The 576,716-nt window shown below is 39.9% G+C and overlaps 2 protein-coding genes and 2 long non-coding RNA genes across 12 annotated transcripts; 2 read left to right on the top strand and 2 right to left on the bottom strand.

Moving 5' to 3' along the window:
• Positions 1-139,368: 139,368 nt before the first annotated feature.
• On the top strand, positions 139,369-376,577 carry CHST9 (carbohydrate sulfotransferase 9). The gene is made up of 6 exons (XM_037032310.1): positions 139,369-139,559; positions 181,540-181,748; positions 243,397-243,435; positions 269,174-269,215; positions 335,919-335,956; positions 374,635-376,577. The coding sequence occupies exons 2-6, from the start codon at positions 181,628-181,630 to the stop codon at positions 375,721-375,723; spliced, it is 1,329 nt and encodes a 442-aa protein (XP_036888205.1). The 5' UTR covers positions 139,369-139,559; positions 181,540-181,627; the 3' UTR covers positions 375,724-376,577.
• Positions 246,888-251,367, bottom strand: LOC118977401 (uncharacterized). Of its 2 annotated transcripts, XR_005064522.1 has the most exons (4): positions 251,136-251,367; positions 249,901-249,976; positions 249,373-249,582; positions 246,888-247,566 (listed from the first exon to the last, which is right to left on the bottom strand). It is a non-coding gene; the product is annotated as an uncharacterized LOC118977401 (long non-coding RNA). The 2 variants fall into 2 exon arrangements; XR_005064521.1 differs by lacking the exon at positions 246,888-247,566 and having other exon boundaries at positions 248,934-249,582.
• LOC118977410 (uncharacterized) lies at positions 272,465-416,522 on the bottom strand. Of its 2 annotated transcripts, XR_005064527.1 has the most exons (5): positions 415,431-416,522; positions 403,812-403,912; positions 289,157-289,415; positions 274,130-274,303; positions 272,465-272,509 (listed from the first exon to the last, which is right to left on the bottom strand). It is a non-coding gene; the product is annotated as an uncharacterized LOC118977410 (long non-coding RNA). The 2 variants fall into 2 exon arrangements; XR_005064529.1 differs by lacking the exons at positions 272,465-272,509; positions 274,130-274,303; positions 289,157-289,415 and adding an exon at positions 374,858-375,008.
• On the top strand, positions 414,205-427,988 carry AQP4 (aquaporin 4). 7 transcript variants are annotated; one of them, XM_037032322.1, is made up of 7 exons: positions 414,235-414,308; positions 414,695-414,843; positions 415,279-415,351; positions 417,406-417,820; positions 419,264-419,428; positions 419,713-419,793; positions 423,481-427,988. In XM_037032322.1, the coding sequence occupies exons 2-7, from the start codon at positions 414,807-414,809 to the stop codon at positions 423,757-423,759; spliced, it is 1,050 nt and encodes a 349-aa protein (XP_036888217.1). In that variant the 5' UTR covers positions 414,235-414,308; positions 414,695-414,806; the 3' UTR covers positions 423,760-427,988. The 7 variants fall into 7 exon arrangements, with proteins under 7 accessions (XP_036888270.1, XP_036888217.1, XP_036888235.1 ...); XM_037032340.1 differs by having other exon boundaries at positions 415,244-415,351; XM_037032332.1 differs by lacking the exon at positions 414,235-414,308 and adding an exon at positions 414,327-414,426.
• The last annotated feature ends 148,728 nt before the right edge of the window (positions 427,989-576,716 follow it).

Genomic DNA, 576,716 nt, shown 5'->3' with positions numbered 1-576,716 from the left:
AGTTATAAAGATCACATTTTTTAGCCTTTTTTTGCAGCTAGCTATGGCCATATGATTCAAATCTAACCAGCAACATAAAAGAAAATGTGACTTGTAGTGACTTCCGGGAGTCTTCCTTAAGAGACAGAACAAGTGTATGCTTAGCTTTTTTATTCTTAAACCCATTGCTCTTCTCCATGTCTGGAGTGCAGAATCCACCTTGGTTCCCAAGGTCATAGCCACGTATGGCACAGTGACAACATAAGAAGGGCCTGTATCTTTGAAGACTTGGTGGAGCAGAGCTACATTGCCAGCCTTAAATTCATTTAGACCAAAAAAAAGTAAATTTTATCTTACTTAAAGCACTATTATTTAGGTTATTGGGATAACCACAGCAATACCTTCTACAAACTAACACAGTAAAACAAAGTACTAGACATTGTAGATGATTATATATATGGTCTAGCACTTCCTTGCTTTCAGGATTCCTCTGATTTATTGAGAGAAATAAGGCACACAGGTGAATAAGTGGACTGGAAAAGGTACACAAACTGAGTGTCACAGAGTATAAAAAGGGAACAAAAATTCTTGGAATGAAAAAAGAACTGTATGGAAAGGACAATGTGAAATTTGGGTTGAGTGTATATTGTTTTTTTTTTTTTAAATTTATCTTTAGAGGGGAAGGGGAGAGGGAGAGAAACATCAATGTATGGTTGCCTTTCGTGTGTCCCCTGCTGGGAGTTGGCCTGCAACCCAGGCATGTGCCCTGACTGGGAATCGAACCGACATCCTCTGGTTCGCAGGCCCGCGCTCAATCCACTGAGGGGTTGAGTGTATATTGGAAAGGGAAAATTATCATTTTAGGAACAGATTGAATTAACATAAGCCTTAAGAAGGGCATTTGAGAAAATCAAAAGTGATCTAATTTGGCTAGACAGACAGGAGAGACAAAAGAAAGTATGACAAGTTGATTGAAGTTGTTTACAGGAAATGATGTCAAGCAAAAAAAAATGTGTTTTTAGAGAATAGGATTCATGCAAACCTTACACTGTGAAAACTAACTTGGCTGTAATGTCAGTGAATGTTGGGACAGAAGGCAGTGAAAAGAGGAAAAGATAGTGCTCCCCTCCTTGTGGTTGGGGTGACAGTATTCAAAGGAAAGGGGAAGGTTGAGTGGGCAAAATGTTGAAAAGGAAAACACTTTCAGAGTTAACTGATTGTGAAATGTAAAGAGGTGAAGAAGTTAAATTAAAAAGCCCAGATTTTAAGCCAGATGACAACTCAAGGTAGAGTCCGTTAACTGAAGAAAGGCAGTTAGAAGCAGAAAGCTATTTGATGGAGTGGGCATGATGAGTACTGTTGAAGGTATTGTGTGTTTCAGGTGCTGGAAGAATATCCACCAAACCATTAGAAACATGAACTTCAAAACAGGAGAAACTTTCAGCCTAAAGACACTGATTCCATACTCATTCTAAAAGAGATAAAAGTTAAAATATATCAAATGGGTGACATAAAATGAGAAAGAAAAGAGATAAGAGACAGATGTGTGGGGAATTCCTTATTCATGCACAGAAATAGAAAAAAGGCACTACTAGGGGACTCGAGAAACACAGAAAGGTGAGGATATTTTTTAATCTCTTAAATGTCTCTTAAATCTCTTATATTTTCTTAATCTCTTAAATCTCCAAAAGTCTCTTAAATGGTTTTCCTGAACTCATTATCACCGTCTTCTTGCAGTTCATTCTCCATAAAGTAGCCAGAGTATTCATACTGGAAAACAAGATTGTGTCCCTGTTCCCTGCTAAATACCTTTCAGTGGTTTCCTATTCCTCTTAGAATAAAAAATACAGTCCATAAACCTTAATATGTCCTTTGAGGAACTGCATGATCAGGCTGCCTCCTGTCTTTCCCACTTTTGCTTGCTCTTCTCTTTACACTCCAGCATTATTGCTCTTTAAAAAATAGAAATTCTTCTGATGGACCATTCTCCTTTTTGTCCCAGGACTGATATATAGTTTTTCTCTCCCACCCATTTACTCTGCCTTTACTTATCCAGTACCTCCTTTATGGGCAACACAAATTTCACTTCCTTAGGGAAATATTTCTGGACTCCACAGTACAATTTGCTCTCATATGGCTCCACAAAACATTTCTCCTACGTAGAACTCAATAAAATTGTTTGATGACTCTCTTCCCTACCAGGCTGCAATCTGTCTTGTTCAGTGCCATACATCTAGCAACCTGCACATTTTTCAGGAAATAAAAGCGAATGAACAAATAAATGTTTTTAGGGAAACTATTGCAGGTGTAAGTTAAAATTTCAAGTTTTTTCTCCTGGCGTAATGACAACTGTCATCAAATAATAGCTCAACTCAAATTTGCTTACCAAAGCAGCAGAAGCAAGGCTTCAAGGAGATTAACACAAGAGACCAGTGGGGGATTTTTGTGCGTGCTAGAGCAGAAGGTAAATGCTGTAAATAAAAGATACTATGCTGAAAGAAGCCTGGTAGATGGTGGACACCTGAAAAACAAGTGAAGCAAAAGAGAACACTAAAAGGAGAAAGAAAAAAACATGCAAATCAACTTTATATCATGTTGGCAAATATCTTGGGCCTTAAAGTCAGAAAGAGCTGGAGCTGAATCCCAGTTCTGCCATTACCAGCCAGTGTCTCTATTTCTTTCCTATGATTTGAACATAATAATACCCGCTGCATAGAGAGGCTGTGAAGACTGTTCTAAATGGCAGGAAAATTTTCGGCACCTGTGCATTATGAGGGTCTGAATTGTAAGGTTCCTTCTTGTTCTTCAACTTCAGGAGGACATACTTTCCACTTATGTTTATTTTACATTCAGTTTTTCGAGCAGTAACGTTCGTGGCCCATAAATTTAATGTAAATAGTCCATCAGTCAGGGTCCCATGAGAATACATAAACCATACCATGTCATTCAAGAGAGTGTTTTATCCAGGAAAGATCACAAATAATAGTAATTTCACTGTTTGTGCTTTACAAAGCATTTTCAAAAGGTAATATGGTGTAACAGAAGGAGAACAAGCTTGCAAGGAGATAGCCTTGATGTGTAAACAACTTAAAGAGATATAAATAGAGAAAGCAAAACCCTCCTAATCTTCTTCTCACTCCTCCCTCCAAATAAATAACCATCATTTCCCAATTCATGAGAATTTTCTAGAAACTATTGCTGTACAGGATATATATATATATAGTATATATATATATATATAGTGTGTATATATATATATACACTATATATATATACACACACACTAGTGTAGCTCAGTGAACTGAGCCCGGGCTGTGAACCAAAGGGTCACAGGTTTGATTCCCAGTCAGGGCACGTGCCTGGGTTGCAGGCCAGGTCCCTAGTCGGGACCATGTGAGAGGCAGCCATACATTGATGTTTCTCTCTCTCTTTCTCCCTCCCTTCCCCTCTCTAAAAATAAATAAATAAAATCTTTTAAAAAAATAAAGAAAGAAAGAGGGAGAGACAAAGAAACAGAGAGACAGAGATATCTTATTAAAAACAGCAAAATGTTAATGCGCCTTTTTCCACTTTAAAATATATCTTTTTTCATTTTCATATATAATTTTGTCTTATTACTTTTAATGAGTGCACAGTATCCTACTCTATACTCAGATCATAATTCATTTAACCAGTTCCACACTGGGAATCAACTGCAGTGTTTCTATTTTTTTCCTGGGAATAAGATTGGACAGAATATGTTTGTGCAAATACCCGCAGGGTAAAATTCTAAAAATGAAACTATTAGGTCAAAAGGTAAGATGTCATAAATTTTAATATATATAAGGTATTCCAAAATTTGTTTGCATTTACATTCTCATCAAGAGTGAATGAAGAACTTTTCTCCTACACCCTTCACAGCACAGTGTTGTGATTTTTTTGAACACATGAAATACACACGTGCACACAAACACGAAAATTTCATTAGGGTTTTTTATTTGCATGCCTTTAATTGTTGGTGAAGTTTAACATCTAATAGTACTTCCATATTTCTTTCTAAAAACTGCTCTTATTCTATGCCAAGTTTCATTTAGGTGATTTTTGAAAATCTGATTTTTGGTTTATAAGGTATAATAAACTTTATCCCAAGTTGTCAGGTATTATCATTTTTCTTCATTTGCCTTTAGTGTTTTCAATTTTTATGTTGTTGTATGCCATGCAGAAATTTGTCACTTACAAACTATAGAGCCTTGAACAAGCAAATTAAATGTAATTTGCCTCTAATTAATTTATTCTTCTGAAAGCAAAAACATAACAATAGCTCTTCACATGTTTGTTTTGAAGATTTCTGAGATTATATGTTTCAATTTTCTGTGCCTTGAACAGAAAGGGCCATTTCTATTTTTAAATATTCTTTCACATTACAACATCTCATTTGAAATACATAAAATTTTTCTAAAGTGGGTATGGCAGATCTTAATATCCTTACTTTACAGATGAAGAATCTGAAGCTCAGAAAATGTTCCTGAATTCCTCACAGTCAGACAACTATGGAGATTTAGAGATTCACTTCTTGGTCAAAGATATAATCAATCAATGCATGTATCACTTTGCCCTCTTCTTTCTAGCAGTTGTATGTTGAATCAAAAAGGAGAGATCATCTACTACTCATGAGAAGAAAATACTCTCGTAAGATTTTCTTAATAGGTGGTTGAGGTGGGAGTGAAATAGACTCTCTGGGGGCCTCTTCAGATTTGTTTTAAATTAACATGCTACCTGAAGGACAAAGATATATATAATTACTGTGGTCCTGAGTGGGGTGAGAAGGGAAGCGAGTAGTTATAAGCTCTTTTGAAATGCATTTTATAGTATTATCTTCTATTCAGTACCTGAATACTGCCTAAAACAAAAGCCCAGTCTTGAGACAAACAAAAAGATAATTATGTATTGTGCACAGATGTATTCAACCAAATATTATACATACATATAACTCTAAGAAACAAGATATTTGAATATAAAGAAGGAAAGATATTCTTCAAAAGATCATGTTAGAATATGCAATAGTATTTTCATAACTTCTCATCTGCTATTCTGGGAAAGTTATTTGTGACATGAAAGAAAATTTAGCAATAAAAGTTGATCATGTAGAAAAATCTAACGTATAAATAAAAATGGAAATGCCCAGCATAGAAGCCATTATCAGTAAGCCTGGTGAAAGTTGAAGCATTTCAAATGTGCTGGAGACTTCAGTTACTCTAATAAAATGGAAATGCTCCCAGACACACAGGCTTAGAGAGATTATTCCAAGGTTTATACAGATGCAAAATATTTGTGTTTTAGAGGTAAAATGGGAGTCCAGATCAAATGAGACTAATAGCAAGTTCATCACTTCTGAAACCTCTCACAGAGAGTAAGGATTTTTCACAGTAATTTTAGAAGGAGGCCAGCCCTGTCACTCTGCTCTGGAGTATTTGGAAGGTGGGCAATATAGTGGACAAGCCATTAAAAAGAGGAGCCACTACCAGCAGACACTGTGGTTTCCTGAAAATATCTTTGGAGACCACAGCACATCTCTATTAAGATCCATTGCACTATTTCAGAGAGGCATCACTCAAGAAAACCATTCTGCTGCGTAGTTTTACAACTATGGCTAATGAGTTTTAAAAATCAAAACATTCTTGGAAGTATATTTGAGATAGTAAAAGGCTTAAGGCCCTTCAGTCAAGGAGTGTGTCAATATATTTTACACATTCATGTATTTGGCCGACATCAGCCTGAGTTTGCCAAGAAGCAGGAATGTCTCTGTAAGACAAGGTGCGGTAACACTCACCTATTTCAACACTGACCTGGTGTAGGAAGATCCTGAACTGGTTCTATTTTGTCTACACAAGTACCCCAGATGCTTTCCCTTCCACATCATTACTACCCCTGTACGTGTCCAGGGACCTTTTGTCTCTCATGGGATCATTAGTGTCCTGGGCTGCCGAAGGCGGATTGTCCACAGAAGTTAAATTTGAAGACAGTATTTCTGGGCACAGATGGGAATCTCTCTTATTGGCGATAATCTGTCAAAGGCTGGTCAGAGTCTTTTTTGATGCCGATGGGAGCTATGCTTCAGCTATGTTTGCCAGCTTCTTACAAACAATGGACCAACTTCCCTGGAATAGAAATATGGTGGTTTGTGGATGGTTTCTTTGCTTCTATGTGGCTTTTAAGAGTTATGGCCACTATACGATTATTCGGCTGGAGACGAGGCAGATCCTGCACACTGATGCCCTGTGTCAGGATGATCACCCAGGCCTGATTCTCCAGTCCTGGTGCCCTGACGTCTGCTCACAGATGATCTTCTGCCTTCTTCCTTCCTCCTGCAGACTCCTCACTTAGGTTGTTGGAGAGATAGCCAGTGTCTTCAGCTACTCTTCAAGACCTATTTTTATGTCCTGACTGGGGGACTGTATCTAAAGGGCAAGAATTTGATGGTTGGGTATTTTAATTCACCCATGTCCTTTTCTCCAAGGCCATAGTTCTACAACATGGGATTTATGGAATAAAACGGGACCATGATCATCACAAGAAACAGAAAAAATACATTGTAACAGCAGTGGCCAACACGTAAAAATAATTTTCTGCCCCATACCATTTTAAGAATTCAATAGTATTTTTGAAATGAAAACTTTAAACAGTGTACTTTCGACCCCTGCAGTTCAACGTTGAGCTTCTAATGGGTGCTTCTTCAAAAGTAGCGTGTACTAAAGTTATTGCTTTAAACTGATAAGCATCTTCATGTAAACATTGTGTCAGTGATAGTTGGATGGAACTAGTTCTGGTCCTTCATTCTTGTTACAATAAAACAGTAAGAGATGAGAGAATTTGTAGCCTGGATGCATTGTGCTTTTGAAATGAAAAACGAAGGTTGCCTGTTACAGGCATTCCCACCAAAGAGCAATCACAATGCCCAACTGGTTCTCATGTTTTTGACAGTTCTTGACTGTGTCTAACTCTCCCACTGAGTTTCTGTCTCAGGCACACGAATTAATATTAACTCAAGCTGCAATGAGGCAGATTTCTCTTACTGAGAGGGAGAGCTATTTTGATCTGCATATTTTATCATTAAAACATTTCCTGAAAGCTTATCTTGCAGCATTTCCTAAATCATGTCCCATAGAATCCTGGTATCCAGGGAGATGTAAAAGATGCTGCACAGATAAAAGGAACCTGTAGTCAAACTTCTCAGTGATTTTCTGCCAACTTCACCTCTTATCATAAAGATTCAGAATTCAATTAACATATAAAAGGTTCAGAGAAAATCTACATGAAAGAAACCTGTCTAACTTTGATAAACCCAGTATTTTCCAAACTTTGCAAATACAGTCTTGGTTTAATTCACCTAGTATCAATGAACATCACATTATCCACATTTTGAAAAAGACTACTGCATACATATGACATAATTTATTCAGATATTTAATTCCATAAATACACCCCAACAAAGATATATAGAACTTATTTCCATTTAGGACAAAAACCATTCAATATTCAGAAGAATAAATATATCTTTAAATGGGAAAACTTTTTTACATACTAAATTCAGAACTTCAATTAGTCCTTAAACATTATGACGCCATTAATATTACTTTGTATGGACATTACTGTTATTATATATGCCATCAACCCCCTTAAGGTAAAAGACCCAGATAATAGATAGGTCCAAGTAAGTCAGGAGCAGATGTACCAGGAAAGATGGACTGCACAGGACCTTATATTCAGAGCAACACTGTGAGGATTGACCCATGAAGCCCAAGGACACAGCGAGCCAACAGACAAATCAATCAGGCAGTCGGGAGCCAGAAGAATTAAGTGACTGGAAAGCAAGCTAAGGCAATAGAGTAAACTCTGGGATCCTGGTAAAGTACAAATACAGAAGATTAGACAAAGTGCAGGAAAAGACCTACAGAAGCGAAGGTGCAGGACCACTGGCAAACAAACTGGGGAGGAGGCATGGAGCGCCAAGAAAAAAGGCCTTGCAGCAAACTTCTGCTATAATAAACCATTGCCAAAATACAGCCTTTCCCTTGGGACAGATGAGGATCATTTGCAGGCACTGTTTCAAAGTCAAAAGGTTGTAGCTGCCTAGTGGCTCTCTGGGTAGAGAAGGAAGAAATGAGACGAAGACAGGAACAGCAATCATATGGTGAGGCATGAGTCCTCTAAATGCTCACCCAGCTTTGGAAGGAGAAGAATTCGACCAGTTTTCTAACTTAATCACCAATTTTGTAAAAATCTTCTTAGTGTATAACAATAATGTCAATGTTCCTTTTTTTATTTACAAAATAATAATGGCTTGTATGATAGAAACGTTGTTATCAGTGAACTGACCGAGCATGCCTACCATGTGTACATCCTCTATGAGAGATGGCAAATTAGGAATGAACATATCAATGAGTGTCATACGCTCATACAGAAAAATTTCAATAAATATGGGGAGACAAAATTTGAGATGATATTGTTGTGCACAAGAACTGAATATAAAATATTAAGCATGTGTCATATGTTTACAAATGTAGTACAATGGATCAATAACTTGATTGGTGCTTTTTAGTTTTTAACTTTTATTTTAGTAAAATTTATCTTTACTTTAGTAAAGACTCTGATTATAACCTGCAGATGTCTATTAACATCAGAAAGTGTGGTACTCACCATGCTGCTCTTTTTCAGGGACTTGAAAGCTGCACACAGCAGATCATTTCAATGGCTTTGCATCGGCCCTAATGGAATACTTGAGTAGTATTTGGTGGGAACTGATCTGAGGGTCTGTCCTAATCAATAACCTTATTGATGACCTGGTCAAAAATGTACACAGGCTAACCATTTTACTAGAGAGCTTATGTTACAAGACAGAAAACTGTACTTGAACAAGAGTTAAATAAAATTTTTTTTTAAAAAAAGAGCTTATGTTAGGTAGGTTACTAAGATTTTGGAATTAGGCAAAGAAGCCTGATGTGATTTTCATTAACAGAATATATCACATTTGCAAAACCACAATGAAATTCAACCTAGTGATTTAGGTAAAGAAAAGAATCGGAAAAGGAATATAAGGTGTGGAAATAGTAATTAATCATATGTACAGAATAAGTATCCATATCAACATAATACCAGATGTGGTAATATGATTAATTTATAAAAAAACAATCACAGGTCCTCTCATAAGATACTCTGAGAAGTTTATAGGAGCAATCTTTAAGGAGATTTTGATCAACAATAAGGACCTGTATAAAAATGATGCAAAGCTGACGGCCATTCAGCACAATTATACAGGGTAGGGCAAAAGCAGGTTTATAGTTCTGAGCATGCAAAAACAGAGTTTATTCTTGTGTTGTGATTTATTAATTACTGTATTGTTTTTACACAAATAGCGATAAACCTACTTTTGCCCAAGCCTGTATAAATGAAGATCCTATGAACAAAGGATAAAATAATGTACATGCTTATCCTAGAGAGGCAAGAATATGGCATGTTTTCACAGACTTTTTGAGCTCTTGTGAAACCAGGTTCAAATTCTTCGTGGATTCTCCCTTGAAATGATTGAGTCAACTCTCGCTACAATAACAAACATCCCCAACATTTCAATGACTACAGCAGCGAGCATTGTGCCTTGCCCGTGTGTCTGCAGGTCAACTCGGGCAACTCGGCTGAGCTTGTCTGCTGTTAATTATTACCTCCAGATCAGGGTTCAGATTGAAGTTTGTTCCACGTGTCTCCTAGGATTATCCTGGATTATCTAAGTGTTGTCAGTGTAATGACAGGGTCCTTAAAAGCAGAAGATTGAGGCAAGACAGACAGAGAACGAGAGGGAGAATAAGAGGCAAGGTAGCCTGAGAACTTGGTCAAACATTGCTGGCTTCGAAGAAAGAAAAGGGATCCAAGGAGGCCAAGGAATGTGGGCGCCTTCCAGAGGCAGGAAGGGCCATGGAAACAGGTTCTCCTCAGAGCCTCCAGAAGGACTGTCTCCCTGCCAACATCTTTATTTTAGCCAGAGGGACCTGTTTTGGAATTTTGTCACACAAAACTGAAAACAGTAAATTGGCCTTGTTTTAAAACACTAACTTCGTTATAATCTGTCAGGGCTGTCATGGTGGGAGAGAAACTTCATACATACACCACCCAAGGCTCATTATTCGCTGGTGATGGCATAGATACAAGAGACTCAGTGAGCAGAAACACTCGATGCTCTGAAGGCCTCACCCAGCACTGGCATCCTGTCGCCTCTGCTCAGCTCACGATCAGTGTGGTGAGGACATGCACACTCGCTCTGGCAGAAGAAACTTTGAAGTCACATGGCAAAAGGTTTACATCCAGATAGAGGTGAATTCTGGGGCAAAGTAATGCAACCTAGTACAGGGATATCTTACTGCAGTAACATAAATTCACAATTCTTATGAAAAATAACTGTTAAATGTTTCATATATTAAATTAAAATTCAGACATTTATTATGATTCAGCCAAAATAAGGGGAAAAGTCTTGCCATTTGCAGCAATGTGAATTGGCCTTACAGGCATGAGGCTGAGTGAAGTAAGTCAGAAAGAGAGAGAAAAATACAAATAAGTATAATCTCTCTTGTGCGTGGGACCTCCTTTTTTAAAAAAGTCAGACTCATAGAAACAGGATAGGTGGTGAGGTTGGGGGACATGGGGAGATTTTGGTCAAAGGATGCAAACTTCCACCAGAGGATGAATACATTCTGAGATGCTGTCTCACAGCGTGATGACTGTAGTTAACAATACCTGTATTGGACACTTACAAGTTGCCAAGAAAGTAGACCTTAGGGTAGTTACCACACACTCAAAAGAACTGTGACTATGTGAAGTGATAGATATGTTAACTGACTTTATTGGGGTAATTATCTGCAATGGATGTGTATCATATCACACTATATTGATACAGCTCACACTTACATAATGTTATATGTCAGTTATATATCCATAGAACAGAAAAATAAGTTTAAAAAAGTCACATATTCATTCTTTAAAATAAGACACCATTTTACACACATTATAGTGGTGAATTGTGGAAGTTGGGTAATTTTACATGTTATATGGAAAGTGTGGATGTGAATAGCCTGTAAAATGGAACTGCCATTCTGGAGAGCCATCTAGTAGCACTGAATAAAACTATGAATGTACAAACCCTGCCCCCCATAAAGGCCACCTGCCCATCCCTCGAGGAAACTCTCACACAGGCACACAAAATAGACACAGGAAGGAGAACTTTTATTGAAGTATGTGGTTAAATGTTACAGAGTACTTCTTGGTAGGAGAATAAAAATGTGAAATAGGCATATTATGGAATACTAAGCAGCCAAAAGCAGTGGGTTAAACTTGGGCACAGAAACATATGTTGGGCGGGGAAAGAGGGGAGCAATGGGAGATCCCATAGCAAATGCTGTCTGTGCAAAATTAAATGCCCATATAGCACTGTGTATTCTTCAAGCATCAGTAATTATCTAAATAAACATGTAGCAGGTGGATTAGAAGAATATGTATCAAATAACATTTATAGGTGCCTACAGAGTATATAAAATGGGATTGAGAAAATTAGATAAAAGAGTCATCATCAGATTTTTTTAATGACTGGTGATGATAGTAGTAATTCATAAACTAAGAAGAGTTGAATAAATTAAATTCTGCGCAGCTGATCCTTAAGAAATGGAAGGTGAGAGGAAGGGAGAGAAAGAGCCTAAGGAAGAACAGAGATGCTAGGAGAGGTAGGGGAGATTTGGGGCAGCAATCAGATAAAAACTTCATGAAGTAGCCAAATTTTTCATCACAACCTTTTTCCATTAAGTTTTATATTGGAGGGAGCAATAAGCTTTCCAAATAGCTCCTCTTAATATTATTCTAATTATATATACATTGTGTATAGTTATATCTACTTGATACATTATATCATTATACCTAGATTAAAATATTATGTATATTACATATAATATTTTAAGTATATATATATGAGGGAATCTTACTGAAATTTATCTGTAGCTACTTTATTTCTTTCCTTAACTTTTTATAAGCAAGATTTTGAAAGCTATTTGTCCCAAAGGCTTTTTTTTTTGCTTTATCTTCTTCATTGTATGTATTTATTTATTTTGTACTGTATTTTTTCATTGCTACTTAGCCCCCTTATACCCCCTCCCCCCACAATCTCCACATGGGGGTCCATGTCCATGAGTCCTTTCAATTTTGGCTTTCTTCTTCTACCCTCTACATTACCTCCTGTGGCTTTCATCCTGCTCTGTCTGTGAGTTTGTCTCCATTTTGCTTGTTAGTTCAGTTTTTTCATTAGATTCCACATATGAGTAAAATCATATGGTATTTGTCTTTCTCTGTCTGGTTTATTTCACTTAGCATAATGTTCTCCAAGTCCATCCATACCGTTGGGATGGGTAAATTTTTCTTTTTTTATGATAGAGTAGTATTCCATTATGCAAATATCCCATAGTTGTTTTATTCATTCATCTACTGATAGACACTTGGGTTGCTTCCATATCTTGGCGATTGTAAACAGCTCTGCAGTGGGGACATGGGGATGTTTATTTTGTTTCCAATTAGTGTTTTGGGTTTCTTTACATAAATACCCAGAAGTGGTATCGCTGGGTCAAAAGGCAGGTCCATTTTTAAAATTTTGAGGTCTCTCCATACTGCTTTCCACAATTGTAGGGGACCAGTTTGTTTAAGTCTGGCCAATGTGACTCAGCTCTGTATGGAAAACCTACAGAAGCAAGGTGGTGGGCAGGAGCCAGACCTTCAAACTGAGTTTTCCCCTGGGAATCAGGCCTAGAAAATGCATACAGACTGTTATGACTTGCTCTTGCTAAAACCCCATCACCCTGGCCTAAAGCAACGAATGTGTATTATGTATCTTCAAGGTAATTTCCAAAGCCTGTATGAGTTTTCCCAAGGACAGAGCTAATCAGCTCATTGCCATTCCCCTCTGCATGTTATTTTCATTTCCGTGATTGTACCTAGAATGTAGACAATAATATTTTATGTAATAGATAATAAATCTTTCTTTGATGTAAGACCCCCGGAAAACAATAAAAGCCTGTCTAGGCAAGGGTCGGGGCGCTCCCCTCTTGAGGGGGTAGCTGGGGCACCCGTAGGCACCCTCCCCTTGAGAGAGTAGCCATGCCGTTCCCTTTTTCTCCACAGGATTGCTGTCGCCTGTGCATTCATTCTCACCTTCAGCCACAACAGGTGGACTTTGCTGGCCAGGGTTCCCTACACATAATGGTTGCACCACTCTACATTCTCACCAACAGTGCAAAAGTGTTCCCCTTTCTCCACTTCCTCTCCAACACTTGTTTGTTGATTCATTGATGATGGTCATTCGGATAGGTGTGAAGTGATATCTCACTGTGGTTTTAATTTGCATTTCTCTGATGATTAGTGACATGAAGCATCTTTTCATATGTGTATTGGCCATATATCTGCATGTCCTTTCTGGATAAGTGTGTATTCAGGTCCTTTCCTTATTTTTTTGTTTTGTTTTGGATTGTTTGTCTTGCTGGTGTTGAGTTGTTTATGTTCTTTATAAATTTTGGATATTAACTTCTTATCAGTTATATCAGTGAATATGTTCTCTCATTTTGTGGGTTGTATTTTTATGTTGTCAATGGTTTCTTTTGCTGTGCAAAACCTTTTTGGTTTGATGTAATCCCATTTGTTTATTTTTTTCTTTCATTTCCCTTGCCTTAGGACATATATCAGTAAAAATATTACTATAAGCAACATGTGAGATTTTATTGCTTATGTTTTCTTCTAGGATTTTTATGGTTTGGGGTCTAATATTTAAGGTTGTAATCAATTTTGAATTTATTCTTGTGTGTGGTGTTAGAAGGTGGTCTAGTTTCATTTTTCTGCATATATGTGTCCAATTTTCTCAACATCATTTATTGAATAAACTATCTTTAGCCCATTATATGTTCTTATTTCCTCTGTTTACTATTAATTGACTACAAAAGTGTGGGTTTATCTCTCAGTTCTCTGTTCTATTCCACCTATAATCCTCAAATTATTTCAAAATTCAAGAGGAGGAAAGGCCCCCGAGGGCATTTTACAAGGCCATCATGATCCTAATTCCAAAATGAGATAAATACACTACAGAAAATAAAATTGTAAGCCAACATCCCTGATGAACATAGATGCTAACATTTTTAAGAAGATGTTATCAAACCAAAAAGAGCAACATATCAAAAAGATCATACACCATGATCAAGTGGGATTTATTCTGGTAATGCAAGGTTGGTACAACATGCACCAATTGATAAATGTGATCCACCACATAACAGAAAAAATAAAAGATAGAAACCACATGATCATATCATAGATGCAGAAAAAGCATTTGATAAAACGCAGCACTGATTTATGATTAAAGAAAACTCTCTCCTGGCTGGTGTAGCTTACTGGATTGAGCACGGGCTGTGAACCAAAGGGTTGCTGGTTCAATTTCCAGTCAGGACAAATGCTTGAGTTGCAGGCCAGGCCACCAGTTGGGGGCACACAAGAGGCAACCACACATTGATGTTTCTCTCTCTCTCTTTCTCCCTTCCTTCCCTTCTCTCTAAAAATAAATAAATAAAACCTTTAAAATTATTTTTAAAAAATTTCAGCAAACTGGGTAGGAGTAGAATGAACATACCTAAACATATTAAAAGCCACATATCACAAACCCAATGCCAGCATCATATTCAATGGGCAAAAACTTCAAGCATTCCCCTTAAGATCAGGAACAAGACAGGAATATCTGCTTTCACCTCTCTTATTTAACATAGTACTGGAAGTCCTAGCCATAGCAATCAGAGAAGAAGAAGTAAAAGGCATCCAAATTAGAAAGGAAGAAATAAAACACTAATTCAAAAAATCATAAGCACCCCTACTTTTTATTTGTAGATGTCTTCAAAATGAAGCAGCCTAAGTGACCAGGTTACTTACCTTGGGTATGTCCTTAGTCATGGAAAGTTTTTGTGGATGGAAATCATTTTAGTCTTTCGAAGTGAAACCATGGAGAAAAGGCTGGGGTCAGATATGGGGGGGAATCGCAATCTTCCAGTGAGAGAGGGGGCCATGTAACATAGTTTCCTCAGCTACAGAATTTGTGATGGGACCGTTGCCTTGGCCTCAGGAGTAAACTGTACTTCCTGTTGGAGCCATCTGCACTGACTGCTCCCTGTTTGCAGTGCCCTTGGCACATTCAAATTTCATGCCTACCATATTAGTACTAATTTCTTCCATCACTCTAGTGTCTCATAGATAGACTGAAATGCCAGAGACAGCGGGTTTTTGTTAAGATTGAAGACTATGCTGGATGCACAATACTTTTTTATTATCACATGATTAATAATGAATGAACAAACAAATGATTTCATCCATCCCCCCACCATATGTACACACACACACCTCATATATATATATATTTACCCCTAGAGCCTGTTCAGTTATCTCTCTCACTATTGTCAGCTCTCCATTTCTCCTTGCTCGTCCTAATGCCTCCTTAGTCTTGCATAGCTCTGTTTCCTGTGGGTCCTAATCAGGCTTTCTCTTCAGCTTGAGATTCAGGAACAGAAGCATTTATGTAAATTGTAGAAAAGGGTAGGACATAATAGGAAACAAAAGCAGAGTTTCTTTTCTTGTAGAATGCCTTGGCCTGGATTCTCAGCACCCTTTGGCATTTAGGCCCACACGCTGGCTGGCAGGACAGTGAAGTGATTCAAGCTGACCGCTGTCCCAGCTCACACCTCCCTGCCTCTCCACCCTGTGTTCTTCTGTGGCCAGTCTGTTCAGCAGCTCTCAGGGAAAATGAGTTCATTCCCACAGAGGTGAACAGGACTCCCTCTGACTGCATTTCATTGTAAAAGAACAGAGGATTGCTTAAAAATGGTGATGATAAGATTTTTGCTTAAAAATGGTGATGATAAGATTTTTGGTTAAAAATGCTGGTGATAAGGTTTTTGGCTTTAGTGGAGAAGGTGTTTTGAAAAATAAGACACTTCTCCATGATGAGAACACAGACAGGTGTACTGCCTCCATTTCAGCCATTTCAAATGCAAAGCAGGATTAGCACTTTGTCTTAGTCCATTCTGGCTGCTCTGTGAGAACACTATTGACTGTGTGACTTACACACAGCAAAATTCATTCTCACAGTCCTGGAGGCTGCGAAGTCCAAGGTCAAGACCCCTGCAGATCTGATGCCCAGTGAGGGACAGCATTCTAATTCATACACAACATATTTTCACTGTGTCTTCACATGATGCAAGGGGGTGTATGAGCTCTCTGGGGTCTCATTTATAAGGCTACTAATCCCATTCAGGAAGAATCCATCATCACGACCCAATCACCTTCTGAAAGCCCCATCTCCCAATGTTAACACGTGGTGGGGACAGGTAATTTTCCAAAGTAAGAACATTCAGTGTAGCACACTTCTTCTCATTCAGCATAAATAACCCACTCACCAGGGTACTCCTAAATAATCTGTAGGAAATGAAAGAAGGTTTTTAACATCACCCTCTAGGCAAAATTTACTGCAGAAGTTCACCTCTGACATCTGTTCTCAATCCTCCACAAACATACTTTGGTCTCTTCTATAGATCTCCAAACTTGTCCACCTGTACCCCTCTGCTCTGACAGTGAAACTTTCCAAATACTTGGGATTCACTCTACTCAGAAGCCAATGAGGGCTTTCTGTCACACATAAACTAGGCCAGACTCTGAGCTAAGAACTGAAACACCGGGCTTTTTTCTTCTTAAAATTATTGGTTGTATATAATATATACACTTGTGTATAATATATACACTTATATGTATATATTATATCAAATAAAGCTCTTCATGGCTATTTACCTGTTCAAACAGTATCCCCACATTGTTCTCCAGAATAAAAACATAGCTATTGGAATCAGCCTCAAAATTAGAATTGAAAACCACTATTTTTTAAAGTATATGTAATTTAAAAAGTGATAGGTTACTGTGATTCTTAATCTTGACAATTCTTTAATATGCAATCTCTGTAGAGCAACAGGGTTCTTATCAGTTAAAAGGTTAAATTGTAAGTCACTGAAGTGTCTGACTCTTCCAGCTTAACGCACAGTGGAGAATTTATTACATGGTCATGATCTCATTTAGTATGCAGGGTAAATAGCCTTATTCAGAATATAATGTGAAGGAGAATCACAACTTTCCCAGCAAAGTCAGAGAGGTCAGCTAAAGGAGAAGGGAGGCCAGTCAATGGAAACAGGTCTCTGATGTGCTGTATTCTTGTCCTGTTTGCTGAGTCATTTTAAGAAAAATGGTATCAGTCAATTCAAGAAAAATGGTATCAGGAAGGAGAAAAGGCCCTGTTAGAAGGTTCAGATCCCTCCCAAAAAACCCTCCAGAATTTTGTTCCAGGGGGGATGTATATGAAAATCAGGAATAGAGAAGCAATTTGAGGAAGACTGGAAGGCAAGAGTGGGAAAGTATAGCAAAAGGAACAAGTTCTTCAATTAGTAGTGGCATTTCTTTAACTGGCCCTCTGTGTATCTGGAAAGCAAGTGAGGCTTGTTTTTCACTGTGCACACTTTCATTTCCTTATCTTCATGAAGTCTCTTCCTTTACTCATGGCACGACTAACTTCCACTCTGAATGCCCCAAATTTTCAGTACAGGAATCTTCATGAAACACGACACCATTTGGTCATGATCTTGAGGTTTCCATCTTATCAAAGGTTTCATGGCTTATCTTTGCTTGCCTGCCTCTCCTGCCAGCTTTGCAGGCTTTGCTCGACAGGGTGACAGTGAATAACCAGAGTGGTTGACCTCTGCAGATGGGCTAAAGGGAAAAGCCCAGCAAGCCACAGTCCACAAGCTGCCAGTCCTTCTCTCCAGTTCAGAAATGTCTTCCGGAGGCAGCTCTCCCCATGACTTTCTCCCACAAAATAATGATGCTGATGAATGTTGACGAGCAGGTGGATTTTGTTTTGGTAGGAAAGCAGGAAAAATACTTTTGGCATTAATAAAAACAATAGATGGAAAAACAGTCCTTCTAGGCTAGCCCTATCTAAATACGGAAAACTCACAGTTTTAAAGGTCCTGAGGTAACAGTAAATATTAAAGATAGTAATGCCTTCCTCAGGCTCATACCTTGAGAAAATGATATAGTTTCCCTCAGAAAGAAGTATCTAATGATTTAAGAGGTAACTCTCTAATGTGTCAATATTATGGAAAGATATTAACCTTACCAGACAATCACATAATATTGCTGTTTAAAGATGGTGGGAAAACTTTTAGGGACAAGTTACATTTTCTTAACTATATCTGTGCCTTGTAACAACTCAGCCAATTTGAAAAAGAAGAAAGGTAAAAATGGTCTCACATTTACATACCATTAACCACAGTAATAGGGTAAGAATGGATTCAGGGAGCTCACAGATTGCAGAATAACTGCTTTGCTGGTGGACAGGGAACCATAAAAATGTCACCACCGAGTAAAAACAAGTATGTCTTCAGTTCCAACTCCTCTGTGGAAGTTTGGCATTGTAATTTCAGTGACCTGATTTTTAAAGGAGGGTAAACTATAGGGTCTTATGGTCTAATTTACTTTGCCATTTTGGGGTGTTTAGATATTTTATACCATGACATTTGGATTAGACATTATGGTTGTGAAAAGTAAGATATATAATATACAATAAATGTGTACATAGGCAATTGTAGCTTTATAGGGGAACTATTGGGCATGTCGGAGTCAGAACAATCTACCAGTGAAGAAAACCATTGGCATCCATTGTAATCTGGTAGCTGGAAAATAATCCTGATTCTGTAGGAAGGAAAAAGAAAACAGTCACAGGGAGGAAAATATGGTAGTAATATGGAGAGGCAGAAAAGGCATTTTTTAGCATGATGGTGGCTAAGGGACTTTTTCTTCCATAGTAAACCTAACAGTCTGAAAAAACACAGGGACAGAATCTCTGCCGCACTATCTTCATCCCCCAGCAGCACCCCACGCCCCCATCACTATTTGAATGAGGCAGGGAACTCCGCAGGGCTGCGCTGTGCTGTTGCAGATAATGCACTCTGACGCAGCCTGCCCAGTGCCAGTCCCATCGCGTTCACCCTTCCCGCCCATGCGCATCGTTACTTTACTCTGGATCCACCCAGGCATCAAAATGCACAGAAACCACAAGGCAAGAAGCAGAACAAAACAGGAAGTCACACATTAATTCCTGAAAAGTGTATTTTGAATGTGTAAAATGCCACAGTCAGTGCTAGAAATCGTAAGGCTTCTGGTAGCAGTGAATGTCAGCGATTATAAACGTTTTTATGTTTGAATAGTTCAGATTACTGGGAAAGCCGTTCAAAAGAGATTTAGAGAACGGCACCTCGGTTCAGTTGCTGTATCTCACGGAAATCTCTCCTTTACTTACGAACAGCATTCCTAAGCAGCCCCATCTCCATTTCTGACTTAAAGACCCTAAACATCTTTGGACCATTTCCTCCTGTCCAATTAGTGTTAACGTTTCAGGCAGTACAGAGGGCCTTCAGTATACTGGATTTATTATACCTAGTAAAATCTTTATAATATTTGCCACCTACTCAAAGTGAACTTGATTCTTGTAAGAAGAAGGAAAACAAAGTATTGATTATAAATTGGGTAAATTTAGGTAAAATACAAACCTAAGTCCCCCATTCTGTAAAATGGGGATAAAAGTAACGTATTTATCCATCCATATGATTAGACTTAAATGAAATAAAGCACTTAATACCTCACTTGATATAGAATAAAATACTAATTGATGTAGCAATTATTCTTTTTTAAAAAAGTACAAATCAACATGATAATTTGAGATCACATATAAAATTTAAAATTAGTATGTATGTTAAATTACATACATATAGTCAAAGCAGTATTTAAAGAATAATATTGGGTTGGCCAAAAAGTTCATTCACATTTTTTCTGTATGATGGCTCTAATAGTGCTTAATTGTCTTTAACTTCATTTAAAACAATTTTGTCAGATTGTATTGTGACAGCTGTCATATCAGTGTGTATTGTTTTAAAAAAAGTATCAAAATTGGTAAACTTTTGTGTAGCTATTTTACATTGAAGATGGAAGAAAATATTTTTGGTGTATTATGCTTTATTATTTCAAGTAACATAAAAACACTACTGAAATGCAGAAAAGATTTGTGAAGTGTATGGAGAAGGTGCTGTGACTGATTGAACCTGTCAAAGTGGTTTGCAAAGTTTCTCGGCACTATTGACATTTTGGCCAAATAATTCTTTGCTGTGGGACTATTTTACCCATTGGAAAGTGTTTACCAGCACCCCTGGCCTCTATGCACTAGAAGCCAATGGTGGGAGATAGCCAACACACTCAAAATATCCAAATCAATAAAGTTATTGGTGAAAATGAAAAATGTGTCTTTTATTTTGCAGAAAAAGCTAAACAGAACTTTTGGCCAACCCCATATATACGCTGAAGCATATTGTAGTATTTAACAATACAGAATGAAAATGAGTGAACTGAACATTAGACTAAAGAAGTTAGAAAAAATAGATTAAGTATAAAAACTCAGCAGGAGAGTGGACAGGAACTACTGCATGGCGAAACAGAAACCTGGTAAAATCCTATTACGCAGCAAAAATATTTTCAAGTCTCATCAGTCAAACCCAGAAAATGCAAATCTATATTAATATATAAAAGGTCATATAAATAGATATGAGAAAATTAAAGCACTTATAAGATAATGAAATAATATTTAGCATTAAATAACAAAGTATCATTAACAATAATGTGGAAAATACAATATACTGATACACGAAGCAGAAAATTTAACTGATCAAATAACTACCTCAAATCTACCTACTTCCATCAATTTCTGCCATTGATCCTCTAGTCCAGGGGTTGGCAGGTTTTTCTGCAAAGGGCCATATAATAAGGAATTTTGGCTTTGTTGGCCATCCAGTCCCTGTTGCAACTACTTAGTTTTGTCATTGTAACATGAAAGCAGCCATAGACACTGTAAATCAATGAGCGTTGCTGTGCTTCTTCTACAAAGCTTTATTTATGAAAACAAGTGGGAAAGCAGATTTGACCTGCAGGCCACAGTTTGTAAACACTTTTCTTTTGGTGGGTTGTTTTTTTTTTTGTTTGTTTGTTTGTTTGTTTTTTTACTGTTTGTTCAAGTACAGTTGTCTCCATTTTCCCACCACCTCTTTCCTCCACCCGACCAACCCACACCTCCCACCCTCAATCCTTCCCGGCTTTGGCTTTGTCCGTGGGCCCTATGTACATGTTCCTCAATGACCCTTCCTCTTCTTTCCTCCATTACCCCTCTCCTCTCCCTTCTAGTTACTCTCTATTTGTTCTTTATTTCAATGTCTCTGGTTATATTTTTACTTGCTTGTTTGTTTTCTTGAGTAGGTTCCACTTACAGGTGAGGTCACATGGTATTTGACTTTCACCTCCTGGCTTGCTTCACTTAGTGTAATGCTCTCCAGCTCCTTCCGAGCTCTTGATCTAGGCCAAGTTGCTAGCATCACTCCCCTAGGTTATATCAGCAGCCTTCCAACTAGTTTACTTACATTTACTCTGCAAAACAGCATGCCAACGCTATCTGTTCTCCACACTTCAGGAAGGCAATTTTAACTAAATAGTACACTCCCCTGACTTTCCCTTAATATCTTTGAATGTATTAAGGCCATGAGGTGTTCGGCCGCCATCTGCTGCCAACACAGGCCTCCATTCAGCCCTTGCTCTCATGCAGCTGAAGGCTTTTAAATACACTCATTTCTCAACCTGGATACTTCACATCCTCCTCTTCCCTAGTTAACTCCTCCTACCTTAGACCCCAGTTCATCTTTTACTTTCTCAGCTGATTATTCTCTGATTTACCTGCCAATTACATAATCCCTGGCTTTTCCTAGCACCACATAGTCTGAGCTTCAGTGTCAGGCATATTTGTTTTAAATATCTGGGTCCTTGTAGGTGGCCCCCCCCAAAGTGTATACTCTAGGAGGGCAGAAGGCTTTGCTGCTGGTCTGTTTAACATTTTGTCCTCAGCACCCAGCATTGTGTCTGGTACAACAAAAACTATTTGTTGAATGAGCTAATGAACTAAAGAAAGTGTAAACAAATAAATGAATCATGGGACAAGTTTAAACACATCAAATAAATACCTTCAGAAAGAAAATTTCATGTCCAGTAATAGAATCATCAGTTTCAACATTTTTAATTCTCAGGCTTTATTGAAACACTTTAAAGCATAAAAAGTTTGGGAAGCCTACCCAATGTGTTGTATAAAACTAGCATCAACTTCTATTAAAACATGACAAGAAAAAAAAGGTTAGGGATTGTCTTTTCACAGTATACTTTTCTGACCTACGTGACCCAGTTTTCAGAATATTTCCAGCTTTCCAGGTGGTTTCCTTGTGTGATCCAGGCCGAGACCCGCACCTCCAGGCAGCCACAGCTGGGGCAGGACGGGAGGAGGCAGGCAGCTCTGAGAACAGTGGGCCACTGATATCAGATTTAGATGTTTCCAGCTAAGAGAACCTCCAGCCATGTACACTTTTATTACTAAACATTGCATTTGTAAATGACACTTAGGTTATAAGATTAGAATGTATTTTTATCTCTTCAATTACTTTGAGAATCAGGACATGCTGGTCCAAGAATAGCTAGACAGAACAATAGAACAAACGAGCCCTGAACTCTACACTGACCTATATAAGAATTTATTATAAGATAAAAGTGATTTAACAAATCACTGGTAAAATAACCGATTGTTTAATAAATGGTCCCAGAAAATTGCTTAACTATTCTGAAGGGAGTAAAGATTTCTACTTTACACAGTAATCCAATAAATTATGTTAATGTAAAAGAAGAAGCTATTAAAAAACCTGAAGTTTAAAAACAGTAAATATTTAATTCATGTCATGTAAGGACTTTCTAAAGCATAAAGGTACTGGCAGAAATAGCAAATAAAGATGTCCATGGTTTGTCTATATAAAAAATCCAAGTTCATATACAGGGTGGGGCATAGTTAGATTTACAGTTGTGAGTATGCAAAACACAAGAGTTTATTCCTGCATTATTTTTATTAATTATTGTATTCTTTTCCATAAGAACAACTGTAAACCTACTTTCACCCCATCCTGTATATAAGCATCTCTATGTATGTGTGTTTATTAATATATATAATAGATTAACAAACAAAGCAAAAAGTAAGACAAATCAGAGTGAAGAGTACCCTCATTTTCAGTTTCAGTATGATTGGTAATAGCGTAAATTTATAAATCTGGAAGAAAATAAATTAGGAATTAAAAACCTTTCAAAATTACAATTTTGGCTTTGTAATACACAGGGCACAATGATATTTATTGCCGAGTTTTTGTAACAGTGAGACATTGGAACGACATAAATAACACTAACGTGAGATTGGGTAAATAAAACAATGTGTTTCTTAAGACTTAATAGTATGCATCCATTTAAAGTTATTCCACTGAAGTCAGTTTAGAGGTCATGGGGATATGTCTGTGACTGAATCAGGACATAGAAATGCATGAGCTAATCAAGAAATAAAAACAGGGCGTGTGTGAGTGTGTGAGTGTGTGTGACATGCCAATGGCAGATCTCACTGGATCAGAAAACTAAAATTGGTTTTATTTTATTCTTTACAGTTGTCTTCCTGTTTTAAATTTCACCCAGGGGTCATGTTTTCGAGCCAGAAAAAAAAAAGTATTCTAAGTGAAAGAAAGATACAATTTTATAAATATATTCTCCAGTATCACTCGTCTTCCTTCTTCATTTCCTCCTCTAGTTGTGTGAATTATTTTAAAAGAAAGACAAAACAACAACTAGTAAATTCATGTAATGATTTACTGTTGATGTTGATCTCATAGCCCTTTTACTTTTTTAACATTGAGTTTATGCTTTATAGTTTTGTTTGGAAAAGAGACTGTATCATGAATCATGCATGTGGGATACTGATCTTTATCAGACATAATATTTAGTCATGATCTTTCCAGATCTGATTGACAAAATGTCACAGCGCCACAAAATGCACATTTTGCTTAAGATAATAGAAAGTCAAGCCGAGGCTGTGAGAGGCAGCGGCCCACTGGCTGGGTGAACATTCCATGACACGCAAGGAGCCACACTGTGAAAGGAGAGCCAGCAATCCTTTCAAGTGTCTTTCATCCGAGGGTAGTCCAAATGTTCAGCTTACTTCAAAATGAAACAAATTGGGCATCCTGAAGGCTCATGTTTCATTAAGAACTATAGGTTCCGATGTGGGCTCTGGAAAATCTTAGGTGGACCTGAGTTTGTGTCATTTAACTGAGTTCTCTCTGTATTTGAAATTTTTGAACGCCCACTGCCTTTGCAGCATCTCACTGGGCCTCAGCCTTACCATTAGCTTTCACATTACGTTTCTGTTTGGTAACTGTTAGCAGACCCTATTTTGAGATTAAATCTCAAAAGAAAAACAGGACGTCTTCACAGTGCCTGTCCTCACAGTTTGCAGCATCCTTGGAAGACACCATTAACAATAAATGCCTCATCCGCATCTTGCAGTGCCATTATCTTGCTTGGTGTGGTGACATTTATTCCTTGATGTCTATAGCCCTTCATAGAATAATTCAGCTCTGTGGAATACACAGGGAGTGTCCAGCCAGTGGAGCACATGCAGCCCAGGATGGCTGTGAATGCAGCCCAACGCAAAATCTCAAATTTACTTAAAACATGATGAGGCGTTTTTTTTCTGATTACATGTCACAATGTATTTAATGTGTGGCCCAAGACAACTCTTCTTCTTTCAGTGTGGCCCAGAGATGCCAAAAGGTTGGACACCCCTGCCAGGACCCCATTCTGGCTAAAGACTATGGCACTGTGAGTCCTACGAGTCTGGAAGAGGCTCGTGCTTCAGTGAAGACTGCCTTCCCCCAGAGGAGAGCGGGTTTGGAGAGCCCAGCTTACCACAGCCCTCAAAAATGAAAATGTTTCACAGAAGCACTTATTCTGGACAGCAAGGAAAAAACAGTGATCAACATTCATTGAGCATTTATTTACTCTTAAGTTAGACAATGTTCTGGCAATCATTTATGCATAATAACTCATTTAACCCTCACAACAACCCTAAGAATTGGGTGCTATTATTAGCTGTATTTCCTAAGCGAGCATGTAACTGAATACGCAAGTTCAAATGCCTGTCCCAGCAAAAGCCAAACTCATGAGACCCATGCTGGGACAAAAGGAAAGAAGTCTTTTCAGGTGCTGTGGCCTGGGAGAATAGTGGACTCCCTAGTGCAGTGGTCCCCAACTTTTTTGCATCAAGGACCAGTTTTGTGGAGAACAATTTGTCCATGGACTGGGGAGTGAGGATGATTTCAAGATGATTTAAGTGCCTTACATATATTGTGCACTTTATTCCTAGTATTATTACATTGTAATATATAGTGAAATAATTATACAACTCACCACAATGCAGAATCAGTGGTAGCCCGGAGATTGTTTTCCTGCAACTAGACGGCCCCACCTGTGGGTAAAGGGAGACAGTGGCACCTGAAGTGTGTTGCTTATGTCCAGTTTAGCACCCTAATTTCCATTTTGATTGCTGTCACTGCAGAAAATTCTACTTCACAGGGATGGGATGTTGGAAACAGAAGCAAGACTTTTAAGTGCTTTTGTGACAATCTCAAGATATTCCTCCTTGACTTCAGATTCAGAATGTATGGAGATTTGCAGTTGCCTCAGACATATTTGTAAGGTCAGCTGTCACTTGGATCTCAGTTAGTGGATTCTCTTCTGGCGCAGACGGAGTCAGTCCATCTGGCTTATTCACAAATGGGTTGTGGATCCATTTCTGTCCAGTTTGGGAGTCTTCTGTGGTGGGGAAGTAACGCTCCAACTCTTCTGAAAGCTAGGATAGGTGATTGTGCACCAGCTGGGAGACAGAGGCCCCAGCTCAGCCTCTTTCAAAATCTCTGCTAATGTTTGAAACATGTCAAAAATCCCAATGTTCACTCGTTGCCCCCATAATTCAGTTTGGCTTTGAATGCAGCCACTTTATCTGCTAACTTGAACACAGCTGTCATTCTCCCCTGGAGTGACCTTAGCACCATGGTGACTCATTAATCCTCTCTAACAACTGCGCCTCAGTATCTTCTGCTATTTCATCAGCTCGTCTAGATGTGGTACTAGCTGAAAGAGGAATATGTGCCACGTTTTGAATTGTAGCCTTTGCCAGAATTTCGAGACAATGTCCTTAGCAGCAGACAGAATCAACTTTTCACCAATAGTGAAGGGTTTCTTCGCTTTAGCAACATGGTTAGCCACTAAGAATGATGCTCTCAGAGCAGACACATTTGATGAAGTGGTGGACTTCGATAATTGCTTCTGTTCTTCGTGTTCACGTTTTTTTCTTTTGAAAACTCCAAAGTTTGTCTTTTAAGACAGGATGCTTGGTCTCCATGGGACAAAGCAGTTTTGAAGGTTTCATGATGCAAAGTAGGCTTGGATAGTCAGTCACCACATATGGTGCAAAGTAGGCTTGGACAATGTGAATCACTTGTTGCAACGAACCCATAATTTAAGTAGGACCCTCAGTGTTTTCTTTTAAATGCAGCTTTGTTTTTATTGGCAATCTTAGGGTCTTCTGCTATCTCATCATTGGGTCTTTCCCCCTTTTCAAAGAAGCTGTCCAGTGACATTTGTTTCTTACTCATTTTGGCTGGGGTTAGCTTGTGGGCTTACAAAACTGTGGCTGAAACAAGTGTGCAGTGTGAGAAAGAGGCTGATGGAAGGGGTAAATAAAATAATGGGCATGCCACATACAGACTAAAATAAATTTCAGATTTTGACTTAAAGCCTGCCACCAGATGCAACTGTACAATTGAAGTTCATCGACTCACTTGCCAATATAAAGCCAGTTTACTTGCCACTATAAAGCCAGCTCACTTAATTGTCACTTGCCACCCATTGGTAGGGTTTTAATATATCTACAAGCAATTGATTTATTATGATCTCTGTGCAGTCAAACCTCTCTGCTAATGATAATCTGCATTTGCAGCTTCTCCCCAGCACTAGCATCACCATGTCAGCTCCACCGCAGATCATCAGGCATTAGATTCTCGTAAGCAGCAGGCAACCTGGATCCCTCACAGGCACAGTCCACCGCAGGGTCTGTGTTCCTATGAAAATCTAATGTTCAGGCAATAATGTGAGTGTTGGGGAGCCGCTGTAAATACACACGAAGCTTCACTCCATCCCCTACCTCTCACCTCCTGCTCTGCAGCCCACTTCCTAACAGCCCATGGCCTGGTACTGGTTTGTGGCCCAGGGGTTGGGGACCCTTGTCCTAGTGGACTCTTATCTCAAAGACCATCTTCCCTTCCTACTCAGGCCCACAGTTTCCTATAGGATAGGGAGTGGATGTCTTGGGGGGTTTTTTCCCCATCCAATTATCTTGCTAGCTTTTGGCATGCTAGGGCCCTGTACCTTCATCTTTCTAGCTTTTGGTGCAACTCGGTGTAAGAACCTCCCCATGTGCCATCTTGGCCAATGGGGGAGACTCCCTGGTGCTTCCTGGCTATCTATTGGCAACAAGAAAACTGAGATGTGGATGCAGAGATGACAGTACTACAGCTGGGATTTATAGTGTTTAATAACAAAAAATATTTGTTTTCTATGTAGTAGGAAATAAACAATTGAAAATAATATAATACCATTTTAAGTAGTTTTATAAAACAAAATATTTTGTTAATGTTTTAACAAAAAATATACATGATCTTTATAGTGAAAGATAAAGATTAGCTGAGAAAAAAATTTAAAAGACCTAAATCAGTGGAGAGATATACCATATTCATTGATTGAAACACTCAATATTTTTAAGATTGATCTTCATCATTATACCAGCAGACTATTTTATAGAAATTCAAACAAAATTTCTTTCAAAATACCGAAGACCTAGGGTAGTCAAAATAATCTGATGAAAACCCAAATTGGAGAACTAACATTCTGATTTCAAAGCTTACTACAAAATACAGCAATCACAGCAGTGTTGCATTAGAAAAAGGATAGACAAATATATCAATAAACTAGAATAGAGACCAGATAGAATGCATGCATCTTCAGTCAGTTTTATAAAGGGTGCCAAGTAATCCAATGGACGAAGATGAGGACTGCTGCTGAGGTCACAGCTATGACTAAGGCAGGACTCACCACACCAGCGCTAGAAGTGGAGAAGCACCAGCTACTCCCCAGGCACGATGAGGTCTTCTAGACGGCATAGCTTACACTGTCCACCATTCTGGTCTACTGCACCCTGAGGTTACCTCGTGATATCGAAATAGTATTCAGATAAATATCCTAGACTAAAAACAAGTAATTTTGGTTTAGACAGCACTTACTAAAAATATTTAGTAACTGCAATCTCTCCTTATCACAGAACAAACGCCATTATAGAAGCATGAAAAAATGTTAAATGTTATCTGAGTTGTGACTCCACACAGTATCTTCTACATGTGAGAAAAAATACGCACAGATACATGTGCCTGCACTCTCATTGGTATTTAATCTCACAGAACCTATTCCTCATGCTGCAGACAGGCTTTTAAGAGTATAGTTTTACTACAGGAGACAGCCACAAACCAGAGAATTCTATATTTGTGCTTTGTTCTGTTTCGTTTGTTAATGTCAAAATAATGCAGAGTTACAACATGAATGATCAATGATGTATTCATAAAAAATGAAACGCATTGATTGGCAAAAGCAGATTTATAGTTGTGAGTACACAAAAGAGTTTATTCTTATATTATCACCTGCTCTTGTATTATCTATTTTTCCATATGAACAACTATAAACCTGCCCACCCCTGTATGTTCACAGGTGCCAACTTTATTCTTTGTGTAAAACAAATCTCCTTATCAGCACTAGGTAACTAGCTGGTGATCTGGAACATGGTAAGTTTTTGGTATGTAACGTATTTGAACATGGGTGTTATTTTGTCACTCTTTTTGGCTGTATGTTTGTTTTAAATTAAATTTGTTTTATTTTGAAGTAATTGTAGGTTCACATGCAGTTGTAAGAAATAATATAGAGATCCTACATATACTTTACTCAGTTTTCTCTTGCAAAACTATAGTATAATCTCATAAGCAGGATACTGTCATTGATATAGTCAAGATACAAAATATTTTCACCTCTAGGAGGACCCTCCATTGGCTTTTTAAAGTCACATCCACTTAAATCACTTCCCCCACTTTCACCCTCTTCCAAACCCCTTACCCCATGCAAACACTGAGTTGTTCTCCATTTCTATAATTTTGTCATTTCAAGAATGTTATATAAGTGGAATCTTACAATATGTAACCTTTTGCAATGTCTTTTTTTCTCGCTAAGCATTATTCTCCAGAGATTTATCCAGGTTGTTTTATATATCAATACTTTGTCCATTTTATTGCTGAGTAGTATTCCTGATGTAGATGTATCACAGTTTGTCTACCCAGTCATTCACTGAAAGACATCTGGGTTTTTTCCAGTTTTTGATTATCATGAGTAATTCTGCTATGCGCATTAGTTTACAAGTTTTATGAAAACATACATTTTATTTCTCTATGATAAATGCCAAAGAGTAAAATTGCTGGGTTGTATGGTAGTCACATCCGATTTTTGTAAGAAACTGTCATACTCTTTTCTAGAGTGGCTATATCATTTCCCATTTCTACTAGTAATATATGAGTGATCCAGTTTTTCCTCAATCTCACCAGTCTGGGGTGTAACACAGCCTTTCTGATAGAGTGTAATGATACCTCATTGTGCCCACACAAAGATTTGTACACAAAGTAGCTCACATTTCCCTAATTATTAATAGTGTTGAACATCCTTTCATGCTTATTTAGCATCTGTATATTCTCTTCCATATAATGTCTCTTTGTGTCTTTTATTCATTTTCTAGTAGGATTTTTACTATTGTTCTAATAGGATTCTTTTTAACTGATTGATTTGAGACTTCTTTATAATTCTAAATCCTAGTCTTTTGTTGAATATGTGGTTTTCAAATATTTTTCTCACAATTTGTAGCTGTGTTCTCATCCACTTTAAAGAGTCTTTTGCATTGCAAAATGTTTAATTATGATAAGGCTTGACTTAACTATGTTTCCTTCTAAGGACTGTGTTTTTGGTGTCAAACCTAAAACCTCAGTCTTAGTTCCTGAAGCTTTTCTTTTCTTTTAGTTTTATAATTTTACATTTTACTTTTAAGTCTGTGATTCATTTTGAGTTATTTTTTTTTTTTTTTTGCCTTTGGACATCCAGTTGCTCCAACAGAGTAAGTTGGAAAAGCTATCTTTACTCCACTGAATTGCTTTGACACCTCTGTCAAAAATAAGTTGGGGGAATGTTCTTGTGGGTCTATTTCTGGGTTCTCTCTTCAGTTCCATTGATCTATGTATCTGTGCATTCACCAATATCACACTGCCTTAATTATATAAGTCTTGAAATCAATTAGATTGGTTTTTCCTACTACATTCCCATTCGTCAATTTTGTTTTAGTTTTTCTAGGCCCCATGCCTTTCACTATAGATTTTAAGATAAGTTTGTCTATGCTTGTTATTTTTAAATTCTGAGAACTTGATAAGAATTGCATTCAGTTTATAGATCATTTGGGGTTAACTGACATAATTTTAATATGGAGTCTTTCAATTCATGAACACAGTGTATTTTCCCATTATTTACTTCTGTAATTGTTAAAAAATCCCATCACATCTAAGGTATGGATTCTGCACACATTTTGTCAGGTGTATCCTTATGTGTCTCTTTGGAGCAATTGTAAATGGCATTTCGTTTCAAATTTCAGATTCTACATGTCTCTTGTTAGTATAGAGAAAGGTAACTAATTTTTGCATGCATTGATCTTATTTCCTGTTACATTTTTAAAATGATTTGTTAGTTCTAGGATGATTTTTTTAATTATCTGGGATTTTCTACATAGACAATCATGGCATTTTTAATTAGGGATAATTGTACTTCTTTTTAATCTAGATGCTTTCACTTCCTTTCTGTTTATTGTTCTGGCTTAGATTTCCAGTGCTAAATTGAGTAAGAGTGATCCAAATGGACATCTTTGCCTTACTCCCCAACTAAGGAAGAAAAGCTTTCAGTCTTTCGCTACTGACTATATAATGTTAGCGTATAGGTTTTTACTATGTTCTCTATAAAGTTTTTGTTGACCAATTTTTCTTCCTTCTTAATATTAAAAAATCCTTAGTTTATTGATTGTTCTGCTTATAGAATTTCCTTTACTCATTCTTTTAGGGAAAGTCTATTAATGACAAATTCTTTTTTGTTTTTCTTCATTGGAGAGTGTCTTATTTTCTACTTTATTCCTTAAATGTAGTTTGACTTGATATAGGAACCTATATAGAGTTCCATTCTCTCACACTTGAAAAATATGGTTTTATTTTTTTTTTGAGCCTTCATTGTGTCCAGAGAGAAATCCACAAATAATAAAATTGTTTTTCCTGTGTAGGTAAGGTATTTTATTCTTTTGCTTGTTTTCAAGAATTTTTTTTGTTTTTAGTTTTCAGAAGTTTGACTATGACATTTCTTGGTGTAGATTTTTGGAGTTTACCCTCTTTGTAATTTGTTCAGATTCTTAAATGTGTAGGTTTCAACATTTGGGGGAATTTTCATCAATATTTAATGAGCACTTTTTTAACCCCACCTGCTTCATTTTGTCTTTCTAAGACTCTAATTACATTAGAGTCTTAAATCTCTTGTTAGAGAGATTGTAGTTCCAGGGCTGCTGAATCTCTCCTCATTTCTTTCTATTTCCTCTATCTGTTTTTCAGACTGAATAATTTCTATTGTTCTATCTTCAGATTCATTTTTTCTTTCCTCTGTTCACTCTGCTCTGTTATTGAGACCATTCATTGAATGTTTTATTTTGGTTATTGTATTTTCAGTTCTAGAATCTCCATTTGTTTCTTTATATCTTGTTTCTCAGATGTGGCCTCCTACTCTTTCACGTGTTTCAAGCATGCTTGGAATTGATTAGGGAAGTATTTGTATGATGGCTGCCTTGTCAGATAATTCTAACTTTTCTATCATCCCCGTGTTATCTACCTATTTATTATCTTTTGCATTCATTTTAGTATCTTTTTAGGTTGGAGTGTACACAAAAAGTGATTTTCAATTGACACCTGAATATTTTGGCTATATATAATGATCTCTGGCTCTTACTTAAATCTTCTGTTTTAACTTGTTCCCCTTAATACTGCTTTAGCATAGAAAGACTTGGTTTCTGCTCACTCCTGCCTGGTGAGAGTAGCAGAATAGGTTTCCTATTCTGCATGCATTGGTACCTGAGGTGAGGGCTCCTAGTTACTGCCAGGTGGTGGTGAGGGTTCCAGCTGCCAGTTACGCATCTACTGATTGTTTTCTGGCCAGAGGAGGTAGGAGTGCTTTGTTATTGCTCTCCACATTTCCTACCCTGACCCAACAGGAGTGGGCAATGGCTTCAGTACAGCTCCTCAGTAGCAAAAGTCCTAACTCTCCACTAGGCCCCCTTGGTCACTCCCTGGGTGGTGAGAGGGAGTTGCATCATTGCCGGTAAATGGAGAAAGAAATCCAGGCTCCCCACATAGACTCCAGGACACAGTGGGGAAAGATCTCGTTGTTTTCCAGATCATACGAAAGTTTCAGTTCCCTACTGGGCCTTCTCTGACACTGCGCACCACAGTATGTGGTGTCTGGGGGACTTCATCACAGATCTAGGAAGGTTGATGTTTAGGCTCCTTATTTGGGTCCTCTGTGGTGTCCAGCTGGAACGAATCTCCCATTTTCTAAAAGTTTTGGGTTGGTCTAGGCTTCCTCTTCACTGGCCCTATGTTTAGAGAGAGTAGGTTTTGTTAGAGAATTTTTTGTCTGTGCTTTTCGGCATTTTTAGGTTGCTGACTTCTGAGAGTAAGGTATGTGTACCAAGAGGAAACCCAAGGAGCGTAATACCATGTCATTTTTTTAGGTGTTAGGGTTCCTAGCCTGCCCAGCTTCTTATCTCTCCCTTTTCAGTGTTCATATGTTTGTTTTAAGTATAATATTGAGGGTTTTCTGTTGTTCTTAGAAGATGAAATCTACTCCATCTTCTCGGAGGAGGTGGTTGTGATGTCATTTTTAAAAATAGTCAAGTATATGTGTTTAAGAAGTTTAACCTTGGTTATAATGTGGAATGCAAGAACTATTACTCTGAAGTCTTGTAGAGTTCAAACTCGTCACCTAAGGGCAGAGTGTTACTTCACTTAACAGGGTTGATTAGAACAGCACAAAGCTAAAAGGCATGGTCTAACAATGAATTGGATATTAAGTACCCTAACTGTGGTAGGGAGAGAATTATTGAAAAGTTAACATGGAAGGTATTCCCGGGAAATAATATAAGTAGAGAAACTGGGGAAAAGGACACAGATGATATATTGCTCACTTCAGTGACACAGTTTTGTTGAGAACAAATCAAGTATCTTTCAGATTTCATGCGTTGGCAAAGAATTTTTTATTCTCCTTAAGATAAAAGACATTTTATTAATTTACTTATCTCAAACTTTAAATAAATCAGTAGAACCTGCAGAGAAACATAAGAGTCACAAAAGGCCCCAAAGCAAAAGGCTAACTAGCTATGTGAGGAAAGCAAAATAAAATATTTCAAAAGCTGTAGTAAGAAAGCAAAGACAGCAGTTAAACTTTCTAAGTCATGAGTATTCTACCATTTTCCCGCAAATAATTGTTCAAACCAGCATTTTTCATGGCTGTCACTCATTGTAGGAAATGGCACATAATTCAGTATCAAACTTTGCTTTTGATAGCCTACAACAGAATTAATTATCGTCCGCCCAATTCTAAAAAGTAAAGCTACAGAGAACCTGATGAAGACTTGATGGCTTTTTAGAAATCAACCGTTGAGCCAGCTTTGTGTGGACCGAATAACCCTTGTGTGCGGGGAGGAACAGGGACTTTTATGAACATAAATGATTGGCAGCATCGTTAATTATGAGTATCAGCCATGTGTGAAGGGAATAAAAATAGAATGTAGAGTCCCTGTCAACAATCTCAATCCCCAAATAAGGTAAATGTGGAAAAATTAGTGATTTATACTAATAAAATAAGGAATTGGTTAATTTTTTTAAATTGATGTGCTATGCGATATTATCACTATACCATTTTAATACTATGTAGAACTTACAATCCTTCGAGACACAAGACGAGATTCTCTAGTTTGGCTTATGCCATACTTTAGGTATGGAGTCCTTTTCCCTGCACTTGATTTATATTCTCAATACAGAGAGTATTTAGCACACGTTCAAATATATTGATATTCGGCACATCAATCCTTCATGAAAGGAAACCTTGAAAGTGACTTCCTCACCAGAAAATTCATTTATTCTTTTTATCTTCCATCATGCATTTCACCTTTTAGTGACTGAGTAAAAAGCCACAGTTGGCCACTCGGCTTTCATTCAGCAGATCTGTAAGTTTGTTTTATTAGTTTATAGTATTTCTAAAGTCTTCTCCCCAGAATATCATCTAAGAAATTAAACATACAGATGGAGAGTGGCCAGACCACATATAACAATGGCAACCTAACCCACAACTTCTGTAGTAACCACTCAGAAAGCCAAGCAATGGCCTCTCAGTAATGAGCCCCAAACTGTCAACACTCGGACAAGGACTGCAGCTTCCCTATCCTTCCACCTTTGCTTCCGATGTGGGACCAACAAGAGAGATCCAAATATCCTCCCCAAACCAGTCCCACAGGATTCCCTGCTTCTCGCTTGGCAACCTTGAGCTTCCCTGTGCCCAAAGCCTCTAACAGAACATATTGAAATTTCTATTTCTTCACTATATTACTTTGTCACTTGCCTCTCTGTCTTCGAATATCTGTCAAACTCAGTGGTAATGGCTGATGCCTTCACTCTAACAAGCTTAGAATAAATTGCTTTTGTTTGTTCTTATTTGGTAGTTCATTTATTTCTGTATGTCCCTGCCTTTCCATTTGCTAGCATCAATGTCAAAGCACTTAATTTTGAGTCACTTTCCCAAATAAGGCTAGTTTATTTCATAAGCTGTCACGTCTCTATTTTTATAGAGATTCAGTGTAAATTCAACAGATTGTGGAGTTGGTCTTATTTTTTCAACATAAGATTCTGTCCATAATTTGTTAGGTATATACCTAACTATTTCAATACGTGGTACTAATCAAATCTAAAAAGCAAAATTTAGATTTGATTCAGGATTTGTCAATTTTTTTCTGTGTATGTCTTTATGTTAGTGAACAAGAATAAACGTACTCTTAAAAGTACTTACTTCTGTTTTGTGTCTGTCAAACACCATGAGTATAGACATCATGTGACGTATTATTATGATAGTGTGTATGCTTTTTTCCAGATTACCACAACTTTGACCATGTCAAACATCAATTTAAATGTATGTAAAGGATTTCTAGTTACAGCCTTATTAGATTCTACAATATGGTCTTATGAGTTGTATTATTTAGGGATGTTGGACATTACTTGAAGTGCCTACCAACAAAATAGCCATCCAGAATAAAAGCAATTTTTATTATCTAAAATATTATTAGATCACTGCCCCTTGAAAAATTATAAATGTCTTCCTATAGGAAGTAAATTTAATGCCTAATTATGAAATATCCTTTTTCACTTTTATTTTTGTAGCATATGTTTCTTTAAATTTTGCTTCATAGAACAACACCAATGTTTCCTTTTCCATTTTATGATTAATTCCCATTCTGTTCTGATTTGTATTCTGAATAGTCTGGGGAAGGGAGTGTTTAGCATTTTAGCGTTTAGCACATGTTCAAATATATTGGTATGTAGTATATTAATCCTTCATAAAAGTAAACCTCGACAGTAACTTCCCCACCAGAAAACACACCTTTACTTTCTATCTTCTGTCATGCATTTCCCCGTGTAGTGACGCAGGAGCCACATTTGGCCACTTGGCTTTCATTCAGCAGATCGGTAGGTTTGTTTTATTGGTTTATAGTATTTCCTCAGGAACTTTAGTTCTAATAGAAAATTCTTGAGTTTGCTTCTTACCACCTAAATGTGCCCATTGTGGAGGGAGCCAGGGTGAACCTCAGTGATAAAGGAATAGCACCTAACTAGAGAAGGCCTGGCTTAAAGACTGATGTAAGATGCCAATGCCTGGGCCTATGAGTACCAAAGGACCAGCTATTGTAAGAATTTCATTTATTTTTTTTCCATCACTAATTATCCAACTTATACCCTTCCCCACCTCCACCTATCCTCCCCCACCTCAGTCACCACACTGTTTTCTGTGTCCAAGAATTCTTTCTCCTTTCCTTTTTTGTTCAATTCCTCTCCTCCCCCGACACTCCCCAGAGCTGTCAGACACAGACTCATTTTTTATTTTTCAATTACAGCCGATAGTCAGTATTATTTTACATTAACTAAATCTTTTGAGTTCCTTATAAAAGTACATGTAAAGTTTTGCCATGCCTCAGCTTTGCCGAAACCAATCAGACAGGTCATTGGTGATAAGACATAATGGCTCATGTGTTCAAAGCCGTCCTTTGCTCTGCAAGATGATACTGTGCAACCAGGATACCCCTCAGCTAAATCTTTAACAACCAAAACCTTGAAACAGTCATGTTAAAGATTTCATAGCCAGTGGAATTATGAAGGCTTAAATATCACCATTAGAAGAAAATGAATTCCCTCCCTATCTAATTGTCTCACTAGTTAGCTCAGAGAGAGCTACATGAGTCACAAAATTTTGAAATGCTATAGCGGTAAGTTGAAGAGTATCTCCGTGCCACCAAATATTTATGTCTACCCAGGACTTCAGGGTATGACCTTGTTTGGGAATAGTGTCTTTGCAGATGTGATAAGTGATGGATTGAGATGAGATCAGATTAGATTATGGTGGGCCCTAAGGCCAATGAGTGTCCTTATGGAAGGCAGAAAGGAAGACATAGATAGAGATAAGAAGACAATTTGAGGTTGAGGAAAACAAGACTTTGGAATGATGCTGCTTGAGCCAAAGAATGCCAGGGGCCACCAGAAGCTGGAGAGCTAAGGACAGACTCTTCCCTGGAGCCCTTGGAGGGAGCACGGCCCCAGCGCCACCTTCATCACACGTTTCTAGCTTCCGTAACTGTGAGGGAATAAACTTCTCGTGTCTGAAGTCACCACATCTGTGGTCATTGGTTATGGAAGCCTTAGAAAGCTAACACAGCCATGCAAGAAAAACCAGGAAAGAATTTTGCTTTATTTTCATCATTGGGCATCTAGCTTTGTGAAATATTTTTGATGATTTTGTATATGTCTTTTGTACACTGACTATCCAAATGTCAGATTTTATAAGCAGCTTTCACATTACACTCATCCCTGTTTTACCAAAAGGTTATTGTAGGTGAATTTGAATTCCCCTCAACAAGTTGATTTTAACTGGTCAAAATAGCCCAGCCTAGTTCTAAGGTACAATAATCAAGTTAAGTGGATGAACCAATATTCCAAAATGAAAAAGAAAAATTCTCCTTATAGGCAGCATTACTTTCTTTTGTACTTCCCATGCTTAGACTGGGTGAAAAGATTTTATTTATTTAACATAAAAATATATAAATACTTTGCTATTCTCTAAATGTCTTCCTTCAGAATTTGTTTTTCTTTAAGTTGCTAATGGAAGCTATCTCTTTGATCCAGTATATTACCATGTTATTCTTGATCGATGAAATAAATCTAGACTCAGCAATCTGGCTGTCTTTTTTTAAAGAATATTTTTTACTCAAATAACATTTTTAAAAGAATATTTTTACTCAGAGAACAATCACTCTTACGAATAAAAATGTTGCCCTGGCCAAAGTAGCTCAGCGGATTGGAGCATTGTCCCTTATACCAAAAGGATGCAGGTTCGATCCCCGTTTGAATACATATAGGAGACAACTGATCAATGTTTCTTTCTCATACCAACGTTTTTCTCTGTCTCCCTTTCTCACTCTTCGAAAGTCAATAAACATATCCTGGAATGAGAATTAAAAAAAATAAGGAGTAAAAACACTCCCAATATGAGAAAACTCTACAAGGACTCAAGTGGCACAGAAAAATAAAACGTAGAAAACAGATGATAATTGTAATCAACTTGTGTTTTATATGGAAAAGCCAAAGCCCCATTCACGGGGTCTACAAGTACCTCAAAGCTCTCGGTCAAGAACTTCTTTAAAAAATATAAAGGGCATGGAGAAATAGACTCTATTATTCAACATCTGTAGATCTGCTAATGAGAATTTGAAACTGGATAGTCTAGAACAGTTTAATAGTCCAGAGCAGTTTCTCCTGCACCCGAGTTGAAAGTCAGTAAGAATACCAACAAAGAGATTCAATCACTCTGGTATTTTCTTATAATAAATAGTAGAAAAACAGCTGGTATAAAAAGACTTTTATATAGCAGAAACCTTGAGGATGGTCATTTCCAGCAAAGTTTCTTTTTGTCTGGGTCGTGTTTCATAGGCCCACTGTGGTCTGTCATTCAGAATGAATTCTTCCTAATCGCCTCTCTGATTACTCAATTGTTGTTATTGTTTGCGCTGCAGTTTCTTTGCTCCAGCAAGTAAGATATCATTTCCTTCTGTATTCGTGTTGGTGTGGACCTTCTGAAGCGAAATGCTGCCCTGGCGTGAAGTCCCTGCAGCATCACAGAGATGTGTGGTCTTTATAGAGCATGTCACGTATGCAGGGTTACACACCCAAATTGGGCACCATCTGGGTTAATACATATAGAGTTGTAATAAATCATTCATTACATAACAAAATTTCATATAAATTTATGTGAATTCTTTTTTTGTACTTATCACATGGATGTTTCTGGATAGATCTATGGTTTCAAATATCCAAGCAAGTTTATTTGCTAACGATAACCCCGTGATTACAGTTTTGTTTGCTAGCTGTTTTATGTCTCATGTAAAAATGTCATTTTTTATTGCTAGTAAGGGAGGCTTGATTTAAAATCATATAATGCACTGCCTTTTGTGCAGATGGGTTGTGACTGTCCACTTTGCTTCATCATGTCTAAATTCCAGAATAATAGAATTTTAGTAAGATGCCTAATGATAAAAAATAATGTTATATTTATTAACATTCAACTTTACACAAGTGTCATACATTACATATATCTTCTCTTCTCACAATGAAAAAAGTATCCTCAAGTTCAAACAACATGAAAGGAAAGGTTTTGTTTCTACCTTTCTTAAATATCTTCCGAGAGAAAACCAATGACAATACTTCATGAATAGGTAATAAACAAGAAAAGATATTGGGGATTTGGGAAGGGAAGGCAATAAGCCATTTCCCATTCTGCTGCATTGAAAAGGGATTAAATGGGGTCTCCTTCTCTAAATCACCATGACTTTATAGGAAGCACCTCTTCACACAGTTTGGGATCTCTGTTGAATACAGATTTTGGATAGGCCTGGACATAAGTTACGGTAAAGAACTATGACAAGATGACATAAGTGGAACTATTTTAACACAGAGCTAAGGTGGACATTCCAGAGGGACTGCCTCAAACACATCTTATTCCTCAAACCCTTCAAATGTTTGACATGGGCCAAATAAGCCTCGGACTGAGCCCAAACCACATTTTATTCCAAATAGCTGTTTGCAAAGCGAACAGGAAAGCAGACCTCCTGAACACGAGGATTCATGATTATGAATATTATTTAGAATTGGCACCTGAAAAATGCATAGCTAAAGAATAGCAGCTTATTGGCACCTATAGAAATTCCTTCCTTGGCTTACGAGCACCAATAGAAATTCCTTTCTTCTATTTATGTAATTATTTCCTTCCCCTTTCTCATAAAAACCCTTACCTTCACCCTGTAATCAGAACAATGTTTGAGTTTCTGCCTGAATCAGCGTCTCCTGAATAGCTATTCTTTGATCTTAAATAAATGTGTCTTGCCCCTCACTTTGGCTTTTTATTTTTAGGTTAATCGAACAAATGAACAATAGCATCTTAACATAGTCTTCTTCTTGGGGGGTCCCCCTACTCTCATCAGACTTTAATGAAACTATTTATTTAATGTTAGTGTTCTCTACCAGACTGTAAACTTGGTGTCTTTGGAACATGGTATGTGATCACATGAAACAACAAAAAAATCTATTTAATTAAGTATGAAAAGAAACAAAGGAATCTCAGGAAACACAGCCACAAGCTGTGCCTTACAGGAATCTCAAAGTTGTCACTCACACATGCACTCTCTTCTCTTCCTGCCCACGTGCTGTCTCACACTCATTTCACTTTCTGGGTCTGCTTCCTTCTCTCAACCCACAGGAGAAGTAGGGCAAATATTATCACACCAGTTTACAAACATCTAAGGTCACAGGGCTGTTGAAATTGAAACTGAAATGTTCATAAATTTCACTTTGTGCTCCTACTTTGACCCTGTAACAGTATTCAAAATGTGAAGGACAATGCTTGAGGAATGGCGATTAGCGAGAGTTAACGGTGGCAAAGGAAAGAACAGTGGATGTGAGTGCTAATGGCCTTGGTTGGAACTTCACTTCCGCTTTGTACTCTCCCGCTAGCCAAGAGGTGAGTCTCTCCCCCCATGACTCACAGGCTTCTCATCTATGAAATTATGGGAAATAAAACTTGTCTTTTACACCCAGAATTTTGGCATTATCAAATATGATATGAAAATATTCTAAATTAAAACATCTAGACAGATATAAACTATTAAAACTACTCTCCGTTTTATAAAATAGGTAACATTTTATGTCTTTGCTATTACATTTTTTGAATGTCTTTTTGATCTCCTTGCACCGTTCTGCACCCACTCTCCCCTCTCCTGATCACAAATCTGGAGAAGAAAAGTACAGCTTTTCCACATCTAATTTCCACCTAACATATTGATACTCAGTGGCAGCCCTTAACTACAACATCCACTAAGAATAGATGATTGTAGGGGACTGGTTTGTTTTGGCCTGGCAAATGTGACTCAGCTCTGTATGGAAAACCTACAAATGAGAAGTGGTGGGCAGGAGCCAGATCTTCAAACCGAGTTTTCCTGTGGGAATCAGGCCTAGAAAATGCATACAGACTGTTATGGCTTGCTCTTGCGAAAACTCCACCACCCTGCTCTAAAACAACAAATGTGTATTGTTTATCTTCAAGGTAATATGCAAAGCCTGTATGAGTTCTCCCAAGGACAGAGCTAATCAGCTCATTGCCATTCCCCTCTGCATGTTATTTTCATTTTCTTGATTGTACCTAAAATGTAGATAATAATATTCTATGTAATAGATAATAAATCTTTCTCTGATGTAAGACCCCAGGAAAACAATAAAAGCCTGTCTAGGCAAGGGTCGAGGTACTCCCCTCTTGAGGGGGTGGCCGAGGCACCCATAGGCACTCTCCCCTTGAGAGAGGAGTCGTGGCTGTTCCCTGTTTCTCCACAGGATTGTTGTCACTTGTGCATTCATTCTCACTGTCAGCCACAAAGGTGGACTCGGCTGGCCAGGGTCCGCCACATCTGGTGCCCGAACAGGGACGCAAAGGCGATCGGCCACAGATGATGATACGGGAACTTTTCTTCCTGAATCCCTGTTTTCACTGAAAATAGATAAAAATGTTCACTTCTATTTTCATCAGTCTGCAGTTTTATCACTAATCTTTAGAACAGGGATTCACACTTTGAAAATCAACAGATAGGGTTAGAGTGCAGAACTTCAAAGTGCTTGACGAGAAGCGTGTGTGCACCCAGGGATGTATAGCAAACCTGTGCAGGCCAAGGTGTGAGCTTCCTTATTTATAAGAAATTATATTAAATAATCTCTGGCTAACTTCATGAGTAGCTGAACTAATTACTATATCATTATAATTCATAGGATACATTAAAAAATGGGGTCCATGAGAAAAAAAATAAAAGTATCTTCTGATAGTGAAAAGTCAGAGAAACATTTCATTCTAGTCCATAAAATAAATAGGTTCCTAAGTGATGTGAGAATGTCCTGCGAGGAAGGAACCACATCACTACAGTTTCTCATTGTGGGAACAGCTTCAAAGTACAGTTCTTCATTAGGAAAATGTTCTGCATAGAAGGAAGAAGTGAAAAGTGAAGTATGAATGTACCCTCAGAACAGAATGGGAACATGTACTGGGTGAAAAGTGCCACCCCTCCCCCAGAATTCGTGTCTACTCAGAATCTCAGAATGTAACCTTCTTTGAAAATAAGGCCTTTGCTAGTGTAATGAGTTAAGATGAGGTCATACCGAGTTAGGGTAGACCCTCATCCAATGACAGGTATCCTTATATGAGAGAGACTTAGAGACACAGACCAGGAGACACAGAAACACAGACACACAAAGAAGGCAATGTGACAATGGAAGCAGAAGCTAGAAAATGGCAATGAAGTGTTCTTCCCTGTTGGCTTCAGGGAGAGCATGACCCTGCCGGCACCTTGACTTTTTACCTCTAGCTTTCAGAACTGGAGGCAAGCAAAGGGGGAAAACTGAGACAAGTGTAATAACATAAACAATAAAATATTTATAAAGAAGAACTGTGAGCCCTGGCTGGTGTAGCTCACCGGATTGAGTGTGGATCTGCAAACCAAAGCGTTGCCAGTTCAATTCTCAATCAGAACACATGCCTGCGTTGGGGAGAGGGCCCCAGTAGGGGGCACACAGTGATGTTTCTCTCCATCTCTTTTCCCTTCCCTCCCCTCTCTCTGAAATATGAATAAATAAAATCTTTTTAAAAGCTTTTAAAAAGAACTATGAGACCGTATATTTCTATTGTTTTAAGCTACCTAGTTTGTGGTATCGATTATGGAAGCCCTAGGAAATTAATGCAGACGTTTAAAGGAGTTTTGAAAATTATTGTTTACCAATTAACAAGCTTAACTCCGCCACCTGAATCTGCAAACGCAGAGTGGTTGCACTTCCCAGAATTATTTTTGCTTTCTGTCAAGTTGAAATTTTCAAAAGTCAAGCAGCAAATCCCTAATTGGGCCCACAAATTAAAGTTAGTTGCCCAAACATGATAGTGCCATTTTCCAAAGTATTTAATTTACTTAGCTCCTTGATTTGTTTATACTCAAAGCATCTAAGTCATTCACTTGTGTAAGTGATGTATTTATACCCAATTCTCTGTGTATGTGCATATATTATGTAGATTGTACACAGGAAAGTGATTTACTTCTTTCCAGATTCAACACTTTTCTAAATGTAGTAGAATCTCCAATAATACAGCAGTCATCAGTTAAACAGTCATTAAATTGAGATGGATTAACTTAGGCAAAAATTTGCTCAAATACACTGTTAAAGAACATTATCTATTGCATATATGCCACAATGTAGTTTATGATTTTTTCCAGGTTTACTGATATACCTGACATATAATGCTACATAAGTTCAAGGTACACAGTGAAATGATTTAAGATATATATATATATATATATATTGCAAATGATCACCACCATAAGGTTAGTTGATATATTCATCATCTTACTTTGTTGTGTGTATGGTGATAACTTTCANAATTCTCTGTGTATGTGCATATATTATGTAGATTGTACACAGGAAAGTGATTTACTTCTTTCCAGATTCAACACTTTTCTAAATGTAGTAGAATCTCCAATAATACAGCAGTCATCAGTTAAACAGTCATTAAATTGAGATGGATTAACTTAGGCAAAAATTTGCTCAAATACACTGTTAAAGAACATTATCTATTGCATATATGCCACAATGTAGTTTATGATTTTTTCCAGGTTTACTGATATACCTGACATATAATGCTACATAAGTTCAAGGTACACAGTGAAATGATTTAAGATATATATATATATATATATATTGCAAATGATCACCACCATAAGGTTAGTTGATATATTCATCATCTTACTTTGTTGTGTGTATGGTGATAACTTTCAAGATCTAATCTCATAGCAATTTTCAAATATATAATACACTACTAAGCTATAGGCACTTTGCTATGCAATATTTCCCCAGAAATTACTCATCTTTAAACTGGAAATTTGTAAACTTTGACTACCTCATCCATTTCTCCCTCCCCCCGTCCCTGGTAACTACAAACCTACTATTTTTATGAGTTCAGTTATTTTAATTTCTCATATGCGATCATATGATATTTGTTTTTCTTTGACATTTCACTTAACTGTAATGCCCTCAAAATCCATCTGTATTGCTGCAAATGGCAAGGTATCCTTCTTCTTTGTGACTGAATTATATATATAGATAATATGTATGTGTATGTGCATATGCATATGTATATGCGTATATGTGCATGTGCGTATATGTGTATGTGTATATTTCAGATACTAACCCCAAATAGTTGCAAACCACATATTGGATAGATGGTTTGCAACTATTTTGTCCCATCTGTAGGTTGTCTTTCCATTTTATTGATTGTTTCTTTTATTTATGCATAAGTTTAGTTTGATATATTCCCATTTGTTGACTTTATGTTTTGTTGTTTGTGCTTTTGGTGTTATATCCAAAACTTTATGGTCAAGGCCAATGACAAAGAGCTTTTCCCATACATTTTCTAAGAATTTTACAGTTTCAGGTCTTATATAGAAATCTTTAATCCATTTTGAGTTAATTTTTTGTGAGTAGTTTTTTTCTTTTGCAGTTAACACCCAGATGTCCCAAAACCATTACAGAACAATCACCGTTGAATATTCTTGGCAGCCTTGTCAAAGATTAGCTGACCGTACATGTCTGGGTTTATTACCGGGAGTTATATTCTGTTTCAGTGATCTTTGTTTCTCCATTATGACAGTACCATATCTTTAATCACTGTACTGTGAGATATTTGATGTCTTTTGCGGTTCCATAGGAATTTTAAGATTGTTTTTTCTATTCATGGTAAAAAGGCCATGGGACTTTTCATGGGGATTGCATTGAATTTACAGATTGTTTTAGGTAATGGGGACATTTCAACACTATCCATTATTTCAGCCTATGGACACTGGGTACCTTTTATTTATTTTTGCCGTTTCAATATCCTGTATTAATATCTTATTGTTTACAGTGCACAGATCTTTCACTTCTTGGTTCAACTTTTTCCTAAGTATTTTATTATTTTTGATGCTATTGTAAATGGGATTGTTTACTTTTCAAAATAATTTTTGTCACTGTATAGAAACACAACTGACATGTTAATTTTGTATTCTGCAACTTTAAAAATGTATTTATTAATTCTAACAGATTTTTGGTGGAGTCTTTAGAATTTTCTATATATATAAATTTATGTTATCTACAACAGTGACAATTTTACTTACTCTTTCCCAATTTAGAAGCCTTTTATTTCTTTCTTTTCTTTCTCAGAAAAAAACTTATTCTGTACTCTACTTAAAACTTCTCTGTAAATTTGTTACTTTTTTCTAAAACAACTACATTATTTCTGAGAATATAAACAATGGTAGACATTTTACTTGCATGCCAAAAATACCTTGGTTGAAGATCTGATCCTGAATTTCAAAAAACAAAAAAAAAATCATTTGTGAATGTATGTAGAAGTAATGCCTATACTGGGGGGGGGGGGGCAATCCATATTAATCAAATTTGTAAGAGGAGTCAGTATAAATCACAAGGCAAAATTTCTTTATTATAATTTTTAAAATACACAGTTTCCAAAGGGGTCAGCTATTCACAATTATTGATAGAACATTCTTCCCTGCAAGGAAAGTATTCAGTGGAAGTTCTAAGTAAATCAGAAGAGGATATTGGGTAAACATGGGCAGGAGTTAGAGCCGAGGTGGCAAACACAAGTTCCCTGGGCCGAATCGGCCCCTCCACCTTTTTTAATCCAGCCCTGCACCTTGTTTCTACCCTGTGGCAGCGCTGAGCTCCTTGCCCCTAGTTCAGGAGCAAGGAGCTCTAATTTGTACAGACCTAAAATTACATTCGGCCCTTTGAAGGCAACCACGAGGCTGATGTAGCCCCCAGTGAAAATGAGTATGACACCCCTGAGTTAGAGAATGTAAAAGCTAATGGCATTAAGCTGTTATAAACACATACATATTTATTATGTATGTATGGAAGTCATGGGCTCTAAAAAGACTTGGGTTCAAATTCTGGCTCCAGGTTTTATTTATATGACTTTGAGCAAATCAGTTAACCTCTCTAAGCCTCAGTTTCCTCACTCAAAGAAAATTGTAACTTTGCGAGACAAATTTGTAGATTAAACCACCCAGTGTACCTAAAAAAAATTAGCACATAGCTTATACTAAATAGATGCTAACTTGTAGTTACTACCTTTACCTTGCCAGCTATGTGACAGAATAATTGCTTTGAAAGGCAAATTCTCCTTCCTTCTAGATGGTCTGGTAAGTACACTGGTAAATTCTTCTCATTTCTCTTACTATGTCCAGCCTACCTGATAATTTTCCACTTTGAGTTAACTCAGTATTTTTGCCAGTTGGGTAAATTGCTATTGACAGGTTTGAAATTTAGAAAAGATAATACAGACATTCTTTTATAAAATGCCTAACCAAATGCCTGACACATATTAGGGACTGAAAAGTATTTAATGAATTATTAGCTACATGAAGAAATGATCATCAGGAACAGAATCCAACACTCTTGAAAAGTCCTCAGTATGCACATACGGATTTTCGATTAGAACAGCTACTTTTGCAGTGGTTTTTCAATTAGAACAGATCACTTCTGTAGTTGTCTAACCTTACTCATTACACACAGTCTTCATTTGTTTTCTTCGATTATAATCTCAGTTTAAAGTTTGTGAGTTATCTTGAAAATCTTAGTTAACTTTTGGAAACTCAGAGGTAAAACTTAGCCAAAAAAGTTTATTCTGGACAACTCATTTCCTGGTGACTCCAATGCAGGAGTTGTTAACGCCATACAATGCAGGCTCAGTGTATGAAAGAGCATCGTACATGCCTAATACTTTAGTACCCTTTCCAATAATGTCTAAATTATTCCCCAGGTTGCTCATTACTTCTGCACTATATTACAACAACGGTTTGGGGTACAGTATTCATGTTTAACTGAGGTTTATAGACACTAATGTGACTAACATTTACTCATAGTAACAAAGGAGAAAGAAAGCATTGTGACTAAGAAACAACTCATACACAAATTTCTAGATCGCTAGGAAGAGTTAAACTATTTCACTTTTAAATGCTTTAAAGTGTGATTAGCAGCTATAGCAAATATGGTGTTAAACTACAGTATTACTTTCCTATTAAAAGTAAATGCCCTTTTCTTCCTTTTGAGGAAAAGAAATTGCTGCTAGATCTCCACAGCTTTTCTTTCTCTGCTTCAATCCGTTTTACTCTCTGAGCTAAATGGGAAGAGGGCAGGAGAAGTAATGTCAGAGAGCCAGATGATGACAATAAGGTTTTCTGAGTGACTGGACACAACTAATTTGCACATCATTGTTCTTGGGGCCACGCACTGAACAATAAAGTCTTTTAGAGCCTGCCCTGAAATCACCTCATCAACACTAAAATCCTACCCCTAGTAGGCTTAGTTCAGCCTCACATTAAACAACGTTTCATTTCCTCTGAAATCCTAATGAGGCCCTGAGATGCAGAAGTAATTCACCTTTTGCTTTCTGAGGGACTGAAGCTCTCGAGGTCTCCTACCAAACAGGTTTTAAACAGCTGCAGTAGGGGGAGGAAATCCCACTTTTTCCTTCATACAAGTAGGAACATCTGAGGACAGACTCTGTGTGTCCAACAAGAGAAACGATATCATACATATTATTCTTTTAACCCATATTCAATCACTTGCATCGCGTAACGAGCAGCTGTTTTTAATCTCGTACCACTCTTTGATAAAGCTTTATGATGTTAATTAATGTCACTGCTAGTGATGTCCTGAGCTCTATGTCTTGCAGTTGGTACTGGCCAGGGGCAGAAAAGCACCATCTGCCAGTAAATATTTATTCAATAGACTTTCAACTGAATAAAAGTGCACAAAAGTGCAAACCCTTCAGTAAAATAAATCATTTGCAGGTTGCGACACTAAATAAAATAGCAAAACATGATTCCCACTTCTCGCGCTCCTGATGCTTACATCCTGTCAGAATGCACCGAAATCATTGAATCCCTTCTAGTTTCCAATCACGTACCAAGCACAGTCCAATTGTGCTACAACCTAGCATACCTACCATTTGTCACTGGCCTAAGATGAATAGGCGCTTTTTGAATTGATTATATAAATAAATGAAGGAACTGTCGTAAGCTAAAAGATTTATTTTTCTTCAATTTTTAGATATTTTCTCCCCTTTTGCAATCTACTGTATTAATTTCCAGCTATGAATATTGCATGTGCTTCTCCAGTTAATTATTTATGTTGCAGAAACATGGCACTTACTGTGCCTTCTAGGATTCCAAGTTCAACACAATTCCTAGCTATGCACAGAGAGGAATTAAAGTTCATAGAGAATTGGGGGTCGTAGAAAATATTTTAGGCTTTTTAAAAATGTAATATTCGCCAATCCAATTTTTTCCTACAAAGTAATTCGATCTATCACCATCATCACTGTTCTCCGAATGTTACTCATACATTTAAAAATTCTCTTGCAGCCTCTCACCATAGAGACGACCAGTGAAAACTACAGCGGTCCAGCCTGCACTATACCAACTGATAGACGGATAATGAGTGACTCGGGACTACAAAGACTCCAAGTTTAAATTTTTTTTTAAGTATAAAACTCTTCTCAATCAGAGCCTCTGGTTATCGGAAATACTCCAGTCCTCCTAGAAGTAGTCTTTCCAAAAGCCTGCACCAAACTGAGAGGAAAAGAAACCTGGTTGTCTTCCTAGACAGGGGAAACTGAAAGAGGTTCTCTGTGGAAGCCCATGCAACCACCCTACTTAGCACACCTATTTGAAAAGTGCTCTATTCGTTTCTGGGGAGTTTAAGCTCTCATTCTCTGGTAGAATGCATTAAAGAGATAAATGGCTATAGATGAGCCGTGGAAAAGAGAAATGAAGCTAGAAGACTGGATATTCTACTCACGGCCAACTGGATTTCTGGGCACTGTAAGAATCATTGCCAGGGATAGGCTTGGGTGACCTCTTAAAAAAAGAAAGAATACAAAGTTAGATGCAAAGTGGATATTATTTAGAATGAGAAAAATCACAACAAAAGATAATTTTTTAAAACCTGATAACTCAACATTACATAAAAATAAAAATAACACAGCATTTTATTCATTAATAACCTGATAGACCTCTATAGTATTTTTATTTCTTACAGTTTGAAGACTACATACTCTTGATCATCTATTCCTGTGGTAATAATTTTTCAAACATAGCCAATTTATTTTTCCTCTAAATCACCTCAGCATGAGTAATGCATATTTTTATGACTGATAATTTAGAAATGTTTCTTTCAATTTCAAACTTGTTTTTGGTAATGCTAATGTAAATTTTTATGATTGTTTTCAAATTTGGGACAATTCCTAATAAATAGCATTTGTATACACACACACACATATATGAATGTTATGATATATATATCTATCTATATGTAGATAGATATATATATTTTTGTTTTTTTTAATAATAAATGAATTTATTTGAGAAGAAAGCTGGTTGCAAGATATGTATATAAATAAAATGGAAGACTATACTTTCAGGGATCATTTCTATAGTTCATTGTAAATAGACTGGTAGTCCAACATATTATCAATAGATCTAGGAACTGTATGTTTTAAAATATATTATATGAAAAAGTATAAAATATCAAATATGTAAAATCTATTTTCCTCAGATCTTTTAAAATTTTTTAATTTATTCTATTTTTTCTTTTTTTCCTGTTTATTNAGTAATGCATATTTTTATGACTGATAATTTAGAAATGTTTCTTTCAATTTCAAACTTGTTTTTGGTAATGCTAATGTAAATTTTTATGATTGTTTTCAAATTTGGGACAATTCCTAATAAATAGCATTTGTATACACACACACACATATATGAATGTTATGATATATATATCTATCTATATGTAGATATATAGATATATATTTTGTTTGTTTGTTTGTTTTAAATAATAAATGAATTTATTTGAGAAGAAAGCTGGTTGCAAGATATGTATATAAATAAAATGGAAGAATATACTTTCAGGGATCATTTCTATAGTTCATTGTAAATAGAATGGTAGTCCAACATATTAGCAATAGATCTAGGAACTGTATGTTTTAAAATATATTATATGAAAAAGTATAAAATATCAAATATGTAAAATCTATTTTCCTCAGATCTTTTAAATTTTTTTAATTTATTCTATTTTTTCTTTTTTTTCTTTTTTTCCTGTTTATTTTTTTCCCCAATTTTTTTATTTAATTATTTTTCAAGTACAGTTTTCTGTCTATTACTCCCATCCCATTCCACCCTCCATCCTCCCCCCTCCCTCCCATTTCCACCCTTCTCAGTTGTTGTCCATGTATCCTTTATATAGGTTCCTCTAAATCCCTCCCTTATTTCCCCTGAAATTCCCTCCCCTCTCCCCTCTGGTCACTGTCAGCCTGTTCTCTATTTCAGTGTCTTTGGTTATATTTTGCTTGCTTGTTTGTTTTGTTGTTTAGCTTCCTGTTAAAGGTGAGATCATATGGTATTTGTCCTTCAACACCTGGCTTATTTCACTCAGCATAATGCTTTCCAGTTCCATCCATGTTGTTGCAAAAGGTAGGAGCTCCTTCTTTCTTTCTGCAGCATAAAATTCCATTGTGTATATGTACCATAGTTTTTTGATCCATTCATTTACTGACGGGCACCTAGGTTGCTTCCAACTCTTGGCTATTGTAAATTGTGCTGCTATGAACATTGGGGTGCATAGGTTCTTTGGGATTGGTGTTTTAGGGTTCTTAGGATACAATCCCAGCAGTGGAATTGCTGGGTCAAAAGGCAAGTCCAATTTTAGTTTTCTGAGAAAATTCCATACTGTTTTCCATAATGGTTGTACCAGTCTGCAATCCCACCAACAGTGGACCAGAGTCCCCTTTTCCCCACACCCTCTCCAACATTTGTTGTTTATTGCTTTGTTTATGATAGCCATTCTCACCGGTGTAAAGTGGTATCTCATTGTAGTTTTAATTTGCATCTCTCTGATAGCTAGTGATATTGAGCATCTTTTCATGTGTCTCTGGATCCTCTGTATGTCCTCCTTGCAGAAGTGTCTGTTCAAGTCCTTTCCCCATTTTTTAATTGGGTTAGTTGTCTTCTTAGAGTGAAGTCGTGTGAGTTCTTTGTATATTTTGGAGATTAAACCTTTGTCTGAGGTATCATTGGCAAATATGTTTTCCCATACAGTTGGTTGTCTTTTTATTTTAATGCTGTTTTCTTTAGCTGCGCAGAAGCTTTTTATTTTGATGAGATCCCATTTGTTTATTCTTTCCTTTATAGTCCTTGCTCTAGGGGACATATCAGTAAAAATGTTGCTGCGTGAAATATCTGAGATTTTCCTGCCAATGTTCTCCTCTAGGACTTTAATGGTGTCATGGCTTATATTTAAGTCTTTTATCCACCTTGAATTTATTTTGGTGTATGATGTAAGTTGGTGCTCGAGTTTCATTTTTTTGCATGTAGCTGTCCAGTTCTCCCAACACCATTTGTTGAAGAGGCTATCTTTACCCCATTTTATGATACTGCCCCCTTTGTCGAATATTAATTGACTGTAGAGATTTGGGTTTATTTCTGGGCTCTCTATTCTGTTCCATTGGTCTATGTGCCTGTTTTTATGCCAGTACCAGGCTGTTTTGATTACAGTGGCCTTGTAATACAGTTTGATATCAGGTATTGTGATCCCTCCTACTTTGTTCTTCTTTCTTAACATTGCAGCTGCTATTCGGGGTCTTTTATGGTTCCAGATAAATTTTTGAAGTGTTTGTTCTATGTCTGTGAAATATGCCATTGGTACTTTAATAGGTATTGCATTGAATCTGTAAATTGCTTTGGGTAGTATGGACATTTTGATGATGTTAATTCTTCCAATCCATGAACACGGTATACGTCTCCATTTGTTTGTGTCTTCCTTGATTTCTGTCTTCAGTGTTGTGTAATTTTCTGCATACAGGTCTTTAACCTCCTTGGTTAGATTTATTCCCAGATATTTTATTTTTCTTTTTGCTATATCGAATGGGATTTTTTTCTTGATTTCTGCTTCTGCTGATTCATTGTTAGTATACAGAAATGCCTTTGATTTCTGGATATTGACTTTGTATCCCGCTGTTTTGCCAAATTCATTTATTAGTTCCAGCAATTTTTTGGTAGAGTCTATAGGATTTTCCATGTACACTATCATGTCATCTGCAAACAGTGACAGTTTTGTTTCCTCCTTTCCGATTTGGATGCCTTTTATTTCCTTTTCTTGTCTGATCGCTGTGGCTAGAACTTCCAATACTATATTAAATAGAAGTGGTGAAAGTGGACAACCTTGTCTTGTTCCTGATCTTAGTGGAAAAGCTTTCAGTTTTTGCCCATTCAGTATGATGTTGGCTGTAGGTCTTTCATATATGGCCTTTATTATATTGAGGAATGCTCCCTCTATTCCCACTTTGCTGAGTACCTTTATCATAAATGGGTGTTGTACCTTATCAAAAGCTTTTTCCGCGTCTATTGATATGACCATGTGGTTTTTGTCCTTGCTTTTGTTTATGTGGTGTATTACATTTACTGATTTGCGGATATTGAACCATCCTTGCATCCCTGGGATGAATCCCACTTGGTCATGGTGTATGATCTTTTTGATGTATTGTTGGATGCGATTTGCCAATATTTTGTTGAGGATTTTAGCATCTATGTTCATCAGTGATATTGGCCTGTAATTTTCTTTCTTTGTTGTGTCTCTCTCTGGTTTTGGAATTAGGATAATGCTCGCTTCATAAAAAGAGTTTGGGAGTTTCCCATCATTTTGGATTTTTTGGAATAGTCTGTGAAGAATAGGGGTTAGCTCTTCCTTAAACGCTTTGTAGAATTCTCCTGTGAAACCATCTGGTCCGGGGCTTTTGTGTGATGGGAGTTTTTTGATTACTGCTTCAATTTCATTTGCTGTTATTGGTCTGTTCAGGCTTTCTACTTCTTCTTCATTGAGTTTTGGAAGATTATATTTTTCTAGAAATTTGTCCATTTCACCTAGGTTTTCAAATTTCTTGGCATACAGTTCTTCATAGTAATTCCTTACAATCCCTTCTATTTCTGTGGTATCAGTTGTAATCTCTCCTCTTTCATTTCTGATTGTGTTTATTTGTGTCCTCTCTCTTCTTTTCTTAATGAGCCTACTTAAAGGCTTGTCTATTTTGTTTATCTTTTCAAAAAACCAACTCTTGGATTCATTGATCCTTATAATTGTGCTTTTGGTCTCTATGTCATTTAATTCTGCTCTGATCTTGGTTATTTCCTTCCTTGTACTTGCTCTGGGCTGTCTTTGTTGTTGTTCTTCGAGTTCTTGCAGGCGTCGGGTTAGGTTGTTTGTTTGAAATGTTTCTATTTTCTTTAGGTAAGCCTGTATTGCTATGAACTTCCCTCTCAGGACTGCCTTGGCCGTGTCCCATAAGTTTTGGGTTGTTGTGAGTTCATTTTCATTTGTTTCCAGAAACTTTTTGATTTCTTCCCTAATTTCAATCTTGACCCATTCGTTGTTTAATAGCATACCATTCAGTCTCCATGATTTTGGGTGTTTTGGGTTTTTTCCTTTGGGGTTGGTTTCTAATTTCAGTCCCTTGTGGTCAGAGAAAATGCTTGGTATGATTTCAATTTTCTTGAATTTGTTGAGGCTCATTTTGTGTCCTATCATGTGGTCTATCTTTGAAAATGTTCCATGTGCATTTGAAAAGAATGTGTATTTAGCTTCTTTGGGATGAAGCGCTCTATATATATCAGTCAAGTCCATTTCTTCTAGAGTTTCATTTAATGCTGCTATATCTTTGTTGATATTTTGTTTGGAAGATCTGTCCATTTTTGACAGTGGGGTGTTAAAATCCCCTACTATAATTGTGTTGCTGTCAATATCTTTCTTGAAGTCTTCTAGGATTTTTCTTATATATTTGGGTGCTCCTATGTTGGGTGCATATATATTTATGATGTTAATGTCTTCGTGCTGGATTCTTCCCTTGAGCAATATGAAGTGACCTTCTGGGTCTCTCTTTATGGCCCTTTTTTTGAAGTCTATTTTGTCTGATATTAGAATTGCTACCCCGGCTTTTTTTTCTTGTCCATTTGCTTGGAAAATTTGTTTCCAGCCTTTCACTTTTAGTCTGTGATGGTCTTTTGTCCTGAGGTGGGTCTCCTGTAGGCAGCATATGTGTGGGTCATGCTTTCTTATCCATTCAGCTATTCTATGTCTTTTGATTGGAGCATTTAATCCATTTACATTCAAGGTTATTATTGATAGGGACTTATTCATTGCCATTTTTGTACCACAGTTCCTCTCTGTCTCTCTCTTTTCCTTCCTTTCCTTAAAGCAGCCCTTTTAGTATTTCTTGTAGAGCTGGTTTGGTGGAGGCATATTCTTTTAGACTTCTTTTGTCTTGGAAGCTCTTTATTTGGCCTTCTATCTTGATTGAGAGCCTTGCTGGGTAAAGTAGCCTTGGTTGTAGGCCTCTGGTTCTCATTACTTGAAATATTTCTTGCCATTCTCTTCTTGCTTGGAGTGTTTCCATTGAGAAGTCAGTAGCTAACCTTATTGGGGCTCCCTTGTATGTTACTTCCTTTTTCTCCCTTGCTGCCTTTAGGATTCTCTCTTTGTCTTGAAATTTTGCCATTTTAATGATGATGTGTCTTGAAGTGGGCCTCTTTGGGTTCCTCTTGAATGGGACTCTCTGTGATTCCTGGATTCGTGTAACTTTTTCTCTCATCAAATTAGGAAAATTTTCCATCATTACTCTTTCAAATAGGTTTTCTATCCCTTGTTCTTCTTCTTCTCCTTCTGGTATTCCTATTATTCGGATATTATTACGTTTCATATTATCTTGCATTTCTCTTAGTCCATCTTCATTCTTTTTGAGCCTCTTTTCCCTTTCTTGCTCTTTCTGGGAGATTCTTTCTACTGTGTCCTCCAACTCACTGATCCGATCTTCTGCCTCATCGATCCTGCTTTTCATTCCTTCTACTGTGTTCTTCAGTTCCGAAATTGTATTCTTCATTTCCTCTTGTCCTTTGGTGATAGTTTCTATTTCCTTTTTCATGTTGATATAGTTTGCGGAGAGCTCATGGTAGCTCCCCTCTAGTTTCTGGTAGCTCATTGTGAGCTCTTTGAATTTCCTGATAACTAGTGCTTTGAATTCAATATCTGATAGCTGACTTGCCTCTCTTTCATCTAACATTATTTCTGAGACTTCCACCTTTTCTTTCATTTGGGCATTGTTTCTTTGTCTTCCCATTGCTTATGAGACTCTTCTTGTTAGCTTCAGCTTCTTAAATTGATCTGTTCTGACTCCCTAGGTTTATGGTGTGAACTTCTGTGGTAGAATTCCTGTGAAATTCAGTGGTACAGTCTCCTGCAGGTATCTTGATGTTCTCTGCTTCCACCTACTCCTTTCTTTGTGTGTGTGTGATCAGAGTTGCTGGGCTCCCGCTGAGTCCTCTATGGCAGACGCCCCGACGCTGGCCGTAGACAGAAGCCTCTGGGCCCTGGAAGCTGCAGAAGCAGTAGCTCCGAGGTCTTTACTCGCCGGCCAATGGCTGCTGGTCCCGCCGCTGCTGCTTTTGACTTTACTCTGGGGTGCCTGGCTCCCGAGGGCAGCCGGCCCTGCCGCTGCCGCTTTTGTTTTTATTCAGAGGTGCTGGGGTCCCGATGAGTCCTCTGTGTCAGACGCCCCTGTCGCTGGGCGCAGGGGGAAGCCTCTGGGCCCCAACCGCTTATAGATATATATATATATATATATCCACATACATAAACTGAATGATTTGGAGGACTTTTCCACAGGCAAAGTTCTGCTTCTTCTTCTTATCTTCTACTATCCAAATACTTGTATTGCAGAGTATCAGCATATCAGAGGGTAAGAATCTTACTACAAGTTATTCCTACACTGGTACAACTAATGTTACCTTAATTACAAACACAAGAAACTAAACATAAATTACAAACACAAGTCAACTAAATAACCCCACTAAAGTGAACTCAACTCAGCTCTGAGTTAGCAAGATTCTGAATGCCCACAACCCCTCAAATGACACTGTACAGGAGTGAGAAGTCCTAAAGCTTAATTTTATTAGCTTCATGGTAAATGACAAATCTATGATTACTGCCAGAGAAGAAAGGAAAAATACATCAAATATCTAAAAAATGCAAACACTTTTTGAGCATGGCCCTCTGAAAGACAAATATGGGAGTGCTACAATATTCAGGATTTCATCTTCAGCCAATGCTACATTAATAATAGAAAATAAAATCTTTTTAATATATTGTACTAAAGAATATTCAAGAAACTGCTACCATGTGTACTATGTCAACGTATCCAGGTGACCTTTATAATTTCTTTATTATGTTTAGGGGATTGGATGAACTATTTCAGTGCTCTGTATGATTACATTGATGAACCGAAAAATAGGATGTTTGCAAGAAATTTTTAAGAAAGACTTTAAAAAGCAAAAAATTCTAAGAATTCTAATTGAATCCTAATTCAATGAACAAAAATCAATGTCTAAGTTTGCAAGCAATGAAAATAGTGTTTCATCTTTGTACCACCCATAGCTCACAAGAAGGGTATTTCTGAGAAAGCCTTTTTCTGAACCATCTCTCCCAGTTGTTTAAACTTGGCTCTTTTGTACTCTAGATGGAGCACTTAGCCTTCCGCTTTCCCTTCTTTGTTTCATCAGGACTGAATTACGGTCATGGAGGGCTCAGGAAAGGCTTTCTTCAGAAAGCCCTATTGGTGGTCTTCAAAAATAATAAAGGGATTCCAACTCTTTCATATACAATGGCTCCTTCTATCCAAATAGTCATGTTCATGTGTTTTAATGACTACATTCCCAAAGCAGATTGAGTCTCCTGGGTTCCAGTTCATTAATAAAGAGCAAGTTAGTTCTTCATTATTTCAACTAGTTTAAGGATGTTTCTTTAAAGGGGTTTTTAAAAAAAGACAACCAACAAACAAGAGGGAAGTTGGCAAGCCTTGTGGTCATTAGCCTATGCAGTTGCCATGGGCTTGCTCCCATTGGTTCTATATTTAATGTCATGGCTGCATATTCCAACAGCAGTAATTTTCAGGGGTTTTACAATGTTTTTATTCTTTCTTTTAAATCAGGGTTGTTACTGACTCACTGATACATTAAGTATCCTGTAAATTCCCAATGATAGATAATATTATTTTCTCCCAGGGACACAGACTTTAAAAAAAAATCTAAGCAGAGGTATCTTAACATTTTGCATTAGCAAGCAAACTAACATTATAGAAACACAGAGATTTTTAAGTTCAAAACAATAAGTACTGTACAATTAATGGCTCGTTTTACTAGATAAAAAAAAGTTCTTAAAAAAAGGATCTTGTAACCACACTATAAAGCAACCCAGGATTTATAGGGTTTAAGATCATTATTAATGCTTAGACTAAATTTTACAACCTTGTATGTGTTTTGTGCAGAAAGAATGATTTATTTCTGAAATGTAAAAGTGGGATGGAAACTTTCCCTAGTGAATTTCTTTTGTGATTGAGGGGACAAGCCAGCTTCACATGCAGTAAATTATAGTGGTAAGCACTGGGATTTATTCAACTCAGCTATATAAAATACACCAACACCTTTTTAAAAAAAAAACAGAACAGAGAGGCAACAAAATACCCATAATCAGTGTGTTCTGTTCCCCTGAAATAAAATAGCCATGAGATTGAAAAAGAAGTTTCCCTCTTCTAGCTTTGACAGAGGCCGGGTTTGTCCTAAGTGTTTTCCATAAGGCAATGAATTCATCCATGTAGGGCAATTTTTGGCTGAGGTTAACTTTTAAAATTCCTTTTAAGTAAATGTATCATTACCTAAAAAATGGAATGCCTTCTCTGACCTTCAAGGCATTAAAACCCATATCACTGCAGCATAGTCACCTCGTAAGTACTTAACATTCAATGTTACAATTTCTTGTTTACCAGTCTGTATCTACCATAAAAGAAAGAGAGATCATTAAAGATAGATAATGTGCTTTGTTTATCTTTGTTGCACCAGTACAGAACCCACAGAAGGCAATTATCAAATACTTCTTGACAGATGGATGGATGAATGGATGGTTGGCTGGGTAGATGCATAGAGAGAAAGGATAGATGAGTGAAGAAAATAGAATCATCCAGAGATATTCTATATTTTGAAACCAAGTAATAGTCATCTTTTTACAGACATAGCTGTCTATACATTTAAACAATGATAAATAACTCCCAAAGTGATTACAAGGTATCAAGTAAAACAAACAAGAAATTTCTGAAATTTCTACTGTCAAAAAAGAACACTGAGCAAAAGTGATATAAGACAATAACTCTGTTATATTACTAGTACCAATAATAACCCACAATTGTTGAGGATCTCCTATCCACTAGTAGATTATTAATTGCTCCTCCCACATTATTTCTCACAACTCTTATAATGGGGAAACAACTCTCACAACTTGCTAATGGGGAAATTGAGGCAACAGAGAGGTTCTGTAACCTTCCTAAGGTCACAGAGCAAGTGAAAGAGCTACAGTTTGGATTGAGACACTCTGAATACAAAGTTTGTGTCCTTAATCACTAAGGCTACCTTCTTTAGGTAGAGAAACAAAAAAGGAAATATTACCAATTATTACCAACTTTACCCACAATGTTTTTTCCGGATGTGAGCCAACGTTACTGATAATCAAAAGAGAATTATTTCCAGAAAAGAACATCAAGTTCATATTTTCATTAACTGAAAAATAAACTCATTGAAATATCAGGTTATCACTTATACTTCTTTATAGCCACACAGAGAATAGACTTGTCCAAGAGTGTTAAAAAATTATAATCACTGTGCAAAGATAGAAAACATTTTAGACCAGGAGATGGCAAAGAGGTTTCAGTGGGGGAGCCAAAATGGCAATGCCCTAGAGATAAATGATGAGGCCTGCCTGGAGAACCCAAGCTGTTGGTTAGCTCTGTGTGCCCCCAGCGCACAGGGACCCTGCTGCTGCGCATGTGCCTTGCTGTCCACGCGTGTTGTGGGATAAACTTCTAGTGCACTGGTTCTTCAATCAGTCTGTACACCAGAATAACCTTGGCAGCTTTTACAAAATCGGCATACCAGCCAATCCTTGACTTCCATAAACTTATGGTACTTTTATGGAAAAGTTACAGAGACAATTGTAATGAACTGAAAATACAAAGTATCTTCCCATGTCTTCATGAATTAGGTTATACCTCAAGATAAAGACTTGAAAATACTTTTAGTTGAATTCATACATGCCTATGCAATTAAATACCTTACCTGCTTTGAGTAGCACTGCAATAAATAATCAGAAGTATTAAAAGTATACATAAATTACACATGTAGTTTAATTTTTAAAAAGTCTCATTTTACATATGTAAAGTGTTGGAAAATCAAAAATAAAAGCAGGAAAGGAAAAAAAAGCAAACCAGGAAATATGGTCCTATGTGGTTATTGTGAATAACCATCAAATTTGGAATCAAATTTGTTAACTGCAATTGAAGGGATATAAACAAAGTAGAAAAAGGAGTAAACTTTATTTTGTATTTCCATTTCAAGTGGGAAAAACTGAATATTTTCATTAGCGAAACATTATAAATTAAAATTTTTTCAATAACTGCAGAAGCACTGTAAGAATTTTAGTTACGTGGGATATGCCTTTTAAAATAAAGAAAGAGAATACTAAAGAATCTTGGAAACTGTACTTGAATAAGAATTAAATAAAAATAAATAAAAAATAAAAGATAAAGAATCTTGGAAGTCGCCTTTCTTTTTTGCCACTGCACCAAGATAATGGAGTCCTGAGACATTAGCATGTGAAGGGCACTCTCTCGGAGACCTGTCACCACCTCCTAGAATGCAAAAAGTTTGCACACATTTTGTCTTGCTGCTATGAATAATAAGAAGCCATGGGATCCCTTGTAGCAGTCCTGGAATAATTATGAAATAGCTGATTAAGTTCAAAGTTAGTATGGAAATCTGTTCTTTTAAAAGTCTTTACTAATCTATCTCCGGAGAGTGATAATTCTATCAAATTTGAATTAATCCATAGATAATGGCAAGGCTATTGCCCACTATTAAGTGCCTATATGTGAGGTATGAATACTGCATAGATTCTCCAATTCCATGTAAAAATAACTGAGAACCAGATTACAGAAAGGATTAATTATAAACAATACAAGTTATGACAATAACCTCCAGAAAGGGATTAGTCAACTTCAAACATATAACTTGACCTAATAACAATAATCAAACCACAGATAATTCTTTGAGGAATGGATTTTTTAAATGCGAGTCACACCATGATCCCTTCATAGATCCAATAAAACATTTTTTAAATTACCTATCTGCTGTCATTATAAAGTATAATAAGGCCCCAGTATTATCATCACTAGTGAAGCCTATAGTAGAATTAATTGTTCCTCATTTCAAGTCAAAAATAGGCTCTTTGTCAGGAAACTTTAATTAAAGCATTCTAAAAGTTTCCATTTTATAGAGTTACGCACATTATTGGAGATGGGATGTAATCACTTGTTCATTTTACCTTTTTTCCTGTACTTTTGGTTTTGAATCCATATACGCACATGCATAAGGCCGAAGCTGCAAAATGCAAGTGGAGTTTTCAGCATATAAAGATACATTGTTCAAAAGGTATATGAAAAAATGATAATAAAGTAGGTTTGTATTTAATATGAAAATAACTGAATTAAGGGTTTTTCAATTTTTTTAATTGTGGAGATTACATATATACTAGTTACAACCTTAACCATTTTAATGGTTTCAGTCTAAATTAAATGGTTTAATTTAAGTATTCAGTCTAATTGTGTTAAGTACAATCACGCTGTTGTACAGCCAATCACCAGAACACTTTTCATCTTGCAAAGCTGAAACTTCATATCTTATAAAGAGCAGTTTTTCATTCTTTCCTTCCCCAGCCCCTGGCAACAACCATTCTCTCGTCTCTCTCTGATTTTGACTTCTCTTGCTACCTGATATCAGTGGAATATTACAGTGTGCGTCTTTATGGGACTGACTTGTTTCACTTAGCATAATGTCCTCAGAATTTATTCAAGTTGTAGCATGTGTCAAAATTTCCTTTTTTAAGTCTGAATAACATTTCGTTGCATGTATACACTTCATGGTTTATTCAATTCATTATTTATATACTTCATTATTTAATCATTTATGGGCACTTGTGAACAGTGCTCCTGTGATCGCGGGTCTACAAATACTTCTTTGACACAATGTTTTCATTTTGGAGAGGTATGTGTCCAGAAGTATGATTACTAGATCATGTAGCAATTTTACTTTTAGTTTTTTGAGTAACCATCAGGCTGATTTTCATAGTGGCTGTACCATTTTACATTCCAACCAATAGTACAAATTTCCCAATTTCTCTATATCCTCACCAACACTTGTTCTTTTCTGGGTTTCTTTAAAATATAAATTAGGCTTTAACTGTCAACCTTAAATATAATGTTTCTAAATTAGGAAATTCTAAATTATGATTTTGCAAATGATATATCTAATAATAGCTGCTGGGGATAAAATCTGAGCTTGCTTCTTTCTAAAGGAGATTATTAAAGTTGGAAGTGAAAAAAAACTTTTCTAACAATTATGGGCAATAATTAAGTTCCCCAAAATATCTGACAGGATGTTATACACAAAGTATATGCTTAGGAAATAATTTTTTTAAATAATGAGATAAAATATTTCAGATTTTCACAAAGTTTTAAAATTCAAGGTGAATTTTATATTCCAAAAGGTGAAGGACTTACACTTTTTAGGTCATCACTCTACCCTCATCTGTCTAATGAATGTTTACCCACTTGGTCATCTCTTTTGGTGGTTGTGAAGATTAAATAAATAATTCATGTAAAGCACCCAGAGCTGCCCATTGTAAATTTAATAAATGTTAGTTGTGATTGCTTTATAATTATTTAAATATTATAAAGGGAAATAAGCAAGTGTTACTAAATACCTTCCTTTTTAAATGCCACTGTTTAATATAATGACTCTGTATAATTCTTGTTCTCTTACTAATTCATCCTACCTTCTTTTTCTTCCACCCATATGTGATTTTGACTTCGGTCAGTCATCCATCTTCTCTTTTTACCCGTTCTCTGCGTCAGTGAGTTTACCTGGTCTCATTTCTCCAGAGTGGGGCCGCCCACAACCTCCCTTTCAATATTGCTGATCCAACCACCTGTGAACAGTGAGATGTCAGTGCTCTTTTGAAAGTGGATCTAAAACTTATATGTTTTAGTTGTTTGTTGCTGCTGCTGCTACCTGACATAAGGCCACCAAAATCTTTTCATTTTTATTCATTATCTACAGAACAAAGCCTAGAAACCTTAGTCTGTGATTAAAAACCAATCACAATATGGCTTAAAATTAATATTTTAGTGTTACCTTCCCTATATGTCCTCTAAGTTAATAAAACCAAGATACATATAATTGTCCTGAAACAACTTACAATTTTCTTCTTTAGGCCTTGTGTAGTTATCTCATCTCTGAATTGTCCTTTTCTTCACCTTCACCTGTTGAAATCTTATTGAGATACCAAGATCCAGCTCAAACTCTGATTCCTGCACCCCAACTGAAAAAAATGCCTCTTTTCTCCAGACCTCATGGTCTGCTCAGAATCTACATCAATTCTGAGGTACTTTGTTTCTAGCAATATTAAATATGCGCTAAACAGCCAGCCTCTATCAATGATTTCATTACCTTTGAGTTTCCAAAATAAATGAATAAGTAAATGAATGGCTGAGTGAATGAATGAATGAATGCATTAAAGTAAATGTAGGTTTAAAGAATTAACTTTCTAATAGTATAGAATATAAGAAAATCTAGATTCNTACCAGCAGGGGATGCACAAAAGGCAACCATACATTGATGTTTCTCTCCCTCTCTCCTTCCCCTCTAAATAAAAAAAAAAAAAAAGCTAAGGGGAATCAGACTGCTACTCCACTTAAAAATATATATTATAAAGAGAAATAAGCAAGTGTTACTAAATACCTTCCTTTTTAAATGCCACCGTTTAATAGAATGACTCTGTATAATTCTTGTTCTCTTACTAATTCATCCTACCTTCTTTTTCTTCCACCCATATGTGATTTTGACTTCAGTCAGTCATCCGTCTTCTTTTTTCCCCCGTTCTCTGCGTCAGTGTGTTTACCTGGTCTCATTTCTCCAGAGTGGGGCCACCCACAACCTCCCTTTCAATATTGCTGATCCAACTACCTGTGAACAGTGAGACGTCAGTGCTATTTTGAAAGTGGATCTAAAACTTGTATGTTTTAGTTGTTTGATGCTGCTGCTGCTACCTGACATAAGGCCACCAAAATCTTTTCATTTTTATTCATTTTTATTCATTTATCTACAGAATAAAGCCTAGAAACCTTAGTCTGTGATTAAAAACCAATCACAATATGGCTTAAAATTAATATTTTAGCTTTCCCTTCCCTATATGTCCTCTAAGTTAATAAAACCAAGATACATATAATTGTCCTGAAACAACTTACAATTTTCTTCTTTAGGCCTTGTGTAGTTATCTCATCTCTGAATTGTCCTTTTCTTCACCTTCACCTGTTGAAATCTTATTGAGATACCAAGATCCAGCTCAAACTCTGATTCCTGCACCCCAACTGAAAAAAATGCCTCTTTTCTCCAGACCTCATGGTCTGCTCAGAATCTACATCAATTCTGAGGTACTTTGTTTCTAGCAATATTAAATATGCGCTAAACAGCCAGCCTCTATCAATGATTTCATTACCTTTGAGTTTCCAAAATAAATGAATAAGTAAATGAATGGCTGAGTGAATGAATGAATGAATGCATTAAAGTAAATGTAGGTTTAAAGAATTAACTTTCTAATAGTATAGAATATAAGAAAATCTAGATTCAGGGAGTCATTCTGGAGACTATTGTATCATTATAAATATAAAATTCAATCTAAAACGGCCCAGCAGACTGTATAAGTGATTTAAACTACTAAAAACACATTATTTTTTATTTTAAACTGTATCTCACACAGCACACTTATTACACTCAGCTCTCTTCGCACATTCCATTTCAGAAACTAACCCTACAGTGGGTGTCTTAATCTGCTGGAGCTGTCGTAACAAAATGCCATAGGCTGGGCGGCTTAAAGAGTAATTTATTTTTTTCACAGTTCCAGAGGCTGAAACTTCCATGATCCAAGTCCTGCAGAGATCAATTCCTGCTGAGTGCTCCTTCCGGCATGCAGATGGTCACCTTCTTCCCATGTCCTCACGCTGAGCAGAGCAAAGTCTCTGGTCTCGTTCTAAGGGCATAAGTGCAATCATAAGGACCCCACCCCCACGAGCTCATCAAATCCTAGTTACCGCCAAAGACCCCATCTCCAAATGGCATCGCCTTTGTATGTTAGGGCTTCAACACATACATTTGGAGGGTCACAATCAGTTCATAGTAGTGGGGGAGATGAGGTGTTTTAACCTTCAAACATCTCTGTTCTATACTGTATTAGTCATAAGTCCTTTTAGCTTATTACCAGAAAAACAGCCCTAGAATTCAAATAAGTCCTACTAATTACCTATTCAGATTTCCATGATTTTTTAATATATTTTATTGATGACGCCATTAAAGTTGGCCCATTTTCCCCCCTTCCTTCCCCTCCACCTTGCATCCCCTCCCACCTACCTTCCCCTCCTTTAGTTCATGTCCATGTGTCATAGTTCTTAGCTTCTACATTTCCCACACTACTCTTGCCTTCCCCCTATTTTCTCCCCACCATCTTTACCCACACAACAACAGAAGGTGGGATGGGGGGGGAATATGTGTGTGTGTTTGTATACAAACACACATACATATATAACACGAAATTATATAATGTACATAAAAATTCCAATTCAAGGTTCTCCTTGATCCAGTCCCATATAAACTTTCCAGTTTTATATTCCTCTCGAGCCCTTGTACATGTATGTTCTCGCCAAACTAGGCCACTCTCCCATTGCAATTTTTGTTAGGTCAGTAATCATAGCAGAAATGAAAAACAAGCTCTCTGAAAATTCATTCAAACAAATGAAACCTCAGGGTTAGATTATTTTACCTAATAATTCTTTTAAACTCTCAAGTAATAGAAAATTACCATGTTTTATGAACAGTGAACATCATTAAAAAATCTTTTAATAGACTCTAATTTATATAATGAAGCCAGCAAAACCAGTGATAAAAATATGTCAAAATGTTCTTAAAATAAAAACAAACACAAGAACATGTTTTAAAATAGGTTAATTTTATTTTTTTACATTACTTTGACAATAATGAAAATACAAATAAGTACAATTCAATAGTTTGTTTAAATCATGTTTCTCAAAATTTGTCTTGTGCATCAGCTGCGTTAAAATCCTGATGGCAATCAAAGACTATTCCTAAAATATCAAATTCTCAGCCTCACCCCAAACCTACTGAATCAGAATCTCCAGGAAGATTGCCATAGAATCTGAATTCTGGCATTTCTTCCAGGTAGTTTTTATGCAAACTGAAGTAAAAATACTTCATCGATATTATCTGTCACCATGGCATAGCATTTGTAACAAGTAGGAATGCAAGAAATGATTAACAAGACATCTAGTGATAGAAAGATTTACTTCAATAAACCCCAAAAGAAAAACACCTACAGTGAATAAAATTCAACACCTATTCCTGTTAGAAAAAATCATAAACCATAAATAGGAGGAATCATCCTCAAATGGCAGGAAGAAAAACACTTTTAAACACCTTTTCTTTAAAGATTTTATTTATTTATTTTCAGAGAGAGTGAAAGGAACGGAGAAAGAAAAGGAGAGAAATATCAGTGTGGGATTGCCTCTCTGCAGCCCAGGCGTGTGCCCTGATGGGGAATCAAACCAGTGACCCTTTAGGTCTCGGGCCAGCACTCAGTCCACTGATGCACACCAGCCAGAGCTAAAACATCTTTTTGAAACAGAAAAAAAAACCTAACATAAAACATTAGCAGCCTTCTTAACAGAAAAACATGAGCCACATTCTTACTAATGGACTAAATAAGAATATCAGAAATCTTCTGTGTCACTTCTCATGGTTCTGAAGTTCTGGTGTAGACATTATGACGTGGAATACCAAAAAAAGATGTTTTAGTGTTAAAAAGGGAAAATACATTTATAATTCTTTCCAGAAATGATTATTAATTACATCCACTGAAAATTCAAGAGAATATACAAAAAAATTATAATTAAAGTGACAATGTAATGTAGTTTTTGAGCCAAAAAAGTTTATATGTCAAAAATAACAAGTTAGAATATTCATTTCTTTATTCAATAAACATTAACAGAATACCAGGAAAATCATTGAATAATGGAAGAATACAGGGAGTATAAAAACAAAATAAAATTTATAGAAATAATAAAGAAAGCAACAAGCTTTAAAAAAGAATGAAAGAGATAAATCCCAGGAAAATATAAAGGAGGAGGGAAATGATGCCTGAGAGCATGTGCTACGGAGCAGAGATATATCAGCCCATATCTTGGCTGCGTGACCTTGAACCAATGCTTAACCTCCCTCAGCCAAAGATTGCCCTGGCTCAGCAAATTCCCACCTACACTGTAAATGCAATTAGAGTGTTTCAACTTGTCTTCTACCTTAGAACATTTGGGTTGTTTATGAGGTTTTTGACAAATAAAGCTTTTAAATTTTTAATTAGTTAGATCTCTAAATCTTTTTTATGTGTGCTTCTTGGCACTACTTTCCACCTCTCTCCTTGGAATCTTCTGGTTTTGGCTCTCTTCCTAGGTTATTTTCTTTTGTCTGGGATGAGAAATCTTTATTTGTCCATTCACTTTTTCTCAAGAGAGATTTTCTCCAGCTTCTCTTCTAGTAGAGATATAAGTCTGCATTTTGTTAAAATAAGACACACTTCTTTATATCATGATACCTTATGGAGGGAAGTTTTAGGTTGAATCAGAAACTAAAAAATAGATACCTAAATAACTCCTTTTTTAAAGGTACTTTTCTATCTTGAGTTCTCTCTCTTTCTCTCTCTCTCTCACCCACCCACACACACACAGAGGCTTATTTTCCAGGGTTTACTTTCTCATCTATTTATGCTATACCAGTATAGACTATGAATTTTGTAAGATAGCTCAAATCATCTTCAGAACAAGACAAAATAAAAGTAAATAACAATATCAGAATATTCTGCCTGGAGAGAAGCAAGAAGCTGCTCCAGCTATATTCTCAAGGGACTAACTGAACAGTTTCTTTACCACATCACTGCCTATCAAGAGATACAGGTGGGCTTGTTTGGAAAGTACTTCACCCAAATTGTGATAAGGATGTTAGTGCTAATGCTGCCTATATTGCTACTTTGCATGACCTTCTCCCACCTCACCCCCACCTCATTAGTATCTTTCCATCTTCTGTCGCTTAAGTTAAAGTTCTTTTTGAGACAAAATTGTATGGTCTTTTTAACGTTCATATTCTTTCTCTTTCTTAAGAAAAGCTGTCATTTATTTACAATTATTTAATTCTGCTTCCTTGTGATTGCTGGTAGAATATCAGTTCTTCGATGTGTCACTATAATCCTTGGTATCATCACATTAACCACTATTTCTGCGTGTCCTTGTAGTAGGAATTCACGTGGGGAAACATGGACCACGGCCACCCCCCTTAGGGCTGTCATCCAGACCTGTGAGTAAATTGGAAATAACATCGGAAATGGGTACTGTCAGTTTCTGTGCACATCCTGTTATCTGGAGGGTCTTGTTATCATAGCCGCTGAGCCTGGCATACAAGGAAGGCATATGCGACAGCATTTGGTAGTGGGGAATATTCAAAGCTTTTGGCCTGTGCAAACCGGCTCTGGCTCCTCAGAGTAGCCGTGACAAACAGTGTGTCTCCATGGAACTGAGGGAGGCAAGGAGAGAGAGCTTTGCCAAGGACACCAGTCTGTTCTGGCTGGGGCATCATCCTCGAGCTAACTAAACTCTTAAACTAAGTCAAATATAACACTAGGATTAAGTAAACTGCTGATGTATGGAGCTTGTGTATTCCCATGCCATCCGGTGAACCAGACTACAGTCTGAGACACTAGCCAACTGCTTTGTTCATCTCCACAGCACACACTCTGAAATTTCACCCCTTGTTCCAGACTGCTGCATTATAGCCACTAACTTTAAGAGACCAATGAGGCTCTTAGACAAGATTCTGAACTTCCCATGCCTCAGGGTGAGAAGCAGATGGCTCTAGATTCAAGTTCCAGCTCTGTGACTTAACTAGCTATTATGGGCAAGTCACTTAACCTCTCTGGGCTGGTGTCATCCATCAAGGTGAGCCTTAGAAATGATAGCAGAGGTACAGAGATTATCAAAGGGTCTGGCGCACGAGCCCTTCTTACCCGCTGGCTAATATATTCATCACAAGTTAGCAGCAGCAGTGTCGGTCCTTATAATCCACTCCTCTATTTTCCCATCCATGAAACTGAACCAATAATAAAACTGACCTCATATGGTGGTTGTGAGAATTGAATATTACATGGTAAGTGTTTCAGAGAGTGCCTTGCCGATAATACATGATACATTCCAACTTTTATTTTTATTTCTACTTCTCTTGGTATTGTACTTCCAGAATAACCTCAACAAGATACTAGAAAGTACAAATCCAAGAATATGCCAATATGTGAATATCCTTTAAAGGATCCCCATCGTCTAAGGATGAGTTTGTATGTAGAAGGCTATTCAGAATCTAGTATTTAGATGTTTTTTCTCCAAATATTACCTCTGTCTGGAGTTATTTTTTCATTCCTGTCCATCGATAAAGTCCTACTTAAATTTAAAATTAGCCCAGGCACCTCCTCCTCCATGAAGCCCGCCTCTCTCCTAGGTGAAATTTGGTATATTTCCTCACGAATTGAAGAGTACCATCCTTCCATACAGCGCTAAGCACAATCATTTTGTGGAGATTACTGACCTGGACACACCTTTTACTAGCTGTGAATCCCTTGAGGTCAGGAATTATGTATATTCAAATATATGCAACTGAATTTTGAATATGCCTGTCATGTAAATAACACTAAAAGATATTTGGTAATTGAGTGAGATATTTACTGTCAGCACTAAGTATGTTGTTTTATTAGAGAAATTATCCATATTCTATACATGCCATTTCCTCTACTTGTAATGGGAATAACAGATGACCGCTTCAGGATGGTGAACGAAAGTTCCTACTCTTTACACAGGCCAAACCAGACCATGGGAACTTTCTGAAGTTGTTTCTTTCTTTCTCTTCTTTGCATTGTTATTTTTCATCCATTTTTAAAGCACCGTTTTCCTCTTTTACTATAGATTTCTATTTTGAATTTTTATTTACTTTCTTGATCTTTCCTAGTTTCTTTTTTAATTAAATCATTTAATCGTTTTAAATTAAATCAATTGTCATTCTGTTACACTTGTCCCAATTTTTCCCCTTGCCCTCCTCCACTCATCTCACCCCTCACCACTCGCACAGTCAGTCCCCACACCATTCTCCATGTCAGTGGGCCATTCATACATGTTCTTTGTCCAATCCATTCCTCTTCTTTCCACCAATATCTCCCTATCCCATCCCCTCTGGTCACTTTCAGGCTGTTGCATGTTTCCATGCCTCTGGTTCTATTTTGTTTGTTAGTTTATTTTGTTCATTGGATTCCTCTTATAGGTGAGATCTATAGTATTTGTCTTTCACTGACTGGCTTATTTCACTTAGCATAATATTCTCCAGTTCCATTCATGCTGTCACAAAAGGTAGGAGTTCCTTCTGTCTTTCCTGCTGCACAGTATTCCATTGTGTAAATGTACCACATTTTTTGGATTCACTCATTTACTGATGGGCACTTAAGCTGTTTCTAGTACTTAGCTATTGTAAATAGTGCCACTATGAACACAAGAGTGCGTAGGTTCTTTTGAACTGGTGATTTGGGATTCTTAGGATATATTCCCAGCAACAGAAATGCAGAATCAAAAGGCAGTTCCAGCCTGCGAACCAGACAATCGCGGTTCAATTCCCAGTCAGGGCACATGCCTGGGTTGCAGGCCAGTTCCCAGCAGAGGCCAGTTCCCAGCAGGGGATGCACGAGAAGCAACCATACATTGATGTTTCTCTTCCTCTCTCCTTCCCTTCCCCTCTAAAGATAAATAAATAAAATATTTAAAAACAAAAACCAGACACGTAAATGTAATTAACAGTTAGAAAAAATTAAAAAAAATCTTAAAAAAAAAAAGACAGTTCCATTTTTAGTTTTCTGAGGAAATTCCATACTGTTTTCCACAGTGGCTGCCCCAGTCTGCATTCAAACCAACAGTGCAAAAATATTCCCTTTTCTCCACATCCTCACCAGCACTTGTTGCTTGTTGTTTTATTAATGACGGCCATCCTGACAGATGTGAAGTGATATCTCATTGTGGTTTTAATTTGCATTTCTATGGTAGCTAGTGATATTGAACATCTTTTCATATATCTATGGTCCATCTGTATGTCTTCCTTAGAGACATGTCTATTCAGATCCTTTGCCCATTTTTTAATTGGATTGTTTGTCTTCCTGGTGTTGACTCATATGAGTTTTTTAATATATTTTGGAGATCAAACACCTATCTGATGTATCATTGGAAAATATGTTCTCCCATATAGTTGGTTCCCTTTTCATTCTGATGATGGTTTCTTTAGCCATACAGAAACTTTTCAGTTTGATGTAGTACATTTTGTTTATTTTTCCTTTATTTCTCTTGCCCTAGGAGATGTATTGGCAAAATATTGCTATGTGAGATATCCAAAATTATTCTGCTTATGTTTTTGTCAGGACTTTTAGGATGTCATGACTTATATTCAAGTCTTTTGTCCATTTTGAGTTTGAGTTCTTCCTGTCCCTCTTGTTGGTCTCTGAGAAAATTAATGCAACTTAAGCCTTCATTTTCCCACAGGGGCCTGCACCCCTCTGTTCATTTCTTTGGTCAAGGGAATAGTTGTGCATGGCACAGAACGCATTTTTATTTTTATTTTTTTGTTTTTACTTATTTATTTAGTCATTTTATTAAACTTACTGCAGTGACATTACTACATAAGGTCATATAGTTTTCACGTGTACATTTCTATGATCTGTATATTGTATCATGTGCCCACGACCCAAAGTCAAATCATCTTCTGTCACCACATATTTGCCCCACCTTTACCCTTTACTAATCCCCACCCCCTTCCTCTGATAACTACTATGTGGCTTTTTATTTCTCTTTTTTTATTGTTGTTAAACTACAGTTGTCTCTAGTTTTACCTCCCTCAGGCTCCCAACCCCAACTATCCCCACCTTCCAACCTTGAAGCTACCCTCTTTGGCTTTGTCCATGTGTTCTTTTTAAAAAAATATTTTTTATTTATTTATTTATTTATTTATTTATTAGAGAGAGGAGAAGGAGAGGAGAAAGAGTGGGAGAGAAACATCAATGTGTGGTTGCCTCTCATGTGTCCCCTCCTAGGGACCTGGCCTGCAACCCAGGCATGTGCCCTGACTGGAAATCGAACCGGCGTTCCTTTGCTTCACAGGCCCCTGCTCAATCCACTGAGCTATACCAGCCAGGGCTATGTGTTCTTTATTCATGTTCCTTGATAGCCCTTTCCTTATTATCCCATCCATTATCCCTCTCCCCGTCCCTCTCTAGTAACTGTCAGTTTCTTCTTTATTCACAGAAGGCCTCTTTAGATTATCTCCAGGTTAGCTTTCTATGTTGGAGTCCAAGAAGAAGCAACCCTAAAGTGTTAATCTGTCATATCAAATATTTTCATACAAAATTATCTCACTACAAAGCACATTTCTCCCATGCCATATTTAATTCTCATGGTATTTCAATTAAACTCATGAAGTAGGGTATGATTAAGTGCTTAAATCCTTTGAGTAGTGATGACATTTTTATTTATAATGTGATTATTACATTTTTATAATATTTTATTGCTAATTTGTCATTTTTAAGTGTCTTCACTATTTCAGTATCAGCTTTATAGGAACATTATCATCAAAGCAGAAAATGGCACAAAAGCTAAGGGGAGAAAATTTAACTCTCTTCATAAAACTTCAATGAACTGTTTTTAAGCATTGTTTTAAATGTTTGTAAGGAGGAATACTGTCTCTGGCTTTGACATTATGGACATTGCAGTAGTCGTTAAAATTTTTAATGAAAATATACTGTTACAACAATAACAATAGAAAGCTACCCAGATTTGAGGGTATACTAAACTTATAAAATTAGTGGGTGGAAGAATAGTCACATAATAGAGCACATTCTGATTCAAAAATATCATCATGAGTTTCTCTTTACCACTTCAAGGGAAATAATTTTCTTGCTTTGTGAGAAACATATTAAAGAAAGTTGTTGAGGTAGATATTGAATGAGATATGTTTATATTTTTATTAATTTAAAGCTATCTATTTTACTATTGTTTACTCATTTAGCTCAAGGTCTGCTATGAAAAATAACTTAATAGAAAGCATTATTCTGATTTAATCAGTGGAAAGTCTTTTATTGTGTTGTGTTGACAATAGCTGATATAACAAAAACACCATCTCTGCTATCTGGAGGAGAGCTTACCTACATGAAAACAAAAAAATAACAAGGAAATGAAAAGCCTCTTGAGTGTGAACTTAGAAACATAACCTATAAAATGGATAACCCTCAGAATTTTATGTCCTTGACTTTCATCAATTTTTCATGCTTTTTTCTCTTTCTTGCTTGCTTTTCAACAATGCTTTGTAGATTGGAGCAGTACATTAATGATTTCATTTGTCAGGCTCTTTTGTTGCCAGTTCTTTTGATCCACTTTCTTCTCTTCTGAATTCTAAGGGCATTATTTTCATCTTTATATATTTTCAGATTTCATTGATGTGCTGCTTTAAAATTTCCACTACGTGTTACTTTTTATTTTTATTTTATTCACTTGATTTTTTTCTCCTGGAATTAAAGTTTTTACATTTAGAGTACACAGATTTTAAGGCTCTCACACACAATCTACAAACAAAAATCCTTAGAAGAAAATTTGGAGAAATAATAAGTATGTGGTCTATATATAGAATAAAACAGGTGGATTTGAATCCTCTCTTCATCTTTTATTATCAGAAGGGCAACAGATACTCAACCACCCTGTACTTCAATTTTTGAACTTTAAATTGTAGACAATAACACATTGCAGAATTATTATGAGGATTAAAATTCAAGAATATTTAGCACACAAGAAATGACAGATATTACTACTACTATTTATTATTTTACCATTACTATTTCTGTTACTACTTCACTGCAGTTGTGAGGGAAAGTTTTTATGTGGATTAAATGTGAAAAGTAAATCTTTATTTTTCTAGAAGAAAGCAAAGTAAATTCTCTTCATAACCTAAGGTAGAAAAAGAAGAAAGAAACAATAACTCAAAGGGAAAGATTGGTGTATTAGACGTTATTAAAATTAGAAACATTTTTACATAAAGTTGTCAACTTCACTATATACATGGGACATGCAAATTAAAGCCACAGTGAGATACCACTGAGTAACCCCCAGAATGATTTAAATTAAATGACTGACAGAAACAAGTATGAAGAATAATGAGCAACTAGAATTTTCATATACTACTAATAGATGTGTAAATTAGTCCAGTCACTTTAGAAAACTAGAGATATCTATAAAAACTGGTCATACACATCTCTGATGGTCCAGCAATCTCTCTTCAACGAGGGCTAAACTAACTTGTATAAAAATGCAAGTTAGTTAGTTAGTTGTGTTAGTTATAATAGCCCCAAACTAGAAACCCCCTGTGTTCGCTAGCATGTGAATTGTATAAAATAACATGTGGTATATTCGTACATGGAATAGCACTCAGAAATGAAAATCAGTGAATCACTACTACACACCACAACTCAAGTTTGGCTATGAGGATCACATATATAATATTGTGCAAAACCAGCCAGATACAAATGAATATGAACTGGCCCTGGCTGGTGTAGCTCAGTGGATTGAGCAAGGGCCTGCGAACCAGACGATTGCGGTTTGATTCCCAGTCAGGGCACATGCCTGGGTTGCAGGCCAGTTCCGGGCAGGGACCAGTTCCCAGCAGGGGATGCATGAGAAGCAACCATACATTGATGTTTCTCTTCCTCTCTCCTTCCCTTCCCCTCTAAAGATAAATAAATAAATAAATATTAAAAAAAAACAAATGAATATGAACTGTATGGTTTCTTTCACAAGCAGCTCAAAAATAAGTAAAATTAAGCTATGCTATTGAAAATAGAACAGTGGTTATTTCGGAGTAGGAAGCGGTGGTGACCTGGAAGGACATGAAATGTTCCACTGTTTGGCTGGGTCATGGTTACCCGAACTGTCTAGTCTGTGGCAGACTCTTCCAGTGAAAGCCTAGGATGTGCACACCTTTCAATATAGTCTCTCTTTTTCAGTAAACAAGTTTATTGTTTTTTTAAAGTAGTCATTGCCTTAATTATGAAAAACTATGTTCAGGGTTCTTTTTAAATTTTGTTTTGTTTTGTTAAGTGGGTTGATTCATCAAGATTTTTGCCAGTGATAAATTATATTTTGAGAGGGTTGAGAGTAAATGCAATTTAAAGACAAACACCATATGATATCACCGTTAACAGGAATCTAAACAACAAAACAAACAAGCAAGCAAAATATGACCAATGACACTCAATTACAGAACAGGCTGACAGGGCCCAGAGGGGAGAGGGGAGAGAATGGTGCGTCCCCAGAGGGGAGAGAATCATAGGGGAAGAGGGGATGGACTCACATGAACAAGTATAAAGGACACATGGACAATAACTAAGGTGGGGGCGGAAATGGGAGGGAGGTGGGGAGCACTGGGGTGGGGCAGGGCTGGGAATATAAGACAGAAAACTGTACTTGAACAAGAATTTAATTTTAAAAAAGTAAAATAAAACTGAAAAATAAAATAATCTCAATCACTTTTTTAAAAAATAAACATTATATTGGTTGGTTTTACCAAATCCTTCATGTCTCTGAGAAGACAGCAAAGCCATTTTAAAAGCCCTACTGGGTGTGCTGAGGTCTATTTTTGAGGATATTAGTTGTTAATTTACTCAGAGTCCTCATAAGACACTTCTGTGATAAAAATTTAAAGATTAGTGCTAGAAATCACTTGTTTTCTCTAAAAAGTTAATGCGCTTTCTTCTGTGGGAATCAGGTGAATGCTTATGATCTCCTTCCTTTCACCATCAGAACAAGCGGAGCCAAAGGGATTTCCTTTGCACTGTACTTCCTGAACTGCTCGCTACTTTCTAGTAGGATTCCTATCTTCCTATTCTTTATCTTATTTTCGCTTCATCATTTATTTTGTGTAAACTACCCCTTATAAGGACACAAGAGGACAAAAAACATATTTTCAAAAAATAAATACATAAACATTTTTGTTATTCACACTTGGTATGAAAGATTAAAAATTTGTTGTTTAATAGAAATTTGGGTGTAATGAATAGCCATTTACAAGGCAATAATATAGTAAACAGTAAATAAGTGAGACAGACTATAAAATCTGTCAGTTCAAGGGGGGGTGGCAGGGGCTAATGAGGGGGGAAGGGGGCGGGGCTCGTCAATGAACACTCATGAAGGACGCATGGACAAAGCCAACGGAGGGTAGGACCGAGGGTGGGAGACAGGGACGGGGGCCCGTGGGGACGGGGTGGCTGGGGTGGGGGAAGTGCTGAGGGGAAAATGGAAACAACTGCACTAGAACACTAATTTTTAAAAAAGAAAGAAAGAAAACATTTTCTCACTCTGCTCTGTAAAAACACTGTCAGTTCAGAAAATGAACCCCTGACAGTGCACTGAAGTTGGTGAAGAAGAGGAGAAATTTGACCTGGAAACACAAGCATTTCTGTGAAGCAGATAAACAAGAAAGATTTAATATGACATGAATCGACTGATTACATTCGAAAGAAATACTTGGGCTTTAAATTTTATCTCTAATTACTGAATAAAAGATATGAAATATTTCCCATGTTAGCAAATTGTACACTAAAAACATTTAGAAAATAACTTAGCATGTAGTAAAATTTAAATTTAGCTATTTAAACGATGACAATACAACTATTATTACAATCAGCAATGCAATGGGAAACATTTTCTTTAAGATAACCATTCTAGCGCAACTACAATTTCTGCATACATATGACTACTTGTTCCACCAATGGGTAAGCACAGGCTGAAGATGCATTTTGTCTTTGTCTCACAACTGCGGTAGATCAGAGTAAGTGGAATACTGTTGGTCAAGTCACTGGAGCTAAAGGGGAAAATAACAATAAAGAGCTTGAATCAAATCTGTGCCAGTCATAATCTAGTGAGCTGGAATAAGTAAATCATCAAAAATGAGACCATTAACATTTATCTATAGTGTGTGCAGGATAATTACATATGATTATAGACACAAAATGTTTCACATTTATTTAAGGTGTTAGTGAAAGGTGGGCATCCCATCGGGCATTGTATCATTGCTCAATGCCAAATAGTGCTTTACAATACTGAGACCAGAGGACTAAAGCTGTGGGACACCTAGAGAGACTAATAAAATGGTCCCAGGTGAGACATAACCTTTTCTGCAGTTTAATGATTCAAGACCTGACGGCAATGTTCATGCTACCTGAACTCTGGTAATTTCTTACTTGACTCATTAATGGCTCTTGTTACCCACCTTCAGTTTTGCTTCTTAAACTATGTATTTTACCCGTGGACTGCTTACTGAATGCTGACATACAACCTTTCGGCTATTCATTCAACAAACATTTACTGTGTACTTAGTATACATCTGATAATGTTCTAGATTCTGCGTATTCACCCAAGAGCAAAATAAGATCTTTCTCATATAAAGTATACAGTCCAAGAGGTAGGATTTAACAGCGTAAATATTTCATTCAGATATCAAGGCTGATTTCAATAATCAATGAATGTAAGAGATGTAAATAAATAGTATAATAATATCTAAATACAATCAGATTTGAAACAAGTGTATTCATTGTAGTAATGTGAAGAAAAAGGAGGCCACATACTAACCTGACAAGATCAGGACAGGTCTACATCATAGACCTTACAAACTCAGAGACCAAAGGTAACCACACAGGCTGATCAGAACATAAAAATCTCTAATTAAAAGCAGAGATTGTCATGACAGGCAGTCACGTCCTACACATGTAGGAAGTGACAAAGGGCTGTCTTTACCTTACTACTAAGCCTGTCTGCTGTCCTTTCTTTTTATTTGCAACTAAGATAACATGTCCTTGGACTGTCTGAGTAATCCCCTTTTTCCAGGCCCCTCAGGGCACATCCACTACCAGAGACCATTGTAGACCGCTCTGCCTGGTTCTAGGGATTATATCTGGACCCCTTGTGGCTAAGGGCAAATCGAAGGACGACCTTTGGAATGCAAGCCACTGGAAACAAAGCTTGTCTCTGGTAGCAAACGCTGCCTCAGTTTCCTCCCTGCCCCCAAAGCTTGGTCGGAAGTCAATGACAGGTAAGATCCATCACAGTGGGAGCAACCTAATCCAGACTCTATCATTTGACTGGCCATCATGTAAGGACTTGGGGGTGGGGGGGGCTGCAACACAGAGCAATGGACTCTCACCCCCCGCCCCAGCTTTGACATAGCCGGAGTCCCCGTGTTCTCTGGGAGAAGTACTTCCTGGCTCTAATCCCCTTAAGCCTGAATACCTGTTGGAGAGAGGTGCAGCTCCTTGCCTTGCTAGAGCAGGTCTTGGGGAAAAATCTGGCATCACATGTGAAACCTGTGAAACCTGTGAAACCTGCTCTGCTACGAGTGCTTTCATTCATATGTTAAGGGTTCGAGCAGGAAACCCTGAAACTCTGTTCCTGACAGACTCTGACTCAAACTAAGCCCTCAGATTTCTTTGAAATATTATCTACTGTTTGATCCTTGCCACCCTGTATTCCTGTGTATTAGAACCCAATAAAGGGCCCTGGAGGAGGGAGCTCAAGGTCTTTTTCCCCTGAGAAACTGGCCACTGCTCATGGCCTTTTTCCTCTGGGAAAATGGCCACTTCTCCTCCCCAAGCAGATCACATCATGTCTTAGTCCTGATTACTCTCATCCGTGGCGGTCAGGGGGACTCGGGAGGAAAGTCACCCCCACATGAGACAATAGAACCCCTTTGTTATCTTATTCCTCATATACCATCTCCACGTATCTCCAAAAATTCAAACTGTAAATACTAATTGTTAACCATCCTGTACTCACCAATGTAAAAAAAGTATTAGACTCTCTTTTTCACTTTTTATCTAATCTCAGAGATTTCCCCACTTTGCTTTACCCTCACCTCCTTAAAGAACCGTCAATAGATTTCCTGTAACTCCCCCCTTAGATCTCCCCCTTTGATTATAATGTATACAATAAGCTGCAAAACTTCCATTTTTCAGAACATTTTCTCAGTCATAGATTTTACTTCCTGGCAATTGTCATCAGTTTGGCTCAAACAAACTAATAAAAATTCTCTACAGGTTTAACTGTTTCATACATCAATAGTGCGATATGAAGGAATCATTGAAGACTATTTCAGTAGATGTGCAAACAAAATTCCATAATTATAAAGTGTGACAGATTGTATATTCCTAAAATGATTGCATCAATATATATTTCATCTTTCACACACTTCATATAATGACACTGATCCTTGAACCTGAATGCACCTGTACAACTGTCTTAATCAACAGGATATGACAGAAGGGCTGCTGGGAACTCCCAATAACTGTAGAGGACAAAAGATGAGTCCCAAGGCATCCCCAACACCAATGGAGAGTCCATCTATGGCCCATTCTCCCCCCACAAAACGTATGACATAAAGAGTCATTATTTAGTCGCTCTGCTTCAGAAGTTGTTAAACTTGAGTCTGATCACCATTATACTGGTTTTGTTAAGCCATAGGTGCAGTATCACCAAGCACGTGCAGACTTGGTAGCCACAGGTGATAGTATCAAGCCATCTCAGGCATCAAGAGGATCATATGGTCAATTAGATGGAACCAACATTGTGTCTGTGTATCTTTCTTTTCGGGATCTACTGTTGACGGCGTCAGGCACAACAGAATAAGTGAAGACCTGCTATGTTCACCTGAGTGTTTTGTGTTTAGAGCTCACGAACGGAGACAACAAAGTTAGCCTCAGGTTAGATTGTTGGGTGCAGCTGCTGCCTGACTTGAGCAGCAGAGCTGCACCTAGAGGACAAAGGAGATGCATCACCTCTGCCCTCCATACCTTCCAGGGTCTAAATTATTCTTTCCCCCAATGCCAGTGGGTTTTGTTGTCCTTCAACCACCACAAAATTAGTGTATCCAATCCCAGTACCTATAACTTTACTTTTTTCCAATTATCCTCCACTCACACCTAGAATTTTTTTCCTGATTGTTAGCCAAGAATCAGCCAGGATTAACTGATCTTTATATGGGTATGAATTCATTCACACCCTTATTGAGGTGGTGGACTGGGGAGGGTAAGAGTAGTAGAGTCAGAAGTCTTTCCAGTATTCAACCATATTCAAAATCTATAAATAGTAGGAAACGAGGGATGTCCACCAAGTATGTTAACCATTGGCCTATTGCTCGGTAGCCTTCGTGACAAAGGAAATATCGTTGTCATATCATAGAAGGCTCAACAGCAAAGATCATGAAACAGATTAGTTTTAATGGCCCAAATGGTATGATTGGACCACAGCATTGTAAGCAGAAAATCTTGTTTGAAGCACGCAGCATCATTGGTCACCCTCAGGGGGTGAGAAAAATTAAACTCCAACATCTACAATATGCCAGGAGCCAGGAAAGTCAACAAGCTCTTCATCACGAGACAAATAAGTTATCAGCAGAAGCCACAAACATAGCATGCAGTGGCAGCTTCTTTATCAGACACAGACCCCCAGAGCCTGATGGTAATGCATGACCATGTCCAGTGTGATGACCAATTCATGTGGCAAGGCAGCACTTTGGGCAATGCAGGCATGATCAGCGACTTGGCATGAGAGAAGGGATACTTACAACAGGCATCTATGTGAGTGACAGAGACCGTCAAATATAAAGTCATGATTTGTTTTCAGTTTGTGGTGTCTTTAGTCTACCCATCTGTGGTTTTTCAAGTGACTGAACAAATGGCTTGACCACTGGCAACAGCACAAGAGTCAGTAAAGCTATAAAGGGGAATATTGGCCATAGCTGTGAGAACAACTTTGAGTTCTTCCTACTGAGTAGAATCACCCCTCCTGCTTCCAGTTCTGTGCAGCCCAGACTGAGGCTAACAGCTGCAGCAGCCCCAGGAGACAGCATCAAGTGTCAGGTTCACTGACTGATCAGGAACCAGGTCCAGAGGTTTAGGGGAATACTCTGTGAGTTAAGGACCCTCCTGAATCAGTAACTCTGCAACAGGCAACAAAATAGGAGCTCTGTCTCCCCTCAAAGGGGCAGGTGTCATTTGTCATGAGACACTAAGATGGTACTAGGGCCAGTTAACTAATTCCCTGGACACATTGTTTTCATTTGACTGGAAAGAGTGTTTAGTGAAGCAGATACTGTCTGCAGTCTTTAAAAAGTCACAGAACAAGTTGGTCCTTCTTTTTGGTAATAGTAGGGCCTAGGAGACATTATTTTTGATTGAACATTGGAGGAATAGATGATTATAAACCCACCCATGTAGTCTTCCTCAGAAAGGAAACTAATGTCTTAATTTTGTCATGGTTTGTTAACCACCCATACTGGTCGACATCATTTGTCCCAGTGTTGGGACCCCTTAACTTAGCCATCACATTGTCTTTTCGTTAAGGTCCTGGAGCTTTCTTCCCCATTGTCATTGTAATATTTCTTCCCCCTTTCATTTGAAAGAAAATGAACTTAGGCACTATACATGTGGCCGGTTTCCATTTTACCTCCCTTCATTCAGCCTCTAAACATTCCTAAATAAGTAAAACCGGGGGAGACCCTTACTCCCTCCCAAGCACTGGGGGAAGAGCGTTAACGACGAGATTTTGTGTTTCCTCTCATGTCCTAACCTTACCCACACTGGCACTCATCCTTCCTATTTCAGAAGTTCATGCATCTATCAGCAACCCATCCTCATTGCCAAAACTCAGAAACTGTGCAGAACCTAGGGCTTTACTTTACTTACAAGTAACAAGTTAGGCTGTTTCAGCACTTACAATTTTGGGAAAAGATACAAGATTCATGGCTCCAAGACAAAGATCTGCATTACAAAAGCAATAGCCAGAGCTGCATGTTGGTTTTCTTCAGTCCCCTATGTCAAATAAAAGAGCTCATCAAGGTTCCCTGCACTTGCAATTGGTTTTGTTATGGGAGGAAAATAAAGAACTTGGAAGATTTACCATTATTGTAATAAGTGGAAGCAAGTCCTATTACCTCATTTCTCAAACACAACGCCAAGAAATGGCCTGGATAAAGACCACTCAGGGCCTTGCACTCTTGGCACACCCATCAAGAGTGTGCAGAATTGCCCAGGGCCCATAGCAAATTGTTTCTTCCAAGGGAATGAGGGTCCAAATTATTTTGCATTCACACAGAACAAACAACTGCACACAATCATGGTCATGCCTCAGGGATCTTTATCTTTACTGTGATTTGTCACAATATAATTTAAAAGGCTTAAATTATCTAGCACTTTGCAAACAATATTACTTTGGTCCATTATATGGATGATATCATGCATAACAAGTTCAATGAAAAAGAGATAGCCAGTACTCTGAATACACTGAAGGGAAGTATGTGCTTCAGAGGGTGGGAAATAAACATTATAAAGATTGAGGAGATTAATACATCAATAAGGCTGTTGGGGATCTAGTAGTCTGGGGACTCTAGGACATGCCCTTCAAAGTGATATGCAAGTTATTGCATCTATTGCTTCTTACCAGGAGGAAAGAAATACAAAACTTGGAGGTTTCTTTGAGTTTTGGAGGAAACATACTTCATACTTGTCAATACTGTTTGAATCCATTTATCAAGTGATATTAATGTTGTTATATATGAATGGAGCTAAAGGAAGAAAGGTTAGCAATGGTGTCAGACTGTAGTATGCTCAACCCTTCCCATGGGCTATATAACCCAATAGAACTCAAGCTATTTGATGTGTCTATGATAGATAAAGAAGACATATAGAGCTTCAGAAAAATCCTAATAGCAGAATTACAGCATAGGCCATATGGCATTGCATCAGAAAAACATGCACCATTAAATGCACCATTTAAAAAGTTGTTCCTGGGGGAAATAACTTTCAGAATAATGCACTATAGATTTCTGAAAATCTACTCATCCATAAAAGCAGTAAGAACACTAGCACAGGTTTTTAAAATCAGCTTTTTCATCGCCCTGGAAATTGACCATAGGCTTAAAAATATTCAGAGTATTTATTTATGAAAAAAAATGAATCTTGGTAACAACAGTGAGCTTTGTGGTATTTTAACCTGTCTAAATCCCCATTCCCATTATTTCTATGACTCTATAGTAACCTTAAAAGCAACAGCTTCAAAACCAAAATATTTTTTTAAATCTGTAGCCTAGCAGTCATTAGAGAAGGTAAAAACAGATTTGAAGCTTCTCTAAGAAACTCTATTCCCACAGAATTGTCAATATTTGATCTGTCTTGCAGCTCCCCAGATTTTCTATGTTCTCAGATCTTGTCTTTATTTGATTTGACTCTGAACTCATGAACAGCCTTATCCCCAAGGCATTTGTCAAAAACAATCAGTAGCAATCATTTAACATCACAGTTGCTTGAGGCAACAATACCAGTGGAGGCTAACAAGAGAGTAATTAAATAATTTTAAAGAAAAAGCTGAGCAGCATGATATCTATAGAGATTTGGAAAAGCTCCAGCACATTTATGGGGATCTGGAAGGCCATACACCTGTTCCAGGCTCTGCACATGCCCATAGAGAATATGAGAAAGCCCTATTCTCTCACCTCTGGCTCAATTTAAACTTCTTTACAAGCAGGTGGTAAAGGCCAAGGCAGAATTTTAAACTGCCTACTGGAGTATCAAAGCCATATCCACAAAAACAAACACAAAGCCTTTCAGCAAAGACTGGAATTTCTTGTTCAAGACACTAAGACATTATATATATATATATATATATATATATATTTTCAATTCTTAGTTCACCACTAAGGTAACTAAAAAAAGACTTCAGTGTACACATATAATAAAAATACTTACTTTATTAATTTATACAAAGAAAGTCACTAAAGAAACAGCAACAAAAAACCCTGGGGAGGTGTGTGACCAACAGGAAAAAATCAATCAATAGAAACTGTCTCTGAGGTAGCAAAGGTGTTAGCCTTACTAGACAAAGACTTCAAAACAGCTCTTATAAGTATTTTTAAGAAACTATATAAAATCATAACTAAGACTTAAAGGAAAGTAAAAAATACATTGTTGGATTGACTGGAGTATATCAATAAAAGGTTATAATTATAAAAAATAACCAAAGAGAAATTTTGAAATTAAGACTTTAAAAAATGAAGTGGAAAATTGACTAGAAGTACTGAGCATCAGTTTTGAATTGGCAGAAACTAAAATTGGTGAACTTAAAGACAGGTTTGAGAAAAAGAAAGAAAAAAGAAGAGTGAGTCAGAGATGTGTGGTATAACAACAAACTATATCAACGTACAACTAATGAAGACTGTTATAATTTGAATGAATTCTCCACTGATATCTATAAAACTCCTTTGAAAAATGTGAGAATGACAATATTCTTAACGGGGTAGTACTCTCTACATTAAACCGCAGCATCAATTTAATCTCAATTAAAATACCAGATGCTTTTCTTTTAAAAATGACAAAACTAATACAAAAAGTTACCCCTAGGGATTTTCCAGGAAGCTGGAATAGCCAAAATAATTTTTAAAATAAGAACAATATCATAAGACTCATACTTCCTGATTTACCACTCACTACACAGCTCCTGTAATAAAAACAGTATGGTACTAGTATAAGGATAGGAATATACAGATCGATGAAATAGAACTGGCAATACAGAAACCCTCATATTTGTGGTCAATTGGTTTCTAAAATGCTTCCAAGAAAACTTAATGGGGAGAGAAATTTTATTAAACAAATCAAAAATAATAAGTCAAGCCCTGGCTGGCGTAGCTCAGTGGATTGAGCACGAGCCTGTGAACCACACAATCGTGGTTCGATTTCCAGTCAGGGCACATGCCTGGGTTGCAGGCCAGTTCCCAGCAGGGGACTCGCGAGAGGCAACCATACATTGATATTTCTCTCCTTCTCTCCTTCCCTCTAAAGATAAATAAATAAATAAAATCTTTAAAAAATAATAAGTCAAATAATGAATTTTTTAAATGGGCAAGGAATTTGAATAGATATTTTTTCAAAGAAGATAAATACATGATCAATAAACACATGGAAATTTGTTCAACATTACTAATCATTAGGGGAAAATAAATCAAAACCAAAATGGAAATGCCACTAGGATAGCTAAAATTAGAAAGACAGAAAATGAGTGTTGGTGATGCTGAGAAATTAAAAATCTCAACCTTGTTGTTGAGATTGTAAAATGATGCATTTTCCTTGGAGTATAACTTGGCAGTTCCTCAAAATGTTAAATGTAGTATCACAATATGACCTGGAAATTCCACTTCTTGGTATGTAGAATTGAAGACATATGAGGTCTGTCCTGACAAAGTCCAACCATTGCTAAGGTAACGAGAATGGTTTGCACAACACCAATGTAATCTGGCAGCTAGGGAAAGTAGAGGGTAATGTGCATGCGTAAAAAATGATGACTTCACTGTACTAGTCAGTGGGGGTGGTTGATGCCACTGAGTAAACATGTGTACTGTGTTGCCATCGCATTCAAAATGACTGAGAGAGTACAGCAATAAATCTGCATCAGATTTTGCATTTAGCTTGAACATTCCTCCATGGAAACTATTGGGATGATTCAGAAGGCGGCTGCACATGCGCCCTACAGCCTGAGCTTCCTCCCATTCAAACTAACCTACCTCCCGCTAGCAACAGAGAATTAACAGAGCCCCAGAACGATACCAGTCCTTGAGGAAGCCATTCAGCCTCTTGATGGAAAGTCGAGAATTATGTTTTGTATTCAAGTGACTCTTTGGAACATCTCTCAGCAGTCCTGGATCCAGTTTCAACTGAGTGTACTTGTACAGAAATCATAACCTGATAGAGCATGCCGAACAAGGCTCAGATCTCTCAGGGATGAAAGTCTGCGTACCAACCATAAAGCCACCTTCACCGACACATGTGTTTGTTGAGAATCCAGAATGAGTGGAGAAACAATAAAATGATGCAGAAGGATGACAGCAGGGTTTCTCAACCTCAGCACTACTGGTACTTTGCACTGGATAATTCTTTGCTGTGGGGGCTGTTCTGTGCATTGTTGAATATAATGCCAAGCACAGCCTCCAAATGCAGCAACCAAAAATGTCTCCAGATGTCCCCTGCAGGGTGAAATCATCCACGGTTGAAAACAATTAAGTTACAAACTCAGGAACAATGGCAGCAGCAGGAGTTTTAGTCCATCCAGCTAACCCTTCTTTTTTTAAAAAAAAATTTTTAAAGATGTTATTTATTTATTTATTTTAGAGAGATGGGGAAGGGAGGGAAACAGAGAGGGAGTGAAACATCAATGTGTGGCTGTCTCTAGCACACCCCATGCTGGGGATCTGGCCTGCAACTCAGGCATGTGCCCTGACTGGGAGTCAAACCGGTGATGCTTTGGTTCGAAGGCCTGGGCTAAATCCACTGAGCTATACCACGCAGGGGAGCTAACCCTTATTTTAAGCTTTTCCAGAGAGTGTGACCAACCAGAAACTTGGAGGAACTATGCCTAGGCAGATAAACTTGTCATGAGAAGCAAGTGAATCCAGGAACTCCAGAAGTAGGTTCTAATGATGCCGTGGGTGTCCCATCCTGATCACTTTCACCAATGAGTGCCCCCCTCTCCCATTGCTGCTAGTTCTGTCTGATAACAACTCAAAGTTGCACCCCTCTCGAGAGTATTCCCCTCTGCACATGGGAGCTCCCACATTGGAGACACCTTCCCTCTCCTGCTTCTTGGGATCCCTATCGCCCCTTTAAGTAAGACAGAATAAGGCAATTTGAGCTGTGGAGATTCCTCAGGAATCAGACTGAAGCCAGCCCCCAGATGAGACCACACTCTGTCCCCTCTGCCCCTCCTGCTCTTCCCACTCTCACCGAAAGCACTCAACCAATAAACTTCTTGAATGAGAATCTTCAACTCAGGTTTTTCTTCCTAGGAAAAAACAATCATTGATTTAATGCCTAGTATGTGCAAGCATTTAGCTTAGATTTTTATTCTTGATATTATTTAATCCTCAGGGTAAGAGACAAGTATTATTAATCCTGCTTTACAAACAAGGGGAGAGCCTTCAAGAAGTGTGACTAGTCTGAGTCACACCTCAAAAATGGCAAAGCCAGCACTTGCATGCAGACGTGCATGGCTTCTAAGGTCAGATTCATAACCAATGCACTAGTCTCTCCTTACGTCAGAAGATGCTGAAGCTGTTTATAACCTTCATCTTAAAAGGGCAGCTTCTTTCCTTGCTAGAGGGGTTCTGAGGTGTGTAAAAGGCTATAGGTTTCCATTTTATGACTCAGTGCATGCAATGTTAGTGTTGGAGATAGTCATTAAATGTTGAGAGCCCCATTCCTAGTATCAGATATGTCCTCAGGCAAGAGGGTGTTTCTGAACTCCTGTAAGAGAGCTCATATATTCTCTGGTTCTCTAGGGAGGAACGAGAACTTGACCTTCAGTATTAGCTTCTATTTTGAGAAGTAGGGGAGGATAACATGGAAGATTGCTTTCAAAAGCTTCTTGCAGGTAGACATGTAAAGTAAACAAGCAGTAGTAAATTGTGTCAACATCTGACTTTACAATCTATTTTACTTAATTATTTTAATAAGAACTTCAAAGGAGGATGCATTGCAGACAAACTGCCTCGCTGTTGAGCAAGAGCCAGGTGAATTATAAACTTTCAAAAATAAGTCCTATGAGAAAGAGTCTAGGCTATGTAAGTGTTTCGGTGTTGATGAATATATTCATTTTATCTAAAGTGAAGTGTAATACACTTTTGTTTTAGTGAAAATTTGTGTTTTATCTATGCTTTAAGAGCAAAGTGAGGCTGGTAAACATTATCATGCTACCTTGGGTAGGTTTTGTTTTAATTAAAATGCCACCAAGAAGTATAACTTCCTTAGATAGGAAGTTATTTTGTTTGTGGTGGTGTTCTTTTTTATCATTTATGATTTGGTGAATATTTGTAGCATTATATTTAATAGAATTGCTGAGGTATCACAAAACAGAAAATAACAATCAAGATCAATACAGAAACTCCTCATTTTCAAGGTCAATTTATTTTGAGGAAAGTATTTTTTAGCAGCAGTAGTTTTCCAGATTTTTCTAGACTTTTCAGATTCTCTTGATGGACAACAGAGATAGTTTTTCTACAGGCCACAGCAAGAACCCATGAAATCAAACAATGACGTGGTTTATATAATCACTGTGGTGGAAAGGAGAACTTGGTTTCAGGTGAAAAGTAATACTAAAACAGCCCATTTTCCTAGTTGGCTGTTTTCTCCAGATTTACTAGTTTTTTCTTTGTCTTCTGTCCCTGTTCCTCCCAGTCCCACCACACACTCCTCAGAGTCATTGCTGCTGGATTCCTTAGCCCCAGGTAGCAACATCCTCCTTTCTCCACCCGCTACAACACCTTCCAAATGCCCATCAATGAAAACCAAAAACTCCATCAACAGACAATGAGACATGACAATATCAAAAGGTGACTTCTTTCCTGCACAGAAATCTTGATGACTGGAATGGAATCTCAAGTAATAAAGTCAGAGCTGTAAACAATTTGAAATTTTCAGGTTAGTGCATTATAAAGCATGATTGTGCATGGAAGGGAGGAAAAATGAATGGGAAAGAAAATACACTAAACTACTTTGGGAAAGTTGGTCTAGGAGGATAATACCTACGTTGGTCTTGGAGAATACACACCTGACTTTACATACTGCTCCTTTTAATTTTCCCTTTATTTTTAAATAACACTTCCCTTCACCTGAACCTGAAACTGTGTTAATTAATTGATACCAACCAGTATCTCTCCCCAAATTATTTTTAACATTTTCAATGTCTTGAAAATGGTTCTATAACTTACTGGCTATGCTCTTTGAGCAAGTTCCTTAAACTACTTGAACACTGGTGTTCTTTTCTGTAATAAACTTTTGTAAAGATATAGGTGAAATAATAAGCTAGCAGGTCTAACTCAGTTCCAGACAAATTGTGGAGTTTTAATAAGTTTTCTCTGTCTACCTTAAGTGGGTATTTGCTTCCAATCATTCACACTTTGTGAATTAGTTTAATCAGAATATTTTCTTCTTTAATGTCTATCTTTATTGAAAAATAAGAGTTTTGATGCAAGTTTTTGAGGGGGTATTTAGTGTATCTCAGAATAGCAAGAAGGTACTGGATATCTGGAACAGAGAGGAGAGAGACCCTTGGAGATAAGGAGTGAGGCAGAATAGAGTTACAGGAGGTTAAAGGGAAATTTCATTCATTTTTGAAAAAAATTTTGAAGTTAACAAAAGAGAGGAACTACACCTTTCCTAGTCCTTCCTTGGTAAAAGACCCCCTGCTTTCAGAATCTAATATTTGGGCACTTCGTTAGTGTCACGTCTCACCTACACTTGGATTTTACATGTTTCTCTAAGACGTCAAGTAGGAAGTAATCATTTGAAATGCAATTCTTCTTTACAAATATGGGTTTTTCTAATAAACTTTAGATGCATAACCTATTTATACCTGGATACTGACTGTAATTTAGATAGCACCTGATTAAAATCTGCAACACTACTGTTGATGCCATTAAATGATATTTTCTTCATTTCCCATGTTTTTAGATTAACTGTGTTGTGGAAGAGCACATATCTTCCACTGATCACTTCTGAGATCAGTTTTGATTTGAATCCTCTAGAAAACCACGGATATATTTAGTTACATTGAATGTTTCCCAACCACTTTTTAAAATTATTAACTCCTAATTTCACTTTTTTGCATAATCTAATGAACAAACTGAACTAACAAGCAAAATAGAGACAGACTCACAGAGAGCAGACCGAAATCTCTGGGCAGAGGTTAGCGGGTGAAGGGATTGAGCAAAAAGGAAAAAGAACCCATGGACATGGACAATAGTGTGATGATTGAGGGAGGTATAAGTGGTAATGGAAAGATAAAATTTTTCAAGAACAGCTTATTAACTCTATCTTCAGAATCTGAGCCACAGTATCTCACATTGTGCTTCAAAAGTGATTTCCAACATAGCTTCAGAAATATTACTGAAAGTTGAAACAAATAATTCTATCATCCCCCAATTGAATAAAAATAGTAAGTGTGACCCATGTCCTTATAACAACTCTAATTCTGGAGAAACGCTTACTATTTTTTTCGCCCCCAAGATGCTGAGAAATGGTTCAGTGTTTCTGCCCCATCACCCATCTTCTCTACCACAATCTTACGGGAAGCACACAGATTCTGCTGTGATAGGGTGTTACATAAAATGATCAGTATTTGACAACTCATTTCAGTTTATAAATGTCTTCTTCAAAATGTATACCCTTTGTAAGGTTTTCTGCTTTGCTCTTTCTATGTCGCTGTCAAAAATCCAATTTTACAGTGAATCTTTGACAGTATTCATGTAATGTGCATTCATTCACCAATGGCAAAATTCTGTAGAGGGGGTGCCAGCAAAACAATCAAAATGCCATCATTTAGTGTCAGGACAGTTATAAGATCCATGGAATGTAAAGGGGGGAAACCATTGTGTCAAGTCCAGAGGAACACCGAGCCTTGTGGAGACTCTGTAGAGTAAGAATGCAATAATGGGTCACAGTCAAGGTCAGCTGAAACATTATCTTCCCTCGGGAAAAACTGCACATGACATAAATTGAGCACTCTGTATTTTTCAGCTATAATGTAAACTTGAAGAAGCCTGGGTATTTTAATTGTTTCCTTATAGCACCACAAACTGTATAAGGACCTTGAGAAGTAGGAACACTGGGGAACGCTATAGCAATTCTGATCTTTTCAAGGTTTTAAAAATGGTATTCTATGGAATACACTAAATAAAAAATTATCTTGGTGGTGTGGGTTTATTTTTTACTGTCAACAAGATCCCGTTCTTAACAGAGGGCCTGGTGGTTTGGCGTGCTGCCAGTGTTTGACAAAGTGGCAAATCAAACGGCACTAATGGGTGGAATTTCCCCTCAAAGTAGCGGGGGATGCTTCTCAAAAAACAAAGCCTTCAAGTACAAAAGGAGAACATGAGCAGAAAAATAGAAAGGGTCTTTCAGGGGAAAAAAAGTCCTGAAAAGTATAGGTATAAATTTTGTCTGACAAAATAAACAGAATACCAAAGATTAGTTCAAAACTTTCGAGTAGGATCAATAATAAACATTCTGATGTGAAGCAGAATATTAAAACACAGAATCTATTCTGTTATCTCAGATCTATCCGCCCTGGCTACCACAAAATGGCTCTATTTGTTCATCCATTCACTTACTCATTTAATAACCACAGATTGATGCCAGACTTTATGTTAAGCACCAAGTATGCAGTAGTAAAAAAGAAAAAATGTAACAGTGAGAAAACAGAAATACAGAGGTGTAAAACTGGTTGTTAATGCCACGTTGTGGATAAAAATAAGATGCTATGTTAGATCATAGTAGTAGAAACCTTAGGTTTGAGATGTCAGAGAGTTTTCTCAGAGGCAAATCAGTGATTAATAGCCTGTGCCCAAAGAATGAGAGAGAGGCACACACATGAAAGAAATAATATGATGGCCAGAGCTTTGCATTTGATGAGATTGACGGAAGAAAAGGCAAGAGAGACAAGCAGTGGCTGAGTAGCTTTGAGTTGTTTAATCATAAGTCTTAGAAACCAAATTAAACAAAATTAAGCAAGAAAAAAAGAGGAACTTATTGGCATTCTATTGGGAAGTCTCATGCAACAATTGAACAATCGTATGGAAAGGGAAGGAATGCATCTGGGTCTCAAACTACTAGAAGTGGAGTTGAATACCATCAAAATTATTTCACTGTTGTCTCTGCCTTTCTACCTCCTGGCTTCATTCTTATTGCTTTTTCCCAATAGCTCTTGAATTTTATGTCTAGGATTCAACCTTCAGAGTCTGAAACTGATTCTCTTTCTTGGTTATAGCTTCAGAATTTGGAGGGAAGAATGTTGATACATTCATACTTTTCTCCTTTTAGCTCACTCTTCTAGTCATCTGCTATGTTCTAGGCACCATTTGATGTGCTGAACAAGACACATAAACCCACTCTCATGAAGCTTACATTTTAGTGAGAGAAAGAGGAAGTAACAAGCAAACTAACAAGAATCATTCAATTTGGGGTAGTGCTAAGTGTTAGCCAAGTAACAAGACAGAAAGGTGATGAAGTGATTGTGGGAATGAGGGAAGGAAAAACTCCACCAAGGAATATCACCAAGGAGGTGATACTTGAACTGAGACGAGATGAATAAAAGTCAGGTTTTGGTAACATCAAGAGGCAGAGAGATTTAAGCAGAGGAAACAAATAATAAGGACCAAAAGAGAAGACATTTGGCATGTTGAAGGGGCAAAAGCAAGGCCAGTTAAGCTCAAATAGTGAATGAAGACAAGAGTGGGGGGGTGATAGGTCACAGACAAAACCCAGAACCAGAACATGTATGAGCTTATGAGGACTCATAGAGTCAATTTTATGCTAAATGAACTAGAAAAACACTGTAGGTGACAGGGTGGGGAGAGAGGGTGAAAACAGGGATACCAATTACGGAACTCTTGTAGTAATCAGGCAATAGATAGTGGTGACCTGAATGTGGTAATCATGAGGCAATACGGAGAAGTGTGTAGGTTTGGGAAATATTTTGGGGATAGAACCAACAGGGTGTGATGATGAACTGGATATAGAACTGTGAGGGAGAGAGAAAACTTTTAGGTTAGGAGCTTAAGTAACCAACAGAATAAGCGATGATACCATTTAATGTGATGGAAAGTTCTAGAAGATGAACAGGGTACTGCTTAGGGGGTAGGCTAACTGGTCTGGGTTGAAGGAGTGGCAGGAATTATATTTTGGTTATATCAGGTTAGGTTATAAGGCTTATTACACATTTAGGAAAGGTATTAAAATTTGGGATAGATATATTCCTGGAACATAACTACTATGAGTAGAGGCTCACATTTTTCTGTACTTGCTAAATCTAAATTGATAGTAACTATATCATTTAGGGTAAGGGGGAGCCAAAAGAATGGTAAGGAGCTGGCAAATACATATGCCAAATCCAAATGTATATACACACACTCTAACATACACATACATATGCACATATACATACATTTGTGTATATGCAATACCATAGATATGCATTTATTATGGCTATATATGTATGTTTATAGGTATATGTACAGCAGGGTGTATATGTATATGTGTATCTACATGAATTCAGTTTTCACTACGTCAGGAGCATGGCTTACTTTAGAAAGGAAAGGGGAGAAAGCGAGACTTGTTGTCCAGTGATTGAGCAACCCTACATGCCCCCTCTGGCAGCCATCAGAGTCAGCAATTCACCCTTAACTCAGAAGTTGTCAGCAGTGATGGGGAAAGGGGTGTTTGGTGAAATAAATACACACTGAACACCTGCTATGTGCTAAATGGTGTATATATACTCTTTCCTGCACGAATGCAAGTAACAACTGAAAATATTCAGTCCATCGCTGCTTTTAAAACATCTCCTCTTATCCCAAAACAAGCAAAAATAATAAAAATATGCCTATCCCAAAATACAGTTACAGTTTCAATCCCAAAAACTTGTCAGGAATGTCCTATACAGTCAACCCTTTCATCCACAAGGACATTTATAATTCTAACAACACATCTCTGTGTTTCAGAACATCCCTGCAGGAGGTTGTCAACTTTAAAAAATGGTGCCCCAAATAGAAGGAGGAAAGTAGTTAATGTGCTTGTTTTCATGAACTAAAGTTCAGGGAAAATCTCTGGACTCTTCCCCAAACACCATTGGCAACTGGCGTGTAATTCATGCTGGCTCCTTTTCCTTCAGGAACATTCCTCTTCCTTAGAAATCTCTTTAATGAATGCTCTCTGGATTGATTACTCTCTTTTTTGGCAGTCTTTTTGGCATTGGTATAATTCAATTAGATGACATATGTTAAGTATCTATATTCATGCTTAACACATAATAAATGTTCAATTGACAAGAGCCAATTGTTCAACATGTGTGATGTCACTGCTTTAGACTTAAAATTTTAGGTTTTATAAAACTAATTTCCCAGTTATGTATGTTATGCTCAATGCTGTGTCATAAATGTTGGAGATGTATAATTTTAGCCCATTTTGATTCTGTCAGTCGTCATCCTTCCCACCAGGGCTTTCCTGTAACAGCACCTGCTGGTAACCCGCACACAACTCTCTTGCAGGCACTGATCCCCAGTGCTAGTTCAATGCCATACAAGAGATCCTGAGAAAATGATCTTTTTATTATATTTGAAAGGAGCCAGGAATGAAATAGCAATTTTTCTAACTAATCTTGTAAACAGTTCTTTTTTTTATTCTTATACTAAAAATGTGATTTGATCATGATTTAGAATAGATCTTGTTATTTCCGTTGAAAGGAGCTTTTTATCAATATAAAAATAATAGATTATTACCATAAAAATAAGGCAAATATAAAACATTAAAATCTGGAAGTACGATTTACGCCATATCTCTTCTCTTCGAGGCTTCAGCTCAAGTCTGCCGACCCCTGTACCGAGGCGTGAACAGTGGAGTGCCACCGGACACTTTGCATCCTGACTTTTGACAGATGAGTGCCTGAGAAACTTTTAACTGGGTTCACATTGCAAAGTCATTAATTCCTGTTTTGACAGCCAGGTTTGGTAGCAGTTTACTCCAGTTGTCATATCAGGAGTCCACCTTTGACCTGCCAGTCTGTGCCGGTATTTAGTTCTGTTAACTTTGGCTTGCCGAAGGGGAAACTATATCAAAACTCCAAAATATGATTGACAGCAATTAACTTCAAGAAGAGAATGATTCTAATTTGTGATACATTTCATATGAAAATGTAGAAATAAAACATTCTTTTCAAAATGGTAGGGAAATAATGGATAAAGTAACATTGGTTTCAGCAAAATTCAGACACAGAAGGATGAGCAGAGTACGTAATGTTCGTAGCGCTACAATAACAATTCCTTGCAGGTATGAAATGGCTAGATGATTTAAATATATATATTTATTTATTTAATTTTTTACTGATGTTCAAATACAGCTGTCTCCACTTTCCCACCACCACTTTCCCCCACCGTATCCACCCCCACCTCTCCGGCCTCAACCCCACCCCCGCCCCGGCCTCCGTCCATGGGGCCCTCATCCATGTTCCTTTATGTCCCTTCCTCTTCTTTCCTATGTTATTTCCCTCTCCCCTCCCCTCTAGTGACTGTCAGTTTGTTGTGGGTTTAATTATATTTTTAAATAATTGTGTGCATATTTCTGATACTAAATGTCTTTAGTGTATGTGAATTCCATCTATCTATACTCTCAGCAATTCTGCACCAAGGAATTTGAATTTTGTACTTGAACATGCGATACTACTTAGTTGACCCATTTGTGAACTTGTCAACCTATGAACTACAGGAAAGTTTCACTCTGCAGCATTTGAATTTCTGCTGTTTGCCTTCTCTTGTAAGGAGTGCAATGAAACGAACTCAGCACAGTTTTGTTATAATGTGGATGGGATGCTGTAGGAACTTTTGCTTATATCAACTAATCTATGATCAAATTAGCTTCATTATACCTTATTTTGCTTAAAGTCTCAAAAACTGTGGATGATATTAGTGAGGACTTACTGTGTTCTGTTTACGTGTTCTATTATAATCTCATATTTTTGTGATTGAGTTTCAAACATTTTGTAAGTTTTTCTCATGTCATAGAACCGATCTACCTTACTCCCCCTATCTGGGATATAACTGCCTCAACACACAATCTTTAGTTAGTGGGCAATATAGAGCTGTCTCCTGGCTCTCAAATTACAGTTTGACTCCAATCCTTGATTCTGCTACTAACCCTGTGTGACTTTGGACAATTTCCTAAAACTCCCTAAGTGCTCTTATCTGCAAAATGGAAATAATAATACTCCATACCTCACAGCATTATTGGGGAGATGAAGTGATTAACATATCAAAGGGTTTAGAACCACTGGAATAGATATTAAAGGTTAAATGATTGTCATCTTACAGAAATAATTGGGTGTTATTTTTATAGAATAAAGGAATGATTTAAAAATTAAATGTATATATAATGCCTAAAAACACAATTGATGTTGCAATATTTTTGGTGACACTTGGTCATCATTTTATGACAGTTTTACACTGTGACTCCCTAATTTGACATTGCAGAACATGTCGTTTGAGTGATTACTTCTGTCTGTAGCTTTCAGAATTCTACGATTATGAGATTACTGTAAAAAGGAAAACGTCCCTGCACTGGTAGGCAATTAAAAATCCTTAAGAGATATATGGGTCATATTGGTCACAAAATAATTATAGTGTCAGATTCAGAGATCAGAATCAACCCCCTAATTTTATAACTGAAGAAACAGAATCAGAAAGAATAAATAGCTTGCCCAGAGTCACTCAACTGGTGACTGAAAGGCAGAGTGTCATCATTTACTAAGAACATTTATCACAGCTGGGTGACCTTCAGCAAATTATTCTACCTCCCTGAGCCCCCATCCCTCATTGGTATAATGAATAAAAGCTACCGATATGGTTTTTGGAAAGATTAGAATATTACATTGCATGGATATTACACAAGCAAGCTTTAATATGGCCTTACGCCCTCCTGAGACCCAGAGAGGAAAAGTGGAGCACCCCTTGACAAATACAAAAAAATGAGTGTAGATTACCATCATTCCAAAAAAGGAATGCTGCAAGTTATGAGCAGAAATTGGGGTGGTAAGAATGCATCCAAAATTTGCATCACCGAGAAACTCGACTCTTTCACGTTTTCAATAGATAAATACTACTAGGTGCCAGGTATTGTTCAAGGTACTAGCAACAGAGCAGTGGGCAAAACAAAAATTCTCCCCTATGGAGCTCGAGTTCCAGTGAGGGAGAGATAGACCACATGCAAATGAATAAGATCCCGTGTTAAATTATAGTAAGTGTCCTGGAGAAAACAAGGCAGAGAAAGGTAATCAGGGGTTACCGTGTCTGGGGAGGAGGATGAGACAGATTTTAAACCAGATGGTCAAGGAACAGAAGTTTCCTTGACAAACCACTTTCAAAGCCATTATTTTCCAACAGAGGGAAAATACCTCTTTCAGAAAGATTTGAACATTACTGGCTCCCAATGTATTTAGTGTTTTATCTACAAGAATGTTTATCACAGCTTTATTTCATGGTAACAAGAAAATAGAAATAACATAAGGTCTTGACTCTTGAGTTTGTTAAATAAAATATGGATAGGAAAAAGTTACAGTACATTTTTGAATTGTGTTGTGGAAGAAAATTTTAAAACATGAGTACGTGCTCCCTAGTTTCAAAAACATACACGCCATATGTCCTGGATTTCTTTGGTATATTTTCCTCAAATTAGGAAATAGTGCAATGATACTCCATAAATTATTGATAGTATTATTGTCATAGAGCTATGATTTAACTTTTAACCTCTTCTTATCTTCCTACATTTTCTACTAGACACAAGAATTACTTTTATAAAAAAATAAAATAATTCAACTTAAAGGATATAGAAACTTGAATTCTTCCAAATGTCTTCCTAAAAACATATAGAGTGCTTTTTAAGTGGTGCATGAAAAATCAAAATTAGAAATTATTTTCACAGACCAGTATAAGATCCAAAGACATCAATGTGAACTTTATTAAAAATAAATTTCAAATCTCCATTTGGACTTTTAAAAAATCAATTAAAGTGTTAACAGAGTTGGGCGACCCATTTGACAGTAGCTCATGCGAAGAAGGACCTGAGGGTGTTAATGACCAAAAGCTCAACATGAGCTTGTAGTGTGACCCAGCTGCTTAGAAGCTAATGAATTTTTACATTAATTAATATGTTTCTGGTGTCAGCAGAGCAGCAATCACTGTCCCTCTGTGGTCCACAGTGGCCAGATAACATGGGGCCCCCAAACGATGTGAAACAATCTCACTGCATCTTGCTTTTCTCCTTCACCACACTAGTCACACTCTCAACTCATTAATTTCTGCAATTACTTGCTTAATTCCTGTTGTCTCTGCTGTTCTGTAAGCTCCCTGAAGGCGGTGACTATACCTGCATCGTTTCCTATTTTATCTCTAGCGTCTGATGTAGGCACTCACAATAAAAACATTGTCATTTACTGTTTTGAATATTATCAATTCCAGCGACCTCATGTATTAATTCCATTTAACAATACTTATTATGTCTCTGTGTGCCAGGCATGGGTTTGAATCCTTTAGAGAGAGATATTAAGGTATTAATCTTCTGATTAACTAAATATGTGAGGCAGGTAGATGAGAATGCTGCGATACAGAGAGGTTATTAAACAAGCCCAAACTGGTAAGTGGTAGAGCTGAACTCTGGACCCAGGCACTCTACACTCTGCTGGTGTTCAAAACAAAACTCTGGAACAACTACACCCTATCTGTATGAGGTCCACCAGTAAAAGGGGTCTAAGAAATATCATACTGAAACGTTTGAGAGAAGTGGACCAAGTTAGGCTAAAATCAAACAGAAAACAGAGTTGTTAAGATCATTTGACCTCAGATTTAGAACCGCTTCCATGTAAAACAAGAAGCGATGATTAAAATTAATTCAGGTATCTACTGTTTAGTAGAAACTTTGATCCTGATTTTCTAGGGCAGTCTCTGTTAATGCCTGTTGTAGCAAGACAATTATTAAAAGCATCCTCTTTCTCAAAAATGTTCCAATTTAGCCCTGGCTGGTGTAGCTCAGTAGATTGAGCACAGGCCTGAGAACCAGAGGATCTCGGTTCGATTCCCAGTCAGCGCACATGCCTAGGTTGCAGGACGGTTCCCTGCAGGCCAACTCCCAGCAGGGGACACACAAAAGGCCACCATACATTGATGTTTCTCTCCCTCTCCCCTTCCCCTCTAAAGGTAAATAAATAATTTTTTTAAAAAATGTTCCAATTTAAACAGTTATTATATGGTCACCAAGTTTATGACTTAAAAAATTTCACATTATTAACACATTTTATAAAAGTTCTTTGTAGTTGCTATCAATATTATTATACGGTTCCCCTTTCTTCATCCTGAAAAAAAAAAACAATCACTTGTTCTGAAATACTCCACAAGTTAGTGGTCTAGCTATGAATCCAAATGTGATTCAAACTCTATCTCCTCTTCTCAGTCTACTCTGCTGGGTAATTCAACTTGCTCCACATTGCTACAGGGCAAGTGTGTAGAACTCCCTAAAAAAATCATCAGCCCCAGATGAAGGGTTGCTATGCTTTCACACTTAAAATAACTGAGTTAAAGAATGAGCTGCCGGGTCAGTCAGAAATCTGACCACTAGAAACTGCCCAAGCCCACAACTGAATGGCACAGGGCATGGGTTTCATGAAGGGGACCTCTTGCACCGACATGGACTTCAACACTCTATCTGTGAACTCTCAGAATGTGAGATGTGGATTTCTGCTGGGAAATAAACCATGAGCAAGGCATAAAATGATTTTTGGCATTGGACAGTGCATTTAAAATCACTGACATGCATAATGAGGCCTTTTGATTCCCTTTTTGATTATATCTTTAATCCTTCCTTTACTGTCTGGGGAAAAAACTCCAACTGGTGTTAATATACCTTCAATACTGTTATAACATGCTAACCCACCTTTTAGCCAGAGAGCAGTAGGTTGTGAGCCTTCAGAGGCAATAATATTCATTTAACTGGACCCAATACCATTGTTACATACATTTTTCTTCGGAAAATAAATCTAAGTGAGTGAGTCAAGTTAAATAAAGACATTAATTTATGTTAAAAGGTGTGGTAGGAAGAAATGACCCCCCAAAGATGTCTATCTACATCCTTATCCTCAGAATCTATATATGTGTTACCTTACATGGTAAAAGGGATCCTGCAGATGAGATTAAGGTTAAGGACCTTGAGATGAAGAATTACCCTGGATTATCTGAGCGGGCCCAACCTATTCACTCGAGTCTTTAAAAGCAGAAAACTTTTCTCAGCTTGGTCGGAGAGAGACATGAGGACAGAAGTAGGGTCACACAGATGGAATATTGTTGCTTTGAAGACAAAGGCAGGCCAGGAGCCAAGGAACAAGGGCGGCTTCTAAAGGATGGAAAATGCAAGGCTCTGGGTTGCCCCCTGGAGCCTCCAGAATGTAAATGCATTTACATTACCGCCGAACCTTGATTTTAGCCTGAGACCCATGTCCAACGTTCAACCTGCTGAATTAAAAGACAACAAATTCGTATTGTGTAAGCCACCAAGTGTAAGGTAATTGTTTACAGCAAGAATATAGAACTAGTAAGAAGGATTATGGAGATAGGCAAAAGCCATGAGAATGAGAGTTAAATGAATAAAATATAGAAAACAATTATTCTAGATGACTTCTAATGTCCCTTCCAATCCTGAGATGCTCTGATAACATTCCATCACCTGTCATATTTTTGTTCTTCCCAATAGCTAACTTGATGCTTTCACAGACATTCCAGAAAGTAATTAAAAGCAGCAAAAGCTATTCATGTTAAATATAACCTTATTTGGAAAATTAGTTTGTCTTTCAGGGATGCAGTATTGGAGATGTATGTATGACTGTCTCATAATCACAGAATATTTACATGAATTTCCTTGATGTCTAGAATTTTCCATTTGTCCCAGATTAGTGAATTTTATCATCCATACATCACAATACCTTTTCTTAGAAAATATCCAATACTTACAATTTATTGACTAATGTAAGGACCTTTCTGCTTCACTTGATGTGAAAAGCAACCAAAGATTCTGAAACATGGAAGTTGAATTTGATGGCATAGGAGTAGTTACTGTTACATTGAAGGAGAAGACAATTAGCTTTAACCAAGTCTAATTGTTCCACTTGTTTTTTTTTTTCTGTCATTTTGAGAATTCAAAGCCTACAAACTCAAGTCTGACTATTACATGAATCCCTGACACATCTGGTTTGTGCCACAATTAAGCACTCACCATTCAGTATATTCTCCTTTGACTTGATTACACATGCTGAGATATATGAAAATGTCTTCAGGAGGAAAATAAGAGTTAATCAAAGACAGAGGGAAATGTATGCATTCCATATCACATGACTGATCTCACCTTACACATGCAATCTGCAGACTAACAAAGCAGGCCAGGCATGTAGACAGTGAGTGCATAAGCAGAATCGTTAAAAGAGAGCTTGTCATCACGTAATGGTAGTCAAATGCAATTTGGCCAACCTGCTTCCAGCAACTGCTGGGGCAGACTGAGGCCAACTAATCTTAAACCCAAAGAAGGGCATATTCTAGAACTAGAGGGGTTTTTTGTTAAAAATTTTACCTGTCTTAGATTGAACTCATTTATTTTGAAGGAATGTATTTTAATGCTAATGTCACTGAAATAGTACCCAGGGGCCGATTTGAAAATGGCAAGCTGTAATTTATTGTGGCCATGGAGGAGTGGAATGGCCACAGGATCTCCCAAAACGCCTGTCACCAAATGGTCAGAAGAGTGTCGACTAGGACACCGCTCCAACTCAGTGTCTCCAGTGTACGGTGCCACAACTCACTCACATGCCACAAATTGAAATAAGCACGGAAATTTGATCTTTTCGCCTGAAAAAGAAAATCTTAATTTAATCAATTTCCACCCTAGTTTTAAGATGTCATACTTCTTTACTCAAGAGTGATTTGACTGTGTATTAACCTTGGTGATATTATTAGGAAACACATATTCAGGCTTTTTAACAACTGGACTGTTCACGTGACATAAAGCTAATTTTGAATTATTGTACTTTCACTACCAAGAATATTCTTTATCTTAATTTTTTAAGATTTTTTTTATTTTTTTAAAGATTTTATTTCTTTTCAACAGAGGGGAAAAGAGGGAGAAAGAGAGGGAGAGAAACATCAATGTGTGGTTGCCTCTCGCAGGTCCCCTACTGGGGACCTGACCTGCAACCCAGGCATATGCCCTGACTGGGAATTGTACCAGTAACCCTTTAGTTTGCAGACCAGTGCTCAATCCACTGAGCCACGCCAGCCAGGACTTTTTTCTTATTTTTTTTAAATATGCATTATTTCCTGACGTAAGTAGGAATTTCTTTAAAGACATTGGTTTTGTTTTAGAGCTAAGCTAATATTATCAGAATCCTGGGATCTAGAATATCATTAATTAGTTGATAAACAATATGGATTAACTATAACAATCTTATAGATTAGCCACTTCTGAACTCTTTTAAATAAATTGAACTTTGTAAAATATATTTTCATATCCATAGCCTCTTCCTAACATATTGCCAATTCTAGACAGAAATTAAAGAAACCTGATGAAATTACATAATATGGTCCCATTTTTACCCAGTTTAAGTGGCATCATAACACTAGACATTTTGTTCCCTGTAATCAGAAGCTTCCTGTCTGGTGTTATAAGTGTTATAAGATACCCTAGACTGCCACTTTCTCCCCATGTCACTAACGCACCGTAGTTCCATGAGCGAGGCTATATTAGCTGCCATGAGAAAAACCTTATCCAAATATATTTTTTCTTTAAACATAAAATTGGAAAATATCTTAAATGTTGAGGTTCTGGCAGAGGCCAAGCGACCCTTTATACTAGTTTCTAATCACTTGTACAGATTGTACATCTGCCTGGATGACCAAGTTTTTGAGTAGACAACACACAAATTCTCAGACACATTATTTTTGATTTTCTACTTATATCACTTTGAAATTTAATACCCTTCAGCATTTTCCTCCCGAAAATGAGTCCTCAGTAATGTTTCTGATGTTACTATATAACTCCTATTAGCCTTAGAGATGTGTGTGCATATGCTCTCTTTTTTTAGTGGAAATCAATAATTCTGTTTTCACTGGTGATAAAATAGTAGACATATGCTACATTTGTAAACTATTAGCACTATTCTAAAACAGAAATGAACTCAGAGCCACTTCCAAGACAGTGGATTATTAGTTCTTACTATTAAACTCAGTTTGCTCACCCAGATCGATTGGTTGTTGCTGCTGCTATGACTGCGTCCAGGTGGTTGTCTGCTATAGAGAAATGCACAATTAAATTCGTTCAGAAATGTTCTGAGCCTAAATTACATTTGCTGCTTTCATTTTTATCTTGAAGTGCCCTGAAGTGCATCATTTCATTTGGCCTCTGGAAACAATAGCGTGGCTTCTCCTTGCCCTGCGTCTCGTTTCTCAAAATATCCGTCAACGGGGAAAGCAGAGCCGGGACTGAGCCTCTTCAGCGGAGGTGTCTCCCGCACAGAGGTTCTCCCCGCACAGGTCGTCAAGCTGACGCCTGGCCACGTTTTTACCAAAACAGTGCTTTGCTCGTCCTCCACATCAGCCCATCTCTAAGTTCAGAGAGAATCTTTCCTTTGACCAGAAATACTGTCCAATGAAGCAAAAGTGTCAGGTTTTGTTATTAGAGTAATTTAACATTGTGCTTCTTCACTGATTTTTGACAAATCTGTATTTCAAATTTCTAAGGTATGTTCTATAATTGTTTATACTGGGTTCTTTGCAAACCTAAAAGCTCTAAAATCAGCTCAGATTCACGAGTGATTTACATTTGGAACAGCTTTCTGCTCCTGTGTGTGTCCTTTGGTGATAGAAATTTCTGAGCACCGATGTGCCCAGCAGCTAATCCTCCCTAGAAGAAAGAAACTTTGTGACAGCGAAGCTAGAATAACAGCAGCAATGTGACTGGATGTATCGTGGCTTCTTAAATTCCACACTTCAGTTTGTTTCCAGACCTTTGTCCGAAAACCACATTTTGCTATTTTCCACATACACCATCTTCAGCAGGACTTGCCTGGTTCAGTGGGAACAGTCTATGACCTGAAAAGTAACAATGACTTCAGGGAGTCCAAGATGACCACCCTCCTATCCCCAGATTATCCTTGCTGACTCCTTTCTTCACAACTGCTTGGAATGCCTTTCAGTGAAAGAAGACATTTTATTTTTTCAATGCACAGTAAAGACTAAATTAGAAGTTTACACACATGGCAAAAAAACCACATCCTGTAAAAATCAGATGGCCTCTAGTATGTAGATTTTGATGGGAGACACGATGTGAGAGCCCAGGACATATATTACTTTGAGTGAGGGAAACTGACATTAGATGGGCAAAAAGGAAGGCTGAGGGTAAAACTCACAGCCTGCTTCCTATCCTTGCTGGGGTCAGGCCTTGAGAATTTAATTCTCCTGAAAAGAGCAATATTTTATTTCCCTGTCTGGTAGCTACTTTTTGAGGGCATGTAGAAGTATTTTGACTTTGGAGCTTCTATGTTCTGTTACAGAGTGCGTCCTGCACTCTTGATCATGGTCCTGTTACCGTCACCTCCAGTAGTGAACCACACATCTCCATAGTCCAGATGTCAAAGGGACACCATCGCTTTGCATCGGGTTCTGATAGAATTATATCCCCCCAAACTATAGTTTGTAAATTCTGAAGCTACAAATTACTGTTAATATTGTAAGCATGTTACATAATATAGACTTATTAATAATTTGATCAGCCATAAAATAAATATAGGCATCTAATTTTCTGAGTATTTGCCTTATTCATTTTGTGTCTAACATTCAGAAAAGAAATTGATAGCATGTGAACCTTTTTATGTTAATATTTAATATTTCAATTTAACTCAGTTATGAAACACTAAGTAATTTTTCTATTTAACTCAATCAATTATAAACTATTAATTTTGTATAATAGTATTTCTATTTTGGAACATCTAATTTAGAACTCGCTTCTTTTTTTTAATTTAATTCTTGTTCAAGTACAGTTTTCTGTCTTATATTCCCAGCCCTGCCCACCCCCTGCCCAGTGCTCCCCACCTCCCTCCCATTTCCGCCCCCCACCCTTAGTTATTGTCCATGTGTCCTTTATACTTGTTCATGTGAGTCCTTCCCCTTTTCCCCTATGATTCTCTCCCCTCTGGAGAGACACCATTCTCTCCCCTCTCCCCGCTGGACCCTGTCAGCCTGTTCCATATTTGAGTGTCATTGGTCATATTTTGCTTGCTTGTTTGTTTTGTTGTTTAGATTCCTGTTAATGGTGATATCATATGGTATTTGTCTTTCACCACCTGGCTTATTTCACTCAGCATAATGCTTTCCAGTTCCCATATCCTGATATACAATTATCTTTAGAAATCACTTCTGAAGATAATTGTATATCAGGATATGGCAAACTATGGCCCCTGAGGCAGAGTGAGCTGCTGCCTCTTTTTGTAACTACTGGGTTTCTAGAACACAGTCACACCTATTCATTTAGGCATTGTCTATGATTGTGCTATGACAGAAGAGGTCAGTGACTGTGACAGAGACCACGCGGGCCTCAAAACTAAAAATATTTCTTATCTGGTTTTTTAGAGAAAAAGTTTGCCAACTCCTGCCACATAGACTATTAAAACTTAAGAAGTTTGCAAAATGTTTAGTGGCCCAGTAAATTATTTTTCTGGTTATCAGGGAACCAAAAAAAGTTATACTTTCCTAAAAAGATAACTCCCATTTAAATGTTTGCCTAATACAACATGGATAACATAAAATGTAAACATCTAGGCTTTTAGAAAATATCACAATTAATTTGTTAGACTTGGGTCTTCTGAAAACCACGTTTTAACTCTCGGGCAGATTATTTGATGACTATAATGCCTTAAATGTGATTATGAAACTATCAGAAGGAATACTGTAGTAATTTTACATTTAGGCAATCCTGTCTGATCTAAACACACAGCAGTGATATATAAAATACAAAGAGAAAGTCAAATATACATAATCACCATTAAAAAGAAGATAACATTATTAGGACTAGATATAAAACAGAAATGAAAGTGCAAGACTCATTCATAGTAAAGCTGATTATTAAATTAATATAAAAGAAAACAATAAAATAAAGGTTTATTTCAGAAGTATTCTAGCAAGAATTAAGGAGAAAAAGACTTATATCCATTCCTACTAAACATTTTAATAGATTTCTAAGACAATAAAATAAATTATGAAAAAGAAATAAATCAAAATATTGAAAAAAGGCACCATTTTTTCAAAAGCTAATTGTTTGCATAGAAAATTCATAGAAATTAGAAAAATAAATGCTAGTAAGACATATGAATTAATTCACCAAAATTATTAGAAACAAAAGCAGTGTATAAAACTCAATAATATTATCATGTTGCATTAGAATATTAGACTATGCAATCAATTACAGCAAAAAAAAAAACCCCATAATGAACTTAGAAATAAATGTAACAAAAGCGACACAAGAACTTTTTTGAGAAAACTGAAAAATATTAATGACAAAAAAGACTTGGAAAGATGTTACATATTTCAGGACTGGAAGACTTGAGTTTTAAATACCTGATTTCACCCAAATTAATTTCTACTTTTAAGGCAATTTTCATATAGTCTTTTGCAAACTGTACAAGCTCTCAGAAAATTTATAGGGAAGAGTACAGGACCAAGAATAAAAATTTTTTAAATCTGTATCCTAAAAGAAGACAGAGAGCAAAATTGTGTCATATAGGAATTGGGAGGAGATCATCTTTTCATACGTCTACGGACAAGCTGTATGTCCTCTTTGGAACAGTGTATCTTCAGGTCCTTTGCCCATTTTTTAATTGAATTGTTTGGGGGGTTCTTTGGTGTTAAGTTGTATGAGTTCTTTATAAATTTTGGATATTAACCCCTCACCAGATGTATCATGGGTGAATATGTTCTCCCAGTCAGTAGGTTGTCCAAGTGCCCATCAGTAGATGAGTAGATAAAAAAGCAGTGGTACATTTACACAGAGGAATTCTACTCAGCCATAAAAAATGAAAATCTTACCTTGTCTGACAGGGTGGATGCACCTGGAGGATATCATGCCGAGTGAATAAGCCAGTCAGAGAAAGACAGATACCACGTGATTTCACTTACATGTGGAATCTGATGAACAAAATAAACAAATAAAATAGAAACAGGCTATAGATACAGAAACCAGACTGACAGCTGTTAGAGAGAAGGGAAGTTGGGGGGAGTGGGTGAAAAAAGTGAATGGATTAAGAAAAGGAAACGTCATAGACACAGTATGGTGATTACCAGAGGGAAAGGGGGTAGGAGGAGGTGGAAGAGGGTAAAAGGGGCCATAAATGGTAATGAAATGAAACTTGACTTTGGGTGGTGAACACACAACACAATACACAGATGATTTGTTATAGAATTCATATTTGAAACCTATATAGTAATTTTATTAATCAATGTCTCCCCAATAAATTTAATAAAAATTAAAATAAATAATTAAAAATAAAATTGGATAAAGGGTTTAAAAAGGGTACTATAGATGAAATTAAGACAAAACAAACTTAAACAAAAAGGTTTAAAAAGGGTGTGATAGATGAAATGAAAACAAAACAAACAAGTCATATATCTGAAAAGGAAACTTGTAAGACACATAGTGATTAAAAAAAGTGTATTCAAAAAAATATTAATCAAACAAACAACAAAAAAAACTTTTTTTGTCAAACAAAGACCAACAATCTAGTGGAAAAGTAAGCATAGAACATGAACAGAAAATTCTCAGAAATAGATATCTAGTGCCTAGAAAACTTATGAATAAGATTTTAATCTAGTATTAGAAATAGGTAAATTAAAACAAGAGATTATGTCATACCAGCCAGACTGGGGAGAATTTTAAAATCTATTAAACCAACTGTTGGTGAGGCTTAGCACAATGGAAATTCTTACCCACTACTGGTAGGCACTTAAGTCAAAACAACTGCTTTGGAGAGCAATTTGGCAATCTCCAAAAAAATAAATAAAAAGAAAAGATTAATTTCCTTTAATCCGGCCAGTCGACTTCTAAATATACAATCCAGAGATTAGGTACAAGAGATTTATACCACGACCTTCACTGAGTCTATAACACTCATTGTTTATAAGAAGAAAAAAACTGGAAACAATCTCAATACCTCATCAACTAGAAAATAAGTAGTGATTGCTCCCACAATGAATTGTTTTATTAATTTATTTAATAAGTCAATTTTTGACTTAATACATTAATTTATTTAATAAATTAATAAAAGCATGTCTAAATATTAATAATGAGGGAAAAGGAGTTATACAACAGTATGTACAGTATAATGACATTAAAATAAAGTTGGAAAAGTATAAGAAATGGAAACACTGCTCACAGATGCTTTATTGTAAGTGCAGTAGAGATGACATAAAAGCACTCCTGGGGGTGGAAAGTACAAGGACAAGATGGAAGCCAGAGAGGGAGGTGGGTTTGGAGGGGTTGGGAGAGGGGTGGGGAGAAAATACAGACAACTGTCATTGAACAACAATAAAATAATTTAAATTTTTTTTAAAAGGTGACAGTTACCATAAGGAGCTAGGAAGCCCACAAGGGGTTCTCAGATAGCTTCAATGGCATCTCAAATGTTTATCATTTTAAATATTTAATATATTATTATAATAAATATGTATGAAGCGTTTATTCTAGTCCAGGCACTTCCCCAAACCCTTTACTTGTATTAATACATTTAAAGCTCATAAAAACTCCATGAGATATTATACCAACTTTACATTTGGGTAAAGGAAGCACAGAGGGGACAGGTAACTAACCCATTGCTCCAAGCTGCCCAGCAAGGAACTTAGGTAATAGAACAGGGATTCCATCCAAGGAGTATCACGTTGGAATCTGGACCTTAAACCACCATATTTACAGGCCTGCTAGCCTGTCAGTATGGGAAAATGCTAACATTTGATGGAGCTATAATACATGGTGTTTTGAAAAATTAGATTACACTGTAAAGTTTTATTTACAGTATATATATATTTTAGTTTGAAAAGTGTGTACTTTTAAAGTATCATATTTGTAATAATAAGGCTTTTTAGTTGTTCAATTCTGATAATTTTTATCTAATAATATCAAACATTAATATTGACAATAAATGGCCCTGGTTGGTGTAGCTCAGTGGATTGAGCGCAGGCCTGTGAAGCAAAGGATCATGGTTCGATTCCCAGTCAGGGCACATGCCTGGGCTGCAGGCCAGTTCCCAGTGGGGGACACATGAGAGGCAACCACACATTGATATTTCTCTCCCTCTCTCCTTCTCTTCCCCTCTTTCTGAAAATAAATAAATAAAATATTTTTTTTAAAAATGACAATAAATGATTTTTTACTTTCTCTTGCATCGCAAGCATTCATTTACTTCTGTCTTCAAAATACTCCTAAAGCAGCATTTCCTAAAAATAAGCCTCAACAGTACTACTATGTAGAAACAAAATTTGGCTATTATTTTTTCATGAGGGGGAAGCCACTATGTTATTTATGTATCTTATTATCTTAATCACGATCATGGCATTTGGGATTCGCTGCAGGAACGTACAAGACCTGCTGTGAGGGGACTTTTGTGCTTAGGGAATTATACACATATTTAATCATGGAAAAAGCAAAAGAAGGAAATTGCCCAGATAACTTTGGTTTGTAGAAACATTTGCTTTCCCTGTATCAGACGCTATTTCACAGTATTCATGGGCTCTCTCACAAAACACTAAGATGTAAATTCTGTCCTGTTTTCCTGAGACCTTTGTGGAGATAAGCAGACAGTCCTGACTTCATTGATAAGAGAGTCTGAGTCCTGAAGTGTGGAGATGAGTTGGCCCAGAAGCACATTTGGGGCGACCAGAGGATCCCTAAGGAACAAAGGAAAGAGGTCGGGTGCAAATCAGACATGGCTGGCACTGACACAAAAGATGTGAGTAAATTAAGTTTGCCTCCAAGTCTGCCATTATCTTCTCCTCGGAGGCCAAAGGTACTTTCTATTAGCAAAGAACATTTTTCTAGATTAACCATCAACACATTTGTGTTGATGTGTCTAAGGAACATGGTTTTTTTCTTGATCCAAAAAAAATAAAATTCAACAGTCCTAAATTCCAGCCTTAAACCCTGAAAAATAAAGCAGCTAAGAAAAGTGGCAGTGCCCAGGTGGGGAGAGGGGCTGGTGATACCCCAATCCTGTCATAGTCTGTTGGTTCTCTGCTGCCCACAGTTGTACTTAGCAGCGTGATTTTGACCATGAATTCTGTCCTGTATGATTAGAGGAAGACTTGATGAGGAAATGATAGCAAAGTAAATGATGCTGCAGCTCTACCTTCAATTCTGAAAACAGACGGGGACCTGGCGGTGAAATGTCTTTCCTTCCTCCTAGCAGAAGAAAAGCAGCACTTCCCTAACTTTTCAATTCCCGAGCCTTATTTGTCTGTTTTGTGAGCAGAATTAAGTGTGACGTGCTTTTGATTGATGTCATTGAACTGATGCCAATTTGAACAACGTTATTGTGACGACTTACATGTACATGCCATTTCCCATTGTCACTATTATTTTTTTGCTTTAAAAAAATACTTGCTTTGCCCTGACCAGGTAGCTCAGATGGTTAGAACATTGTCTGGATACACCAAGGTTGTGGGTTCAATTCATGGTCAGGGCACATACAAGGAGCAACCAATAAATGCAGAAATAAGTGCAGTCAAAATCTCTCTCTCTCTCTCTTTCTCTCTGAAATCAATGTAAAAAATAACTTGCTCCTTGAAATTTCTTTGTAAAAGACAAGTAAAAGCAACTTTAGAACACCTTATTTTTCATTAATATGTTAAATACAATCTATATAAAAATATGAAAACTTCATTGGGATTGCGGGTTAAAGGTGAAACCTCAGGCCCCTCTTCTGACCAGGTTGCCTCTCTAAGTATGTCCCTGTGGTCTACGTAGCTCATATGAAACCCCAAACATTTTAATATTCCATTCTCCACACAGCAAAGTTCTTTTCACTAATAATCATATATGTCTCATATGAACCAACATTTCTACTTACTAAACTAAAATAATACACTTTAAAGTTTGCATTTATTCTTTTGCTGCTTTAAATCTTAAACACGAATGGTCACATGGAATTGAAATGACTCTAGTTCTGTTTCTTCTTTATAATCTCTGTGCCGTCACATGTATTTCAAACATGCCGTTTAAATGCAGGAGTATCTAAAGCAACACATAAAGGTTGGAGACGGGGTATTGAGCTGAATGCACGCAGCTAAGTCCTCATGCAGAGGACTCACAGTAGTTTTTTAGCAGTCTGATAAAAGGTTGTTTTTGGAGATGAGTTTTTGTTTAACATTGCTGTCATATAGTGATTTTAAAATAAAAAGCAGGCCAAATTTGGGTCAGTTTTTTTATTAGTTTTAAATTCCCTACAGCCGGTTCACGTCACGATTGCCGGTGGAAGGGTGTACTATTCCCACTCTCCAGCCTCAGCCAGCCACTGGCCCATCCTACCTAGAAATTACAGGGTCTGACCCCTGTCCTGAAAGCCTGAGCACTGGAGAACAATCACTGTCCTTGGAAATGGGCCGCGACTGGCCATGTCTTCTTCTGACTCTCGTATCTGCTCTCTTTTCTCACACCCATCTTTCTAGTAGAATGGCTTACCTTGAGGGGATGTAACCTTTCAAACTGACCCTTTTTGGGTGAAGAAGTAGAACCTGTATCCATCGTGACAAACGAGGTGATGAGAAAACCCTGGAAGGAGGAGCAAAGGATTATGTGTTAGAATCATTGCTAGAAAATAAGCGGCTTGAATTGAGGTCTCATTAAAGAATATGCTTTTCTTCTCTCCAGTCGTGACTAGATAAAGTTGTTCGGAAGTCTGACAATTTAAAGCAGATGGAAATAGTGCTGCATGGGAAGGGGGCTAGCGTTTACTGAGCCACATACTGTGTACCAGCAGGACTCCCTCTCCCCTCATCCTCACAGACACCATGTCTATTCTCACAGACACCATGTCTCATCCTCACAGACACCATGTCTATTGAAGATAGAAGAGGGCATTTACACACAGAGCTGGGTGAACAGTATAGGAAAATTAGCTTTTGTTAAGAATCCATTATGTGTTAGGCACCGAGAAACTTGCTTAAAATACAGTTGCAAAAGGCCTTAAATATATATATTATTATTGTCAGAGTACAGAGGATGAAATTCAGCTCAGAGTTTTTCATATTCAAACTTAGCTCACCCAACGTGAACATAAAGGAAGCTAGTAAGATTCAAACCCAAGACTATATCCCCTCATAAAATCTGCCTAATTTACTACCATATGCTTTTTCCTGTGGAAGTAAATACCAGCTCAAGGCACTAAAAATAAATCAAGCCAAACTTAATGAAAGTCAATTTCAGAGTCTGAAATAAATTTAATAAACCTATGTCCTGATTATAAGAATTGGTGTCTATGGGAAAATGTGATGTGTGCTGGCTGCAAACAAATGCTCCTGCTGTCCTAGCCTAGTAAATAGAGTGGAACAAGACAGGCATGTTTAGAAGGGAAAGTGTGAGGCTGACAAACTGACCAGAACCCATGCAGTCATCCCATCCCTGCTTTTGTGTGGCCCCTGCCCCCAGAAGTGAGCAGAGACTGGAGGATTCCAGTGTGAGCAGTTCATTTAGGACAGGGGTGTCAGGCTCATTTTCACCAGGGCCCACATCAGCCTCGCGGTTGCCTTCAAAGGGTGGAATGTCATTTCAACTCCTGAACAGTTAAGGAGTAGTTACATTTATCCAGTTCTAAAATTATTTCGGCCCTTTGAAGGCAACTACAAAGCTGATGTGGCCCCCTGGTGAAAATGAGTTTGACACCCCTGGTTTAGGAGGTGATCCAGGACATACTGGCATGGGAGTGGGCGAGTGGGGAAGAAAGGAGCAGCAGTACTTGAAGAGGCTGTTCAGATTTTTTTCTCTGGCTGGCGGCTGTGGTCAGTGTGATAGGTGTAAAAGTCTGGTGAATTTCATGGTTGTGTGCTCCTTGTTGCGCCTTTTTCCTCGTAAATTAGATCTTTATTCAAGGCAATATCATGAGTGATTCCATGAGCACGCACCAGCATGCTGTGAGCTCTCACAAAGCAGTGCTAGATGAGGCACTTGGAAAGGAAAGAGGAACCTCTACCCAGAGTATGTATCCGCCCAAATAATTATAAATCGGTGACCTCCAGGATGACAAGAGCCCAATGTAATCAACATGTCACCAAACGCAGTGTATACCGTCTCCAAAATCTGAAGGTGCTTATCAATCCCTGTGCTTCTTTCTCAGTAGTAACATTTGTGGTTGGACCCCAGACAGTGGGAACTCTCAAATCTTCACTCTCCGTATCCTGTCTCTTATCTCTCAAGGGTGTATCTTCGAACTGCAGGTGTGAATGTTCCTTTGCAGAACATTCATCATTCTTGTCCCCTCTTCCTCCCTGGGCTGAATTAATACAATGCTATCAATACAGTTGACCAGCATAGACTATACTGTGAAAATGATCAGGACAGTTAACAAAATGCTGGGATAAGACCTCGCATGTGTGTTGATGTCAATTCCAAGTATATGCAAATTTCTGCTTCTCCTTCCTGGTGGTGAGTTAATGAACTTGATTACAAGATCAGTCATAGCAGGGTTTGTTCCATAATGATTATAGTACATCTGGCACCACAGCAGAAATTAGGGTTAACACTTGGTTAAGTTTACAATAGTCTTCAGTCACCCACCACAATGCACAGGTCTTTATCAAAAGAGAGACAAATGTATTAAATAGGGGTACAATGAGGATCCCCCTTAAGTCTTTGAGGATGGCTCCAATCTCTGCCAAAAAGAGCTTTGCGTCCAATGCCCTCTCTGGGCCAGGAAGGAGGGGGAAGCTTCAGGGGCTTCCTTTGAGCCTTCCCTATTATTATAGCTTTTGCCTCATGGATCAGAGAATTAACACGAGGTTTCTTCTAGCTGCTAAGGGTATTAAATCTAATTATACACTCACGGTCCGGGGAAATGACCCAGATAGGCATGTGGACACATTAGACCCACTGTGAGACAGACTTGGACCAAGAATTCATTTGTCCACAATGGTGTCAGTTTCATTCAAACACTATATGCAAAAGTCCTTGATAAAAAGCAGGTATGTTCTTTCACTCGATGTTCAGATACTCTGGAAATGGTAGTAGTAGTACTAGTAGTAGTAGTAGTTCCAACCCTTTGAGAAGAGTTGGGGAAGTTGTTCCTGATGCTTCCTGTGATGTTTCAGAGTTTTTCCTAAAGGAATCTATCCATTTAATCATGGTTTCCTAGCCTGAGAACTGGCTAAGTCTGGAAACTGAGCAAGAGATCAAAATTTTTCATTGCAGCAGTCAAAATTTTCTAGTCTTGATCCCTTTCGGTGATATTGGTTAAAAAGCACTCTCATTAACTATACATTTTTCTCGCCTCTGGGATTACCACAGTCTATCCGGCATTGCTACAGATTCCTGCTATTCAGAACCCTGGCTTCTATTCCAGCTCAGAGCCCTTTGCAGAATCCCATTCCCCTTGCCTCGATAGTGAAGTGCAACTCCCTGCCTTCTGCTATCCAGAACTCCTTCCATGTCCTAGAGCACCAGAGAGTTCATTTCCGTAGCAGTATTCCTTTCAGCAACACTGGCCAATAGAATGAGTTGTCAGATTTAGAAGGGGAAAAACACTTGCAAAGGATGAAAACAAATTTGAATTTCAGATGAACAGTAATTTCTTAGCAAAAGCATGTCCCAAATATTGCATGCTGTATTTCATCTGGCAGCCCTACTTACAGAGGACCAGTGAAATCTTTAGTGCCTCAGAGAAAGAAGTGTCTTCTGGGCCCTCCCAATGTGTATAAGCAGTTGGTGGGATCTCTGGTCTTATATTTGTTCTAACATGACCAGCTCTCTGAGCCTTTGACCAGTCCACTAGCTGAAGAAGTTTGGGATCTTCAACTTATTTGTTTTCCATTGTTTCTCCCAAGCTGCCAGGAGACATCTGAGCAGTACAGGCATCCTAGGCAGGATCCTTCATGACAGTCAACTCTCTCTTATCCAATACATTGCACAATTTACTACAGTCCAGGATTCTCAGGGTCTCTTCAGAAGCATGGTTTATCCTGGTACATTTTAGCCAGATCCCGTGGCTCTTTGAGTAAATCATCCTTTTTCTTCCATAGTGGGCCATGCTGTGATATGGCCCCAGTTTCTAGTCCAGAAATGAAAAGGGGAGGTGAAAGCAGAACTTGAGGAAGATTAGCATAATCTAGGGAGTCATCTGTCTAAGGTGGGATCTTCTCCCAGTGTTCAGACCAAGGAAGGCTGCTGTTTCCTAGCAAAGGCTGGGAGGGATACTGCTTCTCCCAGCCCACAGGGTTCAAGGGAATCTGAGATTCAAGGTCCTCAAACACATCTACTCCTATCTTTAAAGCAGTAAAGATTTCACTAGTCCTCTGTGAGCAGGGCTGTCAGATCAAAGGTCCCAAACTTTCTTCATCAGAGTTTTGGTTTGACTGTAAAAGACCATGAATTGAGCCAGCATGTTGATCAGATGCTGGCTTGGTTTTTCAACACAAGTTGCCCTCCTGTTGCAGGAGGTGAGACTCCCCCTAAGCACTGCCATGAAGACTTTCTGGATGCCTTGAGGAGACATTTGGGTGATTCGAAGCTTCAGTACCTCAATACTTCACTGAGACTTAGCAATGATCAATGAATGCCACCATCTATAATTACCATAATCCCTTTGCCTCTCAGAATGCTAGCGATATGTTATAAGCCAGTTCATATCCTTGAACTTGCATCTCATTCCACAGCTGAAGGTGAGTCTATGGCATAGCAGAAGGTGTCACTCAGCTACTCAACTTCTCCTACCAACTGTCTTCATTTGGATTCCTCCAGAAGCAAAGCCTGCAAGTAGCTGGTTTAGGACATGATCTCAGGAAACTGGAAAGGCATGAAGAAGCGAAAAAAGAAAAAAAGCAGGAAGCCAATAAAGGATGCATTAGCAAACAAGTTACCATCTTTAATGATATAATAAGTAAGCTATGGGATTAACCAGTGTAGAATTCAGACCTCAGTGTTATCTCCTGAGAAGCTAGGGAGCTGGAATATTGATGTGGCAACCCTCATCAGTGGTTGGTTGAGGGCACTCTGGACGCAGGGGAAGCATTCAGTCCTCACGGCTCTGGCCTCTCCCGTGATGAGGCACAGTCAGCTGCAATGCAGACTGAGGCTGGGAGTTGGGCACTGGTGGCTCACACTGGAGCAGGGAAGCCTGAGGAGAGAGGAGTAAGCAGCATCAGCATCTCCCACAACTTGTACCAGAATTTTCTTTTTTATCAGTTTGTATCCTCACCAGAGGACATGCCTATTGATTTTTTTAGCAGGAGAGAAGGGAAGGAGAGAGAGAGGGAGAGAAATATTAATAGTTGTCTCTTTTAAGTGTCCCAACTGGACACCCTAGACATGTGTCCTGACTGGGAATCTATTGTGAGACCTTTCTGTTTATGGAATAATGCTCTAACCTACTGAACCACACCAGCAGGGCTCTACCAGAATTTTTAAAGACTCGACTGACCCAACAGATCCTGGTCCCTTCAGAAACTGATGTGGGTGGAGGGGGGATAGATAGATAGATAGATAGATAGATAGATAGATAGATAGAAAGAAATGGAAACATAGAGATAGAAATGTCTCCTCCCATTTCTCTTCAGATCCTTATTTTCTACCTCACCCCTCACAGGAAACCACTGTTATTGTTTTCATAGTTTCAAATATATTTGTTCATAGATTATAGCAAATATTAATATATACTTTATTTCCTTCTTCTCTTTGTATACAAATGGTTATATATATATATATATACATATATACATATAAAATTCTCTACCATGTTTTTCCTATACAACAATATTTTTCCACATTAATACATTAGTATATCAGCCCCATAGTAATTCAACATATACATAGTTAGACCATAATGCCTTCAAGGAGTTTACTAAAAATGAACATTTAGATAATTTTCCATTTGTTGTAACAAAGATCCTTCTGTGGATAACTTTAAAGACAGTCTTTACACATATGTGAAAGAATCTCTACATGTGTAAATATATATGTAAAATAAATTCCTGGAAGTAGCATTGGTGTGTCAAAGTCCAGATGGATTTTTTTCCATTTTGAAAGCTGTTGCCAAATTGTGCTTCTCAGAGTTTTGAAGAACAGCAGCACTCTAAATGTTTGAATGAATTTTCTACTATTCCTCCTTCCTGTAGGAAAATCTGGACATCTTTAAATCGATAGGACAGGTGAGTTAAAACTTCTAGAAAATAACCTTAGTCTGTAAAAGAGTCAATGCCATGTTGAAATTGTCAGTGGCATTTTATGCTAAAGAAATGTCCAAAGCAAAAGTTAAAATAATTTAGTTGCTAGTGTACATAAATAATTGAAAAGATCCCTGGAGAAAACTATTCTATTTATAGAAAACAAATATGGAAAAAATTGACAGCTTTTTCTTAAAAACAAAGGAAACTCATTTTGGCATGTTTGTTCTGATATATTATATAGTGGTTTTGTGGGCTAAAATCATCTGTGTGAATCCTTACATTTTCAGAAATGCCAGTAAACAATACTTCAATTGCTAACTCTGAACCGATAGAGAATAGAGTCAATAATATTGTAACAACAATGTTTGGTGTCATATGAGTGCTAGATTATTGGGTGATCACTTCATAAGTTATATAATGTCTAATCACTATGTTGCACACTTGAAACATATGATATCACATGTCAACTGTAATTAAAGATAAAAATTAAGAAATAAAATAGAAGTTATTTTTAAAAGACCTTATCTTAATCACTATTTAATTTTAAGTTGAGCAACAGCAAAAAATCAGTTGCTAGTTTGTTGCTGCCAAAGAATTATTTTGCATAAACTTTTAAATTCCAGAAGTTTTTCTTTATGACACTGTTGACATCATTGTCAAAATCTATCAAAAAGCACATGACAAAAGGAAACTTTGACCGCATTTCCTTGATTTAGATAACTCACCCTCACCATCCACTTTTGTTGGGAAAAGGAAATGAATTTCTTATACCCCTCCCCAGGCTGAAAAGCTAGTCTATAGCATGCACACCAAAATCTTTCTCTTTCCACCTGCAAGATTGATTAATCTATAGAATAAAAAGATGTAAATCTTCAGGGAACTTGTCACTTTTATGGTCTGTGGAAGATGAATTCAAGCAGGATTTCAATATTGCTTGGGCCCCTAGCCCCCAAATAATATAACCATGTCACCAGGGGGAAGTTTGCAGGAACACGCTGTGCTGTAATAGTTCACAGATTCATAAAAAGTATTGATCAAGCTTCATCTCCTGTAGTTCTAAATAGAGTATTAAAGGATTTTTATCTTCTAGACTACAGCAACCCAATAATGCTAAGCATGGCGATGCACAAACGCATGAAAATCCAATACAACCAAGAAACACAAAAGCATCTGGCTTTGTGTTTAACCCAAACATCATCAAGTTAATGGTGCAGTCATGTATAGCTTCTCCTTTTAATTAAATAATTAGCTCTTTTCTGATGGACAGCTTTATGCTTGGCCACACTGACTGCAGAAGCAGAGCTGACAGGCATGCCATGGTGGAATAACTTATACAGCTTTGTACAAACAGTAACTTGTATAACAAGATTCTGAAAGCATCTACCCACTTCCTTTCTGGACATAGTCTCCTGTCCATTTCCCTGCGTTTTCACTGGTGCATTGGGTATTAAAGTATTGATAGCATGGACATGGCAATGATGCTGACATCTACACCTGGCTGAAATTCTCACATTAGAAGATTAGACAACTGGGAATACATGTTCTGAAAGAAGCTTCCAACAAATCACAGTAACATTTATTTTTTAATTTACTGTTCTGAAATTGTAACTATAGCTTGTTTTCCACATATAATGCAATTTAACTTTTTCCATTGACCCAAAAGTTCACTGTGTTGCTAAGATTTGATTTCTTCTTAGTCATGTGCCCTTTTAGTTTTAGATGCTCTTGTAGGTATTTTCTTTGGGTAGGAAGAGATTCAAACCAGAAGGCTAAAAATTTTCCACTATTCTGTCACAAGAAAACTTCAGTTACCTGAAGGAGCTATTTCACATAAATAACATTTGTACTATTTGGCAACACTTATAAATTCTGTAAATAAATTTACCATGTGTGCTATTGTAAAAATCTGAAAGTTGCTGATCCTTACATGTGGAAGAATATATAAAGATTTCAATCCACTTGCATATATCACCCCTAACATCTAGTTACAAAGTTGTGTTTCCTAACATGAAGATAGTCTGGGGAAAAAAAGGACACATGTATATGTTCTTTTTTCAATTTTTTATTGTTGTTCAAGCACAATTGTTTCCATTTCTCCCCCACCCCCACCCCACCATGTCCACCTCCCACCCTTGATCTTACCCTCCATTGGCTTTGAATATGTGTCCTTTACACTTGTTCCCTTTTCCCCCCACTATACCTCTCCCCACACCCCTCTGGTTACTGTCAGTTTGTTCTTTACTTCAATGTCTCTGGTTACATTTTCCTTGTTTGTTTGTTTTGTTGATTAGGTTTCACTTACCAGTGAGATCATCTGGTACACAAGTACATTTTCTTTCTTTAGGAGGAATTGGTGAATAGGGGAGGTTTGAGGTACTGGGAATTCTCTAGAAAAGGTAAATCTTCTTTATTGTTATATGAGACAAGGACCTTCAACCAAATTGCTAAAAATGTTATTTGCATTTTTGAAACATTTACTGTTCAATAGTGGTTAATGGGTACCTAATTGTTTCTCTGATTNTTACATTTTCCTTGTTTGTTTTGTTGATTAGGTTTCACTTACCAGTGAGATCATATGGTACACAAGTACATTTTCTTTCTTTAGGAGGAATTGGTGAATAGGGGAGGTTTGAGGTACTGGGAATTCTCTAGAAAAGGTAAATCTTCTTTATTGTTATATGAGACAAGGACCTTCAACCAAATTGCTAAAAATGTTATTTGCATTTTTGAAACATTTACTGTTCAATAGTGGTTAATGGGTACCTAATTGTTTCTCTGATTAAATTAGGAAAATAACTAATCTTCATTATTAATGATTTTTTACTTTATTAATTTATTGGGGTGATATTAGCTAATAAAATTATATAGGTTTCACTTGTACAATTCAATAGTGTATCATTATATTGTACTGTGTATTCACCACCCCAAATCATGCCTCCTTGCATCATCATTTATTCCCCCTTCTACCTACTGGATTTTTTAGAGGCTTTTAACAGTGTACTGAGGCAGTTACGGACAGCTTGTTTTCCTCCATAGAAGAGAGATGGTATTTTTCTTAATAGTTGTTTTATGGTAGATTCAGGTTATAATTTTTATTTTATTGTTGATAAAACCAGGCTGTTTCCTGGATCCACCTGAGAGAATAATATGCAACTACACTGAGTTCAAAGATTACCTTTTATCTTGAAGAAATAAATTCTCCATCTCATAATGAACATATTTTTGATGGAAAATAAATATCACTTCAAGTAGTAAATCTGTAAATCTCAAAAACACACTCCAAGCTTTAGGTGAGCAGTAAATTCACAGCATCCATAACTTGACTAATGTAAAATATTACCAGAAAGATGCTTAAGCAGCGCAATAACGTGGTGTAAAATCCAGCAGGAAAAAAATGTTGTTTTCAATAATTTCGGTGAAAATAGCCACACAAATTAATATTCTTGTAAAGATAGTTTAAGAATTATAGAATTTACACACACTACAAAGGTAGACCTATAACCGGGACCAAGTTTCCTCCCTGTAAAATGTGAAAGTTAAGTTAGACTTTTTTCAAGATTCCGCTGATTCTCCAAGTAGCCCCATCCCTAAAGCGTTCACCACTACACTTGATGGTGCAGAAACCTGGCACTAGAATGCCCCGTGGGAGGACACACGGAGCCATTTCTGCTTCCTTTTCAGCCTCCTTAGGCAAGTTTAATCAGGTCTAGGTCAGACTGCCAGGTCCGTAGGGGAACCCATGGTTCCACTGGAAATCTGCCTTCAGGATGTTCTGCATTTCTTAATATTTCAGTAAAACCTCTGTCCAATGCACAGGCAGGTGGAAATCCAGGGCACTGGATGTGGACCAGGCCTCTACCATCGCACCTCTCTCCCGGGACTGTCGGTGAGCGTTCCTGCAAGGGACACTGGAAACTCAGGTGCACACTTCCCTGGCTGTCCAAGGCTCCTTTCAGAGGGTGGTCACTAGCAGTGCACACACACACAAATGTACATCAGTGCACTCCAGGGCTCCTACAACCCGTGCAAAATTAAAACGACCATCAGCTACTGCCTCCAGGAAGTGTTATGAAGTTAGGAATTACTAGATAGCAACAACTTCTTTCAGTCTGCTGATCGTTGTGATTTTTGTTTTATTCTAACTGCTCAGTTAAAATTTTTCTGGCTTAATAATGAGGAGTTGTTTAATTCTGTGTTTAGTTACTAATTTAATTCCACAAGCATTGGAGAAGTGCAGTCTCTTTAGCCTGGGTTAGAAGACATACTTTTCAACAGATCTGGATTTCTCTGGAACTTACTCACAGACAGACACTTCCTTGGTGCCATCCACCATGTAGCTCCACGACTCGTACATTCAAGCCACTTATGGGGAACAGGTGTCATTCTGGCGTGATTGCCAACATGAGCTAAAGTGAAGGGGAAATTTTGATACGGCATTCACGTGTCTTTGGTTGATTATTATGATATAATAGTAACTTAAATGCCAAAATTAACTTCCTTCTTTTGGGGGTATATTTTCTTTTTGTAGTTGAGTAAGTCCACACTGCTACAAATAACCTCTGCCCAACCTGTAGCTCCTACTTCTTGCATAGCTGAGTAAATCACTATGCTATTGCTTAAAATGAAAAATAGAGAAAACCCAAAGACTTTTAATGGTTTTCTTTTGCATCAGAAAATCAGTATTTGGTACATACAGCAAATAAATAAGAAAAAGCAAAGTTAATACATATGCATGAAAATTAAACCTTGAATAGGTAAATAAAATTATAAAAATTAGAGTATAAAACCAAAATACTAATTTTAATAGAATTTTGCAACTGATTATTGTATTGAATAATCATAAAATAACAGTGTAAGTATACAAGTGTATTTAAAATGTTGACTGTGCCACGCTGAAAGTAGTGTTTTTCCTCACTATATAAAAATATAGTGGAAAAGAATTCTAATTATAAGAGTTGCATTTGGGTAAATCAGAAGATAAACAGTTAAAAATACTTCAGTTTATATATTCTGTGGAGAAAGATCTGTGAAAAGCTGAAGAATGACCAATACCATTCAACAGCTCATCAAAATTCTGAGGCATTGCTCTGATGCTGTATACACCCGCCAGCCTTTTTGTCAGTTGGCAAACTTTTTATCAATAAATAGATTACAATGAAAAACAGAGACAGAGTGAGTGAGAATCAAAGTTTGCTTCACTGTATTTATTCCAGTTTCTGGCTGCACTGGTACCACACTTTCCTTGTTCCAGAGGAAATGCTCGTCCTCGTCCTCCACCGGCTGTCGCCTGTCCCAACGATACACAGCACAGGGCCCTCCTGCCCTACAATCGGGCAGCCGTTCTTTGTTGTTAATGAGAAAGAGGGAGAGATTGAGAGAGGGGTGGGTTTTCCAAGACACCATTTGGGGATTAGAGAAAGTGGTTCTACATATTTGATATAAAGATAAATCTCTGGAAGCAGTTTGTAAAATACTGAGTTAAGTATTTTGTATTTTGTTTTTATTTATATATCTTTCTACCTTTCAATGTTTTTCTTTCTCTCTCCAAAACAAAAAGTTTAATTGAATTGAGGAAACCTATAAGAGAAATTATTGAAATAAACTTTTCCTTGGAAATGCCCTCACGACTCCTATATAATATTAATAGCATAAAAGAGTTTAGCTTCTCAAGGAAAAAAATCATGCACGCCTATAATTTTCGAATGGGTGTGGGGTTTCTTATGCACCATTTAAGAAACACACTCTATTTATTTTAGGGTGTCAAGGTGTCTTATAGGTATTCTGGGCTCTGGTAACAGCTGAAGAACTTAGAATGTCTAGACGATGGGTAACTGATTAACTAGTTTAGATATTTTTAATGCTTGTTTTGTGCCATGTTAATTTCTATAACAGCATTCTCTGAGATAGTCATTGAAGTTCTACTTTTCATTCTTACAAAGCTAAAGCTATCTCTAGTTTCATTTTTGTATTAAACCATGCTGCTTTCCGACATAAGGAAAACCTCACCATGTGCAGAGGGAGAGGACAAAATACAGCAGGCTGCAGACCCAAACGGGAAATTTCTCCTTCAGGTGTCATTCGGCCAGGGCTTAGAAACCTGTCCTCTCTCAGGACTTCTGTCTTTAGCATAAATGATGGTTGGCTTCCCTGAGGTCAAAAAGCACTACCTTACAAGAGACACTTGCTGGAAGCTTTATAAATCATTAAAAGCAATTGCTGTTTGAAATTCAGCTCAAAATATGGACCATTTCATTGACTCTCCAGCTACACTAAACACAGTATCAGAGCCAGAACTTGGAAGGCAGTAGGAAGATGTCTCCAGAACACAGAACTAGATTATAAAAGTGAAGTTGATCAATGTGGGAAACAATTTATCTAGTATCTATAGTGTATCTACCATTCATGACTAGGATTAATTGGAAGAAGAGGTTGCTGGAGCTTAATCAATGATATTAATTTATCTAGAAAAAGGAATGAGTCGCTTAAAGAAAGTGGTATACCTAGAATTCAGGGGGAAATTACACCGGTGATGGATGAGGGAAGCGGAAGAGAAAAGGTCTAAAAATGTATATCTAGGTCTTTAATAATGACCCAGGAAAAAGGGCATCCTGATAAACTCAAGAGCATGATTCAGGCTATTTATCAGGTGGATGTTTTTGTTACAGATGGATAAGTCAATACTCTCAGCATAGTATTATGCTAGCCACAGGGAGAGTTGGTATGTAAATAAACTACTTTGCTTCTTTCCATAGTTAGTATCAACACTCTGAAGACAATATGAATTACCTTGCATGCTTTCCTAGCTGTCTTACTCTGTGTGAGTAACTATATTTCTTGTTGAAAATAAATACAGTTGCATTTGAGTTTTTACAAATACAACACCTCATCATTCTGAATGCACTACAGAAAATAGTTTCAGTGTGCAAATTCAAGACTAGTACAACTATGATGGTCATTTCAAACAATGCCATTCCGAAAAGTGCAGTTTTATTTTATATATTGGATATTTCCCTCCCTCCCTCCCTCCCTTCCTCTCATCACTGCCTTCTACTGATCTTCCAGACACTGTTTGGCCCAAAGCCTTTTTTTCAACACACCTTCTGCCACAGCCTGTCAAAGTGCTCTTTAGATAAAAAGTAGGCAAAACTGAATATTCGGGATCAGTTTACAGTTCAGAGAAACTTTGCTAGAAAATCCAACCAAGCAGTAGAAAGACTGCAGGTCCGAGATATAGCTGAGATGACCTGGCTACCTGACAGAGAGTGAGGAACCTGCCAGGTCAGAGAAGCCATAACCTTACATTTGCTGGCTTTGGCGGCTGCAAAGCTTGAGGAAAAAGCAAGCCAGTGCTTAAACTGCATCAGTGAAAAACATGAACTGAAGTGTTCTAGTTCCCAGTGTGTCCATAGAGTGGCAGCAGGATGGCCTGCCACTGCATCCCGTCCAATAGTCACCTCACTTCTAAACTGCAGGGGAGAAGGACAGTCTAAGATTCTTTTATTGTTGCATGCTTTATTCACCTCAGTCTTAATCAGAGATATGCCATTCAGATGCCTGAGTGTAGGTATCACCTCTTTCTGCAGCTGCAGCCTGAATTCAGAAAGAAGTGTCGCTCTCCAGTGTTGCACTAACCAAACACCTAGGTTCCGCATGTGCCAATTTTCCAATTTCCTGAAGCAGGGGTCCCCAGTGCCCATGCTGCAGACCAGCTGTTAGGACCAGGGCCACAAGCTAAGCTCACCTGAGCTCCGCCTCCTGCCCCCCACCACCTGTCTTCCACAAAACCAGTCTGTGGTGCCCAAAAGTTTGCAGACTGTTGTCCTAAAGGACAATGAAATACACGAGGACCTTAATATAACAATGAAACACCCAAAAGATTGAGGATTAAATACAAATTTACTTACCTGGCCCTGGAAAACTGATGTATTTACTCACCCTGCTATGGTCGGTCATGAAACCTGAAAGATAAGATAATGTAAGTAGTAAAACAGACAAAAATGTTTGATTCGCCGTATTACATGCCAGTAAATCTTTGTCAGTTGTTCAAAATTCCTTAACATGTGAGGCACTAAGTTTTTAGAACCCCCACTCACTTCCAGATCAGGATGACTTTCCTGTAGGTATTGTCCTGGTCTGGTTCACGTTTTCCACTTTTACTGGATGATAAGGATCCAATCATTTCAGATACATCAGTTGTCAGCCTGGCTCCTGACCATCCATGTCAGTCCAGACTGGTTCCTTTCCTGTTCATTATCAAAGGGATGTGTGTTCAACATTCCCAATAATCTGAAGTGCTGAAGTTTGGACTTTAAAGTTACACATCTTAAACGTTTGCATTACTATAAGTTCAAACTCTTTCTGTCAGTATTTTTTACTTCCAAATCTGGAACGTCCAGGAGTGCAGCTCTCCTCCAAAGCTTATTCTACAAAAACACCTGCACCATTGCCAAAGCCTGTGGCATTTGAGGACTTTGCAGGCCTCCCTGCGTGCCCTGAATTTTGGCAAAGAAATACTTTCCAGGGTTAGTGATCTCTTTTCCCATTTTGCCTGTTGCAGTGAAGTTCTGTGTTCTTTGTTCAGTGCTTTGATCATTTACAACTCTCAAAAATACAGTCAGTTTGGAGCAATTTGGGGATGAAGAAGACAAATACTACCCTCATCAGTCAACTATTTTCTGTCTGAACATTAGCTATCTGTGGTAAGCAGAATTCTAAGAACTCACAAGACTCCCAGTCCCTGAGATACAAACATATCTTAGGTACTCAGTGAAACACTAACTGAGGTGCTGCTAAGAAGTGGACTTTGTACATGCATACACATATGGGGTGAAAATGGAAGGAACATATATACATACATGTGTGTGTACATATGTGTATATATACATATGTGTATATGAGTCCAAGATATTTTCATATAAGCCTTATAGCACTTATAATTTCTAATTTTAAAGGACTTGTCTAAATCATAACCTTGCCTATTCTGCAGATATAAAATATAAACCATTTTTTCATTTATTGAATATATAAAAGCTTTCTCTTACTTTTTCATTCTTTTCCCAGTTTCCTGAGATCATGTCCTAAATCAACAATTTTCACCATATATAGTCCATTGGGTCTATATATTCAGTATATAGTTGGTATATATTTGAGAATTTTTAAAGCTGTGTATTTCCTTTTCTGAAATATATAATATATTGAATATAATTCTGTATTACATGTATATTTGAGATTATGATTAACAATATAAAAAGTAATCAGAAGTATGTTAATTTGAAACATAATATTATTTATCATTGGAACTATTTAATTCAATGGGGATTATTTTATATACCAATGTAGATGAAGGCACTCATAAGGAAAATTGATATTACCAACAATTAAATCAATAATGACTTAATACTCCCACAATATAACTATTTAAGGCATAAATGTTCACAAATTTTAAAAAATGTTATTTATTTATCTTTAGAGAGGAAGGGAAGGAGAGAAGGAGAGAAATATCAATGTATGGTTGCCTCTCGTGAGTCCCCCACTGGGAACTGGCCTGCAACCCAGGCATGTGCCCTGACTGGGAATCAAACCACGATTATGTGGTGCGCAGGCCCGCGCTCAATCCACTGAGCTACACCAGCCAGGGCATGAATTTTAAAAATGGAAAAAAATAACCTCAAAAATGTTTTTTTCTAGTAGTGCATGAAGAAATAAATGTTCTCACCAGTGGATTATGATAGCAAAGAAAATGGAAAGAATAATGCCATCAAGGACACAGAATGTTATCCCCTGATTAAACCTCTGTTAGGGGACCATGAACACACACAGATGACCACGAATAAGCTCGAGAAAGAGGAGATGTGGATGAGACTGTGGTCACCGCCTATAAACATTGACTGTTAAACCTGAAATGAGGCTCTTGGCCATTCTATGCCAGTTTCAACTGAAAGTGATTATAAAGGGCCGTTTTTCTAACTTAATCTTACAGAAAGTCCTCAGGAGATCAACTCTTCTGTTTGGGATTTGAGGATAATTAATAACTTAATGAGGTAAATTTGTATAGTCAAAATAAATTTATAATCCTTGTCAAATTTGAGTGGTTTCTAAATGTCTTTATTGTACTTCTATCTTAAATATCTTTAAATATTTTATTTCCTTGAACACCTTATTTCTATTAAAAATAGTTTTGATGATCTTTTGTGTTTCTAGTAACTCTCTTTTGTGTGTTGCTGGAACTAGGGCAGTTTTTTTCAAGTCACCTAGGTTCAAAACTTAGTGATTTGGTAAATGACATCTTTATTTCCCCCAAAAATTCTTTTGTGCTAAGCACAGTATTTCTGACCAAAATTATGTGATATCTTATTCATGGTTCAACGCACACTGAACAGTCTAAGTTCCTTGTAAATTAAGGAACATATTTAGGTGCTAAGAATCATAAAAATAGCATTGGCAAGCATTTTTAATTTGTGGAAAAAAATAGTTCATGGGCACCTTCTAAATCCATTACTAAAATATCATACCCACCACAAGGGGCTGTTGTAAGTTACATTTTTTAAAAATATTGTTATATGATTTTTATTCTTGCTGAACATTAGAATTTACCCAGCATGATAACATGAAGTTAAAAAGCATATAATAGAACTCTGTTATCATTAATAGTATATTATTTTTTAAAGGCAGTTGAGTAATTCTGGCAGTGAATATTTATTTTGGGCAAACTACATTGACAGAACAAGTGTAAATCACGATAAAAACGACAATATTAGTCTTCCATGAAATCTCTAACAATGGCTATTTCAGCAATAACAAAAATGCTTGCCTGTAATTTTTGAAAGTTTACAACGTTTAAAGTCCAGCTTTGCATTGATAAGCAGAACTCTCCGTATATTCCGAGGTTCTGTTTGATATATAGTATTACCTGTGTTGCCACTGGCAAGTTTCCTGTAGATTACATCTCCCTGCTCTGTGCGCTTTTTAGCCAGTCCTCCTGCTAAGGCATTTATTCAGGCCACTATCATCTCTTGCCTAGATTAATGCAACTCCCTCTCTCTCTTCTCTGCCTCCAGCCTTGCATATTTTCCACACCGCAGCCAGCATGCACTTCCTGAATAGTTATTACTGGCTCATCCCCTCATTCTCCTCATTGCCTTTGGAATAAAGTTTAGAGATCTTAAAACAGCATATGAGACTCCTCACATTTGCAACTTCATGTTACTCCCTCTGCTATATTTTATGCCCTAGCTCCGTTATGTTCTACAGACATGCCCTGCTCTCTCTTATCCCTGGACTTCCTCAGATTTTTATTTTATGAAAAAAAGACCTGTTTTTCTCCTTGTCAATCTCAAATTTGAATTGAGCTGCCACTTCTAGAACTCTCCTTGATTCTCCCTGACCACTGTTCCAAGGTTAAGTGACTTGCTCATCTCTTTCCTTAGCATTTCTTATTAAAACGTGACTTCCTGTCATTACTCTCCTGCAACAGACGTTCAGTTCCATGAGACCACATACCACCTTAACCCCCACACCAAACACCGCACCAGGAGCATGGCAGACACCCAACAAGTACGTTTAATGAGTGACAAATGAGTGATTGAATAAATTGTCAGGTTAGGACTCTGTTCACTAATATGATTGAACTGGAAATAAATTTATTCTTTGCTATATAAAGCCTGGCTTTAGGATTTTTGTCTAGGTAAAGAGGAGTTTAGGTAGGGTGGTATAATGAAAGCTGGGATGTTGAGGAAAGTTTCATGAGCAGATGATTCACAAAGATGTGGGCAACTCTTAAGAAGATTATCCGGGATCGGTGTAGACCCCTCAGGGCTAAGGAAGGAGATTGAGGAGACATAGAGTTAGCACCTTTGGAGGGTAGAAGGGAGGTGATGGTCTTGAGGCCCAGAGCAGCTAGCAAGCTGTTGAGAGTGGGGTGGCCAGAGGAGACTTGACGTCTGGAAGAGTATTTTATTCTCCCCTAGAAGCGGGGAAGAGGGAGCCAAACGAATAAGGCTCTTCCCTCTTTCCTTTTGCTCTCTGACTTCCTAAGCCAGCATCCCCCTTGGTAGAATCCAGCTGAAAACCAGAAGACGGGGAACCTGCCGACACTGACTGTGCAGTCTGCACCGGGACAGAGCAGAAGGAGGAAGGGGCCGTTTGGATGTGAAGGGGCAAACTGAAAAGGGCCACCGCGGTGATGTCATATTTCAAGAGCTGGTAAATGATAATGCTGAAGCAACACACCAAGACAGTGAATTGTTGTGTGTGTGAGCAAAATTCTGAGTAAACAGAGAGAAACATCCTTCAAAACCAGAAACAGTTTTGTAATCAGCGAGTTTCAACAGAATTAAAATAAGCTGACCTTCAATGAAAAAAGTTAAAATTACTTTGCCTCCCACATTCCTTGACTACCATGTATCTGGTCTTCTCATTCCTGCTCTAAACACCGCATGGTAATATATTTCCACTACTCTTAAAGTCGGATTCCTTGAAAGCATTGCTATGCCCTTACATTTGGGAGCAAAAGAGATCTCTAGGGACTGAAGATGTTATTTAAACCACCACAAGAAACGAGGGATGTTGAGTAGGGTAGTTCGAAAAGGGTAGATTATGGGGTTCTAAGTCTGGATTACATGACAATTGTGAGGCTTAAGGTTATGTGGGGCTCGGTGAGTTTCAATCTGCATGAATAAAATTTTGAATATCTTTCCTTTTAAGTTTCAGATTATTCACTTACATCCTGTTATGGGCTGCACTGTGTTCACTCCCAAATTCATATGCTGAAGCCCTAACCCCTAGGGCCTGAGACTGTGACTGTATAAGGCTTTTGAGAAAGTAATGAAGTTAAAATGAGGTCATTAGGATGTGCCTTCATCCAATATGACTGGTGTCTTTTGAGAAGAAGAGATGGGGACACAGACAGATATGTGGAAAAACATGAAGACACACTGAGAAAATGGTCAACTACAAGGTAAGAAGAAGAGGCCTCGTAAGAAACCAACCCTGCCAACACCTTGATCTTGGATTTCTAGCCTCTGGAACTGTGGAAACATAAATATTCACTGTTTAAGCCATCCCGTTGGTGGTACTCTGTTATGGCAGCTCTAACTAAATTACCCTCTATTACAACTCTTGCAATTTTAAGTTGACAAATTTCCTACATACCTCTAGGATGCATTTTCTCCCATGAATTATGTCACCTCTAAGGGTTCTGGACAGCCCACAATTTTACAACATGATTAAAACAACAGCAAAATAGTGAAAATGAATCACAAAGTCGAGGAACACAGCCAGCATTCTTCAGGCAGTGAGCGAACACCTGCTGTTTCCTGCCATCAGAGCGTCTGTGGGATCCAGTTCGTGGGCGTGCGGCTCCTGCTGGGTGCGTTTCTTCAACAAATACTGAAACCAAGCAAGGCTCTGAGTTGCTCTTGTTTCGAGGTGGAAAAGCCCAAAGAGGTTGACAATTTTAGTGGGAATGCCAACGATAAAAACGAAAAGATATCTGGAGAAATTTTTCTCCCCAGATCACTTCGGCCAAATGAAAGATTCTCCAGACATCTTTCTAGTAATAATTATAGGACTGATCCTACATGTAATCATACATCTACAGGACGAGTTATGATATTTGTTAAAGATGTTAGCTTGAAACAAGGAGTGTGTGTGTGTGTGTGTGTGTGTGTGTGTGTGTAGTGTGTGATGCCAACATAAGGGGTCCTCATGTTATGATTAATAAACTAATCATTTCCACACACCTAGAAGTAGGCTCACATAGAGAGTATTCCTGAAGGAGCAACTATTCTGTTTTAAAAGATGTTCCAAATCATGAAATGATTAAATCATGATAATACCTCTATTTTAATGCTAAGTATTGGTTCTCTACATTCACCAATAAATATAAATGTGACAACCTAGGTTGAAAACTCTTCATTGGCTTCCCATTGCACGCGGAAGAAAGTGTGAGTGCCTTACCATGTCCCGCCAGCCCTCCATGAACTGGTCCCTCCTCCTTCATTAGCCTCAGCTCAGGAGGTCTCCGCTTGCCATGCTCCATGTGGCTCCCTTTCTAGTCCCTAAATACACCAAGCTCTTTCTCATCTCAGGGCCTTTGCACATGCTATTCCTTAGGCTTTTTGATTTAGTTTCTTTCTTTTCATCTTTAAAGACTCAACTCAAACATCCCCTCCTCTCCTGAACTTCGTTCTCAGTAATTCTTTCCCCTATTAACTATCATATAACCCTGTTTATTTTTACGGAAATTTTTAGTCTTTACTTATCATGTTTATTTAGTTCCTATATATCTTTAGTGGCCTTTTCCCCCTAAGTACAACTATCATGAAGGCAGATATCTTGTTTTTCTTGTGTACATGTCAAACTCTAGAGGCAACTGTGGATATGGGAGATGCTCAATAAATATTTGATAAATAAATCAACAAATGTAATACATAATCCTTGATACTTTCAATCTTAGCCCATTTTTAAAAAAATATTTTTTATTCTTTTAAATCTTGAAGACATGCTAGAGTATTTGGTCTTTTTCAGTGATCTCACTTGAAGTTTCATTTGATTCCATCACTAAATAAATCAAGTTCCCTATAGCATGCCAGGCCGAATACTAAGCACTTGATATGACTATGTGACTTCCAATTCTCTTTCCGCTTTCCCTAGTTCTCTGAGAGTATGAAAGAACAACTGACAAAAATATTCCTAGAAATTGCTTACTCTCAACACTTTTATCCGTAATTTGGAGATAGTAATACCATGCCTGCATACCTACAATTCTGTTGTTTTTGTAATTCTGTTTTTATTACTTTCTGTTCCTAGCAACTCCTTATATTTATACGGAGGATAAAGGTCATAAATGATTCTGCCACATCCTATTCAGCCCTCTCTTTTATTTACCCACATACAAGAAATATATGGCAGGAGAGAGATGCTGTGAGGAAAATCATTTTTCTCATGCAGGTACAATTTCAGTTTCAAAACAAATGTTTAAAAGAGGCCAGGTAAATCTATTAATGTGACAGGCTACCTAACATCTATAAATATTTACTAGTTCTTTCCATCAACGAACAATGCTTTCTAAATATTCAAGGAAAGTAAGGAATAACAAACTCTGGGCTTTTTATTTCCTCCTTAACTTGATGCGTATTCCTTGCTTGTAAGATAATTCTTTGCTACCCTCGTTCATCCTACAAGCTTTAGTCATAAATGTGTTCACCATCCATGGTAATTCATTACGGTTAAATGTAAAACCATTTAATTGCATTTAATCCAAAGAGTCATTTGAAAGTTTGCTCGTAATGAGGGAGTGTCTACAGAACATACCGTTTTTACGCTTCAATTCCTGGCATTCACCACGCTTACAATAAAGCCATCAAATTGTAACATATTTGCTTCTGTATTCCTTATAAAGTCTTTGCTCTCCTTCCTGCTTCTTTATCACCTTGAAACGCATTTCACTTTTCTCTCCTATGAAATTCTCCAGGCAGTTTGACAACAGCCGTGTATAAGCTCCTTTGGGAAGGACCTTGGCATGTCTCACTCAGAAGCACAGATAGTGTTCAAAAGATAACATACTGGATTTCCATGCCCCTCCTCCCACCCCAGCCATCTATGCAGACAGCTGTAACGGAACAACAATAAAATAATTTTTTAAAAAATTAAAACTTTAAAAAAATAACAGACTAATATTTTACTGCTTTGCTTTTACTGGTGGCTGAAAAAAGAAAATCGGGAGAGTTCCATAGTTTCAGGACATTTGCATAATGTATAAGTGATTTAGTACTTCATGAAGTGCAGTCAAATGTGTCTGCAGTCAAAATGCAGATTGAACATCTACGTGCAGGTTCATTAAAGAGTCCCTCCAATCAAAATGAAAAATAAAGCCCAAAAGATGTATCACCCATGACACTGTGAAAGGATCTAAACTGCTCATTCAATATTGACAAACAACTTTGAATCAATAACCATGCCACAGATTTACACTCTGCATGGAGAATTTTTCAAAATATTATTAGTATTCTGAAATTAAGAATTAAAGTGCTCAGCACAGTGCTTGGAACAGTGAACATGAACCAAGAGGAGAGAGGGAAGATGAAGCAGTAAGAGATTCTGAGATAACAGTGACCTCATGAGCATATTTTTTTAATATTCCAACAATTAAACACTTAAGTTTATAATCCCCCATGAACTCAAATATGTATAAAGACACATTCCTTCCTGGAAAGTTTATTCTTGGATGTTAGCGTGTGTTAAAAATCGTATCCAGGACTTGTTTAGCACCTAAGTTTCAAGATACTTTCACGATGATAAGAAATAGTGTATTTTCCCCTTTAAAGTAGTCTTTCAAGTTTCACCTCCCACTGCCATTAATTCTCACAACCACAAAAGCAAGAAGGTAAATACTCTAGCAGATATCAATTTCTTTCTTTTCCTCTTTTCTAAAGAGAGAGAATTTTTTAACTCACTTTTTTAATGCAGGATAAAAAAGACTCCAAAATAGAGCAAATATCCAAATAGTGTTTAGAATAACTATGTGTTGACATAGATTCAGAAGTAAGTAATTAACTAAATGACAGGAGTTTAATGCTAGTAAGCTAAATTGGTTTTGTCTTTAGCTATTTTGAATATCAACTTTAGAAAATAATATTTGTCTGGAAATATTTGTCTATAAATACAGTATGGCTGTTGTATACTAAATTGTATGAGGCTACCAAATATAAGATTTCTTAAATTTTACATTAATTTTTCTTTTATTCTTAATTTTTATTGTATTTTTTCCTTTACCATGTAACTGCCTTATACTCCCTCCCCCAGCAATCACCACACTGTTGTCCACATCCATGAATCCTTTTTCCTTGTTGCTCAATCCCTCCACCTCCTAACCCCCCCCCACCCCAACAGCTGTCATCCTGCTCTCTATCTATGAGTCTCTCTCTATTGTGCTTGTTAGTCCACTTCATTAGATTGGTAAAATCAGATGGTATTTGTCTATCTCTGACTGGCTTATTTCACTTAGCATAATGTTCGCCAGGTCAATCCATACTGTTGCAAAGGCTAAAATCTTCTTCTACTTTACCACCATGTAGTATTCCATCATATAAATGTCCCACAGTTGTTTTATCCACGTGGGCTGCTTCCATATGTTGGTGATTATAAATAACGTTGCAATGAACATAGGGGTGTTTATGTATGTTCAAATTAGTGTTTTGGTGGGTGTTTTTGAATATGTTCCCAGAAGAGGGATTGCCAGGTCAAAAGGCAGATCCATTTTTAGTTTCTTGAGGTATGTCCATACTGCTTTCCACAGTGGTTGCACCAGTCTGCATTCCCATCAACAATGTAAAAAGGTTTTGCACAGCAAGGGAGACCATCAACAAAATAGAAAGACAACTCACCGAATTAGATAACATATTCACCAATACACATGATAAGAGAATAATATCCAAAATTTATAAAGCTCAGTACCAAAACAAAGAAACAATACAATTACAAAATGGGCAAAGGACCTGAACAGACACTTCTCCAAAGAGGACATTCAGATGGCCAATAGACATGAAAAGATGCTTAACATCACTAATCACCAGAGAAATGCAAATTAGAACCACAATGAGATATCGCCTCACACCTGTCAGAATGGCTATCATCATTAAATGAACAAATGAGAAGTGTGGGCGAAGATGTGGAGAAAGGGGACACTCGTGCACTGTTGGTGGGACTGCAGACTGGTGCAGCCACTGTGGAAAGCAGTGTGGGGATACCTTAATTTTTCACCTTCTATATTAGTTTTCAAAAATTATTATTTACTTTCATTTTAAAAAATGCTGTTAACAATACATTTAACTCTGAATAAACGGTCAGCAAGAAGTTCTCAAAAAGGCTAGGACAGTCACTGTGGTCTGTGTCCCCTGGGACTGCAATGATATTGAATTTGGAAAGGTGAACTGTATATCACAAATACTCACAGTGCTGGACAAGGAATGATTTCATTGCATGGGAGGGGTGGATCTAGAATTACTTTCTGCCCTCAGATGCCATATATTATCTTAGGAGACATTATTGACATACCCTCTTTATTTCATCAAATCTCTCCTGAGCTTACTAGCTTTCTCTCTTTCGGTGAAGACACACACACTCTCACGCACAGCTATTGAATAGAAAGCTATTTTTCTTTTTTTTTTTGTTACTCCCAGCAAGTCATTCTTTTTTTCTGTAGGCTTATATTTCTAAATTCATAATTTGTGTCTTATGAATCCATTAATTAGCAGCTTATTAAATTTTGTATCCAAAGCACCAACATGGAGTGCTGAAACTGACTAGACAGGCTTGCTTGCTGAATTAATTGGTAAAATATTTGTTAAGGAAGCTTTATATTTCATCCCCAGACTGTTGAAACTTACAGTACTAAAGGTCCCTCATCAATTCAGGTCATCACAACTGTTCTTTTAAGTTTTGACTTTGGGTCTTAAAGTCATCTATCAATATCTTGACCACCCATATAAAAAACTAAGCCCACTTTGGGAAATAAAAATGTATGTATCCAAATATTAGTTTAGAAGAAAATATTGCATTTTGTGGTGAATTATTCACATACAATTTTCCCCATCCTAGCTATCAAAAAATGAAATATGTAAAATGTAATTTCTTTATATAGAAAAACATTTATATTTTCACATTTTACATGGTTCCAATTTAGACATTTTATGTATAAACACTGTTATAAACTTGTTATAGAGTTCCATTGCTTAGAAATTAAAAATGACTATTTGAAAAGATTTTTAATATTTTTAAAAGAAATTCATACTTGCTTAGTTAAAGAAATTGCATACACAACTTCCCATACACAAGTTCCCAAGGGACTTCAATGTTCTTAAAATAACCGCAGGCACTTCATATTCAATCCACCAATCAATGTATATTTATTGACCTGCTCTATTTACCAAGACTATTAGGTATTTACTGTTCTAATTTATCTGAACTTGTATAATTACTTAATGGGGGCAGCAGATACATTATAATAATGACAACATTTCATTTTATTTATGTATAATTATCTTTAGTTTTTGTTTGACCAATATTATCTCATCATGCTGTTTAAAGTTTTTAGTTCTTTAGGAATTATTCTTCATTTATTATTAACACTATGCTATTTACAGTCATGTATTTTCCTTTTGCATTCTCTTTTTTAGAATACTCTTCTGAATACATAATTGTCTTTTAGTTATATATATCTGGTCCTTACTGTTTTTCCTAATTCTTAAGAAATAATTTCTTCCCTTAAAAATATGTGTTGATGACAGAGCTCACAGAGCCAAATATTTTTCCTTTCTTCTCCATTACGCAATAATTTTGGTCTAGCTCAAATTGCAGTTTGCTCCACTGTGTTCAGTGTCCCGAAAGGTGGATCATCAGGCATCAAGAAGCCTCCTGGACCGTAAAGTTTTCATGCTTTGCCCCTATTTATTCCAGATATTAAAATGATACAGAGTTTTCTTAAATTTCAGGGAGGAAGCTCTGCTGCATACAATACCAGTCTGCATCAACTTCAGATAAGCCGTACTGCATTACTCTAGTCTGCTCTGCTCTTTGTTTTGAATTTCCTCTGGGGAAATGCTACAGCAGCCTTTGCTTTTCTGATTAGAATTCCCTTTGGATGTCACAATGCAGATAAACGGATGTGTAGCTGAATGATCATCCAAATAGCTTAATTGAAGTAAGTAAGTTTCATGAAAGTTTTGAAGGTAGAAGGGTCCTTAGGATCCATCCAGTCCAATGACCTCTGCACTACAGAGGATAAAACTGACCCTGGGGAGGAGAGACTTGTCCAACTTTGTGGAACCAAATCTGGTTTTCCAGTAGTTTCCCCATGTTACCTCAGTGGCTTAAGATTTTAAAAATCCATTTTAAACTTCTTCTTCCTTAAGAATTGTCTATTATTTTTCTCCTGGAAAAGTCTGGATGACGTGGTTTCTGTCATCTACTATAGGAGTGCTGCCCTTCTTCCATTCTGTTCAGTGGGATAGTTTGTGTTCATTCTCCTGCTTGTGAATCAACATACATCATGTTCTTATTTTTTCTTGTTTTACTCCTGTCCCACAGAATAAGAGAAAGAGAAGTTAAGGAGAAACCATATTAGCTATTAGACCATCCTCTACTGACTCCTGTAAAATTATTTCTTTCCAGGTAAATATATCTTCACTTTTTCTCAACAAAATATAGCCATAAATAAGATGTTTTAGAGATATTTGCAACCCCCATGTGACCATGTGCATTGTGCTTAATACATTCCTGCTGAATTAGCATTTTGGCCATTCATTAAGCTGAGTCATCATTGGGGATTGCCTGGTTAAAGAAAAGCACAGACCCCAAAATAGCAAGAGCGATCCCATGAAATTGCTGTACTCACACTTTAAAGGACCTTTGTTTGTACATACGGATACTAGGAAAATACCCTTCCTTTCTCTTTTCTGACCCATCTACACTTGTATTTCTTACACACGTTTTTCATAAAATGTGAACAGCCCACTGGGCTCATTCTTTACACTATTAACTTTGTTACACTTTCAAAGTCAAGTTTGACCACATCGCGTATGCATACCCCAGTGCCATCTGCACTGTCATGATGAAGGCCTCCTTCCACAAAGGCACTCTGGCCACCAAACGTCCCTTGAGATTTGATGCAGAAACCTCTTTTATGACTATGATTGTTACAAACCTACACTTTAAAGGATCAATGATCCATAAACTTCACACTTGCCTGGAAAAGTCAACGGTTAAACATTTTTAAAAATTCAAAGAACTAAACAAAATTAATAGACTGGAGAGTTTAAAAACATGCTGTGAACCAATGTTTCAGAAACAATTCACCATGTAAAAATTAAATTAGTTTAACTACAATATTTAAAAAGGCAGTATTTTCACTTAACCGTATAACTCCCAGACAAATGCAATGAGATGTATCTTATACCGATGCTTACTGTGCACTTTTAGGTGATTTTTTATCTTTTATTCATCACCTTTGGATAGTAACAACATTCAATTTCCTTATCCTTAAAAATATTTTAATGGCTTTGGACAGAGGTTTGCTATGATAGATGAATGAAATAAATTCTAAAGCCCGGAAAATCTCACAATAGACTGCCAATGCCTAGCAGCACAGCTATCGAGCAGATTCAATCAGAAGTTGACCTTATCATGACCAGTCTCCCTCATTAGCTACACAAACTTTAAGAATTTAGAAAGTATAGTTATAATGATGGTCTTGCTCAACTCCTTCATTTTACAAATGCAGAGACCACACATGTCATGTGACTTACAGCAGCCCAGAACCACGGTGTAGATCTGAGTGGGCTGGGGTGCCCTCACTGCTCTGGTGCAAAGGGGTGGCCTCGACTCCAAGAGTTCACGGCACAGGGAATGGCACTGTGGGACCAAACCAAAAGAGACTAAGTTAAATTGGTTAATCCAGTCCACAAGCACTCACCCATAGCCTGCCAGTTAAATACAGCTCAGGGGTATTTCCTTGTTTTGTGTGTTTCTTCTTTAAGTCCGAAGGTAGGAAAAGAGCTTCATTCTGGAGATGAGTAAAGACATTCACAGCAGAGAAGTAAATGTGAAAAGGTAAATGTGACACTAAGGTAAGTGTGAAAAGAGACAGAAGACACACAAATTAAAAATACAACTGGTATAACAAGTTCTGTTTAAAAGAAACCAGTCAGGCAAACAATTCCTATAATACTATAACAGTATTTCTTGATTGAACCAAAGCTCACTACTACCAGATACGTTATTCCTAAGCCATTAGTAAAAATAAGACCCACTGGAAATGTAGAAAATTAATAACATCTATTTGGGGAAAAAATTCTACTGTGGAAACGAGGTAGGCTCAACCACTTAACTACTTAAAGAAAAAAGTTTTTCTTTGTTAATTCATAGAAACTGCCTGCGTGCAAATTAAGCAACCCAGAGTTCTATTGTTTATTTATTATTATTATTCTTTGCCCTAAGTTTGGTCAAGTTGCTGCTAGCATAATGCTCGGAACTAGTTTTAAATCTCAATAAACTGTTTCTTTTAATGATATATTTTTTTAATCCTAATCCTTGTCTTTGCAACGCGCTTTACAAACACCCAGCTCCAGCTTGTTACATTTTGAAATGTGAGGCCTTGGAGAACTGTGAAGTCTCCGATATTGTCGCCGGCCGCTTTCAGCCCACGGCACATATTTCCGAAGGGCACTGTACTGATGCATATAATCAATACACGTATTTTTCAATAAATCTGTAAAGCGATAGAAAGTCTAAGCTTTGGAAGTCAATGTTTGCGATAGACTACTGACCTATTGATGCGCCCTCCACGTTTCTAGAACACCTGGGGACGGAATCTGAGCCAGGGCAGCGGCGAGGAGGGGAAGGTGCGTTAGGAACCGAACGGGAAAGAGCGTTACTCCCTGGCCGGGAGTCGGGGTGGCACCGGAGCCTCGGGACGCACCCGAGTCGCCAGCCGAGGTGAGACCAGAAAGTAACAGAGAGCGAGAACGACAAAGGCGGAGAAAAAGAAGGCAGCGCCAGCGAGCAGGCGGGCGGGAGGCGCTGGAGATAAAGCCCGGGAGGCGGAGCGGCGGGGGCGGGCGGGGGCGCGGCGGGGCGGCGGCTGCGGGGACCGCGGGCGCGCGGGAACCGACCGCGCAGAGGCGGCGCCGCAGCCCCCGCCGGCCGGCGCGCCAGGCGAGTCCCCGGGCTCCGCGCCGCCCCTGCTCCCCGAGCGCCGCGCCGCGCGCCTTCCCACCCGGCGGCGGGCGGACTCCACGAGAGTTTGCTCCGGAGCGCGGGGAAGTTTCCTGCAGAAGCTGCGCTCCTGGAGGAGCAGCACCTGCGGCGCCCACTCGCCTCCGCTCCCCTCCCCACTCGCGAGGTAACCGCACACGGACGGGTTGGGGCACGTTGGGGGGCGGAAGGTGTCGGGCTCGAGGTCTGAGGGGCTGAGATTGCGGGGCGCCGCGCGGCACCCACGGTGGGAGCCGGGTCTGGTTGGGCGGGGAAGCGTATCCTCACCTTTCCAGGTACTTTGCCTCCGCTGACTGTGGGAAGCATCTTTCTGTACCTTTCCATTTCTTTTCATTCTGCACCGCCCCCGCCCGCCCCCCGCCCGCCCCCCGCCGCCAGTGTTTGAACCCACCTCACTCCCATTCACTTTATTAGACATGCTGGGATCACGGGGTGTCCCGGAGATGGAGGCGGTACGAAGCCTTCCAGAGGGTCGGAGGAGGAGGAAGGGTCAGCTACCCGCGCTGGATTTCTGGGCGCTGGCCGGGCGGCCTGGACTGCAGTTTTCCGGTGCCAGTCCCCAGTGGGGCATGCAAGGTTAGAAAGAGGACACCCGAAGGAACAGTCTTGAGTTTCTGGTGCCGGTTTATCCGGTCCTCCAGCATGTTTGGCCGAAAGATGAGCATTTCTGCTCTATAGCATGGGTCCCCAACTCCGAGACCTTGCTAAAGCTGCCTTCAACGCGGGAGAGAAACTAGGTGACTGGGAGCCCAGGTCCTTTGTGGCCCCAGCAGAGGGGTCGGGAGGGTGTCATGGAGGGGCGGTGGGGGGGAGGTGGGGAGACTTGACGCTGGACGTGATTTGAAAGTAGGAACTGCGCGGTTGTTTTGTTGATGCTCTCACAGGGTTACCTGCTCCCTCCCTCTTCTGCCCCATTTGAACATCCTGTCTAGCAGCATGTTTCTGTTAGAAGGCTAGAAGGTGTTATGTTTGATGCCTGTCAAGAATTATTCCCAACTAAGTTCACAGGTACTGAGCTAGAGCTGCGTTCCGCCTCCCTCTTCTCCTGACGCGTCCACCCCCAACTCCCTCCCACAGGCAAACTGTTCCTGAGCAGTTCCCCGGGTTTTGAAAGGGATGGCAAGTAAATAATACGGAGTGTGTGACTGTGTGACTTCTTCACTTCGTGTCATCAGAACCAAACCAAAATACTCCTTTTTTGCAGAGTATTGTTTACCAATGTTTATTTATCTTCACTTTAACCTCCAACATTTCATTAATCTCTCTACATATAATTTTATCTGTACTGCTACCATTCCATTGGTTTTAAAGGATGTGGGCTTTTAGACTCACATATACACACCAAAATGCAGTGTGACCACGTTTAATATTTATGTATTCCTAATTCAGTGGCCCGGCACCTGCCAATTCCAGCACATAATCATAACACCATATGCCTAGCCACCAACTGAGGATGAAGAGAATGTTATTGTTTTTCATGGGCAAGGGCACCCTGGACTAACAGATTTTATTATTATTGCTCAGAGGGTTTTTAAGGGCTTCAGTGAGTCAGATGTACAGAACAAAATTACAGTTCTACTCCTTGTGTTACAGACGAACGCCGTAACTAGATGCGTAGAGTTGACTAGTTATTGGGGAAGATTAAAAGCCTCTGATCACACAGACTGAATATAGCCCCCAAAATAGCACACCTTGAATGTCTTGAGAAAGTGAGAAGAATTTTCCTCTGGCCGCATATGGTTTTTATCACCTTTGCTGACCACAGCAGCCTCTTCCAGATAAGGAACACCTTGCATACAGACGTTCGTCTGTGCTAACTATATGCTGTGTTTTTGATGCAGAGGCTTGCTGACGGTCCAAAAACATCAATGTTTTAAATCATTACCAACCATCTGTTCTCACCCACTCAAAGTGCAATGTTTTATTTTCACAGGTATCCGAAAGTACATCCTAGTTTCATGAATTTCCGTGAATATCCCCAAAGCTCTGGTAGTATCTGATGCTGATCTAAGTTCAGCAACTGTCGCATTGGGGTTGTGACACGATAAGCTCCTCTTTTTATTTTCAATGAAAGGAAAAGTAAGAGAAGTTTCAGAGCCTTTGGCCAAGACGGGTGTGGACTCCAGTGGACTCTGACTGCTTTCTTTCCTCCACCTTTTTGTCACCAGAGAGAAGCTGAGGATTGGGACCACTGAGCCTCCTTTTGAGGGCATTCTCTCCCCTTCTCTCTGGTCACAAGGGTAGCATTTGGCGCTCTGAGGCAGTGCATTAAACAGCCTCGTAACTCCAGAAAATCAGTGTCATTTCCAGAGGAATATGTCTTCCCAGGAATGATTTACAAACTAGGAGACCAATTTAACATTCCAAGCTCCAGTTTTAGAAGATCAAAGTCATAAACATACAAATCCTGGGTATGAATATAGGATAGTTCACATAGGGTGTGAATAAAATGTCTATAGAGTAGTCTTTGTATCCACATTTGGGAGCCTGGGTAAGTTTGTATGCGATCGGCAGGCAGATCACAGCCTTCTTTGGGTTCATCATTCAAGACAGATTGGAGGTTTTCGATCTCGCCCTGACCCCCATCCTTGGAATGCTTTCCCGTTCAGGGATGTTTGCTTAAACCGCAATGTTAGGATATTGGTATTACTCAGAAGTAAATTGCATGATAAATATGTTGTCTCTTCACAGTAGCCAGAATGTTGGGAAGTTCTTCTTACTCAAATCTGGATGTAATGTCCCAAAGCGTAATCACAGTTTCGAGGAGAAAGATATTGGCAATCTTGCTTTCCTCTGTGAATAACTGCTGTGTATTTGAAGAATATCAAGAACCCCCAAAATCTGGGGCTTCTGCCTTCTTATCTGCTACACTGCTTTGTATTTCCCTTGTCTTGAAAGCATAAGATTCCTTTTACCAACAGGATAGCAGTGAAAAGAATGAAACCATACTGCAAAATATTCTGAAAGTAAAGTTGCCTTTAAAAATATGGCCTAATTGAAATCTTTGGAAATACATGAGGTTGTGTTTCATCTTATTTTTCTGTACAATAAAAGTGAATTATTGGGTGGAAAGAGTTTCACCATGTATAGTAAGCACTCTGAATTATTCATGTTAATGAGAAGAATAGGGGCTAAGATAACCCCAAATCATGGTTTATGTTTGCTTTTGGAATGTATTACATGTCTGATTTAAAAAAGGTTTTCATTGTTATTGTGGGCAAGTTGCCTTCTTAATTATTTTGTTTTGTTTAGGCTAATTTTTAAATGAGCTTACATCCCTCAAACACCAAAACCAATTTATGGGGAGGTGGAGAAGGTGGGCAGCCTGCCCAGAAAAGAGCTGGGTGACAGAAATAAGCAACCCTGATACAGTGTCTGTGTAATAGATTGTATATAATTCACAGAAAGACAATCAGGCCTTAATTGTATATCTACTTAATGATTGTGTGTTCAGAATTAGACATGTTCCCTGAAAAAATAAAAGCCCTCCAATCCAAATATGAGAAATTCAATCCCCATGTACATGTAACAGGTGATTAATTTTTTTCAAACATGAGATGCAAAGATTCTAATGTATATATCTTACTAAACTGAATTTTTAAGTGTGAGGTTTTTCTAAAGCATCTACATGGGTAGGTATGAAGGTGACATTCATGAGCCTGACATGTGTACTTACTTCCCAAGAGAGGAAACAGCCAGATGCTGTCAGAATAAGTGGCTTGGTCCATTTGATCTCCATGCCTATGCTCCAGAGCAAAGCACATTCCATCAAAGAGAAGCTCTCAAGTATCCATTGTTACTGTGGACCTGGTTAGATAAAGTAGTTGAAGTTCAGCAACACTGCCAATTTAACAGATTTCTACTGTGTTTTTCAAAAGCTTCAGGGCAGAATTGGTTGTGGATGAAACAGTTCCTTGAACAAGAAGTTGATTCACACCATAGCACTTGCTATTAACACCTTGTTTATAGCCAGCATTCAGTTGTATACAGAGTTTGTTGAATTGGTAGTTCTGTGAACTATTAGAAAGAATTTAGTAAGCCTCTGTGGAGACGGGTAGAGCTGCCAAAAATACATGATTGGAAAAGCAGGTAAAGTCATTTCAATCAGTAATTCAAAGCAAAAAGTAAAACTGTGACTTCCACAGCAGTGAGGAGAATGGCGATAAAAAAGTAGATGTTGCTTTTGGAATGGGGACTCTGTTCTCATAATAAATGTGCTTGTTTACTTCAACTGTATGGGTACTTCTTTCTTAAGGTCACATTGTGTGTGTGTGTGTGTGTGTGTGTGTGTGTGTGTTTAGGGTATAACATTTTTTAAAGAAGATAAAACCATGTATTTTTTAAAAAATATTGTGGATGGAATAATTGAGAGCCACAGGATATATTTTACATACATTTATTAGAAGAATCAGTTTCTTTTGATCAGGGCCTAAGTCTTAGAATCAGAATTATGCATTTTTTTATGGAGCAGGAAAAGACCTTAAAAGTAATTTATTCCGGTGCCCTCATTTCACAGTTAAGGAAATGGGGGCCCACGGTGATCACAGGGAGCTGCTGAAGGTCACGGTGGTGGGTAGCGGCAGAGCAGAAACTGGAAACCTCACCTCCTGGCTCTGCACCCAGCCCCCTTTGCAGTAAGTTTGGCAGTTAGATAAGGGAGTTAACTCTTTCTGGCCATCCCAACGTCAACTGTGCAAGACAGCCATGGAATGAAGTGGTACAGAGGTGAATACAGAAGCCGGTGATCTTTCTGTCTTCTCTCATTCCCTGAATGCTTATCAGGGGCCACTGTGTTGTCCTCAGCCCTATCCTCTTTCTAATGACAAATATTTTTGTTACCCTCTTAGTATCCTAAAATGTGATCTATCCATAGTATCGTTACTGAGTATATAAGTAATGAAAGAGGGCAATAAAAGAAAAGTAATTTGTAATAAAATATGATTTCCCTACACTAATGTTTGGAGATGACTTCACCAGAACACGTATTACAGAAGTCAGAAGTGTGTGTGTGTGTATATAATAAATAAATTTGGATTTAAGACAAAAAAATCAAAAGACTTCATATAAGAAGTACAGACACACGAAAGCACAAGGGCAGACTAAGAGCAGTGTTAGGGTAATTATAAACTGGAGTTATTTGTATCTGACAGAAAAAAAGGAAATGATGGTAATCATAGGGAAAATATGCTAAGTCAAGTTATAGACCACTGGAGTGGAGAAAATGTGGAAGTATAATATTTTGCAAATGAGAGAATACCTACTATTAATCCACTACCACTGGAATTCCAAAACTGCTTCCTGGAACAGTTTCGTGTTTTTACCCATGTGAACTTGGCTTCAAGAGGCTCTGCAGGGGACTCACCATACCATCACGAATAACAGATAAAATATTTCCAAAATGAAAAGTATTGATTGAGTGCTGATATTGCTTTTTAAGTTTGTTTTCCAGTAATATTGTAGCCTATTGATTCTAGTGTTAGGAGCCAGACTACACAAAATGATTGAATTACTCACCACAGCAACCTTGTTAGTGGAGATTCCTGTACAATACTTGCTATGATTATGTACCAGATTCTACAGGTTGAGATTCCTTATAGGTTTAGTTTAGTGGGACATTGTGTGTTGTATGGGACATTTGGAAATTTTTTCATTAAGTGGGACAGCCACCCCTCCTCACCAGAAGTCAGCAGAACACCCCTCCTCCAGAAATTATGACACACCTGAGCCCTTCTCAAAGTATTCTCTAGGGGATGGTCTGGCCCCAGTGAGAACTGTAGGGCTACAGAAACAATGTTTTTATGATGCCTTGAGTTATCTTTCATGCCCCTACCCACTCATCTTTACTTTTAAATGGTACCATCTCATTTGTTCACTGGTCTCCTGCCTTCAGTGGGCAAGGACTACAAACGTCACTGCCCTCCAAGTTGAAGTTCATGCTCTGATCTTTTTCCTATCACTGTCACCTTTATAAAAATTTACTTCTTCTGATCCTTATTTCCTTGGAATCTATGTTTTGTGGGTGATTATGAATGGTAACAAATTAATATACAAGCTGGCTGATTTTTTAGTTCCCCCGGGCTTTAACCTTGTTTAAGTGCATAGTTCCAGAAAACACCGAAGGCTTTTATAGAGAGAGAAAAACATATACATTCATACATATGTATGCATGTATGTGTGTATGTACTTATATGTGCATGTTATAGCTGTGCATGTGCATGTATACACATATCATTTCAGATACTGCAACAATAGGAAAGAAGGTAGCATTATTTGAGATTTTTCATTCCCTAAAAACATTCTTATGCAAACAAAAAGTGGTGCTGGTCTCATACTGGAAATGGCACAAGATAAGTAACGCTATAACATATGCTCTTAGAAGAGACCCAAATCTGCAACCAATCTAAATGAACAGTTGTGTTAGAATGGTTTTATATTACTACTAGCATATAGGAGTTGGGGACAGGGGAGAGTATAGGCAACTCTGCTATCTGTCTTTGATGTATTTAGTCTGTGCAGTATTAAGGGCACTGTTAAGACTACATACACACTAAAAGCACACCAGCATCTCTACAAAGTAATAGTATCTGTAGAGACTGGAGACTTTGAAGATTACCCACATGCACAACCTGCAGGAGAGTGTAGGGTCCCAGATGCAAGGAGGAATTGAGAGCAAAATTCTACTTTTTTTATTTCTAATGTTACTTCTAGGCCATAACATGAGACCTGCTCTTAGAATTAAGAGTTAATATGAAATGTCATTTCAGTATGGGCTGCATGAAGCATCTTGAGTTTACCAAATTGTAAGATATTTTTGTTAGGTTACTTCCCATTTTCTATCCATCTTAGATGTCTGTTGTATCTTTGTATATCTTACATTTTTTAAAGAAAGGAGCTTTTTAATGTAAGCCCTTAACAGTTAAAATTGAAGTCTTTGTGGAGTATGTGCGAATACCAGTTGCTTTCACGCAATCACAAGATTCTCTACATAGAGCATGTTTTACCCAATCAAGAAAGGCAGCCCTTCTTACAAAGGAGAGTCAGCAATTGTACGGGACACAATTTGATCTATGATTGTTTTGCTGTGTGCTGTTCATTCTTACTGGAAGCTTCTTGGTCAATTGAATGGCCTGGCCCTCAACCTCAGACTGACCCCTAACATTATTTGGTTGACTTTTGCTACAATTTCTAGTAAGTGTGCAGTGGTGCATTGGGGCCTTGGAGAAGATGAAATTGAGGTGGCTGGATTGCGGAGGCGATAAGGAAAATAAGAAGCTTCTTTCATTTGAGCAGCACAAAGACCTAGATAGGCAATGAATTTTATTGTAATACCTGCCTTTTCTTGCTATGCTTTTTATTCTTATATGGGATAAAGGCAAAAATTGTGACAGTGAAGCCCTCCCTCTTCTTTAAACTGTTAACTTGTACACAGGAAAAACCTTCGTTGTCAGAATAAACAGACATGATACCTTCCAGTCACTAGGTTCCTGGTGCCTGTTTTACCATACTACCACTCTAAGCTGAAATCTAAAACACTCAGACCGTAGTTCAGAAAAGGGAAGATACACCTAGACAATGTGAAAAAATTGCAGAAGCCTCTATTAGATATACATGAAAATGGAAAAACAAAATAAGACAACATTGTCAATTCAAATGAAGACTACGCTACTGACTTTTTCTTTAGTTTCAAAAACAAGATGCTACCTTTAGCTTTGTAGTCATTTCTGTTGTTTTCATCTTTATCACAGAGGGCATTAGAGCTGCGACCCACAGTTACAGGTTACTTTAAGCAAAGACTGTCTCTGATAAATGATGGTGTTCGCTGGACGCTCTAAAAATTTTTTCAAATTCAGGTGTAAACACAATTTTTTAGAAACATGTCTCTAAACAAATTTCACTTTCCCACACCATTTTTTGAACATTAGATTAAAATGTGGATAATTTATCCCCCCCAAAGTCAATTTTCTCAATCTATTGAAATATCTTTAGGTATTAGTAATATTATTGGGCTAAAAGCAGTAAACATCAACAATATGTTACCTTCTAGTGTTGGTCCTCTATTTTCAATTAGGAATTTTGATTATCAGAGAATGAGATTCTACTTCTGTGTCACGGCTGGCATTCAGCTGCATGCACTGTTGTGGGCTGGCCGGTTATTACGGGGTGGACCCCAAGTTGTACTGATTCTTAAGTATTTCAAATATTAATTCTATACAGTTGTCCCTTGCTATATCGAGGTTCACTTATTGCAGAAATAAGTGAACCACCATATAGTGAGGGACAACTGTATACTTCGCTGGTGAGTGCCCATATAGAATTTTATATGTTGTTAAAATTATGCAGGTTTAAGAGTGTAGAAAGTCTTTAAGAGTATATGAAGTGTTTATAAGACTGGGGGGAAGGTTTATAAGAGTGTAGGAGGGTTTATAAAGCTTTAAAATATATATAAATAATAAAATAAATATAACACTGCTACTTCATGGATTTTCACCTATTGTGGAGGTCTCTGGAATGTAACTCCTGTGATAGCTGAGAGATCCCTGTACTTACATTATCACTTTTGTTATCTCTCTGTCTCACTTGCTGAAAAGTCTAGCAAAGTCATATTTTCAGATTTTGCAGATCAGGGAATTATAACAGCACTTAGAGTAGAAATAGATTTGCAAATTAATGAACTCTCAAGTAGCAGAGGTCGTTCATCCAGTACATCAGAACTTTAGTTCACTTAGATTTTTCCCAACATATATATACAAAGTACTCCAATAAGAATTCCATGAAATTGATGACATATGTTTTATTTAGAGCATTCTAGAAAGCATAACTATAGCTCAAAGTTCTTCTAAGTCCCCTGTTTGTAGATACAACTGTGTACTAGGCATTTCTTCTTGTCTATCTTAAAGAAACATCAAGTGAAACACGTAAAAATCGAACTTGTGATCTCTGTTCATCTCACACCAAACCTCAGGGTTCCCCAGCTCCCAATCTGGGTTTTATCCTTTGCATTTCTTCTCATTCAACTCCATATCACAGCCTCCTCGAAGTTATTGATTGTTGCCTCCCAAAGCACACTGACAAAGCTGCCTTCGGCCATCACCCATGTCTAAGCGTTCAGTCTGTTGTGAAAACAACTACAGGAGCTTTCTAACTAATCTCCTCGCATCCAACATTGCTCTCCCCTCCAAATCCATCCTCCAAAGGTGCCAGAAAAGCCTTTTCAAGTTGCAAATAGAACTACCACCCCCCCTGCTCCACCCGTCGCTTCAATGTATTACCATTGTTTTTTTGAAGATAAAGACCAAAACTGCACTCCTGATTTTTTTAAACCCAGCAGGATCAGACTCTTGCAGTGTCGTCTCTTTTGGTTCTTCCACCCCTTCCCTCTGCTTCAACTGGAAAGCTTTCTTCCAGTCGTGCTGCTCCTTCTCCCTCCCGTCCCCATCCCTGTAAATGTACATACCCAAACCTCGCCTAGCTAACACTCATTAACACTTAAAATATCCACCCAAATGTCTCTTTCTCAAAGGAGCCCCCTCTTCCCTTAGAGTGAGCTGAATCCCCTTATAGTATATGTATTCATACATATATACTTGTATGTATTTATGCATAAATGTACCCATATTTATATATTCAGATCCCTCATCACCAATAGTTGCAAAGAGTTGTAAATTCATATTTACTCGTGTAATTATTTAACCACTAGGTAGGGCCCTTTCTAGTGTGATGGTCCTTTATTCCTAGAAAATACTATAGTGTCTGGTATAGTATTAGCTTGGGAGTCTAATAAGTATTTGTTAAATAAATGTTGACTAAACATCCCTATTTTTAACCCCATGTGTGCACAGGCATACGTACATGGTACACCCAAACACACTTACACCCCCTCACATTCTAACTTAAATATGTACCTACATACATGTATGCATACATGTTTGTATACATATATACACACATAGTTGTAAGCTGTGAGACCCCACCTTTTCTTTCTTGTGACCTCCCCAAGTATCACTCTTCCCTTCCTTCAAATTTGCTCTCATTGTCAGTGACTCATTCACCAGTGGTCTAAGTAGTACTACATTTACTTAGAAAGTGAGGTTGGCCTATTTAACTTCATACCCCCCCAATACCCTCCACCCAAAAAAAACAATCCCAGCCTCTTCAGCTTTTCTTCACACTATTTCCTCTAATACGTGAAATTTCTTGGTAATTTCAAGAATTTTTAAAAGCTTTCATTTGGGGGGATTTGTGCACACGTTGGCATTAGACAATAGCCTAAGAAAAAGAGAAGTCCCTGAAGGTTGCCTTGCACATATGGACTCCACATGTAGATAAAATAAATGAAAGAGAACAAAAATTTAAATAAGAATAAATATACAAAATGGAATGGAAAGAGTAATATAAAAGTCTTAGCTATAGAGCAATAGTTTTTATTTTTGAGAATTATACAGTGGTTTCGATCTATGGCTAAAATAGTTAAGGAGCAGATCAACTGACACTATACCGACTGACACTATGTTCTAGGCACTATTCTAATATTTGTGCCTAAATCTAATTGCTGCATTAAAAGTGAGCTGAGTTAGTCTTGTTTTTATTTTACAGCCTTCCTGCTTCAGTTAGTTCAGGGGAGAACCTGGTAAGCCTAGAGAATACCTTGTGCCAAAGGACAAGAAAGTGCTCAAAAATCGATGGGTGGGAACACCTCAGAAGCCAGATTTAAGAGATACCTGCTGGTCAAATTTGGGGTCACTTGAACATAAAAGGTAATAATAAATGTAATGGATTAGAGCATATTGAATGTAGAAAAGTATCCATGAGCTTTGTTTCACTGAAGAATACAAGCTAATATAATTAAAGGAAATGGTGGAATCATAAAGTAACTTTTTTGCAACTACTATTATAAGAATCATGAAGAGATGATCCACCATTGGGTGAATAGTTTATAGGGACAGGATATTCACACTATCTCTGCATGTCACCCCAGGCATTTCTGACTAGTTACAAAAAGGGGAAAATGCCTTTACAGGCAAAAGTCTGGCAGACACCACATAACCAAGTGATAACACTTGATTCCACCAGCAATCAGACAGACTGGCATTGTGTACTTCTTGGGATGATACGTGCATGAAGTAGGACATGCGGGTGCCCCTGAAATTATTTTACCAAAAATGTTTCACCTGAATCTGATGACGAGGAAATGATCACACATGACTTTTCTTCTCCAAAATGTGTAAATCCAAAACATAGTCTTTGACATAAGCGACCCGGACACTTTGAGAATGTCAATGTCAGTTTTAAAAAAGTCCTGGAAAATTGTTCAGGAGTGAAGGAGACTAGGAAACATGGAACTAATTGATTAGATTATCGGTGGAAAGAAAAACCTATGAAGGATAATATTGAGATAATTAAAGGAATCTGAATCTGTGCTGTAGAACATGTAGTAGTATTACATCTGTGTTAAATTTCCTGAGTGTCATAATCACATTGGGGTTCTGTATGAGAAGGTCTTTTTGGGGAGAAGATACATCCGGGAGTATTTACAGATGAAACTCATGATCCGTGCAACTTTCTTTCAAATGGTTCGGCAATATATGGGAAAGAGTGAAATGAGAGTGTAGCAAAATATTAACAATTTAATGTAGATAAAGATTGTATAATTATCATCATTAATTTATTAGACAATTTTCAAGATAGAAAGTGGGTAAAATATTCTATGGTTTTAAATCAGGTACCTAATAGATGAGATCATTGCCACATTGTATGAAGTGAGCTAGCATTTTGCAAACATTGTTTAATTAGGCAGCTAGAAAGTGTCTAAATGTCTTTATTCAGCATTAATAATATTTCATAATTTACACTTAAACACTTAAAGAAAGCTATTCTTAAAATATATTTTAGGCAATGTAGGAAGAAATAATACAAGACTTTCAGTAAATATTAGATAAACTAGTATTTTTTTTCACTCCTCAGTCAGAGATGAGATTAGAAATTTTAAAGGGCAATTGGGCAACTTGGTACTATGTTTTCCTTTCTTCCTTAACTTCTCTTACACGTTTGGTACCTACCTACAAATCAAGGGATGAGATTATTGGTGATTTTCACTAAAGGATCCACAGCAGCTGTATGCGGTGTGTTGTGTAGATTAGACTGGCCAGGGCCTGGAAAGATTCAGGATCCAATATGATTCTCAACTGGGGTCTCCACTGAACTCCAGGTGAGCACTGTTAGTGCTTATGTGTTAGAGACAGGTACTTAAAGCTGAATACTTCCCCCACAAAAAAATTCTCTAGTTGGTAACATGAGGGCCAATGCTACATGGAGGACAAAATAAAGGAAGTTAAATAAAAATATTTACAAAATTTGTAATAAAATATCTCCAGAAAAATTTCAACTTCAAAAATTAAGTGTTTAGAATATTTCTCCTCCTTAAGGTATATAATGGGATATTTGTACTTCGTATGGATACTTTTCTGATACCATTTAGGGGTGCTTAGGGGCTATACCTTTCACATAACCGGAACCCAGCAGAATGGTGCTTCCTGACTTTTGATTAAAAACAGAACTTCTGTACTCTAAGATGCCATAAACTAAAGATAAGAATACCAGTAGACTTCTTTCCCCTTGTATTTCATATCACAGTTCATAAATTATTATAAATTGTAACAAGCCAGAGAGGTCCACATTTCTGAAAATTCTGAAAGAACCAGTTTCTTCACACTGCCAGCTTGTATAGTACTTCAGGCTGAATTTCACTATGATAATATCTCCTCACTAAAAAATGATAGCTCATCATCAGCTTATATTAGGGTAAATACCAATAATCAGTTTGAAGTTGGTATTATCTTAATATGGGAAAAACAGAAAATCATTATGGGGAGAGAGTTGGTTCATTGAAAGTCTCGATAGTCCACAAGTGCAGCCTGACAGTCCGCAGTGGCAGCTTTAGGGCTTACACCCAGTGCCCCTCTACCCCCGACCCCAAACTACTGACATGTCTATCAGCAGTAAGACACGGTGCCTGTATTACTGAGGGAGTTTTAAGACCTGAGAGGACTGAGTGAGACTGAATTTTGTAATGTCATTCAACTCTTAATATATACTTGCTTCATAATTTTTTAAAGAGTTATGACCATGAACAACATAAGTTAAAAGTTGTTTGAATTTATAGCAATAGGAAAAGTGGGCTTCCATATAGAATTTGACTTTAAAGGAGAACAGCTCTAAGGAAAATTTGTGTAGGTAATTATTAGCTGGAAGCTATTTGTGCTCTCAGTTTATTGAATATACACTTATGCTAATGAGACTCTGCATGAATAAGTCCTTTCAGTAATGAATCCATGTAAAAGATCATGCCTTGGGGAATAATTCTAGGTGTTGAAGAATACTGAGTAATATTCAGAATTCAGAGCTCTAGATCAAGTTTGTAACTACTTTTCATTCATGATGTTTGATAGGTCATTTTACCTAAAGTCTCAGAACGGTGAAGTAAAACAAACCATGGAAAATGGTGTCGTTCTATTGTACAAACGTCCAAAACACTGCAATCCCAGAAGAAATTCCGAAGGAGAGGTGTGAAACCTGTCCCCAGAGGTGAGCTAAGCCACACGCAAGATCATAGTATCAGAAATAAATACCTAATCACTACCTGAGAAGTCTTCCTGTCGTTGCATATTGGAATCAGTGACTGGCTTTTGCTTTTGTGGCATCTACTCACCTACTTAGAAAAAGCACTTTAGTGGTAAAATAAAATATAGAAGAGTTGCATTCTCTTTATGAACTCTCTGTATTTATAATACTTTGCAGAACTGTATATATCCCCAAGGTAATTTTACTGAATGTTAACAAAATAAAAATAAAATGAAGGGCCCTTTCAGGTCCCTTTCTTCATTTTATCATTTTATATTTCATATCTTCATCTTTAAATGAAAGCAGTACTCAAACTAGTTTTTTTTATTACTGTTTTCTTTTGAGTCTTTCTTTTTGAGTCATTTTGGTTTGTGAGTAGCTAGATTTCATTATAAAGCTTTTATTCCAGGAGGGCCCATGTGGGTTAGACTTCCTGTATTTTTTCTTGCCTGATCCTTATCCACCACCACGCTCTCCTCTCGTCTGATACCTGTGTATCTGGTCCATGAGCCATTTTCTGATTTTCTCCCCATTCTTGCAGGGCATCAGCAATGTGGAATAGCAGGAGCTGGTGTAATGGAGCTTTCTCTGTCTGTAGCATAGGTCTCGCCTAGAATACCCTCTTTCACCACGTGTGTTTTTATTTGCCCTCAAGTTTAAGCATTCAAGTCTGTAACTCTGTTGTTACTCAGCAGTCATGGCTCTTCTTCCATTGTCTCCCATAAGAGATCACCCCACAGCTGCATAAAAATAGTAGGTGAGTGTGTTCTTTTTTCTAGCACCTCTCTAGATTTAGAGTTCAGTAGGTATGCTTTACACCTAGTGATTTCAAGTTGTGGTACTTCTCTTGTTTAATTGAAGAAAGAGTGCTGAGAAGTATTCTGTTTTTAATACGCTTTATTTTTTAGAGCAACTTTAGATCCATAGAAGTATTGAGCAGGAGGTACAGAGATTTCCCGTATTCCTCCTGCCCATCCCCACCCCTTCCACCGCTTCCTCCTTATTAACTTACCCCACCAGAGTGGAACATTTGGTACAACTGATGAATCTACACTGATGCCCCATTATCACCTAAGTCCATAGTTCACATCACAGTTCCTTCCTGGCATTGTATAGCCTATGCATTTGGACAGATTTATAATTACATGCAATCACGATTATAATATACAGAGTGACCTCACTGCGCTAGAAACTCTGTAGGCCCCACCTACGTATGCCTCCCTCCCCTCTAACCTTAGCAGCCATTGACCCTTTTCACTTGTCTCCATGCTTTTGCCTGTTTCACATGTCATAGAATTGAAGTCATACAGTAAGTAGCCTTTTTAGATGGACGTCTTTTACTTGTAACATGTTTTTTCAGCACTGAGCAATGTCCCAGTGCCTGGGTGTTCCACAGTTCATTTATCCATTTGCGTACTGAAGACATTATGGTTGCTTCCAAGTTTTGGCCATGATGAATAAACATGCTTTAGACATTCATGGGCAGGTGTTTAGGTGTGTTTTTTTAACTTAAGTTTTTAATTCCTTTGAACAAATACCGAGGAGTGTGACTGCTAGACTGTATGGTAAGGGTATGTTTAGTTGCGTACAAAACTGCCAAACTGCCTTCTGAAGTGATGGTACCATTTTGCACTCCTACCAGTCTGTGATTAATTTTGAGTTCATTTTTCTGTAGGTTTTAAATATAGGTTTGTTTGTTTTTTAAGTTTGCCTATGGATAACCAATTATTCCAGCATTACGTATTTGTTGAAAGACTGTATTTGCTCCATTGCATTTCCTTTGCTTCTTTATCAAAGGTCAGTCGACTGTATTTATGGACGTCTATTTCTGGGCTGGGCTCTCTATTCTGTTTCATTGACTTATTTTTCTATTTTTTTTTTTACCAATATCACACTGTCTTGATTGCTGTCGCTTCATATGGAGTCTTGAAGTTGGGTAAAGTCGCAGTCCTCCAACTTTGTTCTTCTTCAATATTGTGTTGGCTATTCTTGGAATTTGCCTTTCCATATAAACTTCAGAATCACTTTGTTGATATCCATGAAATAACTTGCTGGTACTTTGATTCGGATTGCATTGAATTTATAGATTAAGGGACTGGGAAGAACTGACATCTTAATGATACTCAGTCTTCCTGTCCATAAACATGGAATATCTCTCCATTTATTTAGTTCTTTGATTTTTTTATCAGAATTTTGTAGTTTTCTTTATGTAGACCTTGTACATAGTTTATTAAATCCACACCTGAATATTTAATTTATAGGGATATTATAGATTGGCAATGAACCTGGTATTACTTTAATTTCTAATTCTACTTATTTATTGTTGATATATATGTACATATATATGCAACTGACCCTACATTAACCATGTATTCTCTCTTTTTTTTCTTAATTAGTCTGACCAGAGGCTTATTGCTTTTATTGATCTTTTCAAAGAACCAGCTTGTGGTTTTTTTAATTTTATTTATTGATTTCCTTTTTTAATTTTATTGATTCTGCTCTAACTTTTATTACTTCCTTTCTTCTGCTTACTTTGTAATTAATTTGCTCTACCTTTTCTTATTTCCTGAGGTTGGAGCTTAGATGATTGATTTTAGATATCATATGTTATATATAAGTTTCCTTCTAAACACTAATTTTGCAGCATTCTACAAATTTTGATAAGTTTTGTTTTTATTTTTTACTTAGTTCAAAATATTTTAAGACATCTGTTGAGAGTTCTTCATTGACCCATGTGTTATTTAGGGGTGTGTGGTTTAATCTCAAAGTATTTGGGGATTTTTCAAATCTATCTTTTTGTTATGAATTTCTGGCTTAATCCCATTGTTACCTGAGAGGAGAGATTTTATGACTTCTACTCTTTAAAATTTTTAATGCCTGTTTTCTGGCCCAGAATATGCTTTATCTTGGTGTATGTCTCATGTGAGCTTGACAAGAGTGTGTATTTTTGCTCTTGTTGATTGAAATATCATAGATGTCCATTACAGCCAGTTGGTTAATGATGGTGAGTTCATGATGTTCTGCCTGATACATATGTCAGTAGCTGGTAGAGGGATGTTGTTGAAGTCTCCAACTATAGTAGTGGATTCATCTATTTTTTCTTCTAGTTCTATCAATTTTTGCCTCCTGTAGTTTGATGTCTCTTGTTAGGCACATACACATTAAGGATTCCTACATTTTTTTGGAGGACTGATCCTTTTATCATTATGCAATGCCTATCTTTAGTTCTAATAATTGTTCTTGCTATGAACTCAGGACCAACTTAACTGAATTCTCTGCTCTGGGTACCTCAAGGCTGCAGTCAAGCTGTAGGTTGGGCTCCATTCTCATCTGAAGCTCAGTGTCTTCTTTCAGGCCCATTGCATTTATGGGCAGAATTTAATTCTTTATAGCAGCTATAAGACTGAGAGGCTCAGTGCCTAGAGGTCAGCCTCTTCCAAGGGAGTTCACGGAGAGCTTTTTGCCTCTTCCAGGCCAGTAGGAGAACATCTCAAACTTCAGGGAATTCCTGGCCCTTCTTTCAAAGGAATCACCTGATTAGGCCAGGCAACCCAGGGTATTCTATTTTAGTTTATTTATCTTTTTCATTATGTAAACATGATTTGATGCATGTTGACATTGTGAAGTGATTACCACAGTCAGGTTAATTAATACATTTATCACCTCACAAAGTTACCTTTCCTGTGTGTGTGTGTGTGTGTGTGTGTGTGGTGAGAATGCTTAAGATCTACTGTCTTAGCAATTTCAAGCATACAATGAAGTGTTATTAACTATAGTCACCATGCTGAGAACTTATTCACCTTATAACTAAAGGCTTGTGCCCTTTGACCAATAACTCCCCATTTATTCTACCGTCTAGCCACGGGTAACAGCCATTCTATTCTCTGTTTCTGTGAGTTCAGCATTTTTTTTTTAGATTCCACTTATAAGTGAAATCATACAGTATTTGGCTCTCTCTGTCTGGCTTATTTCACTCAGCATAACGTCCTTCAGGTTTATCTGTGTTGTCACAAATGACAGGATTTCCTTCTTTCTCATGGCTGAAAGAATCTCTTTTAATTAACTCAAAGGAGCCAATTAAGGATATTAATTAGTTCTGTACGATTTCTTTACCCTTTCCGTAGGACATTATTGGAAGCAAATTGCAGGTTTTGTCCACACTCGAGGGAAGGGAATTACACAGGGCTGGGTCTTTGGGGGCCCATCATAGAATTCTGCCTGCCACAGAGATCTTGAGTTGTGTATTTAACTCCCTGGCACCTCTGCTTGGTTTGGTCATAAACATCTAAAACGCTACAAGATCAAAACTGAGCTCTTGATTTTCAACTTTGAAGATTTCCCCCATCCCATGTCATCTCAGAAGTTAATTTTATTTTTTCCAGCGCTACTGCCATTACCATAATTCAAGTCACCCTCATTGTCCATGTTGGTAGCCTACCACAGCCTCCTTTCTAGTTGACCTCTTCATTTCTCCACCTATTCCTCATATACAGCAACAGTGGTTTCCAATCATAGATCTAACCCCTTCTCTTCTCTGATTATAACCATCCGTATGACTTGTTGCCTTTTAGGCATGCCCTTAAGAACCTGGGAGGACTTTGCCTAATTTTCCAAGCTCATCTTAGACCACTTTCCTTTTATTCATTAAGCTTCAGCCATGCTGACTTCTTTCAGTTCCTAGGCTATACTAAGTTCCTTTCTCTTTCAGAGTATTTGCACATGTGAGGCACTCTGTGGAGCGCTCGCTCCCTTCACTGCAACTTGACACTTGACCAGATCTGTCCTGTTGCTCAGGTCTCAGCCTAAACATCATCACTTCAAAGCTGCCTTCTCTGACCAACATGTCTAAACAAGGTCTGCTGGTTCTATAACCAATATTCTCTACCTTGCCCCTTGCTTTTTAGTGCTTGTCACACTTTGCAATCATATTTTAATTTGTTCTAACTTTTTTTTTTGCTTTTTCCCTTCTCTTGTATCCCAGTACCTAAACAATGCCTGTCAAATAACATCATCAAAATACGGGCTAGAGTAATTCAAAGAAAGCGTTTATAGGAAATGTTGGCTTTGAGACATCCATTTGCAGGAGAGTCAGAAGGGAAGAAAGTTCCATGACAGAGGGAATATGGAGCAAAAACTAACGGGTAGATGTAGAGATTGACATGCGGTGCTCAGGAATCAATAGACCAGAAAGGAGACTTCACACTGGGAAACAGCAGGAAATTGGGTTGCAGAGGAATGCTGACTACTTTATGAAGAGCCTACAAGGCAGACAGAAGAGTCTTCCACCTTAGATTAAAAACTGGATGGCTTTTTAATCAAAAGAAAAATATTCGATAAGCAATATTTAAGAAAGGTTAATCAAGCAGCACTATTTCTACTGAATTGGAGAGATAATCTGGAAATAAGTCATTTACTCAGAAGTCTTTTTGTTCATGTATTCAACAAATATTTCTATACCATTCACTATGTCTAAGGTACTGTGTTTGCCACGAGGGTAGCATGACCATCACTTCAAAAATGAGCCCTAAAGAACAAGGATCAGCTTGAGGTTGGTGGAGGGTCTCAAAAAGAAAGGAGAAAATGTTCATGTGCCCAGGGACAAAAGGGAGTAAAGTTAGTTCTTATAAATTCAATAGTTTGGCCCACCTTGAGAGTAGAGTTTCAAGTACAGGGAGATATGGGTGATAAAACAAATGAGGTGAACAACAGCTAGATCAGGAAGAACCTTGTTTATCATTATAAAAAATGGGGTCCAGTTCAGAAGTGTGAGGGATGGTGGAATATACAAATGGAAATGTCCAGTAGACATTTAGAAATATGAGACCAAAACACATGAGTTATTGGAACTGGAACATGGGTTAAATTTTTATCTTTGCAGAAGTTAGATCATTTCATGAGAAGCTAAACAGAGAAGAGAAATGGATGAGATTGTTCAAGGCTGACCAAGCAGAGATCACCATAGGAGCCGGAAATACGAGACCTTTCAGTGGTCAACAGGCCAGTGGCACACAGGGGTCAAGAAGGTATATTTTGTAATGGCAAGAAGGAAATAACTTGTAACCATAGCAAAGGAAGTTCTGTGTGGTTGTCTGGATGACCAAATGACAGCCCATTAGAACATGTCGGGGTAGATGTCCACTTCATGAGCACCTTAGATGCAGATAAATGATGTAATGATGGAAGTGGAATGAAATGATCAAAAATAGAATGTTTTCTTAAGACAAAAAGCTCCTTATATTCTACTTAGGCTATCAGTTTATTTAGTTCTAACTTTTGGTAATTAATAAAAAAGTAAATTAGCTAATTTTGAGCAATTTTTAATAAATTTCATAATATCGGCATCACTCTATGTAACTTTTATTTGAGGAGCACACTTGAGTTTAATGATGGAAAGAACATGATTTGGAGACAGGCAAAACCGTCTCTTCCTGTTATGAGTAACGTGAACTTTTATATTTTGGTGTTTACTTCCATGTCCCTAAATGATATGCACATTTTAGAACTTGATATTTTAGTTTATATCTATTGATTGATTTTCCACATGGTAGAAATTAGTCCTTTTTCCTTCCTCATCTTACTCACATCTCTATCCTTGTCCTTCCCAACCCTCTGACCCTCCCTAAATAGTGATAGCATTTTGTTTAGTTACACAGTCAGTGTTTTTATGATCACGGCTGTATAAATATTATCCACAGCTTAGCCATGCAGTTTAATTTAATTTTTTCTTTTCCAGAATTTTCCATTCCCCCTGAAGTTAATGTTTTCCTCTTTAATTTGTTTAATGTTTAAGGGTTTTTTTTTCACTAATCTAACTCTTCATCGTTGTCTAAATATCTTGTCTAAATGATCAGAGAAATCAGCTAGTCTACAGTTTCATATTTGTAAAGTTTCTCCCAAGACGCTGTCCTCTATTTTGAACTGCTTGCCCTCTAAACCTACTCCGTGGCTTCATCCTTCACTACCAACCAGAAATCTCACTTACCTCGCTCCTCTGCTGGACCTGTGGTTTTCTAGATCTTATTTCTCCCTCTTTTCTTCCTCCCTTCCTTTCTCAGATCCTCCCATAGCTTTCTGGGTTGTAAATTTTTTGAGAACCTATCAGAAAATGCTCCTTCTACCCATACCCTTGGTTTAGAATTGGGTAGAAGTCAGTAGCCAACCTTATTGGGACTCCCTTGTATGTTACTTCCTTTTTCTCCCTTGCTGCCTTTAGGATTCTCTCTTTGTCTTGGAGTTTTGCCATTTTAATGATGATGTGTCTTGCAGTGGGCCTCTTTGGGTTCCACCTGCCTGGGACTCTCTGCAATTCCTGGATTTGTGTGACTTTATCTCTCCTCAACTTAGGAAAATTTTCCATTATTACTCTTTTGAGTAGGTTTTCTATCCCTTGTTCTTCTTCTTCTCCATCTGGCATTCCTATTATTCAGATATTATTACGTTTCATATTGTCTTTGTTGTGGGGAAAAGGGGACCCTAGTTCACTGTTGGTGGGATTGCAGAGTGGGACAACCACTATGGAAAACAGTATGGAATTTTCTAAGAAAACTAAAAATGAACATGCCTTTTGACCCAGCAATTCCACTATTAGGAGTATATCCTAAGAGCCCTGAAACACCAATCCAAAAGAACCTATGCACCCCGATGTTCATAGCAGCACAATTTACTATAGCCAAGAGTTGGAAGCAACCTAGATGCCCATTGGTAAATGACTGGATCAAAAAGCTATGGTACATTTACACAATGGAATTCTATGCTGCAGAAAGGAAGAAGGAACTACTACCCTTTGCAACATCATGGATGGAACTGGAAAGCATTGTGCTGAGCAAAATAAGCCAGGCGGTGAAAGACAAATACCATACGATATCACCGTTAACAGGAATCTAAACAACAAAACAAACAAGCAAGCAAAATATGACCAATGACACTCAAATATGGAACAGGCTGACAGGGCCCAGAGGGGAGAGGGAAGAGAATCATAGGGGAAAAGGGGATGGACTCACATGAACAAGTATAAAGAACACATGGGCAATAACTAAGGTGGGGGGCAGAAATGGGAGGGAGGTGGGGAGCACTGGGGTGGGGCAGGGCTGGGAATATAAGACAGAAAACTGTACTTGAACAAGAATTTAATTTTAAAAAAGTAAAATAAAAAATAAAAGAATTGGGTAAAAGTTAATAGAATTTTAGGTGATTTTAGTAATTTAAGTGATTAAAATTATTTTACTTGAGAATTTTGAAGGCAGTCTTTCTCCATTGCTTTATTTTAGAGTCCAGAATTGCTGTTGACAAGTCTGATGTCACTCTGATTCTTGATCCTCTGGGGGTGTTCTAGTTTTTACTCTCTGACAACACATGAAATCTTTTCTTCGTTTCTAGTGTTCTGAAATGTCAATATGATGTCCTTTGATGTGTTATTATTAATCTTATCCAGTGTGCTAAGTACTCAGTGATCCCTTTAAATCTGGAAACGCATGTCCCTCAGTTACCTGAAATTTTCTCAAATCACATCACTAATGGTCTTCCCCATTTGCTTTCTCAGTTCTGTCTGCCTAGAACTCCAATTATTCAGATTTTAAATCTTCTAGACTAATTCTGTTTCCTGCTTTTCTTCCTTGTCCAACTTTCAACTTCTGTCCTTTTACTGTACCTTCTGAGGAGACACTTTAACTTATCACTAGATTTTGAAAAAGTTTTCCTCTCCGCTTTTTCTTTTTGTTAAATATAGGGTTCTCTCCTGCTTTTTAAAAAATTATAATTTATTGATTTTGCTATTACTATTGTCCTGATTTTTCTTCCTTTGCCCCCTCCACCCCGTGTACCCCAAACCCTCAGGCAATCCCCCGATGTTCATGTCCAGGGGTCATGTGTATAAGTTCTTTGGCTACTCCATTTCCTATACTATTCTGTAACTACCTATTTGTACTTCTTAATCCTCTCACCTCTTCACCCATTCTCCCCTCCCCCATTCCATCTGGCAACCCTCTGGTAACTAATTTGTTTTCTCTGGCTGCTTTTAAGGGTTTCTCTTTATCTTTAACCTCTGGCCTTTTAATTCTGATGTGTCTCAGAGTGGGGCTATTTCTATCTATCATAATTGGGACTCTGTGCCTCCTGAACTTGCATAACTATTTCCTTCTCCAAATTAAGGAAATTTTCTTTCACTATTTTTTCAGATAGATTTACAATTTCTTACTCTTTCTGAAACCCCTATGATGTGAGTGTTGGACCTCTTGAAGTTGTCCCAGAGACTGTTTGTACTATCTTCATTTTTTGGGATTCTTTTTTCTTCTTGTTCTGCATGGTTGTTTTTTGCTTCCTTGTGTTCCAAATCATTGATTTGAATCTGCTTCATTCAATCTACTGTTTTATTTCTGTAAATTGTCATTTATTTCAGTTAGTATACCCTTCATTTCTGACTGGGTCTTTTTTATGCCAAGGTCCTCACTAAGTTCCTTGAGCATTCTTATAAACACCGTTTTGAACTCTGCATCTGATAGATTGCTTATCTCCATTTCATTTAGCTCTTTTTCTGGAGTTTTGATCTGTTCTTTCATTTGGGCCATGTTTCTTTGCCTCTTCATTTTGGCAGCCTCCCTGTGTTTGTGTCCATGTATTAGGTAGAACTGCTTTGACTCCATGTCTTGGTAGTGTGGCCTAATGTAATAGGTGTCCTGTAGGGTCTAGTGGCACAGCCTCCTCTATCATCCAAGCTGGATATTCAAGGTACACCCTTCATGTGGGCTGAGTACACTCTCCTCAGTTGAGCCTTGGTTGCTGTTGGCAGATCAATGGGATGGATTTACCCAGGCTAGTCCGGGACAAGGATTGTCTGTGACCACTGACCACCAACCTCCACCCTCCGTGGAGGATCAGTTGTGCAGGAGCAGGGTCGTGGTGCTTGGAGGTGGTCTGTAGCTGTCCACTGGGTACACTGGCCCTGGGGTTTCCCTGGGTGGTGAAGGGCAAGGTTAGCTCCCACCTGTGTTTTGCCTGGGGCACCCTGCCTGAGCTGTACAGCAGTCTGAGATGGCGGTTACTTGTGCTGGGCTTGGAGATTCCCAGGTGAAGCCAAGCTGTGAATCTAATTTGGATGCTTTTAGGGCTCACTAAAGCCAAGTTGCTTGTTTGATAGGATTCAGGAGCCAAGACCAGCCATTCTTACAGAAAAACAGCGTGGTTGGGCCTGTAAGTTTTGTTGGGGCAGAGCCTCTGAGAATCTTCAAGTCCGTCAAACAGTGTTAGCCAGGTTAATGGAGTCTCAGATATGGCACCAGCTTGTGGGCTCTGTGGGGGGGAAGGTGTGTTGTGACCATTCAAGGCCAGACAGGTTCCAGGATTGGGGCAGACTGAAGAAAATTCACAGAGCTGTTAGGAATGGCTGCCATGCCTTTATTCTAGGGTGGGGCTATCCATGCACACTGCGCAAGTCATGTGTGGCCCTGGCAGGAGGTCCCAACTCCCTTATATACTAAATGCACACAAAACCAGCAAGATGCCAAGATATTGTATAACACAGCTTGATTCTGTGCATGTGGGCCCATTCAAGGCTATGGGAATACTGTTTATCAGGCCCAGTCTCAAGGCTGTAAGAATGCTGCTTGTCTTAGTTGTCCAGATATCTGGGTGAGGGAGCCTCAGTGACTCTGTTTACCCTACAGAAAGTTTAGCAAAGTGACAATAGCCTCTGCTCACCTTGATCCCAGACACTTCAGTGTCTCCCTGTATACCAATGGTGCCTTTCAAGCTGCTACCCCAGTGCTGGAACTGAGAGAGAGTGAGTCTCAGTAGGTGACTCTGTGTGTGTGTTCTTTAAGAGGAACTGCTTAGATCTCTAGAAGTTTCTTCAACCAACTCAATCCCTGCTGGTTTTTGCAGCCAGAAGTTCTGGGGACTTATCTCCTGGCACAGGAATCCTGGGTTGGGTACCTAGGGTGTATCTGGGACTCCTCACTCCTGAGATATCCCTCTCAAATTTTTATCTGCTGTGGGTGTTGGACCAGCCTGTTGTGTGTCTGCACCCTTCCTTCCAGTCTGGATGGATGTGGTTTCTTTAGTTCTGTAGTTGTCAGACTTCCAGGCAAGTCAATTTTGTAGTTGTCAGACTTCCATTCAGCTCGATTACTGATGTTCCTGAATGATGGTGATTCTATATTTTAGTTGTAATTTTCATATGGTTGTGTGAAGAGGCAAACCATGTCTACCTACTTCGGTCTTGACCAAAGATGCATATCCATCCTGCTTTGCTGTAACCAGTGTTTTATCTCTCTAAGAATATAAAATATGGTTCTTTTGAACTTTTCGTTTGTTCATTTTGTTCTTTGCCTTGCTTCTCTTCTGGTTACCTATTGTGTCCTCTCTTGCTTTTTGTCTTCTGGAGAAACTAGTATATTTGTCCTGGGTTTTATACTACACAGTATCTTCCTTCTTATTGGTCTCTATGGAAACACTTTTATTTCAGTATTTATGCTCTTTTGTGTTGGTTATTATTCCTCAGCCTATCTTTCATTTTCTAAAATTTTGTTGTTCTCTTACTCTGGTTCTCTTCCTCATCTCTCTTGTTGAGAACATCTCTCTTACTCATCTCTCTCTCTTACTCATCTTTCATTTTCTAAAATTTTGTTGTTCTCTTACTCATCTCTCTTCTTCCCTTTCTATATCTTTGTAAATATATATATTTGTTGCTTTTCTTTCATTTTGGAGCATTTTGAGGAGGAAAATATGAGAGTTCAATCTGCCTTTATTTAACTAGAAATCCTCTTCATTGATTAGTTCATTAATAGCATTAAAAGCATTACTAATTACACATAATTTTAAGAATCCTCGAGGTTTCACAATACTTTTTTTTTTACATATTTTGTTGTGCTTGCTGCTTTTTACGGAATGTTAATATTCAGAGTGATGTATTTTCCTGCTTTTCTTTGTCAGCAGCATTTCAGGTTTCCTGACATATCTATAATGATTTCAATAAGTACCTTAGGCAGTTACTTTGATATTGTAATATGAGCACTATTTTTTGTGGAGTGTTCTTTGAAAGTGCCTTAAGAGCTTACTATATGATTTTTTTTGTCAGTAGATATTTTTGCAGATTTATTTTATTTTTATTTTTAAACCAAGATTGGTAGGTTATCACCTTTGCTGTTTCAGTTCATGTTATTTTTCTATTAAATGCTTGCAAGCTAAGTGCAGATGGCCTACAAAATGAAACAAGGAAAGAAGGAGCACATGGGAGAATTTAATAAATATTTGTATGAGATTGTTTGAAGCTTGCCATGAGTGTTTGGCTCACATAACTTACTATCTGTAAGACACAAATCATATTCATTTTAGAATATGCACATATTCCTAGTGTCTTATAGGGTTTTATGTTAACCATAGAAGTTTACTATTTTATGGCAAGCAGTATGATCCATTCTATTAGAGACATTGTACAATAGCAATACATCAAATGTATAGATAATACACATATAATAATGGAGGAAAAATCAATCTTCCTTATAGGTATTGACTGTCAAGCTAATAAGTAACAGAACTAACTACCCAATATATCTGGTATAAAGCAGATACTCTATAAATATAATACCTTTAATGGATTTTATTGTTACTGTGATGAGCAGAGGAGGGAAATTAACAATAAGGCAATGTATAAGTGACAACATATAAAAGACACATTATATAACAACTAGTAACAGTAGTAATAATAAAACAATCTATGTTTTATTGTGACACCATAAAGATACTAATCTGAGCATATGTCTAGCCTCTTTGGTGAACATAGAGCAATGACAAATCTTTCTAAGTTATTTATCATGAGAATTTGTTTTGCTAGACGTAGTGTTAACTTTTCGACATCAGTTAAGCATAGATGTTGCTGTTTTACTGCAAAAGGTAAAACTCTAAACCCAGTCTGATGCACTCTATTTTATGTTGTTGCTAACAGTCTAATTTGAACTACTGCTTACTCATAAGAAGTGGAAAGATCAAAATGACTTCCTAACATTCTGTTGCTGATTATTGCCTCTTACATGCTGCCCAGTCTCATTTTGTTTTTAATAGCCACACAACCCCAACCAACCATAAGGAGGGCCAGAGTGTAGAATTCTAACATGGTCAAAATGCAATATTTAGTAAACTACGGGTTCCGGAAGTTTTATAATCTGCCCTTTTCACTAAAGAACATACTATAAATATTTTCTATTATTTTTAGCCTTGCAAAGTTTTATTTCATTTTATATATTTGTTATTACAGTTGACATATAATATATTACTTTCAGGTGTACAGCGTAATAATTGGACACTTATATACTTTATGAAGTGACGGCCCCAGTAAGTCTAGTTACCCATCTGGCACAATACATAGTTACCACAATATTATTGACTGTATTTCCTATGCTATACTTTACATCTCCATGACTATTTTTATAACTGCTAATTTGTACTTCTCAACTTCCTTCTGCTTTTTTTTGCTCAGTCCTCCAATCCCTCTCCCATTTGGCAATCATTAGTTTTTCCTATGTATCTATTACTTTGTATCTGTTTTGTTTGTTCATTTATTTTGTTGTGTAGATTCTACATATAAGTGAAATTATGTGGTATTTATCTTTCTCTGTCTGACTCACTTCACTTAGCCATAAAAAATGAAATCTTTCCATTTGTGACAATATAATTGGATCTATCATTTTAATTCTTCATCCAAAATAACAATACCTCATTTATAGAGTCTTTAATTGCATGCCAGCTTTTATTAACTTGTTTTTTGAGGTCTTTTGGAAGTAGAAATATTTTAAAGAAGCTTTAAAAAATTAATTTCTGTCTTCCCCCCAGTCCTGTATTATTCTATTTTGGATATATCACTTTTTTCAGCTATAAGCCCCACCAAACTTTGTAGATTTTGTAATTCTTTTTATATTGTACTATCTCCCTGAAAAACAACTCCCTCTTTTAGTTGACATGAAACACCCATGTCCTACTATTATTGAAACAGAAAGCAAAAATTTAAATTAGCATATGTTGCTACTTTACATAGTGCCCAAAGGGCCTCATTATGCTTAAGGTTCAAGGGTATATGAATAACAGTTGTATATATAACAATTATCTTTCTGTACTCTGCACTACCAGAAAGCACAGACACTTCTCCTCTTCTGATACTTCAAACTAATGATTGGGATAGTAAGTTATCATCTTTCAATTTTTCTCCTCAAAATTTCATGTTTCTTTTGGACCTCCTCTTGATAATTTCCACATTGACCAAAGCATCTTTTCTGGTCTCATCTTTTTTCATTTTTTTTGTGAGGGGGGAACATATTTCATAAATAACCCTCATGTCTCCTATTTCTCACATCCCTTCCTTACTTTTATTTATTAAACACATTTATTTATTGCCCACCATGAACTAATCTTCTATCTTGAATTCTTAATTGCATTTTCCTTGTGACATGTTTCCTATTTCACAATGCTTGGCTTCAGTGTTTTGAAGGTTTTTCTATTTTCCTATTGTTTGGACTGAAGGAAGCCTCTAAGATTCTAACCTGTAACCTGCTTCATTCTCCCATTTTTTTCTGCAGATGTACTCAAGTTAAGCCACTATTTTTATGGTGCTGATTCTCATAACACTATCTTCCCATTCAGGCATGCTTGGATTATTGTGTCTATAATACTTCTGAGCCCTGCATTTTTAAAAAAAGCATTTAACAAATGAGAATATGTCTTGAAGAAGATGATTAAATTGATTGAATGCTCCTAAACCAGGTTCTGAGAGGACTGGCTGAAGGAATTTGGTATATTTATTGTTTCCTGAAGTAAAAAAAGATTAAGGGTAGACAGGATAATTGTCTTCAATAATTATAAAGTCTGTCATGTAAATAAGAGAACATATTTGTTATGAATTGTTCTAGAAGGTTCCACTAGAACTAACTTGTGTAAGTTGTGAAGAGATACATTCAAATATTCTCTGATGAAGAACAGAGTTTAAATCCTACTCATTTTGGCTTTGCCTACAGTGTCCGGCACAGGCCCTTAGTCATATTGTGGCTTAATGGGTGTTTATCAATTGGATCGAATTGGCTTGAATTGAAAGAATAAACCTCTAACTGTACAAATAGACTGCTTTTTGAAGTAAAAATACCCAATCTTTCAACAAATACTTATTAATTAACTGCAGCGCAGCTGTCTTAGCACTGGTCTCCTGGAATATAAATATATTAACATCATAATGTGGTAGAGCACTTCTTTGGACCAAGTATTCTTCTAAAATTTTTTGTATACTAACTTGTCTCACTGCACCCTCATATGCTAGAGATTTTTGTTATCCCCAGTTTAGATGTGAGGAAACTGAGGCACAGAGAGTTTACATAACACACCATGTCACAACACTAGTTTGTTGCCAAGCTGAGATTGGAACCCTGGCAGTCGGGCTCCAGAGCCTTCATAACTGAGCACAGGGCACTATTGGGTAGGCCAAGAAGTACATTCTTTTTTTCTGTAAAAAGGCTCTAGTAGCACTTAATTGTCTTCAACTTCATTTGAAACAATTTTGTTAAATTGTATTGTGACAGCTGTCATATCAGCATGCATTTAAAAAACCATCAAAATTGATGAATTTTTGCGTAGCCATTTTAATATTGAAAATGGAAGAAAATAAGAAAACATTTTCTGTGTATTATGCTTTGTTATTTCAAGAAATGTAAAAACACAAGTGAAACACAAAAAAAAACGATTTGTGCAGTGTATGGAGCAGGTACTGTGACTGATTGAACGTGTCAAAAGTTGTTTGCAAAGCTTCGCACTGGAGATTTCTTGCTCATCAATACCTCACGGTCAGGTAGACCAGTTGAAATTGATTACAATCAAGTCAAGGCATTAATTAAGAATGATCAACGTTATACTATACAGAAGATAGCCAACATGCTCCAAATATCCGAGTCAATACAGTTATTGGTGAAAATGAAAAATGTGTCTTTTATTTTACAGGAAAAAAACCACATGAACTTTTTTGTTAACCCAATACATATTAGTGTAGTATGTATGGAGTATAGTATATAATTTGTGTAAAGTAACTGCATGCTCAGCTTCTACAACAATAAACTCCCTCCAGTAATGAAAGACCAGAGGATTTACATAAAGGAGAGGATAGACAGATTTTTGAACTGGAATATAATCTAGTCTAATCTCTGCTCTGAGGATTTCTTGCCTAATGGCTATTCTTGCACTCCCTGAATGTGGGTGGCCTTCCTTACCTTCAGACCAGTCTTTACAGCCTTAGTGATCATCCCCAGATGCAGATCTGATCATTCCCCTTCCTTCAAGCCTATCTTTGGTTTCGGAGCATCCACAAAACAAATATAGTCATATTAGGTTGATACCAAGGCCCTCTGTGGTCTGTCTCCACCTGCACCACTCACCTCATCTTTCCCTGAACTCTGCTTCAGACTCTATGGTTATGTGAGCCAGTCCTGCAGATTATTTTAATCTGGGAAGATAGCATTTTTGTGGTAATTAAATTAAATAATCATTATAATATGTTAGAGTAGGACCTAGAATGTAATAACTGCTCAATAAATGTTGTTATTGTTTCCATTTACTTCTGATTATCCTACCAAAATTGCTACACCCAAAATATAGCTCATTCCTTAGGTCTCATACTATATGTGTAATTGCTCTGTAATAGATTGAAAAATAAAGGAATTTTTTGGCTTTTCTAAATTAGAAATTCGGAGGAAGAGTGAGTGCAGTCAGGATCCAGTTGGAGCTTTTCTTCTCCGTCTTTGCAGATTTCTCAGCTTTGCCTTCCTCTGTGCTGCCTCGTTTTTTGTTTTGTTTTTCTGTTTTTTGTTCTACCTTGATTTTAGGCTGGTTTTCATAAGCACAGCCAGAAGGCTTCCAGCAGCAGCTTGCACGACGTGTTTTCTTGTTCACATTCATTGGGAGAGAGAATATCCCTTCCCATGATTATGAAACCAAAGCTCTAGGCTTTGTGCTGATTCGATCACCCTTGAAACAATCACTGTGGCCAGAAAATGCCTGAATCACCTGGTGTAATAAGTTGAATGGTGATGCTCCAATAAGGTATGTCCACATCCTAACTCCCAGAACCTGTCAGATTATCTGGAAAAGGGGTCTTTGTGGTAATTAAGTTAAGGATCTTGAGATAAACTTATCCCGGATTATCTGAGTGGGCCCTCCAACCCATGGCATGTGTCCTTACACAGAACAGAAGGGTGCGTGAAGTTGGCAACAGAGACTTTGGGCCCTTTGCTGCAGCTGGAGGTGGGGACCATCTGTTGGAAATGTCATGGCTTCCACACAGAGCAGCAGAAAGGATGTCAGGGAGGCACAGCATCCATCTGAACGTCCTTTCATTCCACTTTCTTCTTGAAAGCTAACAGTTTCTACTGGTCATGCCATAATTGATCCCAATCATGGACTGGAAGCTATCTTTTATTCAGCACTTCCTAGGTTACATTATTAATCCCTACAACAGTTAAACCTCAATTATTTCATTATTTCATTATGTCATATTATGCCTCATATGACATAATCTCTGCTGATACAAGCCATCTTAGACATGATGATACAAATTACTGTATCTTTATATCACTCACCATGGCCAAATCCCAGAACCCCGAAAAAGTTTTCAGCGACTCCCTCTCTCTGCACAGGTCCCTTTAATAAGACAGAATTTCATGTTGTATACGTTATGTGTTAATGTGATCCTGATGATTCCCGACTGGCAGGTAGATACTTGTTACAAGTTGTTAGTACTGCTTACACATTTCCACAGTGCAGTGGTTACCATGTTCTGTAGCAAATCCTTATGACTGCTTACACAAAAATGGAGCGCAACCTTGGTTCTCAAACTTCATTCATTCCAGGCCCTTTGTTTGAAAACCAAAGCATTCAGGGGACTGATCATACGGGTATTGCTGTGAAACAGTGGTCAGGGGGAACCAGAGTTGTGTTCCACAACTGGGATATGTTTTCCGACAACAACCTGATCAAGAACCAAAGTGTTCAAGATGGGAGACATTCAAGAACTGAGACTTGTTTGTACAACACAACAGTCATTTTGTATCTTCCATATTTAGCACTGAAATCTTTCCACACTTTGAAATTTTAGAATGTGAAACAAGCAGAAGTGAGAGTTGAGATGAGTGGTCCATTTAACAACAATCTTTATGAATGTTTCTTTTCTTCTCTCTATATAGACAACTGTTTGTAAAGGGCCTTTTGCTTACTCTTATGGTGTCTCTAAAGCTCTATCTGTGCTTTAAAAATGACTCCATGTTGAACACTAAAGTGTAAAACAAAAGTTTAAAACTTTTTTAAAACAAAGATTTTAAGGGCAAAGCCTTGTCTTGTTAAAATTTTTAATTATAATTAAATTTTATTATAACAACTAAAAAGTAGAAGGTACCTGGTAACTAAATTATACAGAAAATCAAAGCAAGAAAATGTATAAGGAAGCACCTATAAATTAGTGTCTAATAAAGGAATATTTTTTATCTTTTGAATGGTAAAATACATTGAACAGTTTAGCTATTACAAAAATAGAAAATGAAGCACTATATCTGAGAAGCCATGTGGAAAATATTTGAAAAGATCAGCATTACTCTACCCATTCATAGCAATTTCATAAACTGTCTTTTTTAAGTGTTACTTTGTAACAGTATTGTACTATATTAGTTTGCTTTGTTGCCATAACAAATCATAGCAAATGTAGTGGCTTAAACAGCTCAAATGCATTGTTTTGCACTCCAGTGTGTCAGAAGGGTGACAGGCTACAATTAAGGCATCAGCGGGTCTTCATTCTTTTTTGTGGGTTCCAGGTAGGCTCTGCTTCATTGTCTTTCCTGTCTTCTGGAGACCACCTGCATTCCCTGGCCCCTGGTTCCCATTCTCCATCTCCAACACCTCCCCAGCCAGCAAGGGCAAGTCCTTCTCATATCACATCACTCTGACCTTCTCTGCTGCTTTCCTCTTCCTCTTTTAAGCACATTTGTGATTACACTGAGCCCATGCAGCTAACTCAGAGTACTCTCCTTATGTTAAAGTCAGCCGATTAGCAAAACCTCCATTCTGTCTGCAAATTTAATTCCCCACTGCCATGTAAGGGGACATATTCATAGATTCCAATGATTAAGAAGTAGATCTCCTTGGGTGTCATTATTCTGTCTTCCACATATATTATTGTCAAATTTCTGGTATTAATAAATTGTCATTGGTATATAAAACGTTATCATTGGAGGAAGCTGGGTTAAGGATACACAAAGACTATGTACTCTTTTTGCAACTTTTATGTAAGTCTAAAATAATTTCAGAATGAAAGTTTATACATTTTTAAAATATGTTTTAAAACACGTGCTTTTTTGAAGATTAGGTAAAAATATATAGAATTTCAAAAATTACACTATAATAAAATGGATCATTATAGGGTTATTTAACTTGTAAAATAGTAAATACATTAAAGTAATAAAGAGTAAATAAAGGTCACATTCCTCATTCAATTAAAAATAATTCAGTCAAGATTTACTGTCTTCTGGTTATTATATATATTTTATAATGGCTAAATAAGATGAGTCTATCTAGATTTCTTTCTCTTTAAGTAAAACACTGTCCATAATTGACTAAATATCACTAGACTACATACCAAAATTTAACTTCATTATGGTTGATAGAGACAATATATTTTAAAACTATTCATGCACTCCTAACACCTACCAAATAAGTTTAAATGCCTTAACCAAGAGTACTAAAGTGTTTTATAATTCATACTGTTTTGACATTTTTTCAAAAGATCATATTTTTCTTAAACATTTTCAAGCCATCAGATACATAGGGCAGATTTCATTGTCCCATTTTTACAGATAAAGAAAATTAAATCTGGAGAGTTAAGTGGGGGTTTCTGGTGAAGAGGGGAAATGGGTTTATGATTTGGAAGTCTAGTCTGTTCCCAAAGCAAGCAAGTAGAAGATGACAGATCAGTCAAAAAATATGTAAAAAAAGGTTTTTGAAAAGTTTCAGAATTTAGAAAAAATTACCAAAACAAGTTTCAAAAAGCTGAAAATTACTTGTTAAAACAACTTCAATTTATTTATTGGAAAAGGAAAAAGATTCGGTACTGAAGAAAATTATGCTGTAAGTATAAAACTTGGTGATTAAAAGTCAGTCTGTGCCAGGACACGCCCATTGAACCTGGGGGCCGTTCTGAGACTGTCCCATGGTCAGCTGACTTCTCATCCACACCAATGATGGAGACAGTGAAGATTAAAATCCAGAGTACTGAGAAAAAATTATTTTTAACCTCAAGTCATACTCAACTTCCATTCCAGAATGAGTACAAAAATAAGATACATACAAAATCGAAGGTCTTTAGACACTGGTATTCACTGGAAACATATTTGTAATTCAATGAGAAATAAAATGAACACAGAAGAAGGTGTTCTATTCAAAAATTGATACTGAACACAAAAACCTATTTAAAAAACCAGTAAATTTCATTAATTATTTAATAATAAGTCTTTCTTGTATGTGATTCAAACTAAACAGAATATCTCAAACATGATCAGGGTGAGAAAATATTGTTCAGTGAGTATGTACAGCATGCTAAAGGTTTTGTGAAAACTAAATATTTTTTTAGAAAATTCTGTCCTCAAGAAAGGATTTTTTTTTAATTTTAAGTACTGCTTAACTAACAGAAATAACATTTATAGATCCAAAGAAAGTAAAAAGAGAAACAGAGAATTTGATAACTTTAGGAAACCATCAGTCTAACAGAAGTAGGAGAAAGAAATTATTTAAAAAATAAAGAAGAGACATAAGTTTATCATAATTCAAATTACAAATTATTTAGAATAGTACGACAACAATGCTTGAAAACCTGTGGATTGCTGCTAAAGTGGTTTTGGAGGAAACTAGTGGGCCTGCATAAATGTGTTCTATAAAAAAGAAAGATCTAAAATACATGAATTAATTCATTTTTTTAAAAAAAAGAACAGATATTCCTAAAGAAAAAAATAAAATGAAGAAAGTATAAAGAAATATAAAAGAAGGAATCAGAGAACAAAAATCAACTGGGACATTATAATGTACTTTTAAATAAACAGACAAATCTCTAGCAAGAATAATCAAAGAAAACAATAGAAAAGGCACAAATACATAACATTAGGAATGAAAGGACCTATACTTACAGCTGTAAAAAATCTTTAAAATCACAAGACAATCCCCCTGGCTGGTGTAGCTCAGTGGATTGAGTGCAGGCCTACGAACCAGAGGATCGTGGTTCGATTCCCAGTTGGGGCACATGCCTGGGTTGCAGGCCAGTTCCCTGTAGGCCAACTCCCAGCAGGGGACACACGGAATGCAACTGTACATTGATGTTTCTCTCCCTCTCTCCTTCCCCTCTAAAGATAAATAAATAAATAAAATCTTTTAAAAAATCACAAGACAATCCTATGAACAACTTTGTGCTTATAAATTTAGAAAGAAATGATATTTATATAGGCGATAGAATTTTCTAAAGTGGATTCACAAAAGTAGAATGAATAATCAAATAACCATTAACAAATTAAACCAGTAATCAGATTTATTTTCCATCCTTCAAAGATAGCCCCAAAAGTTTGTGTAAACATATAATATGGCACAATAGAATTGCATAATGCCATGATACAATAGCAGACATATATAGGAATTTGAAATACAATAAAATCAACATTAAAATCACTAGTAAAATGATAAACTACTCAATAAATAGAATTGAACAATAGTTATCCAGCTGGAATGGATAGCTTACAACATACACAACAATAAATTCCAGGTCAATTTCAATACTAAATATTAAACTCATAACTTTAGAACTTTGAAAGGGAGTACTGAAGAATAATTTTATTATTTGAAGGTAAGAAATATTATCTTAGAAACTTTATAAAGATCACAAGCTGAACTTCATAACCACCTATCTGCTCCATAGAATGGGAGGGTCACACAGTATGCTGCATAAAGGGCTGCCTGTCCTCAGGCTTTCTGTTGCTTTTGCTAAATGGGAGTCATTGACAGGAAATCTAAGGACAGGAGAAAATTGAGGATGGGGTAGCGATTCTTCTGGTTCTCTAGACACCTGGCGGCAGTGTGTTGTCTGCCTTCCTGTGCACTAGACTGCAGATCCCATCAGCCATCCCTCTCCTTCCAGCCCTTCTCCAGACTCCAGACTCAGCTCTGTTCTTCCCATCTTCACTTCCGGGAAGGGTTGCTGTTACTTGTGCTTGGAGATGGTTCCATCCCTTGTTACTTTCCCCAAACCATAGTCACATCTTTGTAAATTGTCCCCAAATTTCATGAGCTTGAGTACATCACATGTTTTCTCCAAGACTCTAGCTGATAAAAAATTACTAAAGAAGCAGTGATAAAAATTGATTTCTAACTTTTCCATAGTAAAACAGTCACACTGCCCTGACCAGTGTGGCTCAGTTGATTGCCCACAAAGCAAAGGGTCACCGGTTTGATTCTCACCAGGCCTCACATGCCTGAGTTGCAGGTTCTATCCTCATTCAGTCTGGGTGCATATGAGAGGCTACTGATCGATGTTTCTCTCTCACATGGATGTTTCTCTCCTCTTTGTCCCTCCTTTTCCTTCTCTCTAACAATAAATAAAATATTTTGGCCCTGGCTGGCATAGTTCAGTGGATTGAGCACGGGCCTGCGAACCAGACGATTGCGGTTCGATTCCCAGTCAGGGCACATGCCTGGGTTGCAGGCCGGTTCCTTGCAGGCTAACTACCAGCATGGGATGCACAAAAGGCAACCATACATTGATGTTTCTCTCCCTTTCTCCTTCCCCTCTAAAGAAATATAAATAAATAAAGTCTTTAAAAAAATAAATAAATAAATAAATAAATAAAATGTTTTGTAAATAAATAATAAAATAACCATACCATCAGCAAAGGATAGGAAAGGAAGGGGAGGGGAAAGGAGGGGAGGGGAAGAGAAGGGAGAGGAGGGGAGGGAAAGAAAGATCAGGGAAAGGTTCCTGTAATGCTTATAACTCACAAAGACCACCCCAAATTCATAAAGAACTACAAATCAATAAAAAAGGGGGAAAGAAATGAAAATGGCAATTCATAGAAGAGAAACTAGGATAACAAAAAAACGAAGCCCTACCCTCCCAAAAAACCAATCAATTACAAATTTTCAATCCCGACACAACTTCTGAGCCCCATCACAACTTCCCCCACCTCCCAGGGCCCTGTGGGTTGAGGAGTGTCTGGGAGATAGACATCTGAGGCAGTCAGGGCAGAGCGCTCTTTCCTGAAGCTTGTCTGGGAATGACAGCAATGGGCAAATCCACTTGCTGAAGGGTTTACAGAGGAAGAAGTCATGGGAAAGAAGTTCAGAGTAAGACCCAAGCTGGGGAGTTGTTGATGAAACCCTGTTCCACAGCAGCCTGAAAGAGACACAGGCAAGAATGGTAACTCTTATTCATTAGAGATGGAGGCAAAGGAATGTGGATGGGGCACTTTGACAGGGCAGTAGTACATTGAGGAAGTTCATCCCTATGGTCTCTTACTGCTCAGAGAGTGGGAAAGAGAAAACAGAATGGTACACCTGCTGTGGGAAAGCCAGAAGGCAAGGACGGCTGGGGTCCTGCTGAGGCTGATGTTAAGGACAGATGGGCCCCTCACTCTGGGGTTGTTCCACACCACATTGCATAATTTGGTCCTAACTGATCTTTCTGGAATTCCACAACTTCCTCTCTAAAATAGTAGACTTCTGCCAAAGTGGGAAACCCATAATTTCCTCTTAAAATAAATCACCTCCATTCAGTAATTTATTACTCTACTAAAGCTCCAAAATGCTTATATTGGTAACCATGATTATTTAAAGAATTTTTCCAGTTTTATTAAACTCTGTATAAGTTCAGTGTGTGAGAATAATGATTCAGTTTATATATAATGTGAAATTATCATCACAGTAAGTTATCATCTATCACCTCATGTAGAAAGAAAAAGAAGAAAAAAAATTTCCTATGATGAGGACTCTTAACTTCATATACACCATACAGCAGTGTTAACTATAGTCCTGTTGTATATTACATCCCTAGTACTTAGTTGTTTAATAACCGGACGTTTGTACTTTTTGACCACCTTCATTTAATTCTCCATCCCCCATCTCTTCTCACCACCTCTGGTGACCCCAAATCTGATCTCATTTTCTATGAGGTTTTGTTTTATTTCTTAGAGACACATATGAGTGAAATCATACAGTATTTGTCTTTCTATGCCTTACTTATTTCATTTAGCATAATGCCCTCAAGGTTCATCCATCCATGTGTACCAAATGGCATGAAGACAGGATTTCCTTTGTATATGACTGAATTTCATATAGGTATGTATATAGATATAGGTATAGATATAGATATAGATATAGATATAGATCTCCATATCCATATCCATAACCATATCCTAGTCTGTGCAGAAAAAGTCCACCTCTTGCTAATATAACAAGAATGGTTTGTGCAACATCATTGTAACCTGGCAGCCAAAGAGAGTGGACTGGAATGTGCATGTGTGAACAATGATGACTTCACTGTACTAGTCAGTGGGGGCAGTAGACCCTGTCGAATGAACATGTGTGTCATGTGGCAGTCACATTCAAAATGCCTGATTGAGTAGAGCAACGAATCTGCATCAGATTTTGCATTAAGTTCTTTGGAAACTATTCTGATGATTCAGGAGGCTGCAGCTATGGGCTACTGGCAGCTTCATCACAACAATGCACCTGCTCATGTCTCATGTCTCATGTCTCATGTTTCATGCAGAGTCTTTTGGGAAACATCAAATCACCCAGGTAGTTCAGTCCCCCTACAGCTCAAATTTGGGGCCCTTCAACTTCTGGCTTTTCCCAAAACTAACATCACCTTTGAAAGGGAAGAGATATCAGACCATAGATGAGATTTAGGAAAATACAGCTGGGCAGCTTATGGTGACTGGGAGAGCTATATGCTGTTCCAAGGTGCCTGTTTTGAAGGGGACTGAGACTTCATTGTCCTGTATATAATGTTTCTTGTATCTTGTATCTTCTTCAAGTAAATATCTTCTTCAGTAAATATCTCTATTTTCCATAGTACCTGGCTGGATATATTCTGGACGGACCTCATGTATTACAATTTCTTTGTCCATTTATTGGTCGGTGGACACTTGGGTTATTTCCATACCTTCACTACTATAAACAGTGCTGCTACAAACATAGGGTACAGATACCCCTTCAACATAGTGTTTTGGTTTCAGGTATATTCCTAGGAGTGAAACTGCTGGATGACATGGTAGTTCTGTTTTTAATTCTTTCAGGATCCTCCATACTGTTTTGCATAATGGCTGCACCAATTTACCACCCCACAAATAGTGCACAAGGGTTCCCTTTTCTCTACATCCTCTCCAGCGTTTGTTATTTCTTGTCTTTTGATAATGGCCATTTTGACAGGTGTGAGGTGATATCTCACTGTGGTTTTTAGATGTATGTTTCCCTGAGGATTAGTGATGTTGCCTGTCTTTAAAAAAATTAACATTAAGGTGTTAGGAAAAGGATAACAGATTGAAACAATTATTTTTATATTTCTTTTTTTTAAACATATATAATTTTAATAGGTTTCTATTCAGGTGCTTTTTGAAAGTGTGGTTGGCCACAGGCCATTTAGGGAAAAGGCAGAGAACTTCTCGTGACAAATTAGAGTGGTATAAATATGAAGAATCACAGTATTTTCATCAGTATACTATAAATCAAATAGGATATGCAAATAACAATAAGTGTTCATTTTTAGCAAAGTCATGGAGACCTTCCTGCAGTACTGCAGTAGTCCATATTGCTTCCTTAGGAGGTTAGGGGTAAGGATGTACAAGGACAACTAGAAAATGAATTAATTGTCTGTATTTTTTTATCAGGGCCCCAAATTCAGTTCAGTGCAACACACTGAGTACCTGTTGGGTTCAAGGTACTGTATGAGTCAACAGAGGGAGGGGCAGTACAACATACAGGAAGGCTTTAACTGTGACAATGTTGTATAATGCTTGTACATAAAGCAGCATTATTCCAAGCAATTTCAGTTGCCAGTAGTTTGCACTTCTTCCACAGGCTTGGATGTACATGCATGATCTCCAAATGGGTGTGTTTTCCCATCACAACTGACTTTCAGGTTGGCTTAAAGCAAAACTGCTGCTCTTGCTGCCTCACCTTTGTTTAATGAGAGCCGTTCGTTTTCTTCCTAATGCCAGCTTTCAGTTAATGGACTGAGATGGGGAAAATTTCTAACGTATCTCTCCATTTTACAGCAGATTGCCTTTCTGCCTCATGGCTTTAATCACTCAGTCCTACTCACATCTGCCATAATAACGATTATGGGTTTTCTACTGACTTCTTTCCCAGGAGGATGTGTCAGAGGATAGCAACGTCTCCCACAGAAAGGAAGGGCAAATTCTTAATCTCTTTCCAGCATCATGGGTAATAATTTTTTGTGCAAACCCCCTAGGAATACTGCTTTTGGCTTTCACACCTACCATTCCCTCAGGCCCATGGCTCTGCTCTGATTTATGCATTTTCTTCTATCCTCTCTCTTCGGAGGTAAGTTTTAATTATGTAGACAGATTGTAAAAGTCTTTTTCTTCTTGTAAACAACTATTTCTTTTTTAGTAGTAGATTTTGTTTAACTGGTTTCCCCTAGCTGAATTTTCCTGTGTACCCAGGGCTTATCCGTTCACTGTGTAACTGTAACTTTAATAGGAGAGAAAGCTGGCTTCTCTGGGTAGCTTTCCTTGAGGGATTCAATCTTGGAATACCTCATACTGAGTTTCTCCCTCGGGAGCTGATTTTCCTTGCATGTGCTTGGAAAGCCCCAAATATTTTAGTTTTGAATCATTTTGAGAGCAAATGGTCACCTATCAAACAAGCCATAGTTTTTCTTCTCCCCATTTACAAACTTTCTCCACTACCAAAATCAAGACATGCTTGAAATCCTCCAAAGCATTCATGGAAATGTTAATTTCACCATGGCTTCGTCCTCAGGGGACTGAGAATGGACTTGAGAAAGCTTCTTGGGTGATGTGGACATCCATTGCTCTTACTCGGGGCCCTTCCATGCAGTCAGTAAAATAGAAAGAAAAGAGTGTATTTACAGTGGGGGTTTTTATTGTTGTTCTCCATAAAACCTTTTAACTCTTTGGTGAATTTCTTTTCCCTAGTTAGGAGACTGCTGTACTACACTCACTTCCACTTCTGACCTCATAGGTTACCTTTGAAAGCCAATATTTGTGTGAAAATTGGTTTTGCCAAGGATAGCTAAATGTTATCTTTTTAACCAGCCTCGCAATTCCCCGCAGCAGTTTTTAACTTGACCTGGTACCTCACCAATGCCTCTTTAAAAGGCTAAATCAGTATTCTCCCAGAAGTGTTTGAGGCGTATATGGAGGGGAGAGAGAGAGAGAGAGAGAGAGAGAAATGTTAAGACACAGCAACATGTGTTATGTCTTCACAATGAGGAAACATTTATTCATCTCATCCAAAGAGGGGGTGTGGTCTGTGGCTAAGTAGCAGATCCAAGGTCTTTGGCTAACATTAAATACAAAGCCATGACCTTGGCCTCGCTAACCAGGCTGTGTGAGCTCATATTTGCTTGGCAGTGCCTGGGGAGAAGGGCTTCTTAACTCAGGTTTCAGTGAGGGTTCATAAACACTCTGATCTCTTATGCAAGATTCTGTGTGTATTTATATTTTTCTAAGGGGATGTTTACATTTTCACTAGATTCTCAATAGTGGACACAACTTTTAAAAAAGGTTAAGATTACACTAAATGAAGTTGTTCTAACACAAAGTCATTTCAATATTTCTTTAAATAAAGAAAGCTTTTATTACTGAGGTAGACTTCTGTAACCTGAGGTGGACTCTATATTCCTGTGTTATTATGAGAGACATCCTTGAATTCTGACCTTTTAATATTTATCTTTCTACATCTTTAAGAGACTTAAAATGAGCCCTGTAAGGTGCAAAAATCTATTACTTTTACATGAGAGAGAATTGTTAGGATGAACCCTTCATTTTTTAACTTTATATGTTTGCAAGACATGAAATGATTTTTCCCTTTATTCCATGAAGATGTTTTTCAAAACATCTCTTTCAGCAATTCATTCTGGTAGTTGTCTCTCATCCCTCCATCATTTAAGGTACCCAAACTCTGCTTTGCTCTTCACAATGTAAGAGGGCTTACATCTGGCCACACTTCACCTAATTAAATGTTAGGGTATTACCTACTAACTGTAGCATAATACATTCCTTAGATAAGATAAAGGTATAGAATAGAAAATGGCCACTTTAGAGATATCTACTAGTTTCTTCTGTGTTCAAAGCATTAACAGTTTATGTAAGTTCTCAGTATTATTGACACATTATATATTTATACGTTATTTGGGGGGAAATGTCATCACCAAGGTACAATGTGGATTTTTTCTTGAATTGCAGGTTATCCCTGGGACGGGCACTTAAGAGAACGAGAGAGAACTGAAGCTCTATGGAAAACAAATCATGTGGTCTTCAGAACTGAGGAGAGATGCAGCCCTCTGAAGTGGTCATGAATCCCAAACAAGTCTTCCTCTCGGTTCTGCTATTTGGAGTGGCAGGGCTACTCCTTTTCATGTATTTACAAATCTGGATTGAAGAACAACACACAGGTGACACACTGACTTCTTCTTCCTATCTTAATTATAATGGTCATTTTGTATTAAATATGCCGTGATGATTATAAGAAAGTCAGATAGAAAGTCATAATATTTCTAAGAACAACAAAAACTAGACACGATCTGAATTCCCTAGCTCCTAAAAGAAAGGATGATTATACAGTTCTGGTGGGCATTTGCTTGGTGACTTGGAACAGTTGGAATTCTTGTTTTCTCGGGCGAGAGCATCGGGGCCACCGGTCTGGCGAGGACGGCTCGTAGAGAATCTGACTGCCCAGATGTGCAGCTGTTTTCCTCCCTGTGGTGTGTCCACTGAGCTTTGGGCACAAGCCTAACAGGAGCTGGTGACACAGCAAACTCGCTCTCTCTTAGTCCCTACCTAAGTGTTGTGTTGATACTCAACGCTGGTGTGGAAATTCTGTAATATCTTTACTTTAAAGCCAGGGTGGCGAACATTTTCTGTAAATGAATAGTTAGGAAATATTTTAAGATTGATGGGCTATACTATCTATATCACAAGTACTTTGTCAACGTATCACAAAGGCAGCCCCAGATTATATGGGAACAAATGGAGCAGGTTGTGTTGCAATAGAACTTCATTTACAAAAACAGGTGGTGGGCCAGATTTGGTCCAGAAACAGGAGTCTGCAGATCCTTGCTATATTTATCTTGTATTTTCATCATTCAGTTTGTGATTATTGTACATTAGAGGCACTTGATTATTGTTGAAATAGATTGCGTTTATAATAACAGGAAATGGGTTATTTTTATAATGATTAAAGGAAATGTTTTAGAACACTGTAAATATATGTACAACCAGGTGGTGTGAAATTCAGTTGTTTTTCATTAGTAGAAATAGTCAATGGCCTATGATTGTTAAGGAAAATAAAGTAAAAACAGAATAATAATTTCTTGTTTCCAATTGTTGCCAATTTCAAAAATTATTATAGATTTAAAGCTCTTAAGAATCTACTCTGAAAAATAATTCAATATTGAGTCATAAGTATCACTTTGAAAGCTGTTTTCATTTTTAAATACCTTTCTTTGGTTAATACTCATAGACACCTTGGATTTATTTAATTTATCTAGTAACCCTTGGGAAGGGAGTTTGCATATAATTATTTTGTTGAGAATATGCAACATATTGCCAAGAGGTATTCTTAATTCCCATTATAATTTCCATATACTATAATATTTCTGTTTTCTATGTTACTACAATAATTTATCATAATAGCATATTTCATGAAACCATCTATGAAGAAGTGTAAAGGGTAATTCCTTTCACAGTACAGCTCCTAGCATAGCTCTTGTCACATAGTGAGGGTTCAGTAGGTGTTTGTTGAAGGAGTAAGTAAACGAATGAGGAAATTGATTAAAGACTCACTGCACAATACCAACTGGAATGTAGCAAAGGAGAAAAAATCGAAGAGATTTCATAATTAGGAGGTCGGCTAATGTCACAGTCTCAAAAAATTTCAGCAGAAAAGTATCACAACAGGCTTTCAATATGCAAAAGAAGATATATTCATATATACAGACAAATGGAGTAATGCTATGATTTATTTACAGCAATAAGAAACCACATGATAACTGAAAAAAGTCAAATCATGTCATAGTATTTCACACATATAATGTAGTTTACAAATCTTTGGTCACAAGCATTGGTAACTACCATTTACAAGCTTAATTAAGTGCCAAATGTTTACATGTAGTTTCACCAATCCTAACACTGTCTCACTAGGTGTGACATTCCATATTTATAGCTGGTGGAAATGTGCTTCAGACAGACAAGGAACATACCCAAGGCCTCGCCTGTGTAGTCCTAGGTCCACAGGAAAATCTAGGATTTGGTTTGTGCTGCTCTGAAATACAAGCCTCCACCCTATACAGTGCCGCTGTGAGGGGAAAAGGGGAATATTATTGCCTCCTGCCCTACAAACAAAGCAACCAAGACTTGGAAACTACAGGGTACAAAGCTAAGAATTTTCAAAGTATGACCCATGCCCAGGTTTTCCTACTTCTCCTGAGCCCTAAAAAAACCTCACCAAAAAAAGATAAACATATAATAAATGCCAGAGTATTACTACAGGTGGTTTGAAATCATTGATTTGGTACATTTAAGCTATTCGCAAATTCATAGATTTGTAATCTCCTCTGAAAGTTAAATTCTTAATTGAGTTCATAATTCTTCCAAGTTGAGAAATTATTTTTTCTAGTTCAGATGAGCTGGTAAAACATTTACCATTTATTCTCTTAGTTTTTACTTGCTACTTGCTAGAAGTACTTTCTCTGATATCTTCAACAAATTACCTAGTATTTCACAATCTGCTCATGACAGTGAGCATAAACTTTAGAACAGGATTCCTGTAGATAACTCTTTTACTGAAGAAAAGGTTTTATTGTTCGTCAAGAAGACTTCCACCTGGATTTTTGCCTTAAACTAGGCTAGTACCCTGGGTTGTAATTCTATTGTTTTGTAGGTAGACAGACAAATATGTATTTTATATGTGTTTCAAGTAACGTCAGGAGCACCAAACATTTTTAAAGGCAGTCTCTTTTTAAATCAGAAAATATATGATTGTGTGCTTTGATGTTAACTTAAAAATAAGAATGTCTATCTTTTAGACACTTCAGAACTGTCACTGAAAGAGCCTGGGAAAATAAGTTGGTTTTGTTTCCTGAGACCTTCTACAAGGAAAGCGGACTTAAAAATCTGAAATGGTTTTGATCTCTTATACATATCAATGGAATATGAGAACCGTATGTTCTGTTTGTACCTTTTAGTCTTAGCATTGATCTTGTCACATAATAAGGATTACTTTCTATGCCTTCCTAGTTTTCCTAGTTTCTTCTATTAAAATAACATGCTTCAGAATTACCCAAAAAAACCTTTAAATATGCTCTGATATGCTAATAAAACATTACAAATACACACGATTTTTTGAAGGTGAAGAAGAAAAATGTATGACTGAGAAGTTAAATTCTATTCAGTTCTGCAACAGTGGTGTTCCATAATAGCACCACTGTGAGGACCATCATCAAGTAATTTATGTGTTTCTTTGTTCTGATTTGTCATATGTGATGTATTAGTATGAATTTTATTTTGTACATTTTTTCTACTTGTTAGTAGTGCAAGCTTTACATTCAGAAGAATCTTGAGAATGTCAGAGCCACTTGCTAGCAGTGTGACCCTTGGCAAATTGGTATCTCTAAGCCTCAATTTCCTCATCTGTAAAGTGGGGACAATAATGTTTTCTATATAGGACTGCAGTAAGGATAAAAGGAGACAATGCCTGCAAGCATTTGACACGGTGTCTGGCAAGCAGTAGTGCACAATGAATGTGAACTGTGATTTCTATCTAGGACATGATGCAAAGCACCATTTGCTTTTTCTGGGTTGTCTCTATTAGACTCAGGCACAACTTAGGAAAACAATCCCAAGTTTATGCCTTGACTGATTAAGAAAAAGAAAGGCTCCATCTCAGCTTTAGTAAAATTAGTTGGGAGACTCTAACGGGCACAGAGCCATTGTGTTTCACAGTGTGTAAGTTGGAAGGATAATGATGGGATTGAGTACAGAGAGCAGAGCCAGGGCCTGGAGGATCTCATGTCCCCACAAGCCGCCCAAGGTCAGCGAATTCATTCATTCAACAGTGCGTTTTAAAGACTTAAAGATCAGAGGTGCCAAAACAGTAGTGAATGCAGAGATATAATAGAAGACCAGATAGAATCCCTGTTCTCAAGGAGACTATAGTCTCATGGATTGTAAGAGAAAATGGTCTTGAGTCCAGGCCAAGGTGTGGGTACAAAAAGATAGTCCATTGTGACAGAAAGGAGACAGGCCCTCCATTATGAGGCAAAATAATGAGTTGGAACCAAGAGAAAAGAGCCCAATCAGTTTTTAGTGATGAAAATGCTGACCAGATAGAAGCTTTAAGTTTAGGAGTATTGTAAGGGTGGGGGTAGGGTTAGCAGGTGCAGCGGACCAGCTCAGAGCAGAACAGATAGATCTATGGGAAAGAGGCAATAATGAGGAGGGCTGATACAGAATAAATCACAAAACTGGGTCTTTCTCCCTCCAGCTACTGTTAAATGGAACAAATAGCAAAAGGGGTGGTACATCCCTTGTGTGTGTGCAATAAGACATGGTTAAGACTCCATAATAATAGAGTCAGAATCTTAAACTTAAAAAGAATGTAGAGATCATCTTGTTTACCACCTGTTTTTTAAAAAATATAAATCTGATTGTGTCCCTCCCCTGTTTACAACTTTTCCATGGTATGTCATTCCCTTTAACAAAAACGCCCCGGGGCCCACAAAGCTGTGTCGGGTGTAACAGCTGCCTGCCTCTACGGCCTCCTCCTCCCTTCTCTCACGATGCTTCATGCTTGGTCTCTCTCCTGCGCCAAACCAAGCCCTTTGCTGACTCAGCACTCTCATGGTCTCAAAAGCTGGGATGCTCTTCTCCCAGCTCTCACCTGGGAGGGCTTAGCTCCAAGGTCACCTACTTGATTCCTCCCACACCCCCATCGCCCCTGCAGTTGCCCTCTCTGTCTCCATCTTATTTATGGCAGAGAAATGATCATAACTAGCGTTGTGATCATTTCTGCCTTGTTCAGTTATATTGCTTTAATTATCCATTTACAGCCTGCATTCATTAGTGTTTTATACATTACATAAGTACCTAGATCTTGTGTGTCTCCCCCTACCTGGATGTCCCTGCTCCACAGCATGGGACATGTATTTGGCAGGTGCTCACCAGTATTATTGTACAGGTGGATAAATAATGCCTTAGTTGGTTTGCCAGCGTCTAGGCAAATGATTGTACAGACTGTGTTTGAATGCCTATAGGAATAAAGAATCCACTACTCTTCAAGGCATCCACTCAACTTTATAGCCACTTCCTGGGAATCTCCATATTGTAAGCCAGAACTCACCTCCTTAACACATGCTTTACCTGTCCTGGTTGCATCCCTGGCCCTGCGTGAGGCTCACTCTTCTTCCATAGTTTGGCCTAATCATCTCTATGATTCAGAAAACCCCATTTTTTAACCATTTCATGAAAAAACAATCCAGGACACCCTACTCTGAACTGTAATGCTTATCTTATATTCCTTAAGAATATGATATGTTTTGTCTTGTATGAAACTTGTATTAGAAATATGCTTATCTAATAAACTCCTCCACTAAGTAGTGAAAAGCTACACACACAATTTTAAATGTACAAAAAAGTGAAGATCAAACAGGTCTCAGTGAGTAGCTCACATTATTTCTTTTCTTCAGATTTTCCATAATCAAGTTCAGTCTCGTGTTAAATTATTCTCTAGATCTATCCTACATTATTTAAAAATTGATCTTAACAACTTCTGAACATTTCTATTCAGGGCCAATCATTTTATTATTATATTGTATTTTCTAATAAAATTTATTAATAAAGAATTTAAATTTTAAATATAAATAAATTTTATATTTATTATTAAATAACAATTTATTTAAACTAAAAACAAAAACAAAAATAACTCAGCCATTTCTCCCACCTCCCACTACCCACCTCTGGCAACTACCTATCTGCTCTTGGGATCTGTGAGCTTGATCTTTAAAAAAAATTGATTCTATATATGAAAGAGGTCATATGGTATTTGTCTATCACAGTCTGACTCACTTCACTTCACATAATACCAGCCAGGTCCATCCAGGTTGTTGTAAATGGCAAGATTTTATTCTTTTTATTGCTGAATAATATTCTATTATGTGTATATATGTATATACCACAATTTCCTTATCTATTTGTATTTATCCATTGGTAAACCCTTAGGTTGTTTGTATAGCTTGGCTGTTGTAAATAATATGCAACAAACATGAGGTACCTATATCTTTTCAAGTTATTGTTTTTGGTTTTTTTACCAGGTAAAAACTCAGTTGTAGAGTTGCTGGGTCAGATGATAGTTCTATTTTTAATTTCTTGAGGAATCTCTATACTGTTTTCCTTAATGGCTGCACCAAGTTACACTCCCACAAAGAGTACACAAGAGTTCCCTTTTCTCCACTTCCTCCCCAACACTTCCTTACAGTCTTCTTGCTTATAGTCACTCTAACAGGTATAAAGGGATAACACACTGTTTTCTTTTATGGCATTTTCCTGATGATTAGTGAGGAAGGGCATTTTTAATGTACCTGATGGCTATCTGTTTGTCTTCTTTGGGACAATTATTTAAATTTTCTGCCCATTTTTTAAAATTAGATATTTTTTCTACTTTGTTTTGTATGTGTTCTTTATATATTTTAGATATTAGCCCCTTATCTGGAGTATGATTTGCAATTATTTTTTCCAATTCAGTAGGCTCCCTTTTCATTTTGTTGATGGTTTCCTTTGCTGTGCAAATTTTTAGTTTGATGCAGTCCCAGTTATTTTTGCTTTTGTTGCTTTTGATTTTGGTGCCAGATTCAAAAAAATATCACCCAGACCTATAAAACCTATATCAAGCAGCTTGTAGCTTCGGTTTTCTCCCAGCAGTTTTATGATTTCAGGTCTTACATTCAAGTCTTTAGTCCATTTTGAACAACTTTTGTGTGCGGTTTAAGATAATGGTCCAGTTTCATTCTTTTGCTCAAGGTGGTCCAATTTTCCCAGTACCATTTATTGAAGAGGCTGTCCATTCTCCACTATATGTTCTCGGCTACTTTGTCATAAATTAACTGACCATATGACACAGACAGCAGCTCCCAACAACCATACATGTGTTGGTTTATTTCTTAGCTCTCTATGCTGTTCCATTGGTATATGTACTTGTTTTTATGCCAGTAACATACTGTTTTAATTGGTGTAGCTTTACAAGTTTGAAATCAGTAAGTGTGGTGCCTCCAGCTTTGTTCTTTCTCGAGGTGGCTTGCCACAACCAATGACTTTTTAATTATTAATTGATAATATTTTACGTGTTTATATCAAATAATAGCTTGTCTGACTTTTCTTTCATAGCTCTAACTAGGCCTTTTTTCTGATGTCTTTAAGTTCTTTCTGATATACACTAAATAACTACTAATATCTGAGTTCAGTTTAACTCAGAGGATCAGCATTAGCATCTAAGCTCAATTATTTAGCTATGAATTATCAGAGGTAGGATAGGAAAGACTCATACATCTATAGTCCCATCTTTTGAAAACTCACTGTCACCAATCCAGGCTCTGTATAGGATGCTGATGCTGAAGATGCTTGGCCTAAAAATATGTTCTTTTTGGTCAGTGATATCAACTTACTGAAGGTTCTGTTTTCATCCTCTATGTTAATATTATCAACGGTAAGCTAGCCAAAAAGATGGCTACTTCGAACTTTTTTCTTTTGCAAAAACAGAGTAAACATCAGTAGGACCGGTTTACATATCAACCCGTCTGTGTTTGTTTGAAAGTGAAAGGCAGTAGCTACATGGTTTTCTTTTTGTTTCGTTTTGTTTTGTTTTCAGATTTTTTTATTTAATGATTGTTCAAGTACAGTTTTCTGTCTATTATTCCCATCCCATCCCACCTCCCGTGCTCCCCCCTCCCTCCCATTTCCACCCTTCTTAGTTGTTGTCCATGTATCCTTTATATTTGTTCCTCTGAATCCCTCCCGATTTCAGACAAAGTAAAGCCACCTCATTGCTTTCTCTCAGACAATTGATTCAGGACTTCATAAGTTAACTGGCCTCCATACTCTATTTCTAAGGCAATTTCATCTTGCTTTCTTTTTCAATCTATGTATATTTTGTGGCATATACAGTTTTGCTTCTAGACTGCTTTGCTATAATTCTTTTCTTTGAGCCTCTCAGATAAGAAAGTGTATTCTTTTCCTCCAAAATTGGGCTGTTCCTTCTGAATGTGATGTTGCTGTATTGAAATTCCATTTTCTCCCAACATTCCTTAGTGCATCTGAACTGGATGGAGCAAAGCCACTTGTAACATGGAAGGAATTTGTGCTTACTGTCAGCCATATATCCAGGGAAGTAAGGCTGCTCTTCTTTAAAGAGCCACTCGTTTCAGTTACTTCTGATTTCGGTGAGGGTAGCAGTGGTTCTTTAGTAAAATGAACACGTACTCCCTCCGCCCACCTCCCGGTGCTGCAGGGTCCCTTCTCCCTTTTGTGTGATCTGCTGTTCTCTCTCCCTGGAGCAGGTTTGCCTTGACGGTTCCCATTGCTGGCTCTTCCTTGTTCTTCAGGGTACAGTTTACCTTCATCAAGATCCCACGTAAAGTAGATATCCTCTCGTGTTTTCTCTCCCAGCCCCTATTTTATTATTTCTTAAAATTAACTTCATGGCGCCTATTTCGACTTGTAATCATCCTCTTTATTTACACATGATCTACGGCTCTCAGTATCATATAAGCTTTCTGAGGGCAGGAACTTGGAGTAGTATGACTCCAGCTGCCCACCCCCCCCCACACACACACACACTTCCAGGTCTTGGTTTCAATCCTCACTTCACTATGTGCCCCCAGTGCCCTCCAATTTCTTCATATTCACCCAGCCACCCATAACGTGCTTCTCCCTACAGACTCTGTCCTAACTCTCTGCCTCAGCCTCTGACTCTTCTGTATGCCTGGGTGCTGGCGCCTATGTATGCCCCCATACTGCGGAGGCCATTCTACTAGAAGAGAAGGAATAATAGGAGTTAACGGATGTCGAGTCGTTTGAAATCTTCTGACACTGAATACATTCAGTCTCATACATTGAGTCTGTGCTACGGACTCAATCTGATCAATATAAATTTTTAAAAATCTAGCAATAAATCAAATGCATTGGTATTCCAAATGTGTTTTGAGCACAAGTAAATTGTAATGCTGTTGCTTCAGCCCTGCACTCCTCCTTCCTCAGGATGCCACCCCCACCTCCATCTCCCCTCTCCCACGCCATCTACAGAGTTGTTGTGGGAGCCACCGTATTACAGTGGAGCCCTACCTCTGGTCGGCTGGCAGGCGCCTGAGCACACTAGGCCTGCTATCCACAGCACACCACACATCACTGGTCACAGGGAGTTACAGGAATAGGCGCCCGGCTGACTCAAGCTTGGTCAGTGATTTTTTTCTTGGGACTTTGGTTTTCAACACCAGGAAAAAGGAACCTGGGTGCCTGAATTATGTGATGTGAAATGCAGAATCTTATGTGGCTGTTTCCTACTATGTGGTCCAGAGCAGCTGTAGATACTGGGCTGGAGAGGGAGAGAATAATGCCAATAGTTGGGAGGAGAGGAGCAGAGTTGTGCAAAGAGCCTCTGCAAGTGTCTGGGCTCCTGTATCAGCTTCTCCCAAGATTCTGTGCTGTTCCTGCCTGGTACATGTAAGGTGGTTTGTAGGGGTAGAAGATTTTTCCCTTCTTCACTTCTGATTATTTGCCTGGTCTGATCATTAAATTGACGTAAGACAGGTTAACAGGAAAAAAGTTTAACTTCATACCATAAAACTGACGCAAAGAAGTGACCAAAGCAAGAAGTGTACATATCTTTTATACAAAGAAACAATAGACTTGTGGAGAGTTGACGAGAAAGGTGGGGTTGTGCCTGGGATAGTCAGTTGCTACAGAAGTAATGAGCTTTGTTTACATAGCCTTTTCAGTTCTGCTGGTAAGGATGCCTTCTACCCTCTGGGTACAGAGAAGGCATCTTTCGTGTGGGAGGTTTATGTCCTGTGCTTTAGGGGAACAAAGGAGGGTCAGAGTAGGCTTCTTGCGCCAACTGCTTTTTAAGTACTTTTAATTCAATAAAATCAACACGCCAAAGCAACATATTTTGGTCTGACATGTTCTGAACTTCTGCAGGCTCAAATTGGGTTTCTGTCACCTGGAGCCCAAATAGTTCTAACAAATGCAGTCTACCTCTCACATCTTAATCTTCTTCCCCACCTTCGGTGTGCAGCCATCTTTCTCAAAACGGGGTTGCTGGAGCCTAGAGGACTCTCATAAAGGACCCCATGAGCTTTATTCATCTCTTAAAGGGACAGCGGGCACAGAACAGTCTTCTCTCACTGTTCCTGATTCATTGTACACTGCAGCACAAGATGCTGCCTTGTTCACTGCTATGCCCTAGCACCCACCTCTGTGCCCGGCACAGAGTGGACGCTCAGTAAACCTTTGCTGAATGAGTCAATCCACACCAAAAGCTAAGCTCTACTTTCTAAAGCTAAAGAAGGCAGGTGAGGCTAGTACTTAACTTTGGTTTTTTTACCATTGGAGAGGGTATCCTGAAACTTCCTTCCTCGAGGTTGGGAGTGTTACCCAGAGAGGCTTAGTTTTCCTTTTGCTGTGCTTCATGTTTTAACAAAGGCTGGATTGCTATTTAGCAGATGCATGGTTAGTAGAAGTTGAAAATGGAATGTGGAATTCCATAAAGTGACCTTTTATGGTTCCTCATAGTGTTCCATCCCCAATGGCGGTCGTGGTGTGTATTTCACAGCGAAAAGCCCGGAGCCTGTTTTGTGTCCTTGAACAAGTCACTCAGTCTCTGAGGTTCTGGTTTGTTTTCTTCTCTGATTACCATACATTCATTCTTGTTCTCTTCTAACCACTTTCCTAAATTTGATATTCATTACCACATTCCTGTGCATGTCTCTATAAATTTTTTAGCACGTATATATTCCTTTCTATATTTTAGCCCTGTATAAAATGTTTTTTTATATAAGGCTAAAAAGCTTGCTTTTTCATTCAGCATTAGGTTTTGGGTTTTATGTAAATACTGATATATATAGCTAATTAGAGCTATATATCAGCTTATATCAATCACCTAACTGCTGTATAATATTCTATTATGTGAATATGCCACAGTCTCTTTGTCCAGTTGATGTGTATTAAAATTGCTACTAATTTTTTCTGTCACACACAATCCTGCTGAGAAAATCTCTGTTCACATGTTTGCAGGTTTCTGTCAGGGGTCAAAATGCATGTTCTTGAATATAAATAGCAGGTTCAAGATTCTATGATTTCAGCCCTGGCTGCTGTAGCTCAGTGGATTGAACGAACCAGAGGATCATGGTTCGATTCCCAGTCAGGGCACATGCCTGGGTTGCAGGCCAGTTCCCAGCAGGGGACCCCAGAGAAGCAACCATACATTGATATTTCTCTCCCTCGCTCCTTCCCTTCCCCTCTAAAGATAAATTTTTTACAAAGATTCTATGGTTTCTTATTATATATTCTCCTCTGCTCCCACAAATCAAAATGAAGACTTTTTTTAAACACTACAAATGTTTAGTGAGAATCCTAGGAAAATGGACACAGAAAAATGTATCTGGATGTGCAGATGTCCATTCAAATTTATGATGGAAAGACACAAATATCGCACATGGAACTGGATCTCCCAGTGCATCTTGCTTTATTGGTATGCCAGAGGAGCAATTAGCAGTTTATTGTGAACTGGTTAAATTAATTACCAAGCCATTTGTGTGGACTTGGAGTATGTGTAACAACCTCACTCACCCAACAATTCATGTAGATAGGCAAGGTAACTCCTGTTAGCAAGTGTTTATTCAGTATGTAATACCACCTAGTCTGAGCTCTAATTTTTCGGATAAAAATAAACTCTTCAAAATGCCCAAGTGTCATCTGGTTCCAGCCACCTGCTTTGGTGGCAAGAAGCCACCGAAAGGCTGAACTTTGCATAGACAATAAGTAATAAAACTGGCACTAGAGCACAATTTCTGGTAACTGCCCATTCTCCCAAAATAATCTTCCTCCTCTCTTCCTACTCCCTCCCCCTTCAGATACAAGAGAATTCGGGATATTTTTGAATTATTGGTTTGTTTCCTAAAGCAGCTTGGACATAGCCATTTCAAAACCCCACTGCAAAGTCCAGTGACCGGATGTATCAAAGGATATGGTTTCTGGAGAGGGAAGGGGGAGATTTAGAGGAAGGTACAGGGAATAAGAAGCATAAATGGTAGGCACAAAATAGACAGGGGGAGGTAAGGAATAGTATGGGAAATGGAGAAGCCAAAGAACTTCTATGTCCGACCCATGGACATACACTAAGTGTGGTGGGTATGCTGGAGTTGGGTGGAGGGAGCGCAGTGGAGGGGGGGTAAGGAGGAAAAAATTGGGGCACGTGTGATAGCATAATCAATAAAATATACTTTATGAAAAAATAAAACAGAAAAATCTGAACAGAGAACAACTTACTGTTGTAGCAGCCCCAGACTCCTAAAGAAAGCTAAACAGGACAGAACCAATATCTTTGCGAACAACTTACTCTGTGATTTTTCTTTTCAAACCTATCTTTCAAGACTAAATCAAGCAACTAGGAGGTTTGGTAGGAAATTTCATAGGATCCAGTTTATCACAGATTAAAAAGGAATAAAACTTGAAAACATGTTTTTTTTTAATATAAAAGCATCATGGTTTTCGTTGTGTTTGCTTTGTTATTTTACCCAAGTCAAAGATTACCAGAAGTTATATTTTTATATACTAGATTGACAGTGGGTATTTTTGTGCTAATCCAACAACAGAATCACTAGATTTCCCTCCCCTAGCCTCAACCTTTTAGCTCTGTCTCTCACACATGCGTCAGTCTGGGTCGTAAACATTTGCTTATGTGTCTGTCTTCCTCACTGGCAGCCCACCGAGGGTCAGGACCACAGCCCCAGGGCACAGGAGAGCCCAATATGAGTTCAGTGAAAAAGCCATGGGGGAGAGAGGTCACAGGCAGGTCGCAGGTGACTGTTTGTTTATCTGGGACTCATGAAGTGTCAGTCTTTGGTGTGGTCCCAACCTTCCAGATTTGTCTGTGAGCTGTAGATCCAGAGTTTTCATTTTGCTTCTTCTGAAGAATTAAACAATTTTGGGGTGACTGATCATACTCAACAGTATGGGTCTTATGTATAACCCAGAAATCACTTAATTAGTGATCATCATATTAATGGAGTTGTATCTTCCCTATAGTTAGAATATATATATGCATATATAGAGAATAAATATATGCACTGGTCAGTGTCCACCCACTTTTCTAAGCTCAAGGTTTTGGAGGGGAAATGTATGCTTCTTGAGGTCACTTAATCAATGTGCAATATTCTTGTGGGGATGTTTTGCTCGGGTCATGAAGAAGCCTCATAATCTGCTTCACAAAGTATTCCATTTCATGTCGCCATTCCTCAAGATCAGTCTGGCTGTCAGTTTTTATATCTGCCAACTGTGGACTCTGATAGAAAATTACACAAGACAGATTGGTACCAAGATAAACGGATGGGCTATGAACGTTGCCTGGCAGTCCTGTGTTCCCTGCTGATCGTTTTCTCTCCCGTTTTCCAGAGAGGCGATTTCTGATACCTTCCTTTCTCCTTGGTGCCCCAAGCACATCTGCTCCGCAATGTCTCTGCAGATCACCTCCCCCCCTGCTTCGCAGAAAAAGGGGTATCAAAGGACGCTCTCAGAGAGCCCTCCTCACAACGTACACACTTAGCTACTTCTACCCCAGATCTTGTTCCTTTCTCAGTGGCTACTTCATCCTCTTCCTCCATCCCTGTCTTCCTCCTACTCCTCCCACTCATAGTCTGTTTCCTAAGGAGTCTTCTTCAAGAATCATGCCCATCTTCTATCCCTTCTCTTCTCCTGCACTTCCTCTCTTTCCCTCACACTTCCTGTATCTGCAGTCTGCCCCATCAACCTTTGGTTCTGGTCCCCACGATAAATGTCCCACCATACGATCCACTAACTCCCTTCCAGACCTCACCTTAGTTCTCCACAGCTTTAGATACTAGAGGCCCCTGAAAAAGTCACCTTCCTGAAGCTATGGAATAACAAGAGTAAGACAATGTCAGAAAACTAAATCAGGACAAGTTGAAGTTGTGGGAGTGAGAGAGTGATTAGGTTGTAATTTTTAGGTACAATCTGGTGGCCATGGTGTTGATTATTGAACGAAATTCTACAGGATGGAACTTACTTTACTGTCGTGTCACATGGCGTGGATATCCAACGGCTTCTCTGGACGAATTCTATCTGTGACCTCCTTGGGCCTTTTCTTGTTGTTGTTTTAGCCTTGAAGTATAATGGACCTGCATATAAGTAAAATATCTTGATAATTATAAAAAAAGTCACCTTCCTTGAGGTCTGGGAGGACAGACTCTCCCAGAGTCCCCGGCCATCTCTGCCTGCGCTCTCAGTCCCCTCTGCAGGCCACTTCATTTCCTTTTCTCGTCCCTTCGATGGTGATGTTCCTCAGGGTCCTTACACTAGACCCTCCTTTCTGCCCACTCTGCGTGCTTTCCCAGTGTGGTCCCACCCACCGACACCCGGCTCCTCACAATTCCCGACAGTGCCATTTCCTCCCTGGGCAGCCATACACCCACTGAGTGCCCCGCCCATCCCTTAAACTCAGTAAGTACAACGCTACACTCATCACTTTTCTTCAAAGTCTGTCTTGTTTCACTGCAGTCAGTTGTGCCACACAGAGACCTCCTTGCTATTTGATCCACCCATTTTCTCTTCCCTCCTCCTTCGTGAAGCTCATTTTGGGCCCCCTGCAGTGGCTCTCAGGACAAACCTGAACTCGGTCATTTAACTGCCATGGCCCGTTATGATGTCCTCTACTTAACTCTCCAGGATCCTTTCTGGCCGCACCACTAATGTTGCACTAATCCTCTTGCTGCACACAATTTCTTCTGGTTCCTGGAACAGCCATCAGGTCTCTTAGCCCTAAGCCAGTAGGTCTGTAGGTGCCTCTGGAAGGCATTTTCTGAGCCTGAAATGTTTAAGTTGCCCCTCCTAGGTGCCTCCTGTGCTTCCCTGTTAAGGCGTTCATGGTGGTGAACTCAGAGTGTTTGTTAATATCACAGACACCACCCTCCCACAAGGCCATGGGATCCGTGACGTGGCCCTTGGGCAGGCCATTTCATCGTGGCCTCCCTGCATCCGGTACATACTTCCCTTGTCCATGACAGGAAGGATTTCCCTACCTCTATTCGAAAATATTAAGTTAGATGCCTTGGAAAAGAAAGGTATATGCCTTCTCTCTTAGGTACATATACGCCAGCCTTCCAACTTGCATAACCATAAAAATGATTTATATCAGTGTCTATGAGAATCTGCCATCTGATTTCATGGAGAGAAAAGCGCCTATTTGTACCTCATCATCATGACATACTTGTGCAAAATTCTATTATGTAGTATTTTAGTGATAATGTAGTTACATTCTACCATAGTGTCATTTTCTGGTTCACCTCTAGAATAAAACATTTAGTTTATAGGTTAGTTATTAATTTTTTTTTTTTACTCAGAGCCCTCAGTTCTCTTATTTTTTCAATTTTACGCTTCTGAAATTTCTTAGTTTTTCAGAACATTTTCGAACTCACTTGGGAAGTCCATCTGTGTGGGCTATAGTTCAAACTTCCTGTGCACAGCATCGGGGAGTTTTAAAAGCCAGTAAAGAAGTTTGCGGGGGCAGAGCTGACATCGGTGGCTTCGACAGCTACCATCTCCGGAAGTTTCCCGCTGGCTCGGGCCCGTCTCCGAGAAAGAACAGAGCACATTCTGGGCTACCATTCTCTTCTCTTCCAGTGACATTTAACTGCTATGTGGGTGGCTTCTGGCTACATAGCTAGTTAAGCATCCTAATAGAGAGGATTTTCCTCATTAATTTTCAAAATTTGAGAAGGCAAAAAATTGACATTAAAAATGGTTCAGAAATGTTCAGAGAGAAAGTTACACAGAGGTGACATATCCAGCTTGCCACGCTGTGGCCATGCGTGTGGAGATGCCTAAATGCGCTTTTAATACAGATGCATGTCTCAGTGATAAATGTAGAATTCCAGAAGGCTCATCATGTACCAGTGGGCAAAGTCGCAATTAAGAGTTACTTGAGGATGAAAAACAATAGACACAAATATTGATATATTTCATAGTCCTAGGAACAGCTTCCAAATGACTTTTATAACCAATTTATTATGAATTATTAGTTCATATAAATTAGGTTCACACAATTTTGCATCTCTTGTAATATGAAATATACTTGAAAATAGAAATGATTTTAATCGCAAGATACTCTCAAGTGCTTTCTACATGACCCATTGCATTATAATTAGCTAAGAAAGACACATTTAGTAACACTGAGAAAAATGCTCAATTTTAAAACTCTTTTCAGATGCAGAAAGCTGAATAATGTCTACTAGCAGGAGACACGAGAGTAGCAGCCAGCTTCCATACACTCAATAAACCGATGTGGGTTTTACTAAGCCATAGTTTAAGTTTGCTCAGGAGAGAGACAAATCCATAAAGCAGTCAGGCTGCTTATGACCATGCTGCCAGAAGTACACAGGAAACAATGAAATTGCCTCCGAATTTTGGACTCGGAATTTTATGATTGACATTAAGGGTCAGTGCCTGCATTTTAGATCCATCCCCAGAAGCAATTCAATAATCAACGGAAATCAGAAGTTCATACACTGGAACCACTGGCAGAAAATTAGGCAGAGACTCCCAGTTTGCTTTGGATCAAAGGTGTCTGCAAACCTAAAGCTAAAAAAGAAAAAAAAAACATAACTGCAACCTGAAATCACATATCCAAACAGCGAGATGCTGTGTTTTGGAAGAGCTGTAAAGAGTTATGAGCAACCTAGACTAGATGGGGAAATGGTGATGTACTTAAATGGAAAACTCGTGGTAATGGAAAAATTTAATTGGTTTTAATTCTATTTCTCATTCTTCTGAAATGTTTTACATCAGTTATATTGAGCTTGTAATGGCAGGTGTGTGTTTGAAGAAATCTTAACAAATCCTATTTCTATGATGGCAATACCCATGAAAATTTAAGTAGCATATGTCTTTTTTAATTCACAGCAACAGGTAGGCAGCTTTTCTCCTCAGTATCTCTTGCATTTAAATTTCATGCTCTCTGTTTACAATCAGCAAGAGTCAGGTTACCCTTGATTTCTGCCAACATGCTAAGTTAACTTGGCTGATGTTGGATTCCAGAAGGCAAAGAGCTTTCTTCCCTGAAGCAATTTTGGATTAAGAAGAAAGTGAGATCTCAGGTGTATTTTTAGCATCTGGAATTCTTAAATATTCATTTATTCTGTTTCGACTTTGGGGTCCCTTTGGGTTTTGTATTTTTATGTATTTACAGTGTATAGCACCACTACCTGAATCATTATATTAACTTCAAACAATTGTGTTGCCATTCCTTCCAGAAAGCTTACTTGTAAGGCTCATGTAACTTCATAAGGGCATGCCTCTATCCATATTCATATTCTATGAATGTCCATGAGAGTCACTGGTGCCCAAGGACTGCAGAGAGGAGAGGATTCCTGAAAACAGATTTTGCAAAAACATGGCAGTGTCATTTCATCTGGGTAGCCAAGGTTTTCGGTAGTGGTGGTGGTGGTGGTTTGCAAAGAGTAGCCTTGTGGCCAGATTCTGGCTACCTTGTCATATACTAATGGATCACATTCTTGATATCAGCGTGTAAAAGTGACCTCTTCCATTGCCACAATATTTTATGTCTGCTTTAGAGCAAGCTGCTCACTAGCAGGTCTGAGAAGTAATAGGCTGTCCTGGGGAAATAAGTAAATCTTCCCTTGTTTTTGACATTTCTCCCCATTACCTCTTCACTCTCTCCAGGCATCTTTTTTTTTCCTGTTTTCGTGGAATTAAACTAAACCTAGGACATGAAACTCTATCTTTATGGCATTATAGACTGTCTTATTCTACAAATGTGAATATGTATTTGAGAACTCCCATGTAAGTCCAAAACACTCACCAAAGCGCCAGTAAATGCTGTGGCCTTTTACAGGGTGACTGTGCATTGGGGAATTGGGAATAAATCAGACTTTCAGGGACTACTGGAGTGGCTCCGAATTGACACTGATTTCAGGAGACCCAAAACATTGACTGTCAGAGTAGAAACTTTGGGGATCAGGTAGTTGACGGAGCTTTCAGCTCAGGTCTGTCTCACAATGAGCGGGGCATCTCCGAACCCGTCCCCTGGCTATTTCCCCGGTTCCAGGGTACATAAGGAGAATGCCTGTATTCAGAAACTGGCAGAATCCCCACATTGGGGATTCCACAAAACATGTCTACTGGGAGAACTTCACCTGACCTGTGTGTTATTTTCTAATAGCTGTATGTTTCAGAAAGGGACATAATCATTCATTAGCACCCAGAGAACTCCCACTACCAAGCTGTGTGGCCTTGGCCAAGGCCCTCAGCCCACCTAGACGTGGCTCCTGACCTAAAACGCAAGGAAGTCATGATACAAGATGTTAAGTTCCCTTTTGGTTCTAAAACTCTGATATTTTTTATTGAGTTTCAACTTGTTTTTATCAGTGCTTTTTTCCTTGAGTAGTCAAACTGGAGATGTATTGGGTTCATATCCATTTCCTTTGTATTATAACCAAATAAAGATAGCTTGGCACTCCTGCACATTTTTAGTGATTAATTGTGCAATAAAAGCTGATGTTTTCCTACACTCTTTTGCTTCCACATGCATCAAATTTGCCCTTACCCCCTTCTCTTTTGCATCCAGCCTCATCTCTTCACTTTGGAGTTCTTATTAGCTTGACATGAAAAATGTGCATTAGTAAGTCTAATGGATAATTACATCAAAGAGGGTGGGAAAGGATCTAAATTTCAAAGTCAGATTAATTACCTAAGCCTTAACTATAACTAGCATGACACAATTATTTTTTTTCAACTTTTAAAATTGTGCTTCACATACCAGGGTGATTTTCATTACCTTCTAAGTCTCTTTGTGACTGCATTCCTGTTCGTATCCAATGTAGCTTTGAATTGCGTTCCACTCACCGTAGAACACCACATTGTATAGCTTTAGTACAAGACACAGACTCTTGCTGTAGCTGTAGGAACAGCATTTGTATTGTGGTGGTTTTGTTTAACACAGAACAGGCCTGCTCTTATCTGCAGTTTTATCTCCACAAGAGCAAAATTTCCAAGCAGTCCAGATAATAAATCAATTTTTAAACATTTTGTGATAAATTTATCTGATGCATTCCTTTTAAGAACTTTGCAACATTTGCCTTTCAGTAATTATAACACAGCTAGAGCTAAAACAGTAGCAATCCTGCCTCCATCTCTCATCTGCAATTTTTCACTTATCTGGCTTGTCTGAGGGAGATAACCTCAGCCAACTCCACAGCACCCTGGAGTACTCCATACTGACTGCAAATGTGTCAGTAAAACACTCAAAAGTATTGTGCAGAACTCTGGGTTGTAGGTGACAGAAATCTATTTCCAGGAGGGTTAAACCAATAGATAAATAGAGAGAGACATTCCACGAGAGACTTTCTCAGCATAACCCAGGCCCTGAGACATCCACAGTGGTTTTGGAAATGGCTAGACCCAGCGTTTCCGCAATATCTTCATCAGGACTCTCTCCATCTTTGCTTCCTCTCTCGGCTCTGCTTTCCTCTGCACAGTGTCATCCTCAGCAGGCGTCTGCATTTGATGGCAAAGATACCCATGGGAAATTCCAGGCTTTTATCACTTTTGATGATAGCAATTGCAAGAAGAGACCTCTTTCCCCCCTGGTGCCCATATCAATCACTGCAAATGAACTCTGATTCATCCTGACGGGATCTTCTGCTAACCTCTGTACCCATGGCTGTGCTTATGAAAATAAATACTCTGACTGGCCAACCTGAGTTATAGACTGTCCCGTCTCCCAGAAAGTATGGTCTGACAATTGACAGCCTCCTGCCAGTTACAGGAGTGGGAAACATGGAGGTAGTGCTGCAAAAGAAGATGTGGAGGCAGGTTTTGATACCCCTGACACTACATTTAACCCTGCAGTGGCAGCAGAGGTGAAGTCGCCCTGCTGGTAAAGAAGCTCACAAAGTGACCTCAGGAGTCAGGACCAGAGATGAGTCCATGGGAGTCCTCCCATCTCTGGGACAACCCTGCATTTCTGCAGTGCCTGGGGATGGCATTTCCCTCCGTGGTTGTATCTCCTGTCCGAATGTGTCGTATGGCGTCCGGATTCTCTCCTTCTTTTTATAGTCACAACAACCCCATCAGACAGGTACCCACATGATTCTTCTTCTTATTTTGTTTATCCTCACACGAGGACATTTTGTATTGCTTTTAAGAGAGAGGAAGGGAGAGTTTGGGGGGTTTTTTGTTTGTTTTTCACAAAGAGAGAGTGGAAGAAAAACAGGGAGAGAGATATCAATATGAGAGAGAAAGATTGATTGATTTGATGCCTTTCCTATGATCCCCAACTGGGGACTGAACCCACACCTTAAGCATGTACCCTGATCAGGAATCAAACCCATAACCCTCTGCAGGGTGACACCCAATCATCCTGAGCCACACCGGCCAGGGCTGATTCTTATTTTACCATTGAGGAAACTAAGTCACAAAGTGGGCAAGTGGCTTGCCCGTGGTCATACTCCTAGTAGCGGCACAGGGTTTCCCAGTCTTACTTCTTATAATAATCACCTGAGAAGCTTTGTAAAAAAATGTGGGTTGCCTGAGTGTCACTCTGGAGCACCCCAATTCAGTAGTGCTTCTGGAATTGGTGGGATGACCCTACAGTTAGTTTCCTAGATGGTCGAAGTTATTCTGGCAAGTAACCAGCTGAGAGCAAGAAAGAAGCAGGAGATAAAGGGCCAGAGGACTTTTGTTATGGGATACACAATAGTAAAGAACAACAGAAAAAAACTATAATTTATTTGATGTCATTTGCAGCGACCTGGTCATTAAACTCTGGTCCTGTTATATAAGGAAAAGAACATTCTGGGAAGAGGCTGAGTGGTAGCATACTCCAGTCTTTCCTCTGGTTACTGCTTTCTTTACCTGTATTCAATATTTACTCTTTATATGGGCAACTGTTTCCACTGACAGCGACAGTAGAATAAAACATGATTATGTTTTATCTCTGGCTTGCAAACATTCCTGCTAGTGTGAAATGTAAAACCTAAAACTTCATTGTTATTCTAAATGCTATTTTTTCTGCTTGGAATAGTCTTGCCCATCTTCTCATTGAACTCTTACTTATACTTCAGTTCTCAATTTTAATATCACCGCCTCCACGAGGCCTTCTCTGATTTACTCATCTCTGTCAAGTTCCCTGGATCTGCTCTCTGTCCGCACCATGTACCTTTCCTTCATAGCAGTTGTCATAATTTGCAACTGTTAATTTACTTGTGTTACTATTTGACTAATACTGACTTCCCACACTAAACTAAAAATTAGTGGCCATATTTGATTATTTAGTGTTGTATTCTCAGAGTACTGTACTGTTCCTGATGCTGACTAAATAAATATTTGACGATTCTCTTTTGAAAGAATGAAAATGTAGGCTCATTTAAGAAACCATCGTACCTGGAATAAGTCCTTAAGGAGACATTCCCCTAAATGGAATTTCTCAAAAGAGAAAGAAGTACAGAAAGGTTAAGAGAAGCATAAAAAGTCTTAGAAAGAAAGTGGCAAAAAACTGATAAGGTTGCAATTATCACCTGCAACCTAAGTATAGATGTAAGCAACAGAGCCTTAAGCTGTGAAAATAGCTAGGGAGCCGCTGGCAGAGGCAAGTCACCAGGCCATTAGCTAGAGAAACAGAGCTAATTGCAGTGCAGTGGATGTTACGTTCTTAGGAGCACTTTGTTTCTTTTCTCACAAAATGTTACCACTGAAAGAGACTTAATAATACCTGTATCCATGGTGGAGCCAAAGTAGGTATACAATGCCTATGGAAAAAATAAAGTCATAAATAATAACACAAGAATAAACCCTGTTTCCTGTATGCGAAACTGCAAGCCTACTTTGGCCCCTCTCTAGCTGTCCACGTACTGAGGTCCCCACGTCCCAGAAGCTCAGACTACTGGGAGCTCTTCATCTATGTTCCAAATCTCTAAAGTCTGGTGAATGATATTCTTTATAATGTGGCTGAATGGCTTAACAAAAGCAAGAGTCCTTTGCATTTGCTTCCATCACCTAACTCTGTGAGGTTATATGTGCACACTATTAATTAAAACAAAAAGGTAAATGCAATAGTTGGTTTGGTGGGTCAGTCATGTAGAGCTACTGGGTCCAAGGGAAACGGAATGGGACTTACCGATTTTTACTCTCACAGCCCTGTGCCCAGAGTCTATGGTTTTTTCTAGAACTTGTGAAAATGTTTGAGGGCCAAAAGACAAAGTTTGGGGTCTCTATACGTAAGTCTATATAAGGAAACTGCTAAATCAGAATTATGCATGTTCATGCCAATACCTATAAAACATAACTAGGAATCAACTTCATTATTTGTTAAACAGAAACCCATCAGCTAGTGTTGCTGCCGTCCTTGTCATGTGTGGCCCAGTGCGTCACTCCTGTGTCTGGGGTAACGCCCACAATGGCTGAGCCAGGGGGTTTTGATATGGGAAAGGTAGGTGGGGGCAGAGAAGAAGTTTAAGAGAAATAGTGGCCGTTCTGATGAGAGTGAGGGGTCCTCGGGAAGCACTGAGAGCCTCTTCACTGGCTAAGTGAAGGACGCCACCAGAGGAGCCCAGTAGCAGAGAAGGTGTCCCCAGGCAGCGGTGACTCGGGACAAGGGTGCCTTGGTAGGAATGGCCTCGGCAACCAAAGGTGGCCCTGTGGGCTGCGTTCTCCAGAGGCCTCTGCAGCTCCAGCGGTGGTTGTTTCTGTTTATTAAATTTGTTTCTAAAGTATTTTGTTCAGTGTTTTTACTTGGAAAGAGTTCTTAAGTCTGACTTCTGGGAGTCAGACAGCCCAGGTTCAGATCCCTGCTTGGCCTGCTGATCCTGCACTCCCGGGTGTTGCGGTCTCTGAGTCTCTGTCTTCTCATCCATAAAATGGACTAGTAATACTCATTTCCAAGGCTAGTGTGTACATGTTATAAAATATAGGGGGCGCTTTGCGCAAAGCCTGGTGTAGGGTAGATAAAAGAGTTTCTATCCTAAATGTCCAAGTAATTTTAAATAGCATAAATTTTTCATATATTACTTGGGTATGTTTCTCATCCTTTGGCCGTTTTAAATAAAAGTCTCTAAAACTAGATATGAAATGTTTGGTGAAAAGTAAAGTCTAGTGTCCAGATTGGAAAGGAAAAGAAATATTTCTATTTATAGGTGACACGATATTATATATAGAAAATCTTAAGGAATCCACAAAAACTATTGGAATTAATAAGTGAGTTTGGCAAGGTTGCAAGTTACAATTAATATGAAGAAATAATGTGTATGTCTATACATGCAGTGAACAAGCCAAAATGGAAAGAAAAGAATTAAGAAAAGAATCCTATTTATAGTAACATTACAAAGAATAAAATATATAATTGGGGATATATTTAGTAAATGAAGTTCAAAACTCTAAACTACAAACCATTGTTCAGAGAACAATGACTTCAAAACTTAGTTCTCTCCTACAAGAGATGTTGGAGGGGTTACATTAGTGTCTCCTAAATCCATTCTACCCGAGATGATTAGTGAAATCAAACTTGAACTCAAATCAGAATCACTGAAGGGTTGTTAAAGCACATGCTGGTCCCAGCCCCAGGGTTTCCAATCCCACAGGATGGAAGTGGGGCCTGAGAACTGGCATGTCTAACGAACTCCCAGGTGACACTGATGCCACTGGCCCTCAGCCACCCTTGGAGAACCACTGGTCTAACCATTTGCCCTGTAGCTTGTGGGTGAAGGAATAGGCCTGTGATCTAAATTTAGCCTCTGGCTTTCCAGTTATGTGAGAAAATATATCTTTTTTTCAGCCACTTTGAATTGGAAATTTCCACTGTTCCAGCCGCTTTGAGTTAGAACTTTCTGTTCATTATAGCCCAAAGTATTCTAATACAGACATGTCATGAAATGAAAACCTATAGCTAGAAGCAAAACATTTAAGGCAGATTAAAAAATTCATCTGCAAACAAGAGGAAATAGTGGACACGCAGTGTCAAGCAACAGGGACTGGTAGAACCCTTGATCTAACTGAGTAGGAAAAACAGTGAGACAAAGGCCAGTAGCAAATTAGTGGGGAAAACAAACAAACAAACAACTTTCTTTTCAGGTGGCAGAAACAAAACAATCCAGACCCAAAACCAGAGGTTATAAAACTCGGGTGAGAAATTCTACATTGAACATTTACACTTTTGCAGTGGGATCTGTCTTAATATGTGTAAAGCCTGAGGCACAAGCTCTGTCCGTCTTTCTCCATCTGCCTTCCCAGACCACCCCAGTAATAAATTACCCAACTCTGCTTGTACCTAAATAACCAAAATGAGACTTTCCCATTTCCCTGCTTAGCCGGGAGCTTCCCCTCCTTTTTATGGATGAGACACAGAGGCCGGACTTCTCTCAAAGGTGCCAAGGGCTCAGAGGCTGACTGTCCTGAACCATCCCTGATTACGAAGAGAAACATTAAATTGTCAGACTCACCTAGGTAACCGGGGCACAGCCTTGAGGTTAAAAACAGAGGTTGTCAGGATCAATTTTGAAATTCCGGAGGATCTGCTGTCAGACAAATGAAGTGGTGATGATAAACCGCTTCAGATGGAAAGTGATAGAAGAAGTCAGGCGACTGGCACCAGCACCAATTAGCCTGGCACCAGAGGAGCCACTGTGCACATAGGGCCACGCGACCCCTTGGAATAAACAAGGTGATGTGGCTACAATAGGACCAAACAATTAGATATGTTACGGTCCTCAGTGAATTAGTCAAAGGCTCTGCAAAGTCATCAACTACACTACACGCCTGTGTCACTCAAGGTTTAAGACAGCAGATATGCCATTTTGTATTTTGCTGCCTAAATCCGAAACAAAAATGAGCAACTTCTTAGCACAGTTTAAAATAACCTGGTTCCTACAGACTGTGAACAAATGCCACTTTCCAGAATGAAGTAGAGAAACTCCAGAAACCAACTGGCTATGTCCCAGGGGTTTGTAGGAGAAAACAAGGCCTTGGTACCTTGATTAAAGGCAGTGATACCCAGCTCCCAGGTGGCCAGAGGCTGTCCCAGCTAGAGGAACAGATTCTTGATATTGCAGGATTATCTGATTTCACATGCTTGGTTTATTCGGTACATAAATGTTGCTATGCATTGGAATTTGCTAGAAACAGAACTGGCATCTGATTTTGAATACAACTGAAGACTCCAGACCTCATCCTACAATTATTAATTATTCCTTACAGCCTTGAGGATTATCACGTGCTGTTTTTTCGTGTCCATGACTGTACGGCATCTAGTCCCATGTAGAGGACTGTATATAGGGAAGTAGGGTAATGGTTATGTAATAACAACAAAGAAATTTTGAAAACATAATTTAGTTTAAAATTTCTTGGAAAAACAAAGTTTTGCCCCCCTTGGTCCTGTTAAAGATCAGAATTGAAAAAAGTAAAGAATGATTTATATATCTCAATATTAAATACATTAATAAGTATAATGCCTTATGATGAACAATGATTGTTTCTGTTTGGTGGGATTACCCATGATTGGGACATAACTGTGTCTACACTTCCCATGACTTTCCACAGATTATTTAGATATTTCTAGGTAAAAGGTGAAACAGCATTATCTTCAATGAGTATTCTTTACACCAGAAAAATTTATATTTCTATTCAAATGCTTTTTTCTTTTCATGTTTCCTTTCCCTTATCTATCTCAAATATTTGTAAATGTGTAAGCATGCAATACAAACCCTCAGTCTCTGAAAGAATATGTCTGTATTTATCACATAAAACTCTGTCAGATGAAACATCATTTAGTTGTGACTCACATATCATTTAAATGCACACACTAGAAAAAGCTCATTTGCTTTTTTAAGAAAATAGTGCCTATTTTTTATATTCAGTAATCATTTTAAAACTATGACTTAACTTTAAAAAAGCAAACCCAGGAAGTTCTGCATATCAACACTCAACATTGATTTGGGATGTGTATTTGGAAGTAGCTTCGGCCACAGCTATGAGGGAAAATCTAAACAAGAAGGTGCACCAGGATTACAAGAGAGTCATACAGGTTTAGTAAGGACTAATTAGTAGGTTCCCCAGAGGAGGAGTAGAGTAGGTTAACAGGGGATTCTGGGAAAAGGTAGATATCTAGGTAGGTAGACACTTGATATCAGGAAATTTCAGAGGGAATTACTAAGAGTCATGGAAGACTTCAGTCTCTGGGGAACTGGAGAAATGCACAGGTGACCAAGAGATAGACAAGCCCTGAGTAACAATATGGACATGACACTTGAGTGTGCCGGTGTGCAAACCAGAAATAGAAGCAGTAGGAATCTGTGCAGTAAGCTTCGTGCATGCTCACAATTGTCCTGAACACAGCACATTTGGAAGGCCAGTCATGCCATTAGCATAGAACTGGAAATATTTAATCCCTGGTAAGTTGATCCCGAAATGACAGCAAAAAAGCTGTGGCTGTCTGTGTATCATTTCCTCTGAGATGACAAAGAAGCCATCTTTCCTCTTCACCAGTGGTCTGGGAAGTGAGAGTTAAGGACTGTGTATGGTCCAGAGCGGTAACAGACATGGCGTTAGGAGCACACTTCAACCTGAAAATTGTCGGCCTTTTCATCTCAGCTCCAGTTCATTGCTGAAAGCTGCGTGTCAACCGCAGACTTACAGCATCTGTTACAGTTCCCTTCTTAGCAGTTCCAGAGAGTATTTAATGAGCAAAACTGGCAATGAGACAAATAAACAATGAGACCTTAGAAATTTTCAACATAAGTCTTCTATGCTGTTTATTATGCAAAAACCAAGGGACAAGATGGTACCTGAGCTGCAGTAATTTCAGATGAACCGGAACTGGACAAACCCCTCTGAGCACCTCTGTTTTTCTTAGTCTAACTTTATCCTCCTGTAAAGTTCGCCTTCCTAAAATAAGGCTCTATCAGTGGGGACAACTGTAATGGCCTAAACAATAAAGTGTAACTTTAAAAAGTAAGTTTCTGTCACACAACTGGCTAAAACTCTGGCAACTGTTCCTACTCCCCAGTGCCCATAGAATGGAACTCAAACTCCACAGGCAAATATTTGATACAATTCAAAGTGTAGCCACTACTTACCTTTTCAGACTACTTTACCAGCTATATCATTTCACACCATAAATCCCCCCGCCTCTAGCCAACCACACACTCTGCTCTGCCTTCCCTTCCCAGAGACACTTCACCCGTGGAAATCCTCTCTATCTTTTAATGGCATCTCTAAGACACGTGTCAGCTGTTGTCCAGCTTTCTCTTCAAACACACACCCACCCAGGCACACACATAACCTAATGAGATGTTTAAGTGCAAGCTAAGTCCTGGGATGTCTTTTCCTTTGGAATAATGAGGGAGGTAGTGAAAAGGCTATTTTCTGGAAATAGGATAGTGAATAGGTAGACAAACTTGTCAGTTGCTTTATATAATTGAACAATTATTGATGATGCAATTTATCAAAATTAAAAGAGGAAAATTTCATATCATGTTAATTTTTGACATTGAACTTGCATAGTAAGAGGATGTGTTATGTTATATAAATAAGCAATCTTTTAATGTAAGCTTTATTCTTGCATTTTTTACCATTAGCCAGAAAACAAACTATAAGTATTAAATAAGTTTCCATTCAGCATAATGGGAAGTAAACTGTTGTATATGGAAAATTTAGAAAGAGAAAACTTTTATTTTGCTAGTTATAAATGAGGTTATATGTGAAGACTCGGGTAATAGAAGCTCTGGCTAAGACAGCAATTACAACAAAATGGGAACAAATTGGGTAGGCTGGTAGGTGAATTTATCCAGTTCCAATATAGCATTAACAAAATTACAGGGCCTGTTTTCACATGGACTAATCATTAAGATGAGGAACTAAGTAGAATAATCCTTAGTTAATGATTTTGTTCAAAGTTGAGTCTCAGCTAATTCTACACTTGGTGTAGGACTCTCTCGGTTTCCTCAGGGGCAAATAAAACCAGTTGAAACGTACACAATTCAGTCAATCAACACTTCGGGTGATAATGCCAACCAATTACTAAAAATAATGTGAGGCTGAGTGTTCTGGCTGTTTATGCATTGATTCATATTTCAAAAATTTGAGTTTCTAGGTATGTGAGTTGAATTTTTCCTCTAGACAATAAATTTTTCTTTTTTTAGTTTCCTGAGCAGACCAGCCTGCTTATACTGAAGTAAAATACAAAATTTACCAAGTGAGTTGTAATGCTAAAATTTGAATATATTTTGATAATTTGTATCAATTAGGGTTTCACAGTTTTGCTACATTTGAGAACTGTTTATTTTAGTTCCTTAAAATCTCATTCTAATTCTGGTTTTGTAGTTTACATGATTACAGAGGTTCCCCCATACCTCCCCCACCCCACCATTGCCTTCCTCCACCCGTCCCTAGCCCCTGGCACTGCCTCTGGCCCTCACTGCATTGTTGTCTGTGTCCCTGGGCTGTGCTCATTTGCATATATATGCTCTTTGGCCAATCTCTTCCTGTCCCCCTCACCCTCCTCGTCTCTGAGCTCTATGGGTCTGTGCCCTGTGTCTGTGTCTCTGGTCCTCTTTACTTCACCAGTTTATTTTGCTTATTCTACCTTTAAACTGCACACACTGACTAGCACCCCAAATTTGGGAATATAGATCATTGTATGTGTGAGAATAGATGGACAGGAGTACTTTTGCGTGCATAAGCTTGTCGTATCTTAACGTTAAATGCTGAGGTGATCCTGTGATTGTCCAAAAAGCTGTTAAATATTATTAACTGAAGAAGATTCTGTATTTTGTCAACAAAGAATGCTACATGCTTGTAGAAGTAAATCCATTGTTCAAGATTGGGGGGAAACAAAAATATAAACTTACATCTTTTTTATGGTTGATGGAAGTCAATTTACAACTGTTTGTGCCAATGGACAAAAGCAGACTGAATCCCCAAACAGGGAAAATGACAGTTACTGTTTCTTACAACATTTTTATACATTTTGCCATAGCTGTGTAATGTAAATTACTAATATTTTTCCTTAAGTTGATTCAAAAGATGTTTACTTAAAGTCACCCTAAACATAGACACCCATAAATTAATACAAAAGTGTTACTATTGCCAATTAGATTGTTTAACTGACTTTTAAAATGAATCCATATCTATCAAATAAAACTTGGTCCTCTGCACATCTCCTAATACTATCTCGAGTATCAGACTTTGGGAAACACTGACCAACCCCGAGGCCCATGTGCAGACACAGACACAAACCATGATTTTGGAAACATTCCCTAGTTACTGTGGATGATACACAAGCCCAGTTATAATTCATCATCTGTGCCTTTCAGCAGGGCTTTCTTAAATTTCCCTCATGAAGCCACCAGTGACTTCCCATGGATCCTAAATTAATCAATAGATAATTATCAAGGACCAATTGTGTAGTAGGATTTATAAATACAGTAACACTGATTCAGTAAAGATTTGTAAATTTAGATCTATTCTTATTTGACATGAAGACTAAGAATATTTTTTACCTTAAGTCTAAGAATATCCACATCTAGTATAATCTTGCAGTAATACATTGGCATCTGTAGTTTCTCAGGAGGATAATTCAAAGCTTTTGCAGTGAGAACCCTTGGGAATCCTGGTAACTGAGATGTCATCTATAGTGGTTTTCACCTCTGTGATGAAAGCACAGCTATTTAATGAGAAGGTGTTTTAGACTAGAAAAATAAATTAATTTTTATCTCTGTGGTAATGTTAGCTTCGCTCTATGGTATTCAGAAATAATTACTCATGTAAAACAAAATAGTTTCTTGAATTTTCAGTACAGATTCTCCATTTCTCTGAAAAACTTCATTGTGTTTTGGCTCTTTCTCCCAAACACCATAACTAAAAATAATGTTTTTGAGTCACAAACTTTGTGAGATGAGTTGCATGTTACACAGTGACATACTTTGGATTTAACCATAATTTTAGAGATTCCTATTTTCTAATTATTTGAAAGCAAAGAAAATCAATTACATGTGGCTTTTCAGGCATTTAAGTTCCCGCACTAATAAATCACCAGAGATTAGGGATGTAGAACAGGAGTTTATCTGTGTTTGGGAGCCAAGTTTTTCTGCAGCTCTCCTGACAAGTGTGCAAACTGTCCTGAAATGAGCAGAATTAAAACGAGCAGTGTACTTCACAGACAGGGAAATGTAACCGAACTGGCTGATAAAGGTTGCTGTATCGATCTCTGCACCAACCAGTGGGAGACACTGACAGCAATTAGACTGGCCCCTGGATTGCTACTGCGCGGGGCGTGTGCAATGGCTGCTGTTAAAGCCCCATCACGTGGGTCCGGATATCATGTATGGTTTCCTCCTGTTTATTTCACATGAAATTATTTAAAATCTATCTAAAGTTGTGGGAAAGATATTTCAAGTTGCCGTATTGATTTCTTTATCATGTTATGACTCCACATTTATTGTCCGTAGAATATACACACGAGGAATTCCATTCATGTCTGAAATTCATTCCACTTAGTTTCAGTTGAAAGAGTGTTCTGTTGTCATTCATGACAAACTTGTGAATCACGAGATTTACAAAGTGCGTTGCTTTTCCTTCAGAGTAACCTGTTTCTTAACTGCAAATATGCCGCGCGCACGTGGAAACTTCTCATCCCACAAATTATGCGGTGTTTGTTCGATGCTGGGAAACCAAGGTTGGCACACTTCGTGTGTATCTTGAAGTTGTGACTTAGTAAACTCTATGTTAAATGGAATCCACCCCAAAATATTTTGTAAGGTAAATTCATCTCAATGTGTTAGTGTAGTTGATCGATTGCAGATCTTAGAAATAGAAAACCTGGATTTTAAATGTGCTGTAAAAATTGTACGAAGTACTATACCTTACTAGGGTAAAATTATCTCATCTGCAAAGAAAAAGCAGCGTGGTATGTGGAGACAATCCTGAACTTTAACTTAGAGAACAGAGGTGTAAGTCCTGTCTTAGACACTTGCTAGCTGTGTGACCTTTGGTGGGCCACCTAACCTCTCTGAGCCTCGTTTTCCTCATCTAAAACAGGAGCTGGCGCTTAGACTTTATTGAGTTGCCATGAAACTTAACTGAAATTTCCAAATTCTGAGCATTGTGTTTGGCCCATAGTATGAATGGAAGACAATAGATCCCTTCTGTCCATTCCTTTATTTTGAATCTCTGGAAATCCGTCTCTGGTATATTTAAAATGAAATGTCATCTGTAATTTCCATTGCTAACATTATATTTACACATGGATGTCAACATAAAATCGCCATAGCCAAGAGCAGTTTGCTAAACCTACTTAACAGTTTTATAATGGAAACTGAGAACTCAGCCATAGGCATTTTGCTGTGTTACTTTAATGTTATCACCTGGCATGCAAGGCTTCTAAATTATTCTAGTGTTGGTGTTTATTATGATTCTTAATACAAAAAGAGTTTTTATTTGGTATATACATATGACAAACAAAAAACAAATGAGAAAAAATTTATTTGAATAAGACTTTCTTTTTTTCACTTTTTTATTGTTTAAGTATAGTTGTTTCCATTTCCCCCTCGCTCCCCCAACCCATCCCCACCTCCCACCCTTGTACCGACCCCCTTTTGCTTTGTCCATGCATCCTTTATACGTGTTCCTTGATGACCTTTCCCCCTTTTTTCTTCTGTTATCTATTTTATTTAACAACTGTTCAGTAATTGTGTCCCCTGCTCCACACCCCTGCAGTGAGTGTGACAAGATGTTTCAGTTCTGTGATGTGGTTTCAGAATTTGATTATAAACACCCTCCTTTCCCAGTTTACTCCATCTAAGAACCCTATTTCACTACATTTATTCAGACGAATGAACATACAAATGAAAGTGGGGAAAAATAGTTTCCATAGCCTCCTTTAATTCTCCCAATGTGAAAACTCTATTTTATATGCTTAACCTAAAACCTACATGCTCTAATATAAGCTTACCTCTGATTCTGACTTAACATGAAGGTAAAGAGTTAGGGCATTACCCTTTTTATTTAATGTGTCAAGAGCATTATTTAATCATGTCACAGCCTCTTCGGTCAAAAATACAAAAAAAAAAGAGAGGAGAGAAAAAGAGGAAGAGGATCTTTATTAACAACCATGTGGAACATTGGTGTAAGTGCGGCAAATATCATGAAATTGGGATCTAGAAGAAGTTAAGCAGACAATTCACTGATATGCTTTAATGTCAAATGATATAATGACACTTTATTGCAAACAGGGACTAAAGGGTAGCTACCCCACACCTCAGTGTATAGATATTCTCCAAGGCCGAGGGCACAGCCAGCAGCCCATGGTCCTAGGTGTTCTGCAGGGGATTCTCAGCCGGGGCCAGGCCACTGAGACCCTGCCTGGCAGCTCCTCTCTAGTGCATGTTTCCAAACCTTGCATCTCAAAGATGACATTGAATTGACTAGCACCTGGCATCAATGGCCTCCTTCTATTTTTTTAAATAATTTTTTTATTTAATTCTTATTCAATTACAGCTTTCTGTCTTATATTCCCAACCCTGCCCACTCCCCGCCCCATGCTCCCCACCTCCCTCCCATTTCCACGCCCCCCACCCTTACTTATTGTCCATGTGGCCTTTATACTTGTTCATGTGAGTCCATCCCCTTTTCCCCTGTGATTCTCTCCCCTCTCCCCTCTGGACCCTGTCAGCCTGTTCCCTATTTCAGTGTCTTTGGTCATATTTTGCTTGCTTGTTTGTTTTGTTTAGATCCCTGTTAACGGTGATATCATATGGTATTTGTCTTTCACCGCCTGGCTTATTTCACTCAGCATAATGCTTTCCGGTTCCATCCATAATGTTGCAAAGGGTAGTAGTTCCTTCTTCCTTTCTGCGGCATAGAACTCCATTGTGTAAATGTACCATAGTTTTTTGATCCAGTCATTGACCGATGGGCATCTAGGTTGCAGACTGGTACAACCACTATGGAAAACAGTATGGAATTTTCTAAGAAAACTAAAAATGGACGTGCCTTTTGACCCAGCAATTCCACTCTTAGGAGTATATCCTAAGAATCCTGAAACACCAATCCAAAAGAACCTATGCACCCCAATGTTCATAGCAGCACAATTCGCGATGGCCTCCTTCTATTTTTAAGGGAAGTTTCCCAGCATATAGGCGTTTTTTTTAGTAATAATAGCTGGAAATCTAGTACAGATGGTTGTAACGGTATATTAACACCATGCAAAATCGAATGCAAGAGGGGCAAAAATGTAAATGATGGATGAATGTTCCTCGAATGTAGAGAAATGTCTCCGTTTTCTGTGTCCTTTAGCTTTGCCCAGCAGACCCTCCCTTCCAACCTCTTCATTGCTAATACCATTGCCTATGGACATATGTAAATTTCTTCCTGCTTTCATTTACTATGGAGTCCGCAACTGTGTACACAGTAATCTGATAAATCCTGGGATGCACATCTGAGATGAAGGGGAATTATCACTATTATAAAGTGGTAGCCTATAATGTTACATTAAAGGACACACGTAAGTTACCAAAAGCTTCACAAGTCTTTGCAAATGAGCACTTGTGCTTTTGAAGAGTCACTAAGTGGAAGGAATCGAAGGGCTGAAGAATCTCTAACATGATGGTCCTGTAATCTCTGAAATTGCGAGAAGACTGCTCATTAGTACAAAAACCACTGGAGGCTCTCTCTGGGTCCAGAAAGGGTACTGACAGTCTGTCATGTCTCCCTGTAAAGTACCCATTCACAAAGGCCAAACCCTAGTGAACTGGTGTGCGCATTAGCTTCCTTGAGAAGGGAGGCTGTTAGTAAAGTTATCCAGTTAGTGATCATTAGCTAGTAAGATTATAAAATTCCCATGGTTTAATCCCAAAGGTCATTGTGCAATGGTGTCCGTAACAGTTTATTGGGGTCTTGGATTCAGGGGGACAGGCATATATGATGATACAGTCACTATGAGTTATGGTCTTGCACATCTGAAATATTTATAAATTTTCAGAGCAGGATCTACTAAGAATACCAATGTGAAATATTCCTAATACATTCTCCTGATGAAGAGAAGGCTCTCAGTAAATATTAAGAATGAGTGGTTGAATGACTTGGTGTGGCGTTCTTTTGGGAAAACCAACCAAAATGGCAACATATTCAACAGAAGAGCAAAGAAGCTCAATTAGAAGGGACTTTTGCCAGCATTTCTGCTAAAGTTGGGCCCAGATGAGCACTGAAAGTAACAGAGGCTGAAAACAGGGGAGACAGGACGGAAACAAGCTTCCTGACGCCTTTTTGAAGTATTGTTTTCTCCTTTTCCTACTAGCTCCATGCCAACATTGCTGGTGTCGATAAACATAAATTTTTAGAGCAGCCTCTAGAGAAGAGAACAGAGGCCAATCCAAGAAAGCTAACTCAGATATCCCAATAAATGTTCTGCGGTTTTATTATTGCAGTATTCCCGGTACGTCCATACCGTAGAAAGCGTAGGGAGCCCTCGCCTTCTTGTAGATTTACTTTCAAAACAGTGTAACCCACACTTCGATTCCTGCTTCATTTGTCTGTACATAAAAGCCACTGTGCTGTCCGTGAATCACTTTTGAAGGGTCTGCTTTCTGCTCCAGTTAATATTTAGAAAGTTTAAGAGCTCAGTTCAGTTGGGACCCCACATGGTGGTAAAGCAAGAGTATCCAGCCTTGTACTCTGACACGTTCCTTTACTTTATGGAGACCCTTGCAGAAACTCATTAGAATCTTTTCTTATTCTTCTGAGTATTCCATAAATAAGACTTTGAATCTGTGGACTTAAACTCTACACCTTTTACTCAACTGCAGACTTCTTCAGACTTTACCATCAGGAAACAGGAATTGTTTTACGGTTTTTTAAAGTAAGTTTTACCTTTGTTAAAAACACTGCATTTCAGATTGTGGTTTAGTTTAATATAAAGCACACCAGCTTTAGAGTCCGTTAGACTAGGTTTGAATCCCAGTTCTCAGACTTAATAGCTCTGTGACCTTGAGCAAATTATTTAGTTATTTTAATTCTTAGTTTCTTTATCTGTTAGAAAACTCTTTGATTACCTTTAGAATTCAATGAGGTGATACTTGTAAAGTGCCAGGCATAAAGAAAGAGCTCGATAAACAATAATGATTATTCTTAAATTTTTCTTGGGTGGTTTTGGGTAATTCTAAGTCAGTTGGCTAAAAACCAGTTTTCCCAAGCTAATTGGCAAAAGCCAAGCCATCAAAGTTTCAGTCAAAAAGAACTCACTTTAACTGTTATACAGATGTTTTAAGCCAGCTCCAGGACAGGCTGTTGCAGCCTGAGGTGGAGGCTGGAGTAAGGCCAGGTGGGAGGGCACAGGCACCTGGGGACACATGGGAAGACCAGAGCCAGAAGTTTCAGAAGTTCTGGGGACCTGGATTTTGAAATATACCAAGCAGAGATTAGCTAAACTCAACTGATACCCCCGTGGGAAAAGTGGTAGAAAAGATACGGTGAAACTAACACCTGGGAAAAAATTGGCAAATCTGTCATTTAACAAATTAGCTTTTGGTGACTCGATTTTGTATACGGTGGTCATTTAGCAAATTAACCTTCTTCTCTATGAGGCCTATTTTTATAAGTAGGGAATGATTAACACTTTAAATTTATCTTACAAAAAATGATCAGTGGCAATCAGATCATGCGTTCTATACATCAACTTTGCAAAGCAAAAATAAGATGCTTTGTCCTGCCCAAAGTTTTCTTGTGCTTGATCCTCCCTTAGATGGGCCTTGAACAATTCATGAGAAAATAAATTATAATTTATGTTAAATTTTAATCACACATAATAGCTCTTATCAATTCTAAATGTGAGGATCATTGGTAAACTGAAGGAGCTCTGCATTACTTCTTTTCCAATATCTATTTAAACAAGCTTAATACTGAGCTGCCTGGGAGTTGATGAATATATAGATGAATATAATCTTCAGATTAAATTTAATACCTTCCCTTGTAGCTATCTTGTCATACTGGTTCTATATTTCTTTATGAGCCTTTCATCATTTGGGTTGCAAATGAGCAGTATTACATGGATTAATAACCTTTCTAACATTAGATCTAACACACCTAACAAAGAAATATGATGTCTCACCATGAAAAATATCCACTCCCTGAGAGAGGTGTGAACATCTCTGGTTCCCATAGGGATTTAAGCCTCATAAATTGCACACAGCACATAAAAATAAGCATTTAGAGGAAATTTTCTGGTGCTTGAGTGCCCTTTCAACCAGACATATCAAAGCCTAAGTGTGTTCCTCTTATACATCATCTTGCTCCCTCAGGCAGAAAGATGCCCAAGGTTGTCTTTCCTCATGTATTGACAAAAACTTCAAGTAAATGACAGTAAGAACCAGCTGTGAAAAGCTTTTGAAAATTTCGCTCAGAAGTTTTCCTTAGAAATTGGCTTGCTCTGAGAAATTAACCTCAGCTCTTGAATAGCAGGCTTAACCCTTTAATTCTATTTTTCAATATTATTGTCATTAACGGTATATAGGTAGGATAAGCGCCACACTGAGGGTAGGAGAATGAGCTAAAGAGGGTCATAGGCCCAGTGGACGGTCCTTGCCCCCAGAAGATGCTTGGAAAGATGGAAGTGTGGTCGTGAAGGAGCTAGCGCTTACTTGGGGGTGGTAAAAACAAAACTTTGCATTGTGTGTTTTTCCATGCAGTACTTTCCTTTATGTAAATCAATGCTAAATTTCACTAAGTTATAATAAATTATAATTTCTCATGCTTATATATAAAACATAAACATTTCAATGAACTTTTCAAATATCTGTTATTATGGCTACATTTAAAAAACAAATTTTCATCATCTACATAAGTTCAAAACTTATGAATGTCCTTTGTGTTGAATCTTTTGAAATCCTGTTCTGTGAGATGAGATGTGTTTTATCTTAATATATTTTTTGAGATCCACTTTTAAGGTAAACTTGGTAGATCTGTTGTTAGGGCTACATTTCTAATAACGTAAGTACCGATTACCCCCACAGGGAGTGTTTCAGTCCAACTGACCTATAAACACTTTGCAGGTGACTTCAGGATTAAATCTCATCTTGGGACAGGCAGCTTCTGTTTATATTTTTAATTAAGTGCAGGCTTCTGTCCTTTGTTTGAACCTGAGAAGTACAAGTATCATGTAGCAGGAAGCTTGGGCTGAGCGGCACACCGACTATTTCATGCAGTTCCACTTTGCAAACAGGACTGAGAATTAACACAAGGTGCGCTTTTAGGCTCTGGCCTGTGCACAGCCTTCCAGCTCCGTTGTAACATGTTTTTCATTCCGGGGTCTTAGGCAAACAAAGGAGAAACTGATTAGGAAAAGAAATACCGAAACATCAGAATCTCGTTCATTTGTGATTATGCTGATAAGCATACTAAGTGTGAAGAGCAGAGTTCATCACCTAGAAGACATAGAGATGAAGTGTGTTAAGTAGGATAGGCGGGGAGACGGATACTCCCCAAAGAGAGCTGTAATGCAAAGTGTGCACTCAACTTTGTGCCATTGAGCTGCTCAAGCAGGAAGCAATCACTTGTTATCCTTTTATCAGAGAAACAGTCATATGAGCAAACTGTTGCTTCATCCTTCATCTGATGTTCATCTGATTCTTTAAAAGGGGCCCTTTCAGCTGGGTATATCTCTGAGTATATCCATTAACATTCTGTCCCTGATCCTATTCTCTCCTCTTTTATTCTTCTTAAATATCCTTCCCTTCACGTCACCCCAGTGGCTCATACCATCATTCCTAAGGAGTCTAATCTCAAACATTACCCTGATATTTTTCTAAATCCCACCTCTGTATTTCCTGCTCATCTTATTTAGCAATTGCTTTGAACTCTTTAGGTTCATGGAGCCAATGATGAAGTCATGCTTATTCTGTCCAAGGCCTACACTCCCCATATTTATGTATTATTTCTATTGTACCCGTGAACATCTTCCTGGTCACCCAGGGCTCCAAAGTGGCACTTTGCCCTTGATTGCTCTCTGGGCCTTTATCCCAACTTTTCCCATTGTCCCTACCACCAGTTATTTGAAAAGGCCCTCTTAACTCCAGCTCCAGAATGTGGCTTACCTTCCCACTCAACATGACATCCTCTGTGTCCAAAATTAGATAGCAGGGCATCATGCCCTCTGTGCCCAGTGCTTGCCCATATTAATTCACTCATCACTTACATATAAGTGTCTATTATATTCAAACCACCATGGAGTGTTGAGTATATAAAAAGGGGGGGTGGGGAAAAACTGGGGAACTCTTTCCAATGAGAGATGCATATAATTAAGCTATTTTTTAGAACAAAGTGACAAGTGTACTATCTCTGCTTGGAACATCAGGGAACATGTCTCAAAAGAAGTGGTTCTGAAATTATAAAGAATGAGTAGGAGTAATCAAGGACAGAGGAGAAAATGGCATTTCGAGGTGAGGGACAAATCAGGACAGTCACTGGAATCTTGTGGACCTGTGCAGATGGAAATTTTTCCATCAGTGAGTGACTCATCTATTCCTTCCCCCGAACTCCCTTAGAACTTGAAAGCTGCTTCCCTTTCTTTTATGGTTATTGCAGTATTTGACAGCTCCTGCCTAGATTATAGGTTTTGAGGGTAAAGACTATGCCTCAGTGGTCTTAGAGTTAGTTCATTATAGCACTTTTACTCAGTAGACTTTTGTGGTAAGCTAAACAATGGACCAAATATGTCAATATGGTAATTTTCAGGACCAGTGACTATATTACTGCACATAGCAAAAGAGACTTTGCAGTGTCATTAAGTTAAAGATCTGGAGATGAAGAGGTATCCTGGAGTATCCAGTGCCTGGTGTAATCACGAGGACCTTCGTTAGAGGGAGGCAGAAGCGTCAGAGTCAAAGGACGTGTGGGAACAGAAAAGGAGTCAGAGCAGCATGACTTCTGACTTGAAAATGAAGGAGATTTCAGAAACCAAGGGATACAGGCAGCCTCCAGAAGCTGCAAAGGCCAGGCATGGGTTCCCAGAATCCTCCAGAAGCAGTGCAACTCTGCCCGCACATTTCAGACCTCAGAACTGCAAAATAGTGTGTTTTCATTATTTCAAGCCACTGAGTTTGTGGTAGTTTACAGAAGCAATGCATAACTGTTTAATATTTATAATCAATTTATATTTATAATATAATATTTATATCTTATAGTTTACAATATGATTGTATTATTTATACTGTTTTAATATTTTTCTATGTTAGCATGACCGTTATAGAATCATTTTTAAAATCATTTAGGGAATCCAAAGTGTAACAACCATTGTATTGTGCTCATTTGATAAAGTAAAACAAATGAAAAAATTTTAATTCTACAAGTTTTAGTTATCAAAGAGCAATGAAAAAAAAGAAAACTAATGAGAAGTTCCAGATATTTGATAAAGCCAATTCCTTCAACTAACGAGATCCCTTACTTTAGCGTATAATTCCAAGAATTTTTTTCTTTTCTTGCAACTATTAGAAAATGTGAATGTTTACTAAAGTTACCACAAAATACCATCCTACATTTATCTTTAGCTTTATAATTTGAGTGTGAAGATAGTATTTCATGTGCAAGCTTATCAATGTTTTCAAAGAAGAACATCCATAACCCGTTTTGATCAGTGTTGGCAGACAGTGAGGATGAACCGCGGTGTAGAGTGCACACGCTCGGCCGTAGTGGTCTAGAAAGGACCTCGGAGCCCACCATGGGCCTGGCCTGGTGGTGGAAGCCTATGCAAGACATTGGTCTAGGCACTTCGCCATCCGGAATTTAGTCCTAATCTTAAATAATCTATGCTGATGCAAGATATACAAATACAGTCAATNCATCCATAACCCGTTTTGATCAGTGTTGGCAGACAGTGAGGATGAACCGCGGTGTAGAGTGCACACACTAGGCCGTAGCGGTCTAGAAAGGACCTCGGAGCCCACCATGGGCCTGGCCTGGTGGTGGAAGCCTATGCAAGACATTGGTCTAGGCACTTCGCCATCCGGAATTTAGTCCTAATCTTAAATAATCTATGCTGATGCAAGATATACAAATACAGTCAATCGTTATTGTTTGTGGGTTCTGTATTTGCACATTCACCTAATTGCTAAAATTTATTTGTACTTTGACAAATCAATACTTTGACACTGGAAAGCAGGCATGCCCAGAGCGGCAAAAATTTGTCCATATGTTCCCAGCTGAGGCCAAGCAAGGCCACACCCTTCCTTATTATTTTCAGCTCTCCTACAGAGATGACCAAAGGATGGAGATCGTGGTGGGCAGTGCAGTGTAATGCAGAAAGCTAAGGCTCTGGGGCCCATTGGATGGAGCGTGCATCCCGGCTCTGGACCCTGTTAGTGGGGCAGCTTTGAGCAAGTCATTTAACACTTCTGAACCTTGGTTTCTTTTTTGTCAAATAAAGAAAAGTACAATCTACCAAGCAAAATTTTTAGGGTTTAAGATTATAATCTATGTGACATATATGTACAGGGGTGGGAAAAGATAGGTTTACAGTTGGAATACAAATAAGTAACACACTAATTAATAAATAATAACAAAAATAAATCCTGTTCCACATACTCACTACTGTAAACCTACTTTTGCCCACCACTGTACCCACACACACTCACTCTACTACTTGGATCAGTGGTTCAGTGGCTGTTAATTCGATGTTTGTGATGACTTTATGGAACATAATGACCACAAATAATAAGAACCAATTATACATTTTAATGTGAAATATTTTAGAGAGTCACTGGAGCTGGGATGGTGCTACATAGATGTTCATAAGGAACCACAGTTAAAAAATATATGTGTTAAACTCACAGTGAGTTAGTAACACAGGCCAGCACATACCATGTTTTAGTGCCCTGTTTCTCTCTTATAGAAACAATAATGGACAAACCAATGATTCCTTCTATCATGTTGTTGTTTTTTTCTGTCTTTTTATGAGCAAGATATGTTATTGGCTATTTATTTTAGCAAGTTACCGATTTTCCTACCATGTTACATTTTTAAATGTAAATAAAAATATATAGAATTCATAAAGATGTCATCATTTTATCACTCTCTACTTTTCCAAAGAAGTTTATTTCTTTGTTGCAATAAAAATATCCAAGCCAACATTCCTGCCCCCACCACATTTATCTAGTATGAAACGTATTTTTATGTTTTCAACGCTCATTCAACAGGATTAATTAAGCACTATGCAGAGTACTGTGGAAGATTCAGATACAGAAGCTCATTTTCCTTGTCACCAAAGCTCTCATACCATTTTAGGGGAAATTAAGTGAGCATACGAAAAATAAAAAGAAAGGTGTATGATCAAATATATGCAAGTATATTGTAGTTTATATATTTAGTTGCTAACTTAAAGCAGTCCAAGAAAATTCAAAGGGTTGGCCAATCAGAATTTTAACAACTTGGAATTTTTGTTGATTTTTATTTATTTTCTAATTAAAATTGTAATTCTCTCATTTCTATTACTGTGATTGATTCTAAACATCGGGAAAGAAAAAGGAAAAAATGCCACTAGCACCACCAACTGTAACAAAAATTGTTCCAAAGTTTCCACACAGAGACAGCAAACTCTAGCTTGGTGGGTTAAATGAACCATGTGAAGCTATAAATTTGGAATTTTATGCACCTTATAAAAACATGGTATAAAAAAATAGATGAACTGCCTCTTCTCATAGAGTGAGAATTCCCCGATCAATGTTTGCAGTTATGCTGTGTATTAGAGCCGCTGGGGTCAATTTGACAAACCACCTCTTCGAAGGGCTAAGTGTGTGGTTAGATGATTAGTTATCCTCCGTCCCACCTCCTCTCTCCTCCTTGGGCCTGTAGCTCTCATCGCCTTTTCCCGTGTGTGGAGAAAATAATGCAACGTCTGCGCTAGGTTTTCCTTCAAATACCTTATTGGCCTGATTTTGGATGAACGAGTGATGCTTAGGATTCAACACTTACACAAAGGATCCGTATCCTCAATAGAATTACATTCGCAAGAACCACGGGTTGAGCAGAGGAAACAAGGAGTCCATTGTGCTAACAGCAGACAAGGTGTCTCTTCTGGGCGTGTTCTGGTAAACAATGCTGGGGACTGAGTCTGTTCACTCTGAACTCCTTGGCATTCCGCTCCCATTGCCCCGCACCTACCCCAGGGTCCCTTACTGATCAGGGAACAAAGTGTTCCAAGCATCCTAGAGAGCTCCCCTTTAGAAAATAAGTTTTAAACGGAACCTTAGATGCCTAGAAGCAGCTGAGCCTGCTAAAGTGAACTAATACCGCACACACGAACACACACAAACCCATTAAAAAGAAGTTGGTCCTTTAAATTAAATTATAATAAGTTAAAATAAGACACTGCTACTACATCTGCAATTGTCCCCTATCAGAAAAAAAAGCCTAAAATTTCTACTTACGTCATTTTAACTAAACTCTCAGGAATGTAATCCTTTTCCAATAAAGCTTACTGTCTTGAAATTGCACATTTAGAAAATAGGAGCTGAATCCTTTTGCCAGAATTCCGCACGAATGTTGGTAAATGTCCGATTCAATGATTTATTGCCTGGATACTACATGCTTTGAAGTTGAGGACGTGGTAACTGTGGCCATGACACAGTAAGTCATGTCACCTTGGCATGACAGCCTCTGACAGCTGCTCTGGTTTTAGCTCTGTGGATTCTGCGTCTTCATCGGGACCTGAGCTGAAGGAGCATGGCGTTCACACACGTGTTAAAATTGTTTGATCTCATGAAATTTAATAATCTGCTCCTTGGATTCAGGCATTCATAACCACCTTTTAGATACTGTAAGAAATCCCTAAATATGGCAGATCTTTAAATATTTAAGTGTTTTATAATTAATTTTAGTCATTTTTACACTGTACATTTGAGGAGAGTGCTTTTTATCTTTATTAAGAGACACAAGAAGTTTTGCACTTGTGGGAATATGTAAATGGAAGAGATACTTCATGGTAAGTAATTGAGGCTTATTAATGAGATTTTTAAGTTCTGTTATAAATAAAAAAGCACTCTTCACATAGTCTGATTTTCCATGTTATTGTGATCCAGCAATCTATGTTCCTGTGAACTGTACCTAGAAAAGGACAAGGGAAGTAAATTTGTAAGAATGTCAGACCATGTGGAGTCCATTGAATGTTCTTTCTCAACCTTGAAACACAGCCTGAAAACAAACAATACTTTTAGATAAAGCCCACTGGGGGCCTAGAGTTTGTTTTATCCTTCCTTCTTAGGTATCCCTCTGAAAATAAGAATGTGTGAGTGTCTCTGTGTTGGGTGCTTTCCAAAGCAGTAGAAAAATAGTATGTTTGCTATCTAGTTGGACAGGTTTATAAACCGAGTGTGAAAAACACGAGTCTGCCGGGGGGCTCCTTGTAACTAATGACATGCATCAGAAAAAAAACAAAAATTAGTACACTTACCGAAGTTAGTACACTTCGGTTTGGTTTACTAACATTCAAGTTAGATCAATGTCCATTTTGTTGCAATTGTACCTGGTGATACTCACGTCACTGTAGGTAGTCTCCCAAGCTATTTTTCATGTATCGACATAATCTTCATTTTTCTGTTCTACCTCTACTTATTTTGCATTGTAGCAATGTAAATCCGATCTACCAAAAACAATCACAATGAATTAATACAACAGGGATTTGGAAACTGGAGTCTCATTGCATATAGCCCCTATGATGTCAATAGACATTCTAGAGTATTTTATGCGGCTTACAGCATTCTTATTGTGCTATCTGTATATTGCCTGGCATCTACAGTCTATCAAGTTTATATTCTCAGTGAAGAAGGAGTACCAATTTTGTATTTAATATGAGTGTGGAAGTAAGTTTGGCCTTTTGGAACAATTTCTATCATTCCGGTTTTTAAAAAGTCACATATTTTCATATTTTTCCACATGAAGGGCTTACAAAAGAAATTCTTAGAAATGTTTGCAGTTGTCCCCCACACATAGCAAATCACAGAAATAAAGATAAGACTATGTCCTGTTTGGGACCATTGTCTTTTAGAACTACAGCTGTATTAGGGAGCTGCAAGATATATCAGAGAGCATAAACATAGCTCACTTGTATTATGGTAAGAAAACTGGTGGTCAGAATTAGTAACAATTAATGGTATCAATTTCATAAATTATTGACTCATATTCAGTCATATGCCATTCAATAAATACTTATGTAGCCCTTACAGCACTGTATATTTATCCTGGCTTTGACATCAAGAACTTACGATCTACTGGAGGAGAAAAATAAGAAAGAAAAATAAGCAAGGACTGCCAGTGAATTTGGCAACCTGAACTGATGTGAAAAAATTTCTTCCCTGACTCCAAACACATAAAATGCCAGGAAAAAACGTAACAAAAGCTTTCAAAATCAACATGAAACGAAGATGGGAAACCTTCACACACTAGAAACAAGAAGTGATTAAAGGTAAGAAGTGTGAACGGGAACCGAAGCTGACACCATTCTGTTACATCCCGGATTGGAAGAGATACCCAGGCAACAGGGCCCCATGAAAACAAAGGTGCAGAACCATGACCATGTTTGTGAAAGGGACTGGAAGAACCTGGCAACTGTCCCAGAGATGTAGCTTCGGCAAGGAAATCAGGGACCTCAGGAATAAAGTGAGTCACCCAAAAGAATCTTGACTCTCTGGCTTACATACTGTGTGGGAGTGAGCTACAAATTCAACTACCCTAATGGTACACCTACATATGGTTTGAAATAGGTGAAACACCTGGATATCTTCCGAGACAAACTCAGAACTATCCTACAGAAATATTCTCACAGCCAAGGCCATGTACAATGTTCACAAAGAATTGTCCCCATGAAAGGAGAGCTTGTGTTAAAGATTAAAAATCATAGGATGATATGAGTTGTCATGAAGGGGACTCAGCACACATAATATAGAGGAAAGATTTCACTCCAACTAACTGGAAAACTATAAAGAAAGTGAAAGTGCATCTTAAATGTACAAAAAAAATTTATATCTATAATCATTTTTAGGAGTAAATGATTAGTACTGTATTGCATATGGAAACTATTCTTGTTTCCCTTTATTCCCCTTATTTTCTCCACAAAATAATTATTTTGTATAGAGGGTCTTGTCATCACTTCACTATTGTCCCTTTCAGGGGCATGACTGAGGTTCGGAGAGAGAACAGCAGGTGGTGGAAGCTGGAGAAGGAAATACTAAGTCTCTGTGGGGGAGAGAGGAAAAATGGTCATTTAAAAAGAGCAATGCCAAAGTGATATAATATGCAATAGTTGTAACTTGCTCATTTCCTCACAGGTTATGTTTTAACTTCATTAATTTCAGTGCCCAGACCACACCCGAGTGTTGCTCCAGTGAAATGATCACACAGCCAAGGGGCTTAATGAACTCAAACTTGGATAGGCAGTCCCAGGGAAATAAACGGTCCGTCAGGCTAACTAAGTATATCAGATTTAACATTCCAAAATTCACGGGATGTAGCATTCCAGAATGTTGAATCACAAGATTTAACACTCCAAACCTGTACGTTTAACCACTCCTTTTTAAATTCCACTTTTATAAAGGGCCCATGGAAAAATGGAGATAGGGAGCAGGACTAGAAACACTCAGAACAGTCCAGTTCTTAATAAAAATAGATAAATGAAAAAGAAGTATCGTGGGCACCATCTCTCCACGGAAATGGAAAGAATTGAGTTAGTGGTTGAATTCCTTTGACTCTGTTGTAGGAAAGTCTTTTATCTCCCTTTCCTTTTCTTTCTGCCTTCTTCTTACATTTCTAAAGAGAAGGGAAATGCTGGGCAGCAGTGTGTTGTTGCTGCCACAAAGCATTATTAAAGCATAACTACCAAACCAGAAAGCACTGCCCTGTAAATTTAATGCAATGTCAGTTTTGATCTAGGTATTTTGCTCTGCAAAGAGATGCTTAATCTTCTAACCAGAACTGAACTGAATGGATTTCAAAAAAAAAAGTGTGTTGTAGTAAGGTGTCAGTACAGTTTACCAGACAAATAACCAAATACACGCATTCCCCTAGGTGGTATATGAATTTGAAACTTTGGTTAAACTACCCAAGTATTGATTGGGTGGTACAACAATAAATGGTACCACTTTACTTTCAAAAAGGCAATTAAAAAATTGGGTCATTACTACTTAAATTTACTTTTTTGGATGTCAAATCTTGTATCTTAATAAAAGTAATAGAATCAGATGGGTCAAGACCAAATGAGATCATACACATGAAACAGGAATGTAAGTCTTGGGGCCCTGGCTGGTGTAGCTCAGTAGATTGAGCGCAGGCCCGTGAACCACACGATCGCGGTTCGATCCCCAGTCAGGGCACATGCCTGGGTTGCAGGCCAGTTCCCAGCAGGGGACGCGTGAGAAGCAACTATACATTGATATGTATCTCCTTCCCTTCCCTTCTAGAAATAAATAAATAAAATCTTAAAAAAAAAAGAAATGTAAGTCTTGGTTAGAAATATCATTAGAAAGACTTCAAGATATTTGCTGAATATGGTAATTTCCTGGAAGTGATGATATTTGCAATGTTTAATAAGACCTACTCAGTTAATTTTTCAGAAATTACCTTAATTATCTTTTTAATACCCAAATAAATACCTAAGATATTCAAATACTTTGGAATATATAATGATATAATTAATCAAAAAAACTAGATTTACATGTAATTGTATATAAAATATCACCAATTCGTTAAGACACTTCATGAAATAATGAATAGGAGGTAGGTGAATAAATTTAGGTATTTGGGGAATAGTGTGGTCCTGATAGGTTTCAAGAAACATATTGATTTTTATTTTACTGTGGCTCGAAAGCTGCAATTTCAGATTTGGCATTTATTTAGAGTACAAGACTCACTATTTTTCATTTTTATAATAACTGTAGTAGTTCACTATTATTGCTTCGATCTTGAATGTGAGATGCAAATACACAGATACAAGCAATTGTTCCAGATCACATGACTGTTAAGCAGAAGAACGAGGATCCAAATGCAGGCTCTCCTGGTACTTTCCCACTGAACTGCTAACAAATAATGCCCGGGAGATGCAAGTGAGTGATAGTTATCTTACAATACACTCTTTTTTCTTTTGATTTTGGTACCCGAAGCCAATAGGTCTTCTACCTTCTTGAGTCACCCACTATTTTAATATCCAAAAAAATGGACTATCCCTTCATCCTTTATAAAGTCCAGTGACCTTTATCCCCTCCTCCAGGGAGCTTGTAATTTGTTCTGGTCATCATCTATTTAGTTTTCTACTCATTCCAAGTTCTTGATCCTACTCCATGTTTTATCTTCTAGAACAAAACACTCTCCCAACCTGTACCAGTCCAAATATGGTTTGCAAGCTTTTGCCACCCCCACAGAACACTATTATTTCATGGATGTGGGGTGTTAATAGAGTGGAGTTCAGCACAGGCCAGAACTGGAAACAACTTAATATAAAAAGCAGTTACTATCATTACAGTGATTCTTTGGCTGTTTCCTAAAAAGAGACTTGCTTATTGGTTGCCTTCTCCCTTAGGTTCCTAAGGAACTAATCACTATATTTATATATTCACTGCACCCCTCCATTTCTAGACCATTTACTCCTTTTGTTTTCTCAGGGTCATTTACCCTCTCAAAAAAAATTGTGACCAACTCCACAATTACTCTTATTTCATTACAGAAAATTCACTTCTCCTTTTCACATTCTTTCGACTGAACTATGCCAGGGGTCTTATTTGCATAACCAAAATGGATTTTTAAGGCATCAGGAAATTTTCCTAAAGCACCGTTTCCCTAAAGATGACGTCCTGCCACTTCCCAGAAGGCAAAAAGTAGCTACCCCATGTTTTGAATAATAAACTGTCTTGTTACGTTAGGCTCTTTCATACATATTTATTTTCACGCAGTGGCTATGAAAATCATCAGAATGATGAAAATTAGTCCTAAAATTCTTGGTTTTCCAGAATTAAAAAAAACACCCCCAAGACCCTTGCATTCCTTAAAAGCCTACCATTGCCAGACTAAATGTAGCTGGCTGTGAGATGTTCATTACCCAGCAAACTTCCTTAATATGTATGTATTAATATTTCATTCCTTCTTATGAAACTATCCAGCCTTAAAGGTGAAATGCTAAAATGTTTATTGAAGAGCAGCCAGTTAAACACAGGAAGAAAAGCTCTAGGTGGTGACTCTTCTTTCTCTCCCATGGAGTTCACACATTAAAGCCCTTATTTGCATGCACCAGAACCAAACATCTTGCCAGGGGATACATAGCCCCATGTGCCCTGCTAAGGAAGTGGTGAGCAATGTTTAAAATGTTTGAGATGACAAAGAGCCCAGGAGGTCTGGCCTCTTCCCCTCCTGCCCCGAGCGGCTGGCAATCTCTTTCAAATTGTGTGCGCACTGCAGAGTGAAGCAGGTCCCCTTGAGGGCCACCCTCACCCCAAGCAGTGTCCCATTGAACAGGGATTAAGTGAGAGAGAGCTCTGGGGCCTAGCCAGAGAATGAAAGTGCACATCACCAGTGGAGGCATGATCGGTTTAACAGAAGAAACCTCTACATTCCATGCCTCTGTCGAATGTTTATGGTGTCTTATGCAATTTTGTCAAGTGTTTGCTTTTTTAAATTAATTCTTATTCAAGTACAGTTTTCTGTTTTATATTCCCTGCCCTGCCCCCCCCAGTGCTCCCCACCTCCCTCCCATTTCCGCCCCCCACCTTAATTATTGTCCATGTGTCCTTTATACTTATTCATGTGAGTCCCTCCCCCTTTCCCCTGTGATTCTCTCCCCTCTCCTCTCTGGACCCTGTCAAATGTGTATGAAATGGTAAAAGGTTAAAATATGCACAGACCACATTCCTTTAGATGAATAGCTCACCCATCCATGGGGCATCATTTAGATGCCAAGGACAAAATCTAGATCTGAACTACCCTTAGTTCAAGCTAGCTTTTGCCATTTTGCCTAAAGCTCAAATACGTCAAAAATGTCACTGCTCTGAATGACAGGGAACACAGTGCTGTGCCTGCGTCATCCGTGGTGGCATCCGGATGGATGGGTGCTGTTGGAAGACAGTGACAGCAGCCTGGCCCCACCAAGCTCACTCTGTGGAAACAATGGCCGAGCTCACAGCCTGCTTCTATTTCTTTCTTCACTATAAGGCTTTGCTATTATGAACGTGTGATCTGGATTTTATAACATTTTCTTCACCCTGTGAAATGACTCTTTTCTATGTATATCTATTATCACCTTTCCTGGATTTCTAACCAGCTTCTCTAGAACCAACAGCAGCCTGCCCATCAGTGCTCAGGCTCGATTTCCCCCCCCCCCAAATATTTGGCAATGTTACAACATAGTTATGCATTTATGTACCAAAGTATATCTCCTAGATAGTCAGGGCTCTGGCAGCACTCTCTTTGGTGTCCCGAGGAATATAAGTGGACTGTACACAGGTAACATTGGCGTCTCCTCCTTCCAGAGCCACCTCAACAAGGGTGGAAACCAATGCTCTGAAGGTCTGCAGCCCTGCTGACCTCCACACCTCTGCCCTCACCTAGATTTAAATGTAATTGGTTCAACTGGAGGATAAAAGCAAAACTTTTAAACAAGAAAACATAATATGCAAATCTCCTTGCAACTTTTTTTTAATCTGTAGCAGATAATGTATTGAGGAATTTAAAATCAAAATGACAGATTGGGGCTATTGAAGCAACTAGTTCAGATAATTTTATGGGCACAAACTTACACATTTTGCACAACAAAGGAAAAAGAATAGAATTGACCCATTTCCAAAAGGCTTCAGAGAACATTTTATACAAATGACAGTCCATCCCATAGTATGATGCAAGGAGGAAAGGCTAACCCTGTCCCACTTTATTTACTTTATACCAAAATAGTATTTATAGATAACTCTTTCAATTTTTAATATACAAATATATTTTTAAAGTTTATTTATAAAGAGATTTGATTGCATTTTATTTGTTTATATTTTATCCTCTTAGAGTAAGCACTGCTAAGTGTTTCTGAGATAGGAAACTAGAGACTGCACAAATAAAAAGAATTTTGTATTGAATTTAGTGGAGTGACACCAATAAAATTACATAGGTCTCAGGTGCACAATTCTGTAACACATCATCTGTGTACGGCACTGTGTGTTCACCACCCAAAGTCAAATCTCCTTCCGTCACCATTCATCCCCCTTTCCCCTCTCCTACCTCTCCCATCCTCCTCCCCTCTGGTAATCCCTATGCTGTTGTTGGTGTCTGTGAGAGGTTTTTTTTTTTTTTGGGGGGGGGGGGCTTTTTGGTTTAACCCCTTCACCTTTTTCACAATTTCATACAGAAGTTAAATTGACATGGAAAATCTGAGAGAGCATACGTGGTAAGCAGTGTGATCTTTGAAAGTCCTGGACTCAAATTCAGGATTTAACACTTACTGGGTAATCTTGGGCGAGTTTACCTCTTTGAGCTCCTGTTGTTTCCTCATTTGTAAACTGTGGGTGAAAATCTTCCTGTTTGTTCGCTTGGACAGTTATGAGAAGGGGCAATGTATGGGTGAGGCAATGTATGGGTTCTCATCATTTCCATGCATTCTAACAGGAACTACCCTTGGTGTTTGTATCAGAATAGACCTGCCCTTATAATTGCTGGGCCTGGGGCAAGAGAACCAGTATAGGGGCCTCTTCTTTCTCTCTCCATCATCATCCCTCCATCTCATCACTTGTAGCATTGTGAGGGACCTCATGCATGCATGTTGGGACCCATCTGTATACACATCAAAGCCCCAGCATCTGTTAAACACCCTACAGTGTTGTGCCAATGGAGCACCAATGAGTCAGTCTTGGCCCCCCTGCCCTGGCCTGGAGATCTGATTTGGGAAGGAGGCTCATACAGAGCTAGCAGGGCCTCAGGGATATTCGGCCAGGGGATTATGATACCTCGGGTACTCAGTGCATGGTCAAACTAAAGCATGGACTCAGTGAGCAAGCACCTTGGTCCTTCTCATCCTATGTGGAAGTGATGAGTCTGGAAGAGGGCAAGAGTGGACCCTCAAATGTGCAGCTCCTAGCTGGGGAATGAAGGAGCTCCTAGCTCCTTCTCTCAGCCCCACAATTCCTGGGACTATCTTTAAGGCAATGCTCTTTCCATCAAGCTTTGTTTTCTGGTTTATTTAGCATAGAATATTTAGTTAAATAATAATTTAGCATTGAAAGTTTGCTTAACATAGAACAATATTTTGTGCTTGCCTTGTGTAGAATGTAGATGCTTTCAGCTGCAAGTAACTAAAACCTCTAACTTAAAAAGTAGGAGATACCTCATCCCAAGACATCCTGAGGTGGGGTGGTTCCATGGTGCATGTTCAGAGCCTCTGTGACATCACCCTGGGGTGTATTCCCTTTGGTTTTCCTTGCAATGTATTGTTGATTTTGACCTCATGTTCCCAGAATCACACCAGGTTGTGACAAGAGCCACTGAAAGAAACAGATATTCTCTCCCATCTGTCCCTTTTTATTGGCATGGAAAGCATGTTAATGAAATTCTTCAACAGGACTCATCTTAGGTGTCATTGGCTAGAAATGTCTAACAACCACCTAAGCAAGAAGCATGAGCCCATGATGGTTAGTTTACATCAGTCATGTTCCATCTGTGTCCTGTGACAGGAGGACTGGGTACCAGCGCAGAACAAGAGGAGAAATGCCCGCAGGGTGGGCACTCAGCTATCTGCCATAGTCCGTAAAGCTACCAAGTTACTCCCCTCCCCAGGAATGCCAGATTCCTAGTCTTGCGTAAACCTAAGCTTCCAGTAGCCGGAGACAGTTGGGAGACTTCTCAGTGTTCCCACTCCCTTCCTGTGCTCCACTTCCTGTCTTTCCAGGTGGGCTGCGTCCAGAGCAGCTACCTTCTGTACAGTGTCTACATCTGGCCTGCTTTTTCTGAAATCAGCATCTCACACCGAACACCATGAGAAGATTTTTGCCAGAAAACAGTTTATTGCCTTAGGTGTTCAGATGATATTTATTTCTCTTGCCTCCTGGAGTGTCTCCACTCTGTCTGCATTATTAGGTAAAGGCCCTCTTCTAGTTCCTGCTGGAGGCCACATCCATTGAGCCTGTCCGCAGCCTCTTCTTCATAGCTCTTCCCTCGACTGGGAGTTGCATGTTTATTCTTTACAGTAGCGTTGCAGACATGAAATCCCTAGCTTTCCATCTGTCATGTATCAGGGACTCAGTAGCTTTTGCTCTCTTTTGCTTTCTCCTAAGTAGCCACGTGTTGCTGAGCCTCTCCTACACATTAAATGTAGTAGATACTCAACAACTTTTCTAGTAGATGTAGGCAGTCAGCCAGGTTTACGCAAGATGGTATTGTAAGATCACAAAGTACACTGCTACCTCTGAAAGCAGTAAATCAATATCCACTGATCTAAGCACACTTTCCTTATTTTTTTTCTCAGTCCATGAAATGTGAGCTTCCCTGAATGTCTAAGGCCCAACCCTTTCATGCAGGTCAATGTGAAGGAAAAGATGAGTAGGATGGGGATTTTTTAAAAATTCAGAAAGAAAAACTTGGGACCTGCATGAATGAAAACTATGCCAACATCTCAGATAAAATTAAGCTTACCTCTGACCTCCACCAGCTTTCTCCACAAGCTAATGACGTGATGATTAAGAGAGTGGCAGAGAGAGTGATGGATTGTGCTCCTTCTCTCCAGATGAGAAGCTGGGCAGGACTATGTGTCTCTTAGCCAAATAAATTGCTATTTCAAGTGAACAAACTGACTTCACAAACACAGATTCTGATGGGACTCATATCATGACCTTTCTTAATGAAATGTTGCCCCTTGTTGCCTTCATACAAAATTTAACACTAAATAATATTAATGCTCTTCATTCAATATAGATTCTACTAATTAGTCCTTCCAAAATAAATCTGCTTAGGGATAATAAGATAATTTTTAATTATTTAGCATAAGTTGCTGCTGAATCTTTTCAGTGTTTCTGATCAGGGAGTTTCTATGTAATTCTAACCATAAATAATAAATTTAAAGTCAATATTTAAATGTTATTTCAAATGGGTGCCCCACTTGATGGTTTATAAATTCCAAATTCCTAAATAATTGGCAAGTCTCCAATCTACTTTTGATTGATAAACTGGACATAGGGTAATATTGTAATACTTCCATAAAGCCAAAGTCCATATCAATCTATATAGACTGTGCAGAGCTTAACCACACACCTCAAAATATCACATTTTATTATTTTTGTGAAAAGAAATAGGTTTAAATACTAAAATGTTGGGTATTAGAACATATTTATAGGTATAGTTGAACAGGACATCTTAGGGAAGAAGGAATCTACATGAGTTCTGCTTTAGAAAATATTAATATATAGTAGTACATATTGATAGACATATCAATAAGTATTCTCACTACCTACCACTAGGAGTTGCTTTTACTATCAACTGCTGTGTAACAAAGTACAAAAAACTTAATGGTATAAAACAAACATCTGTTTTGCTTGCAGCTTTGTGGGCTAAGCATTGGAGGCAGGCAGGTCTTCTCTCAACCACGTTGTCCACTGAGGTGACGAGAGCTGGGGGCTCCACTTGCAGCACAGTTTCCTCACTCACACACGTTGGGAACCTGGGCTGGGGTGGGCGGAGCAGCTGGTTGCTGGCCGTGGGAGGTTCAGGCAGCTTTTTCTACGCGGCCTCCGTGTGTGGCCAGCTTGCGCTTCCTCACAGCATGGAGGTCTCAGGGCAGTCTGACTTCTTACGTTGTGGCTGGCTTCTCTCAGAGCAGGTCATAAAAGACTCAGGAAGCGGAAGCTGCTTGAGTCTCAAGGCCCCTAAAAAATGACATTTCTTACCTATCCTGGGAATTAAGCAATTCACTGAGGCCTGGGCAGATCTGACAGGAAGAGAATTTGACTCCACTTCTTAACAAACAGTCATTTTTATTCTATCACAGGACTGAATGAAGATATTATGAAAAGATTCTTTATGGTACAAAATAATGCATTCCTGTTTCTTTTGTATAAAGAACATTACAAGGAAATTTAGACTGTTATGTCACTTAAAATTATTCACACCTAGCTTACTAGAAACATTATTACTCAAAGGAAACTACCAACACACACATCGCGACTTTGGTCAGTAGGTGAAGCATACATTAGTAACACTAGCATTCTTATTTTCACAGATGTTTAAGATCTGGCAGTGGTTGTTGTTATTTTTTTGTGGGGGTTTTTTGTTGTTGTTGTTTGTTTTTTCCAATCTGACTTCATCATCTAAAGGTCTTCCAAAGCACTTCCCTGCCAATGAATGACTGCCTCAGAATGAGGTTCTGAATATCAAAAGGTTTACTGTAAAATTTAACTGACACCAGCCACTGTCGGGGATCTGTGGAACTGTTGCTTGTCACACTAATCCTGAGCCTATCAGGTGGATCCAAGTGGGAAGAAATTCAGTACTTGAGAATATCCAAGATAACGTGAAACTGTTGTGTGTCATTCTGATTTTACTCTCCCTTTGCAGAGGGGTCAGCCCAGGAAAAATCTCCGAGCACTCAGCTCTGCTCAGGCTTTCTACACGCTAGGATGGGTGGCCGGACCCAGGGCTGGGAGTGCAGATGGAGCGCAGCCCTGACAAGGCAGATGGTCCACCTCAGAGGCCCAGGTCTAACTGCATTGGTGTGTTTCTGAAGGGCCAGTTTCTGTAGCTCAGTACACAGTGTCTAGAGCTCACAGCGTGCCGTGTGCTCGTGATGGTGTCTTTGCCTAAACACCCTCACAACATACCAACTAACCAAATAAAAACTGATAGAGAGCAGGTGGAGTCTATCGAATCTTACAGGAGGGCAGGGAGAGGTTCATCATGCAGCGTCTGCGAGCCCAACGCCACGTCAACATCGGCGTAAATCCAGCCACCAATAATCACATAAACGCCTCTGCCTTTTTTATACTATTGACCAAACAGAAACTATGCAGTTTTTACATTTACAGAGATTGCTTAAGACCAGTTGGTCTTTAAATTGGCCGAGTTAAGCTTCTCTGTTACTGCCCTACAGTACAGTACTTAAAATCCTCGTACATCCAAGTTTATACGGGTGTTTTGGGTATCATTAAAAGGTAGTTTTTACCTATCTAAATGAAGAGCTAATTGCACCTTGGAAAGTCAAGTTACTTGTTCAAGGCCCTACTGTTTGTTGGAAGGAGTAACTTCTGGCAACGTCTTCTGATTTCTAGAACAGCTCTCCCTTTCCAGTTAGACGGCATCAGGTTGTTGACTGTTCCGTAACTGCTGCTCACTGCAAAATGGGCATGGGGATTTGAACCACACACACGGGATTCTAAACGATGTTGTCGTAGCTCATAAAGGGGAAAAACTGCCACATCAGTTTGTGTTTTATCAAACTAATTGTATTTGGAAAAAGTTACGACATGAGGTGGAGAAGAAAGGAATTCCCTGAAATGGAACACCACTTACAGATTGTAAGGAAAGGAAAGAGAGGGAAGTGGTGATAAAGATACTAAGAAATTCTCAAAAAGACTGAACTTCACAATACTTGTGCAAAGAAAGTCACTGACCTTGAGAATATTCCTATGTTACCTTGAGAATTATCCTATGGTACCAGGGACCACCTGACCTGGAAAGTTCATAGAGAGAAGCACCTAGCAATTCACTAGGTAGCTAAGTCCCAGGACGGAGATGAGACCATTTTAAACACGATTGCATCGTGCACTCAAAACATTTAGGATCATGACTGCACACATCATTTTATTTAACCCTTACAATGACCTCATGGTGTAGGAACCGGTATTATCCTCGTTTTAAGATACATAAAGTTTAGAGAGGTTAAATGATGTGTCCAATATCCCTCTCGAAGCAGCAGAGCCACAAACCTGAGCTCTTCCCTGCATGGAACTGCCCTCAGTCACCACAGCCAATCAGCTCAGAAAAGGCAACGAGTTCTGGGTTCAAGGTCCAGCCTCCCAATCACTGGCTGGAACATGTGCCTGTTGGAAAGAATTCCCAAGCTGCTTTCTCCACTAGAAAATGGAAGTCATTATCTTCCATTCTGTGGAGTTATTGTGAAGATTAAATTAAATAATACTTAGGTGTCAGTAGAGTGCCCAACCCACAGTAGGTACTAATGAAATACTGGAGTGCCAAAGGAAAATTCTAAGTCTGAAGATGTTTTTTGGCATTCTACTTCTGAAACGTTGCAATTAGGTATTTGACAGTTCAAAGAAGCAGTTTATTCATTGAAACAAATAATTTGGTAAATAATAAATGGCTTTAAAAGGTCTGCTGAGATATATTTAACAAAGTAATTTATTCGTGTAGCTCTCAAAACCTAGGGACTGGAAGTCCATATAAGGAAACAGAATTAAAACCCTGCCTCCTTCCACTTTTCCTCGTTGACTCGGAAGTACAGAAGGACTGCAGATGTTCATCATCCAAAAATATTGCCAGTGTTTTTCCATTCAAATGTAGTTGAAACAAAAACAGCATTAAAAAATTCACGGGAGTTTGCATTATTTTATCTGGTAGTTATGTTACCCCCCCCCCGACACACACACACACTGCCTTTTAAAAATAAGCAGCATGTGCTCAGTAATTTTCCCCATCATGATTCTATGCCTTCCTTATCGTGCATTTTGCCAAAGAAACATCGGACATAAATGAACATTCTCAGGTATCCTAGCAACAGGATGTGATTAATAATACCTCTCAGAAACAGGGCAAATAAAATGCCTGCAAGTGAATGCAAACTCAGAATTGGCTACAGAGAAACTGGTAGTGCACTGAGGAAAATTTGATAGATTCCATGGCACACTGTATTGTACAAAGACTGAAGCAGGTGGAAGGGAGAGTGTATTTGTGAGACAAGACTATATCTGAGTATAAAAATGCAGTGTGTATACATATATCACATATTCATACATGTAATGCAAGTATATGTATGTGCATAAATATACACACATACATACACATGTGTGTACATACTACATGTATATATGAATATATAAATACATGTATACACAAAATTTTCTTTTTATTAGAAGTGATGTAAGATAGTGAATTGTGTTACAGATCTCTCCCCCCACTCACTGTTGGTAAGTTGCATTGAATTGCCATTTGTGTTCCTGTGGCTTTAAGAGATCAGAAATAATCACTGTGATGAAGGGGCTACTTCTGTACTGAACTTCTAAAATGTGCTTTAAATTTGATGTATATTTATTGTTTCTCCATGGAACAATATCAACAAGCTCAAGTCTAAAATAGCTTTTCAAAGTATCAGGACTCAGTTTGTATAAATAAGTAGTTCTGAGCTGAGGAATTTTAATGTGCAATTAAAGACATTTTCTCTAAAGGAAAGTTTTACCCTGCAAATTCCATTTTTATGAGATTATAGTCCATTTTATTTCTCACAGGTTGTGTGCTGCATCCAGGTTTAAGCAGAAGTCGATTGCAAACTGCTCTTTAATGTTTTCTGTTTAAAGTAGAAGCTGTGCTAAAATAAAGCCCCACAAGGACACAAATGCATGTTCATTATTCGGAAAACATCCTGGTTATTTCATCACCCACTTTTCTAATGCAATAATTTTCTAGGTTATCAGTTGCAATGTAAATGCCTGGTAAACGCTCTGTTTTTTATTGTACCTGCTCTCTGCAGTAGCAGTACTAAACCTCACTTATGTTCTCTAGCATTGTGCAGAGGGTGGGGATATTACATAACTTTCTGTGTGTCCTCCACCCCGAGCATCTGTGTGTTCAAGGCACCAGAAGGAGCATAGGATACACCCCTCTCCCTTAAAGAGGCAGCAGTCCAGTTGCAGAAACAAATCTGCAACTCATTATGAACCAAATGCTGGAGTTAGTGCCATGGTGAAGGTATACATAAAGGGCTTTAGGGGCACAGAGGGGTGATTAATTTTGTAAGGGGTGGGGAGTTAAGGGAGGTGACACAGTGCAAAAGCTTCTGAGCTCAGCTCTAAAGGATGAGTAAGATTTTTGTAGCCAGAACCACAAGATGGAACATTGCAGGAAGCAGAAACAGTATAAGCAGGGAGTTGGGGTAGCAGGTCTGATTCCTGGTGTAATTGGTAAGTGTTCTGTATGGTGCCTGAGGAGTGGTAAAGGAAAGTGGATAAGTCATGGCCAAATTTTCCAGGGTCATAAATTTTGTATCAGAGAACATGGGTTTTCATCTGTAGTAGAGATCAGATGGCAAGGATGGAAAAACCATCCCTAAAACAAGTGAAATCAGTTAGGAGCCTGTAGAAAATAACCCCAGGAAGAAATACCAAGTTCATGACCTAGGACCATGGCAGTGATACAGGAAAAGACAGATCTGAAAGGTCCTATAGAGAGAATATACTGGTCTGAGGGTCAGATTAGACTTGGAGGTTGAGTGGAAGAGAAGAGCTAATGGCTCTTGGGTGTTGTTATTGGGCGCCTGAGAGGATAGGAGGCTAACTCTCAAGATGAGCAGTTTCGTAGGTGATATCATGACTTAAGGACATGTGTTGCAGGGCAGCAGACCATACAGATGGAGATGTCCAGTCTGAGTCATCAAGGTGGACACTGAGAGCAAGATAAAGAGACTGAAAAAGAAACCTATAGGCCATCCAGTTAAACAGTGGAAACTCGGTGTTCCTTGATCATTCTAATAGTTTATTTAATCTAGTTTTTATTTTTTTTACTTTGAAGTTTAGTATATGCATAGCTAAAGATAGAAATCCAACTCGATTCCTATAACAAAACTAGCAACAATAAAACTAATAGTAATGTGTATATAGCCCTCTATAGTCTACAGGGCCCTTTCATATGACACAGAGAACTGTTTGAGGTCCCACGGCAGGGGGAGGGGGTGAAACATTTTCAGCGATGTCTTCCAACACCTTCTGAAACATCGACCCTCAACATTTTGTGTGAGTTCCCTTCATTTCTTGCTGGTTCTTGGAATTATCCACAGAATCATTTTCCCATGGAATTGTTTAATCCTCACAACACCCCAGATAAGCAGGCCTGATCCCCACATTACAGAGGAGAAAATCAGGGAGACCAATTGATTTGACACACCTAACATCGCTGAAGTTGTATTATATTTAAGTGGTAAATTAACCCAAACTTTCATCATAAAGTTATCCAATGAGTACGAATTATCCATCGCTGTAACAGCTGATCTAAAACTTAGCAGCTGAAGACAACAGTAAGCATTTGTCAGCTCACACAGTGTCTGCAGGGAGCTCTGAAGTGGCTAATTGGGTGGCTCGGGGTCTGGGTCTTCCCTGCAGTTGCCGTCAAGGTGAGAGCTGAAGCTGCAGCCATCTGGAGGTCCGACCGAGGCTGGGGGATGGGCCGCACGTGTTCCTGTCAGGGTGACTCCCACTGGCAGAAAGTCTTAGTTCCTCATTGGCCACAAGGGCCTCTCCACAGAGCCACTTGAGTGTCCTCACAACACGTAGTCTGGCTTCCCTCAAAGGGAGTAATCTGAGAGAGCAAAAAAGGATGCCACAATGGTTCTTAAGGCCCGTCCTCTGAAGTCACATATCATCACCTCTACAAAATCCTATTGGTTACGCAAGAACACGAATGGATGCCAGGAAGAGGGAATGAACACCAGGAGGAGGAGTCGCTCTGAGGTCTATCACACCGTCGTATTTATCTCCAACACACATTCACTGTGTACTTTCAGGGTTTATGACTCATTCTCGTACAAGTTAAAGACTCTCCAAAGAGATATTTTTCTTTTAATGTTTTATAACTCAGGACTTGCATAACATTTTTTAAAATTCATGAAGATGTTTGAGGCCTCTGGTATAAAAAAATATGTAATCAAACAGTAAACAGTGGCTTTCCCAATTAAAAAAAAAAGCTTAAATAAGGAGGTGCCCCATCCCACTTGGTAATGAATGAAATCTTTAAATGGACCATTCATGCCATTTATCTGTTAGAATCATTGAAATAAATTGCATCCAACAAGTCCTCTGGAAATCACCCAAATGAATAGAATGTGCCATTAATCAAGATGCCAGTTAAATGAATTCCACACTCTTGGCTGCCGCACAAGGGAAAGATTGTATGTTCTCCACTTTACATATTTAAATTTTAAAAGACATAAAGGGCTGGCAAAAAGCTTAAAGTTTCCACGCATCGTCCGTGTGTTGCATAAACTCTCAGTTACCAGCTTCACCTATGAAATATTAATAGCCGACAAGAATGCGGTGACTGGACGGGTAGCCCTCGCTTCCCCATCACAAAACCAAGGCTCTCGCCTCACCAGTGGTGTGTATACACCATTGCTCTGGTGCAGTTTCTTAGCTAAGCCTGCACATATGCTGGAGTGTCCCATAGCCTAGCAGAAACCTTGAATTTGCTCCTACTCAAGCTATTGTCCATCTCACTCATTTGCATACTGTCGGATTTCCTGAATGAGGAGCCATTTCCTCAGCCTCACCTTCCTCATTATCTACTTCTTTTCAGACACTCATAACCGTCTCTTGTGTTCTCCGCCCCTACTCCGCTAAAACTGTTCTCTCACAATCTAGCCACATCCGTGTGAACTTGGTAGCATCAGATGCTATTGGTAACCCCCCATACTTCCTGAATCTTTATGTGTGGTAGACAACTATGTGCTCTGTTGATCTCTGTGGATCTCTGCTTCTTCTTCTCCTGTCTTCTCATGGTCCTAAGTTACAAACAAAAGCAGCATTTTTGTTTTCTTGGCCACTTTCCTCAGCCTAGCCCTCTGTGCTGTCTGCCTTTACGTCCCCATCCCTCACCTCAGCTCCAGCCATCTTCTCAGGATGGACACGTTCTGCATCAGTAATTCCACCCAAGCTGTCATTCCCACACTCCCATCACATGTCACCATTTCCCTGGATTACGTCACTATGCCCACAGTCACATAGATAACCATTCATCTTGACTTCTCCCTTGCACCTAACATTTTGTAAATCCCTACAAGTTCTGCCCTCCTGCCATCTCTTGCCTCCCTCACTTCCCCCCTCTGCATTCCCACTGACATAGTAGGTCTATCCCTCTTGCCCTACCTTTAGAAGAGCCCTCCTCTTATGCAAATCTACTAATGTCCAACTTTCTAAAACAAATTTCAAACGTGACACTTCTTGCTCAAATAACCTTGTCCTACAGAGCCCATACTGTTTCCTTTGCCAAGAACAAATCCTTTTCCTATTTCAAATTTCCCAATGCACATATATCTATCCAGGTCTAAATCGAGTACCACTTTCTCCATTACTTTATGGGTACTTCTTCATTTCTTAAAATAATAACTTTATCCTCTGATGTCATGAATAATTCTGTTCCTTTTAGGGCACATCTCATTTCATGTTCTGTTGCCTGCCCTTCAGGTTCCCTAGTAAGTTGCAAGAGCCCATGGTCTTATTTTATTCAGATTTTCCTCACCCCCAACCCCACTGTTACTTCTATGGGGATTTGCAAGTTGTAGATTTATTGTTGGGTAAGTGACTCTTACTAATTAGATTTTTTAAAAACAACAACCTAACAGCATATTGAATGCATACTCATATGTTTGACTTCCACAAATTGATTTGAGAACATCTTTCTATCCCATTCAACTGTGCCTAGTCATCTCTGGGAGCATCCTGGACATGGTGGAAGTAGTGATTGTGTTTGGAAATTGCCTTACAATAGGCCTTCATCTGAGTTACATCATTTTGTCACGGCCCCACACTGCAACTGATCTGCCACTTCTCATTTCAGGGAGAGTGGAGAAGAAAAGAGAACAAAAAGCAACTTCAGGTAAGAGTTTTGCCTAATTGATTTCAGTTTTATATCCTGCACACACAAAAAATCTATTTGCAGTTTATTATTCAAAGTAATAGTTTGTGGTCCTTGAATTGATTAATACTAAATGAATTAAAATAAGTTAATAGATTTAGCTTTTTCACTTTCACACCAATCCTTTCCATTCTGTCATTCTGTTAAAAATGAAATAGAATGTTATTTATTTTTTCATGATTATCTATTAAAAGGTAAGTCTTACAACCACCAGATTTAAAATATGGAGGTCATAATAATTGACAACTGTTTTATTTCCCCAAACATCTGTGAATTTCAGTTCTTTTTCTTAAAGCTATGTATGTAATTGTTTTTCACGATGGTATTGACAACCTAACTGAGAAGAATCTTTCTATTTTGGAGGAATTTTAAGAATTATTTCATTCCCAAATCCTAATATGTATCCAGAACTGAATGGGGCTTTGGCATAGTGCCATTGCACATAGGTGTGAAGTCAATATTTGCTATCTAATACTAAAATCAGTTTTTACATTTTCATATTTTCATTACATGGCTTTTGGCTTAACATCATGACATAAGATAGATTTTTCATTTAGCAAGTAAAGCTTTGTATAGGAGCAGCCTTCCAGCTCCCAATGCCCAGAAATTGCCAATAATCATATAGAAAATTATAGTTTGACCTCTATACCTATGCCCACCACCCTTCCCCAGTCTCCACACACCCACTACTCTGTGATCTGTGAGAGCCGCCAGCGTACAGACGTGTTGCTCTGAACCACCTTCTTTCAACTTTAGTTTTTGTCTGGTAATGGGTACTGCATGTGGTTCCAAACAGTGTAGTCAGTGTAGTCAGTAAAAGACAAAAATCAATATTGATCTAAAGTATATAAGTAGCCTAAGACCCTGTCTCTTTTCTTCTTCACAATCTTTGCATTACATAAGACAACTTCTCAACTGATTACTTGCCTGACTTCCCTCTTGAATGTTATTGTTCACATTCCTTCTGTGTGTTTTTAAAAGCCTCATCATGAATATAAAAAAAGTGAAGGCCAGAAAGTGTCTGGTCTCCTCACAAAAGTAGTTACCTTATTATTGCATCTTGAGGCAAAAGTATTTATACTGTTTATGAGATGCTATTGCTATGATCTTGTAGGTATTGTCTTCTTTAATTGTAGAAACTTTATAGTTCAGGGGGAAAAACTAAATTGGCCAGTGTTAAACCAGATGCCTCTTTAAATTTTCTGCATTTCCTGGATTCTAATATTCTGCATTTCCAAGGCAACACAAAGGGCTTGTAGAGACAGAGACTGGACATGACCTCAGATTTGTTCATTCATTCTTTCCAAGGTCCCACCATCCTGACCTTTCTAATCAAAGTGTTAATCACTTTGTTATTGTGTTCAGTTTCTTGCTTAATAAAATGTTCTCAACATTTTGGAAAAATTAAGGCAACAACATCTTTGACAGGGAACACTAGTCATCAGGGTTATAAGGAAACTCCCTTTATTAATAGAGCTAATTTGCCCCACCTAATTCACAGCTTGTTAACCTGTCTGATTTTTATGAGAAAGTGAAGTCAAGGATAACTAATGGACAGAGCTCAAATTACTACAGAAAATTTGTAGGTTCATGGTCATTTCAAAGAACACACATCCTGCCATGTGGAAATCTATATGTGTAAAAAGAGTGCAAGGTTTCGAAGTTGGGATATAACCTTTGCCAAAGTAGTCATTAATATCATCATGATCAGTGTCTGATGTTAGTCTGAATACATGCATCTTTAGATACAATTATAAGATACCGAGAACATCATGGGCGTTTCTGCACTGACTTCCTGTCTGGACTTCTTTGTATTATTCGTTGTTCATTGAGCTCAGATGCTATGTCCTGCCTGCTCAATTAGACAATCCCAGCCTCTCATTTATAGTGAGATCTCCCTCTCAGTTATGGGAGATCAGTATTAGGTCCTGGCCCTTTCAATCTACATCATCCCATTACTTATTATTGAAAACAAAGAATTTAGAAAAATATGGTAGACAAAAATATTCCCCATTAGAACAGGGGCTCCCCTGACCCTGATGTTTTAGTTGGTTGAGGCTGGTTAAATTGTTGCTTAAAGAATCTTGCACTAAGATGAACATCACAGAGGTTAAGTTCTTGCTCAGGATAAGAAATAACTTCCTAACAAGGAAACCTGTCCAGGACTCAAAAGAATGAGATTATGTTAGCAGAACTGAACAGAGGTTAGGCCATAACCTGTAAGGGCTGTCAACAAGAGATCCGTGAAGGGTTTTGTTGAATCATTTCTGAGGTTCTTTCCAGTTTTGTGTCTATGATTCTATTTACCTTAATTACTTTATTGAAATAGCTCTAGTGTGTATGCATGGATCAGCACACAGACACACACACCCCCTCTCAGTTGCTCATAGTTCATTATATAATCAAATGAATCACGTTCCAAAGTTTGAGCTTAATTCGTTTGGACTGAGTTGCTCGGTAGAGCAGGTAGCTAACTGGGATTAAGCTTGTCCTATAGTTTATTTTGCTGCTTTTGGGGAAAAAGCAGTTTATACCCTGGCCATAGTTTCAAACATGATGCTATTTTTGATAAGCCAGGAGTAATTCACAAGAGAATATGCATAACCTCGTATCATTTTTTGAAAGCTATGGTAAGCATGGCCGTTTTTGAAAAACAATGCAAAGCACATGCCTCTTGACTCTGACCTTTGGAAACCCATATCAAATCATGCAACAAAATTTGGCTATTTGGGTTTCTAAAGAGTATAAAATATATGATGATATAATGATAAAGAGACAACATATCAGGAGGCAAGTTTCCAACATCATCAATTATCTATTTACCCTTGATTTTTTATAATGACTCAATTTCTTCACCAGAAAAATAGAAAAAAATAACCAGCTCTATTCCATAGGTTTTACATAAAAACTCCATTGAGTTTGAAGCCTTTCTTTTTATCAGAAGAAAGACCCCTGTTTGGAACAAGGAATTCTTGATATTAAAAAGAAACACAGAATAAAATACAAAGAAGAATTCTCACAGAGAAAGGTGCTTCATCAATTACTGTCTAAAACACACACACCATTTCTAAAGTATATATTGTTCCAATTTTTCCAAGAAGAACAACATTTTCAAACCCCCGTAAGTGTTAAGTGAAGCATAGTCCTAGTGGACCAGAAAGTAGGGTTATCAATAGAGATGACAATGAGTATTTTTAAATGAAGTTGCATACTTTTAATTTCTGACATTAGAAAATCCTTAAAGGTAGAAATTTTTATTCATTTACATAATTGGTAAGAAGTTACTGGTAAAGAAGAACAATGTTATTTTTGCCTCAACCCAAAAGGTGAAATTTATTATTGGAAATTCAGCAAATGGTGGAACATCTGCTTTGCAAGCTCAGTCCCATTCTGCTGACTTTTTGACGGGGCTTTTCACTTCTTTTAAATGTCCTAAAACAACAACATCACCTCCATTTTCAAGCATTTAACACGCATAGAACATGCAGTCATTAGGGTTAAAAAAAAGTTAAATAGACAATGAATAAATTCCTCCATCTGTGCGAGAATAGCATGTGCTCTTTCTTACATGTTACTCATTTCCTGAATGCCAATTTCCAAGTAGATGTGGATTCAACGGAACTTTTCTCTGTGCTATTACTATTTTTGTAGTGCTGTTTTGCAATGGTTTCTGTACGCTATCAACTCCCCCCAAAAAACAAACAAGAGAAGACCTCATTTCATTGTTTTAATTAGTAGTGACCAATATTAAACAGATTAAATTAGCAGGTTGATTATGTTGCAAGAAATATATAAAAAAAACCTGTGATGTCATGGATGCTAACTAGATATATACAAGTGCTGAATCATTTCAGTATACACGTGAATATAATAATATGTTATGTGTCAGTTATCTCTCACTTAAAAAATACTCTTGTCTTGACCCCATCTCATTTGGCACCACAAAGAGGGCACAGAGGGAATCTGAGGAGGCATTACAAGTTAATACATTGAATTTGCTCAACATTTTGTGGTCCAGGCTTTGTGCTTGATATTAAAGATGCAATGGTAAGTAAGATACAGTATTGGTGTCCGTCCTTCATTCAGTTTTGGCTGGAGGGAGAAAAGTACAGATGGTTATGATATAGTGTGAAGAGTAACTTTTAGAGAATCAAGTACAAGTTTATGAGGATTTCCAGGAAGGCTACATGGAAGAGGGTAGACTTGAGTGGATCCTTGAAGAAAGAAAAAGGGAAAGGACTGACCATCTAGGGAGACAGAGATGAGAAAAAGCATGGCCTATTGAGGGGAAAGTTAGTGGTTAATAACACTGGAATATGGTCATAATTGTATAAGAGGCAGGAAATGTAGGCAGAAAAGTAGGCATGAACCAGAACCAACAAGGACCATTGTGCCCTTCCATGGAGTTTGGACTTTATGCAATAGGAGTTGGAAGCTAATGAAATGAATTCGAGAAATAACACGGTCTATTTGCATTTTATGAAAAGCCTCCCAGAAGAAGTATGGGTTGGGAGGGGAATTGTCTGAAGACAGGGAAATCAGGTGGTATATCACTTTAATTACCTAAGGATGAAAGAAAGTCTTAGGGGTCTTTTCTAAGACAGTGGCTTTAGAAAGGAAGCTAAGGAGTGGGTTGTGGGTAGATTTACAAGATAGAATTGGCCTGTTTGAGTGGATATGGGGGATAAAGAAGGATGGATGGTTCCCATGTTTCCAGCCTAATAAATGATATGAATTGTGCACTCTGTGTGGGGAACACAGGAACAGGGACAGGTCTGGTGGGGGGAAATGATAAGTTGAGTCATATCTATGTTGATTATAATGTGACCTATGGGATATGGAGGTGGCTAAGTCAAGTACGTCAAATAAGCCATCATCATTACAAGCCTGGAACTCCAGAGAGAACCGGGATGCTGGCTTGCCTTTTACATCATTGATGACTAGATAAGAATTGAAGTTAGGAGCTTGCCCTAAAGGAATTGGGGGTGTGAGAAAAGGCCAGGGTGAGTTATTGGAAAATCCCCACCAGCAACAAAAAGCAGTATAGGAAGCCAGAGTTGAGAGCCGAGAGACGTCAAAGTTGTCCTGTGAGAATCAGCAGCCTTCTGCCTCTGAGAGCAACAGAGGAAGACAGAAGAAGGAGGGACTGGTGGGGCATGCCCCATGCCACGGAGCAATCATAGAAAATAAGAACTGAAAAGGAGTCAGGGAATAAAGTCTGCTGCGGGTCAGTACAGAGAAATTCTGTTTTAGGAGTTCTGGAAGTGAAACCGAGATAGCAATGGATTGAGTGAGGGAGAATAAAACAAATGCAGGCTTGTTCTTTCAAAGAGTTTATCTGTGAACTGAAGGAGAGGCAGACAGACGTAATCTTCAGGCTCTGTACTCAATACCTTCTACTTGACCCTCAGAACCACCGTGCAAGGTTTGCTGTTGGATTTTGTTTTTTCAAAATGATACAGACGTTTTTTGTCCTTCACACATAAAAGTCCTAGTAGCTGGTGCATGGTCATGATAGCGCTCCACACTGTCAAAGACTGAAGTTCTTTCTATCTTATGTCTCAGTTTTGTGTGATTCGTGGTTTAAGATGACCCTAGGCAATAATATGAAGGATGAGATAGAGGATCGATGCCCTTTTTTATCCAAAAGTTATAGTCAATATTTAAAAAATTAGAAAATGGGGAAGTTAAGTAACTTGCCATGTGCCCCATGTACTAACTGGTGGAGCCATCAATGGAATCTAGGCAATGACTTAGTGGAACTTGTGTGCATCTCTCCCCACCTCTGCATTCAGTGAGGTCTGCATTCATGTAGGTAGCTTCAAATTGGCAGTGGTGTGAGCATTTATACCACAGAGATTAGCAAGCAGTATAAGCCAGGATTGGTTGGTTGCTTACTTGCTTGATTGGTTGGTTCCCAGAGAGCCCATTGTTAAATATTGACAAGTGCACTGCAGGAGCAAGTCTGGATGATAGCAAAGCCTAAGCATCTTCCACTGTCCTGCATATGTGACTCGGCCAAGTTCACTTGGCTAGCTAACAGCAGAGCTGAGACTTGAACCTAGACCTGTGATCTACTGCATCCAGTCCAATACAGATCCCAGGGCTCTGAGGAAAAAAATAAGTAAAATAATCACATTTGATGCCCAAATGGCCCAGGTTGGTATCAACGAAGTCTCATATTTATTCATTTTCTAGTTCTAAGCTATCAATTTTCTACTTCAGCCTCCCAGGCAATCCATCTCTGGCACATTTGCTTTTTAAAACCGCTTACCCAAAGACCTGGCTCTCGGAACTATGCTCATGAATTCTCTTTTAAAAAAATACCCAATTTTCTCTGCGCGTATGGTTTCAGAACAATATATATTATTGAGTGAAATAAAGTATCTTAGACACATCTTTCCATCCACAAAATGGAAGACTTACACATGGGCTGTTCATTAAAATAAGTCCCGAAGAGTTCATTTTTCAACAAACTTCATTTGCCAGCAGTCGGATTGAGCTAGAGAATGAATAACAACACAGCTGTGCCACATTACTTCAAAAATACCTTAAATTTCATTGTATATGCTGCATTTAAAACAGTGTGTTTATGCAAACTAAAGAATTCTGAGATGATAAGTAGCTAATGTAGGAGAAATTGCCATGTCATACCACATAGTTAGAGTGCTGACATGAAAACATCTCCCTGCAATTCCCTCCGCGTGTTTAATTTGGATTGCTATTATAGCGCACCGAGCAGGATTTATGTGCGCACAGTTGCGACTTGAAACGCGGTGTCTGTAGGTGGCATGGGAGACATATTATCTTTGGCTGCATCACAGTCGATTTCACCATAAAGCAGGGTGCCTTGTTGTGTAACTGAAAAAGAGAAACTTTTAGCTGGGTTAATTCTTACACAACGTAAATGTGTTTCTTTCACCCAAGAGAGAAAATGAAGAGAAGTCTTATAATTTGTTAGCCAAAAATCACTTCAAACTTTCATATTTTAAATATTCTGTAAAAAAAATCAGAAAAATTCCCAATTAAAATGGAAAGTCCCGCAAATAAAAATGGAATTTTTTGGAGCTTTATGATAGATTCTTATGAAGACAGCACAGGCCAAAGCAGTCTCAACAAAATGACCCTCATGCTAACTTGAATTTGATGTGGAAGTTGAATCAAAGGGTATATTCTGTGTGCATATTTCAGTCAATACTAGTCGCTGGCTTTTATCTGACATGACTTGGGAATGGAGCATTCCAGGTAAATGCATATTTTGATTACTTAAAGTGGCACTTATATTAACAAAGGATTAAAAAGGCCCACAGTAATAGAATATAGGTGATCCTTGGATTTTCTTATGAAAGGAGTCTTAAGTCATACCTGATTTTCCCACAGAATAAAAACAATAAACTTGTATTTCTAACCAAGGAACAGATGCCCAACTTTTTTTTTCATAGAAATGACCACAAACATTTTAATCAACTGTAAATGATATACTTGTACACTGCGTAACTAAAAACTTTCTAAAGTGAATGCAGGTCATTTGAGCTGAGCAATACAGTAATAATCATACAAGTTGTCCTAGTATTTCACTGAAAATTCCCAGATAAGATCTGTAGGACAGGAGAGGAGCCATGAGACTATAAAGAAACAAGAAAAACCTGAAGACTACTCACCCTAGAAGTAAGGTTATGACTTGAGTAGCAGCTGGAAGAACTCTGAAAAGGGCAGAACCTTAGCTGAAGAAACAGAGAGAGCCACGGTATGTGGAAGGCCTGACCTAGTGGACTCTTTCACAAGCAGCTGATTGATCTGATCTACTAATTCATATTGAGCAGCTAAGGACTAATCATGATCCACCACATTATTGATTCCAGGTAGCAAATTTAAATTTTGCTCAACATGGTCATCAGTGTCTTTGCTTCCAGTTGAACCATTTATAGGAGGAAATGATCTTGACCATGGCCCCAACCTTTGCTGGAACATCTTTGCCTTGTTTGAGTCTTTTCAGAATGTCTCTTGAATGCTGTCTATGTTTGCTTACCTACACTTCCTTGTTAAGTGTTCACTATGCCCTAGTTATCAGCATGACTATAAATCTCCCACACATCTCACTGCACAGAAACAACCTGTATTTCTCAGTCAAATGTGGTGGTTTGGTCCTTGAAAATACCCCTGAAATGCAATTCTACCCACGCCTTGTCTAAAAACACACAGCTCTCTGTTTCACTGATACTCAAAAAGACAACCAAAACACCGCATGCAAACCTATCTTTATTTAGTGCATCTTTCCCTGTTTTCTTTGGCCATTTTCCATTTAATCTGCTGACTTCCCTTGCCATTTTAAAATGTTCACCCCAGAACGTATAGAAATGCACATCTGAACTACATTAAATTAAAATATTTTTAATTGGTGGATTGAGCGCGGGCCTGCGAACCACACGATCGCAGTTCAATTCCCAGTCAGGGCACATGTCTGGGTTGCAAGCCAGTTCCCAGCAGGGGACTCACAAGTGGCAACCATACACTGATATTTCTCTCCTTCCCTTCCCCTCTAAAGATAAATCAATAAATAAAAATCTTTTAAAAAATAAAATAAAGTATTTTTCATTGACCCTCACACCTAGAAATGCACTAAATCCCGCTGGAGTAATGTAGTTATTTTCCCTAAAGTCTTCTTTTTCTCACTGGACACTGAGGACACTCGCACTGTTGTGCTACCGTCAGCACCATCCATTCACAGACCTTTATCTTGCGGCACCAGTGCTCTGTGCCTGTTCAGCAGGACCTCCCGTCCTATCCTACCTCCAGCCTCTCGCAACCCCCACTCCACCCTCTGTTTGTGAATTTGACTATTTTGGGTACCTCACATAAGTGGAGTCATACGTTATCTTTTTTGTGACTGGCTTATTATCCCTCAGCATAATGTCCTCAAGTTTCATCCATGTCATGGCATGTATCAGAGTTTTCTTCCAAGACTGAATATTATTTAACTGTATGGATGTATTACATTTGTATCTCCATTTATTCACCAATGGGCACTTGGGTTGCCCCCCCTTTTGGCTATTATGAATAATGCTGCTATGCATATGGGTATACAACTATCTCTTTAAGAATCTGCTTTCAATTCTTTTGAGAATATACTCAGAAGTAAAATTCTGTATCATATGGTACCTACAAGGTTTTAACTTAGACAAAAAGGATGATTAAATTAGTAAGTTTCTTGAGTTTTCATAATTATTTCTTTGGTTGTTTTTCCTTATACTTGCTTTCTTCTAAATAAAGCAATAGCCAATAAAATTATACTGAAAGCAATATATAAATTTAAATTTTTGAGTAGACAAAGAAAGATGAGATTAATAATGTTCTTTAACTCAGTATATTAAAAATATTATTTTTAACATGGAATCACAATATAAAAAGTTATAAGATGCTAGAAATACTGCATATACTAGATGTGTATATATTACAATAAAGATTAATAGAGTACAGGATACAACAGCTAAAGAAAACTGTAGCCCTACCAAAACAATAGTCATTTTTAATGGAAAAAGACTTTATCCTACTTCAGTTTTTAAATTAAAATTTAAATTACTTAAAATTTAAAATTGAGTTTCAAACTTGTGCTAGCTACACACCAAGTGCTCAAGAGCCACATGCAACCAGGGGCTACCAGAGTGGACAGTGCAGAGGTGAACATTCCATCCTTCCCAGAAGTTCTGCTGGACAGTGCTGCCCCGGGCTGTGAGCTCTCTGAGGGCAGGTGCTTGGGTCATCATCAGAGCCTTATTACCTGGTGCATAGTAAGGGTTCAATATGTATGTGTTGGATGATCAACTAAATTTATGGAGCAGGCGTTTATTGAACACTCACCCTTTGCCAGGCATTGTCATGGCACTGGGCCATACTAATTGAGCCTACAGAGCTGTCTGCCTAGTCCTGGAATGCTTTTTCAGAGACTGAGGTCTTTGCAGGTTCTGTTTGCTTGGTTTCCAAGCTAGGTTTTGAAAGAAATTTTTCAAAAGGTAGTGGAAACAAAAACAGTATTGCTTGCATGGTTCTGCTTTGTTTCTTGTGCCTCCCAAAGGGTCTGGAAGAAGCAGACCCTCAGTAAACAACAGTTCAACAAACGTAGGCATAAGTGGCTTTGTTCAATCATCAGACACAGAATATGGCCCTGGGGGACTCTTAAGGAAAGAAGTCCCTAAGAGTGATCGGAGGGCATTAGACAGGCAGCACAAGAGAAAACCAGAGAAATGAGAACACACGTACAAGAACACCCTAGACAGTGCATTTCAGGAAGCACAGAGGGTTGTCGAACCAACCCCGGGGCCATGGGTATTTCCTTACCCATAAATTAAAGTGCAGGCTTTATTAATTCTGCATGTAAATCTCTGCGTCCTAACTCAGTTTGGAATCAAAGTCATTCATTTGTCCATTTATTTACTTATTGAAAAGCTATTGAAAGAATATTTATTATTTACTACTATGAGTCAAGGGCAAAGCACAAAAGTTGTATGTGAGATCTCCTGGAGAGAAATCTCAAACGTGCCAAAAATAAATGATGACTGATTTGATGGTTTAGGGCAAGTGGGGAGTAGGATGGTATTTTCTGAATTTTGCTCTGTGATCGATGAACCTTGCTTACCCTAGAATGAGTCTGTTTGCCTAAAGAGATAACAGATGTGACCTTTCTAGTGTCACTGCAACATTAAAAACAAAGAGCACCAAAAAAAAAAACAGCACAGATCACTGTGTTCTTTATAATTCTGTCTTGATTGCGCTTGCTAGTTTTCCGTATTCTGCTATTATTTTTTTTAATTTTAGTAGATAAAAGAACATAACATTATTTACATCCAGAATTTCTCTTCTACCTGCCCATGGGCTGTTGGAAATAAGCATCTACACTCAGGAGAGGTTTGGAGGATTAGACTGAGAAGGGACTGCAGGGTATCATTAACATTTATCTCACACCTTTAATACAACTCTGTTGCATCTTTTTTAATTGCAGTCAAGCACATATTTATCACTAACTCATTTGCCATTAATGCAGGAACCTCTGACTTTAAAAAAATAACAGGATATGAGAGACAATTTCTCTATGTCAAGGAATGCTCAATTTTTGTTCATTGCAAAGGGAACATAACAAGTGTTTGCAAGCCTTCCCAGTGTTCACTGGCAGCCAAGCCTTCTTAGCGTTGATGAACAGTGGTGCTCATTGTGTGCTCGGGAGACAGCTGTGCATTGACTTCATGGGAATTGCAAGGACATTTGTGAAAAATCAAACTCTAGTATTCAAAGTATCCTTAACATGTTCAGAATCACTGCTGTTAAAGAAAAGCCTCTTATTTAAAATATGTAACCCATATTAATTCATATTTAGGTATAGTTGTTTTTATTGTTGATTAAATGACAGTATTAAAATTATTTCAATGGTTCAGCTGAAATAATTCTAGTCTACAATAACCAACATATAAAGGGTTATGACCATAATTTGTTATGGTGTTTTTCATTGTTGAGTATATTAGAAAGCTAGCATCATCTTTCTCTATTTAACCTGATGCAAATGTACAGAATATTTTTTAAAGGTAAAATGGTAAGTGCCTTCCTAGAATGAAATTTACTTCTATGGCAATTTATTGAGAAAAAAATAATTTTCTTTCTCCATGTAAGGAAGAAAATCAAAAGGGAGATAATCAGTTGAATACTGTTTAACTTCCTAGCAGAACTCTTTAAATAACAATTTCCGAACACATCTGAATTAGATCCTGGTTTCACATTAAAGTACCTGTAATCTCCTATTCTTAGTATTCCAGTTATAGTTGCAGTGTTTGCATCTCACTGAACTTTTTAGGAAGCGTTGAAAGTTGGCAGGAGTCAAAGTCTTTGAGAGATAGAAAAAAACAAACAAACAAAAACTAAATGTTCTGAAAGATAGATTTCATTATCACTTGTTTTAAATAATTTATAGTGATTGACAGCAGTAACAGGTAAGGCAAACAGATGCCTGGGATCAATTTGCATATCTTGTATTTTCTCTCCAAATACGGCCACATTGCGCCCAGTATCTAATACAGTGGGTTCTAGTGCAGTGTAACTTAGACATCATACACTTTCCACCAGTAAATTACCAAAATTAGTTTTGTCATTCAAGACAATGTCAAAGGAAGAGCATTGTTTGGGGTGAAAAAGAAGACTTGCATATAAGATGGCAGATGTGACTGAAATTTCTGTTCGTATTTGCTGGTACAAATGTAAACACCAAGGCTGAAATGTGACTGATTTTGATTTCTTTAACCATTTGGCTTCAGAACTTGTACAAGTAGTGTATATAACAGTACAGTTCAGCAATATAGATGATGCTGTAATCAGTCCTCTTTGATACACGGCTGATCTAAAAGACAGAGGAGAAATGTGAGGTACATAAATCTTCTCCAGAGCACTGAGGTGAAAGACTCAAAGATGAAACTCAGTTTAGCTTCGTAAGCCAGCAAAGGATTGAAGCTGTTTACCAATTCCCCAGGCCCTGCCCACAGCCCCTGCTAAAGTCTAGAGATTTGCTATACCATATTGTGCACTTACATATTTATAAGAGGGTAGATCTCATATTAAGTGTTCTACCACAGTAAAATAAAATTTTAAATAAAGAAGACAGCCAACTTCTAGCGGGAGGGATTGACAAGCTAACAGTATAATTACACTGAGATGGGGACCAGAAAGCTAGCACTGACCATTCAATGCTTCAGTCCTCAGCTCAGGCAAGTAGAGCTTTAGAATATAATGGCCCACAATAGTTGGGGGATTTTGAGACCACTTGGCAACATCTGAACTTGTAAGAAAAGTGATCTTAAGAGATGAAGCTTTTCATTTTTCTGTATATTTGAAAATGTTTACAATAAAATATTGCAAAACTAAAAAAAGAGAGAGAGAAATAAGCCAACCAACCACAGCAGCTGTGCTTTTGTTTATCCTTCTGTGCAATCCCCACAACATGACTCTGGGACACGTTATATTTCCAGAAATTATTGTTGGACTAAATAATCAGGTTGCATCTTTCAGACAGTTCAGGCAAGCAGAGGAGAGAGAAGGGTTGGTTTGTATACTTTCATTCTTCCTCCTTCCCTGAAATTGGAAAGAAAGGAGACATGGAGGTCTGATCGCCCTCAGCTTTGGGAACTTGCCTACAAAGGAGGCAGATTCCTGCTGCTTCTTCAGATTAGCTAATGGTACTCACTCCCTGCTTCTCACAACCTGAATGATCCAGTGTCTGTACTCAATCCGCATTCCAAATTTTATCATGTGCACTGTTAAAAAAATTTTTTTTCAAAGATTTTTATTTCTTTATCTTTAGAGGGGAAGGGAAGGCGAGAAGTATCAATGTATGGTTGCCTCTCGTGAGTCCCCTGTTGGGAACTGGCCCGCAACCCAGGCATGTGCCCTGACTGGGAATCGAACCGCAATCAGGTGGTTCACAGGCCCGTGCTCAATCCACTGAGCTATGCCAGCCAGGGCTGTGCACTGTTAATTACCATGAAATATATGCAATTGTGAATGCTATACATGAATACAGATATATAATATGCAGCAGTTTTATTTTAAAACTTTTTAACTGGTTTTTCTAATTTCGAGTAACCTGGTTCAGTAAGCTCATATTTTCTATTTTCAGGTGGTCATTATCTTGTCAGAAGAGATAAAATTAAATATTGGGGAGTTATACACAGAGAGGCCCTTTCACTAGAGTACCAAGGGGAAGACCTCTCTGAGGAGGAAGTATTTGAACTGAATGATGCAAAGGTGATGAGCAGTTCTGAGAGAAGAGGAAATGGCAAGTGCAAAGGCCCTGAGGCAGCTTGAGGGATTAAAGAAACTAGGAAAAAAATCAGTGTGGCTGGAGCATGGTGATTAAGTCAATACATAGGTGGCATTCAGCTTATGTGGGGCTCTGTAGACTGTGATAAACAGTTTGGATTTTATGCTAATTGCAATAGAAAATCACTGGAGAATTTTAAGCAAGGAAACTAGATGATTTTTTAAGCACTCTGGTTTGAGGGATAGAATCCCTCCAAAAAATAGTGGAGATGGGGAAATCATTTAGAAAGCTATTAAAGTAAACCAGGAGGAAAATGAAGTGGTTTTGGTAAAAATAATGAGACCCTATCCGATTTACAATGTATTGTTAACAAAGATACGACGGCACATAAATACTCATAGATTGGATGTGGGTGAATAAAAGAAGAGAGCTAAAAGAGGACTCTGGGTTTGGGCGTGAGCCAGGTGGTGAACAATGCTATTAGCCGAGATGTAGCAGCACATGAGAAGACCGACTTGCGGAGCCGAAGACAAATATTTCTATTTGGGGTATGTTACACTTGAGATGACTATTATCTATCCAGGCAAAGATGCTTCCTGGACATCTAGTGCAGTCATCCAGGTGAGAAACCGTAGTGGCCTGAACCAGGAATGTGGGAGTTGGGCCAAAGGAAGGCGGTAGATTTGAGAAAAGTTTGAAGAAAGAGTACACAGGACTCGGTTACTGTTGACATGTGAGCTGGGAGGCAGAGGGAGAAGAATCCCGGGCGTCTGATTAGGATGCCGGAGTGGCACCAGTCCCTGAGACGGGGTGCTGGGGGAGGGGCATGATTGGAGAAGGAGAGGAGGGCCTCACGTTTAAACAGGCTCGTTTTTAGTGCCTATGGAAGACCTAAGGCCGTGTGCACTGAATGTGTTCTAATCGGAGTCTGAAACTCAAGTGAGAGACAGGTTTTAGAGAGATTCGGGACTCACCAGTGTAAACATAGTCATTGAAGCCAACAAAGTGGATGAGATTGCTCAGAAAGAGCCTGTAGTGCAAACTCATAAAGAGACTAATTTCAGATGGGAAGATAAAGCTTTACTTAGTGCATGCTGTTCAGTAAGCAATCCTGGAAATGCAGAGAAGGGGATGAAGAATGTGACTGTTCTTCCAAATCCGACATGTTATTCTGTTGGTATAGCTCCTCCTCAACCAGAACTTACAACGAGGCGATGTTGGATGTGAGTTCAAGGCCAAAGCTTTGGGCAGTATTCCTGAGCTTTGGAATCCTTGGGGAGTTGCATATTGTTGGTGGAAATGTGAAATGGTGTGGCCACTGTGGAAAAACAGTACAGATGTTCCTCAAAAATTAAGAAATAGAACTACCGCATGGTTCAGCGATCCCACTTCTGGAAATGTATCAAAAAGAATTGAAATCAGGATCTAGCAGAGATATTCACACTCCCATGTCCGCTATAGTATCACCTGCAGTTGCCAAGATGTGGGCAGAACTTAAATGTCCATTCACAAATGAATGGATAGAGAGAATATGGGACATACATATAAGGAAATACTATTCAACCTTTTACTAAAAAAAAAAAAGAAAAAGGAAAAGAAAATTCTGCATCCTGTGACAACATGGATGAAACTTGAAGGTATTATACTAAGTGAAATAAACCAGACGCTGAAAGACAAATACTTCACAATTCCACTTACATGAGTTATCTAAAGTAGCCAAAGTCATAGAAGCAAAAAGTGGAATGGTCATTGCCCAGGGCTCAGGCAGTGGGAAATGGGGAGCTACTCATCCACAGAGTGTAAGTCAAGCAGGATGGAATATGCTGCCGAGGTCTGCTGTACAACATTGTACCTATAGTCAGTGGTAATGTATGGTACACTTACAATGTTGGTAAGAGAGTAGGTCATTGCATCTCCAAGGGATGTTCAGGTTGAGCGACGACGGTCTTCCAGGCAGTGGAGGTCCGCAGAAGACACGCCAGCAGTGAGAGACGCAGGCCACCGTGTCAGGAGCTGCGACGAGGGTGCTGGCTATTGAACCTAGTGCTTCTGACTTCAACATTGGCAAACAGCCACTGCCCCGCAGCTGCCTCTTTAGAATAATAGGCAGTCTGTGTGTGGGAGGAACTGTGGAGACTACTTGGTGCTAATTTTTCATTTGACAAATGGATTGGATAAATCCCTGAAAGGGAAACTTGTTAAAAGACACACACCTGTTTTTGGGTGAAGTCTGTGATTATACTGGACAGTTTCCGGTTATATTCTAATGCTAGTTTGGAGACTGTTTTCAGAGGAAATGAAACTGATTTTATATATCCCCTCTGTGCGCCGCATAGCCGAATCTGCTCCCAGAGGATGTCTAGTGTCAAGGTTAAGAGTCGTCTCAAACTCCCGGGGCTGGAATCCTGGCGCCATCCCTGAGGGGTTACAGGATCATAACCTCTCTCAACTTCCTCCCCTTGCATGTAAAATGAAGATAATAAGACTATTATGGAGTTATTATGAGGATTGAGTGAGAGAGTATCTGTCAAGCTGTGGGCCTACCTCCTCGCTCCTGGTAGGTATGCTCACAGTAAATTTTGGCAATCTTGTTATTGCTTTTGATATTACTTTATATTACTTGCCTCTGTCTGTTAGTGTCCAGGATGGAAACATTAATAACACGCCCAGAGGTTTGTTTCTCTGACATGTAGCGTACATAAAGTAAATATATGTCGAGAGAACGACAAGAGGAAAGATGAAAGGAGTGAACACGGGAGGCTATCACATTGAAAGTTCTTTCTTCATTGTCTGTACCACATTCTGAAGTGTGGAAATGTGTGTTGTTTTTGTTAATAATATTACCTCTCTTTCTGACCTCTGAACTATTCAGTCAGCTCTTTGAATGTGACATAGGGAAGATCAAGATGGAAGGTGTGTGTCTCTGTATGTTTTGAGCACGGCAAATAGATTCAGAGGTTCTCCATTGTTTCTACGGCTAAACTGGCTTCCTGTGCATCTGAAGTTGTTCCTCCCGAGTGTCTGTGTGCTAGGCGGAGGTGCAGGACAGCCAGGGGCGCAGTGCTTTCCCGTAATAAGCTTGCACCAAGCAGAGACGGTCGACACAAAGGGTGTGTATAGCAACAGAAGCTGTTATAGGTGGTAGCATAAAGCACTCCACAGTCAGAGCCCCTGGGTTTGGAGCCCACACTTGGCGTCTTTGTGACCTACACAGGTGAGTAACCTGTCTGAGCCACACCCTCACCTGTGAACTAGGAGTAGTGATAGCAATGACAAAATTAAAGAACAAATGAGTTAATTCACAGGGTCCGGCACAAATAACGCCCCGGTTTTATTACAAAATCATAAGCCTGTTATCCTGTAACATAACAATATCATATTCAAGCACACCAGAGGACATTTTAGGTGAACTGTGCAAATTAAAGTGATACATTATGATACCCATATTATTACCCTACCAACCGCACTGAAGCAGGCCTTACTTCTGCCAGACCCCGAATATACAGGGCTCAGCCTGGCATGCTGTTTGCTCTTGTGCTTTGCCTGCCTCCCAGGTGAGCAACAGCTACTATGGTTCAGAAGACAAGTGCTCTGAGCCTGGAGAGACCTAACCTTCAAGGTCAAGTCTTGAAGAAAGAATGGGAGTTCTGCAAACAGAAGGAAGAGATTTGGCTCTTTCAGGCTTGGGACTAAAAATGGCTGTGACCTATTCAGGGGACTTTAAGAAGGTGCATGGCACAATTCTGCATTACCCAGGTAAGCAGGGATCATATTTGAGTGAGCGCTGAATGCAGAATTAGACAGAATCTATAATAGAGGGAAGCAATAGAGGGTTTGAGGAGAAGATTAATGTGGACAAAGCAACTTTTAAATAATTAATTTGGTAGATTAACATCTTGATAGATACTGAAATCAGGGAGTACATTTTGGAACACTGTAGGCTTTGATGTACTAAGGACCTTGTCAGGAATGATGAGGAGTTACAAAAAGAAGAATGAGTATGAGATAGAAAGAAAGGATCAGAAGGTGATGGGAAATAGGTGCAGGGAAGAGATGGGCAGCGGGGGGAACATCCAAGTCACAAGCCAAGTTGGCAGAAGAAGTCTGTATAGTAGACACACACAAGCAAGTTCAGAGGGAGAAGAGAGGTTATGAGCTTCATTCAAGTCTAGTTGCAGTTGATCCAGCAGTGGGACAACCATGTGGAAATTATAATTTAGCAGAACTGAAGTTCAGGAGAGGTCAAAGCTAAGGGTGTGTATATATCAGGGAATTAGTCAAGTATCAGTCAGAAAAAAGAGAGAGTAAATTTCTGAGGAGATGGTATGGCAAGAGGAAAGCAGAACCTTCTGGCAGGTGAGGAGCAAATGAGGCCGTCTCCACGGCAGTACTTCCGGGGGCGGGGTGATGTGGCACCGCATAAACAGGAAAAACATGGCGACTGCACGATAATGATGACCTGCTTTAGTCATTTATTCATTTACTTAGCCCCATTTCTAAGAATCTCAAAGCCAAAAGTAGATATGGAGACATTCTGTAGGAACTAAGGCTCCGTGGAGCTGAGTTTGTGGGTTCCCCCTGGAATAGCTGTAGAATCAGACCTGCCCCTTTTCAATGTTCTTCTCACTTTTCAGGCTGTCAGTCTGGCTGGCCCTGTCTCTCAGCACCTCACTGGATGTGGTTTGATTCGTACTCTGTTGTATACAAAGCGTGCTAGGACGTGCTGGATCCCCCGGCGCAGAGGCTATGACGCCAGCCAGACCGCCGCTCCTTGAAAAGGAGCTCTCAGTGCAGACGCTGACACTGGATCTCACCCTCTTTCTCTCTTTTTCATGTGTATTTACTTTTATTTTTTCAATAATTTTCCAGTCTTTGAAACATGAGAGAAGCAGTTTACTGCTAAGCTCCTTACCTTTGTATGCATGTTAATTAAATAATCCATGGCTTATAATATTACTTCCAAAAAGATGCTGAAATGAATACCGTTTTATATGAAGAAGGCTTTAAATTTCAACCACATTTATAGCCAGGTGATTGCAATAATTATTTTTAAGCCAGATCAGTCAAAATCAAGATAGATATTTTTGAACGTGTAAAGAAATGAGGTCCCATGTACCACTATTTTGCACAATTTCACATAATTTTATTGAAGGGATAGCCCTTTGAAATCTTCACATTTTTATGGATTCATTATGAAGTCACAGAAACCTTAATACCCTCCCAGTTTTCTTCTTGAAGGAAATAATTTGAAAAATTCCAAGGAAAGAAACATAGAAAGCTTTTACAATAAATTAAAATCATTCATCCTGAATGGAAAAATCATAATATTCTATTCTGAGGCATTTGAATACAGCTACTACAAAATCATCTCTTCTGGGAGGTTAGGGAGTTCTTCAAAACTGTTGCTTAAATAGTCTTACTCAAAGGACTTGACAGAAATAGAACCTCTAAAACCTAAGGATTAGAAGGAAATGGTTGGTGAGATTTTAAATGTCTTCCTTTTAATTGCTCTTCATCATCACAGATTTCCACTAAGCGTGCTTTCATGCCCGGCTCCCCGTGGGACCACCGGGTCAGAGGTTCTTCTGTTATGTTTACTTGCTGCAGGAAAGTGATGCCCTCTCAGGTTTTTCTCAACTCCAGAGTTGCAAACCCAGTTTTCAAAATAGTTGGCAGTAGGAGTTGACCAGATTTGTCTGCAGAAATTCCTTTTGTTTTGAACCAGTGCGGCCCAAGGTCAAGGAGTACATGGGATGACTTGAGAAAAACTTGGTGACAGGGCTCTTCTATTTGCAAATTCCTAAGATGATTTTATCAGGTTCTGGCTTCTTCTCTCTTCTGTTCCTGTGTCTCCTTGCTGACTACTCTTGAGCTGTCCCCAGTCCCCTTCCTGGGGGGCAGTAGCCCACCCGCCCCTCTGCAGTCCTCTCTGTCCTGAGGCCCATGGGATGGAGGGAAAGACAAATCGCATGCTGGGTTGAGAAGCTGAATTCTGAAGCCAAATCTTGGTTTCACCTCAAGTTTTGCAATCTTGGACAAGATGCATAAACTCAGCCCCTCCTTCCTTTTCCTTCCACTTAAAAAATTGGTTTTTAGTTTAATTTTACCATAGTAAGGCATACCTAAAATATCATATACAGCAGAAGTTCTTTTAACTGGCCTCCTTTTAAACGGTTTCCCTGATTCAGTTACTCTCTCCCTTCCCTAGACATAACCTACCGACCGAAGCTCACAGCTATTCACCACCGGGGCCTCACCTGCTGTCCCCCTAGCCCACCCATACACTTTTGCCCCCACCTGGGCATACGTATGTGAACCAAGAGTCTGTTTCTAAAACCTACTGTGTCAATTGTACTTGTTCATATAATTATTAGATTCAATTATAAATTATGTAAACTAATGACATATGAATGCAGAACACAATTGCTATTTCTATGCTGATGTTTTGGACAGACCCGAAAAGTTGAGTTATGAAAAATAAAGTGCTACAGGTCATATTGCCATGGGATTCTTCCAGTGTTAGATAAGGTTCATAGGAAGTACTCAGCAGTGTGTCTGATATTCAATAAGGATTCAGTACATGTTAGCTGTTATTATGGTCATTACTGATTTAACATTGTGCACCAGGTAATTTTAAAACAAAACAGAAAAGAAGGTAAGGATAAACCAAATCAATATTTCAAAAGAAAATATTGAGATAAACTTTTAAATCCGATAACCAAACATTAGACGACAAAGGACCTAAACGTCGTTGCGATCATTTTTTTTTTGTACCAGAATACTGGAGTGTAAAATTAAGAGAGTATTGATAACATTTCTTAACAGTTTAGCTGGGGGGAAAACTGGGTCATTCATGAAATGTTACCTATTTCAATTTTAACAACAAATTGCCACATGGCCTTAGGAAACTGTCTGATCTTTTCTGTTGTTGTATTTTCTGTTAGGTGAGGATGATGATAAACGATTTATTATGTGGCCAGAAGAATTACTTTGGGGAAAATACATTGTGGGCATATTTGAATTCTCTTGTGCGCATGTGAGCCCTGCCTGGTTCAGTGTGCTGTTCATGCTGCATGAAGCTCTCGAACCCTCAAAAAGGATCATTGAAGTGCTATTTGTTTAAAATATATATTTTCTATCAAGATCTAGACCTATTCACTTAGCACGAGACTTGTGCCAAGTTTCAACAGGTGAAACACGCTTTACCAGCAAAAGCAAAAACAACTCGGAATGAAGTAATGTGATGAAGAGGAAAGATCCTGTTTCATGAAATCGACTATGCCACTGAATTAAGCCTTTAATGCCGTAATCAATCTTGTAAATACAATATAAAAACATGTACACTAGACGTGAGATTTAAACTCATTTATTTTAGGGGGTCTGGTCAAACTCCGTTAATTTCTGTTATTTGAAACAATCTCAAATGCTGACATTTAAAATCATTCTTATAACTTGACCATGGAAATGCATTCACAGTTGTTTAATATATGATTAANGTATTGCCATGGGATTCTTCCAGTGTTAGATAAGGTTCATAGGAAGTACTCAGCAGCGTGTCTGATATTCAATAAGGATTCAGTACATGTTAGCTGTTATTATGGTCCTTACTGATTTAATATTGTGCACCAGGTAATTTTAAAACAGAAAAGAAGGTAAGGATAAACCAAATCAATATTTCAAAAGAAAATATTGAGATAAACTTTTAAATCCAATAACCAAACATTAGACAACAAATGACCTAAACGTCATTGCAATCATTTTTTTTGTACCAGAATACTTGAGTGTAAAATTAAGAGAGTATCGATCACATTTCTTAACAGTTTAGCTGGGGGGAAAAACTGGGTCATTCATGAAATGTTACCTATTTCAATTTTAACAACAAATTGCCACATGGCCTTAGGAAACTGTCTGATCTTTTCTGTTGTCGTATTTTCTGTTAGGCGAGGATGATGATAAATGGTTTATTACGTGGCCAGAAGAATTACTTTGGGGAAAATACATTGTGGGCATATTTGAATTCTCTTGTGCGCATGTGAGCCCTGCCTGGTTCAGTGTGCTGTTCATGCTGCATGAAGCTCTCGAACCCTCAAAAAGGATCAGTGAAGTGCTATTTGTTTAAAATATATATTTTCTATCAAGATCTAGACCTATTCACTTAGCACGAGGCTTGTGCCAAGTTTCAACAGGTGAAACACGCTTTACCACCAAAAGCAAAAACAACTGGGAATGAAGTAATGTGATGAAGAGGAAAGATCCTGTTTCATGAAATCGACTATGCCACTGAATTAAGCCTTTAATGCCGTAATCAATCTTGTAAATACAATATAAAAACATGTACACTAGACGTGAGATTTAAACTCATTTATTTTAGGGGGTCTGGTCAAACTCCGTTAATTTCTGTTATTTGAAACAATCTCAAATGCTGACATTTAAAATCATTCTTATAACTTGACCATGGAAATGCATTCACAGTTGTTTAATATATGATTAAGTAGCAAGGCAGTCTATCCTAATTGTATTGACTGAGCCCAAACCCTAAGTAGTCATTACATTAAAATATATATATAGAAAGACCAGTGGTCTATATATAAGAAGGTATCATCAGCCCTGGCTGGTGTAGCTCAGTGGATTGAGCACGGGCCTGTGAACCACACGATCGCGGTTCAATTCACAGTCAGGGCACATGCCTGGGTTGCAGGCCAGTTCCCAGTGGGGGACACATGAGAGGCAACCACACATTGATATTTCTCTCCCTCTCTCCTTCCCTTCCCCTCTCTCTGAAAATAAATAAAATATTAGAAAAAAAAGAAGGTATCATCAAAATCTTTAAAGAGATATCCATGCTGTTACTGTTATTGGGAGGGGAGAGACAATTCATAAATTTAAAAGTAAATGCTATTTACTTTCCTGTCTTTTTATAAGATCCTTAAAATTAACATTAATATCAACCCTTGAAAGGAAATATTAAAATTTAACTTAATTCAATACATATGTATACATGACTCTCAACTAGGGAAATTATACAGAGCCAAGACTGGATCATTTCTGTGCTTTAACAAGTTTACTGTATAGTGTAGTAGACATGCATTCATCTAACTAATATGCTTCTGACCATGACGTGTGGGGAGCCAAACTGGACCAGGAAAGACTATGCAGTTTCTAAGTGTACTCTTATTACTATGCCCTAGAGTCAATAAGAATTAAGACCCTTAAGAAATTGTCAGATGGAGGCTTCCAAAGGCTGGGTGGAGGGAAATGTGGAATTACTATTCAATCAATCCAGAGTTTCAGTCATGCAAGATGACAAAGTTCTATAAATCTGCTATACACCATTGTACTTACAGCCAACAGTATGGTATTGTGCATGTAAAAACTTGTTAAGAGGATAGATCTCATATTTGTGGTTTTTTACCACTATATATATATATATATATATAATAAATATAAATATATATATATTTATATATATATAAAATGTTAGATGACCCTTTTTATTTGAGCCATCGTGGGAATGGGAGGAAAAGCCAGTCAATGTAAAACTTGATCACAGTGAGCCAGATAGCTTAAAAGCAATACCGGATGAGAACAATTCCCCATGCAATCAATAAGCAATTTACCAGAATATCCTAAGAGATAAGAAAGCAGCTGCATTTGACTTTTTGAATAGTTATTTTTTCCACATGAATTTAATTTCCTTCCATGGTTACGTGTCATATTACATAGACAATGAGAATATACTGGATAAAATCAGTTTTGTATGGAGGAAGATTTTAGATCCTAGCCTAAGCAATATTCTTATCACGAAGCCATGAAAGTGTGACCTTAATCATGCTACTGTTACATGGGTGGACAAGTAAATATAGAGTTGCAATTACATCAGAGTGGGTTGAAGCCATGCATTACATATCAAGTTCCAACCCATGGGGATCAGTTATACTGTAGAACTCATAACTTATTGATGAACTATACAAGTGACTTATAAATACCTCCATTCAAAATGCAGAAATTACTAGACCAAGTGGAGCTGCTAGTACCTTATACCAGGAAACTCACAACACTACAATTCAAAATACCCTTGGATATATTTCTAAAATCATTCTAAAGATAGAACAACATTTAATTGATGTAAGTATAAACTGGCAAGTTTTAACACGAAGGAAATTTAGTGAAAGATTAATTTAAAAAGGAAGTGTCAATAGGACTATTGTCTCATTTAGGGTTAGAATAGCAACATTATAAATGAGTTGCACTGATAGTAGGTTGTTTAAATGGAGAAGGACAGCAGGACAGAGAATTAAACCTACCATCGCTTAAGCCTTATCATCCCTGAGTACGTATTCAAGTTTTTAATCAACATACTTAGAGACATTTTTAAAAACAAGATAGCATCCAGAGAGCAAAACTTAACATATCTGTATATACAATTTAGAATATAATATATTAATCTGTAGTTTAGCATGCAAATGTATATTCATATTAAAATTATATTTTGGTATGTTATACAGTATATAATTATGGTATATATTTATCAATATAATATTTTATTTAAGAGAATTGAAACTGTGTAATCTATAGAGCAAAAGGCTAAATAGTCATAGAGTCACCACCTTGTAGTTCCCAGGGATTGTTTTCAGAACTTGCTCAGGCTCTCCCCACTCCACGCCATAGATGATGAGAAGGAAGAAATACACTGTGCCAGCAGTCCCCAACCTTTTTGGCACCAGGGACTAGTTTCTTGGAAGACACTTTTTCCGTGGAAGTGGGGGTGGCTTTATAGCCTGCCACCAGATGCAGCTTAATTGTCACCTGCCACTCACTGATAGGGTTTTGATGTGAGTCTGCAAGCAATTGATTTATTGTGGTCTCTGGGCAGTCAAACATCTCTGCTAATGATGATCTGTACTTGCAGCTGCTCCCAGCGCTAGCATCACGGCATCAGCTCCACCTCAGATCATCGGGCATTAGATTCTCTTAAGGAGTGTGCAACCTGGATCCCTCACATGTGAGGTTCACAGTAGGGTTCCTGCTCCTAGGAAAATCTAATGCCACCCCTGATCTGACAGGAGGCGGAGCTCAGGCAGAAATGAGAGCCGTGGGGAATGACTGTAAATACAGATGAAGCTTCACTCACCAGCTGCTCACCGCCTGCTGTGCAGGACCCCATGGCGGTCCCCTGCACTGTGCTACTTCTAGCAACTTCCTCTGTTAGAAAGAGGTTCTCCTTAATTATCAGGATGAAAACTCATTGGTTCAAGGGAAACCAAACCCCAACATTTCTTTCTTAAAGCCCTTCTCTACAGAGTAAACTACGATACCATTAGTTCTGGATAATTTAGACATTCTTGGGATCAGTTCACTCAAAGAGCCTATTTCTTATATCCTAGATTTTAGTTCATTTACTCTTCCAAGCTTCACAAACTAAGGTATCTAACAGTGGACCCAGTGGGGCAAGAAATGCACATGGCATATTTATCCTGAGCACCAGTTTTACTCAAAGATCCCAAGCGAAAGCTGTAATCGCATATCAACATGTTGATGTTCTGGCGTAGATGGCAAAGAACCCAGGGAAATGTTCTTCCTTGCAATGGACAGTTTGCAACTCCACCTGCCTCACTCATCCCCAGCTCCTTTCTCTGAAACAGAGGAAACTCGCAGAAAGCTCAGTCTTTCTGGTACCAAGTTTGAACATATAATGCCCGGTTTTCTGATAAGTGACACCATGCCCTCACCTCTTCATTATCCCAGAGGGGATGGCATATTCTATGTTTAAAACCTCCCCATGATTTTCTTCATTAAAAATAAAATATTAGAGTCTCTGAGGTATCTTTATGTAAAAAGTTTATTAAATATCTTTGGATGTGGTGCTAATATATGAATTTCAATTCCCTTTCTCTTCTTTTCTAGGATGGGGACCAGTAAATTACTTGCAGCCTGTACCCAGAATCAGTGAGTAAAACTCTCTATAATGTTTGAGTCTTGGGTAGTGATAGATAAGCAGAAAAACAACTGGAATATCTGAAAATCCCATAGTGTCGCTTTTAAACACCTGCTCTTACAAGGATAGCTGTCACCAGAAGGCACAGCCTATGTGGCATTGTTGGGGTAGAAAGTCTTGGAGGGTCAGGGAGAGAAGGAAGGAAACCAGGATCCTTGCCCTCTTATCATTTACAGAGGAAACCAAAACTTCTGAGATAGGTTGCAGTTATATCTAGCTTAATGAATAACTAATGTTGATTTTATTTGAAAGTGTTTACTTTTTTCTGTTATTCTTTAAAAATATTTAACACTGCCCTGACTGGTGTGGCTCGGTTGGGCATCATCCTGCAAAGTGAAAGGCGGCCAGTCTGATTCCTTGTCAGGGCACGTGCCCTGGTTGCAAGTTTAGTCTCCTGTTGGGGCATGTGAAATAGGCAATGCTTCTCTCCCTCTGTTTCTCCCTCCCTTCCCCTCTCTCTAAAACTAAATTTTAAGATCTTTTTTTTTAAGTATTTAATGCTTCCTGGAGACACTGGACTTTTTACAGAATGTCTTTCTCTAAGAATACAATAAAACCTTACTAATTCAGATATTTAGTAATACATAACTTAGACCATTTGACCAAGACTACCATGAAATTGACCTTTGAATCGTGTGCAGGCCATGGATTTGATAAGTAGAGGCAACATTTGCAACTTATTTTAAAAGAATAACTGTTTTCCGGACTCTAGCATATGGTCTTTAGGCAAAATAAGATTCAACTATGAAACGAGGATCCATGCCATTAAGTCGATGTCTCCTTACACAGACTTTACTGGCAGATCAAAGTATTGAAAGTAATAAAGCTGCATTGCTTTCAGTAATTCTCACTCCCCTAATTCAGGCCAGCTTCTTCCTTTTCTTTCTACATTCCCAAACTCATTCCAATCTAAGGAAGTTTGCTATTGGGTTATATGTGAACACAGTATTTATTACTAGAAGATCAATTTCTATAAACTTATTTTTTAATTTACAAATATAAATTTTAATATCATTTTCTGCTTATCTGTACCATTGATTACCTAGATGATGGAGTGTATTTACTTTTATAAGAGAAATGATGTGTCATTCCCTTTTCTTTTTCATGTTTTTCATACAGCAGGTAATTTTTTAAATTTAAAACTCAATATTTTCACAAAACAGGCAAGACAAATTCCCAGGATAATAGTGAAGATTTATGATAAGAAAAAAATAATCCCAGATCATGCCTTCCAGGGGCATGTTGAAAAATTGGAATAGTAATGAATTACCATTCATTCATTCATTCAACAACCACTCAAGGGCCATGCTTATTGCTTCAACATGTGTGGGGATAAATAAAATTCTCATCTCTTCTCTATTGTGCTGACAGCCCCTAATGTGAAACAGAGATGAAGACAAATAATTTTTTCGTGTGATAGGTGATGTGTTTATTCTTGTAAGCCAAATACTTTGGGAACATAAAGAACATACCATTATATCTGACTGGAAGAATTGGGGAAGTATTTGTTATAGCTATAACATTTGAGCTCATTCTTAACGACTAGATACAATTCCTACAAGTAGATAAAAAGAAGAACAACATTTCAAACCAACATTAGCAAAAGCATAGAGGTATGGAAGTGTGTGAATTGCTCAAGAAAAACAGATATATTTAGTTGTGGAGAACTGAGGGGGTGGGGAAGTTGTATGTAATATATATAAAGGCATGTTACTATGAAAATAGGCCCTTACTTAGTAATTTAAAAGATTGGAACTGAGAATGATTTATTTGAGAGTCATCTGCAGACAGTTGAAATTTGAAGAAATGGGAATAGATAATTCTCTCATAAACAATTGAGGGAACTTTTAGGAATACAGAATAGAGTGAACTCCCTGAAACAGGAGAAGAGAAGGAGTCAAAAAAGAATGATAAATTTGATGGTGGACATAAAGAAATATGAGGGACTTCATGTCTGAGAGCTTCAATTTTCTTTACACTATACTTTGGATAAGCACAGGATGTAGACCAGGAGGACACAAGTTCGAATCCCAGCTCAGCTGCCCGTGAATGATGTCACAAAACCTACCTGCCTTTCAGGGTTGTCTTCTGTAAAATGGACGCAATAATCACATTTAATTCTTGGGTTGGAGAACTGTGTAATGTATGTGACAGCACGTTCTAAATGGTAAAACTTTCCATATCGAGAAGCAGTCTGATGCAGTGGCCAGAACACATGCAGAGTGACCTCGCTGAGCTGTTGTCTATAAAATGGGGGTAACAATGCACAGCTTATGTGAGTCATTAGATTATTAAAAATAAGGTATGTCCAATGTATTCACATAAAGGGGCTCTACAGATAGGACTAGATAATTATCATCTGTGAATAGGAGCTTGTCTTGAGGAGGGAGAAAGACCACAATGGGGAAGGAAAACAAGACAGGGCATGTAAAAATGTTTTTTAAGCAGAACTAAGAGCCCATTCTGAAACTATGAGTTTGCCAGTACAGCCATACCTACGAGCTCCGGAGCAGCCAAAACAGATGATGTGATGGACCTACAGTTGGGGAAGGTCAAAGCCAGTGCTGCGTCATTGAGGGGAACAATTGAAAAGATTGATCAATGCATATCCCAGAAGCTTGAAGGTCTGGTGCTCCCATCCCCGTCCAACACTGGGGTGGCAGAATACTGCCTTTTCTACTCAGGGTCCTGGGATCCTGAGGCTCTTTTTATTATTAAGGAAGTGGCTTGAGTTGCCAGAGTACATCTCCCAGTTATATACTCTTTCATCAGCTGAGTTCCAGCCACAGGGTATTACTCAGAGATCCACCAGACCCCTGCCTGCCCCTTCACCCTTGGCTCACAGTCCCCACCCCAGCCTGTTCCCCACCTCCTTTTCCGCTTCAGTTTTAGTACTTCCTGTGCACATGAGGCAGCAGGAAAGACTTCTACCTCCTTGGAATAAAAAACTGGAATTTGAACCAAGTAGAAAAGAGCTAGGCTGCAAGCCAGACTTGTTTCTCATGCCATCAGCATCAGTTCTAGACCTCAGTAGAGAATTCACTGGTTGCAATAGGCAGGACCACATGTTCTCTCACACACTAGGAAGTGGGTTATCTCGCCGGCCACTAAGATAATGTCCACTGTCCTCCTAAAATGCTTTGTGGACCCCAGGAGAGAGCTGCCAACATCTCTCTCGATAGTTACTAAACTTACCTCAGAGGGAGATTCAAATTGCTGGACCATGTTCTCAGGTTGCCAGTTGACTGTAAGAAAGAGAATATAGGCTGTATCTTGCACATTATTGACTCCTATTTTAATTAATGTAAAACACAGTTCTCGTTTGGGAATATGCTTGATTCATTCACCCAGTAATTATTCATTAAGCATATACTATATTCCAGGTGCTGGCTACTATCCAAGATCCTTGCCAATAATGAATGTAGGCATCTTCCATAAATAATATTTGAAACACCAGGAAAACCCTGTCAAATTCAGACAAAATTTTAGATTCGGTGAAAAATATAACTGTAGAGACTCATTAGGGTTGGGAAACCCCAGAGTTTTTTTTTTCTTTCTCCTCAGGCTTTGCTCCCAAAGCCCATTCTTCTCTGAATAGTAACGAATCATACAGAATTCACCTCTAAGCACCTTGTTTTGTGTACATTTCTTTCAGTCGGCTCTGGTAACTCAAAGATGTGTAGATTGTTCCAGAACACATCACATCCTCACTCCCCATGGTCCTTCCCTACTTGGGTGGAGGTATGCTGGGGTTTACCCCATCTCTGCCTTCCCCCAGGGTAGGAAGCACCAGGGGATGTTTCTCCCGATTCCGTCTCAGACTGGGGATTCAGACTGGAGATTCAGACCGGGGATTCTCCCTCCCTGCCACAGATGCACACTAACCTTTTCCTGAATGTGCTTTCATCGCTTGGTGTCCTGCCAGCCAGACCAGAGAGCTCTCTGCAACTACCATTTCATTGCCGCCTAGTTTGTACGCAGACTTCCTTTAGATCTGCTCGAGGGAGCAACTCACTTCTCAGTAAAAACAACCACAGACACCCTCTATCCATTTATATTGTCCTTCTCTTTCCTTCTTTGATTAACACGTCTCCCTTCTGGACTCTTTAAACTTCATCTCCATCCTTTAAAGATCTCGCAGATACTAGTCACCCTTAGGAGACAGTCTTTTGGTTTATTTCCCACTTAGGTGAAAGAACACAAGATTCATGTCCATCCAATGGCAAATTCAAAACCAGGAGTATGCACACAGTGGCCTTTCATTTACGTATTTTCTCACTGCTCTGTATACCTCCTTTGTTCATTGCGGGATAATCCCATGAATCCTTGCCAGCAAGAATGCAGTCCAGATTGGAACATCACAGACTTGAGGATCTTGATAAAATGTTCATGGCACCGTCTAAAACTTGAGTCTTCTTACTCTGGATCCTATACTTTCCTGAGTCTCCATTTATAGACTGAAAAAATGCTTTCCTTCTAGAAGGTCAGGGTTCCCTTCTAGAAGGAAAGCATTTCCTGAGTAGAAGTAATTCAAAATCATCTCTTAGGGTAAGTGAACTGAAAGGTGTTCCTTGGGTTTTCACGAAGAAAATCTTTGGGCGGGGTGTGTGTCCCAGCAAAAGGCTATACACAGTCAAGGGTGATACCTTTTTACCTACCAATAGCACACTCTCTCCCCAGGTAGCAGCGCCACCTTTGTGGAAAGCTGCAGTGGAGTGTGATTTTAAAGGAAAACTTGCTCCTGGCCACAACTTCGCATGTTCAAGTAGACTCAGTCACACACCCTGTGCCCACTCCCGAGAGCTCTGCACTTTATAGGTGTGTCGTCCCCACGGTTCCTGGAAGAGAATGTTGGGAAAGCATACACAGTGTCCTGTGCTCATCCAGCTCCAAGAAGGGGAGGCACGTCTCCTGTTCACGAGCTCTACCAATGTCAGAGATGTGGCTTCTGGACAAGTGGGGGCATCAGCCCCAGGCTGGGCATGCCTCGGCATTTTCCAGGGCTCCTCTGTGCTCACCTTCTCTGGGGAATGAGGAGACTTGAGAAAAAGGTGATATGGTATTAGAATCAAGGTCAGGGTTATTATTAAGGTAAAAGTAGAAAGGAGGAAGTTAAACCTATGTTTATATACTATGAGTATCCCTAGCTGGCAGCCCTGCCCTTGCTCGTGCCTAGGGACACACGTCCCATTGACAGGCAGGACATTCTTCTCTGCAAATCCAGGATTACCAAAGCTAGTAGGAAAGGATAGAGACTTTCCTACAGCCTTTCTGAGACTATGTGAGAATTAAGCCTTACAAATCTTACGAGAAGTGATGAACGTGGTGATATAAAAAATGCAGCATAAACCTTCAGATTCATGGCCTAACAGTCTCATCTGAAAATCCCTTTTGCTATAGGACAAAAGAAAAGTCTGTCTGAAAGCCTCACCTGCTTTCAGACAGACTTCAGTGTCCAAAAAGCTTGAAAATTCTGCACAAACTGATGTTATGATTCCCACATCCATAAAAATATTCTGTGGAATTGTTGGGATCTTTTCATTTCATGGGGAAAGGAGGTGCACATTATTCTTGTATGGCAACAATTAACAAAGAAAAAGGGGCATCTCATGGTTAATTTAGCTATTGTTTTAAATAATCTCCTGGTACCTGAATTACATGGATATATTATTTTAATAAGCTGATCTGCAAGTGTTTTTCCCCTTCTCATTGAAGTGCAGAGTAATCTGTTGGGTCAAGGTTTCCAATCTTTTTTTCTTGCATTATAATGATCTGTCATTTGCATTGTGGATACACCCAAAAGTCAATTTGGGGTCTTGTTAATTTCATCAGCGGCAATGAAATTCTTCTCAAAGTGTAACTACTCCCCTTGCTGGTATATTGTGGTAATGACATTCATCTTTGAAAATCCTAATTCAGAGCAAGGAATGAGGGGGTGGGTTTTGTTTCATTTTGTTTTGTTTGGGGGGATAATTCTTTATCTTTTTGAAACGGATAAATTAATGTTATCATCATACAATGTAAACTAGGTATGTTAAATTCAATAGAGCCAGAATTTTTTTAATGTTTCTTATGCCTAGAAAGTAGGAAACTGTTCTGTAAAATGTTTAACATTAAAATTTCTTTAAAATATTAGAACAGGTATTGTAAACAGTACCTCAATTTTAAAAATTTTGAAATTTAAAATTTCTTAATTTTTAAAATTGAGGTACTGTTTACAATAAAATGCACAAGTCTTCTTAAGTGTTCAATTCAGTTAGTTTTGACAATTGCATATAACCTGTATGATAGCATTCAAAATAAGACAGTGAATCTCACACGCTAAATAGTTTCCTTGTGGTCCTTTCCAGTCAATTCCAATACACAACCCCACCACCTCTTCCCCACCCCCGATTCCTCATCTCTTCCCCACAGCCCAGGCAACCACTTTTTATTGTATTTTTTCCATTGCCATTTATCCGCCTTGGACCTTCTCTCTACCACCCCTACCCACCTCCCTCCCCTCCTGCAATCATAGTTATTGCCCGTGTCCACGAGACCTTTTCAATTCCGTCACCATAGCTTAGTTTGGTCTATTCTTCAACTTCGTCTGAATGGAATCATACAGCACATGCTTTGTAAATGCCCCGCCCACTTACTATAATATATATGAGACTGTTGCAAGTGCCCATAGTTTAGTCCCTTTTTATTGTTGAGTAATATTCCATTGTATAACTAAACTACAAAGTATTTATCCATTTTCCTATTCTCAACCTTCGCATTGTTTCTGCATGTTTGGGACTGTATGAATAACACTGCTCTGAAAACTCTTGAACAAGCCTGTGTGTGAATATATGTTTTCATTCCTGTTGCATAAACACCACAGAATAGAATTCCTGATCATAAAATTTAACTGTACAAGAAGACGCACAACCATTGACCAATAATGTTGGAAGTTGGAGATGCTCCTTTCTTCCAAGAATGAGAATGAAATAGGGTCTCTTGTGTTTTTAATTGGCGTGTCTCTGGTGGCTAATGGTGCTGATTGTCATTCCATGTGCTGCCGCCCATTTGTGCATCTTCTTTGGTGAGATATCGATTCAAGGTTTTTCTCGTTTTTACTAGCTTACTTGTTGACTATTGGTGGTATGAGTTCGTCAGATATTCTGCATTACAAGTCCTTTGTCAGATACATGTATTGTAAGTATTTTCCTAGTGTGCGGTTTTCCCATTAGTTTTATTTTCTTTAAAGTTCTTTTTGATGAGCATAAATTTTTTATTTTGATAAAGAACAATACATTGTTTTTCTCTTTTATGGTTAGTGCTTTTGAGTGTCCTGAGAAATCTTTGTTTACCCCCAGGTTGTGAAGTATTCTGCTACTGCTCAAAGAGTGGTGATCACAACTTTTTAAGTTGGGAATAATAATAAGGACAGTTTGCGGGCAGATAAAGAAGCATGTTTATAATGATGGCAGCATAGCTGTGTCTGCAGTTTTGTAAGTTTATGATGCTTGTTAATTTTCAAGTGTCTCCTTGATTTATCCTCCTTTTTCTGAGAAGTAGAAAGCAAATTTATAATAGTGGGTTTTAGAATTGTCAACATTGAAGGGCTAAAAAAGCTCACTGTGAGTTTTGAACATCCTATGTATGATAATGACTTTATAGCACACATGATTTGATAGCATCATTCACTGTCCTTGAGCAATGTCTTCAATCCCAGGGAGCCAGACCACGCTGTTTCTGTTCTGTATCCTCATCTTTAGAGTAAGAGGATGACAGCAAATCATCAGGTCTCCCTAAGAAGATGATTTGGTGCATATATTGATTTAAATATAAAAAAACTTTAATATGTCTTAAATATATATGCAATGTGTGTTTGTATAATATCCTCATCACCAAGAACAGAGGAAAGCTCTGATAGTGCTTGTCCCTTTGGTTAATATTTATTGATTCATACTGCATGGTAGGTACCTGACAGGCAGTGGTGAACCGACAGACTAGGTACCAAACTCTAGGGGCTTCCCATCCAAATGAGGGGAATTAGTCAAGTCAACGAAAGTATTGTTTTTGATGTGTTAGATGCTCTGCAGAATATTACAGGGCACCGTGCAGGGCAGTAACAGGGAAGGAGCCCTGTCTGGGTGGGCAGGTGGCATCTAATCAGAGATGGGTGGAGAGGGACCCATCCGTGCAAAAGCCAAGTAAGGGAAGAGCAGTCTGCCCAGCAGGAGCAGCACAGATGACATCCTTGGGCAGAGAAGAACCTGTGTGATCTGGGCCAGCGTGGTAGGGTACAGGGAGGGGAGAGACAGGCAAAGGCGAGGTAGGAGAAACGGGTAGTGGTAAGACAACTGTGGGGCCTTATTTGCCATGGTCAGGAGTTAAGTTGTTGAAGGTGGTCCTCTTCCATGAGCTCAAAGTGAAGCCCATGCTCCTCATCCAAAAAGCATGAGGTATTTATAGCTAGAATAAGGGATAGTAATTAATACCTTTGTTTTAGAGTCCCTGAAGAGTAGCTGATGTGTGCTGACTGAGAGTACATGACCTGGGGTGACTGGGTCACTCTGTAGTGTTTGCTGAACAGGATTCTTAAGACAAGCGGTCCATAGAAATGTGAGGCAGAGGGGAACACTGACAAGGTGGTTTTGGATTTAGAACCCATCTAAGAGGTCTGAGGTGCCCATTGATGAACATGCTGAAGAAGTAAGGAGAAGACCAGGAGTCAGATATTTAAGTTGAGGAAAGTCTTGAAATTGTGTCCAGGACTTAGGATGAGACCACAAGGACAACATGCATCGTGTATGACCCTCAGATCATTCTCAAGCAGGACATGTGGACAGAACAGAGAGAAACTAGTAGCAGGTGGTCCACTAAAAAGTTTGAAAGAGTTCATGTAAATTATACAAGGTAGTAAAGGAAATGAAAGCATGAGACCAAGAACTGTGTACAGAGACCTCAGCCCACTGATCAGGTTTGCAGATTAACTTTCAAGACCAGCCAGCCTAGTCTCCTGGAGCATAGGAGCCCCTACATGACTCTCCCTATCACTTGAAGTTGTTTCCCACCATAAAGAATTGTGGACAAAATATGTTAGCATGTTTCCCTCCCCACAGAGTCTTCAAGAGAAGCAAGTAAACGGCATGGGTCCAGGATCAAAGTCAGCATCCTCTCTCTGCCTCTGTTCCTACCATTGTACGGTCAGCCATTAGCCTTTCTTCCTCAAATAAGCATTCCCCTCACCTCTCAGTGAATGGTGTACCCACTTAAACTTGGGAAAATAAAAGCCCCCCCATACTGAGTAGTCTGGAACACGTTGAAAGAACATGGGGCATAAAATGCCAGGATGGTGAGCTTGCAGAAGAGCCAGAATGCAATGGTTACAAAGATGTCTTAGCAAAACGTCAAGAAATTGTAATACCTTTTTGTTAGCTTTAGGATCAAGTTGGATATCTGCAAATAACAGTAAATAAAACCTAGTTTGGGGGAGAAGCTGAAATGGAAACAAATATTAATGAATAATCAACTTTATAGAAGGGAGCCAAAAGACTAAATGTAGAGATATACAAGAGATGAAGCACAGAATCCTTAGTGACACAAACAATGGAGATTAATAAATAAATGTTTTAAATGGAAAAGAGAGACTAAAAGGCTGATGATAATGAGAATGGCAAGAGAGAAAAGTATCACAGAAATAAATATCAAGAGAAAGTCTAAAATGTGCTGTGAATAGCATTTACTGCAACTGAGAAATCTGTTTAAAAAAAATGAAAAGTTTCCCCCTGGTCTTTACATTGTCTTTACAGAAAATATTTTCAATCAATCATTGTTCAATTTAAAAATTGTTTTCAGGTGCCCTGGTCAGTGTGGCTCAGATGGTTGGAGCACTGTCCCGTAACTGAAAGATTGTGGGTTGGATTCTCAGTCAGGGCGCATGCCTGGGTTTCGGGTCCAATCCCTGGTCAGAGCAATACAATCCCCATCCAGGTGTGTGTGGGAAGCAGCCAATCAGTGTTTCTCTTTCATGTCAATGGGAAATGTTGGGGAAAATGTCTCTAAAAACAATGGAAGAAAATGTTCTTGGGCAAGGATTAAAAAATAATAATAATAATTCTTTTCAGGAAATGAACTGTATTTCTTACGAAAATCCTATACTTCTTTTTTAAATATATTTTCTTGATTATGCCATTACAATTGTTCTATTCCCCCCTCTTCATTCCCCTCCACCCTGCACACCCCTCCCCCCACCATTCCTCCCCTTTAGTTTATGACCACGTGTCTCAAGTTCTTTAGATTCTATATTTCCCCTACTATTCTTGCCCTCCCCCTATCTATTTTCTACCTACTGTCTATGCTATTTTCTGTACCTTCTCCCCCTTTCTCTTCCTCCCACTCCCCTGTTGCTAACCCTTCATGTGTTCTTCATTTCTATGGTTCCACTCCTGATCTAGCTGTCCTCTTGGTTTGCTTTTGTTTTAGGTGTGGTTGTTAATAACTGTGGGTTTGCTCTCCTTTCACTGTTCATATTTTTTATCGTCTTTTTCTTAGATAAGTCCCTTTAACATTTCATATAATAAGGGCTTGGTGGTGATGAACTCCTTGAATTTGATCTTATCTGAGAAGCACTTTATCTGTCCATCCATTTTAAATGAAAGCTTTGCTGGATAGAGCAATCTTGGATGTAGGTCTTTGGATTTCATAACTTGGAATACTTATTTCCAGCCCCTTCTTTGTAAGGTCTCTTTTGAGAAATCTGCTGACAGTCTGATGGGAACTCCTTTGTAGGTGACTGTCCCCTTATCTCTTGCTGCTTCTAGGATTCTCTCCTTCATTTTAATCTTGGCTAAGGTAATTATGATGTGCCTTGGTGTGTTCCTTCTTAGGTCCAACTTCTTTGGGACTCTCTGAGCTTCCTGGATTTCCTGGAATTCTATTTCCTTTGCCAGACTGGGGAAATTCTCCTTTATTAGTTGTTCAAATAAGTTTTCCACTTGTTGCTGTTCCTCTTCCCCTTCTGGTACCCCTATAATTCAGATGTTGGAACATTTAAAGATGTCCTGGAGGTTCCTCTCCTCATTTTTTTGAATTCTTGTTACTTCACATTTTTCTGTTTGGTCATTTCTTCCTTCTTTCTGGTCCACTCCCTTGATATGAGTCCCAGTTTCCTTTCCATCACTATTGGTTTCCTGTGCATTTCCCTTCATTTTAATTAGTTTAGCCTTCATATGTTCCTCTAATTTGTGACTAAAATCAACCAGTTCTGTGAGCATCCTGATCACCAGTATTTTGAACTGTGCATCTGAGAGGTTCACTATTTCTTGGTCCCTTAGAGTTATTGGTTCTGGGGCTTTGAGTTCTTGAGCCATGTTTTCTACTGTTTGTGCCTGTTATGTATGAGGAGAGGAGCCCTGGGTGTTCACCAGGGCCGGGCCACTCAGTCTCTAGGTTGTGAGGAGCTGTTTGTGGGGGCAGGGTCAAAGAGGAGCCATGGCAGTCCCCTCTGCTGCTTCCTGCTACTGGGGCCTACGTGGTCTGTCTCACTGCGCACGAATGTGTGACCGCAGTCAGCCCACCACCCTGTGCCCCCACTGGGTCTGCCCATCGCCACCCCACGCCTGAGCGCCTGGGGTCGGGGGATCCTTCCTACCTGACCCCCGTTCCGCTGCTGGCTCCGCTGCTGGCTCCGCCCCTCTTACCGGTCCGGTTGAACGGTTTGTTTTTGTCAGACTTCTGTATAGTTCAATTTTCTGTTCTTTGGCTGCATCTTTGTTTACTAAACCTTTGTTGTATTCAAACTTGGTTGTCGGAGAAGGTACAGTGTTTCCACCTATGCCTCCATCTTGGCCGAAGTCAAAAATCCTATAGTTCTTGATTCACTACTTTGAAATCTAGAAGTGAATCTGTAGATAAGTGTAGTTGTTTCATAATAGAGCAGTTTGAGGGGCTCTTTACAACACTAAATACATTTTTGTTGGTTGGTTGCAACAACATTCATTTTAAAAGATCTGTGATTCTTGAAAAGATTTGCCACTCATTGTATTAGATATTTTTTATACCTCCCAAGGCTAAATTTGGCTAGTTGATACCATTGTGGGATTGGAACAGAGAACTAATTTCCTCATTTGACTTTTAAATCAGTTTTTGTGTGTGTTAACTTAAACTGAAAATCAGGAATAAATGCCAAGGTGAGCGTGTGCACGTTGCTGGCTGCAGTGAAGTGCTCATGTTTTCACAGGCTCACGAATGATGGCATAGAAGGACAGCTCTGGAGTCTCACTATTCGATATTTCTGCACTCACATTTTCTTTGTGATGCTACTTACCCCAATCAGAGCTTTTTAATTTCAAGAATGTAGTTGAACTTAAAGTTTTCATTTCACCAACTTTTTCAAAGGGATTGACATTACCCAGGGTGTGCCTAACCCATTTTTACATAAAAGCAAGAGTTGGCAACCAATTTATTAAATTCAAATTGGCTAGCATTTACTGTGTGTCTGTTGTTTGAAAGGTGCAATGCCAGGAGATTAGTTTTCAAGGAATAAACAAATCATCTGGGTAAATGGAAACTTTGAAATGAAATTTGTAGTCTTCAGGGATCATAAGAAAACATATATACCTAAATTAATTATCAAACAAAATGTGCTACTAATATATGCAAAAGAGAGGAGCAACCGAGACAAAGAACCTTGAATACAACTCTTTGTTAACTTTTTTAAACTACAGAGTCCTTTTTGAGTTAATTCTTTGGTGGTGTTAGAGAGTGAAATATGCTCAGACATTTATAGATATAGTTAAATTTCATGTTAAACACCCAAAGCTTTAGGCTCAAGCTATGGTTTTCTTGTTTGATTTTTTTGTGTGAATTTTTTCATGCCAAAGACATAATCAAGTTATAAAAGTATATTTAGATTAACAACTATTCACTCAATATTACAAGGGTAAACAACTTAATGATTCATGAGTGTACTCATGATGTATATTAGAGAGCTTTGAAATGAACAGTGGATCCAGAATGTGCAACATGCTCTGGAAATTAGCTTTTGCACAGACATGACAACTGTTATACACCACACAAATTCATGGACTGAGAAATTATGAACACCTCTTTACTTGTTACTATCGGATACATTTGTTGCGTGTGTCATCAAAGTGCTTACCAGTTCAATCATGCAGTCTTTTATTTCATAAATGATGGAGTTTAAGGGGAGTGCACCATAAACTTCTGTTGTATCATTTCCTGCCCTTCCCCCATCAGATGTTTAATAACCACCTGCTTGTGGATTAATTGCTTGACCACAGGTAAGTACACATGGGTGAAAGAACGGACAACATTGCATTCTTTTCCCCTACATCAACCTCTCTCCTGTGGCTCTGTGCTGGATCCTGGCTCCTCTTCTCTCCTTGGTCATTACAAGCCTTTGTTTGTTTGTTTTTAATTAATTAATAGTTTATTGATTATGCTTTTACAGTTGTCCCAATTTTTCCCCTTTTGTTCTCTCCACCTAACCCCCAACCCTCACTCCCTCAAGCAATCACCACACCATTGTCCATGTCTATGGGTCATGAATACATGTTCTTTGGCTACTCTATTTCCTATGCTATAATTTATATTCCCAAGGTTTTTCTTTAACTACCAATCTGTACTTTGTAATCCCTTCACCTTTTTCACCCATCCCCCTGACCCCCTCCCACCTGGCAACCACCAAAATGTTCTCTGTATCCATGATTTTGTTTCTCTTCTGCTCGTTTGTTTATTTTGATTTTTAGATTGAATTATTTATGGGTATGTATTTGTTGCCACTCTATTGTTCATATTTTTTTTTATCTACTTCTTCTTAAAGAAGTTTCTGTAACATTTCATGTGATGCTGGTGTGGTGGTAATGAACTCCTTTAGCTATTTCTTCTCTGGGAAGCTCTTTATCTGGTCTTCCATTCTAAATGATGGCTTAGGTAGAGTTGTCTTGGTTGTAAGTCCTTGCTTTTCCTCACTTTGAATATTTCTTACCAATTGCTTCTAGCCTGCATGGTTTCTTTTGAGAAGTCAGCTGACAGTCTAATGGGGGCTTCATTACAAATCTTTGGACTCTGGAATCCAATAGAACTGGGCTCAACATCTGGCCCATTGTAGGGCCTTGGGCAAGTCGTTTCACCTCTCCAAGCCTTAGTTCTCCTATAACATGATGTATTAGAAGTTGTGATGTTTGGTTCGGTTTTGCTTTGTTTTGTTTTATGGGCATGTTTACCATTCTATAATGCATGTAGAGAGGTGTTTAAAGTCTTATGTTTCACAGATGTTTCCAAAAGTGCTCCTTGCATGCCACACTAAGAAGAGAGTTATTTCAGTGAATGGATGTGTTGTAGCTGGGAAACCCAAGGTTCAGAGGTTTCTTGTCCTCCACACCCCCTGTCCATAGGCAGTAGGTGTGGAGCTGACACAAAACCCTGAGGTTGTGGGACCCCAAACCTCACTTTCCTGCCATTCCACATGCCCTGTCTCTGTGCTGGTGAAACTTAGGATCACTCCAGGTAATTGCAAAAGAATGTCTGTATTGAATGACCCTTACAGTTACTTCCCATCGTCTAACATTCATACATGGTCAAGAACCTATCTTAACCAAGTGCACAAGGAGGGAGGGACTTCTTCCTCCCTGTGTTGCTGAGATAAAAATAGTCTGAAAGAGGACAGTTGAAGTGAGAAAAACATTACAGACGGTGAGAGGCGACATCAGTTAAATCCCAGGGCTAAAAGCTACGGATGCTAGTGTCTGCTTTCAGCTGTCAAGGATCATCTTGTGATTGCAGATAAATTTATTTCATATAAAAAAGAAAAAAATATGTATCTCCTGATGTGCTCCAAATGAAATTGCTTACTGAGAATTATATTATAATAAATTATAATATAATTGCATTTAAGTAAAAATCCTAGCAGCCATAGAAATATCTATGACATCTAAGACATACAAACATATACAGAAATTTAAGGTTAAAGAGTGATATTAAAAAAGCAATTGAAGTATCACATTGTCACTTTTGCTGGTTTCATTTAGAGTCTATGCTTTCTAGTTTTACCTCCAAGGCTTAGGGTAATAAGTGTGTATTTCTGATGCCACCCAAAGTAAATTACCATGGATTTGATTCTATCGAAGGCATAAAGAAAGGAAAGGGAAAACATAAAGGAAATGAGAGAATGCTTTCTCACAATTCAATAATGTGAAAGAACTTCTGAGGTTGTATTTTGGAAGATACTTTTTTAAAAAGTACTTGATGGTACCCTTTTCAACAGAGCTACCAAATAATAAAAGCTTATTTAACTTAATTTTCCACTCCATTACTCCTCGAAGCTCAGACCAAGTGAAGAAGTACCCTCACAGACTGCATGCCACATGTCAGAACGTTATCACCATACTCCCTGGCATTAGTTCACCCATATTTCTGGAATATTTTAATTCTAAACTGAAGGAAGGGAAATTTTACTAGGACCTATGTCTCAGTTGGGTGACTACCCTATTAACCCAAAGATCGGTGGTTCTTTTGTTATCAAAGGGCTCTGAACAACAAGTTCAAATCATCCAGAGTTCTTTAAGTAATAATGCCTGCAGAATGCCACACAAAGAAAAAGATGAACTTGCAAACTCCTCCCCCAAACCAGGAGTTACTTCTACACCTATTCACAGCTGACCAAGGCCACCAGTTCACTGAATGGACTCCTTGGGCCCCATGTTAATCTACTGCAAATTTCTCATCCATAAAATGAGTGCACTCCCAGCTGGAGAGGAAATTAAATGTCTCTAAGATCTTTTCAGTATTAACATCTTGAGATTCTATGGCTGAATTGGAGTAACATATATACACAAATTGAGACAAAATGTTAGTGGAACCCAACAGAACCTCCTTTCTCCCTTTATATTTAGAGCAAAAACCTACCTGAAGTATGCAGGCATGCCCCTGTGTGTGTGAGGGAGGAGCACAGGAACAGAGGCTCTTACCGGAATAAAAAGCCAAGGGCCTCTCACAACCCTACATCTCAAGGATGAAGGGCCACTGAAGAGCAAGACTCTTTATTTTGGCACAAAAGATGCAATTAGAAACACCAAAATTGTGGAATAGTCAGACCTGGGCTGGGTGTTGGAGGAATAAGAGAGCAAATGAGGAAGGTAGAGAAGGAAACAGGTACTGAACAGTTGGGAGGTGGTTGAATGAAGGTATGCAGGCCTCTTGGCCTAGAAAGGTGCTTGTTTCACACCCTTTTTTTTCCGGCAATTTACTTTCACTTTTTGTAATTAAGTGTTTTCTACTTGAAGAAACTTCTGCTCAAAACAGTTTCCAAGCTGAAAGATTTAAGTTGTGCAGAATTACAAATTATGCAAAGAATTACACTGAATTACGTCTAAGAGGGACAAGTGAGAGGATAATACTTTTAGGATTTGTATCTGATATAGTACTTCAACTTCCGACTAATTGACTCTCATTGCAAATACTTAAAAGGGCCCATTTGTCATTCAGAAATTATTTCTGTAGTCAAGTCGTTCTCTGTAATAATCCTTTCATGCTGCCCTTGGTTTGACATTTCATCCCACACCCCATCTCCATACCTCTCTTCCTCCAGAGCACCTGCTTTATGTTTCAGAGAAGTTAACAGGAGCCACCTGCAGAGAAATAGCTCCAATGTCTACACCCAATGTATAAGCACTTTTCTCTGGTTCTCATCCTCTCCTCCCCTAACCTTCTGCTGCTACAGCGGAGGAAGTGGCCCCACCTGCCATCCACAGTGACTTCCACCTGAGCTCTGGCCCCATCTGTCCTGTTCTCCTGTGGACTTCCCTGAACGGGTTATGCACTTTTTCTCCCAAATCTTCCACTTCTTCCCATCTGTGGCTGCTTGCTATTGGTATTTCTATTTTCTCCTTAAAAAAATAAAAGTCCTCCCTGAATCCAGGAATCTCTTCTGACCATAGTTGTTTCCCCCTCTAAACAGAGCCATCTGCTTTTTTCCCCGCCACCCATCCCTTTACTCCCTGTCCACACCAGTCTGGACTATGTCCCGACCACTCCACTGGCTTGCTTTGCTCATCGTGCAAAGGACACCTCGCCATCAGTCTGACTTAACCTGACTCCATCCTATTTGTCTCTCCTTGATAAACAGGTTTTCCTCCTCTCTTCCTGAGGGTTCCTTCCCCCTCTCTTTAAGGAGCTGTTTTCTTCCAACTGAATTTTACATATTAGATCCTTCTTAGCTTGGCCCTAGATCCACTCTGCCTTTTTAATCTACGCTCTCTCCCTGGTGATCTCATTCACTCCCGTAGACCAGCCTCTCTTCCCCAGTGCCTCTCTTCAGAACAGCAGAGCCCTATACCAGCTGCCTATTGGCTGCCTCACTGCATTCTCTCAAACCTGCCCCTTCTCCTGCATCCCTCACAGCAGTAAGTGTCACCCAATTGCTCCTCCTGGAAACTTGGGACTTGATACTTTCCTTCTTTCTTAGCTCACATATTCAATTATCAAGGCCTATTGACTTTACCTTCAAAATAGATATCATGCTGTTTTTTTCTATGCTTCTTCATCCACCGCCATCTCACTAGCTATAGAAACAGCCCCCAGCTGCTCTCCCTGTGTGCACCCTGACTCCTCTCTCGCCCGTTGTCCATATCACAGCCAGAATGAGCTTCACCAAATGAAAATCTAGTGTCACTCCATAGCCTGAAATGTTTCAGAGGCTTCTGGTTGTCCTGAGACTAGAATGTAAATGCGTTTGCATGGCCTCATGTGATCTGCCCTTCCCCTGCTGACCTCTCTCCCTGCACTTCCTCTTACCCTCCTGCCCCACTCACGCTTCTGTTGTGCTGAGCTTCTCCCAGCAGCCTGATCACCGTGCCCTTCCTGGTGCCCTGGCGTTCTCTACCCCTGAGTATCTCTCCCCACCTCATCGCATCCTTCCTCACCCCATGATTCTATATTAAATATCACTTTCTCCAGGTCCTGATTAAATATCACTGCCTCCAAGAAGTTCTCTGGTCTTCCCAGCTCCTCTTGACTGGGTTCGTCATCCCTGCTCTTTGCCAGTTTAACCCCCTCTACTCCATTGTATAGTCACCGCCATTGTCATTATGTCATCAATTATTTGGGTACGTTCATTTGACACACCTTGCCAACCAGACTCTATTCAACCCTGAACTTTCACCGGCTAGTATATTTCCTACGATGTAGTAGATCTCAAAAATCTTTGTTGAGTGAAAGAATGACAAAAGTTCTCTTTTTTATCCTTTCTAAGATCTTCTTTCCGAGTTAACATAGAGGTTATGTCTCATGTTGTATGGAAACATCTGAATGAAAGGCGAAACTGTGTTTAGTTCTGTTTTGGTCCTGGTGTTCACCCATTCTACGAGGCTGTCTGCTCTCTTTTTTTTTTTTTCTCAACTCCAAAGAGGGACTAAGAGAATAATGAATAATACAGGTGGAATTTAAAACCATTAGTACACTGCGTTATTCTCACAGTGAATATCCCAGGGCTTTATTTCCATTTGTTTAGAGCCTCTGGCTCACACGGCTCCTTAGTGCCGGGCCTCGTAAGCAACACTGCATCAGGCTGCCTCTCTACAGTGGGCGCCCTTCCTGACTTCCGGCCTTTTCACAGATGTGGTACCGATTGGGAAATTTATATTCCATATTATAAATATGAGCTTTGACCTTATTCACTTTCTATGTTTTTAAGTTATATTTTAAACATGTTTTTAGTTATAAGTCACTAGAAGTACAGGGTTCAGCACAAATAATGCCCCTTTTTTATTACAAAATCTTTTATGACAAGATCGTAAGCATGAAATTCTGTAACAGAACAATACCATACTCAACCACACCATATGTCATTTTAGGTGAAATGTTCAAATTAAAACTATAAATTATTACACCCATGTCATTAGCCTACCAACCACACTCAATCAGACCTTACTTCTGCCAGACCCTGTGTATCTCAATAACTTAGATGCCTCTTGCCAGCTGAATTTTGATAGTTCTGCTTCTGATTACCTTGGCTTTGTGAGATTATTAATACCTGAATACACAGATGTAGACCTGTGTTAATCCCGATTTTGATTTTGTAATGATGGGGTTTTTTTATTATGTCCACACCCTTTCATGTTATCCCTTCTACATCTAACAAGATAGATGTACAAGGCAGTGTGGTCGGAAGTGTCGCCGATGGTCCCAGGACAAAGCCGAGCAACCTGGCCTGCATGTAACTGCAACCTAATCTCTGACTTCTAGGATGCTGTGCTTGATCAAACCGGCTGAATACAAAATACGTACACACAATTGGTAGCAGGTAGCCAAGAAGTCATTCATTCATTCATCTAGCCATGATGCATGGAATATCACCTGTATGGCTGGCATTATATATTTAATAAACAAAAAATATATTAATCGTTTTTTAAATTAGCTCTGTGTTTTGGTCAAATCAGGGGAGGTATTATGTTATGATTAAATCAAAGGAATAGCTGGCTACTAAAGAGTAATGTCCAGAAAAAGTTATTTAAATCTGCCAAGGCTCCATCATCTCTCAAAGGCAAGGTCAAACATACATGAAGGAAGACTAACCCTTTTTTGAGAGAGGCCCGCATTCACCAATATAGTTATTTCTCCCACCTATTCTCTGATGACTGACGTACTCTTTAATATAGGGTAGCCATTTCGTGACTTCATTGAAGGGAATACTTAAGCACAGAGATGACACAATGTCAACAATTCGCATTGTGGTGCCAGGGACTAAAATGAGAGTTTCTGCACCAAGGAGACTGATGCAAGGATGGGGTGGTGTGTGTCAGACTTGGGATTTAAAGAGGGTGAGGTGAGCTCCGTGGAATAAATGAGAGCACACATATGCATACACACACAGAGTGAGAACTGGAATTTTGAAAACTCACTGTGCTCGCTTGCGTCCTTTCAGGCTGTGCTTGATGTTGTCACGACAAGCTCACCAACTCCGGAGTCCTGCTCATTTACCAGTACCCTGTTCACAGTCACTGAAGCTGCTCCACTTGGCCTCGCTGCTCTCATTTGGTCCCAATTAGTGAGGTTAGACCATCCCCTGCACCTTTTTATGTGACGGGTTAAGCAGAAGTAATGTCCCAAATTGCAGCAATTCCAGGAAGCCTGAGAAGCAGTCAGGTAAAGCAGTTGACTCTAGAAAGGGAGAGAGGGTGACAAATTTTAGTACAAAAGAACAGATCTTCCACTGGAGATGGGACATAGTTTTTAGAAACACTTGTTACAGCAATATATGTGACACCCTAGGATGCTATGAGGGTGAGGAACTACAGAGGTCTGAATATTTCACCCCTACCTGAAATCACGTGAATGAAAACTAGATGATAAAACAGGCCACATGGAGTTATAGTGAAAACTTATAAGGCAGGGAATGCTGTTTTAAGCTCAGTTATAATCCATGCATTGCTAAAAAAGTTTTTAGAACAACGAGAGTACTTCCTTGCCCCAAATTCATTGGAATAGCTTGACTTCTATGAATATAGCGTACCCTCCCCATGCCTGGGGTGTAAGTTTCAGAGATCTCTGAAAATAGATTCATCAATGAGCTTTTGATCCTGACCAAGAAATAAATATGAAAAATTAATAAAGCCTAGAGCAGCTAACCTCTTTCTCTTCAGGGCCCTGGCAAAAGTCTATTATTCTGATTACATCAGAGAGAAAATTCCAATTGCAAACTGTTCCTTTTAACTTCATGCTAATCAGTTTTCCTTTTAAGTAGGTCTTTAAATAGGTGATGGAAATAGAGCTAGAACAGTACTGTGTGTAAATGAGGAAAACCAGAAATATATAAAGCTAAAAGTTCTGAATATAAGAACTAGAGGCAATTTCTCTTACACAGCTATAGAAATATAAATAAATATAAGCATAATTGACCCAGGTTCTTATTCAAGATCAGTTACTAGCTCAGTGTTCTCTAACCTTGTATCCATCCCAGAAGTAGCTAAAATATTCAACACACTTCCATCAATAGTGGTGACTTGGGGGCTACAAAGGCAAAGCTATTCTCTTCCTCAGTGTCTCGGGTCCCTGGAGGAGCCTTGGGGTGTGTATCTGGGAAAATCCGTTCCTCCAGGAGATTTTGAGGCCTGCCCTGGAGAGCTGTCCCTTCCTGAACTGAGACCAATTGATGTGATTCTTCTGCGCCTTGGTTTTCTCATCAGTAAAATGAAGGTAATATGCCCAAGAACGTGTAAATATATAAAGTTTGGATATCTCCTGTTTGCATGTTTTCAGATAATCTGTCCAACACGGTACAACAGAATTGCATTTGTTGAATGTTCCGGTTAGACTCTGGAGTGTTGGGCTCTAAACAGAATCTAAAAATAGCCTTGATTAGAAGTAATCATTCTGATTACTATTCAAAGGTCACTATGACTGTTCCAGAGCATTTCGACTGTCTCTACCAAATATTTTGAAAAAGAGAATAAAAGACATAGGGTCATATGTCAGTGACTGAGCGCTGCATCGTAATGACCCATTTCTTAAGCCTTACGCATACACAGATGTGCTGCTAAGAACTTAACTCTTATTTAATCCCCACACAGTCTTTCACGATTATTCCCATTTTACAGATACAAGACTGATGCTTAATGAAATGACATAGCATGCCCCAAATCCCACAACACCTTACTAAATTAGTATTTAAACCTACATTTTTATGATTGCAACATTTTTTTCTCTTAGCTACCATGCTGAGTTTGTAAGAATATCAGAAGTGGTCAGAGAAATTATAACTGAAAGTTGTAGAGAGACCCATCTTCTCATGGGTGCACTGCCACCCTTCTGCTCTTTTACAAGCTGAATGCACAACATGTCAGGAATCTGAGTCTAAATACAACCTAACAGAGAAGGAGAGGGAAAATAGTGTAACTGAAGGAAACCGGCTCAATAGGGAACCGTAGCTTTTTCCAATTACAAATTAATTTATAAATAAGAACAGTAACTCACTCCTCTGGTGTCCTAGACCCACTCAAGAAACTTGTCTCTCTGCCTAATTAAAATAAATTGATAGCAAGTTGGATACTGTTTCCCTGAGATGGCCACATTTGTGCTGGGAAAAGGAAACATTCAGAACAAAATTACTGTGAAGGATTTTAAAATTGGACTTTGTCACTAGGGGGCACTTAGGGATATAAAATCAGCACTGTCAAAAGTACTTTCTGTTCAGAACAATTACTGACATATCTTTTCAAGGAAAGAAAAAATATCTGATTATAGACCTAAGAATTCAGTACATCCTCTCATGGACTATTTTTAGATGCCAAGTTGGTGAGAAAAAGGAGCATTGAAAGTGCGCACAGTTTTGAAATTAGAAGTCCTATCTTCCGTCTTTCACCACCGGAAGTAGAAACGTCATGTGAAGGGGAAAATAATTGAAAAAAGAAAGAACAGTGGGGAAGAAGACCTTCATCTTCCTCAGCCCCCTTCATTGCTGTCTCTCGATCTCCTTCTCACTGTCCTTGTCCTTTCATCTATTTCTAAGGTCGTTTGCTCCCGTTATTCAGTCTTTATTTTCGCTGGCCTCTCTTTTCTTTCGCTTTTCCTCCCTTATACCCAGTTTTGTTCTTCTGCTTTATTGTTCTCCTTTGTTGTTTTTTTTAGCTGTGAGATGGTGTTCTAGTTTTTGGTAAACCTGTTTTGTAGTATTTTTCCCTCCTTTTCAGATAATCATATTCTCATTTTCTTAAGAAATCAGTGAAATGCGTTTCTGGGTTCTGTTTTACCTAAACCTGGTAACAGACAATGTGTTAGAAGCCAGAAGAGAATAGTTTCTCCCAAGTACATGGGGAAAAAATAACAGTGAAAAACATTCTCACATTATAGTCTCTTACGGGACACAAACAAGCCAAAAATAAAAATGAAAACCTATTTCGTGGTATACATACAAGACTAGAACCACAGATTGAAAGTGAAAGGTATGGCCAGAAAAGCTTGTTTTTGTCCACATGACCAAGCACCCAGCTTAATTGATTTTCTTTTCCAAATTCACCACTTCCTTGGGTTGTCATGTGACTAAGCTGTAAACTATATACAGTCATGAACTGCTGTCTCTCGGGGCCATCCGATGCTCAGCAGCACCTGAGAGCAAGCCTGGGAGACCTTCCATCGTCCTACCCCTTCACATGAGGGGGAAACATCCCGCAGTGTGCTCCCTATCTGCGGAAATTACCCTGCAGTGATAATTAAGAAAATAATTGCAAATACGATTTACCAGGTCCATGCCCATCATTTCATCCTGTAAATTGAAACACTTCATCCACTGACCTAGTTTGTGAGCTTTGGGCTCACCTCCCATGAGTGGTAGATCTGGGTCTTCTTCAATAATGAGGTGATGGTCTGGGACCGGAAATCAGGAATCTGGTTCCTTGCTCCCTTGGCTCACCCTGTGGTCATGGGAAAGCCTACACATCCTCAGTGTTTCTGGTAGGAAAATGATTAGTATAATTGTTATGTTGATTGCCTTAGAGATTTGATTTCAATAAGCCACGCTTACCACCCAGCTCTGCCCTCAACCTTTAAATAAACTTTTTATTCACACAAACAATAAATGTTCCTTCAGATGCCAATTCTCACAAAATTATTATTTCAAACGTATTGGTAGGATATGTTAATTTTCCTACTTATTTAAAGCTAAATCAAATCATAAGACATCCATCTAGTTATAAAGAGGTAAGTTCATTGTAATCTCACTTTTTTGACTTAGCAAAAGATTTTTATTTTTCTACATTTTTACCATTTGACTGGTCCCCCCACCTGACATTACTCCACTGACCTAACGTCTCATTTTATAGACTAATTTATACAATCATTAATGTTGTGCAATTCCTTGACACTTCTCCTAGGAAGATAGATTTTGCTTTTGTAGTACACTGTAATATATTGCATTTCTTTTTTTTTAATTCTATTTACTTATTTTTAGAGAGGGGAGGGGAGAAAAGAGGGAGAGAGACACATCAATGTGCAAGAGATATATCAATAGGTTGCCTCTCACATGCCCCCAACTGGGGACCTGGCCCGTAACCCAGGCATGTGCCCTGACTGGGAATCAAACCAGTGATCTCTCAGTTTGCAGGCCGGCACTCAGTCCACTGAGCCACACCAGCAAGGGTATATATTGCATTGGTATATCACATACCCTTCATAGCTTTGGGGAACAGCAAGACAGTCCATGATTGCAAAGAGCTGATTTTTATAGCTGGAGCCTATGGACAGACTATCCTAATGCAGGGCACTGACAGACCAGAGTATGTGCAACCACTGGGGGAGCTAACACGTTACTCAACAGAGTAGTCATTTCACCCAGGGCTGATGCCCCCTCAGGAAGACATATAGGAAGTTTGGGAAGACAGTTAGTTAATTGTCACAGACACTGGAAGTCGCTGCCATTTAGTGGAAGGAACCAGTGCTGCTAGACATCCTTCAATGCACAGGTCAGTTCTGTCCAACAAAGAACCGACTGCAGTTACACGTGGCTTTTAAAATCCTAGTGAACATTTTTGCAGTCAGGTTTATACAATAATTCAGTGACCCTCGATCCTTACTCTATTTGAAATATAAATACAAAGAAATTGTTGCTATCTTAAGAGGCACTAAATTTACAAAAAAGTAATTACCGTGTAAAGCAAGGAAAAACTCTTTTTTATTTTGTTCACTTTAACCAAGACTTATTCCTTTGGAAATTCACATCACCAGCTGCTGATTTAGGCATTTGAAAAACTAACACTTGTCCTTATCGGGTTAGGACTATTTCTGATATATTCACTGTTCTAGGTGTAGGCTCAATCCTCTTACTATTTCCTTATGCCTTTTTGGTAGTCTTATCTAAGAACTTACATATTGAAGTTCATATCATTTTATTATAAATGATTGCTCTTCAACTCTCCTTCATTATAATTGACTTTTTAAAATACTGAGTGCATATAAATTTTTAATAGCTATGGGTTTCCTTTTGAGATAGCTGTATCAATTAGCTATCACTGCATAATAAACCAACCCAAAACTTTGTAGCTTTAAACAATCAACATTCATTTTGCTCCCAGTTCCATGGTTGGTATTTTCAGTGGGACTTCCACTTGACTATACAGATACCTTGAGAGGTCAGGTAGTGATACTGACCGGACTTTCTCACATCTCTGGGCTTCCAGTGGGACAGCTGGGCTGCCTCAGCTCTGGTTCGTGTCCCTCATCCTCCAGCCTAGTCTTGGTCACAGGCAGAGACGGGGGTCTCAGCCATGCAGGTCTAGACTCAGACCTGTCACTCTCACTTCCTCTGTATTCCATTCACCAAAACAACTCATAGGGTCTCCCAGATTCAAAGGATGGGGCAACAAACCATCATTTGGGACAAGCTGCAAAGTCACTTTAAAGGGGTATGTGGGTACAAAAAGGAGACTATTGTTTAACAACAATTGTCCACAAACATTTGTTAACAAAGAATGTTGGGTCTAATGGATAGGTTTAAGAAGTACTACTATAGTCAAAGAAGAAGCAAGGGAACGGAGGATGATCAAATTTGCACTTAAAAACATCATTTAGCAGCTTATAAAATATGGATTATATGGATTCATGCACAAAAAAAAAAAATAACAAGACTATTGCAGTCTCCTAAGAGAGGAATGGATTTAAAATACAGTAAGACTGATGCAAAGTTCTGGGTAGGGTTCCGAAGTGTGTGTGCTGTGGGGAGAATGGGAACTGAAAGCTCACCTACATTGTTTCCCAAGCTGTGGGCCCTGGCTCAGGGCTGAATTAGCTCAAAAGAAGGGGCATCTCTTTCTCATTCATCCATCCAAATTGTGTGCCTTTACTTTGTCAGCTCCCCCCGGAGGGAGGGTTGTGGGGGCGGGGGGGACACTTTTCTAAAAATGCCTTTCCCGGGAGCAGCATTTTGTTACTAGCACAAGGCTCTTTATGTACTTGGCCTTGAGTCCAGAGACTGTGTTGCTCTCATGATCCCAGTTTTTGTTCACACTTTTCCTTCTGCTTAGAATAACCTTTCCCCCTCACTTGCCTGGCAAAAGTCTTTTTGTCTTTCAAGCATAAAGCTAGGACTACCTGTTCCATGGGTGTTTCTGATCCCATGCCGTCCTCCATGTTGCTGGAAGGGCATGCCACAATCTCCTAGCGTTGATGTTTTCCCAGTGCAAAGTTCCATTGTAAGTAGATCTTATCTGAAATGGGAACCTGAATTATACAGTTCAGTCCTCAAAGCTGCAACGATCCCTGCCACCCCCTGCCATGCACGTGGAGGTCTCTGAGGAAGGGTGTACACAGCAAAAACAATAAGAAAAGGCACACTTTTTTAAATTTTTATAATGCTTTTCCCTGAAGCACCATAAAGTTATGCAAGACAAAGTTAGAGGCAGGTTAATTGGCTTCCATTCCAATCAAGCCATATGTAAATACATCCCATCTAGTTCCATATCCAAATCTCAGTTTGTTTTAACACTTTGAGAGTAAAAAGAAAGCAAGAAAAATTTTTTTTGCAAAACAAACTACCTTTACCTCTTTTGCTAATGCTCCATCCAAGTAACAACCTTGGACTTGATGCCTCATCACATTCCTCCACTGTGGGAAGCAGGAGCACGGAGGGTGCAGCCTCTTCCCCAGGGGGATGGAGTTCTTCCCCCCTTCTCCTCTTATTCTGCCAAGATTGATATCCAGTCACGGTATCAGTCAGGCTATTTATTATTCCCTTCAGAGAAGATCCACGGATTCCTGCAAACCCCGGCCATTCTTTCCCCGATCACTACCTTAAAGCATGCCACCGCTCTTACAAACCCAACTAGGAGACAAACGGATGCATACAACACATACGCACGCCAGTCTTTTTAACCTGACCATCTAAAAATTTTAATCTTCTCTAAATCCTATAATCCTTTAGTCATATAAAAAATTATAAACCAGGAAAAATAAGATATATAACACACATGACAGAAAGAGGGTTCATATTCTTAATAGAGCTCTTACAAATCAATGACAATTAAAGACAAACTTCCTAATACAACGAGCAAAGGATGAAGGAAGAGGCAATAAAAAATGTTGTTTACTATCAATCAAAGAAATTCTGGTATATGAAATAGGTTGTATTAAATGTTGACACCCAATTTTATATAACAACAAATATTGTTCCATTATGTATATAAAGTATAAGTTATAGCAATATGTAGTGTATATAAAGTACATGTGTAAACTATAATAATCTCACAGTGATTTATGCTGTTATTGCTATTTTGGCAATCACTTAAGTTAATCACTCAACTAAGTTTGATGTGTGTGTGTGTTATTTGTCACATATAAAACATTTGTCTACTATATTTGTCGACTTCCTTCCACTGGATTACAGTGAGTGCTCAGATTTATTCACAGTATCCGACACAGTATCTGGCACCAATGAGGCATTCAATAAATGTCGGTTAAATGAATAGATTCTGGTGAATTCTGATTATTACTCTGTTTATTCTTATCTTTTGAAAAGAGGAAAACATTTTACCAAGTTAGGTGCACTTTTAAATTGTAAATCTCTCAGTGTATTTCCTCTGTTTAGAAGTCTCAGCCTCTGGGGGAAGGTGGCAGACAAGCTGGAAGCTTGGCATTTAAACTGATATCTCATGTGCCCTAAAAGACACATATATTCCAATAATATAAATTAATTCATTTTCCCAAAATTTAAATCAAAATTATGTCCTTCAAAATTTTTTGAGAATGTAGAAGAGAAGCTCATTATTTCAGGGCATCTCTTTTATCTAAAATAGTGGCTCTTCAGAACGTACTCTCTGGAGTTCTGAGTCCCCAGAGCCCTCTCCGTACTGAGGAGGTACTCTCTGCGTACTACACTTCCTATTTCAACCAGAGCGATTTTACTTTTATTCACGGTACACATTGGGCTTCCACTTGAAAGTAATCCACTTGTCACGACACACACCCATCGTCATCTCCTATGTTACCTGTTTGTCATCCCATTCTTTCTTTAAAGATCCAAATTATAAATCTACTCCCTCTGCAACGTTCTGCCAGTTCCCCTAGTGGATGTGTTGCTTCAATCCTTGCTTTCTTGCACTATCTGTTCACAAGTCTCTGTGTCCTTTAGAGCAGTGATCGCCAAAGAGGTTGCTCAAACCTCAAGGGATATGCAACGTACTATATTAAGGAAGACTATTGTGTGCACTTTTATCTTTTCAGTGATTTCTTTGGGGATGAAGTAAATTTTATGAGATCAAAATCCTCTCCCACTATGACAGAACAGATAGAACCAATAAATGGCAGGGAGAGCTCAGTGATGCACCTAGGAAAAGGTTGTAGGAATGCTTCTCTGGGCCATGTGCCCGAGGGTAGGATTTCTTTGTTTCTCTATCTTCCCATCAAAAATCACTTGCCCAATCAATTAATTTTGAAAGACCCGATAAGTGATTTTGAATTTTCTGTGTTTGGGTTCCCTGAGAGCAAACACCTGGCCTGAAATTTTGAAAAGTCCCTTCAGAAGTGAACACCTCTGCCCCCAAACTCATCTTGTTTTCTTCTTGAAAGACTCCTCCATGACTCAGGTTTCTTTCTTGCTGAAGTTGCTGAAGCCCCAGTGTGCCCAGCAACTCCATAGTTTAATGTGGAAACTAAGAGCATAGCAGATGCGGTTAGACAATTTAGAGGTCTGCAGTGAATCTGGAGAACATCATTAGCTGTATACACAACCTTGGAAATGGCAGTGAGAGTGAGCTCGAAGGAAATGGGAGAGAGTGTTCTCTCTCAACATCCAAGTATTCAACTGAATTATTGGTATGTATTTTGAATTTTTATTTTAATTGTGTCAATGGACTTCTCTAAATATTTAGATAACCATAATTATACTACTACTAACTCTGTGATATTTTATAAATTATGATACTTATAAAATCCCAGAAAGTGAAGTAAATTATATCTGCTTGATTACAATGTAGGAAGTTAGAGAGAAAACTATCATTTTCTCAACATATAGAAAATTATATAGTATAATAAAATCCTTGTACTTCTCTAACTTTTATGTTTTATTTCTATGAATTTAAATTTTTTGTTCTGTTTAAAGTAAAAATAAATACTGAATTTGATCTTATCAAACATTTAATTACTTTTGGAAGTGTATTATATGAGACCCAGGAAAGTCCATTTCAATGATATGGACTTCAAATCTAATATCATGCTTGGAACACAATTTTTGAGAGCACCCTGTGTCAGTGGTGATATTTACTTTGGAAAATGAATTATTGTGTTATGGGCTAAATCCTCCCAAAATTGATTTTGAAAATCCAGAGTGTAACATTTTGAATACTACAGTTTAACATGAATTGAACAAGTGAATGGTATTTTTCATTTTGAAAAAAAGTAATAAAATACTTTCCATAAATTGTTATACTCATATTTATTACCTGCTTTTGTGGCTCTGAGCCATAAATCGATGGCTATATCTGAAGTGTAAGCAAATAGTCTTCTGCACAAATGTGGTATAAGCATTTTCGAAGCTTGTTGCACAATCTCATTATTATGATCAGTTATTGCTTTTCTTCCCAAGAGAAGGGTTGTCCATCCTAATTTAGTAATGAAGAACTGATTTTTATTATGTTCTCCCAAGTGAAAAGTAGCTCCAATTCTTTCAAATAAAATGATAGCCAGAATGACTTATGGTGGGAGTGGGAGTAGGGAATGGCTAGAACTTACAGCTACTCGAAGAAAAACCCATCAGCACTGTGGGCAGTGCAGCCACTAACCCCTTAGGGAAAGAGCCTGACCTGAAAGGTCCTTTCCCCATACATTCCTACATGATAATCAGAGATTTCCAGCATTTATAGGGAATTTGCCCATTTAATATGAATGAAAAAGAGTAAGACATGATGGTTTCTTTGGATTTTTTATACTTTCATTTCCCTTTTTCCATCTTTTACTTTTTGTTTTCCTGTCTACTCATTAGTTATCAAATATTCTTTAAATAACTGTTTTGTGTCTAACCCAGCACCAGATCCTGAGGTTACAGAAAGAGGGTATTTATTCTCTCAGACAGGTGTGCAAAACAGTAAGTGAGACTCAAGGCGACAGGTGTCACAATGAAGATATGTGTGGACTGTCATGAGGCTGCAATAGAGAGAGAGGTGGGCTACACTTTGGAGCATCCAGGAAGGCTTCGTGGAGATCGCTCTAATGCTACATCTTGAAAGATGAGAAGCCAACCTTCAGCTTGGACTCAGGTTGCACCCTTAAGAAACAACTGGCTATGATTGCTGCTGCTGCTCCTGTTGCTGCTGCTGATAGAATTAAAAACTTTCAGGGCTTCTGCTCAAGACAGCTGTGTAGGTAAATGCAGTACCAGGAACCTCCCACAACCACATCAAAATTAAAACTAAACTACAAAACAACCATCTTTCAGAACTACCTGAAATCCAGCTGAACAGAAAGTCAGCTGGACTCATCCCTAGTCCTACAACTAAGGATATAAAAAAGAAGCCACATTGAAACTGGCAGGAGGGGCAGAGATTCAGAACAGGCTGATCCCATAGCCATGTGTGGTAGATAAAAATTGGAAGGAATATCTTGGCTTCGGAGATCCCCTCTGAGGAATGAGAGGCCCCAGCTCCACACCACACTCCCCAGACCATGGCTCCAATGCAAGGAAGAGAAATCTCCCTAACTTCTGGCTATAAAAATCAATAGGTTTGTGGCTAAGGGAGGGGAAGGGCTTCTGGAGTCCCAGCAGTTTCTCTTAAAGGGCCCACTCACAGATTTACTTGGACTCACTTCCTCTGAGTGCCAGCTCTGGGGCAACAGCTCAAAAAGCACCAAGAACAGTTGGAAGGAACTGACCTATCTGGCATCAGGAGGAGAACTAGAGGGGCAGCTTTCTCCCAGACAGAAGTGCTTACAGAGGCTATTGTTCCTTTCTGAGCTCTCCCCCATAAAGCTGGAAAGTAGTTGCCATGTTTGAGTCTGCCCCACCATGGTAATTTCCTGAACCCCTGCCCCACCAACTTTCCCACCCACACAGCTGTTTTCAGTGGCTTTCCCATACAAATAGCCTATCTTGGTTTATGCTTCAGACTTTCCTAAAATCTCTCAAACAAGCAACATCTGGATTTGACATGCCCCATGCCTCTCAGTGGCCCCAGCCCTGGCACTAGCAGCAGCCAGCCTTAGTTGGCAGGTAGGCCTCTCCTGGGTACCTCCAAGCCCAGCACAATCATTGGCCATCTGCAGATCACTTTGTAGCTCATATTGGATGGCCTCAGGCAGGACACAAATGGTGGTTGACCTTTGCCTACACCAACTGGGAAACCCCAGAGCCAGTGCACCTGGTGGACAGCTTCACACCACTTTGAAGCCCCACCCAACCATTTCCATAAGTTACATACTCAAAGGGAAGACTCATCAGGCACCAGAGCCCCACTGAAGTAAGTCCTGCTATGTAGGGTGGGGCCCTGCACAACCAAATTTCCATGGTAGTGACAGCCAGTCCTTTCAGTCATCTACCTGGGGAAAAATCACTCATGTTGATGTGCCAACACAATCAAAGCTCAGCTACAACAGGAGGGTATACACAGCCCACATTGGGAATGGGTTGGGGGTCACCTGGAGAGCCCAACTTGGGTGATCATGGAGGCTATGTCACTGGACCCTACAGGATACCTACAACATTAGGCTACTCTACCAAACCCAGGAAACAGAGAAGTTCTACCTAATACATAGAAACAAACACAGGGAGGCTGCCAAAATGAGGAGACAAAGAAACATGCCATAAATGAAAGAAAAGAACAAAACTCCAGAAAAAGAACTAAACAAAATGGAGACAAGCAATCTACTAGACACAGAGTTCAAAACACTGATTATGAAAATGCTAAATGAACTGAGGGGGAGAGTAGATGAACTTACAACTTCAACATCATAAAAAATTAAAACCATAAAAAAAGAATCAGAAATAAAGGATATACTGAAATAAAGAATAATTTAAAGAATAAATAAAGAATCAATTGTAGAGTAAGTGGAGCTGAAAATCAAAACAATGATTTGGAATATAATAAAGCAAAAAAAATCAGAACAGCAAAAAGAAAAAAAAAACCAACTTAATGAGAATACAAGTACACCAACATTCACACCATGGAAGGAGATGATGATGTTGGAAGGAGAGGGAAGTGAGCAAGAAATTGAAAAGCTATATGAAAAATAATGGCAAAAAATTTCTCTAACCTGGTGAAGGAAATAGATATACAAGTCAAGGAAGCTCAGGGAGTCCCAAACAAGATGCACCCAAGAGGCCCACAACAAGATATATCATAATTAAAATACAAAAAGTTAAAGACAAAGAAAGAATCTTAAAAGCAGCAAGAGAAAAGCAGTTACCTACATGAGAGCTCCCATTAGACTGTTGATTTCTCCACACAAATTTTGTAGGCCAGAAAGAAATGGCAAGAAATATTCAAAGTGATGAAAAGCAAGTACCTAGAACCAAGATTGCTCTACCCAGGAAAGCTATCATATAAAGAGCTTCCCACACAAAAAAAAAGCTGGAAGATTTCACCTCCACCAAACCAGTGTGTTAAAGGGTCAATACAATAAATGTTAAAGGGTCTTCTTAAAGAAGAAGCTAGAGAAGAGGGAGAGGGAGGGGGAGGAGAAAAAGAAGGAGGAGAAGGAGAAGAAGAAGAGGAAGAACAAAAACAAGGAGAAGAAGAAGAACAACAACAAAAAACAAGAAGAAGAACAACAAGAAATAAAGATAAAAATAGGAACAATAAAATGGCAAAAAACACAATCAATTAGCAATTGAATCTAAAGAACAAAATAAGTGAACAAGCAGGACAGAAGCAGACTCACAGATACAGAAAACATTTTGGTGGTTGCCAGATAAGATGGAGGTTGAAGGGTTGTGTAAAAAAAGTGAGGGGACTAAGAGGTACAAGTTGGTACTAACAGAATAGTCATGTAAACTATAGCTGGGAAATATAGTCGGTAACATTCTAATAATTATGTTTGGTGTCATATGCATTCAAGAGTTATCAAGATGATCACTTAGTAATTTATATCATGTCTAATCACTGGATGGTATGCCTGAAACTAATATAATATTGTATGTTAACTATAATTGAAAAATAAACAATGATTGTAAAAAGAAACTTCAAAATAGGCAGCCATGTAGGAAATTTAAAAACAAATAGTATTTTTTTCATAAAATACTAATTTCATAAATTGACAGTATAGTCAGTTATATGGAACCACAGGTTTTATGGGGAAAATGGTAGGATATGTGTATACTGGGCCTTTCCAGGCCTTTAACAGAGGCCTGTGGCACCAACTGGTGTTGGGCCTTGTTTCCTAGGCCAAATGTTAGTGACAATGAAGTTGTCGTGTGCTAATATAAAGGAAAAGTAATTAACAGTTAGAGATTAATTTTGCATGATATTGTGTGGCTAGATTACTAGAATGGCCAGCAGGCTACAATAAGATAACCATCATAACCTTTTTTGCATAAAAAGTTTCCAACTCACTTTGCAGAGACTTTCCTGTGGAATCATAGCTATACTCTAATGACGTAAGCCAATGGCACAATCCTCTACAGACAACTTGGCTAGAAATCTCCCATTGTGTGGGAAGATGTCTCTATTATATAGTGGTTCCTCCTCTAATTCTAGGCCACGTATCTAGTTAAATGAGATTTTGTAATAATAAGTAACTGAACCGTCCAAGCTGGTTTAGAAGATGGATCCCATTATAACTGTCATGCCTTGTAATAGATAATATTGGAACATGTTTGTTTTATAGCTAAAGATTATACTACTAATAATAGTACTTTCTCTACTTGTTTTTTTTCTTTTTTAATGGCCATGTCCTGGAAAACAACTTATTTTAAGAAAATCCCTTCTGCTTTTGTGCAGAGTTGCTAAAATTTATTGAACAATGGGGTGGTATTGTCCTTAAGACTCTACAATCCTGTCACTAAGGTTTCCTATTGTTTTCTTTTCAAGGTGAAAAAGTGAAGCTCACAAAATTAAACAACTTGCCTACTTTGCCAGCAAGTAGTAAAGCAAACTTTTAATGCCAATGGTCAGAATTCAAGACTCATGCCATGACTCATTATGCTAAGATGTTTAAAATACTTCTGAAAAATATTGTATATTTTTCTGTCAGTTGTAGAAAAATTGTTTAAAGATGCGAAGGATTATTGTTGGTAACAGAAAAATCTGACCTAAATCAACTAACTTTTTACTGATTTTTTTCTGGTAAATAGCATAAAATTAAACTTAAGAGATTAGGCATAGTTTATACAAAGATCTATGCAGAAAGTATCCAGCCATGTAATATGAAAAATTGAGATATTTATTTAGAAGATACAAGAAACATTGTACATAGGACAATGATGCCTCAGTCTCCTTCAAAGTAGGCACCTGGGGACCTCACACAGTTCTCCCAATCACCATCAGCTGCCCTGTCATATTTTTCTGAATCTCATTGACAGTCTGAAATCTTTTCTCTTTCAAAGGTGATTTTAGTTTTGGGAAAAGCCAAAAGTTGCAGGATGCCAAATCTGGGCTGTAGGGGGCTTAGCGTCACCTGGGTGATTTGATGTTTCACAAAAAAAACTCTGCATGAGGCATGATACATGAGCAGGCACATTGTTATGATGAAGCTGCTAATCACCAGTGGCCCATAGCTGCAGCCTTCTGAATCATCCAAATAGTTCAAGCTTAACACAAAATTTGATGCATATTTATTGTTCTATTTGCTCAGTCATTTTGGATGTATTGGCCATACAGTACACATGCTCACTCAAAGGCATCCACCATCCCCACTGACTAGTACAGTGAAGTCACCATTGTTCACACATGCACATTCCAGTCCACTCTCCTTGGCTGCCAGGTTACACTGATGTTGTACAAACCATTCTCTTTATATTAACAATGGCTAGACTTTTTCCAGAATTAGGATATACATGTGTGTATACATATACATATATGTATACATATACCTATTCACACACATACACACATATATATATACGCACATATATGTAATTTAGCCACATTAAAGGAGAAAATCCTGCCATTGTGCCAACTGGGACACATGGTTGGACCTCGAGGGCATTATTCTAAATGACATAAGCCAGACATAGAAATACAAATACTATATGATCTCACTCATATATGGATCCAAAAAAAAAAAAGAAAAAAAAAACCTAATAGAAAAAGAGACCAAATTTGTGGTTACCAGAGGTGGTGAGAGAGGAGGGGGGATGGAGAATTCAATGAAGGTGGTCAAAAAGGTGCAAACGTCCAGTTATAAAACAAGTAAGTACCAGAGGTGTAACACACAACCCGGTGACTATAGTTAACACTGCTGTATGGTACATATGGAGTTAAGAGTTCTCATCTCATACACATACATACAATATCTGACAACAAATTGAATAGACAGCCATGCATTCACACATTACACACTCACACATACACTGTAAAAGAACAGACCATGGCACAGAAACCCAAGGCAGTCTTTTAACTTGAGTATGAACTCAAATTAATACCTTGGAGCCTGTCTAGGAAATGACTGAACTGCTCAGGGCAGCAATTCTCCCTCCTCCCTCTCCCCCTCTCTAGCCCATGAAGTTTGGTGTTGGCCTATGCAGAATTACTGCTGCCATAACTGTTGACCAATAATTGTAACAGCACTGATGAAGAACAGATCTTTTCTGTTTCACTTCCTGTCTCTAGAATCCTCCAGTAAACATATGTTATTGGCTAAGAACTATGTTTACAAAGTATAAGTAAAAAGATCATGAGCACAAAGTATGAGGGTAGAAGAAATGTGCAATGAAGTTTCTCTTAGAGCTTCCCCCAGGCCTGCCCCCAGCACCCTGCAGGGACAGAGCAGGCTGGTGAGCACTAAGGATGTGGTGGTTGGTGCACAGAGCGTGGTGGGACTCAGAGGCCAGGTCAGACCCAGTCCTTAATGAGACAATGAGTGAGTGGTGCTTAGGGAATACAGCTCAATCCCCAGGTGGACAATGCACATTAACTCTATAATTTCTCATTTTGAAAACAAGATCTTTAGTAAAATCTAGATTTTTTGTTCTCTTAAAAGGGAAACAAATTTAAACTGAAGTAAAGAAAAACCCAACCTAAAGTAAATAATTGTAGAACTATAATGAAAAACAATTAAGATACATGCTAAACCATTGTCAATTAATAATAGCAAGACAGAGCAAAGCAGCTCTCATTCGGGTTCCTAGTTGTGTTAACAACTGTGACATGGTGACCTATGGACATAGACAATTGTGTGGGGACTGACTGGGTTGGGGGCATGGAGTGTGGAGGAGGGCAAAGGGGAAAAATTGGGACAACTGTAAGAGAATGACAATGAAAAAGGGAGGGAGGGAGGAGGGAAGGGAGGGAGGAAGGAAGGAAGGAAGGAAGGAAGGAAGGAAGGAAGGAAGGAAGGAAGGAAGGAAGGAAAGTGTTAACAAAATTAAAGAACCAGCCACAGTCTGGTAGACGATATTTGCAGTACACATGACTGAAGAAGAATTTTGTAGTCTCATATATTCAAAAATAATAATAACATTTAAACCAGCAGGTAAGCCCTGGCCACCATGACTCATTTGCTTGGTCATCTGTCATTCCTAAAGTGACAGGTCACTGGTTCAGTTCCTGTTCATAGCACATGTCTGGGTTGCAGGCCAGATCCCTATTTCGGGTGCATGCAAGAGGTAACCACTTGATGTTTCTCTTACACATCGATGTTTCTCTCCCTCTTTTTCTCCCTCCCTTCCCTCTTTCTAAAAATTTTTTTTTAAATCTTTGTTAAACAACCAAGAGGTAAAAGATAAACTGCCCATTAGAAAACAATGAGCAAAAGGATATGAAGAGTCAACTCGCAGAAGAAAATCCCAGATAGCCAATTAGCAGAGAGTCAAATGTTCACCCTCACCACTAATTAGGAAAATCCAAATGCAATAAAAACAACAATGAGCTATTCCCTGAAGGGATCAGGACGTATTTTCATACCATTGTTGGAGCCAAACTGTTACAGGTGCAGTCTGTGTGCCCTGGTGATCAGATGGTACAAAGGGCTCGATCAAATGGCGAGGGCGGTCTTATCACAGTTTTCTCCACAGCATAATGCAAGCGCCAACCTATGTGAGTTCTCTGGTGTTCTGTGAGGTATGCTTTACGGCAGAAGGATTTCCCACATTCTTGACATTTGAGGGGTCTCCTGTGTCGATTCGCTGATGTTCAGCGAGATGTACTTTCACATAAAAGGCATTTCCAAATTCACTGCAAAAAAATTAACATCTACTCATTCTAGATTTTTAATCTGAATTTAAAGAAATTCATGAAAATCATCTGAAATAGATTTTTAAAACACTTGCTAATTTTGCAAGTATCTGTGAGCTATAGGCTGAACTGGTGTTACTTATCTATTACTATTTATTGAATGTTCAGCAGATGAAAACAACAGGCATTTATTGTTTCTGTTTCTGTGGGCCTAGAATCCAGAGGCTGCTTAGCTAGACTTTGAACTTGGAATTTCCCACAAGGCTATAGTCATCGTAAGGCTTGCTATTTCCAAGCTCTGTCCCATGGGCCTCTCCGCAGGACTTCCTCGTGATATGGCAACTAGTGTATCACCACTTCTTCCAAAAGTGAGCCATCTGAGAGAGTGCTCAAGCTGGAAGCCACAGTCTTTTTTATAACTTAAAATTAAAAGAGTTATCCCAGCATGTCTATGTACTGTGTGTTAGAAGGGAATCAATAAATCTAGCCCATACTCAAGGGGAGAGAATTGCACAAGGACATGAACCCAAGGAGGCAGTGATCTTTGAAAGCCATGTTAGAGGCAGCGTAATGAAGCTGTGTATAGCAAAAAACAGGAGAGAAAAGGGATTCAGAAAATTCTCTCTCTCTCTCTCTCTCTCTCTCTCTCTCAGGCTCAGAGAGAGAGACAAAAACAGTAAACATTTGGCTGATTACAGCGGTTATAAATTAGAATACTTCTGTACTCAGAAGAATTGCAGCTAAAAATCCAAAAACTTTCTAGCGTTATTTTTGTTGTTTTGTTTTTAGTAAGCAGGGTGTTTTTAATTACTTCTAAAAGGTTATTTACATTATTTAAAAAGATATGTTAACATATACGTTTTTCCTGAAGATTAGTGTTATGGACTGAATCCCCTTACCCTGCCCCTGCCAAAATTCATGTTGAAGTCTTAATAGCCAGCACATTAGAATGTGGCCATATTGAAAGATAGGGTCTTTAAAGAGGTGATTAAGTTAAAATGAGGTCCTACAGGTGGGCGTTAATTCACCCTGACTGGTGCCTTAGAAGAAGAGGAAATTTCTACTCAGAGACACCGGATACACATGGACGTAGGAGAAAGACCATGTGAAGACTGAGGGAGATGAGGACGGTGCACCACCTGGAAGAGAGGCCTCTGAATGAGACCAACTCTACCAGCACCGTGGTCCCAGACGTCTGCCTCCAGAACTGGGAAGAGCCTTTCTGTTGCGGAAGCCGCTCATTCTGGGGTGCTCTGTTCGGACAGCCGGAGCAGACTCGTACGACAGGTGCTTTACCACCAAAATCTCTCTGTGCATTCGCATTTCACAGTTCCTCACTGGCCTGGGATGGAACGAAGTACAGGTTCTATTTTATCTTGTTTGACTTTCCTCTAGGTGTAGTTCTTAACCGTATATTTTTAGAATTGTTTGTGATTTTTCAAACACGGTTAAATTAAATGTAATCGTACTCTTTCTTCAGTCTTTCTCCTTTTACTCATTCATCATACGGGGTCCTCGTCTGTCTTTGCCTCCTCCTCACTAGTATTGAGCTGCCTTTGCGGTGGTTTGGTAGCAATACCTGTGACTTGATAGCAGTCTTGGCACGGTGGCGATAGCATAAAAATTCAGAGATGAGGAACATTTCTTGGATTCTGTTGTTATTTCTCATGGGACAGCTGTTGGCACAAGTATACCATTCAATATCCACCTTCATTCTGGCCCTACAGTTCTGACTTTTCCCAAGATGATAAAATGTAATGTTTATATTCTCTTTAAGTTGTATGATTTTCCTGTTTCATGGGAGGGGCACATGCTCGGCGTGGTCAGTACTGATTGCCAAGGAGTTTTCCAAAGTGGTGATACAAATTACACTCCTCCACTCGTGTGTGTGTGTGTGTGTGTGTGTGTGTGTGTATGTGTGTGTGTGTGAGTTCCCTCTGTGCGGTGCTCCTCTCAACACTTGACACTGTTTGCTGGTTTATTTTAGCTCTGCTGGTGAGTGTGGAGAGTACAGAAATCTCATTTCTCTGATGACTAATGATATTGAGTAGCTTTTCATGTTTTGGTTATTTGGTCATCCTCTTTTATGAGGTAACTTTTCAAGTTCTTTCCCATTTTTCTGTGGTTGACTTTATGTTCTTGATTCCGAGGAGTTCTTTATATATTCTTTCTTCAGATATACACATTGTATGTATCCTTGTTAGTGTATTTTCTTTTTGCTCTGTTAATAGTATCTTTGAAAAATTAGAAATTTAATTTTAATGCAGCCAAATTTATCAGACTTTTTCTTTCATGGGTCCTTACTTTATGCCTTCTTTAAGAAAGCATTGCTTACTCCAAGTTCATAAAAATGTTACACAATGTTTTTTTCTAAAAACTTTTCTATTTAGCATGTTCATGTAGTTCTACAATCCACCTGAAATTAATTTTTATTTGTGATGTGAAGTAGGGGTGAAGATAAGAGTAACCAATTGCCACAGCATAATTAATTGAAAAAGCCATCCTTTCTCAGCTAGTACTTTTAGAGTATTGATTATGCTGTAGGCACTGTTCCGGTTGGTAATTCATTTTATCCTTTCAAAATCACAATACGTGTTTCCTTGTTTTGTAAGTGAGGGAAGTTACAATTAGATGAGTTAAATTAATTTCCCGAGTGTTCATGGCTAGTAAGGTGTGGATCTGTGTTTTCAGCTCAGGTCTTTTGATTCAAAGCCTTGCTTAAGGTCATGAAAAGTCAGTGTCATCATAATTGATAGTTTTATTTTCTTAGTGAAAACCCAAATAGTAAAGAGGTTGGAAACCACTGGGACTGTGAAGGCGAAGGAGGATTAGCCATAGAAAAGAACAGGACCTTGAGTGGTATCTTGCATACGGCAGGACTTGGTAACAATTCACTGAATTGCAAAAGGCTTCACTTTGGAGTAACTACAAAGCTTTATTCTTTATATGTCCAGGGGGCAAATGTGATTTTTATTTATAAAACTGTGGGGGTGACTTTGCCCTCAAGTTCCCCCATCTGCCACGGATGAAAGTAAACACTACCAAAACATGATCTGCTTGGGGAGGAGAGGTGGCCAGTTTCTCAGAGGAAAAAGGCCAGGAGCCCCTTCCTCCAAGGTTTTATTGGGTTGTAATACACAGGAATACAGGTGGCAAGAATCAAACAGTAGATAACATTTCAAAGAAATCTGAGGGCTTAGTCTGAGTGAGACTAAGTCCTCCTTAGTCTGTAAGGAAAGGAGGTTAGAGAAACTTTGGGAGACATGCTCATTTTCTGCTCAGACCCTTAACACATGAATGAAAGCATTCTAAGCAAAGCAGGTTTCACAGGACTTTTAGGAATTCTATCTTATGCCAGATTTACCACGGATACTGCTTTAGCCAGCAAAGGGATGCACTGCCTTCCCCATCACAGGTTTTCAGGCTTAAGTGGATTAGAGCCAGGAAGCGCTTTTCCCAGAGGACATGGGGGCTTGGACTATGTCAGAATAGCCGGGGGTGGGGGGGGCAACGGTCCATTGCCCTCTCTTTGTCGCAGCCCCCCAAGTCCTTCCATGATGGCCTCCCAAGTGATTGAGCCTGGCTTAGGTTGCCTCTCACTGTGAGGAGTCTTACCCATCAAGGACTAGCCAACCATGCTTTTGGGGGCAGGGGAGTAAGCTAAGGCAGCATTTGCTACCAGAGACAAGCTTTTGTCTCTTCGTGGCTTGCATTCCGGATGTCTCTCACTCATCCTTGACCATGGGAGGTAGTTACAATTCCTGAAACCAGGCAGAGCAATCCCTAACACAAAACCTTTTGCAATCTTTCTTACCTAATTGTCTACGACAGTGGTTTTTAAAGGGTGGTTCCCCAGTCCAATAACATCAACATCACTGGGAACTAGTTAGAAATAGATTCTTGAGCCTTACCCATGAACTACTAAATGAGAAATTCTGGATGTAGAACCCAGAAAGCTAGTTTTAGCAGTTTGTAAATTCATGTACAATACACTTCAAACACAGCACTCTAGGGCCGAACTTCCTCCATCTCTACCACAGAGGGTTCTTTTAACTTGCCACGCTTGGTCATATCTCTGGGTGAATGCTCATTAACAGTGCCTCTGCCTGGATTCCCAGCACCATTCTTCATCAGGCTACTCTCATCTCAGGGTTAGCTCCTCCCTCTTCTTACACACATGCACATGCACACACAGGGGTCTAGATTCAGTCCCCACACCACTGCTTGTCACACTGCTTTGTACTTGTCTGCTTGTTTCTGTCTGCTAGTAGACCATGAGGAGCTTAATGCAAGGGCCTTTGGGTTCCTAGAGCATGGCATATTCTGTGTTTAAAACAATTTTTTGAGTAAAGAAGTTGTATCACACTTTACTCTTAAAGGACTATCATGTGGAAAAGAATTACTTTAATTTTTGAGTAAGTATCGGAGGGACTCTCTTGTAGAAAAGGAATCATAAGACAAGGTATTGTACAATGAGTAGAGACTTCAAGAAGGCAAGAAGCACTGAGACGCCTGCCCAAGGATTCTGCCACCCATTCCCACTCCTCACTTCCCCTTCTAAAATGTGAGCTCCTCGAGGCCCTGGCAGCATCTCATTCACTGTGTTTCCCCAGCCTGAGTAGGGGCTGGCACAGGGCCTGGCACACAATTCATAAGTGAATGAAGGGATGAATGAGTTACTTTACAGCATGGGTAGAATTTTATTGTTGCTTTTTTTGTCTGTCTGAGTGGTTTTTGCTAGAGAGGCAGTTCTAGAGCACCCAATTGGCTAAGTCACAATTTTTCAGGAGGATCAGTGAAGCGGGGGGGGGGGGGGGGGGGGGGGTAAAAANGAATACAAAAGGTTAGCTTTGACAAACTTATCCAGAATTTTACAACCAGAAATATTTTAAGAAAGAATTTTTACTATGGCATCCATATGTTTTTTTGTGTTTGATGGGCCCTGCCTCTCTTTTTCTTAATTATGTACGGATGGAGAGACTAGGAAGCAGAGCACCAAGATCTTTCAACATTTAGAGGCTCTGAATTAGCCCCTGGGCAGAGATCAGACCGTGAAGAGCCTTGTGGGTCCTGTTTACTCTGTGTAGGAGTGTGTACTTTATCTTGAAGGCAGCTGCAAGCCACTGAATGATGTTAAAGACAGAAAATAACATAATAGATTTGCTTTCCTAAAGGTCACTCTGACTGCTGTGTGGAGGATTGATTGGGAGGTGGGGTGGGGGCGGGGAGGACGGAGACTAGAGTACAGACAAGTCACAAGGAATGTTGCAACTGATCACAAGAGTTGATGAGAACTTGAACTCAGGCTATGACAGGATAAAAGAATAAAGGAACCAGATTCAACAGACATTTAGTAAATCGACTCAACCCACTGAATGTGCTGACAAAGATCAGGGGCTCGTCAGAAACGATCTAGAGTTAGCTTTAAATGGAATAACAATAATTAAATTGCCAGGCCTCTGCTTCTGCTGGGTCTGCAGGGCTATGTAATGGAGGCCTTTGTTAACTACAAAGCACCGAAGACGTTCCAAGTGGGATAATTACCGCAGAAATCGTACCTCCTCAGTCCATGTGCCAGGGGCAAACACTGCGTGTTTGAAAATGAGTTAGTGTTTATTGGTGATCGACAGCAGGATTGCACATGCCTCCCTCAACAATGAACTTACTGTTCGTTCCCAAGTGCTCATTACAATGGAAATTAGTAGCGCCGGAATGATTGATGCCACTCCACTCAAAACATGCCACTTAGCAAAACACTTGCTGCAGCCGAGAACGTCAGGAATTCACAGGCTGACATGGATGCCAGGCGCCAGTGGCTGCTTTCTGTGAATGGAATGAAGATGGGGACCTCACTGTAAAGAATATGCGTCGTATCTGCATCCATCGCGAGTGAGATTTTGTTTTGAAGTTGGCATTTAGGTGTGAAGGCTTGTGCCTAGTTATGCCTACTTATGTTTTAGTCTTATAAAAAGGAACACTGAGCTCCCTGCCAATACTTTAGTTTGTTTTTTTCCCCAAGCCCAAAGCCCTCCTTTAACAAGTAAAATTCATTCTGCAACTGATTCTAATCTCCCAATTCGCTCTTAATTTGGGAACCAGGGGGAAAAGGCAACAGTCCAACTCTGTTACGAGAGCACGTGTAAGAGTGAGGGGAAAAAGGAGCCTCTTGTGGCCTTAATCCATTTCCGTCAACACCGCAGAGTTCTTACGTATTGAACAATAATTGAAATGGGTGACTGTTGATCAGCATTTTGAAGAAAGGCTGAAGAAGTGAAAGGCAGTACCAATATTCTTTAGGATCACTTCACTTTCGCATTTCCTGTGTGCACTGAAATTCTGCACAGGGAGTATCCAAGTTTCTGTTTTGGCCAATGAGTTGCTACGAAATAATCCCACAGCCTCTTTCAGTTCACATTGCTCATTTTCTGCCCTTGCTAAAATATTCATTAACTGTTATAAATTATAAAATCTTTTTTTTTCTCCAAGAAAAGTATGGACTTTCTTCTCTACCACATTTGGAACTGATAGGGCTGCTCGCCTTAGGCAGCACTACCAGTAATTGAATCTGCATGCTGAAGTGGTCAATGCTGTGCATTTCTGGAGCAGGGAAACCTGCTGTACAAAGCAGAGTAAAGGCAGGTGGATGAAGGCGGCAAGTCATTCTCGTGAAACTTTCTGACTCCAGCGTGGGAACCGTTGAATAACTGAATATTATAGTATGTATTGAACATGAATTCTGTCAAGATTTCCAGAATAAAGGATTCTACTAATTCTGTAGTCTGTTATATCTCTCTGGCCGCCACCTTATGTTTGCTGCACAATAATTATTGCTGTTGTTATCTTTATTTGTGAATCAATTTTATTATATAGTTGGATTAAATACTAGCTACTTTCAGTGAACCCGAATGTATTAAGAGTCTGTTATACTTCCAGGCACAGATGGTTATAAATGTAAGAATTGCCTTTTGCCTTCACAGAGCTCATAGTCTTATCTAGAAGAAAGATGAGTAAATACCTAATTGTAATAAAGCACCATAAGTCTATGTTGGAAGGTGTATGTAAACACAGAGGAGGTGTACCTGAGCTTGACAGGTGTTGGGGGAACAGGTAGACGGCTTCCCAGAGGAAGACACACTTCTGCTGACTTCGTGGAGTTTTGACTGATGCTGGAAATGGTAAAAATAGGTACAGCATTCTTCCAAAGTATTGGGGAATTGATGTTAAGAGACAAACAAAATGTTTAGACCTGCCTAGAACTTTCCCTCTTTGAATTTTTCCTTTCAACTTATGTTTAAGAATGTTAAAAATAAAGTACATTTTAAAAAGAATGTTAATTACATAGTTATTTGGAGTAACAGTATCGAAACCAGAAAAGGGGGTATTTTTTAAGGAAATGATTGTCTATTCACTGAAAGGACGACAGAGCAGCTACTCAAGATATTTGTGAAGAATTTCTCCTAACAGGCAGTGGTGTAGTCTGCAAATATGTATGGAGCGGTGGGTGCCAGGCATCAATCCGCACTTCATGTACCCAAAGTCCAGTCGACATGGTTCCTACCCGAAGGAGCTCAACGTAAAACAGACACTGCCGCTAATCCAATCAGTGAGCAGGAAGGAGATGATGGACTCCAGTGTTGGCACAGCCATGTTATTGGGGTGCACATGAGACCCATGTAAATCAAATCAATAGGACCAGTTCAGCTACCAAAAAGTGGTGGTACAGGACTCGAGTTTTTGAATGACAACAGGGAGAAAGGGAGTGGAAAGGGAGATATTTCTTATTGTATAATGTTACGTGGAAAATGGAAGCAGACTGTAACACTGAGTGTGCAGTTTGACCGCAACTATATAATGCCAACCAACCAAAAAATTGCATTAAAAAGGTGAAGAAATTAGGTGTTCACAGTGGTTGTTTGAGGATGGTGTTACTATGGTTGACATTTTTCTCACTTCTCCTTTTCGGCCTTTGCCAAACATTCTATTTGAACATGAATTGCTTTTATAATGAAAGAAAAAGGTACAAGAAGAGGTCATCAGCAAGAGAATAAAGGCACAAAGGCTCCACAGTTTGCAGGGATGTTATACNAATGACAACAGGGAGAAAGGGAGTGGAAAGGGAGACATTTCTTATTGTATAATGTTACGTGGAAAATGGAAGCAGACTGTAACACTGAGTGTGCAGTTTGACCACAACTATATAATGCCAACCAACCAAAAAATTGCATTAAAAAAGTGAAGAAATTAGGTGTTCACAGTAGTTGTTTGAGGATGGTGTTACTATGGTTGACATTTTTCTCACTTCTCCTTTTTGGCCTTTGCCAAACATTCTATTTGAACATGAATTGCTTTTATAATGAAAGAAAAAGGTACAAGAAGAGGTCATCAGCAAGAGAATAAAGGCACAAAGGCTCCACAGTTTGCAGGGATGTTATACGCATATCTACAAATATATGTGGTCAGACTCTCATGGCAAAACTGGATGGCACATTTCCAGGACACTTGAGCACAAAAGATGACATTCTCAAGGATTAAAGACCCTCCTGTGCCCGGGGAATACTGGCATAATTCTTAAACAAAACAAGTCTCTGACCAGTGTGATTCAGTGGGTCGGGCATCATCCTGCCAAGCGAAAAGTCACAAGTTCAATTTGCGGTCAGGGCATATGCCGGGTTGTGAGTTTGGTACTTAGTTGGGGCACGTACAGGAGGCAGCCAATCAATGCATCTCTCTTACATCGATGTTTCCCCCTTTTCTCCCTGCCGTCCTCCTCTCTAAAATTAAGTAAATAAAATCTTAAAAAATAAAAAGTAGATGTATGATGTGTCACATATTGTACATCACCTAGGAAACTCTTCCTGTCTGCTAAGGTCCTGACTCTCTCTCGGATTCAGCCCTTTGTAGACAACTCACCCAGCTTAGCACTGAGCTAGGCACTGAATCTGTCATTTACTAAGTGCATCAATGCCTTAGATTTACATAACACTTTGAAACTTATAAGGCATTTTCATGAAGTCTTTATTTTTATTTTCTCCATAGTCCCATGAGGTAGCTAGGGCCAGTGTTGTTTTTCTCATTTTACAGTTGAAGAAAATACTTTAAATGAAGTTTCTTGCTCTGGTTACAAGGCTGGCGGGTGTTGGAAGCAACACTGGAGCCCAGATTTCTTGCTGAACATGTTTGTTCCTCTGCGGCACAAATACCAAACGGTAGGCAACTCTCTCTCCAGCTGACAAAGGCAGACCAACATTTGTGAGGTCAGACGAGGTGGTTTATTTTTTAATCTGTGGGAGTTCCAGTCTTTAGGTGAGTTCTAGGAGATGATACTGTCCCATATGTTTTTGTTGAGGGCAAAGAACAAAAGGATTAGTAATACTCTAATTTAATACTTAATGAACATACAGACATTAAATAAATTATCTAAATAGATACTGTCATTGTCCTTAAGGAATCTACTCAGAAGTGCAAAAAAAGCAAAAAAAAATAAAAAAAACCCACATCATTACATTAACACAAAAATCTGAGAAAGGGGAGAGAAAGAGGAGTTAGGAAATGCAAAAAGGAACCCTGCAACAGAGACATTCCTAATTAAATAAAGTAGAATAATGTGCTATGAATTTCTGTTGTACTCCAAGGAAAACAAATTGATACACATGTTAAACATCGGTTTACACTGGGGCAAAAGGAACAGGAGAGGAGAATGTCTTTGAGAGTCACCGAGCACGTTTCTCCTTACACATGCGCACACCTGCTCTCCTTCCGCCAGCGTCTAAAAAGGGGGCTCACTTAGCATTCACTGGTGAACACAAGAGTACTTCTGCACGCTAACTGGGCCAGTGAGGTTTTTTTGAACGTATTAATATGGCACATGTAATCATGCCCTAGTGACTTCAGCTATACACGTGCCCTTTGCAGATTTTCTAATGACGTGTTGGACACCCAGCATATAAATGTCACCCCTTGGAATAGAGTCGGACTTCTGCTCATTGGAATGGTCTCTGCTTGGCTTCAGTGTAAAGTTCTCTCTGATCCAACGAAAGCAAATGGCTCTCGGCAACTCCCTCCTAAATAATTCTGCATATTCTTTTTTCTGCTATCCATGTGGTGTTAGTAAGTAGCTCGGCAATACACACAGGAGCAATTCTACTGATGGGTATGGAAAGAAAATTAAATGGAGAGCTGTGTGGCCCCAGACCTTTTAGGATGCTGTCAAACTCATCCCTGGAACAGTAATTCCCCCTGATATTACTTCTGAGTTGCATTGCAGACTTCGCTTTCTGCCTATATGGGAAGCATCTTTAAATCCATATTGCCTTTTCTTTTAAATGGCCTTTGGAAATGATTTCCAATAACTGCAGCTGACTTTAAGCTCAAGGCTTGGTAATGAAAGGTCACTCTACATTTAGACTAAATGTGGATACATTCGTACCCCCTGCAGCTGCCTGCCGCTTTTGGACCTGCTATCGTATCTGGCCTGATCTTCTTTTTCACCCAAGCATTTGGACAGCTTCCATGTGGGTTTGGTTTATACTTTTTTTTTACAATGCAATACAAATTAAATCACTTCATATATTCTCAAGTAACATATTTTTCTGTGGAAATGCGCATTTGCCTTAGAAATGTAAGAAAATAGAATAGGATCCGCATGTTGGACTTCTCATAGGGTAATTCCATGAGTTCATGTGGGATGCTTCTGGTCCACACCAGCCCTGCACACGTTGAAAGGGCATGAAGAGCCTACTCCGGGCACACACGGTTCCCCGTTGTGCTTCCCTCCCATTCTTCCCTTCAAAAAAGACCATTCCATGTAAGTGGAGGAGCAGGTCATAGATCCTCTAATGCAGACAGCTATGCAAGGGCACTTCATAGGGCTGTACGATGGAGGAAGAAGGAGATGGAATTTTTTTCCTCTTCTAGTGAGCAATGCCCGCTTCTGCCCCCATCCTCCTCCCCCTCCAGGCCCTGGTGCTTTCCCACTGGAGTTCCATCTGGATTCTGTACCTGTGACTGCCACTCCACGCAGCTTCTACAAATGAGCCACTGGGGTGCTTTTCTTCTTGTCCTACACGAGTCCATCCAGGGGTGAGAGGGACTCCAGAAACATGCAGGAGACTCCATCTCCTTGCCTTGTCTGAGCAGGCTCTAGGACTACTGACTCTGGCAGTCAGGGAGGGGATGCCCCCCTAACCCTGCCCCCCGGGATCCTCGCCCAAGTGCTGCCCACCCAGAAAACTAACTGGCTTCCGTTTGCTCGGCACGCAGGGACCTAGAAAGGACAGGTCTGGGCATCTAGCGACCTGGGTCCTGCTGTTTACCAGTTACATGATTGGGGAATTGATTAAATCACTTGTCCTCTCTGCTGGGTCTTTTGTCTGAACACATTGTGTTAATAGAATTAATTTCTGGAACTTCAGTGAAACAGTGTCCAGCCTTGACCACACCCCCTTTTTCTAAATGGGTGTCTTTGTATCAGCTTCCTCAGGAAAAGAGTCAGATTACTGCAGCGCTATCTGATTCTGATTTCAAAGAAGGTGCCGGATGGGCTGATTCAGTCTGCCCTAAGAATGCACCGGAATAAAACAATTTCTTATATTCCTAGATGCTCTCATCTATCCCACTTACAGTAGTTCATTTTACTCTCCTGATTAGCATAGATTTGGGGCACCCTGTTGGGGCCCCTTCAAGCTGCTACAAGGCAGAGAATCGCTCCCAGACACTGCGTGTTCTTCTGAGGCGTTGGGGGGACCCCTTGCTGACTGGCCAACATAGAAGTGTGTGGGACTACAAAAGACTAACTCCTTTGCCGGGAGATGGAATAAATTTTAAGATATGATTTATGCTTCACAGCACCCCCTGCCTTCAAACTCCAGCTGAGTCTGACCCTTTTGGGATCACCCTTGTCTGGCCCTTCCCCCTTCCCCGTCCTGCGCCCGAACCCTTCACTGGCTTCTCCTGGAAGCGTGTGTCCTTACTGAGATGGTGGCTCAGGAGAACCTGATCTAATAGAGCAAAGCAAGGCTGGCAGGACAGTGGTGTGCTCCCGGGAGACCCAGGTGGGTGGCCGCGCGAATTAGCAGCCCCATGGCCCGGAGCAAGTTGCCCAAAGCTCCGAGCCTCCCTCTTCCCACTTGTCAAATGAAACTAGTAATATCTGCTTTGCTTTCTCATGAGATCCTGGGTTGTGGAAGTATCTGAAAGTTGCCAGGCACCCTGCAAACATTATATAGTTAGTTAAAAACAAACTGAGTTTTTAACTTAAAACAATTTTAACCTAATACAAAAACCACTAAGAGGTTTTCAGTGGAAACCAACTCAGTAGCAGGTTTGAGATGCAGAAAACATACTTCACAGCTTGGTACCCCCCCCACATCTTCCTTCCCCACATTCTTCGTGCTTCTTCAATCTCAATGTTTCCTGTTCTTTTCAGTGGACCATCAGTGTCCTAGAAAGTCCCTGGGAAAGGTGGAATCCATGGCCTTGGCCTGTATCTTAGGTACTAACCATCCCCCACCTGGCTAGAGAACTTTGCTATGCCTACTAATACCTGCCAGTGTCTACTACCTAGTCCCAGACCCTTATTTTCATTGTATCAATCCCTTATTTCTTTCATTTCAAAAGGTATCAGGTTTTAAAACCTCAAACTAGAAATAGGCATCTCCCTACATTGTCATAAATCATAGTTGATATCCCATGCTCCATATCTTGTAACGTGGTCATGAATCAACAGAACACCACAAAACAGAGCTAATAAAACACATGGCTCAGAGGGTGGCTTGATTAGAAACATCTCAACAGGTCTGAAAGATCGTGCATATGTGCAAAGTTTCTCCACCAAGGCCCTACAAGATTCATGATAAGATTTTATTTTTAATGAGGATCTAATTAGAGAGCTCTCAGCATGAAAGACTTAGAAGACATGAACAGTCAGTACAGTTGGGTGCAAAAAAGTATGTGTCAAGCAGTTAGGCATGAGGAATAAAACGAAGAATAGTCCATAGCCCCTGGTGGAGGAAACAGATACAAAATAGATCATTAAAACAGAATATGGTAAGTGCCTAGTGTACTCAGAGCAATGGTATCCAGTCTGGGGTTACCAAAAATCAATTCACGGTGTAGCAGGGGCCAACCTGGGGCCCATGGGCCACATACAGCCCAGGATTTGGCCCAACACAAAATCATACATTTACTTAAAAAATTATGAGTTTTTTGTGTGTGATTATGTGTTGCAATGTATGTAATGCGTGGCCCAAGACAATTATTCTTCTTGCACTGTGGTTCAGAGATACCAAAGGGTTGGACACTCCTGATAATGTCACTTCCACAGGTTTTTATGAGATACTTAAAATTCTCTTTACATTCTTCTGGGACCCTTGATCCACTGGCCTGCATCTTTGCCCATTAACTCCAGCTTACCCTTTGGGACTCATCTTTCATTTATTTGTTCATGCATTCATGTCTCAGGTACCTAATTCTGCCAGGTGCTATTCTAGACACCGAGAATTCCACCTTGAACAGGACAGCCTCCTCCCAGCTGACTAGTCATGGAGCTTATATTCGAGTGGACTAAAACAGACAGCCAACAAGGATTGACAAGTGACATAACTTCAGATTATAAATAAGAACCAAGAAGGAAATACACCAAGGGAATGGGACCAAGAATAACCAGGAGAGCCCTCTTTAAGCTACTTGGTCAGGAAAGGCTTCTCTAACAGGAGACATTTGAACTGAGACAGGAAGAAGGAGTGTTTTGGATGAGGGGGATATTCAGCAGGCTGGGAAGAACTTGGAGTAATCAAGTGACCAAAAAGTGGCCAGTGTGCCTGGAGTCTGTGAACAAGGGAAGGGTATCAAAGGATGGAGTTGGAGGAAAGCAGAGGTCATCATGGGAGCCGTGGGAAGAAACTAGATTTCATTCTCAGTGCTGCGCAGCATTTGAAACTAAAACCACATTTTATAACACACACACCCAAAAGGATATCTGAAATCAGAGCCCATGGTGAGGAGAAAGGCCATCAGCCTGTGAGAACCACAGTTGGCTCTCACCGGGATCTCTGCATCAGCCGCTCACCCTTCTAGAGTTCATTCTTAACACAGACCCTTCTTAAAGTTAAGTGAAATCATGTTATTTTTCTGCCCCAAACCCTGCCATGGCTCCCTATGTCATTCAGAGTAAAAGCCGGAATCGTTACAGTGGCCTCTGAGGCCCCACATGGTCTGCCCTCCGCGGCTGGGTCTCTGCCCATCTCCATCTGCCCAGCCATTCTAGGGTCCTTGCTGTTCCCCAAATACACAAAGATAAGACATTCTCACTTTAGGGGTCCCTGCTGCTCCCTCTGTCTAGAACCCCCTTGCCTGATAGCCCCAATGAACTCCTTCACCTGCATCAAGCCCTTGGTCAATGTCATTGCCTTCATGAACCTGCATTTACACTGCACCCCCAGGTCATCACCACAGCCATGACACCCCAGCTCCATTGTCCCTCTCTGCCTTGTCTTTTTCCATATCACGTGTCATCTTCTGAAATATGTCCTACAGCTCGCTTACAGGTGGTGTCTCTCAGGTGTTGACTGTGTCCCCCTCTAGAGTGTACAATAAGCTCCAGGAGGCAAATATCTTTGTCTGTGGTTAGCCCCGAGTGCCATTCCATAACCCTTGTGTCTGCCTTCCTCCAGGTCTAGTGTAGGAGTCTGTCTTTATGACTGACTGGACATAGATAAGGCTGTGGGACTTATTTTAGCTACAAATGCTTAGGTCGTACAGTTAGTTCCTTATTGCTTCCTGTGGTTGTGATAAGTAAAAGAAATAAAATATGTAATAAGAGTGGCTACACTTACACTTTGTAAGTTATGTAAATATCTAATCACCATGTTGTACATCTGAAACTAACGTAATATGTCAATTGTGATTGAAAAAAACTTTATTCATGTATTTTTAGAGAGGGGGGAAGGGAAGGAGAAAGAGAGAAACATCAATGTGTGGTTGCTTCTCACATGGCCCCCACTGGGGACTTGGCCCCCAATCCAGGCAAGTGACCTGACTGGGAATTGAACAGGAGACCCTTTGGTTCATAGCCCATGCTCAATCCACTGAGCCACACTAGCCAGAGTGAAAAGAAATTTAATTAAAGAAATAACTTTTTAATTAAAGAATTAAAAACTAAAGAAAAATTTTATTTAAAATTAAAGAAATAAGTTTTTCACTTATCCTATGGATAAGTGGAAAAAAGTGGCTGCATTTATTGAGCATTTACTATATGCGGGCACTAATTATGGTGCATGCATTACATCATTCATAATTACTATATGCGGGTGCTAATTATGGTACATGCATTACGTCATTCAGACACATCACCTGACGTACGTCACCTGACAACCTCTTGAGGTAGGTATTATTCTGATAATCCCCCTTTTTGAAGAAGAAATCAAGCTTTAAAGATGCTAAGTAAATTGTCTGCAGTCACAGAGCTGGTAAATAGGAGAGTTGGTACTGGGACCCATGTTTGTGGGGCAGCTGCGTCTGTGCTCTTGACCATGACATTCTATGGCTGCAGGATAGCCTTTAATGTGCAATATGTATTTACATTTGAAGAGTTGTTTTAACTCTTACATATGAAGAGTTGTTCCACTTATTTTTTTAATGCTTTTTAAGAATGCAAGCTTGAATCTGTGCAGCCTGGCACCCTAGGGTTCTGTGAAGTTTTTCCATTCGAACAGCTGGGGGAGCTTGTAGGCAGCTAATCTTTTCCTTCTCTGTGTTCTTAAAAATAGATCCAACAGCTCAGTAAGAAGCACCAGCATTACCTTTCATGACTAGTCAGGGTAATGACTTACCAGTCTGCAGAGTTCTGGAAGCTTGGAGAGACTGCTGGGCTTAACTAAAGATGTGTATCTGGAAAACAAGATGCTGAAGTAGCTCCATGAAATGTAATGTCCCTGAAAGTGGCAGAGGAGGGGGTCTTTTAAGTGATATGTTGGCAAAATGGAATTTTTATCAAATTCTTGGAGGGAGGTAGCTGGAGGCAGCAGAAAGCACACGGTATGTAGGGGTAGACAGGCTTGGGTTCAAATCTGCCCTGGGAGGGAAGGGTTTGGACTCATTTTGTTCACTCTTTACCCTCAGTACAACACCCAGTGCTTAGTAGGGCCTCAGTATTTGCTAGATGAATGAGTGGGCAAATTAAATGACTTATGAAAGCCTACCTTTCCTCCTCTAAGTAATAAGTTTCTCAGAAAACATCTTCCTTAGAGGTTAAAACAAGCAAAAAAGACTTACCACAAGATCACTTATGTTTCTCAGACTTCCTTATGTCTCAATGATAATTTCTAGAAGTCTTCAGAATGTGCCTGCTTGATTCATCAACAGAGTACCTTCTACCACCTCCCACTTGCCAGTTTCTCCCCGTTGCACCAGGCACCTGTGCAGTGGGCTTGACCCCAGCACCCAGGTGACAGACCAGCCACACCCAGGGATGCTGCTGTTCTGAGCTCTGTCAGTGCCCAGCTGGGATGCAGCTGCCTGCAGGCCAAAGCTGACCTGTATCAGCGAATGTCCCAAGGAAATAGGGGTCACACTCAATTTGAAATAAGTGAAGGAGGTAGTATTTAGAAAGGGGTTACTTCCAAAATGTGGGGGGGGGTATAGAGCGGACAGACCACAAGAGGTAATGTAGTGACCCCAGGTTAGTCCCTGGAGAGTTGGGCCGCCCCAGCTACAGAGACAGGAGCAACTGGCAAAGGGAAAATTCTGTAGGAATGTCCTTGTTGAAACGCTACCTGCTTTGAGACGTTCTCCCTGATGCCCACGTTGCCCTCCTTCCTCACTGTTCTGACTGCACCCTGCCTTATTCCTAACAACAGAGGAATTGTTGGAATTGTTCTGTTGGTCTGCCCGTTAGACCACAAGGAGGGGCTGACTGTATCCTTCCCCCTCTGTAGCCCATGTCCAGCCCAACACCAGCACAAGGCGGACTTTCAAATATGTATCTTAAATGGCCGAACAAGTAGATAAACAAGTGAATGCCTGTCCCAAGGTGCAAAGAAGAAAAGCCATATTCAAAGCCTCAGCCATGCCTTCTTATCCAAAACAGAAATATTATTCTCTTTAAATCAACATAGTACATGTTTCTAATAAAAGTTTTTAAAAAAAAAAAACAGATGTGTCTAAATTAAAATGAGTATCACTCCGCTCCCACCAGGCCCTACATATAACAAGTATTCAAATGTATCCCCTCTGACTTCTTTATTTATATATAAACATACCTACTGCTTAAAGCAGATTAGTTATACACACTGTTCTGAGAATACAATGAAGATACTGTTTTGTATGCCTACACACAGGCTGACCTTGTTATTTAAATAGCTACACAGAGCTATGCCTCTCCAAGCTTGACAATGAGAGCAGAAACCAGGGAAGGAATGACAGCAGCCTGGGCTCGCCCCTTCCCAGCTCCACAGTCTTAGCCACCGCCACTTATCTTTAAGCCCAGGCTCCATCACCTGCACAACTGGAGATGCCCATGGCCTCGCCTCAGCAAGACTGTTGGAAGGACTAAGTGAACAGCGCATGTGACAGCCTTAGCATTGTGTTGGTTATCGGCAGTGCTCACTAAATACTAACTGTTGCAATCACTGGTTCCTCCTTTTATTGCCTAAAATTGTAAATAAGTAAATGTAATTAAAAATTAGGAAAAACACTACCCTTTGTGACAGCATGGATGGAACTGGAAAGCATTACACTAAGTGAAATAAGCCAGGCGGTGAAAGACAAATACCATATGATCTCACCTTTAACAGGAACCTGGTCAACAAAACAAACAAACAAGCAAAATGTAACCAAAGACACTGAAGTAGAGAACGGGCTGGCAGTGACCAGAAGGGACAGGGGAGGGAATTTCAGGGGAAAAAGGGAAGGGTTTTCAGGAACAAATATAAAGGACACATGGACAAAACCAAGGAGGAAGGTGGAAACGGGAGGGAGGTGGGGCGCACTGAGGGGGCTGGGCTAGGATGAGAGTAAAAGACAGAAAACTGTACTTGAACAACAAATTTTTAAAAAACATAAAAAAATTAGGAAAAACATTCCAAAAATTAAAGACAGGCAAAAGTTAATAAGAGAAAGAGGAATGCTCCATTAGAAAAGGAGCCAAGACTATGAATACAAGAGGAAATATTAGTGTCAATAGACACATGAAAATGTTTATCTTCTGCAATTAAAAAATGAAAGACAAAACAATAGAATTCATAAACAGCATGTTTCCTAAAATATTGCCACCAATTTGCTTTTAATTTAGAGTTGACATAAGTGCTGGGAAATAAGCTAACAGGAATATTTATAGTGTTAGTGCTAGACACCTAGTAAAACTCTTTAATCTATCAATTCACTTCCAGTAATTTGTGCAAAGGCAGGGCCATGGATGTATTCAAAGGTGTATTCATGTGAGCACTCCTCACAGCATTCTATAGGATAAGGTCTCCTCACCCTCAAAAGAACACCCCCCCAAAAAAAACAAACCACCACAAAAAAGGGGTTGAAGAAGCTTTGGCATATTTTTAAAAATACTATGTAGCCATTCAAATGATGTACATTGAGAATATGCATTGGCAAGCAAAAATTATTTATAACATTATTTAAGTAAACAAAGAGCTTTTAAAACTGGTTTTACATGATATTCTTGAAAAAGAAAAATTTCTGGAAGGGTATGCTACAAAAGTTAATAGGTCTTATCTACAGATGGTAGGAGTGCAGAGAATTATAGTTTACTTATTTTATCTGTATTTTATAAATTTATTCTCTCATCTTTTGGATATGACTGTAACCTAGTCAAGAGAGAATGATGGAATGAGTAAGACAATGAGAGGAGATAAATTAGCACCTTAAATTCTTATTTATGCATAACACTTGAGTGTGTTTAAATGTAAGGAGAGTTGTACTGATGATTTTAAATGATAAAATCATTTATCATTGATCAGTTGTATCAAACGATTTTCTGTTAATTTTAATGATGTAAAATAAATAGGTGATTTTAAAAGAGTTAACTATAATAGATCACATTCAGCTTTGTTATTTCTACCCAGTCTTGGGTGTTAAACAACAGTTCCCACCACAGAATTGGTTTCATGACACCTATTGCCCTATTGCCCTTTCCTCCCAAGCCTGGCAGGGAGGGGCAATTAAAATAAACTTAGAACCTCCAAAATGTAAACCAAGCAAACAAAGGGCAAAATTCCTCAAAGTGCCAAAAATATACATAAAAGTGAGGGAGATGAAATACTGTAAAAGCATCTGTTGGCATTATACAGGAAAACAGCTAGTATTTTGGTATAGGAAATGGCGCTACCTGGGAGCCACAAGCTGCCTGCTCACATTTGCTCTCTGCTGCCTGGGCTACAGGCCCAACCACATGCCACAGTGAGACCACTGATCATACCCAGGGACCACTGGGAAGGGCATGGCCTTCACTCCTGCTCCCCACAGAACTGTAATCTACACTTTCCAAACAAACTCTCGGGAGGTATGTTTATATCCTGTACAAAGAGCTGGGAGACGGACTAACAATTATAGCCCATTAACAATCCTTTCAGCTACTTCTAGCCTTAAGTGGGTGAGTGTTGACATACGGGAAAGAGGTAATTGAAAAAAAGCAATCATATGGACTGTCTGTGTAGTCTCCAGTACCCTAAAAGTTTCCTGAGAATAACCAGCTGTCCCAACTCAGTGTTGTTTTTTAAAAAATGCTCGAAATTGAAGGAAAAAAAGCATCCCATGTCAAAAATCTCCATTCGGATTGAAAAAACAGAGCTAATATTTCTCACCACTTCCAAAGTTTAGGGAGTTCAAGGGAAGCTTACTTGTAATAAGAATGTGGATCCTACTACAAGCGACATTGTGAGGTTCAGTGCCCATCACTGACTTTGTCCTTGGTGACTTGAGCCATCACGAAGGATAATTAGAAGTTGGAGTGCATGGGATCTGTACATTTAATAATGAATTAATAAAATCAGTACTTTTTGGACAGATAATAGTGTTAAATATGTTGAAGAAAATTATTCTGGCACTTAACGTAGTAAGGAAGACTAGGACTGTCGCCACAGGGGTGTCATTAGCAAGGACAGAGGTTGCGCTCACCTCTAAACACAGCCAGGACAGACAGGGATTCATAGACTGGGAGCAGAGTGTGGGGGCCAGTGGGTGGGCAGTGACTAAGGGGGACATCAGGGTAGGGGAATTCTCCCTGAGCTGACCTAACAGGATTCTTGCTAAAGGCAGGCCAGGGGTTTGGATATCAAAGGTGGGGCATGTGAAACTTGATCAGATATCTAGGGTGTTCCCGTTCACAGGTGGGAGGCCTCTCATTAAACTTAGCAGGATTCTTGCTAAGACTGGGCCAGGTAGGCAAAAGACAGGGCAGGGTCGTCAAGGTCAAGGCCTAGTGGAGAAGGTCCAGAGGAACCTGTCTAAAGCTTGATCAAGGAGAAATTCTTTCTCAGGCACCATATCATAATTCATCCTGAGAAGCATCAAAAAGTAAACAGGAAATTGTGCACACCTTTTTTCCCAAAGCATGTTTTACATGAGAAATAACATGAAGAATTGGTTCACTAAGAGAGACATTGACCCCCCACTTCTCACGGGAAGTCTTGCTACCTTTACTCAGCTGGTCCCTGCACCCACCCACTGGAAGAGAGCCAAGAAATTCTGCCCCCCATGCTGTGCGTCATTCCCAGGAGCAGAGGTCAAGAGCAGAATCGAGATATCTGTGTTAAGGTAAAAATAGGAATCCAAGCATTTTTGTTTTTATTAATTGTCTAAGCAAAAGTTCTAGATGATTTATTCATTTGAATTTGACTATTTTTCAGTTTTTGACATTGAAAATACATATGACTAGTTCTTTTCCATAAATTCTAGTCATTCCAGAATAGAATACTCGGTTGTCTTGAAATGTGTTGTTGTTCTCCTTAACTACATTCAAAACCAACTTCCATCTGGATTTTAAACAATCTGGATTTTTTTATCCTGAGCTAGGGTAACCTGGTGTGATAAAGGAGAATGAGAACTAGAGTCATTACTGATGCCAGATATTGTGCTAAGCCCTTAGCTCGCGTTAGCTCATTGAATTACCACTAATGGTTCTATAGCATATATATGTTTGCTCTCCTTATTTCACAGATGAGGAAGCTCAGAAAGGTTGCTGTTTGCCCAAGGCCACCAGGCAACGAGTAAAGACACTGAGATCCACTTTCAGATGTTCCGGTTACAGGAGTCCCCCACCCACACCCAACCCATGGCTTCACTTTCCACCTTTTCAGTTACCTGTGGCCAACCACAGCCCAAATATATTAAATGGAAAATTCCAGAAATAAACAATTCATAAGTTTTAAATTGCACACTGTCTGAGTAGTGTGATGTCCTGCCGGGGACATGAATCACTCCTTTGTCCAGAGTCTCTGCCTTAGTAGTCTTCTGCTCAACTGCCCTGGTGTCATGGTGCTTCGTCCAAGTAACCCTTATTTTCTACTTGATAATGGCCCCAAAGCCATTCACGTAACTTTTGTTACAGTAATTGTTACAATTGTTCCATTTTATTGTTAGCTATTGTTGTTAATCTCTTACTGTGCCTAAATTATAAATTAAGCTTTATCATAGGTATGCATTCATAGGAAAAAACATTGTTTATGTAGGGTTTAGTACTTCCCAAGGTTTGAGGCATCTACTGGGGGTCTTGGAACATATCCCCAAAGGGGGTTGGAGGGACTAATGTACTTGTTCTCACTCTCGGGCATTACTAAAATCTGTGTTCTGCACTCGGCTCTGTCATTAGCTTGGTTGCTATCCTTGCATAAATCCTAAAGTTTCATAAGCACCCGTTAATAAATAAGGAAATTGGTTTGAGTTTCTCCTGCTAGAACTTGTGATCGCCGTTAATAAATAAGGAAATTGGTTTGAGTTTCTCCTGCTAGAACTTGTGATCGCCTCTGTGGTATTGTGGTTTGTAATAAGAACAGGGACAGATTTGGTCTTTGTCCCTGTTCCTGGAACAGAGCTTCTAAAACTGTTGGATTTCCCAAGTGCTGAGCGCAATAAAGTTGTCTTTTGTTATGTTAATGAGGTGACTTGGAGACCTCACCTAAGGACAGGGCTGATGGATAAGAGCACCAAACACTTGGTTGGAGTGTTGGAACTGTCAGTCCCACCCCTGACCTCTGGCCAGGGAATGGGGGCTGGAGGTTGAATCTTTAGCCCACGGCTAATGACTTTAAAAAAGGAAGGAGGAAAAATGGAAGGGAGAGAAGGAGGGAGAGGAAGGGAGGGAGGGAGGAGGCCAAGAGGCAGGGAAGGTGGCAGGAAGGAAGGAGGGAGGGAAGAAAATCATGCCTGTGTAATGAAACCTCCATAAAAACCCCAAAGGACAGGGTTCAGAGAGTTTCCAGGTTGGTGGGCACGTGGGGGTGCTGCGAGACTGGGGTGCCCAGAGAGGGCGTGGCAGCCCCATCCCCTTTCCCCATACCTTGTCCGATGCATCTCTTTAATTCGGTTGTTCCTGAGTTATATTCCTTTTAAAAAATAAACTGGTGGTCTTGTAAGTAAAATGTTTCTCTGAACTCTTTGGGCCATTCAGTCACGGGGACCTCCTATCTACAGCCTGAAATGAGTGTGTGAGGAATACAGGTGATGACCTGGACTTGCAACTGNGGGGGGGGGGGGGGGGGGGGGGCAGGCAGCGGGGCAGGGAGTTATGCGACTGAGCCCTTAACCTTTGAGATCTGATGCTAATTCTAGGTACATGGTGTCGGAACTGAATTACATGTGTTGGATACCCCATCAGTATGCACAGAGAGTTCAGTTAGTAGTTAGATGTGTTAAAGAAAAAGCAAATTGAAATTGTAGCCTTTGACTAAAATCCAGGACCCCGGAGCTCTGAAAGCAAACTCCTAACCTGCTACTTCCTGGTAGTATTAGTTTGAAAGCAGTGTCCTGTTCACTGAAGACGAGGTAAATTTTGCTTTCCATTACCTAGTGAGGCATCAAATAAGTCAGATAAAATACAAACATTTCTCAAAGTTTAAGTTGGTATTGATTTCCCTCTCTATACTTCAAAGAGAGTCTTGCACCCCACAGCTTCCCCCATCATGCCTTGGCAGAAGGTTGCCTCTTTCCCCAGCTCACTTTTGCCTCCCCGGGATGTCTTACTGGTTGGGATTTGAAACTTACCAAATGCCGAACTGAGCTGATCATCCCACCTATACTGTTACTCACCAAACTCACTTCTTTAGGCCGCTTTCCTTGTCTCCACTTTTGTACTAAGAGCACCTTCTTCCAAGTAGTCAGCCTTAAAATCTTGCTCATCTTTCATTCATTTTTTACCACGGCTCCACTGCCCCAGCCCCTCCCCTGAATTAAGTCCTTTCGACTCACACAATTTGTCACATTCACCTACATGCTTCCCTCCCCTGACCAGAACTACCCGTCCTCCAGCCTTACAACTCTTAGATTAATCTCTTAAAGCAGTTTTAATCACTCTCTGGCTCAAAAATCTTCTAGAGCTCCCAAGTAAATAAATGTCAAAATCTCTCCTTAGGTATTTAGGGCTCTCCTTGATATTGCTCGATCATTGCGTGGTTTGCCTTGTCCCTATTACTTGCTAATATACAGACGACACTTCAGTCAAGCAGAATTAGTTACTGCTCCCGGCACACACCGCATGCATTTCCTGGCTCTGTGCTTTTGCGTATTCTTTTCCTTGTGTGTGAAATACCTTTCCTCCAACCTTAGTTAATATCCCACCCAAAGCAAATGCTGTCTCCTCCATGAAGTCCCCCAAGCTCCCGCACCAAATGTGACCTCTTCTCTTACTTATTTCAATTCTGTGGAAATGTTTAATCTCTCTTATTCTCTGGGACCAGAGAGCTTAAGTAACTATCAACAACTTTAGAGACCGTCTGTACTTCCAACCCTGTCATTATGCACTACAGGAGTGAAGTGATTTGCCAAATATCATACGGCCTGATTGTGGCAAAGTCAAGACTAGAAAAGTCTGAAAGTGAATCTATCACCATTTCTACTATGTCAAGATTTAAATACCTTTTTGAAACTGAACCTTAATTTTTATAAAAATAGAAATATAGTACATATTTGTTATTTAAATATAAGATCTGGATAAACAGACTAAGAGGATTCCTCTGGTTGTATAATTATGGGTCTTGTAAATTTCCTTTTTTAATCTGCATTTTTCCACAATGAACTTATATTATTTATATGATAAGACATCCTTTAAAAGGATATGCTTTTCATCATAAAATAAGTAAATGCCTTTTCTTTGGTACCTTTTAATCCCCTTTACCATGTCCCTTCTTCTGCCCTCCACCCCCTGCCACTGGCAACCATCAGTCTGTTCTCTGTAACTATGAGCGTGGTTTGGGGTTTCTTTTTTGGAGTCTACATATAAGTGAGATCATACAGTATTTATCTTTCTCTGCCTGAGTTACCTCACTTAGCAGAACATCTTCAAAGTCTATCCATGTTGTCACAAATCACAAGATTGCATTCTTTTTTATGACTGAATAATATTTCATTGTATAGGTACTCTACATTTTTTATTCATTCATTTATCAATGGACTCTTAGGCTATCCATTGTTTTCATATCTTGGCTACTATAAATAATTTTGCAGTGAACAAAGGGATTCATTTATCTTTTTAAACTAGTGTTTTTGTTTTCTTCCGATAGATATCCAGTAGCAGAATTGCTAGATCGTCTGGTAGTTTTATTTACATTCCGACCAACAGTGAGCGCACCTTTGTTCCACAGTCTCACAGATGCTTGTCATTTCTTGTCTTGCTGATAACAGTCATTCCAGCAGGTGTGAGGAGGTATCTCATTGTGGTTTTGATTTGCATTTCTCTGATCTTTTTGTGTACCTGTTGGCCATCTCTTCTTTGAAAAATGTCTGTTCAGATCTTCTACCCATTTTTAAATCAAATGTTTGTTAGGTTGTTTTGCTCTGGAGTCATATGAGCTCTTTATATATTTTGGGTATTAATCTCATCAAATATATGACTTGTAAATATTTTCTTCCATTTCATATGTCTCCTTTTCATTTTATTGATGGTTTCCTTTTAGTTCAATGTCATCCCAGCTATTTATTTTTGCTTTTGTTTCCTTTGCTTTTGGCATCGGATCTCAAAAAAAAAAATCACTAAAGGAGTTTACTGCTGATGTTTTTATGTCTGCTATATCGAGATTGAAGTACCTTTTGGCCCAGCTGACTGACCATACAATTACCAATCAATTCTTTACAGCTCATGATTTCCTGTGGTTCCTTTTGTAGCATGCTCATCATGTTTCCTCTGCTTTACTTCTACACCTGGAGAGCATCTAGCCTACTGTACAGAACAGAAATGCATTACAACACACTGCATGGTGGGATCAGAAGAGTGGGTTTTGATAAAGTCAAAGGATGTCCAGGCTTGGAGACACTCAGAAAGTCCTTTTCCCTGAAGACCTAAAGACTGTAGGTGTTGAGACCTCATCCATCCTTTTTTACTTCACCAATATTTTTAAGTGATTCAGATTACATATTTAAGCTCATAAGATGTCAAACTTTAATTGAATACCCAAATATTTTTATAGTAAGGAAAAGGAGCCAGTATTAATATGCATATCTTCTGAGCTAAATTAAATTCTATTTGACTCTGGATTGTTAACTCAAACTCAAATTATTTAACTGTGATTGAACTATCACCATAGCCACCTCAGACACTTTTTAGTATGAGCTAAGAAATAGTCATCGATTTGATTTTTCAGCTCAACCAGAAAAATTATTTTTTAAAGATTTTATTTATTCATTTTTGGAGAGAGGGGAAGGGGGAAGGAAAGAGAGGGAGAAAAACATCAATTGGTTGTCTGGGGCACACTCCCATCTGGGAACCTGGCCCACAACCCAGGCATGTGCCCTGACTAGGAGTAAAAACCCGTGACCTTTTGGTTCTCAGGCCAGTGCTATATCCACTGAGCCACACCGGCCAAGGCTTACAACCATAAAATTTGTGCAGATACTTTTCTTCCTATCTTGCACACAGGTGTGTGTATATACACATATGCATTCATGTTCACAATACACAACTCACACACATACACATTGTATGCACCTGCAGCATGGTTATCTTAGAAAAATGGATAACTGCAGCTCCACAGATAAATTTTCTGATGGTGGTGCAGAATGAAGCCATTCATTATACAATGACAATGATGACTGTTTAAAGTCCAGATTTGGTACCTGACTTTTTTCTGCAGTAGAGTTATAAACGATGAATACCAACTGAAAAAATATCAAGATGTCAAGGGTGTGGCAGTTTATGAAACCTAAATATCCCTGCTTCCAGATAGCTCTCAGTGGGGGATGAAAAGCAATTGATAGCACTCTGGGTTAAAGTGACATGGTAACAAGTCTGCACTATATATGAATACATAAGTGCATGTTCTTATCAGCTGCCTGTCCTAGAAAAAGGGCAGCTTCGACCAACAGTTTACATCAAACTCATTTTCTAGACAAAGCGGCTTGACAGAGAGTGAAGTATCAGCAGAGAGAGGGGGGATCCTGAGCTCCCGGGATTCACTTAGCCCCTAGGCTCCTGCATTCTCATCCTTTTTCTTCTCAGTGTTCCTTCAGTTTGCACTAAGTTGGTTGGAGGTAGGCACCATAGGTTTGATTGATACAGCAATTTGCATCTCAAGGCGTCTCTCGATAAATACAGTGCAATGGAAGGCTACTCTCTCACAAGCCGATTTCCCCCTCTGGGCTGACTTTAGAAGCTCATTGATGTCACTTCCTTCCTCAGTCAGCAAGTGAATTTTCTTTAATTCTCAAGACCAGCTGTCCATGCTGTCAACAGAAAGTTATTAAAATTCCTTTAAAGTGAATAAAAATAGCCTAAAAGCAAATGTACTTGGAAACAGGAAAGAATCAGTATGCAAAGTCCACAAACCTCTGAGCAAAATAATGTTGATCCAACCAGAGATTTCAAACATTGTATATTAAAGATGCTAGAAAAAATAATTAAAAGATGCTAAACCACATACTTCTTAATCTTTTATTAGCAATGGCTTATGCAGTTAAAATTTAGCCCCTAAATTCCATTCCTCTTTTTCACATACGATTTGAATAAATTTGGGGATGACTTAGGTTTTAAGTGGGATTCCCTCCTTTTTTTATGCATCGGCCAGAGAACACTTACATCTCTACCAGGCTATGATTATCCATAAACAAGAGAAAAAGATTATCAATAGCAGCAATCACAATGACTAGGGCCACAAAATAATTATATAATTATGAGTTTTAATTCATGCGAGTTTTCAGAGCTCAAGGGAGGAGATAATTTTTCTCATATTTAGATAGCTGTAACTCACAGAAATGGTCTAGTTGCCTCCCAAGTCCCTGTGACCCTCAACCAGTTCCCTGACCTCAGAAACAGGAAGGCTGCCCTGTTACCCCCCTCACTGAGCCCTTGCCTTACCTACCTCTCAGTCCCCCAGCATGGCTCCTGCCTTGTTCCCTGAATTACCTACATTCTGGTGCCTAAATCTCTCCAAAATATGAATATATTCCCCGCCACTTACATCACCAAGTCACCCTCCTCTTCTTTATTTGGACAGATGCCACACACCCTGGACCCCCTCTGACTTTTACCAGGAAAACTTGTGTCCAGCTTATCTTGTCATCCTGAGACACAGCCCAGGTTTGCCTACTGGGCTCCTGCCTGTAACTGGTACTCTCAGGTTAAGCCCGCCCGGTGCTGCCCAGCCTGACCCCTAATTACACACACCGCGCAATGCAGCGAACAAGAAGCCTCTATGTTCACTGTAGCTGTGCTAAGAAACTTTATTTTAGTAAATAGTAGTTTAAAGAAAGAAAATGGTAGAAATTGGGGGAAATTCACACTAAAAGAACCATTAAAACAATGCTCATCTTCAGAAAAATTGTAAAACGTGGTGGTGTAAGTTATCTGGCATTTACTCTCAGCCCTTCACGTCAATTCCCACAATTTTGAGCATGTAGCAGGTTCCTAAGTCAGAACTAGGGTACTACAGATGTTGAATAAAATAGGGTGAAAAATAATCACTGTTATTAGGACACTTTAAACTCCTGGAAAATCAATTGGGGACTAATACAGAAAGAGCTGCTGGCACAAAGCCAAGTATTTGGTATGATGCAAAACTCATCTGTAGTCACCTTCAGGCCCTAAGGTGGTCCACCTAATGATTTTAATCCATGAACCCTTCCTTTATTAGGGAGCCAGAGCCAGGAGTGGGCGGCTTAAAATGTGGGGGTGGGAGGGAATAGATGCAGCTATAAGAGGACATTGTGAGGCATCCTTGTGGTGATGGAAATGCTCTAAGTCCTGCCCGTGGCCATGTGGTATCCTGTCAGTGATGCTGTGCCATGGGTCACTCAGGTGTCACCACTGGGGGAAACTGGGTAAAGTGTACACAGACAGGGTCTGTCTGTATTATTTCTTCCCAATGCATGTGACCACACAGTTACCTTAACTAAAATTTTAAAAGGACATGTTTAGTAATGTGTATGTCTCACAAGCACATAATAACTGCAGTGCCACAAAATTACTTCTTTCCTCTCTTTCCTGGTGGTTTGTTGGTTATTCACTATTACTCAGGATTCTTTTCCTTTTGTTTAAGACAAACATGACGTTGATCACTCTCAGGCTATTTTCACAATGACTGAGGTTTATTATTTTAGAATCTTTATTGGTTATATTCCTATGTTGCCTTTATGTGTTACTCTGGCTTGCTTCTGTCCTGACCAAGATACCATTTATAGGACTATTAGTTTGTACCTTCATTAATCTCCCACAGTCCAGTAACAACAAAGCCTAGTGACATCTTTATCACCTTCACAGGTAAGACAGCAGATTTTAAAAGTAACACTTCTCCCATCTGCCCCTTTAAATCTCCTGTTCTAGTCCTCAGGGTTGCATGAGTTCAGTGGTAGTATCATACCTGAACAGGTTGTCATTGTTCAGAGACCTTGGACTGGATATTGGTTGAATTTTCCTTTGGTCCTTTTCATCTCTTCACCATTTCTTTGCCACAGTTTAGTACCTTCTTCTGGCATCGCCATTTCTGGTCCATGTCATTTTTTGTTGTCTCTCTAATGTGGTCTCTTTAGGTTTTGACTCTTTTTTTCATTCCAGTTATTGGAGTGATTGCAAATGTTCATGTCATGATACAAATCCTTGCTCAGAGAGCCCATGCCACTGTTGGAGTTTTGAGTGAAAACAAAGTAAAACTAGTACTGCATTTTCTACATTTGCATACTTGCATGTTAAATTTCCTTTTGCTTTCTCTTTCAGTGACTAGAGAAAAAACCCAGGAACATATCAACGACAAGGTATTTCCTCGCTGCTCATAAATTGTAACATATAATTCTGCTTTAAATGTTAATAATTAAGCATGTGTAAATATTTTTAAATATACAAAAGGCATTGCTGATTATTGGGTATGAGCGATGTGCGCGTCATTGCTTCGGAGATCACAAAAATCGGTCAAATGGAGGTGATCATGCAGTTCCCTTGTCTCCCCACCTCAGTGCCTCCCTCCACACCGTCCTCCCCAAGGATGGAGGCGGTGGACACCGGGACTCTGCCACTGCTGCTGTGTACACAGCCCTCTGAGCTTATCCTGACCTCTGCATCGACAGCATCATGGCTGCAAATAGACACTTTTATCTTCTTCTCCCTTAACTAAGGCGACTCTTCTCTGTGATTTTCCCAAGTTTCAATTCACCCAGTCACCCTCTCCCACACAGTTCAGAGTTGAACCCTTCTCCGTGGAATCATACAAGTTGACTTTCCACTGTGGTCTTTGGTGTCTACCCGCAGTGACTCAATGTCTTCCCGTCTGCGTCACTGTCCTCTCATCCAGGCTTTTTACTAATTGATTTGTGACATGCAGCCACACACACAAACCAAGGACGGCCGGCGTTCACCAGCCACTGCCTGGCGCCCTCCCCCACTGCCCCTCCCACAGGCCAGGCCAGCTACAGTTTCTCCCAGCGCTGCCTGTGCCTCTAGGACTGGGGGATGCAGACACTGACCTGGGGCAAACTGTGCTCAGGTTTCACTCACCAACACAAACCTCCATGCCTTTTGCTGTTGTTGCTCTCCTGGGGCATACATTATAACTCACCCTGGTCAGGAAGAGTGATAAATCTACATTTATACAATTCAAGGGTACGTTTTTCAAAGTGTTCTCCCAGTGGCCCTTGACATAAGTTCCCATTCTAGTCCCCACTGTCATTCCACCCAAATTAAGTCCCGGTTGTAACTAATCCGTGCCAGATGCCCTGTAACTCATCAAGCTTTAGAAATTGTGAAGTCGTTTGGCAATGTGCTATACTGCAAATATTACACTGTAGGCACAATCTAATGCTTCTCAGGTACCATTTTGCTTTTGAATATAAGTGTAAATATTGACTCGAAGTAGCAGCCCTCTCAATACTTAAAAAATGCCATCATTGTGCAATGAAAAAATCAGTTAGCCATTTCAAACAGTTTATTTGCCTTTCAGCTTAGTTTCTTTATCACTGTATTTTCCATTGTTTGTATGTACTCAAGGGGTTTGGTAAGGCCAAACAACAGTTAAACAGTGGAGTCTATTAACATCATTCTTATTTATTTAAGCCACATATGAAATACTTTTCTTTATAAAGAGACCTGTTTTCTTCTTTTGTTTTTAATTGAATTTCTTGGGGTGAAATTAGTTCACGAAGTTATATAGGTTTCAGGTAGGTGTACAATTCTATAATACATCATCTCTATTTTGTATCATGTGTTCACCACACCACTCCAATCTCCTTCCATCACCACTTTTTCTCCCTTTATCCTCTTCTATCTCCCCCTTTTTTTCTGGTGATCACCATACTGTTGTCTGTCTATGAGGCGTTTGGGGGTTTTAAGGGATTTTTTTGCTTAATCCCTTCACCTCTTTTACCCAGCCCCCAACCTTCCTGCCCTCTGACAGCTGTCAGTCTGTTCTTGGTACCTATGTGTCTGTTTCTATTTTGTTTGTTAGCTTATTTTGTTCATCATATTCCACATATAAGTGAAATTGTAACAGGATGCAGCCAGCACCCCCACAAAGAGGAGTTTGTAACAGGGTCCAGAACTCAGGGTGTCCAGAAAATGTTAAAAATTTAGGATGTCCTCACCCCCACAGGTCTGAACTAGGGGATGGGACACATGAAACAGGAACACTGGGTTATTTTGCATACCAACAGTTTTGTAAATAACCTCTAGAACTGTTGCTTTACATATCTATGACTTTTAACTGGTTTCATGGATATGCTAAATGGTTGTGGCCACACTTTGAGCCAGGGGGATGGAAGTGACTATATCCTAGGATATAAGTGGGAGGCAACTCCCCCTGGTTACAGTGCCCGCATGAAAGCTTGGAGATGGTTGGCTCCATGCTCCAGGGCCACGCCTGCCTGGACTTACTATGGCAGCCCAGAAAAGCTGAGGGGAAAAAAAATCCAAGAATGTTGACAGGTGTAGTCCATTGTGGGAAGAGTCAGAAATGGGGCTGCAGAGGAAGATTGGCGCTGGGATTTAAACCCAGGCATGGCAGCCACACAGGTCTGACCCACGCACACAGCTTTGGCACAGGGGAGGAACCATGCAACTTTGGGGCTCCCTTTGCCATGCAGCTTAGGAAGCTGGAAACCAAGATGTAGCAGTGATGTGGAGTTCTCCCTTAGCAGTCTGGAAGAATGCAGGAGAGATGCTGCAGGAAAGAAAGGGGTGAAAGGACTCTTACTGGTGGCCCAAGAGAAGGTGCCACATGGGTTTGGATTAAGAACTAGAGATCACAGGGACACAGCTGATGGTGTTGGGAACCTCAGGAGGCCTGCCAGTGGAACATGGATTACTGGGAAGAACTGAGGGCTTCCTGAGCCACAGACTTCTATTTCTTTTCCTGAGATATGGTACCCCAGACTGGGCAAAGGTGGGAAGGAAGGACCATGTGCATTTGTGGGTGTTTTAAGGGACTTTGGGATTTTAATGAAGACATTTAAGTTTGTATAACTTTTGAATAAATACTTCCTTTCCTTTTCACCAGTCTGTGGCACTGAGAGCTATGATACCCTGGTGGCAAGAAAGGCAATCCTAGTATAGGGGGACCCTGGGAAAATGGGGGGTCCATTCAGTAATAGTATTTTGCCCCTTCATGGGTTTGTTCTATAACAAGATCATATGGTCCTGGTCTTTCTCTGACTGAATTATGTCACTTAGTATAATGCTGTCTAGGTCCATCCATGCTGTCACAAAAGGTAAGATTTCCCTCTTTCGTACAGCCGAGTAGTATCCCATTGTGTGAAGGTAGCACAGCTTTTTTATCCACTCATCTCCTGATGGGCACTTGGGTTGCTTCTACATTTTGGCTATTGTAAGTAGTAAATAATGCTGCAATGAACATAGGGCTGCATATACTTTTTCTTAATTAGTGTTTTGGGTTTCTTCAGATATATTCCCAGAAGTGGCATTGTTGGGTCATTAGACAGTTCCACTTTTAACTTTTTGAGGTAACCCCATACAGCTTTCCACAGTGACTATACTAATCTGAATTCCCACCAATGGTACACAAGGCTTCCCTTTTCTCTCCATCCTCACCAGCACCTGTTGTTTGTTGATTTGTTGGTGATAGCCATTCTAACAGGTGGCGTGGGGGGGCTTTGTGCACAGGGTCCCCCTGGCCACCTTGGATGAGAATAAGTCTACCAAGACATGATCTGCTTGAGGAGGAAAGGTAGCCAGTCTCTCAAAGGAGAAGGGCCAGGAGCCTCGTCCTCAATGAGCTCTTATTGGGTTTAATTTGCACAGAAATACAGGTAAAGTTCATCAATCATTGTCAGGTAGTAATCATCAAACAATAGATAACATTCAAAGAACTATGAGGGCTTCTTCTAAATCAGGGTCAGTGAGCTAAAGGGCCATAAAAGTTTGGGGAACAAACTCATTTCATTCTTGGATCCTTATCAGAAAATTGAGGACATTCTTAGCAGAGCAGTTTTCACAGGATTTTATGCATTCTTTCTTAGGCCTGATCACCCCAAGGAACCACCTGTTCCTGCCCAGGGCTGCCCTGCCCTCTGACATGTTTCCAGCTTAATTCAGGCTGGGGAAGTAAGGCAGCCAAGAGATCAGTAGACTTCTTGCAGACAGAATGAGGACTCAGGCTATGTCAAAGCCTAGGGGCGAGGGTCCATCACCCCCTTTTTCTATAGACACTCAAATCCATCCCTGAGGGCCCCTTTGCAACCATACCTGTCTTAGGTCATCTCTCCTTGAGTAATCTTACCCATCATTGACTAACCAGTTATCTGCCCAGCACCAAGTAGGGTGAAGTAAAAGGGGGCAGAGGAGGTGCCCCTGCCAGGGAGATAAGCTTTGTCTCCTTAGTGACTTATGGTCCCAAGGTCCTTTACTCAGCCTTAGCCATGTGAGGTTACAGCTTCTGAAAGCAGGCAGGGTGATTCCCCAAAATGTGGTAGGTGATATCTAATCTCATTGTGGTTTTATTGGCGTTTCCCTGATGATTGGTGACAATGAGCATCTATCTTTTCCTGTATCTGTTGGCTACTTGTACCTTCTCTTTGAAGAAGTGCCTATTCAAGTTATTTGCCTATTTTTTATTGTACTGTTTGTTTGTTTGTTTTGGTGTTGAGTTTTATAAGGTTTTTTTTACAAATTTTGGATATTAACCCCTTATTAAGTTTATCATTGGTGAACATGTTCTCCCATTTAGTAGGTTATCTTTTCATGTTGTTGAAGTGTTCCTTTGCTGTGCAAAAACTCTTTAGTTTGAAATAGTCCCATTTGATTCTTTTCTTTCTTTTCTTTCCCTTGCCTAGAAAGAAACATCATATAAAATATTGCTGTGAGCAATGTGCAAGATTTTACTGCCTATGTTTTCTTCTAGGATTTTTATGGTTTCAAGTTTTACATTTAGTGTTTAATCCATTTTGGATTTATCCTTGTGTATGGTGTAAGAAGGTCGAGTTTCATGCTTTTTTGCATGTGTCTGTCCATTTTTCCCAATACTATTTACTGAAAAAAACTGCCTTTACCATATTATATGTTCTTGCTTCCTTTGTCAAATATTAATTGACCATAATGGTATAGGATTATTTCTGGGCTCTCTATTCTTTTCCATTGATCTATAAGGTCTGTACAGAAAAAGTCCAGCCATTGTTAATAAAACAAGAACAGTTGTGTAACATTGGTGTATCCTGGCAGTAAAACAGAATGAACTTGAATGCATGTGCGTGAACAGTGATGACTTCACCATACTACTCAGTGGGGGCAATAGATGTCATTAAGTGAGCATGTGTACTGTGTGTACAAGACATTCAAAATGACTGAGCAAGTAGGGCAACAAATCTTTATCAAATTTTTCATTTAAATTAAATATTCTTTTGTGGAAATTATTCAGATAATTAAGAAGGCTGCAGCTATGAGCAACTGGTGATTGACAGCTCTATCACAACAACATGCCCACTCGTGCATTATGTCTCATGCAGAGATTTTTGGTGAAACATAAAATTGCCCATGTGACTCAAACCCCCCTACAGCCAAGATTTGGTGCCCTACAACTTCTGGCTTTTCCCAAAACTAAAATCACCTTTGAAAGGGAAAAGATTTCAGACTGTCAATGAGATTCAGGAAAATATATGATGGGGCAACTGCTGGCAATTGGGGAAACTGTGTGAGATCCCAAGCTACCTACTTTAAAGGGGACTGAGGCATCACTGTCCTATGTACAATGTTTCTTGTATCTTGCACCTTCCATAAATAGCTCTATTTTTGATATTACATGGATGGATACTTTCTGGACAGGCCTTGCATAATTCTGTTTTACTCTTATACCATGCTTTTTTGATTACTATGGCCTTGTAGTATAGTTCTATATCAGGTAGTGCGATTCATCCAACTTTGTTCTTCTCTCTTAAGATTGCTGTCAATATTGGGGCTTTTGTGGTTTTATATAATTTTTGGAATATTTGTTCTAGTTCTGTGAAATACACCCTTGGTATCTTGACAGGAATTGCATTGAATCTATAGATTGCTTTGAGTAGCATGGACATTTTAATAACGTTACTTCTTCCTATCTATGAACATGGTATATGATTTCATTTATTTGTATCTTCATCACTTTCTTTCCTCAAAGTCTTATAATTTTCTGAGTACACATCTCTTCTATCCTTGGTTAAATTTATTCCTAGGAATTTTTTTGATGCAACTTTAAATGGGATTTTTTTCTTAGTTTCCTCTTAAGATATTTCATTATTGATGCATACAAATGCAACTGATTTCTGGATATTTATTTTGTACCCTGCTACTTTACTAAAGTCATCTATCAGTTCTAGTAGTTGTTTGTTGGAATCTTTAGGATTCCCTATACACAGTATGATGCCATCTGCAAATAATGACAGTGTTACTTCTTCCTTTCAAATTTTGATACCTATTATTTCTTCTTGTCTGATAGCTGTGGCTAAGGCTTCCATTATCATGTTGAATTAGAATGATGAAAGCAGACATTCCTGTCTTGTTCCTGATCTTAAGGGAAATGCTTTGAGATTTTGCCCATTGAGTATGATGTTGGCTGTGGGTTCATGATATATATGGCCTTTATTATATTGAGTTATGTTCCCTTTATTCCCAGTTTGCTGAGAGTTTTTTTTATTTAATTATTTTTCAAGTACAGTTTTGTCTTTTACTCCCATCCCAGCCCACCCCCATGCTCCCCACCTCCCTCCCATTTCCACCCCCCTTAGTTGTTGCCCATGTGTCCTTTATACTAGTTCCTCTAAATCCCTCCCCTTTGCTGACAGTTTTTATTGTACATGGGTGATGGATTTTATCAAATGCTTCTTTTGCACCTATTGATATGATTATGTGATTTTTATTCCTCATTTTGTTTATATAAAGTATTACATTTATTGATTCGCAGATATTGTACCAACCCTGCATACCTGAAATAATCCCCACTTGATCTTGGTGTATAATCTTATTACGTATTACTGGATCTGGTTTGCTAATATTTTCTTGGAGGTTGTAACATCTATGTTCATCAGGGATATTGACCTATAATTTTCTTTCTTTGAAGTGTCTTCACCTGGTTTTGGAATTAGGATAATTCTAGCCTCATAATGTGAGCTTAGGAGTCTTGCTTGTTCTTGCATTTTTTTGGAATAATTTGAGAAGGATAGGTGTTAGTTCTTTGAGTGGTTAGTAAATCTACCTGTGAAGCCATCCAGTCCAGAACTTTTTTGTTTATTGTCAGTTTTTTTAATTACTGTTTCCATTTCATTAGTTGCTATCTGTCTATTCATATTTTCTGATTCTTCCTGATTCAATTTCAGAAGATTGTATGTTTCCAGGAATAGATCCATTTCTTCCAGATCATCCAATTTGTTGGCATCTATATGGTTTTTCTTAATATCTTCCTATAATCCTTTGTATTTCTTTGGTATCAATTGTTACTTCTCCTGTTTCATTTCTGATAATATTTATTTGGGTCCTCTCTCTTTTCTTCTTCTTAAGTCTGGTTAGAGGTTTGTCATTCTTGTTTATCTTTTCAGGGAATCAGCTCTTAGTGTCATTGATGTTTGGTATTGTTTTTTAGACTCTATTGTATTTATTTGTGCTCTCTAATCTTTAATTCCTTCTTTTTACTCACTTTTGGTTTGTTTGTTGTTCCTTTTCAAGTTTCTTTAGGTGTAAGTTAGATTGTTTATTTGAGGTCTATCTTGTTTCTTGAAATAGGCCTGCAATGCTATGAATTTCTTTCTTAGGTGTGTGTTCCCTGTGTCCCATGGATTCGGGTTGTTGCATCTTCATTTTCATGTGTTTCAAGGTATCTTTTGACTTCTTCCTTGAGCTCATTGTTAACCCTATCATCGTTTAGTAACATAATATTTAGCCTCCATGTCCTTGTCTGTTTTCAGTTTTTTTGTTCTTGTGATTGATTTTCAATTTTACCCAGTATGGACAGAGAAGGTGCTTGGTATGATTTTAGTCTTCTTAAATGTATTGAGATTTGTTTTATATCATAACATGTGGTCTATCCTAGAAAATGTTCCAAGTGCACTGAAAAGAATGTACATTACCCTGCTTTGGGGTGAAATGCTCTGAAAATATCAATTAAACCTGTCTGATCTTGTGTGTCATTTAGGCTGCCATTTCCTTGTTGATTTTCTGCTAGAAGATCTATCCATCTATCTGTCAATGGGGTGTTAAAATCCCCTATTATGGCCATGTTACTGTCGATCTCTCCCTTTATGTCCATCAAGATTTGCTCTACTTATTTAGGTGCTCCTATGTTGGGTGCATAAATATTCTCCTGTTAGACTGCTCCCTTTATCATTATGTAGTGTTCTTCTTTGTCTCTTACTATAGCCTTTGTTTCAAAGTCTATTTTGTCAGATATAAGTACTCTTACCCCAGCTTTTTTTCCTTTCCATCTGCATGAAATATCTTTTTCCATCCCTTTACTTTTAGCCTGTGTGCATAGTTTTCTCTGAGGTGAGTCCCTTGTAGACAGCATATATACAGGGCTTATTTCCTTACCTATTCACCTACCCTTTGTATTTTGACTGAAGCATTTAAGCCATTTACATGTAAAGTGCCTATTGATAGGTCTGTATTTATTGCCATTTTATTCTTTTAACTATGGTCCTCTTTTTATTTTTTCTTCTTGTTCTTCTTATAGAGGTCCTTTAACATTTCTTGTTATACTGGTTTAATAGTAACAAACTCCTTTAGCCTCATCTTGTCTGGGGAACTCTTTATTTCTCCTTCAGTTGTAAATTATAGCCTTACTGGGTAAAGTAGTTTTGGTTGTAGGTCTGGTTGTATACCCTTGCTTTACATCACTTTGAATATTTCATTCCAGTCCCTTCTGGCTTGAAATGTTTCTGTTGAGAAATCAACTGTCAGACTTATGGGAGCTCCCTTGTAGGTACCTAATTGTCTTTCTCTTGATGCTTTTAAGATTCTTTCATTGTGTTTAACCTTAGCCATTTTAATTACAATGCTTCTTTGTGTGGGCCTCTTTGGGTTCATCTTGTCTGGAACTCTCTGCAGTTCCTAGACTCATGTGTATCTTTCTTTCACCAAGTTGGGAAGTTTTCAGTCATTATTTTTTCAGATAGATTCTTGATCCCATGCCCTCTCTCATCTCCGTCTGGTACTCCTGTGACACAAACGTTGTTGCACTTTATGTTGTCCTAAAGGTCTCTTGAAGTCATTTTTTAAAAGTTATTTACTTTTAGAGGGAAAGGGAAGGAGAAAGAGAAGGAGAGAAACATCACTGTGTGGTTGCCTCTCACACATCCCCTACTAGGAACCTGGCCTGCAACCAAGGCATATGCACTGACTAGGAATTAAACCAGCGACCCTTTGGTTTGCAGGCTAGCACTCATTCCACTGAGCCATACCAGCCAGGGCTTAAACTCATTTTTTAATTCTCTTTTTGTTTTGCTGCTATGATTGGGTATTTTTTTTTTACCTTGCCTTACTAATTACTAATTCAATCTTCTACTTCACCCAACCTATTTCTTTCTTCCAGTGTCCATTTCTGACACTTTTTTATGGTCTCTATGTCCCTTTTCATGCTGTTTAGTTCTCATCGAGTTCCTTGAACATCCTGATAAACATTTTCTTGAACTCTGTATCTGATAAATTGCTTGTCTCCATTTCATTGAGCTCTTTTTCTGGAAATTTCTTCTGCTCCTTCATTTGGGGCCTGCTTCTCTGTCTCCCCATTTTGGCTGCCTCTTTGTGTTTATTTCTATGTGTTAGATAGATCTGCTATGACTCTCTGTCTTGGTAGGGTGGCCTTACGTAGTAGGTGTCCTGTGGGACCCAGTGGTGTAGTCTCCCTCATCACTTGAACTGGGTGAGTTATGTGCCCCCCCGCCTGTTGTAATTGAGTCTTGATTGCTATTGGCCCATGCAAGCGTGGGGTCAACCCTCAGGCTGGCTGACTGAGAATCACCCCTGACCACAGTATATGAGCAGCTGTGCAGGTACTGACCACACAAACCAGAATTCACTTCAGCAGGGTCTGGTGCCTGCCAAGATCTAAGATCTCCTTTTGGATATGCCTCGTGTGACACTAATTGGATCCTGTTCTGATGTTGTCTGATGCTGGCATCTGGGTGTGCTCATTCTGGGGTCTCTTGGGAGGTACTGTGGTACAGACCCATGTCAGACACTGCCTACTACTGGCCCTATACAATCTGTAGCTACAGAGCAATCCACAGTTTGTGGCTGCCTCTGCTGGGCCTAAGTGTGTGAGGAAAGGACCAAGCTGCACAGTAAGGCCAGGTTTTAACAGTACTGTGTTGGGGACATGTTAGCAAATGTCCCAAGGCACCCCAAAGTCTGCCTCTGCCTTCCTTCACCTGCTGGATGCCTGTTAAGCTCAGTCACCAAAAGACCCTCTGTCAGTATTTGAGTTATGTCAGTATTTACCTCATGTCAGCATGATGTAAGTTTTCAGTGAGTTACCAGGTAGGAGTGAGTGGTGTTCACCCAACTGATACAGGTTAAAATTCAGTTGCAGTGCTGGGTCTGAGGCCACTCAGCAAGTCTCCCAGAGTATAACAAGTCTAGCTGTGACCCACTGGGTGCCCACACACCTTTGTGGTAGGGCGGCGTCTCAGTTGTCAGGGTGAGGCCAGCAGAGTTTATCAGGCCCAAACAGACTAAGACTTGGCTGTGTGAAGGGAGGTCATGTGAGAGAGAAATATCCCCCATCCTAGAGCCACACAACTCAGTCCATCCCAGATTCTGCCCAGAGTTTTATCTCAGCAGGGCAGGGCCACCAGGAGTTGGAAGGATGGATCTCCCCTGAAAGGGAGGCCTGGGGGAAGATGGGGAGAGAGGCTTCTGCCCCAGAGTCACACAGCTTAGTCTGTCTGCGATTCTGCCCTGTCCTCAGCAGGGCAGAGCCACCGGAAGTCAGAAGGGCAAGAGCCCAAAGAGTGAGGCTAGCAGATCTCCCATGAGGGGGAAGCACCATTAAGGTTCTTGGGAAAGTAGCCCCCACTCCAAAGCCACAGAAGTCAGTGCCTGACACCTGCTGGGTCTGCCCAGACCCTCTGTACTGCAGCCCAGGCAGCTGACTCCTCAGCAGAGCGAGCTCCCCAGGGCGGAGCTGTCGCATTCCCCCAGGCTGATCGGGATGGAAGGGAGTGCCCTACCCAAGAAAGATAGTATCTGCGGTGGACCTGTTTTCTGTTTTAACAAGTTAAAATAGTTGGTCAGGAAATATATTAAGGCTACTTCTCACTTGGCTTTTTTTTTAACATTTGGCTGAACTAGTAGAATATGTAGGCACCGAAACAGAACAGCAAATATTTATTCATCATCTTAAACATTGATTTGATGCCAGATAAAATCATAATGGTGTCCCATCCCAATAAGAGAGTGACATTTTTTAGAGTTTAACATAAGAGGGGAGGGTTTTACGTGTATTAGTTATAAGTCATTTTCCAAACAGGTAGTTGTGTTACTCAATCAGTGTCTGCCAGCTGGAATTTCTATTCTTTGTTCTCCCAAGTAGGGAAGCACTCTTCCCTCTCAAGAATTTTCTGGCAATACAATTCCAAGAGGCATCTTCTACCTTCAATTTATCTAAATTTTGACAAAAAGCCAAGAAATAAAGTTACCCCCTCCTTGTCTTTAAATCACTCTGCCACCAAAACATTTTGGCTCTTAAAAAACATTTTTGAAAACTCACTTTGGATGATCAATACAGTGTTCTTTGTCAAAAAGGAATGTAAAATAGAGCACTGCTGAGCGTTAATCTTGCTCCCAAATCCTTCCCACTAGGCACTATAGACTGTGTAATTAAATTGAAATAGAAAATTGAGCCCTCCCCCTCCGCCATCCTCATTAGCCAAGCTATGAAGTTGCACACCAGTGTGAGAAATCAGGTGGGAGCGGAGAGCGGAGAGCGAGCTCTAGCCTACTGGCCAGTCTCCAGGGAGCATTTTTAGCCCACAGCTATTTTACCACACCTGAGCTCTGAGAACAAACAACTGTTTTGAGTTCTCTGGAGGGCAGCTTGGATTCTCTTCCTGTGTAATTCACTGGGGAAATAAGTATGCTTTTTAAAAGTAACTTGTTAAAGCAGCTTGTTTATGAGAAGAGGACCGAAATGAGCAGAGGCACCTCTTGGCAGCCTATGGCCCAGAACGGGACGAATGCATGACCCATTTTTTTTCAGCTGTCTCTTTGGCAATTCAATCCTGCCACAATTTCCTATCTGAAAAACATTCCTTGTGGAGATTAAATCTCCCGTAGGTTTTCTGAATAATTTTTCACTATGGTAGATTAAAGACAATAGCTTAAAATGGTACCAAAAATACATTCCCAACCAAATTAGAAAATGGGAAAACTGACTGTAAAAATCTTTCAACTTCACTCCTGCAAATTGCATTACTATACAGTAGACGATTGAAATCTGTAGGAAAGCAGTACCTTCTCTTCACGCCTCTTTGTGTAGGAGATCATTGAAAGCCATAGTGAGTTAGTACAGCTAGGTGACAAAGAGGGACACTGCTTGGGGTTCCTTTGCTTGTGGGGACGATGTGCCTGTTACGGGGAACATGGACAGTTCAGGCACTGGCTGTGGCAAAAGCCTCCCTCCACCAATTGCTCAGGTCAGAGCGAGGTACCAGGATGGGTGCTGTTACAGCTGATGCACTTGTTTCCTGGGGCTGCGGTAACGAACTGTCACGAACTTGGTGCTTTCAAACAACACTGACATAGTATTCTCTCACAGTCATGAAGGCTAAAAATTCAAAATCAAGGTGTCTGCAGCACTACACTCCCTCTGAAACCTACGGGGAAGGATCCTGCTAATGGTCGCTGGCAAATGTTGGCTTGTAGCGGCACCCCTTCGTCTCTGCCTCCATCGTCACATGGTTGTCTGCCCTGTGTGTCCTCTCTGTCCTCCCTCTTGTTATAGGGACACCAGCCACATTGACTTGGGGCCCACCCTAATGAGGTCATCTTCATTTGATGTCATCTGCAATGAGTCCTGTCTCCAGACAGGGCCACATTTACAAGTAGCAGGAGTACAGACTTCAACCTATCTGTTTGGGGAGACAACTTAACCTATGACAAGCTAGAAACCTGAGTCTTCTCCATGCCATCTTTCCCTCTGACCACTGACAATGTTTTAAGTTTACTGGGGTGTCCTTTGTTAGTAACATTATATAATTTTCAAGTGTACAGTTCTACAATACATCATCTCTATATTGCATTGGGTGCTCACTACCCAAAGTCTAATCTCCCTCCATTACCTCCTGGTCCTAGTGGTTAGGATTCCCTGCCCTCCCCAAGCATTTCTGATGCCATCACTTGGAGCCCTTTCCAATTCAGCTCCTCCTCTGTGCCCAACCCATGGCCCCTGCTTCGCCCAGACCCTCATTTTGCTTACTCGGCGGCTTCTCACAGCTCTCCTGCTATAGTTTCACCACCATCCTATTTCTCCTTCTTCTGTTTCACTTCACTTTCCAAAATGCCAGCCATCTACTCTCCTATGCCAACCAACAATAATTAAACGGAAACACCTTGCCCGTTTTTAGCAGTGATTATTAGCCCTAAAGTCCCATGAGCGACTGAGTACAAACAAAATATTGGGGAGAGACAGACCGGGTGTCTTGCCAATTGGGATGGGGTCAGACTGGAGAATAAAAAAAAAAGCCTTTGCCCTTTGACACCGGAAAAGAGGGGCTGCTTTAGTTTCAAGTCAGTTTCCTCCAAAGCAGAAGGATGGGTAGGCAGGTGGCATTCCTCAGGTAAGAGTACTTCTACCCTGCCCTCAGCTCTGGAGGTGGCTGGAGTGGGTGTCGTTTCCAGTGATACTTAGAACTGCCTGGCAATCCTGAGTCAGGGAGGTGAGGCAGGAGGCGAGAGAACCTGCCCTGCCAGGGACCTAAAGAGCTTTACTGGGTGTGGGCAGGTTTGGCCACTGCCAAGAAGTCCCCTGCCAAGTTCAGCCTCTGCTCTGCCCTCTTCCTGAAAGTCATGTGACCCCTCATGCCCCCAGGGGCCGGTGGCCCTCAGGGAGGGTGGGGCCTCTTTAGTTTCCAGGCCAAGAGCAGTCCTTGAAACAGACTGCAGACCCTGGGGGGAAACAAGGGCCAGGTTTTGTGCATCTGTTACTTTAAAACTTTAAATACTTACACATACAGTATGCGGCCCTCCATTATTTTAGAACTCACAAATGTAGGGAGTGATCCTGCATGGACTTCAAAAACTCAATATGTGATTCTGATAAAACACCAACATTGAATCCATTTGTCTGTCCTCTGTAGGATAAAATCCTAAATTTTGAATAGGAAATCTGAAGCCCTATGATCACATAATCCTTTGGAGAGAAAGCTCCCCATCTCCTTAGACTGAGCGCTGATTCTGCTCCTCTATGTAAAACTATTGGGTCCTACCTAACACTCTTCCACCCACCCAGTCACCCCCTTCTCTGCATGCCCAAGATTTCTCATATTTCAAGACATAATGCAAATACCATCTTTTCCAGGAAGCTCTCCTCCTATAACTAAGAATAATCTTTCCTTCTTCCATGCTCCTATATTATTTTTCTGCCTCTTTGCTATAGGCTTGCATTTTCTACTCTATGCTCTACTTGTTTATATCCCTCTATGATTTTGCAGCTAGATAGTGTCATCCCAAAGCAAAGAAATCACGTTTGGCTCATTTCTGTGTCAGCTATCAGACTTTGCACATTATAAGCACCCAATCAATTGCTGGTCAAATGTAAATTCTTCAGCTCACTAAATCATTACCTGGTAGCCAGAGGGACTAAGACCGGTTGTCAGTCTGTCCCCTGCACCTTGGACAGCTCAAATCATCATTGGTTTGTAGGAGGCAGGAACCAAGTGTTATCCTCTGCCCTCCAGGTAAGGAATTTAAACCAAACACAAAAGGAACAATTTAAGACTGCACATGTTCTCTATGAATAATTGTCACACAGTCGGGGAATGAAAGAACCAAAGGGCAGGGAGACCCACACCTTTATTCCCTTCTCTCTTACGTCTACATTCCATTCCATAATTGCCTATAGAAAGTTAAACTGTTTGCCGAGTTCAAGACTTGGGCACCTGACTTTTTTCTTGAATGTAAGTGTGGCACTGCCATTCACTGCTGCCTTTTCAGGGTAGCTTGAACTTTACCATGTCTAAATTTAAAGTGGGATTGCATTACCTTGCACTATTCTTATCAAAATGGCCATGCACACAAGGAGAGGACGTGGACTTAAAGAGAGTTTCTCCTTGCAAGTTTAGCACTAGAACTAGTAAAGATCCTATCCCTTAATTCTCTTAAAAAACTACCTTCTAAAGTTGGAAGTTCTGCTTATAAAAAGCTGTCCAACTTGGGTCTCTTTTTCAATGCTTGAAAGCCAGACTCCAAGGATGAAAGAGTGGTGGTACTAATGGTGGCTAACTAAGACGGGCTTTATCAAAGGTCAGATGACTTCATATCTAGAAGAACTTAGGTGTAAATGTCAAAGACTCACCTCTTTAATCAGAAGCCCACAAAGTTATAATACCATGTAAGGGGATCTGTGGAAGTCAACAATTGACTATAGTCTGCGGAAATACATTGCCATGGCACAGGGAGGAGGAGGAAATGACCCTCAGTTGTTTTAAATGCATGAGCACCAAGAAGAAAATAATGGTTGGTACAAAGAACATTGGTTATGAGCAACACTAGAAGATGTACTAGTGATCAAATATGCAGATAAGGCTCACTCAAGCACTCAGAATGCTTCTGAATAATTACAACCAATAATTACACTAGTCACTCAACGTGCTACCTCATTTTTGTGTCACAACAACCGTATGAGGATGCATATTTTAATCTTTTTTTATACAGGTGGAAACTCGGGCTTAAAAGGTTTAGTAATTTTTAGGTCCGGCTGTGTTTAACACTAAATTGTTAATAATAATGTTTAGCATTGATATTAAGTGCTTAATGAGCATTCCATGTGTAGGCACAAGGCTAAATTCTACATAAAATCATCTCATTTAAACCGCACGACAGCAATCCTGTGAGACAGATGTCAAATCAAGGGAGTCAGAGGTAGTGAGTTGGAGTACCTTGCCTGCGACCACACACGGGAACGACGGCAGGCCATTGAACCCCACAGTGCACGCACAGACGCTATTGGATGCGGCTCTAACGCCTTCGTTTACAGGCACGCAGCTGTGAGTGGCAGCGCTGGGATCTGAACCCGCGTTTCTCCTTCTGAAATCCTCTCTTCACCCTTGTGCTATGCCACAGCTTGTTTTGGAGCTTCCATTAGTGAAATGACCCCCCTGATGAGCGCCCGAATCAGTGCCCTAACTGTTACACCAAGGCTGAAGCAATTGGTTATGAGACTCCAGGATACAGATATTTATATTTACGACGTGGGAGGTTTGTTTGTTTTCCAAAGCATTTGATCAATCAAGGTGAGCATAGACTCACTCTGGGTTCCTATTGAGCATTAAATTATTTTTTAATTAAGTGAAAAATCAAGTGAATCTAGTCTAAGAGAAAAACAATTTATCACCTGAGAAGAGATTAAAAACTCGGAGTGGGGGAATGGTATATACACTGGGAGAACCTGTTGCCCACTGACAATTTTCCCTCACGGAGCCTAGACAGAGCTGACGTGGCATACAATGAGAACTGAAGTGGAAAGCTTCATCCTCACCAACTATAAAATGTTCTCTTGTTCTTGTATTTGCCAGAAAAAAATAGTTTATTTCTAAGAACTCTTTTATGAGTTATTCACTATTCGCACTAATAGTGTTAGTATACAGACACTCACATGAGAAGATACGGGGTGCGGAAACTCTGTGCTCAAAAGTTGGCATCTGTTAAAGAGAACAGGAAACAGTTGACTTACCATCTAGTATAAATGAGTCTCACCACCCCAGAGGCTATCACCCAGTAGGGCAGTGAAATCTACTCCACGAATGGTTTCTAGTCCATGTGTTTCTATTTCTCTTCCTCCTGAGTTTTTCTAATCACATTCCTCCCTACTTGGTAGCATCTGTACCTAAAGATGAGTAAGTGGGTAACTGAGAGTTTTCAGCTGAGCAGATTGTATTAGCAAAATGCTTAGCACCATCATTTGGGACTTTTTCTCAACACACAGCAACACAGCTCAGTAGCTAAGTTGTAAGGAGCACAATTAGGAGAGACCCTTCAGCATTCACTAACTCAAATACCCCATCTGTGTAGAAAGTCTAGTATTCTTTTTACATCATGGATTAAAGCTATGCTCAAAATAGGCCAAAAAGCCAATATGTCACCATGTTTGAACATACAGTCTAAAATACAGCATTTGTTACTATTTACCCATGTTATTCTTCCACCTCATGATAACAAACTGAATGAAAGACTCAAGCGAAAACTTGGTATCTGTTGGACTTGTGTGAAAGAGGCACTTGAGTAATCATTTTGAATGAAAGTTGTCATTGACGTAAAAAAACTGTTGTAACAAGTAGTGACTGAGGGACTAGAAATATTTTTACAGCAAATATCTATAATTGCTTCGGTTAAGATAATTTTGGTATAGTGATGCTAAAATTACTATTTCTTTGTTTTTACAAATCAAAACACTTTTTATTTAAAATCTCCTAAGTTTGAATTTTGTTATTTCCAACATTTTTTCTAAAAGCCCAATGATGCGAACCCCAGCTCATGGGGTTTGCAACATTGTGGATAAGACATGACAAATTCACACAGACTACCTGGTCCCGTGGAGGAAAAGGGACAGCAAGGCTTGTCTCTCAAGAGGGGAAAAACCTCGGAGTGTATCGACCACTCTCTCAAGAGAAGAGCGCCCCGACCCTTCCCTAGACAAGCTTTTATTGCTTTTCTAGGCACATTACATGATGGACCTCATTTGCTATGCAGTAGTTCACTTTAGGTGGTTACCTTTTACAGAAAACAAAGGAGAGGATGCTACTAATCATATCACAGAAGAAGGGATATTTGCAAATGCAAAGGGAAAAGTGGTTGAACTGGTTACACTCATCCTTGGAAGGTTTAGCATAGATTTTAAGAAGTTACTTTAAAGATATGCAGTAAATGTCTTCTGCCTCAATTCAGGGTGAGGGAGTTTTAGCAAAGGCAAGTCTCATAGCAGCCTAGATACAGTGCAGGCCTGATTCCCCACAGGAGAACCTATCCCTGGGCGTGGATCCTATGCATCTCTGAGTGGGAGCTGGGCCCATGCCATGGAGAACAGTCTCCTATAACGCCCCCCCCAAAAAAAATAACAAGTAGTGGTAATTAATTAATACTGGTGCAATTATGTAGAATCCGTGCTATACGTATGCTTCAGAACTCTCAGGGCACATCCTTGACTTCCTTGGTACTGCGTGTAGAGTTTGTGCATATCTGCATTTTGTGGAGAAAATGCTACTTGGTCCTCACCAGAATCTTAGGAGTGAAAGGAAGTGCCTTAGGCAGCTTTTCTACCTCTCACTAGAGAGGGAAAGTGATTGTGCTGACCTCTCTTATAGTGCATAAATTAAAACATCTTTATATAAACTCTTCTGTAAAGTAGCAGTTAACAGAGGACAAATTTCTGGGAAGGAAAACATACACAAACAAACAGAGAAAACTCAGAGTACCAGTAAGGATCCCAGTATAAGCTACCTTGTCTTTATTATCTTTAATGTGGAAAGTTATTATCCCCAGAAATATTGCATTATGTTCTGTGGTCGATCATCAAACAAGGATGGAATAAACAAGTTTCTTCAGTGTTTCATCACTGGTATGTGCCTTGCTCAAAATGTATTAAAAGGAAATATTTTCATCATACTATTATTGAATAATCCAATTAGGCCAATGTTCTGTGGATGTGAAAACACTGTAATTTACTATGTTGAATCATTAGCCAATCAGGTTTCTCTCATTTTCTAAGGCAATGGATTGACTAAAATGTAACCATAAACAAAATAGATTTTATTCTGCATAATCTACTTTGTAAACAAATGAAATTAAATCTTTGTCTGACCTAAAGCTTTGAAAATGAAAGACCAAAATTGAACACATGCTTCCAATTTTGGTTCTGTTACTAAGATGACACTTAATATAAAAGTTACAATTTAACTTCCCCTCAAGTATTTCATTCTTAAGACTAAATGACTCTTAAAAATATGTTCATCAACAGATGGGAGCCACTTATGGCCTCATAAACTCCAAAGCAAGTGAAATTATCTCAGCAAAATAGAAAGATTATAAGGAAGCCTCATCTGGTTATTTCAGAGATGATTAATGCATCGCATATTGGTTCAATGGTGCAATGAATATTGACAGATAATCACCTTTCTTCATAAGAGAGAAATACCAAAGAAACAAATGCTAGTGATGTATGTTTTTAATCAATCAATAAGCAATTTCAACACAGGCCCTGTGTTTGGAGCTGTGCTAAGTGTGAGGGAGGGTGTGGAAGAAAATGCCAGCCCAGAGCCTACTGTAAAGAGATCTTCTGTCTTGAAAGAGAAGATTCACACACCTTAAACAACGCACAGACTAACAGTGTCACTGCTTACTTGCTTATTAACTATACAGAATAGATGGTATGGGAGTGTGTAGAAGCTAACAATCAATGAATAGTAGATCATGGAGAACTTTGGAAACCAGATTTGATTCTGCAAGATTTCACTCAGATTTGATTCTGCAAGAAATATAATGTGGTAGCATCAAAATTATGGAGTTGAGAAAGGACCTCAAGAAAATTAATGTGGAATTTTCTTGAAACCATATCCTGTATTTTTCCTTTTGGACCATTCCCACTGGTACCAGCCACCAGTATTTTTCTAGGCTACTCAGACTCCTACTTTGACTCTTACCAGCCCTGAGTCTATTCTCCAGTTGGCCGGCCATCAGGGTGAGCGTTATAAAATGTCAATCACATCGTGTCATCCCCCGGTTGAAAACCTCCAGGGGCCTGTATTGCACTTCTGATAAAACCCAAGGTCCTTCCCATGATCTCCATGATCTGATGTTCCTACAAGATACAATCCTTCCCTTCTCTCTGAATTCATATTGTATCACTGGGCCATTCTCACTCATGCAACAGCCACACTGGCCCTCCCCCTGTCCTTCCACATGACCTGGCTTATTCCCAGGCGAGGGCCCATGGCACACACTGCCCTGCCTGAAATTCTCCGCTCCCAGATTTTGGGTTTCTTCTTGTCACTGAGGTCTCAGCTCAAGCAGATCCACAGGTGGGTCTTCCCAACATTTAACATATTCTTCCCCACTCTCCCCCTGCCCCTCATGCCCTATCGCATCACTCTGTTTTAGTGTTTGCATCATGCTTACCACCACCAGAATTGTTTATTCATTCAACTTGATCATGACCTACCTTTAGCCACAAGAACGTAAGTGCTGTGAGAACAGGACCCTGTCAGAGTGCTATGTCCATCGAGCCCCAGCTCCATCAAACAGTGTACGAGATGCTCCATAGATACTTCTCAGAGGAGGGTGTTGCTAAATCAATTCTGCTAGCAGGCTGTGACAATATTCTGGGCATGAAAAAAAAGTGTCTAGTGGTAGGAATGAATAGTTTGGTGTGAATAGATGAGTCTGGGTGTGGAAAATGAATGAACAATCTAATACAGGATTAACCCAAGATCCCCAAGATGGCTGCCGAAAGGTGATCCTCTTGGCAAAAGTATAAAAGTTGTGATTAAAGGCCTCCTTTAATGAGGATACACTGTGTGGCAGGCATTAGGCATGTATTCCATTTATTGTTTATGATGCCGTGAAGTAGACATCATTATCTCTGTTTCACAGATGGGAAGTTGAGTCAATTATCTCCAAGTTCTTTAGGTTGGTATTCTGTTCCCATGAGTGTAGTTGATTGTGTAAAAAAATACTGATTTAAGGTCAGTTGACGGCTGCAAGTAAAACATGGATAGTGGCAAAAATCTACTAAGTCTGGTCCTCAGAGTTACCTCCCTTCCATTTCACAGGTTGTTGGGCTGAAGTGTAAAATATGCATCTCACAACCTACCCTGGCATACAGGGGTTCTTTTGCAAATTGGTCAGGGCCCCTGTAGACTGCCAATGTCATCCTTCCCGTTCTGAAAGCACGCAGGTCTGGCTGCGAGCTGGAAATACTTGAAGAAGACACTGAACAGAAAAGTGACCGGATGGAAGTAGCAAATGAGATTAGCCGAGCAGAATGATGCCAGTGTCCTTGATGATGACTACCTGAAGGGTAATATAGGTCCCTAGAAACTTATCAAAATGCAGTGCGTAAAAAATTTTTGCTTCCATCTTTCTGGCCACCCATCTAATAATGTACTACCTAGAACATGCAGACTAGATTTTTCGAAGAATAAGTCCTATACTAAGGTCCCAGACAAGAGATAATCCAGCTGATGAGTCTGGGAAGTTAAAAGGTGCTGCACCTTGACACTGAGGTGTCCTCTTACTTATGACAGGAAATGGGGTATTTTTCCTCAACAGATAAATCCCCATGAAGATGGCCTTGTACTTGTACAGCTAGTGTCTCAGGGGCAGAAAGCCAGGAGACCAGGTTCTCCGGTCACTGGGAGTTCACCAAGGTTGAATAATAGCATACCTCCATTCTCCTCCACTCATCCCAGATCCAGGCACACAAGTCACAAATACCCACGTATTAGTATGTTTTTCCTGATTCTCAGACCCTGGAATGCCAAGATCTAAAATAAGTTTTCTTGAAAAGGCCAACATGGGTGAAGTGAAGAAGACATCATCACCCCGTAACCACCATGTCTGAATAGATGTGTTTCCAATGGAAGTGCAGAGGCAGAGAGAGATAGAGACGCCGTGAAGAGAAGGGGCTGGCATAAAAGCTGAGCAGATGACCACAATCTCTGCGTAGTTTACATCCATAGCAAGAGAGCCAAAGTCCAGGCGGTGCCAGCTCACATCATGGCTTTCTAAGAGCAAGAGCCCAGTATCCCCTGGGCTGTGCTAACGTGTTGGGATTGCTCAGTAGAGCATCAGTTCTAGGTACCCACTATATAAGGGGAGACCCCCCAAAACCCAGAATTTATTTAGAAAACATTGTGTATTCATTCTTACATGTTCCAACTTCAGTCACCTTCAAAGTACTCCCCACTTGTTGCAATACACCTATCGAGGCATTTTTTCCACTGCTCAAAACAGTTTTTGAACTTGTCAATTTTGATGCCTTTTTGTGCCTCTGCCATTTTTTGTTTCACCTCTTCCACGTTGACAAAACATTTCCCTTTGAGGAAATTTTTGCATCCAGGGTAAAAAGAAGTAGCTGGGAGTGAGATGCGGTGAACAGGGAGGGTGAGACATGGGGACCATGCCATTTTTGGTCAAAAACTGCTGAACATTCAGTGCAGTGTGGGCAGACACTTGTAAATCACCCATCATGAAATGGGCAAACGTGTTGAAAGAGTCTTCAAAAAAAATTCCCTGAGGCTGAGCACAGCCTCTCACTGGTACGCTATGCAGATAGGTTCTGAGAACACCCACCTAGCAGGGTAGAGCCTGTACTACAAGGAGGCCTACCTCCACGGGTTTTTCACGGGTCCCCCTTTTACATAACTCAGATTGGAGAAGAGAAGTCACCAGAGGTTGAGTGATGCCCACTATCCACTCTAACTACATACCGTTGACACAGGCACATTCAGCCATCTCGAGGTGGCTCAGTGGGAAGGGTAGTATTCACTTGGATCTGATGACAAGGAAACACTATCTAATTACAGATATGTTGGCACTGGGAGCCCTGTGAGGTAGACATGTGTTATATATGAGAAACACACAGTTTGGGAGCCAGCAGAGCCTGGACTTTAATCCCAGCTGGAGCGGTTGTAAAACACACAGCAAGTTTAACGGAAACATGACCGTAACCACCTGACACAGCTGCAGTGAGGATTAACTTGTTTGCGAGGCACCCAGGACACGAAGCACTCCATTGATGTCCATCCAAAACCCACTCTCACTGACCATCCTCTCCCTGCGGCCTGAGTCCAGGAGCTGTCCTTTAAACGGGACTGGAGACCTGGCAGGGGTCAAGACAGGCAAACTTACCTTCCTTGCCGGTTGGTATAAATACACCCCTCCTTCTCAGAGAGCACGCTCTGGACCCGGGAATCTCAATAGATGAGTCATGAGTCTCAGTTGAGGCAAGAGGCTCATCCCACTGGTCTGAGAACTAGTCTGGGAGTACACGTTTTTTCTTTGGTTTTCACAGGTGAATGGTTCTCAAATCTATCCACTTGTATCTCATTACAGTATTGGCTATAGGCTAGTCACAGGTGGCCCCCAAATAAGAGAAGTCCTAAGAAAGTCCCCTGTAGAGATCTGGCTGGTGTAGCTCAGTGGATTGAGTGCTGGCGTGCAAACTAAAGGGTCACCAGTTTGATTCCCAGCCAGGGCACATGCCTGGGTTGTGGGCCATGTCCCCAGTCGGGTGCACATGAGAGGCTACCACACACTGATATTTCCCTCCCTCTTTCTCCTTCCCTTCCTGTCTCTAAAAATAAATTAATAAAATTTTTAGAAAAAGAAACTGCCTGTAGAAGACTTCCTTTTTCCTGCTGTGGACAGTTTTCCCCTGTGTGGGAGCAGACAGAATTAATAAACCATGAGATTATATCTGAACAAAGTACCAGAGATGTGTATGTTTCTCCCAAGGAGCAGATTATATAATTGTAGTGTGGAAAGGGAGGGAGGGACGACTATGCCCTGTCTAAAGGATCTTCAGAGAATTATGCATGCTTGCATGATGATATCTCTGTCTCTATAAATACATGAGGCAGAATCCTGTCCGTCAGTGTCTTGATACAGGAGAATTGTGATTGGACGTCAACACCAGCCCTGCCATATCACTGGTGCTCTCCTCGTTGGCATTGCTGTTCCCGGGTTCAGTAGCTTTGGACTGTGGGTGGGGAGAAACAGTTTCCCCAGCCTCTGCTGCTTCCTGGGACCTGGGCTGGCCCTAAAGAAAGGACAGGAAGGGTCAGACTGCCCCCAGGTCCCTCCCCTTCCCCCGTGGAACAGCTGCACTTCCTGAGGCTGGGCTGCAGGTGGCAGGCGATCCTCTGTGATCCTCCCACGCAAGGTAGGAGCTCATTCTATAGCAGCTCTGGGGAATGAGGTTGTACAGACACTGTCGGGCTAAAGGAGCAAGACCGGTGCCACTTACACCTGGACTTGCGAAGAAAGGGGGACCCAGAGGAGAGACCATGGTCATGGCCACAGATGCTTCTTAGTAGCCATTTCAATGGCATCTTGAGGAAAGTATAATCATCTTCGGGAAAATCAACCCATCTTTGGAAACCCCAAAAGCCATCAAAATTTAGATTGGTAAAATGATATTCTTTGTTAAAAAAACGGACAGATTTTTATTTTAATGCATGAAGAGATGAGAGTTTGCAAATATCCACTTGACCATGGCTTTGCTTAGCTAGAGCTCTTTCACTAGAGCTTTAGTGAAAAGAGGCCCCCTCACAGAGGGACCCACTCCACTCCCTCTTGACTCTCTGTCCTCTGCTTTGCTGAGGACAAATGTAAGAGTCTCTGTCTTGCATTCTTCCCTTGCATTCTCTCTCAGACTGAAGTCCACAAAATGAACTCCTCTCAGCCTCGCCTCAGGATCCCCATGGCACAGCCTGGTGCCACAGACCACCCTCTCCTCCCAGCGCAGCACCCACGTAGCTCATGGTGGCACCAGAGGGAGCTGCCTGCCGTGGACAGAGAGGGAGGGCTGAGCCTGGCTTTGAGAAGGCAGCCTTAGGAAAGCTGAGTTGTCAGATATGCAGGCGGCACACGCCAGAGGGGTGTGTGTCACTCGAAGGTGCTGACCAAGGCAAATCTGATCTGGGGCTGGCAGATGCCTAGCCATACAGGACAAATGGAATGTGTCCCTACCAATGTCACCACTGCTCTCACAGTTGACATTGCCATCCCCAGGGCCCAAGTCGCTCAGGACTAGAGGCCATGGATGGGGGAGAGATAGTCCTTCAGGTGGGTGCAGCTTCCTGGGACTGGGCTCTCCCCCTTGCTAAAGCCCCCGACCCACCGTTATCATGGCTCAGCTGGGCTCTTGGGCTCTGCCTTCTTTAGGGCTGCTTCTATTTTTTTTCTCTTTACCACTAACTGGCAAATCTCTCCACATTTTCCAGTCTATATTCCCCCAGGGGCATGGACTAACAGATGTAGGTAATGACCATCCACACACCTGGTCAGATGCTATCCCTCCACGCCCTCTCCTGTTGCCAGCTGGCCTGTGGACAAGCTGCTCTTGGGGCAAGTGCCCACTTCTAACTGAATTAGTGTCCACCTGATCCTACTTACATGACCAGGGCCTGCTGCCACAGCCATTTCAGTCTGAGGCTGAAAAGGCAGGACTCTGGACGACGTATCCAGTGCAGAGGGAAAATCAGAGGAGAGGGCACAGAGAATGCATTACCATTTTGGTGAAAACCACGGTATGACAAACACTGCATTAGGCCTCTTATAACTTCATCTACCTAATTTATTCTCTAAGAGACTCGCCTGTTTTGCCATCAGAGGGCTGAGATTGTAGCACGGCCTGGGGTCAACGGGTCCGAAAAGGAGGCCTGGGTGATCTGACTAGAAGTTCGAAGTTTTTTGTACTTTCCCGATCTATGCAGCCACCGTGCTGCTGGCCTCACAACAGCTTTCTTCTTTCTTGCACTTTCATTTCCACCCTGTGGAAGCACCAAGTCCCTTCCCTCACTGCTGACCCATGTCCCTGACCCTGCCTGGCCCCCAAGTCCACCCCAGTCAGTCCCCAATTTCAGTGTCCCCTCAGGGACTCATTCTTCTTGCCTGGGGAAGTCTCTTGCTTGTTATTCCATACCTATAACAACATCTGCCCCAATCCCCCCTCCAAAAAAATCTTTGCACTTGGGCATTCCAACCCAGAGCAGCCGGCTCCTCCCCCAGCACCGTATTCCTGAAAGTGGGAGCAAAACTGCCTAGCAAAAGCTTTCTCAGAGAGGTGTCAGAGTCAGGGTGCCCTCCTCCCTCTCTCCTCCAGAACCCTCTCACACATACACACGACTGTTGTTGTTCATCTCCAAAGCTAGCCGAGGAAGGCTATCTGACAAACACTAGCTTTTGGAAAACTAGACACCAATTGGGAGGTATTAAAGAAACACATTCCAAGTCTGTTAGATACCTAAAATCCTGGTGAAATGTTAAAATTCTAACGATCAAACGTCCATTTATCCTGCTGTTTTCATGCCAAATGTATTGACTGTATTTCATCATTCTCATCCACATTCGACATCTGCAGACACAACCTAAAAGAAAAAATAGTAAGGAGCAAACACTCTGAATGCATTTCACTTTATCAAGTGGCAGCTCCTCATTAAGGTTTGAGTTCCTTTAAAAAGCAAGGTCTTCTGTTACTTAAGACTCTTGGGTTGGAATTAGAGAACGGGACTGTGTTCCTAAACTTCTCCATTAACTTTACAGAATGACCTTGGGCAAGTTACTACACAAGTCTATCTTAATTTATCTGTAAATTAAAGAACAATAGAATACCTCATTGTTTTCAACAAAATTCAAAAGGAAGATAAAATGATAAATCTATAAAAGCATATTGAACCCCTTGGGGAGAAGCCTTATCTATTTGTACGTACATTAAGGTTATGTCTGTCTTCAGCTTCCAGTGGTCTTGCCAAGCAGGAAACAGTGTCTTCTCAACAGAAATTTCCCCTGGATGTTCACATTGTTTTAGAACCTCAGTCCTCGTGTTTTAAGTTTCTTAGACTTTAAGAAAAAAACATAGAGAGGAATTCAATCCAAAATTGAAAGAACAGGCAAATAAAATAATAATTTCAATCCTTGCATCCAAGGTGACCATGGAAATTAGCATCCTGGATCGACTCAAACCCCCTCACTACTGACACTGTTGCTTTGTGTCTAAGCAGTTTAGGTGATTCAGAGATTACAGCTTGGAGAGGGCTAACCGTCCCCAGTATCTCTCTTTACCCTACGGCACCAAGCGTTCATTTCTCTTTCCAGTTACCTGTCACTGTGCTTTCATTTCTTCTGTTTTCTTCTTTGCCTTTGCCTCCATTTGACTTTTTTTTTAAGATTTTACTTATTTATATTTAGGGAGAGGGAGAGAGGGGGAAAGAGAGGGAAACATCAATGTGTGGTAGCCTCTCATGTGTCCCCTACTGGGACCTGGCTTACAATCCAGGCATGAGCCCTAGACTGGGAATAGAACTGGCAACCCTTTGGCTCACAGGCTGGCACTCAATCCCCTGAGCCACAACAGCCAGGGCTCAATTGACTTTTTCCTTCCTGTTTCTCTCAGTTGCCTTCACCCTCCTTTCTGTCACTCATCTTTATTCTATTGAGTATTTATTATATACTTTTAACTTCACTAAGTGTTTTGAGAAGAGGAGGAAGAGATTAAAAAACAGAAGTAAACACTACTATTCACCTAGAAAATGCTTGTCACATACAGATGCTCAATAAGTAAATATTTATTTAATAAATTAATTTAAAAATCTAATATGTATAGAAAATATACTTTGTATTAGGTACTCTCTATACACATTTCCTGTAAGTCAACTATGCTACAAGGTACATGCTAATATTACCTGCATTTTACAGACAAGGATTCTGAAGATTAGAAAATTAAAACAGCTTAGACAAGTTTACCCAGACAAGAAATGTTAGAACAGGGACACAGTCTAGTCCTTATGAGTCAAAAAACAGGTTTTCAATTACCCTGCTCATAACAGGAACATGCTTCGTGCTTTACTTACATCAATTTGTTTAATGGGCATTAAACAAGAAACAGATTGCTTTATATATGATGCAGCTGAGAAAAGCCTTAAATGACTACGACTAAGGTTTGAAGCACAGCATTAGCACTAACTGTATTAACCTGGGCAAGTTAAGTAACTGCTCTGAGCTTCAAGCCCTTGGTCTGTAAAATGAACAAATCCGTATCTCATCTTGCATCAGCTTCTTAGGCCTGGTCGGGCAGCTCAGTAGGTTGGAGCATCGTCTCCGACACCAAAATGTTGCAGGTTCGATCTCTGTCAGGGTGTACGGGAGACAACCAATTGATGTCTTTCTCCCTCTCTTCCCCTTTCTCTGAGAGAGAGTGGGAGAGAGAGAGAAAGAGAGAGAGGACACAAGTCACAGAGACAGGAAATGATGCACGCATTTTCCAAAAAACTCTCCCTGACCTCCAAGTCAGGATTGAAAGCCCCTTTTTATACTCTCCTAGTATCACATTCTCTCTGCACCTTATCACCTGCCATGAGTATGGTAATTCTCGCTTTTCTTTTCTGTATCCCCTCACCCCCCACCCTGACCCCAAGGGCGCCCCATAAAAGCAGGGACCAAATCTGGCTTGCTAGCTATTCTTCCAACACACAGCCCAGCACCTGACGCACAGTCAGCACTTGGGAAACATTTACTCCACGAATAGCTGAAGATGGAGACAGGAAGGTGAGGATGGCAAAGAGGGCAGGGGAAGATGGCACTGGTTGTTAGGACTGTACACTCACACTTTCTCAGTGTCCTATTGGAAAAGCAGCCCTCTCCTAACGAAGCAACCAGCTCCGAAAGCCTTGTGAGAAAGAGGAACAGGAAAAGACGTACTGATTTATTTCCCCAGAAAGGACTGATTTTCAAGTATCTTACCCACTCCAGTCCTTATTTTTATGAATGACTAGAAATAACTAAGTATTGATAATGGTATAATGGAATATAACTGGATTCATATCTAGATGCCAGGCAAATCACAAATGATGCAATATAAAAACTATATTCTACAATTAAACCAGAAAAATCTCAAGGCTAAATGATAGGAAAAGGGAAAATCATCATCTATTCGATAGTATCATCATCATATTCGTCTGCTAATAATGACTCAGCATAGTGCGCCCACAGCAGACACAGTGTATAATGTTTTGGATGAAGAAAGAGAGAGAGAAAAGGAAGGGAGGGAGGGAGGGAGGGAGGGAAGGAGGGAGGAGAAAGAAAGGAAAAGAAAGAAAGGAAAAGAAAGGAAGGAAGGAAGGAAGGAAGGAAGGAAGGAAGGAAGGAAGGAAGGAAGGAAGGAAGAAAGAAGGGAGGAGAGGGAGAGGGAGAGGAGAGGGAGAGGAGAGGTCCTACCCTCCACAACAACGTGGATGGAACTGGAAAGCATTATGCTGAGTGAAATAAGCCAGGTGGTGAAAGACAAATACCATATGATTGCACCTTTAACAGGAATCTGATCAACAAAACAAACAAACAAGCAAAATATAACCAAAGACACTGAAATATAGAGAGCAGGCTGACAGTGACCAGAGGGGAGAAGGGAGGGAATTCAGGGGAAAGGGGGAAAGGTTTGCAGGAACAAGTATAAAGGACACATGGACAATAACAAGGGTGGGTAGAAATGCGAGGGAGGTGGGGAGGGCTGGGGGTGTGGGCTGGGATGGGAGTCAAAGGCAGAAAACTGTACTTGAACAACAATTAGAATAAAATAAAAATAAAAAAACAGAAATGCACTATCAGTGCAAGTTTGTAGTCAGCATGAAAGGCACACACAGGCAACAACACACACATTTACCATCAGAGCTCTTTCAATTTTATAAAAGCAAGCTGAATGCAAAGAAATTGTTCCTGAATGATGACCCTAAGGGCACTTACTTTGTGCCAGGAAGTTTTATAAGCATTTTGTTCATATTAACTCATTTGGTCTTTACCACATGTGAGATGGTCACTACAGTTGTCTCCACCTTTCAGATAAAGTAACCACATTCCAGCAAGACAAAGAACCCTCCCCATAGTCAGCACTGGGTCCCAGGCAGGCTGTTCTCTTACCCACTCCGTGGCCTGCCTTTCGCAGGGTACCTGTTCTCTTTGGAGAAACTGTAAACAGGAATGTGTTCCTACAACTCCAGGTTGGGCCCAGACCGCACCCTGCAGCTACAGTGTCTGTCCCCACCCTTTGGGATTTTGAATCTCACAGAACAGCTGCTGGGGGGTTCCCACATCTTCCTATTGCTTCTCTGAAGGAAGAAGACAAAGTCCTGGTCCCTTACGGAAACAGACCAGAAGAGGAAAACATGTTTTGCACCATGAGCCAGTCATCTACGGTGTCATTCCCAGGCTTCTCTCCCCATCACCGTTCTCCAAGGGGCAGAGTCCATGCCAACCTAATGGCCCCCTGCCGTCTGCCAGGTACCCTAAGAACAGGAAAAGTCTTTGAGCCCAGGAAATAACTGGGATCATTAATTATTCTTTTTTCTCAAGCTGTGTGCCTTAAACAAATGAATTTTTTCAGGCTCCATTTCTTCATCTGGGAAATGGAAGTGAGGTCCTGGCTCGATGGTCAGTTGGTTAGAGCATCTATCGTCCTGATACATCGAGGTTTCAGGTTTGATCTCCGGTCAGAGCACATACAAGAATCAACCAGTGAATGCATTGATGAGTGGAACATCAAATTGATACCCACCTCTCTCTCTCTCCCCCCCCATCCCTCTCTCATCAATAAATAACAAAAAGAAAAGAAAATGGAAGTGAAAGATTATTCTGACAGTGCTGGCCATGGGTGCCATGGGTCAGGCACATAGCAAGCACTCAGTAAATGGCCGATGCTGTGGTCATTTCTGCTGCTCTGTCTAGGCAGTGCCTTCAAGGTCCGTAAATTCAGCTGGCCCCTTCACCGGCCAGCAGCTTCCAAATCTGTATACCCAGCTTTGAAGTCCTGATACTGACATGCAGATCGCCAAGGGCACCTCAAACTCAAAAGGTCTGAAACTGAAGATAACAGATGTCCTCACCCACCCCCAAACCCCCTACTGCTACTCTTCTTTCCTCTCACTAGGAAATGGGAGGCCATTGTTTATACTTTTTTTACCACCACTCTTCTGTCTGATCCATTTCCTAAATTTCCTCCAATGAGGCCCTTTTTCTTCATTTTGACCCATTGTCTTAGTTCTTCTCTTAAGAATTTCTGATGGACAGCAACAACAGCCTTCTCAGTGATCCTCCTACCCCCGGCTACAACTCCCCGACATTGCTAGAATGTTCTTTCTAAGTATTTGCCTTACTGAAAGTCCATGTCACCTTCATGGCAAAATCTCACCTCTTCATATGGGCACAAGCCCTCCTGGAGTGTTTCCAAACCTTGCCTGTCTCTCCCACTCATCTGTCTCTGGTCCCCCAAGTGTTCTCTCAATGGCAGGGTGTCCAGTCCTTGACATTCCTGACTTGTCCACCTGTTCAACTCTCAGGCATCCTCCTGGACCCATCTCAGGCATCACTTTCTCTGTGAAATTTGCTCCAAAAAAAAAATCTCTACAGAAAAATCAAGTACTCTTTTCTCTGTTGCCCAAATACCCTAAGCATCCTTTCCTTATGACAGTTATATTTTTCATAAACTGCTTATTTTTACCAACCCAGTTAAACTTTGGCTTCCTCAAGGGGCCATAAATTGTATCTGTTTCACTCTTGTATATGCAATGCCAAAAGGAGTATGTCGATGCTGTGGACCACTCTGCCTGGTTCTAGGAATTGTAACTCTCTACCCCCTGTGGCTAAGGATGAGCAAGCGACAACCTCTGGAATGGGAGCTGCAAGAGACAAAGCTTGTCTCTGGTAGCAAATGCTGCCTCAGTTTCCTCCCTGCCCCCAAAGCATGGTCAATGTTCATGGCAGGTACGACCCCTCAGAGAGGGGCAACCTAGGCCAGAGATGATCACTTGGGAGGCCATCATGGAAGGACTCAGCGGGGCTGCAGCAAAGAGCAATGGACTCTCACCCCCTGGCTTTGAGATAGCCTGGGTCCCCATGTTCTCTGGGAGAAGCACTTCCTGGCTCTAATCCCCTTAAGGGGAATACCTGATGGGGAGGAGTGCAGCTCCTTGCCTTGCTAGAGCGTGTCCTGGGGAAAAAGTCTGGCATCACAAAGACTTTCTGATAAACCTGTGAAATCTGCTCTGCTAAGAGTGCTTTCATTTATATGTTAAGGGTTTGAGCAGGAAACACTAAAACTATGTTCCAAACAGACACTGACTCAGACTAAGCCCTCAGAGTTCTTTGAAATGGTATCTACTGTTTGACCCTTGCTGCCCTGTATTCCTGTGTATGACAACCCAATAAAAGCCCTTGGAGGAAGGGGCTTGATGCCTTTTTCCCGAGAAACTGGTTGCTGCTCAAGGCCTTTTTCTCTGGGAAACTGGCCACCTCTCCTCCCCAAGCAGATCACATCATGTTTCAGTCACGTTGACTTTCATCCGTGGCACACGGGGGGACTTGCGAGGAAAGTCGCCCCCACATGCCGCAGTGGTTCAGTACACATGGGTGGATTAAATGAATGGATAACCAAAGTCCTTGGGTTCAGAGTTTCCATCGGCCCCACAATAGCAGGTAAAGTCTTCCAGAAGCACCACCCTTGTCAATAGCATAAAGCCAACGAGTAATTGTCTGAATAAGGGGCAGTACAGGAGGGACATTGCTCTTCACTTCAATTAAATTCAAAACATGTTTGCGCAAGATACTAGTCTAGATGCTAGTGGAGATTGTATAGATTTATGAGACTGCACACTGACCTTTAATAAACTTAAAAGAAATTGGAGAGTCACTTAAACCACTAAGTGTAACAACCAACTAGAGTAGAACCAAAAGTGCTAAGTAGAAAGCTGAACGCCCCAGCTGGGTCCAACTTGTCTTTATAGCCTGCGTTCTCACTTCCGCTCTCCCAGCCTTCCACGCACTGCTGGAGCCTTTGCCACTCTGTTAGTAGAGTATATTATTGTGTAACTATTCACTTAATATGTTTTCCCTATAAGACTATCAGCTCCATGTAAACAAGGACCGCACTTGTCTTCTTCACCACACCTTCCTTGGCATCTAGCAGAGCACCCGATTGCAGGAGGTCCTCGATGACTTTGAGGGGAAGAGAGGAAGAGCAATTAATTTCATTGTTGGAGATCAGAGATTTCACAGGGGAGTTATAGTGATACAGAGGCCTTAAAAACTAAGAAAAGTGAGGCTTTCAGATTTACCATTGAGTTCATGAATATTCCACAATTTTTTCTTAACCTTTTTTTGTTTACTTTTTTCAGCTGCAGTTACATATCTTTCAACTAACTTTGCCACATTATCCACTCCGAAAGGTTTTTATGAAAAACAATAGCTATCTGCCCTAGTTTACAATTTCACTGTGGCTAAAAGAGTTTCTCCAATGTGAAAAGCAAGTAACAATGTAAACTGGAATAAAATTGCTTTCATTACAATGGTGCAGACTAATAAGTGCTAAAGCTGTTTCAAAGTGAGCCGAATGCCTCGCTGGAGATCTGGGTGGTTTTCATGAAGAAAACAGGATTTGATGTCAGTCTAGGAGATTTGGAAAGTGCCAAGAAAGGGGGAAAACATGGAGGGGGGGGGTGCTGAAAGCCGGGTGGAAGCAAGTACAGGACAGGGAACATGTCAAGACACAGGCAGAACGCAAACTTGACAAGAGCCCCCAGGGTGACAGGCTGCCAGGGCCAGGGAGGGAACTGGGACTTTCGTTTGTATGTACTCAAGCCAGTTCCAAATTTTAAGGGAAGAAAAACGAAACATTTTAGGAACGCTAATTTGGGGATCATTTTCAGGGAGACTAACTGGGAGGATACTAAAGAACATCCAACTAAGAAATACATTTAAAAGATTTTTAAAAAGACATGATGAGATGCAAATTACCCAATTTACTTTCTTATTGTTAGAGCATCTCTCAGATTTTGTGATGGGCTGACTGGAATGTAACAACGCATCTTGGGAGACAGAAAAGATATAGGCAGAGCCATTTTTGAAGGGACAGGATAAGTTTGCTTTGTATGTATTTGCTTTAGGATGATCAGAACAAAGGACCCTGAGGAAGGGGGAGATGTAAGACTTTACTCATTTAGTGATTGCTGTTATTATTGACAGTGTGATGGAAACTCACTGGTTATAAGCCTCAATTTAAAATCTCATTAACCTTGATTTTAGTTGTCTAAACCCCTCAGTCATGGAAACCTTTGCTGTGATTAGAAGGAAGCTGGGGTGGGGGTGGGGAGAGATATCACCACAGTCCAACAATTGTTTTTCTAAAGTGAGTGCTAATGAGTTAAGCGGTTGCTGGAAGAAGGTCTAATGGACATCCAATCAGAAGCCTCACTGGGTGTGGTTGCTTTGCCCCTATCTTGGTTTGATCAGAGCTGGGGAAACTGACTCTACTAAACAAACTAACAGAGGACTGAAGTCTGATTTATGAGCAATGAACCTTTCTCTCACGCCATTATCTCGCCAGCCCAACTAGTCATTAGACAGTGGCCTGGGGGCCTAGCAAAGGGAATGAATAAATGTGAAGGGTATTTAATCTGGTCCATGGAAAGGCCGATGGGACATCCCTGCCTACCACAGAGCGTTAGTCTCCGCTTACTAAAACATTCACCTCGCCGCACTTGTCTTTATCACCTAAATGCCATGATATGAACTTCTTTTATTTGCCTGTGCTATACTCTAGTTCAGTGGTCCCCAACTGCCTTAATGGCCTGGGGAGCAGCTGGGGACTATGTTTAAATTAGAGTTAGGTACCCTCGCCCCACAGGTTCTGCCTGAGTGCCCACAGTGAAGCCTGGGAGTCCATATTTCTGGCAAACCTCCACGGGCTCCCAGGCAGCACTGAGTGACTTTGAACCAATCTGATTTGGCCTCAGGTAAGGTTCCAAGCCCACCACACCCACTTTAGTGCAAGCAGCTCTACATGTGCCTATTTTATTTGCTTTCTCTTCTGCCAAAGATTTGTTTGAATATAGATTTTCAACACCTTAACAAGAATTGGTAAATTATTTATCTAAGTTAATCTTGACCTTTTGATTAATACTCTTTGTCTTTGACAGGTTCATAAAACAGTATTTGGAAGCCCGTTGTTACATTATGATCACATTAACTCATTCACCAAATATTTATTGATCATCTTGTATGTGTCCGGCACTGTGCTAGGTACCAGAGATCCAACAGAGGACAAGACAGATAAGACCTCTGCAGTCATATTCTAGCTCAGGAGAGGTGGAATGGAGCAGGAAAAGACAGCATAGAAGTAAATACAATTATTTCACGTTGATACGTGCTGTGAGGAAAGAAGCAGGGTTTGTGGGAGCAAATCTCAGAGGGAATATGATTTAGACAAGGTGAACAAGAAATATCTCCTTATAAAGGTGACTTTCTGAGGACTAAAGGAAAAAGCTGGCTGCTAAGAGCTTAGATAATATAATAAAATGTGGTCATAGCCCTGGGCAGTGTGGCTCATGTGATTGGAGCATCATCCCTTAAACCAAAGGCCACAGGTTTGATTCCTAGTCAGAGCACATGCTTGCGTTGTGGATTCGGTCCCTAGTCAGGGACCTTAGTCAGGGTCCCTAGTCAGGCAACTAATTGATGGTTCTCTTCCACATTGATATTTCTCTCCTGCTCTTCCTCCCTCCCCCTTTTTTCTAAAATAAATAAACAGGTCCTCAGGTGAGGATTTTTCTATGTGGTCATAGAATTGTGAAACTGGAAGTAACAATGAGCTGAACAGTTAGACAATGGCAGTCAGAGAGATAATGGAGGTGATGCAGGCTCTGGAGAGGCAGAATCTGTGTGAAGTAGAAAACAGTTAAAGGTGAGGTGGTGAGGGAAACAGAGTCTACTGGGTGTCAGTCACTATACATACTGACGAGAGTGGAGATGAAGAAGAAAAATCTGAGCAAGGAACTAAAGTCTTCACAGCATAAAGTGGAAAAGCCAAGGGTAAAGGCAGATTACAGTGTGAGGAGGGGCCAGGGAAGGCTCAGCAGGACTCTTAGGCTTCACAGAAGCAGGAGGTTTCCCCAGAGGAACCATCCTGGAAGCCACAGTTGGAGGAGAAAGAAGTAGCCTCCTCTCTTCTGGCCTGAGGAAAAGTGGCTCGAATAAGCAAAGTTTTGTCTCCCTGAGAACGTGCAAGAGAAGCAGAGTCTTGGGGGCCAGCCAGGTTTCATTTAGAGAGAGTCATGGGAAACTACCGTTCCAGAAGTCCCTGGAGATTCAGAGGGAATTTGATGACCACAAGCAGAAGGTCTAAAGGGCACAATGGAAGGCTGGTTTTTTGTTTGTGTTCGTGTGGCAGAGAGAACTAACTAGGACATATTCAGGGGCACACACATTACACTCTGGATAATAATGGAAATACTACTACTATTAAAATAGTAATAATACCAGTTATTATTTATAGACATAGTAGTTGAAGAAACAGCAGTAATATAGTGGCATTTCCATTTGAGACCTGGGCTAAGTGCTTCTCGTGCAGACTACCAACAACTCCATGATCTTTCAAACCTCAAGTCAGATTTTGTATTATCTGTGAAAACATTCTGAACTGGAAGTCACTGGTCAGGGTACAGAGGGATTCAGAGTTTTGAAGTCACCCTGGCAGTCTCTAAGAAGACTGCAGACAAATTGTTTTAGAGCTAAAAATGATAGCAGCTATCTTATGGGGTTATACAAGTTGGTGAACAGTGATGGCAGGTTCCTCACATAATTGTGCACTAGAAAGAAGCACCCCCCGTAAACCTCAGCTAGAGCAAGGACCATGATGCCTGGAGGTGGCTCCCATCCACTTTGCTTCATTCCTCTTGCTCAACTTGCTAGAAAATTCCTAATCACCTCTGAACACCTAAGTCCATTCATTCTATCATTTGATTATTGATCCAATATTATGGAGAAATTTCTGTAGGATATAGACCATTCTAGACACTTGAGAATATAAGTAAGGTAAATGTATCTATATATCTATCTATCTGTCTACATATACACATCTCCCTGAGGAAATTTTCCCCTCCACTGCTGCTCCGCCCACCTTTAGGCTGGCGGCCCCATGCGTGATTCCCAAAGCACACCATTTGTTCATTAATTGTTTGACACTTGCTGACAACCCTGTAGGTGTCTCTCCCATCCAGTCTTCTCCTCAATCATTTTTTTTTCAACTTTGAGATCATGAATATATCTCTGCTTTCCAAAGGCTACTGTGTCTTCCAGAGTAGAAGTCAAAGTCCTTACAATTGCAGTCCCTACTAGAGGAGGCCACACCACGAACAAACCCCTCCTTCTGTGTGTCTTTACCTGGTCCCTGTGCAAGTCGCAGGAAGGAGGTAGTCAGATGAAGAGTGGAGGGTAGGTGGGCCAACTCGTCCCACTGACAGGAGCACTCATTTCTGATTCTACATCTGATACAATTTCACATAGAAGGACATCAAGTAGACCTTTTTGAATTCCTTAGTCATCCTGCACTTGAGGGGAGGTCTCATACATAAATGAAATTGTATGATAGCATGACTATAGTTTCTAAGTTGTGATGAATGAATGTATAAAAAGCGAAACTTTTTCCAAAGGAAAGAAAAATACTTTGTGCAAGTACTTTACAAACTAAAGTGGTTATCAGGATTTTATAATTAGCCTTACTACAATTTTAATGTTTAATTTATGACCTTAAACTCTTATTACAGAATGCCCCAAACACAACAACAGAAATTTCCATCCAAGTACAGATATATTTTGTATCTACATTCAGGTGGCCTAAATAAATCAGTGCTGGAAAGTAACACTCCTTACAGCTCAAGATCATTGACCTACAGAATGATTGAACTACCTTCTATTGCATTACAGGCAAAGCTAAGATAAATATTCAAGTTCCCTTCATTTCCATCTTGTAAATAACTTTTTCTTTTTCTTCTTCCTTTTTTGGCATTTTGGAAGATTATGTCATTGATAACTGTAGATGCAAAGATAGTACAAAAACAATAATGAACTTACTATGAACATATTGGGGTGGCCAAAAGGTACATCTAATTTTTTACTGTATGATGACTGTAGTAGCACTTCGTTGTCTTTAACTCCATTCAAAACAATTTTGTTAGATTATATTGTGACAGCGGTCATATCAGCATGCATTTTTAAAAAACTTATCAAAATTATTAAATTTCTGTGCAGCTATTTTAATATTGAAGGTGGAAGAAAAATCTGCAACATTTTTGTGTATTATGCTTTATTATTTCAAGAAAGGTAAAAACAGCCCTGGCTGGTATAGCTCAGTGGATTGAGCGCGAGCCTGCGAACCACAGGATCGCGGTTTGATTCCCAGTCAGGGCACATGCCTGGGTTGCAGGCCAGTTCCCAGCAGGGGACACACCAGAAGCAACCATACATTGATATTTCTCTCCTTCTCTCCTTCCCTTTCTCTCTAAAAATAAATAAATAAAATTTAAAAAAAAAAGAAAGGTAAAAACACAACTAAAATGCAAAAAACAAAGGATTTGTGCAGTGTATGGAGAAGGTGCTGAGACTGATTGAACATGACAAAAGTGCTTTGTGAAGTTTCTTAGTACTACTTACATTTTGGCCAAATAATTCCTTGCTGTGGGGTTATCTTATACATTAGATGTTTAGCAGCACCCCTGGCCTCTACACACTAGAAGCCAATGGCAGGAGATAGTCAACATATTCAAAATAACCAAATTAGTAAAGTTATTGGTGAAAATGAAAAATGTGTCCTTAATTTTACAGAAAAAACTAAGTGGACTTTTTGGCCAACCCAGTAGATTCAAATCAATAAACTATGTTTTATCCCAATAACATTCAGATAATTTAACATGGGGAAATCTGTAAGTATAAGGTACCCCATTAGGATTAAGTGAATAATAACATATAAGTAATCCAAATATATATAAAGTACAATGTAAAGCTTTGATTCAAAATGATGCAGGGATACCATTTTTTAATTATGCTTTCTGTGAAGAAGCTTACTACAAAACACGTATTTGGCACACTTTGCTGAATTGTTCTAGAAGCTTACATGAAATGTGCTCTCCCTGATAGTATTTTAAAATAAATATGTTAACACTCTTATCAATATACCCATATTTGTAAGTGTGCTTTCAACATTTTCCCTCTATTTTAACAGAATTTCAAGTTCCACATGCCTGCAGTGTCCGAGGAAAAACAGAAAAATCTTCTTCATTCTGAGAGATCTACTAGGGTCTTAACAGAGACCAGTCACTCACAAGGAGAGGGTCCACATCTGGGTAAGACCACAGAATCACCAAAGATTAAACTGATTGAAAAACATCAAGGAGCTAAGACCCTTTCCAAGAAGTTCAGAGAAATGAATTGGCCATTGGATGTTCGCCCTTTAAACAAAAGTTTAGTCAAAGACAACAAATGGACAAGGACTGATGCAACCCAAGAGAAGCGCAGGTCTTTCCTTCAGGAGTTTTGCAAGAAATATGGCGGAGTGAGTCATCCTCAATCACATCTTTTTCACATGGTATCCAGGATCTACGTAGAAGATAAACACAAAATCTTATACTGTGAAGTCCCAAAGGCTGGCTGTTCCAACTGGAAAAGGATTCTGATGGTGCTGAATGGACTGGCTCCCTCAGCATACAACATCTCCCATGATGCTGTTCACTACGGGAAGCATTTGAAAAAGCTGGACAGCTTTGACTTAAAAGGGATACACACCCGTTTGAATACCTACACCAAAGCTGTGTTTGTTCGTGACCCCATGGAGAGATTAGTGTCGGCATTCAGGGACAAATTTGAACACCCCAATAGTTATTACCACCCAGTATTTGGGAAAGCAATCATAAAGAAATACCGGCCAAATGCCTGTGAAAAAGCACTAAACAATGGATCTGGAGTCAAATTCAAAGAGTTTGTCCACTATTTGCTGGATTCGCACCGTCCAGTAGGCATGGACATTCACTGGGAGAAGGTCAGCAAACTCTGCTACCCGTGTTTGATCAACTATGATTTTGTTGGGAAATTTGAAACTTTGGAAGAAGATGCTAATTACTTTTTACAGCTGATCGGTGCTCCGAAAGAGCTGAAATTTCCGAACTTTAAGGACAGGCACTCCTCCGATGAAAGAACCAATGCTCAGGTCGTGAGACAGTATTTAAAGGATCTCACGAGAACTGAGAGACAGTTAATCTATGACTTTTATTACTTGGACTACTTGATGTTTAATTATACAACTCCATTTTTGTAGTTTGCATTCATTTTCTAAAACACTGTATTTACTTCATGATGATGGCCTTGAATCAGCTGACTGTAATTTTTCTATAATTCTCTGCATGAGAGAAATTTAACTAAATTCAGTTGTCTTGACTTAATGAAGGTTTTTACCAAATAGTATGACACCAACTGGCACAAAGTTATAGGAAAATTACCTAACAGAGACATGTAAACAACTTGAGTTGCTCTAAAATGTTTGCAAAAGAGCTGCTTTTGTATTATGGGTTATATTATAGAAGCAATAACCTAGCCAGCTGCTACATTAGCTTCAACAGCCTCTCACAATGATAAGGAAAGGGCTCTAAAATAGTGCGAGTGAATGTCTACATTCTGGAATTTGTTTCATAAAGTGCACAGATTTATTTTTAGCAGTCTGTGGCACATTAATCAAACACTGGATAGTTTTTTTACACCCTGGAAATCTTTCTATCAGCTGCAATGATAAATCAATTTTGAAATGCTATTTTGAACCTAGGCATTTTACTTTAGGTTGGAAGGCATTATGTGATTTACAGTGTGAGAATGTAGCAGGAAAACCAGATGAGGTTATGGGTTTTTATATTCAACAGCCAATAAAAAGGCACAACATGCTAAGATCAAAGATCTTTGCATCTGAAGCAGGCCGTTGAGAGGTTTAAGCCTCATCAGATATGTGCTCCTAATTCTGCTGTAATTGGGCAGAGATAGGGGATTGTTTCAGGACGAATCATCATCACAAGTTGTAGAAGAATATTGTTTGAGTCGAAGCATCGTGTGCAAAACTTTATATGTGAAAGTTACTCTAAGAATAGCTTTTGTTTTCAGTCCAATTATTCAGCTTGGGAATGACTTCTTGAAAACTAATATGCCACTTTACTGATAGGTTCTGTTCTAGAGAATGAACGTAGCAGGAGCCCTTAGAAACATTTTAATGGGTTTGTGCATAAACAAATGAGGGTGTTTTCTTTTTAAGTTTAAATATTATGTGCTTAACAATGTCAAATACTATTGCATTCAGATATTAAATCTAAGCCTTCAGAAAATAAGACCATGTGTCACCTCCTCGAGATATTGTCATGCATTTTAGAAATTTTTTTCCAACGAGCCCTAAAGTAGAAGACACATTTGAATGGGAAATTCATATCATTGGTCAGCTGTTCCCATGAGTAAAGCAAACCACATGTCACTCAAATCTCATTTAAGTGCATTTCTTAAACATGTTTCTTTTTCTAAACTATCATTTTTGGTCAGCAAATATTCAATAATGTCTGTCAAAGAAAAGTAGGCATTAATATCTGAAGAGTAATAGATGAAGACAGTTACAGTCATACTTATTTCATTTTGATTTCTATATCATGGCCGAGTACTCATGAGCTGCTTCACTCTGTACAACACCTAACCCATCTGTGTCTCCCATTGAGTGAGCGGCAGGGGTGTCCAACCTGAGGCCCGCAGGCCACATTATGTCCCAGCATGGCTATAAATGCAGTCCGACACAAAATCATAAATTTCCTTAAGACATATGACATTGCTTTCTGTGGTCATTGTCACAAGGTGTGGCCCAAGACGTTTCTTCTTCCACTGTGGCCCAGAGATGCCAAAAGGTTGGAAGCCCCTGGTAGAGGCAATGGGCTGCCAGCTCCTAAGTATTAAACCTTCTGAACCAAACTTTTGCTAGTTTTCCACTCCATTTACTCTTGACTCTGGACTATATTCAAGCTGTGCCCTCCATTTTTAAGGAGTTATACTCCAGAGGAATCTAAGTTGTATAATTTAAATTTTGCTATACCAAGTAGAGTGTAACCCTAGTAACGGAGGGATGTTAAAAGTATCTTTTTATGGAGAGAAAAAGATAATAGAAAATATGCTAAAAACCTAAAAATTTATTCATACACTGTACAAACTAGTTTTAGATAGGATCTGCTATAAAGGATAGAGGCCGTTGTCTCAAAGTTATTCCTAAATCATCTAACGAACAAAGAAAAAAAACTTTCTTTTCATAAACATGGGGAAAAATGGAAACAAGGGACCTGTCTCTCTTATTAACATTTCTCATGCACTTGAGAGGATAAAAGGGGGCCCGTGTGGCGCTGGTGGTAGAAAAGGGGGGCGAGAGGAAGGAAACGATCACAGAGCTGGTCAGAGCTGCTGGGTGCCTTTTGCTCCGTGCACTCCCTGGCAGACCCTTCCCGCCGCGCCTGCACAGTCGCAGGTGGTGCTTCAGCTGTTCTTTTCCTGAACAAACTCTGATGCCAGCTAACACCCTGTGTGCTTGTGGGGTCCAGAGACCATGTGTGGTTTTACCAGGGAGATCACATTTTTTATGTACCTACTCTTCCTTTTAAATGACTTCTTTACATGTTAGGGCTAAAGAAGTCAGCCATCATCCTGGATTCCTTATAATTTTAAATACCCATCCCATGTGTCTCTCCAGAATGATTCTGCTTTGCACACCAGTTCATGGTCACGGTTGCCAACCCTGCTTGTGTACAGATTGCAGGTGTGAGCATCACTGTGCCTTTGGACAGTCACGGTTTCATGGATTTCCATTCCCAAAGGCAAGTGACCAAATCTAGACTCATCCTCCGGATGTCCAATGTTTCCATGTTAACATTATCATGCTGTAGGTATAATTATAAATCCTTTGATTGAACCCCAAGGATTTTATTTGTTTTTATAGGGAGCAGTAAAACCCTGAGCAGGCCCCTTAGCTCTGTTTTTCCTGGGTCTGGAATTACTATTAGAGTAATCAGTTGGTAATTAAATCCAAAACCATACTTACTTAACCTGGTGAACTACCTATAGATATGCACTATCGATGTGATTGTGACCAGAAATGGCCATAAATTTCATGAAAATGTATGTACAGGACACCCAGCTTTCTGATTTTCTCAAATGTATTTCAATTACTCATTAAGTCAATGGCACTATGAGGCCACTTGCTAATTCTCTGCCTTCACAGTCCATAAAATATTATCTAGCAATTCAAGGCGTACTTGGACACCAGTTATAATTAGAAAGAGAGAAAAAGACTCTTACACTTTATTCATGAGTCATTATTCTTCAAAAAGATGTTGTCTTCTAGCCCTGGCCAGGTGGCTCAGTTGATTGGAGTGTTGTTCTGTGCACCAAAAGGTTGCAAGTTTGATCCCTAGTCAGGGCACATACCTAGGTTGCAAGCTCGTTCCCCAATTGGGGCTCATACAGGAGGTAACTGATCAATGTTCTCACCTCTCTCTCTCTCTATCTCTATCTCTATCTCTATCTCTATCTCTCTATCTCCCCCACCTTTTTCTTCTCTCTCTCTAAGATCAATGAAAGTATTCTTGGGTGAGGATTTTTTTAAAGTTGTTATCTTCTAAAATATATAGTGTTTAAATGAAGGAATATATGCACAGATGCAGAGAACTTGGAGTATTAGCGCTCCCTTTGAAAAGATAACTTGCTACATTGGCTTAACTCGGAATTAGTAAGCTGGGGATGCAGTAAACATCTTCCTAAGGTCAGTTCTCCTTTGGCCTCTGAGAGCCCCTTAGTCTCTAGGCCTTCATGGAATATGGCAAAGCAGAAACTCTGCCTGTGACTAACATCCTCAGCATGCTCCAGTATTTGAAGAATGGTTGACCAAAGGCTTTTAATAGTCACTCAACTGCCTGATAACCTTAGACCAGGGCTGAGTTTAGCCCTACCTGTAGAGCCATACTTTCTCCATCTCAACCATACCCTTTATAATATTCATTATCATAGTCGTAACCAAACATTCAACAGTCCAGTGTTTTGTATACAACCCCCCCCCCAACACCAATATATAATACAGGAATCTGAAGCAGAGTTTGGTTAAGTAACTTGCCATAAGAGTCACAGCTGACAATTAGGTAAGGGGACAGAATGAATACAAGCAGCAAGTATGACCACCAACTCTCAGAATACTATCCACTTACATATTTCCTTTGACTTTCTTTTACCTACACTCAGAACACCTATACTCAAAAAATAAATGTTTTTGCTGAAGATTCCTCTACAGCTTCTTTTAGTGTGTGCATTCCTGCACATAGTATAGTATGTACATTCCTGCCCATAGTATGTGCACTTCTCTTTATGACTTTCAGGCATCTACAGAATCAGTGGGTCTAGAGAGAAGGCACTAAGGCAGCTCAATGGAGGGAGTGATGTAAATAAACCACATGCTTTTTCTACACTAGTACTCACACTTTCACCTAAAGTATAATAACTGTGCACATGTTAATCTTTCACATTTCTAAGATGGTGTATTTGTTTCAGATTTGGGAGGTAAAGTTTTAAAAATGCATGATTCTGATTAATATGAAGGCCATTTACTGAGCACTTACTAAGTACCAGACACAGGCAAAATATTCACTTAATGACATGAAGAGTATGTGTAATCCTTATTTGAAAAAAATGAAAGGTATTGTTCCACCCATCACTTGATGCATGAGAAGACTGAGGTCAGAGAGGGTGAATGGCAGGCCCCAGAGTCAACTTCCGGGCAAGGTCTCTCTGGCTCCAAAGCTGCGACCACACACGGCACCTAAGGGTCGGATCTGGCCACAGTCATACCTGGTTTGGCCTTCAGTGCATTTTATTTACTATTTGAGCTAGTTGACAATATCTTAAAATTGGAACTGTTTTATCAATTACGGGAAACTTCTGATACCCTGAATCTTATGTGCTCACTTGAGAATAGTTGGGCAGATTGGAAGTCAGCTCATTTAGAGAAGCCAGAGGCCTCTTGCTGCTTGCACCCTCACCTGGCCGTCATCACTCACTGACCTTACCTGGCTGGCCCCCAAGTGTCCCACCTTTCAACTCCTGCTCTGCAGTATGTGTTCTTTTATCCACCAAGTTTCCTAAGGAAAAGTGATTCCTGAACATTTTCTTTAAATGTATTTCTGTTGTGCAATCCTTGAAGTTGTCACCTCCTGGGTTTTCTTATCTTCACTCAGAATGCAGCTTGTCTTTTGGTCTTATACCCAGTGGAATCACCAAACAATATCTCATTGTTTGAGGAAATCTCTCTTGACCAACAACAAAGATGTTGGGAGAAATCCAGTACCTTTCTTTGGCATCCTTCTGTCCTAGCCACTTGGTCCCCTGGCAACTGCGTGTCTCCCCATCCCCTCCAGCAGAGAAGAGCATTCTCCCAGGCCCTCGGAACTGCAGTGGCCGGGGGGTGCAAACTGGTTCCCACTGATGCATCCAGGCTGCTGTTCCGTGACCTACCTCCGACATTGCTCCTGTTTTACAGGGGTCCCCACCCTTCCTCAACTCTGAAAATTGCCCAATTCCCAGCTTTCTCTGGGGATTTCACTATCTAGCTCAAGACACTCCTCTCCACCCCATTTCTGCTATTATCCTGGGCGCCTTTAGCATTCCCAGTGCCCTCCCAGAGCCTGTCCTCTTCCCCTCCCACTCCAACATTTAGGGAGCCGGAGAAAACAGGAACACGGCCATGGGACGCAGGGGCAATGACTCTTGTCCCCAAAGAGCAGAAAACCTGTGGCAAACTTTATAGGACTTTATTTTGCTCACTATTTCCTCCAAAGTTTAGAAAAAATGTCCTTCAGAAATATTATAAACTGACATGTACTCAGAATGCTAGAGGAAATGCCAACTTAAACTGACTATATTATTAGGATGGCTGTAATTTGTTTTAGGGGAAAAAATCAACCCTGATTTAGCTTGTCAAGTCCTCAAAAAATAGTGCAGGGACCACCTGTAGGGCAGTTATCCCAATTTTTGTAAAAACATTTCTGTACCTCACCCAAGAAGTGCTGAATCAGAATCTCTGTTTTTTAAAAAAGAGAGAATTTTCTCCTTTTTTAAAATAATCTTTTGGGATGAGTCTGATATAGAGCAAAGTTTGAGTTTGTGACTTTTTCCCAATCCTAGCCTATTGTATAAGTGATGATGGAGCCCGATGTTTTTATTCTATTACTCTGTTGAAAGGTTAAAGAACCTCAACTCAGAGACGGGTCACTGGCTGTCTGATCAGGGCCGAGGCAGAAACTTGGCATCTGAGGTCTGCCAAACGCGAGAACTAGAGCTGAAACGATGAAATGAGTAATGGGGGCGGCATGGGGCCTGGCCCGAACTTTTTGAAAGTCTTCAGAATAAAATAAGGAAATGGAAACATTCCCCCTTTGAGACACAGAAGACTGAGGGCTATTTTGTACTGAAGGCAATTTTGGCAACTCAGCTTCACAATGGACAAAGTGGAGACTAATAAAAAATAATTTCTCAAATGGACCAGAGATGATTGAAAATGGAAAGTTGCTTGCTCTTTGGGTAATTAGTTTAAAAGCAAGTGCCCCCAAGATATATTTTGAATTTTAACTTAAATGGTAAGAATGTACATTTTCTTGGACTTCATTAAAGGGTTTGTCTCTTCTTGCCCTTCTGTTCAGCTGGGTCCTATGACATCGCTGGCATTTGGCCATCTCGGGTGGCACAGGCAGCCTTTACCTGGGGCTCCACCACAGTTCCACTGCCACCTTCCCAGTTCGAGCCCCAGTAGCAGTGACCTGGACCATTACAAATAGTCTCTGAAAAGAAGCCTTACTTCTTATCATTCTTTCCTTCTTTCTCTCTTTTTTCTTTTTAGAATTTTAATTGTGAGAAAACATACGTAATATAAAACTTACCATCTTAATCATTTTAAGTATTTTTATTGATTATGCTATTACAGTTTTCCCAATTCCGCCCCCCCCCCATACTCCCCAATCCTCCAGCATTGCCCGGCACATTAGTTCGTGTCCATGGGTTGTACGTATCAGTTCTTTGAGTCCTGTTTCCTATACCACTTTTTATTTCTCCCCATCGATTTTATGCCTACTAATTATGCTTCTTCCCTGTACCTCCCCCCCCCATTCTTCCCTCCCTCCTCCCCACTGAAGTCCCATCTTAATCATTTTTAAGCGGCTTTAAGAATATTCGCATTGTTACACAGCTGTCATCAGTATCCATCTCCAAAACTCTTCTCATCTTGCAAAACCAAAACTGACATAATAACCCCTTTTCCCCCTCCCCCAGCCCTGGAAACCACCATTTCACTTCCTGTCTCCCTGAATTGGATGACTCTGGGTACCTCGTGTAAGTAGAATCATACTGCATTTGCCCTTTTGAGACTTAGAATGTTGTCTTCAAGCTGCGTTCATGTTGTAGGTATGTCCGAATTTCCTTCCTTTCTAGGGCTGGATGATATTCATTGTACATGTAACTCCTCCCTTTAATCCACTCGACATGCTTTGAAAATAAACAGTTTCCAGCATCATTCTTCCCAGCTTCAAGGCCCTGAGCAATATCACCCTGACCCAATATCACCAAATAACTGCCTCCAAATTATTACTATCCAGCCAAATTGAACTATTACATTCTTTGACAACATTCTTGCTTTTCCCCCTTTTTGTTCCTATTATTTGCACAGCCTGAAGTGTGCATTTCTCCTCTCTCCAACAACCTCATCACATGCTCTATCCAACACCATCATTCCCTGCCCCATTTGCCCCTCCCCTCTAGGCCTTCCCTCCCCGCCTCTCCCATGACCACCCCTCATTCCCTCACTCAGCTCACTTCATCCTCTTTGCTTGGGGAATCTCTTCTTTTGTCCTCACTTCAACTACACCCGTGGGCTGATGGTTCCCAAATCTCTTTCTCCATCCACACAACTGCCATGGGCTTTGACTCAGATTCCCAACTTCCTGCTGGACCTCTTCACCTGAGGTCCCAGTAGCACTGCCGACCCAGCATGACTAAAGCTGAGCTCCTCGTCTAACCAGGGACCTGCTTTCTCCTTGATGATGCCCCCCCCACCCCATCTACTGTCTCCCACAATGAGAACCACAGAGTCAAGCTAATTTCTCCCTGTGCTGACTCCCCACAGCCACAGGAAAGCCTACTAACTTACCACCTGCATTTTTCTCAAGCTTCCCATTCGTTCTGCTACTGGCTTGGCTCAAACCCGCACCCTCCCTTACCGGAAGCACTCCAATTTCTAATGGATCTCCCACTTCCGCTTTCCTCACCACCATCCCCCATACAGCTGCCACTGTAATCCCTCTCAAATGTAAACCCAGGCCTGGCAGTTCTCTGTTTACGGCTCCTTCCTGACTGCCATCATCCAGTTCCATTTTTGAACACACATGCCACGTCCTCCATGATCTTAGTCCTCCTCCAGTCCTGCCTCCCTGCCCATCTAGAACAACCTAGAACGATCCTGATTCCCTGACATTGCACAGTCTCCTGCCCGCTGGGCCCTTCGAATGCTTCCTTCACTGGACCACCCACCTGAACTTTCATGTGTCTCCCCAACACCTCCTAACCCCTGAACTCAGCTCAAGGAGTCATTCCTTAGCTCTGGCACGGCTCCAAGGAGACCCCCTGCTGTGAGTACCCAGCAGTTACTGAGAAGCAGTGTGCTGTGGTGGTCAAGAGCCTGCGGCCTGTGGACAGTAAGAATTGGATTTGAATTCAATATTTTCAAATTTTAAACTTTGGATCCTCTCCAGTTTATGTAATGTCTCTGAGTGCTGATTTTCTCCTCTCAAAAATAAGGATAACAATACCTACCTTGTAAAGTTATTGTGACAAACAAATGAGAAAATGTTCACAAAGTGTTTAATGAGTGGTCAATAAATTATACCTATTATTATTATCCTATTAGGGCCTGTGTATAGTTCTATCTTTACACTCCTAGATTCTAATTATTTATAAATGTGTCTGGCTCCCCAAGAAGACTGGATTCCTTGTCTTCCTCCTTCCTTGTAAGCGAAGGGAAGGTACGTGTTAAACATTTGTTGACAAGGTAAGTGCAGCACCAGCACCAATCTCGCACTCCTACCCCAGTGCACTGTGCCCCTCCCTGGAGGCCCACACTGACTTGTATTGTAATAATTTGAAAATATGTCTGAACTTTTCTGTTAGATTATGAGTTACCTGAGGATAGAAACCATGTCTTGCTCAATAAAGGTACATCTAATTGAATTTCAGACTTTCAAGTACTGATTTTTTTTTTTAATTGAATTGATTGGGGCAACATCATCAAGTCTTCTTCCATTCTCATTCACCCCGCCTGACCCTCTTCTGCATCCCCCATGACCCCCTCTGCTAATCACCACACTGTGGTCTCTGTCTGTGAGCATTCTTTTCCCCTAATCCCTTTACCTTTTTCATCCAGCCCCGCAACACCCCTCCCTTATGACAACAGTCAGACTATTCTCTATCTAAGAGCCTATTGCTATTTTGTTTAATTTTGTTAATTAGATTCCACATATGAGTAAAATTATACGGTACTTATCTTTCTCTGAATGGATTGTTCCACTCAGCATAATGTTCTCCAGGTCCAACTATGCTGTCAGCCAAGTAGTATTCTATTTGTAAATGTACCACAGCTTTTTTATCCACTCATCTGATGGGCACTTGAGCTGCTTCCAATCTTGGTGATTGTAAATTATGCACAATGAACATAGATGTGCATATATTCTTTCACATTAAATGTTTCTGGTTTATTCAGATATATTCCCAGAAGTGAGATTACTGGGTCATAAGGCAGTTCTATTTGTAATTTGTTGAGGTAGTGCCTTACTGCCTTGCACAGTGGCTGCATCAGCCTGCATTCCCACCAACAGTGCACGAGGCTTCCCATTTTTCCCCTATTCTCGCCAGCACCTGTCGTTTGTTTATTTATTGTTGATAGTCATTCTGACCCGTATGAGGGGATATCTCATTATGGTTTTAATTTGCATTTCTCTGATGATTAGTGATGTTGAGCATCTTTTCATATGTTTATTGGCCATCCGTGTGTCCTCTTTGGAGAAATGTCTATCCAGATCCTTTGTCCATTTTCATAATTGGATTGTTTGACTTTCGGGGTTACATTTTGTAAGTTTTCTTTAATGAATTTTGGATATTAACCCCTTATCAGATGTATCATTGACAAATAAGTTCTCCCATTTGGTGGATTGTCTTTGCTTTTGTTGATGGTTTCCTCTGTTGTACAGCAACTTTTTAGTTTGATATAGTCCCATTTGTTTTTTTTTCCTTTTGTATCCCTTAATCAAGGCAACATACCAGAAAAAAATATTGCTACGATAACTGTTTAAGATCTTACTGCCTATGTTTTCTTCTAGTATTTTTATGGTTTTGAGTCTAACATTTAAGTTTTTAATAACATTTTGAATTCATTCATGTATATCGTGAAAGAAAGTTATTGAAGAAGATGCAAATTAGTGGAAGTAGATACCATGTTGACAGATAGGAAGAATTAACATTATTAAAATGTCTGTACTACCCAGTGATCTCTAATCAATGCAATTTCAGTCAAGATATTAGTGGCATATACACAGAACTCGAACAAATATCTTAAAAATTCATGTGGAACCACAAAAGATCCCAAATAGCCACAACAATATTGACAAAGAAGAACAACATTGGAGGAACCATACTACCTGATATCAAACTACGCTATAAGAGCATAGAAATCAATATCATGGTAATGGCATAAAGACAGACTACAGATCAGTGGAACAGAATAGAGAGCCCAGAAATAAATGTATGCCTTTATAGTCTATTATGTTTGGCAGAGGAGACAAGAACATACAAAGGGGAAAGACAGTCTATTCAATAAATGGTATTGGGGAAAATTAAGATACATGTGAAAAAAATGAAGCTAGACCACCTTCTTGCACCGTACTCAAGTATCTACTTTTATTAATAAGATAATGGTTTAAAATAGAGTGCTTCTTAACCACAACATAGAAACAAATAATTGATTGCCTCATTGACCTTCAGATTCTTTCTTTCTAATAGCAATGCGCCCTGACCAGGCTGAGTTTTTTTGTTGTTGTTGCTGTTGTTTTAATTCTCATCAGAAGATACATTTATTGCTTTTAGAGAAAAAGGAAGGGAGAAGGAGAAAAAAATCATCGATGTGAGAAAGGAACATCAATCATTTGCCTCCCATACATTCCCTGACTGGGGACTGAACCCACAACCTAGGTATGTGCCCTGACCTGGAATCAAACCGCAACCTTCCAGTGCATGGAACAATACTCCAACCACCTGAGCCACACCAGCCTGGGTCAGGCTGAGCTTCTATCTCTTCAGAGGAGCTGTACTTTTTCCTGACTCGCAGCCTTTCTATGGGCCAATGTCATACCTCCTCAGTCTTCAGAATTCCCTTTCCTTTTCTGACTCCCAGCCCAGGTTCATCCATTCATAATTACTTTTCCAAACTTACATATTCCCACTGGGAAATGAGGAGGCTCCTTGTGTTGGGAAAGTCTCTGTCATACCTCTTGCTTTTTCCTCAGAACTAAGCACGCAGTCAACACTCAGCAAAATTATGTCAAGCAACTGCATGAACAGAGCTCTAGATTTCCGTCTTCTTCTTTCATAAGGCACTGGCAAACACAAGACTGAAAGGGACTACACAGTAGTTACTTTACAACTACATCTTAAAAACTAAGTTACAGTGACAGAAGGCAAGGCCGTATTATGGATTTGTTCTGCAGCAGAAAAGATGGGAAAATTAGCAGATGACCTCTGTTTTGACCAAAAACACTAACTGGTCCAATTTAACTTGGGAGTAATGTGGTGGTGAGACTCTTCCAAAAACGGAAATGGGCAGGAGAGGGACTTGAGAAAATTTTGTCAGCTCACATCAATGGTCAGGGGCCCATCCAATTCCAAAGCTCCATCTTGCTGAGTTCCTGTCAAGGAATACTCATTTCTGATACGGAGTTGATAGAACTGGTATCATTCACATTCCCGTAGCCTTCCAGGCATTTCTTGACTGTTGTGGTGTGGTTTCTTCACCTGTGTAATCTGCCAAGCCTCAGTCCACCTCTCCCCAGAAAACCTAACGAGGCGCCACAGGACTGAGACTTCGTACTTATGGCAATAGCCAAGCCCACATCTCTTTACTAATGCAAGTGATCTAGTGAAGTCTGAACAATAGGCACTTACTTTCGTGTTTTCTATTCGCCCAGTAGCAAACATAACTATTTATTGTTGTTTAATTTGGGGGTTTCAGAGCCCCCACCTCCCCTGCTCCCTGTCCACATCACTCTTATATAAGTGGGACTTCTTTAAGTAACTTACATAGGGTAGTTTTGGGAAAAACATGGGCCCAGAGGATCCCTCTGTGCAGTGGCCCCTCTGCCCAATGAGTAAAGCCAGTACAGCAGCTGCAACATGAGGCTGTCTCAGCAGCAGCCAAGGCATATTCTTGGAAATCACTGCCGTGTCCTTTTCCAATGCCACCAGGCCTGCTGGGCTTGTCCCTGGCCCACTGGCTTGCAGATTCATTTCTCACCCTTCCTTGTTTTTGATCAAAGGACTCTGGAGGCTGCTGCCTTTCCCAGGCCCCCAGTTCAGCGGGCTCTGGCTGGGTCTACACAATGAAAGGCACTAGCAGGAGATTAGAGGTCAAGGAAGGAAGGAATTAAGGCATTTTTCCTCCTTTGTCTTCTTGCCTGACATCTGATAGCAATTGCATGTCTTGCATGGCTCCAGATGTCCCACTGAGAAAACCCAATGCTGACCATGTGCAATCTGTAAGTGGTGGAGAGTTCATAGTCCATAGGATTTTAATCAGTGGGAAATGTGACCATCTATATATATTATTCTTCCTTTCTCTCCTCGGTACACAGAACTGAGACACTGTTCATGCATTTTTTTTCAGTGGTTCTGTAGCTAATGACCACCAGCTAGGTACCACATCTTCACATGGGGCATCCTCCCTTTCCCGATTCACTCCACCAACCCCCACTTCCTCTCACTGAGATGGTACTGTCTGACACAGGACTAGCATTAAGACCTCTGCTTCAGATGCTGTTTTGTAGGGAACTTGAAGGTATCCAGTTCCTAGGGCTGCAATAACAAAATGCCAGAAACTGGGTAGCTTAAAATAACAGGTCTTTATTCTCTCATAGTTCAGGAGGACAGGAGCCTGAAATCAAGGTTGTAGGAGTGGTTCCTTCTGGAGACTCTAAGAGAGAGTTTGTCCCATGCCTCTCTCCTAGCTCCTGGTGGCTGCCTGCAATCCTTGGTTGTTTGGGGCTTGTCGCTTCATCACTCTAGTCTAGTCACTACTTCTGTCATTACATGATGTTCTCGGAGTGCCTCTGTGTCCCTTCACATGGTCCACTTACAAGGACACCAGTCACTGGATTTAGAGTCCCACTCTAATACAGTATGACTTCCTATTAACAACTAATTATATCTGCAAAAATTCTATTTCTAAATGAAGTGTACCTTCCAAGTTTCCAAGTAGACACAAATTTTAGGAGAACACTGTTCAACATAGCAAATGGGCTACAACATTTGGAGCCAAGAGTCGGGTAGAGGTAATCCTTAGCAAGCAATGGCAGTACAGTTACTAAGGCTTTTGCCTGTGCTTAATTAAGTGCTTAGATTATGTTCAAGTAACAGGTAAGTCATTGGAATATGCAGTGTCCAGACAATGATCATTATTTGGGTTATGGAGTGAGCTGTCTTCTTTTAACACCATTTAAAACCTTAAAAAAAAAGATAGCCTCATGGTGGCCTACTGACAACCCAAGGTACAACCTCAAAGCTAGAGACCTTATGACAATTTTGAAGTACATTCTCACCTCCTGAAGCAGCAGAACAGATTTGCTGAAAATTGGGCCCAAGATCAAACTGCAATGGTGACAGAGCTGAATATACAGCCTCAGTGTTTCCTCTGTATGAAGGTCAAGGCTATGAATGAAAGAGAGTGGGCCACTGAGACCTGGATGGGGGTTCTTGTTAGAAGAGTCTGTGAATCTTGAACATCCAGGGTACCAGAAGCAGGCCTATTCTCCTTGTCAGAGGAGAATAACTTCACCTGCCATGAAGACCCCATGAAAACACACCTGAGACAGGTATAAGATGATGTTTGTTTTCTTCAGACCACCCATCATTACCCCTTATTATATCCAAGCTGATAATCAGGGTCAGCACAGCCTAAGAGAAGAAATTCTGGAATAAAATAGTTTGCATGTCAAAAGTATTATAGAACATCAACAATTCATTTCAGCAGGAAGCAGGGGAACATAAGTGAGAGTAAAACTCAAGGGCATTGGATAGGTATGAACAAGATGAAATACGAGGTTGGATAGGGCGCAATTTATTGACATGGTGATACTTACCCACGCTCTTCCGGCAAAGAGCTAATCTTAATGGTTGAGATGGTTCCCTGAATCTTGGATATGATGATGGCCTACAGAAAATGAAATGGAGATGTCAGAACTTTTTGGCAGAGTCCTGAAAAATGTGCCAAAAGTTTCGGGAAGTGTAGATGTTACAATGGACTTTATATGTTAAGCCCTGAAACTCACCACTGGACTATGATGACCAGGACAGATCACAGAACATTCTCTAAGGCAATATAGAAGGACTAGTAGGTGGACTACTGGCATTTTTGAAAAGCTCAGCAAATTTGGGGGGGGAGCAGGCTGATAGTGGGAGGTGCTGTGAAAGAACTAGGCTCTGTAATATCACCAGAGATGATGCCATTTTGGAACGGTAGGAGCCAGGCCTGCACTCAGCTTTCTAAGATGAAGTGGATGTGACTACCACAGTGGGCAAGAAGGCTGGAGTGACAGTCAGAGGCTTGGTCGGCACAGATCTATGGCAGTGGTTAGTAGGTCATTGTATCCAGGGGTGAGACAGCTGGCCAGCTAATTAGGATGTTACTCAACCTGTTTAATAGAAAAAAATTGAGCACTGCCCTGGCTGGTGTGGCCCAGTGGATTGAGTGCTGACCTGTGAACCAAAGGGTCGCCAGTTCGATTTCCAGTCTACAGCATAAGCCTGGGTTGCAGGCCAGGTTCCCAGTAGGCGGTGTGTGGGAGGAGACTATACATTGATGTTTCTCTCCCGCTCTTTCTCCCTTCCTTCCCCTCTCTAAAATAAATAAATAAAATATTTTTTTAAATTGAGCACAAAAGAGCAGATGATCAAATCCTCTGCCACAGTGGAAAATCGTGGGTGTTCATGAAGTTTCTGGACCTATGTTGCTTGAGGGATCACATTGCCTTGAGGAGGGACCTTGAAAAATTACTACAAGAATACAGAGTAAGCATTCCCCCAATATTTTCAAAGAACTGCCCACCATTTGGTAGGGTAATGGTGCATTGGGAAATATGCAGACTGTTCCAGGTCTATAAGATACAGGGTCTGAATTGACACTGATACCTGGGGACTCAAAACAACTTCATGATCCTCCAGTTACAGTGGAGGCATATGGAGGAGACCTTGCAATAAATGAAATTGCAACCTGTGTCTGTTTTCAGTCAGTCCAGTGGGTTCATGGACCTACTCTGTATTTATTTCCTGTCTCTGCATTTGTAATTGTGAAAGATATATTTAGAAATGGCATAATTCTCACATAATTCTCCACTTTGTTGTGGAGTCAGGGCCATTACGGTTTGGAAAAAATAAATGAAATTTCTTGAAACTGCTTCCAGCCTTGGCTCAGATGCTAAATCAGACGCAATACCACATCCCAGAAGTAGTGTTAGATTAATCGTCAAACACTTAAAGGATGCACGATGGTGCTCCCCATTATATCTCTATTCAAGGGCCACTGTAATATGAAGCAAGCGATAGCTCATCAGACCTGGTGCCTGTGCTGCAACTAATCAATACAGTCTCTGACATCTGTTTTGTGGATTTTGATCTAATGAGAGCATTCTTCTTCCTGAATAGGAAAGATCAAACACAGGTCACCTCTACACAGAAGCAATAGAATATATTCCTTGTCTTGCTCCAGGGCTATGTTAATTCTGTTGCCTTCTGTTGTAGTATGGTCCACAGGGAGCTTGACTATCTTGACATTCTGCAAGTCATCGCCTTGGCTCACTAAATTGATAACATCAGGTTAATTTCCTGATGTAGAGCAAGAAATGGCATGTTCCCCTGATGTCCTAAGAGAATACATGGGGGCAATAGAGTGGGAGATAAACCCCAGAAAAATGTAGGAGTCTGCCTCATCAGTGAAGACGCTAGGAGCATGGCAGGTCGTGGAGCTAAATCTACACTTGGCCCAGGAGTCAGAGAAATGGACAGGCATGTGTTCTCTTCCCTGTACGTCAGACCAAACTAAAACCATCCTATAAAAGGCAATACTCTATTTTTATAATTCATAGGAATATTTTAAAGCTTTTTCATATTCCTTAAAGTTGCAACTTGAAACTGAATTGAAGAGGCGCTTTCCAAAACTGAACTACCCTTTTTTTCCTGAATAAGTAGTGCTACAAACTCAGAGAAAAAAATACAGCTACTGAACTTTCTTAAGTGTAATTCATGTTGTTTTAGGTTTGTTTGTACTGATTTATTTTTTACATTTTCCCACTATATTTAATTTGATTTTAAAAGATTTATTTATCTCCTCCTCCTTTGTATATGCAAATTATGTAGGAGATAGGCATACAAATAAGAGTTTGTACTAAAGATTATATAATTTAGGAGAGAAAATGCAAATTTTCAAAAACTCAGAGTGTGATAAATTTTGCACAATAACATTAAAGAACGTTTTATGATAACTTGAAGGAATGAGAAATTACACCCATGAGTAGAGAGATTCAGGAATAATGTATTAAGAAATAGCCCTCTGGCCACATTTTAAAGCTTGAGTTGGGTTCCTACTACATTCCAAGAATAAGAGAGAAGATCTTTCCAGGCACAGAGCAAACAGTACAGGCAACAGTGTGTTTAAAAGAAAGCATAGATTGGCTCTGATAGTGAGTAATTCAGGTTAGCTGGAGAGGGAGTAGGATTTAGGGAGGAAGAAAGGTAGGATGAAGGGATAGATTAGGGAACCGTTACTGCTGGGTTTAGGAATTGGTGCTTCATTTAGTAATCCATTGAGAGGCATTGGAACAAGGACAAGTTCACAGCAGTGTTCCAGGAAGATTTCTTTGGCAGTTGTATATGGAGAAGGGGGACCACAGTGAATCAGAAAGAGCTCCAGACTGGGAATTGGGAACCTGGCCAAATCTAACCTGTGTCGAATTTGGGGCAAGTCATTTCCTCCACAGGACTTCAGTTTTCTTCTATAAAGAATCAACAGCTAAATTCCTTTTAGCTCTAAGAAAGAACCAATAGTAAGAGGCTTTGCAAGAATGAAACATTACATGTTTCCTGCATGTGGTTTGCTTTATTACAGAGAAATTAAAGATGTGATTAAAAGAAAACATTCCTTTCTGGTATTCTGGAATCACGTGGGATGGCTTTCATCAAACAGCGGTCCAAATGACTTGACCTCACACTAGCTCCATAAAGAAGTGGGCGAGCAGAGGTAATAACAACAAGGCCCCCTTTACCTATGTACATTATTAAATAATTAGTAAGTACTTTCTGGAGTTACAAAAGAGCCAGAATGTTAGACGGGCAGGCAGATCTGGGAAAGCAAACCTACAGCTCCACGGTCTCCAGGGAACAGCGTGAAGCTGTGAGAGTCCCTGTGCCACCGGTGCCCTAGAGCCACATGGGAAGGCAGTGACCAGGGGCCCACCGAGGGGGATATGACTGCAAGCATATGGACCAATCACCAGAGACACTACAGTGTGATAACATTCATCTCAGAAGAGGCCAGAATGACAAGCACCAGCAACCAGAAATCACGGTAGAGCTGTAGAGAGCTCCGAGGTGCTAACACCAGCCAGAGGGAGCCTCTGGAGCAGGGACTTCCTTCCAAAAGCTGTGATGCTATTTCTGCTGCCTAGAAGTTAGGTCACCCTGAAGAGGAAGGTGGGAAATGGTGATCCCTAAAATTAACAAAGATTACCCATGAGATACTGAGAAAACCCTGAATGACTGAGTTTACTCCAAATTAATGAATTAACAATCATGTTAGAGAAAACCAAAGAAGGTCTAATTTGTACACACCTGAATACATGGCATTGGAATCAGATTAAGTTCATTACAAAGTGAAACAAGCCCTGCCTGGTGTGGCTCAGTGGATTGAGCACGGGCTGCGAACCAAAGGGCCACCAGTTCGATTCCCAGTCAGGGCACATGCCTGGGTTTCAGGCCTGGTCCCCAGGAGGGGGCGCAGGAGAGGCAACCACACACTGACATTTCTCTCCCTCTCTTTCTCCTTCTCTTCCCCTCTCAAAATAAATAAATAAATACATATTTTTTAAAAAGTGAAATGGAAGATGAAGAATTTAGACTAAAAGAATGGACTATTCTTTTTAAGAATTTTGGTGACATAAAAAGAAATATATAATGATACCTACAGGGCTTTGTTTTATTTTAGGACAGGAGAGACTTACGCATCTGTATGTGTGAGGAGAAATAACCGGCAGAAATGAAGAGGCTGGAGACATAGGAGGAAAAAGAATGATTGGTGGAAGGAAGTCCTCAAGGAGGCAGAAGCTGAGGATCCAAAAGACAATTGGAAAGATTAGCCTTCACCGACATATAAGTCTTTTATAGAGTAAGGAAAGAGGGATGTTTGGATTCAGAAAAAATTGTAATGTATAGGAGATAACCTATTTTAGATTACTAATTTTAAATTATTAATATAATAAATAAAGGATCATCACTACTAACCCCGGAGACATTAAAAGGATAATAAATACTATAAAAACTTGATAATGTAGATGAAATGGACCACTTTTTTGAAAGACACAAACTACCAAAACTCATAGAAGAAATCTGAATCACCCTATAAATAAATTGGATCAGCAATTAAGAATCTTTCAAAAAGAAAGTATCAGACCCAAATGGTTTCACTGGTGAACTCTGCCAAAGATTTAAGGAAGAAATGATATAATTCTCCGTGATCACTTCTAGGAAGTAGCAGGAAAACTTCCAAATTCATTTCTGAGGCAGCATTATCAAATCCAAATAAATACACCAAAAGATAAAAGGCCAACAGGCATATATTTCTCATAAATACACATGTAAAGATCCTCACAAAAATGACCATATCTAAGCAAGCAAACAAGTCTCAATAAGTCTTAAAAGAGTACAACCAGAGTATGTTCCCTGACCACAATGAAAATAAATTAGAAACCAATACAAATAAGATATCTAAGGAAACTCCATATATTTGGAGATTAATTGACACTTCTGAATAATCCACTGGCAAAGAAGAAATTACAAGAGAAATATGAGAATACTGAATACAGAGTTCTAATAAAAAACATATATCCAAATATGCTGGATGCAGCTAAGGCAATGCTTAGATTGCTCCTGAAATTATTTTACCAGGATATATAAAAGGTCTAAAATCAATGATACAAGATTTCACTTAAAAAGCTAGAAATGGAAGAGCAAAGTAAATTTTTTAAAAGTTGAAAGAAAGAAATACAAGAGCAAAAATCAATACAATAAAAGCTAAACCATAAAAAAGTAAAGTCAAAACTTTATTCTTTGAAAAGATCAACAAAAATCTATCAATCTTTTGCTAGACTGATCAATAAAAAGAGAGGAAGCTCAAATTACCATTATCAGCAATGAAAGACTTTATAGATAGTAAAAGGATGATAGGAGGGTATTATGAACAACTTTATGCCCCCCAAATTGACAACTTAAGTAAAATAGACAAATTCCTTGAAAAAATACAACTTACCAAAATAGATACAAGATGTAACAGAAAATCTAAATAACACTTCATTCACTGAAGAAATTGAAATTATTGTTTCAAAGAGAAAACTTCCCCAGGAAGGAAATCTGAGGCCCAAGTGGTTTTACTATTAGCTCCACTCAGCATTTAAAGAAATTATCTCCAATTTTACATAAAATATTTCAGAAAATAAAGGAGGAGGACCATATTTCAGTTTGTTTTATAAAATTTGCAAGCCTAAATCCAGCACTATATAAAATGGAAAATACACATGAAGAAGCAAAGGTTAGCTGAGGATGTAATGTTGGTTTAACATTCCAAAATCGATCAATGTAATTCTATTAATGTTCCTAAAATAAGAGGTCAACCATATGATCATTTCAAGAGTATTTGATAAAATTTAACAGTCAGAACACAGACAGCTAGAAAAAGAAGGTTGCTGTAGAAAACTGACAAAGACAGCGTATCAAATGCTTTCCTCCGAAGATGAGGGAGAAAGCACAGACGCTCACTCTCACAGGGAGCTGAGCCTCCAACAAGGGAAAGGTGGTTCCGAAAAACTGAGCATCTACTGGAATCCAGTTCATCCAGGAGAAACTAGTTAAACTAGCCTTGATAGGGACTGCACCCTGGAAAAGCTCAAATATTGAAACAGAAAGCAAGTATGCTTAAGACTGAAAAATAGGTCATCACTCAGGAGCGTTTCTCATCAGGAGAGGACCTCAGTAAGGACTGTAGAATATGTATGTATAAAGAGCAGTCGTTATATGAATAAATGTATAAGACTGAAAAGAAGTACGTTCAAGGGATTTATTTAAGAAAAAGAAGATCAAAAGTACGAATGTTAAAATAGCAATAAATTCACAACTATCAATGATTGAATCTAAAAAATAAACTAAGCGAACCAGCAGAGCAGAAACAGAATCATAGATATGGAAATCATTTCTGCGGGAGGGGAAAGGGTGCAGGGATTGAGGAGTACAAGTTGGTGGGTACGGAATAGATGGGAAGATGTTAAGAACACTGTAGGAAGTGGAGTAAAGAACTTACATGCGTGACCCATGGGCATGAGCTAAGGGCAGTAGTTTGCTGGAGGGAATGGTGGGTACTGGGTAGAGGGGGAAAAGGGGAAAAAATTGGGACAATTGTAATAGCATAATCAGTAAAATATATTTAATTTTTTTTAAAAAAGAAGTAGGTTCGGTGTTACCATGGGTTATCTCTGGGTCATGGAATTATGAATGTTTTCTCTTATCTCTTCAGGATCATCTGAATGTCCTTAACGTTTTATTATAAAGAATCATTATTTCAATAGCCAGAAAATATGTGATGATGTCCTATAACCTGAACAATAATGTTCACATTTCTGAGTCTGGCAGAAAAATGTCTCTCCTGCTGACTCTGCTTCACCTCCCCATCTTTTTCTCCCACCTGGGAACCCCACCCCCAGGTGACCCCATAGCCCCACAGGCCAAGCTTGCTCAGGGCTTTTAAAAGTTGTAACAAAGTATGCACAGTCGATCTTAAATGGAGAGGCAGAGCCCTACAGCCAAGGGCAGGTCAAAGCCCACAGAGCGTTTGTATTGCCCCTGACACATCTCTAGAGTACAAGGGTAACACCAGTTGCTTTCAAAAGCTCATCTGATTAGCTAATATTTGAAGCAATAAAATTACAGCATAATAAAAATAAATGTTTAGCAGCTTCCTAGAGCTGTACGGTTTAATACAGTAGACACTTAGCTACATGTTCGTTATTGAGAAACTAAAATGGGGCTAGTAAAACTAAAACAATAACTTTTCAATTTTACTTAATTTGAATTAGTTTAAAATTAAAAACCGTCACTCGGTTCAGTTATTGAAAATTGTTGAGCCCTGGCTGGCGTAGCTCAGTGGATTGAGCACAGGCCTGCGAACCAGAGGATCGCGGTTCAATTCCCAGTCAGGGCACATGCCTGGGTTGCAGGCCAGTTCCCTGCAGGCCAACTCCCAGCAGGGGACGCGCAAAAGGCAACCATACATTGATGTCTCTCTCCCTCTCTCCTTCCCCTCTAAAGATAAATAAATAAAATTTAAAAAAAAAAAAAGAAAATTGTTAAAATATGTTTGTGAATCTACTCTTGTAGCCGTAAGTTTTATGACATCTAAACAGCAATCAAGTATTTCCCATGGCACTGTGATGTCCAAACAGAGAGGACTGTAAGTTTAAAATACTGGGTAAAAAAAATTTGTAAAGTGTCTTATTACTAATTTTTATAGGTTTTCTAGCACAGTGATAATATTGTGCATACATTGCTTTAAATAAAATACAGTATTATAATTAAGTTTAACTTTGGTTTTACTTTTTAATGTAGAAAATTTTAATTATGAGGGAGACCACCCAAAAAGAGAGAATTATCTTCTGGATGGCAGCTCCCTTGTCGTACAGGCTTCCCCTGCTAGGTGAGTGTTCTAGGAACCCATCTGTATCAGTGTGCCAGCTGGCATTGTTGTGAGAGGCTGCATTCGGCTTTAGTGAATATTTTTTGAAGGCTCCATTTTGTGATGGACGGGTGATTTATGAGCGCATCTGCCCACACAGCACTTAGTGTTCAGCAGTTTTTGACCAAAAAGAGCATGACCCTCATGCCCCGCTCTCCCTGTTCACCTGATCTTGCTCTGATGATCTCTGAATGAAAAATATTCTCAAAGGGAAACGTTTTGCTGATGTGCAAGAAGTGAAACAAAAAACGCAGAAGCACTAAAAGGCATCAAAATCGACAAGTTCAAAAACTGCTTTGAGCAGTGGGAAAAATGTTTTGATAGGTGTGTTGCATCAAATGGGGAGTACTTTGAAGGTGACTGAAGTTTAAACATGGAAGAATAAATTCACACTTTTTATAAATGAATTTGGGCTTCTGGGGTCCCCTCTTGGATATATGTGGCTTGCATTATATTTCTACTGCACAGTGCCACCTTCAAGCTTGAGGAAGGATGGGACCTAAAATAGTTTTATGTGCCATAGCAAGTTTTATCTCTTTTTTACATTTTAGTTTTCAATTACAGTTGACATTCAATACTATTTTATATTTGTTTCAGGTGTGCAGCACAGTGGTTAAACAATCATATATGTTACAAAGTGATCCCCCTGATATTTTAAGTATCCACCTGGCACCATCCATAGTTATCACCGAGGGGGGTTTCCATTTTTTGTTTACTTTGACTGTTACTATTGTTGTGCTTAACATCCTTTGAAGTCAACTAGAGGTAGCAATATTCTTCTTCTGGAAGATTGCCTTTCAGCCATACTAGGAACTCCATGCTACCTAACCAGGCATTTGCAGTGTGTGAGGATTAGATGCCTGTGATGCATATGTGCTTAAGAGGGGTATTGTTATGTCACTGTAATGTTTTTGCTACTATATCTCTTTAAACCTAGAAAGTTCTGTGCTTCTTTCAGAAACACTAGCAAAAATAGCTCCAGACACTGGGTACTTTTGTATGAAAGCTAACAGTACTTTTATTTTCTATTTGCCATTATGACTTGATCGCCTTTGTCTGGGCTTTGTGACAAAGGACTGAACAATTAAAATTTCCCAGAGGTCCCTTCTCTTAACTGTTAACAAAGCCTTAGCCAGTGCTTCTGTCCCTTATTCATAGCAGTTGCTTTTGCCTTTCAATGGAAAAGTAAAACTGGGAATCGTTTCCAGAGCTTTCAGAACCTTTTCCATTGAAATGCAAACAATCCTCTGGCGCCTCTGAAAATTCTGAGAAATTGTTGGGGTTTGGTGATGTTTCCAGAAAATCTGGCACTCTTCTCCCATTCATGGCTGGTTTAAGCTCTTCTCTTTCCAAGTACATTCAAGCGAAGTCAGCAACTGACTGTCTCTTGCAGGGCAAACTGCCAACTTGAACACTGACCAAAAGAGTAACTTTTTCCTTCCAAATCTGGGATTGTGACCAATAAATCTCAGAACCTACCTTGTCACAGCTCCTCTCCAAATGCAAAATCGCTGCTGACAGACACCCTTCTCAGTGACCCCATCCATGAAGCAACACACCCTCTGGGTGGCATTCGCAGTGACCAGGCACACCCGAACGAAGATCACTTGTATGTTGTTAAGACGATGACGGGTATTGTCTTCGGATTCACTAAAGCAGTTATCCAAACTGGTGTAGAATGTGTCCACAATTTTTATTATGCCACACAGCCCATGCCCTTTTTTCCAAAGTACTCAGCATGGCATGAAGCCACCGGTCTTTCCAGTCTTCCTCAGCAGGATAAGAAATCTGAATGGGTAAATCCACAAATCGACTGCCAAGTGTTCAATTAGTACGTCTCAAGATTCGGATCTTAGATAAAACCAACTCTCGCATGTGTCCCCCTTACATATTGTCTACACCATACAATCTGGCATAATATGATGCCATCATATTATAATAATTTTCTCTCATCTCTTGAGTAAGAATCATGTCTTGTTGTTGTTGTTGTGTTTTTTTTGTGGCACATAGATTAAGATCAGTGGATACTTATGTAATGAAGGCAGCTTAAGAAAGAATTTATCTAACAGTTCCTGACATGTTGGAGGAGCAAATGGGAAAAAAAACTCATGCTTAGCTAGAAGATAAAAAGCTCTCATTTGGGATGAAGCTAAAAGTGGCTAAAGTATGTGGAAACCAAGCAAGAAAAACTAAGTAGGAGTAAGCTCTTTGCTATTAGGTGCTGTGTACCTTTCAATGTCCATGCTCACCAAGCATCAGACATTTAAATATCATAATGAACCCCAAATTAAAATTTTCATGAAGAATTCTGCTATAAAAGATAGTTGAAAACATATTTCTCTACATTAATTCATGAATCTCTATGGGACTCTATTTCATCTTCTGCAAAGTGAGGGAATCGGTGTTTAAATTCCAGTGATTCTGTAAATCTGAGGCAGGGACCTTTACTTACCACAGTCCTAAATAAAGCTTTGCAAGCCTATGACCCAAAATAAAATTTAAAAATTAGTAGTTACTTTTAATCTTCACACAAGGACATTTTTCCATTGCTTTTTTTAGAGATAGAGGCAGGGAGAAGAGAAAGGGGGAGAGAAACAGCAGTGTGAGAAACATCGATTGGTTGCCTCCTGCAAGTGCCCAGACTGCTCGACCAACTGAGCCGTACTGGCCAGGGCGTTAAAACAAATCGGTAGTAATTTTTAATGATAAAATTAACATAGACAGATAATAGTGATTTTCTTGAAAATGCAAACTTTTTTTAAAAGCAAGTGGCAGAAAGGATTGAAATGCAAAACATTAATCTATCACTATAGTTCACACTCAGACACTGTGAGGGCTCAGACACAGTGCCAAGCACATAGGATATGTTCAAGAAATTTTTCTCAAGGATTATGTGAATAAATCCTCCAGCACTCTCTGACAACCAAGGTAGAAGTTCTGGGGAACAGGGGCCAGTCAGCACATCTCCTGGATATTATGTGGACAAAGGGGAAGCGGCATCACCGCCCCTGCCTGTGGTCAGGAAAAACCCTTCTCTAGACTCTCCTCCCGACCACCCCAGACTCACAACTCTCCATTCTGCTCCTTGGCTGGTCAGGAACTATTTTGAGCATCTTTCATACACTTTTGTAAGCTGAGGAATACAGCTTTATTGGGATTCAAACTTGAGGCCATAATGAAAGTTCTAATTTTAACAACAAAGTTCCAAAATATCCATTGTAAATGGCAATCAATTTAAGGATCCAAAGTACTTTAAAACTATCAGTGGCAAGGCAAAATTTGCTGTTGAGAAACTAGCCGTGCATCTCAGTGGATTTCCCTTCTATTTCACACACACGTGTACATATGTACACACACACAGATATTTCCCTATTAAGCTAATATTCCAAACAAGAGGACTGGGGAGATGAGTAGGGGCTATCAGCAATCAGTGCTGTGTTATGAGAAATGCAGTCAACTTAGTATTGATCACTAGGAGGGAAAACCGTTTTTCTTACAGTTGAGACATTATGGATAGAGGTATAACATATTAATTGGGAAATGATTTAAATGGGGAAATAAAATTTTAAGTAAATGACCCACATATGTGGAAAACACAAATTCTTTAAAAACCATCTGCTCAAGCTTACGATCTGCCAAGCAACCAAACTGACAAAGGAACCATCAAGTCAGGACCATTACTGGGGAAAGCCTCTCCCCAGTTATAGTGTAGATTCATTCCATTTTGTCACTGCCACACAGCACCAACTTAGAAAGCCATCTTGGGGATCCGCCATACAGCACAGAACAGCACAGAGGATCGCAGGATCCTGGGTTGAAAAGGACCAGAGATCTAGTCAGAGCACCAAACTGCTTTAAATCAGTTCTTCCATTACACAGCAAGCAGAATGATGTGTCAGGGATTTTTTTTTTTAAAGAAAGAAAGAAAAATTGCTTTCAAAGGCCTCAGAATGGTCTCTGCTTTGAGGCACTGGAAAAAATTGATTTCGGTAATTGAAAGTGAGTTTTGCTGTGCATGAACAATCAGCTTCGCAGAAGAGTCTGCCTACATAACCCTCTAACTTCTGCAAAATCTGAATTATAATTGGACTCTACCCACAAACAAGCAAACAATCCAGGTGGGCTAAAATCTGTACTTCTTTTTTCAGGTGCCTCTTAACACAAGTGTTAGATATTACGTTTTCTAATTAAGGTCTCCTGGAAATGATTACAGATTTCTTCCCTAGTATGCCCACATTATCAAATCTTAACCAAATGGAAGAGTAACTCAATCTGGATTGAGTATTTTTCACTTGATAAAGGAAACACTGCCACATGTGGCCAATTCTCACCTACAACAAAGGACTCAAATTATCTTGTTTGAAAATCTGTCATCTCAATTCTAAATAATGAGATTAAATCCTCATTTTTTTCTATCAGTAGAAATCAAAATCAAAGCAAAATAAGAAATAGCAGGCTTAATTTCACATTCCTAAACGTGGAAAGGAATTTTTAGGTGGTTCACTTGTTTATAAGCCTGTTTCTAAAAAGGCTACATCTAAAATATTTTTAAAAGGTCCAAAACATCCTTCTAATTTTTCAGTAACCTTCAGAGACGGTGCTATACTCAATCTCAATTTATTCTGGAATTGTCAGGTCTTTAGATTCTTCATACTGAAATGCCATTCGTCACCAGTGTAAGGTGAAGCACTTGAACACAACTCCCTGGAACCTTCACCAATCCCTGGAATCCCCATCTTTCCATCTTCCCCAACCAGCTGACCCTCTTGAGGTCACATGACTCCTGCCCAGTCCAGGGAGGATGCATAAGGATTAAAGAACTGGAACTGGCACAGAGTAAGAGCTCATTTAAAAAGGGAGTGATTGTATGCATGGTGTCATGTGGGTACTAGATTCATCCGAGTGGCCACTTCATAAGTCATATAAATGTCTAATCACTACGTGTACACCTAACACTAACGTAATATTGTATGTAAACTGTAATTATAAAAAAATTTTAATTTTTAAAGCTAGGGATTATGATGATGACAGCTAGCTCAGATGGCATGGCCAGCCACTTCAAAGCTGATCTCACAAGACACTGGATTTTTTAAGCAAGTACTATGCCAAGCTGACCTAACCCCTCCCCCACCCCAGTCATTTTTCCCGTTCCTTCGGACTGCAGAGCATTGCTAAAGAAAATTATAGATTTTACTGCTCTCCCTATAAATTCATGCTAACTTCACATGTACTCCTGGCTGACCAAAACCCTATTATTTATTTCACGGGCTTCCATTCAGTAGCACACTCCCTAAATAAATTACTCCAACTCTTCTCTATCTTAAATTTCCTCCACCCAAGGCAGCTTCTCCCAGCTGATCCCCTCAGGAACTGATTTTCATGCTGTTTTATGGACACCAGCACCTTGCGCACTATCTGAGATACAGAGTTTGCTCAATACACGTGTATCTGACTGAAACAAACAACATTGAACGTACTTTCTACAAAACCTTTTCCCCTAAGATTTGGGGGAAATCTTAGCCAAATGTAGATGGGGGGGCATTTCCATGTTCATCCCATCTGGGTCCCTTTGTGTTGTCCTGTTCCACTGGTTTCACTGTTCTTCTGTGTCTGGTGGGTCTGAATTAAAATGGCCACAGTGGTGACTTCCATGACTCTGGTCTTTGGTCCTAATTGCACACAGAGCCCCATCTCTTGGTCTGCAGTTGTTCAGGACTCCCATTTTTAATAGAGGCTTCTTCTCAATAGTGGCACAACTCTGGCTAATTCGATTCCTGCCAGGAACTGACACATATGTACACATGAGGGACTTGCTGTGCCTATCCCCTTTGAACTGCCCCTCCTGGTACCTGGGAATCTACTTTTCTCTTTTCAGTTCAGTTCTCTGACTCTGGGGTAATCCAATCCATGCCCCCCTTTTCCTCCATTTCAGCTCCATGCTGGTCCGCAAGGAGCCTCACGTGCATGAGTGTGGACACCCGAGTCCGAGCTCCATACGCACGCACCTGCTAACAGCACTTTGTTGGCCAAGACTGGGACCCAAGTTTGCCCACATCAGCAGTGTGGTCCAGGTGGGGAAGCGAATATGGAAGAGGCCAGCTGATCCCTGAAAGCAGAGAAAGAGTTACAGTTTCGGGGTGTGTGGTCTAGAGGGGCTGTGGCACGTCCAAGAAGGGCAAAGTGCCCAGAGGATGGGCAGAGCCTTCTAAAGCAGCGGCCTGGGCAGGGCCTCATTGCCTGGGTCACAGACTATGACCATTTCTGTTCTCCTTTTAGAAGATGCTCTCATTCTAGCACAACTCTACAAGTATTTTTCCTTTTATTAACTTATTCTTCCTAGGATGGTACTGTTGCCATTTAAATCATTCTCTGATCTGCATAATAGTTACCAATGGACATCAGAGCTCAAGCCTTTCACTTGAAAAACGCAAATCCTTTATTCCAAAGTAATTAATTCTGTAATGATTTCTGTGCTGCTCTATCTAACATTCCTTGATTTGTGTAGCCTAAAGAGCTAGACATTTTTCACCACCTTCATATGAGATACACACAAATCCTCATTTCCCTCCCTTCTTCATTCACTCGTGACATAAGGCATCTCCTTCTGAATTCCCCTCTTCCTTACCTCCATTCCCAGAGTGTCATCCCTCACCATGGAGGCAAATACTCACAGATGGTGTGCACGGTGACTTCAGGTGGTGCACAGAGAGCTCTTTTCTGAACCTTGTATACTGAATTGAATATGCATTAGAAGAATCTAAATATCTAAATATGCATGATAAAATGATAAATGAAATCAAAAATTTTTCATTGCACTTGGTGGAAGTCTGTTTGAAGTATAGCCTATAACATATGGGCCTTGGATAATAAGAGGTCCTCCAAAAATAAGAAAATAAAATAAAGCCTTGGCTGGTTAGCTCAGTTTGTTAGGGCTTCATCCCAATATGCCAAGTTGTAGGAAAGTTGTGGGTTCAGTCCCCAGTCACGGAACATACCAGAATCAAGCAATAAATGCATAAATAATTGGAACACAAATTGATTTCCTCTCTTCTTCTCTCTCTTTCTAAAACTCAATCAATAAAAAATTTTAAAATAAATACATAAAATCACAGCACACTTCTATCCTTCTCCTTTTTTTAGTTTTTTACAACAATCCCTCCCACAACAGAATTAATAAATTATATATTAAAATAAAAATCTAACCAGCATATCAAACTTGTGATATTGTTGCATAGATTGATCCTACAAAAATATGAATTCATTTTAAATATATAATTTATAAAATAATAGGAAGCAGTTGACTTAGATATAACAAAAATGGCAATGGTGGAACAGAGATGATAGAATTTGGTGAATGCTGTGCGTGGGAGAGCTCCCTAAAAAAAGATACACATTTTCTATTCTGGGTCTTCCACTTCTCAACTGTACAAACCTACCTCCTGTAAGACTGGTTTCCTCATCTGCCTGTGGATAGAGGCATTGAGAAGATGAAGTGGAGAAATACACGGAAAATGTACCATGTGGTTCTCTCTGAAGCTGGCCTTTTCTCTGTAATCCCAGTCTTCACACTTTCTAGATTCTGGCTCCCTCAACTGTGCTGTTCTTTTCCATAATTTCCATTTTTCCTATTTATTGCTATTGGTTCATTCTCTCCTCCTTACTTGGTTGGATTTCCAGTTTCCTAGAAATTAAGCCCTCTACTTTATTACTCAGCTAAGGCTGTCATAACAAAACACCACAACTAGGTGGTTTAAACAATAGACACTTACTTTCTCACACTTCTGGAAGGCCAAGATCAAGGTGTCAGCAAGACACCTAAAACTCTCTTCATAGCTTGCAGATGGCCACCAGTCCTATAAGGACATCAGTCCTGTCAAATTAGGGCCCCACTCTTATGACCTAAAGTAAGTATAATTACTTCTTTAAAGGCCCCGTCTCCAGATATAATTACATTGGGGATTCGGACTTCAACATATGAATTGGGGACGGCATGATTCTGTTCATCACACTTACTATTTTCCTCTTCCTGTACGAGCCAGACTAAATGAAATGATGGATATAAGCCAATGATTTCAATCAGAAGTTGAATCAGCTATAGTGTTCTTTTAAACCACAGAAGCCCAAGCCCCATTCCGGGTCTACAGAACCAGAAAACTCTGAGAACAGTGTGAGCAGGGAGCTGTCATTTTCATGTCTACATAGCTGAATCTGATGTCACACCTGGTTGGCAATCACTGGTCTAGGTCCTGTGCCTTCACCCTCAATGTACACTCTTCACTAAAGATGATTACAACAATACTGTACATTACACTGAGCACATCTGTAAAACTAAAGCGTTTCATCCCTTGTGACAGTGCTCTGTGGTACCAATTACTTTCAGGTGTCCATGGGAACCACAGTTAGCTCTATCAGTCCACTAGTGGTTCGCCAAACTGTTCTTTAAAAAGACTCTCTCACTTCAAAGGAAAATGTTATTGTTGAAAAAGATTGCCTAACTTGCTAGACAGAATTCTGTGTTTTTTAAAAACTTTATCAAATGATTCCAAAATTGGCCAATTTTCCTACAAACTATTCTGTTTTCTAAAGAAAAAGCACAAAGCACAAATTCAGAGAGTTCCTTTTAAGTCTCTTACATAAATGGGATTATACAGGAAAAGGTACACTTGTAACCTAAAAGAATTTATGTACTTAAAAGGCAGCAACAGCCCTGACTGGTGTAGCTCAGTGGATTGAGTGTGAGCCTGCAAATCAAAAAACCGCAGTTCGATTCCCAGTCAGGGCACATGTCTGGGTTGCAGGCCAGTTCCAAGCAGGGGATGCACGATAAGCAACCATACATTAATATTTCTCTCCCTCTCTCCTTCCCTTCCCCTCTAAAGATTAATAATTAAATAAATCTAAAAAAAGCAGCAACGGCCCCCATTATAGACAGAAAATGTATTCATACAGTGTATATAATATAATATGATGAATCTGGTTTGATTAACCTCTGACCTTAAACTCTCCATTGACTCAGATCTGAACCAGAGAAGCAAAACTCTTGTTCACCTCATTAACATATTGAAAAATGTCTGAAACCACTTTTGTAAAATCCTCATTCGTTTATACATTCATTCAACCAACCTAAATGTATAGATCACCTTCGATTTTCCATGATTGCATAAGCAACTAACACACAATCTCTGCCCTAAGGAATTTACTTCCTGAGTTAGAGACAAAGATGGAAACCATTCACTACCAAGCGGTATAATTATGACTAATGCAACTGTATTTGGAAACTGCATGGACAATTAATTTCTAGTATAATTGTCAAGTGCCAGTTCCAAGGCATTCGGGTTTGGTGCCTGCTTACTGGAGAAACCCATTTCTTTGGGGGAAGAATATGAAGGGACTTTGGCATTTACATGCTTGGAAATTGGAGAGGTAAAAAGCTGTTTTAGCCGGTGCTGTGACAGAAAAGAGAAACTACATCTTAATAAAATTAAATGGGGAAGCCTTTACAAAAGTGACACAAATTGAGTTTTAAACAACAAAGTATGAATTACCTAGGCAGGAACTTCTGGCCTGTGAGAAAATAAATTTCTGTTGTTTAAGCTACCCACTCTGTGGCATCTTGTTAGACCTGCCCTAGCAGAATGAAGCAGTTCCTGTGACCAGAAAGAAGAAAGGGTGTCAGGGAAGGATAGAGGTGAGGATTGAGCGCAGGCCTGCAAACCACACGATCGCAGTTCGATTCCCAGTAAGGGCACATGCCTGGGTTGCAGGCCAGTTCCCAGCAAGGGACGCACAAGAGGCAACCGTACATTGATATTTCTCTCCCTCTCTCCTTCCCTTCCTCTCTAAAGATACATAAATAAATATTTTTTTAAAGTCCCTATAAAAGAAGTGGCTGTCATCATCATTACTGCTCGCCCACAGGGGTGAAGCGTTGGTGGCAGGGTCGTCCCTGCAGACCCTCTCCCACTATGGAAGCCGCCCCTGTCCCTGCCATAAAAGTGGGTGCTCACTCCTGGGACTTCACATTTTGAGGCAGTGATGCGAGAAGAGGAGGAATGCTTAAAACCACCCACCCCAGCAGCGAGGAGTAGGTCCCGCCCCAGCTTCTGGAAGCTGCCTGGGGCATTGTGGCTTTGCAGGCTGGTTCTCCAGCCTCCCTTCAATTCTTTGAGCCTCGCTATCCTCTCAGGAACGTCTACTTTGTTGAGGAAAGCCGGAGTCATTTTCTGTTTCAGCCCCAGTCCTGGTTGCAAACAATTTGCATGTCTTTCTTGACTGGAAACTGACAGAAGCAGAAGGCTCTGGACCTTCGGGGTTGCTGGAGGACATTGAGGAGCAAGTTTCTCTCAGGAATGATACATTGGTAAAATTGTCACTCCTCAGAGGTGTTAGTTTTCCCAGCAGTACTGAGCAGCCTGAATGGAAAGCTGAGAGTCATAAATGTCACTTATTATTATCCCCAAAGTGTCACCTAGCCAATGAGGAGATGACATACAAGTCTGTTTCTTATTTTTAAATAAAATTTGCCAAGACATTTTAGATTGATCCCTAAGATGAATTTTTGTAACATATTACTTTTGCCTTCACCTCTGAAACATGGCTTTGGAATTCTGTGTGTTCATTAAAGTTCATGGAATGTTAATATTGATGTTACTAATTTGCAACTACCCAGCTCTTCATTGCCAAATGTATACACACATGAACAACTTATTGTTTCGAAGTTCTTACCTAAGCTAGAAAAGGCATCATTTCATTCTATAAATGGGAAAATAAGATTAAAGCTATATGACTTTTCTGAGGTTTGCCATGGAGAAGTTTCTTAACTTATAATCAAATTTCCTGTTTATTATAAACATCAGCGTTATCATTATTTGCATTTATTAATTCTGTTTGCAAAATCTCCTGCTTAACATGACCTCGTTTGAGCCTCACTCACTTGTTTATTTCTCCCACAATGTTTTTTATCTTTAAAATGTGTCTTGAATCTATGTTAGGCACTGAGAATATGGCAATTAATTACTAAGTCTAATTAATTACTACTATTAAGACTCATTAATTACTAAGACGACTGCTCGTATTGCGTGATTACAGACTAGCAATAGAGTTAGACAAGTGAGCAGTGATTCCGGCACGCTGGGAACAGTTCTGTGATGAGATCTGGGAACCGCAGTGTTATAGAAGCACATAAGATGTGGCCCAAATCCAGAACGGAGTGAGGAGGGCGTCTGGACTCACTACAACTTTGAAAGAGAGAGGACAGAGGTAACACTCCATTGGATTTCACCAATAAAGAAACCAGGCTCAGGAATGTCAATGGCCTACAGGCATTAAAGTGATACAGTCAAACTGACAGGAACCGGAGGGGAGGGGTAGAGGAATAATGGGGGAAAATAAGGGAAGGCCCATCAAGGAACATGAATAAAGGACACGGAGACACAGCCACAGGGGGTAGATTCGAGGGTGGGGATGGGTGGGACGGGGGACTGAGGTCAGGTGAAAATGGAGACAACTGTACTCGAACGACGGTAAAAAAAACAAAGAAGAAAATTAAATAAAAAGACTGCGATCTCTTACCTTTTCTCCTTCCACCGCAAAATGGTATTGTGTCACCAAAATCGTGACTGTCACTTGATCACCATCATGATCACTATAAGAAATGTAATAAGATACAGGTAGTCCACAACTTCAGTTTACATCTAAAAAGACAGTGAAAATTAGCCTCACAACACCAGTCAAGGGTACAGGTGCGTTACCTAGTTACAACGGTAGAGTATCACCTGGGATCACAGTTGCTTTGGGATTTTTAAATAACTAGAGCCCAGCAAGTTGGCAACGGACAAGTTTCATGGGAGAGATAAACGTTGAGGAGTGTTTAAAAAGAAATCAGGGGTCGTGTGAAAAGGGGGAAGAATTAAAGATGAAAGGGTCACCTCAGTTGGCTCCTTAGAGGCAGGGACTGACAAGATATGGCCATGAGGACATTGTTCTCTGCTCAGACATAGGGGCCCAGGTGTAGCTAGAGGTGAGGACATTCAGGCAGGGTGAAGCCATCCGTGAGACTTGTCGCCTCTAAGAGGCCTTGTGAGTTTTTTCAGATGTAGATTTCCTCTGACTGTATGAAAAAGGAAATACAAATTTAGAGAAGGATGCATGATGACTTAGGAAAGAAGCAAAAGAAAGTTTGTCTAGGTAACTTGACTACTGGGAATCAGTCACAGATGATGACCATTTCTGTTCTTCTTGTGGAAAATGCTCTCATTCTAGCACAACTCTACAAGTATTTTTTCCTTTTATTAACTTATTTTTTGATTGCACACCTTATGATCACTCAGATAAGTCTATACCCATCTGACACCAGACACAGTTATTACACTATTATTGACTACGTTCCCTATGCTGTACTTTATATCCCTGTGACTGTTTTTACACTAAAAATCTTTTTTAACTGCCTAGTGTTTTGATAATCTCTTCCTGTTATTCTGAACAGAAATTTAAATATCTTGCTCTTTCCTTAAAACTGGGACTGTCTATATTAGTCTGTTAAAAACATGAGAATTCTGAACATCTCTGTATAATAATAGGTGATAATAATCACCAAAATGTTGGTTTAGCTCTTAATATGTTCAAATTTAATTTAAATTTTGTTCAAATTTTAATGAATGATTTATAATTGTTCATTACACTTAAATGATTGGCCATTTGAAACATGCCGGTCCAATCCGTTAGATCCCAAAGTTCTTTGCTTCCCAGAGAACTCGGTTTTGACTATGGATGTCTAAACCTCTAACACACTCAACCGAAGTCCGAACTGTCATAGTAGCTGGGTAAGAGATAAGAGGTAAGAAAAGTATCCAGTCATCCAACCACATTTCTGCTTTTTTTTTTTGTAAACGCTTCAGATGAAATCCAGTCACTCAATAAAGTCCTTCTGTCTCTCTTTCCCTCCCTCCCTTTCTCCCTCCCCATTCGCCTGGAGAGGGGAACCCTAAACCCTGGAGCCCTGCCAGCAGCGCCGAAAGAATCTCTTGACTATTTTCCCAGGGAATTCCTGCCTTAAATGTCAGCAGAGCACGACTCCCCGCCAAAGCAGACTCTGTCTGGACCTGAATCAAGGAAAATGCGCCTGCTGTATACCAAACAGGAAGACTGGGAGCCACAGGGCCTGGGGGCGGGGCGCCGGTTTCGTGAAAGGGTTCAGGGGCCCATTGGGAAGGTTTCCTCAGATCCTCCTCGCTGAAGAGTGGGAAGCTAAGTCAAACATTTTGGTTCCTTGCTGGGGTTTTTGTTGTTATTTTTATTTTACTCTTTTGCTGGTGAACTATACTTCTGGAAACCACTCTGAGTTATTCTGAGGCAACACTTGTTTGATAAGAAAACAGAGCCACCATTAAGGCCCTTTGTTGTCCTGGTGGTGGTGGTGGTGGTGGTTGCTCTTGCTGTTGTTTTTCTCTTTGGGGTTGTTTTTTTTTTCTTTTGCTTGTTTTTAATGAACATAACTGGTGTGTAAGTGCTCTGGGGGGAATTCAGGATGCCGCGATTAGTGAAAAGCAAAATAAGATTTATAGTTACAGTTGAATCCGCCCCTACCAGCCTGGAGACACTCCCCGTCTGGTACTGAGGCCCTGCTGGCACTTTCAGTACTTTTGTTTTAGTTTCCAATCTCTGAACACGTGAAAAAAAATATGAAAAGCCCTGAGGGCAAGGTTGGGAGACAGTCCCCAAATCCCAAAGATACACACAAGCACCAAAGGAAAACAGTATGGCGTAAGTAGTTGAAAAACTCAGAAGGGAAGCGGGTCAATCAGCTCGTTTTTCCTGAGAACTCTTGCAGTTTTCATTTGCCCACTTTCATTTTCCTGATAGGTTGCTGACCCCCAGCGTCACAAGGCTACTCTACTAAAAGCTCACGAGGTAGGCAACACGAATGGCTGATTGGGAATCAGTGTGCCGTGCTACCATCCTCCTCCCCAAGATCGCGGGACCACTCAGTAACAAAATCGAGAAGATTTAATCAATAAATTGTTATTCTAGTTTTTAAGTGAATTAGGCCTTTCCAAATTTCACAATGGGAAAAAAAATTTTAGATTCCAAATGTCATCTGGTTCTTGACCCAGGAGAATTCAAAGCAGATCTCAACTTAGAACTGTTGTATAGAGTCACCAGGGCTCCCCGCCCCACCTTGCCCCCGCCATCCCCACAGCACACTATAGACGCTTTCTTCCGGTGTCACCCCTGCATGCATTGCCATACACATCCTATTGAAAATCAGTGTCCCTAGTCCGAAGAAAAGCAAGCCAAGTAGCAAGTAATATCTAAGAAGAAAAACTACCTTGTAGGTGAAGGGTTAATCCCTGGTCAATGTTAAGCCACTCTGCTGAGAGTACTAATGAGTGCATGACTTGGTGCCAGTGAGGGTGGCCCTTCTCTTGATGGGAACAACCATCCCTTAGGAACTGGACTGTCAACACATTCTGCCAGGGCAGCAATCAGCCAGCCAGAAGAAAGGGAAAGGGTCTGAGAAACCGTGGTAACCAAGGTTCGCTGGCACTCTATAAAAGGGTGACGGGAACTGCCATGGCCCGTGGAAAGAATGCTAATGAGCTTAGGGCAACTTGCAAAGAGTGGATCTGAAAAAGATCCCCTCAACCACCAGCAGCCCTAGGGAGCACTTGCTGTGTGGGTGCCCTGAGGCTATGACCACAGGCTCCATTCACAAGGAAGACCCCAAACACACAGCATTTTCCCTTGGGTTCATGGCCTCACAGACGCTTCTGCCTGAATGTTCTCAGAAGCAAAGCAATTAATTACATCTAGCCTATCTGCCTAGAAAGTCAAAGTTTTCAAATGTTTTTAAAAAAACACTCTGCACCTTTACAAAAATCTCATTCTAAAATCTGAATGATAAACAGCTCTAAGAATCAGCACGAAATGTTTTAAGTGTTCTTTGTGGATTCACATAAGTTCACCCTTCCCCTCTCACCAGAACTTATTCCAACTTTCAGAGAGCGTATTTTTCAGGAGGCTGGAAACCCTGATGGACCATCATCCACGTGCGACCACGTTCTTGACGATGGGGATTTAATCTTCGCTACCTGAGAATGCTGGCAACAGCGACGATGTGCTCCTCTGAAATTCACCCTCTAAACTCTAATTCCTCTTTCTAACGGGAGCTTTTCACTCAGTTTCAAGTCGAAAGTGCCCAAACGAGACAAGAAAACAAAAAATTGTAACTGGGATGTGGAAGCATAAAGACCTTTGTCCTTTTCTCTTCTGTGCGTCTGCCTTCCCACACTTCATTCTGAAACACTCTGATCTGAATGTGGATGAAGAGGCGGGACGGGGGGATAGGGAGGGTCCCCTAGAAAGATGGGAGTTACCCAATCGCTGGGGAGAGCAGTAAGTTCACAAATGTTCACAGTATTATTAAAAAAGTAATTAATCATTCTAAAATAAGAGAGCCGTAAATGTGTCAGTAATGACACACTGTTATAGACCAAGGGTTATGATTATGACAACTCTAGGCACCTGAGGTCCATTTGAAAAAAAATAGTTAAGGTTAAAATGCAGGCAGCTAATCCTCAGACCTGACAGATTTCACCAAACTCTGTCGTCAGAGATGCCTTTGTGGACAAGCCGTGTGACTGCACGGGGCCCCGCATTTGTAAGGGTCCCACGCTTTGTTTCATGTCCCGTTATTGCAGTCTTGAAATCCTTAACCGTTTTTGAAGAAGGAGTCCTGCATTCATGTTGCCCTGGATTCCCACCAATGATGTAGTTGGTGCTGTCCTTTAGTTTCTAGATATTAAATTCACCTACAATTCCCCAAAACTCTGTCCCTATACAATCTCAGTATTTTTTTATTTGCTACATCTTACCCAGCAATTATTATTAGCATAAAAATCAGGTAAGCATCCTGGAGAAGTCTTATTTCCTATTTTTTCTAATTATCCAAATCAGTGCTGCCCAGGCTACAAATGGACCTGCAGTTTTCTGTTGTGCTTAAAATGCTGTTTCTCCAATTTAAAAAAAAAATTAATTAAAGCCATCGAATTCTGCCACTGGAAAGGAATGCATTGTAGCTTCTTGATTCACCCCAACTGTTGGAAAATGTAAATCTGTGTTCTCATAGTTGCCCAATTTCAACCACAACACACAACCAGGCCAGACAAATCCTCAGTGATTCTTTCTGGTAGGGAGAACTCAGAGAAAGATTTAAGAAATCCTTGTTTTCAAAGATGCCAGCTAAAGAAACATAGTGTATGCATTTTGTGTTCCTGAAATGCTCTGTGTCCATAGTGATCAGGTAGCGTAAAGTTATTTCGAGTTCAAATATAACTTAGCGATTGCCACATGGGGCAGAATCTTTCCACCCCTAGACTCCAAAAACCCAATCAGACAAGTGGCCGTAACCTGACTCCCAGCACACTGGGAGCCGCGGCAGGCAATGAGAGCCGCACTCTGGCCAGGGAAGGCATGAGTGACAGACCCGCAGCAAGGCGGTGGGGGTAAGTCCTTCTTTGCCTTAAGGGAGCAATGCTCTGGGCCGAAAGGTGAAACTCTTACACTTGTGTTACAGTGATGTGTGCCTTCTCCGGCAGAATCTAGAAAGGAACTGTATGGCAGGTGGGTAGTTCTCTAGATCAGAGTAATGAGCATATTCCTAAGAGAAGCATAGAGAAGGTGCAAAAAAAGGGATGCTTTGTTGCATGTGGCAAAATCCTCCATATATGTTCAAGACCCGGGGGGGGGGGCGGGCAGGCAGGAAAATGGCCCTATAGAGGTAAATCTATCTGCAGTATTTTTCATCAGAGAAATTACTCACTGAGGGGCTCAGTCGCCTAGGAGTGAATCGGGCTGGGTGTTCAACTAGAAAGAAATGTGTCCCTTTCAGTACAATCTGTGCAGATCAACAAGCCCCCTTTGTTCTGCGGCAAAAGAAGTTAAACGGCTGGTGCCGATGCATTTCCAGGGAGTGTGAACATTGACGATAACAGCAGGGGGCTATGAGGGCTGCTGGGCTGAGCACTTGCAAGGCCACAGGTATGTACGTGGTGCCAGAAAACGTGGGGATTCGCAGCCCACTGAGGAGGAAGAAGATCAGATTTTGTGGGTTTTCAAAAAATGCTAAACGCATTCTTAAGGGGTATAATCTGTTTCAGTTTTATGGAGTCGGGGTGGAGGGCATGTTTTGGTTTTTGGTTTTTTGGCTCATGAACATTTGAAGCTGTAAAAGCAACTGAGTTTCTTAAATTAGGTCCCTGGAGAGCTGGAGAGGTAGACAGGTAGATGAGAATGAGAGAAGGAGCAGAGGAGAACTGGGGAAAGTGAGGGAAGAAGGGGTGTAGCGGGGAGGCGGCCTTTTCCCACGGCCCGCCCCTCCCGGTGATCTCCTGTGCTGCTGAAAAGGGACCTGCGCTTCTTGCCTACCCCGTGTCCCTAGCTTTCTGCTCGGTCCGCTTCCTTTTCCCCACTCAGTCCGGCCACAGACGACCAGCACCTGTGATAGCACCCAGCCCCTTGCCGTCCCAGCTAGAACCGTGGGCCGCTGGTGAGTTCGGAAGCCGCCCTCAGAACTCCTTCTTTTTCAGTTTGCCAATTGTGTGAGTTTCTCTCCCAGGGCACCTTACCGGTCCCATTCCAAGTGCTGTTTTTGTCTCTTTCCTCGTCTCTTCCTCTAGGGAATGTGATGTCACTGCTCTCCCAGCTGGGGTGTTTTGTAATTACGTTTGGGGATGCTTGGGAAAGGCCTGGCTATTCTCTCTCCTTCAGGATCCACCTGGGCTTGAGCAAAAAAAAAGGGATTTCTCTTTCCAACTCCGAAGGAAAGTCCCATATCAAACCAGAGGCTGAGTGGAGCTCCTGAAGGTCAAGGGAGAGTTCCCCTAGCCCTTTCTGGCACAGCATGTCCCACTGCCCATGCAGAACCAAGGCTGCTGGGGACACTGATTAATGGGCGGTGGGGGGTGAGGGGGCGGATCTCATTCTCAGTAATATATCAAGGGGTAGGCTGCAATAACGCTGATCTCTTAAATGCTTGTCTTTCTTGCGTCTTTTTATAGTCCCCTGTGATTAGAGTCTCTGCTAAATGCTCCTTCACTATTGCTGCTATCACAGGCAAAGTCTTGAATAATAGAGAAATTGGGTAATTGCTCTCCACGCCCCAAGGGGAATCCTGGTCATTTCTTTCCAGTATGAGCAGCTGCCATTCACATCCCCAAAGCCCATCCCTTCCCATCTCCAAAGATCTGCAAACAGTAGGAGGAAAATAGATAGGGGGGGAAAGTATCTTCATTCGCAAAGGCTGCCTTTCTGTTCCCACCCTCCCTCACCCTCTTCCCTCGCCCCAACACACACAAGCTCCCGTGGCTAAAGGCCCTGGAAAGCCGTCCCTAAGGCCAAGTGGAAGTCAGAGAAGGCCACCAAGACGACACTAGGGAAACCCCGCTTTCCACGGAGGCGTCTGCTGCCAGGACCTCTGTGTCCCTTGCCCCGCCCCCTTTGCACACTCGCCTTCCCAAACTCCGTCTTGCTCGTGCTCAGCCGCGTTAAGCTGCCCCTGAAGGTTGGGCAGGGCCCCTGGGGCGCTGCTTCCACACACCGGCCTCCAGGAACCCTTTAGGAGTTTATTTGAGGGGTAACGTCAGGGGTTGAGAGAGGGTCCAGCACCAGGAGGCACTGTCCCCTCACACTGCAAAAGCACCGCGGAAGCCTGGATGCAATTTTCGCAGGAGAGCTGGGACGCCGAGGACTCCAGCGGACGTTGGGGGGCGTGTCTGAGTTGATGGGCTGCTCAGTTTGTCCACCAGCCATGGCCCGGGAGTCTGGCAACCGCCTGGGAGTGGACGCTCTCCCCACCCCCACCCCCACCCCCCCGCCCTTTGAGAGGCGCCTCAAGTCCGGACAAGAGTAGCGCACAGCGTCCCTCGGACTCCTCCCTCTGGCTGGGGAGAGGAAGGGGTATCCCCGTCTCTGCTAAGGGCCTGCGTGATCCTACTTCCCCTGCCTGGCACCATGAGGTCCCATCCCCCCACGGAATTTACCTTCGGGAATGACAGACTTCCAGCATTCCAGGCTTCCTAGCAGGGCTCCCCTTAATCCAGAATCTCTCTTTGGGGAGAGTGGAGGGCGAATCCACGCTCTCTAAATCCATTTGCAGAACGCTGCTTTTAGGCAATAAACAAAACTGAAGACGACTTCCTGGTTTTATTGTTTTATGTTCAAAATATAAATGGCATATAAAAGTACATTGAAACTTAAAACTTGCTCTGGGGACTGCAAAGAAAATATATTTCATTCTTAATTCTTCAAGGAACTTGATTTAGGCATTCTCCTTTCTAATAACAATTCAGATAACTTTCCAGTGGAACTGGAGTATCTTTTAATATTAAATCAAAGGAGCCTAGAATAAAAATATATTGACTAGTGGTTACGGAGACTATTAATTAATTATAGAGATTTTCCACAAGCATTCTTTGTCGGTATGCAAATAACCTTTTGGGGGGCCCTCCCCACAATAGAACAAGAGCGCAGGCCTGGTGTCTCCACCTGAATTCACAGACCCTGGCTTGGTAACTTCTGATGCTGATTTTGTTTTCTTTTTAGTAAGTGTGGACCTTTGTGTAGACGCAAGAACATCATGGTGGCCTTCAAAGGGGTCTGGACTCAAGCTTTCTGGAAAGCAGTCACGGCAGAATTTCTGGCTATGCTCATTTTTGTTCTCCTCAGCCTGGGATCCACCATCAACTGGGGTGGAGCGGAAAAGCCCTTACCCTTGGACATGGTCCTCATCTCCCTTTGCTTTGGTCTCAGCATTGCGACTATGGTGCAGTGCTTCGGCCATATCAGCGGCGGCCACATCAACCCTGCTGTGACAGTGGCCATGATGTGCACGCGGAAGATCAGCATCGCCAAGTCTGTGTTCTACATCGCAGCCCAGTGCCTGGGCGCCATCATTGGAGCCGGGATTCTGTACCTCGTCACACCTCCCAGTGTGGTGGGGGGCTTGGGGGTCACCACGGTAGCATCTTTAACTCTTATTTTCAACCTAGGACTTCAGGCTTCTTGCAGACTCTTCAAGGACACCCTAGTGGCCAGAGAGGCCTTGCACATTTATTTCCAAAAAATTTCTGATGATTTTTGATAAGGGTGAAAACTGATTCTGGCAACTGTGCATGTATCCTTGAGAAATCATTGTTGGCCCTTGAGTGACCTGAATATTACTAAGTCTCAGTGGCACAAAATTGTATTGGTTTTTCCCTCTCTCTCTCTCTCCCCGTCATCCCAATGACTATACCAGCTATATATTTATCCTAAGACATTTTTATTACAATCATTTGTTGGTTCACTAGCCGAAGAAACCATTTCTTACCATGTTTGTGAAATTTTAAATGATCAGTGTAAAGGATCACACTTTAAAAAGTAAATTGTCATTTGATTCTAGCTTGGTTCTTAGCTGATTAGAACTATCGCTTGTCAGCTCAGCACCAGAGTTGATTTAAACCACACACGCACACAGTTTCAATTTCAATTGAAATATGTATTGATTAATTTAAATCTAATTGATAGTAATCATTGCTTATAAAATTGCAAGACTCTCAAGAAACTCTTTTATAAGTTAAGTACAATAGTGGCACATTTTGCTTCCTTTGTAGAAAAAAACATTTGACACAAACTCCTGCTTGGTCGTTGTAAAAATAATTAATTATCTATTTTGGCCCAAAATAAGTAGAAATATATTCCTTCTTTTTTGGGGGGGTAGGGGTAGGGTCTCAATTGGAAGTAGAAAACTCAACCATCATTTTTTTAAGATTTTATTTATTTATCTTTAAAGGGGAAGAAAAGGAGAGAAATATCAATGTATGGTTGCCTCTTGTGAGTCCCCTGCTGGGAACTGGCCTGCAACCCAGGCATGCGCCCTGACCCCATGGGAATCGAATCTCTATCATGTGGTTCTCAGGCCTGCACTCAATCCACTGAGCTACACCAGCCAGGGTCAACCATCATTTTTTTTAAATTATAATTTACATTCAATGTTATTTTGTATTAGTTTCACATGTACAGCATGGTGGTTAGACACTCATGTACTTTACAGAGTGGTCTTCCTGGTATTTCAAGTACTCACCTGGCACCACACACAGTCATTACGGTAATATTGACTATATTCCCTATGCTGTACTTTATATCCCTGTGACTGTTCTGTAACTAGCAATTAATTCTTCTTAATCCCGTCACCTTTTTCACCGCAGCCCCCCACCCTTTATCAACTGCCATTCTGCTCTCTGTATCTATGAGTCCGTTTCTATTTTGTTTGTTTGTTTTGTGCTTTAGATTCTAAGTATAAGTGAAATCATATGGCAAAGATCCCTTTTACACTGATAAAATATGCCTTTCACAATAATATGTTATTATAAAAATGTATTCTTGCTTCAAGAACTCAAATGGAGTATCTTTTTCTTTCTAGGTTCACGGAAGTCTCACTGCAGGTCATGGTCTCCTGGTGGAGTTGATAATTACATTTCAGCTGGTGTTTACTATTTTTGCCAGCTGCGATTCCAAACGGACGGATGTCACTGGTTCAATAGCTTTAGCAATTGGATTTTCTGTTGCAATTGGACATTTATTTGCAGTAAGTTTCCAAGCCCATTTAAATAATTGATCCCTTTCATTTATCCTTACCCTGAAAATGTGGTGTTTTACAGCTGCAGCTCTTTAGAATCCAGCCATGTCTGTCCATGGTCAATGATCATTTTATTAACTTTTCAATGAGCGTGTTGATATGGCCGCTAGTATCTTGACAGTTCTGAATTCCTTGGTTAGTTACCATTGCACGTGGTAGCAAATTTCAATGAATGCTACCTGTCAGTAGACCTGTCTCAGCAAAGTCTGAAGTTGTTTTCTTTCTTCCTGTAGATCAATTACACTGGTGCCAGCATGAACCCCGCCCGATCCTTCGGACCTGCAGTAATCATGGGAAGTTGGGAAAACCACTGGGTAACTATCATACTGGGGACAGTTACGCATGGAGCACTCTTCCTTTTTCTCATTATTTTGCTCACTGGTTTCTCATGCTTCCTCCCAACCCTGACCCCCTACTTTATTACATCTTTCATAAAGACTAGGGAGAGACTAGCACGGATCCATTTCAAAACATCTCCTCTAATATCTGTTCTGAGCCCTCAGTAATAGTCATTTTTTAAGCGCCGCTCTGGGCACTGTATCTGCCAGACTACAGCCGAATGCATCACACACAGAGGCTGCCTGGAACAAGGCAACAAAAATCAGGACAGTGCAGTGAATATAGTTTTTAAATAATTGAAAGTAAAGCCTTTCTGGCAATAACAGAAACTGTACTTGCAAAAAAAAAAAGGTGAAGAAGAAGAAAAAAATGAAACTCTTAAAAGCACTGCCCATGGCAAAAATATTTACCTTTTTTGTTTACAAAACCATGAACCCAATGAATAGTGTGCAGGTTGGAAGCATTCAAACTGCAGATGGTGAGGAATAAAGGGTGCAAATGTTTATGCTATTATCACCATAATCATAGCTGGAAAAATAAATGACTTTCAGAAAAGGCATACTTTCAGTCTCCTGTCTAACCTACTGTGTTGGCGATGCTTCCAGAGAGCAGTGGTAGCATTTTTAAATATCACAACCAGTTTCTATTTCAATTGTTTCTTACAAAAATGGATTTAAATTCCTTGAGTGAGTAATGTACCAGCTTTGAAGGCCATTCTCACACTAAGTTACAATATTCAATAAAAATATGAAACATGAAATAAGCTAATTTCAAATGGAGCTAAACTTTATTGCCATTTATATGTTGTGAATGCCATTTTATAACTTTTAATTTATGAATATAAGGGAATGTTACTTGTGTTTCACTCTCATGCATCCAGTGGTTATTGACGGTTATTGACCCAGTCACACCCACTCAACCATGGTATACATTGCAAATGAGGAGAAACTGCATCACTGTGACGTGCATTCAGTTCTAAGGAAAGTGTACCAAGTTGTTACAAGTAATCTACACCATTAAATAACACCCTTTGAGTCAGTGTTCAAAAGCATGATTTAGGGCCCAGACAGGCAAAGACTCAGTCAAATGAGACATACTGCTCATCAGATTGGTCATTTTGCCACTGATATTTCCAAATTTATGTCTCAAAACATTAGCCACATTAACAGGAATGGAAATTTTTTGTGGGTGATAAATATACAACTTTTAATTTAACTTATTAAATTCAAACTACTTTTATAATTAAAATTTAGAAAAATCATTACATTATTTAATTTATGAGGACTTTAAAATGTAGATAAAATGTTTTTATTAATTACTTGTTAATTATGATAAACTAATAATAATTCAAAGAGCAGAAAAATTCTTAGCTTGTTGCTTGAATCAAAGTTTCTCCCTCTTGTTATTTTATAATAGACTTAATCCTACTGAAAGTGAATGTACATTTTGTAGCAATGGTGTGTGAAATTTAGAACTAAGTTAAAGTATATCTGTAGGTAGATAGATAGACTAGAAATAATGCCAAAATATTAATGACATTATTTTAGTTTTCTTTTTTTTATACCTGGCTGTATTTTCTATATTTGTAAGAATAAAAATTCTTTACCTTTATAGATTTTGAAAGTTACTTTATAGTACATTGTGACTTGGTTTTGAAACAGCAACTTGAAATTCAGATTTGTTTATTTCTGACAACATGCAGCTAGATGTTTTATTTAAAGGTGTTTCAGGGAGGTATCGGGACTGTTTAGACAAGTGCCCTAGTCTCCCTTGTGGGGCTTATAGCTTGTGGAATAGAACATATCTAAGGCGATCTCACCAAAGGAACAAAGAGTAAAAACATTCAGAGGAGGGCTCCTTTGAAAGAGCGTGGAGAAGATAAGCTCTCACATGGCTTCTTTCATGTTTAAGATAAGAAACTTGGTTCTTGGAACCAGGAACTCTACCAACAGGGAAACCCTACCAACGGTTCCCCTGTTAAGCATGTGTGTTCAGCTTTAGCTTAAAGTTCAGATTTTCTTCAGATTTTGCCATGAGGCTTCTGTTCTTAATTTCCAGAAAGTGTTTTAAGCCAGAATCACTCATCACATTTTTCTCAAATGAGAGAAGTCTAGTGTAGTGGGAAGCGGTATAATAGCTCAAAATAGTGATTTGAACACAGACAAACTTGAAATCCCAGCTCAATCAGTTGGTAAGCATAAAATCTTAAGCAAGTCTCTTACCTTCTTAGAATGCCAGATTTCTTACCCTTGATATGGAAATAATAACAATGTCTAGCTCAAAGGTTACTGTTAGAATTAAATGTTAGGGGAAAAGTACTAAGTACTGCTGGCTCAGAGCCAGCACTCAGTAAACAGAGTTGCTGTTGCCCAAGTGAATCTGTTGAATGAGTGCCTAATATTCTACAGCATACATGTGCTCTAAAGCAGAGGTTGAAGTTTATCCAAAAGTTAAAACTTAATTCATTCTAGACACATAAGTGATATGATAAAAACTTCCATTCACTGAATTAAAAATCCTATGGAATTGCTTGGTCATCCTCAGCTAACCACCATTCATAAATTCAGTCCAGGGTTTTTCACCAAGTCACCATCGTAAGAAACACAGGATGAAATCACTCTGTGCAAGAGTGATGAACAAACCACAAGGTTTTCAATGAAATCAAATCACCAAACTTTAGAGAGGAAAAGCATGTACCACAAATGATGATGACTTACAGCCAGCCTGGTCACGTGCACTTTTAAATTGTCCAGGAAACGTGGAACAGAGCCAGTTACTATGCAAATGGGACTATTAAGTACTTACTCTATAAGCACTTATTAAATTTCAGTTCCGTTTCGGTTTAATCCTGACACCACAGGAGGTATGTATTATTATAATCCCCACTATGAGGATGAGGAAATTAAGGTTTAGGAAGTTAAGTAACTGATGCAAACACAAAAGCTAAGTGGTGGAGCTGGGACCCCATTTATCATGCTGTGTTGAATAAGTAAAGCTTTGAATGATAAAATCTCCACTATGATCTTGATTATGCAGAAAACGAGTGTAAAATAGCAATATTAAGAAAATAAGATAAGTATCCTCCAAAAATTCTGTTTGTTTCTATTTTAGTTGAAGAATTCTCATGTCTGCTTAATATGTGGTACCACCAAAGAGGAACTATCATTACTTTAAGGATTATCAAAGAATGGAAAGACAGCAATTAGTGAAAGGAAAAGAGAAAACACTCTTTCTTGCTTTCTGTTCAAATGCTGTTTAACAATATACAGATCTCTGAGATGGATTTAATGTATTTTCTTTTTTAAAATGGTTTATTTGTATTTTATTTTTACCATTATCATTTATCCTCTTTATACCCTCTTCTACCTCCACTTACACCCCTCCCCCCACAATCCCCACACTGTTGTCCATGTCCATGAGTCCTTTCTCCTTTTTGCTCAATCCCTCCATCCCCACACCTTCCCCCAGAGTGCCAGCCTGCCCTCTATGAGTCTGCCTCTTCTTTCCAGTTCTTCTCTTTTTTTATGTATGACTCATTATACACGACCCTCTCTTAATTTAAGCCAGCTAAATTCTGTATTTATGAGTTGTGCAAAAGAATACTTTTTGTTGACTTAAAAGTATAACTTTATAACTCTATAACTTTTCCATCTTTCTCCCAGATATATTGGGTTGGACCAATAATAGGAGCTGTCCTTGCTGGTGGCCTTTATGAGTATGTCTTCTGTCCAGATGTTGAACTCAAACGTCGTTTTAAAGAAGCTTTCAGCAAAGCTGCTCAGCAAACAAAAGGGAGTTACATGGAGGTGGAGGACAACAGAAGTCAGGTAGAGACTGAGGACTTGATTCTAAAACCTGGAGTGGTGCACGTGATTGACATTGACCGAGGCGAGGAGAAGAAGGGGAAAGACCCTTCGGGAGAAGTGTTGTCATCGGTATGACTAGAAGAAAGCACTGAAAGCAGACAAGAACCCTTAGAACTGCCCTCAGATTTCCTTCCACCCATTAAGGAAACAGATTTGTTGTGAATTAGACACTTGCAGGTTTGTTGTTCCATGCCATACTACTCAGTCTAAATAATAAGTATTTCTTTATTTACCAAGGAGGAATGGGAGAAACCTATTGTGGATTCCAAATCTAAACATGAAATCTTCTAAAAGTATCTCCAAAGCACATATGTACCTAGTGTTTCTAGTTGCCACTCATTAATAAGGAATTTAAAATGTGTGTCAGGATTTGGTTAAGTCTTGCCTAACAGAAAATATAGACAAACCTATCAGCTTATTTCTCCTCTACCAGGACATTGGTCTTGTCAACCCTCATTTGAGTATTTATTCCATTAAATCAAACTTATCAATGGCAAAGTACAGTTTGTCACAGAGTGGTTCACAATCAAGAAGGGAAATACAAGCTTTTTTATGGGCAGTCCCTTATTTATAAACTACCTCAGCATAAGAATATATTAACAAGGGTTATTGCTAATAAATGACTTCCACTTATATTTCAAATACCAAACTTTAAACCCAAACTCCAACTCATAATTCTCCTTCCTCCTCTTCAATACCCAAGACAATGCGAAACTAAAACCCAGAAATTGGGAGAATGTTAAGAAACCCTCTATATTCATTAGTTCCACCTAAGAAAGCACCCGTATCATAAGAGACACCCATTGAGATTCAAGACAAATAGATTCATAAGATCTTATGGGGTGGGAAGAAAACTACCACTATACAAAAATCATACGGAAAGAGGAAATCTGAAGTCTGGTATCAAATCGGTGTTCTGTTTTCAGTGCCCATCCTCAGATCCACCACATGAGGTGAACAATCTAAACTTTTAACCTCTTAACCACTTTGCTTATTTTTTTTTAATTTATTGGCAAAACTGGGGGTTTTGTTTGTTTGTTTGTTTTGTTGGGTTATCTCTATTTAAACATTAATTGAGATATATTTTTGATAACAAGGACATAACTAGGTGAGTCTGGACTTCTTGTTGATTGCTAAGTTCTGTCCACTCTAGAAAGCGTGAACCAGTCCTGCCCAGCCCCAATCTCTGAGGCTCTCTCATGTCTCTTGAGATTAGTTGATTTTCTTCACTGTGCATGTAATGATATTTTAAGGAATTAAAATGCATGAAACAAGGGACAGCATGGTTGTAAAATAAGAGGGTGAAGACATCAGAACATGCTGTATTCAAAGCTGACTAGATGACCAACCTTCCACTTGTAGCGATATTGTACATAATCCAACACATTTTGTAAGTATTTGCCTTAATGACTCATTTACTTGTCAAAGAGTATGTTTTTCCTATACTGCTTTGCCCTATGTCAGTAGAATGGTCCCTGGAAGCCCCAGTTTCTGTCATCTTAACTGTGTAGTCTAGCCTTTACCTTAGATAAAGAGCCACAAATGTCACTTTTTTTTAACAAAAGCTAGTAGTAAAGTAAAATCCTCTCACTGCAAACAATGACTTGTAAATAGCTGATTGTCAAGGACTTTCTTCTCTCCTGCTCCCCCCTCTCATTCTCTTCTCTTTCTTCCTGCCACTTCTTAGTGTTCATGGCAGTTGTGTGTCTAGAGCAGTAAGATAAGGGACCACTATTCAACCTGATTGTCTTCGGTGCTAGAAAAGTGATGCATGAGATGCCCAGAGAGTGATCACGCCAGTGTAGTGCTTGGGAAGGCCACTGGCATTTTTTATAGCAGGGCCAAAAGACATCCCAGGCCCCTTTCTTGGGGGCGGGGGGTGGGGGGGTGGCCAACCACTTCCCCTGCCAGTAATGCATACTGTTTCCTTTTTGGGAACGGGAAACATCTGTAGGAACTAAATGCAATTCTAAAGATGGTTTATGCCAGCTTTTTAAAATGTTTGCATATACCACTAAAGACTTAAAATCAGTGGTGATTCTGCTCAAAAGATCATTTGTGAGCATGTTAGTTCAAAAATTGGTTAACAAGGAAAAGTTGAGCAGATCTTCCCAATACACTTACAATTTATGGTCTCAAAATCATTTTTATTCAGCCATATGTTTTACTTCTTATAAGTCACTTTTTCACTCACTTCCAGTTATAGCATTCAGTAAGTTAGTGCTAAAAAAGAAACATAAATAATGTGTTTGTACTTTGTTTTTCAGCAGTTAACAGAATGCTTAGCACATAGTAGGTATTCAAAGCAAGTGTTAGTTAATAAAAATATATACATTTTATTTGGGATTTAAGAAGGTGAATAATTTTCTCTTAATCTTTATTTTGCTCAGTATTTTAAAAGGCATGATTTCAAGGACTACCAAGGAAAGGCAATATAAATGTAAAACTGTAAAATGTATTTTTCCGTCCTACAATTTTAGAAGCATGAAAGCTTTAGCCCTTTTTTTTTTCCTGCGTGTGAGACAACATATTTTGTATTTCACTCAAGGCTCTGCCAGTAAAAAGTAATGAAATTGTACCTTTCTAATGACATCCATGCAGCAGGGGTCTATTGCCTTGTGGATGGCACCAAATTATCCAAGTGTATTAGGAGACCAGGGCTTTTCCTTTAATCCCTTCTTATTAATGAAGTGCCTTGTGCTGCTCCCAGGAGAGTGCCACTGACAGATATACAGAAAAGAGATCAGAGCGGAAAAAAACTGGAAGGACATAAATGAATTATACCCAGCCAGGAAACGATGCCAAGTGCCTCTTCCCTAAGGAAAAGTACAACAAGCGCCCCCAAGTGCAAGGTGGTCCCTACCCTGAAAATGCTTATAGTTTATCAAAGAGTTACAAGGATGAGTCCTTTTTTTAAGTTTTCAAGGATTTCTTGATAATTGGGAGCCCAAAATTTGAACGAATGTTTTCATTGTTGAAGACAGCATTTTCTTCAAAGAGTCCTAAATTTTTACCCTGGAAGGAAGTATTTTCTCGTTCCTAAGGAGTGGCCTAAATTTAAGATTTCTACCCTTGGTTTCTGCCATATGACACTTTTCATGAATTCCTACACTTTCTATAGTCGAACCATTTTCCTACTGCAGTGATAGACACTAGCCAGAGCTGCCTCTCAGTCTTGAAGATTTTACAAGATTGGAAATCTTTGAATAACAGTGATGGAATTAAGCTCTCAGATTAATTATTAGAGAACTGATTCCAAATAGCACAAAATAGTCTTCTTAGACCATGAAACCAGGTAACTCACTGGTTTAAACTCCAAAATAAACATGAAAATGCCGAAATAGAGTAGCAAATGCAAATGCTAAAGTTAAATCTGGTGAGGCCCTTTGTCGCAACATGTTGACATCATCCCCACTTGTGAACACTTGACAAAGAAACTGAGTTTGTGACCACCGAAGATGACATTGGGAGCTCAATAGAACACCTTCTAAAACACTATAAAGCCAATATAACTTCTCATCATAAACTCTATAGAATATGCAAATTCAGAATATTTTATACCTGAAAGTAATAGCAATTCTGTGTTTCATGATATGTTCATGGCATCAAAATTACTAGGAAGATGTGGTTACTACCTGGGAAGCAGGACAAAACTCATGTTCTTTGCCACAAGTGTTCTCTCTCTGCCTTGGCATTGTAGTACCGCATGCATCGCCCCAGAACAGCAGGAACTCTTGAAGCCCATAATTTTTCTGAAATATGCATACATGGAAGATATTTAATTCAGGGATGAAAACCTGTAGCTGCTCACTTTTGCAAATAATGATAGTTTATAAAATGTATTATCAAATAAATTTTAAACAACATGTGCAATGAACATTAAATTCAAGAGCACTTATAATGTTACCCATGCATGTTAAAATCCAAGGGCTAAAAAGTATACTTAATTTATAGAACCCATTGGAATACATTTCTAGATTCTCTTCAGGATTAATTAAATAAAGAGGCAATTTATGAAAATATATAAACAACTGTTTATCACTTTTATGACCAAAATCACAATGAAATTGTAATTCATGATAAACTGGTGAGAATAAGCTGAACATATGGTTATATTCACAATAATTTATTAACTGAAATGTTATTCCAGTGTTAGAGCTAATGTTAAGGAGATTTAAACTATAATGTCTAATATTTGGAACAATCTGTTAAAGTATTAGCATTGTGGTTGGTTTCCATGAATTATGTTGTATCTCATAATACTAAGCTTGTGCAAATAAACTTTTTCATGTCTTAAAAGGTAAGCACTGTGCTTGATGATGTTTAAAAATGTATTCATAGTTTTTGCAAGTGAAATCTTTTTTTAAGATTTTACTTAGTTTTAGAGACAGGGGGAGGGAAGGAAAAAGAGAGGGAGAGAGATATCCATTAGTTGCAGCCAACTGGAACCCAGCCCACAACTCAAGCATGTGTCCCAACTGGGAGTTGAACCAGCAACTTTTTGGTTTCTAGCCAGCACTCAATCCACTGAGCCACACCAGCCAAGGTAAAAGTTAGGTCTTCTAAGTATCCTTTAGAGTGACCAAGAAGGTATATTTGAGTATAATCAACACCAAATCAAATGTTGGTGAGATCCATATAATAAAATGTATTTTTGAGATCCTGCAGAGGACATATACACTATGGTGGGCTCTAGTGTATACAGTGAAAATTTGGTTTTCATGGGCTTAATTCTAAAAATACTCAAATAGTGTGAGAATAGACGTCAAATAGATCATCTGTCATTTCTTAGGGTTTATGGCAAATTCTGCCTATGCAGATGGATAATATAGGGACAATGAGTACTAGTTCACTCTTGGGTTCTTGGTTTGAGGGCTCCTCAATTTTAATGGGAAAAGATTGAGGACAATCATTTATGTAGTGAGACCCATTCGATGAGTAAAAATTGACACCTTCGGAGCCAGGTGAATACGAACTTCTCTTATAGCACTTGTCGCATTATAGTAAAATTATTGGTGTAGATTTGTCTTCGCTACTACGTTCTAGACTCATTAAGAGCTAAGACTGTGTATTACTTATTTTGTATTCCCCAACCTCAGTGTGGAGCACTGGGCTTGACACTTCACTGAAGAAATGCCTGTTTCATGAATGAATGAAGAACTTAAGGACCATCTCACTACTTGTAGAAAATGGCACAAAGCATTATAACTCAATCTAGTTGGTTTTGCTATTATGTAGATGTGTGCTATATATTTGCAGTCTTATAATTCCAGTTAGGAACCTGAAATTAGCTCAAACGCTAAAGGAAAATAAAAGGAAAATGCACAGAAAGAATGAAACACTAATTGGATTTCTAAAATTTATACCTAATGTGCAGGCAACGAGACATGTTTTCATTGCTATATTTATACAATGGCCAGATGTTAGATGAAATTTAGCTCAATGAGTATTTCAGCAAGAAAAGCATTTTAACAAGCATGGGAAGCTAGAGATATAAATGTCAGCCTGATTTTACATAATTACCCTGCCTGGAAAATATCCAAAACAATATGCCATCTGAATTAATTCTTACTACTTTTTTAGTTTTTCCATTTCTTGACTCCTCAAGTTTAAGGATACACTGAGGGCTCTAAAAGTCTGAGTTGAATTGTGCCACCTTCAATACGTAGAGAAGTCACTGGCATTGATGATTTCAACCTTGTGCACAGCACAGTGATGGCACATGGCCAGTACTCAACAAGTGTAAAGTGGATGGATGGATGGATGAAAGAAGCAGTCCAATCTGGAGGTATTAGCTAATCTCTGCACAAATGAAAATCAAAGCCTGTATTCCTTCTTCCCTTAAAGCACTGGCCAAGGATCTGAATGGTAAAGGAGGAATGAATGGATTTGAATAATTATCAATTATACAAAATATATGTTTGATCTTGAAGGCTCTTGTGAGGTAAGCATTACTACCATTCTTATGTCCAAACATAAGAAAACCAAGTGTCAAGGTGATTAAATAAATTGCCCAAAATTATGACTGGTGGTAAAGCAAAAACTGGAACCCACATTCTAATTAATCCCAATCACCAATGTGACTCCCCAAAGTCACACAAAGTTATCCCGTTTATGTATCAGCAAAATTTTCCATCAGACATATTTCCTTAAGTGACAAGAAGTATATTCTAGCCATACTAGGGGAAATCCTGAGTACAACACCAACAAGGAGCAATAAAGCGCGTGCTACAGACCTAGAGTAAGTACTGCAGACCTTAGGAAAGGTCACAAAGAGGAGAACAGGGTTGACTGCCACGACAGCTTCACCTGAGGGTACTCTGGGTCATTTAGAAAAGTTTTCACTGGTTTAGGAAAATATTATAAAGATCACTATTTAAATAAGTTTCTTTGGGTCCAGAAAAGAGAGTTGAGAATTAATTGCAAAGTTACTGATAAGCTCTTCCACATTTCAGTAATGATGATGGTGATGATAATAACAACTTCCAACTATTGAGCTCTATACCCTATACCAGAGGTATACTTTACACTGTGTACTTACTTGCCATAGAAACTTTATGAGGCAGCTATTGCTACTATCCCCATTTATAAGTGAGGAAACTGAGGTTTAAGAAGGGTATGTAACTTGTTCAAACTAAAGGAGCTACTAAGTGGTCATGTGGGAATTGAGCCCACACAGTCTGTCCATATACTCTACTCTTAGCCACTGCCTTCTATAATTTGTTACCTGTGCTGTTCTAAGCTTCCAATTGTCCCAGCTTTCATATCTGTTTTTTCCAAGCCTTTGACTTTCATATCCAATAGAGATTGCAGTGTCTTTGAACCTCTCAGTTTTCCCGACTTAACCTCTGGTTATCATTTTGACCACCTCTGAAGAAAGATTTAAATATTCAAGTACAAATGCCACAAAGATAAATCAGCTAAACTTACAAAGCATTTTTGAAAGACTCTTTGTTAGTGAGCCAAGAAAACTTTTTTGTTAGTGAGCCTGGGTATGACAGAAACCTCTTACACAATATACCTTCTACTTTTTAACTCAAATTTTCTGATTGTTCTTTAATTTATCAAATTTGACAATTTCTCTTTGCCTTTCACTGAGACAAGTGATATGTATGTTAATTCTTCTTCATCCATGAATCACCTAATCAATATATATACACTATTTTGCTCACAGTTATATAAAAAATAATAAATTACATGTATTTATTAAATATTATTTAAATATTTTAATAAGGGAATCGATAAAATAGTGTTTGGCAATAATCAAGCTAGTTTACAATGACTTACCTTAGATAAGCCTATAAAGTGTACAGAATGTATTTTTTAAAAATCAAATAAAGGTATTTTTAAGTGGGCCAAGTTATAACATTCTTAAAATGTCAAGAGTTATGGAAAATAATTGAGTAGAAGGACCATTACCAGTACTTTCCCTTTCCTTCAATAATAAGAGAGAAATTTTATTTTTAAAATAGAGCTGAACACATCTAGCACCTCGCCATTTCCAAACCAGAGAACTGTAGCCTAAGTCCCCAAATATTTTGACTCAGACACTCAGAAGATTAGAAAATCTTTTAAAATATAGAGATGTACAGCCAATGACTGTGAAAAAACATTTGTTTGAATTTTGGGCCCCCGAAGGAGAAAGAAAGGAAAGGGGGAGAAGAGGGAAAGAAAGTGGGTGGGAGGGAGGCAGGTGGGCAGGAACCCGTTAGTAACAGCCAAGTGAGTGGACACAGGCTCCCCGTGCTCCTGCTCCCACCCAGGGAGTTGCTAAGACAGCAGTTACCATGATTCAGAAAAGGCCCCTGTGCGAAGTCGGAGTGTTCTTGCCAACTGTAACCAGTGCCCCAGATAAAACTGGACTGTGCATTGTCTTCAACAGACATTTGTCCTCATCTCAATTTTAATTGTCCAAACGTCAGGCTAAAGGAAAATAGACTTCTTCCATGGAATAAAAGATGTTAAATCTTGATTTGCAGCAGCAAATATAGGATGAAAACAGGACCTTCCCATATCTTTCAATAAGTCTAGCTTCTAAAATTTATCTCCTTAAGAAAGAAAAATTATGAGCCTAAATTTTCAGCACATGGCTCCTAGAAATGATTTGCCGTACTAAACTACTCCAGGATTTCAATGTCAAAACTTATCACAAAAGACATAAGTTTTATCTTGTTGTTTCAAAAGCCGATCTTATGGAAACAATCACAGAACTAAAGAACGAGAGAGGCTGAGATTTCTCTAGTGACCTGCAGTGAGGAAGAGTTGAGAAAAACTCAAGCCTTTCTCGGCTGAAAAAATTCCGCCCTGTGGTGTTGGCACATTGTGGTTAAATCATTCATATTCTTTGAACTCTAATAAAAAATTCTCATCAAACAATGATGACACTTTCATTTCATCAAAGTTTAATCACAAGAGTATTGTAATTCTGATTTTCTTCACCTCCGTTCAAATTGAAAGTAATTGTCAGACATCATTTTAACTCTAACCATTACATCCCTTCGTACATGTTCCCTCTCACATTATTATGCCCATTTTGTTCTCTAAGAGGCATATCTTTTTTTCTATTATTCAAGCAGTTTTCAAAGAACAAGGTCATCTACTTACAAATAGTACACTTAAGGCCCGTTTTAAAAAGCATTTGAGATCACTAATTAACATGAATGGAAGATGTTTTCTTGAAACACAAAGGACACCAGGGATAATAAATTCTGACTGTAGAATTGTTCAACTTAATTGCCTGAATTCTTGGTGGTTTCCACAATTTTTTTCTTAGCAATGCCCAGATTGATGGACTTAAAATGCTCAAAAGCAGAGAGGTAAATACAACTTTGTTTTATTTTCTTCCATTGACATTTTGGAAAAATGACTCTGCCCTAGTCATGAAGCATTCTGAGATCTGGGCTGAGAAGTGGGAGCAAGTTTACCCCAATTAAGACAGAGGGAGGTAGCCCTGGCTGGTGTAGCTCACTGGATTGAGTGCGGGCCTGCGAACCACACAATCGCAGTTCGATTCCCAGTCAGGGCACATGCCTGGGTTGCAGGCCAGTTCCCAGCAGGGGACACAACAGAGGCAACTATACACTGATATTTCTCTCCTTCTCTCCTTCCCTTCCCCTCTAAGGATAAATAAATAAAATAAAAAGACAGAGGGAGCTGGATCCTTCCTGTGGACAGCCCCCTGCATGGAAGGAGAAGGGCTGGCTCTTCAGGGTCGGGAAGCTGAATGTGAGGAGAAGGCTGGGGAAATTATCTCACCCTCCTGTACTGTATACATTCCNTTTTCTTCCATTGACATTTTGGAAAAATGACTCTGCCCTAGTCATGAAGCATTCTGAGATCTGGGCTGAGAAGTGGGAGCAAGTTTACCCCAATTAAGACAGAGGGTGTGGACAGCCCCCTGCATGGAAGGAGAAGGGCTGGCTCTTCAGGGTCGGGAAGCTGAATGTGAGGAGAAGGCTGGGGAAATTATCTCACCCTCCTGTACTGTATACATTCCCTGATGCCCTGTTTTCAGTACAGAAAATGAATATTTTCCACCCTCAACTCTGCCCAGTTTCTCTCTCTAGAAAAAAATAAATCCTCCTTCTCTTTCTTGCCTGGGTTGTTGGTAACTGAGTTGAAAATCTGGGTATCTGACTACCTGAAAAACTAACTTTCAATCAATTCTCCTTATTTTAGTTTAACTTCCACAAGTTCCAGGAGGTACCCATTTCTGAGCTGTGGATTCTGAGTAAATTGAGTTGGGTTTCCCCTTTCTTTACTTTAGCTTAACCTTCAATTCCACTTATCCATCTGCTTTCCAGATTTCGAAATGCTGTAGTTATTGCCTCCTTTTCTATTCTTACTATACTTTGAGGCTTAAGACTTTAAAAAAGCATTTTAGAATTGTTCTGTGGGGATCTTGGGAAGGAGTTAAAGGGTTTAATCTGCTATCTTTGCACAGAAATTCTCTGATTTCTTCTGTTCTCTGTTCAGTCTTCCTTCCTTGAGCGCCCTGGAGCCAACATTAGGTGTCTCTGCACGTCTCCTCTCTCACTGTGTTTCTCCCATCAGATCTGTGCATGTGGGTATAGATGGGACCAAAACACAAATCTATTGTTGTCTCTTTCTGTCCCTTTAAACTTTTATTCAGTAGCAATCATCCTCCCCATCTCCGGAAGAAAATGTGGCAAATCTCTATGGTTTCCTGCTTACACAAAAACACAGTTCTATGATCATTTTAATTCACAAAACCAGATTCACTGACAGACATTTCTTGACCAAAATATGAAGCAATTCCTCAGCCTTCAAAGTTAAGAATGCCCCCATCCCCTCTCTGAGGCCTGCAGTGGCCAGCCTTCCTGACTTGCAGGAAGGAAGTATCACCAGCTTCTCCTCCGTCCCTCCCTGCTCCCCCCCCCCCCACTTTTGGACAGCATCCGTTCATTCAGCTGTGGTCAGAGGGGAAATAAAACAGACTTACCAGATTAACAAATAAAAGTACTGGTTGGGTAGCTTTGAGCTCACTGATCTGGCCAATGATATTGCTGGCACCTTCTGGGATAGGCTGTATTTGCTCTGTTTTGTTTTTTAATTCTTTGGGGTCCCCATGCCTAGGGACTCCTCACCTGTGATACTCAGGATGAGCTGAAGGGGTTGTTCTCCCCCTCCTGGGCCTGCTGTTGCCCCTGCCCTTGGCCCCCAGCGGGAATTAAGACGGTTCCAGCCTGGCCCTTTCTCCCATGTTCCAACAGATGCAGGACGTGGAGGCTGATCTCCATGCAGCAGCAGCAAAGCAACTCATCACCCTTGATGTCGCCCCGTAGGTTTCCCAAGTAAGAGTTAGACCACAGTCCAGGGTGACCCCCCATCCCTAAAACACACAGCAACTCTCCAAGTGATCGTGTCAAAGGTTTGAGGTGAAGAGTGTGCTATTCCCTTCCTGTCTCCTCTCAAGGTAAAAAATTGGGCGTTCATGACACCATTTCCTCCCAGGAAACCCTTCTCATATCCTTCTTTCTGCTCTTCAGACTCATACGGCCTTCATCTGGAAGAAGTTTTTAAATGTTAAGGAACGAGTTTTACTATATTACTTTATAATTATGTGTCAAGGAGAACCTACCTGTTCCACACTGGCTTTGATATCTCGTGTCCACTATATCGCTTCTTAATAGAAACAGAGGCAGGAAGCGTTCATTTTCAAAACTCTCTTTCACTTGGTTGTCTCCACCCACTGCCTAGTTCATCAGACTCACTGAGGAAGGGGGTCACTGGAGAGTCCTCAGAACCCAGCGTACACATGGCACACAGGCTGCCATCTGTGATCACTTATTGGTTGATGACTACATGACTGAATGAATAAATAGTCAATACTGGCCTTCTACAACGGGCTGTTATGTGACAAATGGCCTTCAATTACTTCTTCTTTCTCTATCAGTAAAGATATAAGTTTTGGGTTGAATTTGTAGGTGTAGATTAAGCTGAAAAACAGAAGTGAAAAGTCTTAAAACAAGTTACCAGAGAAGATCTTTAGCATTTCCTTTTCAAAAGATTTTAAAGTGGGATCAATATCCTCCCATTTCAAGTGGTTCAGTGGTTCTCTTTCATAAGGAGTCAAATGAAATAACCAATTGGAGAGATGCTATAACCATAATTCTTTGAAAATACAATAGTTTTTTCTCATTTTTATGAAGAAGTTGAAATTACGTTAACAAAAAGTTAAGTTGGTCAGGCCTCTTTTTATTGTTCAAGCCAAGTAAAACATGAAGAGTAAACAAATTATATCTTTTTCTCAAGCTGTATGATTCTATCATATGAATGAACAGTGGAAAATAATTTGGACTTTTCAAATACTTCCAGCAATAATTTTGCAATTTCTGGTTTTAAGCATTTGGAACATATTATATTAGAATTTTTGTACTGCATCATTCCCACATTAATACTGCATTTTATTTCAGTTATTTGAAAAACAAACTGAATAAGTTTATAGAGGATTATAGAGGAAATTTCAGATCATATGAAATTTATCGGATATATCACCTAAAGTGTTGTCTTTAGAAAAGTGTTTGCTTTCTAACCTATTATTATGGAATTCATGAATTTTTAATATGTAGCCCCATGTGCTTCCCATGGGGATTTCAATTTTTAATTGAGGTGCTAACATTGGTTAATAACATTATATAAATTTCAAGTGTAAAACATTACAAATATTTAATAATGGATAAAGGGAGTCAAATGTACGATAACAAATAGAAACTACACTTCTGGTGAAGAGCATGCCCTAGATTTCAATTTTTTAAAAAATAACATTCAGGCCCTGGCCGGTGTGGCTCAGTGGACTGAGTGCCGGCCTGCAAACTGAAAGGCTGTGGGGTCGGTGTCCTAGGCACATGCCCGGGTTTCAGTTCCCCAGTTGGGGGCGTGAGAGGGGCAACCAGATCCATGTTTCCCTTGCACATTAATGTTTCTCTCTCTCTCTCTTTCTCCCTTCCTTCCCCCGCTCTCTAAAAAATAGATTTAAAAATCTTTTTAAAGACATATTCAGCTACACAGGACAAATATAAGAAATAAAGATTTTAACAGAATATTGCTTATGTATGTCAAGTCAGAGATGAGGTATTTGCTGCTCCTAACCAGTAAACTTAGCTCTAAAATTTCTGATAGCAAGTCAAAAGAGGAAATGTCCTGGCCTATGTTAAATCTCCCATGACTTCAAAGGAAAATGACCAACTCTCCAACAATTACTACTTTAGTTTTTGCACTGAATTCTAGGAACAATTTATTCTATGAGTCCTTATGAAATAATAGTTAATATATATTGAATGTCTATTATGAGCCAAGCACTGTTTTAAATTCATTATATGCACCAATAATTTAACCACTGTAACAGCGATGCAAGATAGTTTATTATTGCTGCTTCACAGGTTAGAAAACAAAGGCGTGGAGTGAGAAGTTGCCCATGGTTACAGCTAGAAAGAAGCAGCCATAATCGGGATGCCCAAAGTTCCTGCCCCTGACTGCCAGGCTGCATAAAACCTTCATCAATGGCTCCACAGATGACCTCGGAGGTCTCCACTTCTTAAATCAACAGTCAGTCAAGGCCAGGGGCATAAAATTGAACTTAGTAAAAGCATTTGCACTATAAAAACTTAGCTAATAGAACTATTGGAACTTAGCTAAAGACACACAAGTTATTCACTACTTAGTATATTATAGAATTAGAGAGCAGCAAACCTACCAGAATGATTGTTATAATTTACATCAATAAGCACTTAATTATACACCAGCCACTGTGCCAAATAGATTAGGTACATTATGTAACATAGTCCAAAATCACTCTAACAAAGGAGGTGTTTATTTACCTATTTACTCAAAAATGTTGATCTTGTAGTGCAGATACCAAGCTAAACAATGGGCCACAGTGGTGCACAACAGAGTATAGTGCTGGCAACTTATATGAATTAAATCATCAGAAATAAACACATAACTGCAAACAGAAATGTGGTGAAAAGATGCCTTGTGTTACGTAGGACAACTTGTACAAGGAGATTGGACATAATCTGGGAGGGCTTCCTTGTGGAGGTGGCATTTGAAATGAAATCTGAAGGTTGTGCCATAGTTGATTAGGGGAGGAGGGAAAGGCTGTGGAACATGAAGAAGCGTGGAAAACCCAGTGAGAGCAAGAGAACAAGAGACAGAGACAGGGATTAAATTGCCTGACATCGAGAACTACTGAAGGAGAGAGCCTGGGTTCAAGTCCAGGTGTCTGTCATGTCTGTGTTCATGCTGTTGACCCCTACATTATAATGCTTCCAACACCCAAGGGTACCTCTCTTGGATATTTTTAAGAGCTAAAATAGCAGTCAGCTCAAAACTGGGTTCTTCAAGAGCACCTGAAGTGCAAAATGTAGGGGTTCTGTAGATATTTGAAAAAGATCTATTGGAGTTGCATTATTTCTTCATTTAATTTTCACAAATTTAACTATATGCATTGGCACTGAAATAAGAAAGCAATATAATTATACATATAATACATGCATGCAGTTGTTTAATATATACTTGTATTAAACAGTGGCAGCCAGCATTCCCCCCTATACACGCCCCACAGTGAGGTGAAGTCCTCTCAGCCTCCCAGCTTCCTCCGTGAGCGTCTCCAGTGAGAACCTCTCCTGGTGTGAACCAGGGCTCTGGAGTCTCCAGACACATATTTGGCAATGTTTTCCCTCATTACAAGCCTTCTTTCCCAAACACGCGTGGTCCTTCCCACCTCCATGCCCAAAGGAAGGCCTCTGTGCCCTCTTCCTTGGCTGCCCCTCCCCCACCCTTTGGCCAAGCAGATCCCTTGAGGTTCCTTCTACTTTGCGAGCTGCTTCTGCTCAGCACACCCACCCTGCCACCCTCATCGGGCTGCAGAAAGTAGCTGGTTGCACCTTTGTCTCCTCACTAGACCTTGAGCTCCACCGGGCACTAACAGTGCTTTAGTTACAAGTGTGTGTCTTCCAAATGTCCAGCAGATGGTAGGTCTTCCACACTTTTGTGTGATTTGGTGAATGAAAGTGTATTTTTATTGATAGACTGTATATCCAGGGGTTCCTCATCTTCACATGGGCCTGGGCCAGGGAGAGAATCTTTGCCAGCACCAGGCACAATACAGTGAGCTTCCTTTCTCCATCCAGAAAAGATTCCAGTGTGTAGAGGAATTGTCTGTCTGCTAACAAGCTTCCAGACAGAAGACTCACCAGCCAAACCCCAGACTCTGATGAGAGTCTGAGAGACCACATCCACCAATGGACTCCCCATGTTGGGTCTGCACACACCCAAGACCCTGCCCCCCACCCTCCTCATCCCAGCGTATGAGGAGCAGGCACCAGAAATGGCAAAGAATTGCCTGGGACCCAGGCACAGAAATTTTGGAGCTTGTGATAAGAATGTTCACTTTGTGATAAATTTTATACTCAAGGAGATCCCTGCCCTGATCCTCCAGTAATAAAGATTAAAAAAGAGGAAAAAAAAGACCAAGGATTGAGACATCTAGTTGCCAACACAGAAAAAAAGGGAAAGGGGAATAACCTCAATAAGCAGCTTAATTCCTTCCCCTCACTGTTGGCCAAGCCCTGGAAGGAAGGATCCCATCTTTCTTAACAATCAGAAGACAGAGATGATGATGGTTGGATACTGAAGGTGCAGAAAGTATTGCAGAAAATCTAGCTAGGAAGGATATTTGCTTTCAATTTACCCACAAACCCAGATGCCGCTGAGTCAGAATCAAAGAGCTGAAAAACAAGTCCTTGAACCCCAAGATGCTTTGAAATTTATCCTCATGCAGAGGATCCCCACCTGGCTCGGGTCCGGAGGACAGCCTCACAGAGGGGAGGGAAAGGTTGCACTGGCACGTGGGGCTCCCTGCCCAACATCTGGGAGAGCAGAAACAACCAGAGGTCTACGGCGAGGTCTGTCCCTCCCATGTGGTGTGTTGACCAACGAAATGTTGTCTTGCACAGTTCATTTTTTACTAGCTGTCAACGTTGAAGTTTGGGGACATTTCATAAATTTCTCCTTAAAAATTGGAAGATGAGACAACAGGACCCCCACCCTCATAAACAACCATGGATTGGACCTAAGTAGCTTATGCTCCCTTTATATTAATTGTGTGTCTCTGGACAGGTAGGCTCTCCCCACTCCATAGGGCGTCTGCCACCAGATCCCCTTGACTCCTGTACGGCACCTCCCAGATTCCTGGAGGCACGGGAGATTGCCTTCCCCATGACTCAGAGGCAGTGAGGCCATACTGTGGGCCTTGAGCTAGAGCAAGCCCTAATGCCACCAAAAAACTAAATACATGTTGTGCTTTGTCTTTACCCCTGATGTGGGAAAGAGCTTCTTTAGTTAAATTATTTGCAGGTGCTGCAAATATATCTCAGGGAAAAATAAAAAACAAGTGAGAAAACCAAATTTCTTTCAAGAGGACGGCCCAAAGTGAGACAAGGAGGAGGAATTCCTAAATGGTCCAGGAGGAGAGAGAATAGGCGGAGAAGGAGGGGTGGACCTGGGAGCTGCGTTGTGGAAGGTTGTTCCCCTGGGATAATGATTCTCAGTGACCCATCAAATCCTCCAGTTTCCCCCACAAAAGAGAAAGGAAGTGGGGGGTGAAGAAGGGAAAAAAAACAAAAGGAAGAGTGAAGGATGGCGGGAGGCAGGGAAAAAAGGAGGGAGAGAGGACAGGAGGGCAAGAAGGCAAGCTGGCTTGAAGTGAATTTCCTCTAGAAACTGGTACAGAAGCAGAATTCTACACCCACAGATTCACCAGCAGGAGCAACCACATCAACACAGAGAGCCAAGGGCAGAAAGGCACAAAAAAGGCAACTATGGGGACACACCGAGATTAAACGAGGACTCTGAATTCTCACGATGCAGAAGGTAGGGAGTTCAAGCGAAGTTTAAGCAGATCTCAAGGGCACAGGGCATCCCAGCCGTTGCTGCAGCCACACTGACTTACACGTCCCCACAAAGAAGCGTATTCTCCCTCGGCCTGGAGGAGGATCACAGGGGGATTGGCTGCAGATACGATAAAATCGGTAGATAATTTTCTATTAAAATTTACCCTCTGAAGAACTAGTTTCAGACATTTAACGAAAATTTCCTTTAGCAATATTAAAAAGCTTTAAGTATACAGTTCCTCCCTCCTTCACCAGGGTGTGCATATGCACACACACACAGAGACACATTCTTTCTCTAAAAACAAACCAACAGCAGTAACAACTGCGTATATCTTTGTGTTGTGACAAACTTATTCACGTACATTCTGGAAGGATTACAATGACCTGGTGGGGAAATAAAAGAAGAAAGGTGAAAATAAACCCGATATAGGATAATTGCACGACTGGTAATCTCTTTGGATTTACATTCTAATATTTGTCACTTTTCCACTGTTTGAGAAGACATTCCCCAGAGGCCAGGTGTTAAGGATCAGGATGTGACTACTGACAGTCAAAATGATGTTGATGACAAAAAGCCACAATAGTAATCAGAAGAAATAACTGTAATGATCGTAATAATCCTGGAGGTGCCACCAGAGCAGAATGTTGCCATGGAAACTACAAAATTGAGGCGGGGGGGGGGTTGTCATACAAAATCTTTTACAATGGAATGCCGTGTTCCTGCAACTTCTGAGAATGAGTTTAAGTACTGTATCCTAAAGAAGATTCAGATAAGTAGCAGTCTTTTGTGGTTATATACAACACAGTTAAGGGCAAAATGGCTGGCCAAGATCAGGAAGGATGTGCTGAGGTGATGGGTTGGGGTGTTTGCCTTCGGGTGCTGCCCCAGAGAAACAGCTGCACAGCATCTTTACGGAGAGAGTTGAGACCAGCTGCACAATGAGGAGCACAGCTACACAGTAAAATGAAAACGTTCCAAGCATTGTATTTCTTTTCCATCTTCACAACTGGCCAGACAGTTCGAGTGTAATAGTGGTACACGTTTCTCTATAAGGCACAAGAGAGAAACTTCCTGAGTCCCAGCATTGAAATGTGAATGGATATAAAAATCTCCCCAGCTACTTCTAAGAACATAAAAGAAATGTTTGTGCTGAAATAGGTCAGAAAAACAATCTGGGTCACTTTTGAGCTTGGCAGTTCTATCTATGGGTGGGGGGAGGCAGTGTTTGAAAACTTTCATCACAATGTCACACAATTGTATATGAAATCATTCCTCTTGTTAGGCCACACCCTGGCAAACGCTTGCAAAGAAAATTGTCCTTATTTTTGGGGATAGCCAGCCTGTGCAAATACAGGCTGTGAGACTGCAAGAAGTTCAGCCACAGCAGGACTGTCAGCCCCTGCCAGCCAGCCTCACAGCCCACTTTCAGGAGGACGGGAGCAAACCTCATGGGGTGTGGCGGCTTTGCCAAGCATGGCTCAACGTAAGCACCCAGGGATGGACAGCTGCAATGACCAGTGAGCTGGCGGTCATTTCACAAGTAAGAACAGTCTTCCCTTCTCATGAGTCTGTCTGTACATTATATTCTTACAGAATATTCTCCATTCTCTTTCCTACCTATGAAACCAGAGCTGCTAATTTCTCTTCCCTTTTCTTATGTTGACTAAATCTACGGTGAGAATAGAGGGAGGATGTCTATTCAGCAGCAGGGAACATAGTGATGGAGTAAGAAGGCAATAATTTAAGACATTTTAAAGATTAGGCAAAAAGCCAAAACAATAACAACACAAATAATCCCTCTCATAGACAGACAACAGTACAGTAATTACCAGAGGGAAAGCAGAGTGGGGGGAGGTAAGGAGGGACAAATAGTGATGAAAGGAGACTTGACTTGGGGTGGTGAACACACAATGCAATATATAATGGTACTCCTGCAACCTATATAATTTTATTAACCACAATTTATATCACCCCAATAGATTCAATAAAAAATAAATAAATAAAATATTCGCCTTTTCATGTTGCTCTCTTTTCCAGAAATTGAAGAGGTTAGATGAGTCTTATGTGCTTACATTTCTCTAAAATCATCTCAGTGATACTCTGAGGTAGCCAGAAATGTCTCCTGGGTAATCCATCATTTCTGAAGCCAGACAGAGCTGTATTTAAGTCCCACCTTCACCACTTGCCAGCCATGGGATCTTTATCTTTCCAAACCCCATTTTTGTCCTTCATGGAATAAGAATGATGAAATCACTAAGATACTGGAATAGTTAATGGAAACATAAATGTGTTGTGACTAGTCCGTAGTGAGTACTCAGTGTTCTCACTGGAGGTGACAAGTGGACATCCGGTAAGTTTTGCTACTGTAAGTCATCGGAAGACATCTGTTCACTCTACTGAAAAGAGTGGTAAGTCAGCATCATTTTACAGTGTGTGCTGAAGATGCCTTTTCTAACCAAGAGGAGGCATATCCATTAGAGCTGGACCAGCTCCAGGGCCGGCAGGTGGGAAAAGCAGGTTGCATTCCTGGTACCAGCTCAGAGTGGAGGGGCGGGGTCTACTACCCTTCCTACAGTAACCCCCAGAAATCTCCCCAAAGTCACCAGCACCTCAAAAGGTGCCCCAAAAGTAAATAAGGAAGAAAACCTCTAAGAATAAGAAGCTACTCATATGGCTACTGCCCTGCGGCATCTGGCAACAAATATCCATCCCTCCAATCTGAAATATTCTTAACTCACAGACCTGGCACCAGGTGGCTTCTGAAGTCTCACAAAATGACCTCCTCTGAGGGCCTTCCCAGTGCTAATTTAGAATTCTGCAAACAACCTGGAAAACAGGCCTCAGCCCTCCTCATCCCACCAAGGTGCAAGAGGAACCCCTGAAGTAGTGCAAAACACATATTCAGCTATCAAAGTTTTTATATCTCAAGTCACTTTGATTTCATTAAATGAAATCATTCAAAGGATATCTTGTAAGCTGGTATCTCAAACAAACAGACTAACACGAAGCAGGAAGCATTTGAATTCTATGAGGTTTCCCTTGAAATAAGCTTTGTAGTAAAGGTTGTGATGCCGAGAAAAGATAAAAGGAAGCAGAGTTGCAGATGGAGCTCAGAATGACTTAAAAATCAAATATAATCATCAGATGTTAGGAGTTTAGTGAGATGAGCACACAGCAACATCTCAGTCCTCCCTTCTCTCATTAAGATTTCTGTTTCGTATACTCTGAAGGCTGATGTCAAGGGGTGAACGAGCACCAGGGGGCCCCCGGGGAAGGTTCAGAGGGCTCCCAGTCAAGGTTAGAGCTATCATTAGGCATAACAGGCAGTAGCCTAGAGCTGAGAAATATTAGGAGCAATGAAAATACGTAGTGACTGGGTATTCTGTGACTGACTGCCGGCTCGCAGGCACCAACCTTTTCCAGTCCACCTGAGGCAATAAAAGTCTTCATCTCCACTACTCAATTCAATCAGAGACATACAGTATTGATTTCCAACATTAAATTACACAGAGGGTTTTTTACTTTTGTTGTTGAATACAGATATTTCTCATTGTTTATAATGCATATGTCTTGTAGGAAAAAAAAGAAAGAAAAAACCTAAAAGAAATTTGACATACCTTGTTTGAGAAACCTTGAGCCCAGAAGTAGTTTTAATACATAGATTTTACTAATTTAGCCTGAATAAAGATGTGCTGATTCCCTGAGACAAGACCAGATTTTAAAGGACTCTCTGTTGCAGTTATTTAAAGACAAGAGGCATTATCTAAGGACTACCACTCTGTATGCCGAAGCAATAAAATAGGGAAGAGTTGCTCACTGATCTACAAGGACCTACGTTCTTGATGACAATAATTCCAAATCCCTCTCTAAACCAGCCTCTCCATCCAACCAGGACATAAAAGTACTATTTGGTGCCCAAAGAATGCCAATTCTTACAACTAGTAGGCCACACATTAGTGCACCCATACGACTCTGCCCAGGCTCCTGAGCTGGATTCCTAGCAAGAGCCAGAGGTTCCTATTCCTAATCTAGTGGTGCTAGTTGTTACTTTAATTATTAAAATGAATGAACATGAATACAAAGAGAAAAATATCTGTTTCTACAAAAACCACATTAAGTGTGTTGAAGAGAGACAATAAAACATGCTTTCATGTGAAGTGTGAGCAGGGCAGCTGTAAAGGATTCAGCGGGATATCACAAGAATTTAGAAAAACACGGATCTCAGGCTGCCCTGTAAGTTTCTATAATTTTCCCTTCAACTAAGAAACTGAAGCTGAACATTGTAAAGAGGCTGTATGGATGTCACTTGTGCCCAGAGCCAATGAACAACATTAATCAGCAGGTCCAAACTCAAGGACAATGTCTTCTTCTTTTTTTTTTCTTTTAATCTTCCCCTGAGGATATATTTATTGGCTTTCAGAGAGAGAGGAAGTGGGGAGAGAGAGAGAAACATCAATGTAAGAGGAACATTGATCAGCTGCCTACTGTACACATCCCCACCAGGGATCGAATCCAAAATCTAGGTACGTGCCCTGACCAGAAATCAAACCTGAAACCCTTTGGTGTATAAGACAACTGAGCCATCTGGTCAGGACAATGGTGCGATCTTGACTACTTCATAAGGTGGTGAATTAGTGCATAATTGTGAGTTATAAGTTTAAATAAAGCCTATAAGATATGTATAAGCTATTTTTATGATCTCCTTTTTTCAACTGACTTTTGATTGAGCAATAGATTAAGGGTTCAATTTTAATCAAAGAAGAGGAATGTTGTTATATTACATATGAAGATGGTAATTTGGGGGTATATTGAGGTAAGTTACCCTTTCCTTAATGTCGGGGGCAGCCTCACTTTGAAAGACACAGAGTACTGAGTATATACTTGCTAGTGATCTTGCCAATAATATGACATTAGCATCTGTTTCCAGCTCAGACAACATACAATTCCCTTCTCTGCTAAGTGTTACTGTTTTTTTGCCTCTCCCAAAAGACACCATAAAAGTAAAATGGGATATTGTCTTTTAATCTTGGAGTCATAAAAGAAATATTGAGGGTTGGGAGCTTGAACCACTCCCAGATGAGACATCACAAGTTGAAAAGTAACAGCATATGATTTTTCTCGTGCAAGGCCTCATCTTGCCCAACAACAAAGGGAAGTCTCAGGCGGGATCAGGAACACCGGTTGTTGCTTTGATTTAATCTGTTGTGTCTTAGATGCGATAAGATAAGACATGGCAACATGCTTCACTCTTCATCTTCATCCAGACACGCTATGACTATTTCTCTGCAGACAAGCAGAGACTGTTAGGACGTGGTTCTGAGGATGTCTGGCTGTCACAGGGAAAACGTCCCAGCCACAGGCTGATTTCCAAATTGCCAGTCCTAATGGGCCACCTTTAATGATTGAACAACTGACCCAAATCTTGTTATGTTGCCGTTCAGGTGACTGGAACACGTCAGTTGTATGTGACCTGATCCGCTTATTCACCAAAGGAAAAGTTGATTGTTCATCTTAATATTTGGCCTGTGTCATATATATATATATACTAGTAACACATCAGAGAAAAAAAATGTTGAGTAACATCATTTTATAACTTTTCCTGATAAATAAAATAAAGTTTGATTATGGTACAGTTTGATGTATTCAGATGTGGAAATAGCCAGGAAATATCCATCTTCCTGCAAACACCTGCTAAACTGTGAATTATAAAACAAAGTCTTATTTTTCATAAAACTCAACCACCAACTTACACTATACACAAATAAACTCATGATGGATAAAAGACTTAAATATAAGTCATGATACCATGAAAGCCCTAGAAGAGAACATAGGCAGGAAAATCTCAGATATTCCACACAGCAATATTTTCACCAATATGTCCACTAGAACAAGGGACATAAAGAAAAGAATAAACAAATGGGACTTCATCAATATAAAAAAAGCTTCTGCACGGCTAAAGAAAACATCAGCAAAATGAAAAGGGAACCAACCATGTGGAAAAATATATTTGCCAATGATACCTAGGACAAGGGTTTGATCTCCAAAATACATAAAGAACTCACATGACTCCACTCCAGGAAGACAAACAGCACAATTAAAAAATGGGCAAAAGACTTGAACAGATACTTCTCCAAGGAGGACATACAGAGAGCCCAGGAGCATATGAAAGGATGCTCAGCACCATTAGCCATCAGAGAGATGCAAATTAAAACCACAAGGAGATGGCCACTTCACACCAGTCAGAATGGCCAACATAAACAAATCAACACAATTGCTGGTGAGGCTGTGGAGAGATGGGAACCCTAATACACCATGGGAATGCAGACTGGTGCAGCCACTTTGGAACACAGTATGGAATTTCCTCAAAAAACTAAAAATGGAACTGCCTTTTGACGCAGCAATTCCGCTGCCTGGATTATATCCTAAGAACCTTGAAACACCAGTCAAAAGAACATATGCACCCCAATGTTCTTAGCAGCACAATTTACAATGGCCAAGTGCTGGAAGCAACCTAAGTTCTCACCAGTAAATGAGTGGATCAAAAAACTACGCTACATTTACATAACACAGCAGAAAGAAGGAAGGAGCTCCTACCCTTCACAACAGCATGGATGGAACTGGAGAGAATTATGCTAAGTGAAATAAGCCAGGTGGTGAAACACAAATACCATATGATCTCACCTATAAGTGGAACCTAATCAACAAAGCAAACAAGCAAGAAAAATATAACTAGAGACATTGAAATTAAGAACAAACTGACAGTAACCAGAGGAGAGGGGGAGGAGATAATGGGAGAAAAGGTGGAAGGGTCATCGAGAAACATGTATAAAGGACACAGGGACAAAGCCAAAGAGGGATAGGATCAAGGGTGGGAGGTGGGGGTTGGGGGATGGGAAGGAGTGGTAGAAGGAAAATGGAGACAACTATACTTGAACGACAATAAACAAATAAATAAATAAAAGAGTTTTATTTTTCTTTGTCTCCTCTCAAGACTCATCCCCTCTTTCATCCCCTCTTTTATCATTCCCCCCATTCTATTTAATTGGCAATAAATAGCACAACCATTTTCCCTAACTTTACAGTCTTGGCCAAGCTATACTCTCCCTGCAAATTCTAAGAAAGATCCACCCCGAAAGGTGAGCCAAGTGGGAACCACATGTGGTCTTTTGCAGGATCCTGCCCCCAGACACAGTTATCTTTGTTTTTGCAGAATTCTAAAGAAATCCTAAAAAATATGCTTGCACTACAGCTCACCACTGAGAGCTAGTAACCTCCTGGCCCCATCAATCCTTACTTACCAAAAAGGAGGTGGTAGAGAAATAGCATATTGGCCACCTGTTCGTTTTTATTTTAAACTCAGAATTTTCCAGGAAAAAAAAATGTAATTCCAGTGGGAGCATTCCAAAGGGAAGCCTGAAAGATAAAGTTGTGCTTTCAAAGTGGAGGAAAGAAAAAGGAGGAAGGACGGGGAGGAGAATGAAAGAACGGGAGAGATGGAGAGAGGGACAGAGGGGCCCATATTCTATAAAAAATTAAACACTATAAAAAAAAATAGGAAGAAAAAGGGAGGGGCCACTAGCTAAATAACTATAACTTTCTTGAGGTGACGACTTATAACACCCTCAGAGAAAACTCTAAGAGTGCAGGAGAATGTAAGATAGTGGGGAGTTATGGACCACCTCCCCCGCACCATCACACTTCATTGATAGGAGGTTTTTAAATATGTATTCAATTAAAACCAAGACCAGAGGCACCTCCAAAGTGCTGGAAGCGCTAGTCATCCTCTGGTCCCTGCACAAATCCCCAAAAGGTGATCTACAATGCAATACTGATAAAGGCTTAAATGTTAGGTACTATGCCATGCAATGCTCCTCAGAGGTAGCATCGCCAACTTAAAACAGTTCATACATGCAAATATATCTGCATTTGAATGCTAACTGAAGAAGTACTTATGATACCAGAAAAGGAAATGCTATGAAAAGTAATATCAATAGAAAAACAGTGAAAGAAATGGTGACACAGCTGTGTGATGGAATACCCTACAGCCAGTTTTGATTTACAAAAAGAAAGAAAGAAAAGAGAACTTTTGTGTGTGTTACAAATGCAGGAAAACAAGACAACAGCATTTATAGAACTACAGGTAATGTAATAATACAGGAAAGAGAAATATGTATCTCCTCAGGTACACACCATATTTAACAATAAATACTCCTGATAGAGAATGAAATCAGAAAGGACAGGGGATACTTTTTAATTCTCACTTATATAATTCAAAATGTGTACAGTTGTAAAAGTTGCTTTTTGTGCACACAGGTATTTTTTCTCAAATATAAACATATAGATAGTTTATGACAATAGTCCTGGAAAAACTCTGTAGCAATTACAACTTTCAGCATCTTAAAGGTTTTTAGAATGGCATTTGGAGAACCCTAGACACAATAGGGGTTCCTTTAATAGAGTTAGTAAGCCCGAGCAGATAGCGACACAAGAATTTGTGAGCACACCTAATCTCCCAGGGTCTCCAAGGGGAGAAGCTGCCTAAGACAATTCCTGGAGTCTGTGGCCATGTCAGGCTGTGCTAGCCTGTGAATACCAGAACCAAGAGCTAAAATATCAAAGATTGCATTTCCTGTCCAAGAATATACTACATGGAGCAGTTTTTAGAGGCTAGCCCCAAAATATCTTGGAAAGATGCATTGCTTATTTAAATTAAAATTTGTAGATTTCATAGGTAGAATAGAATATTCTCCAAAATAGTAAGAGAAACTGTACATACTTTCTTTAATAACTTTTTATCTTGCCTGTTCCCAAAATCATTTAAGATGATTAAAAGTAGTTTGGCATATGTAGCAATACATAATGGAGAATAAAATCTTCAGTCTTTAATTAAAACGTCATTTGGAAAGGTGAGTTTGAGAACATATTCTTAATATAAATGGCTGTTGTTGCTATAGTTCCAATCTTCTGTTAACAAGGTAACTTCTGTAATTAACCCTGAAATATAGTATGATTATGTGTCATATTTATCAATGGTCATGTATATTGTCTCACAAAAACATCTACCTCTTTTCGTAAATCGATTCTGAAGTAATTTCTATGTTATTAAACCTCTACATTAGTTCATTAGTTAATTAGTACTGCATGCAGTACTACATTTATTCATTCAACGATTTTTTTCGAGGACCTAACTACTGTCTTCCACGAGCTGGGACATGCGAAACATGTTTGTTAATGTGGGAACTGCTGTTAAACTATCAATGGCTGTTTTCAGTCCGAGCAACTACTTTCCTGTCTGCTGCCTGCTTCAAGCAGTTGCTGGCTACTCTTGAGGCAGAAAAAAAGAAATCTGATAAATTTCACCAAGATGATAGAGAAATCTCAGCCACTTTACCGTTTTATTTCAGATTCTCTTGTAAGATTGCACCCACAGTAAAGGCCAGGGACGCACTAGGTGGCCTAACAGAGTGAGGAATGTTGGTGAGGCAGCACCACCTAATGGCTGCCGGACAGAACCTGTGTCTTCTACCTTGGGAACATGGCCAGCTATCTATCTTTTTAAGGTGGGTTTTAGATATAGGCAGCATAGGGAGTGACCCTGTTGGAAATGGGTCACCTTCCCTGGCCAAGGTGAAAGAGGCCTATTACCTGAACCACTCCCTTAAATGCTGATGGAAATGTGGGCGGATGCTGTCAGGCTCATTTAGAATCCATGGTAACCACTCAGCTTGCTCCCCCAAAAAACATGAATTCAAGGCACCATGGCTAATACAGCTGCATGTGTTCTGTTTAAAGGCACCTCTCTTTCTTTATTTTTATTGTTGACACTATTACAGATGTCCCCCTTCTATTTTCCCAAGGCTGCCTGCCTTCCCCCAGCGCCCACCCCCTTTTTCCTCTGTCCATCACCACACTGTTTTCTGTATTCGAGAGTTATGCATACCTGTTCTGCTAATGCCTTCGCCTTCTTTCATCCAGCAAAGGAGAGAGGAAATGAAAACTTCTCAGACTAACCTCTGCTATAATGTAAACATTTGTCTGAAAGAAGAACTTCAAGGAAAATTCAGGCTGAGGTTCTATTTCCAAAGATTCACTTCAAAGAACCATAATGACTGAGTTGAAGGATAATGTTCCCTCCATTGACATTACACATTGATCAAGACGAAATGCCTTCGTCAACTCTTTCTACTATAACCATGAGTTATTATCAACAGTAATGTATATTTATGTACCGAAAACACAAAGGGGTGTTTTTATTGGGTAAACCTATGAACACCTCCAATTTTATGACTTCCACACTTGTTTTCTGGAAGAAAATAAAGAATGACTAAATCTGATGAACACACCAAACTCCACCTCTCCCATCCCCTTCACTGCTGCTGAATCTGGTCTCTGTTTTCCAGACTTCCAAATTCTTGATCTTTACCTCCTCGCTCAAGCCCCCACCACTCTTGCTCCATTTTGTCAGGCATACTTTCAAGACACCGGTTTTCTGGGACCCATTCATCCACCTCCACATTTTCCTTCCAATTTCTAATCTCACGTTATTCCAGTCAGCCATTTTGTTTTAATTCCCATTCTCAACACTAAGTGTAGTTGAGGGCGGAGGGGAGCCACATAATTGAGTAGATTGAATCGCAACGTGTACACGTTATCTAATTCCACCTCACCTCTGAGCAATTCTGTCAAATGTCTCCCCTGGCCTGTATCAAGCTTCCCCGCCCTTCTCAAACACACACAAACCCACAACGAGTTACCTAGTTACCTGCTTCACTGAGATGATACATAACCTCCATTTGAACTTCCTCAGTTCTTCTCCCTGAAGCTTCACATTTCCCTACTTGCTGTTTTTCCTGTCATGCAACCAGAAGTGTCCTCTAAGGCTAATTTTTCCCGTGGGGTTTTATTTCATTTCTTCCCTCCTCAGGTATCTAATCCATGGATCATTGTCTGTCTTCACATCTTCCCTCTATCCCTCGGGCGTGGTCCGTCCTTGATTTAAAAATACAACTTTTCCCTTGAATCTTTTTGCCCTCCAGATACATTCCTAGCCTGCTCTGCTTCTTTGCCAAACTTCTCGAAACAGTAGTTGTAACTTGTCACCATATCCTTCCATCTCTTTAGCTCTCCGCTCAGTGGATGTCAGGCTTTTCTGCCACCATCCAATGGCATTCAAGCTCTCTAAGGTACCAATAACCTACCTACCAAATCCAGTGAATTTCCCTTGGGTCTCACCTTTTTCTTTCATTCCTTAGGATTCAGCCTTGTCTACCATTCCCTGTGTGAAACTCCTTCCTACCCTGACTTCTAGAATGATAAATCCACCTTATTCTCCTTCCTCGCCAACCATGCGTACCCACTGTCTCTGTTTTATTTTTCTTAGGGTTACGGGATACACCTGGGAACAGTACAAATAAAAAATCTCTGCCTCCACAAAGCTAACATTTTCCATAAACAAGGTACATAAAATAACATAGTAATTAGGCCAATTATTTCATGTTGTAGAAGGCAAAGCAGGTATGATTATTATCTCTATCATAAATATGAGGAAATAGAAGTCCAAAGAGAGTAGATAATTTGCACAAGAACATATAATCTGCATTGGGATTACTTCCATACTGAGCTCTGAGTCCGAAACTCACACTCGTATTCACTGTGCTTTACGAAATCTCTGGCACCTAATGAAAGGCCTTTGGAAAAGGAACCCCCAGATAGAAAAGGATTCTGTACAAGAGGCCCTGAGTTTTCCCCCAAGATTTGCTTTTCCATGCCCTGTTTGCCAGAATGGGCATTTAATCAATATTTGTTGAATGAAATGCCTTCGTCATGAATGAATGAATGAATGAGCAAATCAATAAATAAATGATTTGCTCTGTGCTGAAGCTACACAGATAAATGAGATAAATCCCAGTCCTCAATGAGCAAGTTTAACCCACTTACTGAATACGAACACACACAAAATTCAACATATTGAAAAATGAGTTCTTCATCTTATTTTTAAAAGTCTTGTCCACTTTCTTACCTCCTTTAAGTTCCCCCGGAGTCACTTGCCCCTCCCTCCCCCTCATACCTCCTGAGTCCAAGGGCTCCCTTCCCTTCCCACAATCACCTTCTTAGATGGTGACCTTACCAACTCTCATCTGAATGACTCCAGTATGAGCTCCAGTGTGTCCTGCCCTGCCCCCAATTCCTATGCATATTACTCATTCTCCATTTTCCCCTCAAAATTATCTTTCTGAAGTCTACATAACCACATCAACTTCTTTGCAAAATCATTGATTGCTTTCCACCTTCTTGTAACCTGGCAGTCAAAGCCATCCACTCTCAAGGTTCAGCTTCTGTCTCTGATATTCCCGAAACCACACCCTCTGGTTTTAACCTGACCTCCACACACACACTTGCCTCTGTCTCTTTAGTCTTTTGTCTGCTCTGGAGAAGGCACTGCTCTCTCCAGCCTCTGTGCCTATGTCTAGGCTGTTCTCTCCCCCAGAAATGCCCTTCCCCCAGTCTATGTCTGTACTATATCTCCTCCAAAGCCTGACTCAAATCTCTTTCTCCAGACGTCTCCAAAGTTGGAAGCATCACCTCTCTCTTTGTTTCTCTTAATGAAATTCATCCATATTATCTATTAAAGGTCATTGGGTAGTCTTTCTCACATTAGAATAACCCTTATCTACCGCCCCTGTGGGATTTTGAGATTGTAGACTCTAACTCACCTTTATAAACCCATTGTACTCAGCCTCCTGGTGGCTGAAAGGCTTGGGAGTAAAATATTTTGTCTATAAGTAAAATGAGCATAGCATGGCGCTAATGAGGAATGACTGAAGTAAAACCAGGTTTCAAACAGAAGAAATGAAACAGCTTTGCATGAAGAAACGCTAAACCTCTAATGATCACTGTGCTTCCATCTCATCAGTCCTCCAGCAATTACATTTTCTTCCAGGAAACTCCTGTAATCTCTCCACAAATGCAAAGCCATGTTCACCGGGAAGACTGGTGAGAGGAATTTACCACTCAAGCTTAATTCATCACTACTACTATAAATACAACTCAACGTACATGCCCTGCAGACTGCAGGTCAATAACATCAACACTCACATGAAGGATGGCCCTAGTAAAGGACAGACTAAGCTGGAAAAACTACAAACACAAACTTTCAATTTGTCCAAAGCCAGTTTTTGAGCCATCCCAGAATATGGCCCCTTGATGACTAGAAGACATTGGAATGGGCAGGGTAGAAAAAGGGGAATTCCCAATTTAAAAGGACTGAGAGAAAGGGGAGGACCCACTACCAACAGCTGGTCACCAGCCAGGGACTTTTTGTATTCTTTTCAACCTGATACGTGCAGCCTGGGTGCTGATGAGACACCTTCATACCTTGCTGGCTTGACTCCATACCTTCCTGTAATTTCTTCATCCCATCCCTGGCCATGGTCTGATGGTCAGCTGCTGCTTTCCTGATCAACTTATGTGTTAGTTTGCTAGGGCTACCATAACAAAGACTGGGTGGCCTTAATGACAGAAATTTATTTTCTGTCAGTTTGGGGGTAGAAGTCCAAGATCAATGTATCTGCGGGGCTGTTTCTTCTGAGGCCTCTCTCCTTGGTTTGTAGATAGCTTCCTTATTTCTTTGTCTTCATGTCGTCTTTCCTCTGTCTTGTCTATGTGTTCATTTCTTCTTCTCAGAAGGATACAAGTCATCTTGGATGAGGATTCAACCTAATGACTTCATTTTCACATAATTACATCTTTAAAAACACTGTGTCCAAATACAGTCAAATTCTGAGGTCCTGGGGGTTAGAACTTTAACATACGAATTTCGGGGGGACACAATTCAGCTCATAACAGTTCATGAAATGAAAGGTGTATCCCCCTCTGATCTCTCCCTCTGTCTATTATTTGTCTCTCTGATAGAAATAGAGGAATTAATAGCCTTGATCCCAATTCCTGAAACCTCTATAGTTTATTAGCCTAATGGTGAAAAGAAACTAGAAAAGATGATCCTAAAGAAAAGACTTCCAAGAACAGTATGTATGTGCCTGATATATTCTCTCTATGTGACCAGTTGGGGTTGGCTGTAGCCACAGGATATGGGAAAATGTGGAAATGCTGGACCATCACTCTACAAAGGACACGTAACAAGAATGAACCACAGCTCCTTCTTGCTGGATGCCCTGGCACTGGCATGAGCACACTTCTTGAATTCAGTCGCCAACCAGTCATTGTAGATCCTCTCTGAGCCTTTATACCATCAAACCTAGCCCCCAGAAGAACCCCAGGATAAAGCCCCTAATGCCAAGGTCAGGTCCCTTTTATCCCATATTTTGCCTAATGTCCAGCTCCAACCTTGCCCCAAACTGATCATTTTACTGCACAATTACTGATGCCAGGCTAAAACAGTTTACCAAAAAGGTTAACAAAACCTTCCTGAACAAGAATCCAGCGAACCAGAATTGGGACGAAATTTTTGTACAAATCAGTTTTTACAGAAAAATTCAAAGGACAATAAAAACTAGGAGATATTGAAGTTCTTAAAAACTAAACTTCTAGAGACTATCCCAAGATCAATCCACATTTAGCCCAATTTCCTTCAGCTTCTCCATGTAAAATATTGTACAGTGAGAATTTATACTCTGACAACCCTGAGGCACTGTAAAATTCTTAATCATCAAAAATGCAATTATGCTCAGTATACTGTAATTAACTAAGAAAAGAAAGTGTACTCATACATTTTTATAAAAATTTTTCGAAAGCAAGAAAATGGTAGGGTATGTGTGTTGGAGAGGAGAGTTTCTAATTAACATTCAATTAATCAGAAATTCAAGTAACCAGAAAACTCCATTTCTTAAACATTCCACGAGCACTTGCTATGTGCCAAGCATTGACTTACTTTCCTTTAGAAAAACTGCAAGAAAGGCCATTTCCTGATGGATAGAAGGAACACTTTGCTGGAAATACAATTTAACAAATGACTTCACTCTGGATTTGCATATCAAGGGAGGTCATGTGTAAATATCAAAACTTTGAAAATTTTTAGATATTTTAAGCATCTAAATATGAATGAAATAGCAATAATAGTTTTCAAATCTGATCTTATGAAACTATTAAGTGTTTTTTCCTGCCATGGGAATGTTTTGACTATAACGTAGAGACTCAATAGGAACAGATATTTTGTGGTGCAAGTGACCAAAAATTCAACTCAGATTGATTTAATAAACGAACATTGTTGAGTTGTAGCTGAAAAAGCCAGATGAAGCTATGGTGAAATTAGACCCAGAGACTGGAAAGAGAATGCCAAGAGGCAAGTTTTCTCTGTGTCTCCCTGCTACTGACATCCTCCTAAAGTTGCCAAATTCCAGATCTCACATCTTCATGTCTTAATGTCCAAAGAAAGAAAGTTCTCCCACAGCATTTGAGAAGTGTTGCACTTCTCTTTCCCAGAAACCCCAGCAAACGTTTCCTCGGGTGTCTTGGGTCTTAACTGGCTTAAAGGTCCTTCACTGAACAAACCACAGTGGCCAGAAGAGATGGGGGAAATCTGAGAGCATAGGCCAATCAGGGGCCACCCTGGAAAGAGGGGTAAGTTTAATCCCACCCATAAAAATGAGGGGACATGGTTTCCAGAGGAAATCCTGGGTAGTCTCAGGAAGGGGAAAGGGAGAGTGGGCTAAAACACAAACAGGTAAATGTCTAATTGGACCCATGAATACAAAGCAAACTGAGGGGTTTGCTTTTATTTCCAAGTCTTGGACCAGGTCAACAGCAATTTTCCTATCAATAGTTTTTTGACACGTTTATTTAAAGGAGCGTTCATGAGTGCAGACTGGGAGAGAACAGATAGCAACTTAAAGCTGCCCACGTACCACTAACACTTTGGCATACTGTGTCAAAACACCAGACATCCTGAGCATAATTCTCAGTTGGCTCTTTGGAAAAAGGGGAACTAGTGGACAGTCTCTGAATATAAAGATGAAGACTTTCTAATAATAACAGAATGACAGTAGCTGACATTGGTTGTGTGCTTACTATACTCCAAGGACTATTCGAAACTCATCACATGCACTGAATCACTAATCCTCACTACAATTCTAGTAAGTCGATCCTGTGATTAACCCCATATTACATATGAGGCAGAGAGAGGCTAAGTAACGTACCCAATATCACACTGTTAAGAGGCGGAAAGGGCATTATTTGAACTCAGTGGAAGAAGAGGTCATGACTCAAGGGACCAGGGCTTTATTCTAGAGTATGGTTTCCCCGCTGATGGCAGAAACACTTTGGGGTTTGATAATTTGTGCTGTTACTTAAATCTACTCCAACCCAGCTTCAGGGAATGTATTCCATGTTCCCAGACTGAGCACACTATAAAAATCCTGAACATCCAGGTCAGCCTCGTGGAGCCCAGCAAGTGCACCATCAGTGACAGGAGTGACAGGTCACAAAGCAAGGATGGGAGCGGCGGGGTCAATGTGGGCAGCTGAGAAGTCCCTTCCTAGAGAAAGAAATGGAGTAAGGAATGCCCCTGAAAGGAGACCACAGTGGCCTCCAAGGAGAAGGGCCGTGCGGCCAGAAAATGGCAGGGAGAGGGCCGGCCTTCAGGGACTTGGGCCCTGCCTAAGATGCTGCTGGTAGAAAACCTGGAACCCTCATTATTGTTAATTGCACTTTGGAATTTGTCCCTATAGCCAGATGACCCGGGAAAGTAAAGGTTACAAATTATAGGACATGATTAAAGGGAAAGTGTTGCATTAGAAGATGCTCAGAGTCATAGTCATCAGCATGATTTCATTTTTTAACAACCCTACTTTTGTCCAATGTGGGAAAGCTGGGATGAGATTCTAGAATAGCAATTGTTACAGAGCACAGCATCCCATTAGATTGCTGCTGTTGACCCACTGCAAATACAGCAAATACCCCAAAATAGAGGCTTCAGTCCAAATGGAGTGCGGGGTTTGACATGCACAGTGTAGCAGCCCAGCTAAAGCCACAGGGGAGCGACAGCCAGACACCCCGGGGGGGGGGGGGGGCAAGAGGGAATGGGGTGGGAGGGAGGGAAGGGGGGCAAAGAGAATCTGAAGGAGAGATTGCTGCAGCTAAAGACCAGTGTTAACGCCGAGAGTGTCAGAGGCTCATAAAAACTCCTCCTGCATTATTCCATACACACTGTCTTCTGCAATTTGAAATGTTTAAAGGAAGGTCAAGGACAGGGAATTTCTGCCTCCCTGGAGCAGCTTGCCTCCATCCACCCTGAATGATTGGTGGCTGCAGTGTGCCACCTAATGGTGACACCAGTTGCTTCTCATTTAAGTGCATGGTTGCACCTTTTACAAAAGTCTCTCTTCTCTCTAATTTAAGTGGAAGGATAAGTATACAAATAGCTTTGCCACAGTTACAAATAGTAGCTTTGTTTTAATTTTCTATAGCTCTGAAAAGGACCTTGAGTGTGCTTCTAAATGTTAGAGTTCAGATGACATACCAACAACATGTGATAACAGCTCACAAAAGTACGTAATCATTACTATGCTGAACTGATATAAAAAACAAAACAGGCTAGCTGGGCTCAGCTTACTGCTTTCCTTCAAGTCCAGGAATTTCAGGCTAAATTTTCTGACACCTTCATTTTCTCTACCAATCTTATATTTTAACTAGTAAGTGGTGGCCCGCAGAGTTTTAAAACCAAACTTATTAAGCAAACAGTTCTTCCCTAAGAAATGCATCTCCATTGTTCTCTCTGGCCACTTATCTCTTCTTGACATTTTACGCCCCCATCTGTTCAAGACACAGTCTTTGAGGGCTGTGTCTTGAGCACCAGTCCTCACTCAGATTTGATGTCACAGGGGGGAGCTGGAAACAAATTTCTACCACATTCACAATCAGAGTAGAATTACCAGGAGAGAAAAAGGCTAAAAATCCCAAAAATAAATAAGGAAAAGTAATAGAGGGTGTGTCTGTCTAAATCTCGGATAAATGTAGCACTGGTGGGATGGAAAAAGCTGTATTACCAGGAGTCTGTGGTTCTGCAGCTCCACCCCTTGGCAGGTGCTGAAAGCAAATGATTTTTTAACATTAGATGTGTGTGTGTGTGTGTGTGTGTGTGTGTGTGTGTGAGTGAGAGAGAGAGAGAGAATGAGCAAATTTAAGTGATGGGAGGTGGAGGATGAATGAAAGGGTAGTGAAGCTGTTCAGGGGCTTGGAGGGGGGGGGGTTTGGCAAAGGAATCAGCATAACAAAATTGTGAAAGAGACATAACAATTTTTTCCATATGATTTTCTGACTACTACAATGACATTAAATTTAGTGCCTCAAGTGCCTCAACGGTAAGATGATGTGGGCAAAAGATGCTAAATTCAAGATGTTACTTGACTATAAATTGGCTTTTCATCCTCACACTTCAGCTCTCTCTTGCCACACTGGTAAAGGCTAAATGCTCAGGAGACTACCAGTCACGTTTTAGATTCCGAATGTCTTGTAAACTACACGAATTATCCAACATGTGCAAGATCCACAATGACATCACACAACTGTCTTACTAACACATTCATATGCAATATCCCTAAAGGTCAGAGAAATGATATTTAAGAAAAGTAATGCTTTGGTTAAAAGTAATGATGGGTGTTTCTAATAACTAAGGTAACTAAGGCCAGTAGGGGCAGGGGAGTGTCGGGTGCTGTGTGATGGTTTCTGCCTGCAGCTGGGTGCAGCCCCCATTGAATTTGTTACCCACCCTCTAGAGACAGCACTTGGCTGCTAGGCCTGCACTGGAACCAGAAGCTCTATTAGCAAGGAGGCGCTGTGAAGGCAGTCCCACCCCGGGTGTTTCCCCCGAGTAGCAGCTTACATTCCTGTCATTCCAGATATTCAGTGTAAGCTGATGGAGACAAAGATGCTTTTCCATGAGCTCAGGAAACCTCATCCATTGTACTGGGCTTAAAGCTCATTAGGCTATAATCTGGACTTCCTTGGGACACTATTTCACAAATGTTTAAGAATTAGAAACTACTTCAAAGTCTTGGGGTCCAGATTGGAAATATCTACCTTTCAATCCTTAATAGTTTTAAGCTTAGATTTTAGGCTTTTTTTCTACTTGATAAACTCATTATAATTTGAGTCATAAATGTTTTCTTGATGGAGAGTAGTAATGGCAACTCCAGGGGAAGAGTCCATTGAAACATCAAAACCTCCATGAGGATTTGCAGTTTGGGGGCCTATGTTACCTCCCCAGTCTCCTACACATCTTCAGTGGAGGGTGGGGCGCACACCTTCCTCTTGACATAAAAGATTGCCNCCCATCCCATCCCCCCCCCCCCCCCCGTACTTCCCTCTTCCCTCCCATTTCCACCCTTCTTAGTTGTTGTCCTTAAGTTTTAAAATATTTAAAATTCATAATCCTGGAAATAACACAGGCAAAGAAAGCCTTCCGGTGCTGCTCCCACCCATTCACCCTCCATTCACTCACATGTTGAATTCTCCAACCCACTCACCTCCTCCCTGTAGGAAGAGGCCCACAACGTGTAAACAAATGGGCCTCGACTCTTAGCTGCGCAGTTAAATCACCTGGAGCATTCACAAACTACTCAGGCTTGCTCCTATCCCAGAGGAATGTTTGTGAGATCATGTTAAGTAAAAGGTCAGTGTGCTAAAGGAAAAACATCTCAATTTTGTTTAATACACATATGATTTTAAAAGAGATATAGGTATATATGCTAAAAATGTCTTCATTACTCTGGATGGTAGAATAATTTTTTTAATTCTCTTTCTTATATTTTTTGCACTTCTAATTTTTCTATACAAAACAGGCACCATCATTATCATCCCCAAGTAAACAACAATGTGTTGTTTCTCAAAAACCTAAAAAGATATGAGATATACAACAATGGGATATTACTCATAAAAAGGAATGAAATTTTGCCATTTGTGACAATACGGATAGATCAGGAGGGTACTGTGCTGAGTGAAATAGACAGAGAAAGGCAAATACCATATGATTTCACTCATATGTGGAATCTGAAAAACAAAACAAACAAGAAAAAACAGAAATAGACCCACAGATACAGAGAACAAATTGGTGGTTGCCAGAGGACAGGGGGTGAAAGGATGAGCATAAAAGGCCAAGGGGATCAAGAGGTAGAAACTTTCAGTTAGGAAATAAGTAAGTCACAAGGAAGCAACAAACCGCATAGAGAAAACAGCTGATTACACTGTATGCTGAACAAAGGGAACTAGACTTCCCATGGTGATTGCTTCATAATGTACACAAATATCCTATCACTGTGTTGTACACCTGAAATTAATATAATGTTGTAAGTCAACTATACTTCAAAAAACATAATAAGTGTTTAATAATGAAATAAATTGTTGTTCTTATTAAACATCATGGTAAACATCACAGTTCTCATTAAACATCTTATTAAACGTAATGCTCTCATTTGGCATTTTCCCACATTATACTGTTACCGAATTACGTACGTTCACTCAGGAAGTTTAAAGGGACTCTTTTGTGTTGAAGTGATGTCTGTATAAAATTATCATTTCTTTGTGTATATTTAAGCTCTTAGAACTATCTTTTAAGTTGGAGCACAGTCAGCCCAGCTGAAGTCCCTGGTTATAATGAAAATGTATTTCTTCTCTTTGTTACCCTGTGACGCATCACTTCGGCATTTGGCAGCATCTTACTTGAATTGAGTAGGGATGCAGAGAAGCTTTGAACATTCTTGCCNTCTTATTAAACGTAATGCTCTCATTTGGCATTTTCCCACATTATACTGTTACCGAATTACGTATGTTCACTCAGGAAAGTTTAAAGGGACTCTTTTGTGTTGAAATGATGTCTGTATAAAATTATCATTGTGTATATTTAAGCTCTTAGAACTATCTTTTAAGTTGGAGCACAGTCAGCCCAGCTGAAGTCCCTGGTTATAATGAAAATGTATTTCTTCTCTTTGTTACCCTGTGACGCATCACTTCGGCATTTGGCAGCATCTTACTTGAATTGAGTAGGGATGCAGAGAAGCTTTGAACATTCTTGCCTTTATATAATATTCCTTAGTAAAGAGGTAGTGCTTTGCAATATGCCATTTGAAGAAAGTTCAGAGGAGGGAAGATAAATAATTCATAAAAATAACAAGGAAACCAAGTTGCCTAGGTAGATCTGAGCATAAACATATATTCCACAGCCGAGTGGTAAATAAGATTTGAGTAACACAGTTGGTGTGTGTTGTAGCTTAGAAGTGAGCCTAGGTTTATCCTTTGAAATATAGAGAAAAACATTGTAACGAACCCATCATTCATTTACTTATTCATATGTGAAACATTTAAATAATGCCACTTCTGCACAAATAGAGGGTACCAAAAAATGTGCAATAGTCACTTTCCTGAAAAAGGTAGCATTTGGGGTCAGGGTAGAGGGTTCAGGGGGTTGTCACCAGGAAGTGGCTGCCTAGCCAAAAATGACATTTTTTGGCCACCCCTTCTATCCAGAGGTGGCCATGTGATACTCGCCACTGAAATGCAAATAAGTATGGTATGTGTCCCTTTCAGATCAGTGTTTTTAGGTCAGTGTGTCTTCTATGTGCTTTCTTCTTCCACCTGCTGGAAGCTCAACTGTCTAGGCCCTAGATGAGGGCCAAGCCCCCCAAAACAAAAGGAACATTGGTCCCATGCCATGGTGGTTTTAAAATAAGTCCACAGATTCTTTGACACTCTCCCTTTGAAAGTTGTAGCTTAATCCCTACACCCATGAGTGTAGTTAGAATTAATGACTCGCTTTTAATACCTAAAATGCAGAAATAATGACGGAGTGTGGCTTCTCAGGGTAGGTCAGAAAAGACTGTCTCTATCTTGCACTCACTTGGGTCTCCCACTCTGAGGAAGCCAACTATTCTGCCATGAGGCTACTCAATGGACAGGTCCACATGGCAAGGTGTTGCAAGTAAATTGTCTTGGATCAACCAGCCCCAGTTGAGACTTCAGGTGATTACAGCCCCATCCAAGCGCTTGACTGCAACCTCCTTAAAGACAGAATCACCCAGATAAACCTCTCCTGAAGCCTTGACCCATAGAAATTGTGACAAAACGAGTGTTTTTAAGCAAGTTTGGGGCTAATGTGTTATGCAGCAGTAGATAATGAATAGATAAAATGGATAAAACAAAAGTACATTGATAAAACTAATAATGTCCTTGAATTAACCTGTAAAGAATAGCCTCTGACCAACCAGGAATACCACATCGGGCTGGCATGTTAAGTCACTGAAACTCAGAGGTTGGTTGGCCGGACAAACTAGCATATCCTTAGCTAATACAAGAAGGTTACATATGTTCATACTCAGTTTACCATATACCACAATGTTTAGCACTTTTAGGTATTCAACTAATATTTATTGATGTAATAAATGATCATATGAAGAAAACCATGCATGCCCCAAAGAGGTTCAAATCACAAGAGACACTGAGGATAGAGAGCTTTGTCTTTACTTGTAAGAACAGGGAAACTTTTCTCAAAACTGGTAATATGTGAACAGTGCCTTGAAATGAAAGAATGTTGAGAGACAGACTGGGGGAAAGGTGGCCCAGCCTGGAGTAACATCAGAAGCACAGACGCAGAGAAGAGAGAACCTGTAGACAGGTGGAGGGCTAATGGATTATACGATTCACTGCAACGTTGAGCAATAGGAGATTTGGGAGTTAAAGTTAGAAAAGAAGCCTGGAATGAAACTCAGACAGCTTTCAATACAAAGAAATCGAATTCTAATTTCTAGGGCCATTGGTGAACGTGGCACGAGCAGAACTGCACCTGCCCCTGGTGTGCAAGATGATGAGGCTGAGAAGTAAAAACACTGAGAACATTAGAAGACCACTGAAGTAAGCTATGATCAGTCATGAGAGCTGTTACTCCCAGAGTGGAAAGGAATGCAGAACTGGCCTAGGCCCCATCCTTGGTTTCCCAGGCTGATGACCACTTTGTCTTGGGCAGTCCATACTGTTTCTCTATATGACTAAATTCTGTGAGCACGGAAGAGATTTTCTTCTACATAAAGTTAAACCATGAGATATCAAAAGCATTTACTTTGGTCTCATTAGCATCACATTCTAACATACTGAACTAAGTAGTGTTTGAGAGAGACCACACCTACATCTTATGCCCACCTAACAAAAGGAAACCAAATACGGATTAGCCAGCACTGCTCGTTGCCAAGCCCCAAAGCATCAGCTGTTTCTGAAGCAAACCAATGGACCCCAGGGAGTAGGAACTTGAGAGAATATACCGTATTGTTCTGAGAAATTCCACCTTATGTCTGGCCGAGCTCGTAGAAGTGATCCGTTCTCCTCAAATAAGCAAGCTGATCAGTCCCGTAGAAAAATGGGCCAGCAACAGGCAAGACAAGAGGAGTCATCTCAGGGTTCAAGGAATCCTCATGCATTTTCAAACAAAGACCCTCTCTTAGATATTCTCATGTCTGCCTCTGGCTTTCCTTTCCAGATCTTTCTCTCTACTGTGCTGCCTTTGCTTACTCTTTTGTGACCATTCCCTAGGCTGAAACTCCTCCTAAAACTTTGGTCTTCCTAGAAGCTGGACTGATTTCCCCCAGTGAGGCTTCTTTCCCTATTTCTGTCCTACAGAATTGCTCACCGCGCCCCTTTCATCTCTCTCTCGGGGGCAGGAGCCACCCGGGGCCCACACCCCGGGCTCCTCTGCAGAAGGAGATGAGTACGTTGCTGATATATGTCAGCTTGCTTTGTTATAAACAACTCTAGGCACTACAAAGTGTGTGTTATTAATATGCATATGTGGTATCTTTGAGGCAGAGCTGCCTTTAAGGTGTATTTTCAGCAGGACAACATTTTCCCATGTGAGGTGGGAAACAGCAGTGAATCCTATGTGTGGGAGGGGAAAGCCTGTGGGATATGTACAGTGCTCACTCCCTTTGTGTCTCACTTCCCTCTCCCCCTCACCCCCTCCCACCCTCTTTATTAATGGTTTCTGCAATTACTGGTAGCATTGCCTTGCCCACGAAGAAAAATCAGTGACTGTCTGACAGATTGTCAGAAGGGGAGGCAGGAGAGAGGGTGTGTGTGAAGACAACCGAGGGGACGGCCACGGCGAAATGGACTTTCTGAAGCCAGGGGGACTCTATGATACATGGAGGTCAGAGATCCCACTGGGTGCAGGGTGCTGTGTGTTATAGTGCCTGACATTTTATAAATGGAAAGGTTGCTCTCAGAAGAGGAGAGGTCACCCTGAGAGCACAGTCAATGGTACCTAAGACGATGCTTCTCGAAAGATTCCAAGTGGGAGGCCATGAGAAACTTGCAGCATGTTTCTATACACCCATTACAGGCTAAAAGGGACATGTTTTAAGTGTGATGCAGCTGGTTAAAATATCCAAGGAATAGACTTGATTTTTTTCTTTTTATTTATTACTTTGTGTGCAAAAGAAAGATTTTGTAGTACAGCCAGAAATGGAAAGAGTGGCCTCTGAAAGAAATGTCACATTAAATAAGTAAACAAATAGATATATAGTCCCTAAGAGGACCATCAAGAAATGCTATTACCGCTGGCCCTGGGTTAGCAGATTTAACGATGAAAATGTCACTAAATACAACCGGGTCCTTATTCACGTGGTACCGCGACATCCAAAGCTGCACAGGAGTCAGAACAGGTTGGCATGATTTTGCCCATCAGAATGACATATTGCACCTGAAACCAAAAACTAATATTGTGATTCAGTAGAATATTTCTACTTACTTGTCTTTTATTAGTTTATAGACAAGTGGTTGGTGGATATTATATTTTTATAATCAAAAAATACTTTGAAAGAGAATCGTGGGGCTAACAAGGTATCTGCACTTAGAAAAGTGGCTCTCATCATATTCTGTGCATGCAGCATTTATATCTTATCTATTATTTTATTTAAGTAAAATAACTGGTAATGACAACTTTAATAACATTTGACATTTTCCCAACTACTATGCTTAGAGTTAGGATTTTAGGCTATGTGTGAATAGTTCTAGGGTACATGTGAACATAACATACTAAAGTCTTATGGACTCCATTTGGTTCCATCACAAAATTTTGCCAAATTAATGAAAACATGCCTAGGTTTCCAACGGGACTTCAGTGATGACTTAGATGTTTTATTTTATGTCTTAGTGAACTTAAAAGAATGCATAGGTCATGACAACAATACTAGAATCTTCTTTCCTTCTCAATTCTCTAGCTTCTGAAATCTGTGATTTATAATAAACCCGAGAAAATTCTCTCATCCATACTTTTCCTTCACAGATATCTCTTACACACACACACACACACACACACACACTCTCTCTCTCTATTGCAAAAGGCTTTACCATTGGTGAAATCCCCACAGCCCACAATCCCTTTAGCAGAGCAGTTACCTTCACCACCTCTCTCAGGAGAGCAGGTTTGTCAGCTGTGCAGCTTTCAACTTTTCCTTTCCTTCCCTTTCCTTCCTTTCCTTTCCTTTCCTTTTCTTTCCTTTCCTTTCTTTTCTTTCCTGTACCTCTTCTGTATGTGATAATATTAACATTAACAAACATTGGCATGTTTGTTCTCTGGAACACACAAACATATACACATAATTGTGATATATAGATAAAATATGTGCATGTTATGTATCTGTACATACATACAGAGAGGAAGGGAGGGAGGGAAGGTGGGCAGAGTGTAAGCCTCCTACTCTCTGGTCCTTGGCTCTCTCCGATGACCCATTCTTTAATATTCCATCTAGCTGTAACAATCTGTTTCTCTAAGTCAGCAATGTCCAAACTTTTGGTGTCTCTGGACCACACTGGAAGAAGAATTGTCTTGGGCCACACACTAAATAAACAAACACTAACCAAAACTGATGAGCAAAAAAAAGGGTTTGTGCATAATTTTTGTAATATCCGCCACCACAGATGAGCAAAAAAGTCCTCATATAATACCCTAATGATGTAGTGGCCCTTTCAATAATATTTTAAAACCGTTGAGTGGGTCTGAAGTCTGTGATCACTAACACAGAAAATGTACACACCTAAGTAAAAAAAATGTCATTGATGACTTTTAAATATTTTTATTATAAAGGTAAGAGAAAAGAGGGCAACATACAACTAGTGGGATGGTTGACAATGTCTTTGAGAAACTGGTGCATCAGTACCTGCTTTGACAGAAGGGGTTGCAGTTCTCAGTGAGTTCTCAAGGTGCTCGTCGGATATTCGGGTTCTAATTTTACTCTTAATGTGTTTCGTTCTTGAAAATAGTTGCTCTCAAATGTAGGTGTTGCCAAATAGTGATGACACGAATAAGGTGTGATTGTGAAGCAAGGGATATTTGTCTCTGGGAAGACAGGACTTTAAAAGTCCAGTATAGAGACACGATCACATTTTTCTGTAGGCAATGTCTTTAGGCATGTCATTTGAAAATTGGCAAGCAACAGATTTATGTACACTGAAAATGGAGTCACAAATATAGTGAAATATTGATTATTTTCTTGGAAATCTTGAAATCTGTTTCCAAATTCTTGTATCACTTCAAAAAGCAAGGCTGCATCTTTTTTCACTGTTCACAGGACTATGTTTAGCCAATGTGCTGAAATGCATTAAATTGTTTTCCTTAATTTGAGCTTGCCATAACTTTAGTTTCATTTGGAACACTGATATGGTTGGAAACATGGTATTGCTAAGTTGGTTTTCACCCTGAAGATGCATGTTTAACTCATTTAAATGAGTAGTTAAATCAACTAAAAATGCTAAATCTGTAAGCCAGTTTTCATCTAGTTCCAGCATAAATTTGTTTTTTTGATACCATAAATGACTTGATAATGTCACAAATCATAAAATCTTTTCAATATTTGACCTTGACTTAGCCATCTTACTTCCAAAAAGTAAATGATGTCACCATAGTCAGCATCAACACCTTGAAGGAATTCCTGGAACTGGCGGTGATTCAATCCCTTGGCTCTTACAGAGTTCACAGTCTTGATGATGATTTGCATGAAGTTATGCACTTTTAAAGCTTCTGCACATAAATTTTCTTGATGTACTATGCAGGGGTCCTTCATTAAACATGAGTTTGGGGCAACAATTGCATCGTCTTCTTATTACTTTTACAAGCCCCTCTCTTTCACGTGCCGTTGCCGGGGCACCATCAGTAATAATTGCTTTAACTTATTTTTTACTCCTTTGTCTAAATCTCTTTATTTAGTTGTGCCTTTTAACGACAATAAGAAGCCATTATATTCATCATCATTACCTTCAGTGACATTATTTGCATCACCAATACCTCTAATAAAAATGGCAAGTTGTGCCATATCTGTAGCATCAGTGCTACCATCCATCACCAAAGCATGAAATTTTAAATGAGTAGTTTTACTCTTTAAACTTTTGTAATAGATTTTCTAATTTCTTTAGTTCTCCTGGCTCTAGTGTGGTTAGACAAACTGATTTTAGAAATATCCCTCCTTTTTTAGGGCAATATATACCTGCCAAGCTTTCTATACATTGCTTAATAAACTCATCATCAATAAACAGTTTTGATTTTTCCTATTAAATATGCTACCACATAATTAGCTTTTACAACAGAATCCATCCGAGTTGTAACTTTTTGAAAACATTTGTGTAGCGCTCTGGCTGGTGGGGCTCAGTGCATTGAGCACCAGCCCGCAAACCAGGGGCTCACCAGTTCAGTTCCCAACCAGGGCACATGCCTGGGTTAATGGCCAGGTCCCCAATGCAGAGCATGAGAGGCAACCACACATTGATGTTTCTCTCCCTTCTCCTCTGTCTACAAATAAATAAATAAATTTTTTTTTGTTGAGAAGACAAACTTTTTTCAGTTCTATTATTTTGTTCTTATGACACAATTTTTCATTCACATTGAATTTGGCAAGACATTCTTGCATATAATGCCATTTCAAATTATAGCCTTTGAAAACTTGCACAAATTCCCCACAAATTAAGCAAAGTGCCTTACTATTTGCCTCAACAAAAAAGTACTCATCTGTCCATTTTTCATTGAACAATCTTCCTTTATCTGTAATTTTTCTCTTTGAGGGTTCGTTTTTCTTTTGAGATGTTGTAAAACCCATGCTTAAATTTAAAAAATAGTAATAGATAAAGGACTTTTTAACTCTTACTTATGAAAATTAATTGACAGAAAAATAGCAAGCAAGGTTTGGGCCCTTCCATAGTCCTCTTGGCTGCTGAGGCAGGGCAAGGTTGGGGGGTGATGTGTGAGGTGCTGTAGAGGTGTTGTAGTACCTTTAATAATCAAATAAGAATGCTTACCTGACTTCTAAATAACATTAAACACCTAACATTGCAATGGTAGGTTGAAATATTACTGATAATTGCTGCCTTGCTAAGTCACCACGAGCACATGTAACGTCTGATGGGGCCAATCCTACTGTCTGTACTTGGAAGATGACACACTGGAAACTGCAAACAGCCATAAAACTGAGGCCACGCACGCATACAAATAGAGAGAACGTACATGCATTTATTTTACATGGCATTGCAACACGTAATCACAAAAAAAGTTCATAGTGTTTTAAGTAAATTTACACTTTTTGTTGGGCCACATTCATAGCTGTCCTGGGCCTCATGAGGCCCATGGACCACAGGTTGGGCACCCCTGTTCTAAGTTCTAAGTTCTGGTAGACTCCATTCCACAAGCACACATTACAAAACCTACTCCCAGCCTCAACCCCAGTATAAAGCAGAGAATTGGAAAGTCATATATCATCTTATACCCACCAGATTGAAGAAGAAAAAAAACCTAAGTCTTATAGTACTGAGGGCTGTAGAAAAAAACAAATTAATGTGGAATCTCATGGATAGCGTATTTTTCAATTATAGTTTACACTCAATGTCATTTTGTATTATTTTCAGGTATACAGCATAGCAGTTAAACAATCATAGACTTCAAAAAAGCGGTCCCCCCAATATTTCAAGTACCCACCTGGTACCATACATAGTTATTACAATATTATTGACTATATTCCCTATGCTGTACTTTACATCCCTGTGACAATTTTGGGACTATTTCTTAATTTCTTCACCCAGTCCCCCAGTTCCCCTCCCCTCTGGCAACCATCGGTCTGTTCTTTGTATCTAAGAGACTATTTCAATTTTGTTTCAGACCCTACTCTGAAGTGTACATGCCCCAAATAAATGCTTACACATGTTCTTGCTCCATGCCAGCAAAATATAAGAGCAAAAACAATAAACAAGCCAAATGTCCATCAGTAGAGAAAGAAAATAACAACTGTTTACTTTTCACATCACAGAATATTGCATAGCAGTGAAAATTAATAAACTACCAGTACTTGCAGCAACATGAATACATTTTGAAAACATAATTTTAGATAAAAAAGTTTTCTAGAAACCTGCAAACAAAATGATAAGATGTTTAAAAACCAAAAAACAAATGCAACTAAGCAGTATGTATTTTAAGAATACATGCATGAGCCCTGGCTGGTGTAGCTCAGTGGATTGAGCATGGGCCTGTGAAGCAAAGGGTCACCAGTTCGATTCCCAGTCAGGGCACATGCCTGGGTTGCAGGCCAGGTCCCCAGTGGGGGACGCATGAGAGGCAACCACACACTGATGTTTCTCTCCCTCTCTTTTTCATTCCCTTCCCCTCTCTCTAAAAATAAATAAATAAAATATTTTTAAAAAAAGAATACATGCATGAGATCAAACTGTCTTTGAGGTGAAACCCAATAGACCGATAAACATGGCTATTAGGAGAATCTTCACGTACAGGACAGAAGCAGGCTTGGGGTGGGAGAAAATACATAGCAAGATGAAAATTTCCAAAACATAACTCTTGAATTGGGTGATGGTTTGTGGGTTTTTGTTTTATTCTTAAACTATCATTTTTTACATAATGCCATTTAATACACACCAAATAATAGAATAAAATAAAAATAAAACAATATTAAAAATTAAGTGTTCTTGATCTTTTAAATTACTATATAAAATTAAAGCATTTATGCAACAATCACTTTGTTTACAATGTATTGTGATTATTCTTTAAAAACCATAGTCAGTGTAAGGCCCCGTGCTAGGCACTGTTGAAATTCGAAAAGAAGGGCTGTCTTTGAAGAACCAGCTGTCGAACAGGTGGAGGGGACATCAATCGGGAGACAAGCACATGGAAGGAAGTGTTGTAAGAGGGGTCAATAGATTCACTCATCCAGCTAACATCCGGTGTCAGGCACCCAAACTAACTTCAGGGATGAATGAGATAAAACCCCTCAATTGGAAAATTCCACAGATCAGTATGATTGACAGAATTTGAAAATAGAGGAGATATATTGTCTCCCACTAAACCTGGGAGACTTTAGCTCGAGAATGGTGTCATAGTTCTTAACCATGCAAGATGCCACTCAAAATTCTAACCTATTTTCCTGATACCCTGAGCTGGACTCATCCTCCAGGCCTTTTCTGTGCCTATCCTCAGCACTTTGAGGTTAAATGTTTGCAAATGACCTGACAGAGCCACCCTCTTCCTCAGACCCTAGCTGTGCCCAAGAGCACTGAGGATTCTGAGAAGACGTCCACTTAAAAATGCCTGGCAGGGTTTCACAACCACCACCACCACCCCCCCTCAGCAAAACAGCAGCTTCTATGGTCCTGACACAGGGCCAGTTCCTTCCCTAGGGCAGTCTCTGGGGTCAATCTCCAGCTGGATCTTGAAAACTGAGAGGCTTTTGAAGTCTGCCTGCATTCTCTCTCCCCATTTCAATTCCAGTCTTGACAACTCAGCTCAAGATCTGGAAAGCACCTTCTGTGCCAAGCGCAGCATGAGACACAAAGACGATGCAAGGTCAGCCCCACCCATCATGGAGCACATAGTTCAGAGAAGAACATCTCAGGCTAAATGAGTCACTGAATGCCCTAGGATATCCACAAAGAGAAGGACTCCGTCTTTAGGGGAATTGGAGAACTCTTTGTGGAAAAAGAACCATTGGAAACCGACCTTGAAAAAAGGCCTCTGGCTCTCCCCAAAACCCATCTGAATCTACCTGTGAAGATTTGAGGACAAACAGATTCTACAACATGTCACATCACACTACAGGCAGGGAATCCCCATCACAAAATTTGGAGGGGTTATTTTGTTAATTTATTTAAAAACTTCAGATCTCTGTTTTCCAGTCCTATCTCCTCTCTCTTACAAATTACAGGTTCCACACTTCTTCTACTCAAACACCCCTTTACTGTTTTTACATTCTTTTGTTCTATTCACACCCTTCCATACCATGGCATCCAGATGCCTGTCATCAGTTATCCTTCATCAAATGGTGGGAAAAGTTGCACCTCAGTTGAAGGGTTGAAGGGGCTGGAAGAGGTGCTGTGCCATTATCTTTGTTTCCAAGGATCAGCTTTCGAGAGAAATTAACAGTCGTCCAATTTACAGAGGGAGCACTAACATAGTCACTAAATGCCAACCCAATACTTAAAAACGTGTCAACTTTTATTTGTACATAAAACTTCTACCATTAATGTACATAAATGCTTACTAAAAAGGCCCAGAGGAACAATCATTAAGCAGATTGACAGACTGGCTGCCGAGAATGGACAGAGAGGGCCTTGCAAATGCATCTGGTATCTAGGAACCCATGTACAACTCGACAATCCACACCAGCCAAGTGACACGAGCACGGACTGCCTGTTGGGGGGAAAGTAATGGAGCTGGATATGAAAGGGCAGGTGTTAGAATGAAGAGAGCACTGTCTAATTTAAATCTGGTCTCATCTCAAGTCACAATATATTTAAACTTATGTAAGAGGAATCAGGAAAAATACACTGAAAAGCTACCTATGGAAAAAATAATTTGCAACTTATGTGCACTTTTCTTAGTCCCTGTGGACAAAAATAACAATGTTAAATCTCTGATGAGTGAATGTGACTGAAAATAGTCATCCAGATAGCCAAAGACTTTAAAGAAGTCAGAGTAGAAAAGGAAGGTAAACATTTTGTATACTTGAGATATTGAACTGTAGGAATTTCTGCTGTCCTATGGAACACGCAAACACAGATTCGTAGTCCAATTTGCTTGTGGATGAGCTGATTATTCTATCTTTTTTCTCTTTTGTGGTATTACTTTCAAAAGCATGTTTTCAAACAAAGTTTAACAGAATCCTTGACCTAGTTTTTCAAAGCAGTGCTATAGAATCCAAATACACTTCACACAAGTCGCAATTATAAGATATCTCTCTTGTTCTGTGGAATAGAACCCCACCTGCCAGTATCCCCACAGGAAAATGTAAGTTCAGGAAAAAGAGGGAAAGCCTGTTGAAGCATATTCCATTCAAGTCAACTCAGCAGGAATTTACAGTACCAATTACTAACTCATGGCTGCCGTGGTGCTTTGTTATCTTGAAAAATATTTAGCATGGCTTCCTCCCTAACACGACAATGAAAACAAGAGTTGTGCGACTTGGATGCGAATGAAGCTCTGTAAGTGATGACTGTCACTTACAGAGCTCAGATAGCTGATAGCTCAGACATTTTCTGATAGCTCAGACATCTCTCAAGTTCATCACTGGCAAAAGTGTTGTCTTTGCATTCACTCCATAGGCTGGCTCGACTCGGTATGCCCAGCACACAGGAACAGAAGTTCCTGCACAGAAACACATTTGTCAAAGGCACATAATAGATCATTCAATTTACAAAACTACTAACAGTAGCCTACACTCTGCTAAGATTAATGAGCAAAAAAGGTATCAATGCTGTGTTGATTTCAAGGACTTTTTAAAGGGATAGAGGGCCCCAAATGGACTTGAACACTATGCCAGAGTATTTTCATTTGAGTACATAGCTTTTCTTCAGTTTTTTTCTTTTTTTTTATTTCAGAAAGTGATGACTCCAGTAGTAGAATACAAATTCAATAGTTAATAAACAGCTTGAGGGGAATGATGAAATCTAAAAGACATAAGACCTAGGACCAGGTGCAAGCCAGCTGCTACAGAAAGGAAGAATTCAACAACATGAAAAACTTCCCAAAGGTTCTAAAATCACCTAAAAACAAGATGGGCTGTCTTATTAGGGGGTAAACTCTCCATCACTAGAAATATGCAAGACAAGGCCAGCCTCATCAGGGATGCTGTGAGGTAACTCTCGCATTGGGGTGGGAGGCGGTACCAGGTGACCCCTAAGGACTGGAAAAGGGGGGTGGGCTCCATTCCATGGCTCCCTCCTGTCCCTCAGAAAGATGTGTGTGCGTGGATAAGCACAGCTGTGTCAAACCAGGAGGTGTTAAGCCATTATTCCAGAGAGCACGTTAATTCTGAATAGCACAGGGACCCTGGAGATGAGTGAATAATAAATAAAGCATTTCTTCATTTGTCAGTAGCGTCTGTCCCTGTTCATTAAGTCTCTCTTTCTGGGCTGCCGAGGGGTGTTTTGGGAGACATGCATGACGCCTTTAGGTATTCTCCCTGCTGAACTGAGCCACGAAACAGCTGGAAGCAAGCCGCCTGTACTTCCCAAAGGGAAAAACCCGGAGTCTCCTTCCTTTTCTCAATCCACAACCCCTCACTTACCCTCTCTCTCCTGATCTGTATATCAAACACGATACACGCGATCTGTATACATGTTTCCAGCTCACTCTCTATTGTCATTTATTACTAAATGACTTAGACATAAACATGAGAAAGATCACTAATGATGGCCTTATTTTTAAGCAACTTGTTTTATTTCTTCAAGGTCATTTTGTAGAATGTCATTTTTTTTTAGTCTTACTCAAAATTTTAGAATTGGAGGCTTTTTTCTTCTGCTCAGAAAGCAACTTAGTCTACCCATTTTTTCACTGCCACCATTTGGGGTTTTGATCATGAGAAATGACTGAAAGCGAGACCCGGAGAACTCTCAAGCTCACAAGGAGAGCTGGCTGGCAGTGACCTCCTCAGTGGCCCTGCTTCATTCTGGACCACTATTCAGTCAACACAGGCTGGCACAGGTTACAGACGAGCCACACCCGAGGGCCTCTGCTCAGCCCTGAGGCCTGCAGCCTCTCCAAGGCAGTCTGCACGTGGGCCCTTCCTCTGTGAACTTCTGTTTTGGCTCTGTACCACTGAATTCTCTAGATTCTCCTATTTCTCTGGTGCTCATTCTATGCCTCTTTTGTTAGTCTCATATTCTCTTTTCATCTAACTGTCACACCCTCTGTTTCCTTTTTGTGTTCCTCCCTTGCCCTAATTATCTCATTGAAAATTATTCTCAGAATTGTATCTCTGCCCCTGACCTCTGCCCTGCCCTCAGCTTCCTGCTGGACATCTCCTCAACTGCCTGCTGGACATCTCCGCTGGACCCCACCCACCCACTGACCTCAGAACCACAACAACCCACTAACCAATCGAGTCTTGGGCAAGGGCAGGTTCTTTCAGGCCTCCTCCAGTAGCAAACAAAGGAGCTTAACCAAATTATCTCCGAGGTTCCTCCCGAACCTCTAATAATGGCAGTTTTGCCAGATGTTGAACTCGTCCCCTTCTCCCATAATACGCTCTTTTCTTGTCTTCTGCTTGATTCCTCTCAGAATAGACTCGAGCCCCCAAAGATCACCGCTAAAAACATAAAAACCAAACTTACACCAGGTCCCCGCTCCAGCTCAGCGTTCCTCACACCGCGCCCCACCTCAGCATTTCTCAATCTGCCTCTTAGCTTTATCTTCTCACAGACAAGTGACACTCCAGCCTGGAGGTGGTCCACTCACGTTTTTCTAACTACCCACCAGTTTCACGCCTCTGTGGCTTTGCTCCTCCTCCTTGAACATCCCACTCCCAAATTTCTCTGCCAACTGGAGTACACCCACTTTTCCGGTTCTCAATTGCTGCCGGAAAGTGAGCCTTTTTCAACCCCCAGAAAACGAAAGTGTCCCTTGGACATCTCTTGGATGCTCTTTGCCAGGGGGTCCTAACCTTGACCGCATTTGAATCACCTGGAAAGCTTTATGGACATCCCAGTCCCCCGGCTGCACCCCAGACCAATTAAATCAGAACCTCTGGGGAGGAGCTGGCCGGGGTGTTTTTATAGCTCCCAGGTGATTCCAATATGCAGTCGGGGTCGATAACCACTGCGTTGCCCCATTTATCACTTTCCTCCTTGTCGTTGTAATTACACTGTATTTGTCTTATTCCCACCACTATATTTGAAACTCCTTGAGGGCACAGACCATCTTACCACATCTGCTTATCCCCTGCAGTTCCTAGTGAATCAGAGAGGTAATAAATATTGTTGAATTGAATTTGGAAACTTGAAATTAACCATAAACTTCAATTTTAGATCTTGCATATAATTTTAGAAGAGGAATCATATTAGTGGAGGGCTAATCTGAATTTTTTTAAAAAAACAGGGTGCTGTTAGCCATTACCAGAAATATCCTGATGTGCCTTTGAAATCAGAACAGCTCTTGTTAAAGACCGATGACCTGCAAATACGTGGATGGTTGCCCTTTGCCCTTATACTTTCCTTTCTGAGTTCTTCAAAGATGAAATGAATAGTCTGTGATTCTTTGACAACCGATGGCGAAATGTGACTATATATACAGGCTCATTTCTAATTAAAATCAACAAAAGCCGTTAGTGACTTACACGGCGATGTGCCTTCCCCAGCCCTGAGACAGAAGGTACCATAAGCAAAACTGCAATGTGAACTTAACACGGAGCGTCTGACCTCCTTTCAGGAACCACAGAAAATGAAATGAAAGAAGAGACAAGGACGACTTGCCAGCCTTTGGTGAGGCTACAGTTGCTAGGGAAACTGCTTTCTTAGCTTCAACCTGTCCAGTACAGCCCTGTTTCACATATTCTTCTGGGTTTTTGACCATAAGGATATCAAAGAAGGAAAGATGATAAAGAATAAAAGTTGGGACTGTATTGGTCCAAAAAGAACTGGATGCTGTTTCTTCCTGCTACACTCTCAGTTACCCAGAATATTTAGCAAAACCCTGCCAGAACTAAGATCATAGAATTGGTCTATAAGGTAAACAAAACAATAGGAAATCCTATTTGACATGCAGCCGTGGCTAAAAAATCTGCTTCCTCACTCCAACTGGGCTCTCTTTCCTGCTGGGAAAGTAGAAGGCACTTTCAACACAGCAAGAGAAGCACCTCAGTCCTCTCCTGGCCCACATCTGGGGAGAACGTGCTCCAAGTCTCTCAGCACCATGAACACGACCTGGAGCTCAGAGGCAGCACCGAACAGCATGGCTGGAAAGGAAAAGGCAGGGAACCCCAAAGTCTCCAAGTCGAGCAAGGGCAAGTAATAGGCTCGTCAGAAACAGGGAAATCAAAAGTGAGGGGCCCCATCTTGTCTAATTCTAGGCCCTCATGGGCGATATAGAAACAGAAGAAAGCTCACAGGAGCATGTAACGTGTAAAGGCGTGTGAGGAAGATAGCATTCCATCAACAGCCAATTAAATGAGCCAATATTCCTTTAGCATTCACAGAGAAGATACTGTGCTTGGACAGCAGTTGATAGAGATTGATTTTGAAAGTAATTCAGAGGCACATATGGACATAGTGCATAGATGCCACTTTCTTCCTCCATTTTCCATCGAAACTTTTTTTTGCTCTCAGTGAGAATGATCTACTTCATCCTCCAGTTCTACCTAAATATCGCATAAATGAAAGTTTTCTATACAGGAGACTGGTAGGACTGTGTGAATCAAGGAAGGGGGGAGAAAAGCTTTTCACTGTGGGCACCTTTTACATTTTGAACTATGCAAATAAGTAAATAATATTTTTAAATAAAATTAAATGCTGCTTACCTAGGTTTAAATGTCCAAGCTGTATTATGTGTATTTTTAAAGATGTCTTAGGGGAAATATATTGATTTTTTTCAAATGTATAGAATTTTCATAGGATCCAGATAATATATTGTGTTAGTATAGTTATTAATCCTACAAAAGTATAAATATTTCATTATATTTTATATACTAGGTATATCACATATATTTTTTTAAATGTTCCGTCCTACCATATTGTTGAACATGGCTTAATAAAGTCTTTGAATTCAAACTGCTGGGATATTACAATTGAGTCAGCAATAATGCCTTAAGATCTAAAGATATCTTGGGGGTTTCTTGATTCTTATGTCAAAAAACATTTCTCCTTGAAGCTTTGGCAGACAGCTATGCCATTGGAGGGAAATGAACTCAGTGTGGTCCAAACTCTAAACAGTCTGGTCCAATCTAACATAGCCCGCTAACTCGGACCAAGTTACCCACATAGGTTCACTTCCAGTTCCTCAGCTAAAAACAAGAAGCACGATATAATTACGATGGTCTCAAAGGCTCATTTAAGACCAGTGGGATTCCCTCAAATGGAGTATGAAAGCCACCTAAACATTCATTATATTTGGGGGTTTTTCCCTCCTTTTTGCAGGTAAATGAAAAGATGCCATTGAGTTTTCTCAGATGTGTGTCTACTGACTGGGGAGTCCTGGTGGTGTTATAGCTGGAGGCCACATCCCGCCAAGCTAACAACTACCATGCAGTCACATAGGACAGTGTGAGAGCGATTTTAACACTCCTGGAGACCTGCTCCACAAAATCAATAGGTCAAAAGGATTTCCTGCATCTAAAAAGCGTGACAGTAAAATATACGAGAAATCCAGCTGAAATGAAACAGGAGTTCTGACCTCGTCCTCTCCTCTAAACTAGCAGGAATCGTCCATGAAGCTGATGAGGGGCAGTCTGTGCTTCTCCCCACATGAAGAGGTTCTAAGTCCTGCCTGAATGTCAGAACCACTCAGGGAGCTGGTGAAGAACACCCAAGCCTCAGACCCACTTCAGAACAGTCAAATCAAAGTCTCTAAGTGTGAGGCCCTGGTTGCTTCCCAGACTGAAAGTCACTGGTTTATGTAAAGAGTAATTTCAAAATGGAATTAATAAAGGTAAAAAGATTCCTGAATGCAAGAACCACCTTAAGGAGGAATTAAGATGTTAGTTGTTGGGACTATGGTCTCAAGATAGGTGCGTGTGTGAATAATATAACACGTTTCTTCTGTTATTATGTTTTTGCTTGTATTTACAAAATTGCCTCAGCTAATAAAAACTTGGGGCAAACCTGCACGTAGGAAGGCATACATCAAAGAAGTAAAAGATGTCACTTCTCACTAGGGAATGCTTTTGTTGCATAGGTGCCAACTACTTTGCCTGCCTGAACAATGCAAACTCTCATGCAAAAACTTGGCCAACCCTTCCCTAGCTGGCTGGAAGATTCTACTCTGGGCCTGGAATCATTTTCTGTTCCCCACAGCAACCAGTTCGCAAGGACTTTGCTCAGACATGCAGATCCTCTCTCTCAGGTCCCATGGCCAGGAGCTTTCTGGGCACTCCAAGCAAAATGTCTCCTTGAAGATGAAGACCCTCATCTCCAGAATGTAAGTCTGTATGCTCTACCACAGAAGTGTTTGGTCCGGGAGAGGTTTCCTCTAGGATTTCCTTTGAGGCTGCATTTAAAGCACCAATCACCTGTGGACAGAGGCATCTGTAGGCAACGTAGGTACTCTTTTTACCTAGCATGAAATTCAATCGAGCACTTTGGGTCTGGGGAGAAGGAGGTGGGTGAAGAGCTGAGGAATGTCTTCATTTCCTCTCCTGTCATTAAGCCCCTCTGTAGCCTGGGCTTTGTCAGCTCCAGGCAGAATCCCATCTCCAAAGTGAGGCCAAGCTGCTTTGATTTCGCTTCATTTAGGATGTAACTCAACCTTGTTAGATAACAAATACCCTCCAGGGTGTCCTACTTTTTCTGGATCTTCTCCTGTGGCAGAGCTCCTGAAGCTCTGTCTTTCTGTCCTTTAGGGGAACAGCACCCCACCACCTCCCCACCCTTCCCTGAGAAAGAACCCCCTGGTGGTTTGCCTGCTGTTTAAAGCACTGGGCAACGCATTTAACAGTCTTAAGTGAAGTTTATGAATATATGAAGTACTATAACAAAGGTATATCAGCCAGGTTTGGAAATAAATGGAGCGTGCTCTGAATTTGATTGAAAGAAAAAATGATTCAAAATCACTTGAAAAATTGAGTAGGGAAAAAAAAAAACCTTTCTCTGTTCCTGCCCGGACGTTTGTTCCCTTCTTTATTTCCACTTATAGTGATTTCTCAAGTCTGAGAATCTAATGGAAGTGGAAGCAGTGTTTCTTGGAGAAGCCAAAAATGTTTCAAACCATTCAGACTCCAGAAGAAATGACAGCGCATGGGAATATCATGCTGCTCTGGAGTTACACAGACTTGGGGTCCTTAGATTCTTGATCTGCTTCATAATAACCAAATATTGTACCTTAAACAACGTTCTTGATCTCTTTGGACTTCAGTTTCCTTCTTATTAAAAGAAGACCAACATCTCAGTGGGTTGCAATGAGTATTAAATGAAATTGCATGACCAATTGGTGTTAACAAAGTGTTATTTTTAGAAGACACAAACTGGTTAAGAGTGAGGACTTGAGAGTTTAAGTTCCATCTTTGGAACTCACTGGTTATGTAGCCTTGGGCAAGTTATTTAACCTTTGTACACCCCAAACTTTTCAGGTGTTAAATAAAATGTAAAATGTAGCTCATGGTATATGGCACATTCTAATTGCTCAAAAAGTCATAATTTTAAGAAAGCATTATTTTAAACTACCTTCAGATTTATTAAGATAATTATAATATTTTTCTGTTAACATGTATATGGCTCTGTTCCAAAATATTTGCTTTACTGGTTTATGAAGAATTTGCTAAAAAATACAGTTATCTCTCTGTATATACTGAACGTGTTTGTTTAGTTGTCAAGTTCTTTTCTACATGGAATGTTTGCTTTGAGCAACTAAATCAAAGATAACATTGTACTGGTCAATAACACATGCCTACAAAAAGTGTTTCTGTCCCCAATATAACTAAACCATGTCTCCTTACACAAGATAATCAGCTGCCCCATAATTGAATCGGCCCTTGGTGAGGATCTTAGGAGTCAAAAGTCAACAACAGAGAAGTTTCCACTGTTATTAAGAATTTGGTCAAGCCAGCTTGTCTGGTTCTGATTGGAGTCTGGGAATAGGGTGTGGAAGTATGGGAGAATTTAACATAGTAGAGGGACTGTATTCGAATAGAAGGCTGAGACCAGCCCCCCACACGCGAACAGCCTGCCTGATCAGACAGTGCTCTGAGACCCAGTCTGCCCCATGATTTTCTGTTAGTCGAGATTCAATAATGACAAGAAGATCTAATTTTTTCTAATATATCAGCCACATCCATCCCAAGAGGAAGCAGGCTCAAGAGATAAGAGAAGCCGATCCCCAAAACAGAAGCAAAGACTGCAAGAGGGCTGGTGGCAATCCTTCTCTTTTATTTATTTGCCTGGTATGGGGATTTTACAGACTGGTTGATACAAACGGGTGAAGGAGACAAAAGTGTGCAATATAATGTAATATCTGGGTGCAAGAATGATTTTCATGCGACTTTAAAGAAACTTTGGATCCTGAAAAGTAGAAATTGTACGCTATAATTTGCAGGGATGGGCTAGCAATTCAAGCACTGAGACTCCCAAGTGCCTAAGTGAAGGGCATATAACACATTCAACCCTCTTTCTCTTTACCACATGCCCTTGGCCACCCATGAAAATGTGTGCACACATGCTCACACACGTATACACTCACACACGTGCACACAGAGACCCCTTTCAGCAGCACTCCTCAAACAGCCACTCAGATCAACAATCGCCTATTTTACCTGTCTACAAGGCTAATAATCTCAGTTAGCTAGCATCTCCATTCCCCTAGCATAATCCACCAGGCACATCGTATCTGTGACATGCTTATAACAGCAGGGACTAGCACTTGCTTGCTTGTCATTCTATGGGCTTGCAGTGTACCTGACACTTGGTGGGCCTTCATTAACGTAAGGGGGAGAGAGAGGGAGGACAGGTGGGGGGGGGATTTTTATAGTTTAATTAACATTAACTGCCCCAACCTTATTCATCCTCCTGTTTCTTTTTCTTGCTTTTGCTCCAATTCCAAGGTCCCCAGGTGAAAGAGTGCTTCAAAGTAAAGATCAAATACTTTATTGTTCAAAATAAATGTATTTCCAAAAGAAAGCCTATGGATATAAAAATAGATGCTATATTATTCAGCATGCACACAAACTATGAAATTCTACCACAAGGAAATGGTTCAGGATAAGCAAATATGGCACATCTCTACAGTAGAAAGCTGTGCCACTTTAAAAAAAAACTGTGTTTTAGAAAAATATTCAATTGCATGGAGAACTTGTCACAATATATCTTTAAGTGAAAAAAAGCAGATGTTACAATGGAATGCATAGTAAATCCCAATTTTAAATATGGATATTTCATATGCTTTCATATTCTTTCATTTATATATAGCTATGAAAGAATAGAAGTATATATCCCAGAATGTTAACAACGCTTACATTCTGGGCAGTGACTTAGTCATGGTTTTTATTTTATCTTTATACCTATATAGGCATTCCCCAAATCCTTGCAAAATTTACATGTATTAAATTTATAATCAAAAAGAAAATTATGACAGGAAAATAAAAGCCATATGAATACAAAATGAGAAAGAAATGGTTTAAGAAAATATCTACATGCAAGTCAAGACTCCCAGAATGAGATTGTTAGTTCCAGATGCCGAAGAGGCAGGAATGGCTGTTATAATTATTGTTTTCAGATCAAGATTCCCAGAAACGCCCACTGCTTGTGTGACTAATTTCTGATGACTCTATACAACCAACCAAATTCTTAGTTTTACTGCTTCTTTTTTAAGCCAGGCTGACCATGATCTCCAGGGAAATACACTGGACTTTATACTTAAAGTCTTCTGAAAACTGCAACAATGCCACCACAGCTAGTTGTTGTTGTTGCTGTCGTCTGCTTATTTGTTTGTGAGGGTTTACACAGACCCACACACAGGCGGGAAACCATAAAACAGTAACCTCACTGTTTGAAACCTCGGGAAGACGTGTCTCAGGGTATACCGTGATAACATCTGCTTCTAATGGAGATGATTTATCAAAGTGCCCATCAGCAGGAACAGGTCAGCCAGTGCATAAATCTAGTACAAACACTCTCAGCTCTGAGCCTGGAAACACAAAGTCTGGTCTTTTTCCTGACATTAAGTAGCTAGCTGGCTGGGCCCATGTAAATTGATTAATCTCTCAATAACGCAGTCTCTGCACCTGCAAAGTGAAATTAATTTTAGATATTGATTGTCAACTTGTATCTCTGGTCACAGAGATACTACTACGTCACTTATTTATTCTTTCAATAACGGTTTATTGAGGGCTTCCAATGCGCCAGGCATCAATCCACCAGGTCTTTCGTATCCAGCATTACTCGGTGTCACAGACAGGCTGCCAAGGGACTCCTGAGCCCTCACAAGTCCTGTGCTCACATTGCATGTCCCTCAGGTGACCAAGGTGGGAATGGAGGAGGGTGGGACAGGAAAAGGGCACAGTAGGTGACTGCCACTTGCTAGGTATGTTATATTAACATAACAGGTAACTGTGTAAGTTATATAGAACACAGATGGTTTCTCACATAATATTAGCATATAAGCTGAGAACTGCATGGGAATGATTCTAGTGGGTCATACCTGGAAATAATGAAACTCTTTTGTTTTGTTTAGCATCTGTTTGTTTTATTTCCTTGCCTTTATATTGGCTATGGCCCTGGGACCCACTGAAGGTCAAAATCAAATACACTGTAATCAAAAAGAGGATCCTTCACCCCACCCCATGCCAGAGCAGAGTCCAAAGAAGGGTGATTTGGCTTCTTTCAAAAATGTTAGAAATACTTCCCCGGTCTCGCCAGCAGGAGGAGAGAAAGAGGCTCTCTCTGCTGGAGGTTTAGCTGCACCTTCTGGTGCAGCTACCACTGCTTCTCCCCAGGCGGCAAGGCACCTGCAAGCGCTGGTGGCCAGGACCTAACGGCTCAAAGGAACCTTGCTTGGCCTTCAGGTTTTTTTAAAAAATCAATTCTGGGATCTCTGACTTCTTTGTAAGAGCCCTGGCATTGCCATAGGTGCTCTGAGCCACAGAGCTGGCCCAGCCTGAGCCCTCTCCTTGTAAACAACGAGGAAGTTTGAAACCGGTTCAAATGGCAGCGTGCAGCTTGGCGCGGCAGGGAGGAAGCATGTTCCCAGGATGTGTCTGAAACGAGTGGCTCTGTGGCTTGTTTGAAGTCTGTCTCATTTTTCACATTTTTCTTTTTTGGACGAATCTAACCTAAGCAGGCAATTTCCAAGCTTTAATTTTAAGCAAGGACTGTTCTCAAATATCTCCCTGAATAAAAGGACTGGCACAGAGGCATGTGTCATGGATGCCGGTCCCCATGAGCATAAAATTTAAATTAAATTTCCTTTAAAGAGGAAATAATTTATGTTGTGATGCAGGCAGAACAACAGGAAGCAAAAATCTATCACTTATGGGATGGTGGCCAGCATTAATCCTCCCATGAAAAGAACTAACCTGAGAGTTACCTTAGCAAGTACATAATAACAGTCTATGCTAATACAAAAATGGGTACACCTGCGTTCATAACAGCATTTCTCCCACTGACTAAGGTGTGGACACAGCTCAGACGTCCCTCGATGAATGAATCCCTCGATGGATACACAAAGTGTGGTGGATATAACAATGAACTATTATGGAATCCTAAAAAGAAAGAGAATTCTGACAATGCTACAGCATGGATAAACCTGTGGATATTATGCAAGGAAAGTAAGTCAGTTGCAAAAAGGCAATGCTGTGTAATATCACTGATATGAGATATTTAGAGCAGTCAAATTTATACAGAGAGAAAGTACACCGGTGGTTACCAGGGGATGGGGCAGGGAATGGAGAGTTGGTATTTAATGGGTACAGAGTTTCAGTTGAAAAAGTTCAGATGAAAAATTCTGGAGATGGATGGTGCTGATGGCCATGAAACAATATAAGTGTTTTTAATTCCAGAGAACTATACAAATGGTTAAAAAAGTAAGTTTTCCGTTACGTACCTACTAACCTCAACTTTAAAAAAGTTTAGCATTCATAGAATACTAAAAGTTAGAGTAATAAAGACTTTTGACCATGAAGATTTCCAAACAAACAAAGACAGTCATCAGGAATTGTGTTACCTGTAGTGATGACATATTTGCATTTGTTTATCTGTCTGCTTTCATACAATGAGGCGGAGAGGGGCACGTGACTATCTAGGATGAACAGTGAAGTCTCTGAACATAAAGTTCTTCTCACCTGCAAACTTGAAGGCTTCTGGTGCCCATGAAGGCTGAACCTCTGATCTTCCTTGGCTTCCTTGCACCACACAGCATCATCTGATCACATTATCATCAAGCAGCATTGAGTGAGCACCAGCAGTATACAAACCACCAATTAAGCCACAGTGGGAATTAATTATAATTAAAGGGATGTGAAACACAATCCCTGCCTTCTAAGACAAAACAGAATGCATGAGATGAGACACATATGAAAAAAAATACCAACAAAGAATAGCATTTAATGACTACCAAGCCAACTTAGCAACCCTGAGAAATAAGAAAACAAGAAACATAAAATAGGGGTGGAGCCCTGGCTGGTGTGGCTCAGTGGATTGAGCTCTGGCCTGCAAATCAAAGGGTCACTCATTCTATTCTTAATCAGGGCACACACCTCGGTTGTGGGCCAGGTCCCCAGCACAGGGAGCACAAGAGACAACCACACAATGATGTTTCTCTCTCCCCCTCTCTCTCTCTCTCCCTTCCCCTCTGTTTTAAAAAATAGATAAATAAAATCTTTTAAATAAATGAAAAAATAAAATAAGGGTTGAAGAAGCTGTATAACTTCCAAGTTATACAGCAAGATTACAGGCACTACATAGAGTCTTGCATTATATTACCTATTGAATTTGTCCTGTGCCACGGACTGAGCCAGACTTTTTACACAGATTACTGTGTTTCATTTATTCTACATTACAACCTGTCGAGGTAGTTGTTATTATTGTCTGACATAAAAGAGGAGGAAGCAAACATCTGTAATGACTGTTTGAGACACAGGGCATTGTGTGGGTTCTCATGCAACATCTGCCCAGCTGCACCACCTGGGCCCGTAGCTCCCCTTTTCTATTGAGCTGGTAGGGTCGGCTCTGTATCCGATTTCCTTTTCTGCACCCTTCCAATGTGACTCAAAATTTGGCTATGCAAAAATGTAAAATATTCAGCAGGTTTAATTGCAGGGCATATAAACTAGTTTAGGCACCTAGAGCAAATGATATTTATATCTGAATACCCAGAGTCACATACTGACAAAAAAAAGCAAGAAAGAAAGAAGAAAAGAAAAATAGAAAAAAAAGCTAGGTTGTGTTTTTGTACCAGTGAAGGACAATTAGCATTGCAGGAATCACTCCTGCATAATTAATCACGGATGTCACTAATTGCTTTAGGACACATTGGTAAGAAACTGCTTCTAATATCCAATTCCATATTAAGAAGAGCCTTTTGCATGGTTCTAGGAGTAAAATAGGTAAAGATCAATCTATAATAGCACGTGGAGTTATCCTACGATTTGAAAGTCTGAATGCTGACTTTAAAAGGTGTTTGGAGACTGACCTCTTGCTTTCGAAAGACTCAATCCAATGTCCCTGAATTTCTAAATCTGGTCCATTAATAAAAGTTAGTGTTTTCCACCCTAGCTATTCACTCTTAATATGACACCATCAGCAATGATCACCGAGTATGCAATTTTGGTCACTTTTGTAGCAGCGAGCATCCTCTGTGCTGATTCACCCACAGATTTCCCAGCCAGATGCCCCACCGGCAAAGCCCTGGAGCCTTCCCCTCATTAGTTCTCCGCTCCAGCCATCCGAGGTAATTCCTTCCTCTCCTCTCTCCTGATCTGCCAGTTGCAGGGAGAATCTATCTGAGGAATAAACAACCCTTCCGGAATGGTTAAACTAGGCTGCTCTGAGGTCAACGTGGGCAGGGTCTGCAGGGGTCAGAGCCTGAATTTGGGAGAGAACTGTCTTTCTCCCCATGCCGCCCGCCCCCACACCTTCTCTTGGGCTGAGAGCAAGGTGGAAAGGACAAGATGCCACCAGTGAAAGGAGGAAAATAAAGGAAACATTCCCCATTGTGGAGAAAAACTGTCCATGTGTTCCAAACTCTATTTCCGATCAAGTTGAAGTACTTTGTTTCAATTAGTTTTTAACGTGACAGCATCTCTGAGACAAGTTTTTAAGTGAGCTAAACTGTGACTCTCACTGCCAAGTGAACAAAGGGAAAAATGCAGTGTGTGTGCATGCTGGTGTGTGTGTGTAATCAGCACTGCAGAATTTTAGCTCCAGAGGTTTCAAAGATAGTCAATAATCAAGGGGCAATAGCACAGTGAGGAGGACAGAGAACATGCTATCATCTACTGTATTGTTCTCCTGACAATTCTGTCCTGAGGCAAGGTCCCAGATGGGGTGGAGCCTGCAGAAGAGAAAGGAAACTTTCATCAAGTGTTGACTGTGTACACAGGTGGTTTACCTAAGGTAGTTTATTAAATCTGCCAAAGCACCTTTCAAGTTAGTGTTGTTACTGCCACTTTCTGGATGTGGAAACCGAGTCCCAGAAAGGTTAACCCACCTGATGATCCACAGAAAGTAGTGACTGGTAGAGACAACATTCAAACCAGGTGATCCCCCATTCTCCCACCGGGGTGGGGGGGTGGGGGGGGAGGCGCTCACTGAGCAGGCAGAGTGAGAAAGCCAAAAAGTTGTCTGTTCGTTAGCTAACAACCAAGCAAACTAAGCATGATTTTTCTTAATATACCTTTGATAACCACTAATAGTCAAATAAGTACTTTGAAAGGCTCTAGATGTAAAGCTGGGCATGATTACAATATCCCAGGACATATAAAAACCCCAAACAATTCAGAACAAAGGTTAATTGACAATGGAACCTGGGTTAATTAAGAAGCTATTGATTTTTTTAAGTTTTACATGTACAGAATACACATTTCATTTTACAAAGAGATTCATATTCAGTATCTTGCTTTTTATACTTAGTTACATAATGAGAAGTTTTAAAAAAAGAAAATATGTACTCGAGGGAGAAACATGATAATCTGTTTATAATCCTCATGAGTTACACCATAAAATCAAACCTCAGTGAGCCCCTATAAGCCAATATCAACATTTCCTAATTACAGGGGAAAATCTGTAGGCAACAATAAGCCTTCTCTAGGGCATTGGTCTTAAAGGTAGAAACATGAAATGACAGCTTGTGGTAGATCAAAGATAGCCATATTTTTTTTACATTTTTCCCATCAATATTTAGGCTTGTGACCACTCCTGGGCTAGGTTCCATTTACTTCAGGTGGGTTTGATTGCTTAACCTCTAGAATGTGGCAGAAGTGACTTATGTCCATTCCCAGGCTCCTACCTGAGTTTCTTGGAACCTAGCCACCATGCTCTGAGGAAGCTCAAGCAGTTCCATGCAGAGACTTGAGTTGAGAGGATGGGAGGCGCTCAGCTGCAACTCCAGCTGAGCTCCCAAATGACATCCAGTAGCAAATGCATGAACTAGCCACCTTGGAAGTGGATCCTCACCTCCTCGGCAGGTGCTATGTGGAGCGAAGATCAGCTATTTCCACTGAGTCCTGCCCAAATGGCAGATTTGTGAGCAAAATGAATAACTATGGTTACTTGAAGCCACTAAAATCCCAGTGTGAAACATAACACCACAGTAGATAACATAACACACGTCACTGCTTCTTTAGCATTTAATAAATTTGACATTACATAGATTTCTGTAAGTCTTGTTTGTCCTCTGTCTGTCCCACCAGAATATAGCCACATAAAGACAGAAACTGTATTTCTGTTTCATTCATCCTTCTGCCCCGACATCAGGAACAGTGTTTCCTGCTCAGGAGAGGTGCTCAGTGAAATAGCTGCTGACTAACTAAATGAAAGCATCATCACGCTTGCATATACTACTCTCCTTCCTCCCCAGCTGAAGGATCAAAACCATAAATTCAAGCCATAGAGCATTCTTCTAATACACTGAAGTTTTCATGAAGCAAGAGAACAGCAACAACTAAAAAAGATCAACAATATGGCAAGTATTAGGCTCCACCCAGTGAGAAGAGATGATTCAGGGGGTGTCTGGTCAAAGATTAGGATACTGAGCAAAACCCATACTAGGCAAACACGGTCACAGCGTCCATTTCTAAGGTATATCTTCTCCGCGTTAAACATTCTTGGTTTCGCTGGTTACTACTCAAAGTACATGACATCAAGAATAAAAACAGCACGGGATTTGGTCCTTAGGCAAGTCATTTAATCTCTCTGTGTTTCACATTCGAAGTCTGTAAAGTCACCGCCTTACAAAGCCCTGTTTAATATGATTTTTGTATGGTACACATAAAATAATAGTTGGAAAAGCATTTTTAACTAGGAAACACAATTTGGTTAGCAGCTATCATCACCATTTTTATGAAGACAGATGAGTTCGTATTTGCGACGCATTTAGAATACTACCTGGCACGCAGTAAGTGCTGCAGACGTGATTGTCTAATAGGATAAAACAAGTGGGATCATCTTGCATTTCCTCTCCATCATCCTCTCCACCATCCCGTCCTGCTGTCGGACCTCACTCTGTACGATCCTCATTCTCACCCCTGGCTTCCCAGGCACACAGGCCCTTTGTCTAAGCTCTAAGCTTGTTCCCACCCGAGGGCCTTTACACTAGCTGCTCCTTCAACCTGTAGAATTCCTTTCCTGGATTTTCCTATGCTTGCCTCTTACTCATCCTTTAAGATTTCTTTCAGCTCTTCAGAGAGGGTTTTTCTGACCACAGTTATATATGTAAGTTATCCTCTCCTTCACTTAGTAAGTCACTTTCCAACACAACATCCCATTTTATTTTCCATAAGACTTCATCCTACACAAAATATTTTTCTGCCCATCTCTTCCCCATTGGAGCACAAGTTTACTCAGAGCAGAGATCATGTCTGTCTTGTGTGTGGCTAAACCCCCAATGTCTAGAAAAGTACCTGGCATTTAGTATGCATTCAATAAGTAGTTGGTGAATACATGAATAAATGAAACCTCTATTCTGGCTACATTCTAGTATGTCAATGGTCCATGCAAAGTGGACCCCAGTACTGGATTCAGGACTGTAGGTGATACCAAAGATTTATTACACATATTATCAATATCTATCAATGCAGCCTGAGATCAACTGAGCTATTTTAGGAACTACGTTCTCATCTTGACTCACATCATGCTTTCAACTCAAAATCCCTGACCCTTTTATGCATATGCTGTTTCCTACGTAGTCTCCCCTTTCTTTATGCTTGTTCACACCTGGCTGGTGTCTTTAACTGTTCCCTCCCACCCATGCCTAAGGCCATCGCAACTGTTACAAACAACACAGCAGCCATCAGCACATGAATAGCCCTAGGCTCTGCCGGAAACCTGCCTCCACCCTCTTCAAGACTTCTCTGTCTCCAAGTTCCACTTGGCTGACTTTGTAGCCAGATGCTCCCTCCCTGTCTAACCTCTTTGGATATTACTCTGTTGAATGACCTGGCCAGCTTTTGGTTCTCCATCTCCAAGATGGTGATGCCACACTGCCTCTATCTACATCCCCAACCCCTCTGCCTGAGCACTACACTTTGCAACCCAATGTTCCCCAGTCTGGGAGACAAGAACGACTAGTGCTGGTGTGTGCACGTGTCTGTGTCTGTCTGTGTGTGTGTGTGTGTGTGTGTGACAGAAACCCAAGCATAAGACTTTTGACTTGTTCTTTTTGAAGTCTGCCTTGTTAGATTTCACCCAATGTGCCAAATATTTTTTGATTTTTCCTTCATTTAATGTATTAAATGCATTCTGCTTCCCATAATCAATAAAAGTGATCAATGTGTCATGAATGATCTCACTCAAGTCAATGATAACCAGTAGAGATCAGTAGAGATTAAAGACAGACTCTCTCAACTTCTTCCATGTTGACAATGATGCTTTAATCAGCAATCTCCAGAGACTAGTAGTTCCATTAACACTGCCTAAACACAGCCAACCCACTGGTTCCATCAAGTCCATACAGAATTTGCCAACTGCCTTGCTGAAATTCAGTATTTAGTTTACCCATGTTATTTTGTTCTCTATGTAATTCTTGGATTATGCTTATAGGCAGCACATAATTGAGGTTGCCTCTCTCCAGCTGCCGTTTGGTGTGTCAACGATCTTTGCAAAATGTGTTACCCAGCACTGGACTCCTCTGAGAGTTGGGGCCACCATCAACTTTAGCCCCGTCTACCCATGAAGAAAGAATGTGGTTCAGGATGGTACATCCTCAGCCATCCAGATTGAAGAGGGGTCTCTGGCTATACACCGCAGCAATTCCTGCCCGTCCAGTCTTGAGGGGCTCTCCCCCACCCCCTCAGAGAGCCATTAAGGCTCCAGATGGGTTTCCCTGCCAGTCTGGTTGGATTTCTTGAGGAGGACAGATTGATCCCACACCCATATGGCTGTAGTTCAAAGCAGTGAGCTAAGCAGCAAGGTGCCTGAGGGAGAGGATGTCTTCCTGCCAGAGCAAGAACACAGGCAGCTATAAACTACTAAGTCCAAACCCAAAAACACTACTGCAAGGGAATAGGAATGGGGAAGACCCTCGGGGTCGTCAACAGCATCTCTCGAAAGCATCTTGCACTATAAAGGGGGGAGGGGGGGTAATGGCAAAGATGACTTCCTCTAGAAAAAATAAAAAATGGGAAGGCTGCCTTTAATAAGACCTTCTTCAGACTTTTATGGTTGTTATCTGTGTCTAAAGAGATATACCAAAAGGCAGAGAGTGAGAATAAAGCAAACTAATTACTAATTATCATATGGCTTATTGGTTTTGGATAGACATTTTCATTGATACCTTTCTTCATTGAGATCTTACTGGTAAATGTTTAGCTTCTGTCATTTTTAACACAGATGTCAGCAAAAAAAAAAAAAAAAAGATCAGAACAGTCTTCTACTAATTGAGCAGTAAAGAATTTAATGTATGACAAATGTATCTTTTTAGGTGACCAGCTAAATGATGACCATTTGAGTGGGTACTACAAAAAAATCTAGGCAGCTCTGGCTGCTAAGGCTCAGTTGGTTGAAGCATCATCTCATATAAACCACAGGGTCACGGGTTTGGTTACTGGCCAGGACACATTCCTAGGTTGTGGTTTCAGGCCCTAGTCCAGGCACATGAGAGAGGCAACCAATAAATGTTTCTCTCTCACATCAATATTTCTCTCCCTCCCTCCCCCTCTTTCTAAAATCAATAAACATGTCCTCTGGTGAAAATAATTTTTTTAAGTGTGGGCAGAAGCAGTCAGAAAATAATCAGGACCCAGAATTTATAGTCCAAGTATACTTTACCCCATTTACTGAAGTACACGCAATTTGGCTCTTCATTAAACCTGCAAAAATCAATTTTTCTATATTAACTAAGCAGAAATAAGCATGAGCATTTTAACTACACAAACATCGCAGAATCATAGATGCCAAATATCAGGAGTGTGAATCCAACTCACTGTTTGAAAATACCAAGAACAAACATATCTTTGTTCATTCATTCTTTTAAGTTTTTAATGGGTGTTAACTATATGCAAAATCCTTCCTTAAATACTTGGAGTGGGAGGCCAATGCATACAAGGGCCTATCTCTCTGTATAATGCATAATGTATACAAAAACATAATTGTATAATGTTTTCACAGAGATAAGACAAACCCAAACTTCTATAACAATGGAAGAATTGTTTATGATAGATGATGTTATCAAATAACTTTTATATTAGTTATCTGCTGCTATGTAACAAATTACCACAAACAACACACACTTTTTATGCTCTAGTTTCTGTGCGCCAGGAATCTGGGTACAAGCTAAATGGGTCTTCTAATTCAGGGTCTCTGACAAAGCCACAGTCAAGGAGTTAGCTAGGACAGGGGCCTTATTAGAAAGTTCAACAGTGGAAGAATCTGATGCTCAGCTCACTTATGTGGTAGTTGGCGGTATTCCACTCCTTTTGGGTTGTTGGACAGAGGGGCCCGGTTTCTAGCTGGCTCTTGGCTGGAGGCCATCCTTGGCCCTGCCCATGTAGCTTCCCAAACACAGCAACAAGCCTACGAGGAAGGGTGCCTGCTGACAAGACAGAAGTCACACACTCGTAATGTGATCGTGAAATTGGCATCCTCTCAAGACTGAGAAACACTACTCATTAGAAGCAAGGTACTCAAGGAGAGCAAGTTACACAAAGTCAGTGAGTATCAGGACTGTGGGGTCATTAAAGGCCATGTTAGAAACTATTTGCCACAATGTTTAAATACAAAGGGTAACAAACAAAAGTACATGGTAAAAAAAAATGGCACCCATTCAAGTTTGGTCAACATTTTTTCTTTACTATATAGGTGCTTAAAAACAGGAGAAAATTCTTTAAATCTTAATAATCTTTGCTGCCTCTGGTATTGGTTAAAGAAAAAAAATCACCATTGCCCCAGAGTTACCCCTACATGGGAAAACAGGAGGGAAAGGATGAGGGGAAAAATAAGCTTGTCTTGGGTGCTGCTCAGGCCGGCGCAGTAGAAGGCGCAAGGGGCCGCCATCTATTCAGACAGCTCAGCAAGAGCACCCCTGTGCACGGGACTAGGCAAAGCACCTCCTAGATATCATTGCTTCTTTTGAGAAATCAGTTGAGAGTGTTATGAGAACTCCTTTGTAGGTAACTCTTCACTTTTCTCTTGCTGCTTTTAAGATTCTCTGTTTATCTTCAACTTTTGGCAATTTAATTATGATGCGTCTTGGTGTGGTCCTCTTTGGGTCTAACTTATTTGGGACTCTCTGGGCTTCTTGGATTTGTGTGTCTATTTTCTTTGCCAAATTAGAAAAGTTTTCTTTCATTAGTTTTTCAAATAAGTTTTCAATGTCTTTCTCTTTTTCTTTTCTTTCTGACTTCTCTATGATTTGGGTGTTGGCACATCTGGAAATGTCCCAGAGTCTTCTTATTCTCTCATTTTTAAAAAATTCTTGTTTCTACATTCTGTTCTGGTTGACCGTTTATTTCTTCTTTATATTTCAATTCATTGTATTGAACCCCAACTTCCTCCCCTTCGTTATTGGTTCTCTGGAATTTTCTTTCTTTTACTTGGTGTAGCCTTCATTTCTTCCCTTATGCTTTTATAGTACTCACTGAGATCTCTAAGCATCCCTAGCACCAGTGTTTTAAACTCTGCATCTGACAGATTGGCTATCTCCGTTTCACTTACTTCTTATACTGGGATTTTGTTCTGTTTTTTCGTTTGAGCTATATTTGTCTCCTCAATTTGGCAGCCTTCCTGGGTTTGATTCTGTGTATTAGGTAGGGCTGCTTTGACTCCTTGTCTTGATGAACCTGTTACATTGTATGAGGCAGATCCTTAGGTAATTGCCAGGGTGGGGGAAGCCAGCTTCACTGCTTTTCAGTTTTGTATGTGCGGGAGGGATCAAAGAGAGGGCGATGCCACTAGAGGCTTGTTCAGCAATCGCTCTGCTTGTAGTTGCTTATTTGACTGGTGCCCCTCTAGCTGTTCCCCTGGTGATGATTCCCAGAGCAGTGGGTTTACATATGTTCTAGGACCTTGTTGGCCCTCTAAACAGACTCTCTTGAGAGACTGGCAGTTTATTCCATCACCCAACCCCTATTGATTTTTATGGCCAGGAGTTACAAGGCTCTATTCTCCCAGTGCTGGAACCCTGGGATGAACAGTCTGGCCCAGGGCTCGCTCCCCAATATCGCTAATGTGGGACCACCTGTTCGGCCAGCCAGCTGCCACCACCATGAGGTTGCCCCCTCTTCATCACTGCCATAACACGTCCTCTCTGTTCTGGTTCCCTGTCTCTGCCCCTCCTACCTGTCTGGATGGATGTGTCTTCTTTAAATCCTTGGTTATCAGAATTCCATACAGTCTAATATTCAGCAGTTCTGGGTGTTTCTTGGTTTGGGATTAGTTGTAATCCTTCCTATGGTTGTGCAAAGAGATGAAGCATGTCTCCCTAACCTCCATCTTGACCAGCAGTCTTCCTCTAAAGGAAAGGGTAAAGGGTGACATTTGGTTCCCCTCCTTTTCTCCTACTCCAAGGGGAATATTGAAAGGTCTAGGGGACATACACACAGAGACTAAACCATCGCTGCTCTGACCTTACCAGGGATTACCAGTGTCAGTTTGCCACTTGAGCATCTTATCCAGGTACCAAAGGAGAAATTCTTCCACTGGCTCCCCTTCTTCTATCAGATTCCCTAATGGATGAAGATGTTTATCTGCATGAAGTAGTAAGTCTGGGCTCTTTGCATCCTGACAATGATCAAATATAAGGATCACCATCTAAGAACCATGAAGTGAAAGCAATTTCCCATGACTTATTTGGTGTTACTGAATGAAACTTTAATCTATTGTTGGTAACATTCCCATTAAGTGTCATGTGTAATTTTTTTCTCTCTCCCAATTTCATTCCTTTCTGTTCTCTCAATTTCTCTCCTCCCTTCTCTCCTGGCAACCTTTAAGAAAAAATATCCCTCTCTCCAGAGAGTGATGATGGCATGTGGAAGCTGCCATCTAGAGTGATGTAGAAAAGTCAATGTGTTCTTTAAGCTCTAAGGTTAAGATCTAACCTCCAGGCATCAGTAGTTTTTAATTTTCCTGAGTAATGATTTTATCATGTGGCCAGGGTTGAGAGCTTCTCCCATACTTGGCCTGAATCTCTAACTGTATTTGCTCTCTATATTTAAGCAGTAGAAAGAGTTATGAATCACATCAGAGAGACACAACAGGGCCCTAGCTGGTATAGCTCAGTGGATTGAGCACGGTCTGTGAACCACACGATCATGGTTCGATTCCCACTCAGGGCACATGCCTGGGTTGCAGGCCAGTTCCCGGAAGGGGACTCATGAGAGGCAACCATACATTGATACTTCTCTCCTTCTCTCCTTCCCTTCCCCTCTAAAGATAAGTAAATAAATAATTTTAAAAAAAGAAAGACACCAAATATACCAATTTCTTCTTAATGCGGTGGTTCAGTTAGAACTATGGATCTCAAACTTAGCACACATTAACATCACCTCAGGAACTTTTTAAAATACTGGTGTCCTGCCACACCCCAAACCAATTAGGTCAGAACCTCAAGGAATGGGACCCAGGATGTTCTTCTAAAAAGGTTCCTAGATAGAGCTGTTCCTCTTCTACCAGGTTCTCCTGAGTACTTTTTAAAGATCCCCAGGTGATTGCAAAATGCAGGAAAGCTGAGAACAACTAAGTTAGGATCATTTCATTTTATGATCTAACCAAGCATGACCTTTTGAATTAAGTTTATCTACTTGAACATAAATGCTAACAATTACCTGGCCTTAAGTTCTGTGCACTTCAGCAAACTTCTATAGCACTCAGTAGCAGTGTGGTAAGAGACACAGGTGAAAAATGAATATGACAGGCTCTGTCTCCCAGAATCTTATAGTCTAGGAAAGGAGGCAGACATAAGTAAATGCTTCTTATACAATGTGGTAAATGCTTTCACAGACAATAGGCAGAGACTTAGGGAGTGTAAACAGGGTAACTTAGTTGAAGGTGGTAGAGACAAGGAGAGGAGACAAAGAGAACGGCAATAAAAGGATGGCTTCTTAAGGGCAACTAATGAAGTTTTCAAGTTGGCTGTGTACTGATGTTACAGAAAAATGAAGCGACCAGACACCGAGGGTTCAGGAGCACGATCTTTATTACGTGCACGGGCCCAGAGGAGAGTGATCTCCAAATTCTGAGCCCTGAACAAAGGGTTCTTGGGGTTTATATAGCCTGCAGGACCTTCCTGTCTACATAGCAAGCGAGTCACGGAAGCAAATGCGGAAGTTAGTCTATTTCCTTATTGGGGATATCTGAGGTGCTGTGGCTCTCATTGGCTGCGAGGCAGAAGCAGGTTACAGAAGCGGAATGCGGAAGTTAGACTCTCCTACGGGACGTTCTTAGGCTAGCGGAAAAGGAGCTTTTCTCTATCATTCCCCTCTGTGGGTGCTTAGACAGCGCTTTTCGTCTGTCTCAGCATCCAATAACAGGATTCTCTGCTCTTGTTGTTGCTGGAGCATGAGAATGCGGCTAGTGGTCTTCCATATTAGTGCTCCTTCTAACTGGCTGACTACTGTTCTGATGGCCCAGGGTCCTATGGTAATGACTAGGATGAGGATGATCAGGGGTCCTAGGACGGGGGCTTGGAAGGAGAGAAAAGTGTCCTGCCACCAGGAGGATGCTCCGGTCCCAGCCCTCGGCCATAGTCTGTCTTTAAGTTCACTTATGCGTTTTCTTCAACTAAGCCACTTTCATTAACAAAATAGCAACACTCTTCTAGGATTATACAGGTCCCCCCTGTTCTTGGATTCAGAGCATTAATGAGGTTTCTTTCCTCATCATTTTTCTCCTCCTGTGACTTACTATTAGGAGGGGTTCTGATATTCCTTTCTCTTTCTGGAATCATATAAAGGACAATGGACGAAGGTCTCATCTTCTTATAATTACTTCAGGCTGGACATGGACATCATCCTACCTACCCCTGGGTCATGGGTACCCTGAAAGAGGAGGAGGTGGGTGCAGCATGGAGGGAGTCCTTCCTGCAAGGGGAAGGACCTTACAGGGTCCTGGTCAGTTGGCTGTCACCAGGAAGTCACAGGCTTGGTGTCCAAAGGCTGGCATTACTGGACCGTTGGCCTCCTGGTCAGGTCATATTCTGGAGGTAACAGATTAGGCAAGAAATTGGAAGCACAATTAAATTATAACTATTAGCCCTAGCTGGTGTAGCTCAGTGGATTGAGCGCTAGCCTGCGAACCACACGATCGCGGTTCAATTCCCAGTCAGGGCACATTCCTGGGTTGCAGGCCGGTTCCCTGCAGGCCAGTTCCCAGCAGGGGACTCACGAGAGGCAACCATACATTGATTAAAAAAAAATATAACTATTAAATGACAAAGGCAGGGACTTTTTTGGTGATATCACAAACCTCGTTTCAACTCTTAAATGAAAATAAGACAGCTTTGAGACAGCTGCGCCATTCTGATATCCAATACTGAGCATAGTGATTTTCCTTGAACTATAGTTTTTCTCCCTAAGATCACCCTTACTGTTATTACAGGTACCACTTTGGGTCCCACTTTTGATTTTGACTGTTCATTTGCATAAACACACCAAGAGCAGCCTGGATCACTTATGATCCTTAAGTCCGCTTTGCTGGAACTCACACAGGGAACCTTCAGATTGACTTCTCAGTCTGCCCCTCGGGGCACAGAAGCAGAGCCGCCATCTGGCTTCGCCTGTACCAGTTGTTCCACTCAAATCCTTGAGCCTCCATTGTGCCTATAGGTTCCTTTTAGCCATCTTTCAGGAAGGTAACCTTTGTTCCTTCCCCAGAAAGACTGGCATCAACCACACAACCAACCAAAGTACCAGGCTTTTCTCGTGGGCTTTTGCTAGCTTCGAAAGTCAATCCCAGTTCCTCTGAGCTCTCTGGTAACGACCAGAACCCATGAATGCCTCCTTCAGGTGTGACATTCCAGTCAAAGTCCTGGTTAACAAAACCACTATTAATGACTGGTCTTATTGGTTTTATGCAAAGAAACCTTACGTCATCATTCATTCCTTCAGAATGCCAAATTCTGGAGGGATCAGGTAGGGAGAAAAACACAAAGTTTGAAGGAAAATCTTTCTCCTTCTAATACCCATCAAGATGCATCTTCATGCCTTATACCTTCTATTACTAACACCACATAATTTCTTTCCAAAACTTTCACATTTCCACTTATTTTTATAACTTCCCACAGACTTTCTACAATATTCATAAACCTTCTATAGCCATTTTACCTATCCAGATTTATCCATAATTCACTTTTAATTCCTGTTCCTTTCCCACACTGAGAAGGGGTGTACTTAAACTCAGTATCTGAGAGCTAAAAGTCCCTAGATTCGCAGGGACATTTTTCACCTTTCTGAAGCTTAGACCTTGCAAACACCCTATAAATCAGATGGTCAGCCTTGGACCTCAGTTCATGACCTTCAAAACTAGAGCTATTCTTATTAAAACCAGTTACACAGAGAATTTGACTGCTGCAGGGTCCACACAGCAGCAGCACACAGCTAAGCAGGTTTACAGAAGCAAGAAAGCAGGGCTGCTGATAGGGTTATATAATGTTCTTTTGTTCTTACTTCTTAGTTACTTAGTTGTTTACCCCTCCTTATCTTAGTGACTCAGCAAACGGACCAAGTCCATCTGACTTGTCTGGGCTTGTCTAAACAGGTCTCCTGCTACATCTCCCCCCTTCATCTATTCTGAGGATGGGAGAAGGTCTCCTGAAGACTTAGGGGCATTCCTAATTCTAAGTAGTGCCAGCGGCAGCAAATCTGTCCAAGGTCATCCAGTCTCCTTCTCAGTGAATGATTTTAGATCTCTGGCCAGGGCCTCTCCGGGAGGAGAGGGAGAGTTTCTGAAGCACTGTGGCAGTCTGGTCTGGGTCTAAGCCAGCTAGGCTGAGGACTGTAGGTGCCTGTAACCCTGGTCTTTGTTGCCTGCCAGTGGGCTTTTTCTCTTCCCTTTTCAGAGCAGATACAGAACAAAATCCAAAACACAGAGTTCCAAAACAACACACAGGCATTCTCTTGCACCAGTGCATCCACTGATGCCTTGCAGAAACATGTTCCTTCCGTCCCAGTCTCATGGCAGAGACATGCTGCTTTGCCTCAGGCTGAAGCACTCGTCAGCCCCAACTGACCCCTTCTTGGGTCCCGGGTGGCAAAGGCATTCTCTGCAACCAGCTACAGGCAACCTTTCCTAGATGTTACAATACAGGTTTCCGATCAGAAATAGAACTACATATGAGAAATTTGCTCTTTTCCCATGAAACCAGAAAACAAGTAGTTGAGATTTCCTTTACTTCAGGTTTAAAACTTTCACATCCTTTATACATATTTCTACTTATCTAGATTTATCTATCATTCTTTTTTACTCTTGGTTCCTCTGCTTAGGCAATCTAGTGGCTCCCTGCTCCTGGGAGGTATCTGGTTTCCTGACTGACCCACTGCTGGGCCACCCTGCTGCGACACTGTCTAATTGTTTAGACAGGTAGGCTACTGGCCTTTTCCAGGGTTCGTGGTCTTAGGTTTGCGGGCTGGCTGGGAGCCCGGTGGCCCCTTGTACTAAGACCTCCTTCCTGGTGGGGGGGTCCGACCCAGACAGTGACTACTGAATGTTCCGCCCCAGTATCTACCATAAAGTCAATGTCTTGGCTCCCAAGTTTTACTCTGACCATGGGCTCCTGGGGACCAAGAGCAATGGAGTCCGGTCCTCCTCAGTCTTGGCTGAACCAGGGGAAGGCTAATACATTAGGGGCTGGCACCGGCGGGACTGCCTGGCTGTTAGATGACTCCTCCCACCACTTGCGGGCTGGGCAGTCCCACTTCCAATGCCCCCACTCTTTGCAATAAGCACACTGATCTTTTTCTACTTTGAAGTGTCCCTTCTTTTCACCCGGTCTGATTTTTGTCGCTGTCGGGGCCGGTTTTCCTAGTGTGGCGGCTAAGAGGGTGGCCTATAATTTCTGGTCTTCTAAGCGGGGGGCCGCTGTGGCTTCGTCTCGGTTTTCATATACTTTGTTGGCTACTGCCAAGAGTTGGTTCAGAGTCATGTCTGCGAAGCCTTCTAATTTCTGAAGCTTCTTTCTAATGTCTGAGGCCGACTGAGAGACAAAAGCCATGGCTACCATACACTGGTTCTCGGCCGCCTCTGGGTCAAAAGGTGTATAAACCCGGTAGGCCTCCATTAGGCGCTCTAGAACGTCCCCGGGGCGCTCGTCTGCCTTCTGAATTATGGTGGCTCCTTTAGCCATGTTGGTGGGTTTTCTGGCCGCCGCTTTTACCCCCTGTAGTAGAGAGTGGCGATACTGATCGAGGGCTGCTCGTCCCTGTTCTGTATTTGGGTCCCAGGCCGGCTGCTGCTCGGGGGCAGCCGTGCGAGCATAGTCAGAGGGGTCGAGGGTCCCAGCCGGGGCATGCGCCTCTAAGTAGCGTCGGGCCTCCTGCAACATCCTTCTCCTCTCTTCTGTGTTAAAAAGTGTGAGGAGGTGTTGGCGACAGTCAAACCAGGTGGGCCGGTGGGTTTGGAAGATTGAGTCTACTAACTCAATCATGGCCTGTGGCTTCTCCGAAATGGAGGGGTATGATGTTTCCAGTTTAGGAGGTCAGTGGTGCTAAAGGGCTGGTAATAGTAGGTGACCTGACCTGGCTGGATGGTCCCACCGTCATTGACTCTAGGAGCCGCCTGTACCTCCCGGAGTGGCATCTGGAGAGGTGGCTGATGTTGGCTTCTGAGACTACTGGCCACAGGCGACGGGCCCGGCTGGGGCAAGGCCGGGTACCGGACAGGTGCCGATTCTGAACTAGGCTGCGGCTCTTGAGGCGGAATGGAGGGTGGCGGAGTTAAGGGCTCCTGCGGTGGGGCCGTGGGCGGCACTGGTAGGGCCTGATAGGGTGGCGGCTGGAGAACAACTAATTCATCTTCTTGGGCCTGATCCTGATGGATGGGGGTTCTAACCCTGGCAACTAATACAGTTGGGGTTCTCGGTCCCCGGGGCCGCTCACAGCACGTTCCTGAGCGCGTCCCGCCCGAGGTCCCTTTGGGACGCCTCTGAGTTCCTGCACACTGACTCAGCCATCTGGGCATGTCCTGGGCTAATTCCTGCCATCTGTCTATATAGGGGTATTGATCTGGGTGACCTGGCTTCCCTGCAACTATGAGGTGAACTGCTCTAATGGTGGACAAGTTCAAAGTTCCCTGGGCTGGCCAGCAGACTCTGAAGGTCGGCCATTCTGATATGCAAAAAATCTCTAGTTGTTCTGCATTCAGCGACGGGTCCTGCCCTCTGAATGTACTGAAGTTCTGAAGCATACAGTCTAGGACTGTGGAAGGCCCGCCTCCCATGGTCTTCCTCCCGCTACGCGCAGACACACAAAGGGTGGGGTTCACTCGCTCGTCACCTGGCCTTCTCCCTCTCGGGACAGAGTCGGTCTTGGCTAAGGTTGCCCCAGCAGAATTCGGGGTTAACTGCCAACCGTCATGCCATATGACCTGACACAGGAACCGCAGGTTGGGACCCAATCTTGCTCCGTAGGTTTCTCACCCGTGGAGCCACAAACACCTACACTCTCACTCTCACTCTCAGACACTCGGAAGTTAAACATTCCCTCCCCGAGTGAGGGCACAGTGATCGGACTACCTTGTCTCGATCCTAGTTCTGGTCTGAAGGGGGACTCGAACCTCCCTTCCTGGTCTCGGGTCAGGTCCCCGGGGCACTTACCGGTGTCTGATTTGGCGACTTCTGATAGATCGTAGTTCGAAACCCTCACTTCCTGTCTGGAGTCGCGGGTCGGCATCCAGTGCCCCGACCGGACTGGTCGGGGCCTAAGAAATCTCAGGGCACGTGCTCCCCCGGTCCCTGATCGGGCCACCAGCCGCCTGGTCCGCCCTGTTCAGCCTCGGCAAATCGGCCCGAATTTATGTAAGGTCGCTTCCCAGTCAGGGAACCAAATGTTACAGAAAAATGAAGCGACCAGACACCGAGGGTTCAGGAGCACGATCTTTATTACGTGCACGGGCCCAGAGGAGAGTGATCTCCAAATTCTGATCTCCAAATTCTACGTAGCAAGCGAGTCACGGAAGCAAATGCGGAAGTTAGTCTATTTCCTTATTTGGGGATATCTGAGGTGCTGCGGCTCTCATTGGCTGCGCGGCAGAAGCAGGTTACAGAGTGGAATGCGGAAGTTAGACTCTCCTACGGGGCGTTCTTAGGCTAGTGGAAAAGGGGCTTTTTTCTATCACTGAGGGGTCCTAGGTAGAGGAGCAGCTTGATGAAGCCAAAAGGTATGAAAATCTGTGATGCATAAGACTCCGATGTGTGATATAAGGCTGGAGAGAATGAAAATGAGGCTGAAGTAGAAGGCAAAATCCTGGTGAGGAAGCAAGTGGCAGACCATATACGCTGACAGCTGGCTTTTATCAATTGCAAAGGGGTACACTGAAGTTACAGGGGAGTGAGTACTGGGGCCACATCTTCACTAAAAGAGGTGACTCCAACAGCATCTTTTGTAAATATAAGGGTCTTGAGGACTGGCTAGGAGTCCAAGGGCAAAATTACAAGGACTGAATTCAGCCAATGACAATGAAAAACTAATGAGGAGAGGGCTAACTGAGGATCTTAGGAAACAGGGTTTGGTAGATACCTGAATGTCCCGACTTTCTGGATCAAGCAACAGGGTGAATGAATGATGATGCATTAACTAAAGAAGGTCTGAGGGGTGCTGGTGTCTCAGAAAAAGATGAAGTCCATCTGTGTGCCTTTTAAAAAGAACTTTGTAATTTGACCCATTGTAGCACGTGACTGATTTCTAAGGACACCCAGGATCTGGGACTCAGCTGCTATCCCGGCATGCTTGGCTGAGTGCCTCCTCATCCCCCTGACTCCCACACCCTGGTGCTGTTTTGGAGGACTCCTGGAATTTTTGCTTATGTTTCAGGTTGATCACCCTTTTTTCAACCAGAGTTCAGAGGAGCCTGAGGAAAATTCATCTTTTAATGCCTTCTGGAATGTTACCGTACATGCCATCTCTGGCCTCAGGGTTCCAGGACCCAGGGCTCCTGTGATTCATTCTGGTCCAAAGAGAAGCTATGGACTCACTACGATCTCTAGCCCTGGAGACAAGCAGGGGACCTATTGGGCTCTGGGCCGCAGCTAGGCCCACATTAATTCTATAGCAGTACTAGCTGGCTCTGGCAGAGAAAGGAGACTGGGGAGTTTAAGGAGCCCACACCGAAGTCTTTACATTATTCTGCAAAGACTGGGTCTCTAGGGAAACAATAAGAACTAAAATGCTAGAAAGAGAATTAACCACTCCCAAAATTGCATACTACTTTAATATTCTGGAGTCATGTTGGTGGTTTGCTTTTTTAAAAATTCTGACAAATGCTTAAAATTTTGTCAAAACAGAGAGAACTGCAATCCTGCCTTGTTACTCCAACGTTATTCACACTTGCTAATGATTAACTCCCTTTGACACTGTAATGCTGCAGATGACAGAGTTGAACAAACAGCTTCAGGGGGCCCAGAAATGAGTTACACTAGACTGGGCCAACGGACTTGGAAGAGCTCCAGCACTAGTTCCCTAGTTTAGACTTGTCCTAAGGGGCATTTCCATTTGGGGACCTCAAGTCCTGGAATTCCTTCCTCTTCCTGGTTCAACAAAACTTTAATTTATTGACCTCCAGGGCACAGTGTAAGACATCTGTTAAGTTTGGCATTTCCTTGCCCCGTGCAGAATTCTGGTGAGTAAAAAAAGATTTGCCTTTTTTAATTCCAGGTTTTTCCCTTACCGTGTACATTTATTTAGGCTCTCATGTAAAGACGGCTCCTCTTTATAAACCCATGCAACAAAAACGGGTCGCTCCTTTGTGTCAAAGCTGCTCCCAGTCCCCTCTTCCAGTATGATAGAACTTCAGATAGATAACCAAGATTCCTTTCTTCCCCTTGTACAAGGGGATGAGAAGAAAATTCATTGAACAGCAAAACATTTGTGCTTTGCATGGAGGAAATCAGTCCTGTAAGAATGTGAGCAAATTCCTGTAAACAAGCCAAACAATTGTTTTAGGAGCACTGCCTAATAGCTCGTGTTCACCTTGGATGAAAAAGATAATGAAACATAAACAAGTTTTGGAACCAAGAAAAAGGAACAGAAATGCTTACAAAGCTCCCGCTTCACGTGTTCTCCAGCCAGCAACTGACAGCCAGGCGAGGCTTGGCCGGTCTCAGAGATGGAGGAACGAGGCTGAAGGTGGCACATTCCCCACTCCAAATGAGGGGTCCCCTGAGTCACACTTATAATTGCTGCATCTCTGATTTCATATTTCCCACTCTTGCCATAATGGGAGATGTCCAAGGGATTTAAGCCGAAGAAGGCCTGAGGTTGGATCTCTATACCCCCTCTGTCAGTTAAAGAGAAAGGAGGGAAATTGCATGAGGACTGGGGGGCTCCCAATATTTTTATTTGGTCAGAAACAAGCTCCCCTAACTTTAAAAAAAGCCAAGCTTTTATCCAAAAATGAACTTTTCTTTTTTAGTATATCCAGATCAAGAGGGGAAATAATTCTAATACATCTAGAGAAAATGTAGACGTGCCCAGGGGTTTTGATACATTGAGACCTAGGTTTCACGGGGGATTTGAGCCTGCACAGCTTGGAGGAATGGTAGACTGTTTGCAATGGTTTTAATACTGACAATGCCTTCAGACCTTTCAAAGACAGTGTAATTGGAAGTCATTGGCAGGAGAAGATTAAGCTGTTTGATCAAGAATAGAAACAGGTACAGTTTCATTGAAGTTTAAGAGAAGCCAAGAAGTTGAAAAAGACAGTAAAAAGTAGATTTATTACTACAGCTGACCCTTGGACAATGCAGGCATTAGGGCTGCTGACTTCCTGTGAAGACAAAAATCTGTGTATAACTGTTTACTTCCCCCAAACTTAACTGCTAATAGCCTACTGTCAACCAGAAGCCTCACAGACAACATTAATAGTCGATTAACACGTATGTTGTACATTATCTACATTACATACTGCATTCTTACAATAAAGTAAGGTAGAGAAAAAATGTTATTAAGAAAATCAGAAGAGAAAAGATACTGACCCATACAGTTAAAACCCATGTTGCTCTAGGGTCAATTGTATATATACGAATGTCAGGAGTGCACACACAATACTCTCCATATAGCATGTTCATTATGTGATTATTTAAATGTGGATTATATCAGTGTTTAAAGAAAAAAGCATTTTCTGATTTTTCCTATATTTAAGTATTCAAAGAAAACACAGTTATGTATTCTTAAACAAAACATGTGATTATATATTTTTGCATATTTTCTAGAGTACAAGAGAGAGTCCATAGCAAAAGAAAAAAAGGGGCCTACTGTGATTCACATTACATTACAAAAAATAATAAAAAATAATAAACTTGGTAGAGGATCAAAGATACTGCTCCAGTGGGTCTTTTTTTTTTTAGGTTTCCAGCAGTGGGAATAAAAGACCTACTTGTACTATTTTTTCTAAGAAGAAGTTCAAAGACTGGGTACAATCTACAGAAAGATGCTACAGCTAACTGGCCCCCGCCCAGATCGAACCACGAGGCTGGTTTATACGGGCACCCTTAAGACACCAGAGTCATCCAACCAAATAGCAGGACATTCTGTCTCATGTGGGTTTTGCTGATTGAATGCAAACTACTTGCTAGGTCATTCTTAAATAGTTTAGCCTAAACCCTGTAGCCATTTGCAGTGGTAAGAGAAGATTTAAAGCCAAGAATTATCTGACTTTAAGAGTTGTTCCAGCTTTTTATGTTCTGCTCCAAATAGCAAATTTTACAAGGGCACTGACCAGAGAACACAGGTGGGATCAAGTTTTGGCTGCAAAAAGCATGAAAACAAGGAAGAATCTGATTGTAATAGGAAAAAAAGTTACACAAAAAACACACAGTTATATTGTTTGCTAGGGCTACCATCACACAGGCTGTGTGGCTCAAACTACAGAAATTAATTTTCTCACATTTTTGGAGGCTAGAAGTCAAAGAGCAAGATGTCCACAGGATTGGATTTTTTTGAGATTCTTCTAAGCCATCTCTGCTGGCTTATGGATGGCCATATTTTCTTTACATCTTCACATGGTCTCCTCTCTGTGTGTCTGTGTCCTAATTGTTCCTTCATACCAGCAATCAATCATATTGGATTAGGACCAACACTAATGATCTCATTTTAACTTAATTACCCCTTTAAAGACTCCTATATTCAAATACAGCCCCATTCTGAAGTACTAAGTTTTAGGTCCTCAATATATAAATTTGGAGGGGATGCAATTCAATGCATAATAATAGTTAAATGTGCTAATATCCCCACCAGGGATGACTACAAAGAATAAAGAGAACCATAGAGACAAAACTGGAGAATTATGTGTGATCCCTTTGAAACAATTCAATCTGCCATGCATGTAGCCAAAAGTTACCTGTGCTTGAGATGAAAACATTCAAGAGCCCTGCTTCCCCCAAGCCCCTCCCCACCAAAAAGCATTAAAATAATCCCTGAAATTATGTTAGAGTTTCATAACTAAACAGGACTACAAAGAACTGTGCTCCGTTTTTTCTTCAAGAAAAGAGTTTGTAGCCCTGGCTGGTGTAGCTCAGTGGATTGAGCATGGGCCTGCAAACTACACGATCGCAGTTCGATTCCCAGTCAGGGCACATGCCTGGGTTGCAGGCCAATTCCCAGCAGAGGACTCACAAGAGGCAACCATACATTGATGTTTCTCTCCTTCTCTCCTTCCCTTCCCCTCTAAAGATAAATAAATAAAATCTTTAAAAAAAACACATTAAAAAAGAAAAGAGTTTGTAGATCCACGTGAAAGCTTTGTATGGTTTGTGAGAAACATAACAGCAGCCAGCATAGTACATGCATGCAGTAGGTGTCCTCAGTAAGGTGAATTCTATGATAAGTATCTGGTTTGAAATAAATATGTGTCTTATAGTTACAAATATTATAAATAAATTGCTTTATGAACTCAGAAAATCTATGTCTTCTCAAGGTCAGATGACTGAAATGCATTACAGTTTCCTTCCCTGCTTCCCCTTTTACTATTAAGTTATTCAATAAATGTTACCTGGCACCTACTAAATTCCAGGAACCACACTAGATGCTAAAGACAGCGTCCACCCTGGAGGTGGAGCCTCGGAGAGGAAGCAGACATAAAAACACATGGATAACCAAGTAACAGACAGAAGCTATAAGGTAGATGTGATAGTAGTTACTTTTGTCTGTCAACTTGGCTGGGCACGATGCCCAGATGTTCAGTCAAACATTATTGGACATTTGACTAAATATCGACATATCATATAAACGTATCTGGCCCTGGCTGGTGTAGCTCAGTGGATTGAGTGTGGGCCTGCGAACCAAAGGATTGCAGTTCAATTCCCAGTCAGGGCACATGCCTGGGTAGCAGGCCAGTTCCCAGCAGGGGACCCATGAGAGGGAACCCTACATTGATATTACTCTCCTTCTCTTCTCTTCTAAAGATAAATAAATAAAATCTTTAAAAAACCATATCTGGATGTTTCTATGAAGGAACTTTTTAAAGGGAATTAATATTTAAATCAATTGACTTTCAGTAAAGCAGATTACTACTCTCTATAGTGTGAGTGGCCTCTCCAATCAGCCTCAATACTGGTGAGAGCCAATTGCTAGAAATAAATAAACAAACAAACAAACAAACCAGTCAATCCATTTCTCTGGAGAACCCTAATAGGCTATGCTTAATTTTTTATCACCTCCCCCCAAAAATATTTTACAGAAAGTTTCACGAAAGGACTGGTATCTGAGTTGGGTCTGTAGAAAAGAGTACTTTCCAAAACCAGCTGGTTATAAATCTGACTGAGGACTAAGCCAAGGGGTCATATTTCTAAGACCAGTTTCCATTAACCAGACAAATACTCTGGAACCCACAGGTCTCTGCAAGAGTTGTTTATAATTTTATGTTTCCACCTTGATAATCTTTTTAAATAGGAACATAAGCATACCTCGTATCACCTGGATAACTACACAACAATGGAATGCATTCATGCAACTTTAGCAACTCCAACTGCATTTTCACATATATATGAAAAGTTTTCAAGAAGTGACATTAAAATGGGATCTACAATGACATGATGAGAGAATTTCGATACCACATGGCATACCCTAAACTGGATTGCCTAATTGGTAGATTAAAGAAGCAGAGCTACGGGCATAAACACAGACACACGTATTCATCCACATGATTTTTAAAGATTCCTGATACTTTAATAAATGTAGAAAATAGTAGATTAAACTAATACAGAAATATTTTACTTATGATACCTAGAAATGCTGCATGAAAATTGAATAGTTGAGCTTGAGAAAGGAAGAAAGGGAGAAAAAAAGGGAGGGAGGGAAGAAGGAAGGAAGGAAGGGATTTTAAAGAAAATGGTAAAGATATTGATTACTTATAGATTTGGTCTGGTCAAATGGTCATTTTAAAAATTTAAAGATAGCCACTAAAAAAAAAAAACACAAACCAAATGTTTAACAGAGAATAAAGAGAGGAATAAAAAATGTAGGAAAGGTGGCAACAAGAAATCAATAAAGAACAGACAGAAAATACAGAAGGACATAGTAGAAATTAATTTTAAATATCAGTGATCCCAATCAATGTGAATGGATCAAACTCACCAGTTAAAAGGCAGAAACTCTCAGATTGAATAACTGCCATGCAAAGAAAATACAGGGGACTGTAGAACAAGATAAATGACATCACAAAGAGAAATTAGACTCTGAAGATGCAAAATAGGAGCATTCTACAGGAAACTAACTTATTTCTGTAATGAGTCAATGGCGAGAAAGAAAGGGGAACCTCAGAGACACAACCAAATTAAACACATTGACCTTGCTTAGATCTGTGTTCAAATTATCAACTGTGAGAAAGCACAAGACATTGGAAGAATTAAGCCATATATCAGGTACTATATAATACCAAAGGATTATTATTAATTTTGTTGAATGTGATAATGATATTTTGCTATAAAAAAAGAAAATTTCACACTATTTAAAAATATATACAAAGTACATAAGGTAAAATGATGCAATATCTAGAAAGTGTTTTAAAATTCTTCAAAAAAAAAACCAAAGAAAAGAAACAGTTTTAAAGGATTTGGGGAAGCAAATGTAATAATGTTTTAATAATTTATGAGTCTTTTTAATGGGTGTATGAAGGTTCATTGCACTACATTCTGTGTTTTTGAATAAGTTTTGAAAGGATTTTAGTACAACTACAAGAGCTATTCTCACACATTTCTACAAAACAGTAAAATACAAAATCTTTTCTTTTTAATTTTTTAAAAATTTTATTTATTTATCTTTAGAGGGGAAGGGCAGGAGAGAGGGAGAGAAATATCAATGTATGGTTGCCTCTCATGAGTCCCCTGCTGGGAACTGGCCTGCAACCCAGGCATGCGCCCTGACGGAATCGAACCGCAATCATCTGGTTTGCAGGCCTGCACTCAATCCACTGAGCTACACCAGCCAGGGCTAAAATACAAAATCTTTAAATAAAATGACACAAATTTATATACCCACCCAAGAAATTTAGAAAATGTATATTTATATCAGACAACTAGTTCTTAAAGCAAAACAAAACAAAAATGGGGAAGCATAAAGAAGGTCATTAAATAATGATAAAAGAAATAATCAGGGGTGGGGTGAGAATCCTGAACCTGCAAGTATCTAACAACATCATCCTCAAAATATATAAAATAAAAATTGGCAGTAGCATGAGGAGTTGAAAATTGATAGGCATAGTGGAAAATTTTAATACATGGTAGGAGGTTGAATGGTGACCTCCAAAAGATATGTCCTCTTCCTGCCCCATATTTGTAAATGTAACCCTACCTGAAGAAACAATCTTTCCAGGTGTAATTAAGGACCTCAAGGGGAGAACGGTTTTCAGGAACTACTATAAAGGACACAGGGTCAAAACCAAGGGGGAGGGTGGAAGCAAGGGAGGGAAGTGGGTTTGGCTGGGGGGGGGGGAAGGGGGAGGGAGAAAATGCAGACAACTGTAATTGAGCAACAACAAAGTAATTTTTAAAAAGGGAGGGATCTTGAGGTGAGATCATTCGGAGTTGTCTGGTGGGCCCTAAATCCAACAATAAGTGTTCTTACAAGGGATAAAAGAGAAGACACAGGCACAGCAGAGAAGGCAGTGTGAAGATGGAGGCGACAATTAGAGTGAGGCAGCCACCAGGCAAGTCGAGTCTGGAGCCCCCAGTAGCTGGAAGAGGCCAGGAAGGAGGAGTGGAGGCCTGCCACACCCTCGTTTCTGACTTCTGGCCTCCAGAACTGCAAGAAGATGAATTCCTGTTGTTGTAAGACACCAAGTTTGTGTGGACACGCTATGGTAGCCCTAGGAAGCCAACACGTCTACCTCTCTCACCAGTTGATAAATCAAGCAGATGAAATAAAAAATATAATAGATTTGAACAATGTAATTAGTAATTTGTATCTAACCAGGATATATGCCATCCTACACACACTTATTTTAAAAAATAGCATCTTTTTCACTGCACGTTAACTGTCCATATAAATTTGAGTAATGTTGTAACAGAAAGTAATTTAAGTCAATATTGTGGAGCTGAAATCATTTCTGCCCTCTGCAAGAGCAGGTGCATTGCTCAAGTGTGAGAAAAGTTGGCTTAGAACCTTCTGATCCTTCAATGTGCTTGAGACAGCTTGCTTCCTTTGTACTCAGGATAAGAATAGAGTTCACTCATTAGCCACAAATACACCCAGGCTCTTAGTCTTGTTTATTTCAAATGACTCTTGCAGAAATTAAAATTCCCAAGGACACCTAGAAAAGACACTTCCATTGTCATTTTGAAGTCAGCACTCACGCTGGAATCATTGACATCAGTACCAGCAGGAAAATTACTCTTAAAGTAACAGCCCCAGAGCAGGAAGGGTTGGTTTTGGGGTTTTTTCCTGGTATTGCTGATCAACCCTAAGTCTTCATAAATAACTACACACTAGGTTAACATGCTTTGATACATTTTCCATGAATCAGATCACACATTTTATACACTTGGCCAGAAGGAAGTAGGTTAATGTGTGTAACACATTGAATGCCTAGGAGGGAAAAAAGTCAAGATAATTTTCGGCAGATAACCATACCTATCTTTTTTAATTTTTAAAATGTTTATTGACTTTAGAGAGAGAAAAGGAAGAGAGAGAAGCATTGATGTGAGAGAGAAACATTGATCAGGTGCCTCCCATACACGCCCCAACCAGGGATGGAACCCACAACCTTGGCATGTTCCCTGACCAGAGATTGAACCCCCAACATTCTGGTGCACGGGTCAACATTCCAACACGCTGAGCCACACCAGCCAGGGCATATACCATTCTTTTTTAACTAGTATGCCAACATAAACACAAATCAGAAATAAAGCAACAGGGTGGGAAGATACTGACAATGTGAGCTGCCTTCTCCTTTCTCCTTGAATTGCTTCATTCATACTATTACTTCCTCAGGGCAAGGACTAGGTTATTATTTCTTGGCAGAATTCCATTTAACCATGCAGTGACTGTACATCTACCCATACAATGCCTGCAGAAATACTGGCTCATAGTTTTATTAAAAGAAAAAAGCTCTTCACTACTTCTGCCACCTAGCATGTCTCCTGACCCTGAGTGAGGGCCAAAATCTTCAGATTTTGAAGGAGGGACTGAATCCATTCTGAAGGAGAGACATTGTCCAGGAAAGCATACAGCGTGTCCTAGGATATCTGGGAGAAAGGTCACTGTGCCCAGGTTTCCATTTCACCCACTGTACACTGACTTGGAATTTCCTGGGGGAATTATGTAAGTAGTTGAACAAAGACCTCTCCAGTTGCCCACTCTTAGTAAAATGTGAGCCCTAGAAGGAACAGTTAAGGCATAAAAAGACAATTCCTTAGAGCTTTGCAGATAGAGCCACAAAGTCTCATGATCCATAAAATGCTTAAAGTTCTAACTGGCTTTTGCCACAGAGCAGTGTCAGAATCACAGTCAACAGCATGAGCCACATCTGCCAGTAGATGTCACGTGATAGGTTCCAAATTTCTGTTTCATTCTTGTTCTTCCTGATATTGTGGTTTCTTTTTGAACTAGATTGATTGCTTTTGAATTCTGAACCTAGAGCTGTATGCTAATTTGCATGGCTGCCTTAAAAGGGTGGAAGTATTCCTCCTGAGAAGCCATCTCAAATCTCAGGTAAAATCGAATTTCTTGAGCCAAATGTTAAGAAGAAAACTGTGATGTTCTAGTTGTCCTTCCTAAAACCAGTGTTCTTTTTTCTGTTATTTTTTAAAAGATATTTTCTCACCTGGCTGGTGTAGCTCAGTGGATTGAGCACAGGCCTGCAAACCAAAACATCGTGGTTCGATTCCCCATCAGGGCACATGCCTGGGTTGCAGGCCAGTTCCCAGCAGGGGCCAGTTCCTAGCAGGGGATGCACCAGAAGCAACCATACATTGATATTTTTCTCCTTCTCTCCTTCCCTTCCCTTCGAAAGATAAATAAATTTTGAAAAATTTTTAAAAAGATATTTTCTCAGGCAGTAACTAAATAGCTAATTATAGACTGATGTGTAAATGCTGCTCTTTGATTTTCAGGAACAGAGCAGTTAGAACCAAAACCTTGGATTAATTACAGCATGTAAGTGTTTCATGGATACACAGAAGCACACTCCTTTGGAAGGTAGACATTATAAGCCAGGTGATGTCAATGGGTAAAGAGAAATGCTTAGAGCTTTCTCTGGGAGAAACAAGGGCTGATATTCTCCAGACCCACAGCCACACCACAGCCACAGAGGCCAGCCCTTCTTACTCCTTATCCGGACTGGTACACCTTTCTTCTCCAATAGATTCTCAATGTCACTGCTAAAGGCCTTCTCCCCCACTGCTTTCAACTATCCATACCTCTGAAGGACCTACATTCATTTCCCATTGCCCTACGCATCAAGATTTAGTCTCTCCTTCAAGAAATTGGGCCCTAACCTTCCACAAGACCCTACACTTAAAGCCCCTGAAGGTTCCCCCAGATGTGTTTTCTTCCCTGACTTCTCCCTTTTCTTTGCATATTCTCTGCTACCCCTCCCACCCACTGTCCTTCCCACCCAAAAAAGGGAGGAAAAAAGAAGATATGCATCATTACACCAGCCATGTTTAATCCACACTAAACTCACCCCACCCACTGTTAGGTGAGCTCTGCCCTCTCCGAGGTAAATAGGTCCTGAATCCTGTCTGATCCCCTTGCCTCCCTCATCAACCGCATAAAATCTTCTGCAGCCCTGCCCCAAACTTCAACGTCCCCTGCTACGCTCCCACTTCACCTCCACCCTCTGGGTCTCTCTGTTCCTCAGCTTCTCAGCAGGTGCCTAGCAGAGTGCCAGGAAGTATCCGCATTCATTAGATAAACATGGCATATCTCCTCGGGGTAACAATTTTTCTCACTTTGATGAGAGGTGTAATGAGGGGGAAGGAATCAAGTAATTTATCTATCTAAGTAATTTGAAATAATTTTTATTTTAATACATTACATACATTTAATACATTAAAGCATCGTTTTAATGCAAACAAACATGAATGTGTTGTAGAGTACAATGCAAAAGGCACATTAATTTTTAAAATGAAAATGAGACTCCAGAGGAGTTAGGCATCTGTGGAGGGTGGCTCCTGGTGACACCACACCTCTCTGCTTGTGCATTAGCACTTTCACCTCCCTGAGGAGTGAGCAGAGACAGCAGGAAACACCTGCCAAAATTCCAAGCTGCTCTTAACTCATTGTCAGTTCCTTCATTCACCATATTGAGCACCTAGCCAGGCCTTGTGAATATAAATATGGTTGCAACAGTCTCCACCTACAGCAGCTCACAATTTACAGAGTCTAACATAAGACAGGGGACCACCAAAAAAACAGAATTATCTCCTGGAGGTCAGGCCTCTTGTGGTATAGGATTCCACTGTTAGTTGAGTGTTCTAGTAATCCATCTGTATCTGTTCCAGCTGGTGTTGTTGTGAGAGGTTGCATTTGGTTTCAGTGACTTTTTTTAAGACTCTTTCAATTAGCCCAGTTTATGAAGGGTGACTTACAAGCACAGCTGCCCACACCACACTGAGTGTTCAATAGTTTCTGACCAAAAATGACATGGCCCTGGTGTCCCACCCTCCCTATTCACATGATATCACCCCAAGATATTTTTTTGTTTACCCAGGTGAAGAGTCCTCAAAGGGAAATATTTTGCTGATGTGGAAGAGGTGAAACAAAAAATGGCAGAGGCACAAAAAGGCATCAAAATCAACAAGTTCAAAAACTGTTTTGAGCAGTGCAAAAAATGTCTCAATAGGTGTATTGTACCAAGTGGGGAGTACTTTGAAGGTGACTGATGTTTAAATATGTAAGAATAAATACATAGTTTTTATTAATAAATTCTGGGATTCTTTCAGTCCCCCACTGTAATAGCTATAATAGATTATAATAGCTATAATAGATTATAATAAGTTATATAATAAAAAATAAAGGTATACACAAAATGTTTTGGTACCACATATAAAGAAAGTGATAATTAACCATTTCAGACAGAACTAAAGGAGAATTCAAAGTCTGGGAACCTGACTGTATTCCTTAAATTGTGTACCTGTTTCTACATACCTTCTACAACCAACAAAGTCTGCCATAGGCACTATATTTTATGTCTAATTAATTTATTTTGCATAGTACTGAATGCATATAGAACCTAATGTAACTTTTGATGCTAGGAAATGGTGATGACTAAACATATTGTTGTGGTTGAACTGTGTTCCCCACACAAATGGTGAAGCCCTAACTCCCAGAGCCTCAAAATGTTACCTGGTTTCTTTTCCAAGGCAATAAAGTTAAAATGAAGTCATGACCATGGCCCCAACCCAACATGACTGGTGTCCTCTTAGAAGGGGAGGTTTGGACACAGACACACATGAGAGATGATGATGTGAAGAAACACCCAGGTGCAGGGTGGACGGCCATGTGACTAGAGTGACGCATCTATAAATCAAGGAATGTCAAGGATGGTTGGCAGACACCGGAAGCTACAGGAGGCAGGGAGCCACCTCTAGAGCCATCGGAGAGTTCCGCCATGCTGAAACCTCCATCTCAGACTTCCAGGCTCCAGAACTGTGAGACAATAAATTTCTGTTGTTTTAAGCCACCCAGATTTTGGTGCCTGTTACACAAACCCTAGGAAACTAATACACATGTTCTCCATTTCAGTGTAAGCTTATAACCTCTTTGCTCAAAGTGAACCTCAGCTTAGTCTCCGTCAGCAATATTCTCCACTCGAAGCTGGCCTGCAATAGTTCTCAAAGTGCTGTCGCTGGACCAGCAGTGCGAGCATCAGTGGAGAGCTGGTTAAAAATGAAAATGCTCCAGTTCCACTCCAGACCTATGAGGGTCAGGAACTGTTTGATCAAGTCTTCCAAGGGATCCTGGTTTGAGAGCCCCGGCTCTGCTGCAAGCATCAGCCTCACTTCGCCCCCAAATCCTACTCTGTTCCAACTATCAACGATTGTTAGATGTTACTTCTCACCTTCTGAATACCATAACAATAAAAATAACCTACAGTTTTTCTATTATTGTTTCCTAACTGGATCTGCAAAGACCCATGAGAGTTTCTTTGGAAGGGCCTTTAATTCTACAATAGTCAAAACTGGCAAATGAATGAAGTGTCGAGATTTTTTTAATTTTCTCCCACGCTTAGCACTGGCCTTCTTCCTCACAGGTACCCTGAAGCCCAGCGCCATCATGGACAGCAGGTCTACCCAAATTCACCAGACCTCCTCACCAAAGCCTGTCTCCTTCCATCATACTCCATGCTCTAAAATTCCCTCTTCTCTCCCCCACCAATAAAATATCAATTCATGCAAAAGATTGATCTCAACTAAGTTGAAGGAGGAAAATGTTTGTTAATTTATATTAAAATATTAATGACTAATAGCTTTCCCTCTTTAATTAGCCCAGGTTGTATGGTTTTATTTTTAAGGTGATTTTTCACCCAAAGTACTCGATTTGGAGGGGTTTCAAGGACAGTGTGGGAATAAAATGAAGATCCGTTTGTTTGTATCTTTTATGGTGGATTTGACAAATGGATGGCCAGTGCCCTTTAAATGACAAGTTCAGAGAACAAACACTCAGCTCACATGAGGCCAGTTCTGTTTGGCACTCCCTGCCATTCCTGGTCACCAGCCTGCCAGCTTGTTGACCTTGAAGAAATGGCAGCAAGCCTATCCTTCTGCTTTTGCTGCTTTCCATATTGGGTGGTTTCAGGGGGTATTTCATGTTCCTAATAGGAAATTTTAGCTGCTGGTTTGAATCTAATCGGAGTATTTTGTAAGCACACCCTGAGACCCTCAGGCTAGGGTGTATTTTCAATAAATCAAACAAATAAATCCCAAGCTTTGCACTAACTGAAATGTCCTCATGCTTTTAATGGTGGCCCTCTAAATGAATATACTAAGAAATGCAGGAATAATGCCTCCTCCGTGGCAAACAAACCTAATGAAAGAGGGGGCAGGGAGACCAAGTTTAAAAAGAGAATGAAATTCATGACATAAATTGCCCTGGAAATTGGCCCTCAGTTCTCAACTTACAGAGATTACTCTGAACCCAAGGCTATGGATGGGGGGAAAGGGAAATTAATGTTTAATGAACATTGTGCCAGGTGTTTTATTTCTATTATGGAACAGTTGGGTTAAGAGACTTCGACCAATCAGGTATAACCTCCTGAAGAGCAACCCCAGTTCTTGGTCAAGCTTTAGGACTGATTTACATTTGCCTATATAAGAAATCAGCCAAGGTTAAATCATGGTTAGCTTCATTCCTAAACTAACTCCTTAGTCTCAGTCTGAAAAGAAACCAAACCAACCACCAGAGAAATGGAATGTAAGCCCCTCTATGAGTTAGGACACTGTTTTAAATAATGAAGGAAGTTCATTGGCTGTTATCATTGGAATGCCAGTGGAAAGATAGGTTTGGGGGTCTCTTTGATTAAGCAACTCAAAAATGTCATTAAAAGCAAGGATCCAAGTGCTCTCCATCCCTCCTCTCTGCCTTCTACATAACAGGCCACTTGAACCTACATATTGTTTCCTGGCGACAGAATGGTACAAACAGCCCCAGATTTCACACCAGTAGGCCATGCTATGGCTAACTGGTAGGCCACCATAGCCACAGTAGCCAGAAGAGAGACAAGGTCTTTTCTGATACCTGTCTCAGAAGAAGGAGGAGACTTCCTCCCCAGAATTTCCTAACAAAACTCTCTCTTATTTCATTTATTCTCTCATCCAATATTTCTTGAGGACTTCCTATGCGGGATTCATCAGAAAACAACACTTTCTGTCCTCAGGGAACTTAGGTCCCAGCTGAAGTTCTTGAGTCTAAGTTGACTGTCCTATGAGCTCCTAGGTCCTGGTCATCTCACTTCTTCCCTTTTGTCCCCCAGCCTTAGGCATGGTAGCAGCTTTCAGCAGCTCCTGATCTCTAGTTATCTAAGTGTCCCCTTTTTGCTCTGTCAACTTTTGAATATCTGTGTACCCAATCTCCCAAATTAAACTCCCCTCTGAAATACAAGTATGTATCTTCCTTCTTGATAGAACCCTAACTGATACAGGATAAAAACCTAAACAAAGATCTAGCCACTCCTGGAAAAGTTGTGAAGGTGAGTGAATCCTGTGCAGGCACTCAAGCATTGTCTATAATCACTGATTGTTTTTCACCAACTGGGAACTTCTGAGCAAAAAGCCATGAGTTAACAATACATAGGGACTTTTTATTTCAGTTAGGGTGGCATATGTCTGGGTGTAACTAGTGAATTCTCTCCAGGCAACTATCTGCATAAATTGATTTTAAATAATTTAATGGAAGCAAAACTTCTAGATGTTTTCTGGATAGGCATCTAGAAACAATGAAAGTACCATGAGAGAAAAGGAAAAAGGAAGAAATTATAGGCAGATAGAGAGGTGATGTTACCTAGGTTCAGTCACATGGCTTAGGTCTGTGCTCCATGGAGAGAGAGGGTGCAGGCCACCACAGAACACACTCAGTGCTACCTAAAACCCAGATGACAACTGCCTGGAGAATTCTCTGACAGCACAGAACTCAGAGAGCTCTGCTCATTCTTTCTTGGAACTGGTGCTAATTGGACTTACATTCCGTCATTCCACCAAAACTGCTTCTGTGAAGGTCACAGATGACCTCTATGTTGCCAAATTCATTGCTCAAATGTCAGCTCTCATCTTACTTCAGTGTCAACATTGCTAATCCTTTGTGTTCTTTTCCAAATGCTTGTGTTTTAGAGACAATGCAGCAACTCTGAATGCATGCCAAATAGCTAAAGGAAAACTAATTCATGTAATATTTCAACTAATAAGAATAATGACAACAAAGATAGCTAACACTGTTGAGCCTTTGCCATGTGCCAGACATGATTCTGAGCACCTTATGTGGATTTAATTCTCACTGTGGCCCTTTGAGATTAATACCATTTTCATCTTCATTTTACAGATGAGGTTTCTCAGGTATAGAAAGGTTGAGTAATTTCCTAAGGTCATACTGCCAGTGTGCAGAGAAAGGCAGTCTCCATAGTTTTATTTTTTGAGTAAAAGTACATCAAATTCTCTATTAGAATTTCTAAATTTTCATCCATATATATTTTGGTAATATCTATATAAGAAGGCTGCAGGAGCTCAAGGAGGTCAGGTATTGGAAGGGTCTCCATACTGTCTTCCCTTCTCCACATTATTGGCATATCTTAGCCCATAGTTAGTGATCTGCAGCAGGAGGGGTTAGAGCACCAGCCACAGGAGCCAAGCAGGGCATGTGGACCAGCAGGCAGAAGGTCCATGGATGGCCATCAATATTCAAGAAGTGCAGAATTCCCAGAGCAGGACAGAGGGAATCTCAGGAGAGAATGATGCTATGACCAGAGGCCAAAGGAAAAATCTTTGAAGGGTCCTAGGGACCCAGATAGTCATTGGGGTTCAAGGGTAGAATTCTTATGCCTGAAAAAGAAACTGGGAAAACAAAGCGAGACAGGAACACTAAAGAAAAAACTTTATCAGCAGATCATAAATACTGAGAACCAGGAGCAATAGACAAAACACAAAGCCATTGATTCCCGAAGGGCAGAAAACCTCTTTGTGCTGTGTCATCACATCCCCAAACAACCCTGCACACAACTCATACTGGTAAATGAGCTCCAGGCATCCAGTCTCAAGCCAAAGACATGGCACTTTCAGTACATTCAATTTCATATTTAGTGGACATTGAGCGCATATATGGCAAGAGGTGCTGTACTAGTTTCCCTCATACTGAATCTAAGAGTGTTGGACTACAATTTCTTGACCTTCTCCCAGTTAAGGATATATAAGTAGTAATGAGTACTAACTCAGACAATACTAGTATGAGTACTATATGAGTACTAAAAACTAGGTTGAGGTTGGGTTTGCAGTTTGAGGTCTTAGCAGTCAAGAGTGAAGGAATGTGAAAGGTAGAAACTAGATAGGTTGAACCATTTTTTTCATCTTTCTCACCATGAATACTGCTCATATTTCTAAATTCTGTGTCATTGTTCATTCAAGTCATACTACTAATAAGAAGCTAAATGTACCACCAAGTGCTCCTGAAGTCTGATAAAAACTGATGGGATAGTCTGATATTTTTTGAATAACCTCAGCAATAGAATCAATTAAGATCAAAAGGAGATTATTTCCAAAGTCTATTTTTTCTTTGTAAATACATTTATTTATTGATTTCAATCTGGTTAAAAGTTACCTAGGCATTTTTACTCTTATTGAAATTCTTCTTGCAAATGACCAAATACTAAAATTAAATGGCATCAGTGATCAAACCCAAATCAACCAATTGAAAAGGAGTTCATTCACATGAGTACAGAGGAAACTTTTGTTTTTATTAATTCATCTATTTTCTCCTATGCAAAAATGCACAATTGTGCAAAACTATGAATTAATCACAACATAGCTTTCCAGGGATCTTAAAGTATATCTTGTTTTTTTTTAGACAAAATTCTATTTCCCTTTCTTGTAGTTTCCCATCATAAAGTCTCTATCTCAATTATCAAAACTGTAACTTCTTGAGGCCCCTACATCACCAGAAAGTTTGTGTTACCCAAAAGATAGCATTTAGAGTAAATTGTCCTTGCTCATATTCCATTTTAACTCTCCATTTTAACACTTCTATCTTACAAAAAAAATTATATCATAAAGAATGACAAAAGAAGGGAATAGATCAAAGAGGTTCAGTAAAAACCCTGCAGTCTTAAATTTGAATTGGAACAGTATAAAGTAACAGTAGAAATTCGGCATAAACAAAAAGACTAAGAAAAATATAAGACAAGACTTCCAGCCAAGATGGAGGCATAGGTAGACACACTGTGCCTCCTTGCACAACCAAAAGAAGGACAATAACAAATCAAAAAAACCTCACAGAACTGGCAGAAAATCAAACTGTATGGAAGTCTGACAACCAAGCAGTTAAAGAAGAAACATTCATCCAGGCCAGTAGGAGGGGCAGACACAAGCAGCTAGGGTGGAAAGGACTCAAGGCAACGCAGTGGCTGGTGGGCCAGCAACGTGGCGAATTATGGATTGGGTGGTTGCACATTTGCATGCAAATAAACTGGAAGGAACAACTGGGGAACGAGACAGATAGCACAATCCAGGGTTCCAGCATAGGAAAATAAACCCTCAAACCTCTGATCGAAAACACCTGTGGGAGTTGAGGCAGCAGCAAGAGAAACTCCCAGCCTCACAGGAGAGTTCACTGGATAGACCCACAGGGTCCTAGAATGTACAAAAATCCACCCAACCGGGAATCAGCACCAGAAAAGTCCAATTTGATTGTGGGTAGTAGCAGAAGTGGCTGAAATCCGGCAGACAGCAAAGCAAGTGGCATTGTTCTCTCTCTGACCCCTCCCCCCAAATACACCATCACAACACGACAATGTGGGTTTCCCCATTCTGATGAACACCTAAGGCCCTGCCCCTTACTACATACCAGGCACTCTGAGACCCCCCCCAAAAAAAATGGTCCAAATGAAAGAACAGATCAAAACTTCAGAAAAAAACATAATGAAGCAACAGAGAGATAGCCAACCTATCAGATGCATGGTTCAAAACACTGGTAATCAGGATGCTGACAGAATTAGTTAGATATGGTCACAAATTAGATGAAAAATGAAGGCTATGCTAAGTGAAATAAGGGAAAATGTACAGGGAACCAACAGTGATGGGAAAAAAACTGGGTTGCAGATCAATGGTGTGGACCAGAAGGAAAAAAGAAATATTCAACCAGAAAAGAATGAAGAAACAAGAATTCAAAAAAAAAATGAGGAGAGGCTTAGGAACCTCCAGGACATTTTTCAACATTCCAACATCCAAATCATAGGGGTACCAGAAGGAGAAGAGGAAGAGCAAGAAATGGAAAACTTATTTGAACAAATAATGACAGAAAACTTCCCCAATCTGGCAAAGGAAATAGAACTTCCAGGAAACCCAGGAAGCTCAGAGAGTCCCAAAGAAGTTGGACCCAAGGAAGCTCACATGGAGGTACTTCATAATTCGATTAGCCAAGATTAAAAATAAAGAGAGAATCTGAAAAGCAGCAAGATAAAAGAAGAGAGTTACCTACAAAGGAGTGCCCATAAGACTGCCAGCTGATTTCTCAAAAGAAATCTTGCAGGTGAGAAGGGGCTGGAAGGAAGTATTCGAAGTCATGATCCAGCAAAGCTATTATTTAGAATAGGTCAGATAAAGTACTTCCCAGAGAAGGTCAAGTTAAAAAAGTTCATCATCACCAAGCCCTTATTATATAAAATGTTAAAGGGACTTATCTAAGAAAAAGAAGATAAAAAATATGAACAGTAAAATGACAACAAACACAGTTATTAACAACCAAACCTAAAACAAAAACAAACTAAGCAAACAACTGGAACAAGAACAGAATCACAGAAATGGAGATCACATGGAAGGTTATCAGCGGGAGACAGAGGGGAGAAGAGAGGGAGAAAAGGTACAGAGAATACATAGCATAAATGGTAGACAGAAAATAGACAGGGGGAGGTTAAGAATAGTATAGGAAATGTAGAAGCCAAAGAACTTATATGTATGACCCATGGACATCAACTAATGGGGAGGGCAGGGGGAATGTAGGTGAGAGAGGGTGTGCAGGGCAGAGGGGAATAAAGGGGGGAAATGGGACAACTGTAATAGCATAATTAATAAAATATATATTTAAAATATATATATAAGACAATGAGAAATATGACTGAATATTTGATAATATTAAGAAATTTATGCTAAATTTCTTAGGTATAGTGATGACATTATGGCTCAATTTTAAAAATAGCCTTTATCTTTTAGAAAACCATACAAAAATATGTTCACATAAAATGATAGGATGGCTGAGATGTGCACAAATGAAGGAAATAGTTGTTGAATTTGGTTGATAGGTATATGGGACAGGAATGGCACTAATCAGTCTGGCTTTGTACGTGTTTGAAGTCGTGTGGGATAAATCCCTGGGGACTCATGGTTAACTTGACTTGTAGCTCAACGTTGTTTTTTCTGAAGAAAACTCTCTTCCCTTTCTTTTAATTCTCTTGCTTTTAAGTAAACTATTATAGGATTTTCTTCCACAGATTTATATCCTTCTCTTCCGTTCATGGGGAGAAGAATCAAATAACAATGAATAAAAAAGGTGAAATTAGATACCAATTCAAAAGGAAATCACTTAAATATGTCATTTGGGGGGTGGAGCTAGCAGAAAAACACTGGGTTATTTTTATTTTTTACTTTCTAAGGAGCAAAGTTTTATTACTGCTCTTTAATGCTGGAAAAAAACCTTTGACCACCATATCCTGTGTCTCCTATGACTCTGAGAAAATGGCAGTTCTGCCATCGCTAGAGTGTAAAAGGCTGGGGAGCATTGCTGTGTCTTTTGGTGTACTCCCAGAACATCCCTGCCCACCCAGCACTTTCCAGGTACCAGCAGTTAGCATTCGTTAAGTAAATGCCAGAAGTAAGTTTCTGAGGACTAACTCTGGATAGAAATAGTAATAATAGAAATTAATTTTAGTTCCTATATACAAGGAAACTAATGTTGAGAAAGGTTATGTAATTATTTCCAAACAGTCCACTAATTTGTGAGAAACAGTCAGAATTCAAACCCAGGTCCCACTCAAACTATTATTCCAGGACTGCTTCCAATTGTTAGACTTCACCAGAAAAAAAACACACATTTCTGATTCCTCTTTAAATTCATGACCACAAATACTCCATGGGCGCTTAACTTCTGTAGGAAATCCTGCTACACTCCATTATTTATTTGAATTTCCAAAGAGATGATTTCACTCTTCTTTCTGCTTAAAGGAACAGCAACTCCTTCCCATTTCTCTCCTAATTGTTCACTTTGCCTCATGCTTCTTTAAGAAAATAGAAGCCATCATAAAGGAAGCCCATTGTCTTCCCCAAACAATTCTAGCAACCTGCCCACTTCTATGACAATGCTCCCTCCCCCTATCCAGTTACAAAAGGGAGATTCCTATTGCACATGGTGTATTGTGCACAAACTTTCCATCCCTCTCACCTTCTGGAGGGGTTTGTGATAACAACCACTTCTTCCCTGCATCTCAGAGGCTCTCTTCTAAAGCAGCCCATCACACAGAAACATGCTGTTAGTGATCTTCGATAATAAATAAAATAACAACACCATCTCTTATCACACATTCTCCTCCAGCAACTGCTTCATTTCTCTGCTTTCCTTCATAGCAAAACACCTTGAAAGACTCAACTCCAATGACATCTTCCTGTTCCTCACCTCCTTTTCTCTCCTCCACCCACTACAATGAGGATTCTACGCCCACTGGAGACATTGCTATTGTCGGAGTCTCTAATGATCTCCATCTTCCCAAAATTAGTGCATGATTCTCAACCAATGTACTCACTCTCAGTAACTCTCAGCACAGTTGCCCATGACCTCCTTTAAACACTCTTCTCTTGACCTCCTTGATTCCAAACTCTCCTGTACCAAGGCAAGGGTGAGGTGGGTGTATTCCAGGCAATGATTCAAGAAAATCATTGTGGCTGCAGTGCATGAGTGACAGCAGAGGAAGATGACAGAAGGTTAGAATGTGAAAGGAACTCAGTATCATTAGGAACTCTAGGTGAGGGGAAAACGGTTGGGAGATTCTTAGGGGATTTTAAGCAGATAACTGACACACTCTTCACTTAGGTTTTTACAGATCACCCTGGTTGTCTGTGGAAAGTGAACTGAGCAGGCATGAGAATAGGGTCATAGGCAACAAATAGGACTCTCCTAATAGATTCTAAATAAGGGTTTGTTGTCTTGAATTAAATCAGAAAGAAGGAAGGAAGGCACCAGCAAGCACAAATGTCTGGAGGACAGAAACGGAACCAGAGAGTAAAACTCCACGGGGCAGATAAAGCACTTGTGGAAGTAGTGAGGGGATCATTTCACCCATGGCATTTGGACCAGTTCCCAGGAAACCCAAGAAATTGTCAAATACAGCTCCCTGTGTGGATGTTGCCCACAGAGCACGTTTGCTCCTACAAATGGTGAACATGCAGTCTTCTTCAGTGTCTACGATTTCTATTCGGCGATGTTCTGAAGTAGGGAGAATTTGACTCATTATCTTCCATGGTGTCTGTCATGTCACGTTACTCTTCAGGTCCTGACAGAACACTCTAGAGACACGATGCATTAGGCCTTGACACCAGCTACCTAGTGCTGTGCCTCATTAAAGGAAGTGGGACAGGCACGAGTGAGGGCTAACTCACTTTGCATCATCCCAACTCTCTCTGCGACTTCATTATAGTCTCTTGATCTTTCTGTGGTTGTCATTAGGGGCTCAGAGGTTTATGTCCTGGCCAATTTCCAGATGACAGTTTTTAGTGTCAAAGTGATCAAGGAGAGCTGCTTTCCCCTCCCCGCAGTGACAGCAGCAGACAATCATAGGAAATTGATCATGTTGGATAAACTCACCTAATCCTAAAAATGATATTGCCTTCATGCTCCAGGGCAGGGCAAAAACAACTGAAAAATAATTGCCAGTACACCCCAGAGGGAAATTCTTTGCCTTCCCCAAATTTGACAATCAATCTAACCCAGTACACGTGACTAAAAGCCACTACTGTTAAAAACACATAATTCCATTTACACACCAAAACACCATGGCAATTTGGTTTGAATTGGGGGGATCATTCAGTCTGGGTGTTAATTTTTTTTCTTACAAAAGATTATATTTATAACAGCAGCAAGGACTTAACAGTGCAAAAACAATGACCACATCTAGAACATGTCATCTTCTTCTCAATCCTGGTTGGATTAATTTTTAACTGTGTTCTGATTATTCCCTCCCAATTTTTTAAGCATTAAAAAGAAAATATGTGGTACATTGTAAGGTTCTTTTCCACCATCTCAGAGCTAGCTATCTTCAGAAAACACACCACATGTTGTATCTTTTATTCTTTCACATATAGAAAAGCTCTAGAAAGTTTACTCATCTCTCTAGAAGTGAGGAATCCAACCTGAGCAATATAATTCAGAGAAAGGCTTTCAGTAACCAGGAAAAAGAGTTTGCATTCCTTTACATTTAATTTCCAAATGCAACCAGGGCTTTTAATCTTTGTATCCTTTTGAATTTTTAAGGAAGTACAGGGAAGGCACTTTGGGTAAAGTTGCTCTCTGAATTAGTGAAACAGCCTGCAGGGTTAGGTTGTGGCTTTATAACATGCGCTGTCCTTTGAAGATCTTGAACTAATTAGGGCATGTCTGCTCATCACTTACAGTACTGACCTTCCATAGCAAAGTGACCTCATGTTCATTTGTATGTTATTTTGAATACATCTGGTTTGTAGTTTTCTCTTTAAAAGTTCTGCTCTCTCCCCAAGCCCTTCAAAGACCAGAGGTCCTTAATCACCGTGCTTTCTCCTACAGAGCTACCCTCCATGCCAGGTTGCCTTTACGTATCATACCTGGGCATTTCCAACTAGCAAAATGGCTCTGACTATGGTGCAAGAAACCAAGCCCTTTGGAAGAGAAAGCCATGTTCAGAGTCTTGGCAAACAAATCAGGATCAAATTCCAGAATGATGTTTTCTAGACTCTATGTTGTATTAATAGTTGGAAGGAGTTTCAGCAGCCATTCCAGGGTGTCCCACCCACCCCACAGGCCACATGTGGCCCAGAAAGGTTATGAATTCGTCCCAACACAAAATCATTGGAAAACGAAAACTATTTTTGGAAATTGTCATGCATGGTTTCTTGACTTGTATTAGAGGGCTTCGTGGGCAAGTCTTTTGACAAATCTACTTGGGTATAGGGTGATCTAAGATCTCAGGATGAGTGAAGCTGTGTCAACTAGTAAGACAGCATGGGCTCAGATGGACGCCCAGCTCAACTATTGATTCATCACTGTATTTCTTTGGGCAAATTTCCTAATCCCCTGGTTTCTTAATTTCATTAACTTTCAAGGGGCCAATAATAACACTCACAGGGTCTTTGTAGGGATTTCACAAAATACATGTAAATCAACTAGGTCAGTTCCTGGCACTACACTTTACATGACCAATGATACTAGTTCTTTTCCTTTTGCTCTCCATTTGGGTTTCCAGAGATATACACCAGTTCAGGTTTATAAAGTTCTTAGAAATCTGTACCTACATTTTAATGTGATCTGTAATAAACTTGAACATAACTATGAAATAGTGTATCTTTATTCTTGATCTCAGTTTAGATCGTTCCTTTGCCTATTTGAGTACTAAAGCCACAATCACCATGCTGAACAGCAGCTACATATGGCTATTTAGAACAAATTGGCTTGCACAACTTGAGGTGTGCTGGAAGTATCAAATACATGCTAGATTTCAAACACTGGTACCATGAAAATGTGAAATATCCCATCAATAATTTTTATATTGATTATAATTTTAAATGATAATTTTTATATGTTGAGTTAACTGGCCTGAAACCCAGGCATGTGCCCTGACTGGGAATCGAACCACAATCATGTGGTTTGCAGGCCCACGCTCAATCCACTGAGCTACACCAGCCAGGGCTCTTTTTCCTTTTTTATGTGGTCACAGGAAAGTTGTAGATTATATATGTGGTTCACATTATGTTTTGATTGAAGTGTTCATCTGAGAGGTAAAGACCCAGAGAAAACCCAAAGGATCAAGAAGGTGAGGTGTTTGCCAAGTCCACCAACACCCTGAAGGTCAAATTCAAAGAATTCAGGGTCCATATACTTATTTAGCTCAGTTTTCTGTTGCAAACACACAACATAAAAAGTGTTTGCATCTGCCACAGCTGACCTCTCTCTTTCCAGTCCTGCTTTTTCTGATGATGTCAAATAAACAATCAACCACCAGAGAAAAAGGTCTAAAGCAGTGCTGTCTTTCAATCTGGAAAAGCCAAATTTTAAGTGCTCAGTAGCCTCAGGTGATTAATGGCTACAGTACTGGGCACCTCAACTGCAAAGCATAGATGCTCTATATTTTCTTGAGTATAATAATTGAGGAGAGTTGTCAAAGTAACAAACACAGCCTCAAAGAAAAAAATAACTAAGCTCATGCTCTTCCCCAATCCTAATTAAATTCTATATTTTTATAGGTTACAATGATAATTTCTATTTAAATAATGACCTCTATTTTAAAGCTGTGGATTGTCCCATAGTAGGCTTAAAAAATAGCAAAGTTGTGCAGTCTAAGTGCAAGCAGCCTATCTCCCATTTGTTACCACGCCACTGCTAGCCGTTGCATTTAGACTCTCCAGAATCCAGAGGCACTTCACTTGACTAATTGTGAACTGGGTATAGGACCTAATAACATGGAAAACATTAGCCATGTATGGAGTCTGGAATCAAAGGGTCTTTTTTAAGATTTAGCTGCTATTCCTGCCTTTCACTAAATGAGAAAAGATTTTTAAAAATCATGAAACACCATGCAGTCTGCTTCTCAGGTTTCTAAGGCCCTGTTAGCGGAGTGGTTCTGTAAGACCACAGCAGTTGGTTTTGCACTGAAGATTACATATGTAATTTTTAGTGACCCCTTCAAAATGCTGGCGAAGGAACAATGAACTCTTCTCATACAGAATTCTGGTAACAAGTGCTTGCAAAAGCATTAATTATTTATTACCCTGGGATAAATTTTGAGATTGTTCCCCAAAGAGAGAAAGTTCACGTGGAAGTAATGGCCATGAAGAGCGAGGTAGCTATTGAGAACTAGTATGTTCTGAGGACTAACTTTGTTGCTCTCCATTCTTTGATTTGACCAAATACCTTAAATTGATTTATCCACTTCATGAAATGTACTCATTTTAGAAAGGCAAATATGTATTTTCTTAAAGAGCAAATGATACTTAGCTGAGCCATTGGACCACACAGGAAGCACAGTGGTAAGAGCAGTGGGGTTGGAGGGGTTGTCCTCTTCTCCCGGTCTCAAGTCTACTTCAGTAAACATAAGCTAATCACATAGCCCCTCTGGGTCTCTGTTTCCCATTAGTAAATTGAAAGCAATGACTCCAGCACTTCTCTACCACACAAAGACATTTGGATGGCTAGCAGAAATAAGAGTTTGACTCATTCCTTTGCCTTAGCCACATAGGAAACCTAGACTTGACTACTAACCCAATCTCCTCATTCCCCTTCTCCTCTTAGCACTCCATCCAGCCAAAAGAAGGAAGCAGAGAGGTAGAAGAGACATCTGTACAGCAAGACTCAACAAGAAAAAGTAATGAACTGAAATCAATAATCTTTAATGGTTTGAATAAAACCCAGAACTCCCAGCTGACTTGATTTAACTTCGTAAGTCAGTAAATTCTCAGTGCCTTTTTTGTCTCCAGCACTATACTAGCCTCTGGAGACAGTGTAGGAGACCCTCCAGACATGGTCACCACACATTGTTTATTATGTTGCCATGGGAAAGCTATTCATTCCTGAAGCCAGCAGAGCAGGTATGGACAACTTTTGAAAAATGAGATAACCCATTGTCTGCTCTTGTTTCCCTCTAATGCTAAGAATGGAAGGAGCCTTAGCAGGGCAGCTCAGTTAGTTGGAGCATCATCCAGCACAACAGAAAATTTCAGGTTCATTCCCCATTCAGGGCACATACCTACCTAGGTTACAGGTTAGTGAAGGAGACAACCAATCATTGCTTTCTTTCTCTCCTCTCTTTCTCTCTCTCTCTCTCTCTCTCTCCTCTCTCTCTCTCCCTCCCTTCTTCTTTCTCTAGGATCCTCAGGGGACTTTCAGTCAAGATAGAGGCATAAATAAAGATGTAAGATGCAGTGCAAGATGGAGCTCACCTTCTTGCACAACCACAGCAAAATTACAGCTAAACTACAGAATGAATATCACTCAGAACCATCNGTTAGTGCAGGAGACAACCAATCATTGCTTTCTCTCTCTCCTCTCTTTCTCTCTCTCTCTCTCTCTCTCTCCTCTCTCTCTCTCCCTCCCTTCTTCTTTCTCTAGGATCCTCAGGGGACTTTCAGTCAAGATAGAGGCATAAATAAAGATGTAAGATGCAGTGCAAGATGGAGCTCACCTTCTTGCACAACCACAGCAAAATTACAGCTAAACTACAGAATGAATATCACTCAGAACCATCAGAAACTTAAGCTATACAGAAGTACATTTATCACAAGGTAATAAATAATTTATGCTTTTGCAAGCATTAATTTTTGCAAGTTGGAATTTCCTTAATAACTAAGGAATTAAAGAAACTACATTCATCCAGATGGGTAGGAGGGACAGAGGGATGGAGGGACAGAGACGTGGAATGGGCTAGTCCCAAACCCATGTGTGGTGGATATAAAATGAAAGGATATCTCAGGAATGAGCAATTCCAGCACCATACTAGACTACCGAGTCCAGGGTTTCAGTTACAGGATGACAAGTCCCCATAACTTCTGGCTGTAAAAACCAGTGGGGGGTGGAGAGGTGGAAAGAGCGTTGGGATCCTCAGGCACCTCCTCAGACTTACTCAGACTCATTACCACTGGGCTCCAGCACTAGGGCAGCACCTTGAAGGGCACCAGAGGCATATGGGGAGGAACTGAAGTTTCTGGCATCAGGGTGACAGCTGAAGGATAGCTTCCTCCCAGATAGAACTGCAGCCAGCACATTGTCCCTTCTCTGAGCCCACCCCCACACAGAGCCACAATGCGAAGGCAAGAAATCTTAGTCTCCATCAACCTGGCCCACATGGTAAATCCTGCCCTGACAATTACCTAAGGTTCTGCCCCATCCAACTTATTGATCCACCCAAACTGATAACAGTGGCTTTTTCATATGAAGGGCTAAGTTAGGTGCAGGCTTCAGACATTCCTTAATATGCTCAAAAAAGCAACAGCTGAGCCCAGCCCCAGTACTTCTCTCTGAGTGGCCCCAGGCCACACTAGCAGCAGCCATCTGCAGATTGTTTTATACAGCTTACACCATGGAGCCTCAAACAGGACACAGGTAGAGGCTGACCTTGGCCTGCACCACCCAGAAAACTCCAAAGCCTTCATACACAGCAGACAATTGCAGACCAATTTTGGAGGACAGCCACCAACTACCTCCATAAACCATGGAGGGAGGTACTTGCTGGCTGTGACTCTAGGCCAGTTTTACCAGCTATCTGGCCCAGGTAAATGCCTCCCAATGACCTACTGACAGTAATCAAGACTCAACTACAAGAGGAAGGTGTACTCAGCCCACATGGAGGGCACACCTCAGTACGCAGCTTAGGGGATAGGGAAAAATGTGTCACCAGACCCTACAGGACACCTACTACAATAGACCATGCTACCAAGACACAGAATCAAAACAACTCTACCTAACACATAGAAACACACACAGGTAGGCTGCAAAAAAAAAGAGACAAAGAAATATGGCCTAAATGAAGGAATAGAACAAAACTTTAGGGGAAAAAATAAACAAAATGGAAATAAACAATCTATCAGATGCAGAATTAGAAATCTGGTTACAAGGATGCTCAAGAAATTCACTGAGTACTTCAACAGTATAAACATGATCTAATCAGAAATGAAGGAACCACTAATTGAAATAAAGAACAATTTACAGGGAATCAACAGCACAGTAGATGAAACTGAGAATCAAATCAATGATTTGGAACATAAGGAAGGAAAAGACATCCAATTAGTAAAGCAAGAAAAAAAAATACAAAAAGTCAAGGATACCAGACTTCTGGCCAAGATAAAGGTGTAGGTAGATACACTTTGCTTACTCGCACAACCAAAATGACAACAACAAGTTTAAAAAACAAAAAACAACCAAAACTACCAGAAAATTAAACTGTATGGAAGTTCTACAAACAAGGAGTTAAAGAAGAAATATTCATCCAGACTGATAGGAGGGCAGAGACAGGCAGCTGGGGCAGAGAGGATATGCAGCAAAGCCGAGCAGGTCAAGTGATGGCTGGCAGACCAACAGTCCCACATTCATGTGCAGATAAGCCAGGAGGAACAACTGGGGAGAGAGAGAGACCATAAAAGCCAGGGTTCCAGTGCAGGAAACTAAAGCCTCAAAACCACTGGCTATAAAAACCTGTGGAGGTTGTGGCAGTGGGAGAAACTCCTAGCCTCACAGGAGAGTTTGTTGGAGAGACCAACTGGGTCCTAAACATACCAAAGCCCATCCACTTAGGAATCAGCACCAGAAAGGCACAATTTAGTTGTGGGAAGCTAGGATTTTAGTGAAAACAGTGAGAGCTGAACAAGCAGCATTTTTCCCTCTCTGACCCCTCCCCCACATATAATGCCACAGCTCAGCAAAATGGGTTACCCCACCCTAGCAAATACCTAAGGCTCTGCCCCTTACTATGTAACAGGGAAGCCCAAAAAAAGAAATATGGCCCAAATGAAAGAAGAGATCAAAACTCCAAAAATAGAACTAAGCAAAGAGGAGACAGCCAACCTATCAGATGCAGCATTCAAAACACTAGTAACCAGGATGCTCACAGAAATGGTTGAGTATGGTTGCAAAATAGAGGAAGACATGAAGGCTGTGCAAAGTGCAATAAAGAAAAAATTTACAGGGAACCAACGGTGAAGGGAAGGAAACTAGGACTCAAATCAAAGATTTGGAGCAGAAGGAAGAAATAAACATTCAACCAGAACAGAATGAAGAAACAAGAATTTAAAAAAATTAGAAGAGTCTTAGAAACTTCTAGGACAACTTTAAACATCCCAACATCCAAATCTTTGGGGTGCCAGAAGGAGAAGAGGGAGAAGAAGAAATTGAAAACTTATTTGAAAAAATAATGGAGAACTTCCCCAATATGACAAAGAAGATAGACTTCCAGGAAGTCCAGGAAGCTCAGAGAGTCCCAAAGAAACTGAACCCAAGGAGAAAATCAAGGTACATCATAATTAAATGACCCATGATTAAAAATAAAGAGAGAATCTTTTTTAACTTTTTTTATTGTTGTTCAAGTACAGTTGTTTCCAACCCCTCCACTACAACCACCCCCACTTCCCACCCTTGATGCTACCCCTCTTTGGTTTTTTTCATGTGTCCTTTATACATGTTCCTGAAAACCCTCTCCCATTTCACCCCTATTACACTCTCCCACCTCCCCTCTGGTTTGTTCTTAATTTCAATGTCTCTGATTATATTTTGCTTCCTTGTTTGTTTTGTTGACTCAGTTCCACTTATGGGCAAGATCATATGGTATTCATCTTTCACCACCTGGCTTATTTCACTTAGCATAATGCTTTCCAGTTCCACCCATGCTGTCGCAAAGGGTAGAAGCTCCTTCTTCCTTTCTGCTGTGTAGTATTCCATCATGTAAATATACCATAGTTTTTTTTTATCCATTCATTTACTGCTGGGCACTTAGGTTGCTTCCAACACTTGGCTATTGTAAATTGTGCTTCTATGAACATTGGGGTACATAGGTTCTTTTGAATTGGTGTTTCAGGGTTGGTGTTAAAACACCAATTCTTTTGAATTGGTGTTTTAGGATATAATCCCAGCAGTGAAATTGCAGACTCAAAAGGCAGTCCTATTTTTAGTTTTCTGAGAAAATTTCATATTGTTTTCCACAGTGGATGCACCAGTCTGCATTCCCACCAACAGTGCACTAGGGTTCCCTTTTCTCCACATCCTCTCCAGCACTGTTGTTTGTTGGTTTATTTATGATGGCCATTCTCACTAGTGTGAAGTGGTATCTCACTGTGGTTTTTAATTTGCATATCTCTGTTGGTGAGTGGTGCTGAGCATCTTTTCACATGTCTCTGGGCCTTCTGTATGTCCTCCTTGGAGTAGTGTCTATTCAACTCCTTCGTCCATTTTTTAATTGAGTCATTTGTCTTCCTGGAGTTGAGTCATGTGAGTTCTTTATATATTTTGGACATTAAACCCTTGTCTGAGGTATAATTAGCAAATATGTTTTCCTATATGGTTGGTTCTTAAAGAGAGAATCTTAAAAGCAGTGAGAGAAAAGGAGACAGTTATCTACAAAGGAGTTCCCACTAGACTATCAGCTGATTTCTCAAAAGAGACCGTGCAGGGAAGAAGGGGCTGGAAAGAAGTATTCCAAGTCATAAAAGGCAAGGTACTACATCCAAGATTACTCTATCCAACAAAGCTATAATTTAGAATGGAACGGCAGATACACTGCTTCGCAGATAAGGTCAAGTTAAAGGAGTTCATCATCACCAGCCCTTATTATATGAATGTTAAAGGGACTAATCTAATAAAAAAAGATCAAAACTGTGAACAGTAAAATGACAACAAACACAACTATCAATAACTGAACCTAAAAAACAAAAACAAAAACTAACTAAGCAAACAACTAGAGCAGGAACAAAATCACAGAAATGGAGATCACGTGGAGGGTTATCAGTGGGTCTGGGGAGAGGGGAAAATGGGAGAAAAGGTACGGGGAATAAGAAGCATAAATAGTAGGTACAAAATGGACAGGGCAAGTTTAAGAATAGTATGGGAAATGGAAAAGCCAAAGAACTTATATGTATGAACCATGGACTTGAACTAAGGAGGGAGAATACTAGTGGGAGAAGGTTGTAGGGCAGAGGGGGATAAAGTGGAGAATAAATGGGAAAACTGTAATAGAATAATCAATGAAATATACTTTTAAAAGCTGAGGATAGTATAAAGAGCTTCTGGGACAACTTCAAGCATTCCAATATTCACATAATAGGGGTATCAGAAGAAGTGAAAGAGCAAAAAATCAGAAACATATTTGAAAAATATGTTTGAAAAATACATTTGAAAAATAATGAAATGTCCCTAATTTGGTGAAAGAAATAGACATGGAAGTACAGGAAACTATAAAGATAGATGCAAAGAGGACCACACTAAGACACATCATAATTAAAATTCAAAGGTTAAAGATAAAGAGAAAATCTTTAAAGCAGCATGAGAAAAGCAGATAAATTATCCACAAAGGAGTTTCCATAAGANAAATCAGAAACATATTTGAAAAAATAATGAAATGTCCCTAATTTGGTGAAAGAAATAGACATGGAAGTACAGGAAACTATAAAGATAGATGCAAAGAGGACCACACTAAGACACATCATAATTAAAATTCAAAGGTTAAAGATAAAGAGAAAATCTTTAAAGCAGCATGAGAAAAGCAGATAAATTATCCACAAAGGAGTTTCCATAAGACCATCAACTGTTTTCCCAAAAGAAATTTAGCAGGCTACAGGGGATTGGCAAGAAATATTCAAAATCATGAAAAGCAGGAACCTACAGCCAAGATTGGTTTACCCAGCAAAGATAACATTTAGAATCAGAGGGTAGATAAAGTGCTTCCCAGACAAGGTAAAGCTAAAGGAATTCATCATCACCAAACCATTATCATATAAAATGTTAAAAGGACTTAAGAAAAAGATGATCAAAACTATGAACCTTAAAATGGCAATAAATACATAACTATCAACAATTGAACCTTAAAAACAAACTAAGCAAACAAGCAGAACAGAAACAGAATCATGGGTAGGGAGAACATTGGGATGGTGGCCACTTGGGATAGGGAGCCCAGGAAAATGGGGGGAAAGGTGAGAGGATTAAGAAGTACAGGTTGGTAGTTACAGAACAGTCAAGGGGGTGTGAAGAGCAAGTATAGGAAGTAGAGTTGCCAGAGAACTTACATGCATGACCCATGGACATGAACAAAAGAGAGGGGATCACTGGAGGGAGTGGGCAGTACTAGGTGCTGGGGGGCAAAGGGAGAAAAATTGAGACAACTGTAATAGCATAATTAATGTAAAAGCTTTTGAAAAAGAATGTATCCTCAGGTGAGGATTAAAAAAATGAGTCAAAAAAAAAAAAGAATGGAAGGAGAAGGGGAGTAAATAGCACACCTAATCTTGCATGCGGCCGACAGACATGAACCAAGTGCAGTGGGTTCTGCAGAGGCCAGTTTGTGAAATTCATTGTGTGGCAGTAGACAAGAGGGTGTTGCAGTATATTCAGACACTGAATATGAAGGATACACTATTTCAAAATGTGAAACATACACAATTAAATTTATGGATTTTTAATATTAATATCAGACTTGAGCCAAATGTTTGTAGCTTGCTGCTTTAATTTATCCTGCTCAAAGGAATATGTTCACTTCCCTTTGCCCTTAGGGGTTCTTTGGTACACATTTTTCAGAACTTAATTTCATGAATTTTTTTTATACCAACAAGTAGTACTTGTCACTCAAGGTTTCAACAGACAGATCCTCAGAGAGGATCCTCATGGAGACACAGGGAGAACATACTACTTCATTCTTCTAAGAAACAAACACCAACAAGTCAAACCGAAAATATGACCAACCTCTGTGAGTTCCTCAGCAGCATCAGGCTATGCTGTGGGATGTTTATGCAGACAAATACACACGTCCATAAGGAACTCGGTGTGCAATAAACATACCTAGCGCATCTTTTATAGTTCCAATCACTTGTCGAAAGAACTCAGGTCAAAAAGTCCTAGAGTTCTGTCAAGCAAATGGGTAACACCGGAGATTCTTTTTGGAGGCAAAGAGATGAAAGATAAAAGATTTGCCTTTAAGTTGTTTCTGAACTTGTTATTTTCCAATTTTAAAATGCCTTTGATAAGGGGGAAACAACATGGAAACAGGACTTTGCTTATAGATGGAATAACAGAAAGCAAATTTGTTTTCCTACTTTAAACAACGATAAAGGACAAACCAATGACTGGTTTTCAGACATTAAACAATAGGTAGTGTGGAAATGTGATCCCTGAGCGAATGGTGACTGATGACAATTAATGGAGGCAATTTTGAGGCTGCAAGGCAGGGAAGAAGAACCTGATCAGAGAGCAGGTCCATCCTCCTAAGTTGAGAAGACAGAGCTCAGAGTTCAGAGAAGCCCAGGTAGCTGAAACTTGAGGGACAGAGGACCAGGGATGCAGGAGCTGCATAGTGAGACAGCTGCAGGTATCTGTAGAAGGGTCCCCTTCAGTCTTTGGCTGAGTACTGATTTTCACATGCAAAATAAGAATTTATCAGAGTGGAGAAAAGATTAGCAGAAATGAATGCACAGAACAATTTCTAAGGTTCACCCAGAACTGTACCCACAACCCTAATCCAAGTAGAAAGACATTTCAATATGGGGCATCAGACAGGATCTAAAAAAGTGTATTACCTTAGGAAGGAATTAAATTAGACCTAACAACTGCTGCCAACCTGCCCTAAGAAAGCTTACAAACAAATTGAAAAGGCAAATTGATTTCAACTCAATGAACTGTGCATCAGAAAAAAAATCCAACAATATTCTTAAAAATACCAAAAGAAAAAAAAAAGCAGCATGCAACACTGCAAAATCCATAGTGTAGAGCATCCAGTAAATGATTGATTAGCAGGTATGAAGAGAAGCAAGGAAATGTTCTAACAATAATAGAAAACTTCATTAACGGGTCCAAGTCAAGAAATAACAGATAATGGAACTAGTGGATAAAGATGCCAAAACTAGTAAAATAATAATAAAATGACAAAGTATGTCTAATAAGTAAAAATTAAAAATAAAATAGAACCATGAAAATTAATCTAAAATTAGACAGGGAGAGGCAATAAAAAGAATAAAGAATAGATGAGACAAATAGAAAAAAATAGCAAGATAGAAGTTTTAAACTCAATAAGAGGATAATTATATTAAATCTATATGGTCCAAACACTTAAATTAAAATACAGAGATTTTGAGATGGTATTTTTTTAAAAAGCAACATCTAAGTATATGTTGACTGCAAGACACCTATTATAATATAAAGACCTGGGTAAGTTCAAAATAAAAAGGTGGATTAATATTAAAAAATACTAATCAAAAATGTTGGAGTGGCTATATTAAACAAAGCAAATTTTAGAACACAGAATATCACCTAGAACCAAGAGAGAGGGATTTTGAAATAAAGGGGTCAACTCATCAAGAAAGCATAACAATCCCACACATATGTACCTAAAAACAGAGCTTCAAAGTATATGAAGCAAAATTGGTAAAATTCAAAAGAAAGTAGACAAACCCACAATTACAGTTAGAGTACAAAATTCTTCTCTCAGTGTGTAATAGAACAAGTAGACAGAAAATCAGTACACATATAAACCCAAACAAACTCATCAATGAACTTGACCTACTTGACATTTATAAACATTCCACTCAACGGTGTCTAGGCCATTCACTGACCAAGATAAAGTATATTATGGGCCATAAAACTAGTCTGTGTGTATATTAAAGTATTTATGTATAAATTAATAAAATTGAAAACAGAAAATTACAAAACCAAAAGTTGGTTTTTGAAAAGATGAACAAAACCGATAAACCTCTAGCCTGATTGATGAAAAATAAAGGAGAGAAGACACAAGTCACCAACATCAGGAATGACGGATAGGATGTCATTACAGATCCTACAGCTGTTAGAAAAGATAACAAGGAAATATTTTGAATTTGATGCCAATAAATCTGACAACTCAGATGATATGAAAAATTATTCAAAAAACACAGTCAAAACTTACTTAAGAAGAAATACATAACCTGAATGGCCTTAGTTACAATAAAGAAATTTAATCCATAGTTTTAAAACTTCACACGAAGAAAATCCAGAAAACTTGACCTTAGAAATTTACTAATGAGTTCTTCCAAGCATAGAAAAAAAATAATATAAATTCTATGATAATTCTTTCAAAAATAAGAGGAGTGAACACTTCTTATCTTATTTTATGAGCCCAATATTACCATAATACCAAAACCAGAGAAGATATTACAAAGAAAAATAATTACAGACCAATTTCCCTCATAAACATAAACATTAAAATATTTAACAAAGTTTGAGAAAATCAAATCCAGCCATACATCAAAAGTTCCATAAAAATTTCCACCATATAACCAAATGGAATTCATTCTAGGAACACAAGATTGGTTTAATATTCAAGGCCAATCAATGTAATTCACCATTCTAACAAACCCCAAAAAAGGGAAACCACAAATTCATCTCCATAGATTCAGAGAACATGTGGCATAATCCAACATCCATTCATGATAAAAAGCTCTCAGCAAACTAAGAATAGACAGAAACTTTCTCCAATTGATAAAGAGCAGCTATAAAAACTCCACAGCAAATATTTATAATACTTAATGGCAAGACTAAATACTTACCATGAACAAGGACTTCTTTCTCTCATGACAGGGAGAAAACATTTGCAAAATATATACCAAATAAAGGACTTATACCTTCAAACAATAAGAAGGAAAACAAACGATTTTATAAACAGGACCAAAAATTAGGTTAGACACTTCGCTAAAAGATTCACAAGTGGCAAAAATCACAGGAAGCCCCCTGGCTGCTGGATTGCTCAGTTGGTTGGTGCATTGGCTGATGCACAAAAGTCGTGTGTTTGATCCCTAGTTAGACCACATACAAGAATCCACCATGGGGCAGGGGTGTGTGTGGATCGGCAGAATAACAAATCTCTCTCTCTCCCTCTCTTTCTCTCAAAATCAATGAATAAAAATTTTAAAAGAAAAAAAATCACAAGAAAAGATGCTTAGGCCAGGCCCATAGAATGGCTACAATTTTTTAAACAGTGCTTAGTAGGATGCTGACAAGGATGTGGAAGAACTAGAACCCTCATTCATTCCTGCTGGGAACGCAAAATGGTAACAACCCCTTGGAAGACAGTTAGGCAGTTTTTTCTAAAGTTAAAAATGCCACATATCACATGACTCAACAATCCCTCTCAGGTATTTATTGAATAGAAATGAAAGTATACATTTACACACAAAGTGTTGTACTCAAATGTTTATAGCAGTTTTATTCATAATAACCACAAACTAGAAGCAATATAAATGTCCAACTGTTGAACAGATAAATTGCAGTTTATTCATATCATGAAATTCTACTCAGCAATAAATAGGAACAAGCTAATGATACATAAAATAATATAGATGAATCTCAAACTTTTCTGATAAATGAGAGAAACCAAACACAAAAGGCTGCATACAGTGTCATTTCACTTACAAGAAACTCTAGAGAAGACAAAACTGGAGTGCTGAAAAGCAAACCAGCAACGGCTGTGCGTAAGAAGTAAGGGGAGGGCACTGCCTGCGAAGGGGCACAGGGAGCTTCGGGGGAGCAATTGCACGTGCTGCTGCGAGCATTTGTATCCTGGTTTCTGTGTGAATGCATGTTTTTATTTCTCTTGGGTTTATCCCCAGGGGAGGCATTGCTGGGTGGTATGATAGCTCTATGTTTAACTTTTAAGGAACTATATTATGACTGCATGGTGGTCAGTTACACACTATACACGCATGTCAGAACTTATGGCATGGAACATTTAAAATTAGTCAAATTTACTGCATGCAGGTTATACTGCAAGAAATTAATTTTTAAAGCAAAAAAATTTGAGATCAAACAAGAAAAGAATTATCATTCATTCTGAATTGTACGCTTTACTGGTACACAGTATTCACACATTCACAAGTTGCTATTCACTTTGTGCTGTGTTGACCTAGCTGAGTCCAAAGTCTCCTGTGACTATTCAAGAAGTCATGACAGCAACACGAGCAGTAGAGAGGAAAGACCTGGGTTTGGCTCCAGGAGTCATCGCCTACCACCAGAAGGGTATGTGGTATGCTAGTTCAGGTGCCTTCAAATGCCCCCGCTTCAAGTATTCCACCCCAGCTTAGCTCGTCTCCAACCCTTTGCAAAAGCACTCTCTGTGAGCATTTTGGATTGGGTTTCCTCCTTCTATCTAAATCTGTCTGCTTTCCATCCTTCCAGGATTCCTTACAGTTTAGGACCCACTAGAAACACTCTCACTCTTGTCTTTGAGCACGTGTGTCTGTGACCTCTGTGATTAGAAGTGCTTTCTGTCATTTCTAAGGGCTCAGAACAGAACACTATGTGTGCTTAGCCTGCCTTCTTCCTGTAGATCTCAGAGCTCAATTTCCTAACCCCAAAATTATAACATACAGTCTTCTAACAGTTTTGGGGAAGAACCAAATAACATAGTGATATAAAAGAACTATTGAAATGGAGAGAAAATAAAACACTTGTAATTAAAGCCAATGTTCTCTCTAGAGTGAGTTGAAAGCCAAAATGAGATTTCTCATTAAGAATTTAATTCTTTTGCCTATAAGTTTTTCCTGTCTACATATGTCCTTCTTGAGATCTCCCATTGTTTCAGGAAAGTCCTAAAGTGTATTTATCCAGAAAGACAAATTAAATTAGTGCTGGATTTTTAGAATGCCTTAGATAAGAGGGACTGGTGGTGGTGGGGGCAGGGAGACAGAGAGAGAGATTGACTATAGGTAGGTAGGTAGATACTGTTTCTTATTTTCTAATGTTGTTAAAGGGATATTAAATATATCTGCATGTGTCTTTATTTAAAAGTGATGAAACTGAAGTCTTGTATATGTGAAAACCTTCCCCTGGATGACCTAAGATTCTGCCATAAAACAAAAATGGAAATACACTTGTCATCTCTACTCTATCATATAACACACAATCACAACTCTCAAAAGATTTTCTTTAGCTTCTCTCGGAAAGTAAAAGTAGGTTCTCGGCTCCTAGTTATACAAAATTGCACCATGGACACTTACCTGAGAAAGTCTGCTCAGTTGGGCCTCAAGTTGCCGGCCAGAGGTTTTCTCAGGACAAGAGAAGGTGCCGGGAGGAGGAAAAACTGGCCGGAAGCCAGTGTCAGCACCGGCAGGCACCCGAGACAAGAACGGTGGCAGAGCAGACCCAGGTTACACTTAGACCGTGCTACAGTCCAGCTTCCAAACTGACACTAACCGTTTAAAACGTTAACAAGTAAAACTTGCCATGCACAAAAACATGCAAATATCAGGTCTAAATGTCAACTATATTTATTTAGCTAACAAAGGAAAGGTTGAACTTGGCCAGAATGATCAAACACAAAATCGAAACAGAATCATAGGTACAGAGAACAGACCGACAGAGGGGCAGGGGGTTGGGGGGCTGGGTGAAAAAAGTAAAGGGATTAGGCAAAACATACACACAAACTCATAGACATAGATGACAGTGTGGTGACGACCAGAAGGGAAAGGAAATGGGGGGGAGGCAGAAGAGAGTAAAGGGGGGAGGTAAATGGTGACAGGAGACTTGATTGGGGGTCAGTATATGGATGATGTACTACAGAATTATACACTTGAAACCTGTGTGATTTTATTAACCAGTGTCACCTCAATAAATTCCATAAATTTTTTAAATGAGCTTAAGAAAACAATTTTCAATCATTTCAACATTTTAGTGGATATTAGACAGCACCCACAACCAGGAGACAAAACAGGGCTGGTAACTTACATCACTGTCCCAACGCAGCAGCTTCAGCCCATCACGCTGAAGCGAGAGGGCAGTCGTGACCAAGACACTTGCTCCCAGGGCTTCCAATGCAGCAGAGATGCGTGTGACCATCGAGTAATAGAGAGTGACATTCCTTATGTTGTGTCAGTTTGCAAATCCAGCGAGACGGAGATATAGTTGTCAGCTCCTAGGACAGGCCGGATTCATCGCCCACGGTCACGACACTGCCAGCACCTGTCCGCCCAGCAGGTTGCGTGCCTCCGAGAGGAGGAATACAGGACTCCGCCCCGGCCTCTCCTCCGCGGGCTGCAGTGGCCGGAAAGAGGACCCTCCCCTCAGTCTGCGCCAGCACATGGGAAGCAGTCAGGGGAGACCACTTATAATTATTTGATGCAGATGGTCACTTCATTAGCATATACACCAAGCAGCCCATTCCAGAGTGTTGAGCTGCCTACCAATCCCTCCTCCTGTGAAAGCCTTCAGGCTAATAGGCTATATAGTTAATCAAGGAAGGGCCTTCTCCTACCACTCTGGAGGTCCGTGTTGTGAGACCGGCAGAGGTGTTTCAGCAAGTCCTGAAGAGAAGAACAAAGTCCTGGGTTTCTGCCACTAAAGAGCCAGATGCAGATGCAGAAGCTCACCTATTCCTAAATAAGGTCATCAGAGTGTGAGGAACTTGTCACTGACCTGGCAGCTTCCTTGGCCCTTATTCTGTAGCAGGTGAATCTATAGCAGGTTCTGAATTACAGAAATGGACGCTCCTCATAGCACTGAGCTAAGCGAAGGCTCATCCTGAAAACCCACCTCCCCCTGAACAAAGAAAGAAAATCAGGTAGCCAGGAACGGCTGGAAACTCAGCTCTCCAGATTTTAAAGTGAGAACAGAATTTAAGAAACTCACAAATCCAGTGGTGTTTCAAACACAATTGAGAAGCACATCTATTTGCAAGTAACATCTTTGAGCGGATGCCAAGGTATAGAACAGAGAAAGCAAAATGGTTTTGAAGGAGGGTTTGGGGCCCAGAGATCCATCCACCTGTTCCCCCTCACCACCACCTTGCCTCAGAATGCCACAGGGGACCTCTTGGAGGAAACCTAGTTCTCCTCAGAGCACAATCTGGAAAACACTGATTAGAGAGATAATCTTATTTCAGAGAAGGAACAGAGCCCAGGGGGAAACAACCTCACGGGCTATAATCTAGTCTCCCTTTCCTCCAGCTGGGCAGATGCTGTGTACTGACCCCACAGACCCAGAAGTGTTGCTAGCCAAAGGGTAGTGGCTTCCTTGGACAAACAGCAATTTGGTTCCGCTTTAGCCCTGAGTTCCCTCACGTATACAGTGGGATCCACTGAAGGGTTTAACATAGAAACCATCCGGCACAGGTTGCAAAGCCCCCAAAAGATACCTTAATCTCACCGTCTGCCCTGAGTTCCAGCCCCAGGTCACTAGAATACAGATAGTCATACTATGCAGGTTTGCACGAGTGCCCATGGAGAAAGAAAGAACAGGAGAAAGAAATGGAGAGGCAGGCGTCTAAATCTGTTTGATACGGACAGACCATCTGTAAGAATTCATGACCCTCCACACCTTCCCACCCTCCCTTCCACAGGATTTTGCTGCCTGAGTTATGTAAATAATTGTATTTTGCCTGACCTTCTGTAGAAAAAAACTACAGTAGAAAAAGTCATTCCTGTTCATGAACAGAAATTTCTTCAGATGCTTATCATCTATCTCCTGTGCATTTTAAAGTCTTTTAACAAAAACTTGAAGCATTCTTATAAAGTGCCAGCTATATGGACAGCATATCTAAATCCTAAAGTACAGGACTGATTTCTATTCCTAGACAATCATGACTAAGATGCTGCAGCCACATTCATTTCATGGTTCACACACGGCTCCTTGCTCAGTGCAGCTTCTCACTAGTCAAGTCAACATCAGTGTCTTTTTAAAAACACCATAAATCCCTTTGATTGGGACTTGAGGCTGCAATCATTCAATTTGTGTTCAGCTAAACTGTCCTATCTCTTTGCATGCCAGGCTGTCCCTGGCATGTCCAGAGTCATGTCCCTGGATGCCAGCATGTGAAAGCGACAAACAGGAGCATTCAAGCAGGACAGACAGGCTTTCTCCGTCCCTCCCACTGTGGAATTCCAATGATGACAGACAGGAAACTGCCACGTGACCATGACTCCCAAGATGAGGAGGCTGCTCCTCCCACGTGGAGACAGATAGCAGCCTGAGCACAGACCTATTAATTTCAAAAGGAAGGAGACAGCTGCACTTGTTGCCTGTCACTGATCTTAGGCAGAGTCTCCCAAATGCCAGGAAAAATATTTACCAGGAACTTTTTTCTTTTATGGTATTAAATTTATCAGGGTGACATTGGTTAATTGGGGCCATGTAGGTTTCCAGTGAACAATTTCATAACACATGATTTGTATATTGCATTGTGTGCCCACCACCCATTTTCCATCACCATATATTTGGCCCCCTTTACACTTTATTAACCCCTCCACCCCCTTCCCTCTGGTAATCACCATACTGTTGTCTGTGTCTATGAGTTTCACTCTTAATTCACGTATGAGTGAAATCATACAGTTCTTAGCTTTTTCTGACTGATGACAATTTTGCTCAGCATAATATTCTCAAGGTCCACCTATATTGTCGCAAATTCGCAAATGACAGTATTTCATCTTTTCTTGTGGCTTAATATTATCCCATTGTATATAATATGTACCACATCTTCTTCATCCAATCCTCTATCAAAGGACACTTTGGTTGTCTCCATGTCCTAGCCACCATAAATAATGCTGCAATGAATATAGGGGTGCATATGTTTTTTGCAAATAAATGTTTTTGAGATTTTTTTGGTTAATACCCAGAACAGGGATTGCTGGGTCATATGGTAACTCTATTTTTTTTGTCAAGAACAGTTTTTAAGAAAAGCATTTCTCCTACCATTCTAATGCTGGCTTTTTTAATGGATTCATTCACTCACCTGACATTATTGAACAATTACTGCAGGCAGGCATTATTCTGCACGTGGATGCATCCACTCACACCCTCATCACATATTCATTCATTTCACAACCAGTATTTGAGTGTCAGGAACCTTGCCAGGTGTTGGGCATACAAAGCAAAGACACTACCCTTCTTCTGGAGAAGGACAAGTAGCGTTGGTGCTGAGTCAGTGGCTGCTTAGTGCCAGGCCTTGGCCAAAAACTCTACGGCAACTGCCTCATTCAAGACTCTCTGCAATCCGGGCTCATTATGCAAATGAGGAAACTAAGGACTGAGAAAACGTAAGGCATTATCCCAGGTCTTTCTAATTCCAAAATTGAAATTCTTTCCAACTTACTGATATAAGAAGAAAAACCTATAGTATAAGATACATAAACAATGACATAGCAGCATCCTTTCCATCCAAAGATGGCAGCAATTTCTACTTGTGTGTGTGTGTGTGTGTACCTGTGGTTAAAAATACATGTGTGCTGTGGAAAGAGTTCAGCAGTTTCTCAAAAAATTAAACATAATTATCATATAACCCAGCCTTCCCACTCCCAAGAATATACAAGAGAAATGAAAACATTTCATTAGACAAAAATGTGTATGTGAATGTCCATAGCAGCATTGTTTGTAATAGTCCAAAGTGAAAACAGCCCAAATGTCCATCCAACGGTGAATAAACAAAATGTGAGATATTCATACAATGGGACACTAGTCATTTATAAAAAGAAATAAAGTACTGATATATGATGTACAAGGTAGATGAACCTTAAACATACTATGCTAAGTGAAGGAAGCCAGGTACAAAAGGCCACGTCTCATATGATTCCATTTATATAAAATGACCAGAAGAAGCAAATCAGACACAGAGTCAGAACATAGATTAGGGGTTGACAGGGGCTGGGAGGAAGGGAGTGATGGCTAATGGGTACAGGGGTTTGGGGGGGTTGGGGGGGCACTGGTGGTGTTGAAATGTTCTACAATTTGATAGTGGTGAGGCTGCCCAACCTTGTGAACATACTGAAAACCACAGAATTGCATACTTTAATATGGTGTCTTCTATGATAAGGAGTAAGAAAGAGAAATCAGTGGGCCACAACAAGCCAATATGTTCATGAGGATTCAGCTTCCTCCTTGCTCAAAGTCATGGCCCATGAGGACCTTCACTGAAGGGCCCCTCTGCAAGCTCCTGCCGCTTCAGCTGCTCACCACGGGGAACAGACGTCTCTCTGGGGGAACCCCCACCCCTAATGCAGAGAAGCTAGCACGGCAGCCTTGGACAGGGTTCAAAAGCAGGTGAAGTTTCTCTTTCCAGCTCTCAGCTATCCTCTCCCAGAGCCAACCCAGGGTCCAGTGTCAGAAGACCTAGGCCCCAGGCTCAACCTAGCTGCTAACTTGCTTGTTGACTTCAAAAAAGTCTTAGTGGTCTTTCAAAAAGGCTAAATTATTCTGACATTTTGCCATTAATAAAAGAATAGGGAGGAAATGAATCATCTTTATTCATTTTTTTCCTCATACAGGGGCAGCTGCCTACCTTAACCTTGGGTAATACTAAAAATCAAGCAAAGAGCCGCTGGACACGAAGGTGAAGTCTGTGAGCACTCAGCCTTCCAGTTCTAAGCTGGCCAGCTGCAGGACTGAGATCTCCTCCCCAGGAAACGCACCTCCACTGGGACCACCCCAGGAAACCGAGAAATTCCCTGTCCCAGGAGGGCCGGCTGGGTGCCTCGACCCTGGAAGTTATAGGTCTTCTGGGCTCGAAGGGTCTTCCAGATTATTTAGTTTGGGCCCCTGGTTTCATAAATGGGAAAGCTGAGCCCTGGGCGCTTAAACTCCGTGTCCCCAAGTCACAAGCTAATAGAGGCACAACCCCATTCTCTCCTGCCTCCTGCCCAGCGCTCTTTTTAACCCAGCACACTGCTTCTCCAGAGTCCTTTCTTATTTGTAGAAATCCTATGCTTGAGATGGCCAAACTGCATTTGTCCTAACACCTGTGACAAGCCTGACCCTCTCCAAACCTGCCGTAGCCCAGGCATGAAATTTCACTCATTCTGAGCTTGTTTGCCAGTTCAAACAGAACTGGACCTTAATTATGCAAACATCAAGAAAAATGCTGGGAGTATCATTTAGGGGAAAGTAAATGCTGCCCATAAAATTCTTACCTTAATTGTCAGAGTCTTAAACTGGGAAACTATGTCTCCCCATCACAGCATCTGTTTCGTGGGGTAAGGCAATGTTTTATTATTTTTTTCTTAATATTGTGACTATTAGAATTCTAAATCCAAAGTGAGGGGGAAAAACAACTCAAACCAAATTATAGAAAGGAGATTTATTAGTGCACAGAAGTAGACTTTAGAGAAGGCTTCAAAAACGTCACCAAAGGCCCTGGCTGGTGTAGCTCAGGGAATTGAGTGCCAGCCTGCAAATGGGAGATTGCTGGTTTGATTCCCAGTCAGGGCCCGTGCCTGGGTTGCGGGCTGAGTCTCCAGTGCAGAGGGGTCAGAGCATGAGAGGCAACCACACACTGATGTTTCTCTTTCCCTTCCCCACTCTAGAAAAATAAATACAATATTTAAAAAATTATTTAAACAAGCCCTGGCTGGTGTAGCTCAGTGGATTGAGCGCGGGCCTGTGAACCACAGGATCGCGGTTTGATTCCCAGTCAGGGCACATGCCTGGGTTGCAGGCCAGTTCCCAGCAGGGGACTCATGAGAGGCAACCATACATTGATATTTCTCTCCTTCTCTCCTTCCCTTCCTCTCTAAATGAATAAATAAAAAATAAAATCTTTTAAAAATTATTTAAACAAAAAAATGTCACCAAAGGCCCCGACTGCAGAGGCTCCATGGGTTGAGCACTGGCCTACAAGTTGGAAGGTCATAGATTTGATTCCTGGTCAGGGTACACGCCTGGGTTGGGAACCAAGTCTCCAGTTGAGGGCATGAGAGGGACAACTGATTGATGTTTCTCTCCTTCTCCCTCTCTTCCCCACTCTCTAAGAAATAAATAAAATGTTTTTTAAAATGTCACCAGAGTTCTCTCTATTTCTTGTCTGTTCTCTCCTCCTTGGCGCCTCTGTGTTCACAGAAACCCACCCATTACAGAACTGAGCACATTCTTGCCTTCAGACCAGCGGGGAAGAGTAAGCATCTACTGCCCTGAGGGATCCAACAGGAGTCTGAGAACGGAGGCTGGCCGCCTCAGATGGACCCAACAGGTTTTTTCTCTCCTTCCACAGAAATATTGCTGCATTGTCATTCTCTCTGTGACACTACAGACTAATTACTAAAGGGTCGTTAACCACAGAAGAGAATTCTGCTACCATTCAGCCTACACGTATTAATAAAGATCATCTCAACATCAGACTCCACCTCTGAAGAGTGGTTGCCTCACTCGGCTTGGACACCGAAACCCATTTAAAACAAACAAAAAAAGATGACAACAATCCTCTACCAAGTCCACTCAACATTTTCCTTAGAGTAAGAGATTATTCTCTGGAGGTTTGCATTGCTAATTATAATGCACAGTTTGAGACCTTGAAGTTGATCTAGCATGAAAGAGACTGAAACCTCCTGCTCTCTGGAATGATTCATCAGAGCCAGAAAGTGTGCCTCATCACCCTCCCTCCACCCCCACCCGCCCTGCAAGAAGAACGTGCTGGAAAAAGTTATTTTTATAAAGTCATTAGGCTGGGCCAAAATGTTCATGTTAGCCAGGATCAGCCCCAAGCAAAATGTAAAGTCAGAAAAGGTGAATCTTCACTATTAGCAATGCCCCTCACCCCAATTTCCTTTCTGAGTAAAACTTTTCTCACCTTTCAGTAGCCTTGACCATTCCCACACCTACTAGTGCCCTCACATTGCTCCCAGGAGGCCAGGAATTCCCCTCTTTGGACCTGGGTCTCCCCTTTCCTGGAAACACTTCATCATCAAACATGAGTAGAACACCAATAATGTGAAAGCATCTATGGGGTGAGCTGGGCATCTGTTAAACTCTGGCTACCTTATGTCATTGTCCTTGAGAACCCGCCGCTTCCCTATTCCTGCAATTCTTGTGGGACTGTCCGTGGAGATGAAACTCTTTCACACTGATTATACGACACCTCCCCCACCCAGCCTGCTCCTCCACTGCTTCACTCTTTGTTTTTTTCTAAAAACTTTGCCCCAGAGCATTTTGGAAGTTTCCTGGGTTTTGCCAGCAGACAGCAGATTTTCAGCTTTCCTCCTTCCCCCTCTGGATATTAAGAAAGGCTTCCTCCAAACAGGTCCCTGATGCACTGAAACCTCANCCCCTTTCCTGGAAACACTTCGTCATCAAACAAACATGAGTAGAACCCCAATAATGTGAAAGCATCTATGGGGTGAGTTGGGCATCTGTTAAACTCTGGCTACCTTATGTCATTGTCCTTGAGAAGCCGCCGCTTCCCTATTCCTGCAATTCTCGTGGGACTGTCCGTGGAGATGAAACTCTTTCACACTGATTATACGACACCTCCCCCACCCAGCCTGCTCCTCCACTGCTTCACTCTTTGTTTTTTTCTAAAAACTTTGCCCCAGAGCATTTTGGAAGTTTCCTGGGTTTTGCCAGCAGACAGCAGATTTTCAGCTTTCCTCCTTCCCCCTCTGGATATTAAGAAAGGCTTCCTCCAAACAGGTCCCTGATGCACTGAAACCTCAACCACCTTAAGGTTATCACCCACCCTGCACCACCAACAACTCCACCCCATCCTGTTTATCTCCTAGGATCTCTAGTCCCCACCCTTGCAACTGAACTCCTGGAGGTACAGAGAAACTCGTGTATAGGACTTCTCTGTACAACTATCACCATCAAAATCACCATCAACATCATCGCAGCCACCAATTACTCTTGAGCATTTATTATGTACCAGTGTGCTAAACAATTTGCGTGCATGATCCCAACATGCTCCAAAAAACATAGCTCTAGTCTCTCCAACTCACTAAAAAGAATGCCAATTTGAAGATCCATATCTACTGAAACAAAACTAATTCCTAAATCCATAAGCCAGCTTATTCCTCACTCTCCAACCTCTGTCTGTTCTTATTCTGTGAGTTCTGTTAAATATTTTGTTGACATTCCAGGCTAAATTTCAAGGGACCAAAGAGATGTTACCCAGACTTTTGATCTGCATTCATTATATGGTTTCTCGGTTTAGGACTTCCCCACATATCTTACTGTTTATGAGAATAAGGTTAGTACCACTGTGGGCCAGTATAAAGACACCAAGCGTGACCTTAAGCTAATGATGAAGGACCAACAAAGGGAAAAAACTGGCAACAGCAGACTTCCACCTGCTAGCCTAAAGCCACAGAGGAATTTCTGACAATCCCGTTATAAATAACAATTGGTAATATTTACTAAATGCTTGCTATGTATGAGGCATTCGCTTTTTCATGTTCTATACATGTAATATCTCACTTAATCTTCACACTACCGATGAGTAGGGTGCTATTATTATTCTCCCCATTTTTCAACTCAGGAACCCAAGGCCCAGAGATGTTAAGTAACCTTCCCAAAGTCACATAGGTGGTCTGGCTTCAGAGTGTTTGTTATTAACAATGATGCCATACCACTCAGTGGCGTCGTGAATCAGAGCATCACTCTCTTGATGCATTTATCCACATAAATATCAGTGCAGGTCGGCCTAAGGGTGGGGCAACTGTCAGTCATGTCCACCTGCATAAGTTTTCTGCATAATAAAGTACCATGAAAATTAGAGCTTCTCTAGCATCCGTTTATTATCTCACAGTTTCCAAAAGTAAGGCATTTGGGAACGTCATAGCCAGATCCTTTGCTGCAATCAAGGTGTTGTCCAGGACATAGGTCTCTTCTAAGGCTCAAGCTCCTTTTCTAAGCTCATGTAATTGTTGAAAGAATTCATATCCTTACATCCGCAGACTCATCACAGTTTACTTCTCTTTCAGGACAAGCAGAAGAATCTCTTGAACCTCAGGTTGGTCCCCAGTTTTCTTTTAAAGGTTTCACCAAGGTCAAGCCCCCCAAGAAAATCTCCCTTTTGACTAACCCAAAATCAACTCAGTAGGGATCTTCTCTTTTGCCATATAATGTAACATAACCATTAGGGTGATACTTCATCACATTTGCCATAGTCAATTGGTTAGAAACTCGCTACAGGTCCTACCCCCAACTCAAGGGGAGAAAAGTATACAAAGCACAGATCAATGGAGATTATCTTAGAATTTTGCTACCGTACCTTCCACACCAGCCCTTGGGCTGGTTTGGAATCAAGATTTGTCACCCACAAATTGGCCCATTCTCCAACGACCTGATTCTGTCAGGGCCTCAACCTAAAGGCCAGAACCTAACACCCAGCGTCCTGCCAAGGAAGCGGAGCCATGATGACTTCCAGAGTGGCACTGACACCGTTCTCCGTTGCACCATCACAGAAGCACAAAGACTTTACTGGCGGAAGTGTAGGGTACTTGAGTACAAGTGTAGATTGTACTCAGTGGCCCTGCAATGGTCCAGGGATAGATGAGTGACACCTTGTACGGCCTTTGGGTGGAGGAACTGAGGACAATCTGGACCTGAAAGCCAAAACCAAAGCCAGGAAGATCGATACAAAAGGAGCAGGCAGAAGGCAGAATCCAGGTCAAAACATCATGACAGAACCCAGGATGCTGCACGGACAGGCGACAGTCTGCTCCTCTCCCACCCCCCGCTACCCTCTCTCCTGTTGTGGGTCACCAACCTGGTTCCTGATCAACCCAGCAGTTGACACCAAAGCTGGCAAAGAAGATACCTACAAATGAAAAGATAACTGAAACAAAGACAAGAGTTGATAAGTGAATGATAGAAGTCATGAATATTAGGAATTAGGGTGGGGGAGAGTTCATTTCTTCCCAGGTAGCTCAGAAAATACTACAGGAAAAAGATAAGAGTGTAGTGGACAGGTGAGGTAGAATCGAATGTCAATGTAATGTATTGTTTTAAATCCACCTTTGTTGCCAAGGGTGGATTTAAAACAATACAATAGATACTCAGAGAGGCACCCAGTCACACAGCAGAGGGCCCATTGAAAACCCTTTTCCCAGCCCCTCCCATTCCTTAGGGCTATAATCCCTTTCCTCCTCCAATCTGATAAAAAGGTGAAAATGAAGTGAGGAGCAGTATATTTGCATTTTAATAGGGACCTTCTCGACAGAGAGCCTTAAACCAAGGTAATGGCTCCAAATACCGGTCACTTCTGGTACTCTGATAAACTGGAAGGGGGGAAATTGTAGGACAGGTTAGTATTCATTTTCCATCACATCACCTTTTGGTATGTAGAACTGGTGCACATCTTATGGCTTAGAGTTTAATAATACTCAGTTTGTCTGGTAAGTCACATTTGTCATGGGAATACTAATATTCGGGTACCAGACACCCAAAGCATAGCTTTGTAAGTAAAGTTTACTCACAAACCTGATATTTTTCTAAACTTTCCACAAGCCAAATGATATATTCATACGAGCCAGGACCGTCCTTCGTGCCACGGACTTGCTATCCCCGCTGTACCATTTGGGAAAGTTTCTTAAATACTTTAACACAATGGAATGTTAACTGTAAGTAAACACATTAAAAATACTTTAAGACACTACAAATATAACATGTTGCTTTGCGATTTCTTGATTCTAAATGCTCTCAAGATTGAGAATTCCTGTGGAGCAATAATTAGATATTAAACATAAATGCACAAGTGAAATCTCAACTATAAAAAAATTATAAATAGCAACCAGTCTGTTTACTTTTTGGTTTTCTATTTAAGTAGCGGCATAGCAGTGGTAGCAGCCTTACTCTGGAAAGGATGTTCTATCTAGACGCATAAAACAGGAAGCGACTATGATTGCATTTACAATGTTCTTTCTCTACCTCATAGTCTTTCCTTTTAAATGCAGGTGTTTGTCATCAAACCAAAGTTAAATACTGTGACATCACTGATACTGATAAATGCACTACTGATCTGCAACACGCACGGAACTGTCAGAGTCCGTGGCAGAAGGAAAAGGTTGGTTCGAATGTTACCTCAACTTCTTTTGTGACAAAAATAAGTTCTTTAACATTTCTGGACTTGACTATTCCCCTCAGCAAAATGTAGGCCCTGCCTGGTCAACCACAAAGTAGTGTCATAAGGGCTTGCCGCATGATGTTTTTTTAAAGACCCAACTAAATATAAAGTTTAAAGTATTAATTATCTTGCATTAGTTCACTCATTACAATTCAGCTTGAAAACATAAGGGAATATAGACAAGGTTACTTTTGTAGGCATTCTATAAAGGCTTCAGAATCAAAGGATATAATTAAGTATATAATTAACTTTTACCACATCCATATGATAGAAAAATGGGCCTCCTCCACTGGCCTTTATTGGAGCGCTGATTAAAGGCAAGCCCAAGATGGCTGTTGTTAGCTACAGAGAAGTACCTGATATTATATGCCTCTGGTTCTCAAGAGCCATACCTTTAAAGAATTTTTGTTTCACTTCCAAGAGTGGTACTGTTCTAGGCTTCCTACTTTCTCTAGAGTTTAACATATGTACCATTTCAGACCGAACACATTTCTTTTAAAAACTCACATATCAAAATTGTGCACTGCATCTTAATGCTGTCTGTGCCCCAGTATATAATTTGTGGGGGTTTTTTGTTTTTTTTTTTGCTGCTTTTTTGTTGTTGTTGCCTTACTTTGAATAAGTAAATTAACCAATGAATGCCTGAGGACACGCAGCACATGTTCAGGGTTTGCGACACAGGAGGGCATAAAAGCAAGGATGGTAATATCTGCTAATAGAACTTCTCATCCCACGAGGGGGTTTTCATTTCTTTTGTTTGCACAATTTAAATAGGCAAAGCTACCCCTTTCAATGACACGAACCTTTTGTCCCTATGAGATTCTGGTTATCAGGCCACAGTCTGTCAGTTTGAAACCATTTCCTTCCCAATTAGCTTGCAGTTGGGTGGTGTGGCGTGCTGTTTTGTGGTTTCTCTACCTTCATTTGACCTTCAGCATCGTCTGCAGTGCTCTCTTTAGCACCAAAAATCACAATCAGTGCAGAGAGGCACTTGGTGGGTTTGCTCAAGAATTTTGTGCTTGAAACCTTATAGCTGGAGAGAATCTAAGGACTGTGGTTTGTCTCTAGTTGAAGGTTTCCTCTGTGACCAGGACACTTTCTCTTGCTGGGGCTGCAGAGAATAAAACCCCAGGAAAACTCCCGTTTTAAGTAGCCATGAAAAGGAAAACACCTTTATCAGCAGATTCTATCTTTCTGACCCTTATCTGGTTTTAACTGAGATTTGGGCTATTTCCCCCCAAGCCAATCCTCTCTAGCCATTCCTATCTCCCTTCCTTCCTGTTCCAAAATGATAGCCTGCGGACATTCTTTCTCGCTCTCTTCTCTCTTGACCTCCACCTCCCAATTACAAAGTACAACTGGACAGCAGAGAATAACAATGTGAAGGGGAAAAACAACTCCAGTGCAAATACCCAGTCTCTCCAAAAAGATCCCAGAACAAATGCAAATTAAATACCAGTTCACCCATCACTTCTGCAGTTTGAGGTCGAAGCCTTCCTTGGGAGTGAACTGTAGCATCTGATAACAGTCAAGGGCATAATTAAGAAAACCTTTAAATCAAAATATAAAAGGGACACCTGTTCTCATGAATAGATCAGGGTATCATTAAGGTGCTGGAGGGGGTGTAGGAAACATTATAAGATCACTTTTTAAGTCTTTTAAATTAGAATCTTTGCCATAAGGATTTAAAATTCTTCTTCTAAACAAAACAAAAATGTGTTTAGAAGAATTTTTTTGAAGTTTCCAAAAAAACATGAAACCTTAAATATCATTCGATTGGGTCTTGTTCTGTGAGGAAACTGAGGCCCACGAAAGTCAAGGCACCCCACCCAGATGGAAGAAATAACCCCCCAGCAGAGCTGCACAGCTAAGTCAGCTGTGCGAACTCCCAGCTGATTCTTTCCCAGACAGTTCTGTGGAAATCAGAAGAGGCTTGAGAAGTAACAATGACAGGAAAGAAAGGTCTGAGTCTTCAAAAATTGTTTATTCTGCCTTTTATTTGAAGTCTCCTTCTTTTGACATTTAAATCATCAACTTTTGCTGGGTGAAAACTCTGAAAAGGAAGAGAAATTGCAATCTGGACCAAGAAGTGTGTCGGACAAAGAAGGAAAGCCAAGAAATGTCAAAAGGGTTAAAGCGAAACATCCAGGCTACACAAAGAAACCCTAAGTGAGCTTATTGTACTGGGAGCATTAGCCTGAAAATCAGTACTGCCCCCAGCACTTCCATCTGTCAATCGGAAAACATTTGGGCAGGTACTTAGGAAGCTAAAGTCCTGAGTTTCCATGGGAAACCTAAGGAATATCAACTGTGATTTGTGCTAGAGGGATTTTATTCACTCTATTATAACTATCATCATTGCTATCAACATCAATTTTCTACCTAGACACCCACCAGAGTGACTAAATTTTAAGAGACAGGCAACACCAGACACTAGCAAGGATGTTGGAGCAACCAGAATGACCATACATTTTTGGTGGAACAATAAAATGGGGTGACCACTTTTACACATAGTCTAGAAATTCCTTTAGAACTAAAGATACATTTACTCTATGACCCAGCAACAAAAAACATATGCTCACAAAAAGACTTGTACAAGAATATTCATAACAGCTTTTTCCATGAAATCCAAAAACTGGGAGAAAGCTCATCAGTGGGAAAATCAATAAACAAGCTATAGCATATTCATATGAAATATCACTCAGCGATACATAAAAAGGAATAAACTACTGATACTGCAATGTAATTGGCTCTCAAATATATTATACTCAGTAGAAGAAGCCTTGAATAAGATTATATTGGTGGAAAATGGACACAAGTGTCGTCTCTCCCGATGGGGAAAGGGAGATGGGTATGACTGGGGAGAGGGAACTTTCTGAGGTGATGGTAATATTTTATACCTTGCGAGAAGTCTGGGTTACACAGATATATGGTTTTATGAAAACTCAGCAAATATGTATTTAAATCAGCCTCAAAAGACTGTAAACAAATATTGAACTTCGGTTGAAGACACGCATTATGAAGTTTTTAAGGGGAAGAGTACTGATGTCTACAATTTACTTTGAAATGCACCCAAAAAAGGGAAGACTTGTGGATGATAGAGGTATAGATAGAAAAATGATAGATAATAGATAGATGATCAAGTATGGCAAAATGTTCATGGCAGAATCGAGGTGATACACAAATGTTCACTATAAAATCCATTCGGCTTTGCCGTATGTATGAGATGTTTTAGAATAAAATGTAGGGAACAAATTCTTTAAGATTTAAGACTGTGCTAAATCTGTATTTGCAACTCTTTGGGTGTCTTTGTGTGTTTGTGTGTGTGTGTGTGTGAGACACACACACACACAACCCCTGTTCTTTAGAAGTCTCCAACCCTGCTTGTAAAGCTCATTAATTTGAATGTGGACATATCAATAAGAATTTTCTCCAAGGGTCCTCTCAGCATGCACAGGAAGATAGAGTAGGTTCATGGCACGTTGGTGCAATCTGACCAGCTTGGACTTGGATCCTGGATCTACTACAATGAAAAACTGTCTACGCTGTCTGAGCCTTACTCTTCCCATCTGCGAGTTGGTATGAGGATGAGATGTCTGGGGTGACTTTGGTCCCCAGCCACCCCCTAAAAAGTGTTCATTAGGTCAAGCACTCAACAAGCAGTACTCAGTGTAGTTGGATAACAGGTTAACTACAACATGCTAGATAGTGGTTCATTTAGGGAAAACTGTGGTTGAGAAATGCACTACTTGGAAATACTGTTTTCACATCCTAACTTCCTTCAGAGTTTTTCAATTATAACAAACAGGAGGCAGGACTCCAATGAGAAGGAACGTCTATGTGCTTTGTACATAGCACAGCTATGATAGATCAAAGCAGACAGAACAATACCATTGAGCTGGGGCGGTCAGGGCACTGGAGCGCCTATTGGGTTTTTGTAATTTTTCTCATTTTAAACGCACACACAAGCACATGCACACCATTGCCTTCGCACCATTGGGAGGATGTCTTAAAGAGAACCCATTTGCTCTTTTATTTTCTCAGGCAGACCTCACACCTCTCACCCCTCCACAGAGTGTAACTACTTCATCAGCATTTCCTTGGCCAGTACAGGGCCCTGACTTGCTAAACAATAAGCACTCTGTTTCTCACAACTGTGTTCTTTGCCAAAAAAAAAAAAAAAAACAACCCTCTTTATGCCACAACAAGATTAAAACCTTCCCCTTGCACTATGCAAGTGCTTGTGTTTCAACATTATGTATTCTTACAGGAGACCATAACCAAGATAGTCCCAAATGGTATATAGTCATCACATGAGTATTTCATACTTTGGGAGGACGTATGTTGAAGCAATATTGTCCCTGGAGACTCCGCTCCCGTCTTTTTTTCTGCAGAGCCAGAGCACCTGCAAACAGGCAGGCATGGGATATTGACAACTGGAGACAGAGCAACCAGCATGTTCTGATCGGCCCTCCTTGCCCGTGAAGAGCCTTCCTTGGCAGCTTCCTAAATAGCGCGCATTGCTTTGGGACCACTGCCTCTGATTGAAGGATTCTGATTATAGGTTCAAAGGATAGACCATCATAAGGAAATCTGAGAACTGAAAACCAAGGTAGCTTGGCAGTAGCCACCCAAGTAGATGACTTGCAAGCTGGATATAAAACTGCATGTTACAGGAGGCTATGGCCGGCCCTCTCTACAGGACACTCTATGCATTCTTTTCCTTCTACAAGGGTGAGCCTGAGTGATCCTCTCTGTTGGGGAACTGAACCCTAAGCAGTCATCATATCCATTCACTTCGGCACCACCATACCGAAAACACTTTCAGGCATACAGAAGGCCCTCGGTAAATGTGGATTAAACTAAATTTCCAGGCCTTGGGGCCTCCCGGGTTCAAATCATGGCTCTGCTGCTTACTGGTTATACAAACTTGAACAAGCTTTTTAAACTCTGGTGTTCCTGTTTGTTTGTTTCATTTGTAAATGAGAATAAAAACAGAACTCCAGTCTCAGGAGGTATATGAGGAATGAATAAATTAACAAGTGTAAAAACACACGCAATAGTGCTTAACTTATGGTAAGCAGTATATCGATGTTATCTACTATTTTTATTTTATCAAGCCAGTCAACAGAAGTGGAATTTGCATGAGAATTCTCTTCTTGGGAGACAATCAGAAGGAAATTGTCATATTAATAGATGGCATCTAACCACCACCTCTAAAAAAATCAGGCGTACTAGAGGAAAGTCCAGAAAAACCACTGTATATACCCCTGCTGTTCTAGCATAATGAGTCTTAGCAAGTCTGTTTACACTCAGAATTGTCAGTTTGCACAGATTATGTGATCACCTGACATACAACTCACCTTCAGGCTCTGGTTCAGAGTGAGTAAAGAATACAGCTGAGGCTTGACCAGGTAGTTCAATTGGTTAGAGTACCATCCCAATACACCAAGGTTGTGGGTTCAATCCCCAGTCAGGGCACATAAAAGAATCAACCACTAAATGCATCAATAAATAGAACAGCAAATTGATGTTTCTCTGTCTCTTGCTCCCTTTCTCTCTCTCTCTCTAAATTCAATAAATAACTTTTTAAACACTGACATCTGTTCATTAAAAGTAACTTAAAAAAAGAAGACTACAGCTGATGTGTCACCATATGTGCCCTTTAAGGACCCCCGCACTCTGATTTTGTGGGACACATTCCAAGGGTTTCAGTGGAGGCCACAATAAAATGCAAAGAGCAAGATCCTTTGATCATCAAAGAGTTGTAATTAGTTAGGGTGAGCAGGATGCCCTCAGACTCTGAAACCCTGGAGCTAGGAGAGTGGTGCTTAGGAGAGAACGAGGGGGCGGGGGGCAACAAGAAGTGGAAGTACAGGGAGGGCAGAGTGGAGTGTGCACGCATGTGCTGGAGGAAACTTAAGGTTGGCCTCAGCTGTGATGACAAACAATGGCAGCACCCAAGCTACCGTGGGTGTTGAAGACTATCAAGTGCCCCTAACTTTATCCTCCAGAAGAGGCCTTAGGAACTTGGAGACTCGGAAACTCAAAACCACACTGGGAAGAGTGCCTGTATCTAGCGTGTAATAGGTAGGTAGGTGACAAATTCTCTCTCTGAGACCCAACCCTAACCACTCTATCTTTGGCCCCTTAAGCAAATCTTATTCTTCTGCCAACAAATCACCTGCTGGTTCCTACAGGTGAGCTGTAAGTTTGTACCCAGGAGCAACACAGCTGTCCAGATGACTCCCCCCTTACTTGTGCTTCACATATTTGAGGTGCTAACCTATTGCCCCAGCTCTGAGTTCATGGATCTGTAAGCTAGACCTTGATGCCCGTCTCTGATCCCTCCCATCTGGCATTTATTACGCAATCCTGGATGTCAAGCCTTGGATTTCTTTAGACTACAAACAGGCTGGCCCTGTGCCTCCCAGCTAGCCCCTTGACAGCCTAGCACGAACTCCCTCCCCAAGGCTGGCTCTTCCGAAAGCGGCAACCAGCACAGCAGCTGCCACGGAGAAGGCACTCGGTATCCTTGAATAAATGAAGGGGTGTGTTTGGATTAATGTTTGTTCCTATTCCCACAAAGAAGGAGCTGCACCAGCATCAACACGCTTCGCCTCTCTGCACGTTCTCTCTCCATCCTCACTGGGAAAGAAAGACTAGGACGTCTAATTGGGAAATCATCTGGGGATGTTGACTCAACTCTCCCCTCTCTGCCACCCACTAAAAGGGTCTATCTGAGAGGGGAGGCCGCTTTTTCCAGAGATGCCTGTGTTGAGTGGGTAAGTCTGCCAAGTCCCAGGTTTCAGGATTTCCAGGGCACTTGCCACAGAATAAAGCCATGCTCTGCTGGATCAGTCACATCTGTATATAACTCAATGCCTCTTCCTCAGCAGTCAAGCTGAAATTCTCCAGCTCCACTCTAAAAAGTCCTGCAGCCAGGAATGTATATACATTTAAAGGGTTCTTTTAGTTCACAACTTCATGGCAAAATGACCTGCAATTATTCATTTTTAAGACATGAGTTCACCCATTCTTTATGTTAATTATATGCTCATTCTGAAGCCAATAGGAGGAACACAAGCAAAACTTGAGTCACTTCACTTTTATTTCTTGATTAAATCTCTGGACTAAGCACACTTTCTCCCTGTTTATATTGTACGAAGCCGTGTGGAGCACTTCCTGTAGACACCCCTGGGAAGAAGGAAGACATGAGGTAGGTGATGCCACCGGGTTCCAGTCAGTGAGGAAGCACGTGCTGTGATCAAACAGGAAAATACGGAAACTAAACTACCTGGAACACATGCACCTCACCTGAGACACTTGGCTTGAGAGTAAAATCAAGCTATTGACTTAGAGAGGAAAGGCTAATCTCCAGAGTTAACATGTCTCTGAAACTTCCTCACCTTCTCTGAGGGTCTCCATTTACATTCTTAACAGTTATTGGGCACCCCAAAGATCTTTTGTTCATGTGAGTTTTATCTATCTATATTGACCATATTAAAAATTAAAACAGAAAAAATGTTACATACTTATGTAATAGTTTACTTTAAAAGAATAGTAAAGTCACTAATGTTAACATAAAGAATACTTAGACGAGATTGGGCGCGTTCAGGGTGGTATGGCCGTAGACAACATAAAGAATACTTAGATAACATAAATAGAATTTTTATTTTATAAGAAAGCTATGTTTTCCAAAACAAAAGGATAAGGAGAAGACATATGGTATTATACATTTTTGTATGACACCGTACATCTATATTAGTAAAAGATAACTGTGTTTTCTTCTCTGCCTCTGAGTTCAACTTTTTGCAGTATGTTGTCTTAAGTGATGTGATTTTAAGAAAATCTAGTCTCCTACACACTGGTGGTTGGAAAAATGAGAGTTTCACAGACCTCTCAGGGTCTCTTGGGGGACATTCAGACCATACTTGGGAACCACAGCACTAAAGCAGACCGTGGGTTTTTTTTCTTGTTTGTTTATTTTTAATTTAATTTTTCAATTACACTTTATACTTCACATTATTTTGTATTAGTTTCAGGTGTAGAACATAGTAGTTAAACAATGATATACTTATAAGATGTCCCCCCTGACATTTCCAAAATGCATCCTAGCACTATTCATAGTTATTACAATATTATTGGCTATATTCCTTATGCTGCGTTTGACAATAGCAGACTCCTGAACTCACACAGGAGAGAGACTGAGGTGGGGTCCTCTCTCCCACCATCTCTCTTCTTTGCTGTAAGCTGTGCCTTCCATTCCTTTCTACTTTGCCCTCTTCCTTCTCAGTTGGTTCATGAGGAAAAGTCACATCTGAGAGTGTCTTCCACTTGGGAGAAACCCCCCCATCCCCCTTGCCAGATTGCCAAGAAGAGCTGTGGTAAAACCACACTAGCAATTGGTCTGAAACATCCCCTGCCGTGGACATCTGCTAGGAACCCATGACAACTGCAGGCAGTTCAGCACACACCCAGCCGTCCAGACACTGGTTATGCCTTTTTCCATAAAAAAACATCATTTCTTCTCCTCACATGTTTTTTTTTTTAATTTTAGTATCACCTGGTAGTTTCCCAGGTAAATCTGTAGGGCACTGATGGCTCACAACATTTGAGAACCCATGGGTGAGACTCATTTGGAAGAAGCAAGTAAAATTCCCCAGAAGGAGGTATGGAAATCGTCCTGAGAGGTGTTAAGCAGAAGCAAAAGCCAAGGATTCAAGAGGAGAAATGAAGGAAAAAGGAAGTGTGTGTGCAAATATCCATTTTTCATGTGTTCCATTATAATTTCAAAGAAATTGTTTTTAAAACAATGATTTTACAAAAGGAAATACTTTGGGCCCCGGGTGGGACAACTTTCACTTAAGAATTATAGTATCTGTGTAAGGGATCATTCCATCTTATAAGTGAGCAATCTATGTTGACTTCCCAGGTAACTCTTGCCAAAAGTTAGCCAACCGAGTCACGTGGCTAACAGCAGCATCTCCTAACATTGTGGTTGGTACCCATGTCTGTTGGAGGTCATCTCCAATTTTTACAGACCTGAGAATCCTTGGTTTTCCCTCCTCATTGAATATTCAGCAGAATGACTAAATGATACTTGTTCAGTTAGCTCGAACAAGGAAATTATCCCCTTCCTTAAATTCTCAAATTCTCTGTATTGTATGATTGCCAAGCTGTCAGAAGGTCATGTGCATCAACCCATAGCAGTAGTTTTAACATCTGCATGTTCCTCAGCCACTCACCATAATCAAACTCCGAAGTGTGTGGGTTCCCACAGACCTCCATCTCTCCACACATCCCTTCTCTCTCCAGAGAAGAGGAAGAAACAACTTTCCTCCTCCTGCACCCATTTATCCTAATCCTGCTACTATGCCTCTCGTTTGTTTCCCTTGATTTAAGGGCCCCGAAGCTTTAATCTTAGCAAGAATTGCTTAGGGACACCTGGAAAGAAACTGTTAAATTCTCAGTAAATTGTAAAAAGGCTAATTCTCAGTCACCTTTCACCACTGCTGAGCTCAGACAAGCATTTTTTTAATCAGCTTTCCCCACTCCAACTTAAAATATTATCAACCCCCAAGAGAGACTTGGTGCCACCAGAAATGTGCATGCATTACAATTCTGTTTTCTATTTACACCCTACTCATACGCTGGGTGCCTCGGAGTCCCTGTGCCCCTGGGAAGTCCTTGGCAGCCCATCCCATGCCCTCCAGGAGAGAACAGCCACTCTTGCTGCCTGCACCATGCTCACGTGATACCTCATTAAAAGGGTATTCAAAGAAGAACATTAGCTGACAGAGCTCTTTGAAGAATTTTTTCCATTCCCAGAAGAATATCTTCCCAAAGGGAGATTCAGATCACTGCCTTGGTTTGTTTAGTGCTTTAACTTTAGTTTGCAGCTACCCCTTTGCAGGAAATCAATCAACAAATATTTAATCAGCACCTACTCTGTATCTATCACTTGGAGAGGATCAGAGTGAGAAACAAGGGAAACTAAAGCATAATCTTTGCCCTCAAGGAGAACGTGACCTATTTAGGAAGAAAAAAGCTAACACAAAACAATTAAATGCTACAGTGTGCAGATCTAAATAAGGGAGAGAGTAGTAGGAAACTATATCCTAGGAGAGATAAAATTTGTCTTAGCACTAGAAAGATGTATAGGATTTAAACAAGGAGAGGAGAAAGGTCACTAAAAGCAAGAGGAGACTGTCTAATTAGGGACACTAAGGAGACTGCACCAATTAGAAAGAAGATAACACCCCTGGAACTCATGGGAAATAGGGTGATTAGAGACCAGACTGCAGAAAGTCAAACACTTCAGTAAATTTGAACACAAATTTAATGTTTTCTGTACTTCATAACTTTAAGATGTTCCCTTTGGTCCTTTCTCTGAAAAGCAGGGCATCTTATCACCAGGTGCTGGTTTACATGCCTGGAATTACATGACGTATACTTTTACTTTGCCTGAAATTCAGCTGGATAGCTATAAACATGGCCCTTTTTAAAAACTGTTTTCAAGCATTATTAAAACAGTCAAATAGTAAACGGTAAAGACATTAATCTTTATGATCCTTTAGGGCAATTGTCTTCCCCTTGTTCCTCTGAGCCCTAAAATTTCCCACGGAGGCCTTTGGGACAACCTTAGGTGATGAGACACAGATAGGCCAATGAGGGCCTGGATGCCAGGGAGTGGTGGCTCTTATCCATTTGTTATTAGGTTCCCATTTAGAATTTTCAAACAAACACATAAATATATCCCCAATGCAAAGAAATCTTTGGTGGCCAGTCATTTGTGTCATCAATAGTACTTACCAACTTATTGGGGCTAAATCCTTTAAAGAGGACACATATGCACACACCACTGTAAGTATAATATAATATAATAATAAATTCCTTTTCTTATTCCTCAAGAACTTGCTGAGGGCCTACTATGTGCCTAGCACCTACTAGTCAACATCCTATAGGAGATGAAACCAGATTGGAGGAGTTCGACATTAAATTCTAGACTGATGAAATGGATGTGAAGAGTCCAATTCATGACAATGACAATGACAATGACAATGATGACAACATCAACACTGAGTACTTGCTGTGTGTCAAGCACTGGGCACCAAATGCATGATCTAATTTTATCTTTGCCACAATCTTTTTTATTGTTGTGCCACAATCTTATGAGATATTATTTTTAATATATTTTATTGATTATGCTATTTCAGTTGTCCCATTTCCCCCCATTATTCCCCTCTGCCCTGCACAGCCCATCCCACCCACATTCCTCCCCTTTAGTTCATGTCCATGGGTCATACATATAAGTTCTTTAGCTTCTACATTTTCTATATTATTCTTAACCTCCCCCTGTCTATTTTCTACCTACCATTTATGCTACTTATTCTCTGTACCTTTTCTCCCTCTCTCCCCCTCCCATTCCCCTGTTAATAACCCTCCATGTGATCTCCATTTCTGTGGTCCTGTTCCTATTCTAGTTGTTTGCTTAGATTGCTTTTGTCTTTGTTTTTAGGTTAATTTGTTGATAGTTGTGACTTTGTTATCATTGTATAGTTCATGTTTTTCATCATTTCCTTTTTCTTAGATAAGTCCCTTTAACATTTCATATAATAAGGGTTTAGTGATGATGAATTCCTTGAACTTGGCCTTATCTGAGAAGCACTTTATCTGCCCTTCCATTCTAAATGAAAGCTTTGCTGGATAGAGCAATCTTGGATGTAGGTCCTTGCCTTTCATGACTTGGAATATTTCTTTCCAGCCCCTTCTTGCCTGTAAGGTCTCTTTTGAGAAATCAGCTGACAGTCCGATGGGAACTCCTTTGTAGGTGACTGTCCTCTTATCTCTTGCTGCTTCTAGAGTTCTCTCCTTCATTTGAATCTTGGCTAATGTAATTATGATGTGCCTTGGTGTGTTCCTTCTTGGGTCCAACTTGTTTGGGACTCTCTGAGCTTCCTGGACTTCCCGAAAGTGTATTTCCTTCACCAGATTGGGGAGGAATTATTTGTTCAAATAAGTTTTCCATTTCTTGCTCTTCCTCTTCTCCTTCTGGTACCCTATGATTCAGATGCTGGGATGTTTAAAGATGTCCTGGAGGTTCCTAAACCTCTCCTCATTTTTTTGAGTTCTTGTTTCTTCATTCTTTTCTGGTTGAATGTTTCTTTCTTCCTTCTGGTTCACACCTTTGATGTGAGTCCCAGTTTCCTTCCCATCACTATTGGTTTCCTGTACATTTTCCTTTATTCCACTTAGCATAGCCTTCATTTTTTCATCTAATTTGCGACCAAATCCAATCAATTCTGTGAACATCCTGATCATCAGTATTTTGAACTGTGAACCTGATACATTGGCTATCTCTTTGCCACTTAGTTGTATTTGTTCTGGAGCTTTGATCTGTTCTTTCATTTGTGCCATTTTTCTCTCTCAGCATACCTGTTATGTAGTAAGGGCAGAGCCTTAGGTGTCCTCCCACGTCACTGTGTTGTGATGCTGTATGTGGGGAAGGGATCCAAGAGGAAACACTGGCACTTGCTCTCTTCTCTGCCGGATGCCAGTCATTTCTCCCACTACCCACAATCAAAGTGGGCTCTTCTGGTGCTGATTTCTGGGTGGGTGGGTTTGTGTACATTCTAGGACCCTGTGGGTCTCTCCAACGAACTCTCCTGTGAGGCTAGGAGTTTCTCCTGCTGCCGCCTTAACCCTCACAGGTGTTTTCAATCAGTGGTTTGAGACTTTATTTCCCTGTGCTGGAGCCTTGGGCTGCATGGTCTGTCTCACTCCCCAGTTGTTCCTCCTGGTTTATCTGCATGCAAATGTGGGACTGCCCACTCTGCCAGCCACCTCCTCGCTGGGTCCACCAGCCACTGCCTTGCCACAAGTCCTCTCTGCCCAGCTGTTCAACTCCACCTCTCCTACCAGTATTGATGAATGTGTCTTCTTTAACTCTGTGGTTGTCAGACTTCCATACAGTGCCATTTTTGTCACTTCTGGTTGTTTCTTGTCTTAAAATTGTTGTTGTCCTTTTTTTGGTTGTGCGAGGAGGCACGGTGTGCCTACCTATGCCTCCATCTTGGCCAAAAGCCCTCTTATGATATATTATTAAACTTGAGGCTGACTGCAGCTAGAAACAGGTAGAAACTAACTTCAAAAGTCATCCTCTCGGCCACAGGGATTAATTGACAGGATTTTATAATGGAGACACACTGCTAGAAACATTCATTTGTTCTTTCAATATTGTTTTACACATGTGGGTATTCTCTGAATATTTTCCCTACTAACTCTAGGACTTAGAAGGTAAAATGACCATCCTCCAGCTCCTAACCAGGGAAGGAACTGCACTCCCAACCACATTTTTTTTGCCTTGCCAGCCAGTCTTACCCTCCTTCTCAGAGTCCATAAACAGTTGAGCCTGAAACAATACATTAAAACAAAAATGGGGACAAAACTTTATAATCACTTGGAGAGAATATAAAAATTACCAGACTGGAACATTCTATTTTTCAAAACATGTGCCTATTAACTTCTTCTCATAGCTAGTGACAGTGACACACACCCTGTAACATTGTTAGTCCAGAGCCCAAGCTTAGAAATCACACTAATCGCTAACAAGATTTGGGTACTTGCTGTTGTTGCACTGCAATAAAGAAGGAGAAAGAGAAGAAGGAGGAGGAGGAGGAGGAGGGAGGGGGGAGGGTAAATGAAGAAGCAACAACACATCTAAATTGCTCCTGGAAGAGGGGTTTTCTCACAGAATTGCTCAGTTGCACCATAAGTTACCATTTGCCTTAGAGTCGGTAGAAACAAAACCAGGCATACTTGGCAGGAGTCAGCCAAATAACCTAGGCTCAGCCATTCTTACTTATTGGTTTGTGTTATCGACAGAGTCAGGTGGAAGAAAGTGACATGATAGGATGCCACAAAGATGTTCTCTTGCTAGAGTTATTTTGCACACTATCAATTCCATCCGAAAGTTTTTAAAACATTTGCTTTTCCAGTGAGAACTAAATTGTATATCATGACACAATACATATGCACACTTACACATGTATATAAAAGTATAATAAATGTTATGAAACTGAAAAAAAATAAATGAAATAAAACATTTGCCTTTCTGCTATGGATCAGGTTGTATTATACTGAAACAAAACAAAAAAAGCACATTATTAGCTTAAAATAATATTAGCATTAATATTAAGGAAATCGGGATTTGGGGGGAAGGGGGGAGAAAATAGCTCACATAAATGGCCTCCTCATTTCAGTAGACTTCACTGTAGCTGATAAACTAAAATTTCCATAGTAATATAGAGTACAGAAAACAAACAGCAATTTTATTTGATAGGAAAATTGCATCCTGTTATGAGATATAAAATTCTACATCATGTTCAATGGTATTTTCAGAGTATTACATATGTAGACATATGTTTTTGTTTTTAAATGCACTTATAATGTAAACAATAAATCCACCACAATTGGGCTGGTCCAGAGACTGCTGGCATCATTAAATTGGAAACTCAGAGATACGAATGCTCTACTTACCTTGCTAGGCCCTTGGCCAGAAGTCCCCTATAACTCTGTGGATGTTAATACATGCCCTCTGCTTCATCTACATTCCTGTCTTGCTTAAGGGTCTTCTGGGGTTCTCTATCGTTATTTGTATCACATTTTAACCACTCATTGCTTCATGATGCCCCTATTTCTCCCTTGACTGGATCCTTTTTTTATTTCTTCCTACTTCTCTACTCCCTCATTCAACAACAAATCAAGCCTATTTTTCTTCAGCTTCGCTATACTGTCCATTCTGTTAAAAGGATCAAAAAATGGCCACATTCACCCTTTCCTGCATCCATGCCCTTTGAAATGTGCCTTCACAGCCCCACTCACCAAGAAGTCTAACCTTGTCATTAGCTTGGGCCAACTGCATTCGGTGGAAGTAACGGAAGTCTAGATCATGACTAATCCTCAGGAGGTCTTGTGGGTAGATTTCCACTTTTTCTTCAAACTCTGCCACTGATGTGGGGATAAGCTCATGACAGCTTTCTTGAGGAGAGACCACCGACAGCCACCAACCCCCAGAAGCTTCACCCAGTCAGCCCTGGAACTGCCACACAGGAGGAAGACCATATCAAAACAAAGCTCAGCCTGCATTGACAGCCCCTAGAATCATATGCGCAATAGATGGTGGTTGTTTTAAACCACTACTAGGTTTTAACGTGATTTGTTACACAGCAATAGCAGACTGATACATCCACCTTGTTCAGCTTTTCTCTTATTTCTCTGCTTTCCTCACACTGAACACTTATTTCTTCCAGTAATTTCCATACACCTTAGAAGATGACACTTACTAACCAAACAGATCATATTTACTACTAACTCCCACATATAAATGTGTGGGTAGATGGATAGTCACCAAGGTAAAGGAATACAAATGCTATTCCTAAGTTCCACCACCACCAATCCTTACAGTCTTTTTTAGTTTTCTTTTTCTGCCTCAATATCTTTTAACATGGGAATGAACATTTTACTTACCTACTATGGAGAAATTACCAAAAAAGAAAACTATTTCAAAAATCTTCATAGATTACAAAACATTCATTAAGCTTCCCAATTTTAAAGCTGAAAAATCCTTGCTCTCTTTCAAATTCACCACACAATGTAATGTACCTCTGTGAGGCAAATGAAATCGATTCCATTGATTTCCTGTAATTTATCAATTTCAGTCCTGGCAAACACCTGCAGAAGCTGAACGGTAGCTGCAGTGACACAGGGACTCTCAGGCAGTGTTCATCCCATTAAACAACATGTATCTAGACCATAATATGCATAGCAACTTGCTTTCCACCCCTACCCTAAAATGTTTAAAAATTTTGTCTTCAAACATATGCTTTGTGACTGTAAATTAGATTTGTGTATTATATTCACATCTCTATCATTGACAAATCCCATTGACCTATCATGGGACAGGGTATGTAGAAACAAATGAGTCCTTTTGTCTTGTGTCAAATTTAACTTGAACATTGTTACAGTTTTTTATATAATGTATATTCAAAGAATATATCAAAATCTTATGGACTTTGAATAAAATATCAAAAAAAAAGCCCTGGCTGGTGTAGCTTAGTGGATTGAGCGCAGGCCTGCGAACCACGCAAACCACGGGATCACGGTTCGATTCCCAGTCAGGGCACATGCCTGGGTTGCGGGCCAGTTCCCGGCAGGGGACACACCAGAGGCAACCATACATTGATCTTTTTCTCCCTCTCTCCTTCCCTTCCCCTCTAAGGATAAATAAATAAAATATTTTTTAAAAAAATCTTATGGACTTTGGATATATTAAATGTACCAATTTTTGGTTTCAGGATAGTCAAAGGAATTGAGAAAATAATTTCTTATAAAATGTATTTTTAGAACTGCCTTCAGGAAGTACTAGTTTAGATTAGGCTTGACACCAACAAAAACTCAAAAATAATGATTTAAACAACACAGAGGTTTATTTCTTTCTCAAGTGAAAATCCTGGCGTAGGCAAGCCAGGTTTGTAAAACAGCTTGCTCCGTGAAGTCCTTAGGAATCCAGGCTTCTTTTAGCTCATAGCTCGGCCATTTCTGGGATGGACTCCTGGTCTTATAGTAATAGATGGTGGTTAGAATCCCACCGATCACATCCACAGTTCAGGCAGCAGGAAAAAGGAAAGAATAAAGAAAAAAAGCAAAGAGCACGCACGTGCCAGGAAGGTCCCTGGAAGAGTTGTTTCGATCCCATTGTTTGGAGTTTAGTCACATGGCCACACTGAGTCACAAAAGCATCTGACAAAGTCTTTTAAAAAAAAAAAATGGTCATGGGCCCTGCATAATCAGGAGTTTGAGAGAGAAGAATGACTATCAGAGTAGGTAATTAGCAACCTCTGCAGAACACACTCTATGTTGGGGGCATTGTCTTTATATTTTCTCAGAATACAAAATTGCTCCCAATTTGCCAGTTTTCCGTTTTGTCCTTGTTTTGCCTAATAGCTTCCTAATGAACAAGCTGTACCTCTAACACCCCTTAGCATAGAATAGTAGCAAGAAATCCTTCCCCACGCAGGACTCTCCTCTATTGAAAATAAAAACATGCTCCACTAAAGTGGGCTTAAGCCACTTATCACTCAAGTGATAAGTCCAGATTGGGAGTCTCCTCAGGAAGGGTTTGATCTGGTCTCCATTGGTCTCTCTAAGACCCAGCTTCTGTCCAGCTCTCAAATGGACTCTGCCTCTCTCCACTCATTGGCCTCTTTCTTGGTCTACATGTCCTGGCAAAGTGACAACATGTTCCCAGGCTTAAGTCTCTTGGGAAATAAGAGCAGTCTCGTTGTGTGCGGCTCTGATTAGGTCACATGGTCAGTGAGTGAACCAACTGCTGTAACCAAAAAGAAAGTAGCATGCTCACTGGCTTTGGACCAATCAGCACTCACCCCTGGTGTTTAGGATGGATTTGATGCCTTTCACAACATGTGACCAGAGAGTGGATGGTTTCCCAAAAGGAGTTTGGGATATTATTTTATCCTAAAAGTAGTAAGTGGATACTGAGAAGACAACAAGTCTTTGCTATAGAGACATATTCCACACACAATATAAGATGCGGTTGGGATTTTCCAGGACTTGGTATATAACCACTTGCCAAGAAATTCCCAGGACCATAAGATTAAGAATAAAACCCCCTCCACAGGCTTGATGAGAGAATTAAATAATATAGCATCCTTGAAAATACGGAGTATGATAGGAATAGAACTTTTTAAGATACCCTTCTGTCAGGGTTACTGTCACCTGATCTGCCAGATTGGGCCACTAGAAAACTGTGGCTGTTACCATCACTGTTTACACCACTCTCCGTGTTCTGTTCTCATTTGGCCCTCTGAAGTCTGTCTGACTGGATGAGCCTTTTCTGTACCCTACTCTGTTACATCCCCTCTGTGGAAACTTTTATACTAATACTAGAGAATTATTCATTCCTCTGCCTTCAGTGGCCCAAGTTCCCATTTCATTTACAAAGTCTTCATCTCATGAATTTCTAGGTAATTATGTTGTCTTCCAACACAGCCCTGTAAAAATGCCAGCTGCAGCGTGTGGAATGGTTTCCCTCTGTAATTCCTACACACATTTTTCTCTCTGCATCTTCTTCTCCAAGGAACTCTGGGATCGGTGTACAGGCCCCAGAGTTGGGCAGGAAGTGAGCAGTTTCCATATTCCAGCCAACCTAACTGTTTCCACCAGGAACTTCCAATATTTCTTTAGCATCCTGTCCTAGCACTTCAAGGCTTAACCTTTTAGGTACTATTTGTGGACTCAACAGCTGCTTGTAAATGGTGAATAATAATAATTATCATCTATTGTGATTTATCATATGTCAAACATTGTGCATATTATGTATTTTCCTCTCAAATCCAGTTTGTTTATAATTTATTATTTCCGTATCACGGAAGAGGAAACTGAAGACATTCATGTTTTTGCCAAACATCCCATAGGAACAACAAAGCTGATTTGAAACCAGTGTTGTCTGATTCCAAAGTCTCTGCTTTTTCCACTCTGACATTAAAAAGCTACCAATCGGGCCCTGACTTGTGTGGCTCGATTGGTTGGAGCATCAACCCGTAAACCAAAAGGTCGCGGGTTCAATGCCCATCAGGACACATGCCTAGGTTGCTGGTTTTGGTCCCCAGTCGAGCGACGTTTCTCATTCACATCAATATTTCTCTCCCTTTCTCTCTCCCTCCCTCCCCCTCTCTCTAAAATCAATAAACGTGTCCTCAGGTGAATGAAGATTTTTTAAAAAATACAATTGGGTAGAAAGCAATTTACTTTTACATTTGATCAATCATTTCAAGTAGAACTGTTGGTTGTGTGAGGATGTTACATCAGCGCAGCGTCTCACTACAAACTAGGATTTACCATGGAGTCAATGAGTGTGCTCCATAGACACCCACCCTTGGCCAAAGGGGTAGGAAGGGACCCACCGGCCTCTGTGTTGGGAGCTGCCAGGCACTAGGACACTGTGAATGAAAACTATGTAAATGCAGGAAGGAGCAGATAGAAACATCAAGTTTTCTTCCATACCAGACCCTGCAAAAGTGCGAATCCCAGTCACATGGACGCTGGATACAGCGTCCCAGTAGATTCCTGGGCCCCACTCTTGCTGATTCTGTTAATTGTGCATTAAATTATCTCATTCGTTTGGGTGCCTTAATCAACCTAACCGATTATTCACCAGCTCACTGTTTCACTCTGTGCACAGAGCACATCAGAGCTCCTGGGAACAATTTCTTTGGTCCTTGCTCCTCTCTTCTTTCCTAAACACTAAGACTGTCTCCCCTCTCACCTCCAGCAGTGCCCCTGCCCAAAACCTCAGGTTCATGATGCTTTGTGCCTTTGTTTATTGGGTTTATGGTGGTTTTTTTCTAAAAGCAAGAATTGCTGATTTTTCTTACATATGTCGGGGAGAGATGATTTGGGGGAGAGTTGGTGAGGTGACCGAACAAAACCAGTTGAATGGTTAATGCTTTAACCTTGCGTATAATTTATACAATAAACAAAGTCACATGCTCCCCTAATAATTTAGATGTAAGCAAATGTTGATTTATTCAGGAAGGCTACTGCCAGAAGCACAGCCCGCAGCACTAAAATTTGAATTAAACTAGGACAGAAGCAGGCTAGTCTATAATAACATTTGTATAATTTTATTTTTGCCCTTGGCTCAGTTCATTTCCTCGTACAGTAGATGCATGAAATTGGTTCTTCAGCCACCTTTAGCTGATGTTCATTGATACCCAGGCAGGCAAGAAAGCAAGAGAACGCACCTTTCTAAGCTTTGTGTTTTCAATCACAAGGCCTGGAATTCGTAGGTCATTTCTGACAATGATTATCTTTTCTCTGAATTGTGTTTTTGACAAATATCTCAGAATAGCTTCCTTTAACCTCCAGATACAGCTTTCCCCTCTCCCTGTGAGGGGGCTCTTGGAACTGAGACTGCTAAATAGATGCAAATGTTGTGCTGTTTTTATTCCTTTATTCGAGCCTGAGCCCAAGCCCAGGGGGCATGAAATTTGAGTTCTCTTACTCTGCTTTCAGCAGTGAAAGAAGGGCCTCAGAGGAAAGTCTTTAAAAGATGGTGAAAATAAACATTAACTTGAAACAGTGAGGGCCCAAGCCCCCTTTTACTATTAACCTTTGACTTAAATAAAAATTAGGAACTATGTCTTACAACTGACCCTCTTGGTTAGGGACTGAGGCTCTTTTAGAGGAACCAGGTTTAAGCCAGTAAATAATGTGCAAAAGCTTCTGAAAAGTCAGAGTTTTCCATCCTAACAGAGCAAAATTCAGATTTTCATAGTGTTCCCCTGCAGTCCCACACTCACCGACAGGCACAGTGCACAAAAGAAAGTATTCTCAAAACCCACCATCACTTCAAATGCCTTAGAATTTTTATTCAATCTCCTCCATACTTTCATTTCAGGCAGAGTTACAACTCTTAGGGGGTCAGAAGGTCTGAAATAAAGAATTCCTTCCCTCAGGTCAGGAAATCAAATATGCTAAAAATTCTCCCTCGCCTTTTGTTTAGAGGGGGGGTTAAGAAGAAGGAAAGAAAATCTTGAAAATAAGAAAGCAAAGAATCGGCATTTGAATTTAATGTGAAATATGTATTTATCATTCACTTCTTCCAGCTGAGACGGTAACGAGCGGCCCTAGTGTTTTGGAGGCAAATATTGTTCTGTCCTATTCTTGGTAACAAAATCTGCTCTCAGGCCTTCTCCATCCTGTCTGATTGTGCCCTGGGGCCATTGCAGGCAGCCAAAGGGAGCCTTTCAGAAAATCCAGGCCATGTTTTGACTTCATTACAAATTCCAAATAGAACAAGTTTTCGCCTGGCTTAGGCTTGCTTGTGAAAGTTTCCCACAGCTCTTGAAAATATACAGAATAATAAATGGCTGGGCAGAGAAATAGAAAGCAATAGTAATTCCATCAAAGGTTTCTAGTCACATCATAAACCACAATTGCAGAGCCTGAGGAGCTGATGTCACTAGGACCCAGAGATAAAATGTTTTGCCTTGGGCCTCGAGGTCACACGCAGGGGCAGGAGCTTTGAGGTTCTGTCCTTTGTTCACAGGCTGGCAGGGAGAAGGGCAGTTGATCCCGGACTAGAAGGGAAAGGACGTCTCTCGCCCCTACCCTGTGGCCCCCTGGCCGTCCCTGAGGACATGCCTGCCACCCTGAGGCTCAGTGGGCATTGTGAAACCTCCCCCCAAGGGATGGCTGTGAAGCTTCAAATGTTTGTGAGCATGTCCAGCGCAAAGGCAAAAAAAACGATGAGTTTCAGTGGGATAAGCTATGAGGTGCAAAGTAAAAATCCCTAAGGCAGTGGGTATGGGGAGGAAACTTTATTGTCTTGCTGTGGATTCCTTCTTTCATTTTTCTTTGTTTCCTTTTGCTAGTCTCTTTATTAAATAAGATGTTATATGAATGTACCAGTTAAATATTATATGCAAATTCCTCAGGGAATCTTTCCTCTGATTACAGATGAGACTCCAGTTTGGCCATATCTCTGTTCTCCACCCTTCTTCTTCCTCCCAGCTCCCTCATTCTGGGTTCTCCCTTCATTCACCCTTTTGGGGAGGGAGGAGCGGAACACATAATGCAGTGCTTTAATAACAAATTCTAGAAGGCCATATCTTATGAGAACTCTAGTTTTTGGTCCTACCAGCTTCCACAGCCTGCCCTTCTTTTCCCACACATTTCTATTTTAGAAAACATGCGTAAAATACTTAAAATATCTCTAACATTGGGGCATTTACATTAACTGTTTTTCTAAAACAGAAGTCCATTAACATATATGTCCCTTCCCAGAGGCAGACATCATTGACAAGGACTCCTTATGTTTTAAAAGCCAATATCTCCTAGCCTGACAATTCCTAATCCATCACGCTGACATCAGAGTGTGGTGGGCCATGGTTTATGACATCAAAGCGATTGATTATGGCTTTTTTCATATGTGGTTTTCAAAGCAGTGGTTCCCATTATCCATACATTATACCCTAGCTTTTTGGACGTGATGTGGTGAGACAGACATGCTGTGGTTAGTGATTAAAGACTGGACCAGAAAAAAAGGGAAAGAATGTTTTAAATGAAGGGAAAAAAGACAAAGATTGGACACAAAATTGTCCCAAAACCCATTTTTGAAGTTTGGGGATGTAACAAAAATTTTATTATAAGCTTTGTCTGGGAAGAACGCTATTGTGTCTCTATCTGTTTTCCACACTTGGTTAAACTGTAAAACTTAACCTGTAGACAGCTTCCCTTGGCAGCCGTAGACAATAGAAGTATTAGATAGAATCTATATGAAAGTGTTTATTCCTTTTCTATTTATACACTGCCTGGGAGAGAATATACACCTTCAATATTAATAACAGGTAAGGAAATACTTCTAATTCGACTCAACGGGAATGTGAAGAGAAAGTGTTTTATCGGGAAATCTGTTTGCAGGGGACAGTCTGCAGAACTGTCTGTCCGGATGCGGGTACCTACATTAATTAGGTGATGGAGGAAAGGCAGCCAGAAAAAAGGTGAAAGGAAGTTCATTTACTGTCTCAAAGAAATAAAGATTTCAGACTTTTAAAATAAAAATATACCATTGGCATCAGATACTAGTCACAGGTAATTATTTTTAAACAGTTTCCTGAGTGAGACACACATACCCAGGACACCCTTAGGCTAATATGTGCACCTAGAGACTAAATTTGCCCTTGGTTGTATGTGAGTTGGTTGTCCTTACAGTGAATAAAAGCTGCTTTTCATAGTACTCTACTCTCCTGTTAAAAAAATTTTTTTTTAAAGCCCTGGCTGGTGCAGCTCAGTGGATGGCACACACGCCTGCAGACAAAATGGTTGCTGGTTTGTTTCCCATTCAGGACACACGCCTGAGTTGCAGGCCAGGTCCCTGGTAGGGGGCGCACAAGAGGCAACCACACATTGATGTTTCTCTCCCTCTCCGTCTCCTTCCTTTCCTCTCTCTCTAAAAATAAATAAATAAAATCTTTAAAATTTTTTTAAAAAACACTTCTGAAGACATGGATAAAAATGCACCAGATTTAAAAATACTCCTCAGGGGCAATGTGAATGGAAAGTTAAGCTGGGCAACCTCAAATGAAGCCCCTTCTCATAAAATACATCGAATTCAAAAAAGTACCTTTCTTAAGTACTTCATAAAAAGTACTAATCTCTCTAATGAACCTCCAACTCCATCAGTCAAACACTTTTTTTTGGCAAGAACAGATTCTCTCTTTGTAAAAGTCATCAAGGACTGGTTTAACAGAAAGCACCCAAAACATGAATCACAAGATAAAATACTTTTCTATTCTTTGTCCAATGAAAAAGTCGTTGTTCAAGGACTTCTGAGCTAATACAACTCCCACACTAGAGAGGACGGTCCCTGTCAGTCCTTATTAGTGTAGGTCTCACTCCCAGACACGCCATCAGCGGGCACCCTGAGAGGCCCTCCGTGCACCCCCTGTATCTTCAATGGAATGAGGGACCACACCAGGTCATGTCCCCAAGACCCCTTCAACAAGCCAGCAAACTAACAATAGTTCGGGCAATAGTTTCAGGAAATGATTAGTGACCCAGCAATAAAGGAATGTGGTGATACAGAAGGAGCTAATATGGATGGAAAGGCCTCACTGGGGGAGGTGAGGATGTTGAGGGGAAACCTGAATGCCAAGAAAGAGCCAGTTGTTGTGAATCTAGAAAAATGAATTCTACCTGTTTTCTTCATTGTGACATTTACTCATATTACTGTATGGAGCACAGGTGGCAAACACAAGGCCCTCGGGCCAAACCCCGCCCTCCGATTTGTTCTGTCTGGCCTGGCACCGTGTTTCTACCCAGCGGCAGTGCTGAACTCTCGCTTAACTGTTAAGGGGTAGTTACATGTATACAGTCCTCAAAGTACATTC

This window comes from Sturnira hondurensis, unplaced genomic scaffold (assembly GCF_014824575.4).
Source record: "Sturnira hondurensis isolate 20B ecotype Veracruz unplaced genomic scaffold, ASM1482457v3 Scaffold0001872, whole genome shotgun sequence".
Taxonomy (NCBI): domain Eukaryota; kingdom Metazoa; phylum Chordata; class Mammalia; order Chiroptera; family Phyllostomidae; genus Sturnira; species Sturnira hondurensis.
Note: the sequence above shows the minus strand (reverse complement) of the source record. Positions and strands in the feature narration are given on the sequence as shown.

Bases quoted from the DNA above. Each gene is read 5' to 3' on its own strand.
- CHST9 (XM_037032310.1), top strand. From the start codon at position 181,628: ATGCAGCCCTCTGAAGTGGTCATGAATCCCAAACAAGTCTTCCTCTCG. The intron at 181,749-243,396 runs GTGACACACTGA...TTCTCATTTCAG, and splicing joins GATTGAAGAACAACACACAG to GGAGAGTGGAGAAGAAAAGA. The intron at 335,957-374,634 runs GTATTTCCTCGC...CTATTTTAACAG, and splicing joins AGGAACATATCAACGACAAG to AATTTCAAGTTCCACATGCC.
- AQP4 (XM_037032322.1), top strand. From the start codon at position 414,807: ATGAGGGCTGCTGGGCTGAGCACTTGCAAGGCCACAG. The intron at 417,821-419,263 runs GTAGCATCTTTA...TTTTCTTTCTAG, and splicing joins GGGGCTTGGGGGTCACCACG to GTTCACGGAAGTCTCACTGC. The intron at 419,794-423,480 runs GTAACTATCATA...TCTTTCTCCCAG, and splicing joins GAAGTTGGGAAAACCACTGG to ATATATTGGGTTGGACCAAT.